The sequence below is a fragment of the Lissotriton vulgaris genome, chromosome 4_1 (genome assembly GCF_964263255.1).
Source record: "Lissotriton vulgaris chromosome 4_1, aLisVul1.2, whole genome shotgun sequence".
Classification (NCBI taxonomy): Eukaryota; Metazoa; Chordata; class Amphibia; order Caudata; family Salamandridae; genus Lissotriton; species Lissotriton vulgaris.
In genome coordinates, this window is record NC_141691.1 from 1,797,590,486 (window position 1) to 1,798,167,201 (window position 576,716).

At 44.4% G+C, this 576,716-nt stretch overlaps 1 protein-coding gene, 1 long non-coding RNA gene, 1 other non-coding gene and 1 pseudogene across 3 annotated transcripts; 1 reads left to right on the plus strand and 3 right to left on the minus strand.

The window, feature by feature from the left end:
- The first annotated feature begins 37,090 nt into the window (after positions 1 to 37,090).
- TRHR (thyrotropin releasing hormone receptor) lies at positions 37,091 to 460,044 on the plus strand. The gene is made up of 4 exons (XM_086918062.1): positions 37,091 to 37,162; positions 152,259 to 153,152; positions 459,481 to 459,885; positions 459,970 to 460,044. Exons 2-4 carry the CDS (start codon positions 152,358 to 152,360, stop codon positions 460,042 to 460,044), a joined length of 1,275 nt encoding a protein of 424 aa, XP_086774188.1. The 5' UTR covers positions 37,091 to 37,162; positions 152,259 to 152,357.
- Positions 135,670 to 135,823, minus strand: LOC147724571 (5.8S ribosomal RNA). The gene has a single exon (XR_015295306.1). It is a non-coding gene; the product is annotated as a 5.8S ribosomal RNA (ribosomal RNA).
- LOC147724572 (18S ribosomal RNA) lies at positions 136,778 to 138,364 on the minus strand (annotated as a pseudogene).
- On the minus strand, positions 361,843 to 384,386 carry LOC147724573 (uncharacterized). The gene is made up of 3 exons (XR_015309924.1): positions 384,291 to 384,386; positions 362,085 to 362,366; positions 361,843 to 361,933 (listed from the first exon to the last, which is right to left on the minus strand). It is a non-coding gene; the product is annotated as an uncharacterized LOC147724573 (long non-coding RNA).
- Positions 460,045 to 576,716: the final 116,672 nt, after the last annotated feature.

A 576,716-nucleotide genomic window follows, 5' to 3' on the forward strand; every position in this document is an offset into this window, starting at 1 on the left:
AAACCTCCTCAGGCCTTTTTTGTCTGTTTTGTAGCACATACATAATGCCATGGTGGCTTGGTGAACGTGTCTGCACTGTAGTTTTCCCCCAACATAAACTCAATCGTGGGGGTCTCTTTTGATTTAAAAATTAAAGCTAAAGTGCAGCTTGTTCTGAAATATGTCTACAAGTTAACGGGTTGGTTTGTTTTTTTGTGTCTTTTTTCACAATCAATGCAGAATACCTTGCAATCGGGAGAGGAAAGATTTCAGCAGAAACAGCTTTGGAATGGCCACTGTAATTGGGAGACACTTAAAGCTATATCTACCAATGTTGAACCACTCTAAGAGAGCACATTACTAATTGTGGTGGGTAGTAGTGCACCACAAGTAATAAAGTCACTAACCTGTTAGGACCATGCAATGGTTTTAGTAATTTAAATCTGAGCTCAACCTCTGGTATCTATGGCACAAAGCCTACTGACTTAACTTAAAGGACATGTTTAAATCATTTAGAAGCAGCAAACAGCTTAAATACTGGAAACTATCACACTTCATCTGGAAGAGGCTTGGATCAGTATACTCTATGCTCCCCAAACATGGGTGTCCACCTAGAATATTGATTCTAGAATATCGATCGGACAGATTACCAAGAACAAAATATCCGAAACAATATCTAGAGTTAAGTAAATCTAAATTTTTGGCCTGTTTACCCCCATTATTTGGTGCTGAATAGAACTGGTTGTAGCCACTCTGACTGTGTCCTGGGCCGTCCTACTCAGGCCGGGAGCCAGTGATATGTTAAAGACAAACACACACATTGAGGTACATTCATATTTGACATGATCTACTCTAAATGTCCCTGGTCCATAATTGGGCCAGGGGATTGAAACCACTTATAAGTCCTTAGTTTATAATAGGTCATGGCGGTTTAAAGGCCAGCAGTCTCTGGTGCACTTGCATGTGTGCATTGCAGAAAGCATGAGGTCATTTTAAATACAGCCCTGTGTCGTGATCCTTATTTTAAAAGTGAAATTCACTGCATATTCAAAAAAAGGATAATCTACCTTATTTAACCTTGTGGGTACCGCCAAGGTCTCCACTAGATGTTCAAGGGGTGAGGGTCATATGACTCTAAGCAGGGTCCCTTTAAAGGAGGTTTTATAAACTCTGGTGAGTGAAAGCTGCCCATTGTATTTTTTCCCAGTGTAGGATATTCACTACAAATTTCCTGTTGGTGCTGCGGGCATTGTGAAATAATAACCAAACCAAATAGTTTTGACATATTACGAACCCCCCCCCAGATCTCCACTAGGTCTTCCAGGGGAGGGGGGTCCTGTATTTATTAGTAGGGGCTTTATAACAGAGGTTCTTTACATCCTGGTAAGGAACAAATTGCACATTTTGGACCTGATGCACAGAACTAACTTAAGACAAAATCCTAAACTTACTACTATTTTGATATTCACATAAAGCACTTACTCATTTTGGTATTCACAGAAGGCACTTACTCTTTTTGGTATTCACAGAAGGCACTTACTCATTGATGAGTAAGTGCCTTCTGTGGATACCAAAATGAGTAAGTCATTTTGGTATTCCTAACTTACTACCATTTACTCATTTTGATATTCACAGAAGGCACATACTCATCAATGAGTAAGTGCCTTCTGTTAATACCAAAATGAGTAAATGGTAGTAAGTTTAGGAATTTGTCTTAGGTTAGTTCTGTGAATCGGCCCGAAATGTTTTCCTCTTGAAGATATTTGACTTCATAAGCTAACAAGTCAATATTCTATGGATGTGTAACTATTGCTAGGAGGGGTTGACAATCTCCTTCAAAGACTGAAAAGAATGATAAATCCAGCAACTTGGCATTGTTGAATTTATCATAACATGTACAGAAAATAAGTTATAAGACTTTCTTTTTTGTAAGCCAGTATCTAGCCTCTAGCATTCCTCCCTGATTGGTCAGCCCTGAGGCAATTAGCCATGCTGCCTTGATTAGGTGATAAGTGGCTTGGCCGGGCAGAGGATATCTGATGGAGAAAGCTCAGTGGGACACAGGAATACCAGAGCAGGGTGTTGTCCCATAGAGCATCAGCTTCAAAGGAAGATCAGGCCACGCAAGCAAGCAAGCCTGTCAGCTGGGGGCCACCCCCTCTCACTGCCAGATGGGAGGCTTAAAGAAAGAATTCATAGTTGTGAGTGGGGGGTATGGAATCAAGTCATAGTCTGAGTTTGGTTAAGTCAGCACTTGCTGCTCTCCTGAAATTTTAACCGTGATGGATTTTGAAAGATTAGTGCTTTCTGGTACAAGACTATGTCACACTTTGCAGGACGTTGTTATGCTTTGGGGTGATGCCTTCACCTCATTGGACAGAGGTGCTCCCCTCCTAGTTAACAGCAAATACTGGATACATATGTGAGAGGTTTAGAGACTCACAGTTCTGCAGCCTGAAACTACAAGAAGAAGGAGGATTGTCCTGCTGGAATCCTGATCTGCACCCAAGGGCCTACCTGGCGAAGGATATGCCTGCTGCACTATCTGGGACTACAGCTCTGAGGACTTTGCCTTGCTTCAAGAAGGAGCAAGAACTGGACTTCCTGCAGCTATAGGTTAACAGAGCTCAACTGACCCTTTTCCAGCAGAGTCCCCCTCCTGGAGTGCACCCAGTGGTGTTTTAAGAGGTTAAGCAAGTGCATTGTGGGAAATGAAGTCCAGGCCTGGCAAGGACCATCTCGGAGATTCCAGTCCCTTGGATTTGTGATTTACACACTTGGAACACATCAGGAAACTTCTGGAAGGACCTCCAGAAGTTTGGGAAAGTTTGAGAAACAGTTTGGAAAATCTCCAGAAGGTGACTGGCTGAAACGTGCAAACCAAGCTGCCCAACTTCAACCGGTACCCGGCCCAGAACCCAGGTTTGTCCCAGTGCTCCAACTTCCAGAGTTTGACAAGGAACTCCCTGAAAGTCAAGCTAGTGAACGCTCACTGAATCCAAACTGGCGGAGAGCAGTGAGGACGTTGGTGTTGAAAGCTCCAGAATAGTTTCTAAGTACCACTGTAAAATTTTGACTGAGGCCTCCCGCGCAGGGCGTTTAAGCAGCGCTACATCGTGGGCAGCCTCAGACTTTGTCTTTTCCCCGGCCAAGCGTGATGTACAGAAGTGGTACCATTGGTTTATAAGCACTAGAAAGTGTTTATTCTTTACAAATTCATGTCCCTACATTGAATTTTCATGGTTTGGGTGTCATTAAAAAAATTTAAATATTTCCTAATCTTAAACATTGGTATAGGATTTTTATTGTGTGTAGTGTCTTACTTATTCACTGTATTGGTGTTTTTAAATGCTTTACATACTTGTCTCCTAAGTTAAGGCTTATTGCTCAGTGTCAGCTATCAAGGGTTGAGCAAAGGACTAATTCATAGAGACCATATTTCGAACCCAGCACTGTGTTGTTGGCCTTTTTGCAGGTATTAGGTGCCTACCTACCACTCCCCATAACCCATCTTCCAACATTTGGTTCCAGAGGTGTGGATGAAGACTTGTTTTTAAATGACACATTACAGTACAGTGAGTGAGGTCTTTAAAAATCCTCTAAACTGCCCCAGAACAAAATTTGTGATGTTTGTATTTTTAAGATTTGGACTAAACTGATTTTAACCCGTTGTTTGATTTTCCTACAGTTGCTCTAAGTCTAACTGATGATTGTTGTGACTCAAAATTAAGGATACCATTGAGCTGGATCTTACTAAACTGATGAAATTCAGAGTGTCTAAGCTTAGCGTTCTTTTAAGTCAAGTCAAAGAATCATATCCATAAAAGCAAAGATCAAATAGCAACATATTAATACATTGGTTAATAACAGATGTGATCCATAAAAACTACAGCATTATAAAAACATTTTCTGAATAGGAACTGGTAGGTTTTATGTGGCTACTATCTTCAAAAGTTACATAAGTTACATCAATAGGCACGGATCCAAATAATTAAACATAAGTCATAAATACAGTTTCAGTAAACTATCATCAAGAACATCCTTCGTGTGGTACACATTGTTCTGCAGGCACATAATGCTGCTTGGAAAATGAGCATACATGGAAAATTAATTCATCCTCTTGCAATTTGAGGATTTCTGTGTAAGCTACTTTATAGTGAGTAATGGCCTTTTTCTGTTTAAAATGGCATCAACATCCATTTTGTATATTTTGAATGAAAATTACAAGAAAATAGAAAGTGTAACATCGTTTGATTACTTCGTCATCACAAGGGCATAGCAGTTGATCCAGATTAGCATTATATCCCAAAGGAAAACAAAGTAAATATCTAAAAGTACTGGCCTTAGACGAAAGAGCAATTCTCATGCCCATCGACCTATGGATTTTAAAAGCTGGTTGGCAAATAAGAGGGATCTTATATGGACATATAACTGGCAACAGAGGATTTCTGTGTTTCTTTTTCATATTTTGCTTTGCTATACTGAGCATTTAAAACCTCCCAAAGGGCTTTTTTAATTATACCAGTCGGTGGGATTTTGATAAATATGCTCAAGATTCACACTGTTTAGGACCTCCCTTACAACAACAAGCCAAGGTATGTCACTGCCCTTCTCACACTTAAGGCAATCATTTATTATGCCTCTGGTGGGGTCGCTGCCAGGTTTTGCCAGATTGAAAGCCAAAATATAGCCGGGAAACGCCTAATGTAATCTTCCATATATGGCAATTTCAATTCTTTGTGACAATCATACTGTGATGAGGAGATCGGAGCTCCAAGGAGTCATCAGCAAAATCTATTTTATTTACCATGGATGCTGTTACACTTTGTGAAACCCCAAACTTCTGCTCCATATGTGGCTGCCGGGGTACACTTAGATTTAAAAATGTTATTAAAATCTAAAACCCACCTCTATCTGTTTGGGTTACAGGAGGCCAAGTATTGAAATATTGGCTTTTGAGAACTTACTCCTGCTATGCGCAACATGGTCAACGCAAGAGATATTTGCTGGGAATATCAACCTAAAATAGGGAAAAGGGCAAGTGCGGTGTAACCTTTAAGAGTCTACAGTGATTGTATTATTGAAATACTTTTTCGGTCTCCAAGCCATTGAACTGGATTTTTTTAAATTAATACGTAATCCTAAAACTGCCATAAAATCTACAAAATACAGTACAAGAACACTTAGGGGGTCATTAGGATGATAGGCAGAAACACCGGTGGCCACATTAGGATCAACCGCCACTAAAGACCGACCGCGGCGGTAGCGGGCCAAGCAAAGCCGTCCGACATGGGCGGTTATGTCCAAAAGCTGTAGAAAAGCTACAACCCGCCGCAAGGACAGCGGACACACCGCACGGGAAATTATGATAACCCCGAGGGTGTAGCGGTCAGAACCGCTGTTACTGACCGCCGCGGTCGCAAACAGGAGTGAATGGAAAAAAAAGCGGAAGAGCTGCAGCATAAACACCGCAGTGGACGGGACATGAAAAACATGGCGGATGATGCCAAAACATCGCAGTGATGCCAAACAGTGCACAAATAAAATCAGCCATGACCCCCAAATACATAACACACATACAAATAAAACAAATAAAGCTAAAATTAAAATAAAACCCCTGGACAACTCCCACAACACACCTGACACCCAAAATCCACTTGGACACACCCACACAGCTGAGTATAAAGCCACTCCCAACCCAAACCACAATCTTTTGCAACATTCCAGATTAGAAGGCCATACCCCACATCTAACAGGAGAGGCAAAAGAGCACAGCACACACACACATCCACCACCACCATCACCACCACCTTTACACCAGCACAAATAATCCCACAGCACACAACACACCTCACACCTCAACACCATACCCCTGCACCCACACCCCTGCACCTACAAACCCCTCAACCACCACACACCATGACAACACAAAAAATGCCCACATTCACTGAGAGTGAGTTGACAGTCATGGTCAATGAGATTGTAAGAGTTGAGCCACAACTGTTTGGTAGCCTGGTCCAACAGACACCATTAGCCACTAGGACACAAATGTGGGAAAGGATAGTCCAAAGGGTGAATGCAGTAGGGACCACCCCAAGATCCAAGAAGGAGATCATGAAGCGGTGGCATGATCTCAAGATGGTTGTCAAGTAGCGGAGGAGTAAGAACTGGACGCTGGCGAACGTGATTGGCAGTGGCCCTCCCATCCCACCGAAAACATTCACACCATGGGAGGAGAAGGTGCTTGTCATACTGCTTCCTGAGAGTCTCACAGGAGTAGCCTGGGGAGCGGAGGCTGGTAAGTTCAAACAAATGCCAAACAACACACTGAGAACTACTTCCTTGCTATACCTAAACACCATTACACTGTCCACCCTCACACAACAGGTAGCTAGCCATCTTGCTTAGGAGGCCTGAATGGGGGAGGGAGGCCTGCACTACCACTCCCACCATGCCCCCTGTCCCACAACTGAGCTGGATACAGGCCTCCCCACCCAGAAGCATGTTTTAGCCATTGCACTGTTCCCTTCACCTAACAGGTAGGTAGCTATCTTTCTTGTGATGCCTGTCTGTTGGAGGGAGGCCTGCACTACCACTCCCAGAATGCCCCCTACAGCTGAGCAGGATACAGGCCTTCCCACCCAGGAGCATGTGTCAGCCATTGCACAGTTCAACAAACAGACTTACAGGTTGGTATCCATCTTGTATTGGAGCACAGTTTGGGGTGGGAGGCCCTGAATCAGCACTCCCAGCATGCCCCCTGTCCCACACTCCATCAGCATGGAGGCCTCCCCACCCAGGAGCATGTGTCAGCCATTGCACAGTTCAACAAACAGACTTACAGGTCGGTATCCATCTTGTATTGGAGCACAGTTTGCGGGTGGGAGGCCATGAATCCCCACTCCCAGCATGCCCCCCGTCCCACAGCTGAGCAGGATACAGGCCTCCCCACACAGGAGCATGTGTCAGCCATTGCACAGTTCAACAAACAGACTTACAGGTCGGTATCCATCTTGTATTGGAGCACAGTTTGGGGGTGGGAGGCCCTGAATCACCACTCCCAGCATGCCCCCTGTCCCACACTCCAGCAGCATGGATGCCTCCCCACCCAGGAGCATGTGTCAGCCATTGCACAGCTCAACAAACAGACTTACAGGTCGGTATCCATCTTGTATTGGAGCACAGTTTGGGGGTGGGAGGCCATGAATCCCCACTCCCAGCATGCCCCCCGTCCCACAGCTGAGCAGGATACAGGCCTCCCCACACAGGAGCATGTGTCAGCCATTGCACAGTTCAACAAACAGACTTACAGGTCGGTATCCATCTTGTATTGGAGCACAGTTTGGGGGTGGGAGGCCCTGAATCACCACTCCCAGCATGCCCCCTGTCCCACACTCCAGCAGCATGGATGCCTCCCCACCCAGGAGCATGTGTCAGCCATTGCACAGCTCAACAAACAGACTTACAGGTCGGTATCCATCTTGTATTGGAGCACAGTTTGGGGGTGGGAGGCCCTGAATCACCACTCCCAGAATGCCCCCTGTCCCACAGCTGAGCAGGATACAGGCCTCCCCACCAAGGAGCATGTGTCAGCCATTGTACAGTTCAACAAACAGACTTACAGGTTGGTATCCATCTTGTATTGGAGCACAGTTTGGGGGTGGGAGGCCATGAATCACCACTCCAAGCATGCCTCCTGTCCCACAGCTGAGCTGGATACAGGACTCCCCACCCAGAAGCACGTGTCAACCATTGCACTGTTCACCCTCACTTAACCGGTAGGTAGCTATCTTAACTCTTCCTGATGTGTGTGTGGGAGACCTGCATCCCGAAACGCAGCAACAATTGCATGCAATGCATTGACATACAACATGTATGAGTAAATGATGTTCCTCTGCACCATGAAATTACACACAGTGTTGACATGAATTGTACCACTGGTCACTTCATAATTGTGTAGTGTACAGACTGTCGTTTATACGCAGCTGACACAATACTTGCACAGTGCCCAACACTGACCATTCCCCATCTACTCCACAGGTGATGAAGAACTCACTGCTGAGGACCACACCAACGACCAGCAGAGCCAGTCTCCACCCCCGGCACATGGACTCTCAGATGTGCACTCCCAGGACAGTTTGGACGATGAGCTCCAGCCCCGCCCATCTGGTGTGCCACAGACCCCACCACCACGTCTGCTGCAACAACAGCGCTGCAGACCCCTGCTGTCACGCCCTCTGCCTCCACTGCAGCAGAGCGCACTATCCTCCCGCCAACAGAGAGGGACGAGTCCCCTGACGCCGCTGGCCATTCAGCAGGCCCCCACCGTCCAAAGAAGAGCCTGGGAGTCTCCGGACGCAAAGCACCTGCCACACGCCAGTCACGGAGCCAGCAATGATGACAACCCTCTTCCCTACTGCATTGACAGTTTGGACTGTCTTTACCCACATTTCCTTGGCAATGTCACCTGTCTGTTAGACTGGGTCACCACATCCATGTGGACTCTACTCTTGCATCTCAGCGAACAGGACTGTCAACTCACTGCTCATTCCCCACTGACATGTAAATATTCCTGCACAAATCACATGTCCACTGTCAAAATAAAATACCTGATACACCAGATTTTGTGCTGTATTGTTTTTAGTGCAATATTTACAATGCAGACAATGTCCATGATGTGTACAAATGATGTACAGTATGTAGTGCAGGATTCGTCTGAAGCACCTAGGGAGACACAACAGAACAATAGACACTGGTCTCATTGTGCCATCACAGGCAGATCACTACACAAAACATACACAAGACACTACAAGCATACCAGACAATGAGCGGCAGGTGTGAAAAAATAGGATCCTGCATACGTTCACATATGGAACGTCAATGTCACTTTTACCACACACAGGTGACTGTTACATCCATGCATAGCCCTTCACAACAACAGCAACTCACCACACAATGTACACGTTGTACCTCTTCACCCACCTTCAAGTGAAGTAGCGTTTGATGAGCTGCTGGCGCAGGTCTACTCCTTCATCCTCTCCACTGTCCTCATCACTAGACTCAGGTCCTTGAGCAGGTGGTGACCTTGGTTCCTCACCATCGTCCAGGAGTAGGGGGATCCTTCCCAGGCGAGTATGCCAGTGCACCTCCTGTCCTGTCAAGGCAGCGGAATCTAGACTTCAGCAGGCCAATAGTCCGTTCGATTAGCCGTCGGGACCTGCCATGGGCGTCATTGTAGCGGATGTCAGCCGGGGACCTGGGATTCCTGAGGGGGCTCAACAGCCATGGCCTACTGGGATATGCTGAGTCACCTGTGAATGACAAACACCCATTGCAATGTTGCACACCAGAGTGCAGCAGGTAACACACAGCACGCCATATCAGTAGGCATACTCACCCACAATCCAAGCACTCTCGGGATGCAGATTCTCCATCATAAGTGGCACCATGCTGTTCCTCATGATGTACGAATCATGCGCCGAGCCAGGATACTTCGCACACACATGAGAAATGGTCCTGTCCGCAAGGAACACCACCTGCACATTGATGGAATGATAATGTTTGTTGTTCCTATACATGTGCTCCGTCGCCTGTGGTGCCACCAGACCTACATGGGTGTAATCGACGGCACCAACAACATGTGGGATGCGCCCAAGGGGATAGAAGTCACCCTTCAGGGCAGGCAATTCTCCCCTAGGGAAATGGATGTAGCGATTCCGATACAGCATCATGGCAGCAAGAACATCCCTCAGCACCATGCTGAACATTGGCTGTGACATCCCTCCAGCGCTAGCCACGGTCTCCTGGAAGGAATCTGTCTCAAAAAAGTAGAGTGCTGCCATCACCTTGTATGTGGGTGTGAATGCCGTTGGATAGTGACGGCGAGGCTGCAGGTGGGGCTCCAATAGATCACACAGAATCTTCAGTGTTGGTCTGTCCAGGCGGAATTTCCTAATTAATGCAATATTCTCCATGTCCTCCAGCACTGTCAGGTGATGTAGGAGATTTGGCCTCCTCCTAGTTGAGAAGTAAAAAAGAAAATGTCAGTGACAACCATCATGAGATGGCCACAGCACATGCCATCAATGATGTAATGCAAAAACATCGACTGCCTGAGAGATGCATGGCACACCAGGTTACATGTCTGGCCTTTTGATACACACAGAGGGCACACCTCTCCACTGTCAATACACAAGTGCCACAAACACATCAGCAAATGTGAAAGCGCACATACTGGAGATCACAATTCACATGTGCAGGCAAGGTGCAGCAACATCGACCAATGTTTTGAAAATTACCATGTCTGTATCACACCCATCTGCTGTACCTGTCACACCTCAATGCATCATCTGAACTCTGCACACATCCATCCATGATCACAGTATCAGGAAAACTTTCACTTGTGTGCATGACCTGTTGTGAATGCACCAGTCTGATACGATACAATTCAGTGACACAATCCATGTCAAGGTCATCACTGACCCACAACAAATGCATTTGTACCACATCATGAACACCACCTCAAGAGTGTCAAGCATCATCAGCCATGACATGCATAAGTAACATGGCAGGGACCACAGACCAAAGTGTGTCACACTGAACGTGCGTCCACCTTTGGATGAAATGGAAGTATGGCATTGTGTGAACAATGATGTGCCCTTCACCATGTTGCTGCTGTGTACTGATACAGTGTTCAGGATTGACATAGCCATTCATGGTCATGAAAATTGCGGAAACTACTGCCTGTCCCCGGCGGAGTGACACCAGCACCTCCTCCTTCACCAGTGCGGAAGCCATTGGCATAAGGACATGTGTACATGGCAGTGGGCATGCTCCGCTGCATGAATCGCGGTACCTATCACCTGTCCCCGGCGGAGTGACACCAGCACCACCCCCTTCACAAATTCAGAAGCTATTGGCATATGGACATGTGTACATGGCGGTGGGCCTGCTCCGCCGCACGAATCGCGGTACCTACCGCTTGTCCCCGGCGGAGTGACACCAGCACCACCCCCTTCACAAGTGCGGAAGCCATTGGCATATGGACATGTGTACATGGCGGTAGACATGCTCCGCCAGCGTGTAGGCGGTCATTGGATGATTTTGAATGATGCACCATCGCGGTAGCGCACCCCGGGCACCCGCGGTGCATCACCACCATGGAGCATTGCCCACAGCCAATGGGAGCGATGATCGCAGTGGCATTATGCACATTTGAAAACCGCGGAAGGTGTGCTCTGCCAGCGCGTAGGCGTCATTGGATGATTTTGAATGATGCACCATTGCGGTAGCGCACCACGGGCTCCCGCGGCGCATCACCGCCATGGAGCATTGCCCACAGCCAATGGAAGCGATGATCGCGGTGGCATGATGCACATTTGAAAAACGCGGAAGGTGTGCTCCGCCAGCGCATAGGCGGTCATTGGATGATTTTGAAAGAGGCAGACCTTGACAACCCATTGGTGCTGCTTTGCAGCTTACAGACGACCCCAGGGGGCTATAAGTGTGTGGGAGAGAGCCTCACATTTCCACTGCTCACAGAGCCTGCTGCCTGGGACCCTCTCCTGCTGCTGCCGCCTCCTGAGCCTGCTGCCTGGGACCCTCTCCTGCTGCTGCCTCCTGAGCCTGCTGCCTGGGACCCCTCACCACTCACTTCTGCCACAGGTGTTCCATGTCCACAGGGATGGCAAGGACAGAGAAGATACGTGCCAGTCCATTCACCAGCAAGGAGCTAGAGGTCCATGTGGACGAGGTGCTGGCACAGAACCCAAGGCTGTTTGGTGGTCCCAATGTCGTGGTAAGTCACCATGAAGGTAGCTGTCGGGCAGGGGGTGTCAGACGTGTAGTTGTGCTGCTGCAGTATATGCCTGAGGGTGTGGGGTTGTGTCAAACACTGACAGACAAGCTGTCTCCAGGGTGAGGGAGTGTGTGTGTCACAATGTCACTCTTTGCCATGCCTGCTCCTGTATGTGTGAGTGGGGAGTGTCACATTGTCAGCTATACAGAGCCACAGAATGTTTGCCATGTAGGTGCCAGGACAGTAATTTCTTGTGTGAGTATTTCTATGTGCCCCTGTTGTCTGACTCAGTGTGACCCAGAGAGTCAGATCAGTGGCTTCCCACACATTAGAAAAACACCACCAGATCTTACATGTTCCTTGCACCAGTTCCTTCCCACTGAATATTACATATGCCACATCTGTGCCCTGTGTAATTGCAGACTTACACACTTCTGTCGATGCATATCATGTTAATGCATCTTGCATTTGTGAGATTATTCTGGACCCTCTATGCCCCAATGTGTGCATGCAATCACATCTGTGTGGGCCATGCTAAGTGCCCTTGGGAGGGGTCCACCAGTTTGGGAGGGAAGGAGGTTACAATAGGTCCTGAGTCTGGGTATTGGTACTGTATTGGTTGATGTTGGTACCTGACATTGTGGAACTGGTGATTGACACTTCTTTTCTCTCATACATGCAGCTCAAGGTAAACCAGCGTAAGGCCGTGTGGAGGGCCATTGCGGCAAAGGTGCGAGCCCTCGGGGTGTCCAACCGCTGACGCACCCACTGCCACAAGAGGTGAGACGACATCAGTTGGCTTGCAAAAACCGTGGCTGAGATGACATTGGGGATGCTACCACGCACATGGCGTTTGGCACAGCGCAGCATGACTCCAGTGATGGCACGCATCTTGGCAGTGACTCATCCAGACCTGGATGCACGTCTGAAGGAGCATGGCAAGCAAGGCAGGGCTGGTGGGTATCTGGGGAGTGTGACTTATGCTTGGAGTGGATGCATGTGTACAGGGCCTGTGGCAGCGTTGAGCCATGCGATGTGCGTGTGTTGCTGTCCTGTGCTGTGCTGTGTCTTGTGAGTGGCTGCTGTGATGTGTGCTTGTATCAGGTACTGTGCCCCCCTGGTCTTACTGAGCAGATCCTCCCTGCTGTACTTTCCCATTGCTAGATGTGTTGGGATCCACATGGTCATTCAGCGTTGGGATGATGTGGATGATCTGTTATAGGGTGACCAGCAGTGTCCACTTGCTGAGTGTGAATTTATGTATGCCGACTTTGCCTGCACCATGATCGTTGGTGCCCCAACATATGCAAATCATGTGCCCCAGATTACAACATGGTGCTTGCTATGGCCTACGTGGCATTGGGGACTGTGATGTCCTAATAGGTGTGTGTGTTTTCCCCTCTTGTTCCCTCAAGGTCTGTTAGTGGTAACAAGTGTTGTACGCTCATCATGTCCCAAGGTGTGGGCAGGCCAAGTTGTGTGTGTGGTACACTTCATCTACGGGCAGGGTGTAGTGCTGTGTGGCATTAACATGGCTTACTCATGGCAGATATTCAGCGTTGCAGGCACTGTGGTGGTCTATGTTGTGTGTTGCTACACAGTGATTGCAGGGAGGGGGGGTTACCATGTAGATTTGGGCCTCTACTGTAGTGCATTGTCTTGAATTTGTGTGACCAGATGATGACACTTACACTACCCTGTATCTCTCTCGCATGCAGATTCGCAAGACACCACAGGGGAACATGAGCCCAAACACAGTGGTGCTGAGAGTAGCAGTACAGCTGCAGCGGAGGCCAGTGATACATAGCCCACCAGCGCATCAGAGGGAGACAGAAGTATGTAGGAGGAATCTGTGGCTGAGACACAGAGTAGCACTTCATCTGATGGCAGCGGGGATGCATCCATGCTGGCAGGCACAGGGGATGGGGAGTCTGCATCATCATCTACCACCCAATGGCCAGTGCCCAGCCTCCCATCCACTTCTTCTGGTGCTGCCCGTATCCGTGTCACTAAGAGGGGACGGGTCACATTCACACCTGGCACCGCCGCCCCTGAACCTGTCCCCCCTGCTGCCCTCACTGCAGAGTATGTAGAGCTCCTGCATCAGCTCTGTGTGGGGAAGACCGCCCTGCTCAATGCCTTCAGTGACCATGACAAGAAATAAGGCCAGGTGGTTGCATACATGGAGGGCATACACTCTGACGTGGGTGGGCTACACCGTACAGTCCAGGCGTTGTCATCCACAGTGACATCAGCCTTTCAACAGGCACTTGCACCCATTGCAGCTCTGGTGCCTTTGTCCACCCCCCAGTCAGTGGCCACATCAGGTGACAGTGACCACAGTTCGCCAGTGACACCAAAAAGATACAGCACAAGGAGCACACAGCAGACACAACCCACGCACTCCCGCTCACAGACACTATCTCCACTGAAGAGCAGGGCCACCCCACAATGCACAGACCAGAGCCAGTCAGGGAAGATCAAGGCCAGGCGATCAATGAGGCAGGCATCAGGCACTGAAACTTCACATAGACCTACACATGCAGTGTCTGTGTCTATTTAGGAGATGTTGCATATCAGGGGTACACCTAGGAAGAGCACAGGGACACATCCACCCACCACATCTACCCCAATTCCAAGTCCATTGAAGCAGGTGGAGGAGGGCACTGTAGACACTACCCCTGGCAAAAAGGCAAAGCATGGCACTGTAGGCACCACCCCTGTCAAAAAGGCAAAGCAGGGAACTGTAGACACCACCCCTGGCACAAAGGCAAAGCAGGCCACTATCGACACCACCCCTGGCACAAAGGCAAAGCAGGGCACTGTCGACACCACCCCAGGCACAAAAGCAAAGCAGGGCACTGTAGTGGGCACACCAGGCAAAGAGGGGAAGGAGGTCCTGAGGTGTAGCCAGACCAAGCATTCCACAGGATCCAGCACATCATCAGAGGTAGTGCCAGTGTCTGCAACTGATGTGGGACAATTGGTGTGTGTGCCTTTTGGGTCATCAACACTTCCCATAAACCCCAAGACAGGGAAGCCAATTCATATTCCCAAAAAGTGGAAGGGCACCCCTCCAACCTCTCCCACCCACACTGTGTCAGAAGTCTGTATGACTCCACCTCCACGTGCCACTATGCCACCTGGTCCACACAGCCCTCTAGCTTGCCAATCCACTGTTAGCCCAACATCACCTGGGGCTCTGTCACCCCAGTTAAGTGGGCCTGCTGTCACCGACACACAGCCAGGTCCAAGTCTGCAGGACTTCCAGGAGTGAGTTGACATGCCCCTCATGCGCCTGTGCCTCATACAGGTATGCTAGTCCTGACCATTGTTCACTAACATGGACACTAGCCCTGTTGCTCTGCTGTGTTGGCCTCTCCCCTGCCATGGACACTGGCCCTGTTGCTCTGCTGTGTTGGCCTCTCCCCTGTCATGGACACTGGCCCTGTTGCTCTGTTGTGTTGGCCTCTCCCCTGCCATGGACACTGGCCCCGTTGCTCTGCTGTGTTGGCCTCTTCCCTGCCATGGACACTGGCCCTGTTGCTCTGCTGTGTTGGCCTCTCCCTTGCCATGGACACTGGCCGTGTTGCTCTGCTGTGTTGGCCTCTCCCCTGCCATGGACACTGGCCCTGTTGCTCTGCTGTGTCGTGCTCTCACCTGTGCCTTGGACACTGGCCCTGTTGCTCTGCTGTGTTAGCCTCTCCCCTGCTATGGACACTGTCCCTGTTGCTCTGCTGTGTCGTGCTGTTACCTGTGCTATGGACACTGGCCTTCCTGTTTATGTTTCACATGTGCATGGTATATAGCATTTTTGCATCATTTTGAGCCTTGCTGTTGTCTACTATTGTTGTACCTCTGCATCTGTGCAATATGTGAATAAATACATTTACTTCTGGTGTGTGTTTTGTCAGTGTCCTTGCTGATTTCAGTTCTGTTTCTGTTTGCATATGATAGCCTGTGCACCATGCTCCATGTATCACTTCAACATTGCAAGGCTCTTTGCAGCCATCATAATTTTGGGCAGGGGTGACTGGGTCTTAAGTCCATTCTGAGCCTGCAAATTGTGTGATCTGTGATGGCTATTTTACCTGGCATGCAGTCATCTTGTTAGTGATTTGCAGTTGTTGCCTATACTGTTCACATGTCTGGTTGTGGGACACTGCCAGCACAGGGTGTGATGCTGTGCAAATGTATCGAAGCTAGCTGGGATATGTAATGAAGTATGTGTGTGGATTGCTTTCTGTGTGTGCCCTGCTTGTATGTGTATGGTCATCTTGTGTTGGGCCTTGGTCCTGGTGCCATGGCCTACATGGGATGTGTGGTGTTGGGTGTAGCAGAGGTGTGCAGTGTGAAGGGTGTGAGTTTGTAGTTGATGTGTGTGTGCCCCTGTGTTGTGTGAGACACGCATGTGTCACCCAGGAGTTGTATGCCTGTTGTTTGTTTTGTCTTGCCCTGGGTAGAGGATTGTGTGCACTTGTGTGAGCTGTTTGTAGTGCACTGTGCTGTGTGTTGGTGTGTCCATGGTGTTGTGTGTGACTCCTCCTTGTTGTGTTTGTCAGTTTGGAGTGTACAAAGTGTGTAAGTTGCACATCAGTGGTGTGTTTGATTGATCCTCAATGTGTCTTGGGTGCTTTTGTGTGAACTGTGTGGCCCTGCTGTTCCACACTGGCATTGTGTTTGTGTTTGTCATGCATTGCAGGCACATGGTGGTTTTGGCACTCCTGTAAGGCATGGTGTGTGTGGTTTTAGGCCATCCCCTATGTGTGCCACTTGTGCCTGCCCATTGTGGGTGTTACGTCCCTCTATTTGGGTGTGGTACACCCCTTACATGTCTGCTACTGACATGCAGGCTGTTTGACTTAGATGTCAGCTTTCCCCTTGGTTTCCATGTGTGTATGCCTACCCATCACTTCATGAGTGTGCTTGTGTTTTGTGGTGCAGTTCTTGGGCCATAAGTGTTGTTCCACTCTGGACATTGCCCCAATGGTTTATGTGTGATGTCCTTGTGCTATTGGTCATTCTGTAGTGGTCATGTGCACTTCAGCTGTGTGTGCTGGCCAGTGCTCTGGTGGAGGTGGCTGTGCTCTTGTATCCCAGAGTGGTGCATGTGTAGTTGTTGTGTTGGATGTGTGGATGTAGGGTGTGGTATTGCTTCAGTTCCTGGGTGTGGTATTGTATTTGTGCAGTGCTGATTTGTGGTGTGTGGTGCAGTTGTGCCAATCATGCCTGTTCTGCAGACAATGCTTGTCGTGCATGCGGTGCTGTGCGTATGTGGCCTTGGCATTGCCTGATGTGAATCCCCTGATGTCTTGTGGTGTTTGTTGATTGAGGTTTCATGTGCATCTGTGATGGGTTTGATGTGGCTGTGTGTGTTGGTCCAGATGCACTTCTTGTGTGATATGTGTTATGGTGTGTGTTTTGTTCCTGAGTGATGTTGTTGTGTACTCCTGTTGTGTGGGTTCTGCCATTGATTTTCCCCAGTTTGGCTGACAGGGTATGTGTGTTTCTGTTGGAGTTCAGTATGTGTTCCTGTATTGTTTGTGTGTTGTTCTTGTGCAGGCATCGGTTGAGGCATCCCCGTGTGTGTGTTGTGTTTGTGGCTATACCCAGGGTGTGTGCTTGTTTGTGTGTGTGTGTGTGCTGGCAAGGATTGTGAACCTTGAGTGTGTGTGGCACTGGTGTTGTGTGTTCCTTGTCCGCCACTCCTGCAGTGGCTGTCTCCCTGTGCTTGTGGTTGCAGTGCTTGTTGGTGTGCATGGGAGTGCACGGGATGGGCACCTGGCCTGTGGGTCCTGCCTGTGGGTTGATTGGGTGTGTTGCTGTGTGATTGGGGGATGTGTGTCCCTGTGGTGTTTGTGCCCTGCCCATGCCTTGGATTGGCCTGCCTACTGCAGAGTGCGCATGTGTTGACCGCGGCGGTGATGTGACCTGGACCGGGATGTTGCTGCTGGTTGGCAGTCGTTGTGGGTGGTGTGTGGGTGCCCTTGTGGATGTGGTGTTTCCCCCATTAGGGTGTCTGTGTGGTGACTAGACCCTGTGTCGGCCTGTGTGTTGTGTGTTGCATATGTTTATTGGCGTACCTGACCTATGTTTACCTATCTTAATGTGGCGGACGTGAGTTCCGCTGCTCGCAGACGGAAAAAGCTATTTTTCCGCCCGCCACCACCGCGGTGGTGCCACCACCCGACATCCTAATGGACCCCTTAGTGCCTTGGTGTGTGACTTATTAGGACCGCGCCAGCAGCATACAGTAGGGGAGTATGTTACAATTACTTCTGGGGGCATCATTAATAAGCTTTGCCAAAGATTTGTGCAAATCATTAATATATAAGATAAAAAGGAGAGTGGCCAAGACACACCCCTGACTTACCCCTCTACCAATTTTGACATCTTTTGATACCTCCCCACCCTTGTTGATCCTCTACCGAGCATTCAAGTCTCTATGAAAACAAGCTAAAAAATGTACTAAAACCTAATCCAAGCCGTATTTTAAAAGAATGGACCATAGTCGTGACCTATTAACATAGCCAAAGGCTGAGGTAAGATCCATGAAAGCCATATAAAAAAGAGATTTTTTGGCTATAAATATATTTGTCAATAATACAATTAATGGTTTAGGCACTGCTCAACTGTGCCTATTTTGCTCCTAAACACTAACTGAGAAGGTTGTAAAATGTGGTCCTCCACAGCCCATAACCTTATCTTGTTGTACAAGATCCTCCCTAGAATTTTCAATGTATTGTCCATCAGAGAGATCAGTCTGTAACAGCTTTAATTCGATTGATCACCCTTTTTAAAAATAGGTACCTTGATACTAGAAGACCATGTGCTAGGAATTGTGGCATTAGTTAAGTTATTAAAAATCTCTATATATAAAAACGAAGGTATGTCTGTCTGTTTGTCCTTTATGCATTACTACACCATTCTGCCGATCGGCAAGAAAATTTGGAAAGTTGTTGAGTACACTCCCGTGAAGGTTTCTGGCAAAAAAGAAATATATAATTTAAGAAAAAAATAGTTAAATATTGGCCCCCAGGGCCCTCATAATCTTTCCAATACTGAACGTCTACAGTTTCCAGTGTGACCCGCTTTTGCAATGACCATCAACAAAGCACAAGGACAATCGCTGCAAGTGTGTGGATTAGATTTGGAGAATCAGTGCTTCTCACATTGACAACTGTATGTGGCCAGCTCACGCGTCGGAAAACCTTCTCATTTATTCGTGTACGCACCAGACGGAAAAATAAAAAAAACCGTGTATCCACAAGCACTCGAATAAATAAACAGAATTAAAACAACACTTTAAAATGTTTTCCATATTAAAAATGAATATGATTCAATAAAAATGACACAATGTAAATGGAATGTTATCATAACAAGTTCCCTTAAATTTCCTTTCTTCTGAGATCGCAGCAACGCGTGACGGGTAAGCTAGTATTTAATAAAAAGGGCGCCCAGAACTCTGGTTTCTTCTTTATGAGATCAATGGGCAGCCTTTCAGGGCCAGGAGCTTTATTGCTCAGACTCTGTTGAATGGCATCCTCCACTTCTGACAAGGATATTGAAATCGTAGTGACGGCTTTATATTCATAATAGACCTAATTTTGAGTAGGGCCTAAAAAAATCTTAGAAAAATGGGCTTCCCATGCATCGCTAGTTATGTTACAGCTCATGGGGGTCAGTGAGTGTCCCATCAAGCTCATGTCTTTAACTGCAACCCAAAAGCCATTCCAAATTCTTTCATATGGCAGCGCATGCAAAGTTATCCCAACGGTCTTTCGTAATTTGGTCCTTTCATTGGCTGGTGACTACTTTGTATTGTTGGCTCAAGGATTTAATAAGAACCTGGTCTCTGGGGATAATTATGAGTGCCTTGCAAAGCTCTCTGTTTGTTAGAGAGCAATCTCTTTAAAACCATCTTGGACCAGAATGTGTTTTTGCTATGGGCCTTGATAGCATAAGTGTAATGCCTTCACAGAGTTGAACAAAGGCACCAATTGCCTCAGAGTTATAATCTTTTAGTAACAGACAAGTGTCAATAAAAGGCAGGTGTTTTTTTGCTATATTAAGGAACAGATCATTGTTATCAACACTTTGCCAGACTAGTCTCAGATAATCAGTAGAGGGAGATAGGTTCCTAGCGCCACATTCTTTAGCATAAGTTGGATTAGGGGTATTTCTCAATGTTAATTGGTTAGGGTATGGTCAACTTGAACAGATGGTATGACCTCAGCTTTTAACAGGCAATCTTCTATAGTAGAGAAAATTAAAACATAGTCAATAGTAGACTCAGTTCTCCTACCTCTATATGTTGGCTCAACTTACTTATCCTTGTTGGGTGCTACAGCTGTTTCCATAGTAGTGAGTAAATTGTGAGTGCACAGGTGATCAAAAAATTCTATCCCCCTATTACAAGGGGTGGCGATATGAAGAGAGTCCATGTCTAAGATGTTTCTACTGGAGATCCTAACATTAAAATCAGCCCCCAGACAAATACCGGCTAAATTATCATAACTCTTATGATTTTTTTAATTGAAATAAATTTAAACAGGTTACTGAAATTCATGTTTGGTAAGGTGTAAAAATCATTGTTATAAAAATGAATTAAACAAATAGAACCCCCTTGTGTAAATCAATGCCTGGAACTTATCAATGTTTGAATCAAGAGCCCTTACACTGCCTCCTGTGGAGATATTTACCCATACTGAGAGCCCACCAGATGGGCAGCCTGCCTTAGGAATGGGGACAACAATGTTAAAGCATTCAAACCCTTCTAAGTATAGATCCCTCGCAGCCCAGGTTTCCTGTAACATGTGGATGTCATGTTTTTGAACCAATTCTCTCCACTCTAGCTGGTCTATTTTAGATGCCAGGCCAGCAACATTCCAGCTTAATGTATTTAGATTCGGATCATTAACAGTCTTGACTGAGATGCAGTGTCCAGCAAACAGGAGCTTATTTAACGCTAAACTAGGTTTGTTAGGAACCGGCAGGGAGGGCATTTAATCATGATTATCTAAGCAAGACCAAGGTAGAAATCTATTGTGCGTAGTTAGGAAGAAAACATCTTTGGTTTTTAACCCCATGGTTGGTCTGTAAAAATATCCAAGAGGCAGTGACCAGATATGGGTTAAGTTGGTAGTGTTTACCTCCTGTGCCATCAATATAGATCTCATTTTTGACGGATTTCGAAAATTAATGACTATACAGTCTCCCTCAATATTCCTAGGAGATGGACCTACCCAACCTACTCTTTGCACCATGATAATATCATTTATGTTTGACACCCTAAACCCTTTATGTTTTGACAACCAATCAGAACTTTTATTGTGCAGTTGGTCCCATGTGTCTACTTGGTTTTTCCTGATAGGGGGTACTGTAGTAATCTTCCTCCTCTTTTATTGTATTGCTATCTGCTACCTACATGCTCCCACTATGTCAATCAATCAATCAATCAAACCATTTGTATAGCGCGCTACTCACCCGGAGGTCTCAAGGCGCTTAGGGGAGGGGGGTCCGCTACTGTTCGAACAGCCAGGTCTTGAGTTGCTTCCTGAAGGAGAGGTGGTCTTGGGTCAGGCTGAGGTGGATGGGGAGGGAGTTCCACGTCTTGGCAGCCAGGTAGGAGAAGGATCTTCCTCCCGTTGTGGCTCTTCAGATGCGGGGGATGGCGGCGAGGGCGTGGCTGGTCAATCGAAGCTGGCGGGTGGGAGTGTAGAAGGTCAGGCGGTCGTTGAGGTATCTTGGGCCTTGGTTGTGGAGAGCTTTGTGTGCGTGGGTGAGGAGTCGGAATGTGATTCTCTTGCTGACGGGGAGCCAGTGCACGTTACTCAGGTGTACAGAGATGTGGCTGTGTCGGGGAATGTTCAGGATGAGGCGTGCTGAGGCGTTCTGAATGCGCTGGAGTCTTTTCTGGAGTTTGGCTGTGGTTCCGGCGTAGAGGGAGTTGCCGTAGTCCAGTCGGCTGGTGACGAGGGCCTGGGTGACCGTCTTCCTGGTTTCTGTGGGGATCCACCGGAAGATCTTACGTAGCATGCGTAGGATGTTGAAGCATGACGAGGAGACGGCGTTGACTTGTCTGGTCATGGAGAGCGAGGAGTCCAGGATGAAGCCCAGGTTGCGTGCGTGGTCTGTTGGTTTGGGTGCGCTGCCCAGGGCAGGGGGCCACCAGGAGTCGTCCCCGGCGGAGGGTGAAGATCCCAGGTTGAGGACTTCCATCTTATCTGAGTTCAGTTTCAGGCGGCTGTTCATCATCCACTCGGCTACGTCTTTCATCCCTTCGTGTAGGTTAGTTCTGGCGGTGGCGGGTTCGTTGGTGAGGGAGAGGATCTGCTGGGTGTCGTCGGCATAGGAGATGATGTTGAGGTTGTGTTGGGGTGCGATGGCTGCAAGGGGGATCATGTAGATGTTGAACAGCGTGGGGCTGAGTGATGATCCTTGTGGTACGCCGCAGATGACTTCGGTGGCCTCGGATCTGAACGGGGGGAGGCAGACTCTCTGTGTTCTTCCGGCGAGGAAGGAGATGATCCATTCCAGTGCCTTCTTCTGGATTCTGATGTTGTTGAGTCGCTGCACTAGGGTGCGGTGGCAGACCGTGTCGAACACCGCGGAGAGGTCCAGGAGGATGAGGGCCGCTGTTTCCCCGTTGTCGAGCAGGGTTTGGATGTCGTCGGTGGCTGCAATGAAGGCGGTCTCAGTGCTGTGGTTGGCCTGGAAGCCGGACTTCGAGTGGTCGAGGGATCTATTCGTCTCGAGGAAGGCGGCCAGCTGTCTGTTGACGGTCTTCTCGATGACTTTGGCAGGAAAAGGAAGGAGCGAGATGGGGCGGTAGTTCTTGAGGTTGGTGGGGTCCGCTGATTGTTTCTTCAGTAGGGCGCTGAGATCGGCGTGCTTCCAACTCGCTGGGAAGTAGGCGTCTCGAAGGAGGCGTTGATGGGGTGCGATGACGGAGTCGGCCTTGTTGAAGACGTGGTGAGGGCAGGGGTCGGTTGGTGATCCGGAGTGGATGGAGTTCATCGTGCGGATGGTGTCTTCGGTGTTGACCGGGGTCCAGGCGTGGAGGGTGGTGGTGGGGGGCGTTGGTACGGTCGTGGGGTGCGTTGGCTGTGTGCTGAAACTGTTGTGTATGTCTGCGATCTTGCTGTGGAAGAACGAGGCGAGTGAGTTGCTGAGGTCTTGCTAGGGAGTGATGTCGTTGCTTCCGGCGCTAGGGTTCGAGAGCTCTTTGACGATGTTGAAGAGTTCCTTGTTGTTGTGGGTGTTGTTGTCCAGTCGTTCCTTGAATGCCGTTTTCTTGGTGGCGTGGATCAGCTGGTGATGCTTTCGAGTGGCGAGCTTGAGGGTGGTCATGTTGTCTGTAGTTGGGTATCTGCGCCAGGCTTTCTCGAAGGCTCAGCAGTTCCTCTAGGAGCTCTTGAGTTCGTCGGTAAACCAGGATGCTTTCTTGGTGCCGGGTCTGGTGGGGGGGTCTTCAGTGGAGTGAGGTCATCTGCGCAGTTGCTGATCCACCTCGTGAGGTTGTTGGCGGCTTGGTTGGGTTTCGCTGAGCTGGCGGGAGGGTTCTGGCTCAGGGATGTGGCGAGCTGGTCGGCTGTGATCTTGTTCCAGCTTCTGCGGGGAACCTGTTGCGGGTGGTGGTGGGTCATGGTCCTTCTGAAGCTGAAGTGGACGCAGCTGTGGCCTGTCCAGTGGAGTCCGGTGGCGTGGCTGAAGGAGATGTCCTTGCTGGAGGAGAAGATGGGGTCAAGCGTGTGGCCGGCGTAGTGGGTAGGGGTGGTCACCAGTTGCTTGAGTCCGAGGTTGGCAATGTTGTCCAGCAGGGTGATGGTGTTGTTGTCGTTGTTGTTCTCCAGGTGGAAGTTGAGGTCCCCAAGGAGGTTGTAGTCAGCGGAGGGGAGGGCGTGCAGGCTGATGAAGTCGGCGATGTCTTCGCTGAATTGTGTGCGTGGTCCCGGGGGTCTGTAGATGAGAGTGTCTCTGAGGGTGGTCTTGGGGTCGGTGTGGATCTGGAAGTCCAGGTGTTCGGCGGCTGTGAGGGTGTCATCGGAGTTGGTCGTGATGCGGATGGTGTTCTTATGGACGATGGCGATGCCTCCTCCAGTCTGGTTGACACGGTCCCTCCGGGTGATCTTGTATCCGTCCGGGATGGCGATGGCGATGTCGGGTGCTGAGGAGGCGTTCATCCAGGTTTCCGTGAGGAAGGCGACGTCTGGAGATGTGGTGTCGAGGAGGTTCCAGAGTTCTACGGCGTGCCTGTGGACGGAGCGAGTGTTGAGCAGGATGCACTTCAGGTGGTAGCTGCTTGTGCTCGTCTTGGCGGGTGCGGTGCAGGCCCGGATGCAGGAGAACTTGCAGGATTGGCAGATGAAGGGTCCGTGCCGTGGGTGCGTCCTGGGGTGGCTCGGTGACAGCCGGGGATTCCGCCGGTGTTGAGTGCGTTGAGGGAGGTGTAGTCGTAAGTCCGGCGGGTGGGCTGGCATCTTCGGGGGCCAGGGGGTCTGGCACTGGGCACGGTCCAGGGGCGAAAATACAGGACACTCAACCAGGGTCACTACACGGGGGGAAGGAAAAACAACAGGCAGAGAGACAGCAGACAAAAAGGCACAGGGGATAGTATCACACCAGCACAACTGGCGCAGAGGAACAGAAGCAGAGAACACAGAGGAGGCACAGGGGGTAATACCACAACAGCACTACTGGCGCAGAGGAGCAAACAGGTGAAGGCACAGGGGTCACGCCTTTAGGAGTGGCGGCGAGTGGTGGGAGCAGGGAGACCAGGTGAACTCACGGAGGAGCCACGCGGCGGGTGGAGCGACCGTCTTTGACGATGTCAGGTCAGGTCACCGCTCCCCGTCACGTGGAGGCGCCTTAAGTGTCCAGTGGGAGGGAGGAGCAGCTGGGAGGCGGGAGCGGGGTGGCGAATGGGAAGGGAAGGGGAGAGGTCCTACGAGAGAAGGGGGCGGGCCGCAGGGGAGCAGCGGCAGGGAGCGGGGAGCGGGGTGCAACGGCAGAAAGGCAGGAAAAACGGCGAAAATACAGGACACTCAACCAGGGTCAGTACACGGGGGGGAGGAAAAACAACAGGCAGAGAGACAGCAGAGAAAGGCACAGGGGATAGTATCACACCAGCACAACTGGCGCAGAGGAACAGAAGCAGAGAACACAGAGGAGGCACAGGGGGTAATACCACAACAGCACTACTGGCGCAGAGGAGTAAACAGAGAAAGGCACATGGGTCACGCCTTCAGGAGCGGCGGTGAGTGGTGGGAGCAGGGAGACCGGGTGAACTTACGGAGGAGCCACGCGGCGGGTGGAGCGACCATCTCTGACTATGTCAGGTCAGGTCACCGCTCCCCTTCGCATGGAGGCGCCTTAAGTGTCCAGTGGGTGGGAGGAGCAGCTGGGAGGCGGGAGCGGGGTGGCGAATGGGAAGGGAAGGGGAGAGGTCCTACGAGAGAAGGGGGCGGGCCGCAGGGGAACAGCGGCAGGGAGCGGGGAGCGGGGTGCAATGGCAAAAAGGTGGGGAAAACAGCAAAAATACAGGACACTCAACCAGGGTCACTACACGGGGGGGGAAACAACAGGCAGAGAGACAGCAGAGAAAGGCACAGGGGATAGTATCAAACCAGCACAACTGGCGCACAGGAACAGAAGCAGAGAACACAGAGGAGGCACAGGGGGTAATACCACAACAGCACTACTGGAGCAGAGGAGCAAACAGAGAAAGGCACAGGGGTCATGCCTTCAGGAGCGGTGGCGAGCGGTGGGAGCAGTGAGACCGGGTGAACTCACGGAGGAGCCACGTGGCGGGTGGAGCGACCGTCTCTAACGATGTCAGGTCAGGTCACCCTGGATGTCAATCTCTATCTCCATAGCAATAGAATGCTGACGTATGAATACTCATCATCTGTGATGACTTGTCAGTCTCCTGGGAGCTGCTGAGGCTAACAGTCATTAAAGTACAAGTCTCAACTTATTTGTCTGTTTGGTGATCACTTCAAATTGGTGACGAGGACTGACTGTTAGCCCATCTTCCCACGTGTGTTACTGCTTCTTATGTGCCATTGAACTTAAATTCCTGAAGGTTGGATTTTTAAACGATGTCTGATCATCCTTGGCACAAGTCTGTTATAGTATGTTGATGGGTTCTTGGATCACAGCATATTAGTGAAGACGCTTCTGGAAACTCGGCATATTCACATATTTTGGTCTTTTGGATTTGCTGTAAGAAGATTACTACAGGTACCCCTGTCAGGACCAAAACAGAACGACATTATGCCCGTGGTAGACTAAGTTCTCCCATGCTGGCCCGTGGAATTTCCAGTCTCTCAGGGTATGGACCCCCGCACAAGGTCTACCACCCCACCCCCTAAGTTTGTACTATCTGGACTACTCCCAGGCGCACTGCGAGAAAGTGAGGTCATATGAGGAGCTGTAACAAGCAAGCTGCTAGTACCACCAGCATTAGAAAGGTTATCCTGCACAGTTAGAAGCTCTGATAAAAATCATTCCTTGTCTTTACTGCAGGTGCCACACACACCAGAAGATGGAAAAGATATTGGTGCAGCAATCTGTGGGTTACAATTAAGTGCACCATTAGCTGGCAGATTAGAATCCAAACCCTCAGTGATGGTAGGCTTAATGATATTAAATTGTGAGTTTAGTCTGTTTGTCAAAGTATCCAACCGATCTAGTCGTTTCCTAAGGGCAGCGAAGTTCTTATCAACTAGATCTTTCTCCCGCTGGCCCCCACATTCTCAATGTTAAGTCTTTCCTCGATGTGGGTTATCTTTTGAAAAAGTAGTTCCAAAAGCATGGTGACTGTAGTCTCCAGTCTTTCCTAAGTAACATCATCAAGTGATCATGGGGATTGAGACAACATTGATAGAGTGGACCCAGTTAAGATTTGACCAGTTTCAGTTACTCTAGTCCCGCCAGTCCCTCTAGGTCTCGCTGCCCGAGCTGGTTTCTGTGGTTTTTGCTTTTGTACTCCCCCTGTTTTACTTTTTATTACAAGATGTTCACTGAATGGGAGATGTTAGGTGAACAGTGGGAGTATCACCTGCCCTAGTAATGCTATCTGGGGAGGAGCGCTTTTGTGAGAAGGGAGATCCTAGTGCTAGCTGATGTTCTGCTACCTGTTTTTCATGGTTGAGAACAGACACAGCTCTGGTTAAGCAAGCGTCCAATATCCCTGCTATTCCTTTCCCATGTTGGTCAATCGTACCCTTCATTTTAGCCATATTTACTATATAATAACCCCAAGCAGGTGGCAAAGTTGAATTCACATAGGAAAAGTCAGAAACAACCAGAAAAATAATACCTTGTATGGAGGTAATATGGACTCTCAGGAGATCTCACGTACCAGGACTTAGAGGAGCAGCCCAGCCTTCTCCGCCCTTTGATGGGCAAGTCCTTGGCTTGGGAGTGCCTCGGGCGCTGCCCAGTCGCATCCTGCGCTGTGGGAGCCCGAGGACGCTGTAATGCTCCGCCTGGTTTGAAAGATCCCCGTTGACGCCTCCTGGCGCTTGGGACTCTCGGCAATGCTTTCCCAGTGATCCCGATAGTCCCGTTGGACAGAGTGGCGGTGTGCATGTGAACTATATCAAACGATCTGTTATGTGAATGCCACTAGATAGATGGTGCCCAGAGAGAGTATTAGCCTTTTATGAACTATATGATTGACTTGGTATATAACTGATTGCTGTGATAGACCCCACAGAAGCAAACTTGTTTATTGTATGTAGTTATTATTGTGTATAGTTAGAGTAATTGTAAACCTTTATTTACAGAAACACACCCCCTGAGGAAGGAACCAACGTTCCGAAATGCATTGGGCCAGAGATTAAATATGGTTCAGGAGTTATGATGGAATCAATGTAGAAATTTGAATCTTCATGTTTTGGAATTAGAATTTGCATTTGTTGTTGTTAAAAAGACGGACAATTATCCATTGTGATGAAACTACATATGAATGATTTATGAATATGTAAAGAAAAAAGTTACAAATTTATGTTATGTTATGAAACAACGAGTAAACACTGATATTTAATATCTAAATCTCATGAAGTAATGAGTATGTTTGAAAATCAGTAATAGTTGAAAAAGTGTGAACATTTAGTTCAATAGGCACAGTGCACACTAGAGCAGGTTGATCCTGTTCATGGTTTAATAGTAACATTAATGTGGAGCCAACACATGATTATAGTGTAGCACCCTTGTTCAAATAGGTTAAGTAGTATTAAGTTTGAGTGCGCCTCTCACACAGTTGTGGGTATTCATTTTGGGTGTGCAGGTGGTCCCATGAGACAAAATGACGGCATGCAGGCTAAAGTGACAGTGCTGCTGTCAGTATGCGCTCCCACCTTAGGGCTCTTTGTAAAGCCAGGGCTGCAGTCGCCTGCTATGAACAAGATAAGAAAGGCAGTTTTGGTTAGGTCACTTAAGGCCTGGAAAAAACTAGCTCTCAAAACTGATTGGAAGGGATACCCCTCCAACCACCTCCAGGAGGTGGATGATGATCTCCTTTCCCTTTCCTCTAGCACCACGTTCATGCTGCTCGTGGATGGGGAGAGGACGTGCTTCCTGGTGTATGGCTCTTGGTGGGCCCTTAGAGAAAGGGAGCTAGACTAAAAGAAAGGGAGTTGATCTTAGCTGAGAAGAATTGGGAGAGGGAAGAGAGAGACTGACAAGATTGTGGCAGTATTAACAATGAAGAGGTTGAGTTGTGCCAGGGGTAAGTTTAACCTCAAGCCCCCCATGGGACTAGTGTCCAGGTACACAGAGGGGGTGACATTAACAAATTGCTCACAGTATTTGAGAGGGTTCTTGAGATGTGGGGGTCTGCCTCAAGCATTGGGATTTACTCTTGTGGGAACTGATTCCAGTAGCTCGGAGGGATAGGCTTCTGGCCCTGCAGGGGGATGAGGTGAAGACCTATTCTCACATGAGGCAATGTTTTGTTGAGAATTTGGTTTGACCCCAGAACAGTACAGGGTGAAATTCAGGGACACCCATTAAGTGAACACCCAGTCCTGGGTGGAACATGTGGATCTTTCAGAGAAGGCACCAGGAGGCTGGATTGATGGTAACCAAGTAGACACCTGTGAGGGTTTGTATAGTTTGTTAATAAACAAACATAGTTTGACTTGTTTGCAAGAGAAGTTAGGCCAGTACCTAGTGGACTCTAAGCTGTTTAATCCTAGGGAACTGGCCAGGACAGCTGTATGAGTGGGTGACAAACCGGTTTTCCAGTCAGCACCAGGGGGGTGATCAAAAGAAGAGAGGACTGGATTCCCCTCAGGAATGCCCCGGCAAAAGAAGTTCAAAAACAGAATAAGTCCTTCTATGATCCACAAAGGTCTGAACAAGGAGTGGTGCCCCAAGCCAACCCCAATCCAAAAGGGGAGGGTACAAGGGAAAGAATTGTAGGTTCTTTGACCCCTCAAAGGTGGGAAAGTGCTTTAACTGTAACCAGCTAGAGCACAAGAAGGGAGAGGCTGTCTGCACCAAGAAGCCCCCCATTGGTGGGCAGCCCACGGGGGTTGCTAGTATAAGTGTGAGGGTGAAGAGGGCCCCAGAGACGGGTGGGGAAGGGGCAGTGGCTTCCTTAGTGTCTCTAAAAGGGGTGGATATTGCAACCCTGGTTACATTACCTCCAAGCACGGATAAGTACACGCAGAGGCCTAAAATCAGTAGGATCATTTGGAGGCTCCGGGAGACACAGGAGCCAGTGTGACTATGGTAATGGACACACTGGTGTCTCAAGAGAAAATCCTACCTGGTGAGTTTCATTAGGTGACCTATGCAGACAGCAGCACCAAGGTCCAGCCCCTGGCTAGGGTGGATTTGGAATGAGGAGATGGGACAGGCCCTAAGAAGGTAGCTGTGTCTCATGTGTTCCCAGTACAGTGTTTGCTTGGAAATTATCTTGAAGCCTTTGAGTGGTCAGAGATGGTGAGAGGGCTCCATATGAGAATACTGGAGCTCCCCAAGTGGGTATGTTCTGTGACCAATTCCCAGACTATCCAAAATGGAAATGAGGGATGCTTGGACTCTGGAACAAGAAGCCAAGAACCCCAGGAAAAGGGCAATGATCTAATGAGCCAGCCCAGGGAACTCCAGAGGTGCAGCAGGAATCTGACCCTGAGGGGTGGATTTGACCTCTGAGGAAGGGACTCAATCGCTGCCAGAACTGTCAGATTTGGCAGAAATGAAAGGAGCAAGTGGCCCCTCCGGAGAGGAGTTTTTCCAAGGACAAAGACACTGTCCCACTCTTGAAAGCTTGAGGTTGGTTGCTTGAAGTAAGAGTAAGGGGATGGCAGTGGATGTCACAGAATCTACTGGAAAGATGGACTGCTCTATACTGAGGCCAGAAACCTTCAAGAAGGGGCCACCAGGAGAGTGGTGGTGCCCCAAAGGTACTGAGAGTTCATGCCAACTTTAAGTCATGATATCCCTGTGGCAGAACATTTGGTGAACTATTTATTCAGGCCTGAATGTCTGAAATGGTAAAGGAATTTTGTATCTCCTGTGTCACCTGTCAGGCCAGTGGCAAGGCAGGAAGCAAGACAAAGGCTCCCTTTATACCAGTGCCAGTGGTTGGAACTCACTTTGAAGGAATGGGAATAGACATTGTTGTCCCTTAGAGCCATCCACTGCATCAGGGAATATTAAAATATTGGTAGTAGTGGACCATGCCACAAGATAACCTGAGACAATGCCACCCAGAACAGCCACTGTTCCTGCAATGGCTAGAGCCATACTGGAGGTGTTCACCGAAGTGGGGTTCCCAAAAGAGGTTGTTTCAGTTAGGGACACAAACTTCTTATCCAGATACCAGAACGTGATTTGGGTTGAATGTGGGCTTACCTACAAGTTCACTACCCAATATCACCACCACAGACTAATGGTCTGGTGGAGAGGTTCAGCAAGACCCTGTAGGACCTGATCAATGGATTGTCTGGCACACTCAGGAGGAGATGGGATGTTCTCCTTCTGTGCCTCCTGTTTGCCTACAGGGATGTCACACAAAAAGGGGTTGGTTTCATTCCCATTGAGTTGTTTTTTGGGCACCCTGTGAGGGGGCCATTGCGCCGACTGATAGAATCTTTGGAGAAGCCTCTCAAGGAAGCTAGGGACTATTTGCATGATTTGGCCTGAGATCTCACATGACACAGTACATGTATAGGGCAAGCAGGAAGTTGGAGGCCAACTAGGAGCTCATGAAGCACTGGTATGATCAGAAGGCTGCAATGCCTGAGTATGTTCCAGGTCAATTACTTTGGGTGTTGGATCCTGTAGCTCCGAGGGCCCTCCACGACAAACGCACTTGGCCCTATCCAATCCTTGCAAAGAAGGGTGAGTCTACCTAACTGGTAGACCTTAACCCCCAGGAACCCTCACAGAGTCCTGCATATCAACTGATGGAAACCCTACCATGACAGGGCAGTCATAACCATGTTATTGGTCACAGATGAGAGTGGAGAGGAGGAGACTGAGCCAGTATCCGACCTCCTCTCCCACAGTATGCAAGATGGGTCAGTGGAGGGAGGAGTATTCTCTCTCAGATTGACAGTCCAGCAGCACAGAGAATGCAAGCAGGTGCTGGGGAAGTTTGCTGGCCTATTTTCTTTGACCCCATGTGTCAATGATTGGTCTATGCACCACAGTGACACTAGTGCCAGCCAACCTGTCAAAAGTAAACTGTAAAGGCTGTCTGACCATGTCAGAAACAGGACCAAGGCTGAGGTAGCTAAGATGCTGGACCTGGGGGCAATTTAGCCCTCTGGCAGTCCAGGGAAAAGCCCAGTCGTTCCGGTGTCCATACATAATACTCAGACGGGGAAATCATTAGTTATGGTTCTGTGTAAGGGTTAGCAGTGAAGTCCACACCGAGGGTGGAGTCTTTTGGAGTGTTTACTGCCTTGCGCTCTTCTTGGAAAGTTGAGTTCTGCAAAGACACTGCTTCCGCTGCACGGGGGAGTATATGATGCCCACCACCCACTCTTAGTTGCAATTGTGCTCTGGGGAAACCCGAGTGTGCAGTGCTGCAGTGAACACTTATTTCAAAAGCAGGCACAAAAACATGAAACATGCATCTGCAACCTAAAAGATGCTGCGATACACCAGAGCACACATATTTTTGATGCCTTAGCAGCTTTCAATAATAACTTACTTGACCCAGAAGTTAACGTTTGCTTGACTTGACTGCAAAGAAAGGCAGAGTCCCTTGGCATTGCGAACGCTTCCAGGACAAAGCACGTCCCAATTTCTCCGACACAAGCACCTTTTAATTTCTGAAACAGCCATGGTGGAAAATCTTAAATAATTGTTCCATAAAGCTTCAGGCTCATTATGTCGTGTAATAAAGTCCATGTAATTATGTATTTTGCAGACATTACCTGGCTGATGGCTTGTATTTCATCATCAGCTGGACCCAATGACTTCTAGCCACTGGCTCCCCTTTGATGAACTTGCAGTGATACATCAGAACACACGACAATATCAAGGCCCGGTTGCTGTCCATGCCGTTAAGCAAGTTTGCATAAATAAAAGTAAAGCATAAGCAGACTGTACCTGTAACCTATGTTCTATGCCTCGGTGAGCCATGAGGCACAGGGTCAGACTGATTTGCATATTGCCATGTCTGAACTGGGGTGGCGGAGTGAGCTAAAGAATGATGATGAATTAAACCCAGATCCGTTGACTGGGGGTGAGTGCTTGAATTGTTCAACACTCCGTCCATCATCCCCTTTGGTTTGGTTTTGTCCGTGAGCCATTGAGCATGCGCCATAAGCAGTAAAGCGGATCATGTGCAACTGAGTAGTGTTTACAGCATGTGCTTTGGATGGTTCTGAAAGTTTAGTTATTTATGGAGCGGAAGGGAGCTGCGTCCTCGTTTCAGCTGCCAGTGCCTAGTAAAAATAGGAAATCTCTTCCACCAGTGACGCTCTGCAGAGGCGTGATTCACCCAAGGTGAATAAATAATGGGCACATGAAAAATGGGTGTTTCCTCCTAAAGCAGACATGGAAGGCCCACTGACCCCTTTTCCTTCCTCCACGCTGCTCAGATCTCTCTGACTTTCCGAGCTGCTGTCTCTGCGGATGGGACTGTAGTTTATTTCTAGTTCACTCTCCTTTCACCCCTTTACCTACAGTCTGTAAATATAGCTAACATCAGGTGGGAAGAGCTGTATCTGCTCCACTATCAGAAAATAAGTCCTGGCTGGGTTGGAGCAGCTTAGTCCAGCTTACCTGGTTGATATAGCTGTACTACAGTTCGAGCTGGGAGAATCACTTAAATCACTTGAGGTAAGTGCTTCAAGCTGAGCAGGCAGGCCTGGTTATTAAGGCCAGCAAGTACAAAACAGAGCACAGGTCAGTGGTGTACCTGGGCCACCTTGTAGGTGGAGGCCATGTACTGCCTCTCCAGGCGAAAATTCAAACAATTTTGGATTGGGCAGCTCCTATTTCCCAGACACAGGTCAGGACCTTCCTTGGACTGACCACGTTTGTTCAGAACTATAGGACCATTGTGGTTCTCCTGACAGAAGTCACTTCTAAGAAGTGGCCAAAGAAATTTGTGTAGACCCCAGAGTGTCAGAAGGGTTTTGACACACTGAAAGAAGCTTTGTGTACAGCCCCAATGTTGCTGGCCCCTTACTATACCAAGGAATTTGTCGTTCAGACAGATGCTTCAGAATAAGGGATTGACACAGTGTTGGCACAGGTAAATGAAGAGGACCTTGACCAGCCAGTTGCCTTCATTAGCAGGTGGCTTCTCCCCAGATAACAAAGATGGAGTGTCATTGAGGAGAAAGCGTTTGCTATAGTGTGGTCCCTAAAAAGGGTGAGACCATACCTGTTTGGCACACACTTTTATGTTGACACTGACCACAGACCACTCAGGTGGCTTATGCAAATGAGGGGGGAGAATCTCAAGCTATTGAGGTGGTTTATTTCCTTACAGGAAATGGACTTATCAGTGTAACACAGACATAGGGTTCCACATGCCAGTGCAGATGGCTCTACAGGTTTTACCACTTAGCTGATCAGGACTACCTGGGTACAGATTAGTGACCCCTCACCTTTTGTTTGGGGGGCATGTATGAAAGTAACCCTTTTTGGCCTGTTTATCCCCATTTTCTGGTGCTTAGTGGAACTGGTACTAGCTGACTCTGACTGTGTCCTTGGCTCTGCTAGCAGGCCTAGAACAAGTTTTATGTTAGACACATAGACATACATTTAGGTACACTTATACTTGGCATGACCTACCCTATAAGACCGTAGTACATAATATGGCTAGGGTACGAAAGTTACCTATAAGTCCCTTATATATAAAAGGGCATGGAGGTTCAGGAGTCAACAGTCAGTGTTGCACTTGTATGTATGCACTGCTGTGAGCCTGTGCTTATTTTAAAAGTATCCCTGTGTTGCAGCACTGCTTTTAAAAGTAAAATGCAGTACACACTTGACTTTGGTGGTATGCACACTCTAAAAGTGGTCATCTATCTTATTTTTACATTGTGAGTACCCCGAAGGTCTCCCCTATGTGTTTCAGGGGCGAGGCCCATATTCCTATAACAGGATTCCTATATAAGATGTTTTATAAAACCTGGTGAGTGAAAGCTACCCAGTTTATTTTCCCTAGTGTAGGAAGTTCACTACAAATTAAAAGTCATTACTGTGGGCACAGTGAAATATTAACCAAAATCGGTTTTGTATATTAGGAACCTGTCACGCCTTCCTTAGGTGTTCCAGGGTTGGGAAAGTCCTGAAATTATGAACAGGGGCATTATAAAAAAGGTTTTATTAACCCTTGTGATGAAGAAGTTGCACATTTGTTTTTTTCTCCTTGAAGAAAGTTAGCCTCATGGGCTAAAATGGCAATAAGTTGGCAATAAGTTATGGACGAGTAACTATTTCTAGGAGAGTGTGAAAATATTCAAATACTGCACACAATGGTATTGATATATGTAATGTTAGTAAAATGAAAAGGTCTTGGCTAAGACAGCCTGATTTGCACCAGATTTGACTGAGATTATAAACTTGAAGACCTCCATAATATTTTGTTTAATTGAACAATAATCCTGCAGGTTGGAAAGCGTGTAATGGTACTACTCTGTATCCTGCTCCTGATTTCAAAATTGCCAACAAACCAAGTATGTTGCCAGTAGTGGAGAATTGTGTTAGGAGCCCCAGTTTCAAGTGTTGTACACGATTGGGAAAAGTTGTTCACTAGCAGAGTAGTCTACCCAGGCCCGGCAAGTGACGGATGATTGGATATTGGCCTATCGACAGCCCTACATTGTTTGACTTCCAACTGTCCATTCCTTGTACATCCATGCATGTTTGTCATGACTGGAATCCCCTTTGACTCCAAAGTCTGCAATTAGGTGTGTAGGATGTTTTTAAATAAATGTGGTGGTGGGACACCCTTGGTGTTAGAAAAAAGGATTGTTTTCCTTGCACGTGTGTGTGCATGCATATGTGGCGTGGGTGTAGCCTATAGTTTGTGGATTGCCTCAGACATTTGCAAACCATGCTGAAAGTTGTTCCACTGTATCATGGCGCTCTTCTCCTTCTACCATGACAAACCATTTCAGCCTAGTTCTGTGTCCTAATTCTAGTTATGTGTGTGGTCCAGGCCAGCAAACTCTTCCGTGGAGTAAGGAGGAGCTCTTTGTGTTCCTCGGTGCTAGACTGAGACTCTTGAACTGGTCTGTTTGTGGCCCTTGAGATTCTAAACAAGCATTTGCACTGCAGTAGGTCTCTCATTTACGCAACTTTAAGCTATTGGCATTGTAAATAACAATGCCTTTGATTTATGTTTTAAAAACAAAAACAAAAATAAAAGCCATTGTTAACCCCTTCACTGTGGTGGTATTCCGCCGCAGTGCTAAGGGGGTGGGGGGGCGCGAGGCGGTCCCGTGCTCGTGACGGAACCGCTTCGTCACGGCACGCGGGTGAGCCGTGCTTGTGACGGAATGGTTCCGTCATGGCCCCGCCCGCGCTTCAGAACGTTAGCGCAGGTGCGGCGAGAGGGCCGTGAGGGAACCGTTCCGTCACCAGCACAGCCCACCCGAGGCTCGTGACTGAACGGTTCCGTCAAGAGAATGGGAAGGGTTAATTGCAATGTCAATAGCCCAAACTCGCGTAAATGCGAGACCTATTTCATTGCAAACGCTTGTGTTAATAAGTGCCGGTTGTAGCGTGACCGGTATGGGATGTCTATATGGTCATTTGAAGCTACAATTCTCTTTTAAAAGAAACTAAAGTCAGAACTTTTTCGAATAAACAAATTGTGGTGGTACAGTAAAGCATGTAATAGGAACACTAATATTTTATATATATTCTGCACTCTGTCGATAAAGGTTGACAATACCTCTGTTTCCTCTAATGATGTGTTTATTAGGATGCAGCGAGCTTAAGAAAAACGTATTTCACATCAGTGTTCTATAGCGAAAGTGTAGGTCACTTTTGGGATCAATAAACCAACCACTGTAAATATGCACCTTCCGCGCATCTCTTGCTGACTGCAACACCAAGCTGCACGGGGCGAAAACATCATTATTTCAGCCGCGCTTAAGGGGGCTAAGTGCAGCCCTGGTGGCAAGGCGTGCAGAAAAAAAAGCACAGCGCTGTCATAAACACATTTGTTCCAATCCTTATCAAAATAACTGATGTAAACACAGCAGCCGCGCTCCAGGGTCAGAGGTGCGGCATATTTGCCCATTCGCAAACGTCACCACTTCGTCTTTCTGTTAAGTTTTCATTGATGTTTTCACCTGACGGTGCTGATGCCTGAAGTCGCGGCAGGGAGGGGGGCTTTCACGTCGCTGGCACAGGCTTGCCAATGAGATGTGCTTCCCGCGCTCTCAGAGCCGATCACAGAAATTACTGTCACATTTATGATCCGATAAAAAAGCCCGCTCGCAGCAGCTGGCTCCGGAGTTCAAGTGATGAAAAGCTCGCGCTTCCTCTCATCTGCCTAGAACGGGCGATGTTTTAGGCAGGGGGGCGTACTTTAGTTTCCAGCTGGACTCAGCCCATACAAACGCCGCTCGCCTCGAAGAGGCATTTATTACAGAACAACGCCAGTTATTTGCAAGGCGTGCCTTAACCTCCAGGTCACTCCGGCCATAGCCTTTCACACCTAGTTTTCAGATTCCCCATGAACGAAACAAGCCATGAATTTGGGATAACCCGTATGTACTGAGGTGAGCGCGGTTTGAGAGTCGGGGGGCTGCGACCAAGTCTTCACTCGAGGAGCTGCGAGGGGTGAACGGCGCGGTGGTACAGACGGGTCCACTCAAGAGTAACTTGGCTCAACGACTCACCCTGCGCAGACTGAGCCCAGGCTTCCTGCGTCAGCACAGCAAGGTAAGGGCGCGCGGACGCTTGTGAGGCGGCTTAAGCAGCACATCTGGGCATAGCCAGATGAAAGCATGTACAGGACGGTGTCGTTAATCTTCACTTTACAAGCCCGTTTTAAATACAGTCGCATCGCAAGTTACCTGTCGTTGCGTCGCCTTATTTGCTTGCACAGCACCTTTACATTTTCGTCTTTGTGAACATTTTTGGATTTGACAAGAAAAGGTAACAACGGTTTATTGTTTACTTTTATGTACTTTTAATATAGGATGACCGTATTGTTGCGAGCCTTTATAACACAGAGGAAGACAGACATGCCTGTTTTATTTATTGTATGTTTGGCTAACATTAATGTTCAGAGATAAAGCACGAGAGGGGACATGCATGACATGGAATGACCCCTTTCGGGAAAAATTCGAACTCTTGATTAACACAACGTCGTATTCAGTACTCCTATTTTGAGTAATTGAAATTTACATGTTAATGTTACCAATTCTTGTTTCTACGGTTAACAAGAAGCATACGTTTTATGTCCGCGTGACTGGTAGCTCAGTAGGTTGATGTACCTATTGCAGACACAGTTCCGTAATCACATAACAATAGTTTTGAAATGTCGGTGGTTCTGCTCACCATCCCAGTTCTTGATACTGATAAATTCAGTTCTAGGAACTTGGATAACAATAAATATCTGCTATTTGTCACTCGTGCCAAGAGCCCTCTCGGGGTTAATATATGAGGTGCAAATATGACAGGAATATATTATGTGATGTGTGTAAAGAGGAACAATTAGGTCTAAAAGCAGTCTACAGAAGCATGGGTTAACGTGAATCATAGGTTTGTGTATTTGTGTGAATGCATGCATATTCATGTATGGGTCTGGTGCGTCACAGGATTATTGCATCCAATGAAAGGATCTGTATGTGACCCTATGGTTGCAGGTTAAAATCCCTGAAAATCCGCTCAGCCTTCCATCATTCCGAGGATATCTACACACACACACACACGCACGCACACACAAACCATAGCATAACATTCCTATTATCATGATGATCGGTCATTTACCATAATGAAGTGTGTATTCTAACTACATGTGCACTTTGATAGTAGGGTAGGTTACAAAGCAGACCAAGGCACATATAACAGCACTTTCAGTTTTTTGATACACTCATTAGAAAGTACCCAAACACACTAGCGGGACCAGCCCTCCTATCAATCAATCTAGGTTTTGTATAGCGTCCCTTCCCACCAGTGAGGGTTTATCAGGTTCTATCAGGGTTCACCATCACTATGAGGACCCATCTAGTCCTCACTGTGTGGGCTATAAATGCCCACACACACAGATACCACTCCCCCACACACACACACACAGATAGCCGGGCTGACATTGTCTATTTTTATAAGAAGAAATAAAGATTTTCAACCAAAGGCATATACGTTTCCTTATTGGATGCTTTATATGGATAGATGACTACACCTCGACTTTATGGATATTTGAGAGCATGATTCATGTAATATGTGATTGATTAATGTGAAAATATAACTTTACTTCATTGTGGCGTTCTTCCCCTTGGAGAGATTATTCTTATGTGTGTGTGAATTAGTGGGTCATAAATAGAAGGGGGGGGGCATATTGTAAGAGTTATATTTTGTGGAATTACATTGAATTACATTACAATTCCGTGAGATTCCACTTAATTGCGCCTCGGGTGGAGTGGTCATTTGGTGCTAATTTCTTAGCGCGAAATACACTCTTCGCGTCCAAAAATGGATGCGAGGATGCATTTTGCACTAAGAACTAGCACTGCTGAACAGAAATGCACTGCAGTGCATACCCCTCAGCACCCTTACATACATATACTCAGAGTATATAAGCCTTGTATACCTTGAGAATGTAAGGGCTCGAATGAGGTATGCACTGCCATGCATGCAGTGGTCTTTAAATAGGGCCAGAAGAGGGAGCTGTCCCACTATGTTTTAAAATTACTGCAGATTAAAGTTTAATCTGCAGTAGTTTTTAAACATAGAGGACTGCTCCCTCTTCTAGTCCTGTTTAAAACAAAATACTGCAGATTAATTCTGCCAGGGAGGTGGCAGGATTTCTTAGCAATTCCACATTACAAGATTAACGCTGAATTACCAAATTCCTATAAATCCGCTGTAAGAATTAAAAGCTCCGTTCACCACTATTCGTGCAGCAGTCTAACCTTGGGGTTCAACCACCAACTAGAGTAAAAATCCTTAATATATACTTGTGCTGTGGAGTATAATCGATTCTGCCAAAAACATTGGGTTATTTACACACACACACCCCCACACACACACACCACACACCCTGTCTGTCTGTCCTGCCGTCCGTCCATCCATCCATCCATCCATCCATCCATCCATCCATCCACTGAAAAATCAAAGGTTGGTCAATGTTATAGGTAGGTGAATTTTTCAGGGACAACATTAATGTTGTGACTGAAAATTCCACAGAAATTTGCCACATATAGTACATTTACAATGCACTGCTTATGACTCCACTTCATTACATCACTCATGACATGTTTTATGACATCATTTATGACATCCCTGATGACATCTCAAATTACATAATTTATAGCATTATTGGTGACATCACTGATGACATTATCCAATGAGTGTGGGGTGCAAAGTTATCCTGTGTGCCCTGTGCACCCCTATTTTTTGATGACTGGTACTGGTGGTAACTGACTCTGTCTGTATCCTGGGCTCTGCTACGCAGACCCAGGACCAGTGCTATGGTGAAAACACACTTAGAATACAGTGAAAACACACACATACATGAAGGTACACTATATATTAGGCACACTTATAATTTGCATGACCTATCACACAAGTCCCTAGTACATACTGGAGCAGAGGGATTGAAACTACCTTTAAGCCACCAGTATATAATAGGTCATGGCAGTTTAGAGGTCAGCATCTCTTTTGGCACTTGCATGTGGGCACTGCTGAGAGCCTAAGGTCATTGTAAACGCAGCCCTATGTTGCAGCACTGCTTTGAAATGTAAATTGTGCTCAAACTCGACTTTGGTGTTAGGAGCACTTAAACATTTATATTCTACAACTAGCAGCCCGCCCCAGCGCTGCCTGGGGCAGAAGGGGGCTGGGGGCAGCATTTCTGGATTGCGGCAGCATTTCCCGGGGCAGAAGGGGGCTGGAGGCAACATTTCTGGCTTGGGTGCACACCCGCCCCGGCCCCCGCCCGCCCCAACATTGCCCAGACCGCCTCCCGCCTCGCCTTTGCCTTTGCTTTACCCTGCCCGCCCCGACATTGCCCAGACCGCCTCCCGCCTCCCGCTTCGCCTTTGCCTCACCTGAGCCGCCGCTCTTCCCCGCACTCCGGACTTCACCGCCACTCCTCGCTGCTCGTCACCGCTCCTCCCCGCCTGTCGTCATCACGCACGTTGCGGTCATCGCTAGGTCGCAGCCAGCGCTACGTCGCGGCCGGCGCTACTTTTAAGGACTACTTTGTTTTTAAAGTTTAATTTTTTAATTTACGTTTTTTTTATTTTATGCAGCCTATGTCCATGTACACACCCTGAGGATTACAACAATGTATTGGGTGTGTGGATTGGCGCTGTGGTTCCAGAGTTTACCTTGCCAAAATGTTTCTGTTCTCTCTTTATAATAGTAGTATAGATATGATGGCATATTAGGTACCACCAGGGTCTCCCCTAGATGTTCCAGGGATGGGGACAGGGCTGTAAGGTACTCAGAACCACCTAGCATTCAGAAAGCAACTTAAAACCTGGATATTCGACATGTAATTCCCCTCCCATCCTCAAGCGCCTTGAGACCCTCTGGGTATGTAGCGCGCTATATAAATTACTTACTTGACTTGACTTGATAAGGAAGACCATTATAAAAGAGGATTTATAGGATCTGGGCAAGGAGAAATTGCACATTTCACTTTCCTCATTGTAGTAAAGTGTTTCCCAAAATTGGCTTCTCTGCTTTGGAGCACTTTGGAGTAAAGATCTACACTATGTTTACATATTCAAGATCCATAAAATCGCCCCTAGGTGTCAAAAGGTTGAGGGGGGCAGGTGTAAGCTGGGACCTTATAAAAAATGCTTTATAAGCCCTGGTGTTGAAGAAATTGCACATTTCATTTTCCTAATTGTAGATCACTAGGTTATTAATTAATAACTAGCATAAGGGATTGCCCAAAAATATAATTAAAAGACTTAGGAGAATGGTATTGATAAATTTAACAATTGGTATTATTGAATTCATCCTAAAATATTCAGAAAAGAAGTTATGAGATTTTCTTGTTTATAACCCGAAATTCGGCCTGCTAGTGGTCTTCCCTAAGGGGTCAGAGTTAACAAGATTAGCCAGGCTGCTTTGAGGTAGTGAGACGTGGATCACCCCAGAGAGGCTAATCTGTTGGAAATAACTCTGCTACAGAGGAATACCAGAGCTGGGGGGAGGGTTCGTAACCATGGGGCTTCGAGGAACAGATAGGACAGGCGCCAATAGCCAGGACCAACTCACTCCATCCCCTATAACTCACCCTAACGGCAGGCTTAAGGAAGACATTGGCAGATGTCAGAGAGAGGGGAGCTATGGAAATGAGCCATTCAGGGGATTGGTTTAGCCAGCTGTGAAGAGGTATTGAACATGTTATACATGTTTGCACTCAAGAGTAACTCTATGAGCAAGTGGCAGCTGACTTGTATTAATTATTTTCTACACAAGATTTTGGTGCTGCAGGAAAAGTTTCAAACAGAAGAAAGATTCTACATAGTAGATGCTAACTTTTGTAAGAAATGTACACTTAACATAGAAGAGTGTGTTCACCACGAATCAACCTATGTACACTTGCTTGTTTCACTTCAGAAGATGGGCCATCTGTAAAGTTTTCACCACAGTTTGTATGGTGCAGGTAGTATGATCTCCAGCACCTTTAAATCTTGGTTATCTTTTAGAAAAAGAAAATATTGTTGTTTTTTTTACATCAGTTGCATAGAATGTACTTCCGAATTGGTGTTTCATAAATGCTTTTCATACCTGTCTTTGAAGTTAAGCCAGGCTGCTCGCTACCAACCTACCAAGGGTTGAGCATGGGAATAATTTTCTAACACCTATTCTGAGCCCTAGACTGGGGTAGTGGCCTTATTGCCAGTGGCAGATATACCTTTGCCAGTTGTAGTATTTCACTTTCCAACAATACGATTAAACAGTGAAAATGTAGACTTAAAAACAAAGGGCCTCATCTACTACAAAATGACACAGTGATAAGCCGCAGGTGATAGAGCGTGCAGGTCACCCGATCCTTATTTACCAATATATATACGTTACTGGGCCCATCAATAATTTACCATAAATCAGGTAACCTTCACAGCGCTATCAATAATTCGGGGTTCTTACTTTCTATATATTTCACATGTACCTGACTTACCAATCCTCGAAGAAACAGGTACCTATGACCAAAATGGATCAGGAGCTATAATAAGGGTATCAGGGAGATAATCACCAACACCAAATACTTTTATATTTTGTCTATACCTTGTAATAACCACAAACGCAAGAAGTTTTAAAAACCTTTATCTAGTATGCCATGAGAATAAAATTCACACAGATCAAAACATCTATGACCAAGATTAGAAAAATGGTATAACTATGAATCAATGTAAGGATCATCTAACATTAGAAAAATATCAAGGAGAGGAAAAAAGGAACACGCTGATTTAATCTAACAGATTTGTATTTGCGTTACTAAAGGATAGGTAAGAACAAGGGAACATACTACTAAATGCTAATCGGAATATACTAAGGAATTTTGGGAAACAAGTGCTTCAGAATAAATGCAATTTCTATAGGAAGGGTAACAGTGGAACATAGTAAAATATGTAAACAATTCAGCGTTTAAGTTAGAGTACGGGAAAAATAAGGAACATGCTAGAAAATACTTTCATAAGAGTTCAAGTGTCAAAGGTAATTCACAGACACGATTTGCTTTATTAGGAAAAATAGGAGAGAAAGATTCAGATGGACGAACACCCACATATATTTTATATTTACCTAGGACAGAATGAGGACTAACCCTGGCCACGGGTCAGTTTAGGGAAGGCGGGAAAGGACCCTCAAGGACTTGGAATGCCAGTAGGCGAGTAGGTACAGCTCATGGACAGTCAGGACAGGATCACCCCGGGATATGGATCAGGACTGGACTCATCTAAGGGTACGACCAACACCTGCAGCTTCGGATGCAACGCCTGCGCTATGCCCTCTCTGCAAGGAATCCGCCAATAACCCCGATTGGGTTCTCAAATCTCCAGCAAAGTGCTTTGCCAGCACTTAAAGGTTTCTCCACCCCAGACTAAGTTTGTGGAATTTACGGACAGAGTGCTCCGCAGCTCTCTGTATCAATCACCTATAGAGTTCATAGGGTCAGTGACAGGTCAGCGACTCGGACAAGTATGACAATTTCTCTAGCTAAACCTAGGCCAGTTATACTGTTTTCGGGTCAGTAGACCACCCACAAATGTTGCAAGTGTAGGGATCCCTGATTTCGGATTGGACAAGAGAGGTGGTTAGGTCATTGTCACCACCTAGAATTTGGTGTTCCCACAATTAATATTAAATTACTTGAATCCACCCCTTACATTCCAGTTCCCATGGCATAGAAATAACGAAACAATAGGGCACACAAACATTATCATAAAATGTAACATTTTCAGGTACAAGTCGAAGTTTTCTCCTGGAGCAGGGGTCACTTTCCCAGGAGCATCTTAGCTTCGGCAGCCAGCTGGCTGAGTTCCACTGCTGCGAGTCTCGCACGTCCCCTATCACGTGATTGGTGACACATAGATTTCCAAGATGGAGCAGTACCTCTCCTCCCAGGCCCCCGGAGAATGTTACATGAAAAGCAAGCGAAAACAATACACTGTATACCATGATTAGCTACACTATACCCCTTACTTTATAATATCTATAGCAATAGGAGTTAAGCTGAAAAAAATAGCTGAGACAGAGCAGCGGTAGCAAGCAGAAAGCATGTTAGAAGCAAAGCGGCCATAGTAGCAATACTGCGCATGAGCGACAAATTCCCTCCAGAACTACGAGTGCGTCACATCACATGGGTATGACCGACGCATGCGCAGACTGGAATCCCGCACAGCAGCGACCATTTTCAGTTGCAAGCGTATTTAGGATTAATAAACACATAAGCAAGCGTCTCTGGGACACCCGCGTGTAGTGTAAAAGTGCAATATTAATACATGAAACAAGTTGATTACTATATTAATGTTAGGCGAGGGGTTTGAATTCAAGCAAGTCGCATAACGTGCGAATCCTTGCTCCATCACAGGCGATTTTGCTGTGTCGAGCTGCTTCATTTTAAAAGCAAAGGGATGGTATTAACAACAATACAATGCATTCATGTTCTTCCCCTGCACTCAACTGGCTGCCATGTGCCAGTGCAGGGGCCCTTGCATCATGTGACAAGGGTGCCCGTGTTGCAGGGAGTATTCGTTTTGTGCAGGAAGTGATACCTTCCTGCACAAAAACATGAATTGATGGCATTTTCCTGTTTCTATGTGTGCTGTAGAATGCAGCATGCATGGAAAGAGGAAAAAACGAGGACAAATACAAGTATTTCTTCTTGTCTCACTGGTTTCTGATGCAATCCCAGTTTTACAAAACATTGTAAATCTGGCAATGTGTCAGGTTCCATGGATGTCATGTGGGAACATGCACAGCAACACCCATGGAACACCCCTTTCACGCAGAGTAATGCGTGAAAAGGGGACAAAACAAGGCCATGAAAAGTCATGCAGGGTGACTTTAAGTGGCCTTGTATATTTAGGCAAGCCCATTGCACCACCTGTACATTAAAAAAAAGTGAAGCATCTGGGGCACAATGGGCTTGTAAATGAGGCCCAAAGATTTTGAAATCAATAAAAACTGTAAGAAATTATATTATTAGTTGAAGGGAGTGAGTCCTCAATTCAACTATTAATCACAATCCATGTCTGGGTAAATGACTAAAGTCACTAAATAACCTGCGCTCACCCCTCTGGTAGCTTGGCACAAAGCACCCATGCTTATCTTAGAGGCAATGTTTAAAGTATTTATGCAGTACTCAGACAGTTATAAAGTTAATACACAAGACAAATCCCAAACTGATTTATAAAATAGAGAGTATTGTAATAAATACATTGACACTAAAACAAAAGAATAAAAAAAAAACACAGTAGATATAAATGTGTTAAGTTTTAATTCAAAAAAGAAGTTTTATGGTCACTCCAGACCAGTTCAAGGTCAAAAGTTAAGGCAGACTGCAATGTATTGCAGCTCAGATAGAGGGACCAGGTTTGGCCAGGTGGAAAGCTTACCTTCAGACTCAGAATCTTTTATGGAGAAAATGACGGTGGACTGCTTCAGATCAGGGTCTCAGTAAGGGCATCAATAAAGGGTGGAGAGCTCAGGTCAGGGCAAGTCTGTGTTTTGAAAGGCCTCAATGCTGATCGGATGCTGCTCGGTGTCAGCCCTCTATGTACAGACTTTGAAGATGTTTTGGAAGTTAGGTCTACTTCTGCATGGCAGATCAGCAGGCAGATCAGCAAGCAGAGTCTGTCAAGTGATTAAATGTCAACAGCTGCAGGTTCAATGGCTGTGCCAGTCTCCATAGGTTCTCTAGAAAGAAAGTTATCCCTTCTGTAGTGTTGGGGCAGGACCAGTATAGTCTAATACCAACCCATGACAGTTGCATAGATAAAGTACTCTTGAAGCTTGTTGTTTCCCAGTTCCTCAAACAGAAGGTCTGCTAATCAACTCTTGGAGTCATTTCTGTGGTCTTATGTTCAAAGCAAGCAGATCCAGTCTTACTTCAGGTTCTTCAGACAGCAAGGCAGCCCTTTTTTATTATTTATTTATTTTCCATTTATAAAGTTTTATATAGTGCAAACAAGATCCTGCAGGATATCAGAGCACTTTACAAAAGAAAGTATGAAGGTAATATAACTATAAATGCAATATTGACATAAAATAAGAATCACAAACATGAGTAATTCCAGGAGAAAGGGATCAGGGAGAAAAATACAGAAATTGGTAGATAGTGGGCTACTAGGAGGGCAAAACGATGAGGTAAAGGAGAGTAGCAACCAATGGATGTCTAACGGTTTTAGGTTCAGTGACTTAGAACATATGAACCTAATCATTTGTACGGTAAGAACGTGTTCATTAGGAATCTTTTGGCTTCCAATTTGAAAGAAACCTGGAGGAGGTTCTGCGTACTTCCAGTGGAATAAAGTGCCAGATCTTCGGGGCAGTGCTGGAGAAGGCTCGGTGGCAGGTTCTTTTTTTGCGAAAGATGTGTGGTTTCAAGAGAGAGGAAAGTGTTAGCACTTATTGAAGGTCTACCACCCCCGGATAATTTACGCTTTTGCGCTAGGTAACTGGAGTCTTAAAGTCGATGGCTTTGTGCGCTAGAGAAGCAATCTTTAGCTGAATTCGAGTTTTGTAGGGCAGTCATTTATGGGATTTTAAGACTGGAGATATGTGTGCATTTCTTTTTGTACCTATAAACAGCCTAGCCACAGCGTTCAATGATGCCCTTAGTGTGGCCAAGGTATATATGTGGATGCCACATAGCTTAGCGCTGCCATAGTCTAGCCTTGGCAACACAAAAGCGCTTGGACCACCTGCTTGAAATCAGTTTGTGAAAGGAAAGTTTGATATTTCTGAGTTTCCTCATCAAGTGATTAGCTTCCTTACATACATTGCTGATGTGATTCTTCATGTTCAGGTTCTTGTCCAGGGTGATCCCGAGAGATTTTGCAGAGTCTATGAGAGGGGAGCAGTTAAAGGCCGTAAGGTGATTCAGCCAGAGGTTTAGCTTGGGGATGTGGTTCGGAGGGGAGATGAGAAGGAATTCAGTTTTGGAGGCATTGAGCAGTAGATGGTTCTCGGTTAGCCAGTTTTGAGTGGACGTTAGGGTCGTGTTGAGAGAGATAATGTTATCTGGGGAGGAGATTTTCAGATTTAGTTGCGTATCGTCCACATAAATATGGAAGAGAATGCTCGTGGAATTTAATGAATTAGCTAAAGGTTCCAAGAACAGGTGGAAGAGTATAGGAGATAGGGCTGATCCTTGGGGGATCCCCATGAATACTAGGGAGGGCAGGGAGGGAGCATGGTTAGCCTCAACTCTTTGTGATCTGTGGTGAGGAAGGACTAGAACCATTTTAACACCCGACCAGAGAAGCCCATTATGTTTGCCAGAATACATAGGAGGTCGTCATTGACCATTTCAAAGGCGGATGAAAGGTCAAGGAGGATTAGGAAGCAGGATTCATTTTGGTCAAGCATTTCTAAAATGTCATCCATCACGTGAGTGAGAGCCGATTCAGCGTTGTGTCCCCTCTGAAAGCCATATTGTATGGTATCAGATGTGGGCAGGAGCGCTGAACTGAAAGACGCCTTTGGGACCCATACATGCATTCGTGGACTTATCATGGTCCCTGCCCATATGGGAGACTGTGCTTTGGACCGTTTGAAAAAACGGGTGTGATTATCCAATTACTATAGATTTCGTTGAACAAACTTCGATTTATTGGACAATGGAAAGACTCTAGTGGCAACTGATACTTATATGAGATGAATGGTTTTGAATGTACAATACATCGATACAGTCAAAATACACCTTGAGGAAGCCCGGGAGGGCAAAATGCGCGTTGGCTGCCATTTTTGTATGAAATTAAAAATGGTATCCAGCTGCAGATCATTTGTTGTGGACTGTGTAGCAAGACAGCATCCATGGAATTTGATCAATTAATGTGATCTTTGACTGTAGATAGCGTGTAATTTACTAACGAATACAGTAACTCTATTTTTATGTGCTTTGGTGTCTGTGGTATAAAGTTGCATCTAGACTACGCTTTAGTTCTAGTAGTGTAATACTTGAGGTGGGTGGGTATTTTGGCATCATGTGAGCACCTGATACAAAATAAAATGACACTTACTTGATGCGGTTTGTATTGCTAATGAACATTTTTGATGTGCAGCTCAAAAAAGCATATCCACCAATTCTCTTTGACATATGAAAGCCAGATTAATGCTGGTCAAGGAGCTGAAAATTCTATGTGAGCACAGAGTTGGGATTGGACGTATTTTTCTAGGAGTTTGGCTAGGGTGTGGATGTTGGAGATAGGTTGTTCAAGTCATCCCTTCCTGCATTAGGTTTTTGTAATATAGGTGACACCTGAGCTGCTTTTAGGCAGTCTGGGATTGTGCCTTGAGACAGTGACACATTTACAATCTTTGTCCAGGTGGGTATGAGGACATTCTTGATTTCTTTGATGACGGAAGGAGGCAACAGGTCGCTGTAGTGGTTAGATGGGTTGATGCTCTGAAGAATCTTGTTAATGTCTTTTTCACGGAAGGGAGTAAAGGAGCCCCATCATGTGTTGTTCTTGGTGTTCAGGCTGATAGATTTGAGCTTCTCTATGAAGTTGGGAGGCTGCACGGACACAGAGGATGTAGAGCCTTCTTAGATGCAAGTTCAATGTTGATGAGTCTTGATTTCTCTGTGAAAAAACAGCCAGTTTGTCACATGAAGGTATGCGCCTCCAGAATTCGAGTGGTTTGGAGCTACCACTGATTGCTGTTTAACCAGCTCAAAAAGTTTCTTGGGGCGGTTAGCGGCATGATCGGGTTGGTATTTGAAGTAATATTCCTTCTCTCTCTTAATTTGTTTGTTATAGGAGCTCCTAACATCTCTAAGGAGTTTTAGTTAGTCCTCGGAGAGTTTGGCTCTTAAGATCATTCAACTGCCCTAAGGTTGCAGGTTTCGAGTTTAAATTGTCATTGTACCACGGTTTGGATAGTTTTGTTGAGGAGTTTTTTTTGTTGGAGCGGGGTGAAGTCTTCCATGAGGTTAGAGGTGGCAGAGCTGTAAAAGTCAGTGAGTAACTGAACCTCAAGGTCCAGGAGTGTTCTGTTGAGAGGTCTGTGCTGTCCATTTTTTTGCCCAGTACCAAGTTGTGAGTAAAGGGCAAGCCTTTTTCCACCCCCAACATCATTTCTGGTCATTTACTCCAATGCCTCTGGATTTGGAGCCAGCCTGACAGGAGGGAGGCAGGTCTACATGTGAGTCACCTATGCCAGTGGCCAGATAGTTATCCTTTGAAGCTCAGGAAGGGGCTGGGAACCGCTCCCAGGCCATGCTGCAAAGAGAGGAGCCCCATCCTCACACCCAGCCCTTCGTCCACTCTCTGGGAGCAATTCACATCTCACCACAGGCAAGCCACCAGGGATCGAGTGACAGCCAGACAGTGGCAGGAAAATGACAGCTTCAGAGACGTTTCATTTTCAAAAGACTAATATAAAATCTAACTTCACAATTAAGTGGGATTTTACGATTAAAATAGGCCATTTGTCTACCTATTCCCAAAATGGATAGCAAATATTAAATGTAACAGTGTAAACCAGTGCTAATCTAAGAGAGAGCTAAACTTGCCACAATGAAACTCGACATTAGAGGTTCCTCACTGACGGGGCACGCAAAACATGAAATATACATGTCTTACCTTTCAAAATACCATGCACTCTGCCCTATGGGAATTTAGGGCGTACCTTAGGGGTGACATATAAGTATTTAAAAGGAAGATTTAAGCTTCGCAAAAAGTTTATTTTGCCTGTTCAAAATGGCAGGCTAAACTGATAGGACTAGACCCTTGTCTTACAGTGCTACTTTAGTGGGTGGCACAAGAAGTGCTGCAGTCCAATAATAGCATTTAATTTACAGGCCCCAGGCACACTTAGTACCTTACACAATGAACATATAAGTAAACTAGCAGCCCATCCCTACGTTGTCCGGATATGAATTGCTGCGGGCCAGTAGTATATTGTTTTGTAGGATTTCGTTTTGATAGCATTTCTTATCTGTGACAGGCCTGTGAAACGCTCTGATTCACAGGGCACTGCTAATGCACTTAAGAGTGCGCGTTCACTAGTGTGTGAACTCGAGTTTCCATACTTTATTTTTCCTTGCAATATTATATAGCGCAAACTCGACAACATGGCATGAGCACAATTTACATTACAGAAGAACACATTCATTTGTGGTAGGCACAGGGAGACAAAACGATTTGCGTGGAATTACAGGATGTTGAGCTGATGCCCAGATTCGAACGTAGCTCCCCAGCTCTAAAGTTCGCAATTCTAGAACTTGTGGCGGGAGGTGTGTATAAAAGTGGATGTCGGTGCTTGCCATCAATGAGAGAGACCTGTGCATTTTTCAAATGGGTGGTGAAAAAATATGAGTATGTTGCTGGAGATGTGGGCTGCCGTGCCACCAATGTACTTACCGAGGGAGGGTAAACACCCATTACTCCCCAACTTTCTTTCCGCATACCATCACTTTGCATACTTTCATTACGAAAGTACCATGACTCTGCAATGCCATTATAACACATGGCATTACATTTTATATGCTTTTACCACGCATACATTTACAATTCGTTGTAAATGCATGAATGGTAAAAGCATGTCTTTTTTTAATGTTTGGATAAGGTCAGTATGGGTATAGGGGTATATTTTTTGGGGTACTGAGGTATATGTTTTGGTATTTTAAGGGTTCAGATATAGTTTTGGGTTATGGGGTACAGGGGTAGTTTTAGGGTTTAGGGATAGGTATGGGTTTTGGGGTACAGGGGTATTTTTAGGGTTCAGGGCTAGGTTTGGGGTTTGGGGTATAGTGGTATTGTTAGGGATCAGGGGTATGGTTGGGTTTTGGGGTACAGGGGTATTTTAAGGGTTCAGGGATAGGTTTGGGTTTTGGGGTACAGGGGTATTTTAGGGTACAGGGGTAGGTTTGGGTTTTGGGGTACAGGGTTATTTTTAGGTTTCAGGGCTAGGTTTGGGTTTTGGGGTACAGGGGTATATTTAGGGTTCAGGGGTAGGCTTGGGGTACAGGGGTATTTTAAGGGTTCAGGGCAAGGTTTGGGTTTGGGGGTACAGGGGCATTTTAGGGTTCAGGGGTAGGTTTGAGTTTTGGGGTACAGGGGTATTTTTCGAGTTCAGGGATAGGTTTGGGTTTTGGGGTGCAGGGGTATTTTTAGGGTTCAGGGGTAGGTTTGGGTTTTGAGGTACAGGGGTATTTACAGGGTTCGGGCTAGGTTTGGGTTTTGGGGTACAGGGTTTTTTTTTAGGGTTTAGGGATAGGTTTGGGTTTTGGGGTGCAGGGTATATTTATAGGGTTAAGATGGGTTAGTGTTTAAGGGTGCTGGGGTATTTTAAGGAGTAAGGTTGGGTTATGATTATGGGGTGCAGGGGTATTTAAAGGGAGCAGGGTGGGATTAGCACACGATATGAGACATGGCATGAAGGGCGGAACGTAGCACACGCCCCCAGCATTTGTCACGCCCCGAACACACGCCCACAGCACAACGCAGACACGCCCACAAGGGACTACTTCGCTGGCACGGTTCTTTTACCTTTTAAATGTATATTGTGGGCGTCTGCATAGCCTATGTCCTTCTGCTGCAACTGCCCTTTCCAACGCTGTATTGGGTGTTGTGATTGGTGCTGTGGTTCCTGAGATTACCCGCCTCAAAGGTTTAGGCTCTCTCTTTATTATATTAGTATGGATAAAGGGGGAAATGAAGGGTATGCCAGTTCTAACATGTTCACAGTGGAGAGTACAAGCACTTTACTAGTGGTTAGTTGGAGTAAAGTACACAAAGTCCAATGGCCAGCAAAACGTGTTCGTCAAAAGAAGACAGCACTCTTTGGAAATACCATGCAACTTCTGACAAAATCATAACCCAAACTCTTGAAACTTCTAATAATATTTTAGGGAAGAGTCTTCTTCACTCTCTTCTTTATTGGATTTCTTTATCACCCAACCTTGCTTTTTAAGGGCATTCCCCATTATACTTCCTTGCTTCACCCAAAAGATTGCTGCAATCTAACCTTTGTCACTTTGCTTTGGCAGATGGTATTAAAGATCCCTCTGCCTTTTGGTGAACACAGTGATTGTAGTGCGAATACCATTGACTTTCATTACCACATACCACAGTCTAACTCCAGAATTCAAGCCACTCATTCCATATTTGTAACCCTAATACGCCTCTGTATATTCTTTCTGGAGTTAGAAAACCACAGTTTAATAATAATTTTTTACCAGTTACAAGTGGGACAATTAGCAAGCATTCGATTATTAAATTATAATGCAATGTTACATTCCAAACAATACTTATCATTAAAAATCTCAGTCTATAGCAGTAGTTTGACTGCTGGAAAACGTCTAGGTTTCACTTACTACCTTTACAACTGTCTTTCAGCTGGCCTTCACCGAGTCTGGGCTACAAGTGTTGTGCCCGTGCCACAGTCCCTCCAACCATTCCCTAGTGGCCCAGTCTTCAGCTTACCAAAGCCCATGGGAAATCGATGATCTCACCCTTTAGTAACCTATAATGACCTGTTCATTGTTTTTTGTGGGCACACCATCATTCTTACTGCCTCTGCATCTCCCCACTGTGGCATCCATAATGTCCGCCTATCCTGTCTTATATCCATGCTGTGGGTGGATGAGTTGCTACTGTTTATCAAATGTGCTTCTGAAGCTGGCCTTGTCACACATCCGTAGGTCTCTTCAAAAGTCAGTTGACCATTTCGATTGAGAGGTTCCTCTGTGACCTTTCTTGGTTGGGCCTTTGACATTCTTGCTCTTAGGCCTGGTTAAGGATCCACCCTCCTTAAGTTCTCTCTCCCACCAAGAACTTTTGCCCAAGCACGCAAACCAAGTATGTTATTTCTACTCAATTTTATGTTCTTTCTATATAGAGTTCTAGAATGGTTTTCTTACTGTAAACTGTGCTCATATGCCAACAGACTCTTTTTTAAGTACTCTATGACTATGTATGAACTGAGGCTTTTACTAGACATGTTACAGTAACTAAATGTAATCAGAAAGTAACTCTGAATACTCTACAATGAACAGAGGGCACCGGTATACATGGGCCATATTACAGATGTTTTGCACTGGTGACAATAAAGCAGCACTGATCCATTTGCAAGATTTGGGTTGCTTGTGCAACTCAGAATAGAGCAAACAGGTAAAAGGCATGTTCAATCTGCCGTGAGATGATATTACCAGCAAATCTGGGAGACAAAGAAGACAGCCCTCGCAGACTGCATCAAGACCTGTGCCAGCAACAGCAAGGAAATATTTGCCATTGTCAAACAGTTCACTGCACTGCAGCAACCTTCAACAGCACCACCCCGTGTCAAGACCTCTGCAACAATCTATTGGATCACATTTATATTCAGCAACAGCGACCCACAACCAGACCCCTTTGATCTCTGAGCAAGTCCCACTGTCTCTGGAGAATAACAGACCCTGACCACATGGCCCGCCATCACTATAGATGCAAAAAGAACAACTGATGTACAGAATGCAGAACAATGTCATACATTCTCCCCGATCTGGGCCTAAATACATTGTTTTTTTCGCTCACCATGCGATTCCAGTTTGAACCCAGCCATATGCAAATCAGTCTTGACCCTGCGCCCAATGGGAACAGTCCAGCCCGAACTGCCAAGCCAGGTCCTCCTTGGAAACAAGCATCCTAGGACCGGCATGCTAGGGCCCTTTTTGGGGTTTCAGACAGGATAGCTTGACTCCAGTGGCATGGAGAGCATGGGCCCCACGTCTGGGCATACCCGTCCCACTTGGGGTGACAAATGCAAAAAGAACAACTGATGGACAGAATGCAGAACACTGTCATTCATTCACCCCTGTACAGAGATCTGGCCCTAAATCCATCGTTTTTTCGCCCACCATGTCATTCCAGTTTGATCCCAGCAATATGCAAATCAGTCTTGACCCTGTGCCCAATGGGAACAGTCCAGCCCGAACTGCCAGGGCAAGTTCTACCTAGACTGGAACCAAGCATCCTAGGACCAGTTTCGGGGTTTCACCTCTCATCAGCCAGGAAAGCTTGACTCCAATGGCATGTTCCAGACACCACTGCTAAAATAAAGTCCATTCACTCCTAAGCCCAATTGGAACCCTGCCCATGCCACACCTGCAAGACAGGATTCAACCATATCATTAAAGTCCTCACTCTGATGTAAGCATGAGCGGATTTTGCGGATTGGCAATCCGCGAATTTTGCGGATTTGCGGATTCGCAATCCGCAAAATCCGCGAATTCCCACGAATTTGCGGATTTTTTTTTTTTGTGTTCGCCCGTGTTTCTGCCAGTTCGCGAGGGTTTTTACAATTTCGCAATTTGCGAACTTACCTGTCGGGTCGCAAGTTTTGCGAACTTGTTGTTTCTACGTGTCCAGCCTGTTTGGGACACTCTTCTTCATCACTGCCACTCTCTGTCACCACTGCCACTCTCTGACTACTCATGCCACCCTCTGGCCCACCCATGCCACCCTCTGTTTCATCACCACACCCTCTGGTTGTCCAGTGTACATTATTTTCGGCAAAGCAAAGCACACCTTCCCTGCCTCAAGTGACCTGAATTAATTTGGGGCTGATTAATGTGTCACAGAATATTTTTTTAGCTGGCACCTGCTTCCTTAGTGCGCCCTGATTAGTGATCTTTTGCACTTGCTAAGTGCTTTCATTGTTGCAAAATTAGTTACAACACCTGCCCTGCCCCAACTGACAATAATGAATTAGGGGCTGATTAATGGATTTTAACTTCCAGCCTGGCTCCTGCTTGTCTCCCTTAGCTGTAATTCAGGACCTTTGTGGCATATGTGTAACTATTCTGAGGTTCAGAGCAGGGTCACATAATAGTTTCAACTGGCAACTGAACTCTGGAGGGGCCCCTCAGGAAGCACTACAGGAAATGGCTACTAATGATGAGCCTGAACTTTTGAACCTGGTAAGTAGTTACTTTCAGTTTTGCTAAAATCGTATTTCTGCAATTTTGCACTTATTCGCGGGGCGCGAACTCACGCGAACAGTGCGAGCAGTGCGAGCAAAATCCGCTGCTCGCGGATTTGCGGATTTTGCGGGAGATTCGCGAATCTCGCGGATTGCGAATTTCCCGAAAATCCGCAAAATCCGCGAGCGGAACGGATTTTCCGCCCATGCTTACTCTGATGCTCAATATCTTCATCAACTCAGCTCCCTATTAGGAAGCTTCAAAACATGCCAGAGTCACCACTCCTTTCAAGCAACCCTCAGCAGACTCAACCAGAGGCCTCACTGACCACTTCATTAATCACAAGTTCCTAGATGCCACACAGTCTGGATTTAGACCCAACCACAACACAGAAGCAACACTCATCCAGCAACTGATGATATCCACATGATTCTGAATAGAGGAGAGACTGCAGCCCTTATCCTTCTGGGCCGCTCCACAAATGCCTGCATGAGGATCTACATTCTGGGAAACGCTCTCTGCTGGATCTGCTCTTTTTTGCGGAAAAAAAGGAATTGCTCTGCCTAACACCGTACACCTCAAAATCTCCAAAACCCATCTGCTGAGTACATCGTGGTTCATCCCACAATCCTATATTTATATGATTATTCTAGGCAATATCACACACACGTAAGGCATCAGTAACCTTCCGTACGCCAATGGCACACAACTAATTCTGTCCCTCTTGTATAAAACACCCAACACAAGGAACAAATGCACCACGTGCTTGGCACAGATGCCACCTGGATGAAGTCCAATTGTCTCAAGCTCAACACCAACAAGACAGAAGTCGTTATTTTCAGAAAAAATCATCTCACCATGGGACTCCACCTGGTGGCCATTCTTCCTCAGACTCACACCCACACACTCATCCCATGCCAGGAACCTGAGAATCATCATTCAAAACTAGCTGGACATGTTTAGACAAGTCAACACCTTCACAGCTTCCTGCTTCCACACCCCAAGGATGCAGATGAAGATCTTTAAATGGCTCCCAAGCAAAAGAGGAAAAACCATCATCCACACCCTCCTCACCAGGCAATACCCTCTATGCCTGAATCACCAAACAGCTCACCAGAGTACTACAAGCCATCCAGAATGTGGTAGCCATACTCATTCTCAACTTCCATGCTAGACTCACGCCACACTGCAGGTAGCTTAACTAGTTCCCAATGCCTAAGTGCATTCAGTTCAAGCTCTTAAACCACACATTCAAAGTACAATACAACACAGGCCCTGACCAAATAAACAGGCTCATTTGCTTTTATCAACTTGCCAGATACCTCCATAAATTCGGACTCCAACTCACACACATCACACGCATAAATAGAAAAATAACATTGGTCAAGCCTTCCATTATGTCTCTTGTAAAGTTTGAAACAGCTTACTGCAACACATTAGAGCCTCCTCCTCTCTACTGGATTTCTGCAAGATGCTAGGACTTGGCTCTTTGAGTAACCCTTAACCCCTAGCCCTCGAGACGAGGCCAGGACACCTGCCTAGTGCAAGGATACACTTGCGGGTGTTAGCACATTTACATTATAAATACACTTAACATAACGTAATGACGTAACATAACATTACATAATGGACCATAAGAGAAGTGCTAACTGATTTGTCAACATTTTCCACCTTTGGCATTAAATGTAGAAAATATATATTTCCTCCAATTTTCAAAACTGGAATGCGGATCTGTACTTGATGGAAAATACATAATTATTAATGATATGAATAACACAAAGAGTAAAAAATCAATCCACTCTTCTTTTCTACGTTAGACATAGATTGGGATGTTTTGGTTAGCTTGTACATGACTTACCCAACAAGCCTTGGAATAGCCAGTAGATCTTGGCTATAGAAGCCACCAACCCCCGGCTTCCTGGTGTCATATATGAATGTCTTAATGTCTTTGTCTATATTTCTCAAAAGCGAAAATGGGGGTTTGGAGTAGTAGCATACCTAAGTGGTATGACATTGGGACTATTTAGCGTAGTTGGCGGTGGCTAAAGCTTTCATCTCAACAAATGTCAAAGTTTAGAAGATACAATAAGACATGAGAATGTAGCAGTTAAAAGCATAAGCATGTCACTCGACACAGTTTGTCATTAATGGCTACACATATGAGGATAGATTGGGCAAGGGACCCTAGAGGAAAAGAAGAAAGGATACAAGTATAGGGTGGAGTATCAGTGGGCTAAGCGGTAATTGGAGGCATAAGGTCTCAAAATATGGGTAAAACAGGCAGCAGAAAATGAAGATGGGGCAACAGCTGCAATGTATGACTGGTTTAAAGAAACGATAAGATTCAATTTGCAGAAATATCATCTAACAGTGGGGGTGCTTGGGAGCCCAATTTGAGTTTTTATTTTACTAGGACTGCCCTTTAGGTTTATGTTATTATGTGGGAGTGACATCACCAAGGAAATATGAGTAGGAGGTGTCTCTCTGAAATTAATGCTTAGGACTATGGGCCAGATGTACTAAGAGTACTGTAACAAAAATTGGTAGCAAGTTGAGCACTGATCGTTTTGGAAACAGACTCTGATTTTGCAAGCAATCCAATAGGGTGCTTTGCAAAATCACAGTTTCCAAGGGATCGTAGATCGGGTAGGGCAAAATTCACAGAATTTGACTCCATGGATTTCCACAGAGTTACAGAAAAACATTGTGAGCTTAAGCGGAGTTCAAGTGGGAGCTTAGTGCCAGTTGTGTGAGCAGCCTGGAAAAATACACATGAACAGCTCCAAGTCCTGCACAATTCAAGATGAGTTTGCTGCAAGTGTAGAAAACCTACTTGAGGGCAACAAATCTACTCAAGAACCAGCCCTCAGAGTGCAACTACTCGCGACCTACCAGCAATCGTCCACTTTTGAAAATCGCACCTGGGGATGCCAAAATCTCGCTTTTCCTCACCAGCTCGCATTTCTGGAGAATCATGGGAAAAGAGTTCAGCCGGTTGGCGATTGCCAGAATTAGCGCCAAAACTCAGTGTTACAAGAGTAAGATAAAGTCATTACATTCCGCCAAGTTCCTTCGACAGAATTAAACATTGCCCCCACCTCTATTCGTGGAATGACCTGCCTAATAAATAATAATTGGAATTTCTAAACTACTGTGATTGACTACAGACGGGGAAGGTGACCTGTAAACAACAGCAGACCAGCATCCATGTGTTCCTTACAGGAACCTGTGCTACTTTACAAAGTGAAAGCTTTCCATTTGGGAAACACATCATGGTGAGCAGTACTTCCCCGAGGCAGCTAACACAATTCCTAAAGAGGAAGGGTCTCTTTAGGACTCCTTCTCCTTTGTAATTCAGTTACCACGTTCTCTGAGGTACTATTCACTGATGTGGAAATTTTGTTGCCAAACATTGATACATTATATATCGAATTACAATTTGGAAGGGACTTTCTTTTTAACCCTTTTCCTAATTGAGATTGTGTTTGGGCTGCAAAACCCATCTTAAGAGTCTGAATTAATTTTCTGACGTTTAAAATAAATCCTGTAGTTGGGAAATTGGTATTTTGCAGTCGCAAGCCCAATGCATCAGTGAATCGTATGGTAATCAATTACAAACTCTTTCAAACACCTGGTGCCAAAATTGCCTTTTACACACTTATAGTTAGCATCATGCCTCCTCAACTTATACTCGTTTTGACCTAAAATGCCCACTCTGTAAAATCTTTAACAGTCTCCTTTTCCACATATGTCCCTTGCAGTCTAGCGGTCTATCTTCACAGTCTCGATACTCCAAAACCACTCTTTATCTCAAGTGCGGAAATTCAGTAAAACATCTGTCAAAGCAATGTTTTAAAAATATAACCCAAAGTAAAAAAGCATGAATGCTCTCCAGTACAGACATGAACTGTCGTGCACCTAGCATTCTTATTTTCCCAGAGAGACGTAAATGCTAATGTCTTTTATTAGCCCTCAAAGATGAATCACTCAACCTCCACATTTCTTCAGCTTCCAACAATTAATGATGTTTTAGCTAATTACTTTATAAAAACATAATTACTACAAATGGTTTGTTCTTGTCATCAAGTATCTCTCAAGAGTGGCCACAGATAAATAAATCTGAAAATCTTGCAGATGGCACAGAGGCCAAATTTGGACCCTCACTCAGTGCTCTGCTTGCTCTTATATAATATCAGTTGCAATATGCTCGATAATGTGGGTGCAGAAGAAGCAGTGAAGAACAGAACATGGCTCCCACAGATGTACATCACAGATATGTGTCACCAGCAACCAAATTACCCTTCCAATTTCATGTCAACCAGACTCTTGGCTGTGAGCACCTTTGCTGCTGTACAATCATTCTCAACTTTTTAACTTAGCATTACAATCAGAACAGAAATCCACTCCAGCTACGCTTATCACCATATTCTGGCACTTAGCACATCGCATTCTGTAAGAGATACCACGGTTACATAAAAGAGAAAAAGTTCACCTGTTAGAGTTTTTCGATTCAGTTTCGAATATTTATAATGTTATAGAAAAATAAGTATTGAAATAGCTATGTTGTGTTTATCACAGAAGGCAGGGGGGCTCTGGACATTTTTTACACATTTTCCCCCTGAGTTTCCTTTATTATTATTAGCTTGAGAGGGTGGGTCAGAAACCGTCTATTCTAATTTCAGGCATGTTGATGTTAAGTGCCGCCTACTCTCCCTTTAGGGCACAACCAAGAGGCAGGTGAAAGAGCTTTCATCTCATTTTCAAAATCTAATGATCAGTAGCAAATAGCCGGACTCCTGACTCTAATTAGTACAACTGAATTATAATTATACCATTTGACAGACAGCCCTTAGGTCAGTGACATAAAGAGCACGTGGCCACCACTTTGAATTGTCATTGTTTTTACTCTAAATTGTTTCAGATCCAAATACAATTGCATGGGCTTTGAAAGTAGATTTTAAACATATTTAGAAATTCAACGTAGTATATATTTATAAAAAAGAAGGTGTGCACTAACTTCATTCGTGATGTTTAAAATAATAGTACATTTTCCAAAGTCTTAATTGGTGATTTTATTTTTGGAAAGTTCACTTGAATTGCTGTTTATGGATTTTACAGTGTTAATAAATCCCTTTTTCAGTATCTGAAGGCTTGATCTTCTTTCTAGACTTGTTTCATCAGTACATTTCACGCTTTCGATAAAAAGTAAAATCGCCATGGAACAGGAAAATATGCCTCATCGTTCGCCAGCTTCGAAAAGTGTGTTGAATGAAGTGATATGCTATCATACCCCTTTGCTCCCTACTAAAGATCCCGGTTGTAGGGAGCGACTGCTTGTTATTCTTGAATGATTGGAGGCAACCAGCAATAAGTAAACAGTCAAATGGAAGCAATTGGTACATTTCTTGTTTCACTGTATTATATTGTAATTGCATTTATATTACGCTTCCTCCCCCAGTCGAGATGTTGAAGTGCTTGCTGGGTGGCATGTTGCTCTGGAACCAAAGGTTAGACCAGTGTTATTGGCTATTGTTGGTTATTCGGATTAGTCTGGTGAGCTCGAGCAAACCCTTCCATGCGCTCACTCTAGTTTCTTTGTTGTAGCTTGAATAAATAGGAGATAGTTGTGATCATTACTGGTGGTGAGGAAGAGTGGGAGCATAAGGGGTGGCAGGAGGGGCAGGGGCAGCAATATGTGAGTTCATGCAGATATTTGGTTGGTTAACAGATTAACTAGAGAAACTTAGGTATTGATAGATTGGAGGGGTTTTCCTTTCAAACAAGCATTGGCAATGTCAATACATTTGGCATATGATTCAAAGTGCCCTTTGTGTCGCTGATAGGCGTAAATACTCAGCAAGACATTGTACATGCACTATGTCACTCATGCAGCTATTAATCAAATTACTGACTCATCCTTCCATTCACCCTTTGACACAACTGCAATAAAACACACATAAACCCAACAACATATGAAAGATAAATGAACATAATACAAGTAGAAAAAGTTCTAAACATGGCGGGCAGATGTTTGCAATAATAAAACTAAACATAGCAGAAGGTGTCTCTTTTGCACCATGATTGCTAATAGTCTATCATTGTTTTAAAGTCCAAGCTTCATTTAAAACCAACATGTTAACTACCTTGGAATGTTAAAACAATGATAAGCTATTGACAATAGCACTCTGTAGTATTCTCTTAAGAAACATTAAAATGCAAAGAGGTGAAGCACATAAATATAAGGGGAACTATAAAAGGAGAAAAGTGAAAAGTAAAGGACTGGCCAACCAACCCTGATACATAAGGGCACTCATTGTTTGGTGTATGTACATACGTGTTCAGAAAATGTAGTTATTCCCATGGCAAAAGAGCCAATGACTGATGCAGACAGAACCATTACCACATGCTATTTGCTGTCATGGATTGAAGCAGAGTGTAAATGACACTTAGACAGACTAATGGCAGAGCAGAGTAGACCCAAAGGCCCCCTGAGTTTCTATAAGTGTAGATATTATTCGACCTGGATGTATGAATTACTTAATGGGTTTTTTATCACAAGATCCAGAGAGAAGTCTAAGGAGAGATTCTAGCAATAATTCATCTTCCCTTCGTAGGGTTTGTCAAAGGCAGTAACAAACAACAACAACAACACAACTATATGTAGGCCTTAATATAGAGTAATAGTAATCTCCCCTTAAATGCCTAATAGCTTTAACATATGCTTTTCAAAATGAATATGTCAGGCCGACTGCTTTTATCGTAACTTTTCATTATAAAGAATCAAGGCTGTAACCTTCATTGCTGGCTTGTCACTCTAAGCATCTCAGATCTGCTTTGTTGGTTCATAAGCATTCCCAAAAGGCAACCATCAAGTATACTGTAAAGAAAATAAAAATGTATACAAAATATAGTTGTCAGAAAAATACATAGGGCCCACTTACAATGTCAGGCAGAAAGCCTCTGACCAGCTGTCGGAGGCTTTCTGCCCAACCTTGCGAGTTTTACTCAGACCACCGTATTATGCTGACAGCGGTTGGAGGGAAAACTGTGGGGGGATTACGCTGCATTTCCGATGAGCTCAAGGAGCCCATTGGAGGATCAGAAGCCAACACAATTCCATAATGATGGCGGAGACAGCCTTGGCCCACCGTGGGGATAATGATGACACTTTCTGACAACCTTTCCATGTTGGCCTTTCTGACATGGAATGGGTATGGGAAAATGAGTTTGGGGGCCCCTAACAGAGCTCCCTCCCCCCCTGGCCCTCCGCTATGGAGCCTGGGGGGCACCTATGGTCAGGTGGTTCCAATCCGCAACTGTGTGCCGACATCGTAATCATCCCCATAATTATTACTCATATAGTCTATTGAGTATTACTAATAGAGGCTAATAAGTATTACAATGCTCCAAATCGTCTATCACATGATTTGTTTAGGTTTGATTTGATTTGATTGATATATTTGTAGACCGCAGTGAATGCCAGAGGGCGTCTTGGCGCTAGAGCCGGTAGAATTGAGCGGTGCTGGCAGGGTATACAGGACAGATCAATTGTTAAAGAGCCAGGTTTTAGCACCTTTCTAAAGGACAAAAGCGATGCGCTGCTCTTTAGGGAGATTGGAATTAGGTTACACATCTTTGCTGTCCCTAACAGGAAGCTTCTTCCACCCCAGCGGGCCTTCTTAAACTTAGATGTCCGCAGAATTTTCCTATGGGCAGATCTTAGGCTTCTGGCCGGCGCATACCATTTCAGGTGCGTCCTCAAAAATTGCAGCCCTGTGCCATGTAAAGCTTTGAAGGCCAGGCATTGGGATTTAAATGTAATCCTTTTTCCACTGGGAGCCAGTGGAAGGCTCTTAGACCGTGGGAGACTGACTTGAACCTTGGAATATCCAGTACTAATCTGGCGGCAGCATTCTGCAGATGCTGCAGTCTTAGTAGATGCTGGGATTGGATCGCGATGTATAGGGCATTCCCATAGTCCAATCTCAAAAGGGCCAAAGCTGTAACCAGAGTTTTGAGGGCATCGGGAGGGATGAATGGACGGATTTTTCTGATCATTTTTAGAATGAACCAGATGGTAGAAGAGAGCCTGTTTATCTGACTATTGAATTATTGAATGTTAGTTTATCATCAAAGATGATTCCAAGATTTTTGACGTTGGGCACTGGGGTTGGGCAATCATCCAGATTGGCAGGCCACCATCTGGGCAACCAGAACGTTGAGTCAGAGCACAACAGCAAAACTTCAGACTTTCCACAGTTCAATTTCAGCACTTGCACTGCATCCATTGGTTGACCTGCGACATACAGCTGTTGAAAAGGTCAGCGCTCTCCACATTGCTTGAGACTGATACCATCAAGTGGGTGTCATCTGCATAGGAGACAACCGAAACCCAAGCTGCCTAATGGTCGCGGCCAAAGGAGCCACATATACATTAAATAATGTAGGGCTAAGAGAAGAACCCCGAGGCACCCCACAAGGCAGTTTGAAAGATTTGAATGAGAAGGCTCCCAGTTTGACTGAGAAGGTTCTATCGGCTAGGTAGGATAATAACAGTGAGGGTGCAGTGTCTTGGATCCCCATCTCCGCTTGTCTACTGGCTAGTATTTAGTGGTTCACTGTATCGAAGGCCGCTGATACATCTAGCAAAATCAAGGCGGCATTACCCCCTGAATCTAGTATTGACCTAAGTTCCTCAGCTGACATGACAAAAGCGGTCTCCGTTCCATGTCCTTCACCAAACCCTTTTTGTGAGTGATCAAGGAGGTTCTTGTAAGAAATGTATGCAGTAAGCTGTGTATTAAGTAGTTTCTGGAGTACTTTTGCCGGAAATTGAATTCTTGAGATAAGAGGATAGCTGCTGGGGTCCACAGGATCAAGGTTTGTGTTTTTAAAAGAGGAAGAAGTGAGGCTAACTTCCAAGGATCTGGGAAGAAGCCTTACTGAATTACGTTATTGAACACCAAACTTAGGAGTTCACTTATTAGTTTTGGAAACAGATTTAGTACTTTAGGAGGGTAGGGGTCAGCTGGGGCTCCTGATTTGGATGTTTTCACCACCTAAATGATTTGTTTTTAAAAACTAGACACCCATGGAAATCTAGGAGGGGTGACTTGACTGGCTCCCACCAGGTTCTGTTACCCAGAATCCCTTCCAAACCCAAAAAATTGTAAAAGAAAACACCATTTTCCTCACATTTCTGTGGTGGAATGTTCTGGAATCTGCGTGGATCCACAAATTTCCACCCACCCTGAGTTCCCCAAAGTCTTTCGATATCAAAATTACCTATCTCAAAACAACCTGGTTTTGCAAGGGGGGTCCCATGACTTTTTGGCCCGGGGCTCGATGGCCACAAGTTATTTTTTCAGCTAAATTACAGGTTTGCAGGGGATTCTGGGTAAGAAAATGTTGGGGGATCCACACAAGCCATACCTCCCTGGAATCCCCGGGAATCTACTTTTCAGAAATGAGTGGCTTTGGTAGGTTACCCTAGGTGGCGGCCGAGCACGGGGTCAAAAACCCATGTGACCCCCTTGCCAAACCTGGTTGTTTTGTGATAGGTAATTTTAATGTCGCCTCAATTCGTTTTGGGCCCTTGCCTGTCGCAGGTACTTGTGCCTCCACACGAGTGAGGCCCCATTTTTATCGGGAGACCTGGGGGAAGGCTGGGTGGTAGGAAATTTGTGTAAGCCCCGTGATGCCACAACGTTGCCACACAAAAATAGGTGGAAAAAGTTTTTTTTTTTCAGCTAAACTTGAGGTTTGCAGGAGAGTCTAGGTAAGAAAACGTTTGGGGATTCATGCAAGCCATACCTCCGTAAAACCCCCAGGGTGTCTAGTTTTCAGAAATGTGTGGGTTTGGTAGGTTTCCCTAGCTGGCCGCCGAGCCCGGGCCAAAAACCCAGGTAACGCCCGTGCAAAACCAGGTTGGTTTGTGATAGGTTATCTTGATGTCGCCTCACTAGGTTTTGGTCCCTTGCCTGTCGCGGGTAATTGACCCACCCACAAAAGTGAGGTACCATTTTTCTCGGAAGACTTTGGGAAGGCGGAGTGGGTGGAATTTCGTTGATCCACGCAGATTCCAGAACTTTTCACCACAGAAATGTGAGGAAAATGTGTTTTTTGGACACGTTTTTAGGTTTGCAAGGGATTCTGAATAACAGAACCTGGTGGGAGCCAGTCAAGGCACCCCATCCTGGATTGCCCTGCGTGTCTAGTTTTGAAAAATGTACAGGTTTGCTAGATTTCCCTTTGTGCTGGCTGCGCTAGGGCCCAAAATCCACAGGTAGGCATTTTGCTAAAACCAAATCTGTGCCTAGTCGACTTTCTGCCGCCCTGGGGGATATTTCGGGGTGGGGTTGCACCGATATGCCCCCAAGGGGGGCAGAAATACTGCAGCTATTTTTTTACGGGGTGGGGTCATTGACATGCCTATTCCGGGCAGCCCTCACGCATAAAAAAAACAGCGTAATCGTTGGCGTCTAGTGGGCTTTTTGCAGCTGAAAGGCTGTCATTTTTGTGGGTGGGGTTGGGGGCATTGGCATGCCCATTTTGGCCAGCCTCCACTCTAATTAAAATTTGGCCCAAATAAATCCCTGGTATTTAGTGGGTGTTTTGCCCCCCCGGGGCAGATTGGGGACTGTTGCCCGGAAGGCTGTAAATTTTGCGGGGGAGGGAGTGGAGGCATGGGCATGCCCATTTTGGGAAGCCCCCACCCTAATTAAAATTTGCCCCCAAAAATCCCTGTTGACTAGTGAGCTTTTTGCCCCCCCCGGGGTTGCAGACTGGGGGCTTCTACCCCATCTGCCCCCCAGAGGGGGCAGGAAGGCTGTCATTTCTGCAAGGAAGGGGATAGGGGCATGGCCTTGCCCGTTTTGGGCAGCCCCCACCCTAAATAAAATTTGCCCAAAAAATCCCTGGCGTCTAGTGGGATTTTTGCCCACCGGGGGGCAGATAGGGGGCTACTACCCCATATGCCCCCCAGAGGGGGCAGGAAGGCTGTACTTTTGGCGGGGGAGGGAGTGGGGGCATGGGCATGCCCTTTTTGAGCAGCCCCCGCCCTAATTCAAATTTGCCCCAAAAAATCCCCGGCAGCTAGTGGTCTTTTTGTCCCCCCAGCGGGGCAGCTTGGGGCTTAATGCCAGTCATCTGCCCCCCAGGGTGGCAGAAAGTCCACTAGACACCAGGGATTTTTTGGGGCAAATTTTAATTAGGGTGAGGGCATGCCAATGCCCCCACCCTAATTAAAATTTGCCCAAAAAATCCATGGTGTCTCTTGGGCTTTTTGTCCCCCCAGGAGCAGATTGGGGGCCTATGCCCCCAACTGCCCTCCCGGCGTGGCAGAAAGCCTGTAATTTTTTAGGGGGAAGGGTGGGGGCATTGGTATGCCCATTTTGGCCAGCCCGTACCTAATTCAGATTTGCCCAAAAAATCTGTGGCGTCTAGTGGGCTTTTTGCCCCCCAGGGGGCAGATTGGTGGCTACTTCCCCCGGGGGGGGGGGGTGAGAAAGGCTGTCATTTTTGCAAGGGGGAGGGGGCATGTGTCTGCCCATTTTGGACAGCCCCTACCCTAATTTAATTTGTCAATTAGTGGGCTTTTTGCCCCCTCTGGCAGAAAGGCTGTACATTTTACGGGAGTGGGGCCATGGACATGCCCTTTATGGGCAGCCTCCACCCTAATAATGTATGTGCACAAAAAACATCCCTGGCGTCTATTGGGCTTTCGACTACTGCCCCATCTGCCCCCCCCAGGGGGGGCAAAAACACTAAATTATACCAAATTTAATTTGGGGGGAGCAACGGCCCTTTCCTAAGGGGTCGCTCCCCCCTCCCTGGTGTCTAGTGGGTGGATCCCTGCTTGGGATCACCCTCCTGGGGTGATCCCCAAGCAGGGATCCACTGGGGAGGGGAAATTCCCCCCTTTTTAATTATACCTCTCTTGTCTTTCTACATGCCCGGGGGGCTGAGATAGCCCCCTGAGTACATAGAAAGTGAAACCCTCATTTCAGTTTCGGTTTCTGTGCAATTACGAAGGCGCGACATGTACGTTGATCGTCAGTGCACACAAACCAGAGGAAGGGCCTATTTCCTTTAATGAATGATTTGTATAACACATAGTTCAGTTTTACTGGCTTTGTCGTACTGTTTCATAATAAACAGATCAAACTTATGAATTCTAGCATGATTTTTACAATGACCTGATGAAAGCTTTGCCCTTTAAAATTCGTTTTACACTTCACCCAACACCTGCCTATTAAGTGCACAGAAACTTGCTACCATCAAGCATAGTTCTAAAATTATACATATGGAGAAATATAAGGTCGCAAAACAATGTACAACCCCTATCAACAGGGCCTAACAAGAATCTTCACAGCAAAACCTGCCAGGGTTTGTCACAGTGGGTGGCCTACATCAAAACCCTTATCTACTATGGTAATATGTGAGATTTTATGAAAGAATATGGTGTCTGTAGGCTTTCATATAGAGTAATAAAAATTTACATCTAAATGCCTCTTGACTTTAACATATGCTTTGTATAATAAATATGTATGTCTAGTGCCTTTATTATAACATTTCATAACAAACAGACCAGACCTACTGCCATGATCATTAGCTTGCCACCATAACCAGCTCAGTACTGCTACTACAAATATAAACTTTGCTGCAAGCTAAAAAAAACTACAAACATGTAGTATTTTTAGTGGAAGCATACACATTCGGATTAATCATATCCTCTACACAGGGACACAAACATAAGAGTGTATCTTAAGTCCCGCTCTCAGTAGCACTCTGAAAACTATGTTTTTTTTGTGTCAGTTCTACTGTGAAGCCTGATCTAAAATTCCATGTAGGTTAGTGACTGCTCTTCCATCTGTGACTCTGCCAGAGAGAAATGCTGTACATGTTTTGGTTATTTACAACACTAATAGCATTACAGTGTGGAAGGCAAGCACTGTTTTGTGGTAGCAAACAAATTATGTCCTATCCAAACATACAGTCCTGGCCAAGCCCTGTCCTGGTGATGCTCACATAATTGTCTGGCGACAGTTGTGCTGTCAAGCCAGACCATAAAAAGGAGACACAGCAATAAGAAGTTTTAAGTAAAGGTCAGTTTTTCATGCCAGATTTTAGTAATATAGAGCATGCTTTTTGACATAGTGATCCAGCGGGTCTAAAGAAATTCAGTGTCATATGTAAATTCTACACCAGGATACTTACCTATGTATTATAAATCTATCACTAGGCCCATATTTAACAAATAACTGTATTTTTGACCTACTGAATCATATGACCTAATTATTTTAATCTAACACATTTATTAATTAAGTCACATATAAAGGTAATGGATTTAACTAATGGTAACACAAAGAAACGATCAAGACCAGCTTGTCATTTCAATAATCCATTTTATTAAATTTTATTTCTTAAAGAAGCCTTAAACTTTATTAGCAATTCTATTTCTCAAACATCAATCATTATTAGCACAAAAGGTCATGGAATTAAATGAACCATCATCACCATGAGGAAAGCTCAAACATGTATTTATTTATTTCTTCATAGCCTATTTCCCTATCCTAACTAAGAGATGAAACCTAGAAGAAAAGTAAAAATAATAAAGTCTTACGTGAGAGGGAAAACTGGCAGCGTCTCTGGAGCACAGGATCGATCGCACAGTGATCTTAGCAAGGGGGCAATTCTTATAGTATTTTCCTATCTAAAACTAACTAAAAGAATACAAATATTCAAGCAAAACTGAATCTCATTGGCTGTCAGGTGTCATACGATGCGGTCATCTTCCGTTTCTCACATAGCCAAAGTCACTTTCAAAAGTACTATTGTTCATGAGTATGACACCAGCAGCTTCCGAAGAAAGTAACATTTAACGAAAGCAAAGGCTTCCTTCGTCCGCTCATGTTTTTCCTCTTTCCGCTGCCGAACGACAAGTACGGCCTTGACCAAGGAACAAATTGAACCAAATGTCCTAATCTTCCACACAGCCTTTGTTTTCAAGTCTCTCTCCAAGAATTAATGTAGAAAAAATATAATTTTCCATTCCTGTGTAGCTGTGCAAGACTCTTTCTCTGGTCAAGCCTTTCTGTCCACTTTAGAAGTAGGCCTCAAGCCTTTTGCATGCAATGCAATGAGGGTGTCTAGTATGCAAAGAAACACAAGACAATAATTAATTCAAGAAATAATAATTATTCTGTTACCCACCCTTACCCACTAAGTTTAACCCATTAGCTATGTTACCTAATTTTGCATTACAAACAAATAAAACAAACACATACACATGAGACGTCAATACATAAACAAAAGCACATTTAAAGAATTCACATGCTATTATTTCAAAAACGGCTGCAGTTAGTAAATGACAAACAAAAGACAAAGTGAATGTATTATTTAAAGCAAAACGACAAACATATCAAGAGCACAAATGATTAAACCCATATGTTCATGATGGTGCATTTTAATCTAAGTTGAATCAGTAAACATATAAATCATGCAACACACATTAGTAAAGACATAAAAATCACGAGAGTTTCATTTGTCACGAACTTTTTAGAAATAAATCTGGAAGTCCACTCCATCAACTCCCTCCTTTGGTGATTTTAAAATCACCAAACCAAACCCAAAAAAATGTATACAAAATTTTTATTTTATAAATGTCATATAATGAGTTCTCTCAGTATTAGTAAGTCTAAACTCCTGTCTCATCAGTCTGTCTCTGCCTGGGTCTATCATTTTGAGTTCTGCGGAACTCATCGATTTCAATCTCTTTCTCTTGAGCCTTTTTGAGCTTATAAATCCTCCTTTTTTCCCTCATGTGCTTCTTTCTTTTGTGAATCATGCAACTGATTTTCAACAGTAGTGTCACTATAACAATAACTATAACAGGATAGAGTACTTTGCCAATAATTGAACTGCCAATGTCAGCGAACCATTCTTTAATTGCCCCAAATCTCTTTGCCAAACGTTCAGAAAAACTGTCATCTTCCATAGGTTCTATTTCAGAGTGAAATTCCGTAATATTCTTAATTAAGGATTCAATATTCTGACTTTTATCTGGGATATATGTGCAGCAGTGCTGAACATGCAAAATCCCACAGACTCCTCCCTCTTTCGCTAGAAGGATATCAAGGGCAAGCCGGTTTTGCATAACCATGCTTCTGGTAGCAATAAGCTCAGTGTTTACCAACTGGAAACCACTTGCAGTATCAGTGGACAATCTATCAACAATTGTGGAAACTTTTCTGAACTTTATTGAATTTAGAGTAATTCCCACCATAGAAATTATCGCACCAAATATATCTCCCATGATTTCTGAAAACCTTCCCTTTTCATTCTATTCAGGTATTTGGCCTTCATTATTTCTATCAACATGGAAAATTTTAGGAAAAACAAGACCAAGGTAACATGTGCCATACCAATGGTCAGGAAGACTGAAATATGCCTTATTTCCATAGACAAAATAAATTCCTGGAAAAATTGGGTCTTTGCCGCCTTGGAATCCCCAACCCCCAATAATCCGATAGGTATCTTCACATTGACTTGCACCAACAAAATAATTGTCATATAATGTATTATCTCTTCTGATACAAAGTTTTCCACTAACTGGTTCATCTATGTGAAGAGCAGCACATCTGTTTTCTCCATTCAGTTTCTCATCCTCTATCTGCCAAAACTTGAACTTAGTCTGTTTCAGCATTTCATTCCTTTTATAAATTGCCCTCATCTCCTCAACCTGATCAAGAAATGATTTCTCTTCATCTCTCATTTTGCAAGTTAAATTAATTTTTAATGCGTACTCATAGGTTAATTCATTAGTAACCAGAAAGAATGCTCTCATTTGTTTAGCAGGCTTAACTTTGTTCAGACTGCTCACAACCTTCAAATTTGCAAAAGTCTCATCATAGTCTGAATAATAATATTCCAGACGACCAGTTTGATAAAACAAGCTTGATATAACACTACAGGTAATCCCATATGTTAGGGGAAGCATAATATACTTGACCCCTTCAGAAACAGAAGTAGGAAGCTTAACACACACGTAACAATCTTTAACATCCATGACTTTAACATATTCTGAAAGAAGCCTGGAAAATGAGTTAGTAGAAAAATCCCCAACTGATCTGTCCTGATGGACATCTGGTTTGTGCTCAATGATTCTATTAGTTTTACCTACTACATCATGATTAACTTGTTTTGATTCAGCTTTACTTGATGTATTTGCTCTAAAATGCTCCTTATCAATTCCAAAAGGAAAAATGACTGCTAAAATTAGCCAATCTAAAATAATCATGATAACACAAATAGAAGACATTTTACAGCATCTCTTAAAAATAGCACGCCTAGAGTTATCAGCATTAGGCATTTTTATTATAATAAACAAAAGTTTTAAAACTATATAAAAATATGTAAAAATATACTACCCCCCCTTAAATTTTTCTTTTTTTTAAGAGAAACTTTCTAACAGCTTTTCTTCGACCTTGCGTCCATAAAAAGTATTCAGCTAACACAATTTCTTTGACCTTGTGTCACCTAACACAATTTCTTCATCATTATGCTAGAAACGAAATCAACCTATTCTCAATTAAATTCCAACTTCAATCATTGTCACTGTTTTCTTCCAAATCATCCTGACTGCTGCTGCTCCCTTCAACTATTGGTGGAATAATTATATAGGCCCACTCTGGAGATTTATACTTCTGATTAGGTTTCAGTGGTCTTTTACTTTTATTATTTATTACTTCAATTTTCTTTCCAACTTGATCCTCTTTATCTGTTTCACCCTTTTGACTTGAAATTTCATTCACTTGATCCTTCGATTTGTTGATCAATTTGAACTTGAAATTTTCTTTAGGCCTAACATCACCTTTTCTCAAGAGCTTCTTTTTCGGCTCTACTTCATTGCTCTCAGCTTTCCAAGCTCTTTTTCTGAATTTTCTTATTTCTGATTCTTCATCACTGTCTTCTGAGTCAGTTTCAGAGATTTCAATACTGTATCTAGGAACTTCTTTACTCAGCAGTTTCACTCCGTTAGGAACCACATCTCTGTAGCTGAACTTGGTAATTCGTCTTCTTCTTCTGGAATTACTTCTAGCTTCCCAGTATCAGAATTTTCGTTCCTGTCTTCAGAGATTTCAATCTGCTTTTCAATACTCTCCTGATCTTGAATCTCTTCTGACACAATTTCCTTTTCAGATCCTTTTTCTAGAACATCTCCATCATTATCCGAATCAACAACAACGATGTCTAGCTCTTTCTCATTAGATGCTTGTCTTGTTTCTGATTCCTCCAGATGTCGACTTCTGTGTCGATCTTCAGAATCTGGATTTTCAGGATTTTTTTCTTCTTCGGAATCTGAATCTGATGTAGTCTCGTCACTGTCTTCAGGATTACCTGGTGCAGGTACATGAATGGTATGACTAGGATGCAGCCATCTTTTCGAGCCCTTGCATTTGACAGCATTAGTTGTTACCAGAATTACTTGCCTTGCTTTCTGTCACCTGGGCACCAAACAGTTCCTTCTTCGATGAACTTTTGTTCTTAGCCAGTCTCCCGGCAAAAGATCATGAGCTTGTTCTTTTTCTTTAGATATCACATCTGTTCCCACCTGATGGAATACAGAGGTTACCACGTCAGAAAGTTGCTTACAGTAGTCTAAAATTGCACTGTCATTTATTGCTAGCAACTTTCCAACTGGAACATGAGCTTGTTTCATTACTCTTCCCATAAGTATATCATGAGGGCTAAGACCTGTTTTCTTATCTGGGGTGCTTCTCAATGACATCAAAACAAGTGGAAGAGCATCTGTCCACTTAATTCCTGCAGCTAGACACATTTTTGAAATCCTGTTTTTGATTGTTCCATTAATCTGCTCAACAACACCTGACGCTTCTGGTCTGTATGCACAGTGCAGTTTCTGCTTGATGCCAAATGCTTCACAAATCAGTTCAATTAGTCTGTTTTCAAAATGTCTTCCGCGATCACTTTCAATAGTTACTGGAAAACCATATCTAGGTATGATCTCCCTCAAAAGCAGTTTTGCCACAGTGATTGAATCATTGTGACGAGTTGGGAAAGTTTCAACCCATCTTGAAAACAAACAGACAATCAGCAATACATATCTGAGCTTATTATGTTGTGGCATGTCAATGAAATCCATCTGCAATCTGGTGAAAGGACCACCCTCTCGACCTATGGTTCCCATGCTCACCACAGTTTTTCTGTTTGCATTGATTTGCTGACAGATCAAACAACGTTGGCAAAGTGACTCTGCAATGACCCTGAATTTTGGATTATACCAAGTCTCTCTGAATTGTCTAATCATTGTGTCTCTACCTAAGTGACCTGGTCCATGGTACATCCGTGCCATGTCAGCAATCCTGCAATTAGGCATAACAGGTCTTCCATCTTTGTAGACCCAAATTCCATCTTCCTCTCGCTGTCTGCAATCTTCCTTGAGCAAAGTATTCTTCTCCTCATCTTCAGCCTCATCTTGTAAATCTTTTACTCCCTGCCATGTTTCTACCACAGATATTGGGATGAGAGAATTCATTACATGCTCATTGTTCTTTTCCTGATTAAGTGAAAGATTATTCTTTGCACAGTAACGTGCAGTCTCATCAGCAAAAGCGTTTCCTTTAGTGATGTAATCTTGACCCTTTTTCAAACTGATCATATTTATTCTTTGTTTTCCCCTGAATACACTTACATATGAAAATCAATTCATCATCCTGATATTGTTTCAGACAATCAGTACCAATTGTGCCAATAATCAATTCCTCTAAATCTGCCTGTAGTTTAGTAATATCAAGCTGTCTTGATTCAGGAATTTGTGTTAGCTCTGTTCTATTTACAGAGCCAGAATCTGATTCTGCAACCGATGGTGTAACATTTGACAAACTTTGATTTAAAGTTAAATTTGGCATTGTTTTATCTTTATGAATTTCTGGTAATTCAGAATAAAAATTTTCAGCCACTTTTTGAATTTCCACATTCATAGGATATGCTACTAACGACTGCCTTGTTTTATTTTCATCAAAAACTGGGACAACAGGACCAATTGTAACTGGTACTGTTACTGCTTCCATGCTTTTTGTCAATTGTTGAATTAATTCTCCTTTAGCTTTAAAATAATCAGAAAAATTTGGAATATCAGACAGAGTCTTTTTATCATATTTCTGAACATTATTTCTAGAATTCAAATTCTCTCTAGGGGACCTTGTTTTACTTCTCGACCTTTCTCTCTCAGGTAATCTCATGAATCTGGGTGACTCCTCAACTTCCTGGTGCAGAAGGAGAAACTCCAGAAAAATTTCTTGGAGTTGAATGTGAGCAACCTGGTTGCTGATACGGCCGAGGACTGTTTAGCATGTCCTCTAAAATTGCATCAAATTCTTGATCTAATTCACCCTTCTCTTGAGAACCCTTTTGATTGGTTTCTAAAACCATTTCTAATACTGGATATAATCCTTCCTGCATATCTCCTTTCCTCCAACGACGTACTTTTTCCTGATGAGTTTCTTTATATAAACTCCTTGGTTTTCCCCAATTTTCTCGCTCAAGCTCCATCATTTCAATTTCCCATTCAACTAAAGCTTCAAATTGAGTGGGTCTGGGTCTTGGTGAAAGAGCCATCATTTTATCTCTCAAATTTCTTAAAACTTTAACATTAAATGACCCATCCTCCGGCCAAGCTAAAACTCCACCATCCCTTGTATATTGCATCCAATTTTCAAACCAAAGAACAGTATGATAACCATATTCTCCTTCCATATATGCCGCGGGTGTTTTATACTTATGAAGCAATGTTCCACCATGTGTTTTAATTTTCTTGTTGGGAGTGAACAAAATTTTCTGAACAAATGAAGGCTATTTCTCTTCTTTATACCAATAACTCATGATTTAAAATGAGTTTGTAAGCTTCGAAAAAGATCGTAAATAATTTCCTTGTTACTCCACTTCTCTAACCAATCCGTGCGCGAAACACACCAACAAGCCAATGAGGTTAAGCTACGTCACCACCTTGCTCAACCAATGAGAACCCTGTTTTCAGAAACAACCAATCAGCTAACAGCTCAACTTGATCATGTGAACCAATCAAGGCGCTCGCTATGACGTATGTCAGCCAATCACAGCGCGAACCCTGTGACGTACACTGCCGCTGCAGAGAAACTGCGCTCGTCAGTGTCACTCCGTAAACTCACCCCTCCCTTACAAAATATTTTCACAGCGCCGCTTTTAAACAATTCTTTTCAGAAAGATTCAGTTAATAACTACATAAAACAAACCATTTGTCTGATTTGCTAACAAAGTGATAGTCTTACCAAGCATCCAGAAATTTCACTCGCATGAAATAGAGGACGCTATTTTCATCTGAAACACATTTTCAGCATTCATACAGAAACCTAACCACATACATGAATTCTTCAGTCGGATTTTAACTAACCAATGAATTCAAGCTTACGCCAGTAAGAAAAGGCTGTCTTACCCTTCACACAAGTACGGAAAATTCTACTACTCTTTTCACATCAAGTTTTAAAATAGGCTCCAAGTCCCTATACTCAATGCTACGATTTCATAGATAATCCTTACTATTCATGCAATCTGTCATACCTAAATGCCTAAACTTGTGTTGTACGACCACAGCACTTAGTGATAATTCTTTACCACTATTCTGAAACGGAACAAATGAACTGTGTAACTACACCTGTCACACTACTCTGCCGGCCGGCTCTTAGGTTTTTCACAATGCTGGAAAAACCTGACAACAAACATATTACATCTAGACAAAACTTAACATGTGTTAAACATGTATCCTATGTAATTACCATGTAACAAGTATGTTACCATAGTAACCGAACTCTGCTACCAGAGATTTGATCCAGCGGGTCTAAAGAAATTCAGTGTTATATGTAAATTCTACACCAGGATACTTACCTATATTTATAAATCTATCACTAGGCCCATATTTAACAAAAAACTGTATTTTTGACCTACTGAATCATATGACCTAATTATTTTAATCTAACACATTTATTAATTAAGTCACATATAAAGGTAATGGATTTAACTAATGGTAACACAAAGAAACGATCAAGACCAGCTTGTCATTTCAATAATCCATTTTATTAAATTTTATTTCTTAAAGAAGCCTTAAACTTTATTAGCAATTCTATTTCTCAAACATCAATCATTATTAGCACAAAAGGTCATGTAAATTCAATGAACCATCATCAGCATGAGGAAAGCTCAAACAGTTATTTATTTATTTCTTCATAGCCTATTTCCCTATCCTAACTAAGAGATGAAACCTAGAAGAAAAGTAAAAATAATAAAGTCTTACGTGAGAGGGAAAACTGGCAGCGTCTCTGGAGCACAGGATCGATCGAACAGTGCTCTTAGCAAGGGAGCATTTCTTATAGTATTTTCCTATCTAAAGCTAACTAAAAGAATACAAATATTCAAGCAAAACTGAATCTAATTGCCTGTCAGGTGTCATGCGATGCGGTCATCTTCCGTTTCTCACATAGCCAAAGTCACTTTCAAAAATACTATTGTTCATGAGTATGACACCAGCAGCTTCCGAAGAAAGTAACATTTAACAAAAGCAAAGGCTTCCTTCATCCGCTCATGTTTTTTCCTCTTTCCGCTGCCGAACAACAAGTATGGCCTTGACCAAGGAACAAATTGAACCAAATGTCCTAATCTTCCACACAGCCTTTGTTTGCAAGTCTCTCTCCAAGAATTAAAGTAGAAAAAATATAATTTTCCATTCCTGTGTAGCTGTGCAAGACTCTTTCTCTGGTCAAGCCTTTCTGTCCACTTTAGAAGTAGGCCTCAAGCCTTTTGCATGCAATGCAATGAGGGTGTCTAGTATGCAAAGAAACACAAGACAATAATTAATTCAAGAAATAATAATTATTCTGATACCCACCCTTACCCACTAAGTTTAACCCATTAGCTATGTTACCTAATTTTGCATTACAAACAAATAAAACAAACACATACACATGAGACGTCAATACAGAAACAAAAGCACATTTAAAGAATGCACATGCTATTATTTAAAAAATGGCTGCAGTTAGTAAATGACAAACAAAAGACAAAGTGAATGTATTATTTAAAGCAAAAAGACAAACATATCAAGAGCACAAATGATTAAACCCATATGTTCATGATGGTGCATTTTAATCTAAGTTGAATCAGTAAACATATAAATCATGCAGCATACATTAGTAAAGAAATAAAAATCACGAGAGTTTCATTTGTCGCAAACGTTTTAGAAATAAATCTGAAAGTCTGCTCCATCAATAGCATACAATTTGAAGATGGAAGACAGTAAAATAAGGAACAATATTTTCATGGGAAGATAATGTTATATGGGGTGCATTTGAAATGGACTTGAGGTGTCCTGTCTATCCACTGCTAGCCTACCACTGTGTCAGCAAGGAGAGCTGCTCACATTAGGGGATTAAAGTGTAAAATATTAGTTATACATAAACATTGAAAGGAGATTCCTCAAATGCTATGGAAAATGACTTCTGATGTTCATCCTCAAATTTAGGTTATAGTATTAATTATAAAGTAAAGTGGGATCCATTTTTGATGATCCCAATGAGACATAGCAGAAGATGGAGGAAGGGATAGTAAAAATGTGTTGCCTGTATTAGGTGGCTGGAAGGTGGGGCTCCAGACACTGAGGTGAGCAGGATTATAACTGGGCTCCCTTTAGAAACTCAATAAAGATTTTGGTAGCAAAAGGCTGCTTATTAGACTTCCTGAAGCACTGCCTTTTTGTAGACAGTAGTGGTGAGGGGCAGAGTTTCAGAGCCCGTGTGCAATGCAAAAAGGACTTATTCTGTGTCATTTGGTCTTCCTTGATCACACTTTCAGTTGATCTGATAACAGCCAAGTGTAGAAACCTCACACATCTTTGTGCTTCTGTTATGGGTACTACCCTGCTGTGAGGGGTATAACAAAACAAAGTCTTGTTGGGGCTACTGATTTGGATGTTTTCACCACCTGAATGATTTGTTCTAGTGTGAGGGGAGAGAAGGTGACAGCAGAAATGGTGGTAATGGGATCTGAGGCTGTCGGAGTGATCTTGGCGACTGAGCTAACACTAGCCATGAAGGAGTTATAGACCGTCTCAACTTTATTTATGGATGACTGTCCCAGTAAATTGCAGAATTCGGCGCTCCTTTCCATTCAAGCCATTACTGGTAGTTAATGTTTTAACTGTGAAGAAAAGCTCCCTGCAAGAGTTTCTTGCCTCACAAATCTTTGCTGTAAAGTATTTACTTTTTTCCTCTACAATCATTTTCTTGTAAGCTTGTGCATACTTAGTTTTTTCATTCAAATCATGGTTTACTCTCCACTTTCTTTCTGACCTTCTACACACTTGTTTTTGCGCACTAAGTTTATCCGTAAACCACAGTTCAGAAGGACTTTTCTGCCGGGAGAGGCAGCTCTTTGTGAGGCCTAGGATGTCTACTCCTGTTTTGATCCATGAGGATAGCCGATGGACAGAAGCATTGGTGTCTGTCAAAAGGTCTGGTTTAGTGCTTAATAATAAAACTTGTAGGGTAGAAGGGTTAATGTTGGCCCAGTGTTGGCGGGTGACCGATGCAGCTGTGTTTACGAATATCGGAGAGTGCTGGTCTGCACTAAGGGAAAACATTATAACTTTATGGTCTGACCATGGGACAGGAAATACTTCTGATAATTTAAGCTAAGGATTTGAAGTGAAGATTCCATCTAGGGTGTGTCCAGGCTGCATGGGTGTCTAGCTTGGCCATCTGTGTTAATGAAACCCTAGCCATTGAACCGACTAGTAAGGCTATATCACGATCTGTCAGCTTTTCTAGGTGATAGTTAAAGTCTCGTAGTATTGTGAAATCAGATGCTTCTAGTCTGGATTCAAGGAAGGGCTGATAACATTAAAAAAAGAGGTCCATGCTCTTGGGGGCCTGTATAAGAGAAGCCCTTTTAGTGTGTAATTATTACTAAGTGAGATCTGGAATGTTAAAGTTTCTCAGTCTTGGGAGCATCCAGCTGAGGATCCAGTCACATACATTTTTTCTCTAAGGATGATAGCTAATCCTTCCCCCGTTTGTTAGCTCTATCTGCTCTGATAATGCTATATCCTGCTGGTAGTGCTAATGCAAGATCAGGGTCTGATGACTCATCTACCCAAGTTTCTGTAATGAATGTCAATTCAAGCTTGTGTGCTCCTATCAATTCCGCAACCTCTGGTTTATGTTCCGGCAATTACCGCATGATAATCAACATAGCCTGAAAGACTTAAGTTGATTTTTTGGGAGACATTTTTTGTTGTGGTGTTAGAGTATTAACTTTAGTGAAACTGAGCTGTAGTTTGCAGTGCTGGCACTGCTTAGGCTCATTCTGGAGAACTAGTCAAGGGCAACACGTGTTAATATAGTTTGTATTCAGACTGAATATTTCCTCTCCGGTGAAAATTGCACTCTTTGCTTCGTGGGGAAAACAAGCAGGGATTCTGACTCTAGGCGGACAGGCGCAGAAGGACTTGCCTTTGGCGAACCTGCGGCGGGCCCCATGCGTGCGTCCACTCTATCATTAGGCTTTTTAGGGTGTGCAGCGGGAAATACTAGCCCGCTCACTGCCCAGAAGTGTCTGATCATCCCGGAAGTGAGGGAAGGTCAGGAGCCTAGAGAAACACCCTCGCTCAAATAGCACTTGCCGCATCGGACCGGGGCGGTAAACGAGGAGTCGGGGAAACAAGACTACCAATTACCAGGACGGGAGAACCTGGCCATGACCCTGGTAACGGTTAGGTGAAAGACCACATGAGCTGCTAATAGCAATTGTTTTGTATCATCAAAAGGCTAAGCAATATGCAATGCGGTGTATCATGCAAATATTGTAAAACACAAGCTATTTGAAACACATGTTAAAACAATCTAAAATCTGCCAACTATACAATATTGATTAAAATAGCATGCAGGAACAGCAACCGCAGCAGTCCTTACCGCTTCAGTGGTGTGTCACCAGCATCAAAATCCTTGCCTACTATAGTAATCTACAAAATTCTATGTCACAAAATGCTTGCCTACAGGCTTTAGCACATTGTTATAATAATCCACGCTTGAAAGCAGTTTGCGTTGAACACATACATTCCCAATAAGTAAATAAGATCTACTTGCTTTGTCATAACTTTTCATTATAAACAGATCAAACCTAACAAATCTACCATTGAATTTCCCAGCAAACTATCAGGGCCTCTACCCTTTAACGATGCCTTGATACTGAAAACAACTCAGGCATGCAGAGTGGGTCGAAGACAGTAACATACATTTGTAAAATGACAATTATGTACAAAATTAGAGATGGCCAAACAATATTATCACAGTGAAATTCTATTCCCAGGGCTTGTTGGAGTGTGTGCATATCACCATAGCTCTTTCATATGATGGTAATCTGTGAGATTACAATTAGTAGAGCAAAATAGAATCTCTCATATAAGTGCTAATCCTCTATCGTTGCGGTTTCTCAGAGGGGGTAACCACAACAAAAGCCTTGTCTACAAAGGTAATATATAACATTTCATACATCAACAAACTCTCTGAAGGCTTTAATTCAGAATAATAACAATCCATTCTTCAATGCCTTTTGGCTTAAACCCCTTCACTGCTAGGCTTCCCCCCCCCCCCCCCCCCCCGGGCTAAGCCTCTTTTTGGCTATATGGGGTCGTTCACGCTTAGGCTCTGTAACTCTTTGACCACGTAAGGTATCCACGCTAAATTTGCATCCGTTTGTTCCAACTTCATGGGGATTTTAAATGTACCCAGGGTTTGTGGATTTCCATGGAGGGGACCCAGAAATTAGCAAAAAAATTAGCTACATTTTGTTTTTTTGGGGAAAAATGGGAAAAAAGTGCTGCAAATGAAAGCGTCTGCAGTGTTCCCTGCAAATTGTATCAAAAAAGGATTTGTGGGGCTGAAATCACCATTTTCCGATATTTTAGGGAATGACAGACTTTTGTCAGAAAACCAACATTTCTTTACACAATTTTGGCATTTTTCTGGGACATAGCCTATTTTTGCCTTTTTTTCTGCCTTCAACCCCCTTCCAGTTAATGGTAGAAATGGGTATGAAAGCAATAATGGATCCTGGAAAGCTATACATTTTAGAAAAGCAATATACTGTTACATTCGCTGGACCTTACTTGTTGTGGGGATATATAGGACTTGTAGGTTCACCAAGAACCCGACGAACCCAGAGCCAAAAACTGAGCAGTGACTTGCAATGGTTTTTTATTATGTACCGGGTATATAGCAATTATTCTGGGAAAATGTATACATGGAAAAATTGGTATGAAATATAGAGTTTAGAAACAGTAGATATTTGCACATTTCCAAAATTGGGAATACTCATACTAGCATGAGAATTATCAGTCATTTTTCAAAATGCCTTCTTTTATACACATTGACTTTCATTTGCAATGCCGAAATGCATCGAAAGTCAATAGGTAATAACATTTGCTTTACAGATCTAAATTAACCTAAGTCTTCCAATAAAAATGGTACCTCCGTTGTGTGAGCAGGCAAAGTGCCCACAAAAGGAAACGGCTCAAAACGCAGCATAAACACACCGCAATTTCACAATGAAAGATTATCCTATTTTTGCACAGGGCCTAGCTGTAGTTTTTGAAACCTAGCTCTGCCTTCACCTAGGGAAACCTAGCAAACCTAGCAAACCTATACATTTTTGAAAACCAGACTCCCAGGTAAAAATCAAGGATGGGGTGACTTGACAGGCTTTCACCAGGTTCTGTTACCCAGAATCCCTTGCAAACATAACAAATTCTAAAAAAAAGATCTGACCTACTGCTGTCATTGTAGCTCTTCATTATGAACAACCATGCATATGGCCTTTATCATTGGCTTGCCACCATAAGTAACTTAAGGCCATTGTACTCAGTGTAAGCTTTCCACAAGGCAACCATCCAGCATACAGTCATAAACGTTTGTAAACAAAATTACAGTTGGTTAAACAAAATCCTGTCTCTCCTAAGAGAGCCTCATAAGGACCATTGTAGTGCATATCTTCTATCCCCACAGTTTGTTCAGGTTGATCACCAACACCAAAATGCTTGTCCACTACGATAATCCGTGAAATTCCATGTAACAAAGTACCTGCCTTAAAAGCCTATTTCCTTTAATGAATGATTTGCATAACACGTAGTTCAGGTCTACTGGCTTCGTCGCACTGTTTCATAATAAACAAATCAAACTTATGAATTCTGGCAAGATTTTTACAATGAACTGATGAAACCTTTGCCCTTTAACGTTAGTTTTACACTTCACCCAACACCTGCCTATCAAGTGCACATAAACTTGCTACCATCAAACATAGTTCTAAAATTATACATATGGAGAAATATAAGGTTGCAAAACAATGTACAACCCCTATCAACAGGGCCTAACAAGAATCTTCACAGCGAAACCTGCGAGGGTTTGTCACAGTGGGTGGCCTACATCAAAACCCTTACCTGCTATGGTAAAATGTGAGATTTTATGAAAGAATAAGGTATCTGTAGGCTTTCATATAGAGTAATAACAATTTACATATAAATGCCTCTTGACTTTAACATATGTTTTTTTATAATAAATATGTCAGCCTAGTGCCTTTAATATAACATTTCATCACAAACAGACCAGACCTACTGCCATGATCATTAGCTTTCCACCATAACCAACTGCTACTACAAATATAAACTTTGCTGCAAGCTAAAACACTACAAATATGCAGTATTTTTAGTGGAAGCATACACATTCAGATCAACCATAGCCTGAACACAGGGACACAAACATAAGAGTGTATCTTAAATCCCTCTCTCAATAGCACTCTGAAAGCATTTTTTTGTCGGTGACAGTTGTACTGTGAAGCCTGATCTAAAATTCCATGTAGGTTAGTGACTGCTCTCCCATCTGTGATTCTGCCAGAGAGAAATGCCGTACATTTTTTGGTTATTTACAACACTAATAGCATTACAGTGTTGTGTTTGTTCCCCAGAAAGTGAAAGCTCATTAAGCTGGATAAATACCAGACGTATTGAAACAAATACAGAATGAGTATGGGGCAGAGCCTGTCAATCAATCAATCAATCGTTTGTAAAGTGCACTACATACCTGTGAGGGTCTCAAGGAGCTGGGGGGGGGGGCGCTACTGATCGAACAGCCAGGTCTTGAGTATCCTCCTGAAGATCAGAAGGTCTTGGGTCTGTCGTAGGCTGAGTGGGAGGGTGATCCATGTCTTGTCGGCGAGGTGGGAGAAGGATCTCCCACCTGTGGTTATTCTTCGGATGTGCTGGACGGTGGCGAGTGAGAGGTCGGCAAGCATAGCTGGTGGTTTGGGATGCAGAAGGAGAGCTGTCTGTTGAGGTAGGCTGGTCGGTCTTGTGGAGTGCCTTGTGTGTGTGGGTGAGGAGCTTGAAGGATGTCCTCTTGCTGACAGGGAGCCAGTGCAGGTTTCTCAGGTGGAGGGTGATGTGGCCGTGGCGCGGTACATCGAGGATCAGACATGCCGAGGTGTTTTGGATGTGTTGTAGTCGTTTGATGAGCTTGGAGCTTGGTCGGGGCTCCCGCGTAGAGGACGTTTCCCTAATCAAGTCTGCTGCTGATGAGGGCCTGGGTGACTGTCTTTCTTGCATCTGTTGGGATCCATCTGTAGATCTTGCGGAGCATGCAGAGTGTGTTGAAGCAGGAGGAAGAGACGGCGTTGACTTGCTTGATCATTGAGAGTGTTGAGTTGAGGATGATTCCCAGGTTGCATGCGTGGTCGGTGGGTGTCGGGGCTGCCCCAGTGCCGTCGGCCACCAGGAGTCGTCCCAAGCTGAAGGGTTGGAGCCGAGGATGAGGACCTCCGTCTTGTCCGAGTTCAGCTTCAGACGACTGGTCTTCATCCAGTTGGCGAAAACCTTCATTCCTTCGTGGAGGTTGGCTTTGGCGGTGATGGGGTCTTTGGTGAGGGAGAGGATCAGCTGAGTGTCATCGGCGTAGGAGATTATGTTGCGGTCGTGCTGTCGGGCCACGTGTGTGATCGGGGCCATGTAAATGTTGCACACTTATGCTTTGTGTTCACTTACTGTACTCATCCTGTTGTGTAGTGCAAAACTATTCATTCTACCCTATTGTGAAAGAATCAACACATATAAAACACAAGAAAAAGTGTACAAAGGTATGGAGTGCCTCACGGAAGTAACCCCATGGAAGTCCACTGAGAAGGTTCTCACCAGTGGACTATGGTTCTCATCATTAGCACTTCCATACCAAACAAAAAGGTGTACAGACAAAAAAGTTCTTATGTAAATGAAGTGTGCAGGTGTAGTGAGCAAAAACTATCCCTAGTCAGTGAGTTAATATTGACTAGTGAAATAAGCAATAGGACGTGTTTCCCTGTTGCTTAATTCCTGACCCTAAACAGAGTGGACCTTACTACTGATAGGACCACTTCATTGGATTAAAACTTAGCTAAACCAACACTAGCTACCTTCCTTCATTCTGTGCCCTGGGTTTGCTCTATTGAAAGACACTCAGTTGCCTTCTAACTATATAGAGGGCCAGCATGTTTCATTGCCTTTAGTAATTTTGGCAATTTCTTCAGGGCAAGGGTCAGTTCTCACCTTTCTGCTTTGTTTTCAACAGCCACTGAGTACCTAGAGAACACAATATAAAAATACAGACAACAGATAGTTAATACACCCCGGGGTGGTATGTCCCCTTCATACATACTGGTTCACATGATTAGCCATTATCTGGTTACCCCTGTGGTGCCCTTGTTGGGCATACTGATGACCCTTTATCTGCGATCTTTGTTGTAGTTTTTTATCTCTTTCTACAATCGGTTAGTCTGTGAAGATAATATTTCTTTTATTAGATTCTACTCATCATCCTCATAGTTATTAATCAACTATAAATTGAGCCCCTATCATCAGTGTCCTTTGATGCCACCCACTCTCCATGTATTCACAAAAACAATCCCCAAACAATGTCTTGAAATGGTTATCTTAAGATAGTTAAATGGGGCTTTTTTGCCACTTCTGCCCGTTTTTAACTACCGAGCTACAATTCATGACACTCGGTACTCATCCGCCTTGCTGTGTAGCGAAATGCTGGTAATTTAAAAGGACATGTTTGCGGGATAAATCCTCAAGATGGAGCCCCGGGACCTGTACCTCAAGGGTGCCGCCCGTGCAACACTCGAAGAGTGCGTTCACGTGACTTCAATTCTGCTTAAAAGCTATTCAAAAACTGCAGTGCCCATTCCCACTACTCCTTGCCGGGTATCATAGAAGACGGCATGCTACATCAACCGCTCTTGTGTGTGTTGAGGCGGCGCCCATTAAAAGGCAGCGGAGACGCTAACTTGTATGTCCCCCCCCTTCACCCGAACATGACGTTTATTCGTCATCTGGTGCCTCTACGCAGCGCCCGGCGCAGCGAACGTGGGTGTCATTTTAAAATGCCCTAAACAGTAACATATTCTCCTCATTCAGATGTAAAGATGAATATGGCTGAAGTAAAATTACCTTTCTACTTTGTACAAAATTTCAATAGAACTTCCTCATGACTCTGGTGTATATTGTAGCGTTTTTCTCTGGTTACAAGTGTGGGTCTACCGAGGGACGTATTTCACCCATCGGGCACTACAATGAATGTACCCATAGAGCCATACATGTCATAGTGGTATCAATACTCCAGACTCGATATATGCATGGTTAAGATGTTGATATAATCGTGCAAAATGTGTGGCCTTGTTACTTTAGCAATGTTCACCCTGCATGGCCACCAATGCCCCATTTAGGTTGAAAATTCCAGGGGCCCACCATGGTGCCAGTTCGCCACCATCATTGACAACAAGGAAATACCTCTAACTGTTCTATCTTAGACCATACTGTGGTTCCTTGTAAACTCATGTGTAAATGAATTTAAGTGCCAACCTTATACTCAATAATATAATTGATTCCCCGTTGGTCCACTCCTTCCTGATAAATCCAACGCTCTTCTTTTTGCGCCAGTCTCAATTCCATGTTGAATTTGTCACCATCCACTTTCTCCAGTACAACCCACTTAATACTTTTGTGGTGATGTTCTTTTTCAATGAAATGTTGTACCAATTTAGTTGTTAACCTCTTGGCGTTTAAAGTACTCAGGTGTTCCTGTGTCCTCACCTTCACATTGCGTGTTGTGAGGCCTATATAGTGGAGCTCGCAGGGGCATGTGAGCCTGTAGATCACATTGGAGGTGTTACAATTACTCATTTTGTTCAAATGCCAAGTTCTGCCATTGGACAAGGTAACAGATTTAAGGGGCTCAGTTAACTCACACACGGAACAACTACCACAGGGATAATGTCCTGTGGGCATACCTGTCTCTCTTGTGTTTTGAGTTGGACGCGTATGGACCAGCTTGTCTCGAAGATTATATGAACGCTTAAAAGCGAACCTGGGGGTGTCATCTTCATGGTGGCAGTATTCAATATTGGCCAGTGTTTCCTAATAATCCCCCGTATTTTAGTGGACAACGGGTCAAAAGTTGTTACCACAGGAATACAGTCCCCTTTCTCTCGCTTTTTTCTTTCAAGCAGCACTGATCTTGGGGTGTTAAAGGCTCTTTTCCTTGCCTGTCTGATCACTTTGGGGGGGATAGGCCCTGTGCTCCAATTTAGTGACTAGTACATTAGATTGAAGTACAAATGTTTGAACCTGGGTGCAATTTCCACGGTACCTTAAAAATTGCCCTACTGGTAGGTTGTCGCGCAGAGCACGAGGATGATATGACCTGTAATGAAGTAATGAGTTTTTTCAGTGGGTTTTTGGTAGACATTTGTCAGAATTTTATTATTTTCTATGTACATGTCCAAATCCAGATCAACCGCTGTGTGTCTACTGTACGTCCACGTAAATTTAAGACTGGGATCTAGATTGTTCAACCAGTTCAGAAACTGGATGAGATTGTCTTCTGAACCATTCCAGATACAGAGGATATCATCTATGACTCTCTTCCAAAGACCAAGATTGGTCCGGAAGGGGTTCACAGAATGATTTAGAAAATTAGCCTCAAATAAACCCACATAGATACAGGCCAAACTGGGGGCAAAAGTTGCCCCCATCGAAGTGCTCGACACCTGTTAAAAGAGTTGGTCTTGTAGGAGAAGAAGTTTCTGGTCAGAGCAATCTCAGTGCATTGTAGGACAAAAGATTGTGGAACATCGTAGAACCATTCGCATTCCCCCAGGGCACGCGCTGCTGCCACCAGCGTGGCTTCCTGGGGGTTGCTGGTGTATAAGGTCTCTACGTCAATGGTAACCAGGAATTGCTGAGTAGGGTCGAAATCCAGAGTGTCTATGATATTGATGACATCAGTGGTATCTTGAATATATGAGGATTGTGAAATAACACATTCCCTCAGAAAAAAAGTCTGAGAACTGAGATAAGGGTTTAAGAAGTGACTGGATGCCCGAGACTATCGGGCGTTCCAGGGGAGGGCGCTGGGGTTTCTGGATCTTAGGCACCACATAGAATGCTGGTATCCGGGGTTTGTTATTAATTAAATAGTCTGCCTCTTTATGGGCCAACCACTTCTTCTCCCTAGCTTCTGCCACCATCTTGATAATGAGCGTCTGGAGTTCACTGGTAGGGTCACGTACTAATGGATGATAATTTTGACGGACCCCCAGAAGTTTAGCTACTTCCGCCTCATAATCTTTTGTGTTCATAACCACCACCCCTCAGCCTTTATCGGCGGGCTTGATGGTTATGTTCACATTATCTTGGAGGCTTTTTATGGCCTGGCAGTCATTCTTGTTCATATTAGTTCTGTTTTTTCTATTCTCCACGTGGATCTGCTCAAGGTGCCTGATGTCATCAAGGACTTTCTGTTCAAAGACCTAAACTTCGGGGCCTACCATTATATTAGTGGGACAGAATTGGAGGGACGATGGAGATTAGTGGAGAACAACGATGGAGCTTCTTGTTCTTTCCCCTAAAAAAAATGTAACATTTTATTTTACGCATGAGCCCATTCAGTTCACTACGGCATTTGAAATTGTCATGCATTGGGGTAGGGACGAAACCCAGCCCCTTATTCAACACCCCAAATTCATCTTCTGTGAGTTGATGATCTGAAAGATTTACCACTATGTTATTTATTGTGGAGTTCTGCCCCGACTGCGGGTGATCCTGGGGGAGAAGGCTTGCCATGCTTGGTTTGTGTTGTGGTGTGCCCGGCCCCTTCCTCTGCCTCTGCCCCATCGACCATCCCCTCTCTGGTCGATGTGTTTCTGACCTAAAAAAGAACGGAAACGAGCCCCCAAATCCCCGTTGGATTTTTCTTCAGGGTTGAACCTAACCCTGCTCTGATTGGAAGTAGAGGGTTGATCGTTAGGATTGTTCTCGTTAGCTACTTGTGTTCTCAAAGGTCCAGTTGTTGGGACCCCTTCTACCTTGAGGTCGTCCGCCTCTTTGGCCTGTTGCCTTATGTATCTGTTCTGCAGCTGGTTGATAATATTTGGGATAATTAACAAAAAATAAGCAAAACAAAGCACAGTCACAGGACGGGTCTCCTCAACAGGAACAAATGGAGAGAAAATACAATTTGAGAAACCATGACAATATTTGAAAGCCTGACAGGCATCCATATGCTGATACACGTTCCTCTCGTTCCTTCCAGGAGGCATCCTGAAAAACTTTCAGAGAGAGACAGAGGTCAGAACACAGATCGGAAAAGCGAGTCAAGCTGAAAAGGAGACTTTTCGCTCTTCGCATTACATCATTTAACAGGAAAACAACAAAAGACTTCTAAACATCAATTTCAAAGAAGAAGGTAGCCAGGATTAGATTTAGAAATGCCCAGGCTACTGAGGACCCTGCCTCTGAACTAGGAATGCACAGTGAGGATGCTAGAAAGTCACAATAGCTTGCCGGACCGTGATGGATTATTTGGCAGCAGTAGCGTGAGTGACCATATTATGGTGGAAACACCTGATATGAGGGGAAGTGTCCCTCATTGTTTATACAAAATAACACTCCAAATTGAGGGTGGACATACCCAGGGGAATAAAGGGTCTCCTCTGGGAGAACCTGACATATTGATATGACATTTTTTTGGCCGAAAGGATTGGCCACCTGAATTTTTAGTAGATTGCCCAATGAGCGAAGAAGTTATTTTACCTGCTTTCTCAGACCTCGTACCAGAATCAGTTAAAAATTAATTCACGCAGGAGCAGGGGTTAGCACTGGCACCTGCACTTTACCACAATCATATTAAGTGGGATGATGCATCACCTCATCACGAAATCCCATTAAAATCAATTCCTGAACCACAGAGATAATACCCAATAAAGCATGAAGCAAAAAAACACGCCAGGAAGATCCTAGAACAACTTGAGTACCAGGTTGTAAGAGAGAATTGCACCTCACCTATGAATAATCCCTTGTTCCAGGTAATGAGTGCCATTAGTTCAAATTGTCTAGTCTAAGACTATAGACATTTGAGTGCTTCCACATGCGTATTTGTAGTACAAAATGTACATAGTGCCACACTAATGAATAACATGCGGAAAAATACTAAATATTAGATATCTCAAATTGAGTTTTCTGCCCAAATATACCTCCTGGTAACAGATATTTGACAGCATTATCAGCACTAGACTCTGAACACCAATTTTGACGATTGCCTCAGGGGTATAGGAATAGCCCCGGGCTGTTTTTAGCCAGGGTAGCAGTTTCTTCAAAATTTCGATGAGGAGGCATTGTCTTATGGAGATGACATCTATCTGACTGACGATGAATTAATGGAAAACTTAGCTAGAGTGAACTACATAATCCTTGGGTTTGCTCATCTGGGTTATGAGTTCTCTTCAAAAATTGCCCACCTCAGTGTCCTATTTCTAGGATACGAGTTGTCAAGTGAAGGGGAAAGGCTGATATCACAGGTTTTAGCATGATAGCTTCTAAACATTTACACACACGTGTTAACACAACTAACCTGGTGATCGGTGCAGTTGCTGAACCACTGGGTACACATATATCACGTTCAATGAAGGCGATACAGTCCCTATTGTATACAAATCACATTTGTACACGAACACTGAAGAAGATACTCACAGCGGTACATACTGCTGTAGTGAGGGAGACTGCACTAGCGCTGGGGAAATGCATAATTGTTATGACCTAGGTACCGACCTTAGAGGCTGTTACAAAAGCAAGCATCCCAAATGCTAAAGCATTGCATCCACAATTGATTCAATGGGCTAACTCTCTCAATGCAACAGATGTAGATTACAGATTTGACTTTACATAATAAACACAAGCATTCTTGCAGTACGAACTAGAATATCCTCTGCTGAATGAAATTCTTCTTCTAGAACGATATGGATGTACCATTTATACCAATGGTTCTGCCCAGCTAGCTGTAGGAATAAAACAGCAATTTTACGCGGCATGCACAATTGTAAATGAAAGCGCGCATGACAGAAAGATCCATCCTGGAAAAACACACATTTGGTCCCTAAGGTACTGTACAGCTCAACTGTCAGAACTAAAAGCTTTGATACTTTGCACTACAAAATACGGATTGTGAATTTCCCACACTTACTGTGTATAATTGATTTTACTGGGCTCAGTCCTATAATGATTATTTACACTATTGGGCCAGAATGGATTTAGAAATTCTTAATGTTGCACAGTAAAGCACAAGATGCTTTGGGAACAAGTGGCAAAGCTGAAAGAAGGCCTGAACAAAGCTCATGTCATTACTACAATGAGTCATCAACATGTTGCCGTTCATGTTGAAGGGAATTTAATGGTGGATGAAGCCGTCAAGGCAACAGTGAGTACTGCTGCCGTTACTGCAATAACTTGCTAAAGTATGGGGATGGATGGAACACGTATGGTGACAGTTAATGCCTTGTGCAATGGAACAGCCCTATCAAAAAGCTTTCCACTCAAGTGCTCCTACAGATTAGATGCACAAAACATTCTATATCCTCAGATTCCAGGAGTGGGGGATAGAATTATAACAAACACTGATCACAGATTAGTATTGATACTAGATGCACATGAGGGACTGGGTTCTGCTCACTCAGGGATTGCTGCTGCAGTTTCATTACTGAAACACCGCTACTGGTGGCCAGGTCTTTTAAAACAGACCAAGGACTTTATCCTTAAATGGGACATCTGCCAGCAGATGAAAGGCTCGACAGTAGCATGTTTAGCACAGATACCTGTATTGATCTCAGACAAGGCTTTGGCTTGTGTTTATTCAGACCACTGCAACCCCTTACAATCAGACCGGGCTAACAAGTATATCTTGATGGCAGTGGACTCATGATCCAGATTCCTGTGGGTTTGGCCACAGCACTCTTTTTTTGGGACATACACAATTGGCTCACTACATTGGGACCAGGGTCTGGCATTCAGCTCTCAGGCTTACAAAGAAGCCATGGGAAGTTTGGGTGTGGCCTTGTGGTTCTCCTTTAGAGAAGGTTGAGTAGTGCACTCCGTTTCCATGTGTTGCAATCAACTGCATGATCCTTTCAACCTTGTTGTGCTACACTGGGAGGCATACTGTCTGTTATGCTTCAAAACAATCTAACCTCATGGGAACAAGTACATGTACTTGGACCAAAGTGCACAATGCACAAATGACAAATGTCAAATTGTTTCTTCAGGATTTCTTTTCAATAAAATTTACAAGAAAAGTATTACAATACAATACTTTGATTACATTCGAATGCTCTTGCTTTTGGAAATACACAATTCACATTGTGTTCCTTCACATTTCTCTGTAACATGTAGGAATGTTTGCTTGCGACATACAATAATTCAACTTCTTCATGCCCACCAAATGCATTTCGGGATCAATTTCCCTTCGTCAGGGGCTGATCTGTAACAATAAATCAACTGTACATTAATGTTCATGTAATGTTTTGTAACTACAAAATTGTTGTGAAAAAAGCTTGAAGACCATCATGATATTTCAACCACAATAATACTTGTCCTGGAAACCACCTATCTGCTATATTTCCAACCTTCATGCAGAACCTCTTCACCGGTGCACCTAGTTTACTGCATAACCATTTTTGAAATTTCTTGCAGTGATAGTTTAGGCTGAAGCTGATCACCTGTGGGTGAAAAAATGAAACTTACACATTGACACAGTCGACCTCCACTATGACACATTCCTGAATGTCTCTGTGTCAAAACAAAATGCCAAAATGAAATCCAGTCTTAAGCCCTTATTCAAAAGCTCCTCATTAGGACAACAACTAACCTGCTATGGGAACCCTTCATAAATGCCATGGAGTGAAAATGTAGCTTACACCGCTCTCTGCGGAACCAACAAACAAATTCAAATGGACAGCAAATAAACGTGCACTCGGTAAACAAAGTCTTGTATTTAAAAGGTCTATGCTCGTCTCGCGCTCACCTGACAACCTAACTGCAATTCCAATGATGTTAACTTCAGACGCCAATGTCCAAACTGTGACCACACCCGTCTCACTCGTTTAAACTATCAAGATGTAAGTAAACCGAGAAATAGAACTTTCATGCACAAAAAAATACTCGATAAATACCTCAGCCATCTTGGAAAGGTTCGGCGTGTCCTGACCTGTACAGAAACTCACAATTCCTGCTAACTAAAAAGTGTTTAAAAGTTAAAAACAAAAGTACATTACCCAAGTGAACATGCAGTGTAAACCTGCTGTACGTGGTGAATTGTTCAAAGTAATATCAAGTACATCACAGTTAAAGCATATACATGAATTAACAGTCTGATATTTTGAATGCTAGTTTTCTCTGCCAAACAGACCTGTATGCTCCCAAAGATTACAAAAAGCAACTCATTTCCACCTTTTCATTCAGAACTCGAGGAAATTGGGTATCTCATTTTTTAATCCAGTATATTTCTTTCTGCAAAGGGATCTAGGGCTAAATGTAGGCAAACTAAATTTACCGATTCTAAAATACCGAATTTTACCGATTCAGTATTTTAGAATCGGCAAATGCGATGTAGGTAATTACTCGGTAAGTATTACCAAATCGGTGCAAATCGGTATTTTCCGAATCGGTAAATACCGATTCGGTAATTCCCATTCATTCCTATGGGCCTGTAGGCCCATAGGAATGAATGGCAATTACGGAATCTGTATTTACCGAATTTGGTAAAAGGGGGGAAACATTCAAGGGTGGCAGTGTGTCACTTTGACACCCCGTTGCACCCCTGAATTGTGCATGGGTGCACATGTGGCACACATACATGCCCTAAGGACATGTATGTCTGCCACATGGCACTGTGATTAAATACTTTTTTTTAATTTTTTTTTTAGGGTTTTCGTAATTTACCACCAACTTGTAGTTGGTGGTAAATAACGAATCCTTACAGGTGAAAACACTCACTTGAGTGCTTCCTACATTTCAGACTCGGTAATTTACTGAATCATTATTTAGGAATTTGGTAATTTACCGAATTCTTAAATACCGATTCGGTAAATTACCGAATCTGAAATGTAGCCACCTACATCCCAAATGCCTGATACCGGTCGGTAACGGACGAAATTCGGTAATTTCGGCTGTTACCGACCGCTATTAGGGTTCCTAAATCTGGCCCCTAGTGAGGTCCTTACCAGGTGTTGGTGATAGTATTTTGACTATCTGGAAACATAACTGTGAAATGGCGTGTTTTTAAATGTTAACCAGTGAGCCGCCAAACTAGATGTTGTGTTCTGAATACTCCCCCCCTAACCATCCAGAGGGAAATTTGATTGTTGAGAGAAAAAAATATGACATAAAGCAATCCTTGACAGCAAGGGTATTAGGCTCTGGTGGCAGTTGGGTCAATAACCTATATGGGGTCCAGAGGGCATGTAACAACACACTAAGGAAAACCCCTAGGGTGTCGTATGCCTTATGAACTCCTGTTTGGTGTGAGAATGTGCTTATCAGACCACAATATTGTCAGCACAGTGGCAGCTGGAACACCATTTGACATTAATGAACATTTGGCTGTTTTACAGAAGCTCAATCAATTCCGGGCTTTGCCAAGCAATATAAAATGTACCACCACTGCAGAAGTGAAGGTAGTTCCAGCAAGACCTACCTGGGTCCCGAAGATTGGGGAACTGGTCAGAGAAAAGATAGTGGCCAAGAAATATTATGGGCCCGATTGTAGAGCACCTTTTAAAGGTATCAAAATTCCTCTCCCTGTCGCTGAGACAAAAGGCTTATCTCAAGTGATGTGATCTAACCACACTATGTGATTGATTCTCAACAGTAAGCCACATGGGCTCCTGGGTAGCTGCTGCACTCTTCTTGCTACTGTTCAGGAAGTTTAGATGGAAGCTTTAATAATGACTGAAGATTTCACTCCCCAAAGAGAAGCTGTAAACAACAAAGGAATTATTTTTCTCCCTCTTGAAATAACTACAACTGTACAATCAACAAGTACAGAAATTTCAATTTGACAAAATTGATGACGTCTATGTAATCATACCATGGATTGAGTCATTTACCAGTCTTACAAAGCCTGCTATGCTGCCAGGAATAGTCCTGATGGTGTCTAGCTACTTCATGCATTATGACAACTAATCATCGGAATCAAGTGAACCAGAGCTGCCATCACCACCCCTCCCTTTCAAGCAACGCATGTATGCTTTCTACTTTTGGCTGAAAAAGATTTTCTTCAGCCCACTCTCTGGATTGCAATAGTGTTACTTTTCCTGGTACTTTGGATTGGTTTGGTGACTGTCTTTTTCCTACTTCTGAATGGATACTATCTTCCAGAATGCTCAGCAGTACAACTCATGAACTTGGTTATGAAACCACATGCATCATCAAACTGTGAGCTAAGGGACCTGTCCCTGGTGAACATTACAGCGGTTCCAGTTCCTAAAGGAATTGTTTGAAACAGGGTATTGGATGGTGTGTATGGTCCTACTGAATTATTGCAAATTCCTTATTTGTTTAAAATTTCCTTAAATGATATCTTCACCTCTAGTACTTTCTCTATTGGTTGTGACATGGAAACAGTCCAACATTTGCGTGTAGATCTAGAGCAATCAGCTGCATTTTCTAATGATGAAGTGTATGATGGTCAATATAACTATGGAGACATGTTCTGCTACCAATATTATGGTTTCCAATTCTTTGCTAGTATCCTGTGCACTGTTTATAATTGCACACAATGGGAACACTGCCCAACACCACCGAATGGTAGTTCGAAGACATTTTCACAAAAGTTTGCTTATTTTTCATGTTGTGAAACATCAGACCTGGACTCGTATCTTTATAGGCTTGCACCTACATCCGCAAAGAAAAATATGCTTACAAACACCACGCTGATATACTCTGCTTCATTTATTTTCCAACTGTCTTTACATGATTTTGACTTTTGGAGAGACATCACAGACACTAAATTTGTCTGGGGGGCAAAGGATTGGCAGGTTCAGTGAATATCAGCCTTATTTAGAGCATGCCTCATACCACATCAAATGGTTTTTCTGAACAAAGCAGTGCAACCAACTTCATGTCTTTGTATATCCAAAATTAAGGATTTGAACATATCTCATATTCCCACATTCTCACCTTTTGAGAAGTGGCAGCATTTAGCATACATCAGTGAGGATACACTAGATACCATGCTGGATTTATCAGATCCAAAAGGAAGAGATGGTTAGTTGGCAAATAAACACAAATAGGGGTCAATTTATGTTCCTTTGTAACACTAGAGGATTTAACATCAATAGGACCAATCCACAATACGTACAAACAGAACATTCGCTGGTGGTGACATCATATAGCGCTGAGAAGTTGTGCATAGATCGGCTAAAAACCTCAATACTGACTCGGCCCGCAATGGGGGGGTTTCAATTTTACTGGCGCGTCAGCACTTCTGGGCAACAGGAAGCTTTCCCGTAAAGACCGCAGTGATCCGTTTTTAAGCCCGCACTGGGAAATAAATTGGGCGCCAAAAATTAGACGCGATCCCACGAGCCGACAATGGAGGCTTGGTGTGTATACACACGAAGCCTCCATTGTCGGGCCCCCATTGCGGGCCGAGTCCGTATCTGCCACGTTTCAAACGGAGACGTCCTGATCCCTTGTGACTAAACCACTTTCAGCCCTACCTTGGCACCGACAACACGGCGACCCACCGTGGTTGATGCCGTGCAATACTGCCTTCACCCTGCTCCACGTGACTGCATGAGTCTTTTTATCAGGCTATTGTGTCCAATACTCTTTAGGCATATTTCTTGTCCTGATGATGATCCCATGAATTATGTTAAAGGGATCAAAACGCAGTCGACTTGTTGAAACACCATATATTTAAATGTATACCAAATGTGATATGCAGATAATGGTGTAATTGAATTTCTGTCATTTTTTCATTTTCAGAAATCGTTCACTCTTTGCCTAAAAAACTCTTCTCTCTGTCTCTTTACTACCCTATCACTTTGCCAATTTGTAAGCGTGAGGGCACAGGCTTGTGTCTCACTCTTTTGAATGTAAGGTATTGTTTTGATTGCTTTATTAGACAGTAAAGATTTGTGATCCCTGTCTGGCTGGACAAATCACCTTACTTAATATAGGTCCACTGTGGCTATATTTATTCTTCCTTGAAATCATTTGTGCATGGGACCACTGTTGTTTGAGAAATATGTTCCCCGAGGTCCTGTGCTGACTCGTTTGGGCGCCCTTGCTGTTTCTGATTTGTTGTATATGCCTGCATATATACACTGTTTTAGCACCATGGTAGAACTATGTCAACTATTTATGCTTTTGGTGCTTGTAATCACTTTTATCTGCTTCTGTCTATTAATAATTGCAGCACATGCATTTTATACAAGAATAACAATGGTTTAATAAACCTATTGAAAATGTCACACTGTGTATTCTCTGTATACCTCACTGAGACTAAGTGAGCACGAGTGACTGAGCGAAAGGTCTATACTGTTTGCACAATCTCTGAAGGGTAAGGGTTGTCATGTTCAGTGGTTGCCAGAAACCATTAGCTCACTGGTAGGTTTGAGGGGCTTACTGTGGCACTGTGAGCTAGCTGGTCAATAGGCCAAAATATCCTGCGGGGTTGTATGGAATCAATCTTCCCACAAAACCCCTAGTTTATATTGTCCAAGCAATGCGCAGATCTTACGGATTATTAGGAACTACACAACTCCCAGGAATTGCCCCATGAGTCTTACAGTGAGAATATTCCACTTCCATCAAATTAACGACATTTGTATCACTAGTAATTCCACTGGATTCATGATGACATATTTTACATTTTTTTTGTTCTTCAGTTTATTTTTAATAATTGCAAGATTTCTTCTGACCTTCTGCACCACAGCAATAAAATTGGGGCACATTGCAATGCTAGTATCTTGGTAATCTAAATTTCACTTGTTCCTCGCATTTCTGGCGCTTCATTTCTCTTTATTTAAATTTGACATTCTTTCATCACTGACTAGTAGGTGAGGAATTATCAAGGAGAGACTAATGGGCCTTTGAAAATTTCAAAAATACGTTTTACATAAAAGGCTTTTTATTGTACAAATTTAGTCTACTGTAGCAGGATGCACATTTTAATATTCTCGTATTAGATCCTCTTTTGGTCATTAACTTCTTTCATCTCCTTCATAACACCTGCTTGATTCTCCACCATGCTGTTCTCATTTACTTCCTCTGTAACTGCATCATTCATTGATTCTCATCCATCAAACCTTCACACATTTTATCATGTACCATTAAATAACAAAGTCATGCAATAACCAAACAAGTTTATAGGTGTTAGCAAAATTAGAATAAGCCCTGTAATCCTAGGAGAAGAAGTGCCATTGAGGCCCAAGGGTATCCCTTATGTATCCAGACATAGATAGTTTATGCCAAGGTATTATCAGTTTATTCACAAGTGCTGTCATCTTAGCCACAAAACATACCTCATATACCATTGTGTATATACACTACGGCCAAGACACAGACATCATATGACAAACCTACACCATCATACACCCATGTTACTCTATGGGCCCGATTCTGATCTCTCTTGGAAAGCCCTACTGCCGACTTGTTCTTGTAGAGCTTTCCGAATGACTCGTGCTCCTGGGCTCCGATCACCCAAGTATGAATCAAGTAGGCGCTGACGGACTTGGGTCAATCAGAGCCCCATTGCAGTCAATGGGAGCCTGTTATACGTTGCATATATACGCTTCCTTTGAGGAAAAAAAAAAGTACATAGTGGAAAATGGCACCCCTTTTGTGGGGACATGTTGGAGCCCCCTGCACCGTACATGCTTGTATAGGGGGACCCTTGTGTCCCTCCTGTGACAGATTCAGAAGGCTACAGGTGAAGGGGGCCCACTACAGCACCCTGAAGTCCCCTTCCCAAAGCTTTTTTGAGTCAGAGGCTCCGAGTCGATCCGGCTGCTCGTCGCGCACATCGTACTTGGTCACTCAAAAATCTGTCCCATTACGCTGTACGAGTCAGCCATGTTGTAGTAGTCCGGAGGGCTTAGCTGACAGGTATGAGTCGCTCAGAGCACAAGGTGATATTCACATTGTACTCGCTCTCTCGTACCTCGGGAGGAATCGATTGGAAATCGCACTCATGACTCGGACTTGCTCCTGACGGATGCCGTCAGGAGACCTTCCGAGCAAGATCAGAATCGGGCTCTATGTGTGCTCCGTTAATAAAAAATACTGCAATCATTTGCTCAAGTCGAGATATAGTATGCTCATATCTTTCAAGTTTATCCCAAGCTACTGCGTACTTAACGCTATGTACTACGCATTAGTGCCCAAAAAGATCCATCATATGCCGAAGACATTGACATAATTTACAGTAGATCTTCCAAATATGTCCACTTATGCCCAGTACCTGCAATTTAATGCATAAATAATTCAGCTTTTAAAAAAACGCACAGGCAGGACTTGCCATTTGTACAATACAAAAATGCATTAAACAGGTCATAGATGGGGTTTCTGCAAACTATGAAAAGTAGTGATGCCAGTTCTGGGCATGTGAAAGCCTCAGTTACTACTCCATTCATTCCCCTGTTGAGATTGCCTGTAAGGTTTGCTAATGTTCTCAAATGTTTGCTGACATGTTGTAACATTAATCTAAAATACTTGAAAATATCACATTCTTAGCATTCTATGTCATTATTAAAAATAATTATAGTACATTATTCATACTGGTCCCAAATGGTGGATTGGGTTTGTTTAGTAAATTTCAGAGTCAAATGTAGAAAACAGATAAGTTTAATGGAACAGATAGGTGAGAGGTGATGTGGATTATCTCTTGATTTACCAATTACTCTAGAAATGGACAGAATGTCCATTGCCATTCAAACTAATTGTCATCATTATTCATGAACTTCTCACATTTTATGGAGCTAAAGGTGAGGGGACATCTTTCTGTGAAAGCACATTCACACACTTTAAGCAAATTGACTTCCCCTTATTGCAAATACAAAGCAGGAGCACTAGACAGCACCGGAAATTCGATGAGAAAAGATATTGTGAGCAGTGCAAGCATCACTTTCAGAGGTAGGAGCACTGTGGAGATATGGCTGATGCATACAGCTAGCGTATGTTACTGCTATGTTTCCACCTTCCATTGTGGTTGTCCCATTCATTACTATGTTTCCACCCTCCCAACCCATCTACCTGCCTAGACTCATCTCGCCTGCTTATGCTTCATTTCCTGTCTCCATAAACACTGACTCACCTCCTCATTCCTTCATCTCCACATCAGTGACTGCTCACCCTTCAACATCATTCCATATCCCTCCCATTTGTTGTTGCTCTTGTTCACTATAACTTCCTATTCCAGACCCTTCTCTCTGTCATACTTCCTTTGTCATCCCCAGTCATGGGTCTCACTAGCATCCCCTTTGCCCTGATGTACACGGCCAACCATCAAAGATGATCGGGTAGTGTACCAAAGCATGATATAGCAATCGCAATACTTGTCGTTTCTCTGAAGGGGAAGGTGCAACATGGAAAGGGACCCAGTGACATCATAGTGGGAGCCAGAGGTGACAATCCAGGTACAAATAGTAAACCTGCACAGCAGGAGCAGTGTCCTGCTACTGCTCACACCAACGATAAAACAAAATTCCTGATTGTTAGAATTGTTTCTAACAATGAAACCTACCTATGGTCTTTGGGATAGGAGAGAAGCTCAAATGCAAAAACCTGTTCTCACCATGTCATCATCATTGAGCAGGTCCTTAAGAGAGAACCTTGCACCGCGACTGCTTAAGCTGTACTTTTTCTATTTGAGAGAGAATAGTGCAATGCTTGTGTACTATTGTATCTGTTCTGAAAGGCTGGTAGCACTGCCCTGGGGCTGCCTGAAAAGTAGATCCTCACAAAAGCGTGCACTTTCTCAAATATATATCTGACTTGCACCATGTGCTACTTTTAGAGCAGCTGTGCTGTTTCTTCAGCCACTAGACTCTGTGCTGCTCTCCCATATACCATATTGCCCCCTCTGGATGCTATGCTTCTCCAGTAAAAAAGCGAGGGAGGCCTCCTTTTCAATGCAATTCGGGACAAGGAGCATAAGAGTAAAGAACTGGGGAAGTCCCAAGACACTCAACTGATAAGAAACCCTTTAGTGTATTTCCCTTATATCTCAAAATGCCAACTTACTCAAAGGATGTACAGTGTTATACAATTAAAACCATATGATAAACAAATCAAGAATCCTAAACAGTGTGTATGTTATAAAGAATACAATTTATTACAAATCAATAAAAACAGTGTTATATAACATAATAATAGTGCCAAGTTTCAAGTGCAGTTTCAATTTAAAAATCAAAATCATTACAGAATACACAGTTAAAAATGATCAAAGAATCACAGTTGTTGAGGTTGTCGACGCTGCGTTTCGGTGTGTAACGATACCACCTTCTTCAGGACAAACAATTCTGTGAATTAATTATTTACTATCCCTCTCATATTGAATTTGGAGGAAGTTTGGATCGATGTCACTCAATTTTGTAGAGGACCCGGTCTGTTTAATTCCAGTGTAAGGTCCCTTTCTTATTATCTCAGGAACTCTGTGGTGATGAGGATATTGCTGGAGGGGGGCCACCGTATTTTAGATAAAAATCACTGCAAAACGGTTCTATGTCCCTCACTGCAGCGTCGCTGGATACCTTTAATTCTGCAGGCAGCGTCGGAGTATCTTTGTACAGGGTCTTTAATCAATTTTACCTTTTTGATAGTAATCGGCCTCCCTGCTCCCCTCACAGCTCCTCTTGTTGCTTCACTCGTGGGCGCCCACGAGTGAAGCAACGAGAGGAGCTGTGAGGGGAGCAGTGACTCACTTCTAAGGCGAGTTCTGTATTCAAGAGGAGTCTACATGTAACTGCAGCTAGTGCTGATTCACGTTTTACAATATAATGAGCTGCTAGCAAGATGGCGGTGGTGTGAGGCCCCCCTGCTAAACTCTGACTTCTAGGTTGACATCGAGAATGTCCCACACATGCCACCCAGCTGGTATCTGGTTGTCGCATGAACGCCAAGGACCAGAAACACGAGCACAGTGAGTTTCTTTAATTAAATAGACAGTACCAGTTGGTTCAGGTGGCAAGCATCTATCTATCAGATATTAAAGAGACTACCCATTGTGACCCAATCTGCTCCTAGCTGTAGCCCTGCAGAAAAAGACACCCATTTCTGTAGATAGAAGTCCCTCAGCTGGAGAAGATTAGCGTAGAGATCATGCTGTAAATTCTTGCTCACAAACTAAAATGTTTTTACTGCTTTTCAGGCATAGAGTGACGCGTAAATTATGCAAGAAGGAGGAGAGAACTCTGGGTAGTTCTCAAGTTTAGGTGGAAAGCAGCTCCTGTTAGAGCACTCTCAACACCAGCGACATAACGCATAACTTATGCGTCACTCTATGCCTGAAAGGTCTCCGTGAAGAGTGAACCGCCCATTAACCAAGGGGCCATGCAGACACAGAACAGAGTAAAAATCTCCTGAGGTACGAAGGATGGCAATAAAAAGGAGGACCTGGAGCTGTGGAGGCCCACTGGAGGGCAAAATCAATAAATGAGAAATAATGTCAAAACTCAGAACCCACTAATGAAAACGATTAGAAGAGGCACAACAAAGCCTACCAAGGCGACAATTGAACTACGTATCCCAGCATGCCACACTAGTGCTACTCACCTGTGAATTATTGAATGACAAAATAAAGACATGCTGTTTGAAGTGCACCTTCTGTTTCTTGCACTCTGACTTTGCTGATGTGAATAAGGAGCTCAAAGCTCTGAAACGTGAATGGCTTTTTTAATTCTTCTCCAAAGAAAAACAAATCCTTGCTTACACTAATCCCGAGCAGTGTTCCCTCTCGAACCCGAGCACTCTTGAGTTCTCTTTGATTTTCACTCCACAGCGCAAGGAGATAAAAAAGAGAGGCCTAATGACAGCTGTATCTCTAAGGAATCTGAAAAACAAGATTACTGGTCCAAACTTCGCCCCACTACTAAAACTGAAGCAAAATTGATACCATCTATTACATACGGAAGCGAAGCAATGAGAGGCAGGGATGCCGGAACATTAGAAGGAGTAATAACAAGAGCAATGCTGATGATGTTTGGCCTCCCGAGGTACACTTCTCCGGCACAGATCTGACTCGAATTCGGGCTGGTAAAGGAAGAGCTTGCACGCAAGGGAGCATACCTCAAAAACTGGTACAAAATCAGCAGGGGAGAGACAAACACCTACACGCACTCCTATGGAGAGACCTACAAAGAAAAGACAACATCCCAGCAAGGCTTTTTCTGGAGGAAGCAATAAAACAAATGGGGGTGCAACAATTGTGGGATCTGCAAGGGAACCTGGCAGGCTTTAAAAAAGCAGTAAACAACACTGTCAGGAAAGAATCTCTCCTACAAGACAAAGCTTCACTAACGGAGCGAGCATATGGCTGACTAACTGTACAAACTTACAATAAACTCACACCACAGTCAAATCTTTTGACTAGTTTTACCAAAAAAACAAAAGAGGCATTCCTAAAGCGTTGGCTAGGAGTATTGCCTGCACCAGACCACATGGCCCCTTGGCTACGTGCCCCAAAGCCAGCAAAATGCCGCCTGTGCGGGAACCATGAGGAAAACATTGTACACCTCATCACTATCTGCAAAGAGCTGCAGCAACACCGCAGAAACCTGCTGAGACCCCTATTTAACAAAAAAGGAATCAGGTCATGCAGACAAGCAGCCCTGGCCTGCTCTTTGGGCGATGAAGTCCAAATGGCCTGCCGACTGGTAAAATTCCTCGAAGCCGTAGAAATCAGAATCAAGGAAAGAGCAAACGGACAAAGACAGTGCTCCCTCCACACTCCTAGAGCAAAAACATTAAGACTGCTCAGAGTCACAACTGGCTAACAAAATTAAACAACGACGGATTAGTAAAAGCCACAAGCATACAGGGAAAAGGATGGACTTATACCCATAATGAACGGAGACTGTAAATACGCCCCAGAATGGGAAAGGAGGCTAGGATCGAGAAAAGAAACCTTCTCTGAAGAAATGCAGTAGTTCCCAGAGGCGGACTAACACTTCCTTTTAACCATTTTTAATCCAAATTTTTGTTACTGCCCAAACCGAAGCACTTTTTCTCCTTTAACTTACCTCAAGGACCACTGCCTATGCTGTTATAAATATTCATACCTGTTTTTAATGTTGCCGGTTTTGTAATGTTTTTTTTAACTGTACAATAAAGTATTACTTACTTACTTACTTACATACTCTTTGTTTTACACATATATATAAATATATTCCAAAACAACAACGGGGTCTATCCGGGATCCTTCCTCCACAGTCAGGTGGCGTCTCAAGTTCGGCAGACCACACCGGCCGAAGCGTCAATACTACAAGCAGGTTGCTTACAAGCAAAAGACGCACTCAGGAATACTGCAGCATAAAGGGTTTATTATCCAGTTTACACGCTACGCGTTCTGACAATAACTCGTCTTGATCACATATATATATGTATATATATTATCCACACTTCCATTCCCATGAATAGAAAACGATAAGAATGAACACACTTGAGTGGTTTTCCAGTATCAGCGGCTTTATTTAGATGCTTGTCTTCGCCCAACGCGTTTCACCTCCTCAAGAGGGTTGATCACGCCTCTTGAGGAGGTGAAACGTGTTGGGCGAAGACAAGAATCTAAATAAAGTCGCTGATACTGGAAAACCAATCGAGTATGTGCATTCTTATCATTTTCTAATCGTGGGATTGGAAGTGAGGACAATAAACTATCGGCGGGGCTCTGCCGAGAAAGAATTGCACCACGCCTAATGTGGAGCGCCAGCTTCAATTCAGCCAAAACTCCTGTTGATATATATATATATATATATAATTGTAAATACTTTGTATGATATTATGTGTTATTTATTTATCACTTCAAAGTTACAGTCTGCTTTCTATTTCTATACTACATTGGGAGTGTTTTCATTGTAGCCATGAGGTATTTAAGGGCGTGGGCTTTTCAAGCATGTCATGTGATCAAGGCCGGGGCAACCTGGTCGAAACGCGTCATGTTGATGGAAAATAAAACAGCACTTTAAAAGAACTACCTTTTGTTGTGGTCCGTTCCTGATCAGAAGCGCTGGGTGGAGACTTTGCCCTGGTATGCTGCTTCCCAAGGACTTGTTTGTCATTTAATTCAAACGCCTTTGCTGTCGGCGTTTTTTGACGGACCCTCTTCGTGTTCAGAGCCAGGATTGCGGCAGCTGTGACCGTGTTTGGCGGTTCTTTGTATTTGACCCGGAAGTGGTACTGATTCCTGGCTCCCCGCATATCGGAAATCAAGAGTCTTGTGAGACGGACTAGTTGAGTGGTGAATCGTGCTGGGACCGAGGTGGCTTTTTGGCGTCGGAGGACTTCGAGAATCGTTTAGGTCCTGCGTTCAGGTGAGCCGCTCACTGTCCGTGTGAAATACGAGCTTTACTCTTGTGGTACGTTGGAAATAGCGGGTGCAAAGATAAAAAGGCTATTGCAACCCTTCGGAAAAAATTGACTCGCCTGAGCTCAGGCGTTGCCGTTGTTATTGCCGTTACTAACAACAAGGGGTTCGCAGGACATTAATTACTAGTGCATAAAGTTTTTCCTTTAATAACGCTATGGCGTCAACAACAGATGTGCTGAAAAGCCGAGATGAGCGAGCAGATGCGATGTTTGCCGACATGCCGGCAGCAATTAATTCCGGCCAACAGAACAAGGTGCAAACAACTGAGCAAAATGATATCAAAAGCTTATTGAAAAAATTAGAAAAACTGCATTACTAAATGGTGGGAGCGTAAATCTCATGAAAAGTACAAAGAGGCTGGGAGAGTGCCGAGGGGGTTAAGAGTACTTATAGCCCCTTCATTTGAAAACCCAAACCCACTGATGGTAAAGGAATGGGCGACTAACAACTTGGACTGTTCCATGAATATGGTTTGCATGTTAGTAAAATACGCAGAAATTGATCGAAACGAGATTGTGGTTCAAATTGATGCAATAATTGCTGAACTAGATGCCCTCGACCAAAAGGATTTGGTCAAAAAGGGTAGAGAGGAAATTCAAAAGCGTTTGGACAAACACGAAAATGTAATAATGAATAGAAAGGTCACTAAGTTTGCACGCGATAAGCGAGACTATGAGACTGGACGCATTTTAACATTTGCAAAGCGTTTCGATACTGTAAAGAAATTAGCGACAAACAAAAATCAGCCACCTCTAATTTCTATTAATCAAGGTACTGATGCAGCAGCCATCTCAGGAGAAAGTCATCTTTCAAGTAGTGTGGAGTCCATTCCTAGTGATTCAACAGTTACAGTAGTTCATGGGGGGACACAGAAATGGTGAACACGCAAATGTCAACACTGTGATCAATATGACTGAACTAGAATTAAACACGGCAGAACTCCAGTTATTATCTTTGGGACTTTCTTATTGTCCAAAAAAAGACTTTAAGTATGTTCAATCTAGAATTGACATCTTTAAATTCATAAGAAAGCTTAAACTAATGAAATTCCATAAATTGAAGAGTGCAAATTCTAGAGCATCAATTATTGATACAATTAGTCACCTAGTGCTGCTTTCCAGATTTCTGATGTTCCAATGTTAAGAACTGTGAATGACTTGGCTGAAATAAATGATACAGAATCTATTAGTACTCAGGAGGATCTGTTGGGTATGGGTATCACTACATGCAAGGCTGCCAAAATGCATTTTTGCCCACCTTCTACTTTTATGCCTATCATGGTTAGAGACGCAATTGATGTATTTGGTGATTGTGTGGTTGATGATTTGAAGACCCTTCATAGAACTTGCTTGTCTAAAAACAAACGTAGACTATACAGAGAACAACAATATTCACGCCTTATGGATAAAATCGGCAAAGATAAAAATATCATTGTTAATAAAGCTGATAAAGGCGGGAATGTTGTTCTCTGGCCGCGGGCAGCGTACATGGATGAGGCTAAGAAACAGCTTAGTGACATTAATTGTTATAAGCGGGTAGCCTTTCCCACTTTGCTCAAAGTTAAAGAAATGGTTCTAAAAGAACTTTTGCATTGGCAGAGGGAGGGATTAATTAATAAGGATGAATTTAAATGTCTTAAAACCGAGTTCCCTATTACTCCCACATTGTACTTTCTGCCCAAGGTTCATAAACAAATCATGCCAGTACCAGGACATCCAATAATCTCTGCTCAAGAGAGTTTATTGGAGGCCATGTCAAAATATGTTGATTTCTTTCTTCATGATTATGTTACTAACCTTCCCTCATTTATCAGGGACACGGGTCATTTTTTGGAAAAATTAAGAGAGGTCGAGTGGGAAGAAGATTACCACTTTTTAGTGATGGACATCTGTTCATTATATACCAGTATTGATCATCTGGCTGGTCTAAATGCTATAAGCCATTTTCTATCGGATAGAAATGTCTGTTATAATGAACACACCAAAATGTTGCTGCGTATGACTGAAATTTGTCTAACGTACAACTTCTTTATTTTTAATAAGGAACTGTACCAGCAACTGAGAGGTGTTACGATGGGGGCGTGCTTCTCCCCTAGCTATGCGTGTTTACACGTAGGCTGGTGGGAGAAGCACGTCCTGGCTCAGACCTTCAAAAAAGAGCTAACTGACCACGTCATTCGATGGTGGAGATTCATCAATGACGTTTGTGTCGTTTGGAAAGGTTCCAAAGAATCTGCATTGGAGTTTGTGAGTAAGATTAATGTTAATTCACCTAATCTTGAATTCACTGCTCAAATAAGTAACATAAAAGTCGAATTTTTAGATGTTGAGATTTTTATGGAAGAGAGTGTCATTTGTACTAAACTACACAGAAAGACTACATCTGGTAATTCAATACTCCATGCCAATAGTGCCCATCCTAAGCACCTTATTAAAAGTATCCCTTATGGGGACTTTTTAAGAATTCAAAGAATCTGTAGCAGAAAAGACAATTTGAATATTTGTCTTACTGAATCTAAGAATATGTTTCTCGCCAGAGGATATGAACCTAAAATCTTGCAACTTGCATTGGCCAAATTGAAGAAAGGGACATCATTGGATGATGCTCCTCATTCAGATGAAGCTTCTCCAATTTCTGTGGTTCAAGCAAAACCTGTGGTGAGACTTATTACTACGTTCAGTAGTCAAGAAAGAGAAGTAAGAAAAATTGTCAATAAACATTGGCCTATTTTAAAAACGGATCTAGCATTAGCACCAGAACTTGCAACACAACCTACAATCACTTTTAGGAGAGCACCCTCTATGAGGGATGCATTGGTTAGAACTAGCCCTGAGTCAGTTAGTTCTGTTAACTGGCTTACTAATAAGAAAAGTTTTTTCAAATGTAGTTCATGCCGTGCATGCAAGTTTGGGACAAACAAACAGACCTTTATTGATCCTTTTTCTAATATGCCCAACCAAATTGCAGGCTATTTTACGTGCAAAACTGATTTTGAGGTTTATATTTTAGAATGCAGTTGTCAATTATCCTATGTCGGCAGCACAAAACTTCCTGTTTTCAATCGTATTTTGCAGCACTTACGGGCAATCTTTAATTCAGACCCCTCCTATCCGGTTGCCCGACATTTCAAATTAGTGCACCAAAATAAACTTCAGGATTTAAAATATTATGTTATTGACTCAGTTCCTAAGTCTATAAGAGGAGGAAACCGTGAAAAGAAACTTCGTCAATTAGAAAGTCAATATATTGTGCGCCTTAATACTAAAATGCCGAATGGGCTTAACACTGGAGAAGATTTAGTTAACTTTCTTTAAACTGCCTATTGTAGTCTGTTGGTCTACAATCAATTTGGAGATGTTCCTATTTTTTACTCTGTATGATGAAATATTATTAGTCTTTGTGATTCGGTTATTTATTCAATGGATTTTTAATATATAATCAAATTTGGAGTTCTGTTTATATTTCAATGTTTGTGTATATATATCATTGTTGAGTTTTAGACAATATAATGAAATATTTATTGTATTTATTGGTTTTATGAATTTCACTCAAGTCTAAAGAGATTTTATTGGTTTAACTGGGTTCTTAGTTTTACTGATAATTCTCTGGCAGGGTTGTAATGAATTTTCCATATATAAAAATGTTTATTGTGATCGGTATTCTCTATATATGATAGCTATATTTCAGATATTTCAGATATTTAAGACACTTGATAAATTCTAAAATCTGTATTCCAATAATTTTCTAATATCTAATATTGATTAGCGTATGACATCACGTTTTGCCATTTTTTGATATGTCTTCGCATCTGCTCATCTAATTTTAAATGGAATTCTTTTTGACTAATATTGTGATTATTTTTACATTAAGTCATTTCACTTTGGATGTACCTTATTGTTGGCTCTTTATGTCTCCCTTGGTATATTAATTTTATTGTGAAATAGATATTTGCGGATATTTATTGTTTATTAGGGCACTTGCCCCGGATTTTCTAATTGTAAATACTTTGTATGATATTATGTGTTATTTATTTAGCACTTCAAAGTTACAGTCTGAATTCTATTGATATACTACATTGGGAGTGTTTTCATTGTAGCCATGAGGTATTTAAGGGCATGGGCTTTTCAAGCATGTCATGTGATCAAGGCCGGGGCAACCTGGTCGAAACGCGCCATGTTGATGGAAAATAAAACAGCACTTTAAAAGAACTACCTTTTGTTGTGGTCCGTTCCTGATCAGAAGCGCTGGTATATATATGCCAGCTTATTCCAAACTGACAAACACGTCCCACAGTTTTGGAACACGATAGAAAGAAGGAACGGAAGACCCAGGATGCAGGTGAGTTTTTTTTATTATTCGCACCTCGTCAGCATAACGTTTCGGCCTACACAGAGGCCTTGGTAAATCTATATATCCAAACATTCAGGAAGCACAAAGAAGGAAAAGCTGCAGGTAGCTTCAAAAGAGTTCTTTAATGGACTCGAGCACTTGCCAGCAGTGAAATTTACAAGTTCAGGCTTCTCAAAATCAAATTGCCAGACGCGTTTCAGGTTTAAAATCCTTTCTTCAATGGTAGTGAGCAGGAATACCAGCCTCGCTTTGTGTACGTTAATTAAATACCTGTCCGCGTGGGCGTGACACTCACTGTGCCTCTTGGTATTTGTAGTTAGTGTTACCCCAGTGGGTGCAAAGCTCCTTCCAAGATAACCAAAAAGTGTTAGCCCCATTGGGTCGATGCTCTGTGCCTTGCAATTCAACTGCCCTGCTTTACAGTGGTCGAAAGTGAACTCTGCGCACGTTTTAGTCCCTGAAAATGAAAACGTGCGCTGCTCCCTCTGTAGATCTCTGGCTCGATTGCTACCCTCAACAAACCCTCACAATCGCGGTTGGCCTTTCCTTATCGGGCTTGCAAAGCCCCATAAATCCAAACTTTCAGGAAGCACAAAGAAGGAAAAGCCGCAGGTAGCTTCAAAAGAGTTCTTTAATGGACTCGAGCACTTGCCAGCAGTGAAATATACAAGTTCAGGCTTCTCAAAATCAAATTGCCAGACACGTTTTAGGTTTAATATCCTTTCTTCAGTGGCAGTGAGCAGGAATAACAGCCTCGCTTTGCAGTACGTTAATTAAATACCTGCCTGTGTGGGCGTGGCACTCCCTGTGCCTCTTGGTATTTGTAGTTAGTGTTACCCCAGTGGGTGCAAAGCTCCTTCCAAGATAAGCAAAAAGTGTTAGTCCCAGTGGGTCGATGCTCTGTGCCTTGCAATTCACTTGCCCTGCTTTACAGTGGTCGAAAGTGAACTCTGCGCACGTTTCAGTCCCCGAAAATGAAATCGTGCGCTGCTCCCTCTGTAGATCTCGGGCTCGATTGCAAGCCTGAACAGACCCGCACAATCGCGGTTGGGCTTTCCTTGTCGGGCGTGCAAAGCCCCCATAAATCCAAACCTTCAGGAAGCACAAAGAAGGAAAAGCAGCAGGTAGCTTCAAAAGAGTTCTTTAATGGACTCGAGCACTTGCCATAAGTGAAATATACAAGTTCAGGCTTCTCAAAATCAAATTGCCAGACGCGTTTCAGGTTTAAAATCCTTTCTTCAGTGGCAGTGAGCAGGAATAACAGCCTCACTTTGCAGTACGTTAATTAAATACCTGCCCGTGTGGGCGTGGCACTCACTGTGCCTCTTGGTATTTGTAGTTAGTGTTACCCCATTGGGTGCAAAGCTCCTTCCAAGATAAGCAAAAAGTGTTAGCCCCAGTGAGTCGGTGCTCTGTGCCTTGCAATTCAACTGCCCTGCTTTCCAGTGGTCGAAAGTAAACTCTGCGCACGTTTTAGTCCCTGAAAATAAAAATGTGCGCCGCTCCCTCTGTAGATCTCTGGCTCGATTGCAACCCTGAACAGACCCGCACAATCGCGGTTGGCTTTTCCTTGTCGGGCTTGCAAAGCCCCATAAATCCAAACCTTCAGGAAGCACAAAGAAGGAAAAGCCACAGGTAGCTTCAAAGGAGTTCTTTAATGGACTCGAGCACTTGCCAGCAGTGAAATATACGAGTTCAGGCTTCTCAAAATCAAATTGCCAGACGCGTTTCAGGTTTAAAATCCTTTCTTCAGTGGCAGTGAGCAGGAATAACAGCCTCACTTTGCAGTACGTTAATTAAATACCTGCCCGTGTGGGCGTGACACTCCCTGTGCCTCTTGGTATTTGTAGTTAGTGTTACCCCAGTGGGTGCAAAGCTCCTTCCAAGATAAGCAAAAAGTGTTAGCCCCAGTGGGTCGATGCTCTGTGCCTTGCAATTCACTTGCCCTGCTTTACAGTGGTCAAAAGTGAACTCTGCGCACGTTTCAGTCCCCGAAAATTAAATTGTGCGCCGCTCCCTCTGTAGATCTCGGGCTTGATTGCAAGCCTGATCAGACCCGCACAATTGCGGTTGGGCTTTCCTTGTCGGGCGTGCAAAGCCCCCATAAATCCAAACCTTCAGGAAGCACAAAGAAGGAAAAGCAGCAGGTAGCTTCAAAAGAGTTCTTTAATGGACTCGAGCACTTGCCAGCAGTGAAATCTACGAGTTCAGGCTTCTCAAAAATCAAATTGCAAGACGCGTTTCAGGTTTAAAATCCTTTCTTCAGTGGCAGTGAGCAGGAATAACAGCCTCGCTTTGCAGTACGTTAATTAAATACCTGCCCGTGTGGGCGTGGCACTCCCTGTGCCTCTTGGTATTTGTAGTTAGTGTTACCCCAGTGGGTGCAAAGCTCCTTCCAAGATAAGCAAAAATTGTTAGCCCTAGTGGGTCGATGCTCTGTGCCTTGCAATTCAACTGCCCTGTTTTACAGTGGTTGAAAGTGAACTCTGCGCACGTTTAAGTCCCTGAAAATTAAAACGTGCACCGCTCCTTCTGTAGATCTCGGGCTTGATTGCAAGCCTGATCAGACCCGCACAATCGCGGTTGGGCTTTCCTTGTCGGGCGTGCAAAGCCCCCATAAATCCAAACCTTCAGGAAGCACAAAGAAGGAAAAGCAGCAGGTAGCTTCAAAAGAGTTCTTTAATTGACTCGAGCACTTGCCATAAGTGAAATATACAAGTTCAGGCTTCTCAAAATCAAATTGCCAGACGCATTTCAGGTTTAAAATCCTTTCTTCAGTGGCAGTGAGCAGGAATAACAGCCTCACTTTGCAGTACGTTAATTAAATACCTGCCCGTGTGGGCGTGGCACTCACTGTGCCTCTTGGTATTTGTAGTTAGTGTTACCCCATTGGGTGCAAAGCTCCTTCCAAGATAACCAAAAAGTGTTAGCCCCAGTGAGTCGGTGCTCTGTGCCTTGCAATTCAACTGCCCTGCTTTCCAGTGGTCGAAAGTAAACTCTGCGCACGTTTTAGTCCCTGAAAATAAAAATGTGCGCCGCTCCCTCTGTAGATCTCTGGCTCGATTGAAACCCTGAACAGACCCGCACAATCGCGGTTGGCTTTTCCTTGTCGGGCTTGCAAAGCCCCATAAATCCAAACCTTCAGGAAGCACAAAGAAGGAAAAGCCGCAGGTAGCTTCAAAGGAGTTCTTTAATGGACTCGAGCACTTTCCAGCAGTGAAATATACGAGTTCAGGCTTCTCAAAATCAAATTGCCAGACGCGTTTCAGGTTTAAAATCCTTTCTTCAGTGGCAGTGAGCAGGAATAACAGCCTCACTTTGCAGTACGTTAATTAAATACCTGCCCGTGTGGGCGTGACACTCCCTGTGCCTCTTGGTATTTGTAGTTAGTGTTACCCCAGTGGGTGCAAAGCTCCTTCCAAGATAAGCAAAAAGTGTTAGCCCCAGTGGGTCGATGCTCTGTGCCTTGCAATTCACTTGCCCTGCTTTACAGTGGTCAAAAGTGAACTCTGCGCACGTTTCAGTCCCCGAAAATTAAATTGTGCGCCGCTCCCTCTGTAGATCTCGGGCTTGATTGCAAGCCTGATCAGACCCGCACAATTGCGGTTGGGCTTTCCTTGTCGGGCTTGCAAAGCCCCATAAATCCAAACTTTCAGGAAGCACAAAGAAGGAAAAGCCGCAGGTAGCTTCAAAAGAGTTCTTTAATGGACTCGAGCACTTGCCAGCATTGAAATATACAAGTTCAGGCTTCTCAAAATCAAATTGCCAGACACGTTTCAGGTTTAATATCCTTTCTTCAGTGGCAGTGAGCAGGAATAACAGCCTCGCTTTGCAGTACGTTAATTAAATACCTGCCTGTGTGGGCGTGGCACTCCCTGTGCCTCTTGGTATTTGTAGTTAGTGTTACCCCAGTGGGTGCAAAGCTCCTTCCAAGATAAGCAAAAAGTGTTAGTCCCAGTGGGTCGATGCTCTGTGCCTTGCAATTCACTTGCCCTGCTTTACAGTGGTCGAAAGTGAACTCTGCGCACGTTTCAGTCCCGGAAAATGAAATCGTGCGCCGCTCCCTCTGTAGATCTCGGGCTCGATTGCAAGCCTGAACAGACCCACACAATCGCGGTTGGGCTTTCCTTGTCGGGCGTGCAAAGCCCCCATAAATCCAAACTTTCAGGAAGCACAAAGAAGGAAAAGCAGCAGGTAGCTTCAAAAGAGTTCTTTAATGGACTCGAGCACTTGCCATAAGTGAAATATACAAGTTCAGGCTTCTCAAAATCAAATTGCCAGACGCGTTTCAGGTTTAAAATCCTTTCTTCAGTGGCAGTGAGCAGGAATAACAGCCTCACTTTGCAGTACGTTAATTAAATACCTGCCCGTGTGGGCATGGCACTCACTGTGCCTCTTGGTATTTGTAGTTAGTGTTACCCCATTGGGTGCAAAGCTCCTTCCAAGATAAGCAAAAAGTGTTAGCCCCAGTGAGTCGGTGCTCTGTGCCTTGCAATTCAACTGCCCTGCTTTCGAGTGGTCGAAAGTAAACTCTGCGCACGTTTTAGTCCCTGAAAATAAAAATGTGCGCCGCTCCCTCTGTAGATCTCTGGCTCGATTGCAACCCTGAACAGACCCGCACAATCGCGGTTGGCTTTTCCTTGTCGGGCTTGCAAAGCCCCATAAATCCAAACCTTCAGGAAGCACAAAGAAGGAAAAGCCGCAGATAGCTTCAAAGGAGTTCTTTAATGGACTCGAGCACTTGCCAGCAGTGAAATATACGAGTTCAGGCTTCTCAAAATCAAATTGCCAGAAGCGTTTCAGGTTTAAAATCCTTTCTTCAGTGGCAGTGAGCAGGAATAACAGCCTCACTTTGCAGTACGTTAATTAAATACCTGCCCGTGTGGGCGTGACACTCCCTGTGCCTCTTGGTATTTGTAGTTAGTGTTACCCCAGTGGGTGCAAAGCTCCTTCCAAGATAAGCAAAAAGTGTTAGCCCCAGTGGGTCGATGCTCTGTGCCTTGCAATTCACTTGCCCTGCTTTACAGTGGTCAAAAGTGAACTCTGCGCACGTTTCAGTCCCCAAAAATTAAATTGTGCGCCGCTCCCTCTGTAGATCTCGGGCTTGATTGCAAGCCTGATCAGACCCGCACAATTGCGGTTGGGCTTTCCTTGTCGGGCGTGCAAAAGCCCCCATAAATCCAAACCTTCAGGAAGCACAAAGAAGGAAAAGCAGCAGGTAGCTTCAAAAGAGTTCTTTAATGGACTCGAGCACTTGCCAGCAGTGAAATATACGAGTTCAGGCTTCTCAAGAATCAAATTGCCAGACGCGTTTCAGGTTTAAAATCCTTTCTTCAGTGGCAGTGAGCAGGAATAACAGCCTCGCTTTGCAGTACGTTAATTAAATACCTGCCCGTGTGGGCGTGGCACTCCCTGTGCCTCTTGGTATTTGTAGTTAGTGTTACCCCAGTGGGTGCAAAGCTCCTTCCAAGATAAGCAAAAAGTGTTAGCCCTAGTGGGTCGATGCTCTGCGCCTTGCAATTCAACTGCCCTGTTTTAAAGTGGTTGAAAGTGAACTCTGCGCACGTTTAAGTCCCTGAAAATGAAAACGTGCGCCGCTCCTTCTGTAGATCTCGGGCTTGATTGCAAGCCTGATCAGACCCGCACAATCGTGGTTGGGCTTTCCTTGTTGGGCGTGCAAAGCCCCCATAAATCCAAACCTTCAGGAAGCACAAAGAAGGAAAAGCAGCAGGTAGCTTCAAAAGAGTTCTTTAATGGACTCGAGCACTTGCCATAAGTGAAATATACAAGTTCAGGCTTCTCAAAATCAAATTGCCAGACGCGTTTCAGGTTTAAAATCCTTTCTTCAGTGGCAGTGAGCAGGAATAACAGCCTCACTTTGCAGTACGTTAATTAAATACCTGCCCGTGTGGGCGTGGCACTCACTGTGCCTCTTGGTATTTGTAGTTAGTGTTACCCCATTGGGTGCAAAGCTCCTTCCAAGATAACCAAAAAGTGTTAGCCCCAGTGAGTCGGTGCTCTGTGCCTTGCAATTCAACTGCCCTGCTTTCCAGTGGTCGAAAGTAAACTCTGCGCATGTTTTAGTCCCTGAAAATAAAAATGTGCGCCGCTCCCTCTGTAGATCTCTGGCTCGATTGCAACCCTGAACAGACCCGCACAATCGCGGTTGGCTTTTCCTTGTCGGGCTTGCAAAGCCCCATAAATCCAAACCTTCAGGAAGCACAAAGAAGGAAAAGCCGCAGGTAGTTTCAAAGGAGTTCTTTAATGGACTCGAGCACTTGCCAGCAGTGAAATATACGAGTTCAGGCTTCTCAAAATCAAATTGCCAGACGCGTTTCAGGTTTAAAATCCTTTCTTCAGTGGCAGTGAGCAGGAATAACAGCCTTGCTATGTAGTACGTTAATTAAATACCTGCCCGTGTGGGCGTGGCACTCCCTTTGCCTCTTGGTATTTGTAGTTAGTGTTACCCCAGTGGGTGCAAAGCTCCTTCCAAGATAAGCAAAAAGTGTTAGCCCCAGTGGGTCGATGCTCTGTGCCTTACAATTCAACTGCCCTGTTTTACAGTGGTTGAAAGTGAACTCTGCGCACGTTTAAGTCCCTGAAAATGAAAACGTGCGCCACTCCCTCTGTAGATCTCTGGCTCGATTGCAACCCTGAAAAGACCCGCACAATCGCGGTTGGGCTTTCCTTGTCGGGCGTGCAAAGCCCCCATGAATCCAAATGTTTAGGAAGCACAAAGAAGGAAAAGCCGCAGGTAGCTTCAAAAGAGTTCTTTAATGGACTCGATCACTTGCCATAAGTGAAATATACAAGTTCAGGCTTCTCAAAATCAAATTGCCAGACGCGTTTCAGGTTTAAAATCCTTCCTTCAGTGGCAGTAAGCAGGAATACCAGCCTCGCTTTGCAGTACGTTAATTAAATACCTGCCCGTGTGGGCGTGGCACTTCCTGTGCCTCTTGGTATTTGTAGTTAGTGTTACCCCAGTGGGTGCAAAGCTCCTTCCAAGATAAGCAAAAAGTGTTAGCCCCAGTGGGTCGATGCTCTGTGCCTTGCAATTCAACTGCCCTGCTTTAGAGTGGTCGAAAGTGAACTCTGCGCACGTTTCATTCCCTGAAAATGAAAACGTGCGCCGCTCCTTCTGTAGATCTCTGGCTCGATTGCAAGCCTGAACAGACCCGCACAATCGCGGTTGGGCTTTCCTTGTCGGGCGTGCAAAGCCCCCATGAATCCAAACCTTTAGGAAGCACAAAGAAGGAAAAGCCGCAGGTAGCTTCAAAAGAGTTCTTTAATGGACTCGAGCACTTGCCAGCAGTGAAATATACAAGTTCAGACTTCTCAAAATCAAATTGCCAGGCGCGTTTCAGGTTTAAAATCCTTTCTTCAGTGGCAGTGAGCAGGAATAACAGCCTCGCTTTGCAGTATGGTAATTACATACCTGCCCGTGTTGGCGTGGCACTCCCTGTGCCTCTTGTTATTTGTAGTTAGTGTTACCCCAGTGGGGGCAAAGCTCCTTCAAAAATAAGCAAAAAGTGTTAGCCCCAGTGGGTTTTTGATGAAGTTATGCGGCTGGCTCGGTCGCGAAGATGTCCCGCCGCTGAAGAGGCAGTGCTACGGTGCTCGATAACTGGGGCACTGTCTGGAATGGAGGGGGCCTGCCTGTCGGAATACATTGGGAGCACTACAGCTAGTCTTCATTCCCTCCCACCCACTGGGGTTAATATTGAGAGAGGATTTCACCACGCCCACTTGGGTTGACATTTAATTATTTTCTACATGGAGCAAAACGGCACCTACTAGGTTTTAACAGGGATCAAAAGTCCCAGCAACAATTAGAATGGACTACTAATACCATCAGGTGGTGTTTGCTAACGCCCACAGGGGCGGGACTGTCAATCATAATAAAACGTGATCCCGTCTAAAGTCCGCTGGCTCCGTGTGGTGATGTAATGCCAGTGATCAAGAGTAACACATTGCTCGAAATGCGTTTGGCTACCTCAGAGAGAAGGGATGGTGGCTGTCTGAAACTGCTGCTGCTGGCGGAGCGTGTGCACTACACCCCCCCCCCCCTTGTGCGACATCTTCTCAAAGGGCAACCTGGTTTTTGATATATATATATATATATAAACATATATATACTATACTATACTGCATATATATATATATATATATATATATATATATATATATATATATATATATATATATATATATATATATATATATATATATATATGCAGTACTCTGTACCTTGTACTCAGCAGCTTGATCTCCGCCACTCGTAAGCAAATATGGACATGGACCACGAAAATCAGATGCCAATTAATTTATTTGTCCTTCACTGCTGCCATAACGTTGCTGCTCCACGGAGCCTTGATCACATGACAACGTGAGTGATTTCACCAACCATTTTTAAAGTGACGGTGCATTGGATATCATTGATCACGTGACATAGAGATGGAAGATATACTAATACTGTTTGATAAAGTGTAAACAATTAATATCGGTGATACATCATTAGTTTTATCCAATTTAACCTGTATGAAAGATTAATTATTTGCAGCCATTTGATATCACAAAATTATATTCATTTGTGCAAAAACTACAAATTTGTGCAAAATGTCGCTATAACTGCTAGGGTAAAATAAGGCATGAATCAATATGTGTGCGCTTGGATCCAAAAATGAATACTTGAAAATCCTAATAGTGCAAAATTTCAATATGTAATTTTAGCAGAACATACATCCAAGTTTGAATCCTTGATGCTCGTTAAGTCATAGTGGAAAAACTACATCAGAGTAGAATAGTTTAAACCACCTTCCTCGATCAATGCTTAAAACATATACCACTCAAGGCAGCAAAAAAAAGCGAATAATCTTGTCAAAATACATGATGACTACATCTGCTAAATTCATTATATATATAGGGCGGTGTCATTTAGACATTTTTAACTCTGACATCCATTCCATGAATAATTAACCATGGAAATAATTCTGTACAAAATACAGGAATCGTGATACAACAAGCTGGGCAAAATGCTTGTACTTACGACAATTGCATGGTATCCGGGATTTAGTGTGTTTATATATGTTTCCAATGTGTTTTTAATGAATTATATTTATACTAACAGTATAATTATTTATTTTGCTCATTGGATTTGACATTTGCCAGACTGTTAAATGCAAAAATGCTGCTATATGTAATATAATGCAGAAACAGGATGAAAGTCTGTTTTCTATTGTCATGCACTTGTCACTTTAAAAAAAAGAGCAGGGTTGGTATAGGAGTCATGTGATCAAGGCCTGCGAAGGCTGAAAGCGTCATGGCAGCAATCTGAATATGAAAAAATAAATCAATTTGCACCAAAGAAGTGGAGTCAGTTCCTGTTTGTTCCAGGAGGTTAAGGAACTTTAAACAAGGTTGTGAGTGATATATGATCTAATTTGTCTGAAACTACATGGCCCAGCATTCCTCGCTCATGTTGATGAGTGGTCTATCCATACTGGGTTTTCTGGCATATTCATGGTCTAGCATCCCTTGCTCAAAACGGCATGAGCTGCTCATTAGGGCAGGCCATATGGCAATTTAAGGGGCATGTCCACCGAACGCACACTTTCAGGACGTCTTTGCCTCTGAGGAAGAAGGTTTCCATACTTCGAAATGCGTCAGGCTCTGGGATATTGCTGAAATGCCTACGCGATTGATGTTTCATCTGCGCCTCTTGTACCGATGAAAAGGGTGTAACCACGAACAGCGTCAGAGTGCTTCCCACAACAGGGCACCTTAGAACGTCAATATATATATAGTGGTCGTGTAAGTTGAAATCCTAATAAAATCTGGGAGAGAAAACGTTCCTGCGAGTGCTGGTGCATTATTTTGTGCACTGTGCGCTTGGGATTTTGCAGATCCACGTGGTGTCTGTCACCACGCAACGAAGCACCTGATCACGAGTGCAAGGGAATCAAGACGGAGAGTGAGCACGATATATATATATATATATATTATATTCCCAATAACTTTTGCACCAATTGGCGAATCTTCGTGAAATTTTCAAAACTCTTGGGGCAATCCGGTCCGCTCCTATCTTTAAAGTTCTGGGGTGATTCATCAAGCGGGGGCCGAATAAAAAAAGGGGTCCAAAAACATGTTTTCCCCGTGCAATTTCCCTTGGGAAACTTTAGACACGGCTACAGCCCGAACTGCTGAACGGAATTAGACCAAATTTTGTAACAAGGTAGCCCTTGGTTCAGAAATATCCCTTTTTGTTAAATGGTGTAAATCCATTCAGTAGCTGCTGAGAAAACCAAATTTAAAAAGTTTTGATGTCTATGGCCGCGCAGGATCCGCGCACCCTCCCGATCACAAGCTTTTTGCTAATTGGCTGTCAACACTCCAAACCAGGAATTGTTGGCAGCCATCTTGTGCCTCGGTAGCTCCCCTCCCAACAATTTTTTTTTAAATAAGGTATGCTTACTGGAGGTACCTGGCGAGCTAGTTGGATCCTAGGGATCAAGGGGACATAATCCGCCAACTTAAAATGCGCTGCGGTGCGCATTTGCACAGTGGTGAATAGAGGGGGCGGGCCTGAAGTGACATGTGTACAAACACACCCTGTGGTGCGTTTTAAGTTGGGAAATTAATGTATCTTCAATACTGAGGGTCCCTGGGGGCCAACTAGCCCACCAGGAACCTCCAGTATGTGCCAGGGAGCTGCATTGCAGAGAGGTGTTCAGGGGCCATGCCCCTTTTTACACCTCTCTGCAACGCAGCTCTGTGTTGCTTACTGGAGGTAATTGGTGGGCTAGTTGGCCCCCAGGGACCCTCAGGACTCAAGGAGACTTAATCCCCCAATTTACAATGCACCAGGGGGTACGTTTGGCCATGGTCTGATATCACAAGTGCGCAAACGCACCCTGTGGCGTGTTTTAAGTTGGGTAAATACATCCCCTTGAATCCTGAGTGCCCCTGGGGGCTAACTAGCCCACCAGGTGCTTCCAGTAAGCACCATTGCGCTGCATTGCAGAGAAGTGGTTCTGGCCGTGCCCATTTTTACACCTCACTGCAATGCAGCTCTGTGGCGCTTACTGGAGGTACCTAGTGGGCTAGTTAAACCCTCAGGACCCTCAGGATTCAAAGGGACTTAATCTTCCAACTTAAAATGGCAACAGGCCGAGTTTACACAGTGGTGAAGGTAGGGGGCGGGGCCTCAGGTGACGTGTGCAAACATGCCCTCTTGCGTGTTTTAAGTTGGGGAAATAATTCCCCTTCAATCCTGAGGGACCCTGGGGACTAACTAGCCCACCAGGTGCTTCCAGTAAGCACCACTGCGCTGCGTTGCAGAGATGTGGTCCAGGGCGTGTCCCTTTTTACACCTCTCTGCAACGGCGCTTACTGGAGGTAGCTAGTGGGCTATTTTGACCTTAGGAACCCTCAGGATTCAAGGGGACTTAATCTCCCAACTTAAAACAGCCACAGGGTGTGTTTACACAGTGGGGAAAGAAGGGGACGGGGGATGAGGTGACGTGTGCAAACACGCCCTATGGTGCATTTTAAGTTGGGGAAATAATTCCCCTTCAATCCTGAGGGCCCCTTGGGGGCTAACTAGCTCACCAGGTGTTTCCAGTAAGCGCCTCTGCGCTGCGTTGCAGAGAGTTGGTCCAGGCCGTGCCCCTTTTCACACCTCTCTGCAACGCAGCTCTGTGGCACTTACTGGAGGTACCTAGTGGACTAGTTGGGCCCTAGGGACCCTCAGGATTAAAGGGGACGTTGTCCCCCAAATTAAAATGGCCACAAGGCGTGTTTGCACACGTCAGCTCAGGCCCCCCTCCCTTCACCAGTGTGCAAACACGCCCTGTGGTGAGTTTTAGGAGGTAGTTTTAATCCCCTTGCCCTATTTTGTACAAGGGTCTTACAGAAGAGGCAATGGTAATCACAGGGGTACCCCAACGCATAGTGTTCCGTAGTGTATGTAGGTGTTTTAACTGTATTCTAAGTGTCTTTTAGCATAGCACTGGCTTTAGGACTGGTTAGTCAGAGTCAGTTACCACCAGTACCCATCTGAAAAAGTTGAGGGTACTGGATGATTTTGCAACAAAGCTCCTTTCTGCTCCTCTGTTTGTTGTTTCTGCACATCTTCCTTCTTCCTGAACTTTTCTTCGTCTTTTTGGCCTTCTGTTGCTTATTATTGTATTTTTTTTCTTTTTTCTGTGTCTTTTTTCTTCTTTCTTCACATGTCCTACCTCTGTGGGCATAGTTAGAAACTAGCATTCAAAAAACCTTTGTTATTAACTGAAAAAACTACAGATTTCAGGCACTTTATAGTTACCAATTAGCATTTAAAAAAACTTTTAAATTCACTGAAAAAACTGTAGGTTTCAGGCACATGATAGTTAGAAGTTAGCATTTAAAAAACCTTAGAAATTCACAGAAAAATACATAGGTTTCAGGGGCGTTTTAGTTAGTTGGACATTTCACTCGCACACAGCCATTCACACACATCACTCATGACATCACTGATGACATCTCAAATGACATCACTGATGACATAATCCTTGTGATAGAGTGGCAGACCTCCTCTCACCCTAATATAAATTTTGATACACACACTCAAAAATAGAAACTAACATTTTCCAAAACAATGGACATATCAATACCACTTACAACACCTTTTCAGTAATTCCAAGATCTACACACACATCCACTCATTCACCAATAGTCATATACAGTCACTCATACAATCACTCATACATGTACTCACTCATCATGTGTACTCATACACCTATACATCCTGTTACACACTTACATTCATCCATAGAGTTACTCGAAAATATAGTCACACATGCAAACAAAGTATCAAACATCCATTACATTGCATATACAGTTATATACATATCACCACAATTACTTCTACAGAAGCAGACACATACTTACTCTCTTAAAAAATTACTTATAGAAACACATACTAATTTGTACAGGAACTCTTACCATCTCTCACTCTCAAATATACTTACACCAATACTCACATATACTAGTTTAGAACATATGCAGTTACTCATAAAGACACTATTGAGGCAGTCATTCGCTCACTATCACACCCATACACACACTCATCCACCCATACAGTCCTGCACACATGCTGTCTTCAACACATATAAACAGTGAGTCACTCATTCATGCATCTATGAGATATACATATATAAAACATATTTCATTTTCAGAAAAAAAACATTCACTGGATGATGTCATCATCAGTGGTGTCATTTGAGATGTCTTCAGTGATTTCATGAGTAATGTCACTGACCATGTCATGAGTGATATAATATGTGACGTCATCAGCAGTACATATACACCCACTGACTGATTCATAGGTATACATACATATCCATTCAGTCACCCATACAGCCACTCATACACCAACTCACTCACTAATACAGTCCCTGATTTTTCCACTCATACACCCACTCACACATTGTCAGTCACCCATAGAGCTACTTACACACCTACTCAGGTACCTATAGAGACAATCTCACAGTCACTTACTCACCTATACAGTAATACACACACCAACTCACTTATTCATACAGATACTATCACATACTCACTCACGTCACTGACACAACCTTAAACTCACCAATACAGCCACTCTCACATTCACTCACTCAAACTTATAGTGACATATATACTCTAACACTCACCTATACTGCCTTTCACATATGCATTTATCACTGACACATCCATTCAGTCACCAACACAGCCAAATGCACACTCACTCACCCATGTCACCCCTCACAGATGCGCTCACAAACCCTTACAGTCACTGACTCACACACTCAATCAACCAATCAATCAAACGAGCTTTATTCGATTTCAAGTAGTAAAATCATAAAAACATACATGCATATAAAAACAAATTCATCATCTGGTAACACAATCTAAAAACATCTATATACACCAATCCAATAGATTACAATGATAATTTCATACAATACTTTCAGACAGGTAAATCATCCTTTCCAAGGGTTATCAAAAGGACACTCCCCGAAGTTCATAGGTTGTTTACTTTCCTGGTCCTTATTACATTCTTTAAAAATCCCGCCATAGAGCCAATACAATAAAAGCTATCCAACATCTGCAGGTAAATGAAGGAAGGACGACATTGCCTCCATCCTCCCTTTTTTAATAAAGGTGTTAACCACCTTTGCCTTTCTGGTAGATAACATTTACAAAATGAAACCACATGTACCATACTTTTTTGCAAAACGTTGTCATACGGACAATGACATACATTTCTTGACCAGTCATTGATATTTGGGTATGAGATCAGATGGTGAAGAGTCCCAAATCTAAATCTGGTCAAGAGATATCTTTCGTATCTACTCGGTACGTATTGCAAGTATGGATGAATGCTACACGTGGTTATAATCAGCTGATGGGTAATCCCTGTTGGTTTGTTCAAGGCAAGAGCTAGCCTGTTATCTTCTAGATGGGCCATAATGATCCCTTTGAACTCTTTGCATTTGATGACATACAAGCTGTCAGGCCGGGAAAAATATTCTGGGTGGCTGATATCATGCATAAAATCTTCCACGTAATTTAGCCATGGAATTTTGCGGGTGTTATCTAGATTCATGGCATCCCTCATTATATCCCTATTTAGAGTAGCATTCTCCGTGGTCCAAATTCTATGCCATAAAAGGGCTGGCTGGGCTCTAATCAAGTCAGAGATGTATATAACTCCCAGATCAAAATGCCAATTAAAAACAGATGCGCTATTTGGGACGCTCAATAGGGACCTCAAAAAAGCATTTTCAGTAAAACAACTCACTTATTCATACAGATACTATCACATACTTACTCATGTATACAGTCACTGACACAACCCTAAACTCACCAATACAGCCACTCTCACGTTCACTCACTCAAACTTATAGTTACATATATACTCAAACAGTCACCTATACTGCCTTTCACATATGCATTTATTCACCCATATGCCACTGACACATCCATTCACTCACCAACACAGCCATATGCACACTCACTCACCCGTGCCACCCCTCACAGATGCACTCACAATCCCTTGCAGTCACTGACTCACCCACTCACTCATCCATGTAGGTAGTTACACACATTCTCACCTGCCCACAAAGACACTCATACTCCCATACAGGTACCCAAACAACCAATAAATAACCCACACAGCCACTCATGTACCTGCTCAGCAATCCATACAGCCACTTCATTCATTTCATTCATTCATTCAATTCTTTATTCGGTTATTGAAAGAAAATACCCATAAAAGTTCAGGTAAAATCACAATTAACAAGTTCATCCAAAGCACCAAAGTCAGTTCATCATAATTCAGGATACAATCGATTTACGTGATTTAAAAACATTTTTTTAAACAAAGAAATAAATACAATAGTTAAAATATTATCAAGGTTCTGTACAGCTAAAAAGGCAGGGCGAGAGCAATTTATTTCCATGGTCTTCAGTAAAGGAACAACCCACCTTCGTCTAGGTTTTGTATAAAATTTGCAAAAGAAAAGAATGTGCATATCTGTTTGTTCTGACACATATTCACAAAGGCACTTAATCAAAACTTTCGACCAGTCATTCATAGCGGGGAAACTAATTGACCTAAACAATAAATTAAATCTAAAATGAGTTAATAAAAACCTCTTGTAATCACTCATTTGTAATTTAACATATGGCTGCATTTTCCTAGAGATCACAATTTGCTCATGGGCGACCACCGTTATTTTTTTCATTTCTGTTAACGTTCTGCGCTCATACAGGTAGGTCATACACTTTTCCTTCAAAACTTTCCTAGAAATGTTGCACAAAGAGGATAGTTCATTAAAATAATTTGCAATGCCCAAATCCGTGAAGAACCTCTTCACGTAGAACAACCATCCAATTTTGCCACTCTTTTCTAGGCCTACCACGTTATTCATAATGAAGCATTTTAACCCACATTTATTAGTCGTCCAAACTCTATGCCATAGCAGTACCAGGGCTGTATTTATAGTATCTTCCAAATATGGTTCCCCAAGTTCTGCATGGCAAACGTATGTGGAATCACCTTTTGGAACGGCTAGAAGATATTTCATGAAAAGGATTTCCACTACCTGTAAAGATGATACATTTTGTGTCCCCACAACCCTGCGCCATAGGTCACAATTGCTACACAAGTAGCTTTATACACTGTTAACATTTCCCCAATAGGTTCCTGCCAATTTCTTTACTAAACTTTTTTAAGGCCATTATGGATTTGCAGTATAATAACTTTTTTGTCTTAATTGTGGCATTCCATAGACCAGTGTGATCAAACAAAACTCCTAAATAAGAAAAAGTTAATGTAAAATCAACTGGGGAAGAACCAATAAAAACTGCCTTTCTCTTTTTGTGTGCACCCAAGCCACAGGTCATGGTGAAAGTCTTTGAACAATTTATCTTTAGGTCTAAACCTGACATAAAGTCTGCAAAGGAGGTAACTAAGCTTTGCATGGCCAGTGGAGTTCTGGCCATCAAGACTGCGTCGTCCGCATACAACAATGCTGGCACTGATCTTTCCCCCACCATTGGCATATCCCTACACTCCTTCACTAGTGTATTCTCCACATCGTTGATATAAAGTGTGAAAAGGAATGGGGCCAGGACGCAGCCTTGTCATACACCCCTAGCAATGCCAAAGGATTCTGTACATTCACCATTTTTTCCAAATCTAACTCTAGCGGATGCACCTAAATAAAGTTCCCGTAGGAAATTAATAATTGATATATCTACCCCCAGTTTATCCTTAACCAGCCAGAGTTTGCTGTGTGAAACACAGTCGAATGCCGAAGGTAAATCTATAAAAGTTAAAAACATTCGACCCTCCTTGGCTGTTGTGTATTTTTCTATTAAAATATGCAAATTTAAACACTGGTCAATTGTACTAAGCCCTTTCCTAAAACCATATTGTAAATCGCTGATTATCATATTTTCATCAGCCCAAGTTTGAAGCCTGTTTAAAATCACCCGCCCAAAAACTTTGATGGTGGTGTCCAGAAGTGATATCGGGCGATAGCATTGACAGCTAGCTCTGTCCCCTTTTTTAAATATAGAAACTATCAACGATTCACACCAGAAAGATAGAAGGCCATTTTGGAGCGCAGCATTGAAAAGTCGGGTCAAGATCGGCCCCCAGAGATCTATGTTATCTTTATAAAGATCCACCGGGACCCCATCAGGGCCAGGTGCCTTGCCGCCCAGGCTTGCATTAATACTAGCATTCACTTCTGCTACAGAGATGTCAAATACCAAATTGTTCTTTAAATGGCAAGAATCTCCAGTTATATTTTCCTGTATTAAGCAATTGCCCACCTGTCTTTCATTAGAATATCATTCTGAAAAATGCTTCACCCACTCTATTTCAGCTATTGCTACTTCTATTGTGGCTGAGGCGTTATAATTAGAAAAAGGGGCGTTAACAGCTTTCCAAAAGGCTGCTGTATCAAGGCTTAATGATGCTTCGCACAGAGTATCCCATGCTTCTTTTTTTAAGATGTCTTTCTCTTTTTTAGGGTCTGCTTACAGACATTTCTGCGGTCCTTAATTAAGATACTATCTTTGACAGGGGCATTTAAGGCATGTTTTAGGTTTGAATACGCCTTGGTACAGGCCGTATCAAACCAACTCTTTTGAGTCTTCTTAACACCTTTTGTTTCAACCCATAGTAGCTTCTTAATTTGTGAGGTAATTAATAAGAAGTTTTTTATAATATCGGTATCTTCAGTATTCGCATCTGTGCAAGTGTAAAACTGGGGCATGGTGCTCCTTACTAGTTTTTGGACAAAATCTTCCGTCACTATTTTTGTCCACTTTAAAGAGTAACCATTTTTCCTCGCCAAAGAGATATTATTTATTCGTGTTTTAGACATATCTCTTCCACTTAATGCCCTAGGTCTACCTTGAAGAACGAAACTAAGGGGGAAGTAATCACTTAATGAATTATCAAGGGTGTTAAATGTCTGGATTATACCCCCATGTCTCGCAGTCATGATTATAAAATCAATAGTTGAAGTGACCCCTCTACCACTAAAGGTGGGGAGAAATGGGCATTCAGGGCTGACCAGTCTATTCACAAAACCCATGTCACATCCGAAGATTACCTCATTCAGATAGTCCCCAGTCTTGGTGTGCTCAAAATGACTCAGATTAGTATCTTTATCAGTTATAACACCACATGTTCCTCTCTCTCCTCTTGCACATAAGGAACAGTTAAAGTCTACTGCCCAAATAACACAGACCTCTCTAGATCTACCTTCCACCACAGATTTTATATTACCCCCTAAAGACTTAAAAATATTATCCACCTCCTCACACGGGACGTTATTATACAAATTCACCAAAACCAAAGAAAAAACGTTATCAATAACAATCCTGAGAATATGATAATACATATTGTTGAAAACAATTTCTACTTTAGTGCATAATAACATATTGAACACGTAGGTGCATAAATCCCCCTTGGCTCTGCCGTGGACTGAGCTAATAGCTGGGGAGAAATACATTTTAAAACCATTGACATGATCAGGGGCCGTAGTCCAGGTTTCTTGGAGGCTAACAACATCATAATTATTCACAAGGTTTACCCAATTTTCATTTCCCAATTTTGAACTAACGATATTCCAACTCACAAATGACCATGTATCCTTATTCATTTGGCTAACCAATGTCTCTAGGGTACACTTAGGCTCCAGATTGACCCCTAGCAATTGCTTTTCAGCTGGAATACCATCATTCCAGAGAGCCAGCTCTTTTATCATAGAATCCTCAGGGCCTGCCCCATCCTTTGCCCTGACCACATTTATGCCCATATTATCATGAACAGTCCTTAAACCACAAGGTATCGTAGGTGTTGAGTGGTTAGTAGGAAAAGTGTCTATGGCAAGTCAGTCAATGTCCTCCATTCCCTGCAGTGTTTCATACCAATTAAATGTTGGTATATTATAACTGCCCCCATTTCTTTAGCTAGGGTCCTCTTGCCGCCATAAGTTTGGTGTAGTCAGGTTAGAAAACATCGATGGGTAGAAATTAGTTAGATCCAAACTTTGAATCCCGCCATTCATTCTATAATTATTCCACCCACAGATGTATGTAACAGCACATTTGTCTCTAAAATTAACTATTATGCAATCCCCAGGAAGATCTTTTTGTTTATGTCCAACCCAGCCCACTCTACGAACATGTAACATTTCTGCTTGTACGTGCCCTGGGAGGGGTCTGTTTGTATTCAACCAAACGACTACCTTATTCTTAAGTTCTAAATAAGATTCCTCTCTGTCATTTTTCAACCCCGGGTCCCCCGTCAACACCACGGTATAGGGCATAGACTGAACTGGTAGGTCAATGACTTTCTCTGTATCAATACTGTTCTTTCCTTAATCTCTGTCAGTAACGTCCATAATCCGCCCTCCCCCCGATGTATCCTTTATAGTCTCCCTCTCAGACACCTTTCTTTCAGTGTTTTTAGAAGCCTTTACTTTGTTCCCTAACAGCAGAGAATGCTAATCAAGATGATTATTGCCCTCCATCACAGAAATAGCTGGCTTATGGGGTGATTTTAAAACGCTACTAACTGTAGTTGGGACTACACCATGGCTAGGTGTATCCACAGTTTTAACATTAATCTCAAGGTTTTTCAATAGATTCAAGTTGGTTAGGGCCGTCTTTTCCAGATTCCCTATTTTATCTGTTAGAACTTTTATTCTTTCCAACAGGGGCAGAATTAAAGATTTGATCAGCTGCTCCAAATTAATCATAAAGCCCACAGGATTTGGGGGTAATGTTTCCTGATCAACTTTAGACCTCGCTTCACTGTGGTGTACCTCAACAGTGGTTGGCTGACCCGTAAACGATTACCTTTACCTTACCCCCTATGTTTATTTGTAGACTGTTCTTTCCTGCTATAAGTTTGTTTACATTTAGCTTTTTGCCCTCTTGTTCTTTGAGGGGGGCTCTCATTATTTGGTCTGCCTGTTAAGTCAGAGTCAATCATAAAAGAGGCATGCGACCCCTCAAAGTCAATTAAGTCATTATTTATGAGGGCGGCTCCTCCCCTATGTTTGAAGGCTGCATAGTTGGTGTTAGTGAGAGTCTGGTAGCCGAGGGGGAAGGTTCAAAAGGTAGATTTTGTATTAGCGGTATAATATGATTGCTCTCTGTCCCAGGAAACTCTGCATAAGAGTCCATAAGCATGGAATCAGAAAAATTTGCCATTAATATTGATGTGTTTACAGGTAGTAAAGGTAAACACATAACAGGGGGAAGCAAAAGACGTCTGTCGGTGCTCTCAATTGCTGTTACAACAACCCCTATATTTTTCTGTAACATCCTGTCTATCGCAGTCAAGCTTGGGAGGGGGGTGGTAGGGCCTGGTATCTGTCTAGTGATAGAACGGGTGTGCACAGGAGTATTTTTACCCATAATTCAGATGACAATTATAGTCACAGAGTATAAAAACTATGAAATACCTTAACTTCACAATAAGTATAGAAATAATTAAATAGTGTGCAAGCCAAGAGGGGTGGCCCAGCCCAGCATCCTCCAGCCCCGGACAGCCACAGACCGTCCCGCCCTTGTCCCGGGCTTCTCCCAGGACGCTCCTGCGCACTCTCGCACAGCGGGCGTGCCGACAGGTTAAGTAACGTCCTCAGGGGGCGGTGCTCAAAGCCCCCGGTGCAGGTGTTGGCGGACAGGTGAATTCTCGGACTGCGAGTCCTGGAAAGATTCGAAGGCTCGTCCCAGGTCTCAATCGCGCTGTCCCGGTGATTTTTAGCAAGGGAGAAGAGTTGTGGCTGGATACCAATGTCACCCAGTTGCTCTTTAAAGGCACAGAGTTCAAAAATCAAAACACGCCACCTCCGGCGCTGGGGCACCCACATACAGCCACTTGCATACCGCCTCATCCATACATTCCCTGAAACATGTATAATCACTCACTCATACAGTCAGTCACACACCCACTGAATCATCCATACAGGTACTCATAAACCCACTGATTCATCAATACACCTTGGTGTATATCTATTTAACACTCATAAACCTTTTAGAAACACTCAGAGTCATGGATGATGTCATCAGTGATGTCATCCCCCAGGGGATGCAATTTGAGATGTCATGAGTGATGTCACTGACTTTTTCATGTGTAATATAATATGTCAGGTCATGAGCAGTGCATTGCGGGGTCATGAGTAACTGCTGAATTTCTCTGGTTTTGTACGAGTGAAATGCCAGCCTAACTATAACGTCCCTGTAACCTTTGGTTTTTCAGTGAATTTTTAAGGATTTTTAATTCCATTTACAAACTATAATGTCCCTGTAATCTTTGTTTATTTCAGTGAATTTCTAAGGTTTTTTAAATGCTGATTTGTAACTATAACGTCCCTGTAACCTCTGGATTTTCCAGTTATTTGCTTTGGTTTTTAAAGTAGTAGTCACCTTTGCAGAGTAGTGGAGAAAGGGGGATGGGCCTCTGACCTGTTCTTATTTATTCAGCTTTATAGGTCCCTCTGGAGCCAAGGGGACTTCATCCCCAATGGGTAGTGTACCAGGGGGCACGTTTGCAGATTGATAGGGAAAGGGGGCATACCTCTGACAACCTAGCAGCAATCCTGCTGTGTGGGACTGACTGGAGGTAACAAAAGTGGTGGTTGGTCCCCAAGGACGTCCTTGGGGGCCATCTAACCCTCCTATTACCTCCAGTAAGTCCCATTCAACAGGATAACTGAGATCTGATAGCAGACAATGCCCCCTTTCTCCACCACTCTGAAAATGTGCCTCTTGGCACACCACTAGTAAGGAGACAACGTCCTCTTGGCTATTAAGGGTCCTTGGGAGCCAACTACCTCTCCTATAACCTACAATAAGTCCCATACAGCAGGATTACTGAGATATGATAGCAGGTCATGCCCCCTTTCTCCACCACTCTGCAAACGCACCTCATGGTGCACTACTAGTAGGGGGATGAAGTCTCCTTGGCTATGAAGGGTCCTTGGGGGCCAACTACCCCTCCTGCTACCTCTAATAAGGCCCACACTGCTCGATTGCTGAGAGATGGTCAGAGGTCATGCCCTCTTTTGTCACCACTCTCCAAAGGCACCTCTGGGTGCAATGCTGCTTGGGAGAAGAAGTCCACTTTAGTCCTGAGGCCCTCAGGAGACAAGGGGACATCATCCCCCCACCAACAGTGTGCCAAGAGGCGTGTTTACAGAGTGGAGAAGAAAGGGGCAGGGTCTATGATCACCTCTTCAATTTCACTTTGTGGGGCTTACTTGAGGTAACAGTAAGTCTTCTTGCCCCCTAGGGACCCACAGCAGCCAAGCAGACCTCCTCCCCAATTTCATGAAGATTGGTCACACTACGCCTAAGTTATAGCCAACTCCACAACTGCTTTTCCTATGGAAACTAGGTTCTAACTATAACTACCTACTGGGGACTTCCAGTAGATAATATATATACATTCAAGGTATACAGATGTGGAGTTGAGAATAGTGCATCTGTATTGACCTACATACACTCACCTTTTCGATATGTTGTTTTTCAATATTCTAGTCACTTAATATTCTATACATTATTTGGTATAATCACCCTCTCAAATTACTACAGTTCATCCATCCATGAATTTTCTTATTCTTCACTCATTCCTCCAATGATGTATTCCCTTGCCCATTCATCCATCAATGCATTAAAGCACATACCCACCCTTTCTACTCCCTACTTGCACTCATCCATTTTTAATTCCATCCTCCCACTCACACATTCATCTAAACCTGGTTTTATTCTCACATTTACCTACTCTTCAATGCACACAGTCATCATCAACAATCAAGGAAGAACACTTTCACTAATAAACCGGTAAATTGGCTTGGTCAATGTTTCCCTGCTTTCTTTCACCCTACTCTGTCTTGTTGGAAAAATAAGTTAAAAGTGTATACTGAAGCATCTATGAGCGGATGAAGTACTCAATAAAAACAACACATCATATCATAGTTGGTACAGTATGACATTTTTGTTTTTGTGTACTGCATCACTGATAATGACAGCTTGTCTCTATGTATTATCACTGAAAAGAATAAGTGACTAGTGGCCTAGTCTTTGGTACACTGTCGGCCTGTAAAGATAATAAAAACCCTGTCTTTATGCAAATCTTTGCCCTGCTAAATTCTGCAATATATTAGAAGAGTTCCTGTGCTTTAAATTAAAAGATCACCAGAAAGTATTACTTAAAATGAAATCCTGATTTTTAAGGGAAAACTGAGTATTATAGCAACATCATACAAGGTAGTGTATTTTCATTTTCATAATGAAATTCATTTGTAGATTCCTTAACACTCTTCTCCAATTTGAATTTGTATTCTACTGCGATTCCCAATGACACCACATCTTGTGATTTTTAGATGAATGTAGTTAAGAGATACAATGGTACGAGTAGGGGTGTTTGAAATTTGTGTAATTTATTTTGGCATAATTATGTGAAATTATGAAAAAATTATGTGAAATGACATGGTATGCAAACATGGCAATTGGCCCTATATTCTCGTATCCATTTTGCACTAGGATGTACTTCATCTTAAAAAAAATAGCACAAAAGCACAGGTGCTTTGAATAACAGGCACTTGTCTTTTGTGCGCTTGCATTGTTCCCATGCTCCTGTGATTGGATTTTTATCCAAATGTGCTTGAAAATATGCAACATGACGTAATGAAGCAAGATTATGCCGCATCTAGAAAAATCCCCCCATATCTAGTTTAAAGGTTTTATTGTACACTATTCTAATTCAACATGATACTCCTTCTGAAATATGATTTTCTAATATTTGAGATGGCAATGCATTTTTCTATCAGCGTGTCAGGTTTGCTCGAAATGCACAGCGGTAGATGATGGCAAGTTCTCACTAAAAGACTTGCAAGGAGGTACTTACTACTCACTATGATTCATCCTGCCGCTTGAGCTTGAAGCCTGCACCTGGAGGCTTTTTTACCTTTCACAGAGTTCTGTGTCTATTGAACACACACTGAATGATGTTTGAATCCCCGATTGATCTGCAGATGAAGGAATTGTGCTGTCAGACCGCGCTCCTGGGGGCTTGACATTGTTTCATGATCAGACACCCGGTCCAAGAACACTGCCTTCTAAACACTGCGATTGATCCCAGCGTCAGTTGCCATAAACAGATGATGTTGTACAGACTTTCTCCAGTTAACAGCAACTGTCTAGGTTGGAAGTTCATTATATAAAGTTAGAAATGCCAAAAGGTGGAATTAAACAGTGAAATATTTAGAGACTGAAATGTCTTTGTAGGAACGTATCATAGGCTGCCCACAGCTGCAGTGGAACAGGAGTAACCCCTTCTTTCAAAGGTTTGCCCCATCCATCTCAAGGTCTATGAATTTGTGTGTGATATGGGAATCTCAGAGACCCCTCATCACATTCAGCAGGAGGACCCGCCATTTTGTACTATGCCACTGTGTCTGAGAGCAGTCATATTCGAAAATTAGTTGCAAAGCCAAAGGTTTCAAATTGAAATGATAACTATATACCCAGGTCGGACGACTGATTTGCATGTCAGGACCGCAAGGACCTCCACCAGAGTTTCCTCTGGCTTCGCCCTGCCCAGGCATAGTTCAAAATCTTTCGGGTCCTATCACGCACGCTCATGCTCTACTTCTCTGACAGAGCGGGTGAGATGGGCCGGCGGTGTATCCGTTGCTGGAAACGCAGCAGGATCCCACCTCAGCCAGTACGTGCCGGCACTCAGCTTCATTGCACCACAGGGTTTTGCTCGACCCTCTGACATGCGCACGTGTTAGACTCCTTGGTCTGTGTTTCAAGATGGGTCGGGTGGGTAACCGACATCGCCACAGACCCCTGGTGCCCGGCGTAGGCCTCCTTGCCCGGCTGCGCGATGCGGTCGGAGCGCACTGAGAACAGTCTGCCCCAGTCGACAGTCGTGCTGGGAGCAGGGGGCCCTGTCCCCCCTTCAACTCGCCCCGACGCACACCGAGGGGCGGCCGGGGACGGGTGCCTGGGGGAGGGCTCGGAGGCGGTCGAATCTCCTTTGGCCCCGTGGACACGGCGAAGCTGCTGCCAGGGGGGCTATACCACCCTCTGCTGGAGCGGAGGGACACCTACCACCCCGAAGCCTTCCCAGCCGACCTGGAGCCGGTCGCAGCGCACCGCCCCAGAGAAAAAGCGCACTGCGGGGGCCGGGTAGGGCCCGGGCCAAGGTCCCACGGAGGGGATCCTGAACTCCCGGGCCACTGACCTTCCCACCGCGTTGAATCCTCCGGGCGGACTGCACAGACCCCACCCGTTTACCTCTCAATGGTTCTCAGGAGCCAGGCTCACCTGTGGTGTACCTCCACGGCAGGACCCGTCGAGGGACTCGGTCAGAAGCCTCGGTTTTCTGATTGACAAAGATCTCTCCTGCACATCGCAAATAAATCAGGTAACATCTGCCTGTTTCTACACCATCAAGTTGTTCAGGAAAATTTTACCTTATATTCCGCTCACCCTAAGGAAAATGGTGGTGGGAGCCTTAATAACATCAAGGGTGGATTATTGCAATGCGCTGTACCTAGGCACAGGCGAAAAACAGCTGGCCAAGCTACAGGCAATTCTAAACGCAGCTGCAAGAGTCCTAATGAACCTTCCGAAACGGCACCCTACATCTCAAGCCATACGAGAACTTTACTGGCTCCCAGCCAGGCGCAGAATTCTATTTAAGGCCCTCTGCCTGGTCCATAAATCCCTATATGGGAAAGGGTCAGAAGATCTCACAAATCTCCTCCCGTGTTATGCACCACTGCGCACTTTAAGATCGGCAAGCCAAGATCTGATCTGTCTGCCAAAAATACGGAGAGCCCGTTGGGGTGGGAAATCCTTCTCCTATCAGGCCTCCAAACTGTGGAACTCCTTGCCCCTCACCCTATGGTCCAACAAGAATCGAGTGAGCTTCAGGAAGGCACTAAAAACCAGGCTCTTTTCTATGCCCTAACCAACCCCTGTACTCTTTCCGTTCTACAGCGCCAAGATGCCTCGGCATAAGAGCGCTTTAAAAATATTTCAGTCAGTCAGTCAGTCATGGGCGATCGGGGGATCTGACCTTTCGGGGGGATGAAGGGTAAGCGGAGCTAACCCTGCGACAGCCCCAGCCGCGTCCCATAGAAGCCCTGCGGCGATTGATGATCGAGCGACCCTCAGACAGGTGTAGCCCCGGGAGGAACCCGGGGCCTCAATGTGCGTTTGAAGTGTCGATGATGAAGGTGTCCTGCAATTCACACAAATTCTCATAGCTAGTTACGTTCTTCATCGACGCGCGAGCTGAGTGATCCACCGCCAAGAGTCACAGGCAACTTTTTGAAAACGTTCACCCATCTGCAGGCGCAGGAGAGGTGGGAAGAAGGCAACATGCGGCAAGATGGCCAGGCGCCCCATTCAAGGCTTCCCCTCTGGGAGTCAAACTGCACCATTGGGAGAAAAAAAACATTGCCAGGCACTCAGCCTTGGAGTTCCCCCACCCACGGCGAGGAAGGGGTCCCCCAGTGCGATGGGAGCAGGCAGCCCTGCAGCTGCTGGTCCCTCCTGAGGACACCGGGAGGGACCGCACGAGTCTTCAAACCCCTCAGCCCCGCTGCACGGGACCGGGTCAAACCGGGTACCTGGCAAAGAGGGAGGGTTGCACCACCTGCACGTCAGCCGTCTATTGCTGGGCAGCCCCAAGCAATGCCGGCAGGCTGGCAATTAGCCCACCACCATCCTCGCCTGGGTCGGAGGCGCCGGAAGCGAAGAGCCAGGTGGCTCCTAATCCCACACGCCTCCCCTCACAAACCCTTGGCCCCTTCTTTTCCAGACCGCCCTGCCATGTGAGAAAGGCCACTTCCCGGTAGCCCAGAACCTGGTCGGGCCGGACCGGGACTCGGGCGTGGGAGGGCCCAGCCGGCACCAGGGCCTTTCAAGGGAGGGGTGGTACTAGCCCGGGGATGCACTGCCATTCGGTTTCCCCCCACCCGATGGGATGTCATGCAGGGTGAACTTGGGTTCCATCTCGAGAAGGGGCAGGGGACAGGGGCCAACCCCCATCCCCGGTCCCCCACACGTCGGTCAGGCCCCCCGGGAGGAAGAGGCCCTCTGAAGTCTCGGTCCTCACCCAAGCACCCCATGTGGCTGCGGACGACTCCGCCGGCTGGGGCGTGCCAGGGCAGGGCCGGGCCCTGCACCTACTGCACCTACTGTGTGTGCTTTCAGGAGGTGGCCGAGGGCTTCAGGCTGGCACTGTCAGACACTCTGGCACTCCGCCGTTAATGATACTTCTGCAGGTTCACCTACGGAAACCTTATTACGGCTTTTACTTCTTCTAGATAGTCAAGTTTGATCGTCTTCTCGGCGCTCTGTCAGGGCTGTTGTCGACCCTGGCGTGGCCAATCCGAGGACCTCACTAAACCATCTAATAGAAGCGACGGGCGGTGTGTACAAAGGGCAGGGACTTAATCAATGCAAGCTTATGACCCGCACTTACTATGAATTCCTCGTTCATGGAAAATACTTGCAATCCCCAATACATATCATGAACGGGGTTCAGCGGGTTACCCGCACCTGTCAGCGAAGGGTAGACACACGCTGATCTGTTCAGTGTAGCGCGCGTGCATCCCTGGACATCTAAGTGCATCACAGACCTGTTATTGCTCGATCTCGAGTGGCTGAATGCCACTTGTCCCTCTAAGAATTTAGACGCCGACCACTGGGGGTCACGTAACCAGTTAGCATGGAAGAGTCTCATTCGTTATCGGAATTAACCAGACAAATCGCTCCACCAACTAAGCACGGCCATGCACTACCACCCACAGAATTGAGAAAAAGCTATCAATCTGTCAATCCTTTCCGTGTCCGGGCAAGGTGAGGTTTCCCATGTTGAGACAAATTAAGCCGCAGGCTCCACTCCTGGTGGTGCCCTTCCATCAATTCCTTTAAGTTTCAGCTTTGCAATCATACTCACCCCGGAACTCAAAGACTTTGGTTCTTGATTAATGAAAACATTCTTGGCAAATGCTTTCGCTTTGGTTCGTCTTGCGCCGGTCCCAGAACTTCACCTCTAGTGGAACAATACGAATGCCCCCGACCGTCCCTCTTAATCATGGCCCCAGTTCCGAAAACCAACAAAATAGAACCGGAGTCCTATTCCATTATTCCTAGCTGAAGTATTCAGGCGACCGGCATGCTTTGAACACTCTAATTTTTTCAAAGATCCAACTACAAGCTTTTTTAACTGCAGAAACTTTAATATACACTATTAGAGCTGGAATTACCGCGACTGCTGGAACCAGACTTGCCCTCCAATGGATCCTCCTTAAAGGATTTAAAGTGTACTCATTCCAATTACAGGGCCTCGAAAGAGTCCTGTATTGTTATATTTCGTCACTACCTCCCTGAGTCGGGAGTGGGTAATTTGTGAGCATGCTGCCTTCCGTGGATGTGGTAGCCATTTCTCAGGCTCCCTCTCCAGAATCGAACCCTGATTCCCCATTACCCGTGGTCACCATGGTAGGCACAGAATGTACCATCGAAAGTTGATAGGTCAGACATCCAAATGTATCGTCGCCGTCACGGGGACATGCGATCGGCCCGAGGTTATCTAGAGTCACCAAAGCGGCCGGGCGATCCCGGATTGGTCTTGGTCTGATAAATGCATGCATCCCTGGAGGTCAGCGCTCATCGGCATGTATTAGCTCTAGAATCACCACAGTTATCCAAGTAACATATGGAGCGATCAAAGGAACCAGATTGACTTAATGAGCCATTCGCAGTTTCACTGTCATGGACGAGTGTACTGACACGTGCATGGCTTAATCTTTGAGACAAGCACATGCTACTGGCAGGGTAAACCAGGTAGCCGCACCTGATGATGGGGTGGTAGCCGCATGCCCCTCTCCCCGACCAGCATACTTCGTGCAACCCTCCATCTCTCGGGAGCCTGCCAGGGGAAGGAGCCCACCTGCCTGGGTGGGAGCGCTCGCTGGAGGGGTGTGGAGCAGTGCGGTCACATGGGCACAGGGGGGCCCAGCTGTCTCCCCCGGGAGGGAGAGGCAGGCAGAGGTGCAGCCTGAGCGAGATGCAGGGTTGCCGGGGCCTGGCAGCGGCGGAACCCCTCAAAACAATTGTTCGGACCTGCTGTGGAAACATGCTGGGAAGAAAGGGGTGACGGCGTGGCGCACAGGGTCCACAGACCTGCCGGCCAGGCAGCATCCGAGGGACTGGCGCCACCCGACCCCTTCCGCTCGGGTCAGACCACTGGGGGGCACGAGCTGCTGGGGCCACTCGGCCTTTGCTCTGCTGGGTAGGGTGAACGACCTACCGGCATGCGGCAGGCCATCCCTTGAGTCGGACGGTCCATGCGGGGTGGAAGCTCTTTGCTTGAAACAACAGCGGAGGCTGGCCAAGCAGTCCATCCCTAAACAAACCGAGAGTTACCAATCAATCGGAGTACAGCAGGGGCATCCCCTGGCAGGCAACCCTGTACAGGGGGTATGCTGGCTAAGCATCCCCTGCCTGCCTGCTGCCGGGGAAAGCCGGGGACTTTCAGACCATGAGAAAGGTGCCCGAGAGGCAGGTGCGTACCTGGGCCCCTGGGGACCCCGGCAGGCCTCACGGAGGCCTGCCTCAGCAAACTCTGAGAAAAAGGACCATCGGGAAGGGGCTGAGAGGTAGGTGCGTACCCGGGCCTTGGGGGCCCCGGCGGGTGGGCCCGGGGGCCGCCTTCCCCCGTCTCAGCATCACCGGACCTCACGGAGGTCTGACTGAGGAAAAAAACTCCTAGAAAAAGGACCATCGGGAAGGGGCGGAGAGCCAGGAACGCACCCAGGCCCTGGGGGACCCAGCAGGCAGGCCCAATTCTGCCTTCACCTGATTCACAATCGCCGGACCTCATGGAGGTCTGACTGATCCTCTCCCTAGTAATCTGGAGGAAAATGACCCCCTTTTCTTGTAATCCATCCACACGAGGAGACAGAGGGGAGCCAAGCCACGAAAGTACCCGACCTCCTGGAGTCCTCGCTGGGATCCGGGAGATAAACGGCACCTCATCGGGACTTCCAGGAAAGTTCGGCCATCTGGTCGCCCAATAGGAAGGCATTGCAGGTGACCAGATGGCCGAGGGGATCTGGGCGACCAGATGGCCGGGCATGTAAGTGAAGCCATCTGGACACCCTGCGCCCCAAAGAAGGAGTGAGAGGGCGCCGGGGCATGGCGGACCGGAGGCCCAGGGCCCCAGCTGGGCCTCAGCCATAGAGGCTACAAGGGGGACCCGAAGGCCCTCCGACCCAGGGCCCGTGGACAACCTGACAAGCAGGGGAGGCCTGCACGGGACCGATGGACCCCTGTCCTGGGCCCTTGGTGGAGCAGCAACCTGAGGGACAGTTCCCAGGGCCCGAGCACCCGACCCGAAGCCCAGCCGGGTCCCAGGCCCGGAGGCGCAGGGGATCCCCGGGCCCTCCAGACTACATCACGGGCACCCTGCCACGCGGCATGACCCAGGACGGGGTCCAGGGTGGAGAGGCCGCCCTCTCCGGGGCCCTCAGGGGCCTCTGCCGGAGCTCCTGAACCCAGCCAAGCAAGGGGAGGCTGCCCCGCCAGAACGGAATCCCAACCCAGGCCTTTGGCAGTGCAGTAGGCCGGGTGACTGGGCCCGGGGCCGGAGCACCTGAACCGGGGTCCGGCCGGGCTCTGTGACCCAGCCGTGGCTTCCGGACCCAGAGGTGCAGGGGAAGCCTCCCTGTTCCTGCCGGACACCATCCTGGGTACCCTACCACGTGGCAGGACCGAGGATGGAGCCCGGATGGGGAGGCCACCCTCCCCAGGGCCCTCAGGGGCCCCAGATGGAGCTCCTGTACCCAGCCAAACAAGGGGAGGCTCCCCGGGCACAACAGAACCCCATCCTGGGCCTTTGGCAGTGCAGCAGGCCAGGGGACAAGGCCCACGGCCCGAGCACCTGACCCGGGGCCCGGCCGGGCCCCTGGACCCAGCCAGGGCTCCCAGGCCCGGAGGCTCAGGGGACGCCTTCCCGGGCCCTCCGGACCCCGTTCCGAGCACCCTGCCATGTGGAAGGACCCAGGACGGGGCCTGGAGTGGGGAGGCTGCCCTCCGTGGGGCCCTCAGGGGCCCCGGCCAGAGCTCCTGAACCCAGCCAAGCAAGGGGAGGCTGCCCAGGCACAACGGACCCTGACCCGGGCCTTTGGCAGTGCAGCAGGCCGGGGGATGGGGCACAGGGCCAGAGCACCCGACCCAGGGCCCAGCCGGGTCCCTGAACCCAGCCAGGGCTCCCAGGCCTAGAGGCATGGGGGAAGCCTCCCCATGCCTGCCGGACACCATCCCGGGTACCCAGCCACGCTGCAGGACCGAGGACGGAGCCCAGGGTGGGGAGGCCACCCTCCCCGGGCCCTGAATGGAGCTCCTGAACCCAGCCAAGCAAGGGGAGGCTCCCCGGGCACAACAGAACCCCGTTCCGGGCCTTTGGAAGTGCAGCAGGCCGGGGGACTGGGCCAAGGGCCCGAACACCTGACCCGGGGCACAGCCAGGCCCCTGGACCCAGCCGGCGCTCCCAGGCCCAGAGGCGCAGGGGACACCTCCCTGGGTTCTTCGGACCCCGTCTTGGTTAACCTGCCACGCGGCAGGACCAAGGACGGAGTCCGAGGTGGGGAGGACCTCCCCCCGGGGCCCTCAGGGGCTCTGGATGGAGCATCTGAACCCAGCCAAGGAAGGGGAGGCTCCCCGGGCACAACGGAACCCCGTCCCCGGGCCTTTGGCAGTGCGGCAGGCTGGGGAACAGGGCCCAGGGCCTGAACACCGAACCCGGGGCCCGGCCGGGCCCCTGGACCCAGCCGGGTCTCCCAGGCCCAGAGACGCAGTGGACGCCTCCCCGGGCCCTCCGGACCCCGTCCTGGGCACCCTGCCATGTGGCAGGACCCAGGACAGAGCCCAGGGTGGGGAGACCACCCATCTCAGGGCCCCTGGACCCAGCCCATCAGGGGAGTCTCCTCAAGCCCACCGGACCCTATCCTGCGCATCCTGCCATGCGAAAGGCCCAGGAACAGACCCTGGGCTGAGGCGGCATCCTGGCCCGTCCAGCTGCCGGCTGGGGACCGCTAGGCCAAGAGGGGTCCCAGAGTACCTTATACCTAGTAATCCGGAGGAAGGCTACCCCTCTTTCTGGGAATGTTTGTGCACCGCAAGGCTCAGGGGAACCAAGTTGTGAATGCGCCCGACCTCCTGCAGCCCTGGCTGGGATCCGGGAGGGGAATGGCACCTCATCGGGACTTCCAGGGAAGCCCGGCCATCTGGTTGCCCCATAGGGAAGCATTGGGTGCAACCAGATGGCCGAGGGGAGAGGTGCAACCAGATGGCCAGGATCGAAAGGACTCCCAGCTGCCCACCCCGAGCCTTCATGGTAGTGCTCCTGTCTGCCCACACGGGGCAGGGCTCGGAGGCTCGGGGGCTCGGGGACCCCGGCTGGGCCTCAGGAACGGGGAGGACCACCAGATATCTCGGGCACTTGGCCATGCCGTTGGCCTGGAGGAGGGAGCCCTGGATGCCCGGGGGAGGATTGCCCGGGACCCATGGAGCCCGTCCCGGGCACTCTGCCATGCCAGGACTGAAAGGACTCCCAGCTGCCCATCGGGGGCTTGGGGACCCCGGCTTGGCCTTAGACATGGGGAAGACCACTGGAGCTCTTGGGCCCGGACGCACGGGTAGGACTGCCCGGGACCCATGGAGCCTGTCCCAGGCACTCAGCCATGCCGTTGTCCTGGGGAAGGGAGCCCGGATGCCCAGTGGAGGACTTCCCTGGACCCATGGAGCCCATCCCGTGCCCTCGGCCATGCCGTTGGCCTTGAGGAAGGAGCCCTGGATGCCAAGGGGGAGAACTGCTCGGGACCCATGGAGCCCATCCCGGGCACTCGGCCATGCCGTTGGCCTGGGGGAGGGAGCCCCATACGCCTGGGGGAGGACTGCCCAGGACCCATGGAGCCCATCCCAGGCACTCGGCCATGCTGTTGGCCTAGGGGAGGGAGCCCCGGACGCCCAGGGAAGGACTGCCCGAGACCCATGGAGCCCATCCCGGGCACTCGGCCATGCTGTTGGCCTAGGGGAGGGAGCCCCGGACGCCCGGGGGAGGACTGCCCGGGACCCATGCAGCCTGTCCCAGGCACTCAGCCATGCCATTGGCCTGGAGGAGGGAGCCCCGGACGCCCAATGGAGGACTTCCCCGGACCCATGGAGCCCATCCCATGTACTCGGCCATGCCGTTGGCCTGGGGGAGGGAGCCCCATAGCCCGGGTGAGGACTGCCAGGACCCATGGAGCCCGTCCCGGTCCCTCAGCCATGCCGTTGGCCTGGAAGAGGGAGCCCCAGACACCCGGACGCCCGGGGTAGGACTGCCTGGGACCCATGGAGTCCATCCCAGGCACTCGGCCATGCCGTTGGCCTGGGGGAGAGAGCCCTGTATGCCCGGGGGAGGACTGCCCGGGACCCATGGAGTCCGTCCTGTGCACTTTGCCATGCCATTGGCCTGGAAGTGGGTGCCCGAATGTCTAGAGAGGTGTTGCCCAGGCATAGTCCATCTGGTCCCCGGCGGAGAACCGCCAGCCCGGGAGGAGTGTCCGGGCATACCCTGCCCTAGTAATCCAGAGGAAGACTACCCCCCTCTGTGTCATTTGTGTATAGAGGGGACCCAAGGCGTGAAAGTATCCGACCTCCTGGAGCCCTCGCTGGGATTGGGGAGGCAAATGGCACCTCATCGGGACTTCCAGGGAAGCCCATCCATCTGGTCGCCCCATTGGAAAGCGTTGCGTGTGACCAGATGGCCGAGGGGAAAGCTGCGACCAGATGCCCGGGAATGAAAGGACTCCCAGCTGCCCACCCGAGCCTTCACGGGAGGGCTCCCACCCTGCCTGCCCTTGTAGGGATCCGGGGCTGCAGTGCTCCGGGGCTGCTGGGTTCCGGGGCGGCAGGGCTTGGTCCTGCAGGGCTCGGGGCTGCAAGGCTCCGGGGCCGCAGGACTCCGGAGCCTCAGGGTTCGGGGGCTGCAGGGCTCCAGGGTTGCAGGGTTCCGGGGCTGCAGGGCTCAGGGGGGCTCCGAAAACACACGCTGGGCCTCAGGAATGGAGAGGCCCGCAAGCTCTCCTGGGACCCAGCCACCTGGGGGAGGACTGCACGGAAGCCTCGCAGGTCTCCAGGCTCTGCACCAGGGAACCTTGTCCCGGGCAGATGGACTCTTGGCAGGCCGTAGGACGGTGGCTCCCAAACCCAGGCCCCGGGGCTGGTCCCTGCTTTCCAACCCAAACAGGTCGGGAGATCAGGGAGTCTGCCCAGGCACGAGGGACCCCTGTCCCGGGCACACGGACCCTCAGGACGTGCCCTCGTTATTCACACATTTTTTCCAATATTCTGCATAGTGGCACAACGCAAACTACGCCCAGCCCTATTAATCATGATGCGTGCTGCAAAAATTCTTTGACGGGTTGCCCTCCTTTTCAAAAAGATCATTCTTTGGAATTATGAAACAGAAGATTAAGACTATTGACCATTGTGTCAATCTTCAAAAAAAATACATTTTATCACAAGAACATTGGGAGATAACGTTGATCTCGTCTGCAACTAATAGCTTATTAGTCTCTTGATTTTGGGTTATGACTGCTAGAGGGATGTAGTGTTGGGACAGGGGGTGTACAAACTTCTCTTTCCCTCTTTGTTGTAAGTATGAAATGTTAAAATGTTGAAAATAAATGTATTGAAAATATTTTTGAAGACGCTATAGTCAGATTGGTTTATGGAAAGCAGAAAATAAATTCCAGAAGACATGGCTTTAACTATTTTTTGAGAAATAAGGTTCATCTTAACCTTAGCTTTTGGATAATGGTGAATATATGTTGCTTGCGATTTTTACCTGTGCTAGCTAGTGGCTTTGAGATAAATGTTAGTGTTAGATCTTTCAGCCTCAATGTGGTCTGCCTCCAAACTTCCTCTTCTATTTTTGCTGATCTCGTCTTTGCTGGCATTACAACCCTGCACACTTTTCCACTGGTAACCAGTGCTAAAGTGCATGTGCTCAATCATTTAAACAATGGAACATTGGCTTATATTCGATGGGCATATTTAATGTACTTGTAAGTCCTTAGTAAAGTGGCCCTATATGTGCCCAGGGCATACTAGTGAGCCAGTGGCGTAGCAAATCTTGAGTGGGCCCCCTGCAAAGGACATAGAGGGGGACCTCCGTGCTCCAGATCCTGTAAGGAGTACTCACGCCAGGGGCCCCCCACCCATGCACAGTGCCAGAGGGGTCCCCTTGGAGCTCAGGCTCCCCTGCACTGTGAGGGCAGTGGGGGCTATTGTTACGCCAGTGTAGTGGGCCTGCAACAGTGATTTTGCCACCCACTTAGGTATCTCTTTAAACATTTTGCAGGCCTGGTATTGCGCCTGTGTGTGAACTTTTTATTTAATTTGTTTTTTTTGCAAGCTGCACAAAACCTCGGCAATGATGACCACTACTAAGCATAACATCATTGGTATCTAGCATCATAACTCTAATGACAATAAAACGTCATATACAAAGTATATGCTCCACAGATAGAAATGCTAAAATCATGTATAATAAACACAATATGGCATGAACTTTAGATATTGACAGGTAGCTATGACATGAGCATAACAAACGACCTCATTAGTAATACCTTGAGCACAGCAACAGATATAAAGATGTACAGGGGAATGCATGTTTACAAAATAAATGTCACACATCATTGACCAGAGCCTGAAGAGTGGAGTTGCAGTGAGACTCATAGAGGATGCCAAATATCATTGGGGCATGAAGAGATCGGGAGAAGCTGTGTATATAATGATAATTGTGCATTACAATAGATGAGATCAGTGAGTCAATGCGTGAACTCAGGCATAAACACGTGTATTACCAGGAAATCATCCATAATAAATTTCAAGCAGAAAAAAGTCAGTCAAGGAGATAGACCTGCCAAGACTGATCGGGACACCCTAGTTCACGCAGTGCAGTGCAGTGCAGTGCAGTGCAGTGCAGCAAGGTGACTTGCTGCACTTGACTGCGTGAAAGTGAAGGAATGTACCATATTTAAGGCAATATCGGCCCGTTCCTGCCCTAATGCCCTTTTGGCTGCCTAGTGGCAATGCAGGCACCCTTGCACCATGGTGCAAGGGTGCCTGCATTGTAAGGAGGATTGCTTTTCGTGCACAAAAACAATTCCTTGAGACTTTTTCCGGTTTTGTATGTGTGCTACAGAATACAGCACACAAAAAGAGGGAAACAACAAGGAGAAATAAAGATATTTCTCCTCATAATGCCTCACCAGGGCAGAAATAGGTTTGTAGGAAATTCCCAGATCCACCACTTCTGGTAAAATCTGGGAATGCATCATAATCCATGGCTGTTGTGTGAGAACACCTATATAAAACCCATGGAAATGCCTCCCTGGTGCAGAGTTTTGCACTGCATGCTCTGTAGTACTTGAGATTTATGAAGCCACTTAGGACCATGCATGGCTTTTGCAGCTGTTTTTTACTAAAGAGTTTAAAATAAAATATCTCTTGTTCTACTAGTTTGATTTTTCTACTTTTGGTCTTGCTTTATTCAGGACAAAATACTCAAGTGTTCTAATCATATTGTGGGCCCCTTTTGTGGTACATTGTCACTGAGTTACTATTCGAAATATTGCACAAATACTTTAGACAGTGCCTTTAGGTGAAGCCTAACTGCTATATACCAAGCTATCTGAGGGTTAAGCACAGGTTAATTTAGGGTTTGCTCGTGACTTCACCCTGAGAAGGATTGTGGCTGCTGCTTGAGAAGGGTTATACCCCCTCCCCCAAACAGTAGTTCAATTTCTTACAGTAAGGATGCTTTGGGCCACACTTAAAGTGGAACAAGCTAGATCACTTTTAACATGGTATTATTTTTCTTTCAGCAGTGTCTTTGACAAGGATCTTGCATGCTATTTTGGTTCATAATGTTGGGAACACTGCCTTTTATGGGGTGTGCACCTGTGGTAACATAGACCACTGATTTTTGCAGAAAGCTAGTGTTTCTGTGGTGGAGGAGAAGAACTGACTCAACTTAAAGGATAAGCGCCTGGAGAATAATATTTTTTTTTAACATTTGAAGAAGCAATATTGAGATGGAAATATGACGTAATTTTGGAAAAAAACAAGTGATGGACAGAATGCAGAACAATGTCAAACATTCACCTCAGTACAGAGATCTGGGCCTAAATCCATAGTTTTTTTGCTAACCATGCTATTCCAGTTAGAACCCAGCCATATGCAAATCAGTCTTGACCTTGTGCCCCATGGGAACAGACCAGCCCGGAATGGAATGGAGCTTTGTTAGAGGCAAATGAGGACAAAAAAGAAAAGCATCCTAGGACTGGTTTCGGGGTTTCTCCCTTCATCAGCCAGGATAGTTTGACTCCAGTGGAATGGAGAGCACCTGACCCATGTCTGGTCATACCCTGTCTCACTCGGGGTGACAAATGCAAAAACAACACGCGATGAACAGAATGCAGAACAATGTCATACATTCACCTCAGTACAGAGATCTGGGCTTCAATCCATAGTTTTTTGCTCACCATGCCATTCCAGTTTGAACCCATCCATATGCAAATCAGTCTTGAACCTGTGCCACATGGGAACAATTCAGCCTGAACTGCCAGGCCAGGACCTCCCTGGACTGGAAACAAGCATCCTAGGAACAGTTTTGGGCTTTCACCCCTCATCAGCCAGGTTAGCTTGACTCCAGTGGCATGGAGAGCACGGGACCCACATCTGGGCATACCTGTTCCACTCAGGCTGGATCCAGTTGCAGGCTCAAGAGGGTATAAGCCTTTTATGTCCCTGTGGCTCTGAAAAGTAGGCTAGCAAACTTAATTTAATTTAATTTAATTTGCGTGTTTATATAGCGCTAGAATCACTCCCGGGGGAGTATCTCCGCGCTTCGACCGCTGCGAAACCCTTCCTGGCTTCCCTGAGAGATGGTCCCTTAATGGGTATCTCCAGGGTGAGACCAGGCATCCCCGGCGGTCTGGTGGGGCCGTTAGTGAAGATGAGGCAAGCTAATGCCCAGAGTTGCCGAGTGTGATCGCTGATCAGAGTGGGCACCGAGGCGAGAGAATTATCGAGTCCGCTGACCCTGGTCCAGAAACCTGCCGCGCCGGGAATCGAGCCCTGGTCCCGGGCCGTCCTCTGCTCTCGGGTCTTCCGCCTATAACCAGTGAGCCACACTACCTGCCTTTGCATTCACTTCTGGTAGGTCTGGGTGCAGATGAAGAGGTAGGGCTCAGCGGCAGGGCTGGAACTTCAAGGGTTCAAGACAGGCTCCAGACAGCAAAGCAGTCCTGCCAGGTACAGCAGCCATCTGGCAAAGTATACAGCAGGTCGCAGCAGCAGGCATCCCTCGGAGAGTTCTTCATCAGGCTCAGCAGTGAACTGAAGGGAGGGGTCTATAGGTCTTTTTTTATGTCCTGGTACCCTTCTTCTGGAAGGTGGTACAAGCTTTTGAAAAGATTATTTGAAGTGCATGGAATTTCCTGACTCCCCTGCCCTGCCTCCAACCTGATTGCAGTGACAAGACAGTTTTGTTAGACCCATTGTGTCAAGGCAGAGCACAGCCTATTCAGTTATAAGTGGGACTGTGCTCAAATCCACCCCATCCTGCTAACCCATGGGCCATTGAGGCACACCTAAACACTCCATTGAGTGACTGGCTGGGAGGAACTCACAAATTCTGTCATAAGACCCAAGACAGGCTGCAGGCCCCAATGGGCTAAGGGCAGGAAATTACCAATGTTCTTCAAGTTACAAACCTACTAGCACCCTAATCAAAATTACAGCGTATTATTCCCTCATGGGAACAGTCCAACCTGAACTGTCAAGCCTGTTTCTCCCTGGACCACAAACAAGCATCCTGGGACTGGTTTTGGAGCATCATCGCTCATCAGCAAGGCTAGCTTGAATCCAGTGGCATAGCGAGCAAGGGAACCACGTCTGGGCATACCTATCCCACATAGGGTGAAAAGTGCTGCAACAACAAATGATGGACAGAATGCTGAATTAATCAAACATTCACCCCCAGTCAAGAGATCTGGGTTTAAACCATCATTCTTCTGCGCATGACACCACCCTAGTTTGAACCCAGCCATATGCAAATCAGTCTAGACCCTGCTCCTTATGGGAACAGTCCGGCCCGAACTGCCAAGCCAGGTCCTCATTGGACCTGTAACAAGAATCCTGGGACCAGTTTTAGGGCATCACCCCTCATCAGCTACACTACATTTAATCCTGTTGTATTTTACGCGTAGGCACTGATCATTTAACAGGATTCTTCTAGTCTGGCACTGAAGCACAGTGCACTTTCCTTTTTGCGGTGATGGCATTGCTAATAAAGATGAGCTAGTAATATGGTTCAATGTTTAATCTTATTACATGTACATAAGGCACAAACCATTACTATTTTTTAGTAATTCTATGGATGAAGATCGTGTACGTCTATGTGTGATTTTATAAGTATATATTTATGATTTCTATCATATTAATTTTTGGAGATAAGTAGACTTGACTGACAGACTGACTAACTCTGACTTTGTTATCTTTTTTGGTTATCTGAATTTTTATTGAGCATTAAAAGGAATTTGAAATATAAAATGGTGGAATGTGCTTTCCTTTAGGTTGGTGATGTTCAAATGATAGCATTTTATTAATAGCACCAAAGAAAAATAGAACAAATGTTCCACCTGTGTCAGTCTTTCCAGTTTGACTCACTGGTTTTTCTCTGAAAAATATAGAAATTTAACAAGGGGAACATTATGGCACAAAAGGTATAAATGTGTTCAAGCAAAGCTTTCATCACATGAGCGTTTATTAAAATAATGTCTTATCAAGACACTGTCACTAAATCAATTGTAATCACACACAGAAAGGGTTTATGACATTGAGCAGAGCAAATTAAATTTTTTCAAAACAAGTAAGGGGTGAGGTACTTAAGAATAAAAAGAATAGTGTAAATAGTGGTGTTGCAACCTAATGATGGTCCTTATAATGAAAGGAATGAACACATAACCACTTTGAGATAATTTTACCTGAAAAATGTAAATTGTGCAAAAACAAAGACCCTCAATCTGATTCAAAATCAGCAAGCACTGGAAAAGAGAGAGAGAGAGAGAGCGAGAGAGAGAGAAAGAAAGAGAGAGAGAGAGAGAGAGAGAAGGAGAGTGATTGAAGTGATGAGGATCTTTCATATTCCTCATGTCGCATATCAAGTTGTAAAAAAGTACTGGTTCATTAATTCATAAAGAATGATTTTGAAACACATTACCAAGGGGCTCAGTGCAAAATGACCACCAGGTAGTTTCCTTTTTACCCTTTTTCAAATGTGAGCAGACCTCTCACAGTAATATCACTCAAGCTAAGGAATGAGACAAGATGTTAATTAAAAGCAATCAACATGAAGCAGGCAAAATAAAGTACTCCTCCATGTCTAATGATAGCAAGTAGGTGGCAAGGCTAATGACTTACCTCAAAGAGGAGCCATTGTTAGGGGGTTAGCCCAGCCTTGTCCAGTCTCGGATGGGTGCAGACTTGCCCGCTCTTGGCCTGAGCTTTGCCACGGCTCAGCTCAGGCATGGCTAGGCATGGCCCGCACTGTAGAAGGCTGTGTGCCCTTAAGAGGGCTGTGGGATCAGGTGGCACCTGTCTGGCCACCTCCAAGCGCGATTTGCAGCAAAGGCAGAATGGGCCATAAATTTGCTCCCTGGACTGCTGCAGAAAAAAATGGATACATTTTGTGAAAAATAAATTAGGCCTAGGTCTGCTTTTCCCTTTACATTCTGACATTTCCATATTCTTTTTAAATAAAATTCAGAGATTGCTGTGGGAAAAGTGGAAAATAAAAGATCAATTTTATAAAGACTGGAAACATTGAATTTAATGTACTGCTCTGAAATATCATCAATACTTTACAGTCAAACATTGTTAAAGCCAACAGCTATGCACTACCATTGAATACATCTTTTTACTACGCATGCAATACATCTCATGACATTAGAACGCAGTTGTTACAACGACCGCGTTGTTTCATCGTGAACCATTACATCGCAAGTCATTACAATGACTTCCTGTAGGGGGCGCGCTGGACTTAGGAATAGTATAATTTACTATTTCTACTTCCGTTTTTGCAACACCAGGGAAGGTGTTGGATGTAAATCCAACACCTTCTGCCCCTTCAGCAAGTTGTTGTAACGACTTGCGATGTAATGGTTCACGATGTAACAACACAGTTGTTGTAACAACCGCGTTGTAATGGCATGTGATGTATTACATACGATCTAAACGCTGTTTCCCCTCCCATTATAAAGTTGACATGTTTATTTTGACAATGCATTAGTTTGCTTTGAATCATCAGTATTCCAGTTATAATCTATCTCCTGCTGTTTGTTGCTTTCATGCAAGGGAGTCAACTTATCTTAACCTCTTCCATGCATCGGATGGCCCCCGGCTGCCCGACGCCACGGTGGGCGTGTGCGGAGGACCGCCGGGGGGCGTCAGTTCCGCGCACACGTGGAATTCTCCCACACAGTGGAGGAATTCCAGCCACGTCGAAGCAAATAAGCAGGAGAAAATTCAAGATTATTTCTCTTATCAGTACTGTAATGTGAGTTACATATTCATTGTAATACGTATGTCCCTCTGCGGAAGTCGCTCTCTTTTAATCTCCACTTGCAAAACAAAGAAGCCAGTAGTTAGAGGTCTGCCAAAGCAACTCGTATTTAATAGTAACAGGTGGGTGCACATAATCACAGTGCTACAGCTCAGTTGGCTATGACAAGAGCGGACATTGTACACAGGTCTGCAAGGTTATTTATACATGTGACACGAGCTGGGGCTTTGCAAAATAGTTACAGAAGGGACAATCTTTAACTAGGTAACAAGGTTAAGGTTTGTTTCAGTTCCTCAAATACTAACATGCAATGAAACAAACGAACACAAACATTATCAGTGAATATTGCTTGTTCCTTAAGATATTGGCAAACAATCAAACAAACAAGCAAAAAGATTATCAGTGGACATTACTTGTCACTTAAGACATGAGCAGACAATCAAACAAACAAGGATAAACATTACAAGTTTACATTGCTGGTTCCGCCTCCCATATCTGCAGACAATTGAACAATCAAGTATAAACATTGCTGGATTGGCCTCAGACGCAACACCAGCTGTGTAAAGACACGAGCAAAAAAAGTCTGTTTGTGCTGACTTTGAAAGAACGTCATCAAGGCACCAAAGGTTCGTGATCAAAACATCTAGGGGACATACAAATTTCAAACTATGGAATCCAAATATGTTCTTCACTCTTTTGATAATTGTATTTCCTAATATGTTACTTTTAAAAGATATAGTTCCGCAGGTAAAACATTTAAAATGTAATAGTACAGTGGTGTAATAAACACATTAAAATAACGAACCAAAAAAAGGTTGCCCTACATTTACTGGGTTTTCATACCCACTTTCCAATCCTTTTCAGTAGATAACGATTTAGAGGCAGCTGACAATCAGTCCTGTCTTGCTTACCTGACAGCAGTGAACAGGTTTCCAGTATATTTAATAAACACAACCAGGAGAGTAAGAACAATGATCACTGAGGCATGATAAACAAAAAGTATAGCATAAAGTGATGAACTGTGATGAAATACACTTATATTGTTATTCCCTTTTTCCCTAGGAAGGAAACATCGACTAGATTCATGAACTGAAGGAAAGCATTTGCAAAAATGTCTTACTGAGAAAGTTCCACATTTTGGAGAATTTCTATCCAGTGAAGATGGAAAACCGAACTGATATTAATTTGCTGAACAACCAGACTGTGCTCCAAAACAGAGAAGGGATTGGTCTGGAGTATCAAGTGGTCACTATCTTCCTGGTTGTTTTGATCTGTGGACTGGGCATTGTAGGTAACATTATGGTGGTATTGGTGGTTCTTAGAACCAAACATATGAGAACCCCAACCAACTGCTACCTGGTGAGCCTCGCTATTGCTGATCTGATGGTCTTGGTGGCTGCTGGTCTCCCTAACATCACTGAGAGTGTCTATGGTTCCTGGGTGTATGGATATGTCGGGTGCATCTGCATTACTTATCTCCAGTACTTGGGAATCAACGCATCTTCATGTTCAATTACAGCTTTTACTATTGAGAGGTATCTGGCTATCTGTCACCCTATTAAAGCACAGTTCCTTTGTACGATTTCAAGAGCAAAAAAGATTATCATCTTTGTTTGGACTTTCACATCTCTTTACTGCCTGATGTGGTTTTTCTTGCTCGATCTCAAAACATCCACATACAAAGATGCTGTAGTAGTTCAGTGTGACTACAAGGTGCCTAGAAGCTTATACTCTCCTATATATTTGCTAGACTTTGCAATTTTTTTTGTTGTTCCAATGACGCTGGCCACTGTACTATATGGACTAATTGCTAGAATATTGTTTCTGAACCCCATTCCTTCAGACCCTAAAGAAAACTCCAAGACATGGAAAAATGATTCATCTCATAAAAACAAGGGATACAACTCCAAAATGTCGAGCCGGTGTTGCAACAGTACTATCTCTTCAAGAAGGCAGGTAAGGAAATATGGCAAACTGTTTAGCCATTATCATGATGTCAGTACCTTACCATGTTGCAAATTACCATGCAGATATCCCACCTGGCCAACATGTAGAAAGGCCTATGTGATATTGGAAATGGCCTGGACTTTTTGTGTAACTAAGCGGTGAAGGAACATTGAGCAAATTCAACAACAGTTGTGCCTTGTCACACCTGGTGGTGGATCATTATGTCAAGTTAGGAAGGTGCAGATGGTATTGACAAACGTCTTTGCACAGCTGATTGCCTAGCAATTTAAGTGACTCCTCAAACTTAGGAAGTAAATATAGAACCAGGAGTGGTTATGATTTTAGGTGCAGGCATAAGAAGTGCCTTAATGTGTGCCCAGCTATGAGATATATCCATCAGGATGAGCGGAATGCTGCCTGAAAACGCAAACAGCAATTACACTCCAAAACTAATACAAAATAGAAAACCAAGCGAACAAATATGTAAATAATCAATAATTGTCATTTTGAAAGTCACATGTAGAATGGTCCTTCAGAACGTGTCATGACTGATACAAGCTAGACATTATTTAGGCGGTTTTATGTATTGTACAAAAGTAAATCATTTGCCCTAGTTTTGTATTGATTCCACGTCCATTCGGTTAGCATTAGTCCTCCGGACCGACAGTACCTTCCTCTGCTGCATACCCCACCCATACGAACAACATAGATCCTTATACATAAAGTAGTCAAATACTCTTTCTAAAGAGAATGGAGAGCTGATGGTATCAACTTTGGAAACAAAGCTGGACCTCATCCAACTTTCTGACATTCCCACTCCAGTGGGCTCTAGGAAAGAGCATGTGCATTATTCCAAGCCCTCCTCTGCAGGTAGCTATCGCCACATCCCAAACCAGAACCATGATTCAGTTGTTTTATTACTTACTGCACACTTGTAGATCTGATGCTCAACCCTGCATGGATACTTCATGCATCACCAAGGACTAATATTCTTGACAGGGTAATGGCTCTTCCCATCCAGCCATTCACTTTCTGGCTCCCCAAACTACTCAATCAAGCGGCAGAAGAGAAAAGATCAAATTGGAGAGTGGGAGCGTTTAAAGAAATAGACTTGATCCGACTCAAAGGTTTGCTAGTTCAAAACTGTTGCACATTCCAAACAATAGCTCAGTGAAGAACTAAACATTATTATAGAGTACCCCGAAAAAATACCCACTATGTGTTATCCATCGGGCTATAATTGTGCATGTATCAAACAACTAATAGAGTTAATCACCGACAAAACAATAACTTCCTCTAATAGTATGTTTAGAGGAGATTTTAATCTCTTTTTACAGTGCCCAAATGATCCATCCATTTCTATGCTGAGACTTCTAGATAACAATGACCTGAAACTGATTATCAGGTATGTGAAAAGCCCTCTGTTTGCTAAATAAGCTCAGATAAGGACCATTGATTTGATTTGTCAACTGTTTAACACCTGATAATGTCAGTATTGGAATCTGTTCCAATATAAAGCTGATAAGAAGGTAAAGTAACTTCCTCAATTCTTAAGTGTAAAGTTGTTTTTGTTATCCTAGTATAAGTCATAGGACGCCCCTGGGTCTGATATACGCTATACAAAACTATAAATGAATATATTATTTCCTTGTTACAGTCTACATGTTGCTTATATTTTGTTTCCAGCCTTCCTGTTCAATCCCATCAATGACCTGCATCATAGCTGCAAAGGTAAACTATCAGGGCACCGACAACACATATGCCATGCAGACACTTCCAAGTTTTCCTACAACCTGAGACCTCAGGGAGCATGCACTGCTCAAGTACCAAATGGTCAGACCCCAGTGAAAAAGAGTAACATTGAAGGGAAGGAAATTAATGAAGCACTGTATTTTACAACTACAGACCTGGGGCCATATAATGAATACAGTGTACTTTCCCTGTTTACGCTATGGCTCACCTTTCAAAATGTATGCCGGAAACAAAGCGGGACTGTGCACTGTTTTACAAAGACTGTGCGGCAGCCGTCAACATGCATTGCACCCAGAAAAGTGCATTCAAGTGAAATACGGAGCATCTGCTTAAAAGTTGCTATGTGTTTCACAGTGCAAGTGGCAATCAGCTTGCACGTTCAAGAGGGAAGAGAGATCTCCTTGTAGGTGGGTGCAGTGAGTGACTGCACCCGCCTGCAGGGTATGTCTGCGGTCTCCATGGGACCCCTTTAATCCCCTCCAGAGGGCTGCCTTTAGGAGGCGCACTGGAAGTGTGCCACTTTTTTGTGGTGCACTTTTAGTGCGCCTCCTAAAGGCATGTTTGCTTCTGGGTCGGCATCCATGATAAGGCAAGGGTGCAGAGGCAAAGTTATTCCTCATTGCATGGTGCCACACTCTAATGCAAATGAAGCAACTCCTTCTTATGATATCACTTGCGCTACATGTGTGCCAGCACTATCAGTATTACATGACGGGATACACAAGTGACTACAGCCCTCTCTGTAATACCATGGTGCATCAAGGTGCACAAAGAGGGTGCACACGCCCATTGCGCCACACCAAAAAAAGATACATCAGAAAATAGCATACCATATATGAGAGCACAGTTGACCACAGTGTATAAAGGTGTCCTAAATTAATAGATAACTCCAATTCTTAGCCTCGCACTGTAGACAAGAGTTGAGTCCCTTGCAATTCCCACCTACTGTCCAATATCACAGTTCAATACTCCAATGGTTTTGTCTTTTACTCTAGGCCTGTTACTAATGAATGTCCATCTTGATTACAGTGTGTCTGCTATCTTTGTAGATACATACTACACAATACAAATAGAATACACAGATGATGAAGAATAAAGCAAATAATAAAATTCATTGCTGACAACCAACCTAAGTAGCTCATAGCTCATAAGGCATTCCATTTCAAAGCAGAAGGGCCAATATTCGTTGTACCAAACGTCCCTGGAAAACGGAGAATATGCATTGATTGCCATGAACTAATCGCAATTATCATGACAAACCAATATACTTTACTGTTGACTCCTGTAATGATGGGCATGTCACACATAGCTTGCTAGTTAGCCAAACTACACTTTTGAGGTGCCTACAACCTACTGCATATTAAAGGAGGTGATAAATAAAAAACATCTTTCAATACAAAATATAGTCCATTTGAATACACTGTGATGCCCTTTAGGTGACTACGAGAGACAGAAATTGACAGCGCGTGTCGGTGCAGGGTTGGTGATTCCGATGCCCACGGTTGCATGCTGGATGTGAGAATCTTCATTCCTGAGCTGCACATGACCACATTCAAAACAGTAACCATTCTGATATAGGGAATGTACCAAACAGTGATGGCCAACAGAGAAGAGGAAAGGAAAGGAATTACTTGTTGAATCTTGGTGTGGATGACATCAAGTTGTTACTCAGAACTAAAGACAGACCCTGATAGAGTTACATGTTGTTGGTTTCTTTGCACATTCGTCAACTAGTCTCTCCCTATGATTCCATGCTATTTGTTTTCTTACACTTCCCACATGTTCCCTCATCCTTGCTTGCGACCCTGCAGTGTATCTCTCTGTGCATAGTTCTCCAATTTTGGTCTCTTTTCATTTGGACGTTATCAGAACCAAGGTGACAATATTTACCTCTTCTAGTCTCCTCTAGGGCTGCCACTCTTTACCTGGAAGGAGATAAACAACCATTTAATCCGTTTAATTTGTTTGATACCTCTCTGTGTATTGATTGAATGCTGCATTCTTGATTTACAAAAGTGGGCTAGGTCTTCAAAGGTACAGCCATACCTTCTCTCTCACGGACTACCTTACCCTACTGACATGTTTCTCAGTCTGACCATTTAGTATTTGATCACTACATATGCCTATGGGCCTTAGACTGTAGGGAGGCTTGGGATTGACAGAGGTCTTCTGTCTAGGCAGTACCTTGATCAGTATGTCATATAGGCCCCATGATTTGCATTGTGGGCAAACAATATTGATTTTCTCACCATCCTCCTTTGAAAGAGTAGTACTGTGGAAAGAGTGTCTATGTTACAGTGAATGTTTACTCTAGAAGATGGGGAAGTTATGGATGATGATTGTTTATGGACAACTCTGTCATATTCGATTATAGGCTGACACAAAACAAAATCACTGTTCTGACTAGAATCATTAAAGTACTCTGAGTAACTAATGTCTTGGGCATCACAGCTTCATTTTTGTATCAAGGTTCGGCTAAACATAGTGAGTCCTGAGTTGAAAGTACTGATCCCAGCTGCAGGTATCCAGATTCTGTATGAGGGAGCTCATCATAAGACGTCCCCTTTCTTAATAAAGTAAAAGTTTGTTTAGCAGTTCCTTGTAAAAGAAAACTTGTAGAAGTATCCCCAAGAGCAACCTTTGCTGTGGTTGGCATAGAATGGATCTACGTTGAAACAATTGAAGACAAAGATCACCAAGCAATGACATTAACATTATAATCTTTTGCTTGACTGGTTTGAAAATGGCAAATACCAGAGTGGTCATCAACATCAAATGACTTAGGAAGAAGATAATTAAATGATTGTGAAAAAGGCATGGAGTCTTTTCTTTGTGTTTTTACAAATTTCCTCAAGGACCTGCATATTTATAATTATGGAGCCAGTTTGATGTTGTTGCAATCCACAATTTGACTGTAAGCAGTAAGTTTATCATCTACAGCAGTGTTTCACCAAGGGGGTCATGAAAGTGAAAGCAATGCAATAAACTTGCTATTAGATTCTACAAATATCTTGTCAAACTTGCTACGCTTTGAAGACAGAGGTCAAATGTCAGACTATGTCTTCCACTAAACTGCTGCCTGTATTGTACATGGGGATTGGTGGTTACAAACTCCTCTCACTTTGCAATCAGAGACAGAAAGGGAAAGTGAATTATGTGGCAATCCTTCTGAATACCAGGAGTGTAACGCACAACAACATGTAAATACTTGTAAATAATAATACTGCGGAAACGCAAAAATTCGCACTAGATCAAGGAAATATGGCGGTGCTGATTCTGTTGGATCTCTCAGCCGCATTTTTATACTGTTTCCCATGCGGTTCTGGGTAAAAGGCTAAAAAGAGCAGGGATCTCACAGAAAGCATTGGCTTGGTTAAATATCATTCCTGGGAAACAGAAGACAATCAGTAACCCTCGGCAATTATACTTCAACCGAGAAGCAGCTGCTTTCAGGTGTGCCCCAGGGCTCAATGTTGAGCCCTACACTTTTCAACATATATATGGTGCCCCTGTTAGACCTTATATCATCTTTTGACATTGAGACTGTGCACTATGCTGATGATACACAGCTCATTCTTACCCTACCCTGGATAAAGGTTACTCAGCAGCAGAAGAAAATTTCCAACAATGTCTCTCCACAGACTTCAAATGGATGAAGTCCAAGTATCTTACGTGTAACAGCCAAAAGATGGAGATCCTGTTGCTGGGAAAAAGTAATACCTTCTCACCCAAAATGTGGTGGCCTACAGATGCAGCCCCACCCCCTAACACAGTGGACACTGCCAAAAATCTAAGAGTCCGATTTGACACCTCCCTCTCCTTTCATCAGCAGGCTCTGTCGGTAGCAGGAACTTGTTTTCATTGGATAAAAACTCTGAAGAAATTCTTTGACCTCCTTCCAGCCACAGGTCACAAATCTGTGGTGCTGGCCTTGATCCTATCATGACTAGATTATTGAAACAGCCTCTATGCAGGAGTGAAGAAAAGTATTCTGAAAAAGTTACAGACTGTACAAAATGCAGCAGCCGGAATGGTACTTAATTTACCAAAGGGGTCATCTGCCTCTGTTGCCCTCCAAACCCTTCACTGGCTACTAATACACTAGGGAATTGTCTTCAAAATCCTTGTGATAACCTTCAGAGCTGTAAAACAAAGTGGCTGAAATACCTCAGGGCTAGATTGAAAGCCTATCTACCTAAACACAATTTCAGATCTTCCAAGGAAAATCTATTAGTACCCCCCTCATTTCCGTTTGAAGTCCAGAGGAGGAAAATCTATTGCGGTACTGGGGACAAATGTCTGGAACCATTTACGCACCCAACTGAGACTTATACAGATGAAGTCCATGTTTAAGAAAAAACTGAAAACTTGGATCTTCACAGTTCCTGATAATTTGGCGACTTTAGAGACCACACTCCCTGACACTCAGTCTAACCGTTCCTAGCGCCAAGTTGCTTCATTGGAATGAAAGCCAGCGCTTTATAAATGTCATCATTCATTCATTCATTCATAAAAATATATGAATAAATACATAAACACATAATAATAGGAACTATTTAACCAATACTTTAAAATGATTAAAAGCAAGAATATTAATTTACTATTCCCACTCCTGTATGTGCAACAGTAGGGAAAGCGTTGGACACTGAAGGGGTAAAATGTGCTATTCCCACTGAAGTGTGTACAACAGCAGGGTAAGCATAGGACTCAGAAACGGTTACATTTACTAATCCTACTCCACTGTGTGCAACAGTAGAGAAAATGTTGAGTAGCACATTTCATCTAGCGGCAAAAAGCAGTGTCCTCTTGCACTACACATGGTGCCCTGCCCTTTGCCCTGATCTTACAGTGGGGGACAAACTACCGGCACTAAAAATCATCTTGAGCAGTGTGACTTTCGGAGCATGGCACAGTTTTTTCAACACTTCACAGATTTCGGTGTAGCAGAACTCTGAGAACTCCACCAAGGCCTAGTTAAATTTACTATTCCCACAGCAGTCAATGCAACTGTAGAGGAAGTGTTATACTTAAGAGGGTTAAATTTACTTTTCCCACTCCAGTAGGTGCAACAGTAGGGAAAGTGTTGGACTCAGAAGCGGTTACATTGACTATTCCCACTTCATTTTTACAAAATTTTAATAAATAACATAAATATTATAATTTTCAATAATTACTGTCAATTAAAACAAATATTATTAATATAATTGAAATATCACACAATTGGCCTCGTCGATGGCAGTCCCACTGCCATCTGACCCAAATTGACCCCCTGTCACATTTTAATGGCGGGCGGATGGTAGGCTAGTATCCCTACAACTGTGGTGGTGCCTGCTCAGACACTGCCATAAGGTTTACAATGTTCCTATCTACCTGCCATTTCATGGCGGTTAACCTGTCATAAAAAGGCAGGTGGAAGGGACATTGGGAGCCCCTGGTAGGCCCCTCTTCCCTCTGGCCCTCCAACATGGGCCCTGGGGGGCCCCTATGGTGCCCCCCTACATATCCTTGCACTACGTGGCAGGCAGCAAATGGTGCCAGCCACAAAATAAAAGGATATGTACAGAGTGTATCCTCTGTACTGCAGCGTGTGCTGCAGATCGCAGTATACGCCGCAATACGAAAGATACTGATTGCAACCACGGTCGCATCCTAATACCTATGGCAGGACAACAAACAGTAATTCCGGAAGTCTTAATTCCGAAAGGATGGCGTTCGGATGAATTTTTTTAAATTGGAACAAAATATACAGTTTATAAACAGTAACTATTTGCACTTTTCCAAAATTGGGAGTACCCACGCTAGCATGAGAATTGTAGGACATTCTTCAAAGTGACTTTTTTACACATTGTCTTTCATTTGGAAGGCAGACATGCATCAAAAGTCAATAGGAAATAACAGTTGCTCTACAATTCTGTGTTACCCTAAGTCTCCCAATAAAAATTGTACCTCACTTGTGTTGGTAGGCATAGTGCCCGCGACACGAAGCAGCCCAAAACACAACGTGGACACACCACATTTTCACAGTGAAAATTGACCCTTTTCCTGCAAAGTGCCTAGCTGAGCTGTAGATTTTAAACCCAAACTCTGCCTGCACCTAGGAAAACCTAGCAAATCTATACATTTGTGAAAACTAGACACCCAGGAGAATCCAGGATGGGGTGACTTTTCTGGCTCTCACCAGGTTGTGTTACCAAGAATCCCTTGCAAACCTTAATAAAACACATTTTCCTCACATTTCTGTGGTGGAAGTTATGGAATCTGCGTGGATCCACAAATTTCCTACTACCCAATATTCCCCTAAGTCTCCCTATAAAAATGGAATCTCACTTGTGTGGGTGCCCCAAGTACCTGCGATAGGCAAGGGCCCAAAACGTATGGAGGCGACATCAAAATGACCTATCACAAAACAATCTGGTTTTGCAAGGGGGGTCACTTTGGCTTCTGGCCACTGGTCTCGGCGGCCATCTTTTGAACCCTACCAAACCCACACATTTCTGAAAATTAGACCCCCGGGGGAGTCAAGTGAGGTTTAGCTTGCGTTGGTCCCCCAAAGTTTCCCTACCCTGAATCCCTGCAATCCTCATATTTTGATGAAAAAAATCAAATTTTTCTAAACTTTCTGTGTGTGAAAGTTCTAGAATCTGTGTGGATCCACAAATTTCCTACCACCCAGCATTCCCCCAGGTCTCCCAATAAAAATAGTACCTCACTTGCGTGAGTGGGTCAAGTACCTGCGACATGCTAGGGGCCAACACCTATTGAGGCGACATCAAAATTACCTATAACAAAACAATCTGTTTTGCAAGGGGGTCCCTTGGCTTTTTGGCCCCGGGCTCGGCGGCCATATTGGAAAACTACCAAACCCACACATTTCTGAAAACTAGACATCCGAGGAAGTCCAGCGAGGTATGGCTTGCATGGACCCCCCAAAGTTTTCCTACCCAGAGTCCCCTACAAACCTGAAATTTAGCTGAAAAAATCATTTTTTTTCTTACATTTCTGTGTGGGAAAGTTCAGGAATCTGCATGGGTCCACAAATTTCCTACCACCCAGTGTTCCCCCAGGTCTCCCGATACAAATGGCACCTCACTTGTCTGGGAGGGTCAAGTACCCCCAATAGGCAAGGGCCCAAAACCTATTGAGGCAACATCAAAATTACCTATCACAAAACATCCTTGTTTTGCTAGGGGGGTCAAATCAGTTTTTGGCCCCAGGCTCGGAGGCCTCTGGCAACTTTGAGTGTAGCATATGGATTATACTTCCGGTTCTCGTACTTTACATGTGTCCAGCCTGTGTTTCATTGCCTGGATTGTTCATTTGAATGGTCTTTTGATTTGTGTCTGTCAAATACGGCATCTCCTGCCCCGGATTATGATCAACTGATGAGTCCCTTAGTGGCTCACAAGTTGGACTTTCTAATATTGGGATTATGGCCTTTGCAACAACCCATGGCATTCTAGGAAATTGAACGTGTATGAGGCGGCGCATGACTCCTTAGCACAAAGTTATCTCGAAGAACATCTTGGTTGTCCTCTGATGGTGCTAGAGACTCCAGCTGCTGAAGAACATATATGTTCATTCACTTTATTAAACTGAATGGCTGAACTTTTTGCTGATGTGAACAATTAATTCCTTAGGGAATTTCACACTCTGGTACTCTAACTTCATGCTCCTAGGAGACTTCAATTTCCACTTAGATGACCCTACAGACCCAAGCGTGGAGAATTTCCAACAAACCTTAAAAATCTTTAACCTAAACCAGCAAACGGCCAGTTCGACCCTCATAGCCGGACTTATTCTGGATGGGGTCTGCTCCAATCTCACAGAACTAAGATACATGCCCCCTATACCCCAAACATGGACAGACTATTTAATTCCCTTTTCCCTTAAGATTCCCAAAACAACTCACTCAGGTAAAATTCCAATTGAAGAAAAATGTAGACCCAAATGGGCAAAAATAGTAAAAAACCCTAATTTAATATCGTGGGCACAAGCAGCAATTCCAATCCTCTCAGGCAATGTAACCAACGACCAACCAACCAACGAAAAATTCAAGGGCCCCAAAACACAGAGCCCCCGGTTTACCCCAGAATTAGCTCAGGCTCATCTCTGCTGCAAACAGGGTGAGAGGAAATGGAGAAGGAACTACAATGTATTAGAAAAATCATTTTAAAAAATGACAGAAAGATATATCATTCCCGATAAAGCTAGCTAAAAAAGAATATTACACCAATAAAATAAATGAATCCCCAAAAAATCAAAAAATAATCTTCAACATCATAAACTCGTTTTCCAACCCCGAAGGTCTCCAGAAGGAAATTCGCCCCACTCAGGATCTCTGTGACCAAATAGCAGATTATTTTGAAAATAAAATACTTAAGATTCAAGAAAATTTTGGCCAAGACATCCAGATGAACATACCTGTAATACGGGAAAGTATTGTACCCATCTCGGTCCTAAAGTCTTTTGTACCGGCTTCCCTAGTAACTACCCACCAAGTCATAACATCTAGTAAATCAGGCTCCCCCCTAGACGCGTGCCCTCTGACGATTTTACATAAAATCATCAATATTGTCAATCCAATAATAAATGAAATTGTTAACGCATCCTTACCATCAGGAATAGTCCCAAGGGAATGGAAGATGGAGCAGGTTAACCCCCTGAAAAAGAAACAACACATAGAAGACCAAGTAATGTCTAATCTATGCCCCATCTCACTGCTTCCCATTTTAAGGAAAAAAACAGAAAAAATTGTCCATGTGGAACTTACAAAATACATTGAAACTAACCATATCCTGCACCCCCAGCAACCAGGATTTCGCCCAAGACACTCCACGGAGTCAGCTCTGGTCGAATTGACAGACACCTTTAAAAACATAGCTGACTCAGGAAGGAAGGCGGTCCTGAAATTATTGGACCTCTCCGCGGTGCACAGTGTCTTGATTAACAGACAAGAAAACTGTGGCATCAAAGCATAAAAAAGCAAACATTGAAAAAATTGCAGGCAGTGCAGCATGCAGCAGCACGCCTGGTTCTAGGACTTCCTCGAACAACTTCTGCGTCAGCTGCCCTGAAAAGCCTACACTGGCTCCTGCTTCACAAAAGGATCCTTTTTAAAATGTTATTAATTACTTTCAGAGGCATGAACAGCAATGGCCCCAAATATTTGGCAAAAAGATTCATCCATAGCAGAACATTGAGCTCCACGGGTTCTAACCTCCTTAGTCAGCCAAAATACTAATATAAAACAAGAGGAGGCAAAACCATCAGTGTCCTAGGTTCCAAGGCCTGGAATCAACTGCCAACCGACTTAAGGCAACTGAAGTCCAAAATTCTTTTTAGAAAGTCCCTCAAAACATGGATATACAGAGCCACCGACAGCCTATGCTTATCTTTAATTTAAGGCTCCTGCGAGCAAGACATTCCGCTTCTCCACATAGCGCCAGGAAGCTCCTTCCGGAGTAACAGTGCGCGCTTTGCCTAGAAGCTTATGGGCTGAAAGCAGCCAACCAGCTAAGAGCACATACTGAATTCTGATTTTTTTTTATCAGTTTCCTATTTTTTATTCATATTTTGGGCAGTATACCCTCTTATGTTTTTTAGGTTTTTTTCTCTCTCTTCCCACACTGCTTCGAATGTAACTTTTCCGATTATGCGGTTTGACATCATTTGAACTGGGTTCTGTCTCACTCGAACTTGAACTCTGCGTTCCCAAATTATTCCCTTTTTTGTTCGTGTTCCGATCAGGGGAGGGTGTACTGATGACCAATGTCTGCCTGCTAACTACTAACGCGATTATAATAACATTGCTATGTTATCATAACCGCGTTAGTAGTTTAAACGCCATTTTTGCAACTTTGCCACTTTTGCACACAGCACTACATGTCTCTGTTGTTGTAAGTTAACTTGCTTCGTTTTCTTCACATGAGAACGGCCTGTGTTCCACATCCCTAGTCTTACTCGGCATCCTCTGTCTGTACAGCTTGTGCTCACAGCGTCAAGGTCGAATAATTATGTTTGCTGTTGATTCCATGTGATCGGCCCACGCTCTAGACATAACATGCATCCAGTTGCAAGAAGCTGAAATTTGAGTGCTTTTAATGTTCCACTGCAGCCATGTTTGCAAGCATTTGGAGACAAACCTATCCTTCTACAAGAGAGCTGGCTGATCCTTTGACGTGATTCACCTAAACTGATCTTTGAGGTATGGGGTTCCCTGTTGAAACCGAGAGACCTTCTACTATTATTATAAAACCTAGCTTCGAGCAAGGGGAGGGTGTACACAAGGTGCTATAAGACCTGTTTCCACTATCAGTATAATATGATTTCTCACTTTGTGTTTTATGGAATTGTAACAATACTGATTGTATTATTTCTAAACGTATGCTGCTTATGTAAGCCAAAATACTGCATGTTAGAGCAAGTAGTTGAAATAAATATTTTAAACTTTACCGTGTCTCTGATTACTCACATTATGGACTTGTATGAAAAATACAAATGAAAGAGTGTTCTTGATTCCCACCATTCCTGAGAGTATTCTAAGTCGCTTGTTCAGGTTTGTCTAATCATTGGTAGCTTTGCGGTAGGACGGAGAATGAATGAGACATTGATGCGAGTCGGATAGGGGTTCTGGTTACAGAGGTGAGTTTCTGGTATACCACAAGTCACTGAGGTCCTGGTTTCCTACGCACAATCCCTGCAACATTATGAGATCATTGAAAATATCACTGATATTTGCAGAACAATTATTGATGAGAAACCTGTGTATGGTAGGAGTTCAAGTTGTAGTTACTTTTATGCACAAGTTATGGTTACTTGAGAAAGCAAGAACTATAACTGCTGAATTTCTATGTGTGTAGAATCTGAACCTAACTGTAATTTCCCTGTAACGTCTGGTATTTTATTGAATACTTTTAATAATCTTTATTATTTCTGGGGACCACCACCTCCATGGGGCTTTTTAAAAAAAATGTACATGGTGTGGCGGGTTCCTGCCCTCCACACTGCCCCTGGGATCACCACTTTCCTTGTACTTTAAACATGCAGGGTGGAGCCCTCTAAGGACCTGAGGATCGTCACCCCCAGGCCGGCTGAGGGTGCTTTCGCTCGAGACATTTCAATTTGCTATGGCAGGGCAGGAGCAATGCTCCCACCCTTCCATAGCAAACCCTGATTTGCTTCTTGGAAACGAGAGCATGAAAAATGCTCTTGCTTCCCTGAAGTGATTATGAGTGTAACAATCACGGGGCAAGGGGACACCAAGCAGGTGAAAATACCCTTTGAGGTCAGGCAGACTACTTTTTTTTATTTCCCCTGTGCTGCCCCGCCAGCTGCCACTGCTCACAACTAATAAAGCAACCACATCTATTTCAGGAGGAGGCTTACCGATTGATTTGCTGCTTCCCACACAGATCAGAGATTTAGTGCCAGGCTGGAAAAATCAGGTGGCACAAGTACTGGTAAGTTAGCAGTTCAGTACTGCCTGCGCCCCGCCACTTCCATGCCATCAAGATTTCTGGCCTCTTCATGTACCGGCACATGTCATGCAGATTGAAAGCATGGTACAGGCTGTGAAAGGGAGGTGGCGTAGTGATGACTCAGAGATAAACAACATCATCCTTTTCAGCCACCCCTAACCCCCAGCTAAGCTCAGTTAAGCCGATCAGACCAGCTGGTTTGGGTGAGGGTGGCAACAGCTATTAAAAAAATGCTGAAAAACATAAAAAGAAAATAAGGAGTTACATAATAAAATGCTGGGGAGAGCTACTCACAGAGCCTTGGCGAGCTACAGGTAGTTTGCAATCGACCGGTTGGAGACCCCTTTATTAGAGTATACAAAGACAGTTTGAAGCAAAAGCAACATAAATTGTGCAAAGGTATCCTTCATTAGGATTTCCAGCCCTACCTCAGTCAATGTGCCTTAGTCATTGCCACCACAGTGCACAATCATGCGGTCAGGGGGTTGGAGATGCAAAAAGGTTTCAACCAAAGGCATCAATTGGTGCCACTTTAATCTTTTCTGTGCAACCCATTTGATATCCACATTTTGCAAACCTAGGTCTTTGTCAATACCCCTATGTTTAGCATACCTTTTGCACCAGAAAACATAGCTCTGCCCTATAATCCGTACAGCATGCATCTTGAAGGGATGTCTGGAAGGAATGAAAAGATGTCTGTAGCTGAGGTAGTCAGTTGGTAGCATGAGAGGTATCTAAAATGGTGAAGGATATGCTGCTTTTAAGAAAACGGATTGGCTGTTCATCAACATTTTGCACTCAAAAATAGGATGCATGTTACTTTCCTAGAGAAGCATGTTTCTGATTGGTTATTATTTTTGTTTTTAAAGGTACAGTAAATAGGATAAGGTAATATTTTGCAAAAGTCACCCACACCTGCTATTTCCATTTGTAAACTTGTGTGCTTGAAAATGTGGTGAATGTGTGACCTTCTGGTATAGTTGGATGTTGCAGAACGTGTAACTAAGGAACCTAGGAATAAACAGAATGGGGGAAGGGTTTAAATGTAACTGTGGTTTTAAAATGTGAAATGATAATTTTGTATCACTGATATGTTACTATAAAGTTTTTCCAAATCAGTAGTATTTTTAGAAATAGTGTTTTGTTAAAAAATAATACTAGTATTATTGGAAATATGTTTTTGAACTCCCATAAGGGTTCACAGCTCCATCGTGAGGCTATACTGCAGCACTGTGGTGGAACGCGACTCCAGTTAATTACAGAACCAGTTTGGGTACTTTTAGAAGACACTTAGAAAGGGTTAATATGTCTAAACAATAGAAATGTGTTTTACAAGTTGAAATAATGAAGGAAGCAATTTTATTTGTTACTTACATTTATTTATGGGCAAAAAGAGAGGGAAAGTTTGCCATTACTGGTTTTACCTTGTTGAGAGTTGTGCATTACATTTATTGTGTGAAAAATAAAATCTTTTATGAGTTTCTGATATTTCATATTCTGCAATACTATTCAAATGGTGAGTTTCAAATTTGTATGGTGTGTTATGTATTATGTAGTAGTGTTTTACTCTGTGTAGTGGTACTTTTAACTTTGAAAAGCATTATTTTCAAAGTTTGGAAATTATTAGGGAAGTGTGATGTTTGAAATTTGTTTTGAAATTTACAAATGTGTATTGTAGTTTGTTTAATTGTACAGAAATGACGATTTAAATAAGTTTTGCATACTAATATGTGTACTTTGGTAGATGGATTAGTGATTACGGTAGTTCTTATGAGTCTGCGGAAAGGTACACTTGAAGTACACCGCACAAATGTAGGTGTCTGCTTGAAATGGGAAGTGCAGTCTGTCAAGTTTAAAGGACTTATGATTGAGGTATGTCTCTACTTGTACATGTATTTTTACATGTGTTATGGATCTTAAGATGCTAGACGTATAAAACACAGAAATACATCTATTTACATGTTTCTTCTATATATTATGCCACTGGCAAAAGGTACAGACACATGCATACATGCTTTTAGTAATTTTGTGGGTGTTACAACAGACACATGTGAAGAGTTTCTGCTTTATATTTGGCTAGACCCAACATTCTGAGTGGTCACTGAATAGTGAAACTGCAGCAAAAAAGTGAGGTATAAGACATGTTGACAGAAGTATTAGTGATTAGGTTACTTCGTATGAGTCTGCGTAAAGGTACATTTGAATTATGCTGCATGAATGTAGGTGTCTCCTTGATATGGGAAGTTTAAAGGACTTATTGGTCTTGGTATTGAGGTATGTCTCTACTTGCACATGTACTGTCACATTTGTTATCTATCTGAAGATGCTAGATGTACAAAACAAAGGTATACATCTATTTGTATGTTACTTTTATATATGATTTCACTAGCGAAAGGCTCAGACACATGCATACTTGGCGTACTGGCGGAGAGATTCGTGGATGCAGGGATTAACGGAATGGCACTTAAGTGGCTTAACGACTTCCTGTCAGGGAGATTCCAAACAGTGATGTTGGGTCCCTCGACATCTAAAAAAAGGCATCTGGGCGGAGGGGTCCGCAGGGCTCCTGCTTAAGCCCCACACTTTTTATCTGTATATGGCACCTTTGGCCAGAATTGTGGAGCAGCTAGCTTTCAGAAACATGGTGAGACGTATACCAGTGACATGGGAAGGGTTGCTATTTTAAATTTGGCTAGGCCCAAGATTCTGACCAGTTGTTGAAAACTGAAGCTGCAAGATAAAAGTGAGGTTTAAGATGTTGGCAAAATGATTAGTGATTAGGCTACTTCCTATGAGTCTGTGGAAAGGTATACTTGGAGTACACCGCTGTCAATTTTAAGGGACTGCATGGTTTTTTGAATGACGCATGTGTCTACTTCTATTTCTATTGTGTGATGTGTTATGCATCTGAAGATGTTAGCTTGAAAATCTGGTTGATATGGCTACAGGTAGACACATCTCTTAGTGCTGGTCTGTTGTTTGATCACAGAGTCTGTGATGTCTTCTGAATGAAGGTATTGTGGAGCCTCCCAAATAGCTTGTGTGATACCCATATGCCATGTTTTATGAGCACAAAGCAATACATACACTTTTCTGCACACATTTAGACAGCTTGCACTCTGAAACACAGGCATTCAACTATATCACTGTTATAAGTCTCACCATATTTTTTAAAGCATACATACATCAATCTGTGCATTTTGGAAACCTGTGTTTCATAGCGTATGGTCTCTAAATGTATGCAAAAAAATCCATGTAAACCTTTCAGCTCGTAAAACTTAGTATTGAATAGGGTATTTCAGAGGCTCCATAACACCTATATACAGAAGACATCAGAGACTGTGCAACTGAATGATAGACGAGAACTGAGAGATCTTTCCACTGGTAGCCAAACCAACCAGGTTTTCAAGCTTTCAGATGAATAATAATACTTGAGACAATAGATGTTGAAGTAGACACATACCTCACTCACAGGAGCACGCAGAGTTATACATGTGACAGACTACATTTCTCATTTCAAGCAGATACATAAACTTATACAGCCTACTTCAAGTGTACCTTTCCACCAACTCATATCAAGTAGCCTAATCACTAATTCTTTTGTCAACATGTCACTTTTCTGTTGAAGCATCAGCTTTCCCCAACTGTTGAAAATCTTGGGACTAGCCAAATTTAAAACAGCAATCTGAACCATGTTAGAGTTTAAAGGTTCATGTGACAGGTTTGCTATTGTGTAAAGTACACAATTCTAAATGTTATGGAGACTTTTGCAATGTCATGGAAAATATGTGCTTATTTATTGTTATGAATATTAATATATAATTATTTCAAAAGTATAAACTTTTTTAACAAACTATTGAAAATTATCTTTGTTTTTCAGATATTTATATTTATTGGAAAAAACATTGAAATGTGAAAAAGATCAAAAGAGAAGACAAAAAAAACTCTAATATTTAAAGGAAAGAGAGGAGAGGAAATTATATGAAGTCCAAAATGTTACACTGAAGAAGAAGAGTTCTTGCAAGAGAACTCAAGAGTTTGTCATAAGACTTTTACAGAATGTAAAGCAATTTGAAAATATTGAAAAGAAAATGAAAAGTTCAACAAGAAATCAGAAGGAACGGAAAAAAGGAGGTGATGAAAGAAAATCATGTTATGAGAAAAGCATGCATGTTGAAAGAAGGTTGAAAGAACATAAAGACATAAGGAAGAGAATGTATAGAAGTAGAGTAATACAAAATGTATTGAAAGATTGTAAAATATGTAAAAGATCAGCAGCTTATAAGAAAAAGCAACACTTTGAAAGTGTAGTAGATAAAGCTTTAATAATAAAAAGAAAACTATTTATATTAATTTTGATGAGAATGAAGCATTGAATAAAACAATGCTGGTTATGAAGAAGAAAAGCAAATGAAAAAGAGTGGTTAATAGAAGTAACTTTCGTAAAATGTTCACTGGTGAGTGGAAGCATACTTCTAGTATGAAGCCTTTCTTTAATGAAGAAAGCAGTTTTCAACAGAACACATTAGTACATGCAGTTGATACTAGTGGTCGATGCTATGAGATGAAAGATGGTTCTTTGATTGCATGAAAAAGAATTGCTCTGAGGAATGTAGAAGAAGTAATAGCTGAAGAAGTTCAAAGGAGGCATACACAATTCTAAATGTTATGGAGACTTTTGCAATGTCATGGAAAATATGTGCTTATTTATTGTTATGAATATTAATATATCATTATTTCAAAAGTATACACTTTTTTAACAAACTATTGAAACTTATCTTTGTTTTTCAGATATTTATATTTATTGGAAAAAACATTGAAATGTGAAAAAGATCAAAAGAGAAGACAAGAAAAAATCTATTATTTAAAGGAAAGAGAGGAGAGAGAATTAGATGAAGTGCATATGGCTGAGATACCCGCCACCCCCTCTCAACACAATCCCCAAGGATGGGAAACCGGAAACAGTTCTGAAGTTTTTGGAGACGGGAGGGAGTGACCCTCCCGGGCCGTATTTATTAAAATATGAAACAAAATTAAAACATTAAAATAAACAGTTTCATATTATGTACAATTTCATTACCACATTGCGATGTTTGGCTAACCTTAACATATCCTCTAGTACAACGGTTCTCCTAGCCGAACTAACATCCTACCAAACATTTACTTAACTTTTGAAATTGTACATCCTAACGTTTAAGGGCCAACGGCAAGGTCGTAACCGGTGTCAAGATCCCTAACCCAGACATATCCCCCTCACTTGAGAGGGGCGGCACGGAGGCATACCTCAAGTGCAACTACCAATTTCCCTTGACTTGACGGGGGCCCCAATAAAACTCGACGCCACTTAAAGGTCATACGAGGACTCGTGTGAGGTATCTAGAAGGTAGCGTAGACCCCCCCCCAAACCCCACACAACTTACCACATCTGCCGTCGCAGACGTCCTGGCCCCGGGAAATTCCCCAGGAGGGGGCTGTAACCCCTCCTACCCATGAAGGGGCCTTGACCGCCTTCCCTTTCCTTTCGGCGACCCATCCTTAGAAGGGACCGCCTCCCCGTTGAGGGGCCAATGGCCACCTCCCCCGAGCGCCCCCATCCGTAATGGGTGACGCCCACTCATAGGGATCTTCCAATTAGTGCTCACCGATCATCACCTTACCGCCCGACCAAAATAAATACGACAATGATAACTAAATAACTAAAGACTAAATATAACAGACAGTATCAACAACAACTTTATTCAAAGCATGCTTACTGATGAACACTAAAGCACAATTACTTTATTTGCAAAACATAACACAAATCGATCATTCTTTATTGCATACTCAAAATCTTCACGATAATACCACAACCTGTAAACGAAAATCAGAATTATCCATCAAACTTTATTCAAAACCACTCGCTGTCTTCAGGGGCTGGTGGGTGGGTCAAAATTGGCTCTTCGTTCCGTCTCGAGCTCACGTGCAGCGAGGAGGGCAGCTTCAGAGCACAGGAACAAGAGGATGCTTTCTGGTCTTGTTCCTCCTTTTATCCGTCTTCAGGGCGGGCGTAAACCCGCCCCTGCCTGCCCCAAGGGCGTGGCCAGCCGCTTCAGTGTCTAGGCCAACCCACTCTAGGGCGGGAAAAAGGCGCACCCCGGCTACGCCGCTTCAGGCATACCAGCCGAGACTCGCCTCCCGCCCAAGATGGCTTCCCGGGGGGATCGTGGTACTCTGCCATACGTTCGGGGGGACCGATTGGTCGCCCCTTTCCATATGGCTGAGATACCCGCCACCCCCTCTCAACACAATCCCCAAGGATGGGAAACCGGAAACAGTTCTGAAGTTTTTGGAGACGGGAGGGAGTGACCCTCCCGGGCCGTATTTATTAAAATATGAAACAAAATTAAAACATTAAAATAAACAGTTTCATATTATGTACAATTTCATTACCACATTGCGATGTTTGGCTAACCTTAACATATCCTCTAGTACAACGGTTCTCCTAGCCGAACTAACATCCTACCAAACATTTACTTAACTTTTGAAATTGTACATCCTAACGTTTAAGGGCCAACGGCAAGGTCGTAACCGGTGTCAAGATCCCTAACCCAGACATATCCCCCTCACTTGAGAGGGGCGGCACGGAGGCATACCTCAAGTGCAACTACCAATTTCCCTTGACTTGACGGGGGCCCCAATAAAACTCGACGCCACTTAAAGGTCGTACGAGGACTCGTGTGAGGTATCTAGAAGGTAGCGTGGACCCCCCCCCAAACCCCACACAACTTACCACATCTGCCGTCGCAGACGTCCTGGCCCCGGGAAATTCCTCAGGAGGGGGCTGTAACCCCTCCTACCCATGAAGGGGCCTTGACCGCCTTCCCTTTCCTTTCGGCGACCCATCCTTAGAAGGGACCGCCTCCCCGTTGAGGGGCCAATGGCCACCTCCCCCGAGCGCCCCCATCCGTAATGGGTGACGCCCACTCATAGGGATCTTCCAATTAGTGCTCACCGATCATGACCTTACCGCCACAGGTCCGGATAGTTGACCGGCTATCCGGACCCCCCACCACACTCCTACCTAAAGGTCATGTTTAACGTCTTCAGCCAAGCTATGAAGTCTCCTATGAGTAACTCATTCCCCATCCGAGACAAATGAACACCATCCCCCAAGTACATACTGTCATCATTAATACATCCATGCGCGATAGAATGCAGTGCATTGGAACGGAACAACCTACTTACTTTGTTATTAATTTTTCTCACAGAGTGATTTAAAGCAGAAACCGAAAAAGCCCCCCGCCACACTTTTCGTGGGATCATATGGGACCATGCAATTGTGCACCCTGGAACTCTCCTCGCTAACCAACTTACAGTGGAAAGCATCGCTTCCAGGAGAAGTCGTCTACCAGTGGTGACCAAATCATTGCCCCCAAGATGTACTATGACTACAGACGGTGGTGACCTCGTCCGCCCTAGCAAACCCTCGAAAAATGATTGAAACTGGTCAATACAGAGACCGCCCTTTCCGTAGAAGGACACACTGTACCCGTATTCCCCAGCCACGTGCACCATGTCACCTGCCTTGAATACGTCCGTGGCACGCCTCACGTATGAGTGGCCCACGACCCACACCTCCTTTTTAACAGCCGGTGATGTCTGACCGCTGGCCCGGTGTTGGGTCGACTGCATAGTCCGCCCCGCCTCGTAGGCTTGGGTAACTGAAAACCAAACAAAAAACAAGAAGCGTGAGTACATCATTACAGCTTCACAACATGTGTAAACGCACATACCTTTTATAACAATTGGAGGACCAACGCCCCACACGTTTAACTTGTTCCACATTCAGACCCCTGGCTGTAGCCTCTGTAGCAGCCCCTATCCGAAAGGAATGGGTCCCAAATTCGCCCGGGTTCAAGCCCGCAGCTGTAATCGACATCGCAAGCACCCGCTGAAACTGAAACCTTGTCAGTGGGGTGTCGTCCGCGTGTCTCAACAAGGTCCCCCCCCATGATGCCACCCTTCGTGTTAAATAATCCTCTAAACACTTCACTGGGCACATGGACGACCCGGGAATCCTGCGTATAATTATGCATTCACCCATCCCACTCTGGTCGGTCTTGGACCTCACAAACGAGACAGTCATCGTCTCCCCTCTGATCTGAACGTGCTCTGCGCACAGTCCTCCCGTCACATCCTGCTTGTTCCTTGCCACTAATTCGCTTACCCGCATAGCCCCATGAAATGCCAGCGTAAAAGCGGCTCGGAATAACACTGTCTCAAACTGAGACGAACATGTTGTAGGGAGTCTGGATAATAACTGGGCCAACCTATCCAAACCTATCGGGCGCCTCTCATCTACTCTGCGACCCTCAAGGCGTTGCCACCCACGTAGCGCTTTTTGCACAACGAAAGACGCTGTCGGGTCCTGGATCCCATGAGCCCTAGCAACAAAGGAAATGGCAGCCCGATGCCTCTGGGCCGTGGCCACCGTTTTCCCTGCCAGATGTAATGACATCAGAAAGTTCACTACCCCTTCCTCCTGGCCCCAAAGCTCCTCTCTAGCAGTCCCCAAAAAGGCTAAATAGGACCGGAACGCCCCTTCATATGCCTTCCTCGTCCTGGGTGCTAAACTCTCTCCCACGAGGTTACTAAGTTCGGGGCACCGAGAGACCAGAGAGCTTCGGGAAAGGGTGCCGGCTCCGGGTCCGCTGTGGGAAGAAAACCCCAGAAGGCCTGCATACGAAAACGAGAAAGGGCATCAGCCGCCTGGTTCATTACCCCCGGGACATGTCTTGCTTTGAATAACACATTCAATTGCATACACAGTAATACGATTTCCTTGAGCAGTCTCAAAACCCATTTGCATCGTGCTGCCTGGCTATTGATACACTCAACCACGGTCATATTGTCAGACCAAAATACCACAGAGTGATCTCTGAACCCTTCGGGCCACGTTCTCAGGGCCACAAAAATGGGGAAAGGTTCCAGGAAAGCAATGTTACTTGTCAGTCCACTGTTATGCCACCATGCCGGCCATTTTTGTGCAGACCATCGAGTGCCGAAAATGGCACCAAAACCCATGCTCCCTGCCGAATCTGTCCACAGCCCCAGCTCCTCAGAGGACACGGCCGGTTTGTTCCAGACGACTCGACCATTGAAATCCGCCAGAAATGCCAACCAAATGCGCATGTCCTGGCGGACCTCTGCCGAGAGCCTTGTGCGATGATGGCCCTCCTTCAGTCCAACCATGGCTTGAGCGATCGAACGGGAAACAGGGCGGGCCATTGGTATAACTCTTAGGGCGAAATTCAACTGTCCCACTAACTGCTGTAATTGATGCAGCCTAACCTTAGATTCACTCATACACATTTGCAGGGATGCCCTGAACTTTAACACTTTATCACTTGGTAAACGGAAACAACCTTCTCCGGAGTCTAACTCGATCCCCAGAAACTCGAGGCAAGTCGAACGACCCACCGTCTTACCTGGTGCCAATGGAACGCCAAACTGATTCATTAAAACACAAAATGCAGCCAAAGCTTGCCCACATTCCGGATCCCCGGCTGCCCCCAGGAACAAAAAATCATCGAGATAATGCATCACATGTTGAAAACCCGTCTTCTTAGTGAAGACCCATTGTAGGAAACTACTGAATTTCTCGAAATGGGCACAAGAAATAGAGCATCCCATCGGCATACACCTATCCATGTAATACTGACCCTGAAACATGAAACCCAGGAGACGCTGATCGTCTGGATGTACCGGGAGCAACCGGAACGCTGACTCAATATCAGATTTTGCCATCAGCGCCCCGGGCCCCAGGCGATTCAAAATGGCCACGGCCTCATCGAAAGATGCGTACCGTACCGAACACATTTCCGGGTCTATCGCTTCGTTTACGGAAAGACCACGTGGGGCTGACAAATTATGTATCAGCCGAAACTCACCCGGGTCCTTCTTGGGGACCACTCCTAAAGGCGAACAAACAAAGTTAGCCACCGGGGGTACACTAAACGGACCGGCGACTCGACCTCGAGTAACCTCCTTCCGGATCTTTTCCTGTACCACGGTCGTATGCTGCAAGACCGATATCTGATTTTTGCATTTTTCCACACCCTGAAAGTCCCCCACTGGGATGCGGAAACCATATGAAAACCCGTTCCGCAACACCCCAGCAGAAGCACGATCCGGGTATTCACTGAGCCAGGGAATCATTGCCAAGGTATCAATCGGGGTAGGTAAAGGCGCCCCTCGGACTATGTTAGACCTGTTTGGCACCTCCTCTACCCCCGTTATCACCCGTTTTGGCTCTGCACGTGGACTCAGGATGGGATGATTGCCCACACCCACTACATTCGTGTTTAAATTTGCACGATCCCTGGGGCCTAGTACATTTACCCCTGTTAAAATTCCAACAAACCCCCTTTTTACCTGTATTACCGGTAGGCCTCGAGTGATTGTCGGTACCCGTACCTGATCGAAAAGGCGTCCCCGCATACTGACGGGCGGATTCGCCCACATTACTCCCTACTAATGGCACTTTCAACATACCAGTATCCTTCATTTTGGACCAGGACACAGAATCATAACAATCCCAAGTTAAGTTTTTATCATGTTCTTTTGCTTTTCTGAAAAGATTATCATAGCAAAACCAATGATTACCCTCGTGTGATACCGAGTACCCCATGATCCGTGACTGATAACTCGGCAATTCGGGTAGCAATTCGGGCCTCCGTTCTCCCAAGATCGATGTGAAAATCCCCCATGCCTTGCCCCAATTGCCAATGTTTTCATTAACCTTAAAGGCGGCCATCTTTGCGCGCCAAACACTCGGATGCATGAGATCCTTCTGACTTTTAACATGCTCCATCTCATAATGATCAGTAAGCAACGAGAAGATGTTTACATATTCCCCTGCCCATATCTTTTCTTTAATAGCTAAAGGAACATGCTGACCCAACCTCTCCCTTCGAGAGGGTGCCGACTCTTCCCTCGCAATCGGCAATGGCCGCTTACCTGAACTGGACGCTGTCTCTGCGACTAAAACCGTCCCCTGAGGCTTCTCTACGGCCGCGGCCGGCATGAGTACCCTCGCTGCTTCACGAGTTTCCCGCAGTTGCTTCATCAACACCTGCGCGTCGACAGCCGTGGCGCCCTCGCTACTTTTACCCAACCACGCTGCTACTTGTGCTGCCAGCTCGGGCGGCATATCTTCCCCGGACACGGGGGTGACCACCACGGGAATCGGATTCCCTTCCTCCGGCACAGGAGTGGGTGCTTCGAGCGGGACACTGGGACCCGGGGTATCTCCCCCAGCTGCTCCTCTCCTGGGCCTCTTGCCTTTTCCTCCCGGGGCCGTTCCCTCCAAAGGACGTTTCGGGCCCCCTTCCTCATTTTTATCCATCCGCCTCTTTAGGTCGGTCATCTCCTTCATGAGAACACGCAGCATCTGTTCGGTAGTCATTCGCTTTCCCGCCTTCTTCGGCATTCTCCGACAGAGTATCTGCAAAACAAACGAGAAAGATTACAACGCTCAAAATTGGCTCTTCGTTCCGTCTCGAGCTCACGTGCAGCGAGGAGGGCAGCTTCAGAGCACAGGAACAAGAGGATGCTTTCTGGTCTTGTGCCTCCTTTTATCCGTCTTCAGGGCGGGCGTAAACCCGCCCCTGCCTGCCCCAAGGGCGTGGCCAGCCGCTTCAGTGTCTAGGCCAACCCACTCTAGGGCGGGAAAAAGGCGCGCCCCGGCTACGCCGCTTCGGGCATACCAGCCGAGACTCGCCTCCCGCCCAAGATGGCTTCCCGGGGGGATCGTGGTACTCTGCCATACGTTCGGGGGGACCGATTGGTCGCCCCTTTCCAAAATGTTACACTGAAGAAAAATAGTTCCTGTAGGAGAACTCAAGAGTTTGTTAAAAGACTTTTACAGAATGTAAAGCCATTTGAAAATATGGAAAAGAAAATGAAAAGTTCAGCAAGAAATCAGAAGGAACGGAAAAAAAGGAGGCGATGAAAGAAAATCATGTTATGGGAAAAGCATGCATGTTGAAAGAAGGTTGAAAGAACATAAGGACACAAGGAAGAGAATTACAGTACTACAAAATGTATTGAACAATTGTAAAAAATGTAAAAGAAGATCATCAGCTTATAAGAAAAAGCAACACTTTGAAAGTGCATTAGATAAAGCTTTTATAATAAAAAGAAAACTATTTATATTAATTTTGAAGGGAATGAAGCATTGAATAAAACAATGCTGTTTATGAAGAAGAAAAGCAAATGAAAAAGAGTGGTTAATAGAAGTAACTTTTGTAAAATTTTCACTGGTGAGTGGAAGCATACTTCTAGTATGAAGCCTTTCTTTAATGAAGAAAGCTGTTTTCAACAGAACACATTAGTACATGCAGTTGATACTAGTGGTCGATGCTATGAGATGAAAGATTGTTCTTCGATTCCACGAAAAAGAATTGCTCTGAGGAATGTAGAAGAAGTATTAGCTGAAGAAGTTCAAAGGAGGCATACACAAGCTCCTGTATTTAAGGGGAATTGTAGCAGTATTTGCAGTATTCAATAGGCATCTATTGACATATTATTAATTATTTTACGACAATATGCAAATAAAGTATTAAACAGAAGATTAAGATGCTACAAGAACTGGATCCATGTAAAATAAGAAAATATACTAATTTGCAATGTCATTCTCTGGCTTGTCTTTCAAGAAATGTCTGCAAAAGTACTTTTCATCATTTAAGAATGTTAGCTGTACACCACTCTGAAATGCCGAAGTTGGTAAGGAGACTGCACTGAAAAAGCCTGTGTCATGCTTAAGTGAAATGAACACAGCTCTTTTGCATGGTTCTGTATCAGATTTAGAGAAAGTTTGTGATGATATACAGTTTCATTTTTTAGGATTAGAAGACAAATATAGAGAAACTGAGAGCGTGATAAGTGTAGGTGTTGAAGAACAGGAGAAAGAGATTAGTATTGATGAGTTTGCAGAAGATATTACAAAGTTTAGGACATTTTCGTCTGAAAAACAAAACTTTGTTTGGATTTGTTGTTTTTGCACACACTTTAGAAGTCAAACTTGGAATGTTGATTTATATTTCAAAAGTTAAAAAGAAAATAATGATAAATGGCAGCAATTTGGTGTTTATTTGTTATGAAGTTTCAAGAATTCTGAAGAAAATTAAACTTAATCAGTGATGAGGTGAGCATGGTCTCAAACTTAATGCTTGCAATTGTACATTTAAGAATGCAATAGATTTTAAAAACAGATTAAGATGTTTTGTTTGGAGGAAACCATTTAATTGTATTTGGATATCTATTTCCACTAACTCCTGTAAAAGGACAACCTTTTTTTAAAACTCTTTTTCTTAAGACACTGGGAAATCTTTTGGAAGTATTGGAAATGTGAACATTTGGTTACATTTTGAATATAAGGAACTTGTTAAGAATATGTGACAAGCAAGTGATAAGGATTATGGAAATATTCTTCAAGACATAAGATTTGGTGTCTTACCAAAACATAGTAAAGAAGATTTAGAAAGTCTACTAGTAAGGTACTTGGTTACAACTGGAAACACAGAAGTTGGAGTAATGTACAAGATGCTTGGAGAAAAGCAGTCTATATTTTGCCTTATGCCTACACTGCAAGAGTGTTCTATATTCAATCAACAACGTCGCAAATTGGAAAAAAACAAATAGTGGAAATTGAAGCTATTTACAGAATTAAACACTCAGGAGTGCATATCCATTACCAAATGTAAGGGGATGAGACTAACCTTGCCCAGTTGAGTCTTCATTTTCTAAGTTGAAATATCTGAAGAGTCCACCTGCATTGGCATTGTTACTCCCAGGTCTATGTTCCACTGTATAGTCCATCCCCTGTAGGGAAATGGACAACCTCAAATATTTGGGGATTTCACCCTTCATCTGTTGTAGCCTTAATAGGGGCTTATGGCTTGTCTGAACAATGAAGTGAGTGCCAAACAAGTATGGCCTCAGCTTCCTCAGAACCCAAACCACAGCAAAGGCTTCCCTCTCAATGGCCCATCTTGAATTGGTCACCAACATGCAGTTGTTTTTAAAACTTGAGTAAGCTCACGATCTCTATGGGTCTTGATAGTGAGGCCTGCTTTCTGCAGAGCCTTCAAAACATTCTTTAGGTGGACCAGGTAATCCTCCCAGGTGGAGTTAAACACAGCTATATAATCAACATGTGCTGCACTATAGGCTTCCAGGCCTGTAATGACTTTGGGCCCGATTCACAGAATGAGCTTAAGACTCAATCCTAAACTTACTACTGTTTTGGTATTCACAGAATGCACTTACTACTTTTGGCATTCACAGAATGAACTTACTACTTTTGGTATTCACAGAAGTTAGGATTTTGTCTTAAGTTTGTCTTAAGACAAACTTAAGACAGACTTAAGACAGACTAATCACTCAAGTCCTACTCTTGCACTCAACCATTCACTCAGGCACTATCCATGTACTCATCCATTCAGTTAGGCACTATGTGTGCATTCATCCAATGGCCCAGGCATTACCCTTGGACCGATCCTTCCACTTAGGCACAACACATACACTCATCGAATTATCCAGACACTATTCCTCCACTTATGCAATCACCCAGGCACTACCCATGCACTCATGCAATCACTTAGGCACGACCCATGCTGTCATGCAGTCACTCAGTCACTACTCTTGCACTCAACCATTTACTCAGGCATTACCCTTGCACTCAGCCATTCCCTCAAGGACTACCCATGCACTCATGCAAAATGAAATGTCTTTTTTTTGTGTCACATGGGGTGTGCCACGTCTACCCGGGACCACCCCGTAGCGGATGGAATTCCGCAAATTCTTTAAATTTTATATTTTAACAATATTTAGTTCTATCTGATAACATTTTAATTACACCTAACTGTATCTCTTTATTTCAAATAAATTAAAGAAAGCTATTTTAATATGTAATATTGTTTAAAAAAAGTTTAGATTTGTGTCGCCTACGCGAAACCGGAAGTTGCGATCTACGCCAACTTGCAGTGACTCCTGAAATTACTATTAAAAAAACAGTTTATTAAGTTTAATTTATTAATTTACAAGTTTAGTAATAATCTTAACAAACCTCTAAACTTGAACTTAATATTAATATTGTCTATATATATATATATATATATGAAAAATATATGTGAAAGATCCTGCAGGAGCTGCATTCCATACGGAGATGCAGAACTAATGCCCGGCAATGTACAGGGATTCGCAACCGGTACTTGACTCCATGTTTATATTTCATGTTTATGTTTATATTTCAAAAAATGTATATATAAATACACATATCATATATATATATATATATGTGTGTGTGTGTATTTATAAAGTATATCTTTTTAATAAAAATAAAAAAATATTGAAAATAAAATTCAATGCATTTAAAAAATATTTATTATATAACGTCCCTAAAACCTGTGTTTTTTTCAGTGAATTTGTAAAGTTTTTTAAATGCTAATTCCTAACTAAAAATCTTTGAAACCTCTGTTTATAGATAGATAAATAAATAAATAGATAGATAGATAGATAGATAGATAGATAGATAGATAGATAGATAGATAGATAGATAGATAGATAGATAGATAGATAGATAGATAGATAGATAGATAGATAGATAGATAGATAGATAGATAGATATACCATAAGGTTGAGAGCTGTTAAGCGATGCAGAAAATGATTAGGAAGGCAAAACAGATGCGAGGGAGGAGCAATGTACTTATGCAGACATCTCTCCAACTATTTTTAGTCTCTTCAAAAACATTATTATTATTAGAACATTTTATAAAGTGTGTAGCTACAGAAATAGGGTTTCCCAGCACTATTAACAAGAGATAAGGAAGGGCCGCCAAATAGCAAATTAAAACAGCCAATTGTAAAGGTTCTTGTGAAAGATGGTCAGGGAAGGGCAACTTTGCAGGGACTCTCGGAGGTTATTCCACAGCTTAGGGCCCCACTAGGAAAAGAAGCAACCACCCATTCAAGTATGTATGACTCTGTGGACTGTGTAGAGAAATCAACTGCTTGAGCTCCGTGTGTAGGAGGACTGGAAAAGAACCACCAGCTCTTGCATTAACAGCAGACCAGTGTGTTGTCTGGCTTTATGCATACAGCATAATGCTTTAAACTGGATCCGCTTGTCTACTGCAAGGCAATAAAGGTTGCGGAGGAGACCTGACACAGAGGTGTTTCGGTAGTTGGAACAGAAGCTTGGCGGTAGAGTTCTTAACAACTTGAAGGCTACCTTTAGAGGCCTTATCAGCCACAAGATACGAGTCAAGGTTACTTTGGCCACCTGTGGTTTCATTAACAGTTTTGAAATCCAGCCAGAAACGTAAGTTCTCTACCTTGTGGGTCGATTTAGGAACAACGCCAAAAGTCTAAGGCCTGTGCTGCGGTCCCCAAAGCAGGGGATTCTTGCACAGCACCATTACCTCTGCTTTATCGTCATTTAATTTTAAAGAGTTGGTATTCATCCCGTTGGAGATAAGACCCAAGCATGAGTTTAGTGTCCCGTAGTTGTGATCCTGACAGACATCAGGTAAAAGATTATTCCAATTAAGCCTCAAATCAGTAAAAACCCATATATCTCCTTCGACTTTAGCCTACTGGTTTCATACATGCATTATTATCTGAATGTTCATATACTTCAGAAAGCTCTCACTTTTACCTTGGATACTACATTTTAACATTTTAGTTGTTCATTGGAACTCTACAGTTATGCAGCAGTTATTCAGTAAAGAATTAACTAATAGACTTCTGCTGATGTTGGAAGTACATGTCCCTCTCCTAAATGTCAAAATGTTTTACTGTAAAAGAAGTAAGATATTTGAGAACTCACAGAGAATTTGTCCTCTTGTTTGCTTTCTAGAGCAGTAACCATAAATTATGTAAGTCAAAAAAGCCCTAATTTTGATCCTTTGCTGTAGTCTGCTCTCTAGGAACTGCTTTCAATTTTACAGCATTGATTCCATCAAAGTTGCGTTCAAGTGTGCCACAATTTTGATGAGTGATACCTTTTGTAACCTTCAAACCCTGACATCCACTACATTGTATTTCATTGACAATCTCTTTCCCGAGTCCTGCAATGGCTGCTACAACATGTTGCCCATGTTATGGCCAGCCAACCCAAGGGGGTCTAAGTGTGCTCATCCTGTCCCCTTGTATTTTGTTAAATCATTTTCAAACTCAGTGACCATGTCCTCGAGTCCCATAATGACTGCCCCAACATATAGTTTATGCTGCAGCTAGCCAATCAGGATTGATTATTCACCTTTAAATTTGCCATCCAGAGCATATCTGGACACCAACAATCTAGATAGGGTAAATAGAGATAGGGCCCCTAAAACACTATGGAGCCAATTATGATATGGCCCGTTAAGGCTTCAACCCCCTTTCTGGCTTATTATGATGTTGGGCAGAATTACTTCCGTCCAACACTGACTCGGTGCTGAGACTGACTGACTGACACCGGTTAAGCCGTCACGATCGACTGATTTCAATGCGACCGAACACTGTCCAGTCACATGCTCCTTTTCCTCAATGGGACCTCGTGTTACAGAAGTAAACTGTCATAACATTAATTCATTTCAATCTTTATTTCGATCTGTTTAGATCATAAAAGAATACAGCAGTTTAAAATACATTGAAAATGGTATCAAGTATAGCAGGGTTTAAAAACAGTACAGTAAACATGTTTAAAATCAGTTGCAATACATTATATTTAAGAATCATCTAACAATTCATGTATCTATATCTAACTTAACGCAGCAGTTACGGATGTGCCACATAGCTGTTAAAAATGTTGCCACTGCAAACACAATTGGGGGGGATAGTTCTGACTTTAGTATTCTGTAGGCTGGGAGGTAGTGCCTGAAACCAATGTTTTTAAGGAGTGGGACAAGCCAGTACTTCCTAAGTCTTTGGTAAGCTTTACAGAAAAATATAATGTGCAGATCATTTTCCTGGGGATGTGAGCAAACTGGGCACTGTGTGGAGGGCTGGGACTTAGCCCAACGATCCGTAAATGCCCTAAGAGGAAGGGTGCCATATCTCCACTGCAAAAACAGTTTTCTGGTCAGCACGGGGCTAATGCCATCAAGGACAAGCTCTAGGTGGTATGAGTCTTTGGACTTGATGAACAGATTTGTTAAAGATCCCTCGCGTGTACTCTCAATTGAGACATGTAACTTTTGCTCATAAAAGTATCTTGAAAGAAGTTTGCGTGGGATCCTACAACATGCGTTTCCCGGATCAAACCATAGTTCTGCTCTTCCTAGTGTCTCGCATGTTTGTTTAAAGTATCTCAGCCATGGGATTTTTGGAGCATTAGGTAAGCGTAGAATCTCTTCGAGCTCAGCCCTGTAGTTCGTTAGTTCTTGGGTGCTCCAGATTCTGCGCCAAAAAGTTATAGGTTTTAGTCCCAGCTCTTCTGTTATCGGTCTGAGACCCAAGTCTAATCTCTGCGGGAGGAGTGGGGTGCTGGGTGGTAGGGCTGCCAGCTGCTTTATGAAGTTGTTCTCACTAATCTGCAGGTTCTGGACAATTGTATGACCCCACAATTCTCCACCATAGGTAACAGCCCTTCTTGCCTGAGTTTTATAGATTTGGAGGAGGGGACCAAAGGACGTGTAGTTCGACCTACTTGCCATCCTACAGATGCCACCCGTTAGCTGTACCAGTTTCATGTTGGCCTTGGTGCGATGCGAGTCCCATGTCATGTTCTGATTGATTGTTACCCACAAGTATTCAAAAGTGAGGACCCTCTCTAATCTCAGTGGCCCTATGGTAGAATTTGGGCGAGTTGAGGAGGGAGGGTTGAAGATCATGCATTTCGTTTTCAGGGCATTGATCTCTAGCCCACGCTCCACACAAAAAGTCGAAAACCCGTCCAAGACCCGTTGTATACCCATAGGGGACTTAGATAGCAGCAGGATGTCGTCCGCAAACATAATAGCGGGCACCCTGCTACCGTTGAGCTTGGGAGCGTCAATGTCACCCAACCTATTCAGGTGGTCGATTACCCCGTCGACGAAGAGGCAGAACAGGGTCGGTGCTAGCACACAGCCCTGTCTTACCCCTCTGTCAATGGGGAAACTTTCCAAAAGTGCCCCGCTTCTGCCACACCTGGCCCAAGCGAAATGTCCCTGATGTAATCTTATCAGAATTGACAGAATGTCTGCCGGGATCCCTAGCTCCGCCAAGACGGTTCATAATCTGTCTCTTGGCACTAACTCGAAGGCTGCTCGCAAGTCCACGAACACCGTGTACAAGCTGCCACCCTCGATTGCCGCAGTCTTTCAGAACAAAAGGTTCAGACGGAAGATCTGGTCCGTGGTTGAGACCCCCCTTCTGAACCCAGCCTGATAGGGACACAAGATGTCAAATTCCTCAATCCAATTTTGGAGGCGATCGAGTATCAACCTACCAAATATTTTCTGAGGTATATCAATGAGGCTGATAGGCCTGTGGTTGTCCGGGAGCAGAGGCGATCCCTTCTTGTATATGGGAACAATCTCTGCGCCCAGCCAAGTACCGGGTACCTCCATGCCCCTCAGAACTGCATTGAATATCGTCGTCAGGTAGGGCGCCCATACATCAGGCTCCTGTTTGAATAAGTCTCCTGGAAGGCCATCGAAACCAGGCGCCTTGCCTGATGTTAACCCTGCGATGGCTACTCGTACCTCCTTTACTGTAAAGGGGTCCCCCTCAAGTACAGTGCTGGTGGTCGATGAGGGGTTATTTATGGCGCTGTCGTCAATCCTGTAAACGGACTGGAAGTGATCTTGCCAAGCCTTGGCTGAAATATTTGGTTCAATTGCCGAGGCTAACTCCTCAGACCCCGTGTTGGCAACTCACCAGAATTTACGAGAGTCCCTGCATGCTAGTGAAATTGTGAGGTTTTCCCATTTCTCCTGTTCCCATTCGCTCTTGGCATGGGTAATCAGGTGCTTGTAGTCCCTTCTCCTTGCCCTAATCACAGATCTGTCTCTGGCTTCCTTGATCGAAGTCAGCAGGTCTGATTTAGCCTTACGGCATGCAGCATTATACCAAGTGGGTCGGGTGTGACGGCCACCACCACTCTTTCCTGCGAGAAGAGAACTTCAGCCAAAGACTTGATAAGGTCCTCGTGCAACAACCACAGCTGTTTATTAGTTCCCTGCATACTGGGTTGGTCCATTATTGCACAGACCTTCTCAAGTGTGGGAATGACCCGGGCATAGAGCCCCGGGACCTTCTCTGGATTTGAGGCAAGCTTCTCCCACCTTACTCTTCGTCTATTATTCGTCAACACTAGCCCTTGGGCGGGAGTGCCTGCCACCACCCCTCTTTCGTCTAAGCCAGGAAGGGCATATTCCAATTCTAGTGCGTTGTGGTCGCTATCCTCCCTAGGTATCACCCGGAAGTCGCTAATATGTGACCACAAGGAAAGTGGGACCAGAATATAGTCTATTCTTGACTCCCTACCCACTCTATTATATGTGCATTTAGGGGGGATGTCAGAGTTTATGCGTCCATTGCAGGCACACACACCATGTTTCAAGGTTGTGGCAGTAATTTGGAGAGCCAAAGCAGTCCAGGCTCTGGGCGCAGGCACTGCTTTTGGGGGTACAGACCATACTGCGTCCTCCTCTTGGGAAAGTCCATCCAGTAAGCCTGAGAGGGGCTCAAAGTGGCAATTAAATCCCCTCCAACCAGGAGGGGAGTACCCTGGGGAATATCGCTGAGAGCGACCGAGAGTTCATCAATGGTACGTGACTCTTGTGTAATGCCTACCGGCCTGGAGTAGACGTTGATCACCACGAGTCTACACGAGTCCGGCCACTCCAACAAAAGACCAAGAATGTCCTCCGTTGCTAGCGGAAGTACGGTGACCGTGCATCCCGGGTCAACCGCCACCCAGGTTGCAAGGCCACCCGAGGGGCGCCACCTACCCCCCCACTTTGTAGGAATGGAATATGCTGCAAAACCTGTGCGAGAGACATCCTCTCTCGCCCAGGTTTCTTGGAACAAACATATATCCCTACCCTCAATGAATGAACCCCAGTCCGGACAGTTCAGTTTATTCCCCAGACCTGCCACATTCCAAGATAGTATCTTTAGGAGGGGATGTCCGGGGTTCGGGGTCATAGGGGGAGGAGTGCCCGTGTTAGGTGGAATCATAAGTGGTGTATTGCTGTGAGGTCTTTCCCCTTGTTCGACGGTGGGTTCCCTTAAACTCAGAGGGGACCCGGGAATATTTATGTTAGCCTCCCTAGTAGAATATTGCTCTTTGCAGTGGACCGTCCCCCGTGAGTTGACGGTGCAATGCGTGGGGGGAGTGGCTTTTCTTTCCTTAGAGCCCCTGAATCAATCAAATGCCTCCCCCCTCTTGGTCCCGCACTGTCAGTCCACCATGTCCAGAGTGCTGTGCCTGTTGAAGGATGGAAAATAAACAGGGTGCTGGGGTCTGGGACGAAAGGAGACTGTCATAACATAAGCTCCCATTGAGTAAAGGGAAGTTTAGTTCTCAAGGTGCGGGGATCAACAGGGTTGGCCTCCAACCAGAGGCTTTGCACCAAAGGGGATCCTGCTGCAGGTCCCAAACACGCTTTCCAACATGGTTTCCAAGGCTGACAGGCCAGTATGGAAACCGAGCCGGAAAGCTTGCATCGTAATCTCAAGGGAGGAAAGACCCACCCTTGAAATTACTTGCTGGCTTCCGAATGGCGGACGGGCTCTTAGAGCCCATCGGAAGCCAGCCGATATGACCGACCAGTTTTCTTCCTGACCGCCTCCAACATAAAGAGGCAGTCAGAAAGTAAAACATGTGGCCCATTATGATGTGGCTCTAAAGGCTTCGACATCAGGTTTGAGACTTTACCTGCTATATTCTAATCGGCCCCTAATTTCTCAAAAATGCCTGCACGTATTTACACCAAATGACAAAATAGCATCAACAGATGCATGCAAAAGTGAAATAATTGTGAGCACAAAACAGCAGATGCTGAATTCACTTCTATCCACCCTCCATGCTAACCCATTCACCATCCTAATTATCAACCGCAGCACCTGGAGTTACAGAACACCACTTGCACCCAATAGAATATGTGTACAATGCCTTAAACAAACTCCATGGCCGGATGTCAACACATGCACACATGGTACTATTTAATGGCAACTTCTTTTGCAAACAACAGTTATCAGATCAACATCCTGTGATTCTGGGCCGACCACTTAATCTAACCATGCTAAAAGATAAAACAATCATTTGAACTGATGCTCATATTAAGTGTTCCAATACCTTAAGGCTTCTATATAAAACCATGAAAAAATAAGATTGGTCTGCTATTAATATCCAATTTAAACACCCACTCTGCTAGTTGGCTCATTTAGGTACCATAGAAGCAGTCAGACAATGCCATTAATATCTAACCGATTCAGAAAAGGGGGTGGTGATGGACAGAGTATCTGAATTAAACAGAACACTCATACCCAGTCAACAGATCAGGGCTTGATCCATCGCCGTTTTTTAATTCACTGCACCATCCCAGCTAAGAATCTGGCTATATGCTAATTAGTCTGTCCCTGGCCCAGTGCATCATGGGAACAGGGCAGACCAAACTACCAAGCCAATTCTTATACTGGGAAGGAAACAAGCTTCCGGGGACCGGTTTCTAGCATTACAGCCGTCTTCGGCCCGGCTTGCTTGAATCCTGATGGTGCAATGAGCAAGGGACTCACATCTGAGAATACCCTTCCACGCTTATGGTGGACAAAATGATTCAGAAACGGGGGTGGTGATGGACAGAGTATCTGAATTAAACAGAACACTCATACCCAGTCAACAGATCAGGGCTTGATCCATCACCGTTTTTTAGCTCACTGCACCATCCCCGCTCAGAACCTGGCTATATGCAAATTAGTCTGTCCCTGGCCCAGTGCATCATGGGAACAGGGCAGACCAAACTACCAAGCCAATTCTTATACTGGGAAGGAAACAAGCTTCCAGGGACCGGTTTCTGGCATTACAGCCGTCTTCGGCCCGGCTTGCTTGAATCCTGATGGTGCAATGAGCAAGGGACTCACATCTGAGTATACCCTTCCACGCTTATGGTGGACAAAATGATTCAGAAAAGGGGGTGGTGATGGACAGAGTATCTGAATTAAACAGAACACTCATACCCAGTCAACAGATCAGGGATTGATCCATCACCGTTTTTTAGCTCACTGCACCATCCCAGCTCAGAACTTGGCTATATGCAAATTAGTCTGTCCCTGGCCCAGTGCATCATGGGCACAGGGCAGACCAAACTACCAAGCCAATTCTTATACTGGGAAGGAAACAAGCTTCCAGGGACCGGTTTCTGGCATTACAGCCGTCTTCGGCCCGGCTTGCTTGAATCCTGATGGTGCAATGAGCAAGGGACTCACATCTGAGTATACCCTTCCACGCTTATGGTGGACAAAATGATTCAGAAAAGGGTGTGGTGATGGACAGAGTATCTGAATTAAACAGAACACTCATACCTAGTCAACAGATCAGGGCTTGATCCATCACCGTTTGTCTCCTTTCCAGCGAAGAATTGGCTTGGTAGTCTGGTCTGCCCTGTTCCCATGATGCACTGGGCCAGGGACAGACTAATTTGCATGTAGCCAGGTTCTGAGCTGGGATGGTGCAGTGAGCTAAAAAACAGTGATGGATCAAGCCCTGATCTTTGGACTGGGTAAGAGTGGTCTGCTTAATTCAGACACTCTGTTCATCACCACCCCCTTTTCTGAATCGTTTTTGGCCACTATAGGTGTGGCAGGGTATACTCAGACATGAGTCCCTTGCTCACTGCACCATCAGGATTCAAGCAAGCTGGGCCGACCACGGCTGAAATGCCAGAAACCGGTCCCCGGAAGCTTATCTCCTTTCCAGTGAAGAATTGGCTTGGTAGTCTGGTCTGCCCTGTTCCCATGATGCACTGGGCCAGGGACAGACTACTTTGCATGTAGCCAGGTTCTGAGCTGGGATGGTGCAGTGAGCTAAAAAATGGTGATGGATCAAGCCCTGATCTTTGGACTGGGTAAGAGTGGTCTGCTTAATTCAGACACTCTGTTCATCACCACCCCCTTTTCTGAATCATTAATATCTAACCAGCAGCACTTATTGACAGCTGCTGCAGCACAGAAGTTAAAGCGTAAAGTGAAGAAAAAAATCCAGTTAGACAATAAAATAGGTAACCAGTGAGTAAGGGAGAAAGAAAACTCATGATTCATGAGGAATCCAAAATAATACACTCCGGAAATATTATGCAACAAGCAAACAACTTCAAGGGCCTAAAGCAGGGATGTATTAATACGCTATATTTATTCAACTTGTTTTAACTGACCTTTCAACCCAACTGGATGCAGTAAATTCTCATGCACCAAAAATAGGATCTATGGTCAACTCGAACTTACTATATGCGGATAATGTTATGTTAATTAGCTGGACAAAAATCGGCCTGCAATGACTCATAGACCGGCTTTGCATATTTTTGTCAACAAACGGCATTATAGTTAACTTAAAGAAAACAACGGTTATTGAAGTGAGCTCTAGAATAAACCAAAGTAATAAATGGTTCGCAGGCAGTGATCAACTGGAGCAGACAACATCTTATAGATACCAGGGGGTTCTTTTTGATGAAAGGGCCAATTTTAAAAAGCACAGGAAGGATCTGAAAAGAAAAGGTATTTCATTAACAACACCTTCTGTATTTTACAAACAACTTTGAAAGGTCCAAGCTTCACAACTCTACTGAAAGTTATTGCAGCAAGACTTATTCCGACTGTTAAGTATGAAAGTGAAGTACTTTGGGGTAGAGATGCAGCACTCATAAATCTAATATCTTGGAAAGTATTCAGATCACTGTTCCAACTTCCTCCGAATGTATCTCCAGCCTAGATAAGATAGGAGTTTGGGCTTGTCAATCAACCAATAGTGAGGAAAGGTGCCTATGTAAAAACCTAGAACAGAATAAGGTCAGTGTCTGAAATTCAATTATGCCAAGCGCTGTGGCAGGAGATACACAGGAATAAAATAGCGCCACCCCGCATATACCTTTATTCAGCAATTAAAGAACTCGGATTTCAAGCAATATGGGTAAATTCCACTTCCCCAGCTGCTTTAAAAAACTAGTCAATACTACAGTAAAGAAATTATCACTTCATAATGATAAATAAATGTTAGCCAGTAGATCATTTACCTGGTCCGTGATCAATGAATATGAAATACTCAAGTGTCAATCATATCTAGCGGCCCGGGGGCCAAGAACCTTGCAAACTGAATTTATAGATTTCATTTTGGCTGTTCCCTGGAGAAATTAAGGAGAACAAGTGGAATGAGGCACCCATGAAAACTCCTTGTAGGCTGTGTAAAATAGACATCATACATATTACATGTTTTTGCCCGGGCTTATTAAAAGAAAGAAGACAGTGGCTGAAAGTTCCTTTTAATGAGCGGGGAAAACAGACCTACAGGCAGTAAGTCATGCAAGTTAAAGATCCACTGATACTATGATGAACTGTCCATACACGAAATTTCCAAGAAGTGCTAGGAAAAAAATGTTAACTATGAAATTTCTAAGAAGTGCTAGGAAAAAAATGTTAACTATGACCGATCACTTCTGATAAATGAAGATTTCTAAGACTAAAGAAAGTGACCTTGTATATATACTATTCAAGTTAATACTCTGCATTTTCAGTGTTAGGTAAAACCTCCTGGAGTGGGAGAACATATTTGTTTATTCTGAATAGTCTGAAATGTTAACATTTATAAATGGATAGCAAGTTATAAGGATGTATATGTATGTGTACGGTGTTAAACTATCAAACGTGATGCTTTTTGCAGAGAAATATTGCACGACACGTTCGCACTTAAGTAAACACACAGGACAGTGGGGCAGTGAGATGGTTACAATGGTCCTATCTTTTATATGTGGAGTTGTATTTCATATTTTAAAAATATTATATTGTTTTTTTCTAATGATCACATGCATAGACCGTGATTTTTTATTTCTTGTTTTATAGTCAATATTTGTAATTATTGTATGATAATGTCTATTAAATGTCCTCTAAAGTCAATGGTTTTAAATAACTATGCATGCAAAAACGTACTATGGTACTAGTACCTTAAGTATTAGCTAAACTGTATAATAAGGGTAACATCTCAACAGAGAGTGGAAATGTGAGCACAAGACTCATTTGTAACATTAACAAGGGACACATTTACACAGCGCAATGAATATAACAATAAAGTCAAGAGACAATAACAATAAAGTCAAGAAACAAAAGAATGACTTTTGTGATGCACCAAAAGAACAACTGAGCAATGAGCTCATAGCAGAACATACGAAAGAAGGTGAAGATAAAAAAAAACACAGATTAAATTAAACATGTGCAGTAAAAAACAAACAGAAATACGTTCATTTTTAAAAGGACACAGTAAAATAAACCGAGCAATGAACCAGCATCAGTCTGATCCTGGAATTAGATAATAAGACATTCTCACACAAGCCACACAAAAACACTTTAAGCAGGTGGCCTGCTGCAGCATTTGAGCAACGACTAGCAATTCAAAATGTAATGATGGTACCATCAAACATGGGAACTAGCATCTTAACATGGTACTGGAAGTTATTTATTCTGATCAATAGGACACCACACTCGTAACCCTAGTTTATGTTATGTTAGTATTATGAGTGACAAGTGAAGGCGATAAAGCCACATACAGAGATATTTGCTGTCAGTACTGCTACCATCCCATTATTTAACTGACATAAAGTTACTAATTAAGACAAATGCCCCATAGGTCATCATAAGCAGGTGGTGCCAGTAGCAGCATCAAGCAGCTGACTGACATAGCAGAGGCAAGAAAGAGAAGCATATGGAATTGGGGATTCCCCCAAAAACCTACTCCTGCAAAAAAGCCTGCTGAGTGTTGAAAATCCCAACAAAGTCATACACAAAGTCATCAGGCTTTATTAGCAATAATTGCAGAAGATGTGGGTCCCGTATTTATAGTACCACTGGAACCAATCTATACCTGGCTGATGAGCCCTAATCAGGGTGAACTCAGTCCTAGGTTGCTTGTGGTCTGGATCAGGGAGGACCTGGCCTCGCAGTTTGGGCTGGTCTGTTTCTATTGGAGCATGGTCAAAACTGATTTGCATACCGCAGGGTAAAACTGAAGAGGCATGGTGGGGGGAAATTATGGACTGGTATGTGACCTGAGCAATTTATAGTGGCTGAGAATAATTCAAGCATTCCATCCATCTCTTTTTTGTTCTTGCAGTTGGCTCCAAATTACAATAGCATTGTTAGAAATGGGGGTCTCTAGTTGGCAATGGTTTGCACCTTTCCCAAGTAGGGACCCTTCATCCTACTCGGGGTAAGGGGGATACACTAAAATAACCCCTGCTCACCCTCTTGGCAGCTTGGCATGAGCAGACAGGCTTATCTCAGAGGCAATGTGTAAAGCATTGTTGCACACACACAGTTATACAGTGAAAACGCTACAAATGGACACCACACCAGTTTAGAAAAATAAGTAATCTTTACCTAATCCAAACAAGAACAAAATGACAAAAACCCTACAATACAGTAATAAAAATATACTTCTTGGAAGGAAAAAACTGTTCTGTCCGTAGCAAACTATAGATGCAACACTTTCAACACAAAGTACCTTGGATACCGCACAATCATAAACAAAAACAGTTGGAGGGATGGTAATGCGTTGGTTCTTTCCAAGCAAGAAAGTTGGTGCGTCGGATCCTTACTCGAGGGAATGTGATGCGTTGGTTCCTTACTGCCACGTAGGGAAGGTGATGCGTCGTTCCTTATTGAAGGGGAAATGATACATCAGAATCTTATTGTACTGCGGCCCAGGTGTCCTTGTAGATTTGGCCCAGCAGTGCAATGCATGAGGATCGGGGTTGAGTCTGATCTGGATGCAACTACAACGGCTCTGCATTGGTTTTTCCATCCATGGTCCCATGATGCATTGGTTCTTGTAGCTCAGTCAAAACCAGTTCTGTCCTCTCTGGTCCAGCTTCCCGGATGGCGGTAAAGACAGCACTGTCTATGGCAGACCAGGCCCATTCAAGTGAAAGGGAATCTCCCCCCTACTATAAATGCAGCCCATGTCTATTCAGCCCAGCCCTGACTCATCCAGGAAAGGTAAGCCACACCTCAACCCCCCCCCCCCAGTGGCTGTCTACATTGACTGGAATGCACATCCCCAGCCCCTGTCACTCCAAAGCCAGACAGTCAATCCACAAACCAGCAGAGGCACACAGGATGGCAAAGCAAGAAAATACGCACTTTCTAAAAATTGTATTTTCAAGCACACAATATGAAAATCACCTTTACTAAAAGATGCATTTTTATATTCTGAGTTCATGCATACTAAACTCCATATTTCTGTCTTGTCCCAATGCAAATTGATACTTACAAGAAGTTATAAGTAAAAACCCATTCACTCCTTTGGGACATATGACCTTTCAATAGTGAAAAATGAAATACACAATAGTTCATTGTTAGAACATGTAACACACATCAGTACATGTCCTACCTTTCACATACACTGCACCCTGCCACATGGATACCTTGGGCCTATCCTAGGGGTTACTGACATGTAAGATAAGGGAAGGTTAGGGCCTGACAAGTGGGTGCACTTGCCAGGTCGACATGGCAGTGGCAGGTCTGAGAACCTTTTGCAAGGCTGCTTGTGTGGGTGGCACACTCAATGCTAAAGGCACAGTAGCAACATTTGATTTATAGGCACTCTAAACACATAGTGACCTGTACTAGGGACTTAGTTGTAAATCAAATAAGTCAATCATGGAAACCCCAATCAATAATAATTTACATGGAGAGTATATGCACTTTAGCACTAATCAGGAGTTGCGGCGTTGTTGGTTTTGGCATTAGCGCTAAAAGCAGCTTGTCGCTCCTGCTCTGCGGGAGCCGCTGTGCTGTTGGTTTTGCCGCACTGAAGGATGGAGATTGTTTAGCAAAGGACTCCAGGTCCCAGGAGGCCACAGGAGACGACACACCTCTGCCGCATTGCCCGCACCATCAGTGCCAAAAGCAGCTTGCCGCTCACTCTCCGCGGGAGCCGCTTGACTGTTGGTTTTGCCGCACTGAAGGGCGGAGATTGTTCAGCAAGGTACTTTAGGTCCCAGGGGGTCAGAGGAGATGCCACACCTGCACCGCATTGCCCGCACCATCAGCGCTAAAAGCAGCCTGCTGCTCCCCCTCTGCAGGAGCTGCTGCGCTGTTGGTTTTGCCGCACTGAAGGACGGAGATTAATCAGTGAGGGACTCCAGGTCCCAGGGGGCCACAGAAGACGCCACACCTGCACCGCATTGCCTGCACCATCAGCGCTAAAAGCAGCTTGCTGCTCCCCCTCTGCAGGAGCTGCTGCGGGGTTGGTTTTGCCGCACTGAAGGACGGAGATTGTTCAGCAAGGGACTCCAGGTCCCAGGGGACCACAGGAGACACCACACCTGCGCCGCATTAGCCGCACCATCAGCGCTAAAAGCAGCTAGCCGCTCCCGCTCCGCGAGAGCGGCTGCGCTGTTGGTTTTGCCACACTGAAGGATGGAGATTGTTTAGCAAGGGACTCCAGGTCCCAGGAGGCCACAGGAGACGACACACCTGTGCCGCATTGCCCGCATCATCAGCGCTAAAAGCAGCTTGCCGCTCCTGCTCCGCGGGAGCCGCTTGGCTGTTGGTTTTGCCGCACTGAAGGATGGAGATTGTTCAGCATGGGACTCCAGGTCCCTGGGGGCCACAGAAGATGCCACACCTGCTCCACATTGCCGGCACCATCAGCGCCAAAAGCAGCTTCCCGCTCACTCTCTGCGGGAGACGCTTGGCTGTTGGTTTTGCCGCACTGAAGGGCGGAGATTGTTCAGCAAGGTACTTCAGGTCCCAGGGGGTCACAGGAGATGCCACACCTGCACCGCATTGCCCGCACCATCTGAGCTAAAAGCAGCCTGCTGCTCCCCCTCTGCAGGAGCTGCTGCGCTGTTGGTTTTGCCGCACTGAAGGACGGAGATTAATCAGTAAGGGACTCCAGGTCCCAGGGGGCCACAGAAGATGCCACACCTGCACCGCATTGCCCGCACCATCAGCGCTAAAAGCAGCTTGCTGCTCCCCCTCTGCATGAGCTGCTGCGCGGTTGGTTTTGCCGCACTGAAGGACGGAGATTGTTCAGCAAGGGACTCCAGGTCCCAGGGGACCACAGGAGACACCACACCTGCGCCGCATTGCCCGCACCATCAGCGCCATAAGCAGCTTGCTGCTCCCCCTCTGCAGGAGCTGCTGCGCGGTTGGTTTTGCCGCACTGAAGGACGGAGATTGTTCAGCAAGGGACTCCAGGTCCCAGGGGACCACAGGAGACACCACACCTGCGCCGCATTGGCCGCACCATCAGCGCTAAAAGCAGCTTGCTGCTCCCCCTCTGCAGGAGCTGCTGCGCGGTTGGTTTTGCCGCACTGAAGTACGGAGATTGTTCAGCAAGGGACTCCAGGTCCCAGGGGACCACAGGAGACACCACACCTGCGCCGCATTGCCCGCGCCATCAGCGCTATAAGCAGCTTGCTGCTCCCCCTCTGCAGGAGCTGCTGCGCGGTTGGTTTTGCCGCACTGAAGGACGGAGATTGTTCAGCAAGGGACTTCAGGTCCCAGGGGACCACAGGAGACACCACACCTGCGCCGCATTGGCCGCACCATCAGCGCTAAAAGCAGCTTGCCGCTCCCGCTCCGCGAGAGCGGCTGCGCTGTTGGTTTTGCCACACTGAAGGATGGAGATTGTTTAGCAAGGGACTCCAGGTCCCAGGAAGCCACAGGAGACGACACACCTGTGCCGCATTGCCTTCATCATCAGCGCTAAAAGCAGCTTGCCGCTCTCGCTCCGCGGGAGCCGCTTGGCTGTTGATTTTGCCGCACTGAAGGATGGAGATTGTTCAGCATGGGACTCCAGGTGCCAGGGGGCCACAGAAGACGCCACACCTGCTCCACATTTCCCGCACCATCAGCGCCAAAAGCAGCTTGCCGCTCACTCTCCGCGGGAGCCGCTTGGCTGTTGGTTTTGCCGCACTGAAGGGCGGAGATTGTTCAGCAAGGTACTTCAGGTCCCAGGGGGTCACAGGAGATGCCACACCTGCACCGCATTGCCCGCACCATCAGCGCTAAAAGCAGCCTGCTGCTCCCCCTCTGCAGGAGCTGCTGCGCTGTTGGTTTTGCCGCACTGAAGGACGGAGATTAATCAGTGAGGGACTCCAGGTCCCAGGGGGCCACAGGAGACGCCACACCTGCACCGCATTGCCCGCACCATCAGCGCTAAAAGCAGCTTGCTGCTCCCCCTCTGCAGGAGCTGCTGCGCGGTTGGTTTTTCCGCACTGAAGGACGGAGATTGTTCAGCAAGGGACTCCAGGTCCCAGGGGACCACAGGAGACACCACACCTGCGCCGCATTGGCCGCACCATCAGCGCTAAAAGCAGCTTGCCGCTCCCACTCCGCGAGAGCGGCTGCGCTGTTGGTTTTGCCACACTGAAGGATGGAGATTGTACAGCAAGGGACTCCAGGTCCCAGGGGACCACAGGAGACACCACACCTGCGCCGCATTGCCCGCACCATCAGCGCTAAAAGCAGCTTGCTGCTCCCCCTCTGCAGGAGCTGCTGCGCGGTTAGTTTTGCCGTACTGAAGGACGGAGATTGTTCAGCAAGGGACTCCAGGTCCCAGGGGACCACAGGAGACACCACACCTGCGCCGCATTGGCCGCACCATCAGCGCTAAAAGCAGCTTGCCGCTCCCACTCCGCGAGAGCGGCTGCGCTGTTGGTTTTGCCACACTGAAGGATGGAGATTGTACAGCAAGGGACTCCAGGTCCCAGGTAGCCACAGGAGATGCCACACCTGCGCCGCATTGCCCGCACCATTGGCGCTAAAAGCAGCTTGCCGCTCCCACTCCGCGAGAGCGGCTGCGCTGTTGGTTTTGCCACACTGAAGGATGGAGATTGTACAGCAAGGGACTCCAGGTCCCAGGGGACCACAGGAGACACCACACCTGCGCCGCATTGCCCGCACCATCAGCGCTAAAAGCAGCTTGCTGCTCCCCCTCTGCAGGAGCTGCTGCGCGGTTAGTTTTGCCGCACTGAAGGACGGAGATTGTTCAGCAAGGGACTCCAGGTCCCAGGGGACCACAGGAGACACCACACCTGCGCCGCATTGGCCGCACCATCAGCGCTAAAAGCAGCTTGCCGCTCCCACTCCGCGAGAGCGGCTGCGCTGTTGGTTTTGCCACACTGAAGGATGGAGATTGTACAGCAAGGGACTCCAGGTCCCAGGTAGCCACAGGAGATGCCACACCTGCGCCGCATTGCCCGCACCATTGGCGCTAAAAGCAGCTTGCCGCTCCCGCTCCGCGAGAGCCGCTGCGCTGTTGGTTTTGCAGCACTGAAGAGCGGAGATTATTCAGCAAGGGACTCCAGGTCCCAGGTGGCCACAGGAGACGCCACGCCTGTGCCCCATTGCCCGCACCATCAGTGCTAAAAGCAGCTTGCTGCTCCCGGTCCGGTGAGCCACTGCGCTATTGGTTTTGCCGCACTGAAGGAAGGAGATTGTTCAGCATGGGACTCCAGGTCCCACTAGGCCACAGAAGATGCCACACCTGCGCCACATTGCCCGCACCATCAGCATTAAAAGAAGCTTGCCGCTCCCTGCTCTGTTGGTTTTGTTGCACTGAAGGACAGAGATTGTTCAGCAAGAGACTCCAGGTCCCAGGAGGCCACAGGAGATGCCACACCTGCGCTGCATTGCCTGCGCCATCAGCATCAAAAGCAGCTTGCCGCTCACGCTCCGCAGGAGCCGCTGCGCTGTTGGTTTTGCCGCACTGAAGGACAGAAATTGTTCAGCAAGGGACTCCAGGTCCCCGGAGACCACAGGAGACACCACACCTGCGCCGCATTGGCCGCACCATCAGCGCTAAAAGCAGCTTGCCGCTCCCGCTCCGCGAGAGCGGCTGCGCTGTTGGTTTTGCCACACTGAAGGACGGAGATTGTTCAGCAAGGGACTCCACGTCCCAGGTGGCCACAGGAAACGCCACACCTGCGCCGCATTGCCCGCACCATCAGCGCTAAAAGCAGCTTGCCGCTCCCGCTCCGCGAGAGCCGTTGTGCTGTTGGTTTTGCAGCACTGAAGGACGGAGATTGTTCTGCAAGGGACTCCAGGTCCCAGGTGGCCACAGGAGACGCCACACCTGTGCCGCATTGCCCGCACCATCAGCGCTATAAGCAGCTTGCCGCTACCGGTCCGCGTGAGCCGCTGCACTGTTGGTTTTGCCGCACTGAAGGACGGAGATTGTTCAGCAAGGCACTCCAGGTCCCAGGGGGCCACAGGAGACGCCACACCTGCGCCGCATTGTCCGCATCATCAGCGCAAAAATCAGCTTGCTGCTCCCACTCTGTGGGAGCCAATGCGCTGTTAGTTTTGCCACACTGAAGGACGGAGATTGTTCAGCAAGGGACTCCAGGTCCCAGGGGGCCACAGGAGATGCCACACCTGCGCTGCATTGCCCGCTGGCTATTAAAGTGCACCATCATCACCGCTGCGTGGTACACAAGCGGACACGCGCCGGGAGAAGCCCAGGCCAAGGGAGGGCCTGTTTGAGCCCGTTGGAGACCGGTGGAGGCTGGGCTGCCCCACCCCCCCCCCTTCTGAACCCTGTGCCTTAAGGTTAGTGGTCACAAGACTGCTGCACATTTGTTCAACATCCCCATCTGACGTCTATGATTTTGGGCTTGGTTGCAGGGGTGGTTATAAATTTGCGATGTCTACCAGAGGAGGTAACGGGAGGAACTCTACCACAAGTGGGTCATTGGTGGGGACACTGAACCAGTTTTTAATTAGAGCATTATCGGTTTTGGAGCATGAAATGAAACTAACTGAACAGTGTTTATCGTTGGACCCCTTGCTAGCCAAACGTTCATCCCTGGGCAGGTTAATGCATGCAAGGTCTTCTGAGCAGTCTTTAGTTTCAGCCATTCGCCCTTTGGCCCCCACAGGATGCACCAGCCAGCCATTGCAGGACTTATTGAATCCAGTGAATTCAGCAAACTCTTCCTGTTCTTTGGAGTCTGTAACAACGACCTCGCATACCATTCCTGCAAATAAAAAGTCTGCTAGCATTTCATGCTCCCGAACACTAACTAGGTCTACTTGTAGTTCTTCGCTGCAAGCAGTGACCCAAGTGTGAGAGCCGGCAGCAAATAGAAAGCGGGGTGGGGGCCCCCAGAGAAACAAAAATGCTAAAATTAAAAAATCTATGAGGACTGGAACGATGAAAATGATAGAAGTTCAAACAACATCTGAAACCTGTCCCTTGTCCCATATGGAGGGCACGACTGCTCCAAATCCGGGTGATGTTCAACAATCCCAAACGGGAGCGGATTTTTGGGTTAGAATGGAAGCGTTATTGTCTAGATCATTTACACCTCTTTTGGAAAGGTTCTCTTCATTGGAGGAAATGATTTTACATTATGAGACACTATATGCTTCTGATCATGTTAAATTACTAACCTGAGGGGGGGACAACGGGCCTTCTGAAACAATAGCAAAAGTATTGTGTATCCCTTCTGCCCCTCCTAGCCCATCTCTTCCAGTCGCGCCAAACCTACCCCCAGCCTTTTGTAGTGGGAGTGTCGAGGCTCCAGCTACTATAAATTCTGTTAGTATGTTAAGCCAGGGGTACTCAATACTGAGAATATGAATAGAATGATATTGACTGAGGGGGAGGGTGGTTTGGCATCTGAAGCCATGAATTGAGATGAAACTTATGCCCTACACACAAGCTTGCTGAGTCAAGGTGCAAAGAAGCCAAGCTTGCAAAGTATAGATTTACCACCTGCATCAACTCCATATGTAGTTGTATTAGCTGGGGTCCCTGCGTTGGATCATGGTAAGGAGGAGTCGTACTTCAACCTCAAAAACAAATGCATCCATTGGTTAAACAATAACAGGCCACTTCCACCGCAGGTACACAGTTAAATTCTATTTGCCCGTAGAGTCAACAGGGTGGGTCAAAGAACAACACATATTGAGGGCGATTGCATCCTGATTAATTTTAGAGACAGGTAGAGCATATATGCCATTGGAAGTTGACACAGTCCTCAACCCGGATACAGTCTCTCCCTTTAATTTATTTTAATCCTCCCACTCCCTTCCAGCTATCAGCTGAGGGAAGTAGTGGGTTATGGGCAAATTGGGCAAGAAGGGACTTGAGAGCACAGGCAGGAAGTCTGCATAATGGGCATTGTATTTATGACACCACCCTACCAGTCACCTTTACAGTAAGCAACAGATTTAGTGTTTTAGATCACGTTGACTGACTAACAACCAGAAGCCATTATTTAATCCCTGAGGCCCAATGGCTAGGCATCAATATTTCCGGTGAGGGAGTTGTGGCCCATGAGCAGTCACTAATATCAAACAGGGAATTGGCGAGCAAGAAATCGTCTATGGGATTGATTGATAAAGGTTGTGCATTGCTGGGCAGGGTGAGGATTAACTCTATTGGGACTCATTATGGGAAACCCACTCCCTCACATCAGGTTACAGAAGTCCAAGGGCAGCAGGTAGATGAGGTTCCTGATCATTTGGTGAAGTTGGGTAATGATAGAGAATCTTAATGGGTCAGACGCTTTCCATCTCGAGGATATTGTTGAAACTATTGTATGCCACAATGAGGAAGCGTTGCTCGTGTCCTATGAGATAGGGGATACTATTTTAGATCCACAGATTAATAAGGTATCCATAGCACAGGGGCTAAAGATGCTCTCTTGGAACATTGCTGGCTTGAGTACCAAAATGGATCTCCCTGATTGCGGTGAATTCATGTATACCCATGAGATCTGCCTTTTTCAGGAAACATGGGCTTTGAAGCCCATGTATAGAGTGGGGTTTGTTACATATTGCAAAGCAGCTGTACAGGGTGTGAGGGGAAGACCATCGGGGGGTTGGGTATCTGGGTTGGCGTTCATCTAGACTGTGCAGTTAGGATGATTAAAACCACTGCCCTGATAGCCTCTGTATTATTCTCTCCCTCATTAATTTCCCAAAGGTGGCTATTATTAACGTCCATTCCCGTCCTGTTAGGCATGGCCAGACCTCACAGATGTTAGACCACCTATTCTCCCTCCTTTCTACGCTGCCTGATGGAGTTGTTCCCATCATTGGTGGGGATTTCAATTGCCACTTTGAACCCGTGAATGCTCTACCTGATTCCATCACAAGTGATGAGGATTCATCGCGGGGAATCCCAATGTGTAATCACTACCCAGTGAGGGGTTGGACCCCTCTAGTCCTGCAACTGACCACTTTTACTCTCAGCCATTCATTGAGAGCATGTAATGGTCGCCTATCTGCCGATAACCCAGGGAAATACACCTTTGATAGGAATGGCCATTCCTCCGCAAAAGATTATATTTTGATCAATGTGGACGTGTGGCATAGGATTGAGAACTTTCTGGTGCAGCCCCATGCCGAAAGTGACCACAACCCGTTGATTGTTACCCTGGAGTGGTGTTATTCGGTAGAGGGAGAGGCGGTGACCATTCCTCCCCCTACTGCATTACTTGCTGTTGATGGGGGCAGAAGAATTCAATGGGACACCTTTTTACAATCCCCAGAGACGAAGGCTTCCTTGTATAAATCCATTATATCCTTTTTAGTTAAGGCAAGTACATTTGTAGATAGCTACGGCGCCACCGACTCGATTGAAGCATTGGGGTAAAACCATGTGGCTATGGGTAACACCCTAGCTCCATTTTTTTTTAGCGCACCCACCCATATAAAGAAAATTTAGAGAACCAATAACCTTTGGTACAAAAGGGCATGTAGAGAGGCAAAGAACGCCCTGTTGACCCATTTACGACAAGGTGACACTGTACGTATAAGGGAGGCTAGAGCATCTTTTAAAAAATGTATTTTAGAAGCAAAAGCAGAATGGGAAATTGACAGATGGCAGGCTATGAAGAAAGCCCTAGAAGATAAAGACTCCAGAGGGTTTTGGAACTTGGTAAGGAACGGAACGCCTGAGGGCAGGAATGCCTTTGACCCAAACCTTGGGGAGGAGGTTTGGCGCTCCCACTTTGAACCTTTGTATTCCAAACCCCAAACTGGAGTCATTGCGAGGGGGCTGCCCACCATTGACCTTATTTCGGTACCGCAGGTAGATATACCCCCTGCTCATTGGTTGAGGTCACACTACCCAGACTGGATAAGATCCCTGGAGACCTGTTCAAATCTGAATTGGTGGTATGGGGCCCGTACCTGCATAAGCCTATTTAATGCAATTCTCTACTGCCTGACACTCCGGCAAACGTGGGCTGGTGCTGAGATTATTCCTATTAATAAAAAAGGCTCTCCCTCAGAACCGGCATATTATAGGCTTATCAGCCTAATTGATGTAACTCTAAAGATTTTTGCTCGTGTTCTATTGGGAAGACTGCAGAGCTGGATCGACGACCATAATATACTTACTACCCTGCAAGCGGGCTTTAGGTCTAAAACCTCCACTATAAATGAGTTGTTTAGACTTCACCTGATCTATTGGAAAACTATACTGTTGGAGGGAGGTTCTCTCTATCCAATGTTTGTGGACCTCAAATCCGAATTTGATATGGTAGATAGAGACCAACTGTGGGATTCATTGCTTGAAATGGGGGCCCCAGTTTATCTTTGTAAACAGCTTAATCGTCTACGTGAAGGGACATTTTCCAAAATAAGATTTGGGAAAAGTGGGAAACTTTATGCCCCATTCCCTGTAGAGAAGGGAGTGAGACAAGGTTATGTGCTCGCACCAACCCTTTTCTCCCTCTTCCTAAATGGGCTTATAAGTGACCTTTTAGCTGTGAAAGACATAGATTCGCCTAAACTTGCTAACCGCAGAATATCAGCTTTAATGTTAGCGGATGACACACTGCTCCTATCTGAAACACCTATGGGGATGCAGCGTGTTTTAGATCAATCAGCTCGTTTTGCAAAAAAAAAGGAACCTGGAGGTCAACATTTTGAAAACAAAGTATATGGTCTTCCATGCTGATTCTACCAATTGCCCCTATCCCAAAATGGATTATCGACCACTTGAAAGGGGGCCTGCTTTTGATTATCTGGGTCTCACTTTAAATGAGAGAATGGAATGGGGGCCACAGATTTTAATAACCCTGGGCGAAGCACTACGCTATGCTCGCAGAGTTTGCTAAGTTTGCGCAACTTCACACTACGCGAGCTGCACGTAGCACAGTGCGAACACGCGTAGTGCAGCGCTTATTTTTTGCTTGTTCGCGGTCTTGAACGTCATGTTCGCGACCGCGTGCAAGCAAAATTACATCCCGGCGAGATTCTCAACGCAGGGAGGTAAGGTTTCTCATTGTGAGTGGCTGCGCATGCTCGCGACCGCTCTCAATGAGAAACTACCAGTTCACGTTGAGAAAGCTGCAGCTCGAGTAATAATCTACTCGAGCAGCAGAAAACTACAGCTCGCACTGTGCAAGATGCCGTTTTCAATGATTGCACAGTGCCGGATGCTTGTCCGCACTGTGCAATCATTGAAAACACATCTTGCACAGTGCGAACATGCTACTACGCAGCTCACGTAGTGCTACGTGAAGTTCGCGTAGTGCGAAGTGCACTTCGCGTAGCTTCGCATAGCTTCGCATAGCGCTACTTCGTGAACCACGCCCACCCCTAATTTTTAAGGCAAACCTAAAATTAACCCAAGCGAGTGGGGGAATTTTAAAAGTTTATAAAAGCTGTGCTGTTAAAGTCATTGGCCCACCTGCAGAAATATATAAGGTCCAAACTAGGGCAGCTTCCTTATATGGTGCAGAACTTTGGGGTCATTGCCCAACTAATACTGTAACTGTGACAGAGAACAACTTTTTAAGGCATCTCTTGGGTTTACCCCAGAGCACTCCCCTAATTCCATTGAGGATGGACCTGGGAATTGCTCACATTGCTGACCTGATTTCAGCTCGTCCACTACTCTATTGGCGTCGGTTATGGAGTACGCCAGAGTTGGTGGATAATAGAGAGGAACTGAAATCTGTTATGTCAATTCTGGGGGCGGGAAAGTGTTGCTTCGTAAGTCCTCCGGATCGGTTGATGCACAAAGGGTTCCACCTCTTGTTCTACCACAGCCTGATATACCGTTAAGGCACAGGTCACTAGGAGGATCAAGCGAGGGAGGGAAAGGTAGGGAACAGCAAGGAGGGAGATCTGTAACGACAAAGCACAAAGATCAATATCTTTAAAACACTCCCTGAATCAAAGGTCTATAACTATATCGTGCCCCTTTGCCCTACCTGTAAAACAAAAGAACATGGACCGTATAATCTACTCTGGATGTGGAGTTGTTGTACCCTATGAATGCGTTGAACAAAGACGTTAACTGCAGAGGGAGAAATATTCAACAATGTAATGTTACCACATAGGTGGTTGGGGTTCAGAATGTGAATAATGTCAGGCCAACACACTATATACCTTTTGTCGTTCTCAATTCCGCAAATAATGAAACCAAGGTGTATTGCATCCAACGGGTGGAAATCACAATCCCCACAGTAGATTGTCTTTGTCCGGAAATGAATCACAAGAAACAAATATGTAGGTTCAAATAACAAGAGTACCTGAATAACTGCTCTGCATTTTGCGGTAGTCAAATGATACCTGTGGAGTATGCTCAGGAACGATGTTTATAGCACAGCGGTAATATCTGAACCGTCCTCTGAATGAACTCTGGTCCCAGTGTTCCCCAACAGAGGACCCAATGCTAAGTGACGGCTGACAATGCCACCCGAGATCTAATTATGTCCCCCGCACGAGCGCGATCAAAGCAGCTGTTCCAACGGAGGACACGGTATTTCCGTCCACTGTAAACACTAAATGGTGGAGAGGCTGGCCTTCGTAATCTAATAAACGTGCTCCGCACGAGCGCATGACTAGCAGCTCATCCAACGAAGGACACATATACTGGGGCGAAATCAATGCAAGTAGCCAGACACAACTGACTCAAAAAATATCCTCCGCACGAGCGCAGGACTTGCAGCTCATCCAATGGAGGACACTTAACAATGCCTGGGAATCCTAAAACCGCAGCTCAAACAATGCGACAGCCTTCCTCGCTGGACATGATCAGGGATCTATAATACTGAATCACCTCAGCCGAGGTATCACGAAGTTGCACCAAGAACAAGGGAATCGGTAGGAACAATATCCAACGTTCATCCTGGTTGCTCATGTGATTATATGGGCCGTCCAAATCGGCACAGCAAGGCGCTAGGGTTTCGGGGAGTTGTAGTCCAGGACCCAGCACGAGTTCTTTTCCTTTTCTGAGGCAACCGAGAATGGTGCGTGTTGCGCTCGCAGTTGAATCATGACAGTACATCCCCCTTTAGGGAGAGCGCAACAAAGGCCCTGTCTTCAGAGGATACTTCCTGTGGAAAGAGGCCACCAATCTAGGGGCATGTACCCCCGACGCGGGTTCCCAGGAGTTCTCCTCCGCTACATACCCTTTTCCGTCCACCAGATACCACAATCGGCGACCCCTCCACTTGGACTCCCTGATCCAGTCCACCTCGTACTCCAGGTCCTCATCGATCACTAGAGGTGACGGCGTCCTCCGCATGGTAGAACAGAAGGGCTTCAGTAAGGAGACATGGAACACAGGGTGTATGCGCATGTGCGACGGCAGCTTTAGACGCATATTAACAGGGCTGTTGCGTCTCTCAATCACATACGGACCAATGAACTTGGGATGGAACACACTATGCTTACGGAATGGCACATTCCTCGTAGACAACCAGACCGAGTCACCCACACGATACAACGGACCAGGCCTCCTGTGTTTGTCCGCCGTGGTTTTGTATACCGTCTTGGCCTGCATCAGGCATATTTGGGCTTCCTTCAGAGTGTCCTTGATGTGTACCACCCTTCTTGCCACTTCAGGAATATCTTCATCACTCATGGGATGGAGAAAAGGAAGGAACCTTGGATGATGGCCATAGTTAATCTAAAAGGGTGACACCCTCGTAGAACCATGTGTTGAGTTATTGTATGCGATCTCCGCCACCCACAGACAATCCACCCATTCGTCCTTACTGTTGTCCACATAACAACACAGATACTGCTTTAGCGTCTGATTCAGACGCTTGGTCTGACCATCCGTTTGCGGGTGGAAACTAGTAGATCAATAAATCAATCAATCAAGGAATTTGTAAAGCGCGCTACTCACCTGTTAGGGTCTCAAGGCGCTGGGGGGTGGTTGCTACTGCTCAAACAGCCAGGTCTTGAGTTGCTTCCTGAAGGCGAGTTGGTCCTGCGTCAGCCGGAGGTGGGTGGGGAGGGAGTTCCATGTCTTGGCCTCTAGGTAGGAGAAGGATCTTCCTCCGGTGGTGGCTTTGCGAATGTGTGGGACGTTGGCCAGGGCGAGGCTGGCGGAGCGGAGCTGGCGATGGTGGGGGCGATGTGACATGTAAGGAGGAACATCATGACTTCCAGAACTGGGCAGTAAATTGTGAGCCCCTGTCTGATACAATGACACTGGGTAACCCATGTAGTCGGACCACGTGTGTCATCAGTAGTTTTGCCAACTGGCCTGCAGTAGGTACTTGTTTGCAGGCGATGAAATGACCCATTTGGTGAGATAATCTACCACCACCAAGATAGGCGTCTGCCCCTGGTCCAATGGCAGCCAAACAACAAAATTCAAAGAAATACTCTCCCACGGCCTAGAAGGAGTAGGAAGAGGGCGCAGCAACCCCTGTGGTCTCTGATGCTCCGTTTTCATGGCAGCGCATGTCCCACAAGCCAAAATCCATGCCTGCACATTCTTCCAAAGGGAAGGCCCCCAGAACTGTTGGTTGAGCAAATCAAAGGTGTTCTCCACCCCGAAGTGACCTGCACTGGGTGACTCATGTTATGTTATGTTACATATTTTTATATAGCGCTCAACTGCCCCAGCTAAGGGGCGTCCCAGCGCTTTTCAAACAGTAGGAAGGGAGCTGCCGCAAGCACAGTGCGGCTGCCCTAACATAACAGAGACAGAAGTTCCAGTCTAAAGGAAAAGATGGGTCTTAATGGCTTTCCTGATTGTCAGGAGGTCATTTAAGCCATGCAGCTGGAACGGTAAGGCATTCCATAGTTTCGCCGCTAGATAGCAGAATGAGCGTCCGCCCATCAGGGAGCGTTTTATCTGAGGGACTGCAACCAGGTGTTGGCCTTCCAAACGCAAGGATCGTCAGGGGACATATGGGGTCAGGAGAGGGCAGAGCATAGGTGGAGTTGCGAGCTTCAGGATTTTAAATGAAAGGCAAAGAGCCTTGAATTTAATCCGTTTGGCCACAGGCAGCCAATGGAGTTTCGTCAGGGTGTCCGCAACCGGATGAAAGTGGGGGAGGCCTATCAGGTTTTTGGCTGCCACATTTTGCACTCTCTGCAATCTTCCAACCTCTGCCTGGTTTACCCCTAGCAGCAAAGAGCTCGCATAGTCCAAGCAAGAGAGGATGGTCGATTGAACCATGAGCTGACGAGTGGAAGGGTCAAAAAATGTTAAGATAGGTCTGAGATTCCGTAGGATCCCGAAACAGGTGGCTGCCACTTTCATTGGTATGTTTAGTAAAATTAAGGAAGGAATCTACCCAGACTTCAGCTTTTGGGTCGGGAAGGTTACCTAGAATCTCAGGCCACCATTTTTTTCCCCAGGCAGAAGCATTTTTTCCTAACAATAAGACCTGTCTTACTGGCATTAAGCTGTAGGTAGTTTGAGGTCATCCAGTTCGCCACTGCTGTTAGGCCACTCTTAAACTTAGATGAGCTCATGACGGAGTCGTCACTCAGACCCACCACTAACTGAGTGTCGTCCGCGTATGAGACCATTGATAGCTCCCACCGTTTGGCGACCTCAGCTAGTGGCTGGACGTAAAGATTAAATAACGTAGGGCTGAGTGCCGAGCCCTGGGGGACTCCTCGCTCAATACGTCGTTCCTTTGATAGGAACAGGGGGGTGGAGACTCGGAAAGATCTTCCAGTTAGAAAAGCCCTGAACCAATCCAGTGCCAGTCCGCCGACACCGGCCGCCTCCACTCGATGCAGCAAAACCTCATGTGAGACGGTATCGAAGGCGGCACTTAGATCCAACAGGATCAGTGCTGCCATTTGCCCCGCATCCAAGATGGTCCGGAGGTGTTCCGTCATGCTCAAAAGTGCCGTTTCAGTTCTGTGGCCAGCTCGGAAACCATGTTGTAAGGTATCGAGAATTTTATTGGAGCAGAAAAAGCTCGTCAGAGTGTTATTGACGTGTGATTCTGCCACCTTGGCAGGCCAAGCGAGCAAGGAAATAGGCCTAAAGTTCTCTGGCTTGGTAGGGTCTAAGGCTTTTTTGATAATGGGGGATACCCAAGCCTGTTTCCATCTTGCTGGTATCATGGCAGATTTAAAAGAAGAATGTATTATCTGGCGGAGAGGATTAGGTACAAGCGTGGATGCTTCTCTAAATTGGGCAGGTATTAAGGGATCCGCAGGGGAGCCCGATTTGATTTTCCCACATAGCCTAAGAAATTCGTCCTGGGACATGTCAGCGATTGTCGTAAGTTTATTAATTGGCTCAGGGCTAGAAGGGATAGAACAAGGTGTGGGTAAAAAGGATCCATAGATCACCCGCACTTTATCTATGAAAAAGGAGGCCAGTTTTTCACAATGTGTTTCGGAGACAGTCATCGATACAGATGCTTTTTTGGCACTGAGATCCTTCAGAATCTTAAAAATAGATTTTGAGAGATTCTGGCTAAGCCTGATGTCATTGGCATAGTAAGCAGCTTGCGTCTTACATATTGTTCTGTGGTAGTTTTTTTGTGCGGCAATGTATTGGCCCTTTATTACTGGATCATACGATACCCTCCATTTGCGTTCGATTTTTTTGCACATTTTCCTTAGGGTAGTTAGAGACTCATTATACCATAGGTTAGATTTTTGGAACGGGCCCTGATCCAACTGGCCGGGAACAAGGAGTCCAGAGCCCGGGTTAACCAGGTGCAGAACGTCTCGTATCCCAGCTCTGTGTTGTCACAGACTTCAGGAGGGTCTGCTCTAAGCAGGGCATAAAAGTCTTCAAGGCGAAGTTTTCGCCAAGGATGTTTGTACACAAGTTGAATATTGCTCATGCTTGACAGGTTTTTTAAAGGCAAGGACATGATGACCAGCTTATGATCGGACCAGGGGACTGGAATAGGCACATCTACCACTGCCTCTTCCATATTGGAGAAGATGGGATCTAGTAGGTGACCTCCCCTATGAGTGGGGCTCTTAACCAGTTGACATAGTTGAAAGGCTGCAAGGTCGGCTAACAGGCCATTTATCTTTTTGTCCGAAGTAAGATCAAAATGGAGATCCAGGTCTCCAAAAATGTTAAAATTAGCAGTCCCTATTGCCAATGAGCCTACTACTTCTAAGAGAGCTTTAGTAAAGCTGCTATATTGTCTGGGGGGCCTGTATATCAGGATGCCAGATAGGGTCAAATGAGGGTTTGATCAGAATGCTATAGCGGGCACATTCTCATCCTTCCATATCCACTTTAGTGAAAAGGCATGGATATTGGCATTTAACCATCACAGCAATGCCTCCAACTTTAGTTTGCCTATTTCGAGTGTGAATTGAATACCCAGGTGGACCAGCGAAGTTAACGACTGTAGTCATGTCGTCCTGTAGCCAGGTCTCCGTGAGAAACAGGATGTCCAGTGAATAGTCCTCAGCGAGATTGTGTACTTCCACATAGTGTTTAGCCAAAGATCTAATGTTTAGCTGAGTGATTAACAGCTGTTGAGGGCAGGTGGTTGTAGGGGGCGTGAGTGCCATAGGTTTCGGTAGGGAGAATCCACATGCACACTTAAAAGGGCCCCTCAGATGGTTTAATGGGGTCCTAGTTCAAGAGGTTATTAATGTGTTAAGGCCTAGGAGTGCTTCCCTGGCATAGGTGTGACCAACCAACTTGTCGCAGCCAGGATTCTTGGCGAGAGGCGGTGTACTGGCGCGGACGGGCGCAGACAGGTTTGCCTTTGGCGAGCCTTCGGCACTCTGTCAGCGCGCCCGCTGGGCGCGTCCGCTGCACGCTTGGGAGGGCATGCCCTTATATTCCTAGGGACCGTCTGACTAGTGCAGGATGTACACCGGAAGTCTAATCACTTCCGGTGTGCTCAGCGAATCCGACTTCCCTCCACAGCAATCTGACGTAAAGTCAGCGGTGGACCGGGGAAGCAGCAGAGGTGAGTTTTAAAAGGCAAAGTGAAGTTAAAAGCGCAACACTGCAATACAAATCGTTACAGCCCTTCGCGCTAAGCGTCGTGAGCAGCGTCTTCTTACTTTTGAATCAGCAGGGAGGACGTGAAGAAGCCCCTTAAGTAGGGTAGCTCAGGACCACTAGACTGCTGACTAGTGCAGGATGTACACCGGAAGTCTAATCATTTCCGGTATGCTCGGCGAATCCGACTTCCCTCCACAGCAATCTGACGTAAAGTCAGCGGTGGAACGGGGAAGCGGCAGAGGTGAGTTTTAAAAGACAAACAAAGTGAAGTTAAAAGTGCAACACTGCAATACAAATCGTTACAGCCCTTCGCGCTAAGCGTCGTGAGCAGCATCTTCTTACTTTTGAATCAGCAGGGAGGACGTGAAGAAGCCCTTAAGTAGGGTAGCCCAGGACCACTAAACTGCTGACTAGTGCAGGATGTAATCAAAATCAACAAAAAAGTGACTATTTAGAAACACACTAAAAGAAACACACAAATGTTTTTAAAAGGACCCTCACTCTCCAACCTGGTTGGAGACATGCTTCATCATTGGGTCCCCACCGGATCAGCTGAATGCCGTTCCGGTGTGCTACGATGCCTGCAATTGCAGGGGAGCAGGTTGTGATTTCGTGCAAGTGAAGTGGTGCAGATTAAAAAGTAACCAAATATTCCTTGAAAAGTGCTTTGTTTTAGGTAATTTGGGTACTAATAAAAACAGATGACGGATCAATACCAACTGAACAATGGGGCTGGGAGATCGGATGGAATATAAAAACTGGTCGACATGAAAATGTTTCTGCTTGTATTAGCACATTCTGCTAAGCATTCATCAGGACCTCGTGGATAGTGAGACCATGGCGGTATACGCGCGCTAAGGCGTACCCTAACCTATGGTCATGTGTGGAAAACTCACGGTTTTAGCATGAACAGTGGTCTCAGAGGTTATTAGACCAGTGGTAACCTGTAAGAAAGAAAACATGGGGACAAATTGGCTCATCATCATTCTATCATATCATTAGCTTTCTTACATAAGCGGTTTTCAGGGATATCAACATTGAGTGTTTCTTAATTTAGGAAAAGGTGGGAAAATGCACGTCCCAACCGGGACCTCTATTCTCTATAAAACAATTGGTATCTGGTTAGCTAATTCCTGCCCAATTCCCAACAAGGCTAACCACCACTATTTTATGGTAGTTGTCGCTGTCCCCCTACCCTTATGGTGAGGTGAAATGAAGAAATACACCCGACTAGTTACTGTCTCGTGTTAGCAATGGCTGCTCGGACCTCTATGTCTATGGCCCATTAGAAGAAAGAAAACAACCCAGGCGCCACACATATGTAAGGCAAATGGTCGCCCTATATTTTAAGGCAGAGTAATGTATTCAATAAAACTTCGGCTATGGACAAAAAAGGCTTACTTGAGTCAAATGCAAAAATTACTTCATGGAGCACAGACCGGGGGCCCGATTGAAAGTTCTGTAAAATAAGCAATTAAACGTTTATCGTCTCCAAGATATCAAGAGAGGAGCCCCTCGCCCCCGTGATAAACAAACAGAGCTTACTTCCAAAGTTTCGGGACTCCACCTGGCGCCAAGTCGTACACGTCTGGCTCCGAATATTGCCGGTCTGACGACAGAACCCGGAAGAAAAGCACAACATTCCGAGTCACGTGTGACGGCGTTGGTAGGGACGTCAGTACGCGTGAAATCTGCATTTCTGAACTAGATTGCTAACCTAGATAGTCGTGAGGTGACCGTTGTCCGACTAATAAAGTATTGTCAAAGAATTTTGTTTTGTGACCCTCAAAAGTGCAAACAACAATGATCATTATCATAGTGGTTTATTACTGGAGCAGACGGCAGAACCTGGAAGAAAAGAACAACATTCCGAGTCACGAGTGACGGAGTTGGTAGGGACGTCACTACACGTGAAATCTGCATTTCTGAACTAGAACGCTCACCTAGATAGTCGTGAAGTGACCATTGTCCGACTAATAAAGTATTGTCAATGAACTTTATTCAATGACCCTCAAAAGTGCAAACAATGATATTGGTTTATTACTGCAACAGTAATTCGACCCTGTAGCCAATCAAATGATGTCAGCGAGAGTAGCCACAGCAGTACGCGATATTAACTCGCTGGCTAACCCTAGGAGAGGGACTATGTGCCAAGTAACGCAAACATAGTTGTAAAAATCGGCAAAGGAATTTGTTCGCGCATGTTAACAAAACAGAGTGTGATGTGTTATGATGCCTAAATGGCGAACCCATCCTTCTACTTTGTCCAGTACCAACTTAATATGCAGGGTACAAAAAGAGTCAGACTAGCCCACTACCCCATGGTGCACTATGGAACCTATTATCAATCTAGGGGTTTAGTTGGTGGACCTTATGCTTGAATCAGGATAATAAGATACAATGGCAGAGACAAACCCACTCGTAAGGTAAGGATTCATTTGAGGACAGAACCCCACGGTATATTGTCATTAAGCCCCTGACGGTAGGTAGACAGGCGATAAATCCACCTTTGTTCCCTTTCAAATAGGGCTTGCTGTGAATGGGGACCTGGTTTGAGCTGCTCAATTATCGTCCAGGACAAGTCATTGGTAGTATGGCCAGTAGCTCGGAAATGATCTGTCATCTTTGTGCACACCTTCTCCACTTGTGGGTCCCGAGCGCTCCATGTTACTGGAGACAAGCTATCCTGGCTGATGAGGGCTGAAAGCCTGAAACCGGTCCAAGGATGCTTGCTTCTAGTCCAGGGAGGACCTGGCATTTCAGGCTGGACTGCTCCCATTGGGCGCAGGGTCAAGACTGATTTGCATATGGCTAGGTCCAAACTGGAATGGCATGGTGAGCAAAAAAACGATGGATTTAGGCCCAGATATCTGTACTGGGGTGAATGTATGACATTGTTCTGCATTATGTCCATTAATTGTTATTTTTGCATTTGTCACCCCGAGTGGAATGGGTAGGCCCAGGCATGGGCCCTGTGCCCTCCATGCCACTGGAAAGAGCTATCCTGGCTGATGAGGGCTGAAAGCCCGAAACTGGTCCAAGGATGATTTTTTCCAGTCCAGGGAGGGCCTGCCTGGCAGTTCAGGCTGGACTGTCCCCATTGGATGCAGGGTCAAGACTGATTGTTATTGGCTTAGGGAAATGGGGCCATTACCTATTGCAAAGACGCCAGCTAAAAGTTTAAAGGGCATATACTCAAGGATTTATCACCAAGTTAGTGTCTCTTTATCACTGCCAAAGTTGCGATAAATGTATCACCCCATTCACAAGCTGGTGCTAACAGGCAATATCAAAGGTTTACCTGCGATAGCAGCCGCAAAAGACATTGCCACAGATGACCCCAGCAACTATCGCTAATGAGATGCAGAGTAGGCGTTCCCCTGCAAAAAGCCACAACAACATCACTCGGCTACATTCTGAACGACCAGCCAGATCAGCGATAAGATCCCAAAACAGACGATAAGGAGCATTAGCAGCAGGAATTTAACACCTGCTCTTACCTGGTGTAAAGTCGGACGACAACCTGCACCAGAAAAGGGAGCCCAGCCCAGAGCCGTACCTGAAGAACAATAGATGCCATAGAGCTACTGATCATGCAGCTTGGACACCCAAGAGGGCCATAACACCTATTGCCACCACCCCCAGGACCCCACCACCCCCCGGGTCCCTACCCCCAGCACACCCTCCCATACAAAGATATGATACATCAACTTCACGAAATCATGAACAAAACAATTTGCCTGATGTTGCACAGTTACAACACGTAACATACATGTGTGGTCAGAAAAAGGAAAATCACTCATTCATCCTTTGATTACAAAACAAAACATTTTATTCAAATAAACTCAAAACAACTATTTTGAAGAGTCAAGGCAGGTCTTCTCAGGACACTCTGTAGGTCACAGCCTGCAAGACAAAATTCTAGCTAAGAAGGTGTGTCATGCGCTCATCAAAAGACAGAGAGAGAGAGCGAAAGAGAGGGAGAGAGAGAAAGAGGGAAAGAGAAGCGGAGAGAGAGAGATAAAGAGAGGGAGAGAGAGAAAGAGAGTGAGAGAGAGAGAGAAAAAGAGGGAGAGAGAGAGAGAGAGACAGTGAAAAGAAGAGAGGGAGTGAGAGTGCTGACACTCGGGACCCAGGCCTCACTGCTCACCTGCTGCCACCGGTGTGTCTCCAACCACGTGCTGGTATGCAGGTCCCTTATCTGAAACAGAGTTCAGAATTATGAATGGCAGAGTACATACAATTGCACACGCCATCATCGCTTGCCAGCCGCCTGCGCACATAGGCCGCTGCATCCCAATCCCTCCCACTGCCCAGCTGTGATTGCCTACCCCTGCGCACCCAGACCTCACAGCTCACCTTCCGTCACCAGTGTGTTTTCAAGAGGGCCCACCATGTGCTGGTGCAAGCTCCAAGCCCAGGGGCCACGACCTTGGCACCCTCCACATCATGCAGCCCCACTCTATGGGCCTCCAGGTCACACACAGATTCTCTGTCTTCATTTCGCTAAGGCAGAGATCACATCAGTGCACACAGCATCATTGAAGGCTGCACACCCACTCAGCCTTTTTGGTGCCACTACCTCTGTGACCAACAAGGCAACTTCAAGTGCCTGTAGGCGAGGACTGCCCGCTGGCTCAGGCCTACACTGCGGTCCTGGCAACAAACAATGTCTAGGGACCAGAGAAAGGAAATGAAACTCAACTATGAGAACCATCCAAGACACAACTAATTACTAATGAGAGTGGAAAAAAACAAATTGTATATATATGTGTGTAACAAAAGTAAGTGGGCAATTCTCAAGGGTATGGGAAAAATATTCCCATCAGTTACCGCTCTGTACCACCCTTTTACATCATGTGGGTTCTCTTTACCCAGGAGAAAACGTCCACAGCCTACAGATGTTGTTGTGGCTGGAACGTAACCATTGAGTTGTGTATGAACAAATGGGAGGTACAAGAAATTATAATGTGAGTGGTAACTAAATAGCAGTACAAAGTGAATGTGAAAATTTACAATTGGATAGAACTGAGTAGAAGACAAGTTTCAATAATTTCTCTCAGTTCGCCCAAATCTAAAAGGTGTGTGACAAACTAACAGATTTAACATAATATCTGTTCGCAATGGGGTCAACATGTTTCAGCATTAGGGGCAGTTGTGCCACTGCTTTCTTCAGGACCAGAATGGTTGCTAATGCTAGATAGTGGAAATAAAAGGAATAAAATATATCACCTGTAGATTCCAGGTTCTTCTAAATTACTGAATCCACCACAATACTGTAGTAACGTTGTATCAAGGACAGGAAACGAGGAGTGACAAAGAAGGACAAAAACAGTATAAAAATGTCAAAGCTAGTAGTACATCTTGTATATTTTGTCAGTGAGGAGTATGTATAATTTCCATTACTCCATACCAGTAAGCCACTTACCCATTAATTTTGGGGATAGCGCATCACCCCACCTGGCTGCAGCTCAGGTTAGAGGAGCACCGCTCTGATTAAAAACAATGAAAGACATTCTGTAAGTCGCTAGTCACAAGTTAGACAGATATAAATAATACTCAGCTCATCAGCTCCACATAGCTGACAATGTTACTGCCTGTTGTCCTGTCAGCAGAGTAATATTAGGAGCTTGATCGTGTATAGTTCGCATAATGTAGTTATGATATTAACACTCTAGTAGTCCGTGTGCTCAATGATCTTATGAATGCACACGCAAAAATCCAGCAGTATTTAACTAAGAGTAACCATTCTGATATTTCAAATGGCTTATATGTCAAAAGCGGCATTCGTGAGAGCCTGATTACGTGCTGCCCGCAAGGTTTAATTTATGCGCGCCGCAGTCTTAATGTGCCCCCACTCAACGCCTCTGGAAATAACAGCTATCTACTGTTAGAACATATCCACACGGTTCAGTTTGCATAACTCAGTCGAAATGTAGACGAAGATTCGTGTGTGCGCTTAGTCAGATTGTAAATGATCTCTAGAGATCAATAAACAGCTTGCCTCTGTAACATCATGTCCATAAGAGTGATTACGCATACCCCAATCGAAGTGCAGATGAAGGCTTGTATATGTGCTAAGTCTATTCTTGTTAAGCTCCATGATATAAACGTAATAACATATGCTAATGCTCACCTTTCCGTCGGTGTCTCCCAGCGTCCTTCTGCTCTGTCTGGGAAGGCACTGTTGTGGAAGGCAAAGCCATATTTGTTTGTTCCTCCGTTCTGCAGCGATCACATGACCAACCGGTCACGTGATCGGGAAGATCATTGGAATTGTAGTTTGCCCCCCTGACCGATCACATTCAGCGATACCGATATTTAGTGTATCATTGGAAAAGAGGGGAACGAGTCTAAATTGTGGGACCAAATAGGTTGATCAAGATAAATAAAAATTACAAATTATAACTGCTCAAAACAATGAGAGCTAGTCTTTTCAATATGCGACATTCACACGATCACTTGACCAGCCGGTCACGTGATCTGAAAGATCATGGGGATTGTAGTTTCCACTGCCAATGTGTCATTAGAAAAGAAGGGAGCCAAGGCTATATTATGGTTCCAAATCAGTTGTTCAAAACAAATTCAATTTGTAACTACTCAAGGCCATATTACACTGTGGTCCAGCAGGGCTCACACAAATCCTTTCCAGTCAGGACCCCAGAATGGGGCATCATCACAGGCTGCACACCCGCTCAGCACTTAAGGTGCCCCTACCTCAGTGCACCGAAAGTCACCTTCACGTGGTGGTGTGCCTGTGCCAACTGCAGTGTATCCAGTCCCCCAAGTCTGTGCCCCGCAAGTCATGGACCCTTTATGATTGAGTCTTGTGGTGTGGACACCATCATGTCACCTCTGGCACTGGGGAACGTGAAGTGGCAGGACCCTAGGCCCACATGGATGAATAATAACCACACAGATACACTCAGATAGAGAGTGGAAATGGCATCCAGCACATGTGCCCTTTTTATTGGCAGGGTCACAGGTCCTGTGATGCTTGTGCTGGATGGGTGTGGTGTGGGTGCAAACCAGCCGTGATGGAGTGGCTGTGGAATGCTGACATCTAGACCTATGATCAGCAGATCACAACAGGGATGACCTGGGACAAGTAGCGTTGTCCCCCACCCTGTGAGCATAAGCAGAGTGGGCTGTCCTGGCGTATGCCAGTCCAGGGTAAGGGTGTGAACAATGACCCTTGGGTGTGGTTCCGTCTTGGGCTGGACAAGGAAGTAACTCATGCATGTGTCTCTGTTGTAGTGTCGGCATGACCCAGACCGCAATCGGCAATGTGTTACCCTGTGACCCAAGTCCCACAACATGAGCAATATGGACGCAAGGGGAAATCACTGACCCTACATTCATCCATACTTGAATGATCATAGACATGGCACATCTGTGTGAATATGAATGTTTAATGCACATTCAGTGGAGTGTTGTAGTTGGCACAGTACAGGGCCAAGCAAACCCCACTTTACATTGTTGCCCCATGGAGGGCCAGCCAGAGTTCTTTAGGGGGAATGATAAGTTCATTGGAAGAGGAAGAGTACAGTCCGCAGCCTGAATGCTGTGTCATTGGTGACCAAACAGAATATGGCAGTCCATGTCGAGGTCCAAGGTGAGTGTCACAGAGTGTATCGGGGACAGTGGAAGGTGATGATGCAGAGGGCAGAAACAAGCAGAAACCGGCCCTATGGCGGAGATGAATGCTACTGCGTCCTCACCTTAAAGCAGATTAATACTCTGCTGTTTCATGTGCCTCACGTGTGGGTGGTGGTGTTCTGTCTCCAACACTGTGTGGCAGTGACACATCAGTGGCGGGAGGTGGAATGTCTGCCGCGCTGTGTGGCACTGACACTTCAGGGACAGAGATGTGGATGGAGTGGTAGCAGCAGCATGCATCAGCGCAAGGCCTTGTGGCAGTAATGACATGAGGAGGGTCTTTAGGGCATGAGGAACCCAGCTACCTCTTGCTAGTGTGCAGCTGTGGCAGCCACTCTTTCCACTTGCGTTCGCTCCATGTTCTCATTGATCCTTCGCATGTGTCCCAACTCCTGGGTGACATCGCTTGAGCCACTCTGACTAGACAGTTGTACTTATCTCAGAGTCAGGACTCAGGGGATGTCAACCATGGTTCCTTGGAGAGCATGGAGTAGACGGTGGGTGTCCGTTAGGGACTGTGAGTGGTCCCTGATGGGACGTAGACACCCACGTTTGGCATCTAGTTTGGCTACTATGCGGTCGAACCACACCTGCACCTGTTCAGCCAGCTTCTCCTGCCACCCCAACACACGGCGTTGGAAGGCCATGTGTTCTTTGTAGGGGTCCTGGGAGACAGCTGTGATAGTGTGTGCTGCCTGCTGTGTGGTCTGTGCAGGGGTGGGGTCTCCTCATAGCAGCAGGGCTACCCTGCTTCTGGAGGTGGGGTACAGAGGCTGCCCACGAGCTGTTGGAGGATGTTGGGGTTGAAGGTGTGGTGGTCCTCTTCATCATCAGCGAAGAGAGGTTCACCCTGCTCTACAGGAGGTGTTGGATTTCCCTCTGCAATGTGAAGGGGAGATGCAGTTTAACATTGTGTTCACTTGTATGTTGATGCATTGTACATGTTTACATTCAGAATGCGTGACAGTTTACATTGTGACTGTTTGGGAGGAGCAGCCTATTTGATGCGGGACAGTGGACATTTCGGAAACATCACGGATGTGTGTTTGTACTTGTACATTGTCAACTCACATTTCCCTGCAATGGCAAATGTGATTGGCCAGTTTCTACACACAATGGGCACCAGTTGTGTCCTTTGTTCTGTTGTGGATGTGTTGCGGTTTGTACCACATTGTTGTCAATGTTGATGTTCTCTGCATATTATGTGTGTGTGCTGCATTTTGGGGGAGTCACTCCTGCAGCTCTGATTTTGATTCCCCTTCTCCCTTTCATGCGGTGTGCCTTTGACTTCTGTGCTTATACAGTGCTGAGATGTTGCATATTGTACATTGGTCTCTTGGTGGGAGTTGGGGTCTGAGGCAATGTTTGTCAGCAGATGTGCTCTACTTAACTGTGCATGTGTGCCAATGTGCCCATCTCCCCCTGACCCCCCAGTGCCTGGTCGTTACTCACCCTGGTGCTGTTGTGTCCGGTCATGTTGAGCAGTATCCGGTCCCCCAACTCCTGCTACCGTCTCCCCACTGATTACTGTGGACACCATATCCTCCATCTCGTCCAGCTCCTCCTGTGGCACTGGACTCCCACTTCCAGTCTGCATTGCTGCCTTCCGGTTGCTGGCAAGTTTCCGCTTGGTTTTGTGCTTCACTTAATTCCAGCGCCTTTTGACCTCTTCCATTGTCCTATTCAGCACTCCAACTGCATTCACCTTGTCCACGATGGACTGCCATATTCATTTTTTTGTTGCCAATGACACAGTGCAGGTGACAAACAGTATTTGATGTTGTTCTTCTACCTCCATTATCATGATCCTGTTTTCCTGCTGACTGAACCACTTTTTTCTTACTCTTCTTGTCCTTGCCCTTCCCTGACCACGAGGTCCCAGGCTGGTCCTCCGGGGGACTTTTTGAGTTCTGGTTGTCCTCTGTACTTACTTCTGCTACCTCCGTTGTGCTTCACTGTTGTTCGGCTTTTCTTTGTATGTTTTTTTCTACTTTTATAGTGATTTTTCACACTTGATATGTGTGATTGTAGGGCTGGCGCAGCTTATCGTTGATTTTTTTAGCATGGGCCCATCACAACTTTTTCACGGTGGGGTTTACTTTCTTATTGCCGTCCTGGTGACTTTATCACAGACATTTGACTCGTTATCTTGAGACTATTGCATGGTACCGCCGTGTTGAGAATACCACGTTACTACAGCATTATTTTCCCACGATAGACTGCAATGTGAAGGGTTGCGTTAAGCTTATTTTTTGCGATAATTATCACACGTTCTTGAGAATATCCCCCAGAGAGTACTGAATGATCAGTAGCTGTCAATAAACCCTACCATTAACTTGGTAGCATCAAACTGTGTTTTTCTTTTATGCACTACAAGGAATTTACTCCCTTACTTTTCTACTAAAGAACTGAAAACCGTTATGGCAGTGATAATCGGGTCCTGTTTGGATAACGCAAATGCCATGTACTTGAAACTTCGGAAAGGAGATTTAATCAGTTTCAAGTCAGCATAGTATGAAGTGGCTGGACCAATTTTTAAAGCAGCTATGGGAATATATGGGATTACTCTTTAGAAATAATTGCATTGACTGCCAATCAAGCAAAGAAGACTATTCAAAAGCTGTTTCTTGATCCCGAAGACCTTTCATGAAATGGACCAACCAATTTGTAACCAAGTGGCTTTGTAGGTATGTGCCATCATGGGCTCTCCGATCCTCTGCAGTGAATTTACTAGTAGATCCTAGATACAGGAAAAAGAGGCATAGGAGTGGTACAATTTCAGTTTTGACTCAGATGGAGTGGAACTCTCTACCTCATCTTCATCCGCAAAAACACATTGCTATTGCAACAAGGTTTTTCATGCTGAGTTGTAGGGTAGTTCCTATATCCCTGATAGGTGCATTGGAATAATATACACTATAGTTTTGACATAGGACTGAGGTCAGTATGTCTCTATCGAGTACATTAAACTTAATTACTTGTGTGTGCCACCTAACTCAGAGGTCACTAGAAACTTCTTGAATGAACAAGAAGGGATTAGTTTCTGACAACCGCATAAACATGACAACTTTGTTCCCCTTAAAATTGGAAAAATCTCAAAATCATGGAAACAATAGATAACCGTTTCACTCAGTCAATCGTGCATGCTATGTTTCTCCAGAGTTTACACGGAAATATGTAGTTAGGCGTTTCAATAAAAATGGTTTATTGAACAGTCTTATTTCTCGTGCAAGAGATATGAACTGCTACAATCGTAAGGCAGAATGTGAAGTATAATACGTACAGCGTTAGGAGTAAGATGACATAATACTGCAAAAGCATGGCTTGTAGCTATGACATATATTCATAAAATACATACATAAGTAACACATGCTAAAATGCTCATCTGGTGCTTCTAAAATAATCCTACCCCAGTGTACCTAACCTAAGTGTAGTATGAGGGAAGAAGTAGGTGCTGTTTAGCTATAGTCTAGTTTAGCTATAGTTGCCAAGATTTGCCAAAAGTTCCTCTAGGTTCTAGTCCGCTCCATACCTTAGAATGAGAGAGGTTGGAATCCCTTTCCAGGTCTCGATCTCTAACACCCCGCAAGGGGAGTCAGAAAAACTGGAGGTGGATTCTCTGCGAGGATGATGGCAGCTTTTGGTCAGGGCATTAGTTAGGGACTTGACTTCCTTCTGAACTTGCCGTGGCGAGCCGTGTCGTGCAAGTAAGCAGCCAAACCGTGGACCGTGATTCTCCATGGCAAGTGAAGGTATATTTATACCTTGAAGGTCTTTGGTAATGCCAGTATTGACGTAAAAGTCGGGCATAAGAACATCATGAATAAACCCCTAAGGAATAGATGGTCATGCATAATAAATGAGTTCTTGAAGAAATCAATATCCAAGCAAGGGAAAGTCCTAAAGGCTTAAGAGTCTGGTTTTCCAAGAATTCGTTGTGACGTAGATGAACGGATGCAGGTGGCCATGCCTGTATTTAGTTAGCATGGAGAATGCCTAAATAAGCGCTGGAATTCTATGCCTAAATAAGGTCAATGTGAATTGTACCTATATAAGGGCATAAGTCAAGAAATCTATATACGGAATCTAAATTGACACACAAGAGAGTAGACTGGCAGCTCTTATCCTAATGGGACACATCATTACTTTGATAATTACCCCCTTTTGCTCATCACCATGAAACCTTTGGTGTACCTGCGCTCTTTTAAATAAATATAACAAACCACTGGCAACAAAGAGAACCGCCCTCCCCTCACAGGAGTGGAGGTCAAGTGAATGTGTTCAAACATTTGCACCTAATAAAGTGGAGGTAGAGGGAGGCCTGGGGGGTCCTCCCAGTACACTGCACCTTATGGCCAACCTCTAATGCTTCACTGCTGTTTTAACACCTGAAAATGTTCGGGCAGGGCTCAAGTGTCTCTTGCATTTGGAGATTAAAAAAATTGGGGTTTAAAGGTCCTACTCATTAGATATAGGCTGCACACTAAGTAACAGTGGAAACTGAAACTAAAGTGCACCCAGAATAGATTCCGGGAAGCTAGAAATTCCAGAATGCATCCCATTGACTGTATAACCAAACCTAGGGGGATTGGAACCTGACCTAAGTTCACCTGGTAACAGGGATGTAATAACGGCCCCCTGTTCAGAAAAACTTGGCGCGCAGCCGCAAGAAGTAAGTGCATGTATTGACTAGGTGTCCACAGCAGCACGCTGCCTGGCCCTACTGCAAAATTCAGGCTGGTCCCCCATAAAGAGGTAGTGTGTCTCGCCCTACCTCTCGCTCGAAGAAACATTCCTGCTATGAAAAGGGGGAGGCAATCAGTAAATGACGGAAGTTGCATTTATCAAGTGGTTTAGACCTGTGTTTTTCAAGAGGGGGAGCACCATGACAGTTTTAAAGGCTATGCAAACCATGTCATGATTAAGAGGGAGACTATGAGGATATTAGGAAAAGGATGAACTAAGGTACATTTTAACAGCGACAGAAAGCAGACATTAATTGGTCTAAAGGACAGCCAGAATAAAAGTAGAATAATTAAGCAACTCAAATTCTGAGAAGAAGAAGACAGACTAGACGGAAAAGGGAATAAGTGGGGGCGACATCTATTGCAACGGTAGCTCTAATTTTCATAGTTTTAGAGGTGAAAAAACGTCCCAGTTCACCACAGAAGGATTGCGAAAAATATAGAGAGTTTGCAGGTACATCTGAAGAGGTGAATTCTGTGGTGACTTAATAAAAGTTATATTGTAATTTTGACTGCTAATATTCTGGAAACATAATAGGGGCAGAGGGCAGTTTTTTCTGTATGTATAAATTGGTAGGAGCTAATTTATACTCTACTTCAAATTTAGGGCTGTAATTACGCCTCCAATGGCATGCCACACGTTTAGTTGTAGATGTAAGCTTACGAGGCACAGCAAAAAACTAGGGAGAGCTTTCATGCATAGCAGTTTGTTGGAAGCAGGAGTCAAGGGCCATGGTAATCTTAGCGCCCAAGACTGTTAAAGTTGCTTTGAAAAGAATATAATTTAAGGGGAAGACAGTAAGGTGTGTTCTTGATTCGGATTTGAGAAATTCCTCAATTCTCCAGTGTTGAAGCCCAGGGCACTTGAGAGCATGGAAGGAGGAATTCAAGAAATGATCCGGCCAAACTGGAAGGGGTGGTTCAGAACGAAGTGCGCTGTATCATTAGGGGCAATTAGCAAGCTTAAAATGGGGCCTCCTGCATGGGTGTTTGCAGAAGGTGAGAATAATTTTGCACAATCGCTAAAAACAAAGTGCTCCTTTGAAGATTAAAGTTACCCAGGATAATGCGAACTGAAAAGTGCTAAAAAGTGTCACAGTCTCAGAAAAGTTCTGCAAGTAGGAGGAAGTGTCTTGTACCACCCTGTGGTGGTACAAGAGCACAGGAGGGAGTTAGCTGATTGTGAGGGGAACTCTTACCAGCAAAACGTGGCATCCTTAAAAGAAATGGAAGGCACTTAGAAAATCTTTTTAGCCAAAATTGTATCTCTGCCACCTTACTTGTCAGCCAAGCAGTCGTCAAGAAAGTCAAAGCAAGGAGGAGGGGTGGTTTCAATGTGGACACCGTCGAACCAATCTTTTAGCTGTTGTAAAGAATACATAAGCATCTTTCCCTGTGATAAGCTCCAGAATTTCAGGAGCATGCTTGTGACTAGAGCAAATGGTTAGCCGGAAGGCCTATAAAGAGGTGGGATAGTTCAACAAGTGACACGCTTTATAGATATTGACATGTAGTGTTGGTAAAGTGCATACAAAGAACATAAACCTGAGAGAAGTTTAGTGGGTTGCCATACTAACAATAAAGAGCTCATCAGTCCAACCGTGAGGTTGCCTGCTGGGAGCTCTGATTGATTGAAGTCAAGTAGCAGGCAGAGATTTCGGGCTCTAAGGCCCACATGCATCAACATAGCCATTCGCAATTCCTTATTAGCAAAAAATAAGGAATCGCTAATAAGGAATCGCAAATGGCTATGCATGAAGAAATTGCTAAATAAATTGCGATTTCTTATTATTCCTTAATTGCGACTCGCAAATTGCGAATCGCAATTAAGGAATACCTCCCCCTTCATTCCTATGGGCCTAGAGGCCCATAGGACTGAATGGGAAGACTTCTCAATTTGCGATTAGCAATTAGCGAATCGCAAATTGAGAATGCGATTTCAAGGACACCCTGTTGAACCCCTGAAATCAATCTGTGCACATATGTGGCATGTGTGTGCACAACATGAAACTTTGAAAAATGCACAAAGTGCATTTTTCAAAGTTTTCGCAAATAATCAAGAGATTCAACAGCATGGTAATTTGCTCCCCCTAAGTGCGAATTCACAATTTTTTAAAGTTTCATGCATTGCATTTAAGAAATCGCAAAATGCTTTTCCTTAAATGCAATCGCAATTTGAGAATTCTCAAATATTTGTGAATTCTCAAATTGCGAAGGCCTTCACCCATCATGCATCCCAAAAATTCAAATTGCATTCGCAAACGGCCGATTTTTGTGAATTGCACCGTTTGCAAATGCAATTTGCAATGATGCATGTGCCCCTAAGCTTCATCAGGTGCAGACAGGTGAAGAAGAAAGGCTTACCTTAGGCACATCTTCTGCACTCCAGCCTCACAGCCACAATGGGATCGCATGCTGGATTAGTTTTTATGTGGAATCAGATCTCTCCACATATTGAGTGGGAATCTAAAAACTAGATTGCCAAGTCAACACTGTGTAGGGATTCCTAAATGGCAATCACTAAGTGGGGGGTCAAGAAATAATGTGCAGTTGGCAGAAAGCAAATAACTAGATTGTGGTAAATTCAATGGGCCAATCTTTCAAAGCTTGAGAAGCTTTGCTAAATGTATTTAATCTTTCACATAGTGTGTATTAAAATAAACACTAATACCTTATGGCAAAAATGATGGTGGTTTTTCAGTTTGATTTATGTCACCATCAGAAACCTTGTGTCGTAGGCATTATATGTGCTCAAGGATCGACATATGCATAGGATCAAGAAGTTGTACTGAAAGGGCCCAGGCTTTCATTACATTTTCACACATACATGACCACACTGCACTGGTTGTTGTAAGACTTCTGCTTCCTTGCACGCTCAAATGTAAGCACTAATGTGTGGAACTTCAATTGCTTAAGGATCATTTGTTTACCATTTTAAAGTACGCAAACAGCATACCATCTGCTTCTTTATTAGAGCGTGACGAATTTAAGACATCTGTTAAAGGGATCATGGTATTATTTTCTATTGCAAACCAAATACCAATATGCAATTTCAAAAAGCAAATAAACCATTACAGTCAAAATGTTTAGGCTTTACCTGTGAGGCACAGGAGCGCTGTTGCTTGCCCTGGCAACAAGTGTGTCAGAATTGCGATCTAAAGAAGGAGTAACTTAAAGTGTTCAAACACAAATGTTGATACCTTTTGTTGTAAATAATGTGAAAAGGCTGTACATGACACAGAAAGGCAGACAAGCTCTTGTTTTTTCAAGTTACGAAAACGCAAGAAAAAACACACAATATATATTATCCTGGGCCCTGGAAGATATTTGTCATAAATGAAAAAAATCACTACAATTATTACTATCAGAAACTTTTTGACTTCACCACCAACATTAATTCTATCCACATATGTGGAGTGATTCAAAAAGCAATCAACTCTAATTTTAAGCGATTTCCTCTTGCTTTGGCGACAGCATGTGCTGTTAGTGGATTCAGATAGTTATTATATGTTATGTTACGTGTATTTTTATAGTGTACTATCACCCGCGAGGGTATCTTGACTTTTTTCAGGAGTGTGAGACTAGCCCCGAGGTGACTACTCGAAGAGCCATGTTGTCCGCTTCTTGCATCACAACCATGTCACTGGTTTAGTTTATTAATGTTGATACCAAAGTGTACTTCTACTTTCTTTATTCAGTTGTGGTTTTAACCCATATTAACAGTAACCCCAATGTGCACCCGAGACTGTGCAATAGATTTCAGAGTATATAGACATGTTTGGTGTTTGGGTTATCAGCGTTAAATGTTATGATTAGAATTTCTATTGTTGCCACAATTGTTGTAATAACTTCCTATAATGAAATCACCTAAATGTATGTATTTGTTGGCAGAAATAGAAAATATATGTCTTTACTCAAAAGTAGCAGAGGTTTATGTCCCTCACAAAAAAATCATAAGATAATGTTTTGAAATTGGAAAAAATATCTACAGGAATCATTTGCCTTGTGTTTAACTACTGAACCTTGGACAGAATACTTTTTTAGTGTTTGTCATATGCATCCTCAACAGGTATCAGTTACATTAGAACTTTCGGCTCTTTTGAAGTGTGCTCTCATATACCTTACAGACCTCTGTGTATCTGCATCCCAGGTAGTCCAAAATGCGTTGTTCAACTTCCCTTTTGATTCAGTCACTTGTTGATCAACAAATACAGGACAACTGTTTTGCCTTCTTTACCTGACTTCGTAAGAAATGCTTGTGATGTCTTTAAAAGTCCTTGGCCCAGATGTAGGTAATAGCAAATTACCGAATGGTAAATACCGAATTTTACAGATTGGGTATTTACTATTTGGTAATAGCTATGTAGGTAAAATATTCGGTAAAAATACTGAATCGGTAAGATTCGGTAATTACCGATTCAGTAATTACCGAATCTGTATTTGCCATTGATTCCTATGGGCCTTGAAGCCCATAGGATTCCATAGCAAATACAGATTCGGTAATTACCGAATCAGTAAATTTACTGATTTTACAAGGGGGACAGGGTGTCACTTTGACACCCTGTTTCACTCCTGTTTCTGGCTTGTGTGCCATGTGACAAACATATATGCCCTTAGGGCATGTCTGTGTGCCACATGGCACAGGTGTACATGCACAGATGTGCATGTACACTGGAATTCGTTATTTACCATGGAATAGTATTCCATGGTAAATAACGATTCGGTAAGGGCCTGGGGCACTGATTACAGTGCCACCTACATATGGATTTACAGAATCGGTATATTTACTGATTCGGTATTTTACCGATTCTGTAAATTTACCGAATTGGTAAATATACCGATTCTGTAAATATGAGGCCCCCTACATGTCAAATCCCAAATACCGGTCGGTAACGGACGAAATCGTCCGTTACCGACCGATATTTGATGACCTACATCTGGCCCCTTATTTCTTCTTTGCCTAAAAATTTTGTTTCTCACAGCCTATATCTCTTGCAGGAGGTGCCTGTAGGGATTTACCAGAAGACTGGGGAGGTGATTCTGACAAATGCCTCTTGAGAGGAACATTTGCGGTAGTTTTATGGTAGTATGAAATGTTCTGTCCAAAAGGCTTGAGATGACACATCTAAGTGAGTTAGGGCCAGATGTAGGAAGCCTAATTCCGGTCAGTAACGGTCGAAAAAACCGAATTTCGGCTGTTACCTACCAGAATTAGGCTTACCAGATGTAGGTGGCCAAATTTGTAGGATTCGGTAATTTACCGAAAAGGGAACTTAAGGAATCGGTAAATTACCGAATTCTTAGCATACCGATTTGGTAAATTACCGAATCCTTAATGTAGAGAGCACTCAAGTGAGTGCTTTTTACATTTAAGGATTCGTTATTTACCACCAAATATTAGTTGGTGGTAAATTCCGAATACCTTTTAAAAAGCATGTTTGTGCTTTTTATTGAGTGCCATGTTGCAGACATACATGTATGTCTGCCACATGTGCACCCATGCACTATACAGGGGTGCAACAGGGTGTCAATGTGACACCCTGCCACCCTTGTAGGTCTACCCCCTATTACCAATTCGGTATTTACCAAATCGGTAATTCTCATTCATTCCTATGGGCCTCCAGGCCCATAGGAATGAATGGGGAATACCGATTCGGTCGGTATTTACCGAATTTTACAGATTCGGTCAAATTTACTGAATCATTAACTACATATCATTTACCGATTTTAAAACACTGAATCAGTAAAATTCGGTATTTTAGAATCGATAAATGATATTTACCTACATCTGGCCCTTAGTGTTTTGTGATATTCTGTGATATACTACAAAACTGTTGCCACGAGGAGCATAGACCTGCAGCTCTAATAGTTAATCTGTTGTTACTAAATTACAGTGTGAATTAGGCACTTATTTATGTAGTTGTTGTATGTTGGTCCAGAATTGCTATATTAAATGTGTTACCAAGTCCTAAAAAGTCTATCAACATGTTATTTTCTTGGTTGATCAGTTTATCAGAATAAAGAGTTGCAGATCAGTTACATGCAAAGTTCTACACGTGTATACACTTAGCTCAAACATGACTAATATGGGGATGGTTTTTGCATGTGCGCTGCAGTGCCTGTTTCCCTGAAGCCTCTGGCTGCTTTCACAGAAATTCCATCCGGGATATCCTCGAATTGTAATAGTTTGGTTATAACCTGTAGTAGCTAACGACGGTTTGCAGACTCTGTGTGATTGCAAAGCATTAACGGATGGCTTTGTGAGCCTCTTGGGGGAGGATTTATGCTCCTTTGAGGGCCCCCGGGGGAAGTTAAGGTCGCAGACCAGTCTTCCACCAGTCTTCCCCCGGGGCTATTCGCGCAATGGCCCGGAAGGACACGGTGTGGGAGGGTTTAGAGGATAGGGGAAGGGGCGGGCGTTAGGAAGACATATAAGGTGTCAGGAGAGGAGGATCCAGCCTCTTCCTGACACCTTAGCACCACCGGCGGGATTAGAGAAGAAAGTTGTTATGACTCGCAAATGGAAACGATGTAGGTCTAAAACTTTGTAAGGGAGAACCTAAAGTGATATTTTATTTAGTACATTGTGAAATATCATGTGACAACGGCACAATCAGCTAAAACGGGCTTTAAAGATTTTGCATAGCTACGGAATCACTCGTTTTACACTGGGTGGTAAATTCTTATAGTTAGTTGGAATAAAAGTCACTCTTCGCCACTATATTCGATTTAGTAATAGACAAAATCTTCAGATGAGCGCTTTCTTGTGATATTAGTGAACAAACATTTTTCCACGTGAGTCGATTATCACTCGTAAAAATAAGGTATTTGTTGTTGTTTCCAAAGGTTACATCTGCACATAAGCAAGCCGGGAGAGTAACTACTCCCATCGTTTAAAGTCGTTAATTATAACAGTATGACGTATGTCATCATTCCAGCCCTATTTCGTGTCCACGAGTTCCCACTGTAGATTAGCCTCTAAAGCTTACAAAATGCACTCACAAGGGAATCCACTTTGTCAGTTTATCGCAGTCAAAATGGACAAAACCTGTATGCTAACTTGGACTATATCCTGACTCTGTAGGCCTCATATGGTGTTTAGATCATTTTCATATCTCTACAACTCATAAATATTTTAGTTTTATTTTAGTTGATATTGTTTGATGCATGCTCTATTGTATCCTAAAGAGATATTGGTTGTTAGCAAGAGTAAATTGTTATGGCTAAATCTAACCTTAGAGCTTGCACCGGGGCTGGGGGAGCGGGGACTCTCAATGCTTTCTTGAGACTAGCAGAGACCGCTGTGGCAAAAGAAATCGAGTTGGTTGAGAGATTTTCCTTGGAACCAATTCGGCAAACAGCCCCTTCGATATCTAATGTGGATACACCCGCTACTATTGTTCCCCTATCAGACTGTTCGCATTCTCACCATGTATCTAATGGGTCAGTACTAGTTGAGGGCTTGTCTATTTCCTCTGCCCCTTCTTCTGTAACTAGTCTAGTTCCTTTCCCCACGGTTATAAATACCAGACAGCTAAGGGTTAGGCCGGGTACGGAGGACACTCGTAGTAAAATAATACCAGGGAAAAGGAAGGCTAAGAATACCCCCAAAGGGAGCCGTCAACAGCCCAAGCAGGCGCGGAACATTAATTTTGCTTCTGGGTTGGGTTGTAAGGGTAAAAGTGCTCCCGTCCAGGAAGCTGAGGATAAGGGAGCAGGAAGATCTTAACATACTGCCACAGCTGTAGAAAATAATGTGGGGGGTAATATGCCCGATTTTATGAGACTCTTGGATGAACGGCTTAGGTTTTTTACCAACCCATTACTGGACAACTTAGAGCAAATAAAGGGTTGATTAAATGTAATTGAAAAACATCTTCAAGACCACAAAGGCCCAATGTTGGCGTCTAACCCACCTGTAGTTCACTCTTTGAGTGCAGTCACAACTCTGTTAATAATCTGTTGGACTCAATGATTACCCCATTTCCCCAACCTATACCACAAGTTGTAGCCCCGGCTATAACCCCAAATATTTCATCTTTAACCTTAGGAGCCACGGGAGCTACGCGGGGAGAGAAGCAAGGACCTCGGGGCCCATTGGGGAGACTAAGCCTCCAGGCAACGTCCTCTAAAAGAGAGCCGCCACTGCACCTACCAGTAGAGGCATGTCCCTATACAATAATCCTGGCCAATGTTCCAAAGATCGAGGATGGCCAAAATGAACATTGGTCTTTACTAAAAAACAAAGCTTTTCACTACCTGTCTAATAAAACAGTATTAGGGGATCATTTGTACAAGAATATTAAAATGATAAGAATTGTGCCCTGGGTGGGTAAGGCTAATAAAAGCTTGGAAGGCGACTGTGTAGTCATACATTTTAGGTCGCCCAGACTGGTTGGAGATATACTAAGGCCGGCTGGGTCGGTTAGAATACATCATGACTATGTAAATGTACCCCCATTGTTTTTTTTTTATCCCCCGCTTAATATTGGGGCTTTGCATAGAGACCCACCAAAGGGGATACGTCCACATGAATTTTCGGTACCAGTTTTTAACAGATTTGACACGTTTTCAAACTTGGGAGACAATGAGTGACTATGTTCCACCAAAAACACGCTAACATCTGTCACCCCCCTGATAGTTCCTAGTTCGGACCCTCTAGCAAGTAAAATTAGTCATATAGACCGGGCGGCAAAATTAGCTATGGGTGTAAATATAAAGTTTGTAACCTGGAATATTGCCGGTCTTAAAAATAAAGTAGATGACCCGACCTGGAGAGATTTTATTGGTGGGGCAGACATTATTGGTCTGCAAGAAACATGGGACACAGAGAACCTCCCTAGACTACATGGTTACTCTACTCATTTGATTCCTGCGACAGCATCTAATATGGGGAGAGCAAAGGGTAGATTGGTCACATTGATCTTGGCCACCATCCCGGTAACCCATACCCAACTGAATACAGGATCACCACACTGCTTGGCTGTACAAATCACTTTCAGTGGGGTGGGCAGTATTTTAATTATTAATTTTATAATTCTTATGATAGAGTCACCACGACTGATCACCTGGAAACGTTAAGTCTTTTTTTGCCTGATTACAAAGAGGTCAATAAAAATCTATCTTTTATCATAGTCCTGGGCGATTTAAATATACATGGATGCCCGGATAATTGTATGGCACTAGATCAATTAGGCCCCATAGAGCAAGGGGATACCCATTTTGAGCACTCCATCCAAGGAGATCTCCTTGAATAAACTCTTGCAGATAATGGTTTAATGCTCCCATCAACGTAGGACAAGGGGATACCTACCTTTAAAGGAAATGGAAGTCATTCAGTTATCGACTATATTTTTATTAGCTTCACGCTGGGGGACAAGATACATGGCTACTCGGCGGTCTAGTCACACTTCAGTGACCATAATCAAGTGGTTGTTAGTATCACAAACATGATCAAAAAGCCGGATTTGCCCCTTAATAGGGCGGACAAGTATGATATCTGCCTTACAGACCAGGCACGAAGAATTAGATGGAGCAGAGTCGTACCTGGAGACTTCATAAATAATCTATTAACTGAAGTAGGAACTGAGCTGTATACGGCTATGAATGTGCAAGCAGGGAATGAGGAGGTCTTAGAGGCTTATACAAAATCTGCGCCCAGGTCGAAGCTGCCCTTAGACGACCAGGTAAAGCAAAGGACCCTGTTGGGATGGGCTGGTTTGACCAAAACTGTTCTTTGGCCAACCAAAGGCCGATGGCCGCCCTGAAATGCAAGCCAGTAGATAGGGCCATTGTAGCCTCACTTTGAAAACCCTATAAAAATGCACTGGAAGTCAGAAGGCGGTAAATAAGGGAAGCAGCCTGGGAAGAGTTAACCTCTATAGATGTTCTCAGGAACAGCTCTAAGTTTAGGGCTGTTGTAAATAAACCCTTTTTTCATGACCCTTGTAACAATCAATTGGACTGTGGTATCCAGGAACAGGTATGGTGTTCTCATTTTAAGGCAGTCTACGAAGGGCTTTAATATCAGGGAAATCACCAATAACATCAGGTCCAGCTGACCACAAAAGAGGCCCTCCAACAGACAAAGCACCAACCTACACACTGGTCTGTCAGACCAGCCTATCAAGCACTACCTGATTGCCCTGTCGGCGAGTCCGACACTGCCTGAAAGTACTGATACCATGGGTCTCTGGACTTAGGTATTCCAGCACCCAGAAGTGCTGATAGTGTGTGCCTCTGTAGACTGTCTGCTGTGGCTAGGCTGCATCGAGAGGCGATAGTACCGGGGCTATTTGAGTAATATTATTGGGGCTGTTGGTCCCAACATGCCATGTGTCACATTTTTTGATAAATAGCAATATCTCTACAACCATCCAGCCCACCAGTTCAAGTTAAGCAATGCCAGTACATAATAACGTTCACACAGAGGAAAGGTTTCTTTACAGCCCCTCTCAGCTCAGTTCGGAGGTTCACAGTCATGTCATTGATCGTGGTGACAAATATTACAGCGGCGACACTTATAGCTACCATAAGTCAATGCTGACTTTTAAGCCAAAAACACTTTGCAGACTAGTTAATTCTAGTAATGATTGCAAATTCATACAATGAAAAAAGGTTGTTGCTAGCAAGCCTGCATTCGCAGCACGTAACATGTGACCAGTTGGTAGCTCTTCTTTCAGTAGCAGGTTACTAATTGGACTTGCGGTAGAGAGATATAGTATAGCCTTAGTATCAGCCATGTGTTAGCAACTGACTCATTCTAGACATAAACATTGACATATCACCAGACCATTGAAAATATAGTGGAATGATGCAGAGACAACATACCTCTGCCACTTCTCATGTGTGAAACTTCAGCCTGACTTTTTAACCGGTGCTTAATTTGAGCCAGTTGCTACTCATTTTTGGGGACCATCACTTATTTTCCCTCATCTGACATTTACAGAGAGAAAGAGAGGGAAAACCACACGAAGGCGAAAGGAGGAAGAAAAGTTAGAGAAACCACTACAAACGGAAAAAGACAGAAACCTGCAAAAATGTAGATCAAGGGCAAGGGGGAGTCTTGTAAAGGATTAAATTGGGATGAAGTGTGTTGAAGACTGCATCCTTGGTATTCTGTGTGCCAATGTTTATTAGCACCGACCGCGGTCTTCTGAGCCGATCTTTAGGCACCAACACTCTCTATTTAAAAAATGAAGCACTGTTCTACAGTACCAGCTGTTCCTCAATATAAGTATGCTGCAGGTGCCCATAATCCCAACTAGCATCTCAGTGCACAGCCTCAAGTCACTAAGCAGCAGCCTGCTGTCCATGTACAAGGCCAGGATCCCTCAACTGCTTCACTGTTGGCATTTGCACCACCACAAGAACAGAAACAAAGTTTGGGTGAGAGGCTGTTCTCTCTAATTCAAAATATGTATCCAACTTTGGCAGATACAATTACTGGCATGCTGCTGAAGATTGACAACTCAGAGCTTCTTCACATGCTTCAATCTGCAGAATCTCTTCTTTCCAAGGTTGATGAAGCTGTTTCTGTATTGCAAGCTCACCAGGCTAAGGAGGCGGCACAAAAAGTTGACAAAGCCACTGGTGTTCCAAGCGTTTAGCACAAAACACGGGGACCTCAATTGAAGTCCACTTCACCAGCAGAAAAAATATGTAAACATGGAAAATCCCTTAAATATTGCAAATACATTGCCATACATAAAATACATAAAAAATGGAAAGGAAACTTTGAAGCGTATGTACCGCTAGTCCTAGATCACATTGATAAAAATAAAAAAAATAGTAAAATACAAAAACAAAATTAATATTTTTTAGACTCTGGGGAAAGGTATTCTCATCACAGTCTGAGAAGATGAAGCATTCTTTGCTTGCATTTTTTTATTCTTTACTGTGGAAAAGATCAGAATATCCACACTGTTTGGCTATAGTGAATGTTGCTTTAATAAAAATTGATTAGATACAGAACTGGACTTTATTTGTAAATGCTCACTATCGTGTTTATTTGCGTGTGTCTACATTTCGAATAAACGCTTTTGTCTCTGCTGAAAAAAAACACTGTTTTTAACCATAGCACATTGCATTATGGGATTGGATAGTTGACATTATGAGTATTAGGTAGAAAAAAGCCTACCTGGAACATGCTGTTGGCTAAAGCGTTAGGAGTATTTTGGAGAATTATAAAGGGATGCTTAGCATTATGAAGGAGGACTGTGAAATATGATTTATACACTGTTGTGTTTATAAGTAGAATGACTGAAATTGATGATGGAGGGTGCACTGCTATTTGTTAGGAAGAAGTAAAATGAAAATTTGGCTTGAGATTTTGGCGGGTAGGGTGCTCTCTCAGGTGGTGTCTCCGTCCTAGGGGCGCCTGAAGTATACTAATGAGTGGTGTACGCATGGAGCTGCGTATGCATCCCTGTGGCAAGAGGCACTCCAAGTGGGTTTGTAGACAGAATCCAAAGTTAATCAAGAAAATAGTTTATCTTAGTTTGCAAACGTTTTTATTGCATGAGTTTTTTGTTCTTTTCTTCTCGATATTAATAGCATATCGAAAGTTCAAAATAAAGTCATGATATTTTCATTTGGTAGAACTCCGATGCATTTCGGGCGATGTGCCCTTTCTCAAGGAGTATTCATGGCGAGGACGCCGGTATCTCAGGGTCAAGTCGAAATGAGCTTGGGTTTCAGGACACCCATGCAATACATTGTTGACTGTTCAGCTACTGAGACCGTTCTGCTTTTTGAAACATTTGATAGGAACCTTTAGCCAGAGCTGTATTTTAGCCAACCTCACTTCCCATGCTGGGACTGCTGAGGGCATTTACGAAGTTAGAAGTAAAAATGAAACTACAAAGCAGAGGATGCTAATTTGTGTTAACTGAAAACCCAAGGGTAATTAAATACTCAGCAGGAAACTGCTTAGCAGATAAAAAAAATAAGTCAAATTATCTTTTGATCGCATCAAGTGATTACACGACACATGACCGGTGTGAAATATACTTGATTACAATAGCAATGGTGCTGTTGCTACAATAATGAGGTTCAAGAGCTTTATGGAGAACAGGCTGTGACATCCTTGGGGTACTCGCTGCTTTAGAACCAAGTTTTAGAAACTAGTATTTTATATGGGCCTAATTTTTTTAGCACAATACCAGTTTGATGATATTAATATCTAATGCTTTAATTACATTGTATAGCCACCTTCAGCAACAAAAGTAAATTGTAGTATTAAGCTCCTGCTTCAGATATTCATGTACAACCCTTATAGAAGAATGTTGACTCATAGCATGGTCGACTCAGCTTTTTATCCTTTCTAGGTTGATTCAAGGAACAATTACATTTGTGAACCAGTGGTGCAGTAATCGCTTTTACCATCTTTGTGCATTGCAATCTTTCCTCCAGGTTTCTTTCAAGGGCTTTATATCACTAGCTTTTACCACTTCGAAGCTGACCAAAAAATGACTAGCCTGCACATGGACCTGTAAAAAATAATAATGCAGTATTAAGAGACTCACATTTGAAAATGTAGATGGCTTTGCAATAGTTGAAAGGTAAATTGTCTACTTTTCGAAGACATGAAAACAAAAGGGATATCAAATGCAATTTAAAAGCAAATGATGTGTTATTGTAATACATCAAACATCATTCATCTTTCAAATTTCAAAGGCCTATCAATTTTCAACAATTTTCTATTTTAGCTCCTGTCGCCGACGGAGCGTCACTTTTTTTTCATGCTTCTGTGGCTTGGCACCATTTCCCATGTTTACACAAGGTGGTGCTAAGCCACTTAATGTGGCTTAATGCCACCTTCTAAATATTCCCCTTTACGCCACAGTCTTTTGTGGCAAAGTGGTGTTCAATGGGTGTTGCTGTGGGTGTTCTACCACAACACCCATTTATTTTTGATGCTGCCCCAGATTTACATGAGAAAGATCCAAAACAGCAGCCACAACATGGTCTGGGACATTACTGATGTCATCACTGATGACATCTCCAGTGACAGCACTTATGACATCATCCACAGAACCACTCACACACCCACACAATCACTCACACACATCCCCATTCACCCACACAACCACTCACACACCCATACAACCACTCACACACAAATTTACCGACCCATAAAACCACACACATACCCCTCACACACACACAAAATGATTGGCAGACCATACAACCACTTACACATCCACTTACATACCCAAACAACCACTCACACACTCTTTCAACCACTCACACATCCACTCACAGGTCCATACAGCCACTCACACATCCACCCACACACCCCTGCAACCACACCCCCACCCACTTACAGACCCATACAATCTCTCACACACCCACTCACAAACCCAAACCACCACTCACACAGCCACTCACACACCCACACAACCACTTACACACCCACACAACCACTCACACAGCCACTCACTCACCCATACAGCCACTCACACAGCCAGTCACTCACCCATACACCCATACACTACTCACACACCAATGTATTAATTCATAGAGCCACTCACTCACCCACAAAGCCTCTTGCAAAGTCTCTCAATCACTCATGCAACCACTCACACCCCATTCACTCATCCATAGAATCAACCACATATGCACACACTCACCAACACAGCTACTCACACATCCACTCACTTACTCATATACCTGCTCAAACAGCCACTCACTCACCCATACAGCCAATTATACACCCAGTCACTCACCCATACAGCCACTCACACAGCCACTACGTCACCCACAGCCACTCACACACCCACACACTCACCCATACAGAAACTCACACAGTCACCTATTCATCCCTACAGCCACTCACACAGGCAGACTTTAACCCAAACGACTAATCACACTCCACGTATTAAGCTATACACCCACTCAGACACCCACTCATGCATGGATACAGACAGTCACATAGCCACTCACATAATACAAGTTAGAAATAGTATCAGTGACTGGTGGTACACAAAGCATACTAATTTAACTTATGTAGTAGCTTAGTATATATGTTTTACAATCACAAACCATTTTAAAATACTCACAATCACTGGATGATTTTATCAGTGATGTCATTTGAGACGTCATCAGTGATGTCAATAACTGTGTGTGTGTATATATATATATGGTCTTTAGTAAATTTTGAACTTACATATTTCAAAGATCTGCAATTTACAGTGCATTAACTCTGAAAATTATTTTTTAAAAAGGTAAAACATGGTAAAACAATTGGGAAGGAAAAAGAAATATATAATAAACTGTAGAAAAAAACATGAATGGGGTCAATTAGATTTGCACATAGTATTGTACATAGATCCATTGTAAATTATTTGGAGATGAAATATTAAACATATGAGATTTATTTATAGTGTTAAATATATATGAAATTATATTTATGAATTTTATGGTATTGATGCAGATTTTTTCAAGAAATAGGTTGACATATATTTACATGTTTTTTTAAATACAGTATTTATAATATTTATGTTAGTACCAGGAGATGTAGGCATTCATGCCAAGTATGAGAGTTAATGTTTACAATTTAGTAAGTGCAGTTATAAGCAAAAATTAGATCGAGCAAATACTGAAATAATATTGTAAATTGTATTTATTTGTAAAAGTTTCAAATATACGATGTAAGAAATGAGTAAGTCGTCTAAATCCATGCTAGAGTACATCACATGATCATGTGCACGAGGGGCGGGCGGTTGAAAGAAGAAAAAAACATTTATAAGGTATACAATGCTGCGTAAAGTTTGTGTGAGCAAGAGCACGGCGGTGCTCGAAACGAGTGGCAGCAGAGCGGTTAAAAAATAAAATATACCTCTGCCTCCAACATTGTGGTCCGCCTTCTTCATTTTCCCAGGAGTGGATGTGTGGAGAAAACTACTGTTTGGATATATATATATATATATATATATATATATATATATATATATATATATATATATATATATTCACTGAAAAAACCATAGGTTATAGACCATATATAGTTAGGAATTCGCATTTACAAAACCTTATTTTACTCACACAAAACCATTGAAATTCCATATATAGTTAGTTGCACTAACTATATATCGCGCACCCGCAATCCACTGCTGATGATGTCACATATTACATCATTCATGACATGGTCAGTGACATCACTGATGACATCACTGATGACATCTCAAATGACATCACTGATGACATCTCAAATGACATCACTGATGACATCACTGATGACATCTCATTTGACATTACTGATCACATCACTGATGATATCATTCATGTGATAATACGATGAACCTCTTCAGACTCTAATATAACCTTAGATACAATCAGTGTAAACAGACACTCACAGACTGCCACTCATCCATGGAGTTACTCACACACCTAGCCAGTCATGCAAAGAATCAATCACACATCCATTTCCTCAACTATACAGTTATACAAACTTTACTTATTCAAACATATACTAACACATATTTACTCTCTTATACAATCCCTGATACAAGTTCACAATGATCCATACAGCCACTCACACATTCACTGGCTCTTATGTTCAGTTATTTATATATGTCAATTCTCACATGGACTGTGTTTTACATATGTACTTACTTTGACATGTAGCACTGAGATATCCATTCACTCACCAATACACTAATGCACACAGTCAACTGTCCATAAAGCTGGTTCTACATGCACTTTTGAACCCATACACCTAGGGAATCAACTGCTCACACATCTATGCACAGAGTCATACACCTCCCAGCCACCCACACACACACTCAGTCTCCCATACAAATACTTGGGCAACCAATCAATAACCCATATAGTTACTCATATAGCTACTTATCAACACATGCAACAGTTTACAGAACAACAGACATAATGATGCACAAATTAAGACAGTTTAGTCACTAACCCATGCACTCAGTGAGGCACATTTAATCACTCACTCATACAGTCAGTCATGCACCTACTAAATCCTTCATCCAGACACTTATACATCCACTCATTCTTCAATATGTAAGACATATTTTAACTTTACAGAAACATACAGTCACTGGATGTTGTCATCAGTGATGTCATCAGTGATGTCATTTGAGATGCCATCAGTGATGTCATCAGTGATGTCACTGACCATGTCATGAATGATGTAATATGTGACATCATCAGCAGTGGATTGCGGGTGCGCGATATATAGTTAGTGCAACTAACTATATATGGAATTTCAATGGTTTTGTGTGAGTAAAATAAGGTTTTGTAAATGCGAATTCCTAACTATATATGGTCTATAACCTATGGTTTTTTCAGTGAATTTTCAAGGTTTTGTAAATGCTAATTCCTAACTATATATGGTCTATAACCTATGGTTTTTTCAGTGAATTTTCAAGGTTTTGTAAATGCTAATTCCTAACTATATATGGTCTATAACCTATGGTTTTTTCAGTGAATATATATATATATACATACATATATAAACATATATCATCTGTATATCTATATAAATACAAACATAAATGCATGCATACATATACTTATATGCATACAGATGCATGTTATTTACATGAAAGTTGAAAAAACACTAATAAAAGCAAAGCTAAAAAGCCACCTCATTACAAACAGAATGGCTTTAACTTAAACGAGGGCGAGATCTATTGCATTTTCAATGCTTGTTTACTTTGGTTCCATCAAGAAGGCATTCAGATGTGTCACACATTTGCCATAAATTCTGAATGTTAGCACTCTAGTTGCACATTAGATCACTGTAGTAAAGCTACTGCTCACCAGGGACGTCTGCTGCTGGAATTCAAAGTGCATGTTTCAGTCTGCATGTCAGAATTTTTTTAATGAAATAGAAGAGGATTTGAGAAGTCACTCAAAATGATCCCTAATTTTTCTTTCTGAAGCACTAATCATACTTTCTATGGCAAAATTAACCCCCTCATGTTGTTCCTTTTTAAATTGAGTGTTTTCAGACTTACCACTTCATTCCAATCAAGATGGCTTCTGGTGTGCCATACTTTTGTCATACGTAAGACTGTTAGCGCTCTAGTTGTCTTTAGAACACTCTGGGACCTTCTGTCATTGGGCTATACTTGGGGTACATCTGGGTGATATTTGGGCTACATTTAGGCTCTTTTGTCTCTGGTGGCCATCTTGGGAGACTGTATGTCAGAATTTTTTAATGAAATTGAAGAGGGTTTGAGAAGTCACTCAAAATGTGCCCTATTTTTTCTTTCTGCAGCACTAATCATAATTCATATGGCAAAATATACCCCCTCATTTTGTTCCTTTTTAAATTAAATGTTTTAAGAGTTACCACTTTATTCCAATCAAGATGGCTTCAGGTGTGCCATACCTTTGTAATAAGTAGGACTGTTAGCGCTCTAGTTGTTCTTTAGAACACTCTGGGACATTCTGTCATTGGGCTATACTTGGGCTACATCTGGGTGATATTTGGGCTACATTTGGGCTCTTTTGTCTCTGGTGGCCATTTTGGGAGACTGCATGTCAGAATTTTTTAATGAAATAGAAGAGGATTTGAAAAGTCACTCAAAATGTGCCCTAATTTTTCTTTCTGCAGCACTAATAATACCTTCTATTGCATAATATACCCCCTCATTTTGTTCCTTTTTAAATTAAATGTTTTAAGAGTTACCACTTTATTCCCATCACGATGGCTCCAGGTGTGCTATACCTTTGTAATAAGTAGGACTGTTAGCGCTCTAGTTGTTCTTTAGAACACTCTGGGACATTCTGTCATTGGGCTATACTTGGGCTACATCTGGGTGATATTTGGGCTACATTTGGGCTCTTTTGTCTCTGGTGGCCATTTTGGGAGACTGCATGTCAGAATGTTTTAATGAAATAGAAAAGGATTTGTGAAGTCACTCAAAATGTGCCCTAATTTTTCATTCTGCAGCACTAATCATACTTTCTATGGCAAAATATACCCCCTCATGTTGTTTCTTTTTAAATTAAATGTTTTAAGAGTTACCACTTTATTCCAATCAAGATGGCTTCAGGTGTGCCATACCTTTGTAATAAGTAGTACTGTTAGCGCTCTAGTTGTTCTTTAGAACACTCTAGGAGGCTGCAGTAGAACACAAAGGAATCAACTGACAGTCTCTGTCCTTGTTGGATGTACATGTTTTACTGAGAATGTCAGACTTCATTTTCACATGACTGAGAAAGATAATGTGAATTTACAGAAAATATGCTTTCAGTTTAGCTTATAGATCCCCTTCCAAACCACTGTGGGAAAATCATGAGATATTAGTTTTCTTTCAAACAATATTCATGATATCACAGCAGAAGGTTTTTTCACATGGTAAAATCACCTTAGAACCCACCACAATTCCTAAAACGAGTATGGTACCATCAACAAATTATTTATAATGTAACTAAAGTCCTAAAACCCTCTATTAACTACAATGCTTTTTAATGAGGTGCAATCATGTATATTGGTCCCAAGATGGCTACCAACACTTCTTAGATGAAGTGCTGACAGCCAATCAGATCAGATGTGTGGTCAGGCTCCGCCCAGATATATATCTTTTTTTGAACCTAAATTACTCAAAATCCACTGGAGCACATATATTGAGACCTAGCAAAGGCACATCGGGCTAACAGTCCCTACAATTTTGCCAAGTTTCGTGCAAATCCATTCAGCCGTTCGAGCTAAAAGTGAGGCCATCCGCCCTATGGAAATTAACATGGGAAAAACGCGTTTTGGGACCCCCCTTTTTTCTCGGCCCCCCCTTGATGAAACCCCCCCAAATTGTCAGGGGCTTCTCAGAAACAAAATGTTCCATTTTCCTGAAAATTTCAGCCAATTCCGTCCACAAACGCCAAAGTTATTAGACATAGAATTTTCAAAAATCCCATAGAGAAAAAATCCTAACTATATATACCTACTGGCGACCGCCAGTAGGTAATATATATATATATATATGAAGTTACAAGGATTGCCTCTAGTCAAAGTGCTCTCTTCAAAACAGTAAGTTCATTTTCAAAGGGCAGCTTTAATAAGTTGCACAAATACAGCAGAATAGTGTCTGACGCGTTTCAGAAAACATTCTTTTTTCAAAGGCTGCACGCACAAGTCCCGGCAACATTAACTGCCAAGATATCCTCATCCTGACACGCCAAACGCTGGAGGTGCAGACGCGGAGCGGTTCACTAACCGAACGATCTAAACCTAACAGAGCAGTACACAAAAGATTCACCGGACCGAACGGCCCCCATATTATCATTCTACACGACACTCCGCCTGAAGATCAGAAATTCTGTCCCCCGTTAGGCTTCCGCTTTCATCAAATTGGCCATGAGTGCTACATACAGTTACGGCTTCATCCAGTTTTGTCCTGAGGAGAACCCTCAATCCTACTGTGGTTCGAAACGCGTTGACCCCGAGCCTGTGATAAAGAAGAAGGGTGCAACTAGGGATAATAAAAATAATGCCACGCTTCCCTCCCTAGGAGTGCAATCATCAAAATATCTAATCACTGGCTCAGTAAGACAGGCAGGCAGATCTATGAACTCTGTTGTCCGCCTGGCTTCTGGTATATAATGTGAAGGACTGGTGCCTATTTCAAAAATTGTTTTTAGGCATTGTATTAATTTGTTTCTTGTAATGTACCTTTGGTGTTTTTGAAACTGAGTATTGATGTTGTACATACCGAACACTTGTATATACTGCGCACATTGTTTTCTGAATGCATTCTTTATTGTTTGATAACTGTTCTTTTGATGACATACAAAAAATGAAATGAAAAAGTAAAAAAAGATATATATTTTTTTAAAATAAAACGTTGATCACTCAGTACTCATAGGCTGGGTGTGATCAAATGACAAAAAAGTAAACCTGACTGGCCATCTGTTCTGTTTGGTAAGATATCCTCATTGCCATCATTTTCCTCAGGTGAGCAAACACTAGCACAAAGAGTCATGTGATTGGTAGTTCAGTATTACCCATGTGGGCTGCCAGTCTCGTACATGTCCACATACTTCTTAATGTCAGTGCAGCTCTTACCAAAGTTGCCTATAATTTCCATCACTGTTGATCCTAAATAAGCACGCTGCAACCCGCTAGGATCCCATGGGGGTGCATTTCACGGCAAGGCCGTCCATATACACAAATTCACAAGGATTGGCTCTAGTCAAAGAGCACTTTCGAAAAAGTTTATTTTCAAAGGGCAGTTTCAATAGGTTGTACAGATACAGCAGAATTGTGCCTGACGAGTTATAGAAAACATTCCTTTTTCAAACTCTGCACGCACAAGTCCCACCAACATTAACTGCCAATATATCCCTATTGTCATCATATTCCTTAGCCACTCACTCACCCATACAGACACTGATACACCCACTCACTCATGCATACAACCACTCACACACCCACACATCAATTCAAACCTATTCACTCAGCTATGCAGCCACTCACTCACCCATATAGCCACTGACACACCCAGTCACTCATGTATAAACCCACTCACACACCCAGTCACTCACTGATATGGCTACTCACACACCCACTCCCTCACTCATACAGCCACTCACACACCCACTCACTTACTCATACAGGCACTCATATACCAACTCACTCACCCATACAGGCACTTACACAGCCACATACTCAGCTATACAGCCACTCGCATACACATACAGCCACTCAGATACCCACTTAATCACCCATACAGTTAGTCGCACACCCACTCACTCACCCTTGCAGCCAGTCACACACCCACTCATTCACCCAAACAGCCAGTCACACACATACTCCCTCATCCATACAGCCACTCACTCACCCATCCTGCTACTTACACACCCAGTTACTTACCCATATAGCCGCTATCAAACCCTCTCTCTCACTCATACAACCACTCACAAAGCCACTCACTCACCCATACAACCACTGACAAACTCATTTGCTCACACATGCACCTGCTTATGTAGCCACTTCAAGAAATCAAGAACCCACAGTAAAGGGTCCAGAGACCTAGTTTGTGAGTATGGTTACTGCATGATTTATGTCAGTATTTTCCAAAGAAAGAAAAATTTCTTTCTAGAGTCCCCTCACTCACTGGGGTTTCCCCACGGTGACATGCTTCATCATTGGGGCCATCCCAGTTCTCTACGAAAAGGGGCGTGCTGCGACTCGCGAACTACGCAGGAGCACTGTATTTGTGAAAGACTATGTGTGGTGGGAAGTGTTGTGGTGGTGGAGTGGGTGTGTGATTAAAAATACCGTGCTAGTGGGCCTCAACAATTTATTCTGCTCCTAGCTAGGTATATTAAAACGGGGTAACACTGCTATTTAACCGTAAATTGGCCAAATCAGTGTTTTCTGGTCGACATGTTTCAAGCTCCCCAAGCTTTTCATCAGGACCATACAGGGTCCAGACCTGTATATGCCACTCCTATTATTTAAATAAATAGGATTTATATCACAATGCGCTGTTAATTTAAAACATGCGTATTATACATACAATTTGTATCTTACTGTCGTATATATATCGGTGCCTAATTGCACTTCATGGTTTCAGGCGAGGGCGGGATCACCTCGTGGAAGCATTGTTCCTTATCGGCGAAACCGCTCGGGACTACCTGCTTGTTCCTCGCCTGGCCGCATATGCGGTATATACAGGGCTGGACCCTGTATGGTCCTGATGAAAAGCTTGGGGAGCTTGAAACATGTCGACCAGAAAACACTGATTTAGCCCAATTTACGGTTAAATAGCAGTGTTACCCCGTTTTAATATACCTAGCTAGGAGCAGAATAAATTGTTGAGGCCCACTAGTATTTTTAATCACACACCCACTCCACCACCACAACACTTCACACCACACATAGTCTTTCACAAATACAGTGCTCCTGCGTAGTTTGCGAGTCGCAGCACGCCCCTTTTCGTAGAGAACTGGGATGGCCCCAATGATGAAGCATGTCACCGTGGGGAAACCCCGGTGAGTGAGGGGACTCTAGAAAGAAATGTTTCTTTCTTTGGAAAACACTGACATAAATCATGCAGTAACCATACTCACAAACTAGGTCTCTGGACCCTTTACTGTGGGTTCTTGATTTATTGATATGTAACTGGAGGCCGACCTTGCTTTGTTTATCCTCCTCCTCCCTCTGTTTCGTACCTATGTAGCCACTTACCATACATTCACTCACCTAGCCAGTCACTCAATTATACAACCACTCACATATGCACTCACACACCCATACTGCCACTCACTGACCCACTCAGACACTGATACTGCCACTGATATAGTACCGTACACACCCATACAGTGACTTACAAATTTATTTCCATGTTAGTATTATTGCTAGTGTCTTCTTTAATATTTTATAGGTTTATTCCCCTTTCTGAATAATAAAGTAGACACATGTACTTTATTAATATATCACTTATGTGGGGTGCATTACATATACACATACACAAACACACAAAAACGTAAACAGCTCTATATACAAAAACAAAAAACACATAGTCAGCTCTTTGTTTCAGATGATGGAGTGGTTCTAAAAGAGCTGCTTTTTTTGGGAGAATATTTTGAACACTCTCATATTTTTGTGTAGTTTTTCTTTCAAAGGAAGTAAAGGAGATGATAAGCAGGAATTTGGTCCAGAGAAGATAAACATAAACTGGGATAAAAAAAATCAACACTTATGCCTGTTGATTACATCAATGTACGCAGACACCAACATCATACCTAGTCCCATAGGCATTTGACATTGTATGCAGTGTGCATTGATAGATTTCAAATTTTCACACACAGTTGAAATGTGACCATGTCTTTTGGGAAAAGTTGTGGCACTGCTGCTGTTGAGGTTGTGACTTCTCCGATATTAGACAGTTATATGTCCTCTCATAAATATCCTGCAGGTACTTCTGTATGGAACTGCTCCCTTGTGAATATTTTTAGGTCTCGGCTAGGCAGCGTGCATGTGTTGCTCAAGGAGGGTCTTTAGCCATCGGTCTGCTCATTTTGAAGCACACTTGTGCTGGCATCCACCAAGGGGGGTGAGCAGCGGCGCGTGTGCTAATTGGCCCCTGCTCGCTCCCGCAAGGTGGATGCTGCCACAAGCACAAGTGTCCTTTAAAAAAGCTGCTGCTTGTTTCTAAAATCTCCAAATTAATTGTTCTAAAATGTTGGCTTGTATGCTTTTACATAGGGACCGCAGGCTCCCACATATAAGGATATTTATCGCAATTCACCATGCAGTTCCATTTTCGTTCTAAAAGAATTTGACCGTGACCATGCTGCTATGCTCATGGAAGTCCTTTGTGAGTCCCAATAGCCATATATTTTAAAACAACTGAGCGTACATTTAATTATGACTGGGTTGTTTTAACACACAAATCTTTATTTAAAAGGGAAGACCTCTGTCGACGTTAAGTAGAATTGCAGTCTTTAGTCTTTTGGAAATCCCACGAGAAGCCATCGCAAATAAGCATCCGCAAAGCCACCATACCCAAAATGCTTCGCTTTCAAGCAAATACTCGCTACTGCGTCAAAACACGCGTTGTGAATCTATGAACATTATTTTTGTCTTTGCCCTGTAAACTATGTGCTAACATAAATCGGCATTTCCTGATCTTGATGGTCACTATAAAAGTTGGCGTCCTAATTGTCTTATGGTAAACATTAATCAGCACTCTCCTGAAAGGCTACAGTTGATATGGTGTTCTAGTGGTTTATTTTGTAATAAGCCTTTCTTTCCCCAATCTCTCGACTCAGTTGCACGTTGTGTGGCTCTTACGACAGACCTCAGGAAAAGGTTTGTAAATTTTTGGAGAATCTCTCTGTTAATTTTTTTAATAGAGAGGTATTGTTACAATGCCCTAAGAGAAGATAAAAGTCAATTATTTTATAATAAGAAGTGATAGAGGATAGATAGTGTTACAATATCGCGATGTCAAAACAGATTGCAGCGTAAATTGGTTATGCTTGTTGTACTTGTATCCGAGAATTCCGAATTAGAAATCCAACATTTAATCACCTGATGCATGTTATTCTCTACTCTTCGGTTACAGTCAAAGCTCCATTTTATTTGACCATTCTTCTTTATCCACTCCCATCCAAGGAGGCCTATGCTCTTCCTCGACACAAGCAGACAAAAGCAATAGAGCTTCGAGCCGAGGAACCGACAAAGTGATTCAGTTCTGTTTACTATGCCCTCAGCTTGACTATATGAGCCGAAAGCCAGCGACTAATAGGTAGGGACACTGGTTTCATGTGATTCAGCATCATGTTTTGCATGTTTATAGATTTGTAACATAATTCATCATCTGCTGCATAATCTGCAGAATTTAACTACAAAAATTTGATTTTGTACCTCAAATTGATCAAAAGTTAGAAAAACCATGCCCTTTACAAAGGTTAACTGGTCATCGTTCATTTGAATAATTTGAATGTGTTTGGTTGGTAAACTATTACTAAAGAGGTAAAATCTTTGCCCAGGCAGTACTATCATGTGTAACAAGCATTGGCACAGCTATTCAGTCTCAGCAATGCAAAGCATATTGGCTTTGTCAATGTGTTTCAGCATTGTATGGTTAGATGGTAAGTGTTCACCAGGCAGATGCAGCACCCACGCACCCACAGCAGAAGCACCATTACTCCTTTGTGTAACAACAGACATACATGAATAATGCATCCAAAATTAATCGTACCCTTTGATAACCAATAGGTCTTGCCTTTGTGACCTTATGAGTGTTTAGCCATGCAACAGTTGATGTTGTTGCACCAAGGATATTGTACTGCATAACTAAACACTTATAAGGCCCCAAAGGCAACACCTATTGGCTACGCCATTGCTTGTTTTGCAAAGGCATGGGCAAGCTGCTTCCCACACATATTATACTTCACAAATCATGCAGCATCCTTTCCCTCACCCAGGTTCACAATAATGTTATTAATAAAATTACACAGACTTATACAGTTAAAATATTACTTAACATTTTCAATGAATCCGCGAATTGGGGTTCGCAAAGTTCTTCCTCTCATGTATTCGGATTTAGAAACCAAAGAATTTTGGTAGTTGTAGCTTTCTTTTTGGTACCGTGGAGGGTCTGTGCCATGATAACATATACATTTTTTTAAATCTTGTTTTATTATATTTACAAAAACATTGACGGGCCAATCATGATGTCGGTCGGAAAGGCTCCAAACGGCATTCGATTAGTCCGAATCTGTATCAGAAGCCTTGTTTCGGACTGACTTGGAAACATTTCTGACTGACCAATTACGATGGATGGAAACCATTCGGACAAGCGGACTCAGTTCCGACTCGCATCCGAATGGCATTTAGAAACACAGAGTCGGTCGGAACTGACTCATACGTCTCTATGGACCCTGTTTCCAACAGAGCGATTAGTTTCTGAATCGGTCTGTCTGACATGGATAGGCTGTCAGAATCTGAATTTGGGGGCCTGTAGCAGGTCCCTTTTCACCCAGAGGCCTCCAGTTGGGGCCTGTGGGGGAACCCAAAGGACCCTCCTTTCCCAATCATGCACAATGTGGCAGGCACCACGGGGTGCCCACCACAGGGTGCAAGGTTTTCCACACCCACCACATTTTTCAATGTGATCCTGTGTTGTTGGTTGGAAAACAGGCTTCCATTGAAGACAATGGGAGTTTGACTGAACAGTGTCCGGAAATATCGTAATAGTTCGGTCGGACTCCCCAACCTGTGTCAGTCAGAAACCATTCCGAAACCGAGTCGGTCAGAATTCTTTCCGACCAACAATGTAATGTGGACCTAAATATTTTAAATTAAGTATATTTGTAAAGTTGTACTTTTAAAATGTATAGGAGTAAATTAAAAAAAAATGTTGCAAAGTTCAAACTTATTACTAAAATAAATATGGAAATGAAATTGTTGTACATTTTGTATTAAAAAAGCACCTTTGAAAATCGCAGAAAAAAATAAAGGTTACATCAACGTTATATTTAGGAAATAGTATTTAAAATATGTAGAGATTCACTGAATAACCAAAGGTTACAGGGACTTTATAGTTACAAAATAGAATTTAGAAGACCATAGAAATTCACTGAAAAAGTCAAAAGGTTACAGGAACATTACAGTTGAGGATTAAAAATTAAGAACACCATCGAAATTCAATTAGGAAATAGAAAAAAAAACCTTAGCAATTTACTGGAAAAAACAAAGTACAAACCATAGAAATTCAGCAGTTACCTTAGCTAACTATAACGTATGCCCCCACAATGCACCTATATATGCCCTCATATATTACATTACTTATGACATGGTCAGTGACATCACTGATGACATTACTGTTGAACTTTTTTTTTCAATGAATTTCTAAGGATTATTAAAATCTATTTCATAACTATGCCATCCCTGCAACCTTTGGTTTTGAAAGTGAATTTCTAAGCTTTTTTTCTATTGTTTCCTAAATGTAACATCCCTATAACCTTTAGTTTTCAAAGATGTTTTTAATTTTATTTCCTAACTGTAAACTGTACCCTTTCAGAGTGAGTGTGTGAGTGGGTGCATGAGTGTCTCAGTGGGTGTGAGAGAGTGCATGAATGTCTCAATGGGTGTGTGAGTTTGTGTGTCAATGTCTGTATGGGTCTGGGAGTGGCTGCATAAGTGTCTCACTAGGTGTGAAAATTAGTGCATGAATGTCTGAGTGGGTGTGTGAGTGGGTGTGTGAGCATCTGAGTGGGTATCTGAGTGGGTGCATGAGTGTGTGAGTGTGTGTCAGTTTGTCTGTGAATAGGTGTGGAAGCTTCTGAGTGGGTTTGCAAGTGCTTCCATTCGTGTGTGAGTCAGTCTGTGAGTGAGTGCATGAGTGTCTCAGAGTGTCTGTGAGTGGGGACATTAATCTCTGAGTGGGTCCGTGAGTGGATGTATGGGTCTGTGAGTAGGTGCATGAGTATCTGAGTGAGTCTTAGTGAGTCTGTGAAATAGTGTATGTGTCTGAATGGGTCTGTGAGTGGGTGCATGGGTGGCTGAATGGGTGTGTGAGTAGCTGTATATGTCTGTGAGTGGGTGTATGAATGTCTGAGTGAGTGTCTCAAAGCATCTGCGAGTGAGTGTGGGAGTTTCAGATCATTTTTCAATATAGAATTGCAGAGAAAACACACTTGCTTTGCCTTCACCAAGCCAAAGAGTTAGGATTACATGTCCATCACAGAAGTGGAGCTTCATCTGGGTCACCTGGTAAGTTTAAATGTGTTAGTGCCTAATGTTGAGGTTTCATTTTTGTGTAATGTGCATCAGTGCCAGAACAGGGGACTACATCTCCTTGGGCCGGCCATGACTTAATGGGGTAAAGGGCTGCACAGCCCCACTCTGCTAGGGTAATTTTGGCCCCTTGGATCTCATTTCCCTGGGGCCTGGCCCTAATTCAAATAGGGAGGGGAGGTCACATGGCCCCTGGTCCAATATTGGCCCCGTTGGGGACTGCTGGAGAAACCTGAATGTTCCTGTGGTCCCAGATGGCTCCCCTTTGCTCTTGCACACATTGAGTTGCTAAACATGTAGCTTGACAGCAGGCAGGGAAACAGACAAAATCTTTGCACCCAGCAAGTGGGAGCACTTTCACAGCTCCCGCTTGCTTGGGTTGGAGTTTGTGTCTGTTCTGACTTGACAGGAGCTGTCAAGGCTCCCCCCAAGTCAGAACAAACTTCTAGGAAACAAAAAATCAGAGGCACAACACCATGGGGCAGATTTATGTTGGTATTGCGCCACGTTTGCTTCACGCAACAGCGGCGTAAACGTGGCGCATCCCTACGACCCATTTACAACATGACGCATCTAGGCACATGCGTCACGTTGTAAAGCCCTGCGCCGCTTGTGGGCGTTCCGGCGCAGGGTGGGCGTTCCGGGGCAGGTGCGCCTCGCAAAAGTGGCTGAGTGAAATCTATAAGATTTCACTCAGTCAATTTCAGGCCAATGCTGCGTCAAAACCCTGCGCCTGCTTGAAGCAGGCGTAGGTCTTGACGCAGCATTATAAAGATGGGGCACCCCCGAGCCTTGCTGGAGCTGCGTCGCGCTTGCGACGCAACTCCAGCAATGCGTCACTTTTACGGCACAGATGCGTCACGCATCTGTGCAGTTTTTGCCCCATGGTGCACCGCATTGTAAGTGCGGCACCCCATGGGTGGCGGTGCAGCGGCACAAAATAACTGGCGCATCCCTGGGGATGCGCTACTTATCATAAATCTGCCCCTATAAGTTTAAGACTAAAACTTGGTAACAGATTCACCTCTACATTATAACCCAAATATCTGTGCTTCACTAAACTCCTACAAAATGAAGTGTTCAGGCACGCATTGAGAAAGTCTTGAAATTTCCATCAGTGAGTGAGGAATCACAGACAAGGATTGTGCCTCATAGTCGAATGGACTCCTACAAAGTTGATTGGATCAAAAATCAAAACTGAAAAGTTCTCTGAAGTAACCTCAATCGAAATATAAATACAAAAGGTAAATCACCCACTTATTTAAATAATTACTCAAATAGATACAGACTTTGAGTTCAGTTAAATCTCACAAATCAATTACAGGTAAACATCAAATTAAGAATTCACCCATCCTTTTATATCTTACAAATAGAAACCAAAGAACAAAGCACAGCATATTAACATCAGCAAAACTTCCTAAAAATCTTGATGACATTGCTTTGGGCATGTGTCCACAGCAAACCATAAAGGCATGTGCTTGCACCAAACTGAAAATCAGTGTGCCCTAACAAAACCTATGGTTATAAATATTGACACATTTCAATGCCCCAAAATATATATCAAAAACATCATTCAATTAGAGCACCAGTCCAAAGTGTAATTTCATACACATGGGAGCATTAGTTCATCACATAACTTGAAATCCCTCCGTGAGTGTACAAGGTATGGACCGTAAGATTTGATATCACAGAGACAAAAAGAAAAACGGTTATGGTATATACTGCCGCAATCTGTGAAGTTCCTAGTTGGCTGTATTTGTATGTTCACTATACGAAATGGCCTCGTTTCTTTAGTTTTGTTGGTTTCTTTCTCCCTGATGTATTGCTTTCTGTTTGCATGAAATTATCTATACTACTATTATAAAGAGAGAACAGAAACCTTTTGGCAAGGTAAACTCGGGAACCACAGCGCCAATCCACATACCCAATACATTGTTTTAATCCTCAGGATGTGTAGATGGACATAGGCTGCATAAAATAAAAAAAAACGTAAATTAAAAAATTAAACTTTAAAAACAAAGTAGTCCCCTAAAAGTAGCACTGGCCGCGACGTAGCACTGGCCGCGACGTAGCGCTGGCCGCGACCTAGCGATGTTCGCAACGAGCGTGATGACGACAGGCGGGGAGGAGCGGTGACGAGCAGCGAGGAGTGGCGGTGAAGTCCGGAGCGTGGGGAAGAGCAGCGGCTCAGGTAAGGCAAAGGCGGGAGGCAGTCTTGGCAATGTCGGGGCGGTAGCGGTAAGGCAAAGGCAAAGGCGAGGCGGGAAGCGGGCGGCGGGAGGCGGTCTGGGCAATGTCGATGCAGGCGGGGGCCGGGGCGGGAGTGCACCCTAGCACGACATGTTGCCCCCAGCCCCCTTCTGCCCCGGGCAACGCTGCTGCAATCCGGAAATGCTGCCCCCAGCCCCGTTCTGCCCCAGGCAACGCTGGGTCGGGCTGCTAGTTGGATATATAATGAAATATGACTTTGAGAATGTAACCCATTAGTTTGACAAACTAATTAATTAAAATAGTGCTCCTTCTATCTTTACTTGAGTAATATTTGGTATCACCTTGTTAATGAGTGCTCTTGCCCATCCATAAATCTTTAAAAGAAATAAATATAACTCTTGCTTTGAATCGACCCAACACTATATCCTGATCTGTAGTAGCCTCAAGGCAACCAGCAGTGCTTTGTAAAACTTCTAAATAAATATCTAGAAGGATATAAATCGAGATACCACCAAGGAAAATAGAGAGGGGCCCAAGAAAGGCTGCTAGAATACCCCCCAACAAAATATTTGTAGTACTGGGGCATAGTTACAACAGAATGGAGAAGTGTGGGGTTAAGCAAACATTGCTAAGGCAACGCTTCTCTATTCTGAAAATGCAGGGATGTGCCATATTCACAAGAACACAGCGCACCACTGAATTTCCCCTAGTGCTGGCCCTGAGATAAGCTAACTAGTGCGAACACCAGCACCACCCTTGCACTATAGTGCATGGGTGCTTGAGTTGGGGGAAATTATTGTTTATGTGCAGGAAGGTCTCCCTTCCTGCACATACACAATCATTCATTACATTTTGAAACTCCTATGTGTGCTGCCTAATGCAGCACACGTAGAAGTTGCAACACATATTTTTTGTGATCGTTTATATGCAGGAAGGGTCACATTCCTGCACATAAGCAATTATTGGCAATTTGCTGTTTCTATGTGTGCTGCACAAGGCAGAACATATGGAAACAGCAAACATGAGGAGAAATAAAGCATTTCTCCCTATTTCACCTGTTTAAGACCAGGATTTACCTTGTCTTAATTTTAGCGCTGTCCCCTATTTACGCCACCCTTGTAAATAGGGGGCAGCATCAAAATCAATGGGTGTTGCGGTAAAACGCCACTGCAACACACATTGCCCTCCCTTTTCATGCTAAATACAGTGTGAAACGGTGCCTTATTTATAAGGCTGCATTAAGCCACATTGCCTTGTAAATAAGGCAATGCACCTATCACCAACAGAACTTCACTAAAAGCGACTTGTTGCTGGGCGATGGGGGCTTGTAAATATGCACCTCAATGTCTCAAAGCTGTTTCAGGAAGGTGATGTCAAGGACAAGGACTATGAACTGAAATTCACAGAGGAAAGAAAGGATTGAGCAGGAACCAGAACAATTACTCTGAGAAATAGATAACAATTCAAATTCTATTTAGTGTCCGATACTCAAAAGGTAGTAAGAAATTTAGGGTCATATGTACAAAGAAGTGGCAGAGTGAGGCGTTAGCCATCATGGCTTAACGCCTCACTCCACTACTTCAGAAACGCAAGGCTGCACCATATTTACAAGAATATGGTGCAGCCTTGCATTTTCCCCTGCGCTGGCGCTAAGTTTAGCAAAAAACACAGTTGATAGACATAATGTAGAACATACTTTCATCCCAGTACAAGGATCTGGGCCTAAATCCATTGCTTTTTTGCACTCCACCCCACCCTGGGTTAGACACTGGCTATATGCAAATCAGCTCTGACCTTGTGCCTCATGGGAACAGTCCAGTCCGAGCTACCAAGCCATGTCTTTCCCAGAACGGAATCAAGCATCCAAGGACCGGTTTCTGGCTATCAGCCTTCATCAGCCTGGATAGCTTGACTCCAGTGGTGTGGAGAGCCTGGGACTCACGTCTGAGTATACCCAGCACACTCGGGTGAAAATTGCAAAAAAGACAGTTGATGGACAGAATGTAGAACAATGTCATACATTCACCCCAGTACAAGGATCTGGGCCTAAATCCATCGGTTTTTTTTGCACTCCACACCACCCTGGGTTAGACACTGGCTATATGCAAATCAGCTCTGACCCTGTGCCTCATGGGAACAGTCCAGTCCGAACTACCAAGCCATGTCTTTCCCAGACCGGAATCAAGCATCCAAGGACCGGTTTCTGGCTATCAGCCTTTAGCAGCATAGTGCCAAAGAAGGCACCTTTGCACCATTTTGCAAGGGTGACTGCGTGCAGGGGAAGATTGTTTATGTGTAGGAAGGTGCCCCTTCCTGCACATGAACAATCTTTAAATGCCGTTTTGTCACTTCTATGTGTGCTGTTTAATGCAGTACACATGGAAGTGTCAAAAATATATATATTTTTTTAAAAGATTGTTTATGTTCAGGAAGGGACACCTTCCTACACATACACAATCCAAGGCATTTTGCTTTTTTCTTGTGTGCTGCACAATGCAGCACACATGGAAAAAAGCAAAAACAAGGGGAAATAAAGCATTTCTCATCTTTTCGCACAGTCAAGACCAGGTTTTCCTGTTCTTAATTTTGGTGCTGCCTCCTGTTCACGTCCCTCTTGTAAATAGGGGGCAGTGTCAAAATCAATGGGTGTTGCAGTGGAACGTCCACCGCAACCCCCACTGCCCACCCCTTTGACGGTAAGCATAGTGTGAAAGTGGGCCCTAATTACAAGGCAGCGTAAAGCCACATTAATTGGCTTAATGCTGCTTTGTAAGTAAGGTGAAGCCCCTTAAGCCATGGAACGTCGAAAAAAGTGATGTTCCCTAGGCGATAGAGGCGTGTACATATCCCTCTTGTTTTTGGAAGCTTATACCTGTATTTGAAGTAATTTTATGACTTTTTAAAGTCACATGGAATTCCAAAAGTACTAGAAACTCGGGCAGTTGCCGGTTTCACTGGTATGAACAAGCTTAAATATTTTCATATGTGCAAATGTAACACGTACATATGCCTGAGTAAGTACAGTGCAGCAGTGCATTTAGGCTATAAAGTGTATTTTCTCATCATTAGGAAAATATATATTTTTGGAATAAATCTTCTCACCCACAAAATCTATATTTTTGCTGTGCTCCCTTTCCATTCCTGCCCTCGATACAGGTTGACTCCCTGGATTAATAGTAAATCTTCAACTCTAACCAAGGTGGGAATATCTCTTGCAAAACCAACCAGCTCACCAATTGGTCAGTGTTTACCTACCATTCAAGGCATCTCTCCCTTTTACTGGCCATTCACTTCCCTTCGGTGTAGATTTCCCCTGTAGTAAAATTACAATGCATGGTGTTGTTTTATATGTTCCGTTTTGTGATTGTAATCCAAATTTCATGAATTTAAAACATGAATTTACACTGGTAAATCAAGCCATTTGCGCACACACCTTCAGCTTAAAAGCCAGCCCCATTGGGTTTTAATGCAAAACCTTTAATATAAACCAGAATGGGGAGAGAAGGTGGCCTAATGGGTGGAGCCGTCGACCTCAAGTCTGGGGACCCGGGTTCGAGTCTCGGCAAAGACGCTTTACATCCTGTGATTCTCTGCAAATCGCTAAATCTGCTCGTGCCTAATAAAAATGAGTGTGTTCTTATGTAATTGAAATTGAAATTGTGTGTGTCTTATAAAGCACACTTCTACCCGCACCGCAGGCCTCGTAGCGCTATAGACAGCTGGGGAACCCGTCCTGGCTTTCCCTGTGAGATAGTCCCTCCTGGAAGTCTCCAAGGTGAAACCAGGCATCCCCGGCGTTTGTGAGGGGCCGTTGTGGAGATGAGGCAAGCTAATGCCCAGAGTTGCCGAGTGTGATCTCTGGTTGGAGTAGGCATCGATGCGAGAATTATCGAGTCCGCTGATCCTGGTCCGAGACCCTGCCGCGTCGGGAATCGAACCCTGGTCCCGGGCCGTTCTCTGCTCTCGGGTCTGCCGCCTCTAACCAGTGAGCCACACCACTCCACACGCAACTGATTCTCATGTAAAGCAGCCTGATATATTAGAGTGAAGTTCATGATATACAATACACGAAGGGAAAAAAGGGCACCTAAATGCATTAGCACACTCTAGACATGGACTCTGATCTTATAAAAAGTCAGCTCCATTCGGTCTTGCTATTGCTCGTGTAACTAGTATTGCAACCATTTGATGCCTAAAGCGAACACGCCTGTGTAGAATTAATTGAGTCTGCTTAATGTATCATGGATTGGAACACCACAGAGTTCCCTATGTGACTGTGGCTGGTTAGTGTCAGGTGCAACCAAGAAGAATATCAAGAGAAAGATAAAATATAGGATTGCGGTGTGAGATTTTAACTGCAATTTTGAACCACTCGGCAAGGCTATTGACACACTTATTGGGGAAGAGGACAAAATATGGGCAGTCCCGAAGCTATCGCTCAAACCGGTAAAGAAATGGTCTGCGGCTGCCTTGCAATTCAAAGATTTTACTCTTAATAAGGGTTTGAGAGCCTATAATGGGAGAACCCTACCTAGGTTCCCTATTGATGGATGTCAAGTTGTGGTCACAAGTAATTGACATGGAGGTGGTTTCTAGGCAGGACAGTGATCACAATGCCCGGGACCTCTCTCTGAGTCGATGCGCCCTATTATTCCATCCCAAGATCATGAACCATTTGATAGAAGGCGACTACCAACTAGCAACCATCGTTGATTGAAATGGAGGGCTATCTTTGCCACGTCAACTATCCAGATCCAGCTGTATGAGGTACTGGCCACTGCCTTGGAAGCAGTTCTTGCTTTGGCAGGGAGCTCTTTTGGAGTGGTCTCATGCGAGAGTTACACAGTCATCCATAACTCCCTGTTTTCCACCTTAAAGTAGCTCTTTAAGGTGGAGGCTAGGTCTCACACCATTAGGGCCCATGAGGCCAAGTAGTACACCAAGGCCTGCAGGTGCTTAGCTACCATCAAAGGTAGGATTAGAGTTACAACTCAGCAAGCCAGAGATTCTTATGAAGCTGCACTAGTCAAGACCAAGTAGGAACATGAAATGGCTAAATGGGAGGCACTACTGTCTTCCATTAAAGGGAAAAACCATGTCTCTTTTTGGCAAATATTGGCTAATAAGGACCCATAATTGGCTGCTCCTCTCTTTAGCAATGTAAGAGTGGCCGCTTAGGTTTCTCATTTTTCAAGCCTGTGTACGTGTGATTTAGGGTCAAATGAACTAGACGTACTGTCACCTGCTGGAAATGCAGCGAGCCCGGAGAGTGGGGCACCTGAAGGTGTGACTATGTACCACCTTGTGGATGGTATGGCTGTTCCAGTAGGATGGGTAGAAGCAGGCCATTTAACCAGTTTTCTGTCTGCGACTGCTCTGCTCAGCCTGGTAGATTGTGCTTCTCGTCCCCATTACTGTGACTGAAGTTGCCAAGGGTGTAGACTGGATTACCCCAGAGATAGCTCTAGTGCTGGACTAGGTACAGGAGGATTTGTCCTAAGCTGAGAAGGAGATTTGGAGCCCCTACTTTGCCCTTTTCTTTAATACCATTATGAATGGCCTGACCATGCCACAGACATGGGCAAGGATTGAGGTCATCTCATTTTATAAAAAAGGGCATAAAGTCTCTATCATCAAACTATTGGCAAATTGGTCTTATTGACAGCTCACAGAAGCCCTTCAGTCGAATTCTGATGAGTAGATTACAAGTATGGATGGAGGATGCAGGAGTTCTGACTCCCATGTAGGCTAGGTTTAGGGCTGGGACTAGTACTAAGTACTCCAATTGCAGCTACTATATAAGAAATGCATTGCTTTTGGAAGTGGACACCTTTATGTAATTTTTGTCGACCTTTGGTCGGCATTCAATCTTACCCAAAGGGTGGCCCTGGGAAAGGTATTTGACTAACATGGGTGTCATGAAATATTTAGTAAAAGTAATTAGGGGACTTCACTTGAATAAATATGCACAGGTCAGGTGTGGTTCCTCCTTGGAGTTGACAGATCCCATTCCAGTGCTTCGGGTGTGGGACAGGGGTGTGTTTTAGCACAGACTCAGTTATGTTATACATTAATGATTTGGTGACCCAATAAGAGCAATTAGAGCAATGCAAGCATGATGCCCCAAGTCTGGCAAATAGGAAGGCCCAGCTCTCCTGTTTGCAGACAACACCTTGCAGATCTCTAAATCCCTAATGGGTATCCAAAATCTGTTGGACCAGTTTGGTGTCTTCTGAAGGCAGAGAGAGATAGAGATTAACATTAGCAAAACAAAGAACATGGTTTTGAATTCCTGCCACCCGTCTCACTCACACCCCGTCTATAATGGCTTTCAATTGGAGAGGCTCTGTACTTTTGAATATCTAGGGTACACTCTCAAAAAGTATTTTGGCTGCTCTTCTCAGATCCAAAAGTGTACCCTTAGACTAGAAAACTATACAGGAGGCATCTTGAGAGCTCTCCAGGGCTCCAGTTTCTGCCCAATAATTCCTGCACTACCAATCAATAATTTACAAGCCTTGGGAGAGTCATTATATGGTGGGGAACTTTTGAGGGCATGACAATTGAAATGATATTGAATTGGTGGATAATTGTTTCATACCTCCCCGATAGTACCTCACTTGGGACCCTTTGGTTAGATTTTGGTCTCGGACCCCTCTCACACAGAGTAAGATTCGTTCCCTGTTGTATTGGAGGAGGATCTGGCCCTTTATGGATCTATTGCCATATCAGATGGGTCTGGAAGCAATTCTAAAGCTCCTTGAGGCTGTTAGGATTCTGTGGCTCGGGTATATCAAACACTGCTTAACAGACAATGGGTGTGAGAACCTATGGGCCCATCCGGAGACATCATGCAGTGTATCCAATTCTTCACTCAAGAGGGTGTACTGGAGTCAGGTAGCTGGTGGCCTCATCAGGACTGGGAGGGTGGACTCTCTGACCACAGCTTTCCTGGAGTCTAAAGATGAGTACATGGATATAATCATGCCCCCGCAGACAGAACTCTTAATATTAACTTTAGAATAGGGAGTAGGCCACTTTGAACATTTACTGCAATGTGTTGTCCCCCCCACTGAATCAGAGATGAGCTGTCCTCTTTGCCATGACGCTAAGGAATCTACAGACCATCTCTTGTTCTTTTTCCCACTTTACCACATTATAGGAGGACATGGATACTGCCACTGTGCCGCAATCTGGGTGCCAGGAACTACAGAATCACAACAAGAATATAAGAACAGACACAGCCCAGCCAATTGTATTTGCTGTCACCCGTTATTTCTTAAACATGTGGAGATTCAGGCAGGAAAGGGTAGCTTTGTTGTCACCAGACTAGATTCTGGGACTCGTATGTATTCCATGTCTGTATCACGCTATTGGTTGCGACCACAGGAATTACATGCTATTGTTGAATAATGGATATGGCCCACGAGCATAATGCATGAAATGTAAGTGGTTCTTTTAGCATTGTGAATGATTGCTTCCTATATGCTGCTATTTTAGTAGACTTTTTAACATTATGAGATGATTTTACTAGTTGTATTGTGTGATGAATCATATTTTATGTGTTTTTATGACAATTGGTCATGAAAGATTTGACTTGACTTGATAAAATATACCTTCATGTATTCTTACGCTCGTGGCCACGGTGTAAAGGACATCTAGGTTCAGATAGTGAATCATGTAGTGGGCGCCTTATATGGAGCAAACATTGGTTAGTGCTACTTTTTAGGACAGACTGATACTTGGGTGCACATAGCCTTTTCCAATAATCCGTGTGTACTTGTGTTTTGGTGGACTAGGAGACAGCATGCAGTAGGCAGTGCTCAAAGATAAGTAAAAACAATATTTTGCGGTCATGGCTGCCATTGAACAAACAGGACATGCAGCTAAATTTGTTCCGGTAGATTTCGAAATTTGAAATTATAACCTGACAACAATAGCCAAAAGTGAAAGCAGAGAGCTTTGGAGCATCTTTTTTTGAAGAGCATAAAAAGAAAGCCAACTTATCTGGCAAATTTTCCATACTCCTCCCATGTTCCTCCCTAATTCTCTGTGCACGGGTTGTCCAGTAACTGATTCCAGGAAAGACTATTTCCTTCAGATCTTCATCCACTCCTAGGCTATCTTTATTTTCCCGCAGATTGTCCTGAGATCTGGTGAGATATTCTTGCTGGTAATCCAAAGCTTGAACCTGGCTTTGATGGAGATTCAGAAATCCTTAGTAACCTATATTTCCGGTGGCAGGAGGAATGAAGCAATTTTAGAGCAGCATTCTGTGCAGCTCACTTCCCTGTGAATGCACATCTTTGCTCTGTCTGGTCGTTTTATAAGTTTAAAAGATTAATCTCTTTCTGTAGGGCCATCCCCAAACATTGTGCCCTTAACCTCATGTTATCTGAATCCGTTATTATTGGCTTTTAGGATCTGTGCACTTTACCAGTGTCAACCAGTGGTAAAGGGCTTGTGCTCTCTTCTGTAAACATGGTCTAATTGAATTACACATGATTGTCACATTTAATTTACTTGTAAGTCCCTAGTAAAGTGGCACTGCCTGTGTCCCAGCCTGTAAAATGCTCTCCCTGCTCCTTGTGGCCCCACCCACAATGAACGGAACTGTTTGCACTGGACTTTGAAGGTAACTCTTTCAGGAGGACCAACCTGGTTCTTGTATCCAGCCTGCACTTGGCCTGAACTTGCATGACCAGATAATTGTGAGTGGGGCTTTGTGCTTTTAGGTGCTTTACTGATTGGATTTTTGTCTTTTTGGTGTTCAACAATTTATAAAAATGTACTCTATTTTTCAAAATTGGGTTTGTGTTTTCACTTAATTACTTTTGTGTGCTGAAAAAATACTCCAGGAACTCGTGGCATGGCCGCAATAGGTATCCAACAGGGGCTGTGACCTTGAAGAAAGTGTGATTACAGGCACCGTCCCCTCCCGGATCCATGTCATCTAATTTTATAGCGACCCAAGTACAACGTTCTGGGTGAAAACCGTAAATTACTGTTTCACCCTAGAAACAGAGATAATATCTCCACCATTTTGCACACCTTAGCATGTATGCACTCACATCTCCAAGAGCCCACTATCCAGCCTTTCGCCATTGGTCCTGGAAAAAAGCCTTTGTAATCCATTCTAATTGGCTGAAACAGGTAGACCTATTTCAGGATGTACAAGATCAATCACATCTCCTTGACATCTGCAGTTCATTTTTAATCCTGCGCCAGGAACCCATTATTAAAATTCTTCTGGCTAGGAGGGAGATCCTGGAGACAGTTTAAATTCACCCTTTTCACAAAAAGTCACAATAACAAAACCTGCTCCTCTTTAATCAGGCATCGGAACACACCTAGGATGTACTTGGCACCCTAGGTGGAAACCCAATGATGAAGCATGCCACCAACTAGGTTGGTGGTTGAGGGATCATTTTTAAAAAACTAAAATTTGTTTTCACACAATTGCTTTTGGATGCAGTTTGATTGTCCCAAGCCCGTCCTTATTGTTGTAATTGCATAAATACTTTACGCATTGCCTCTAAGTTAAATCTGACTGCTTTTGTGCCAAGCTACCATAGGTTTAAGCACATGTTAATTTGCGGTTGCTTATGACTTCACCATGACAGGAATGACAGGATTTGTGGTTGCCTCATGAGTAGGGTTTCAACCCTCTCAACCAGTAACTCAATTTCCAATACAAAGTAATGGATAATCAATAGTACCAAAACCTTTAAGGTACAGAAGGAGAATGATTCATTCAAACATGAGAATAGGTCACGCCATGGAAGTCACGATAGTTTCTGGTTCCAAATATCCTTAATCAATATTTCAGATCAGCGTGAAACTCTTAAGCCTCAATGTCGTTCTGCAGTCTGCATTTAACTGCAAACTCTATGTGATACCAGCTTTTTAATGTGTACTTTCGACATGCATATATTATCAATAAAGGACTAGCTTAGTTGTGTTTTTCGGGAGACTCAGTGCGTACGTATGACGGCAAACCAGTTGGTTTGGTTGTTAAGCCCTCACCCACCAACCTAGTTGGTGGCATGCTTCATCATCGGGCCCACCACAGTAACACCGAATGTGTCCCGGGTGTGCTTCGACTCCAGATTACTGAGGAGCTGGTATACTTCTCTGAGTGTGCTGTGAGGGGGGGTGTGAGATAGTGATTTAAAAGCTATGCAGTGGGTCCCAGTTCCCGAGGGTATATGGATAACTTTAATATCTGGGCCCCTGCTAGCAAATAAAAAGGCAGTCGGACGTAGTGGAGTGAGTTATGAGCTCCCACGTCCTATGTGGTCTACATGTTTCAGCCAGGCCTTTTATTTACATCTGGCTTTCCTCAGGACCAATGAGTATGTGTGGGTGAAAAAATAAATTATATTAAGTGATAAGTGTTTGTTAATAAAAGTGTCGCACACGCTAAGGTGCTATACGTGTATAGAGGGGGATTCCCTCCGCTTACTGTACACATAACATAAAGACACAAACAGACGTACAAGGTAGAGTCAATGAGTAAAGTATTCTTTATAACACAACATGGTGCCGGCTGTTAAGGTGTGTGAACGACCTATACCGGCAGGTAGAACGTGGCCATGAGAGTTGCATGGCAGTAGTGACTATATAGCGGTTAAAAATGGTGTGTAGGTGGTGGGCTAAACAGCGAGATAGGCATAGGGTGAGATACAGGCAAGACAATATCTTTTTCCTCACACTAGCTATTTGCTGTTAAAGCCTCCTGGGTCACCTGGCAGGGGGAGAGGACCCTAGGTAATGTGAAAGGCAAAGGTTAGAGCCGGCCCTGTTGGGAGAAAAGTTCTGCAGCTTACCTAGGTAGTAGCGGTGAGTCGGTCTCTATACTCACGGAATTGTCGGTCTGCGAGCTCCTTGAACCTGTAGTCCTGCTGCGGTGTCCCGAGTAACTGAATGTTTATCTCGGTCGGGTATTTATAGCCCTTCAGATTTGCAGCACCTGTAGAGGGGTGGGAAGGAGTGGGCGCGGTCATGCAGAAAGCGCCCGATCATCAAGTGTACTGCGCATGTGTGCGCGATCAGTGTGGGTTCAGGGACGCGTATGTGCACTGTGTGTTGAGAAGGCGCATGCGCAGTGGCAGCGCTGGAATGATGATGGCTCAATATGGTTGCCTATACATTGTAGGAATTGAGGATTAAAATAAAATTAAAATTACGACCAAAGGGACTGAAAAGAGCTACAGACTGGGAACAGACCACGAGTCCAAACGGGTCTAGGGAATGGAATCGTTAAGCCCACTTATGTGAGTGGAGAGGCGCTATATCCACCGTTGTTCTTTTGTGAGGAGGGTTTTCTCATTGTAATTTTTCGAATTGTTCAATCACGGTCCATGTGAAATCATTTGGAGTGTGATTGTAGGTGAGAAAATGTTCAGTCAATTTGCTTATGTTTTTGCCACAGCGCATGGTGCTTCTGTGCTCAGTCAGTCTTGTTCTTACTTTCCTGGTGGTCATACCGATATATCTGAGGCCACAGCGGCATGTGATCAAGTACACAAGATTGGATGAATTACAATTTGTGAATTGGCGCTGTATCCAGGTTTTTCCGTTTTCTAGAGTCAGTGTCTTGGAGGGAGAGGTCAGGTGGCAGACACTACAGTTGTTACACGGTTGGTGGCCAGTCATTTTTGGTAGATCCCAAGCGTTAAGAATTGTGTTGCCGGTGGGTCGGGGGGTTAGTTCTCGGTCTTGTGGACACCAACTGGTCTTTCAGATTCTTTGCTCTCTTATAGGCAAAACGTGGAAGCTCCCACTCTCTTGCTCCTGAATTGATGATTTTCCAGTTTTTTCTGATTATATTGGACACCTGGTTTGAGGCAGTGTTGTAGGTGGTTACGCAAGTTAGAATGGGTGACTCAGGTGGTTTTATGATAGTATCTAGGAGTGCCTCTCTGTTCTGATTGCGCGCCCTTTTGCAGGTTTTGGAGATGATTTTGGTGGGGTAGCTGCGTTCCTCAAGTTTGTAGACTAATGCCCTTGACTGTGATTTGTAGTCTTGAATCTTACTGCAATTGCGTCTTATGCGTAAGAATTGGCCAAAGGGTAGATTTTCCCTAAGTGGCCTCGGGTGGAAACTGTCAAATCGCAACAATGAGTTCCATGAAGTAGGCTTGTAGTGTGTGGTAGTTGTTAGGCCATTCTGTTCTGCTCTGATATTGAGGTCCAGGAAGGCTAGTTCTGTTGGGCTGCTGGTGCAGGTGAACCGGAGGTAGGTGTCACGGTCATTGATCCATGCCAGGAATTGTTTCAGAGTATCTTCGTTACCCTCCCAGATAATGAAGATGTCGTCGATGTAGCGACGCCACGTTATGATGTTGGCTGAGTAGGGGTTGGTAGGGGCCTCGATGTAGGTTCGTTCAAAATGATGAACGTAGAGTCCCGCCACGCTCGGGGCAAAAACACTCCCCATAGAGGTTCCGTTTGTCTGGAGGAAGAATTTGCCCTCATACTCGAAGTAGTTGTCTTTCAAAGCTAGGGCAGCACAATCAAGGATGAAGTGCCGGGGAGTTCGATGTTGCCAAGTACTCTCCATCAGTACATCATGTAATACTTGTAAGGTAGCGTCCTGAGGTAGGCTTGTGTATAAACTCTCTATGTCTAAACCGACAAGGAGTTGTGTCTCTGGGTTAAAGCTGGTGTCTTTAATGATGTTTAAGAGATGTTTGTGTCCTGGATGTAGGACGGTGTCTTCTGCACTAGCGGGTTGAGGTAGAAATCGCAAAAGCGTGATAGTGGCTCGAGCAGAGATTGGATGCCCGACACAATGGGTCTACCTGGGGGTGGGGTAACCCCTTTGTGCATCTTAGGCACTGTGTAAAAGTGGGGTACTCTCGCATTTTGTGTGCAGAGGTAATCAGCCTCCTGTTTGGATATGTATTCTGCATCACTAGCGTCCTTGATGAGACGGTTTATTCTCGTTTGAAGCTCCTCGGTTGGGTCTTTTTTCAGAAGTTTGTAATTGCGATTGTCACTCAGCAATCGGCGACATTCCTTACATTACTTTTATTCATGACCACGATACCCCCTCCTTTGTCCGCGGGTTTTATGATGCGGGTCGGATCATTTTGTAAGCGTTTGATGATTTCCCGGTCTTGGTGGGAAAGGTTGTTGAATGTGTTTCTGGGTTGTAGTTTCTCTATTTCCGAATGGACTGCAATCTCAAATGTGGTGATTTCTACTGGTACGCTTGCCGGTGGGGGAGTGAAATTTGACTTTAATTTCAGACCTGTTTCATTGGTGTTTTCTCTGTTGTCACCAGCTTTCTCCTGCTTTTCAAAAAAGGCTTTCAGTTTCAATTTCCTGAAAAACTCCGCTAGCTCCACATGGAGTTTGAAGGTGTCCAATCTGGTGGTAGGGACGAAGGAAAGTCCTTTGTTGAGGACTGCTGTCTCCTCATTAGTTAGAGGCACATCTGAAATGTTGAATACATGCCACTTCTATTCTTCTTCAAAAAGTTACAGTAATCAGAGTCGTTAAATGCATGTAGGATCACAGTTTCTCCAACAATACATTAAATATATTGGCCACAACAAGTATTTTGCTTGTTTGCCAGGATAATTCACACATTTGCCGGACAATTAATGACATTGTGGCATGGGGTTGTTTTCCAATTATTCATTTGTTAATGTAGTCAGTCTGTTGCAAAGAGTTTCCTAACAAATTGCTATGGAAAGTCTTCCAACCATTTATGCTTCTATACATTTGTTTGAGAATAGAATGTTCTGTGATAATTTAACTCACAAAAAGTAAACTTGCGGAAAAAAAGAAATTTGACTATATTTGCCAAAGTATACAGAAAATGAATAGGTACATTTGCAAAAGTTCATTTCGGTTAGGTCTCGTTAGAATGAAAATTGTTATCGTAATAGTGTGAAAATGATCTCACAATGTGCAGAAACACTTTCCAGGGCGGATGGTTTCCTAGATTTAATGTATTTACTGATTAAATAAAATCGTTTCAAAAAGAAAATGTAAGGGCTAGATTTTTAAATTGACAAATACAAATTGGGAACTTTACAAAAGTGTGTCAATGCAATCTAAAATACCTACAAGGTACTTACCAGCAATACTTTTGCTACTATCTGAGCTAATTTATATTTACGAGAACACTGTCTCATTTGGGGATAATTGAATATTAATCTAGCAATGGAATGAACTGAAAATTACTGATGTGTCACAAAAGCAACAATTACTTCACTCATTAGGTATATTATAAATGCACATCTGCTGGATCTGGTTCATGGCATTCATGTTCAGGAAAAGGTAACAGAGACTTATGAAATAAAGTTTAGAAAGAAGAATTCAGTAGTGGCGATTGATTTTTAAAAAAAATGCCAAAATAGGGGCTGATCGGGTTACACTTCAATTGCAGTAGTTCTTCACCAGAAATAAGGGGAGTTCCTAATGCTGGTGTATATTCTTAGCTAAATAGTAGATGTAGGGACTGGCAGTTAGGCTTTATCAATCTGTAAGTGGATACTATAAGATCTGATATTCTACAGTGTACAGGACAAAAGTGCTTTAGTAGTTCAAACAGACCAACTTTTCTGGCTCTTTGGACAGGTTGCTATTTAAGACGCTGCTTATCTGGAATACAACATGCTTGATGTAAGGCTTTTTTCATTAGTATAATTAATTGATGAAGACAGGGTCTGGACTGCTGGAATTGGTATCACTGTAATATAATACTTTGTGTATTCATTGCAATATTATGGCACTCTAAGGGCCCAATGTTCTGCAGGAGTTTAGGTCAAGTAGACACGCTGATTGCATGATAGCTCAAAAGGTCCCATTAAAAAAATGTGATGTAGAAACACTGCAAACCCAAAGGCTCTGGGTACCATTATATTCTACGGACCAACAAGACATTGATTTGTGCCACAGGCAGAGAAGCCCTAATGAATCTGGGTCAACCAAGTAACATTACAGATTCATTAGGTGCACCTAAGGGTGTGGGGGTTGGGGGGAAAAGAGAAAAAGTCACAAAGAATGTTTATGGTTTTTTGAGTAGGTGGGGAATGGTAGATTTTTACTTTTCTGAGTTGAGGTATGGTGTATATATTAAGGGATATGGCAATGATTAGGTGCTTGTCTTGGAATGTGTCAGGATTAAACAGAGGATCTAAAAGACAATTAGTACGGGATGAGTTTAGGGCATATAGACCTCATATAGTACTCCTTTTGGAGACGCATTTAGCATATAAGGACTGAGGTCTTTTTAATCAATTAGGCTTTCAGGACATAATATGTATCACAGAATGTGTTGATAAGGGGTACTGCTATTATGGTGTCTAAGACATTGCACTGTCAAGTTCATAAGGTATTAGTGGATGAAAAGGGGAGGTGGGCTCTGGCTCAAATCAAGATTAACAGTGTGAAATATGTGTTTTGTACACTGTATGGTCCCAACGTGGATGATCCGGCCCTTTTTTACTTTATTTGTGTGGAATTATTGGGATGGCAGGGGGTGTTAGTTGGAATCGGCGATTCTAATTGTGTAATTGATTATGCTATAGATTCTACTAGTCGGGCGCTCTGTACTAGGATGGCGAATATGAGAGCCTCCATTTTAGAATTAGGTTGTCTGCACTCGCTTCCGGATGCATTGCGTTTTTTATTTCCATCAACACCGGGCTATACATATTATTCCATACCACATCAACAGTATTCTAGGATCGATAGGGCATGGATCTCAGGCTGGGACATGAAGGTGTGTCCTTGAATTACAACCGACCATAACCCTATACTACAACCTTTCAGGGTTATTCCTGGGCCTAAAACGCCTCGGCACTTTTCTTTTCCGTGCTATCGTTTTAAGGATTATGTGTATCTGGTTTTTGTTGCAAAAAAATTATCGGAATATTTGGCAGATAACCTGGGGTCTGCTTTCCTTTTTGCGGTATGGGATGCAATGAAGGCATATATTTGAGGAGCTACCCAGCAGTTTGCTTACCAACAGAATATAGAACGAGAGAAGTTAGCTAAGGAAGCCTATCAAAAGCTTATAGCCAGCGAACTCCAGCATGCTGAGGTGGTCCGGCAGGGGTTAGTAGATCAGGATTCTTTGTATGCCTCTTGTGGAGGACAGGGTGCGAAAACAAGGGATTTAAAAGAGAAGGTAGCGGCGAGCTTCATTAAGCATAAGACACTGCAATACGAGTATGGAGATCAAATTGGAAAAGTACTTGCTCACCAGCTTAAGGTTAATCGCCTTAAGACGACGATCAAAACCATTAAGGGTGAGGGGGCTACATTATATAGATGCCCACAGGATATTGCTGATCAATTTTCTATTTTTTATCAGCAATTATACTCTCCAGATGCAGCTCAAGATCTGACAAATATGCAGTGCTACCTGGAAGAGAATAACCTCCCGGTGTCGACGGATGAAGACTCACTCTTATTAGAGCAGGAATTTACATTGGAGGAAATTGAGAAGGCAAAAAGGGGGGTCCCGCTGAGGAAGGTGACGGTGGAGGATGCTATCCTTGCTGAATTTGATAAGAACTGTAAAAGTGTGGTGGCCCTGTGCTAAGAGAGGTAATTAAGCAAATAGGGGTAACTGGTTGAGTTCCAATCTCATGGAATATTGCTAATATAATTTTTTTTTAAAGAAAGGATAAGGAACCGGAGAAACTGGATTCTTATTGCCCAAACTCTTTATTTAATGCAGATGCTAAGGTTTTTGCCAAGATACTAACCACCCGGTAAGCCCTCATGATGGCTGGCCTGGTTTCTCCCCAGCAGCATGGATGTATACAAAGGAGAGATACCACTGCCCATGTCAACACAACAGTGGCAGCTTAAGTTAAAAACTAACATGGGCATGGTTTTATTAGACACAGAAAAAGCATTTGACCGGGTGGCTTGGGAATATCTTTGGGCAACACTGACTGCATTTGGGGTTAGGGACACATTTCGGAATTGGGTCCAAGCTATGTATCACAGTTCTATGGCTAGAATGATCTATTGTAATGTTCAAACAGCCCCTTTCTTTATTCGCTGTGGTACTAGACAGGGCGGTCCCCTCTCCCCCTTTCTATTTGCTTTCCATATTGAGGCATTTATTAGGGCACTCCTGGCTAATGTCAGGAATGTCTGGAATACTGGGCAATGCTTGCTGAACCTTACCGCGTATGCGGACGATATAGCTATTTTTTCGGCTGATGCAGGTTCGGCAATAGAGGGTCTTAATATGGAAGCTAAGAAGTTTGGACTCTTTTCAGGATATAAATTGAATATTAATAAAATGCAAGTCCTTAATTTTCAACCGGAATTTCCGATGGAAGGTATATGCCTGACTGCTAGGTATTTAGGGGTTTGTATATCGCTCAAGGTCGAACTTACTCATGTATTAAATTATGATCCTCTGTTAGCTACTATAACTAAGCAACAGAAATTGTGACAGAAGCTTCCAATCAGTATTTTGGGTAGGTATAACATCATTAAGATGAAGATACTACCTAAATGTTTGTACTTATTTCGGTTGATTCCGTTGCACATTCCTAATCTGTTTTTTAGCAAACTGGATGGGGTTTTAAGTAGCTTAATTTGGGGGTATAGGAAGTCAAGACGTACTATGGGATTAATGAGGCTTCCGTGTAATCAGCGGTGTCTAGAACTCTCCGGCTTATAGCTGTATTTTTGGGCTGCATTTATCGATTGTCTGCACAGCCTCTTGAACCCAGAGAAAGCAGATTTTTGGTATTGGCTTGTTCTTGGTCCAGAGAGTCGGATGTTTGTATATCGAATTAATGACCCGAACTATTTTAAATGGGTACGGTTCAAGACTATTAGAGATTGTGCCTGTATTTGGCAGGGCATTATGGCTAGATCTTCTTTATTTCTAATATATGATAAGCTCCCTCTCTGGGGTAACCCGAAGTTGCCCGGGATATTTCAGGATTCTGTGGGCCAGCAATGGGCAAAGCAGGGAGTCCATTATCTGGGGGAGCTGAAAGACTGTAATAGTTTTAAATCATTTGAGAATCTACAACTTACTTTTGCTGCCCCCCAACGGATGTTTTTTAAGTATCTTCCGGTCAGGGATTATCTCATTAGACACCTTGCTATTCAGAGTGTCTCAGCCTCAGGGGTTTTGGTAGTGCTTGTGTGATCAGAACCGACAGGCAGCCATCAGTTGGATGTATCCATCTCTGCGTCAGTCCAGACATAATGGCTGTGAAAAATTAGCATTCAACACAGGTAAGGGGAGAGGGTCAATCGTATCCAGAACTCTCACACACCGAACCCCCTAAGTTATAATTGTACACACATAGAGGGGTGGAGAGACAAACAAAGGAAACAAAGAAAACCCCTACACATCCCACAAAACAAAAATCCTTTGTTTTGGAAATACTGCCTTCACTCACACACCGAAGTGTGTGACATGCTTCATCATCGGGTCTGCTTACAATACGCCCAGGTGTAGTCACATTCTGGACGGAGCATAGGGAGGGGGTTAACATAAAAAGACCATAAGACAAATGTACAAGACCAAACAACATATATATACATATAAATCAAATAGTGATCAGTGGATATCACCCTGTGACTGGAATAGGTTCACAACACGTGCAGTTAAAGGGAAAGTGTTTAAAACTGGTTTGGGATACCAAACGAAAACTTTATTAACAGGTTCCACAACCAGGATTAAAAGAAATGAAAGGATGGGTAGTGTTTCCAAGAGAAAAGTCAATATTCTCAAAACAACCCTCTTAATACCGCCTTTGTCAACATGTTTCGAACGACTTACTGTGCCACGGAGATCACCCCGGTCTTCTTCAGGACATGTGTTGCTACCCGTCCCACTATTGGTCACACCGTAATTCGGTCCATGGAACCAATTCACGGATTGCATGGGATTCTAGTTGAATCAACATGTATGGAGGGGATCCCAACAACAAGGGAAGCATATGCTGGAATAGTAAAAATCCCCTGTAATTATATTGATAGAACCCCGAGGGGGGGAAAAGAATATAATCATATCATCACAACCCCCTTAGTCCTAATAGAAGATTCTTACTTTGTCTATGGTCTGTGGGGATACCATATTTATCACCCATCAGCATCATATAAAATGAAATAGAGTAAAATGAAATAAAACCTTGTGTGCAATGTTATAATTAAAATCGAACTACATATCTTTATGCATCCGCCCTCTGTATCCGGTAATCATGTTTAATTGTAGTCTATATGGCCCGCATACAGCATCACTGGGAGCATAAAGTAATCACTTTCATGTAGATAACTCACCGAGTTTATTAAGGACGTAAACTCGACATGGCGTCCTGCAGGTAGGTGTCACAAGAACACAAGCTGTAGTCAAGGGAAATACCAAGACAAGAGAAACGACTTGCACCCAAACTGTGGTTACATTTAGCTCAAGATATCATAGGCGCGGCCACCGTGAGAAAATATACGAGCCCACATCCTCCGGACATAATAGTGGCGTCAGATCGAGCAGTGCCGTCTGCCACGAGAGTAGCAGGTCTCAATACTACCCCGATCCCCTCTATAACTCCTTACTGTTCTGATGATAATACCTCATGTAGCTGCCTGTCTTTGGATCGCCACGTAGATACTGGCGATCTGTTGGGAAACATTGAAATAACATCAGCATCAAGATGGAGCGAGACCTTGGGGATAAATATTACTATTGGGGAGGTAAAGAGCACTTTTGATATCATAGCACGTTCCGTGCACTCAGTCAATTTATGATTGCAACAACTTCAGATGATCTGTGCACTTTATTATACACCAGAGAGGATTGCTAGATGGTCTCAAGGGGGTGTCAAGGGGGGAGTGGGGGGCGGTGTAACTGCCCCAAGTGTGGGCTATTTGCAACTGATATGATTCATATGTTTGCTACATACCCAGATTTAGGTCTTTTTTGGCAGAAGATACCATTTGTTATTAAAGTCCGTCTTGGGGTGGAATATATATTTACGATAGCTGAGAAAATGCTCGGTTATAAAGAAGATATTGGCAAGCTTACATCTATAATTGCAATCCTGTTAGTTGCTGCCCGGTTGGCCATAACCAGAGCCTGAATTTCAACCAGGTCTGTCTCAGTAACGGAGAGGGAAATTGGTGAAAGAGAGAAGGCTCTAGCTAAAGTAAGGAGTATCTGCGCCCTACAAAAATGTGATTCTATATGGGGCTGTTTAGACAATGCATTGGTCAATGGTCTCATGAGATTTGGATGCATTTCTTTTGTTTACAATCTATTTTTTATTGATTTTAGTGAATTTGTGTATTTATGTTAAGCATTCATTTCTAGATGTTAATTTGGATACTAAACTTCGACACCTTAACATAGACTCACACTGTATCATTATCTTATTTCTTGTTACCACCTCAGTGTCTTCCTTGTATTTTGTATTATTGCGGGTCAGAATTGTGAATGTATTACTTTTTGACAATAAAAAAGTTTTTTAAAAAGTTGACAAACTCAGTTTGTAATATTTTATGCTTAAGGGATGGTATCAGAAGAGGAAAGGAACAAGATCTTGTTAAGCTTATGAGTTAACACCTAATACATTTGTGGAATTTTAAAATGGCGCTGCAAAGTATATCAATACTTGAAAAAAATGAAATTATACAATAAAATACATGTAAAAAGTCCCCAGAGTCAAGTTTCTAAACCCATTTTTAGGACTCATTAACTGTGAATCTGCTCGACATAGCCTTAAGCTGTAATAGTGCCTGTTGTCAGAGTTTCTTTTTCACTCCACCATTAGTTTCATTCATCATGCTTTAAGGATTGTGAAGAAGTTATTGGCTTTACGAACCAGTGAATTATGAAATTGTTTTTCGTCCTTTTTTCTGTTCTGTGGTAAATAAAAAGCTAGTTATTTACGCTGTGTCGGAATTTCTATAATTACGCATGAAAATGGTAATGCATAAAATGAGGAGCAGAGTCCGTGGTCTTCGAGTTGAAAGGGTTTTATTCCAGAACTCGAGTTAAGGGAGAGCTCCTTCACCAAGCGGGTTCAGGAGTAGTCTACTTTACTTGAAACAGATCAGCATTTTTATACAATACAAGTACAATCGAAAAGAAGGAGTTTCCCTCAGACTTGATTCAATCAAAGACATAGCATACTTGTTCTCGTTTGAAGAATAACCTGAATAGCATAGAAACAAACATATTGCATCGTGGTGATTGTGGTGGCAGGTTACAGAGTTGCTGGTATCTGAGGACAGAGAATCGAGGCATTGTTACAGGGTCATTGCTGTCGGAAAAGGCAAAGGGGACGAGGCATTGTGCGTTCTTTACTTTGTACACAAAGGTGGTGATGTTTCACAATGGGATGTGTGTGCAGCGGGGAAGAAGGAGAATGGGCAATAGTAAACTATTCTTCTTCGTGGCAGTCTCGGGTGCTTGATTATTTCTCTCCTTGGTTGTTTAACCCAACCCGTGGCTGTCCTCGCAAACTAGGAAATCATTGACGAGCGAGAGCTGCTCGTTCGGTGTCAGAGTCAGGGAAGGGGGTTTTCAGAGTCAGCCGTCTGACTGACTTTGTTTTGTCAAAGGGAAAATATCGAACGGGAAAGAAACCCGTAGGTCACATGATGGTTGGACATTATTTTTGGCATGGGTCAGTTTTACGAAAAAAGAGAGCAGGCAAGGGGGGGTACAACGGGGTTTGTGCTTGAAATTAGGAGAGTCTGCTTGCCTGGTCGACGTCAGGGTGGATAGGATGCATGATGGGACACCAGGGGAAAAGGGAGCTTTTTAGTCAAATTCCACATTCCCTCCTTGTCCCATAGAAACCCTATAACAGAAATTCTTAGTCAATTTCTATATTCATTAGATCGTAAACTTGCTCCTGTAACATGATCATTTCATTTTTCTTTCCTTTATTTTGTGGACGAGGAGTACAGGAAGTGGCACACAGTCCACAAAGGGCGGGGCCACACTGGACACAGAGGCAACAGGTGAAGATAGTGGCCAAAACGAGACCCAGGACTGTTAGTGCCTTCCACCCCCAGGTGGACAGGAGGCCCAAAACCAGCCGGTCAGGGACCATGTGCCGGTGTCCATATCCAATTTGTCGGATAGAACATGGAGGCTGGAGATAGCAGAATAGACGGAGGGAGCGTTGTCGGGAATAAATACACAACAACTGGACCCTATTACTTTACACACACCACCACGGTCGGCTAACAGGACATCTAAAACTATACGGTGTTGCAGGGTCATGAGTCTGTCTGCAGCGACCTCAGCTGTAATGTTATTTAAGGCGCCAGTTGTTTCATCTATGGCGGCCTGAACTACACGGGTTAGTTGCCGGATGTGGCGACTATTTGCCATAGGTCCCCAGAAAGGGAGAAAACCTTTAAAGAGTCTCCTACTTCTTGTCCCGTAGTATCTTCTGCATCTATGACCCCCCCTTCGTTGTCTCCTAACCTGGGTCAGAGGGTCAATCAGGTGGTAATTGGCAGGGGCTGTGTAAGTCGGTGGTAATAATAATGCGATGTAGCATTTTCCAGACCACCCTTGGGGCAACCAGGTGCGTGCATGGGGTCCACAAATGAAATAGGTGTTTGGGGCAGTTACTATGGTCGGAAAATCGGGAGCGGGCAGTGTGTATGTCCTGTCACACTCGCTGTTCCCCATTACTTCTCCTTTTCCCTTCCCCCTTATGCAAAACTGGCCGTTTTGAGGTACTACCCAACCTCCTTGATCTGTCCGTCTTTGGTCAACGGAAAACATTTCCCTGAAGGAAGCAATGTCATGGAACTGGGAGTAACTGATGTTTTCGTGATCTTCGGCCCTCCCCCAGGTGACAGTGAGATCCGCCATTTTAGAAACAGCCTTTACTATTTTGGTCTTTACCTCGTTCCAATTACTTTCGTTTTTCAATTTGGTCGGGGGAATGTTTTTGAAGGAAGCAGAGAATATCATGGCTAAGGCATAGGCAGATCCTGAATAACCGAACGGGAGGGAGAAAAAGGGCATTCCCTTATGCACGGAATGTGGCATCAAGCCACAAACCCAACAGTTGGTCTTGTTGACTATGAGCTGGTGTTTATGGAGGGTGGAAATGAATTTATTGTTTATAAATTCCTTTCTTCTGTCCTCGAGGTGTGGGGGAAGATCTACATGGGAATGCATAGTAGTATTCTGTACAAACGTGGAAGAATGTGGAGGGAAAACTGTACATAAGATCCATCCCAGGCAGGCTGCTACACAGCAAACAAGTAACATTATGAACAGAAAAATCGAGAACCTGCTATGCAGTAATTTTACATAATTAGTCTTTTTCCATTGACGCACTGTGTCATTTCTCCTCATCATGTCTCTGGATTTAATATCAAGATGTCTCTGGACACGAGACCAAAAACGTCACCCAGCAGCCGCTTCACCAAGAGCTTGTTCCTGGTCTTAATTAGCCACCGGTGCGTTAGGGTCAGGTGCAATGTCTTTAGTCTGTTTTTTGGTGAGATCGCAGCCGCGATCTGTATTCCTGTTGAGGAATGAGTTCTGGAATTGGTGAAATTACATCTGTGGCGTTGGTAGCCGTTGAACAAGGCACAGTGTCTGTGGGTGTGGGTCCCAAAAATTCCGGTAGTGGCTAGCATGGAGCCATCCTTTGCGTCCTTCCACTTTGACGGCGGTCCTCGTGGTCAGCAGGACCAGTTTAGGAACTGTCCATCTCTTCTCCAGGGAGCTGGTACAATCAAAGTTCCGCACTAGGATCCAGTCGCCGGGCCTGATGGTGTGCTCTCCCGGCGTGGTGAGGTCCGGAAATGCTGCTGTAACCTGTGAACGACAAGATTGGAGTGCAGACATCAAGGAAGCAAGGTAATCTGTCAGCATATTAGAATCAACGTCAGTCAGTTTTCTAGGAGAAGGGACACCCCAGATGTTAGGAGGTCTCCCGAATGTTATTTCGAAAGGGTACAGTCCCGTCCTGGAATGTGCCACCATTCGCATACAAAAGAGAGCGACCGGGAGGGCAGTGACCCAGTCTTTCCCTTTTTCTGCACATACTTTGGCTAGTTTTGTCTTCAGGGTCTGGTTGTGCCGTTCAACTAGGCCTGCTGCTTGAGGGTGTCGGACACAATGGAATCTCCAGGAATATCCCAATAGAAGAGAAACAGCCTCCATTAATTTGGAGGAGAAAGGCTGTCCATTATCTGAATAGATGACCCTCGGTAACCCATATCTGGGGAAGAATTCTCTCACTAATTGTTTAGCTGTTGTCTGGGCACCATAGTCTGGGACGAGATATGCTTCAGTCCATCGTGTCAGTGTACACACTACCACTAGCACATAATTGTACCCTCTACATCTGTCCATCTGGATATAATCTATTTGGAGGACTTCGAAAGGATGATCAGGAGGCTGGAATCCACCTTGTTCTACTGGTACACCTTTACCAGGATTAAATTGGCAACATATCATGCAAGTTTTTACTTTTTGTTTGGCTGCAGCTCTCAGATGTTTGTTAAACCAGATATTCCGTAAACTGTCCAGCATACCTTTCTCGCCTAAATGGGCGGGGCTATGGGCCGTGTCAATTATGACTTGTACCATGGAATCAGGGAGAAACCACACTGTTCGGTCTTTGGTCATCCAACCCTGATCTGTCTGGACCCCTCCTTGTTCAGTCCATTTCTTTATTTCATCTGTGGTGGCATGTGTCTGTATATCTAGCACATCTTTCAAGGGGTCTCTCACTATCATAGTGACAGTCTGTGTTGGTACCTGAGAGTCTGATGTGTTCACTGGACTCTGGGCTGTCTGTTTAGCAATCCGGTCCGCTAAGTCATTTCCTTTAGATATGGTGTCTGTAGCTTTGGTATGTTCTTTGCATTTCAGAATAGCTATGGCTGTAGGTAGTTGTATGGCATCTAGTAGGGCTTGAATCAGGGGACCATGTTGTATCTTGGCCCCATGTGAGGTAAGAAAACCTCTTTCCTGCCACAACACTCCAAAATTGTGAACTACACCGAAAGCATATTGGGAATTGTTATAGATGTTCACTTTCAATTGTTTTGCCCATATGCAGGCCTGTGTCAGGGCGATGAGCTCTGCTGCTTGAGCTGACAGAATGTCAATTCCTTGGGTCTCTATAACTTTACAGTCCGTTGTTACTGCATAGGCTGCTACTAACTCTCCAGAACTTGTTCTCATGCATGATCCATCCACATAGAGTGTTACATCAGGATCTGGGAATGCAACATCTGTTAGGTCCTGTCTTGGTTTTGTCACTACGTCGATCATTTCTACACAGTCATGTTGTGTTGTGTCATATGAGCTTGAGGGTAAAAGGGTAGCAGGATTCAAGACATTACATCGTCTGATCTCTATGTGTGGCTGAAAGAGCGTTAGTTTGTATCCTGTCAGTCTTGCTACAGTCAGGTGTTGTGTCTGTGTTGTGTTCAGAAGGACTTCTACAGCATGTGGTACTTGGACTATCAGGGGATGTCCTAACACTATTGAGTCACTTTGTCTTATGGCCAGGGCTGTAGCCGCAATGGATTTCAGACATGCAGGTAAAGCTTGTGCTACGGGGTCTAATGTGCTAGAAAAATATGCACAGGGTCTGTTTTTTCCTGCTTGGTCTTGTGTGAGGACAGACAGTGCTGTTCCGTCACGTTCTGTCACGAACAGGGTAAAAGGCTTGCTATAGTTCGGGGTGGCCAGAACTGGTGCTTGACACAGAGCTAGTTTTAGAGCTTCAAATGCTTGGGAGTGTTCTGATGTCCAAGGGAGAGTTGTGTGAGTGGCTGCTTCCACTGTAGTTAACTGTATCAGTGGCTTGACTATGTGGGCATACTGAGGGATCCATTGTCTACAATATGAAGTGAGACCAATGAATGTGCGGACTTCTTTCTGTGACTTTGGCTGTGAAATTGTCGAAATCAGTTGGATTCGTTCTTGTGTTAGTTGCCTACCCTCTTTCGACAGCAAATGTCCTATGTAAGCTACTTGCTGTGCACAGAACTGTAATTTTGAGGGAGACACCTTGTGACCTTTGTCTGTCAGGAAATGTAGGACTGTGAGAGATGCTTTTTCACATTCTGGCTCTGTCCTTGCAGTGACGAGGATGTCGCCGACATACTGTATCAACGCTGTGTTGGCAGGCATGTTGATACTGTCAAGTTGTCTTTTTAGTGCTTGGCTGTAGATGCTCAGGCTTTCTGTAAAGCCTTGGGGAGCTCTAGTGAACCTGAAGCTTCGTCCTTTTAAACTGAATCCGAACAAATACTGACTGTCGGGATGTATTGGAATGCTGAAAAACGCATTCTTCAAGTCGATGACGGTGAAAAATGCAGCTTCGGGATCTATGGCAGTCAATAGTGAAGAAATATCTGGGACCACCGGATATTGTGGGATCACACATTTGTTCAGTTCTCGGAGGTCAACCACCAGTCGGTAGACCGGGGGTCCCTGAGGATCAGTCCTTTTGAGGACTGGAAGAACTGGAGAATTGCAAACATTTGAATCAGTCTCGATCACCACACCATGCTCTATGAGTTCTTGGATTATTTTTAGTAAGGCTTGTTCAGCCTCAGGTGGAATCTTATATTGTCCTATACGGGATAGGACTACACCCTCCTTGAGCGTGACTTGATGTGGGGTGATGTCCGTATAACCGACATCAGTCGAGCTTTTTGCCCATAAATGTGGTGGGATGTCTTTTAGTCTGGGGTCGAATTCTTTGACTGTGAAATGTCCTTTGAAATCTCGTAGGAACAGTTTTACTCCTTCCGGTGAACAGCATATTACTGCTCCTAGTTCTTTGATTGTCTTGATACCTAATAAATTCTCTGGGCACGTTTCTGTAAGGACCAGATCAGTAGTACGTGTCAGAGGACCCACTCCTAAAGAAACTTGTTCAGATACTTTATTTATGATCGGTTTTCCTGAAAAGCCCAGAGATATATTATGTGAGCCAGAGAGAGGAACCTCTGGGACTTCCTTATGACTTATGGTAGTCCTACTCGCCCCCGTGTCTATGAGGAATTTTTTGTCTTGTCCCAGTAAGTGAGCTTGTACATATGGACCTTTCTGATCTACTGGAACTGGAATAAGGGGCAAGTCACTTTCTCTCTCAAGGCTGTCTCATGCACACGGTTCAAACTCGGGATAATCTGACTGAGCATACTGGTACATCTGTGTGGCAGCAGTAGCGGGTTTCTGAACCTGTGGCGGCGTAATGGTCTGGGGCTGCTGGGTGTTACCTGGTCTAGAAGTATGTGGGCGTTTTTTCGTCTTTCCTATCGCTATATTATGTTTCAGAACTGGACATTCTTTCACAAAATGGCCCTGTTGCTTGCAGTAATTACAGGTACCTCTATTGGCCCCTACATTACCTTTGGGGCCCGTATTTACTGGTGTCGTCTGTGCAACCAATACCTTCATTTTTGTGTCTTTTACCCTTTTCTTTTCCTGTTCCTGTTCTTCCCTTATTCTGTTGTGGTGGTACTGTAACATCCGTAACATTTGTGAAGGACTATTTGCTTGCCAGGTACTCTCAACTTTCAACACTCTATTCCTGATGGAGGGTAAAGCGTTGTCCACCAATTTGGACACAAAAAGATGAGGATATGCCTCGCTGCTATGTGCAAGACCACTATTTGTAGAAAAACATTTCTCTAATCTGGTGTAGTAATCACCTGTATCCTCGTCTGGTTTTTGTTTACAGGCAGAAATGGCATCCCAATCTTCCTTTTTCGTTGTCAACAACAGGGGCAAGACCTGTATGAGGAGACTAGGCAGTTCTCTCATGCGTTCACCTAAACCTTCACCTGGTTTTCTGGCTGTCTCTTCTTGTTCTAGGGCAGTCCACGTGATCTTCTTACCACCCACTTCCCAATCTTTTTCCTTCAACTTGTCGAATACGCCTGTAGGTAGAATTACTTTAAGGAGTATTATGATATCTGGATATGTAAAACTACCCATTTGGAGGATATCTTTCAATTCCCTATGAAATCCTCCGGAATCTTTTTCGTGAGAGGGCACCATCTTTTTCATTTCCATAATTTCTAACTTGGTTAGGGGAGTATACACGTGTACTCGTTGCAGTGTACCATCTGGCTGGGGTATGGGGTGGACTTCTCGTAAAGGATATTGGCCTATACCGTAAGGTTCATGATCTGATGAGGCTAAGGTAAGCTGCAGGAAACGGAGGCGCAGGTCCAGAATGATGTTAATCAATTCCGGTCCCCGAGACCTCCATTTATCTGTCACTGCTTCCTGTAACAATTTGTATAGCTTGTCTGGTCGGTGGGAGTTATTCTCGTATAAGGTAGCCAGGTGTTGGATCATATAAATACCTGCTAGTCGTTGTTCCGCTTGGGGAAGAGCCAAGAACATTTGCGCTACTATATCTGGGCCATACACTCTGTGCTGTGATATCCAACAGGTGGCAGACCGAACCAATTCTTTTTCTTGCTGAGTAAGGGGAGGCTCATTGTCCATACATTCATCAAGGGCTCTTTCTGTGGACTGAAAAAGATCTTCCGAAGAAGGATCTAATCTTTTAATTTTTAGCGACATTCGTGAGGTTCGCCGTTTGGGGCCAGGACAATGTCGCGCTACACCCAGGAAGTTCATTCTATCTAATGTCGGACTATCATCCTCCTCAGAGTCGTCCTCTTGTGCGACTTTCTCAGAGTGAATAGTGACAATTTTCTTAACCAGTTTTTTAGTTATTTTGTCGATCTGATGTCCCAGATCGTGTGCTCCTCGGTGTATCTGATCCCTAAGATCTATTAACTCAGGGTCTACGCTTCCATTACCCGGGTCTAGTTCCCGGATCAGACAATTTATGATGAACCGCAGGAGCAGTCCTCTGATAGGAACTTTTCTGTTCTTCATGACCTGGGCCAGAGTATCTGGACCTTCACCTGTTCGTATGAATTTGTAAACTCTATCCAAATGTTTCATTATATCGGGGACCTTTTGGAGTTGACCCACAGCCAATCTTAATCTCTCTGATATCGTAGCCATTGGGCCACTACCGGGTTCGGGGTCGTAAGGACACTCAAGAGGCGGGACATCATCTTTATCCTCAGCCCGTTCCCGGACACTCCTAAATCAGAGGTAGAACCACCGGCTACTAGTTAAGGAGCACGTGCAGGCGGGCGTGTTCTAGGCATGTTTACATAAGCGGGGGTGGTTCGGACAGATAGGCAGGAAGGAAACTTTCGGGAGCAGTGGGAATTACTTTTTCTGGGGGCCTGGGGTGTTCTTCCACAATTTCTTCAGGAAGAACGGGATAAATACCAGTAACACGGGCGTTTTTCTCTCTCTCTGCCTGTTCAGCTAAGACTTTCTCACCTTCTACCTGTAATTGCTTTTCTTTGGCCTGTTCCGACATTCTCTTACTTTTCTCGACTTGCCCTAGTTCTTTCTGGACCCTCCTATGCGCCTCCTTACGCCATAACTCAATGGCTTCTGTCTGTGAGGGCCTCGCCTTTCTTTTCCATAATTCCTACTCCACTCTCATAATGCATTCTACATCCCATGTACCTGTGACAGGCCACCTATACGCCATCTCTAATTTCTCTGTATATTCGACCCAAAGGTCTAAAAACAATATGGCATTCAGCCCATGCTTGTTGTACATAAAATATCCAGGAGTGTCCCTAGGCGGGACTTTAACTGGTTTTTCTAACAGATTCTTTTTGGTGCCAATTGTACGTAATTTGGAAAACAGAGGCATTCTTAAACTCAACAAATTACGATTTTAAAAGGTTTGGAAGATATAAGAACAAAACGAACACTTTATACACTAGAATATAGTGCAACCATACCGGTTTCACAAATGAAACACGTCTTTACCGTTTTCCAAAAATGGAACCCGTCTTTATACTGTCTCAATGGTACTCACCAAGAAGCAAAACTTGAAGACCTGGTCATCGGACTCTTGACGCTTGCGCAGGAATTCGGGGCTCCAAAGACCTCGGACTCGGCACTCTCACTGGTCAGGCTCTGGGTTGGGACGCTCCGCAATCTTCTTCACCGCCTCGTGTGGATGATCAGTCGCAGTCTGTCTCCTCCTCGTCTCGAGGGAGTTAGCGGGAACACCCCGCTGTTGTGCACTTAAAGTCCGTCGAAAGTATGGAAGGGACAAGGACCCGACTTACATCGCCGGCGCGTAGGGAAGAGGGAGCGTGCCTGTTCAGGCGCCAATTAATGTGGTAAATAAAAAGCTAGTTATTTACACCGTGTCAGAATTTCTATAATTACCCAAGAAAATGGTAATGCATAAAATGAGGAGCAGAGTCCGTGGTCTTCGAGTTGAAAGGGTTTTATTCCAGAACTCGAGTTAAGGGAGAGCTCCTTCACCAAGCGGGTTCAGGAGTAGTCTACTTTACTTGAAACAGATCAGCATTTTTATACAATACAAGTACAATCGAAAAGAAGGAGTTTCCCTCAGACTTGATTCAATCAAAGACATAGCATACTTGTTCTCGTTTGAAGAATAACCTGAATAGCATATAAACAAACATATTGCATTGTGGTGATTGTGGTGGCAGGTTACAGAGTTGCTGGTATCTGAGGACAGAGAATCGAGGCATTGTTACAGGGTCATTGCTGTCGGTAAAGGCAAAGGAGACGAGGCATTGTGCGTTCTTTACTTTGTACACAAAGGTGGTGATGTTTCACAATGGGATGTGTGTGCAGCGGGGAAGAAGGAGAATGGGCAATAGTAAACTGTTCTTCTTCGTGGCAGTCTCGGGTGCTTGATTATGTCTCCCTTTGGTTGTTTAACCCAACCCGTGGCTGTCCTCGCAAACTAGGAAATCATTGACGAGCGAGAGCTGCTCGTTCGGTGACAGAGTCAGGGAAGGGGGTTTTCAGAGTCAGCCGTCTGACTGACTTTGTTTTGTCAAAGGGAAAATATTGAACGGGAAAGAAACCCGTAGGTCACATGATGGTTGGACATTATTCTTGGCATGAGTCAGTTTTATAAAAAAAGAGAGCAGGCAAGGGGGGGTACAACGGGGTTTGTGCTTGAAATTAGGAGAGTCTGCTTGCCTGGCCGACGTCAGGGTGGATAGGGTGCATGATGGGACACCAGGGGAAAAGGGAGCTTTTTAGTCAAATTCCACATTTCTTGTATCTGAATTTATTGTATTTTTACCTTAGTGATTTTAATATTCTTTTATTGCTAATAATTCTGCTACATGTTTTTAGTGGTCTTTTAATTACATGTGATCTGACACTATCTGAATTTCAATCTTGTTTTATCGACTGTTTGGCTATTTTCTGTACTCTTTTATGGTCAATTCTTGGTCGAATAAAGTTTATTGAACTGAACGGAACAAGTATTAAATAGATATTTCTAAAATTAAAAAGATAATATTAAATGATTTATAATTTATACCTTGAACACATTATAAACATGTATTCGCTTTATAATTTCTTAAAAGGATACAAAATAAAACTATATAATTATTAATTCATTATAGCTACATTTTAAAATATATCTAGAAGATTAAAATGCATAGGAAACATTAAAAGACAATCTCAATAAAAAATGGGTTATACTATTTGTATAAATATATACTTTTAAAAAATTGCACTCCAGATCAAGCCCTTGTCCCTACCTGCTGCCATCAATCACCGCCGTGAGGGGAACGGCTTCCAGAGGACCCCCAGCATTGCCCTGCTTTTTGCACCGGCTCTTGTGTTTCGCGCCTGCAGCCCCCGTGACTACATCTCCCAGGGGGCTGCGAGAGGCGCGGACATGCATCGTCATCAGGAGGGTGCCGGAGGCTTTTAAATCCTGCCTGGCCCTCATGCAGCACGAGACGCGCTCCAGATCAAGACCTTGTCCCTACCTGCTGCCATCCATCACCGCCGTGAGGGTAACGGCTTCAAGAGGACCCCCGACATTGCCCTACTTTTTGCACCGGCTCCCGTGTTTCTGCACCCACAGCCCCCGTGACTACATCTCCCAGGGGGCTGTGTGAAGAGCGCAGTTGCATCGTCTTCATGAGGGTGCCAGAGGCTTTTAAATCCCGCCCGGCCTTCCCGCAGCGCGGGACATGCGCGTGCGTGCCAAGGCACTGCCCCGGCGAAGCCCGGGCCAAGGGTGGGCCCGTCCCGCGCCCGTCCGCGACAGGAAGAGGCAGGACAGGGCCCCGTCTCTAACATTTGAATTGCAAGAGCCCTCTCATAAGGACGAAATGACTAAAGGATACTGTGGGGATCTTGAAGGGGTCCGCTGTCCCTTTGTGTTGTATTAGTTTCTTTATAAGTGTTAGGTTTTACCTCAATGCCCGTGACACTGAAGGAACGAAGTATGGCCCAGTCCACTACCCATGCCCCTATGCAGCCCACTGGAATAACACAATGAGCAAACAGGAGAGCACAGGGAGGGGGTGGGAGAAACAAAAAGGGAAAACAAGGAGACTGCTGTGTCAGATGTTGAACCACCAAGGAGCCTATACTGCCACCGTAGAACAGCACCTACAAGACAAGACACAATATTACTATAGGGACACAATATCTGAGAAAAAACCCCTCTCTCCCTTCTCCTTAGACTATGCTGCACCCATACACAATAGGAAAGGAAAAAACCCCTTACAGATGGTTTTGGCACGTGACACAGGATGGAGTACTTGCAGCTTCAGGCAAAAAGGTGGAGATGGTGATGGAGTCTCGCAATACAGCGGGAACGAGGAAAATCATAAACGCTCCCACCCGTCTCCGTTTAATGTGAGGGGGAAAACGTCTGTAACTGATATAAAAAAAACCTTTACTAACTGGATATACACGGGGAAAGTCAGAAACAGGGTAAAAGCTCACTCGAGTGTAGGCGCAGCAGCCGCTAACGGCGTTCCGGGACAGGCTCTCGAAACGAGTCCAAAAAACCACCCACAACAATGAGGATAGGTTACCAAAAATACGGAAGAAAAACTCGACGCTCTGACACGCATCCGCGTGTCAATGGATGAAATGGAGCCAGGGGATGTATTCAAGCCCCTAATAGTATTGTCCACTGAAGGCGGCTGACTAGTAAGGTGGGTACTGGGGCCCCAGTAACCCCCGGTCCTCCCGAAATAGGAAACAAACAAACAAGAAACCAAATGGCCAGGGAGCTGGAACAAATACGGAAAGCAGCGGATAATTATGCCCACGAGCCCGTGAGCACAGAACTACTGCCAAGGGGACTCCCAACTCGGAGCTAGAGCCAAGACTTGGAGCAAAACCCAACAAGGAAAAGAAACCTAGCAAAGAGGCAGGGGAGAGCACAGCCTTTAACCTCATCAGGTAAGTCATGTGATGCATGTAACATGGTCACAGAAAGAGGACTAGACCAAATCCTAACAGTACCTCCCCCCTAAGACCCTCCCTACAGGACGGGGCTTTAAAGGATGATGCAGATGGAACAACCGGACCAGCCGAGGTGCATGCACCCCACCAGCCGGTTCCCAAGTACGATCTTCTGGAGTATATACCTTCCAGTCCACAAGGTAGTACAGCCGACCCCTCCTTCGACTAGAATCCAATATAGCATGGACCTCAAACTCTTCCTGGCCGTCAATTATCAAGGGAGCAGGGGGTGGTATCACCTGATCAGACTGTACATAAGGTTTCAACAAGGACGTATGAAACACCGGATGAACCCTAAAAACCCTCAGGCAACTCAAGCTTCATAGCCACCGGATTAATCACCTGAATGATGGAGAAAGGGCCCACATACCTGGGCTGCAGTTTACGAGATCCCTGAATTCTAAGGTTTCGATTAGCAAACCATACTTGCTGTCCCACCTTATATGCCGGAGCAGGTACTCTATGTCTATCAGCCTGTGCTTTCATAGTATCCTTGGCCTCCTGCAAGTTGCAACTTGTTTCGTGCAAGGCTCCAGATATTGCTCAAAGTCTTACACATATCGTCTATGGCTTGCATATGTCCCGTAGTTTGGATGGCTAAAGCTCTAGGATGATAGCCCATAGAGCAAAAGAAAGGGGTCATCCCCAAGGCAGAATGCAAGCTATTCTTATAGGCAAACTCTGCCATAGGTAGCGCTGTTACCCAATCACATAAATGAGAAGACACCAAGCATCTAAGGTATTGCTCCATCATCTGATTAGTCCGCTCTGTCTGCCCGTAAGATTGAGGATGGTAGGCAGAAGACATCCTTATATCCACCTTTAGCACAGAACAGAGCTCCGTCCAGAAATGGGACACAAACTGAGCACCTCTACCTGTAACAACAGCCGATGGTAGTCCATGCATTCTCACTACCGAACTCATAAACACTGTTTCCATCTCCTTGGCAGTGGGGAGTTTAGGAAGGGGGATGAAATGCGCGGTGAATAAATCCACCACCACTAAAATGGCAGTATACCCAGATCTAATTGAAAGGTTGGTCACAAAGTCCATACTAACAGTATGCCAGGGAGAAGGGGGTACTACTAAGGAATGCAGCAAGCCGGACGGCATGCAATGAGAGGGTTTATTTTTCGGCACAAACAGGACAGGCAGCTACATATCCCTGGATGTCTCGGGCCACTGAGTCCCACCAAAACCACCATAAACTTATTTCCTTTGTCTTCTGAACGCCAGGATGCGCCACCAATGCAGATGAATGACACCACTGCATAATAATTTCTCTCAAGTCAGGAGGAATAAACAGTCGACCATCATGATACAATAACCCATCCTGAACCAAGAACTGGGGTTGGGATAACCAGGGGGCCAAATCAATCTGACTTATCCTGTTCTTCACAGAAGATGTAAACTCGTCCGCCGACGTCACCCCTATAATCCGGTGTCCGGGTATCATGGATCTTATCTCTTTTACAGGCCCCTCCCCCCTTTGCCCTACATGAATACAGGAAAGAGAATCTGATTTAGCCTGCTGAGTTGCGGGCCGATAAGTGATAACAAAGTCATATTTATTGAAGAATAAAACCCACAGCATCTGACGTGGGGTTAATGCTCGGGCCGATCGAAAGAACTTCAGATTCTTGTGGTCAGTGTAAATGGTGATAGTATGACGTGCACCCCACAAATAATGCCTCCATTCCTCAAACAATAGTTTAATGGCCAGTAGCTCCCTTTCAGCTACAGTGTAGTTACATTCAGCGGGCAACAGTGTTTTTGAGAAAAAGGCAATGGGGTGCATGAAACTCGTCTCCACATCCCTTTGCGACAACACCCCTCCTACCGCACATGACGAAGCATCTGTCTCAATGAATAACGGCAGAGCAGGATCAGGATGCACCAACACGGGCGCCGTTGTGAATTTCTCAATCAACTGATGGAAGGCCGCCTGTGCCTCAGATGACCACACAAAGGGAACCCCCTTCCTAAGCAACCATGTCATGGGCACTACGACATCAGAAAAATGGGAAATAAAGCGCTTGTAAAAGTTAGCGAACCCCAAAAGGACTGTATGTCTTTGGCCGTAGTTGGTATAAGCCAGGTAACAATAGACTCTATCTTTCTGGGGTCCATCTAAATGCCTCCAGCACACACAATGAAACCCAAAAATTCCACTGTAGGGGCACTAAACTGACATTTCTCCAGCTTAACAAGTAGATGGTACTCTTGTAACTTCTGCAGCACTTGAATCACATGCCTCTGATGTTAACCATTATTCTCAGAGAAGATCAATATATCATCGATATAAACTTTAACGCTTATATCAAGAAAATCCCTGAGGATTTCATTAATGAAAAACTGAAAGGCTGCTGGCGCATTGCACAAGCCAAATGGCATCACGCAATACTCAAACAGCCCAAACTTGGTTTTAAACGCAGTTTTCCATTCGTCCCCGGGGCGTACTCAGAAAAGATGGTACGCGCCCCGTAAATCCAGTTTAGTGAACACAGTAGCCTTCTTCAATTGATCCAATAACACTGGAATAAGAGGAAGGGGGTATTTGTTTTTCACGGTAACCTTATTAAGGGCCCTGTAGTCCACACAAGCCCTCAGAGTACCCTCCTTCTTAGGAATGAAGAAGATAGCTGAGGATAATGGCGAACAAGATGGACGAATAAATCCCTTCCTTAAAATCTCGTCAAGATAGTCCCTCAAATGCAACTCTTCTGGTTCTGAAAGAGCATAAACGCGGCTACTTGGTAAAGTAGCACCCGGCACCAAGTCGATCTTACAGTCGAACGGGCGATGCGGGGATAGGTCCTGAGCCTGACCCTCATCAAAGACCACTTTGAAAACCATATACGGGGAGGGCACAGACACCACCTCACCCGTAGCACAGGTCAATGGTAATACCCAGTCTGTAGCCTCTTGATAACAAGTCTTCAAACAATGCGCAGAATAAAGAGTCACGAAACGGCGAACCCAATCAATCTTGGGGTTGTGCTTCTGCAGCCAAGGTACCCCTAACACCAAACCAAAGGAAGGGGCATCAATTAAATCAAAGCAGACGGATTCAGCGTGTCCATTCTCACACAATAAACACAATGGTTCCGTCTGTCGCGTAATAGACCCAGAGGTTAATTCTGTCCTATCAATTGCACGAACTGGCTCCGGCTGCTCTTTATGCACACAAGGTATCTTTAACTTTTGTGCCAAGGAAATATCAATAAAGTTACCTGTGGCACCTGAATCCAGCAAAACAGATACCGTCACTCTGTTGCAGTTCGAAAGCAGTAAACAATCAGAGATTATGAAATGCCTAGGGGTCCTCTCCACAGCCCCCATTACTTCATAAGACACTCTAGAATCCTCCATAAACAAGGGACCACCATCTTGTTGAACACATGCCACTCCCTTACTGTGTGGACAACTAGATGGTTTCACCGGACATTCCCTCGCAAAATGGCCACCCTGTCCGCAATACAGACACAAATTCTGTTCTCTTCTCCTTCTTTTCTCTTCAAAGGTCAAGGAACCTCGTACTCCCCCTATCTCCATTGGCTCGTGGATTGCCTTATGCTCCACAACTGGTCTTACCTCAGACTTCACATACCCTCCACGTACTGTCTGGAACCGGTTCTGTTCCCCCCGCCTCTCGGACAGCCTGTGATTTAATTTGACTACGAGATCAATAAAAGCTGCACAATCATCAGGGGGATCAACTACCTGGGACACAACGTCCTTAAGGTCTTCACTCAAACCCTGATAAAACAAAGACGTCCGTTTGGCCATAGGCCACTGAGTCTCAGACACCAGCCTATTGAATGTAGAAATATAGGTTAATAAATCCTGCCTGCCCTGCCGTAGCTTCAACAACTCAGCATCGCTTGCCTGCATAAACGCGTGCTTGGCAAACAGTCCTCTCATTAACTCCTTAAAAGCCAGATAGCTGAATAAAACACGATCATCGTTGTCTACAAGGGGTATAGCCCACAAAGCAGCTGTGCCAGCCAAATACGAGATGATAAATGCGACTTTTGCTGAGACATCTGGAAAGGCATTAGGCCTACACATAAAATGTAAATGACACTGGTTCATAAAAGTGCTATATTTATCATTATCCCTGAAAACCTCTCTGGGGCTGCCAACGGCACAGGAACAGGTGTTGGAACAGTTACGGCAATTGGGTACCCCCCACTAGAACCAGCCCCTCTCTCATACTGGAAGGTTGCGGGCCGCAAAACGGGACCTTGACCCCGAGTCTGTTCTCTTGCTTTTACAGAACCCAATTCCTGTTTTAACCCAATATTTTCCTGCCTTAGGTCTTGTACCTGGGATTGTAATGAGGCTATAGTTCCCATTATATCCTGCATAGTAGGCGGACTCGCAGCCCCCCTGAGGAAATCAATAGTTCATCCATACTCGTCCAGGCAGTGTATAATAATTTGTGGGCTTGGTTTTCTGTTGCCCGTGACACTACAGGAACGGAGTATGGCCCGGTCCACTACCCATACCCCTATGTAGCCCACTAGAATAACAAAATGAGCAAACAGGAGAGCAGAGGGAGGGGGTGGGAGAAACAAAAAGGGAAAACAAGGAGACTGCTGTGTCAGATGTAGAACCACCAAGGAGCATATACTGCCACCGTAGAACAGCACCTATAAGACAAGACACGATATTACTATAGGGACACAATATCTGAGAAAACCCCTCTCTCCCTTTTCCTTAGACCATGCTGCACCCATACACAATAGGAAAGTAAAAAAACCCTTACCGATGGTTTTGGCACGTGACACTCAGGATGGAGTGCTTGCAGCTTCAGGCAAAAAGGTGGAGATGGTGATGGAGTCTCGCAATACAGCGGGAACTAGGATACTCATAAACTCTCCCACCCATCTCCGTTTAAAGTGAGGGGGAAAAAGTCTGTAACTGACATAAAAAAAAACCCTTTACTAACTGGATATCCATGGGGAAAGTCAAAAACAAGGTAAAAGCTCACTCAAGTGTAGGTGCAGCAGCCGCTAACGCCGTTCCACGCAAAGAAATAAGGTCAATCCAATTTTAGAAAGGTATAGAATTTTATTGGTGCAGAATTGAAGGTAAACAGCCGACACGTGTTTCGCCCTCTTTAGCGAATTGCGCCAGGGCTTTCTCAAGGCTGTTTAGTTTCTTTGTGACATTCTTTTAAATTCTCAAATGTACATCATAGTGGAGATATAATAAAACAGATTCCTTGAATATTTCAATCTTTCTACGATGTTCCGTTACCGTTAGCTGAGTTTTCGCTGAATCCAGCCCCGAATTTTATGGCACCTGTCTCACTCTCTGTTTGCTGAGCACAGCGAAAACAACTCAGCAAACAGAATTTGATTACTGTTACCAGTGCAAACACAAGTCATATGAACATGGGAGAGATTGGTCTGGATATTGCAGGCCCCCATGAGTTTGAGAATTTGACCCACGATATAACAGAATTAAATGGGACTCCCATCTAGCCAAAATTCTTCTAAACCACAAAAGAGTGGCAGGAGCAATCCTGAGAAACCAGCAAACCTCTATCAGTAAACCAATAGCCCCGGCTCTCGTGGTATACGAAGGAAAGGAACTAGCCTCTGCAGTTTACGGTTCAGAAATGTGGGGGTTTGAGAATACCATGGATCTGGTCAGCCGAGAACAAGTTTCTGAGGGATTTAGTTTCCCTCCCTCCTTTAACACCCTTAAAGCTCCTCCTTCATGATATGGGTAAACGTTCAATCAAAGACATAGTTCGCCTTCGTCCATTACTGTTTTGTGTGCGCCTGAGGAGGACACCCAAACTGGCAAACTATGCTTTAGTGTTGGACGAACTTATTAATTTGAACAGCTCAAAGAATTTTGTGTGGCTGAACAAACTGAGACATCTGGTCATTGACCTGGGAATGGGCGAATTTTGGATGTCCCAATCCCCACCACCCAAACAAACTGTCAAACAAATCTATTGGGAGTGGGTCGAGGCGGAGGACATGCATAGCACAAAGTGGGGGGCTTTAACTAACCATTTCTAGAGCACAAACCTACTAGGAAGCTTGAACCATTTTTAGATTTTATACAAATTCCAAGAGACAGATCTCTCTTTTTAAAAATGAGATATGGGACACTCCCACTAAATGAATTTACTGAGCGATGGAAAAACCTCTGGCCCCATCAAGTTACCTGTCCAGGTTGTTCATGCCCCAGTGAGTCCTGACCGCACTTTTTGTTTGCCTGCAAAGCATACAAGGGTGTTAGAAGAAGATGGCTGAAACCAGTATGTAAAGAATTGGGTGTAAGAGAATGTAGGATGGCCCAACGCATCCTCACAACAGATACAACATCTCTGACCATTGTTTGTGGGGTTGCAAAGTACCAGGGAAGGGCCTGGCTGATACGTACTAAGCTGTTAAAGAGTAAAACAAGTTAGCCAACTGTAGCTCAGTCAGATTACATGCATATGTCTATTTCACCGCTGCATTTTAGACCCTCTTGGTTCCTTTTTTTAATTGTAAATAAGCTTTTTTATCGTTTTTATTGACTGAATCTAGATATATGAATTTCAAAGTTGTTTTATGACCGGAAATGTATTTACTTTTACGATAAAATGTATCGAATAAAGTATTACAACAACAACAATTGCACTCAGATTTTTTCTAAAAAATATTGAAAGGAATAAAATATTTGAACCGAACTCCAATCCATAAACAAAAATAAGAAACAATACAAAATAAGAAACTAATAAAATACACTTTTGTAAGTCCAATCCCACAGACATTGTGGAAAATACACACATTTTGTGGTGGAGGAAATACAATTTACTATTCCAAGTCCAGTTTAAAAGTAGCTGGGGAAATTTCGTACATATAGGGCTCAGATATACTATTCTAACTCCAGTCCAACAAACATTGCACATTAGAGGACGGTGAATTTACTGTACCCTCAGCCTGATTCATCATAGACCCGTTTTGCGAGTCTATAATAGCGATTCATAAGGAATCGCTATTACAGACTCGCAAAACGGGATTCATGTAGGAATCGCAAAAAGATTTGCGATTCCTACACAATCCTTATTTGCGATTAGCAAATTGCTAATCGCAAATAAGGAATAACTCCCCATTCATTCCGATGGGCCAAAAGGCCCTTAGGAATGAATGGGGAGTATTCCTTAATTGCGATTAGCAATTAGCTCATCGCAAATAAGATAGCCATTTAAAGGGTGCCAGGGGTGTCCAAAGGACACCCTGTAGCACCCCTTAAATGCAAATTGAAACAGGTGTTGCGCACACATGTGCAACATGCAACTTAGAAAAATGCTTTTAAAACCATTTTTCTAAGTTTTCGCTATTTACCACGAGGTTTGACCTCGCGGTAAATAGCGGGCCGAAATTGCGAAATCGCAATTTTTTAATGGATGATGAATTGCATTTAAGGAATCTCAAATAGAGATTCCTTAAATGTAATTCCTCGCAAAATTGCGACATCTCTATTACCGATTTTTGCATTTGGGATGATGAATCCCAAATGCAAATATAGAGCTCGCAAAGGGCCAGATTCTCAGAATCTGGCCCTTTGCGAGCCGATTTCGGCTTGATGAATCAGGCTGCCTGTCACAAATAACAAACAGTGGGGACATGCATGGATTTGTAGGGTTCAAAAATGTTATTTTACCTATGGTTCAACAAACAATGGGGAAAGAAGAAACAATGATAGGAGGGGCATTTTTATTTTTCTAACTTCAACTAAACAAACATTGGGTAAAGTGAATACAATGGGAAGGGTCAAATTTTCTATTCTAACTTCACTCTAACTAACATTGGAGAAAATGCATTCCATAGGAGGGAGTCATAGTTACTATTCTAACCAGTCTATTGGAGGCGTTTCAGATTCACTATTCTACCTGCAGACTACCAGACATGGAGTGGGGTGGGGGGAGAGTTACTATCCTAACTCCGATCTAACAAATATTGTCCAAAATAAATCCACTGGTGTGGCAGATTTACTATTCTAACTCCAATATAATCATCATTTGGGAAAGAGCACACATTTGCTCACATTCACTGCACCCAAATAATATATTATGAAAAATAATTCAAATGTTATTTAAAATGGCTATATATATTACATACAAAATAAATGTAAAAAAAATGCAAATCTTAAAATAAACACTGTATCTAAAATGCAAACATGAAAAGATGTACCATAAAATAATGATTTCCCAACCTACCTTTTCTTTAAACATTTATAACATATAAATATTTAATTAGTTACAAAATAATGTAAACATATACACAATCGGACCCACAAAATACTGCACAACCCATTAAAAATAATAGCTATGTTTTATATTATATAAAATAATAAATGTTTTAATTAAAAATGGATAAAACATTAGCAACATTAGGTTCTGTACTGCCTTGCGTGAGAAGTTAATAGATTTAGCCCTATATGTCTTTAACTGGCAAAGGCAAGGGTGGAGAATCCACAGTATTTTGGCAAGCACCCTTTATCTACAACTTCTAAGTGACTAGCTGTGCCCACCAAAACGACTTGCAAATATTTCATGGCTAACACTATTCAAATTGAGGACAGTCTTCCTTGAATAAAGGTCATTATAAACAAAATATAACTTTATTAAAATTTTATTGACAACATTTTGAGTGCATAATCCTTACTGTCTCCGTATTTATCATTTGAATTCCATAATATTCCATCATTTGAATAGCGTGTATAATTTATTAGATGTCTGAGGAAAATATATTTTTGGCCCATCATTTCTATAATATCCTTCTACACATCTTGCTGTTGAATTTATACATTGATAAATTCTCCTTTAAATTACGTATTCGTTGCAAAACACAATGTAATGTTCTGTAACTAATTACATTTGATGGTTTGAAAATAACTCAGTGCAGGAGATAAATTAGAAATACACACAGCACTTATGCAAACACAGGTACCTCAAGATAGCGCCACACTGCCTCATTCCATTTTGGATTTTGTTCATTGATGTTTATTTTAATTACCGTCTTCCACTGCTATGTTATGCATAATACAATAACAGTAATAGGATAAAGGAAAAAGAAGAAGAAATTCCGGACCAAAGAGCCACTGTCAACGAACTTCTTTGCTCTCAGACTCCAGTAAAAGTAAATATTATTTATTGAAAGTGGAACTGAATGAGCAATGGCTGTACTCACTAGTTTAGTTTAATTCCTTCAGATTTATTGCAAAGAGCAAGATCACTCAAGTACTGCTGTTCTGGTTTCTCAATAAATCTGAAAGGTGTGGAAGAGCTCCTATAAGTGTTTCAATATGGGATGTCACACATGTGAAGCAGACTTTGCTATTCCTTAGTCTGTGGAACCTAAATCTAATGGGCCTCATTTATGAAAAGTGACGCATCGATGCGTGAAAACAGCGATGCGTCACTTTTCACTGCGCACTCCTTGCGACACCAATGATGCGTCATATTTAATGTATGACGCATCATGTCGCAAGGACTTACAGGTACGTCAGTATTTCTGACGTATCTGTAAGCGCAAAAGTGACGCATTGCTGGAGTGTGTCACAAAAGTGACGCAACTCCAGCAATGCGTCCTTTCACATGGGGAAAGCCCCATGTGAAAGGGCTTGCGTCAGTCTTACGCCTGCTGTGAGGCAGGTGCAAGATTTTGACGCAACAGCATCCTAAAAGTGACGCAGTGAAATCTCATAGATTTCACTGCGTCACTATAACGAGGCTTTGTGCGGGGGAACGCCCCCTCTGCATACATTATACCTGACGCAGGTATAATGTGGCGCAGGGGTTTAAAAAGTGACGCATCTACCTAGATGCGTCACTTTTTAAATATGGCGCAACAAGGCGCATTTATTACGCCGCTGGCGCGTCACAAAAAGTGACGCACCGGCGGCGTAAAACTGACGCAAGGCCTCATAAATAAGGGCCAATGTGTATAAGAGAAACAACAATAACCTTTTATGGCATATTTCTGCAATCCAATACCTAAAGAGGCCGTATTATAGAAAATGTTGCTTCTGAGCAAATACCCCGAAGTGCTGTTTGCCGTGCATATTTTGTAGAAATATAAATGTCAAGGATTTGTATATTTCTGAGGAGGCCACCATGCTTGGCATTACATAACATAGAGCAACACCACCACCATGTGGTAGATTTTCTTAGATAAGAGCTGGTGTTTAGAGATAAGTGCCTGTGTTGAGCACTAACAAATCCCGGCATAGATTAAGCACTGGCTATTGGCCCTTCAGGGTCTGCTTTTCGGATTTAAGAAAGAGGGCCTTTCTGTAATGTCTAAGGTGGCCGGTTATTATTGTCATTATACATTCGAATATTGATCATTTCTCATTTTCTTGAGGTTTCCCTAACACAACTGAGAAAATCTTTTGTCCACGTAAATGCTCTCTTTGCAGAAGAAGTTGGTTTGAAAAAACTGGGGTATGTAACCCTTAACACCCATGATGAAGGGATCATCACAATATGTTAGGCCTAGGTGGTGAACTCTGCTCCGTTCGCGGAGTTTAAGGAGTTTTCTGCAGTCCGCGGATATCACGGAGTGCAGAAAACTCCACTCTGCATAGTAGAGCAGAGTTTTATCCTCGCTAAGGCTCGCCAACGGTAAGTTGGTGAGTGCAAACTGCCACTGGGGTAGGATTTCTACTAGAGCAACAGGAAGAGCTGCACTTCACCACTTGCGGAACTCTGCAGAGATTTTTTGTCACTTCATGGAGTTCCGTGTAGTGGAACTCCATGAATTCCGCCCAGGCCTACAATATATACAGAAAAATTGACCGTCATTGGCAATAGAACAAAAATAATTCCTTGAAACTAATGCACAGTAAAACCAGTCAATGCCAATGTTATTCCAGTGCCCATTCATGAATTTGAAATATCACAAAATGTTATGCTGATGACTTTTATTAACTATTCTGTAAAACAATCTGTATACATTATTATCAGTAGATATGGGCTTGAATGACTGCATCCTTGAAGATGCTAGACATTTAGGGCCAGATGTAGGAAGGCAAATACCGGTCGGTAACGGACGATTTCTGCCGTTACCGACCGGGATTGGAAGATGGAGATGTAGGTGCCAGGTTGTACCGCCATCTTGGGTCAGTGGTCTAGTAGCTCCACTTTACCCCACACAGCCACTATAATTGGCGGGAATGGCGGGAGAGCGCAGCGGACGCGCGCAGCGGGGGCCCGACGGGCGCGCTGAAGACGTGCCAAAGAGAAGCCCGTCTGCGCCCGTCCGCGCCTGTACGTCGCCTCTCGCCAGGGACCCTGGCTCTGTAAGGAGGCATAGACTGGAGTACACTAGTGCACGGCTGCATGATATGAACACATCTTTGTCCTCCTGTGATAGGACTGCCCCTCAACATCTGCAAGGTAAATCTGTATGTAGGTGTGGTTATGCCTTACCCAAGCTTAGTAATCCTACGCTATCTAGGCCGGCTAGTAATCAACAGGAAATCTTAATTGCACAGTTAAATGTTAGATCCCTGGTTAAGTACTATGCTGAAATTCATGACCTCATCATTGATCATTCCCTGGACATCATTTTCCTCACGGAAACGTGGATGCAGGAAGATATGATCTCTATATCCAACATGGCCACCCCTGCAGGCTATTTTATACATCTTCTGAATAGACCGACTAGAGGAGGTGGTATTGCGGTCCTGACTAGATCACACTACACCTGTGTGTTTACTAGACTCAGTATTGATGGCAGCGAACGTGCTCGCTACAATATCAAGATCAACCCCCATTTCTCGCTATCAGGCATTCTGATATACAGACCTCCGGGGGCAGATAGCCAATTTATAAAAGCTCTTTTGGACACAGTCTGCTCCCTGGTAGCAGGTGTCGCCAGTTTTACCATCTTTGGGGACCTTAACATTCATTTTGACCTGTGCAATGATAGTAAATATTAACAGCTTGCTCGCTGACCAAGCGGCCTTCCAGCTATGCCAATTAGTAAGAGGTCCAACTCATAAAGGGGGTCATCTTTTGGACCCCATTTTTACTAATTTGGAGGAAGCAGTTGCAAAAGCACCCATACCTATGACATGGACTGATCATATGTTGGTGAATATGTCCCTACCCAGCCCTAACACTCCCACCCCAGGGCCAATATATAAAATCTATAAACGTCCCTGGAGGAAACTGCGGCTAGAGGACTTTCATGCCTTACTTAAAACACATCCCTTTTTGGATAATGAAGATACTAATAAGGCATATGAAAATTTTTGTAACTGGATTAATCAGGCTCTGGACACTCTTATCCCAGCGAACTGGACTAAAGCCCGTGCGCAAGAGTCCAATCCATGGTTCAAAGAGGAGCTTTTAGCTCTAAAAAAAGAGTGCAAAATCGCCGAACGTAAGTGGCGAAGAACATATGCACCAGAGCTGAAAACTCTATATGTTGGCATCCAAAAAAAGTATCACAGACAGATTTGTAGAACCCGGGCTGCATACTACACCAGCGAGATAAATGGTAGCCAAAATCCTTCTAAGATTATTTTTAAAATTCTTAAGGAGTTAAGTGCAAAAAAAGCGGCGACTAACGCTACCAGTTCCCAAATATTCACTAAAATGTATAGTTCCTTCTCTGCCTCACCCACTCTTACCCTGCCTACAAACCGCTCAGCACATGAACTCAGGACCATACCGGAGATGGATCATGAGAAATTTTTTAGGCTTTGCTCAAAAGTTAAATCTGGCTCCCTAGCAGACCCATTAAAACCGGAACATTTTAGAGAGGCTGCCCCATTGGTCCTTTACCCATTAAGAACTCTGATCAATTCTTCGTTTACTACAGCTTTAATACCTGCCAGATGGAAGCAGGCTTGGGTGTCCCCCATAATTTAAAAACCAACCTTGGACCCCACTAGGCCAGAGAATTACAGACCTATCTCATTGCTTCCGTGGCCTGCGAAGATTGCGGAGTCCTACGTCAATGCTGTTTTGACTCAACATCTCCAGTCACATAACATTCTGGATGCCTCCCAGCACAGCTTCTGTGCCGGACACAGCACGGAAACCGCTCTCCTCAGTGTGACAGAACACCTCCGGACAATATTGGACTCCGGGCAGATGGCAGCACTGATTTTATTAGATCTCAGTGCTGCCTTTGATACGGTGTCACACGAGGTCCTGCTACATAGACTGGAAACGTTAGGAATTGTGGGACAAGCCTTGGCATGGTTCAAAGCTTTTTTGACCGGGAGATCTTTTCGGGTCTCCACCCCTCCGTTTCTGTCTAAAGAATGTAGCATTGAGCAAGGTGTACCCCAGGGCTCCGCGCTCATCCCGACACTCTTTAATCTGTATGTCCAACCACTGGCTGAGGTCACCAAACGGTGGGACCTATCTATAGTCTCATACGCGGACGACACTCAGCTGGTGGTATTGCTGAGTGACGATGCCGGGGCAACAGCACACAAGTTCAAAAAGGGCCTGACTGCAATAACATCTTGGCTGACGGCAAATTATCTTCAGCTTAATGCTGATAAAACGGAGGTGCTGGTAGTCGGTAAAAATGCTGCAGCATGGAACGAGGACTGGTGGCCAGACATCCTCGGCAATCTTCCAGAACCTAAAAAGGAAGTTAGAAATTTAGGAGTTTGGTTTGACTCCTCATTAAGTTTTGTGGTCCACACTAAGAAAACTGCTGCCATGTGTTTTGGACTCTTGCGTAATCTGAGGCCAATATTAAAAAATTTTGATCCACCTACACATCAGCTTGTGGTACAGTCCACCATCCTCTCAAGACTGGACTACGCAAGTTCTCTGTTTCTGCAAACTAACCAGACAGAGAAGGCTCGTTTACAACGCGTCCAAAACGCAGCAGCTCGTGCTTTGACTGGACTCCCCCAGTTTAAATCAGTATCTGATACGCTCTCAAAGCTACACTGGCTTCCTATCGACAAAAGAATCCACTTTAAGACTTTGTGTCTCGCTTTTAAGATTCTGAAAATGGACTCTCCCCCTATGCTCTGCCCTATGATGACAAAGTACTCCCCTCGAAGAGCCCTTAGATCGATGGGACAGTGTCTGTCTGTGGTTCCTCGGGTTAAGCTAGCTCTGACGGTAGGACGTTACTTCCGCTACCTGGCTGCAAAACTCTGGAACGCAAGGCATCTTGCTGCACTGCCCCACGCCAAAGTGAAAGGGCAGGAATGCACCATATTTAAGCAATATGGGGCATTCCTGTCCTTTCTGCCCGCACTTGTGGAAAAAGGTAGGGCCGATGACCTTTTTCAGAGTTGCCCGGCGTTAACCGCCTCTATACCCACTCAAGTTACCAAACAAAGAGGCAGGCGCTGGAGATTGGAAGGCAGGAAACAGAAGTTTTATTCCGACGGAGCAGAACACATCAAATCAGACAACAGGGTATCTTCTCGAGGTGCTCTAACCGCATCTCTGAGGCCTGGCCTCTTATACACAGGTTTATGATCTTTATTGCATGTCGCACATTCTTGCAATACTTTGAAGTATGAAAGGACATCCTCGGAATCCCCGCTTCAGGCCCGTTCCCACACACATTTACAGTTGAAGTCCCCACCCCGGTCACAACAGCTTCCTACTGTATAGGGGGCAATAAACAGTATCCGCAGGGCCAGGTGGCGGCCTGGGAACGAGTAAGACAAACGGGCACAGAGGAAAGGGGGTTTTATCAAAGGACCCGGGATCATGAAAGGAATGAAGGGAGGTGTCGCGCTGGGAACAGGATGGGGTTCCGAGGCAGAGTTGTGCTGAAGAGGGGTTTATGGCCCAAGGCATGTGAGAGCGGGGGGCTGTCAGCGCGCGGGGGATGCTTGCGAGGTCAGGAGTGAGAGAGAAAGACGCGTGGCTGTCGGCGATGGGCAGAGAGGCCAAGGTGTTTAAAATGGCTGCCGCTTACGCGCACGAATGGGCTCGAAAAGGGGGCAAGATGGCGCCGATAATGTTGACACTGCAGTCTAGGTTTTAACAGTCCTCCCTTTTCAACATATCTAGCCAGCTTGTCTACTCCAGGTCTATCTGCATTAAATTCCTAACCTCAACATCATATAGTGCTCCCATGCGTTCCTTTCCAAAGTCCACAGTCTTAGGGCAGATACAGTTTGCACATATTGAACACAGAGGCGGCAGGCATTGAATTCCTAAGCATAACCCACATATTACAACTACAGGAATCAGGATAATAGAAAACAGTCCCCAGCCCCAGTTCTTAGTGGTATTCCAAAACCATCCACCAAGCGACCATTCTTCCTGCTCTTGGTGGACTTCTGAGGACAGTCTGTGGAGATGTTCGATGGCCTTGTACACTGAGGGTGAATTGTCCGGTATATATGTACAGCAGCTGGACCCAATAATGTGGCATGCTCCACCACGGTCCGCTAGAACCACATCTAGAACAAGGCGGTTCTGGAGAGCCACCAGGCGGACCGCTTGAAGCTCGGCTGTGTTGTTTGCAAGGATACCAGCTGTGATGTTCATTGTTGTCTTGACTGCCTGAGTCAGATGTCGGATGGCACGGCTGTTTGCCATCGGGCCCCAGAGTGGAACAAGTCCCTTCATAGCATCGAGGAACTGTGCTCCTGTTGAGTCAGCTTGTTCAATGTCCTTGGCTCGTTTTTGTCTATGGTGATTCGCCGGAGCCACATAGGTCGGAGGAAGGATGAAGGAGATAAAACAAGTGCCCCCCCAGCCTTTGGGGAGCCAGGTGTAAGCCTTTGTGCCACAAACGAAGTACATGTTTGGAGAGGATACAAAGGAAGGTGGATCGGTAGAGTCCAAAGTTCTGGTGAAGCGGCAAGCACTGCAGCCTACCAGCTGTGTCCCAAGCCCTTCTATGCACATATGGCCTGTGACGTTGATGACAGATAGAGCCACAGTCAGAGTGGCAGCTGTTCGTTTCCGTAGGTAGGAGAAGGTGGGTCTGGTTGGATTGTTGAACACCTGCATTTCAATTCGTTCTTTAGCGGGGATGTCCATGTGGATAGAGTCGTTGGAGGTCTGCGGGCAGAAATGTGTCTTTGTTTTGTTTCGCCAGACCTCATGAAAGAAATGCGTCATGGTTTTGCTGGAGGTGGCATTGTCCTTATAGCTCTCTTGCAGGAGGATCAGCCAAGCAAGGCAGGAGCCGTGAATTGAGAAGGGTGAAGGGATGAAAGGTATCGAATGTCCAGTGGCGTGGGGTAGCAACCCACAGATCCAGCAGTTAGTGGCATTGGTGGCAAGATTGTGCTGGTTCAGCAGCTGCACAAAGGAGTTGTTCCAAAACTCCTTTCGTCTTTCTCTGAGTTGAGGAGGGAGCGAGATCAAATAATGTTCCTTCATGGTGGTAGGCTGTGCAGTGGTCAGGAATGTTTCATGAGCAGGTGCATTTTCTTCCACAATCCAGAGCGTGGTCATGAAGAGAAGGCAGAAGAGGATCGTGATAAAAAGTGCAATTGTCTTTGAACTGTGGATTCTGTCTGTCTTTGGGTTTCTGTAGCGAATTTTCGGATGTCCGGTTGCTTCCATCACCTTCTTATCGGGCGCTTCCATCACCTTCTTATCGGGCGCTTCCATCACCTTCAAGGGAGCTCGGTAGCGGGCAGAACCAAAGACCTCGTCTGGCTTTCTCTCCTGACAGCCTTTGTTGTGTTAGGCCACCGATCTGAGAATTATGACTTAGTCAATGGTCTGCTTAGCCGAAACTCTCTCCTTTCGACGCAGGTTATACCCTTCTTTGGAAGGCACGGTAGGGTCAGGAATCTTTGCAAGTTCAAGTGTTTCTGTGTCTGGGTAGCAATTCAGCGATGGTCGGTCTTTGTTCAGGAGCTCTTCCTGGGTGGTCACGTCTTCGGTTGTCATCAGAGTCGGGGGAATCCTCTTACAATGGTGCGCATGCACCCAGGTCCGCTTTCCTTCCACTCGAAGAGCTGTTCGGGTGGCTAGTAGGACTTCCCAGGTCCGTCCACTGGGGTTCCAGACTCTTGGCGCGCTGGAAATTCTTGATTAATATGTAATCCCCGGGTTGCAGGTTGTGTCCAGGACCCCTGGAAGCGTCAGGGATGGCATGCAGCACCTGTTGGTGAATGACAGACAGAGTTACAGTCAATTTATGCAAGTAATCAGACATTAGGACGTCCGGGACGTCATGAATGGAAGTCGGTTTTGGTGCAGACCAGACGCTCATGGGTCGGCCAAAAACGACCTCGTAAGGTGTCAAGTGGTGTTTGGTGGGGGTGGAACGCATCGATAGCAATGCCAGTGGGAGAGCGTCTGGCCATTTCAGTCCTGTGGTAGCCACTATCTTGGCTAGCTTTAGTTTTAGTGTGGCATTGTGTCGCTCAACAAGTCCAGCAGACTGGGGGTGGAAGACTGCGTGGAACTTCTGTTTGATACCCAGCCCCTTTAAGATGAGCTGGATGACTTCGGCTACGAAGTGGGGGCCATTGTCGCTCCATAAAATTCGACAAAGGCCGTAGCGAGGGAAGAATTCTTTTAACAGTACTTTTGCAGTGGCCATAGCAGTGTTATCACGGGTTGGGTATGCTTCCACCCATTTGCTAAATGCACACACCACGACAAGTACGTATTTCAGGCCTTGGCATCTGTCTAGTTGGATGTAGTCCATCTGCAGGACTTCAAACGGGTGATTGGGAACCCCAAACCCTCCCCGGGGTACCACAGTTCCTTTCCCGGGGTTATGTTGCAGGCATATCAAGCATTGTTGGACCAGACGTTTGGCGGAGTCTGTGATTTTGTTGTTGTGCCAAACTCTGGAGACAAGTTCAATCATGGGGGCTGATCCTATGTGAGCAGGGGAGTGTGCCATAGTCAGTATGGGAATCAGGTATGAGTCAGGTAGCAACCATTTGTTCGTGTCCTTTGTCCGCCAGCAGCCTTCATCGTCTTTCAGTCCCACCCGTGCCCATTCAGTCAATTCGTGTTGTGTGCTAGCCATTTGAATGTCCCTAATAGTGTCCCTAGCGTCGGTCCATTTCTCTGCTTGTGACCTGGTCACGTACATGCGTGTCGTCGTCCTATTTTTAGCGGTGGTTCGAGCAGTGACATCGGCTAGTGCATTCCCCTGTCCAATAATGTCTGTCACTTTCTTGTGTGCCTGGCATTTGATAACCGCAAGTCTTTTGGGGAGAAGGACAGCTTCGATCAGGGCGGAGACTAAATCTCCATGTAAGATGGGGGTGCCGTGCGAGGTCAAGAATCCCCTTTCCTTCCAAAGGAGCCCAAAATGGTGAACCACCCCGAAGGCATACTGGCTGTCGGTGTAAATCTTCGCTGTGGTTCCTGCTGCTAGGATGCACGCTCGTGTCAGGGCAATCAGTTCTGCTGCCTGTGTAGATCGTTGCGTGATGCGGGCTGTCTCGACTACAGTTCGGGCCGTGGTGACTGCATAGGCAGCTGAAGTGGTGCCATCGGGGAGTTTGATGCAAGAGCCGTCCACCCACAGCTCTCCGTCAGGGTCAGGAAAAGCCGTGTCTCTGATGTCAACCCTACTTCTAGTCTGTTCGTCCGTGAGGGTCACACAGTCGTGTACAGGGGGCACATTGGGATCGTTCTCTGGTAGGGGTAACAAAGTTGCCGGGTTCAGTGTGGTGCATCTTTTCAGGGTGATGTGGGGTGCGAGCAGAGTCAGTTCGTACCCAGTCAGTCGTGCACTCGTCAGGTGTTGCGTCTTGGTTTGGTTCAGGAGGGTGTCAACTGCATGGGGTACTAATACCATGAGGGAATTTGAGAGCACGATCCCCTCACTCTGTCGGATAGAGATAGCAGCGGCAGCTACAGCTCGAAGGCAGGCAGGTAAGGCTCTGGCTACGGGGTCAAGAGTGACAGAGAAGTAAGCGCATGGTCGTTGCTTTGGGCCGATGGGCTGGGTCAAGACAGATAAAGCACACCACTCCCTTTCGTGGGTGTAGAGGGAGAAGGGCTTCGTGTAATCGGGGGTACCTAGGACAGGGGCCGAACAAAGGGCATCTCGTAGTTCTATGAAGGAGGATTGGCATTCAGGGGTCCAAGGGAGTGGGAAGGGGACATCTTTAGCTAGCAGAGAAAGTAGCGGTTTCACAATGAGGCTGAAGTTTGGCAACCACTGCCGATAGAAGGAGGTGAGGCCTAGTAGGGAGCGGACCTGTTTCTGAGTCTTAGGGACAGGGGTTTCAAGAATGGTTTGGATCCGGTCGGGAGTAAGTTTCCTTCCGTCTCTGGACAAAAGGTGGCCTAAGTAAGTGACCTGGGGTTGGCAGAATTGCAACTTCTTCGTGGAGATCCTGTGGCCATTTTCCGCAAGGAAGTGCAGGAGTTGAATGGTGGCGGTGACTGCTAGTGGAGTGGTGTCGGCCGCCAAAAGGATGTCATCGACGTATTGTATCAACACCACTCCATCGGGTAACTGTACCTCATCCAGTTGTCTCTTGAGGGCCTGACTGTAGATGCTGGGGCTTTCTGTGTAGCCCTGGGGTGCTCGACAGAATCTATATGAGCGGGCTTTTAGGGTGAAGCCGAAGAGATATCGGCTGTCTGGGTGGATGGGGATAGAGAAAAATGCGTTTTTGAGGTCAATGACAGTGAAGGTGGTGGCAGTAGAAGGAATCAAAGTTAGGATAGTGGTGATGTCTGAGACCACGGGGTACTGGGGTACAACCACTTTGTTGATCTCTCGAAGGTCAATGATGAAGCGGTATGCTTTCTCATCTCCCTCTCCTTGTTTCTTGATGATGGGCAAGATAGGGCTGTTGCAAACGTTGCTAACCACTTCCTCTACCACTCCTGCGTCTATCAGTGACTGAATAATCTTTACCAATGCCTTCTCGCCCTCGGGCGATATCCGATATTGTGGAAGTTTTGGGAGTATTGCGTCCGGTCGAACAGTGATGTGCACTGGGTCAATCATCATGCATCCTACGTCCGAATATGTCTTGGCCCACAGATACGGAGGCAGAGTGTCAAGCAGGGACGAGTCAGTGTCGGTGATGGAAAACATGCGTCGGGAAGGGCAATGTCTAAGCAGAATGGGGTTGTCGTACAGGAAAACTCGAACTCCGTCTTGGGAACATCTAATAGTCGCTCGGAAGTGCTTCAGTGAGTCAAGTCCCATAATGGCGTCAGGAGTATTGGCAGAAAGCAAAAACGTTGTGTCAGTCGTGTTGTTCTCTAAGTCAAAGGGGATCGGTGTGGACAAAGGGTTAGTGGAGGGCGTTCCATCGAAACCTATCGATGTCACAAGTGAGCCAGACAAGGGTGCCCTTGGAATCAGTCGTTTAGATAACGCACTACGTGTCGCTCCAGTGTCTACCAGAAATGGAGACTTTGTACCCAGGACCTTAGCAGTGACATAAGGACCTTGCTGGTCAACATAGAGCTCGACTGGATCCCTCCCTTGCCCTTGGCAGTCCTATGCGAAGTCGCGGGCATCGTCGCAGTCAGGCTGCTGGTACTGGTTCTGTGTGGGATGGTCAAATGTATTCGGTCTGTTTGATATATCGTTAGTTGTGTCATTTGCGGGCCCTCGTTGCTGTCCTCTATTTCTCGGTCCACCCGCTACGTCCTTGGGGTCCCTATTTCTGATCATCTCCAACAGGACCGGGCACTGGGATTTCCAATGGCCGAATCCTTTACAGAAGGCACACTGGTCCTCGCTAATGTCTGTACGTCCAATGTGGGGTGTCGAGGTGCGGTCTTTAAAAGGTGCGTTCCTAGGGACATTTGTCTGGTAGTTTCCTTTGTATTGCTCTCGTCCTATAGTCACCCCTTGCAATTGTGCAATCATCACCCTCTCTTTTAAGTATTTCTTCTTTTTCTCGGTTGCTCTATCGTTTTCATTTTTCTGGTGTTCGTAATATTGGGCCATCTGAAGGATAGCCGCAGGTTTGGAGGCCGCCCAACTACTCTCGCTGGCCTGCAGTTTCTGGGAGACCTCCGGTGACAAACCCTTAACATAATTCTGGACAAACAGATGGTGTCCGGTTGCAGTGGTCATGTCCTGGCCGCTGTAATCGGAGAACACCGTTTCAAACCGGGAGAAGTAGTCCGATACATCTTCCTGGGGTTTCTGACGACAAGCCGTTACTATCGACCAGTGCACTTTCTTTTCTGGAATCAGGGTTTTCAATTTCTGTACAATTTTATCTGGGAGGTCTAAAATGGGTTTCAAAGGCTTCTGTCCAGGTTCTCGTTGTCTATCTATGCCATCGAGTTGTGACCAGGTATGTCCAAACATCTCAAGGTGGTCGACTTTCCGGATTTGCTTCCACACATCAGCTGGTAGACATAACCCGAAAAACAAGTCGATGTCAGCCAGGGTCATAATCGTTGAACCTAGGGCTGTACCTAATTCAATATAGAAGGCAGTGGGGTTTTTACGTAAATCAGGCAGAGATTTCCGGAACGTCAGAATATCTTGCCGATCCCATGGCTGGTAGACCCAGTTGTACACTACCCTCCCTCTTGCATCTTGGTGGTTGACGTCATCGTGAGTTCCTAGACCTTGTGGAGGAACCCAGTAGGGGGCAGCCTCTCTTATTGCCATCATGGCGCTAGCTCGCTCAGTTTGTGGTTTGGTTGCTACGGGTGTCGTCGGTTTAGCTTCCGATTCCTGTTCAGTGAGGTGGCGGAAAACCTCAAGCGTACGTGTAAGGAGGTCCGTCACATCACACTCGCCCTCATCCCCGATATCGACCTTCCTATACAGAGTCGTTAGGCTCTCTGGACCTTTGTCTCGATATCGGTCCTCGTACGCATTCAAGACATGATAACACAGTCGTACGGCAAAATGCCGTCTGTGGCTCCCTGCATATGAGTTGAACATATCCGTGATGTGCTCTTCACTTTCCTTTCTTTCTACCAATGTCCTCACTATCTTGTCAATCCCTGCTCGCTCATCCTTGCTTAATCTGTTTGTTCTTGCGGAATCAGCCTTTCGGGTCTCAGGGTCATCTAACACTGTCGCTTGTGTTGTATCTAATGCAAGGGGTTCGGCCGGCACAGAGGCCATGGGGGCCGAAGCTCTGGTACTACTCTTGTCTGTGCTTGGGGGTGGTGGGTGCTGTGCTAAGGGTTGGGAAGGGGCATATGGAGGGGGCATGTAGATGATCGGAGGACCTAACAAAAGATCATCGTTGGCTCGCTGTTTCAAGGGCAATTCAGGATAGAGCGTAGAGGGCATTCTAACCGGACACTGGCTTGATGTTTCTGCCTCTAGTTTCTGTTTGGCTTCCTCTCTTTCCTTAATCTCTTCTTCTAATTTCTTAGCAGCTAGGTGGGCTGCCTTTCGCAGCTCTTTTCCCAACCTACTCTCATTTCTCTTTTTACGCTGTTCGGTTTCTTTGCGCCACATGCCGAGGCTATCAAGCATAGTGGGCGTTGTCTTATGATTCCCAAGGGCTGTTTCTAGCGCGCTTATTTTATCCTCGTCGAAGGATCCTATCAGTGGCCACTGACTTTCTCGATCCTTTTTCGTATATTTATGCCACAGCTTGCTATAAGCTATAGCGATCAATCCATGCTTCATGAACATGTCCTTATTAGGGGTGCCTTCCAGTGGAGCCGGATGGTTCATCTCTAATAAGCGGTCCGGGCTAAACAGGCTACCAATCAGTGGGGAGAAGATAGGCATGACGGATTACAACGGGGACAAAAGTCTGCACTACCTATCTTATCACTGCGTGCAAAGACTAGACAGAATATTTCTATTCTTCGTTGTTTGCAGGCGGTAAATACCTCAAAAGAACCAATATCGAACAGTCAATGTTCGGTCAATCAAACAATCAATGGGGAGAATAAGTAGGCACGACGGGTTACAACGGGGACCAAAGTCTGCGTTGCCTACCCTTTCACTACCTGCAAAGAGAGAACCTGTTCTTCCCTGTTTGCAGACAGAGAATCTCCAGAAAACAATCCGCGAACAACAGTTCGGGCCAAACAATCAATCGGTGGGGGAGGAAGATAAGCACGACGGATTACAACGGGGACAAAAGTCTGCATTACCTATCCTTCACTGCTTGCAAAGAGAGAGCCTGTTGTTTCTCCGTTTGCAGACAGTGAATCTCCAAAAAAATCAACAAAAGAGTAATACTAGTATTATCCAAATCAAACAATCATTTCGCAATTCGTCGCGTTTACACGACCTTATCCTGACTGCATGGACAGTTTCTTGTCTTCCGAATCCAGCGCCCGATCGTCCTCTATTCTTCGCGATCTTCGCGGCACTCCTGATGGTTCCCAGTCAGGACCGTAGATCACTTGAGAGAGGTCTGTTCGGAACCAGTTAAGTTCGGATGATCGGCTGTCAGACGAGGGTCTATCGGACAGGAGCTCTCCCGATCGTTGCAGTCGTTCACTCTGTCGTCAGGACCTCTCCCACTGGATCCACGAGTCGCTGATGGGCCCCACGTTTGGGACGCCAATTGTGGAAAAAGGTAGGGCCGATGACCTTTTTCAGAGTTGCCCGGCGTTAACCGCCTCTATACCCACTCAAGTTACCAAACAAAGAGGCAGGCGCTGGAGACTGGAAGGCAGGAAACAGAAGTTTTATTCCGACGGAGCAGAATACATCAAATCAGACAACAGGGTATCTTCTCGAGGTGCTCTAACCGCATCTCTGAGGCCTGGTCTCTTATACACAGGTTTATGATCTTTATTGCATGTCGCACATTCTTGCAATACTTTGAAGTGTGAAAGGACATCCTCGGAATCCCCGCTTCAGGCCCGTTCCCACACACATTTACAGTTGAAGTCCCCACCCCGGTCACAACAGGTGATGATTGTCGCGCAGCTGGACATTCCGCCGATTCACGGAATGTATGTGGTTGATCGGATCTAATGGGGTGGGGGCTTTGATCAACTCGTGGATCCTTTGATGGGAGAAGCTTCCTACTGTTTTTAATGGATTTTAATCTCCACATTGATAATCCATCTTGCACACAAGCGTCTTCCCTGCTAGAAACTTTACAAGGACTCACCTTGCCCCAATTAGTCAAAGGCCCGACTCACATAGCAGGCCATACACTTGATCTCATCTTTTCTAATCATTCTGGTATCTCCACCCTTCCCCCCATTCCCATGACATGGACTGATCACTTTCTTCTTCCCTTTACCATCACGTCTTCTTCCCCTCCTCCCCCCTCCTCTCTTAACAGAGACAGGGGTCGTAAATGGACCAAAGTTACCTGTGATTCCTTGGAAGCTCATCTTCATTTTCAACTTAATCAGCTGGAAGACCTCGACATAGAAACTATAAGATTTAATTCGACCCTTTCCTCTGCTCTTGACTCTGTTGCCCCTCATGTTTCACTGACTTCCTCCAGATCACGTCCCTCTGCCCCTTGGTTTCCCCCCTGCTTCGTGAGGAAAAAAGCAAGTGTAAACAGTTGGAACGCAAATGGAGACAGGATTATGACCCTTTAGCCAAACTGGCCTATAAATCTGCCCGGAACAAATTTCATAAACTGAAACGTTCTACTATGAGAGCTTACTTTTCCAATCTCATTCAACAGGCGCAGAACTCTTCCAAAACACTTTTCACCATCGTGAAAGACTTTGTAAACCCCCCTGCCTCGAAATCCCAATGTATCCCTACTCAAGATCTGTGTAATGGACTCTCGAATTACTTTCAGGACAAAATAGTCAAACTCTCTTCCTCCTTTGATCCTGCCCCTCCTAACCACCTTGCCAACATTCCATGTTCCATCCCCTGCTCATTCAACTCCTTTAGTGAGCTGACCCCTGACCTAGCGCTGTCCCTGCTATATAACGTTAAGTCCGGTTCCCCTTTGGACCCAGTCCCTGCAAAAGTCATGGGCAATCTTGCCCCTATTTTAGTAAACCCGTTTCTCTCCATCTGGAATTCCTCCCTGTTACGCGGTCAATTTCCCTCAGTATGGAAACAGGCTAGGCTAATTCCCATTTTGAAAAAACCTGGTGCTGACCCCTCGCAATTTGGCAACTACCGGCCCATATCGCTCCTGCCTAAACCTGCCAAGATACTGGAGAAAGTGGTACAGAAACAGCTGGCGCAGTATCTGGAATCAAATCTGCTATTACACGATTCCCTGTCCGGCTTTAGAACCGGCTACAGCACCGAGACAGCGCTGCTAGAAGTCTCTGAGATCATCAGGGAATCAGTGGATAGGGGCGAGGAGGCCATGTTGGTCCTCCTCGACCTATCCGCTGCATTTGATACTGTTTCCCATAATATACTTGCCACCCGTTTACAACAGCTAGGGGTCGGTGGCACAGTGCTGGCCTGGACCAAATCTTTCCTGTCCAGTCGGTCTCAGAGGGTTACAATGCACCCATTTGAATCTGAGGACAAACCCCTCCTGTGCGGAGTGCCCCAGGGTTCTGCCTTAAGCCCTTTATTGTTTAATGCCTATGTGGCCCCACTTGCCAAGGTAGTAGAGTCCTGGGGTGTCAGGGTGGTCTCTTATGCTGATGATACTCAGCTTGTTTTTTCATTTAGAGACCATTCTGACTCCCTCTTTTCCAACTTTAGAAACTGCCTTGGCAATATTTGCACTTGGATGTCAGCCAATCACCTTGCCCTCAATACCGACAAAACTGAGTTTCTCTTTTTCAGCCAGAAATCTCCTCCCCCTGCAATTCTATGGTGGCCTACCGTTTTGAACCCTCCACCCACTCCAGTACAGGCTGCCCGCAACCTTGGCTTCACTTTTGACAACTCCTTGTCTGGTAGCGCCCAAGTCAACAAAGTTGCGGGGGCTTGTTTTTCCAAATTGCGCATGATCAGGAAGATTTTCCCCTACCTCCCCCAATCATCTCGCAAAACGGTTGTCCAGGCACTTATCACCACTCATCTAGACTATGCTAATAGTCTCTATGCAGGTGCCCCCCTATACCTAATTGACCGTCTGCAAATTGTCCAGAACGCCGCAGCTCGGCTCATTGGTAATATCCCTGCCCGCACCTCGGTCAGAGCCTACCGGGATGAGCTTCACTGGCTCCCTATAGCCGGGCGCATCGACTTTAAAATTCTGACTCTGACATTCCGTGCAATTCATGGAATTGGCCCGCTCTATCTGAGAAAACGCCTCAAGATTTCATCTTCAGTCAGACATCTGAGATCCAACAGTCTTCGTCTACTGATCGTTCCAAGATTTAGGCTTTCTCGAAGTGACGGTAGAACTTTCACCGTCACTGCTGCCAAGCTCTGGAACAGCCTTCCTCTTGACCACAGGTTTACTGAATCTGAGCCAGTCTTTCGACGCAAACTTAAAACCTGGTTGTTTACTAAAAGGTAGTTCTTCAGCATCTCTTATCTCTCTCAGTTGGATTTGATCCTGGTTACTCTCTCTGGGGACACTCAGGTAATCTTAGCGCCGGGACACCTCCGCCGGAGGTAGCCGCGCGCTTTACAAGCTTCTAAATAAATAAATAAATACTGCATAGGTAGCAATAAACAGTATCCGCAGGGCCAGGTGGCGGCCTGGGAACGAGTAAGACAAACGGGCACAGAGGAAAGGGGGTTTTATCAAAGGACCCGGGATCATGAAAGGAATGAAGGGAGGTGTCACGCTGGGAACAGGATGGGGTTCCGAGGCAGAGTTGTGCTGAAGAGGGGTTTATGGCCCAAGGCATGTGAGAGCGGGGGGGCTGTCAGCGCGCGGGGGATGCTTGCGAGGTCAGAAGTGAAAGAGAAAGACGCGCTGGCTGTCGGCGATGGGCAGAGAGGCCATGGTGTTTAAAATGGCTGCCGCTTACGCGCACGAATGGGCTCGAAAAGGGGGCAAGATGGCGCCGATAATGTTGACACTGCAGTCTAGATTTTAACACACTGGTGCCATTTTGCCAGCCTAGAGCCAATGTAGGCACCCTTGCACTGTGGTGCAACGGTGCAACCTTTACAGGCAGGATTACTTTTGTGCAGGAAGGGTCATCTTCCTGCACAAAAACAATCCTTTGAGGCATTTTCTTTGTTGTACGTGTGCTGCACTTGAAAAGAGTAAAAAATGAGGAGAAATTAACATATTTCTCCTTGTTTAGGCATACAGGTCTGATGCTTCCCCAGTTTTAAATCACTTTATAAATCTGGGGCAGCATCAATTTCAATGAGTGTTGCTTGCATGGGAAAATCTACTGTAACATCAATGGAATGCCTCCCAGGGTCAGAGTAAGGCGATGCTGAGATTTGCTGAGACTATTACTGAGCTGCCCCAGCATGGGGGAAGGCTCTTCTGCGCACTGCTTTAGAAGACTAGGCAGTCTTGTTCACTATGCTGTACAATAAAGTTTGTTGAATTCAAAATGCTTTGATTCCAAGATTTGTTTTATTTTCAACTCATTATCTTCATGGTTGCATTCAATAAGTTCATTTCATCCTTAAGAATTACATCACAATGTCATTATCGCCAATGAATATTCCTCCCTGTTGCTCATTCCCAATGCATTTCGGGCTCTATAGAAACCCTTTGTCAGGGGATCACTCTACAATTAAAGAAAACATATGTCTATCAGTAAATGTGTCTGCGTCGCTCAGATTATTTTGCAAACGCTAGTCATGCAGTGAGTACATGTTGCTTTCTCATGCAATGTGTTAAAATATTAGACAATAGGTGTGCAAGGTTAAATCATGCCTCTGGTGCATCTAGTGAAGAAACCATCTGCAACTAAAATTAAATAAATGGACGAGATCAAAGGTGTGCTCCTTCATCGGTCGTGTGAATTTAAGCGTCAGTGTGTTGAAGTGTGTAAGCTCTCATATAGCATGTGTTTCTAAGCTGGTGCTTGGATTTAACTGGGGGGTGCTCGTGTGTTTGTGAGCCAAGTTAGATGGCTCCATAGCTCTAGGTGCAGAGAAGAATCGAGCTGGTTTACTCACGTAAACTGCAGTCTGCCCAAAGGTTAAACCTAAAATGATACAGACGATGAAGGATACCGTTACGCATATGGAATGTTCATGGAGCAGTTAGAAATCGCGTGTCCTGAACCAAGGTACTTACTAGTGTGCGTAATGACTTTGCACAGTGTTGGCTCTTCCGCATGAATCGTGGCGTGACTGAAACTGCAAGTGTGGGGCGTCGTGATTGAACCGTCTGATCGGTGGTGCTAAACACAAAGGGTGGTATAGATTCTGGGCCGTCGGCATACGGTGGCCATCTTGGAATGGTAAATGTGCACTTTAACGTTGTTAGTATGTGACGCTCAGTGTGATAAAGTGAATGTACATCCAAATGGATACGTTAATAAAGATCAGCGTGATACATAAATCTTGACCAAAGGAAAATATGATAATGATAAATGAGTGATATACAAGCTATGCATAATGTTCAATGACAAATATTACAGATGCCAACATAAAAACATGTCTTGTTATTGGTAAAATAGGAATTCCAACCTATCGTTCAACCCGTTAGGTTGCATCGTGGCCATATACCGGATCCAAAGAGCCCAAAATGCATTGGGAATGAGCAACAGGGAGGATTATTCATTGGCGATAATGACATTGTGATGTAATTCTTAAGGATGAAATGAACTTATTGAAAGCAACCATTAAGATAATGAGTTGAAAATAAAAAAAAAATATTGGAAGGACTGCTGTGCTGCTGAAATGACTACCACTCTGCTGGATTGCAGCTGTGAACTGCTGTGCCCTGCTGTGCTGACGTGCTGCCCTATGATCTGGGTGAGAAGGATTCAATCTGCATCTGTTGAACCCAGGAACCCCACAGTGACTCCAAGGGCAAGTTGGCTGGCCTCCTGACTATGGTCTCATCAACAGAAGGGTCCACCAACCTTGAAATCAGCACCTGGACTCTGCCATCCGTAAGTCCTACCCTGCCAAGTGGTGCCACCCTGTCCTGGACCATTGGAAGTAGGCCTGAAGGTGCTCTGCCAACCCATCTGTGGATCCAGTAGAACAGACACATCTCCTTTGCTACTCAGCACAATCCCGAGAAGAACCGACACATCAACAGTGCTGCCAGGAATCTGTCCATGAAAGGATGCTGCATCAACCTCGCAACCCTCATTGGAATTGCCGCTGTGCAAAGTGGCCCCAGGGCCTCACAAATCACTAATTGATGGCAGTCTCCACAACGACAAGGTTCTCACATCACAGCCTTGCAGCTCCTACGAACTGACATGTTGACACCACTGCAGGACACAACCTCAATGCTAAACTTTCTGTTGCAAGCCCTCCTTGACAGGATTCTTGACAATGATATAGGACCTTGCAGCGCAGTTCCTAGGAACCAACACATTGCTTCAGCTGTATGACACATCCTTGAAGCTGGACCTTGCAACGCTCCATATCCAGCATATAAGGTACTCCTGTTAAGTGGGCCTAATTGGGTCCTAACAGGTGCCTCATCTTGGCCAGCCTGAACTTGCAACTTTGACCCGGTCCATGCGTGACCAAATAACCACATTTGTCATTTTCACCTACATGTTTAAACCTGCATACCTCTAGTTCTACTGAATAGTTTTTTGTTGTTTTGGTCTGATTTATTCATTACAAAATTATCTATTTTTCTACATCTGGTGTGGGATCCTTTTGTGGTGTATTTTCATGGTGTTACTGTTCAAAGCGTTCCACAAATACTTTCCACATTGCCTCTAAGTCAAGTCTGACTGCTCTATGCTAAGCTACCAGAGGATTGAGCACTAATTTAATTTTTGGTTGCGTATGACTTCACCCTGATAAGGCCTGTGGTTCCTGCTTGACTAGGGTATTACCCCCCACAACTATTAACCCAATTTCTTACAAATATGTAGAAGGAACATTTTACATGTAATGCCTTTTAATGAAAAATATCTGAATTTTTCTGTTCAAAAAGAAAACCATTTTAAAATGTTACTATTCGGTGGGTCGATCAACCCGATCCTACAAAACAGTCTCTTACTTCACTGAAGGCACGCTGACTTGTAAGAAGGTTATACGTTTCTCTTGACTGCTGGCTGGACTTAATTGAAAGGTCTAAGCCTTTGCGCAGTTAAGCTCATCGGGAACTGGCATATTTAAATGTCACAACCGACAATGTTGGCAGCTCAAATGAGCAAATGACTCCTCTCAAAAAAATATGCTCTCCCTCCTGTAACTAAACGCTACACCCATGGGGGCACACTGGCTAATTAGAACAACACCCTGACCCTCGATTTTTTTTAAACGGCGCATTTCTTTACGAATAATTGGCTGAAGCTCCAGAAATCAAATAATGTGTTAGGCAAAGGATTTGAATTATTCATTCGTTTGTAAGCTCATTAAGGGAGTTGCAGTGCACTAGTTACCGCTTGATTTAGTTTGCTTTTTTAAATAATCATGACTTTCTTCTGACCATACCATCTGACTCCTTTGTATGTGGTTTATATCCTGATAATTCCACCTGGATTTCGACAAGTGGAATGTACAAAGTGGCAATCTTTCTCACTGTTATGCAGCTTGCTCCATGGCTGTCGGGCGATCCATCTATTTAAAAAAAAAAAAAAACATACAACATTGAATGAGACTTTTTTCCTAAACGAAAAAAAATACAAACACTGCTCCTGCAATACACAATTTGCTTTATGGTCTTGTAGTATTATATTGTTCCGATAACAGCTTGGCAATAGCTTTTTGAAATGTGGGGCACAGGCACTCGAAAATAGCATTTGCATGAATTCCAATGCAGGCGCCCAACTAAGCTGTCAGACTGTGGACCAGTTCATCAGGAAAGATAATGCAGCATTATTCTATGCAGATAGAGGGAAAGGAGGACTTTGTGTTTTCTGCATTCCATTACACGCCGCTTCGGAGCACTTGTTAAAGACTTGACATGGAAGGAATTGAAATGTTTGGAGAGTGTGAGGGAACTATTTAAAATGAAAATAACTTCTTCCGCAAACATCGCGATCCCATACAGCTTCGCATATGAATAAATAGCCGCTGTCGGAGCTGTTCAAATAAAAGAGCTTGACAGATTAACATTTTAACTCGAACCTATTTTAGAGAATGCATTAACGAGATAACATCACGCTTTTAGAGGAAAACAGGGCATCTGAGACAAGACACTAAAAACCCCAGTGCTCGCAGTCTCATAGGAAAGAATAGGCGGGGTCGGACTAGGACAGAAAATAGGCCCAGGCGCCAAATGTAATAGTGGCGACCATTAGTAAACTAGAAAGCTAAAAAAGGGGCCAATGTTTGCAAATTGAGGCAGTTTTGAACTTGTAAAGACACGCTGTATAAGTGTTTTGGAAGACTGCATAGATTTGAGTTAGCTGCAGTCAATGTTTGTTTAAATAGAAGAGTGTTGCCGGTGGCAGAGGAGAGCTCTACCCACTTAGCTCTTAACTGCTGTCAGTCACACTGCTCGCGCTGTTCTTATAGCGGTTTGTTTTAATTTAGCGATTAAGACTATTTTAAAAACGTTCAGTGTATGTTTACCTGATTGCACTTGTTATCACTGCACCACACCTTCAGGCTGTTTGTATTCCGCCCACTCCCGCCCCGGTCCGCCGCGCCAATCATGGGCGTTTGATGCGGAGGGTGAGGAGGAGCCTTGCACTTCCGGGCTCAGGGATCACAGGTCAGCGCTCTAGCGATGCTGTGAGTGGAAGTCTACTTAAAGGTCAGCTGTGTTAGTTCGCGCTGTGGAGAAGAGTGTTGCCGGTGGCAGAGGAGAGCTCTACCCACTTAGCGCTTAACTGCTGTCAGTCACACTGCTCGCGCTGTTCTTATAGCGGTTTGTTTTAATTTAGCGATTAAGGCTATTTTAAAAACGTTCAGTGTATGTTTACCTGATTGCACTTGTTATCACTGCACCACACCTTCAGGCTGTTTGTATTCCGCCCACTCCCGCCCCGGTCCGCCGCGTCCAATCATGGGCGTTTGATGCGGAGGGTGAGGAGGAGCCTTGCACTTCCGGGCTCAGGGATCACAGGTCAGCGCTCTAGCGACCCCTCCCTACGCTATAAATGTGCTTTGGTCAGCGACCGCGCAGCGGACGCGTGCAGCGGGCGCGCCGGAAGCGCGCCGAAGTCGAGCCAAAGTCAAGCCCGTCTGCGCCCGTCCGCGGCCGGACGGGGCGCGGAGCCATAAACCCTGGCTCTCCTACATCCACCATCATAAGGTATGGCAGACAAGAACTGTTGGATATCCAGCCCAATACTCCCTCATGCTGCAAACACTCTATGAATGCTCTATCGCTAAAAAACTGTACGATATGCACATTTGCCCCAGATAATAATGTAACTACTAACAGTGCGATAAGCACAGTAAAAGCAGCCCTGCTTAACTGCAGATCTCTTCGAAAACACCGTATAGAAATCTTTCATTTACTCGAAGATGACAATATTAGCATCCTGTTTCTCACGAAAACATGGCTGGACGAATACTCAGACCCCGACATCATTCAGGCCCTACCTCCCGGATACTCCCTCTCCAGACTGGATAGGAAGGATGGCAGAGGCGGGGGTATTGCCATTGTTACTAAAGCTCCTCTAGAATGCACCCTCTCTCCTACCCCGGTTGACCATAGTGAAGCTGGCTCTTTTACCATCACTACTGGACCGAACCACTCTCTTTCAGGTATCCTCGTGTACCGTCCCCCTGGTAGGCTCTATGATTTTACCCCTACTCTTATGGAAGGCTTAACCCATCTAGCACTTAGAAAAACACGAATATTAGTGCTAGGTGACTTAAATGTCCATTTTGACGATCCCCTCGATAAGGAGGCGGTAGACATCAAATCCGAGTTACTATCCCTAAAACTAGAGTTAAAAAATAACGATCCGTCACACCAACAAGGACATTTATTGGACCCTGTATTTGGGAACTGGAAGGGAGTTCAGACCCTATCTCCCCAGCCAGTACCCTGGTCTTATCATTTCATTATCCCTATACAACTCCAACTAGATGGAACGGAGCATCACAAACAAAGCTCACAGCGATATAAACGCAGGAAATTGAAAAATTTCTCTACAGACTCTTTCATAAAAATCGTCCATGACGCGGGGCCTCCTAGAGGATCCGATTGTGAGACAGCATATGAACACCTACAAAAATGCATCACGAAAGCTCTGGACATTACTGCTCCTATTCGCACTGTAACTAACGCCACGAGGACTAAAAAAACGGCCCCGTGGTTCAGTCAGGAGCTCCAGCTTGCTAAAACTGCTTGTAAAAAGCTCGAAAGAGAATGGCGTCACAACTTCTGCCCGGAAATCAAAGCCCGGTATAAAGCAGCGCAAAAAGAATATAATAAAAAGATACGCATGTCCAAGGCATCTCACTATAATAACCGGATCCTGGAAGCTGAAAACTCCTCGAAGGAGCTCTTCCAGATTTACAAGGAAATCTCAATAATTGACTCCAATTCCACTTCCCATATTGACTCAGTGGAAACCTGCAATAAAATTGCTAAGTATTTCTCTGGCAAAATCACAAACATATATGCGAATTTCTCTAGCAACATAAAACCTGGTACTGACTTTGCAGAGAATGAAGACCTTATAAGTACACAATCCTGTCTATGTGTTTTTTCCGTTCCTCCCGCTGAAATACTGGTAAAAACTTGCAAAAGCATCAAATCCGGCTCTCCACGAGATCCTGCGCCACCTAAAATTTTAGCTGCCAGCCTCTCGGTCTTAGAGCCCCACTTCAGACATATGCTCCAAATATCTTTTTCCACTGCCTGTTTACCTGTAGAATGGAAAAAAGCCATAGTGCTCCCCATCAAAAAAAAGCCCAACATGAGTCAGGACATACTGGAGAACTTACGCCCAATTTCCCTGCTACCTTATCTAGCAAAACTAGCAGAGAAAGTAGCCAATGTCCAACTTATGGCCCATCTTGAAGCCCAAAATGCCTTTCACACATCGCAGTTGGGCTTCAGATCGAGTTTCTCCACAGAGACAGCACTCTTGAGAGCAACTGAAACTCTGCGGGAAGGAGCCGACGAGGGCAAGACCATGGCTCTCATCATGCTGGACCTCAGCGCCGCGTTTGACACTGTAGCACACTCCATCTTGCTACAGTGTCTAAACAGAGCGGGGGTCACCAAAGAGGCTCTGGGATGGCTGAAGGCCTTCCTTACCAACAGGAGTTTTCAGGTCCAGAGAGGGACTTTCCTCTCGGACAGCATGACACTAGAACAGGGGGTACCTCAGGGCTCTGCCCTGAGTCCCACCCTGTTCAACTTGTACATGGCACCGTTGGCAGAGGTGGTCCAATCGTTCGGCGTAGAGCTTGTCTCTTACGCCGACGATACTCAACTCCTGATCTCCCTGTCTCAAGCTCCCTCCTCCGAGGCAGACAATTTTAAATCCTGCATGTGCAAGCTTGCTGCTTGGATGACTGAACACTGCCTCAAATTAAATGGCACAAAAACGGAGGTACTCATAATAGGAGGGAAAGACACAAAATGGACTAAAGACTGGTGGCCAACCTGTCTGGGACCCTTACATACTCCCAGTCAGGAAGCTAAGAACTTGGGTGTCTGGATAGACAACAAGCTCTCCTATGACAGCCATGTCAAAAAAAAGTAGGTAAGTGCTTTGGAGTCATGAAAACCCTAAATCATACCCTGGACTTGCTCCCGCTGAACTCCAGGCGCACCATGACTCAGGCACTCATTACCTCCCGAATAGACTATGGCAACGTGCTGCTGCTGGGCACTTCAGAAAAAAACATCAGAAGATTACAAGTCTTGCAAAACTCAGCTGCACGCCTAGTGCTAAGACTCCCCCGCAGAGCCCCTTCCAGACCTTCCCTGGCCACCCTCCACTGGCTGCCTATCAGTAAGAGGATACTATTCAAAGCACTCCTCTGGTGCCACAGAATTATTCACCAAAAAGCCCCCTCCTACATGTCCGATCTAGCTTTACTGTACGAGCCCAACAGATCCCTTTGTTCCAAGGGAATGGGTCTGCTTAAAACATCGCTCCCAAAAAAAGCTAGAATGGGAGGTAGGTCCTTCCGCACTCTTGCAGCTAAGAAGTGGAATACCCTCCCCATGAACATTAGACAAGATAAAAATGAGGCTTCCTTCAGAAAATTGTTGAAAACCTATCTCTTCACTCTCTAGTTGTCTGTTTTCTGTCTCCACCCTCCTAAGACTCTCTCTCCACAGCGCGGGGACACGCCGGGAGGCGTCACCAGGCGCTTTACAAACCCCTTTAATAATAATAATAATATCAGACAAATCAACAGTAAAAACCGGCCCAACGCACTATAAAACTGACGAACGAACAGACCTAAAAATGCCCCCCACACTGACCTATGAGAACAGTCCATTGTGCAATGCGTAACTGCTCTTTAGACCAGTCCGACATTGAGTTAGGTCACATGTATCAAAGCACTATGGGCCTTATTTATGAGGCTGTGCATCACTTTTACGCCGCCAGTGCGTCACTTTTTGTGATGCACCAGTGGTGTAAAAAATGTGCCTTGTTGCGCCATATTTACAAAGTGGGTGGTATATGCATCACTTTGTAAACCCTGCACCACATTATACCTGCGCCAGGTATAATGTATGCAAGGGGGGCGTATTGATGCAAGAAAGGGTCATGGAATTGACGCAGTGAAATCTATGAGATTTCACTGCGCCACTTCTAGGACTCAAATGCGTCAAAATCGTACGCCTGCCTCACAGCAAGCGTAAGACTGAAGCAGGCCCTTTCACATGGGGCTTGCCCCATGTGAAAGGACACATTGCTGGAGTTGCGTCACTTTTGTGACACACTCCAGCAATGCGTCACTTTTGCGCCTACAGATATGTCAGAAATACTGACGTATCTGTAACTCCTTGCGACATGATGTGTCATACAGTAGGTATGTCGCAAGGAGTACGCACTGAGAAGTGACGCATCGCTGCTTTCATGCAGCGATGCGTCATTTCTCATAAATGAGGCCCTATATTTGCAACCCTCCTGCTAGGTCACATTGCAGAGCTGTGTTTGCAATTCCTCTGTCCAGTCTTGCACTGTGCCACTTACATCAATGGCTGCAGGCTATTTAGAAGGCCAAATGCAATTGCAGATTCTGCACTTTTGGTTTATGTCACAACTTTATCAAAGCAACAATCCGGCAATAGCTGCTCTAAATCTTTGACTCCTATAAGCCATGTGGACGCAGAGTGGAACTGACAACGGAGCAGTACTGACAAATATGGTGCTAAAAGGGCTTACATTTATATATCAATCCCTAAGTTATGAGTTTCATTGCAAATCTGCACTTTTTTGCTCATTTGTTGCTGCAATGCAGGTAATGGTACAATTCAATTTACTGAGAGGTTAAAGTAAGCTATTTACTTTGCTAGTGTACCTTTGAATCATGAATTAAATAAAAAAATATACCACAGCCTGCAAGTTATATTAATCATATTATCTATATCTGAGATTTCTATCTGTATTACCCCAAGAGAAATGGAGTACCTTATCTGCCCAGCCCTGGGTGGTCCCACCTCATTTAGAGTTGGGTAGGCCACAAACTTTCCTTCAACAGAGCCCCATTGCCTCCTCAAGTAAATCAATGGTGGTGTTTTATATGTCATAACTATGAATGTAGAGACTTTGTAGTTAGTAATCAAGGACAAGCAAACATGAGATGTTTTAGAAAGGAGACACATACGTTTTTGCGTTAGTGAGACAAGATCATTTTTAACTGAATGATAAAATTCAATAAGGTTGAGATTTAGGCCCTCATTACGATGTCGGTCAGACCGCCACCGACAGGCTGACTGACAGACAACTTTGCAGTCTGACCACCAGATTTTAATACTGGCGGTCCGAGCACAATGGGTGGAGGGGAGACTACCGCCTCTGCCGGGATCATAGATCCCAAAAGGGCAGTGGTTTGAATCACCACCCCTGAATGATGGTAGCTCCGAAGCAGGCACTGCCATTAGGATTACTTGTCCCTTTTCCCACAGTTTTTTAATGATGGTCTGACTGCCATGAAAAGGCTGTGGAAAAGGGACTTTGTGGGCCCCTAACAGATCACCCATCCCTTGTGGACCACTTCAGATTAGCCCTGAGGGTACATGTAGATTAGGATTTATTCTATTTGTTATGTGTTTGTTTAAAGCTTTCCATTACCATATGACCATAAATGTCTCTTTTGGTTATTTGTGTATAAAATCTGAAACTTTACAAATGCAATCTAGTTTATTCTTTTGACTTTCCTTGCTATTTTTAGTAGGATGGCTACACATGAAGGCTAAATTGAATGAAATGCAAGAATTGCAGTTGTTAAAGAATATTTGGATTTTTTTTTATAGTGGCCAATTATCCTGTCTTCAAAATAGTAATTTGAGTGGCTCACTAATAGTGCAATTTTTCATTTTATTGAACAGGGGTTCCAAAGAAAGATGATTTTTGTTTGGCTTGCCACTTTGATTACGTGAGCCAGAGAACCTGCAAAGAAAACATATGTGGATTAAGATTTATTATATATGTTATAAAGTTTTGGCACAGGTTCGCAGGTTGATCCACAGCAGAATTGAATAAAATGCACAGATTCTTTTTGAGGAAGCCCCCTGGTGGGCAAAATCTCAGGAGCATGAGTGGTTAGCATCCTGACAGACAGACCTGAGGCTTCAGGTATTGAGGGCTATTGAGGGCTTCGCCTTGGGGAGATTGATCTTTATCAAAGAGCACACTTTTCAGGTCTCTTTGGCAAACATAAAATTTAAGACCATAGTGCTGACATCCAGAGTTCCTCAGGGATCTATTCAGAGCCAAATGCTCTTCAAAATTTGCGTTCGCTCTTTGGAGGACATGGTTGAGAAGTTTGGACTTACCATCTTTTCATATGCTGACTATACTCAGATTGCTCCTACCACTATCTACTGTTCAGTCTCAAGATCCCTCGCTACTCCAGCTTGGTCTGAGGAATGTCTCCCTCTGGATGAATAGAAAAGCACTCAAGCTGAATGGCAACAAAACAGAGGTCGTGGTTCTGGGCATTATTAAAAATATGAAATCTGCACTGGTAAAATAAATAAAGTCAATGTAAAATGCCTTGGATTTCAAGCCAATTACAGGACCCATTCTTTTCTTTGCACTCCCTTGACCAAATATGGCAAAAGGTTCAGTCTTCCAAAAAGAAATTCAACGAAACAGGTGCAACAGGTCTGCATATTAAGGGACAAAAATTAGAAAAATAACTATCTCTGATGACCCTAACTATAACCACAGAGTGGCTACCACTATATCACTATGTATACATTCTTTCTTGGAGCATTTCATTATATATATATATATATATATATATATATATATATATATATATATATATATATATATATATATATATATATATATATATATATATATATATATATATATATATATTACCTACTGGCTATCGCCAGTAGGTATATATAGTTAGGATTAATTCCCTATGGGATTTTTGAAAATTCTATGTCTAATAACTTTGGCGTTTGTGGACGGAATCGGCTGAAATTTTCAGGAAAATGGCACATTTTGTTTCTGAGCAGCCCCTGAAAATTTGGTGGGGTTTCGTCAAGGGGGGGCTGAGAAAAAAGGGGGGTCCCAAAATGCGTTTTTAACATTGAGTTTTCCATAGGGCGGTTGGACTCACTTTTAGCTCGAACGGCTGAATGGATTTGCACGAAACTTGGCAAAATTGTAGGGACTGTTAGCCCGATGTGCCTTTGCTAGGTCTCAATATATGTGCTTCAGTGGATTTTGAGAAATTAACGTTTAAATCAAGATATATATCTGTAACAGCGCTCCGGGCAGCGATCCGGTCCGCTTACTTTTCGCGTTTCGGAACTTTGCGCGCAGAAAGCTGATTGGCTCTCCGGTGTCTGCCAACATTCTAAACAGTCCAGAGCGGCCGCCATCTTGTCTCTCGGTAGGATCGAGAGAGAAGAAGAGGTGAAAAACGAAGGGGGAATTTAATGAAAGGGGGCAAGGTATCCCCCTCTTGACCCCCTAGGAATGTTGTTGGGGTTATTAAAGGGTCCTGTGGGGAAAAGAAGAAAAAAATGATTTTTCACGGTAGAAGCGCTTCACGGGCCGCGAACTGGGCCGCAAACTGGTAGCGAAACGGGAATTTGCCATTTTGTGCTTCGTTAATTAAATTACTAGGTATAAGGGGGTGCGGGAGACGTATCCTAATCCCCTATGTTTCCTGAGGGTGGCTGAGGAGGCTGATGTATGTTGATACATCTCTTCCAGCGGTTGTGCGTGAGCGTTTTTTGTTTTTTTCTGCGTGACAGTCCGGAGCGGCCGCCATCTTGTCTCTCGGTAGGATCGAGAGAGAAGAAGAGGTGAAAAACGAAGGGGGAATTTAATGAAAGGGGGCAAGGTATCCCCCTCTTGACCCCCTAGGAATGTTGTTGGGGTTATTAAAGGGTCCCGTGGGGAAAAGAAAAAAAAAATGATTTTTCACGGTAGAAGCGCTTCACGGGCCGCGAACTGGGCCGCAAACTGGTAGCGAAACGGGAATTCGCCATTTTGTGCTTCGTTAATTAAATTACTTTAAATTACTAGGTATAAGGGGGTGCGGGAGACGTATCCTAATCCTCTATGTTTCCTGAGGGTGGCTGAGGAGGCTGATATATGTTGATACATCTCTTCCAGCGGCTGCGCCATCTTGCCTTTTTTCCAATGCCACAATTTTGTCGTGCACGGCAGCCATTTTAGATGCCAGGCTGGTCCCAGGCTATCACCTACCCCTGCGGATGTAGTTTATGGCCCCAGCTGTAGAGAATTCAGACATGCCAACCCTCCCGATTCAGGCGTGAGACTACTGATTTCAGTGCTAGTCTCCCGCCTCCCGATTTCTGCAAGCAAAAACCCGGGGGCATATTACGAACAACTAGCGATAATTTTTGTCTCTAACTTGTTTAGAGACAAAATTATCGCCGCACATCGGCGATTTTTATCGCAGATAAACCTTGCTATTATCGCAGAAAAGTCAGCGATATTCATGTATTATCGAGCAAATGCTCTTAGCCATGTTATCCACCTCCCATTGGATAACATGGCTAATAACTGCTCAGGGCAGGTGTTAGATTTTGGAGATATTCGCGCTTAGCGCGAATATCTCCAAAAGTTGGTAATAGGAGATAGCGATGTTAGGGACTGTTTCCAGTCGCTAACATCTTGGCACGCCACTTTGCATGTCATTAGTGATAAGTATCACTGACATGCAAAGCGGGGCCCAAGATGGTCGCTATCTCCTTTTAGCTGTCACTAACTGGTGTTAGCGACAGCTTAGTAATAGGGAGATAATTTTATCTCCGCTTTCATGGCTTTTAAAGCCAAAAAAGCGGAGATAAACCCCCTTGATAATATGCCCCACGATTCCTTGGGGGTTTCAGCTGACAGGGCTTGGTATTGTGTTACATGGTAATTTTTCCAGGAAACGTCAGAGGGTCGATGCAGGGGTTCTAGAAGAGGTGATAAACCATTTAAGCCTCATGAACAAGCGCACGGTCTTTTAAAGATTTGTGAAGTACTCGGGGCGGCGGTGTGTATGTGCCCTCTTTCAGGAGCGGGCGGGGGGGCACTGCCAGCAACTTGCCAGGTCAGGTAGTGTTCAACACGTGCATCACCCTTTCTCTGCCTGCTATTGCGCTCCATGCTTCGGAAAGGTAAGAAAAAGAACGTGCATTTGAGTTTGAAATGTCCGATCCTGCAGCAGCACACTTCCAAAGCCCACACATGACAATAACCCGATTCAAGGCCCCATTCACCCGTTTTAAAAAAAATAGATAACACTCCAACAAAGTAAGATTATAAAACTTTATTAACTTTTAACTATAATGAACGAAACAAAAACTAAAAACATTTAAACATTTTTCAACCCAAAAAGCAACAATGGTTAGAAGCTGTCTTTTGTGCGAATAGTCCCAAGGCAGCACAACGTGCAGAGTTCTGGACGGCACCCAGGTGATGTCGCCTGGGTGCCGCACTGGTTTTGGGATCCTACAATGCAGCACAGAAAAACAGCGTGGGGCGTCCCGGGTGGTGCGGGGGGAGGCCTCGTCAGTAGCGGTCTGTTGTGCGAATAGTCCCAAGGCAGCAGAACGCGTTGAGATGTTGATGGCACTGTGTCCAGTGTCCCATGGCTGACACAACATGTACGACAGGCACCCAGGTGATGTCCAGTAAACTGCCGCACTGGTTTTGGTATCCTACAATGCTGCTCCGAAAATTGGCGTGCGGCGGCCCGGGGGGGGTGGGGGGGGCGTGGGGGAGGCGGCGTAAACGGGCCTCCCCAGGTGGCGGCCATCCAGCTGAGTTGCGCCCGCTCTTGCGGCTACAGCGTCTCGCTCACCATGTTGTTGAGTTGCTCCCACTCTTGCAGTGCAGCGATAGGCGGCTGCCACATGACTCTCAAAATGGAGGACGGCTCCTCGGTTTTTGGCCTGGTCCACTGAAATTGCCCTGGGACACCTTGGAACTCGGACGCTTGCCTGCTAGGGCTTGGGCTCCATTCTCGAAAAGCGTCCCCTCAGCCGTGAAGATTCTACAAAAGTCTTGGGGGCCCCCGACTCCCGCAGGCTTCCGGTGGGGAGCGGCTGCCATGATTGCTCGCGGAATGACCACGACGGAGCCACGAGATGGTGGTGCTCTCATGCTGACGCCAGCTTCAGTCTGAAACATCCAGAAACACTGTAGACTACCAATTCGATCAGTTCCGGTAGCGCCCCAACATGACCCGGAAGAGAAGAACTTGCCCTCCCCTCTTTGACTGATGGTTCTTGTTGCCTGTCCCCTCTGTTGTCATTTAACAGAACTTTTTGGACTGCTGAAAGGGGTTGTGTTCCGAACGCTGGTTGGTGGAGACATTGAAATTCCACATATAGTTATAAGCGCTAACTATATATCGCGCACCCGCAATCCACTGCTGATGATGTCACATATTACATCATTCATGACATGGTCAGTGACATCACTGATGACATCACTGATGACATCTCAAATGACATCACTGATGACATCTCAAATGACATCACTGATGACATCACTGATGACATCTCATTTGACATTACTGATCACATCACTGATGATATCATTCATGTGATAATACGATGAACCTCTTCAGACTCTAATATAACCTTAGATACAATCAGTGTAAACAGACACTCACAGACTGTCACTCATCCATGGAGTTACTCACACACCTAGTTAGTCATGCAAAGAATCAATCACACCTCCATTTCCTCAACTATACAGTTATACAAACTTTACTTATTCAAACATATACTAACACATATTTACTCTCTTATACAATCCCTGATACAAGTTCACAATGATCCATACAGCCACTCACACATTCACTGGCTCTTATGCACAGTTATTTATATATGTCAACTCTCACATGTACTGTGTTTTACATATGTACTTACTTTGACATGTAGCACTGAGATATCCATTCACTCACCAATACACTCATGCACAGTCAACCGCCCATACAGCTGTTTCCACATGCACTTTTGAAACCATACATCTAGTGAATCAACTGCTCACACATCTATGCACAGAGTCATACACCTCCCAGCCATCCACACACACACTCAGTCTCCCATACAAATACTTGGGCAACCAATCAATAACCCATATAGTTACTCATATAGCTACTTATCAACACATGCAACAGTTTACAGAACAACAGACATAATGATGCACAAATTAAGACAGTTTAGTCACTAACCCATGCACTCAGTGAGACACATTTAATCACTCACTCATACAGTCAGTCATGCACCTACTAAATCCTTCATCCAGACACTTATACATCCACTCATTCTTCAATATGTAAGACATATTTTAACTTTACAGAAACATACAGTCACTGGGTGTTGTCATCAGTGATGTCATCAGTGATGTCATTTGAGATGTCATCAGTGATGTCATCAGTGATGTCACTGACCATGTCATGAATGATGTAATATGTGACATCATCAGCAGTGGATTGCGGGTGCGCGATATATAGTTAGCGCTTATAACTATATATGGAATTTCAATGGTTTTATGCGAGTAAAATAAGGTTTTGTAAATGCAAATCCCTAACTATATATGGCCTAAAACCAATGGTTTTTTCATTGAATATATATATATATATATAATTATATATATATATCACTCCAGTTGTGCGGAAAATGTGTTAAAAAAATGCAAATAACGCATATCATAGACAACCATCTACGCCACTACGACACTAAATTCAAAACACATTTCGGCCATCTTGTAACATGTTAACTTCACATAGTATTGTTAATCATATTTAAATATTTAATTAGATATAATGTAGTATTGTATATTGTGCCTGGGGAAATGTAATATTGCATAATTCCGTAGACTGCTGTAGAAATAAAAATACATTTTCAATCTCAAATAAACTGCTGTATATTGTGGAAATCATATCTAAGCAGAGCTGTACTAAACTCATAAAGCAACACGTCAGCCATCTTGTAACAGATTGAAACATATTGAAGCATTAAAAAATCTAGGCATAATAGAATAAATAAACACTTAACAAGATGACTGCTAGGATTTCATTAATCCATTCAAAAATACATCAACAACTTCATCCAAAATAAAATTGGATACTGAGCCCCATTGGGCTAAATAAACTCAGCAATTCATTACTAAGGGGCACATTAGGATGGCGGGCGGACTTAGTCTGCCCGCCATCCTGACGCAAAATGGGACCGCCCGCCATAAGACCGGGGGTCCCGTGGGGGCCATTAGGATGCGCCCGCCACACTGGCTGGCGCATCCTGCATTTTTAGCATTGCGCTGAAAGCACCGCCCGCCGCAATGCTAAAAATGCACATGATGCATTTCAATGCACAACATGACAGGCACCGTGCGGTGCCTGCCACATTGTATTTTGAAATGCAGGGGTATGTGCACCCCCCCACCCCCCGAAATCCCTGGGGGCCCGCAACGGGCCCCACAAGTGATTTCAGCCTGCCTTTCCGTGGCGGCGTTGCCACCACGGAAAGACATTTCCCCGCCATTATACTAATATGGATGGCAGTGTCTGGGAGACACCGCCACCATGTTAGCAGCTTTTCCGTCCGGTTGACTCTCCGACCGGGCAGAAAACCGACGGACTGTCTTTCCGTCCGCTGGGCTCCCCCCGCCATGGTAATGTGGTGGGGGGAGATTACATTGCGGGCAGAGGTTTTCTGCGTCAGATCGCCACCGCCATACGGGCAGTAGCGATCCGCCCGCAATCATAATTGCCCCCATTTGACAGATCACCCCAAAACTTTCAGCAAAGCAGCTGAACTGACTAAGTTCGAAACGACTGAGGGAAAAAATATTCCTCCTATGAAAACTAGGTCCTCACTATAACTACCTACTGGTGACTGTCAGTAGGTTATATATATATAGAATTCGTCAATGCCTTATATCGTAACAAAGAAAATCTTTTCTTTACCTCCAATATCAGTAAAGTGCAGACAGACTTTTTGGATGTACACATCACAGTGAACAACAACAATATAGTAACATCACTTTTTCGCAAACCTACTGCTGGCATTCCATGCCAGCAGTAAACACCTGAAACATGTTGTTGCTAATATTCCATTTTGAGAGCTGTTACGATTAAAAAGAATCAGCAGCACTCCTGAAATATTTGAACAAGAAGCAGATGAAATGATAACTAGACTAAAAGCTAGAGGATATAGCAATGTAACATTACAAAGGGCTTTGAGACAAAGCCGGGAAAGATCTAGAGAGTCTCCACTGAAATCTGAGGTTCAACAGACCCAGAACGACAATGCTACTCCTCGCCTAATCTTATCATACAGCAAACAAGAAAGACAAATTAAATCCATTGTCAGGAGACACTGGCCAATTCTTATGACTGATGGGTTCCTAAGTGACACACTTCCAGGAATGCCAATAATAACATACAAAAGAGCTAGATGTATGCACAACAGCTTAGTTAAATCAAGCCCTGAGCTAGGTGGTGGCAGCACCTGGCTCAAACAGAAAAATGGTTTCTTCAAATGCTCAACTTGTCGAGCGTGTAAATTTGGTATTAATACCACTCATTACAGCACCCCCTTCAGTCAAGTCAGCAAAGCTATTAGAAGGAATTACAATTGCCATAGCGACTTTGCCATATATGTTCTGACGTGCACCTGTGGCCTACGATACATAGGCAGTACCAAATTACAGGTGGACGTCAGAATGTTACAACATCTTCGAGCAATAGTCAATAATGACAGCACATACCCCGTAGCTCGCCACTTTAGATCTACTCACAATATTGATCTGATTAATCTGACATATTTTGTCATTGATGCAGTGCCCTCCCCCCCCAAGCGAGGGGGAGATAGAGAAAAACTCTTAAGAAAGAAGGAGACACAATACATTGTTGAGCTAGATAGTAAATACCCTAACGGGCTTAACACCATAGAAGATGTACATCATTTTCTGTAAAATGGCAAGCTGTGAATTCAAATACATGTGTAGTGAACCCTTTTCTGAACCAAGTATTCAACTTATGTTTCCGACAATAGGGATATCCAGTCCGAACATATAAGTGAATATGTTGGAGGATTGTTTGGCGATCCAGTGTATCACTGGTGAACAGGTTGGATATGAAACAACCATTAAGTAAATGAAGCTGAATCAATTCACCCGCTATTATTTCAAACCAGACTGCACTATGTAAATATTGTTCATATAAGTAATATTTGTTTAGCATTTTTTTCTTCACCTTTGTTCAATGTATATATACACTCCAGAAACCACAGTTAATTATGTTTTGTTATTAAGTTATTAACTATTAGGGTTAGCAATAAGGCACAGGGTGTAATTGATCTATTCAATGACATTAATCTATCCTCCGATAGAGTGCTCAAAGAGGATTTGTGTCTTTTAATCACGATATATATAATATATATTAAAAAAAATATATATATATATATTTATATATATATATATTTTCTTGCACAGGTCACATTTGGTTAAAAATACCGTTAAACATTTTATAAGATGTAATTTGTTTTTGGGTACAATAGGATTTTTCAATCCACAAGGGGCCATTTCATAGTGTTATCCCATTCGATAGGGAACTATGTTTGATTACAGGATAAGGGAATGTAATATTAAAAAGTATTTAAACAAGAATAGGTTTATTTTTGGTCATGATAGTTTATAGTACTATGTATATCGATAAATTATTATGTAGATAGTGTAGATAGATGTATATATATTTATTTGCATATATTATCTTTAACTTTTCCATGCAAAGACAGTCTATTTTCCTGCAACGATTATATTGGCCACATTATTCAACTTTTGTTTATTGTACAGTTCTTGTGTGATTAGGCATTCATGCTGAAATATTATTGTACCTTGTTTTCCACAATTAATTTTCGTGGTGTACCATTAAGTATTTTCTTTATGTTTATCATGTTACCATGTGATTCACTTGAGAGGTGGAGCATCACTTTAAAAAATAAGTATATAATTAGTCAGCTGACCTGGTGTACAGTGTGTGAACAAGAGCATTCGTTGCTCGAAACGCATCGCCCGTTGAGAGGTCAACAATAAATCTACCTTGCCGACAGCCTGGGGTCCGTGTCTTCATTTCGCCGTATGTTCGGAGGTGGTGAAGATTGATGGTGTATATATATATATATATATATATATGTATATATATATATATATATACATATATATACATATACATATATACCTATATATATATATATATATTCACTGACAAAAACATAGGTTTCAGGCCTTATATAGTTAGGAATTAGCATTTAAAAAACCTTTCCAATTCACTGAAAAAACCATAGGTTTCAGGCCTTATATAGTTAGGAATTAGCATTTAAAAAACCTTTGAAATTCACTCAAAAAAATATAAGTTTTAGGGGTGTTATAGTTAGCTGGACATTCCACTCATACGAAACCATTGAAATTGCTCCTATATAGCTAGTTGTAATAACTATATTTCGCGCAATCCACTGCTGATGACATCTCAAATGACATCACTGGACTTGACCAGGCGGAAATTCTCCAGTGACCTTCTGTGCAATTAATTCCAGCAATGTGATTGTTCCTCAAGCATCTTCTTTCATAAATCTGTGGTAACGTGAATCCTCTTATAGAGAAGATGACAAGACTACAAAGAGATTAATCTTAACCAAACAAGGGCACTTCCTCTTAAGTATATGAAGTAAGTGTTTCTTCTGCTTGTAGATCGAGTCACCAAAATCGGTTTGGAAATGCACTCAGGTATTTTGGTAAACTGCCAATCAACATGGGAAAAGGTGGGAAGATCTTTGCCTATTACTAAGGCAGACAGTGCAGGGCTAAATGGATAGAGCTTACAAGTGATTTTGCGCATTTGCATACTCATAGTAATTTAAAGCGAGAACCATGCACCCACCATAAGATGACAAGAACGAACCAACTCATCAAAGTCACTACTGATTGCTCCTTGATAGCTCAACAATGCAGTCACCTCCAGCAAGGATTTCAGATCTTTTTTCAATGGGGAATAGCCAAAAAAACACACTTTCTTTGCATTTGATAAGCCCAAGACGTTAAGATCATTTGTCCTTTACAGAAGGGGAGGGGTCCCAAAGCCCCCCTTCCTGGGCCAATTTAGGCTCCAGGCACCCCATCCACTGGGGCAGAGCCATTTGATGGAAGGAAAGGGGACCACAGGCAGATTTTGGCAGAGGAGACTCCATCCCCAAGCGCCTGGCCACTTGATGCTTGCTGAGTGGCCTGGCCCTAATGTGCACTGTTGGGGACTGTGGGATGAGAATCAATGCACCGGCAGCCCCTGCCTAATCCACACCCCCAGGGGGAGCCGGTATTGCCCCTGCATGCAGGAATCAGCAAAAAGTTCAGCTCCCTGCATGTAGGAGCAATTTTTTCTCGGTTTTCCTGCCCAGTTGACAACGGGCTGGAAAACCGTTGAAAAGTCCACTCCCAGTGGGCAGAAACAGTTTCCCTGCTACCGCCCACTGGGAGTGGACTTACTGTTTGCTCTAACTTGGTGGGAGCTGTCAAATCTCCTGCCAAGTAAAAGCATACTTCTATGTCCCGAGGGTGGGTACGTCAAGTTGTAGGGAACCACCCTGGGGGTGGCAATCCCCATATCCATTGATGGTTCCAGAAGGTGGGCTGCATGGTGGCCTTCTCACTGTGACAATATCAGATTATTAGCGATGATAACAACAACATATTTCAGCTTTCTCAAGTGTAGGTTCTAATTCCTCACAAAATGATATAGTGCAAACAAATCCAATTTAAAAAAACGTAGTAGAGAGACTATTTTATTAATGAACCTTAAGTGGCATAGAAAAAAGATATAGGGTCTGATTGCAAGTTTGGTGGTGCAGGAGAGGGGCAGCATGCCAGCGCTCTGCAGTGCCAAACTTGACCAGATTACGAGTTTCCTCGTAGTCTGGCGGGTGTATCTTTGTCATTCCCATGGCGGTGCCTTCCAAAAACGGCACAGCAATGGGAATGTCAGAGCCCATTCCTGCAAGGCATGGACTGTGAAATCATTACCATGCAGGAAAGGGGGTGCATGAACACAGGGGGCACAACATGTGTCCCCCTGCATGCATCCCATGGGCCTGAGGAACCAAGGGGCCCTGTAGAGCCACCTTTGTTTCCTCATTGCCACCCTTTCCAATGTGGTCTCACCGTTGTGGTTAGGGTCCCAGTGAGCAAACTTGTAATATGCTTGGCTGTGCCACAGTAGCACTGCCACACATATTGCAGCCTCAAGACTGGTATGCTGGTTTAATGGATCTGTGGTGGCTGTAGTGGTGCTCTGACGGTTTTTGAGGCCAAAGGAGAAATTCTATGTGTGTGCCTAGATAAAAAAGAAGTAATGGTGACATGCATATATTAGATCAGTGAATACATGTGGTATTTGAGACAAGTATAAATGGTCTCCTTCCCTTAAATAAATTGCATCTGCCCAACACAATAAATAGTCTGTGTCTGATAAAGATGCTGAAATCCACTATTATGCAGGCATGCCAATTATTAGTGTGCAATGTGTATATGAGGAAACAAATGTAACAAAAATATAATGATAAGGCAGACCAATGAGACATGCCTCTAAACAAGAGCCATGACACAATGTGTTATACATTGAGTAATTGAAAGGCCATCGTATGTGTTATATGCAGAAGTGCAAGTCACGAGTGTCAATCGTAAATGTAAAATACCAATACAACACTAATATAACAATAAGGTGACAATAATGTAAGCCTGTAAATCATGATTATTGATGAAACAAAACAAACCAAAACAATCATGCCAAAGAGCGCTGGGGCAGTATTAGCAAATGTGTTATACTCTAATGCCACATCAGATATAAGCATATGATGGTAAAGGGGATACAATTACAAAGATCAGCAATCAGACCAAGTGGGATAAATAAACAGGACTACCAGTGCCTAACACAATATGTACCACATTGCATCAATTGTTGTGTCACACAGCATGCAGATAAAAAAGAGAGGAAAAAGCTAGACAAATCAAATATCAACATTGAAAGATCAATGTATAGGTGAAAGTAATATCAGATTATGGGCATTCAGATATATATCAAAATGACAGTGACAGGTAACAGATGTTAATATTGTTTATGTACTATAAGTTCTTTGTCCATATTGAGACCATGAGGGACCTTGGTGTCAAGCTCTATAAGCAGGCATGAATACGTTATACGAAGTAACCTTTTTCTGTCTCTGCCCCTGATTGACTTATCAATCCTGTCAATGCCGAAGAAACAGAGGAGATTAGGATTTCTTTGGTGCTTGGAAAAGAAATGTCTAGCAATTGGATAAGATTCATCATGATTCTTCATTTCTCTCAAATGTTCCAAGATCCTCTTTTTGTCCGGGAAGGTGTACCGGACATATCCCATTGCCTGCACGAACATTCCGATACATACACACAATAGTCTGGCGTATAGGTTATGAACACTGTTCCCAACAACCTGCGCGTGCACATTGAAGGCACCCCAAGCGAGCAGTGCTCATTATTTAGCACGCACATCCAGAGACTGTTAAAATGCGAGCGGTGCGAAAAACAGTAATTTTGTATTTGCTGGAGACAAGAAGAACACAACGGAGTGGCATATAAGTGGGTTTTGGGAGGGCGTGAGTTCACGTGCAAATGGCCCTTGTACTTGCTGCAATACTTTCCTTACAGTGCACCACTGCGGGGCTGATAGTTGGCCATTGAGTTAGTATTCATGTTAATTGCAGCGCGTGTGCGCTGCAATTAATATGAATACTAACTCAAAGGCCCACAATCAGCCCCGCAGCTGTGCACTGTCAAGAAAAGAAAAACAGTTTCAAACACGAAGTGTGCTTTAGCACAAGCCGTGTTTGACACAGTGCTTTTCTTTTCTTAATTGTGCACAGCTGCAGGGCTGATTGTGGGCCATTGAGTAAGTATTATTTTAATTGCAGCCCGTGTGCATCTTCCAGCATATTTTGATTTGAGGAAATCCAACTAACCCATAAGAGGACAAGTAACTCGGCAACCCTGCACTTGGGGCCTCCGGCTGGGCTGCAGCCTCCAGCCAGACTAAATTACCTAACAAACAATTACCTGGAGAAGGCATTCTTCCCTGCAAACCCTATCATGCATTGAGGGCTTAAACATTTACCACACTTATTTTTTTGTTCAAGACAAGATTGGTTTAACTAAATTAAGAGAACTCCAGAAACAGATGTGGTCATCTTAAGAATATCGGACAACAATACATTTTGACCTCAGTGAAGAGGGGACCCTGCTTGCACTTCTGTCCTAGAGTGAAGTGAAGCCCTCCCCCAGACACAAACAAGGGGTTAAAATTCACTCCCTCCCACAACCTCGCAGAAGCTGTGGCATCTACAGCACTATTATCAACCATACAAAGAAGGGGAAAGACTGTCAACTCTGGCATGCTTCACACCCCGCCACCCTTTGAAGTTATTTTTGCGATCCCATCAACTGCACACATACCTTGAAACATGTCTTTGAAATAACCTCACCTGCACCCATCACGGCACGCCCCAGGACCTATAGTGGCAGGGAGATAGTGTGGCTATGATGGCCTCACCAGCAGGAAAGAGGATTGGAGCAGGTTTCTGTGACCAGCTATGTATTTGTCCTCAAGTAAGGTTGGGAAGAATGTGCTTCTAAGCTTGTGGAGATAGTTCACCTATGTGCTTTTTTAACCACACTGCACAAGCACACAGATGATCCTCCTACATGATTTCCAGCCACGCCCAAACTCAGTTCCGTAGGAGCCTAAATAGGGCCAAGGGAAGCCTTGCGAATAGTCCTTCTCCCAAGGTCAACCCATCAGTAGATGCCAGTGAGACCAGCATCTCTGGAGTACAAGGAGACACTAATCAAATGACCATTACCATTCGAAAAATACATTACATGCTTACTAGATCCCATCATACAGGATCCACAAGGTCAATGACAGGAGGACTTTATTTTCACAGGTGGGCCAAACAAAGGGTCATGGCACTAGCCATAAAAATAGGGGTAGAAAGAATAACTTGGATTTACTAGGTATTAAAACAAATTATGCTCTGGAACCTTTTAATAGTAAGGAGATGCCATGTTGTATTTTGTGTGGGTCAAGCAGATTAATAAAGCATTTGCAATGCAATAGGTTTCGTATTTCCGAGAGTTTCAGCTATGAGCATTGTAAAATGACAATGCCTTTTATTTACTTTTTAAAAGACAACACATAAATAAAAGGCATTGCCATTTACAATACCAGTAGCTCAAACTCTTCGTAAATCCATGACCTATTGCATTGCAAATTCTTGTTTTATAATGTTTTTCCCATCTTGCGGGAGTCAATGCGGCCCCTGTACTCCTGTGGCGCTGAAAATGTTTCAAAATTTGGCCCCAGGGGGGTCTCTCTGATATAAAATACTGTATATAATATATGTGTGTTAATATTCAGAAATTTGCACACGTACAAGAAGTAATAGTTTTAGAATGTCAGAGTTTTCTTTATGTGAAAGAAAGAGTATGCTGATATCTTGGAATAGCTGTGATGATGGGGCACAGAGGGCTGGAACAATGTAGCCATGCATGACCCCGGAAGTTAATTAAATGCTCACTGACTACATCCACGTGCATTTGCAGTTTATATGATTGCATAATATCACCTGCTATTTCCAGTCCTTATAAACGAGGCGTGGTAAATAAAGCGCTGTACATAAACACATTATTGTACCTGTTGTTATTATTAGCATGCCAGATGAGGCTGGGCAGCAGAGAGAATTGTGGGACAGGTGACAATGAGACAGAAGCCAGGGCGGAGGAAGGCAGATTAGCGAATGATGAGTACCAAAAAGAGAAACGAGGGTGGAGGGTGAAGGTGGGACAAAGAAGAACTGCGCCGCTGTCTGTAGCAGCTGAGCTCTGGTGGCATGGTGCCACCCCACCCACAGTATGCCTCATAGCAGCTGGCAGGCCATAGATATCCGCCAACACCAGTTCCCTGTGCACGGACCCCTGACACTGTAACTCCTCTCTCGGCCAGCAGGCCACTAAAAGCAGAAAGTGGCCGGAGGAACAGCAAGCAAACAAAGGCCTTCAGACCCTTAACGTGGCGTCGTGTGTGTGGAAATCCACCGTCTTTTCAGTTTTTTAAACCAAAGTTTGGAGGGATATTTGGCGCGGCACACACACGCGGCCTGGTTTCTGGCACAAGTAGCCATGACTACAGAGCACTAAACTGCCGCACACACACAGGAAAAAAATTAGAGGGAACATTGGTTATGAATGGCACAATCTTTTTGACTTTACCATTGGTTGACTGAGTGTTGCAAATAGTGCTATTTTTGCAGGCCTTGCTTTTGCCCCACTGTAAAAATCACCTTAGCGTTTTTAGACACCCACATATGGTGGATCGTTGGAAGTGGCTATGTGTGAGGGTTTATCTTAGATATGTAGAGCTGGAGTGTGGTCCTACAAAGGTCTTACTGGTAGGATCTGCCTTCAGAATTGGTCAATGCTAGTGCATCCGTCTCTTCACCTTCATCAATTTTTTGTTGAAGTTAGTCTTGAATTTCACAGTATTTGGTTGGTCAGTTTCTTTTTACTGAAGAGGAGATCCTCCCCATTAAGGGATGATATTTTTCCCTTGGCTATGTTCAGGACTCAACACGGATATACCTTATCTCAGACACTTTATACCATGCTGCTACACACAGCGTCAAATATGGCATTTTTAGAGCAATTACCTCTGGTGCAGAATAGCTCACCATATTTGTGCTTCATTTTTAATTGGTGAGATAGTGGCTGGCCATGTGCAATCTTCTGTTGCCAGCTGTTTCTTTTCTATATATCTAAGCCCTTTGCTTATAATGAGACAAAAATCAAGGTATTCAATACTGTCCCCAGAGATCTTATGATTGAAAGAAAGAGAGATTGAGGTTTTTATTCTCTAGTATTTTTACACATTCCATTACCAAACTTGCATCACCAAATAAGTTGTCAATATCTCAGCTACACAACAGCATGGAAGGTGTATCTCTCATTCTCATCATTCTAGAACACTTGCTTCTCCCACCAATCCAAGAACAAGTTTGCAAAGCTGGGGGGAAAAACTGGTGCCCATCGCAGTCTAAGACACAAAGATAGTCTGACTCAAGCAAAAGGACATAATTTTGCCCAACATGAGAGTATGATCCAAGAATATGATAGATATCCCCTTCAAAAAGGAAACATAAGTGTCTATGGCCTGTTCTGATCTATGGATTATAAAGGGAGAGTCTTTAAGATGTATGTGTTTTCCCAATCGATGCCTTGGATTTTGGTTAAAAAATCTGTGGTGTCCTTGCAATATGATAACAGCGCTAAAAGTGATCCAAATACATTGCGGTAGGTTCTAGCAAACCACCACTCTTTGACACAATGGGTCTTTCCAGATGGGTGAGTGGGGTGATGATGTATTTTACACAGAAAGTATAATATGGATATCCTGGGGTAGTCTACTTTCAGAGAATGAACTCATCATCCTTATTGATGCCTCTGCCCAGCCATGCACTCAACAAGTTCAAATAATCAACAATGGATTTTTTGTTTAGATTGACTAATTACCACATAGCGATTATAATCACTTATCTGTCTGTACGGCTCTTCGCAATACTGCTCAGAGCTGAAAATGACTATCTTACCCCCCCTTGTCCGAGCGTTTGACTACAATCTTTTTAACCACAGCCAGAGTATCTAATGCTTCCATCTGGGTTAGACTTAGATTGTACTTTCCATGATACATCTGATCCCTCACTTTCTTTAATTTCATTGCCATAGTTTCCTGAAAAGTGTCACTGGCATGGGGTCTAGGGATTAGTGGGACTTTTAGGTTTGAAGCCACTGGTGGATGTACTGTCAGTGTCAAATCCCATTTCAACTAGAATATCCTTGATTGCCATTTCATGGCCCCCAGCATGTCCAAAATTTATGTTCTTGAGCTAAGAAACTATAAGGATGTTTGGTTCCCTGGTCATAGCTGTTTCCCCTGTTCGTATCAATCCCACCTAAGGATAACAGTTGTATGATGTCATCAATGCAGAAATTGTCTGCTTCTATTTCTGTCTGAAAAATGCCCCTGCTGGTGGGCTGCTTATGCATTTTATTTTGTGTAACTTCATAGTTTTTAGTTTACGACAGAAAAGAAACAGATCAATTCTGCTTTGTGTATAACTGAAATTAGGTGTGGGACAGAATTTAAGTCCCAATTCTAGAACTCTTCTTTCTTCCTCAGGAATAATTCTATTGGATAAGTTAATGACAGTTAACTACCGTTCACTTTTCCTGATTTGTCCTCTTGGATTTCCGCCATGGTCTTTGTCTGGGGGCCACCACACACTCTTCTTTTTTTTCGGTGACCTCTGCTAGCACCACTTCTTTTGCCTTTCCACCTCTGCCCCAGCCTCTTGGTTTGCCATGCCTTTGTGGTTCCAAATTCAATTTTAGCAGTTTGAATTCCTCTAAAGAAGAAGGTTAAAGCGGTAATGCTAGCTGTAGTGCTTCATCTGTCGGAGAGTTCACATCAGAGCTGGATGCAGCTGAAGATAACTCTTGATGTACGTCTATTGGTGTTGTTCTGAGTTGTTGCCGAGCTATGTTGAATTTTCTGGTTAAAGTAAGGATGCACTCTTCTGCGTAAATCTCTTTATCCCTGATGAACTTTCTCCTTTTCTTGCTTTTAATTTCCTCCTCATATGATTTTGATGTTTCAGCCAGCGTTGTCAAGGAATCCAGAATGTATTTGTTTTCTTTTCGCAAGTCAATTTGAGCTTTAATTTTGCTAATTCAGCGATGGTAGATTCCAGATCTACAAGTTTTGGAAATGTCCTGGGTCGATTCTTTCAAAAGTTCAGAATGCGGTTTCTCATATGAGTGTTACTAGAAAGTGGATTATTAGTAGTGGTAAATGTGCATCTACCACAAGCAATAACACCACTCACCCAATATAGAATACAAAATAGGTCATAGAAAATGATTCCCAATCTCAACCCTTGGTAGCATGGCTGCGATCAGGCAGGCTTAACTTCAAAGACAGGTATGTAAAGCATTTAATACTACCAATTCAGTAAATAATGAAGGCACCCCTCAAAATAAAAATCGAACACCAATTTTTAAAAAAATGACACTAAAACAAAAAAAATAATGTAGTGATCCGGGGATATGAATTTTTTAGGATTTAGGGCTATATAGCACATAGAAACCTATAGCACCTATTGGGACATCTCTTCACGCTAGACCTGGACAAAGTCAAAGTTTCAGGCCAACAGCGATCGAGCCCTGCGCGGCTACCTCTTGGTAGGTCTCTGTCAAAGCTTTTACCTTCTGACATTGAAGCTTTTCTGGAGCTTTACTTCCTGTGGTCCCTCAAAGCTCTCAGTCAGTCCAGATTTGGTGAGGGTTTGCCAGTTTGCCTTGCAACGAGCTCCAAGTCAAACTGATAGAAGTCAGACCTCTGGAGCTTTCCAGTGGAACAATCCAGAGATCCAGGCCACCTCGCTGTGATAGGTGGACGGCTTGACCCTCACTTTTGGTCCTACTCATCTCCTCATGTAAGGTTCATGATTAACATAATCTGCCTACTATGTTTTTTAAAATGTGATTTGTTTGCACTAAATAATTTTGTGAGTAAATGAAACCTTCACTTGAGAAAAGCTGTATAGCTGAAATACTTTGTCGTTGACATTGCTAATAAACCATAATTGTCACCATGAGGAGTGCCCTGGCATTTCTTCATTACTTGTGTGGATATATATATATATATATATATATATATATATATATATATATATATATATATATATATATATATATATATATATATGTATATATATATATATTCACTGAAAAAACCATAGGTTATAGACCATATATAGTTAGGGATTAGCATTTACAAAACCTTATTTTATTCACACAAAACCATTGAAATTAAATATATAGTTAGTTGCACTAACTATATATCGCGGACCCGCAATCCACTGCTAATGATGTCACATATTACATCATTCATGACATGGTCAGTGACATCACTGATGACATCACTGATGACATCTCAAATGACATCACTGATGACATCACTGACATCTCATTTTACATTACTGATTACATCACTGATGATATCATTTATGTGATAATACAATGAACATCTTCAGACTCTAATATAACCTTAGATACACTCAGTGTAAACAGACACTCACAGACTGTCACACATCCATGGAGTTACTCACACACCTAGTCAGTCATGCAAAGAATCAATCACACCTCCATTTCCTCAACTATACAGTTATACACACCTTACTTATTCAAACATATACTAACACATATTTACTCTCTTATACAATCCCTGATACAAGTTCACAATGATCCATACAGCCACTCTCACATTCACTGGCTCAGTTATTTATATATGTCAACTCTCACATGGACTGTGTTTTACATATGTACTTACTTTGACATGTAGCACTGAGATATCCATTCACTCACCAATACACTAATGCACACAGTCAACTGTCCATAAAGCTGTTTCTACATGCACTTTTGAACCCATACACCTAGGGAATCAACTGCTCACACATCTATGCACAGAGTCATACACCTCCCAGCCACCCACACACATACTCAGTCTCCCATACAAATACTTGGGCAACCATTCAATAACCCATATAGTTACTGATATAGCTACTGATTTAAACATGCAGCAGTTTACAGAACAACATATATAATGATTGTCAAATTAAGACACTTTAATCACTAACCCATGCACTGAGTGAGACACATTTAATCATTCTTTCATACAGTCAGTCATGCACCTACTAAATCCTTCATCCAGACACTTATACATCCACTCATTCTTCAATATGTAAGACATATTTTAACTTTACAGAAACATACAGTCACTGGAAGTTGTCATCAGTGATGTCATCAGTGATGTCATCAGTGATGTCATTTGAGATGTCATCAGTGATGTCATCAGTGATGTCACTGACCATGTCATGAATGATGTAATATGTGACATCATTAGCAGTGGATTGCGGGTCCGCGATATATAGTTAGTGCAACTAACTATATATGGAATTTCAATGGTTTTGTGCGAATAAAATAAGGTTTTGTAAATGCTAATCCCTAACTATATATGGTCTATAACCTATGGTTTTTTCAGTGAATTTTCAAGGTTTTGTAAATGCAAATTCCTAACTATATATGGTCTATAACCTATGTTTTTTTCAGTGAATTTCATTGGTTTTTTAAAAGCTAATATCTATAGCTGTAAAATATATTCTTTATTACGTGACGTATCACGTAGCCCGTGAGACGCCTCATGATGCATCGCATAACCGTGACATATCGTCTCTGCAGCGCAAACCAAACCCGTAACGTAAGCGCGCCAGAGCACGCTTAAAGATATATATATATTTTTTTAACCTTAATTAGACAAAATCCACACGTGCACATATCACAAACGTTCAAAAAACACAATATGTCGGACTCCCGTTACGCTGCCGGTTAGCTGCCCGGTTAACGTACCGGGAAGCACCTTTACCGCGAAAAATCGCAATTTTTTTTTCTTTTGCCCCGCGGGGAACTTTAATAGCCCCCTCATCAATCCTAGGGGTTCAGGAGGGGTCTACCTTACCCCTTTCCTTCATTTACACCTTTTTTTTTCCACCTCTTGTCTCTCGATCCCACAGAGAGGCAAGATGGCGGCCGCTCCAGACTGTTTACAATGTTAACAGCCAATCAGCTTCTCCTCAGACTCCCGTTACACTGCCGGTTAGCTTCCCGGTTAGCTTCCCGGTTAGCTGCCCGGTTCGCGTACCAAGACGCGTCTCTACCGTGAAAAAATCGGATTTTTGTTTTTTTTTGGGCCCCGCGTGGCTCTATAATATCCCCCTCATCAATCCTAGGGGGTCAGAAGGGGTCTACCTTGCCCCCTTTCCCTCATTTCCCCCTTTGTTTTGGCCTCCTCTTGTCTCTCGATCCTACAGAGAGACAAGATGGCGGCCGCTCTGGACTGTTTAGAATGTTGACAGACACCGGAGAGCCAATCAGCTTCGCATCGCAAAGTTCCGTTACGCGAAAAGTACGCGAACCGGAGCGCTGCCCGGAGCGCTGTTACAGATATATATCTTATTTTGAACGTTAATTTCTCAAAATCCACTGGAGCACATATATTGAGACCTAGCAAAGGCACATCGGGCTAACAGTCCCTACAATTTTGCCAAGTTTCGTGCAAATCCATTCAGCCGTTCGAGCTAAAAGTGAGGCCAACCGCCCTATGGAAAAATGAATGGGAAAAACGCGTTTTGGGACCCCCCTTTTTTCTTAGCCCCCCCTTGACGACCCCCCCCCAAATTTTCAGGGGCTGCTCAGAAACAAAATGTGCCATTTTCCTGAAAATTTCAGCCAATTCCGTCCACAAACGCCAAAGCTATTAGACATAGAATTTTCAAAAGTCCCATAGGAAAAAAATCCTAACTATATATAATATATATATATATATATATATATATATATATATATATATATATATATATATATATATATATATATATATATATATATATATATATGTGTGTGTGTGTGTACATATATATATATATATATATATATATATATATATATATATATATATATATATATATATATAAATATATCTCATATATATTTTCCTTGAACTATGGTGTGCAGTATTGGAGAGCGGGAGACAACACTTTTTCCAGCATACACTGAGAAAGGGTTGCAGAAAAAGTGTGCTATAGAACTAGAACTGTGGAATGAGTAAAATCTATAAAGAGAGAAAGGAATTGAAATCGGGACATTGAGCCATCCTGGTAACATCATGAGTCATGATCCAAAGGCTGAGTGGTTTGTAAATGTCACCAGAACCCAAACATGGCAACATAGGACCATATTACTTATGATACCTGTTATTTTTTTATATTGTATGTTTATTCTTGGGTAGTTCATTTGTTAATTCTGTTTACCACTGACTGGAATAAAAGGTTAAGGAGTGGTGAAACATTGTTAATAAAACAATGGAGAGGGTCAGTGGATTCTGCAAATCGGTAGCAGCAGGTGTACCACTTAATTAAAAGGTTAATAGCAGAAATAGATGAAAAAACACTGCCAGAGAATGTGCTGCGTAATTTGTATTTTTATTGCCTAATATAGATATCCTTGCCATTTATTTTGGTTTTCCATGCCACATAAACTTCATAGTCCTGGCAATGATAAAGCTCTGTAGAAAGGTTTAGATGTGTACAGGGTTTAAATGAGAAACTTGAGAAATAGCTATGTGCCTAATTGAGAAAGAGGATTCGGTAAGTTACACTTGAATTTCATGTGGCTTACTGTTTGATTTGTATGAGTATGTCGCACTGATTCATGGAAGAAAGGTTTGTTAATTGGGTCCCATGAGAGATGCATTCAGTTGTCTGCATACATAGAAGGGTGAAGAAGGGCATATCCGATGCATCCCCCCGGTGGGAAGAGGTAACAGTTACTTTTAGACACACATTGTGTCCAAAAGCAATCTTGAGTAGTAGTATGGAGTACAGGGATTTATTGTTGTTTGCTGTTTATTTGAACTATATGACAAACCCTGATAATGAATTAGTCTATGTGTTCTAAAAGTCTTCTTACAGTAAGCAATCATATTGAGCCACATGTATCAAAACTCAATTTTGCATTCCCTAAATTGCTAATTTTAGGTACTCGCTATTTAAGGAATATTAAATATTACGTAAGAATATAGAGATTACATATTAGCAGTTTCTACAGAGTCGCAACCGCAATTTGGTGATCACTATTAGGTAATACCACCCCATTCATTCCTATGGGCACAAAGACACATGGGTGCAAATGGGTTTTGTATTACCTAATTTCAGAAACGTTTTATGGCATGGGCCAAGTGGGCTCTGGCCCAGAGCCCCAGCTTTTCACGAGGCCTCTGACAGAGCCAGCTCAGTTCAGCAGTAAGAATTGCCCTCACTCAATCAATCAATCAATCAATCAATCCGGGTTGGTAAAGAGCAACTCCTCACCCGTGAGGGTCTCAAGGTGCTGGGTAAAAGGTGGAGGGCTCCGTTGAGTGAAGGGGTCATCTGAAAAGCCAGGTTTTGAGGTCTTTCCTGAACTGGGGCAGGGTGGGAGCTTGCCGGAGGTGTTAGTCGTTCTAGGGCTTGGATGCGAGGTAGGAGAAGGACTTTCCTCCTGTTCTCGACTTGTAGATACATGTGACAGTGGCTGGTGAGAGACCGGCTGATCGGAGGTGTCTTTTGGGTGCGTGGAAAGAGAGGCTGTTGTTCAGGTAAATCGGTCCGGTGTTGTAATGACCTTAAATAATTCTGAAACATATTCTTTTACATACTGTTTTCCTTTCATTTATTTTTGATGTGGTTGGCATGTAAGAGTCTATTACAGACATTTTTAAGAGAACTGAATTCATAAAAAAAGTTTCTTATAGATCAAAATAGGACCTCATATATGAGAAATGGGGTGTCACAAAGATTATTTACAGCAATACTAGCGGGCTGCTGCTGTATTCCAATATTGAAAACACGCGTCACTATCCCTCAGTAATAAATGTAAACACATCAAGAATTTGGAGAGTGTGTCTGTGCACTCTCAGGGACCAGGCCAAACGGGGCATGAAAGAGCGGATATTGCATCATAAATTCAAAGCTGTTCTGAACGAGGGCCCCCAAAATACATTTGACCAAGTGCCCCCAAAATCCTTAAGATGCCCCTGCCTAATTTACGATTATCTAATTGGTAATCACAAATTAGGTAATGCAAAAGCAAAGGTGCCCAGGAGCCTAAGGCCCCCCTGAAGCACTCCAAAACAAACTATCCACATGTCAAGGGCACACATGCCCCATGGCATGTGTGCGCTATATGGCACTTTGACAAATGCACTTTTTGTGCATTCTCAGAAATTGCACATGGTTACCATTGACTTGGAGTCGATTGTAATAGCATTTCCAAAATACGCAGTTTCCATTTAGAAAATGCTTGGTACATGTGCTTAAAAAATCGCAAAATGTGATTTTTTTATTTGTAGTCGCAATTTTAGGTAATTGCAAAAAATTACAACTACCTACAGTGCACTGCCATAACCTTCATACATCTTGAAAGGCAATTTTGCATTTGCAAATGGCTAAATTTAAAGATATGCACCATTTGCGAATGCAAAATGCATTCAAATGTAAAATGGTTTCATACATGTGACCCTTAGTTGCTATTATTTTGTACAGCTGCTATATTGCACTTACTGTAAATCATAGTATAACATACTGCATCTTCGAGTTTTTAATAAATATACATTCTGTCATCAACTAAATTACCTTATAGTGGAGGAGCAGAATAAGAAGCCCAGACAGTGGGAGACAGCACTTATCTTTTCCAGCATACACTGAGAAAGGGTCGTATGTAAAGAGTGCTATAGAACTAGAACAGGGGGAATAAGTAAAATATATAAAGAGAGAAAGGAAAATATTGGGTTCTTAGCTTTTATTGTTACCCTGCTCTCCTATGTCGAAGGTGTGTCCAGCAAGTACGGCCTAATCAAGGGGAAAAATGGTTTCAGAATTTTCAAACATAACAAAAAATTGTTAATTATTTAAGGATAGCCAGAAACCAGTTTTCCTGATAGCTGGGGGGTCATGATCGGCTGACCGATTTTTCACATCTTATCACATTTTAGTAGGGTCAAGGAAACATATTTTGATGTAGAGATGTTTCTTAGAAATTGACAAAGTCAGTGCATCTGCCGACAGAACCAGTAGTAAATTGACGGGCAAATACTGTAATCTTTTAGCTAGTATCTTTTAACGTCATTAGGTTATCCCAATGCAGTAAAATAGGAATATATTTGCATACGTTTGAAGAGCATGGACGATTTTTTTACTTGAATGCTGTAGCTTGGAAAATGTGTTTCATTTACTGTCCAGCCACCTACGGGAGGAGCCCCAAATAATAGGGTCAACAAAGGATGGTAACTACCCATTGCGCCCGTCGGCATTTTTGGTCAAGGACTTTTTTTAATGTACTGATACTTACATTATCAGGATTTACTCAGAAATTATTATAAATGTGAATACAGAGGGGATCCATGTCCTGTTGACCTTGAAGGGCAATTCTCTTAGGGCGAAAACTTTTGACCGAATAACAGGGTTGAAACTTTCCCCTATAATTTGATTCTACAAACTGGGGACACAAATAAAGCCTACAGTACACAGTAGGTAGTTTTAGCTGTCACCACTCCCCTTTTTTCTCCCTTTCACTCATTATACCATTAGAATTTAGAGCACAGTTATCTTGCATTTTGATGAATTCCTAAAATGAAGAAAGTCAACTTGACGAAATCAGGCTGGCAAAACCCCTTTTTATGGAAAAATACAAATGACGAAATACCTTTCACTGGAAAAATAACATTTTATGGAAAAGGTAAATGTACAGAAAGAAAAGGACAGAATTCTAAAGAGGAAAGAAGGGAGACGGGGAGCGTATATAACACCTGCTCCTCCGACACTCCCCTCCAATGTGGTGTGCCTCAGGGCGCCTCGCTGAGCCCCACATTATTTAACATCTACATGTCCCCATTGGAGGAGGTTGTTATCCCGTTCGGTGTGAGCATCGAGAGACCCCCCAGACCCCAAAGCTGATGAGGAAAAGTGCCACAAGCTGGCCAATTTCTTCAAGGAGAAAATCCAAAAAATTCTTGACTCCATTCCATCCACAAGCTCGAGCGAGGAGAGAGAAGCCAGCAACCCTCCGACTCTCCCATGCCTCACTTCCTGGGGACAGGTGACAGTTGAAGAGGTCGAAGATACGCTGCAAGTCATTAAAAGCGGATCCCCCAGGGACCCGGCCCCTTTACGCATTCTCAAAAAGGTAGCACCCTCGATCGCTCCTTCTCTCACTCACCTCATCAACGCCTCCCTCCAACAAGGAGTCGTCCCCCCCAGTTGGAAGGCGGCAGTCGTCAAGGCACTTCTAAAAAAACCCTCCCTTGACCCTGCCGACCTGGCGAACTATAGACCAATCTCCCTTCTCCCGGGAACCAGCAAGATCGCGGAAAAAATTGTGAACAGAAAACTCTCACAATTTTTGGTGAACAACAACCGTCTAAAAAACTCGCAGATAGGTTTCCGCCCCGGGCAGGGCACCGACATTGCCCTTCTCATGGCGGTGGAGGAGGCTAGAGCACTCTTAGACAAAGGAGGATCAGTGGCAGTGATCCTCCTCGACCTCAGTGCGGCCTTCGACACCGTCAACCATCAGCTCCTTATCCAACGGCTCATGAGCGTTGGTGTTGAAGGAACTGCCCTGTCCTGGATATCGGTCTTTTTCAGTCAACGCTCCTTTCAAATCTGGGAGAATAACACCTGCTCCTCCGACACTCCCCTCCAATGTGGTGTGCCTCAGGGCTCCTCCCTGAGCCCCACATTATTTAACATCTACATGTCCCCATTGGAGGAGGTTGTTATCCCGTTCGGAGTGAGCATCGTCAGCTATGCTGACGACACTCAGTTAGTGGTGTCCCTCTCTCATCCTAAACAACAACCTGCGGACCTTTACAACTGTATGACGCAGATACAAGGATGGATGAATAGATCGTCTCTGAAACTCAACGGTTCAAAGACTGACATTCTCCTCCTTGGTCAGAAGGGACCCACTTCACTTCATAACATCTGGCCACCTTGTTTAGGCCCGATCCCAGATCCGAAACCAGAGGTAAAAAGCCTGGGTGTCTGGCTCGATAAGGAACTATCTTTTACAACACAGGCAAAAAAGGTAGCCGGGACGTGTTTTGGACTGCTCAGGTCTATTCGAAAGATCATGCCCCTACTCCCCCACAACTCACAAAAACTGTTGATCCAAGGACTGATTCTGTCTAGGCTCGACTTTAGCAATTCCATCTATTTAGGGGCCCCAGAGGCAACCCTGAACAAACTACAAAGGGTCCAAAATGCTGCTGCCCGGATCCTTACTAACACCCCCGCCAGAGCCTCAGCCAAACCAGCACTAAAGTGTCTCCATTGGCTTCCGGTGAGAGAACGGGTGATGTTCAAGGCTCTCTGCCTTGCTCACAGATTGCTCCAAAACAATGGCCCCCCAAGCCTAAAAAAATTCATCAAACCATACAAAGCCCCGAGATCCCTCCACTCGGACCAGGAACACCTCATTGTTACCCCCAGAATTAAGAAGGCCCGAACAGGAGGAAGACGTTTCTCGGTTCACACCGCACGTCTCTGGAACGCCTTACCGCACCACTTGAGAACCGAATCCAACTACGTACGGTTCAGGAAGCAACTGAAAATCCAACTCTTCCCTTAAACTGTCTTTCCCCTCCCCCTGTCAACTTCCAGTTGTACTGATTTTAGCGCTGGGATACTTACGGGTGACTACGCGCTCTATAAAAATTAAATAATAATAATAATAATATAGCAGAAGATTAGTGTAGAGACGGAGGAAGAAGTCTGCAAAACACAAAAAAAGGCAATAAAGCGTAAATGAAGTAAAACAAGCAGGGGAGTATGTGTGTGTGTTTTTTTAGAGTACAGGGAGTGGGATGGGGACAAGGAGGTTTGTAAAAGTATGGGAGCAAATGGTTGAGGGAGGAAGTGGTTTTATAATAAATGAAAATGAGAGTGGGGGAGGTATTTTTTCAGGGGGGTAAACCAGGAATGGGATTATGGGGTTTGCTAAAAAAAACGAGTAGAGAAGGGGGTAAGAGGACTTCAGAAAGTGAGTAAAGAGGGAGGGGATAGGGGTTTGAAAAAACAATGGGATTAAAGTGGAAACAGGAATAAAATTAGAAGTAATTAACAAATTCGAAAAATATATGATTCAAGAGAACATGGGAGTAAGGCGTTTGTAAAAATTGAAGTAAGACTGAAAAGGGAGTACGGGATTTGAAAAGAGGGAGTGAAGCAGGAGTGGGAGTAAGGAGTTTGGAAAACAAGCATTGGCCATGTAAATTTCTGTATACAAAGTGGTAAAGAAAGTAAACACATGGGGTACAACAACAGAAGCGACAAAATAAGTAGGAAGCCGGAGTAACCGGGGTGGTAAACACCAGATCAGGAGGAAACTGGGCTGCAAAAACACAAAATATGCGACCCCTTAAAGTGTTCCAGACTGCTCTTAGAAGGACGCAGGCAGCCGATAATGCAGACTTTTGACACGCTTGCGTACGATGTATATCATCGCGTGCTTGTGATAGTCTAGGTCAGGCAAAATAGAGTCCGAATGCCGCCAGCCAATCAGAGGGGAAAAAACATTTACAAATGCAATAGGACTCCTATTTACAAGAACACTATTGCATTTTAAATAAACTGTGGTCGTCCAAGAAGGCAGGAACTGGAGTGGGTGGGGAGGTTGTGGTGGGCAGAGAAGTGACAGACTGCGGGAGGAAAGGGGGAAAGGCAGGGGAACAAAACTGTTTCAAAAGTAAAGGGGCCTATAGCTATGGAAGGAGAAAAATTACGACATGGCATGAGGAGGCAGGATTAAGTTGAGGAAAACCAATCAGATGGCAGCATTTAGGAATTCGACCAATCAAAAAGATAGGCAGAAAGTAGGTGGAGCTTCCCCCACTTTACTGTATACAGCATCTCTCAACGAGACAGCGCATGTACTGCCTAGCCGAGACCTTAAAATCAGAGACATGTTTGAGGGGGAGTAAAGTGATTGAAAAATAGAGTAGGAGTGAGGGGTGTGTAAAAAAAACGGTAGTAAGGGGTTTGTAAAAAACAAAAATAAAGAGGGAAAACAAGTTTAAAAAATGAAGTAAAGTGTGAGGGAGGGACAGTATTGCAAGAGGCGTGGAAACAGGTAAGTGTGTCCTGGAATAAATAGGGACTGGGGAAATGGGGGAACATGTTTAAAAGCCATTAAACAAAAGTCCAATATGAAGAAATTAAGATTTCAAGAATAGCTTTCAACAGGTTGGTTTTGTCAACGTATTTAAAGTAATTCTAAAAGAAAATTAGTCAACAATGGTTCAATTAAATATTTTTTTTCAGAACCAGTGGTGGTTGAATGCAGGACTGGCCTTTGTCCAGGTCATGCTCCCAACCCCTGGAGACTGGCCGAATTCTGGTGTGCATAGTCTTTGGCACAGCACTTTTGAAACATAATTATTATTTTGACTAATGCGGTAACTCAAGGGCATAGACAGGTCCCTCGTAAGTACCATAGTTCTGCTGACAAAATTTGCTTTCCTTGCATTTTAAGTACTAGGTTGTCCCTATTGATGTCCCCATCCCCCACACACAGATGACTGCGGTCAGGGATTTCTCACCCTGCTCCCATATGTGCTCTTTTCATCTATTTTTCAGGACTCAGGGATCGAGTGTCTGTATCCTGTAAAGGCAGCTGCAATGTTTTCACCAATTGTGCTGCCAGCCAATCAGATTGCTTTGGTACCGCGGTACCAGCACCACAGTACTGAAATGGCAGGCTAAGAAAAAGCTCCATCAGCCAGTCAAAGTAGCTAATTTTTGTTTTATTTTGTACTGCTGGAGTACCGCAGGACTAAGGATGAACCAACCATCCAGACTTTTCTATTTTTTTCTGAGAGTTAACTCCTCCATACCCAACCCAGACCCCTCGTTTAAATGCTGGTTTCATAATAAGCAACTGAAAGGATTAACATTAAGTCACAAAAAGCATGCTTCCTGGGTAAAATTCTAACTCTGTGACAAATTTGGTGTAATTCAACCTGCCTCTTTTTCTCTATAGGAGAGCAGTTTCCTGGGGAATTAAAATAGGAAAATGCTCCTTTTGGACATGCCTTTTTATTTACTCCTGTTTGACGGATTATGGTGAAATTTTTCCATGAAGGAGAAAAATGGATGACATTTTTTAAAGAATGTTTTGTACATGTTTGCAAATGGTGCCAAAGATATTAGCAAAACTAAATGTACATTTCTTATGGAAACTCTATCCTAACTATGCCTTCACAGTGGGGACCGCTACTGTGTAATATAAGAAGCAGAAACGTCTCCTCTTCTGAAATTACCAACAGCCATTCTGAAAGTCCACAGCTTTTTCAATGACTTGGGCACTTGTGTTGTGTTAATGTCAGAAACCACATAATAAAAGGGAGACGTAAATTACACAGTGTGTTCAGCCAATCTCCTAAGGAAAAATTAATGGAAGATGTGCTGGTATTTATTTCAAAATGAACCTCAAACCTGATATGTCACACTTCATAAATCTGTATGTGTGAGGGAGTGGGACATTGATTATAGACGAGTTGATAAATTTGATTACTGAAGGAAGAGACAATTATTGTATTCTTCATAGCCATGGCCTATCATGTTGAGTGAACTTAATGTTAAATGCCATGGACTCACCTGGTCCCAACTTCAGAGAGGGCTCTGAATCCAATACTGGACCTCCTATCTCTCCCGATGACATTGCAGAGCCAGGAAATGAAACCTGAGAGCCCACACTGTCTCCTAGGAGGAAAGGGAGTTGGGATGGAATAAAAGCAAAGCTTGCGGTACTGAATATGCTCAGCAGCTGTGCAACACTGCGGAACATAATGTTCAGCTCCTGATACCTTTTGTGTCTGTGAGGTAGATACGCACTGGACCAGAACCTCTGGCTTTGCGATACTGCAGTATACTGGAAATTACAGGAGTAGGCAGTTACCATCAGTAAACTAATAAGCCTCTATATACTATGACCATGAAAAAACTTCAGTGATATACACTTAGAAGTTTTATCAGCTGCTCGGCACGAAAGCAGAATAACTAACATCACAGACTGAGTGTGGTACTCCTAGGAATAAACTTGAAATACAGATTGGAGTTTTTGTAACTTTCAGGGATAAACTCGGAACATAGGTTGGAGTTACTTGCACTCATAGGGATAAATTAGGAGAAAATGTTGGAATTACTTGCACTCCTAACTAGGGATAAACTCGGAGCAAAGGTTGGAGTTACTTGCTGTAGGAAAGTAGGATCTGCATTCATGGTTACCCCCTCATTTTGCCTGGTGTCAGTGTGTTTTGACTGTAGTCCGCTGGGATCCTGCTACTCAGGACCCCAGCAACTGTGTTCTCCCTCAAAATTGGCTCAGGGAAGTACTTTGGTACATTCACAATTGGCTGCTGGTGCACCCTTACGAGTCTCTTGTACAGAATTATGAGGTACCCAGGGCATAGATACATCATGGGTCTCCAATGAGCTGCAACATGTATTGTGCCACCCAAGAGAGTCCACTTAAACTCTGACTACAGGCCTGCTGCGATTGACACCCGGGTGAGACACCTGTGCTTGCACCCCTCACAGCAGATATGTTTCCTTATCTCTGCGGTCACCAAACTTAAAACATGTAAGCCACACCTATGGAAGGCCCTTCAGTCCTGAGGGCAGGTGGCTTGTTTATAAGTGTGATGGTGTCCCTGATGAGCAGGACACACTTACAAACCCCAGAGTCAATTCTCTAGGCTTTGTAAGCGCTGTCAGCCATTTTAAGGTATATAGTGGACATCAGTCATTACGAGATGTCTAACTATATAACGGCTGCGCTAAGCCTGATAATGTTTGGCTTCAAACATGTTGGAATCATACCCCAACACTGATTTTGGTGTTGGTATGATTCCATGTACTGGTGGGCCCCCTGTACTTTCGGTACCAGCATTTTAGGGTCTACCAGCAAGCTAGTGCTACTGCCGACATCTGACACAATTCTGCCCTCCTGCTTCTGAGCTGAGCTCAAGCAGGGGAAGGTAGAACAATATATTTCCTATCACAGGATGGTGTGACCACCTCCCAGATAGGACTTAGTATATTGGGCTGGGGTAGGGGCACTTTGCTGCACCAGCAGACTGCATTGAAGGGCACATTTGGTGCCCTTCTTGCATACTCTGGTTTGAATGAGTTCAGGAACCCTTGTTTCCCACTTTGGAGCAAAACTGGACTAAGGACATGGGAGTATCCTCCCGTCTGTCCATGCTTTGCTTCATTGGGTTCCCCTACTTGCTGTTGCCTGTTCTGACTCTTCTGTACTTGGTGAGCCTTTGGACCTTACTGGTCCCAATGTTTGCATCATTTCGCTTTCCACACCCGTTGCATTTACCAAGGCTTGTTGGTTCTCACACTGCACACCGCCTACCTAGACACTGACATCTGATTTGGAACAGCTTGTGTATGGCTTCTGGTCTTCCTTAGTGTTGTCTGGTCTTCACAGTTGCAGTGACAAGGTCACCGTCTTTACTCCCGAACCGCCCAACATCGGTGGGCATGTGCATTTGTGCCTTCTGATCACCTCCAAATGGCATAGATTCTGTCCCCTCTGCTTGCAGGTTCTCCTATTTTTAAGAATCCACCCTTGGTTTCCACGGTACATCTTCACAGGCTTCTCCAGAGGTATCTTCTCCGAAGTCTTACATAGTTGTTTACTGCAGGTTCTGACGTCAATTCACCTCTATGCACCCTGCTTTCCTGATGCAGGTAATCTGGTTCCTGGGGCAACCACAGGTGGGGTGGCTCTCATACCTTCCGTCCTCTAAAAGGTTTCTTCGGGGTCCTCTGGGAAGGGTCCTTTTTCTCAGCCTCAGCTTTTCCATAGACTTCCACTGGGCACCCGGCTGTGTTTCCACTCTTCACACAGCTTTCATGGGGTTCCTAGGTACTTTACCTCGGGTGGTTCCTGGTTCTTCTGGTCCAAGTCTTGTTCTCCTTTTCTTTCAGTTCACATTCCATTTTCTTAGTACATGGTTTGGTTTCCTTCAGGAGACCAATGTATATTTGTGCTACTTACCTGATTGTTTTGAAGTATTCATGTGTGTATTGCTAATATCTCCACGTAGGAGATATACCAATGTGTGATTGATTGTGTTGTGAAATAAAAATACTTGTTTTCATAAAAACAGTGTGGATCCTTTTCATTTAACACCATCACTGCTAATGATATTTTCCTCCTGTGCTGGAATTTCAAAAGTCCATTGATCATGACGAGCTGGGTTCGTCATCAGCCTGGTAGGAGGCTACTTCATGACGAGCTGGGCTCGTCATGAGCCTGGAAGGGGTTAATGTACACTGTCGAATAAATGTGTTAAAACAAGCTGTTTTTCACTCCTTCAGGATAGGCCTGTAGGCTGCCCTCCACAGCTACCACTTTGAGTGCCTAAAGTTATCAAAGACCACTAAAATCACCATAAGTGTTGCCTGGATTAGTGCAAGAAGCATCACTCCTTTAAGTGTGCACCATATACTAGGCGAGCCTCCTACACTTGCACTCCCAAGGATACACTCAGAACACAGGGTGATGTACACGATCATGCCTATATCAAAGACTCTGAAGTGCTTTCTCTAGGCACTATAGTTCATCTGGGAAAAACAGAGTTCTAGTCGTTAATCCTTGTGTGAAACAGTTCTAACAACCAGGTTTCAAGAAAGATCTGAAGTATAAGCACACATGAAGCACTGGAATAATTAACAGAGAGGAAATAGAGGAAAAGTCTATAGTTTTTGAAGACATGAATTTACAGCCCTGTTTACTACTATAGGATATTACGTGCTCACTAACCTGATATCAAGTACTTAGCCTAGTTCTTCAACTTGTCTAAAGTTCGAAGAACATCTTGAATCCTCAGGGAGTCACGTGGGTCAGGAGTAGCTGTGCAGGAGGGCACAAGGAGGAAGAGGTTGAGGGAGCTGGTGCCATGGGAACCATTAGTTTGAATGGACTTAACCCCTTCGATGCTCATGACGAGCTCAGCTCGTCATGAGGCACGGTTGAGCTGTGCTGATGACGAGCTGAGCTCGTCATGAATGATGGGAATAAAGGATCTGCAGCACAGGAGGGGAATTGCTGCAGCAGCGATGTAGTTAAGGGAGACTGGAGCGCTTCTCAGTTACGGCAGGATTCTATAGGTAAGTAGGAAGAGTGAAGCTTGTTTCGCAGGGAGCGAGACCAAGCAACAATTTGGGGTTGGGCGGGGTTTATATAGCCTCTCAAAACCTCAACGGATGTAGCTGGATCACATGCGGCACGTGGTGTCTGGAGGGTCCCTGAACCTTGGAGAAAACATGTGTTAGTACACTCTTTTGGACCTTACAGAATGGGTAGGTGCAACTTGTTGATCTGAACAAAATAACAGTAAACAAATATATAATTTTCGCACAAATGTGGATAGTGGAAAAGAACACCAAGACCCCAGTAACAGCAAGAACAAGGCTTGCCATGATTCATGGCATTCTGGGGCAAGCTTGCAGGAATTCAATGGAAAACCACAACAAGGCCCTAGTATCAGTGGATGCAGTCAATTCATTGGTTCATGGGATGTGGGGGACGCTTGCATGGATACAAGTGCAATGGAATTGCGGGTGATAGGCAAGCATCAGAAATGAGGTTGCTGGGGGAGCATCAGAGAGGGTTCTGGGGTAACATTAGTTATGAGGGATACTGGGGGTGCATTAGTCATGAGGGAGCAGGGGGAAAATCAGTTATGATGGATGCTGGAGGTGCATCAGTCATGAGTTAGCTGGGGGGACATCAGTTATGAGTGATTCCGGGGGAAACTCAGTCATGGGGACGTTGGGGGAAACATTGGTCATGAGGATGCTGGGGAAGCATCAGTCATAGGGTGTTGGGGAAACATCAGTTAAGATATCATAACGTGCATAGGGTGCCATAGGGTAAAGCAACATGAGCCCTGCAGACAAACCAATACAAATTAGGATGCAAGAGAGGGTTGCGACAGAGAGGTAGCAGGTGGGTCGTGACATTAAGAATGTAACACTGCTAATTAAAGCAACAACCTGCTAGATTCACTAAAGAAGAGATACATCTGTACCGTTTAAGCAACTCATTTCCCCCGGTATATTCAGCCCACGTTTAACATGTGAAGTGTGTCATGGTGGAATCCCAAAGTTGTCCTTTTTTTTCACACAACCTATAATGAGGTTCCTAGAAACTCACTTCAGGTAACTGTATCACCTTCTTATTCCGAGAGAGCAATACAGATTGCATGACAGGGAGCAAAATTACAGCAAAAAACAATGATTCAAATACATGTGCTTAAGGTCCATTCATGTAGGTGGTGGCAATTGTGACTTGGAGGAGAAAATAAATAGAAGCTGTCAAATGTGAAGTGTAACAAGAAGATAAAGCGATTTTCTTGACATTTTAATTGCTGTCAGGATATGGCACATAGACATGTCATTTCTTTTAATCAGAGTTGCTGCTACAGCTCACATGTGTCACTGACTCGCCATAGTGTGTGGGCGCCAAACTCCAATTATAAAATGAACCCAAATAATGTATACACCTCAGTTTTTACCTCAGTAGTTTGGGTCCACGGTTCCATCGATATTGCGGCTAGAGACACCACCCTCGTCCGTTACACTCACTAAATTAGCAGAGTATAAATCAACATGACTAAATAGTAACTGGAACCACTCGATAACTGAGTTCCAGCTCACGAGAGTAAATGTACAAAATGTATCATAGGAATTCTTAGTAAAAACATTACAGAAAAATGCACTCAATGTCATGAAGACTCAGATACAGGATATAAAATCAGAATCTGAATAATAATTTCTATTTAAACATTTGGATCTCTCCAGAAATTAAGATTAAAACTCATAAAGAGTACTGACAGCATCCTAAAGTAAATCTCGATTAAATTGGATAGAGTCTTAGGAGGAAAATGAGAAGTTGCCCCACATCCTTCAAAAGTAGGACTTTTTATACATAAATAATAAGCAAAACTGCATGTTCAGCACGGCATGGTCATGGGTACTTCATTTTGGACAAATAAAGAATAAAAATTGTCACAACTTAAAATACTGAACACTAACCCTTAACCCATTTCTTCAGGTGAGGAAAATCTTCCATTCACTTCCTCAGAAACTACTGTCCGGAGATGCAAAATACAATATGAAACATTCTAAACAAAAGTTCTTAGAAATAATGTTCTCCTGCAGCCCTACAGCGGAACTTCATACATAAGGAATATGGTGAATATTTCATCAACAGTGCACACTTTCTAACAATAGTCACCATTAATGTCACACATTCTGAGGTCCGCAGAAACTGTGAGGAAAGACGACTTTCAGCAAGACAGTGCTTCAGAGGGGGAATGAGCAGGAGCAGGATAAACAGAACATGAGAAACTGCATCCATTTTAATAAAATGGTGTGTGACACGAAAATGTGTCATAACTGAACTACAATTTAATCACGCTTTTAAACCATACATTTTGTTTAAAGTGCAACATCATTAGTTCATACGTTACGAACATATGCAATATAAATATTATGAATTGGCACTAATCATTTGTCACCTAAAATTGCACATTTGCGAAAAGCTTTCACACATATCTTAGAAATTAACATTTTTGAAAAAGCATAATTCAGTTAAATTCCATTTTTACCTTTCACTCTTTTCCATATCAGCATCTGCTGAAAACAGAAGACTGGTACACTTTCCCGAACTTTCTGCAGGAATCGTTCAGGTATAACCTATGTGTTAAAAAAGTATGGGAGATTGTTTTATGAGGTTGAGGGGTCACAACCTTAAGACAGAGTGGGTGTACAAAACATTTTCATAGGGATTTCTCTTACTAGCTATTTCAGTGCCCATTAGGAACTCTTAGGGGCGCGAAAGCATTACCTGGGCCTGTAAAACGAACTTGCGTTAAATCACCACATGGATACCGGTTTCGTGCCTCCTCTTTCTGTTGACCTCCACTATGAAGTATCCTTCTTTTCCCCACGAGTCGCTCACCGTTCTGTTGCCAACTCGTTTCCGCTCCTGTCCTTATTTCTTTTACAGCACTACCGTCTGTTTCAGTCGCACTTTGCTATTCTTCTTCAGCTTCTATGCGCTTCTGACCTCATTTGCGTGTTGAGGTCGCTGTCCCCGAAAGTCCCTCGTCGCCAGTGTGATATTCGCCTTGGAAACAGACAAGAATCCATGGGGAGTCAAATTGCATTTATTAGGGTAAGTATACTATGAAGGTGAACAGCGACCCCAGCCACAGCACAGGCCACAACAGGTGGCAACCTCACACTGCCCGCCGACGCTCGCCTTGGCATGCTAGTCGCGGTGACATTCTAAGTGATGTCACCGCGAGCGGCTCCATCACATGCAGAAGCGCCGGGGGGGAAAACAAAGTGGGAAATACCACAACCATAATAATAATAATCCACATTTGTAAAGCTCACAATCACCCGTAAGGGTCTCTAGGCGCTGGTGGCCATCGGGAAGACTAAGCAAGGTAGTGCCCAGAGTCACATGGTGCTGGGCTAATCTGCCACCAGGGGGATCGAACCGTGATGAACCGTGATCCCCAGATTCCGGAGTCAGTCGCCCAAGCCAGCGCCACACCTCTTCATACAATTATGCAAGGGTATATATTGTTCAGTAAATTACATTGGTATAAAGCATGATGTTTGTCATGAGTATGTTACACATAGACCCAAAAAGCATAATTTAACAGAGCTCTGAGCTTGTTTAAGCACAAATGGTACTAAGGGCCAGATTTATGTTGGACTTGCGGCACTTTTGCGCCGCTGTTGCGTCACTTCTGTGACGCAGCGGCGGCGTAAACCCTGCGCCACGTTGCGACACACTTACATCGTGACGCATCTCCATAGATGCGTCACGGTGTAAGGCCCTGCTCCACATGAAACCTGTGTCAAGTTTCATGTGGGCGTTTCCAAGCAGGGGGGGGGGGGGCGTTCTGTCGCAGGAACGCCCCTGAAAAGGTTTCACTGAGTCACTTTACCAACGCTGATGTGTCAAACCCCTTGAAGCAGGCGTAAGGCTTGACGCACCACGTTAGAGATAGGGCAAGTTGGAAAGTGCTGGAGTTGCGTGCCGCACGCAACACAACTTCAGCACTGGGCCAACTTCATGCCCTAGATGCGACACGCATCTGTTTATTCCTGCGCCATGGTGCGCCACATTGTAAATGCGGCCCATCATGCGTGGCGCAAGGATAAACTTGCGTGCCGTATCTTTCCTGGCGCATCTCTGCTGATTTGCTGAGATGCGTCAGGCAACATAAATCTGCCCCTAAGAACGAGTTGCTGGAGACAGGGAAGCGCTTAGAGAAATACGACTATGCGGTGTATGGACAGAGGCTGCACTGAGAAGGGGGTGCTCTGTTGACTAGATTGCTGAGACTCGAACACGTCATGGAACCAATATTACAACTGCAAGACGCTCAGGGGAAATTGGTTTACACGAAAACGAGAATCACGGAAATCTTAGCCAGTCACCTGGCAAAAAGGGAACCGCACATTTGAGTGCGTCAATAGAGGAGTTCCTGGCCTCAGTGGGATTACACAGAGAATGGGAGCTCGCACAGCGTATTTGTTCCAGGAGGTAATGCAAGGTGAAGAATTGTAGTGTGCAACCAGAGTAGGACACTGTCTGACCAAGCAGCGCAGAGTTAACAATGAAATTAAGGGTCCCCCTGCTGGGAGGGGAACGCTCCAGTGCACAACCAAAGAGACCGTAGTCTTATTCCATCAACAAATAGATCAACAAGTCTATGTACGTAGTTTCATGGTTTTTATTTTTCTCAATATGAATATTTTCTTGTGGTCATATTCATCTTTGTATGTCAAACCAAACTTGTGTTATGGCACACTTAGTAAATCCACATTTATAATCCTCAACAAAGATCCCGATGCATTTCGGGCCTGAGCCCTTTTTCAAGGGAATACTTCGGTGAATCTGTAAGAAGTGCCTCGCGGTGAACCGGCGGGACGGGATTACCCAACTTAGAGCAAGAGACAGAAGAGCTACGAGGAGTCCTGATCAGGCTTTCGGAAATAGTGTGGGCTATAAAATGCCTAAAGGTCTGGGAAATCACCCGGGAACGATAGGTTCCTGGCAGAATTTTATCAACAATATTTATCGATACTGGTTGACAGATTGATGGAAATATACAATGAGGCGCTACACAAACAAAAATTTGCTGCCTCCATGCGTGAAGCCCTGGCAATAATGATCTCAAGTCAGGGCAGGGTCCCGAATCAGCCGAGCTCGTACAGGCCGATTTCCCTTCTGAATATGGATGTGAAGGTCGAATAGACTGCTCTCGTACATGACACACCTAATTCAGCCGGACCAGTCAGGATTCATCCCACGCCGAAATACTATGTTTAATCTGAGACGCCTGGCACATGTGTGGCATGACCTGGGGCATAGCCAAGAAGACTACGTCCTGGTTCTTTTGGACATTGAACAAGCGTTCAACTCCGTATCTTGACCCTTTGTTTGGGCCACTTTACAAAAAAATTTGGTGGGACCAGGGTGTATCAAATGGGTTCAACTACTGTAATTGGGAGGTAGAGTTTTGGAGGCTTTCCAGTTGGAAAGGTGTACCAGGCATGGCTGCCTCCTATTGCCTCTGATATTCGCCATGGTAATGGAGCCACTGGTGTGTACGCTGCATGCCTGCCTTGAAGTATGGGGAATCATAGTTGGAGATACCAATCATGTAGTCTCAATGTACGCCGATGATACCCTTGTGTATTGTAGACGACCACAAGAGGCAATGTCAATCCTTTTGAGAGCTTTGGAAGACTTTTGGAAGGTGTTGGGGCTCCAAGTCAAACCCAAAAAGTCAAAGTTGATCCCTGTGGGATGTCTGGTGGACCGACCAGTGGTAACGCTTCTGGATGTGAGGCTGCCATGGGCAAAAGACCCTCCCAAGTATCTGGGTATGACTCTGGCTCATCCAGAGGAAAGGTTCCTGGAGCTTAATGTAGGCATGGTGATGGCAGGAGAGTGAAATTCAGTAAACTTCTGGAAAGACCTCCCTCTATCAATGGTGGGCAAGGTTGCAATCACGAAAATGGTCATTGTACTGTGTTGGCTGAACGTGCTACAAAATTTGTTTCATTAGTTTCCGCAGAGTGTTTTTAAACAGTTTGAAACCATATTATTAGAGTTATTGTGGGTTAATAAATGTAAGCGTGTTAGCCTTTCAACACTGCAAAGACCATGGCAGATGGGGGAGTGGAGGTACCCTGTATGGAATATTATTATATGGCCACACAATTACAGCATGCAGTTCACTGGCTTGAGAATTGGAAAAAAAGGCTCTTAGCTGGGTCTTATAAAGAAGGTTTGTTGCCAGAGTTATTAATGCAAGGAAGTGGTGTCCCCGCTGCATCTCCTTACCTTGTCTGCCGTGCGGCGGAGACATGGGAAAACACAGTGAGAAGAGTGGGCCATCCTGGAGTTTGCTAAGATCACAGAGTCTATGTTGGTACGCAAATGGAAGGCTGGGGGATGCAGCACTATGGGTGAACTATATCACAGAGAAAAAATGGGAGAAGATACATGAAGGGGTAAAACTGGGATACTCCAATGCACGTTTTAAACTCATACAATATGATGACATCCACCAGGCCTATCGCACGCCGAAAGTCCTCAGTAAAATCTACCCAGAGCGGTCCGGCAAATGTCATAGATGTAGGCAAACAGAGGCTGACTTTGTATACGTAGTATGGACATGTCCACAGGTGTCAAAATTCTCGGATCAAGTGGTCCAAAAAAATCAAAATTGCATGGGAGCGGAAGATCCGGCGAGAACTACACACAGTTTCGCTAGGTGTGCTCCCTACACCTAAAAAGAAGAAGCTGAGCAGGAGGTTTGTCCTGCTTGGTTTGAACATAGTAAAAAGACGTATTGCAATTGAATGGCAAAGGCCGACACCCCCAAGGTGGGACAGATGGGTAAAAGATATGTGTGAATGGGCCACTGCTGAGCGAGAGAAAATGAAACTAGTTAGGAAGGACAACAGATTAGCAGACGACCTAACACATCTATTCTGGGCAATTAGGAAGGACCTGCCAAGACTTCCACTCTCATTGCAGCAAAAATGTGAGGAAGCAATAGGAGTACAAATCACAGAAAAAATGGGAGAAGATACTTGAAGGTGTAAAACTCGGATGCTCCAATGCACGTTTTAAACTCATACAATATGATGACATCCATCAGGCCTATCTCACACCGAAAGTTCTCAGGAATATCTACCCAGAGTGGTCTGACAAATGTCATTGATGTAGGCAAACGGAGGCAGACTTTGAACACGTAGTATGGACATGTCCACAAGTGTCAAAATTCTCGGATCAAGTGGTCCAAAAAATAAAAATTGCATGGGGGCGGGAGATCCCGCGATAGATACACACAGTTTCGCTATGTGTGTTCCCTACACCTAAAAAGAAGAAGCTGAGCAGGATATTTGTCCTGCTTAGTTTGAACATAGCAAAAAGACGTATTGCAATTGAATGGCAAAGGCCGACACCCCCAAGGTGCGACAGATGGGTAAAAGATATGTGTGAATGGGCCACTGCTGAGCGAGAGAAAATGAAACTAGTTAGGAAGGACAACAGATTAGCAGACGACCTCCTAGCATGGTCAGCGATGATAAATGAGTTGCAGACTGAGCCAAACACGAGCACACAGCCAATGACAATTGACTCACAAAATATGTATAACACACAAGCATAGGAACTATATACATGGTAACACGTTATTCAATAAAGAATCTAAGTGACATCCAGTGTGGGAGGTGGGTGGGGTGTTGGGGGAGTTATGTTGAGGTAAAATGCATGGTCAAGTATCTAGTCATGACATAGGGTATTACTGTGTGCACTATTATGTGAAGCCTTGTTTTTGATAATGTGGTAAAGCACGTTGAGCTGCGATTTGATGGTTGGAATAGGTCTAATGCATTTACGTATACTACAGGTGCTGTACAATTGCCTTGACAATATTCGTGAAATGCCAATAAAAACTTAATTAAAAAAATGGTTAAGCACTAAATAAAAAAGATAGCGACTTGTAAAGCCATTTTAATAGAATTAAAAGGTAGTATGTCAAATTATGGTGTGCATTATTGTTTGGGGGACTTGACATAGTTTATTTACCTTGTGAGAATGGACCTACTTGGTTGACTCTCTTGAGTAGATTGAGGTTAGAAATACCTGCTTTTTCCATCAGTGAAATTGAATAGTATATGCTCTATAATAAGGACTGTTGTATACATGAAGTTAACGTTACACAGTGCTTTAGAAAATACTGGTTTCAAATAATGAACTATAAACGTAGTCCCATTACCCAGTAAAAGCCTCCTTTCTTCATAGAAGTCCCTCCTTTGATAAACTCTTGCATAGTGATAATATTATTTCAACAACAGAGACCCAAGGACTATTGGGAACCTGGGGTAATAACAATAATATTGTCCTATTATTAAGGATAAGATACCAATAAAAATGGCGGGATCCTAATCAGAACTCAAGGGCATACTTCACGCCCGAGAGAGAGTTTATGAAAGGTACATGCAGGCAGTTTCTTAAGTAGGGAGTCCTTTGTGACAAGCCTCAGAAACAGGGTGGCAGGTAATGGCCTGAGATGGAAATATGCTGGAGAGGGCACCTTTGAGGAACTCATTGTCCCAAATGGACTCCATGCTGCCGGACAGCACTACCAGCTAGCTCCATGTTTGGGCTGATTCAAGCCCAGTTAAGGAATTTGGCACTCAATTTTGAGATCCAGACCACACATGTGCTCCCCACTCTGGGCTGACTGGAGCCCCCTTATGGACACCCAGCATATTTCCAACTCAGGCCATTCTCGGCCACCCTGTTTCTGAGACTTGTCACCAGGAACCTCCTCTTTTAGCAACTGCATTACCTTTCATGATCCTCTCTCGGGCTTGTTGTATCTCCCCAGAGTTCTGATGATGATCCCGCCATATTGTATTGGGATCAAACTGCTGTTGACTATGTAAAAAAACACATACCCTATTTAGTTGTTGAGAATTTCTTGTAAAGGGCTATGCTGTTCCTGTGTTTGTTGAGACACTTGATGATCATTATTTATCACTTTGGTGCATCACCTCTAAAGAAAGCATCAAGCACATTTCTTTTGCACCAATATTCACTGTGCTACAATGTATCTTGAAATTGTTTTTCATAAACTCCTTTGAATAAATGGTATTCACCATTAGGTTCTCTGCATCTAAAGTATTATTACTATGGGCCGGGAAACATCCATTACAAAGCAGTCATTACATCACACTGCTTGTACAACGCATGCCATTACAGTGCATGCCATTACAACGCATGTCATTACAACGCATGCCATTTCAACGCATGTCATTACAATACATTATAAGGTAAGTAATGGATATTTTTTAGTTTTAGGGTGGGTATTGGTCTTTGGGTAGATGGGAACAGTAATTTTTACTCCTACGCTATCCAACACTTTCCATAGAGTTGCACTCACTGAAGTGGGAATAGTATTTTTTACCTCTACACTATCCAACACTTATCCTACTGTTGCAGTCACTGGAGTGGGAATAGTAATTTTTACCCCTACACTATCCAACACTTACCCTACTGTTGCACTCAAAGTATTATGCGTTGCAATGGAATGCATTGTAATGGTATGCGTTGAAATGGAATCTGTTGTAATGGTAGTTTTTAAAAATGCGTGGTAATGACATGTGTTTTAAAATCATGCGATGTAATGGTAATTACAATGTAAAAACCTTGTTGTAAAAGCATGTGTTGTAATTGTTTGCATTGGAACATCATATATTCCTAGGGATCAGTGTGTTTTTTGTTATAAATAAACTCGTGCACAGGGCTAAACTGAATCGAGTGGTTAGCTTCCAAGGACAATATCTTTGCCAGAGATGGATGTACAGCAGGTATTTTACAGACAAATGTTCTCTGTAGAGCAATGTAAAGCTAATAGCTGGTTTTAGTGAAGCACTTTGCAGTAATTTAAAGTGTACTAGTGATTAAGTCAAGAATTCATGTTTTCGACACACTACAATCTCATTGCAATTTTCCTAATTGAACATCCACTTTAGAGCAAAGCTTATCCTATATATAGCTCAATGTTAAAAACAATATATACTTTCGATTTTACATTAGCATTGCCTGTGACCTTTTTTCATGCTAGAACAAATTGATTGTTAATTTAGGTGGCAGAACTGTAATGCTCTGATACACAGCAGCAAGGAATATGTTTTGATGGGACAGAGTAGGCAATTCTCATCACTGAAAACATGGGCCTTATTTACAAGCCCCTTTTGCCACCGCAGTGCCAATTTTAATATGGGAAAAACTGACGTACCCGCGGCGCAAGGGGCTTGTAAATTAGTCCCTATATTTTTTGTGTGTTTCCCCAATTCCCTAGTGACATATCTAACATTCTATACCTACAAACAATGTATTCAAAGAACTTATGTTGTACCCATTCAGCTCCATCTGACAAATACACACAAAACCTCATAGCACTGATAAAACCACATCAGACAGTGCAGCCTACGAGAGCCTGCTAAGAATGAATATTTCAAGCAGACAATCCTTACAAGCTTAATAGGTTTTGGTATATTAATTCACTCTGAGATACTCTATTTCTAATATGCAGTATGGCACATTTAAGATATATATGTAGAACTATTTGTACAAAATGAAAAAATACAAACACGCACTTATCGCAAGCCCACTGCGGGCAATGCAATTCTCCACGCCAATAGCTTCCACCCAACACCACTTAAACAGTCTATCCCATATGCAGAATGCCTCAGGATGACACGCAACTGCAGCACCAGTGAAGGGCTATCAGAAGCAAAAAATAATCTCTTCACGAGATTGAAACACAGAGGGTACACTGACAAAACATGCAAGACTGCTGAATTAAAATGCAGCAAAAAGAACCGACACGACTTACTGTTCCCAGAGGTAGCAGAGTCTGGAGACCAAGCACAAGAAAGACAACCCCCTAGGCTAATCACAGGCTTCAATCGCCACCACTACACATGCAAAACGGAATATGCCGTATACGTGCTTACATGTGTATGTGGGAAACAATACGTAGGGTCCACAATCCACCCAGTGCATGTAAGGATCCTGCAACACCTTAGGGCAATCGCGAATAAGGACCCAGCCTACCCAGTAGCAAGGCATATCCATGAGGTTCATGGAGGAGACTCCAATGGTCTGACTAATTTTGTCATAGACAGCATCCCGAGGAATGTTAGGGGCGGTAACCGCAAACTGGCGTTACGCCGCCTAGAATCCAGGTACATTATTCTACTGAATTCCAAGATCCCCATAGGGCTCAATGCAGATGAAGCCCTAAGTGTCCATATCTAGTGCAGTCTCTCTCCCGATACCTTAGTACCCTGGTAACAACTACCCAGAATGCGCCATCACTGTAAATATCCACACAACCAGTCACATGCAGTCCACCACACCCGTAAACCACACCAATCACCATTTACCAGTATATTAACATACCCCTTAAGTTTTGTAAGAAAGATTTTAACCCACACTACATCGATGTGTCAATAGTGTACACGAAGTGAGTATTTGCGCACTAGCGCGGTAGTACTGCTTCACTCTTTAACTAAAGCGGGCCGGTGCCTCGACAAATAGAGAGGCATACGCAGACAAACATGAAGGGAATAATTGCGCACTAGCGCGTTACCACAGCTCCACAAGTAAAGTAAGCGGGCAGGTGCCTGAATAAATAAAAAGGCAAACGCAGACAAACACAGCGTACAGCTTACCGGCTGCACGAGGAGGAATTGGCAGCTCAGCAACATGTTCTGACTCTGCCACTAGGCCAACAAACCGATGGTCGGTAAAACAGAGCCCATTTGTACAACTCGTCCCGCAAGCCAATCACAATCACGAGAGTGACACACCCCTCTCGCAGACACACCCGAACATCCATGACGTAGGAAAACACGAAGGGTGTAATCGGTAGCATGTTGTAAAGTGGGATATGCAATCAATACAATACGGGGTTCATAAATAAATGTGATACAAATTAACTGAATGTGTTATATACAGTATTATGATGTATTTAAAAAACGTGTGGTTTTATAAACAAGATGTCAATGTTTAAATTACGTGTGAATATACGTGACATAGAGCAATTAACTAACCCGCCAAATGATGTAAGAGTCATGAGATTAGTCACGTCAACACGAGGGTGTAACCAAAATCACCATGGTAACAAGTCAATGCCAATTAGTGATGTTAATTATGACTCATGTGACAATGTAACTTGTATATAAAGCGCACCATTCAGAGGTCAGATGTTAGTGAGCAAGGCGGGAGTAGCCGCCGAAACGCGTCTGAGCAGAAGCTGATTTAAGAAATAAAAACCCTTGAACTGAGATACACGGAGTCAGCGCCTTCTTTGATGGTGAAGTTTGGTTTGGTGTTAATATATATATATATATATATATATATATATATATATATATATATATATATATATATATTCAATCAGCAAAGTTCGCCAGTCCCCCAGCAACAAGCGGCGGCGGGCTCGAGCGAGGAGGCGATCCTCTTAATATTTCAACACAACAACTTTACCTTCCGAAATAAGTTAGCTCGAGCCCAGATTCATTAGCGTGAAGTTTTATTTACCACACAGAATGCCAAACAACACCCGACGCGTTTCGGTGCAGCTGCACCTTGGTCACGTGATCAAGCCGTTTGTCGGCGAAACGCGTTGTGAATTAAACAGCACTGGCCACACTTTGGTGTCTCCTTGTTGCTTCCTGAGAGCGTGGGATATGAACTTGGTGTTTGTTTGCTCTTGAGCACAAGGGTGTGTCCTTCCTAATCAGGGAGGGTTGCAGATTGAATTTAAACGGAGGCGTGGGGCTGTCTTCAATGTAGCGGTTGGCATCTGAGGAAGACGTGACTGTCGAAATGCATTATGCTGTATTCCGCATTTCCAATTAAAGGCCTCCTCTTGTGAATACCCCGTTTGGCCCCTTCCTTCTGCATCGTGGGAGGCTCTCGTGTACATTTAAGAGTCAACCAGAGACGCTTCAAGGGGTCCCATTCTTCAAAGTGGCTGGAGTTTTCACTGGTGTCTGCGCAAGCAGGTCTTTGTTTTCCTTCCGAGGTATCGGATTGCTCCAGCCTACCTCCTTACGCACTGGCGAAGTAAGGGACTCTGCCACTAGGCAGTTCATGACTTCATGAAACGGCTTGGTTCACTGCAGCCAACCCAAGACCCTGCCGAGTTGTGCCACGGAGGTCGGAATGATTGCGGGGACTCGAGGAGGACGGAGGAATTGAACATACACAGGAGACAGCGCGTCCCATTCTGCAACACACCATTTCCACATGGATTTAATTTTTTCACAATTCCCCACGTACCACCAACCCAGCAAAGAGGGATTCTGGGAGCTGTAGGACTTACCGGAATGCAGCTGCTGAACGAGCACTTGACACAGGGGGGTGTGTCCTTCCTAATCAGGGAGGGTTGCAGATTGAATTTAAACGGAGGCGTGGGACTGTCTTCAATGTAGCGGTTGGCATCTGAGGAAGACGTGACTGTCGAAATGCATTATGCTGTATTCCGCATTTCCAATTAAAGGCCTCCTCTTGTGAATACCCCGTGTGGCCCCTTCCTTCTGCATCGTGGGAGGCTCTTATATATATATATATATATATATATATATATATATATATATATATATCCAAAGATTCCTCTCGTTTCAGTCAAGGATGACGAGCCACACCATCAGGTACTTCAAAGGTTGTTTATTTGGGCATAAACAAACGACGCGTTTCGAGCTCACGGGCTCTTGGTCACATGACCAGCATTATTTTCACTCATGTTTATATACTGTTGTAGTATCGTGGAAAGGGAAGAAAGATCTCCGTGTTTACAAACATCACACGGAGATCCCTTTAGACACAATGCTTTTCATCACAGCATAAATAGAAACTCAGTGAGTATCCAAAATAATGCATTTTCCCATTTGTTTGGTTTAAAGAAAAAATGTTTCATAAATGACAACATAACATTTAAGGTTTAAAAATGTCACGTTTTACAAAGCACATTGAGGGTGTAGTACCCATGGTATGTTAACCAAAAAAGAAGAAGAGTAGGTTGTAAAGCGAGGAAAAATTAATCAAAAGGAAATGCAACTTATAGTTAGAGAGAGGATTAATCTATATGGGCTGAGATCGCTTGGGTATAGTACCCTATGTGTCAACTACTGATTAGTTCCCATCCTATTTCATTCAAGTTGAGGTAAGTGAAAAAAAGGGCTATGTCCTATGTCTAGTCAACCATGTCAGGTAGTGAAAAAAAAGGGTTTTACCTCTACCCCCCCCTAGAAAAAGAACTGAGAGAAGGATCTCGTGCTCATAGTTGTAGTCATTATATCCAAGTGAAGCAATGGTGCTCATAGCAATAATTTCTATCAGTGGTTTGTCGCTTCATTTCAAAGACGAGGTCTTAAGTTCTAGGGAGAGAGAGAAGTGAAAACAAAACATATTAGTACATTGAAATCAACTTTACAAATTTATAATCTAGACAACATAGTACTTTTTCCGATGTCATAACTTCCTACAGATACAACCTGTTTAGAATATATTTGAGGTAGTAACACCTATATTCAGGAAAAAACCAAACAATACTGAAAAACAAACAATATCGGTTAAAAGACATATTTGAGGAGATATGTCATGAAATCAGAGTACCTTAAAAGGGAGGCTGGGAAGCCTGCCGAACAGTGGTTTATAAATGTACATACATTTCTTCGTCTACATTCATCCCAAAGGGAAAGATACACCCTGCTTGTAAAATGAATTTGGACTCTGCTCTGCGTAAGGCTGTTAAACGATCCCCTCCTCTGATATGCTTGGGGATAGAATCCAGTGCGAAAAATTTCGCCTTGGTCCAATCTCCATCGTGGTATTGGTGGAAGTGTTTGGCCGTACTGTATGCAAAGTCCTTGTTTGTGATTGCACGCCAGTGCTCCAGAATTCGCTTTTTCACAGGGAAAGTTGTTGAGCCTATGTACCATTTGCCGCAAGGGCAGGTAACAACATAAATGACATGGTCAGTGGTACACTGGATGTTTTTAGTTATTTTCCATTTCCTTCTTATTCTTTTGAGCTCGACTTCCCTTACGTTTGAGCTGTGGCTGCAGGCCTTGCACTTCCCACACTTAAAGAACCCACCTCTTGCTGACAGCCAGGTTTTCTTTTTTTCTAGGTGACTCTGCACTATTAGATCTTTGATAGACTTTCCTCTTCTATAGGTGATAGAAGGGTGTGGGTCTAGCCTTTCTTTTAGTACTTTGTCTTGTAAGAGGATGTCCCATCTTTTCCTTATAATCTGGCTGAAGGCTGAGGACTGGGTGTTGTAGGTGGTTATCAGTCTAATGGGAGCTTTCGGGTTGGGGGGACTGGCTCTGGAGTCTTTAAACAATGCTTCGTTTCTCTGGATGAGGGCTACTCTGTCTTCGCCTTTTTTCAACATATTGGCGTGGTAACCTCTCACTTTGAACCTATCGTGCATTATTTTCTTGTGTCCCTGATACTTCTCTTCAGTGCTGCAGTTCCTCCTGGCGCGTAGAAACTCGCCAAAAGGGATTGCCCACCTGAAGCTAGGAGGATGGCAGCTATTCGAATGGAGCACGGAGTTACCTGCTGTTGATTTTCTAAAGATCTCTGTTTCGATCGTATTGTTCTTGATCGTAAGTCTGATATCAAGAAAATCGATCGTCAGCTGACTATGTTGCATAGTAAATTTTAGATTCAGGTTGTTAGTGTTAAGTGCTCCTACGAAACAAAATAGGTCTCTCTCGCTCCCCTCCCACACAAAAAAGACATCATCTATGTAGCGGAGCCAGACATTTACGCTTTTGGTCCAATGTTCCAGTTCGTCGTTCCTGAGCACCTGCTCCTCCCACCAGCCCACCAAGAGATTGGCGTAGCTGGGGGCAAAGCAGGTGCCCATAGAAGTCCCCTGGATTTGTTTGTAAAGGGACCCATTGAACAGGAAGACATTTTCATCTAGGCACAATTCAATCATTTGAAGCAGCATTTTCGAATGAGCTTCCAAATGTCTGCTCCTTGTCTTCAGAAAATACTCACACGCCTTCAGACCGTCTCTGTGTCGAATAGAGGTGTATAAGCTTTCAACATCTAGGCAAACTAGCCAAAAATGTGCCTCCCAATTTATATTTTCAACTTTCTGCAGAAAGTCTTTTGTGTCTTCTAGATGTGAAGTCAGGTCTTTGACATAACTCTTTAGGAAATGATCGACATAATGTGAGACGTTCTCTAAAAGGCTGTTTATGGAAGATACAATCGGCCTACCTGGGGGTTGGGTCTGATTCTTGTGCACCTTAGGGAGTAAGTAGAATGTGGGGGTGGTGGGATTCTCATTAATGAGGAATTTGGTCTCATCCCAACTAAGTAGTTTCATTTTTTCCCACTCACGGATGTTTTGGTGCACCCTATTCAGTAACTTGCCTAAATAGGAGTGATCTACTTTTGTGTAGCATGTGGTGTCGGACAATTGTCTCATCGCTTCACTGATGTATAATTTCTTGTCCCACAAAACTACATTTCCTCCCTTGTCAGAGGGTTTTATGACGATCGAATCGTCATCTTTAAGCTGATTAAGTGCCAACCTCATCCCCGCTGTCAGGTTCTGTCTTTCCTGTGGTCTATTCAATAGTTTCAACATGTCATTATTTACAAGATCATGAAATAAATCTATATTGTCTCTGGGTAGCTGGGGTCTGTATCTGGATTTGGGTCTGAAGGGCGTTGTCACAGTGCAGGAATTAGGTTCAATATCGCTAGAAGTATCACTAAGTACGGGGATATTTTCTACAACCTCTTGTGTGGTAGGGACCTGAGATTGAGTTAGATCAACCATACCCTCTTCATGCAAGGAGACTAGAGCGTCATGCAAATCTGTGATGTTGGCAGAAGAATCAGTGACAACGTTGGGCAGTTCTGCGCTAATCTTTTTGTTAGTGTGTATTTTATGCAATTTTAGCTTTCTCACAAACATATACATGTCAATACGTGTTTGAGTATAATCAAAATTAAGATCAGGACAAAATGTTAAACCAAGTTTAAGAACATTCTCTTCATCTGCAGTTAAGGGTCGATTAGATAGGTTCATTACCGTTAGTTCTGGAGTCTGTTCATCCATTATTTGCCCTTCTGTGTCTGGCTTCTGTTTCCCACACCAGTAGTTCCTGAGGTTGTTGCGTCGCTGCCGTCGTTTTTTGCTTTTACCTTGCCTCCTCGGCCTTGATAACGGGTTCTTCCCCGTATAGATTGTTCGTTGGCCTCTGTTACCAAGAGCAGTTCGTCGGAAAAAACCGTTACCCCCAGGTTTTCTGCAGTATTGGCATCAGTTAAGCTTGCTTCAGAGCTCAGGCTGGTCCCAGATTGCCACCGATCTTTGTCTGCCATTCCTAATGCCTTATCCCTTAATAAGGTGGAACGTGCCTTGTCAAATTTCTTTGCGAATGTTAAAATCCTTCCAAGCTTGTAGTCTCTCTCATCACGTTCAAATTTGCGTTGCTTCCTTGCAATCAGATCTTTTTCAAATTTGTTTATTTTTTCCTCCACATTCTTTAGAATCTTTGATACCTCTGTCTGTTCCTTCTCAGTCGCTAGCTCATCTAAGAGTGTTTGTATTTCTTTTACCAGATCCTCATGTTCCTCCCAGGCGTTCTTAACCAAAATCTGCATCATCGTTTTGGAGCAGGCATTAGTGTTCTCTCGCCATGCTTTCAGTACTTCCGGTTTTGGTTTGTTCAGGGTAGGAACTATGAAGATGCGCAAGCCGCGGGGGACACGATCCACTTCTATGTAGTTTTGTAGGGATGTGGCTTCCCACCATCGGCTCAGTTCTTTCTTCCTTAGACGTTCCAGAGTAAATCCTTTCTGTTTCAATGTAACCACGCCAGGGGGAGTGGTTTGTGTTGACCCGGCTGTTGTGTTTCCATCGGGTCCTTTTTGTTTTCTAAACACACTTTCTGCAGAGGCTTCCCGCCCCTTAAGGTACTCCATTGCCCACAATGCAGTTCGGTCCTCCGACCGTTCCAGTGCCTGATTGCGCGTCTGACAATCGTTGTCTCGCGTACCCTGGCTGCCGTTACCGCTGTGTCTCCTGCACTCTGCCTTGTTCCGCTTTTCCTGCGGTCGGTGCGATCCGCTCCGTGATTGGCACCACGGTCCTGCGGCTCCACGTTACCGCGGCGGCTCCCCGGCGTCTCAAGTGCAAATACTCGCGTTGTGTCTTCTCCCAGCGGGTTTCGGTTCTCAGCGCAGCCGGCGGGCGAGGAAATTGACTCCACGTCAAAACAGAAGATTTCGCGCTGTTCCTCACCCTTCCAAACGGGTAGGGGCTGGTCTCTCGAGCGGGCGCCACCGCTCACGAATATCCAAAGATTCCTCTCGTTTCAGTCAAGGATGACGAGCCACACCATCAGGTACTTCAAAGGTTGTTTATTTGGGCATAAACAAACGACGCGTTTCGAGCTCACGGGCTCTTGGTCACATGACCAGCATTATTTTCACTCATGTTTATATACTGTTGTAGTATCATGGAAAGGGAAGAAAGATCTCCGTGTTTACAAACATCACACGGAGATCCCTTTAGACACAATGATTCACTGAAAACACCAAAGGTTTCAGGGACGTTATAGTTAGTTGGACATTTCACTCTTACAAAACCATAAAAATTCCCCTGTTATAGTTAGTTCAACTAACTATAACTTGCTCCCCCGCAATGCACTGCTAATGGCATCACATATTACATCATTCATGATGTGGTCATTGACATCAATGATTACATCACTGATGACATCTCAAATGACATCACTGATGACACCATCCAGTGACTGTGTGTTTCTCTAAAGTTTGAATATGTTTTATATATATATGCCAAGGTGTATTGAAGAAAGAATGGGTGTATAAGTGTCTTGACGGAGGATTTAGTATGTGTATGACTTAGCCTATCGCGGCTCATCACCGGAGAAGAGGATCGACGTCGCAGCAGACGCCGCCGCTTCACCGGGAAGAGTGTTGCAGGGCCTGTCACGGTTCACATTGTGTCAAGCATTTCGGATTGTCAGAGAAGAGGATCGACGTCACAGCAGACCCGGCCGCATCACCGGGAAGCCTGTCACATCAAGGAGAAAGCACCATCTTCGTTTCTTTGCACCAGACTTTCAGCGCATCACCGTCCTTGCGTGTAAAGGGCTACCGCTTCACTTTTACTGCAACACTTTCTTGCCCTGAGTGTCGCATTTTAAGGTACATTGACTCAAAGTGTCGCATTTTAAGATCTAAAGAGAACAAAGCGAATTCTACCATTTTAAGAACAGTATTGTGGATTTTTTTCGTTTGTGGTCTTGTGTTAAATCTATATAAAGAATACTTATTTTAGTGGAATAAGTCCCCTTGAGTGCTGACGGTCCCTGGTGGCCAAATAGCCCACCAGCTACCTCCAGTAAGTGCCACAGAGATGCGTTGCAGAGTGGTGTAAAAAGGGGGCGTGGCCTTGGACCACCTCTCTGCAAGGTAGCTCCCTGGCGCTTACCTGCAGTACCTGGTGGGCTAGTTGGCCCCCAGGGACCCTCGGGATTCAAGGGGACTTAATCCCCTAACTTAAAACGGACCACGGGGCTCATTTGCGCAGTTGTGCAGGGAGGGTGCGGGCCGGATGTGACAAGTGTGCAAATGCGCTCTGTGATGCATTTTAAGTTAGGAGATTAAGTCCCCTTGAATTCTAAGGGTCATTGGGGGCCAATTAGTCCACCGGGTACCTCCAGTATGTGTCAGGGAGCTGCGTTGCAGAGAGTTGTTCAGAGGCCACGTCCATTTTTACACCTCTCTGCAACGCAGCTCTTTGGCACTTACTGGAGGTACCTGGTTGGCTAGTTGTTCCCCAGGGACTCTAAGGATTGAAGGGGATTTAATCCTCCAATTTACAATGTGCCAGGTGGTGCATTTGCACACTTGGTATTTCAGGCCCGCCCCCTGTGCACCTCTGTGCAAATGCGCCCCCTGCCGCTTAGTAAATTGGGGGATTAATTCCCCTTGAGTCCTGAGGGTCCCTGGCTGCCAACTAGCCCACCAGGTACCTCCAGTATGCCCCAGGGAGGGAGCTGCTTTGCTGGCAGGTTTTCAGAGGCCCTGCCCCTTTTTACACCTCTCTGCAACGCAGCTCTGTGGCTGGGAGAGGGCGGTCCTTTGGCACAATGCTGTTCTGTTTTTTTGTGTTTTTTTTAGAAGGGGGCTGTGTGGTACCCCCTTCTTTCTTTCTTTTTTTGGGCCATGGGGACCACACCCCCCAGTGCCTGACTCCTTATGTAAAAAAAATAAAAACATCTAAACAGGAAGGGGGCCGCGTGGGCCCCCCTCCCGTGGCCAAATCCAGCCGGGGGAATCCATCCCCTGGGCCATGGCCACATTTTTGCTTTTTATTTAAGGAAGGCGCTATGAGGCCCCACTCCTGAGGCCTCTTTTGGGCCCAGGGACCCCATCCCCTGGGGCCGGCCTTTATTTATTTATTTTTTTGGGGAGGGGGCTGCATGACCCATCTCCCGGGCCACTTCTGTCCCCGGGGACCCCATCCCCTGGGGCCGGCCCTATCCATTGGGGAACGAGAGAAAGTGAAGAATGCCCAGAAAACATGATCAAAACAGAGTATCTAAAGAAAGGGTTATTTTTATTTATTTATTTATTTTATTTTATTTTGAGAGTTTTATATAGCGGTGGCTAGACCCGGAGGTATCAGAGCGCTTCACATAAGGTTCCCCAGAAATTACAAAATTACATCAGTTACCAGAAAAATATTTCAAGAGTGTAGTAGATGAATTAAATGGAGCTTAGAAGGGTAAGGGGGTGAGGTAAAGGTGTAGGAGGTAGATAGGATGGAGAGACGAAGGAGCGGCTGCCCAAAGTTCGGCTGGGTAGGTGACGGCCGAGGGGGAAGTCCACAGCCCATCTCATCTTTAGCTATCAGGTAGCTCCACCGGGCATCACCTAAACAGCTAGGTCTCACCGGGAAAAAAATTAAAGAGCAAGAAGGAGGGATAAATGGAGGGAAGAGGAGAAAGGGGGTGGAGTGAATGGGTAGGAGGGAGAATACAACGGAGAGACGAAGTAAGTTCTGTCCAAAGACCGGCTGGGTAGGTGATGGCTGAAGGGGTAGTTCACTGCCCATCTCCTCTTTAGCTATCAGGTAGCTCCCCGGGCATCGGTCAGAAAGCTAGGTTTCCATGGTCAGAGTTAGGTTCACAGATTGCGTATCATGATGGGTAAGCCGGATGGGGGATGTGTTCGAGGACAGGCTGATGTCCGTTTTTTTAAAGAATAGTAGCACGACATGATAGGGACCACTGTGGCTGGGCCCCTATTATCTCATGGGGTTCACTCTTTGTACTGCCGGGAAAGGACGCGTCCATAGAGAGTTGTCCCTGATATGTGCCCAGGTCCTTCTAAGCCCCTGAAATGGTGGTTCTCCTTGAGATGACTCATAACGGCCATCTTAGGGTCAGGCATGTGCTGGGTGTTTCTTTGCCTCACTGTGCCTGAGCCATCTGTTCCTTGTCTTTACCCTGTAGGGGTGCCTCAATGACTCTCTCCAGTCTCCCCCGCTACTGCGGGGGTGCCACCTGCGTGATCTCTCATTAGAGGATCCCGGCTGCCATCTCTATCACTCTCTCATTAAGACTAAATGGCTTTCTCTTCCCTCGTGGCGCTTGGGCGTCTAAAGAGTCTGACGCCATCTCAGACAGTGGTCGTGGCAGGCTAGTTTGATTTCCTGCTGCGTGAAGCTCTTGGATTCAAAACTGCCTGGCCGCCATCTTGTGTGTAGGCCTGCCTGTGTGTTGTGCGGGAAGTTGCTGCATTACTAGAGGCGGCAGCCGAGCCGTTACAAGCCCTAAGTTTGATTTCTCTTTACGGCTCCACCATCTTTGCGGGCCAGAAGTCTCTCGGGCCATTAATTGTGCTCGAGCTTTGCGGGGATGGGGGTACGGACCACAGCACAGCCGGCAGTCTCTCTGCAAAATCGTGCCCTCACCTGAGTCAATCCGTCATGCATTAGCACCTACCAGTACTCGCTGTTCCCTGGGTTACAGTGAAGAAGTGATAAAAGAGTGTGAGGAGACCCTGAAGAGTACCCAAAGAAAGGATAAGACAGAGTAAGTGACCAAAGAGTTATGTGAGAGCCTAGAGAGTACCCATAGATGGGATCAGTTAAAGGAAGTGACCAAAGAGTTTGAGGAAACCCTAGAGAGCACCCAAAGAATGGATGAGAAAGAGGAAGTCACCAAAGAGTGATGTGGGAGCCTAGAGAGTACCCAAAGAAGGGGTCCGGCTGAGGAAGTGACCAAAGAGTGTGAGGAGACCTTAGAGAGTACCCAAAGGAAGGATCCGACAGAGTAAGTGACCGAAAAGTGATGTGAGAGCCTAGAGAGTACCCATAGATGGGGTCAGTTAGAGGAAGTGACCAAAAAGTGTGAGGAGACCCTAGAGAGTACCCAAAGAATGGATGAGACAGAGGAAGTCACCAAAGAGTGATGTGAGAGCCTAGAGAGTACCCAAAGAAGGGGTTAGGCCGAGGAAGTGACCAAAGAGTGCGAGGAGACCTTAGAGAGCACCCAAAGAAGGGATGAGACAGAGGAAGTCATAAAAGAGTGATGTGTGAGCCTAGAGAGTACCCAAAGAAGGGGTCAGGCCAAGGAAGTGACCAAAGAGTGATATGAGAGCCCATAGAGTACCCAAAGAAGGGGTCAGACAGAGGAAGTGACCAAAGAGTGATATGAGAGCCTAGAGTGCACCCAAGAAGGGGTCAGACAGAGGAAGTGACCAAGAGTAATGTGAGAGCCTAGAGAGTACCTAAAGAAGGGGTCAGGCCGAGGAAGTGACCAAAGAGTGATACAAGAGCCCAGAGAGTACCCAAAGAAGGGTCAGACGGAGGAATTGACTGAAGCGTGATGTGAGAGTCCTCATAGTACTCAGTGAAGATAGTAGCACGTATGAGGGGCAGTGATAAGGCAGAGCTCACATGGTCGAGGGAGAGTTATAACGGACGAAATAGCACAAAGAGAGGGCTGGAGAGACGGGACATAGTCAATAAAGGGGGATGGGCGAGTGTAAAGAAATAGAATGGGGGGCCAAGGAAATAAGAAGGACATAAAAGATGGTACTTCAGAAGGAACTCGAGGAGAGGGAAACTATCAGACAAGGAGGAAGTGGGCAGTCATGAAAGGGATGGGGCGATGAAGGCTCGTGGGAGTGCGAGGGCTCTACAGGTAACAGTCCCACTGAACTCGTCAAAGAAAACTTAAACAGGCGAGAGACGAGGGGGATTTTCTAGGGGGAGACTTGGAGAGGTCAGGAAAGAAAGAAACTGGTAGAGAGGAAGCGGGGATAAAGAATGCTTTATGCTCCGTGAGTTTGGGCTCATTCCTAATACCTGAGAAAAGGAGACAGTTTGCTGCTGTTCAGAGCCCCTGGACTCATGCACCCTCCTTCATAGCTCCCTGCGTATATTTGTGGACCACAGGGGAATGGTGTGTATAATTTGTGGACTTGTGTGGCAGTAACGTCTGGGCAGCTGAAAGCTAACAAAAGAGTGTTACTCCGCTCACATGCTTGTGTGTGAGTGACTTTCTGAGAGTTGGGGGTCTATTTATATGCATTCTGTGAAATGTTGGTCGAAATAGCCGGGGTTTCGGGGACGCAGTGTTCGCCAAGAGAAAATCCAGTTACAAGTTTAAAATAAAAAGATTATCAACCTTGATGGCAAAATAGAAAGTGAAAGAGGGCTTTTGTTGCGTTCTTGCTATTGTAATGTGGAAATTAGGAGTCCTTACAGGTTGCATTGCAATGGGGAGAGCGGATGAGAATGAGTGTTCCTTTACAGGTAAATTTTGGGTTTAAAAGCAGCCCGAGCACGTGCTGACTCCCCTTAGATGAACTGCAGTCGTTATTTTCTTAGGCTCCTTGTTACTGGTCTGCGGAAGCTTGTAGCTGGCCATTACCTCCTCGTTAGTCTTCCTCGCCACTTGACTAACAAAGTGAGCTTCAGCTCCACACCAGAATACCCCAAAGCAAAAAAGTCAGCCTCCCATGCCTCCCATCCCTTCCTAATATGGCCACTGTAAGAGGCGGGCTGGCCCAACCCCAAAGCCTGTTTTTCTAGTTCTGCGCACGTCTCTCCAGATGCGTCAGGTAATTGGTGCCTGCAGTAGCAGGTACATGGGTCTTGGGTTGGAGGTCCTGCTCTAGCGGACCCTAGGATCTTGGACTCTCTGTTCCCCCCTTTCCCCCGGGTTCTGTATGGGGCCGGTTAGGCTTTGCTCCAGTGGGCCAAGGGTTTCCGAAGGGGGGGTGGCCGGGGTACTGTTTGGGGTGGAGGCCGGCGCCTGTTTCCTTGCTGGCTGCCGAGCCTCCTCTGTGTCCCTTTCCTCTGTGCCCGATTTTGTCACCGCCCGCCTGCAATTCATGATGCTGCAGCAGGCGGTGGCTGTGCATGTTTATTTTCCTGCACTTTGTCTCCCCGCCCGCCTGCCCCTCGTGGCGCCGGGGCGGGCGGTGGCTCAGCTTTCTTTTTTCCCTCCAGATGGGTGTGCGGCCGTCGGGATATGAGCCATGTGCTGGGTGCTGGCGGTGAAACCTTTCACCGTTCAAATGATTGCGAGTACCCTTCACTGCGGGCTCACACTGGCTCGCTTCCTTTCGAGAGCCCCGGCGGGCGGTGGCAGTTCTACGCGGTTTCGGTTTTCCCGCTAGCGCCACCAGCCCTTTCTGTGCTGCTGCAGGCGGCGGCTGTATTTTCTACCTCTCTGGGGAGTCATTGAGGGCTATTTTGTTGGGGAGGTTATGCGTACAATACCCCGACCATGCTGCTAAAGGTGGCGGCGGTGCTGCGCGGCTCTTGCGGTCTTCGCAGCGTGGGGCTGCCTCTCTGTGGGCAGCTCCTGTGGGCTGTGACTATGTTCCCCGACCCCTCTGGCTTACCTGCTTTCTCTTGCTTGCTCCCCACGAAAGTCTGTATAGTGGCGCTAAGGTTATTCGGTGTAATAAACCCAATCTGGCAACTTTGTGACCACTCCGTCTTCACAGCGTGGGGCTCTCTCTGTGTGGGCGGCTCCTGTGGGCTGTGACTAAGCTCCCCGGCCCCTCTGGCTTACCTGCTTTCGCTGGCTTCCTTCCCACGCCTCTCCTGTGTGTCTTGCTTGGGGGCGGAGTGCCCCTTTCGGCCGCGTTGTGGTCCGTCCTCTGGGGTCGGTCTGGCCTCGTCCAGTTTCCTTTGCTGCTGTTTTCTCTCAGGGCTGGTTTTTCTGTCCTGGTGCTTGTTGGTTGCTCTGTCGACTCTGATCCTTGGGCGGGCTGCTGCTGGGCTCGGATGGCTTGGGCACTTAGCACTGGTTGTAACGGAGGGTATGTCCTGATTCTCACATTGGAGCTTCTGTATTTTGCCCTCATATTCTGTTGCGCCCTAGGGCTGAGCTGGTACGTGCTGTCCTTGTCCTGCCTCTGTCATGCCTCCATTTTTAGCCCCCCCCCCACGTCCATGAAGGCGCGCTTTCAACCTGGGGCCGCTCGCTTCTGCCATTGCCTCTGTCGACTGTTGCTTGTGGGCTTGGATGCTTTCACTCACGGTCATGTGTTCTATTCCCGGTGTTTCGATGTGTCTGTTTCTTCCGATGTAGGCAATACTGATTTGCTCTGACCGGTGTGCGACTTGTGGGTCCTTCTGAGGCGGTCCTTTGGTTCGAGGTTTTTCATCTGGGTATGGTTTTGGGTGTACTACATGGCTGTCTCCCTGGTGTGTGTACACTGCTGTCCCATTTTTCCACTGTCGGGTACGAGTCTGGGATTACTCTACTTGCACCTCCGCATACTGCTATGGCTGCGTTTTTGTGTTTTTCCCTGCTGGACATGTCTCTCTGTTTTGATGCTGCAGTTTCTGCTTCTTTGGATCCGGCATTGAGTACTCATTAGTACGCCCTTCTGTGCTCTGCATGGCCCTGCATTGGGGCCTTCTAGGTGTTTTCCCTCTCTGGTTTTCTTCTCTGTTGGCCTTGGCGGGTCCAATTGGGTTGTTCTCGCCGCCTTTCGTGGAGTTCTCTGTTGCCTTGGGTATCATTGACACGTTTGGTTATTTGGGCCGGGTCTGGTGGCTCAGTGGACTAATGCTTCAGCTGTAGGGGCCTGTGTTAGACCTCATGGTCACAGGTTCATATCCCGGCGGGTCCTCTCTGCCTATCATCTTTCTTAGGTTGGTAAGATGGGTACCATTGAGTTGGGTGACAACAAACATCTGTTATTCAGTGCCTAGATACCCGTAGTGGTGAATGTGTGCTTTACAAATGCACATGTTATGTTTACAGTTCTATACTCACGATTTTCTGCTCCATGATTTTCCCGTGTAGATTTTCTGTTCCAGAGTATACACAGCTTGCGTTTTAGCGCATGTGGCATGGGTTGCAGGGCCTCGGCTTCATTGTTGCTGTTTTGCACCTGTCTCCTTCCTCCCTTACGGGCTTTGGGCCTGCAGTCCTTTCGTCCTGTGGATTCCTTTTCCTGCCGTTGTTGTGCTGTCCCAGTCAGTTCCTTGGTGTTCGTCCTCAGGGTGGTTCCAGGGGCTGTGGACTTTTGCTCGTGTCTGGTATGGGCGGGCTGCGGTAGGCACCTGTCCGTCCATCTCTGGGCTGCATCAGTGGTTGTCTGGTGTTTCCTTGCTGACTGTTTCTTCTCCTGGTGGGATCGCTGTCTCGGCAGGTGGCTCTTGCGCCTCTTTCCTAATGGCTTCCTGCTGTCACCACACTTCTCCTCGCCTCCTAGTGGTCAGGGTTTTGTTGTAGTCCTTCTGCCCCCTCTCCTCTTATCCTGAGTGGCACGGTTGCTTGGCTCCTGCCCTCTGCCTGCCCGCTCCCATTGTCGGTTCTTGGGCTCCCCTGCTCCTGTCCATGGTGCTGTGGCTCTTTGGTTGCTCTGCTTTGGGTGGTGCCTGCTAGGTCAGGCCTGGGGTTCGGCGCCCCCTCTGATGGGGTGTGCGTTCTTCCCTTTTGTTGCGGGGTTGCTTTTGGCGGTCTCGCGGGTCCTCCTAAGGCGGGTCCTTTTCATTGGGTTTCACTTGCCCCCCCCAGTTGTTATGGTTGGGGTTGTTTGCCTTGGTGGGGCCTTCCTCGAGTCGTGTTTTGGGTCTTGTTGACAGGCGGTGTTTCCCCCCTGTCTGTCCTTTGCGGCTCCATCCCTTTCTGTTGGTCTCTGTTCCTCTGGCCTTCCTTGGTTCTATATGCCCTGGGCCCATCCTGCTCTATCTCCTGGTGCGCCTAGGTACCTCCTTCCCGCTAGTTTCCGGCTGTGCTGTTTGGTGTCTAGGGGTGCTGGGAATCCCGGTTCTCACCTTCCTGGTGGGGCACTGCGCTTCCGGTGTGGATTGTGTCCTCGTTTTTTCCTCCTGGTTTTGGGGTCCCGGGACGTGTTGGCTCTGGTGGCTCCCAGGGAGTCTTGAGGTGGCTCGGGCTAATTTTCGCCCTGCCCTTCTGTCCCTCTCGCCTTTGGTTTGTTTCTGCCTGGGTTTTTTTCTCCCTGTACTCTCCTGTTCCAGTCGGTTCTTCGTTGTCAGGCTGGGCAGGGTCTGGTTGTTGGCTGGATGTCTGTAAGGCCACCTGGGTGCTCGCTTCGGCGGCTCGCTTACTTCTTGTGGTACATTCCCGGAAGGGATTTCTTGGTCCCTGGGCGGGGTGGTCTCAGAACTCCGCGCCGTATCTCCCTTCCTTCCGGACATGGGCGGACCTGTGGGTTTCGTGCTTTTCGCTGTTGGCCGGTTGGGTTCCCTCCAGTCTCTTTGGTGTCGTTTCCAACGCCTTCTTGGGTCCGGTTTGCCTTGTGCCTGCCTGGGTTTTCTCCTTGGGGTCACGGTCCCTTTCGGGGGGTCCTTTGTGTGACAGGGGTACATCCTCCTTCTGTTTCTCTTCTGCACCCTATTTCCGTTCAAGCGGCTCTTGCCAGTCTGTTGGATTACGTCTGGTGCCGCTGCCCTGTTCCTCTGGTTCGGCTCTCTCGTGGGTGGTGGTCGCCCTTGTGGTGTTGCTGTGTTTGTCGGACCGCGTCTCTCTTTCTGGTGTAGCTTTTTTGTTGGGTCACTGTGGTGTGTGTGCTGCCCTCTGTTCATTCGGTTCCTCTCTCTGGACTTTTGCTCCCCTCTCACTTTTGGGCTGTCCGTTTAGCAGTCCTGTTGTGTTTGGTCTGGCTGGCACTTTTCCGTTTGCTGTTGCCTTGGCTCTGTGCGGTCTGGTTCCGTGCCTTTCTCTGTCCTCTTTCAGCTTTTGCGTGGGGCGGTTTTCCTGGTGGCACTTTGTGTCTCTGGGGTCCCGGTTTTGGGCTTCTCTGTGTCTTTCGGTCCCGGGCTGGTTCTTCCTGCTCGTGGTTGCCTCTCTCCTGGGTGGTCCTTCCACTTGTGCTGGTCTGTTGGGTTTGCCCTCTTTCGTGGGCGTCCCTTCATGGCCTGTTGGTTTCTTGTGAGTTTCCGTGAAGCCGCTTGGCTTTGGTATGTGCTCACTTTGTTAGTCATGTGGCAAGGAAGACTAAGGAGGTAATGCCCCGATTACTTACCGGTAATCTTCATTACTCAGAGTTCGTCTTCTTCGCCACATGAGTTCCCATCCCTCCGTCCCTGTCTGGCTATCGGCTTCATGTTTAGGCTTGGTAGTTTCAGGCTTTGGGGTTGGGCCGGCCCGCCTCTTATAGTGGCCATGGAGTGTATGGGTCGGCCATACTGGGAAGGGATGGGAGGCATGGGAAGCTGACTTTTTTGCTTTGGAGGGTTCTGGTGTGGACCTGAAGCTCACTTTGTTAGTCATGTGGCAAGGAAGACTAACTCAGAGTAATGAAGATTACCGGTAAGTAATCGGGGCATTATCACATCATACCACATAGAAGCCGAAGGCCAAGCTTCAAGGGTTTATGTATAATGGCTGGAGTCTGCTTAAATCAGCCCCAGCCTTTAACTTGGCGGCTGTCCAAGGCTCCCTTCCGCTTCTGGGCCTTTCTGGTGTGCTTTAAATGGGCATTTGGAGAACAGAACAAAAAACAATTTTAGCCTGTAAAATAAAAATAAAAATCGTAAACTGAAAATAACAGCAAAAATCTTACGATAGGAATTGCGGCTGCAGAGCCCTTTCTCTGCACCCTGACAGGCAATGGCCCTGGAAAAAAGATGACCACAGTGTGTACGCCAAAATGCATTCAACTACTCAGTACTGCTCACCAGACACGCCGCAAAGTGCCTAAAGATGGAAGTGGCGCTAGACGTTTGTAGCGATACAAAAGGGGATGATGGACGAAGCGTTTGATCAAATCAAACACTCACCCCCAGTCAACTGAACTGGATTTAAATCATCACGATTCTTTAGCTCACTCCGCCACCCCAGTTCAGACATGGCCATATGCAAATCAATCTGACCCTGTGCCTCAAGGGAACAGTCCAGCCCGAACTGCCAAAGCCATGTCTGAACTGGGGTGGCGGAATGGGCTAAAGAACAGTGATGGATTAAACCCAGATCTGTTGACTGGGTGTGAGTGTTTTATTGGTTCAGATGCTCCGTCCATCACCACCCCCTTTTGTACCGACGTTTGTCGGCCACGCGCACGTGTTTTAAAGCGAAAACTATACTGTGTTACTGCTGTGTTACGAACTAACTACTTTCTCTTCACAAGTTTTCTTGCGACCCACATACACTATTGCTGGTTACATGTAAGGAGGCGAGGGTTCTAATGTCTGTCTGGGACTTACCTACATGTTGTGTGGAGATGAAAGCTGCTTATTGAACTGTAAGTTTTTAGCGATGCTTTGTGAGAGGATTGCCGTTAACATAGTGCAACATACATATAAGAATGAAACTCCAAATGTGAAGTCTCTGCAGGACCTAACTATTCACTAATGTATTATGTTTATATAGCGCTTTAAAATATTACAAATACTATACCTATAGTAGAGATTAGACTTGCATCCCGGATCTCCGTGTTGAATATATGTTGATGGGATTTTTATAAATAGTGCTTTAAATGCAAAAATAGCTGTGTTTTGGATTTGTCCATGTTATCAGAAAGCGTGCAATTGAACCCTTAACTACAGACAATGTCTCCCTACTTTAAACTCACAATGGCCATTTAGCCATATTTTAAAATGTCTACTCGGAGAGCTGATGTGCTTTACAGCATCAGTGGCACAGCAAATGCCATTGATTTTGCTATTTTGAGCAGATCTCAGGAATCTATTACAGTTTAATAGCTATGCTTGGGGTTCTTCAAGTGTTTTAAACTAAAGTCTAAAGCCCATGGTCTCTTTAGAAGATTTAAGATGAATTAGTTACATTTTAACGTTCGAGTCCATTTCTTCATTTGTCTTTAGAAGGCCCTAAGTCTTCAGGGACGTGTGCTCACTGTGAGACCGTAGGCCTGCAAGGCACAGTACAAAAGCATAGTGCTGTGGGCAGACCTGCCGCGGCTGACAGTGCTGCCAGGCACAGCCTGGCCTGTAATCATGTATTTTCTCTGCCTCTAAAATGTTTCCTTTCTCCATCTTCCCCTGGGCTGCGGGAGGACCGAGTGCCCTCCCTCACATCATTTCATTTTAACCAAGCCCAGGTGGGTGGGGTCCCCGGGGCTACGGGGGCCCCCGCGGGCCCCCGCATATATTTTCTGCAAATGCCCCCAGGACCTGACCCACCCGGCCTCAATTGAATGAAGCGCACGAGCCTGCGCTTGTTTTTTTAAAAGATTTCGGTGGGATTCGCGGAACAGTGCGAATTGTGCAGATTTTTTTTTAAATAATGTGTTTTTTGGCCCTGGGGATGTCTTTAATATGCGTACGACATAATCTCCGCCATGACGTGTTTCGGGCCCTTGATCATATATATATATCTCCAAAACAGACCACCCCCTTACGGAAGAGATCAGAGGACACAGCGGGGACTTTTCAGAAGGTTCTCTTTATTTGGAGAGTGCAGGGCATAATGCATTTCTGCGTTTAGGTATGCCTTCTTCAGACGCCCTTCACATGGCAAGGATTTCACTTTCACCACCCTTTTGTACTGCTAAGGTCCTCCCCCCTGGGCGAGAAGTCAGGTGGCTCTTCCAGATTACTTGCAGCTGCCGACAGGTGAGTAAAGACTACAGCCCCCATCATGCACCAAAATGGTTAGTGCCCTTGGAGGAGTCTATATATATATATATACCTTAATTTGCATCAAGGGGACATTCCATGGGTGGGGCATGTGCTTTTCCATGCCACCACCCATGGCTTTTGACACAAATCCCAATGTACAAACATTGGTACACAGGAATTTGTTCCAAAATTGTGTGCCTCCTTAAGGCAGGCATAACAAGAATCATTTTTCAAACTTTCCATGTGTGCTACATAGTACAGCACACATACAAAGTGGGAAAAGTCTTGAAGCATAGCTTTTGTACTGGAAAGGACTGCTTTCAGTATACAACCTATGTTTCAGAAAACACACACACCTGGAACCTCTGATATTATGGCTGTCTGCCCTGGAGCAGTCAGGTCATAGTGAAGGTGCTGCTTTTAGTTTTTTTCCAGAAAACCACCTACTTGCTAATTAATAACTGTGTTTCAGTTCCAGGTTATGTACAGAGCCACCCAATCATAGTTGCTTGCCAATTTGCACCGCATATTAGATGAGGGTGACTCGTGCATTGCTTACCAGTGCCGCTTGACCTCGCCGTCATGTTTAGAAGAGTTGACCACAAGAGATTTGTAATCATGCTACAAATAGGATATATTTTTATTATTCAGTGGTAAAGTTTATGAATGTGTTTATGCACATGGGTATTTATAAAGCACAATCTTATCTGGGCTTGCATGGCCCATCCAGTATTACTATGTGGTTTAATGACAAGTGAAGTGAAGGGGCTATTGGTAAAGGATAAAGCAGGGGCATTTAAGGGTGTAACGTATTTTGAGGAGGTGGGTATTCATCTATTTTTGAAATAACGGAGGAGTGATGTTGTTCTGAAGCATAAGGGCATGTTGTACCAGACCCTGGGTGCATAGGCTGGAAGGTGTGTTTTATCATTTTTGTTTTCTTTCTAACATTTCTTTATCTCCAGTCTGGTTATTTGCTGGCTGCCAGTGTTTATTGGTCCACTAGAGATATTTTGTTGTTCGGATAGGCATGGATGTCATTCCTGGTGCCCTTGTAGGTTTTGTATTGAAGATGATATGGGTAAGTCCAGGGAGCTAGTGAAGTTCTATCAGGATAGGGGTGATATAATAACATTATGTACTGGCTGTTTTCTTTCCTTTTGCACTGGATCCAGGTAGTCAAGATTAGAAACTGCATCACAAACTGCTTCTGTGTGGTTTTGGATAAAGCCTCAGGTGTGGCTCCAACATTTTTTTATTATTATCACCAACTTTTCTCAGCTTTCTGATCATGGACTGAAGCATCAGCATGCACCAGTATACAGATGGAAAACAACTCTACTTCATCCATTAATTTCCATCATCCACCTGGACAGGAAGTGACATTACTGGATTTCCCATCATCCATTTGCACAAGAAGTGACCTTAGTGGATTTACCATCCTCCATCTGCACAGAATGTGACATCACCAGTTTCCTGCTAAAACAGCCTTCAAAAGAAGAAGCCAAGCTAGAGAATTAACTTCCATTATCCACCTGCACAGGAAGTGACACAACGGGATTTCCCATCATCCATCTGCACAGGAAGGGACATCCCTGGGTTCCAGCCAAAACTGACTTTAAAAGAAGCCAAGCAAGAGTAGTATTTTCATCATCACCTGCACAGGAAGTGACATCACTGGAGTTTGTCATCATCCAGCTGCATAGGAAGTGAGATCACTGGACTTTTTTCATCCATCTGCATAGGAAATGACACCGCTCCTCTCCCCTCGCAGGACCTACTTAATGGTTGCCACCGCATGGACGTTCAGAGTCTAAGACCGTCTATGCTTGGACAGCATCCGGTGCCAGGAAGCCTGGTCCTCCACCCTCCCGCTGCTACCATGCTGTGAACCAATGCACCCCAACCCTGGCCACTGCTGCCCTGCCACACCAAACATTACTGAGGGAGCATTCTTCTGCTCTCCCTGCAAGTTTGCATGATTTAACACACACCCAACTGTCTCCAACCCAACAGCACTCAACACCCCACTCTCTCGCACTCAGACAGTCCTTCAGCCACCCACACAACACTCCACACTTCCATTCATGTTCCTCAACACCTGCTCACTCACCAAACATGTCATTGAAATCTAGATTAGCTGCAGAACAATGCCCCTGACCGGCTTTTCCACATGGAAACCTTGCATCGGCACCTGACATCTCCACAGCCACCACCCCTGGCTACAAGATTGCCAGGCAAGACTAACTTTAAAAGCCCGGAAGTGAAATTGCCATGACCCACGAGAATATCATCAACTACACCACATCCACAAACATGTCATCCTTCAACATGGAACACCTTTCAGTCAAAATCTACATCACAGCCAACTTCATTCTAAGTGGCACTCTCATCTACAGAACGACAGACTACCAGACGATGCACCATCTTCACCAACACCATAACAAACTTCTTTGCACCACATGCCTTGAATTCCAGCAATTACATCCTACTCGGAAAGCTGGGGTTCCACCTGCTCTAACCATGCTTAGTCTAGAGGACTGCAACCCATCAACACTATGCTTGGACTCATTCTGAATGCTTCCATCTCTTTCTTGATCTTCCTGGATGCTTTGAAACTTGCAACTGCTGTTCCATTGATAACTAAAATCCTCTGCGGACTTTTCAACAGTCTCTAATTACAGACCAATCTCCCTCCTGCCATTCCCAGCCAAGGTCTTGGGGAAAATCATCAAAAGACACCTCGCCAAATATCTCCACAATCACCTGCTGCATGACACCACTCAGTCTAGTTTCAGACCCAACCACAACATGGCAACTGCTCTCATCGCTGCCAAAGATGACAGTGGAGACACGGCGGCCCTCATCCTCTTAGACTTCTCCATAGGATTTGACAGTCTCCCATCCCATCCTCATCCAATGCCTACACATCATTGGAATCCAAGGGCATACATTTAACTGAATCTGCTCCTTCTGACTGGAAAGACCTAGTTCAATCAATCTGGCACCATAAACATTGAATGCCCAAGACCTCACCTTCAGAGTACTACAAGGATCTTTCATGAGCCTGACCCTCTTCATTTCATACATGGTCCCTCTAGCCAGCATCAAACGCTCTCCCAATACCAACGCCTGCTCCGATGCCAATGACACCCAACTCACTCTCCCCCTGGCAGACATGATGACCAGTACCAATCAAGTTCAATGCCTACACGATGGAAATCCCCCACTAGATGAGGGGCAGTTGTCTAAAGCTGAACAATGACAAAACTAGAATCCTAATATTATTGAAGAGAACATCACTACAGGACATCACCTGATGGCCAACAGAGCTAGGACCGACACCAGCCTTCATCACCCATGCCAAGAACCTGGGGATCATCATTGACAGCAAACATGACATGACCACCCAAGTCACTGCTGTCACTGCCTAATGTTTCCATATACTGGAGATGCTGAGGAAGATTTTCAAATGGCTCCCAATCAGCACCCGGAAAAACCTCATGCACACCTTGGTCACAAGCAAGCTGGACTATGGAAACACCCTCTATGCTGGGATCAACAAACATCTCACCAGATGGCTGCAGAACCATTCAGAACTCAGCATGCAGCATCACTCTCAACCTCCTACACCAAACTAACTTCACACCACACTTGAAACACCTCCACTGGCTTTCCATTCACAAATTAGCACAATTCGAACACACACTTAAAAGGCACTAGATAACACTGGCCCAGCATACCTCAACAATCGCACCTGCATTCATAAACCTTCCAGACCCCTCCGGTCACCTGGACTGCTACTCGCACAAATCTCACGCATATGGAAAACTATATCTGGCAGTGAAGCCTTCTCCCACATCACTCCCAATGCATGGGACGACCTGCTGTTGCACATAAGAGTCTTCTCCTCACTTCTTGCATTCTGCAAGAAACTGCAGAGCTAGCTTTTCAAGTAGTTCTACTGGCCTTGGGTGTGCCTAGACTCACACCTGCTCAGTGCCAGGACCCTCCCAGGTGATAGTGCACTCTACAAACCAGCATAACATAACATAAAATGACATAACATAACATAATGCGAATCCTCCCTCTTAGATTGTGTCTCACAAAGCATTCATGCTAAACCCACAAAAAGTTGGAGTTCATCTTCAGCATTCTCCATTTCAAAAAACAAATTTGAACCCATCCTTTTGACTGAACTTAGTATAAATGGTTTATGCTGAAAGGGGGCCCATAGATTAGTTCTGGGCTTTTCTAGAGACACTCCCCAAAGGGTCTTTTTAGCAGCATGAAAGTGTGAACGGGAGAAAATCATTAATATACAATCAATTTAGAATACTACTTCCGGATACATAATAACCAAAGGACAATTTAAAAAGGTTAGTTTCATTTACTACAAAAGCAAAAATAACTGAACATAAACACACCTCAACACGAGGGTATAGATATACAATGGACTTATCATAAAGCCAAATCTACACATCCAATTCAGACAATGCAACATGAACAAGACTATTAGCTTGAGAAAAAGGATACAGGTATTCAAGAAGCATAAGTCCACATTTCCCTGCATCGAGGGTTGATGAATGAAAAGTATTAAACCAATCCCTACTCTATAGCTAAGATGACATCCCTACATAAGCATTTTCGAATCAGGCAGGAAAGGTGTCAGTCGTGGAGTCTTCCTCAGAAGTCTCTCCACTGTTGAGATGAGTTAAGAAGCATAAAGCCCCTATTGCAAAGAGCATGTTATCAGATGATTCCTCTCTGATGGCAATAAAGAAGTGGGGCTCTTTCCATTATTCCAGCAATACGTTTTCCACAGGTAGCTTTCATATGATGCTCAGCTTGCACATATTCCAAGTGGGTGCAGTCTGAGTGTACTTTTCCACAGTGTTCTCCACGTACATCTTTTGCAACAATTCATCCTTGATTCAATGCCTTGTCCTGTGTGAAACCAACTTATTTCCTTTATTGCCTTCAAATCATACGATTGTAATTTCTTCTCTCCTTGCCTAGCTGCTAAAACAAAGGCATTACTTTGCCTTAAATAATGTTTCCCCACCTGCAATGCAAAACATGAGAAAGAACAGCTTCCACAGTGCACAGGAAATATAAGGACGTATCACTTAAGAATTTCAAATTCACATAACCATGTAACATTTCGACTAACAATTGTACCTAATTAGGAAAATAATTATTTTTAAACACATTTAGTACATGACTAGTGTAAACTTCACAATACAATTTCTTCACGTCAGCATTTTCTGCTTGTTACATTGATTTCCCATGTTAACTCTTCATACTACTTGTCAGTAATCTAAAATAAGTCACGGATATACGTTAACACTGTTCACAAATCTAACACTTCACGTTTGCATTAGCAGAAATATATGTGGGTGCACTCTTCTCATGATTACATTGCACCACTACAAATGAAAATAGGCAAATACGAAATTTCTGCCCCATTACTACTCACATCAACAAGGCTCCTAAATATCCAACTTTTATGCTCATTCAATAAAAGTAAAAGAAGCCTTGGCCTTTGGCTGTCTAAAAACTCCTGCTGCTCCTTTAATCATTTATTGTATTGAGTTTCCCCCACTTTGAACTGGTCTCACTTCAACACAGAGGTTATATCACGGCATAAAAACTCTGTAAGATAAGGTATAATGAATAATTCTGACCTGAAACAATGAAATGTATCCATTTATGCGCTCGATCATTCATGACATATTCTTTCATATGATAAGCCTAATCAGGCAGTCGAGTGGGTACTTAATACAACTCATCTCGCTTCTATCAGAGTTTACAAGAGCAGAGCAGCCGATTCTTCTCTTTTCTCTAATGAGATCAAGAGTGGCACTCTACCGGTCAATTCTACATGATATTATCATAAAGAGATCCCCCACTCCGACTGGACGTGGTTCCTCTTTCACACCAGTGTAAAATACTGCAACCCATCGTCTTTGAAAGCTGCTTTACAGATAGATGTTCCTAAGGACTGAATAGTCCATTAATTCATACTCTTTGTGCATCTGACAACTTTAAACGATGAGCATCAAGGTAGCGCTCCGACACACGTGCAGCTTCTTTCCAAAGTGCATTCTTGCTTCTCTGTAAATAAGATCAAAAGGCATTTGTTATTTTTATTTGTTTTAAATTCAGAAGGGACTTTATGGTGTAAATGCCATATGTGCCTAGTTCTGAGGCGCAACTAGAGCCAAATTGCGGGGCGGTGGCAACTAATAATTTTGGGGGGCTTACTCTTCCAGCAATATGCAGAGTCAAGATGCAGGGTCTCTAAGAAGGGTGAAAAACAACAAAGCCTCATCAACAAGTAAATGTAACTTTTACAATTTAACTATATCTAGCATCATGGATTCCATTGCACCACTACAACAAAAAAATGCCTCATCTAAAATATCCAAACTGTGGTTCAATGACAACTTAAACTCGGAACGACGCATCCTTAGGGCAACAGAACGATCTTGGAGATCCAACCCTTCCTCGGAACAGCTAAAACCCCTTAGAGAGGTTAGAAATTCCTACAACAAACCAATCAAGAGCACTAAGGTAGACAATTTTTGATCCAAACTTTATCAAGTCGCCAATCGTCCCAAGAAACTTTTTGAACTGGTTAAACAGCAATAAATGGAAGTTCCAATCCGCCATGACTCTGGAGTCAGCCCACCCTCATGCGATGAACTGGCTGCCTTTTTAGCTGAGAAATCAAGACTCATAGGGCCCAGTTCACAGAATTAACTTAAGACAAAATCCTAAACTTACTACTTTTGGTATTCACAGAATGCAGTTACAGTAAAGTTAGTAGTCGTAAATCCATTCTGTGAATACCAAAAGTACTAAGTGCATTCTGTGAATGCCAAAAGTAGTAAGTTTAGGATTTTGTCTTAAGGTAATTCTGTGAATCGGGCCCATCAATACTGAACTTGCTTCTAAGAAGGCACTTTTGCCATCCTATGGGTCTACGCCACTTCCTGCCATCCTAGTGAAGCTCAAACCAATTAGCCTGAGCACCAAGAACAAGGCCGCATGGGGCACCATTACTCCTTTCAGTGAAAGAGACATAAACAAGATTCTTCAGAGTATCAACCCATCAAATCACTTTAGCGACCCGTTGGCACCTTCCATTTTCAAAGAAATAAAGGACGTAGTCATACCCTTCTGGGCAAAGATCATAACCGCTTCATTGTCACAAGGCATGATCCCAGATTGCCTAAAAGCAGCTCAGGTATCACCCATACTAAAAAAAACTAATGCAGATAGTGCTGACCTTAACAACTTCCGCCCTATCTCTAACATCCCCACCTTGGCCAAACTCCTAGAAAAATGTGTCAAATCACAACTCTGTGCACACATCGAGAACTTTCAACTCCTTGACCAGCATCAATCTGGCTTTTGGAGTGGGCACAGGACTTAATCGGCTCTGACTCATTTTATGGATGGCAATAAAATGCTTGAACAAATTGAATCTTGTCTACTAATCCTTCTTGACCTTTCCTCTGCGTTTGACACTGTCAATCATGACAACCTCCTATGCATCTTGAAGAACAAGATGGGCCTCTTTGGTCGGGGGTTGCAATGGTTCTTGTTCTTCCTCTATCACAGTTCACAAAGAATCAAGGCAAACCACTCTCTCTCCCAGCCCTCTCCAGTTTCCATGGGGGTCCCCCAAGGGTCCGCCCTATCTCCTATACTTTTCAACTTGTTCTTTGAACCTTTAGGCAACACACTAAACCCACGAACATTATTTTCCACATGTATGCAGATGATACCCAACTCTACTTGAAAATATCCTCCCGGGATAACTTCATATCACTCAACACTACTCTAATGTCTACTCAAAACTGGTTAACCGAGAGCCACCTCTGCTCAACACCTCCAAAAAAGAATTCCTTCTCATTTTGCCTCTGAATCACATCCCTAAGTTAGACCTTTCGATGGACCACCTCACTGCCTTCAACTGCTCCCCCCTCATCATTGACTGAGCCAAATATCTCGGAATCACCCTGGACAAGCATCATAACTTGAAGAATCATATCAGCAATGTGTGCAAGGGAGCTAATCACCTGTTGAGGAACAGGAACATCAAACCTTTCTTCCCTCAAGCTGATTTCAAGCAGGTAGTCCAAGCGATTGTTTTGCAGAGACTAGATTTTGGCAGTGCTACATACTGTGGCTTCCCCAAATATACCATGGCCCCACTAAGGGCTTCATTGAGCGCTGCTTCCAGACTTGTTATGGGTACCAAAAGAAATGCGCATATATCCTCAGTCCTAAAATCCCCTAAGTGGTATGAAGCATGAATTCAGCTAAAGATTGCCAGCCTGTCTCACAAAGCCTTCCATCTCAAAACCCCCTGTTATTTACCGCAAAAGCTAGAACCATCCGGAGGGGGTAGACCCTCATGAAGTGCTAACTCTATCCTCCCGAAACCACAGATCTTTCGCAAAAAGAGATTATGCCACTGAGCAGTCTCCAACAAACAACAAGAAAAATGCCAATACTGATCCACTATTTAGATTATTTCACCAAAGGGTGCAAGAACCATAAAACAATACAACCATAAGCTCATTAGTAGCTTTTATTTCAATAGCACAACATTTTTTCAACTTTATGTCTCCAAAAGGGAACACATGACTAAATGTGAAGGACAAAAAATAAATTGTGGGTAAAATTCAACACACAAGAACTAATAATAAATCCCCTTGCATTCACATATTTCAAAACACATTCCCTCTATTCAACACCATACACATTCAACCTACTTGGTGCAAAAAAGGGGGGGGGGACAAATACTCCACCTAGAAAGCACCTGAAATGCCAAACAAAACTGTGGGTAACTTACAAGGAGGTTTTTTATATATATGTACCCTGTACAATATTTACACTAATATACAACCAATGTAATATTTAAATTAATCAGGCACAACACAAACAAGCCTAATCATTAAAACCACTGTTTGGCAAAAATTGTGGTCTACGCGTTTCAAATCACTTTATTCTTGGGATTCTCTTCAGGACCAGAAACCACTACAAAACAAAAAAGAACATTATGACAGTTGCCTATTCGAATACAAAAAAGTGCTCACATCTCATATATCCCCTTAATGTCTCCTTACCTATTCTGAAAAAGCCACAAGTTCTCTGCAGTATCTCCTGGTTTGTTTTACCAATGTATAACATCCCGCAGGGGCATGTTATTCCATAGATTACATTTTTGGTCTTGCAATTACTGAAAGCCTCATGTTTTCAATATATCCCTTGATGTACAAACAGGGATCCTTCTACTGTTGGATCAAAACAAACACACATACCACATTTGTGGTGTCTAATGACTGGGGCAAGGCCCATTAGTTGCCTCAGTGACGTTTTTGGTTCTTTTTTGGCAGAAACTTTCAGGATGTAATTAGATACACTGCTCTCTTTTTTTAACGCAAAAAGTGGGGGGGGTCGAAAAATCATCATCCAAGTTCTTAATCAGGCGCCAATTTTGATTGATCACCTTTTTAAGTTTATTCGAATTAGGGCAGAATGTGGTCACGCATACTTGATGTTGTGTCAGTTATTTTTTCTTTCTCTCAAGAAGTATCTCTCTGGGTGTCCACCGTGCATGTAATTTCTTAGGATAACCACGATCCCGCAGTTTGTCTACCAAGTTGTTGGCATGTAGATTATATTCATCCTTGTAGTAACAATTTCTGCGGATTTTTAAAAACTGCCTGTACGGCAAATTTTCTCGCAGACTTCTTGGGTGATTGCTAGAAAATAAAAGAGCCTTATTTCTATCTGTAGATTTCATGTACAGAGTCGTGACCAACCCACCTTCGGCCGGATATACTTTTACATCCAAAAATGATATTTTGTGAGCGGAATGAGAATTACAAAATTTTATATCTGCTGTTCTTAAATTGAGCCAGTCAACAAAGAGCAGTAATTGCTCCACTCCTCCTGTCCACACCACAAAAATGTCATCAATAAAACGTAACCATGTTGTGATACATTGCAAGCATGGATTGTTATTGTGAACAAATGTGTCCTCGTACATTGACATAAACAACACGGCTAGCTCTGGGGCGAAAGGGCACCCCATCACCACACCTTTTGTTTGGAAGAAGAAGTCGTTCCCAAATGTGAAGTAGTTTCTTTTAAGGGCAAAGGAAGCCAAATCAACAATGGATTGGGTCGGAACCTGAACCAGTTTTTCTCTTTTTTCCAAAAAATGAGAAAGCACTGCCACTGCTTCATCTTGTGGAATTTGGGTATACAATGCGGTGACATCCAAGGTCACCATTAGATCTTTCTCTTTGTCAAACAGTACCATCTCCAATTTATTAATAAAATCGATGGTATCTTGGAGATAGGAGGTTACCCCTTCCATAAACTCCTTTAAAAAAAATCCACATATTTAGAAATTGGTTTCACCAAGGATTCACACCCGGAGACAATTGGTCTCCCGGGTGGATTTGTCTCATTCTTGTGAATCTTTGGTAATACATAAAAAACTGGGACCCTTGGATGTTTATTCTGTAAGAAATTGTATTATTTTGGGCCCAGAAATCCTTGTTCAAAGCCCTCCTTAGGAATGGCAAATAACTGACCTTGAAGTTCTACAGTTGGGTCTTTAAAGATTTTTTGGTAACAGGTCGGGTCGTTCAATAATTTTAGGACCTCATTGGTGTAATCAACTGTTCCCCACACCACAATTGAGCCCCCTTTATCCACCTGTTTAATTGTCACAGAGGAGTCATTCGTTAATGAAACCAATGCCTCCCGTTGGTCTTTTGAAATGTTATGTTTAACATAATTTTTACTTTTTTCCATTTCCAAAATCACCGATAGGACAGTTTTTTCAAATAAAATCACTTCCTTAGGTACTTTATTACCAGGTGGGCAAACGGTAGATTTTTTACGTAACCCTGTCACTTCGAGTGCTGTCGATGTTTCATTCGCAGCAAAAAACATTTTTAATCGGATTTTCCGGCAAAATTCAATAAATTCCGTTTTTATCTTGACGAAGTCAGTCTTCTTCGACGAAACAAATGAAAGACCTTTGGTAAGAATACTTTCTTCTGCACTGGTCAGCACTCTTTCCGATAAATTAAAGATGGGAGAAGCACTTAATTTTTGTAATGTTGTCTTCTTTCGGTCATCTCCGAAGGCTGGTTGTTGTATCTCACTCGCCCTCTTGGTCTCGACTGACCTCTCCCTAAAAAAGACCCTGTTGTTGTTAGGGATTCCATTTCCTATTTCTGTTGGGGCGTCCTTCGCCACTGTCCGTCTCCCCACCTGATGAGGAAGAAGTCTCTGAGAAGGAAATGAACTGATTACGTGATCTACCTTGCTTATCTGATAGATATCTCAGAGAATCTGCTTTGATGTTGAAATCTGTCTGTAGAAATGGATAAACAGTGTACAACGAGAAGTTCCTCTTATCTTTTTCTAACTGATTAGTTTTTTGTGTGCACTGCCCGAAAGATCTGGAACTCTCTTCCGCCGGAAGTACGCAGAATCCACCTCCAAGGTTGCTTTCAAATTGGAAGCTAAAAGATTCTTTAAGCACAAGTTCTTACCTTAATTAGCTCTGAATCATCTGTTCTAAGGCTCTGGTTTTACAAACTTTACGACCTGCACTGAGTGTTACCCTTCTTTTAACCTATCATTTGCTCCCTGTTCAACACGCCTTGTACCACTTATTGTTTTACTTTTTATGGATTCTTTTATGTTGTAAATGTTTGATGTATTATTCTTATGTGAATCTGGTACTGCAACTTATTACCTTCCTTCCCTCCTTTTGTAAAGCGCTCTGATATCCCTCAGGATCGTGTTCGCGCTATATAAAACTTTAGAAATTAATAAATAAAATGGTCTTTTAAAGACCTGTGAAGTACTCGGGTGCAGCTGCAAGAAGAGGGTCGCCAGCCCACAGCAGCGCAAAAACTGTGTGTGTGTGTGCCCGGAAAGCTGTCTCAGCCGGACTGACACAGACGAGGGGGGCTGAAGACCTCTGAGCCCAATGGGTGTTGCACGCCTGGCCTAGATGATCTACAGGGACAGAAGGTCTACACAAGTGTCCTGTACATGCCGCATCATTTCAGTCGGGTGAAATGTATGTGTCAGACTGTCCTTGCTCCAGCCCACAGTGGGGCCCCTTTGGATGAAGTCAGCTCATACTAACCAGCTGACATTGTTAGTGTTTAGTTGATGCGAGTACCAATGAAGCATCTAACGCATTAATCCATCGATTAATCAACTTGCTGGATTAACTGTGAAACCTTAAACATTCACCATGGTTGATGGGAAAAAAAAAAATCCGAAAGAAAATCTACTCTGCTTTTGAATGTATGAAGTTTGCGGTTTGATTGCTTCAAGGTTTTTTGTTAATTATTAATTGTAAGGGCTGATGCACTGCAGCCGCTAACATAAGAAGTCAGACGTCTCCCAAAAAGGCACACACAAGATATTATAAGCGTTTCCTCCGGGCCCCATCCACCGTACGCTGTGTGTAAAAGTTAGATCCATGCAGCTTTCAGCCTCCTGCCTGGTAGCCAGGAACTGGAGTGATAATGCATCATGTCAGTCTGCTGACAGTAGGCTGTTAAAAACGAATTAGGAAATCGTATGTTAACCGAGCGCGTCCTGGCCATCTTCTTCAATGACATATGTTACAAATGTTTAATATTATGTGACCCTACATTGGATGTTTTTCCTCACCATCAAAAGTGTCTCAGGTGACGTGCGTAATTGATAGGAGCTAAAACGCCGAGGGATGCACCATGACGTCGCTCCTAAAATGTACTTTTGGCCAAAATGTTTCATTTAGCTCAGTGGGAGATATTACTGTGATATTTCGAAGGTCTAGGTAATTTGAGTCAAATTGATGAAATGTAAAAACAGACTTCAAATATATAATTGGGTTATCATAACAGTGTAAAGGTCTTATGTAATGTGCTCCTGCACTTAGGATCAGATGTGTCAAAGCTCGTGGGCAGAGAGGGGTGAATTTCTAATGGGATTAGAGATACAGTGGAATGCAAGCACTGACAAAGCCAAGAGGTCTCGCCTGTGAAAGCTATTGGCTTTGGCAATGTTTTTGCTTTCATAATGTACAGCAGATGGTGCAGGCAACTGTTTTGGAATTATTTTAAAAGGAATTGTTTTTGATAAAAATTGTTTAATTAACATAATTAATTAAATCAGTTTAATGTTATTAAAACAAAAAAGTTAATATAGGGAATCCCTTTGTGTATTGAAACTCGCAGCTCCCACATCTTCCATGCTCTTCTGCCAAATATGTAAGGGTGGTTGTAAGTTGCCACTGGCTCAAAATCAAAAAGGACCTTACTGACTTTGAGTAAATCTAAATAGTCGTCGTCTTCTGAAGTGATATTAATTACATCCTGTAATGTATGAATTTTAATTGGGGATTGAGTGAAAAAGCCTCGGATGTTACCCAGTGATCCTGAAATAAGCCGCAACAACCCATCACCCCAAATGCTGCACAAAACATACTCCTTCAATTCATAAGTGGTGGCGTTGGACAAACAGCACTACTGTGAGAGAACAGCAACTCCAGACACAGGTAGTGACACAGCAAAATTGTAAACAACAGAGTTTCTTTGTTTCCAGTTTGTAGAGTTGCTGCGTCACCTGTTTCGCATTTCTTTTCATTCCTGTTGAGTTTTCCAGTTTTTAAGTGCGAGACTGCTGTAGTAGAGTATGGGAGAGAAGCTAGGCCCACTCTCCTACCATATTTTTCATTGGCCTGTGTCATTGTCTTTTCATAAATGCTGCCTTTGGATTCGTTAATATGCTTGTTAGTCCCTCCTTAGCACGGCCTTGTCTTCATTTGTAACCTCCCATGACTACTGGCCCCTTTACTGCGGTTGTTACACAGGATCTGCTATTGTTACACAGGATCTGCTATTGTGTCTGTAAGCACTATTTACTTCATTGAGTTTCTCTTACTGCAGGCCGGTCATGCGGTGCTTCAGCTGAAACCGCTTGTGTTTTTTTAAACAGCACAGTCGTCCCCGTAACACGAGCGCCCGCTTTCATTCACTTTAACCCAGCATTATCTCATGTCTGTTTCAACTCCCCAAGTAAAATGGATTTAGAAATGATAGGCGAATTAATTCATGTGAATTTCAGGTAGCACATAATCATGTGCTAATGGGTTGAAGCTGACAACAGCACATCTGTGTTACAGTCATCTGAAATACACCACCTGACGGGTTGTTTTCAAAACCCGTTTTATTAACAACAACACCACCACCACCAATACCACCACCAATACCACCACCACTACCATTACCATCACTCATACCCCCACCAGTACCACAGCCACCAATACCACAACCACCCCTACCACCAATACCACTACCAGCAATACCACCAAATCCACCAATACCACCCCCAATACCACCCCCACCAATACCACCGCCACCAATACCACCACCACCACCAATACCAGATCCAATACGACCACCAACAATACCAATACCACCACCACCAATACCACCACCAACAATACCAATACCACCACCAACAATACCAATACCACCACCAATGCCACCACCAACACCAATACTACCATTACTACCAATACCAGCACCATCAATGCCACCAATACGACCACCACCACCAATACCAATACCACCAGTACCAATACCACCACGTCAGCGCATCTCGCTTATTAGTAATAGCAGGAACCCGCCCTTCACCAGTAGGTGAAGCCATGGTCCTACTACTGCTGGAGTGTTTTTTATTAGACCAAAGATAGCAATGGCATTATGCAATGCCACACTGCACACTCAAATCATGGAGAGGGCAGTAAATAGCCCCCTCCCGCTCTTCCTCCTGAGCCACGACAGTGTAATCATAGAGCGAAAGGTGTTGGAGCGCTTTGTTAGTGTTTATAGCTCAGATCATATGTAAATCTCACTTCACACTTTGTGTCTGTGTAATTTACAGCACTTACACATCTTCACTGCACTACTTATCACTACTTTGAAGATGTCACAGGCTGGCCTCTTCCTTTGATATTTACGATCTAACAAGCGGCCCTTTATTTCAGTGCAATAGGTCTCACATTTGCGAGAGTTTAAGCTATTAGTATTGTAAATGAGAATGCCTTTTATTTATGTTTTAAAGCCCAAAACCTAAATAAAAGGCATTGTCATTTACAATGCCAATAGCTCAAACTTACGTGAACGCGAGACCTATTGCATTGCAAGTGCATATTTTTTGAGCTGTACCCTCCTCTGTCTGCTGCCTGCTCCCGCAGACAACTGCCACATGAGGTAAACACTGCGCCACAGTAATGTCCTCAGGGGGCGCACGCCTGGCACAAGGAGACGCGCAATGGGGGATCCTCAGGTGTCTAATAAAGGCTGGGTCGGTGGTGGATGGTAGCCACCATTGCTAACTAACACCCGGATCAGGGGTTAAATAGAGACATAAATACAAAAAAACACAAAATGAAAGCAAGGGACTTAGATATGAATCCACAGGGTTAGACAGACAGGACAGACAGACATCTGCATATGAAAGGCTGTGCCTAATGCTGATACCATTATATTCCGTCGTGTACCTGGTCCCTCTAGAGGCAGAATCCATACTGATAAATTGTTTAGCCTGCCGCAAACTCTTCAGAAACAGCAAAACAACCTCTCTACAGAAGGGAGTGCTATTGTAAACACATCAAACAAACTGGCTCTTAAAATATGCAAGTTGAGGTTTGTTCCAGAATGTTAAGTAGCAACACCATTAGATAAATTCAGCTGCCTCTGAGCTGTGTGTAATTGTTAGGCCCTAGGCCCTCATGCAGCCATTAAATGGAAACTCAGTTGTTATGTCTGGAACTGGCCCAGGGCTGGTACGTCCAACCTTTTTTATTAGCAGGGTCACCTGACTGGTGACACCAGTCTGTGATAGATGGGTGTGGAAGCCATCCCTCGACGAATGGCTGGTGGAAACACTAAGGGGCCGATTAGGATCTTAGTCGGAAAGCCTCCAACCTTAGGTCAGAGGCCTTCTGACCGAGATCATCGGTTTCAAAACCAACAACCTCATTACAATAATGGCTGCCAGCTTTGAAACAGGCCAGACATTCCCGCTGGCTTCCAATGGGCTCAAGGAACCCATCTGCAAGTAGGAACCAGCACATATTCCGTATGGAAGGCGTTTTACGATGTCAGTTTCCGGCAGGGTTTCCATGCCATACTTTCTGACATGGAATCCCTGTCAGAAAGCAAATTTGGGGGCCCCTAGTGGTGTCCCTTCAGCTTGAGGCCTCCGGTTGTGGGCTAATGGGACACCTATCAAGCCCCGCTGTTTATTCCTGCACCGTGTATGCCTGCCACGCAGTGCAGGTATGAACACAAACTCCCTTTTCTCTATGGGAGCCTGTGCAGCGGCCATTTTCTGACCGCAGTACAAGTTCCCATGCAGAAAAAGGAGCTTGCAACCACACCATGTGCGGTTGCATTATAATTTAGTGGTTGGGACCGTCGACTGAAGGTTGGTCGGACCCGTATCCGTTATGGTGTCCGGTGGACGCAAGTCCGCCCGCCTTCATAATAAGCCCTTTAATGTCTATCGACAAGACCGTGTCTGGCAGGACACTACACAATGGTCGCTGGATGGCGTTGTCCTGCTTGAGGCACATCTGTCGGAGTTTGCACGCTCCCTTGTTACAGAAGCGGGACTCTGGAAGGACTTTGCCCAGGAATTGTGAAATGTTCTTCAGTGGAGCGAGGCAGAATCACCCAGTACAAGGTTTTATTTGTTTGTTGTTGGGATTTTATATAGCGGAGCTATTAGAGTGCTTTATAATAAAGTCAGAACATATCGATGTCAAAAATATACATGAACATTAAAGGTGTACTGTTTGTCTCCCGCGAGGTAAAGCGCTTCACATATATAAACAGCAAATAGATTTCCGAACATAACCATTTGTGGGCAGCATATGTTGTTCTTTGTAGGTAATTGACGTTTTAATGTGAAAACCCATATATCAAACATTTCCACTTTAATATGACATGTTACCTCTTGCTTCATCGAAACAGACAACAGTAGCTGTTGGTAGTGCAAGGCCTAACAGAGAGTCTTTCTACCTGACCTCAGCCTGACACCCAACTGTGTCTGGAGTAGGCTTCAGGAAGACTGAAACCTCACAAGAGAGATGTGGTGACCATCACAAGAGGCTGTGAGGCCGCTGGGCATTCTTTTTTTTTCTTTAGGGTATAACCCTTCGAAGCCAAACTAAAGAATAGAATAGAAAGCGCAGGGATAGCTTTTTGCCTCACAAGGGCAGGAAATCTCTAGATAAATAACTATGCAATACAGTGCAATACCTGCTAAGAGGCTCTCTGATTTATGTGACCACGATTTTTAGCCAAAAAAGAATGTTACATTCTCGGACTTGTAGTTTTGCATTTACTATTGTAAAGATGAGCTCACAACTTTCAAAGCTCTGTTTATTAAGGCACCTGGGTCGTTTAGGAGTGAGTGGGGCAGATGGGACACACATGCACATGTACACATACACAAACACATACACAAACATATTCATAGCAATGCATTCACACACCTGCACAAACAAACACATCCATTCACAACACTCATTACCAATCATTCATACATACAGGCACGCACGCACCAAAAATGTATTTTATTTTTTTTTTTTTATTTCTGAAATTCTTTATTGTATATAGAAAAATATAATTTTACATACATGGAAGAGGCTTATACATGAGTGGAAAGAAGAAAAGAGAGAAAAGAAGAGAGAGGGGGGGGGGGGGGGCATTACATACTCTTGAGATCGTTCGCCAGTTCGTGGTCTCATAGTCCAAAAGTCTCATAGTCTGGTAGTCCATATTGCGCCCATTGGTATACCTTGGCGTTTGTTGTCAGGCGGCTTGCTCCCCGCGCCACCCCGGGGGTCAGTAGAGAGAGGTCTAGGTTATAGGTTATAGGTTGAGTAGGAGATGTGCTCGGTGCTCTGTTGGCACTAGCCTATTTCGGCCTGTGGCCCCAGATGTTCATGGCGGCTTGTGTGATGATGACAGGTAGTGATCTAATGATCCCCACATGGTCGACTGTTTGTGCGTCTTCGGTGTGTATTTTGCTGTTATGTTGTCCGCCCCCCTCAGGAACGTGACCCAGTTGAGCCACGCCTGTGGAGACGCCTTTGATGTGTCCTTCCAGTTAGTTAGGACGACTTTGACTGCGGCTGTCAGCATGAGATCTATGAGGTCCCTGTCCTCCGTTTTTGTGATCGCCTGGGATGTAAACCCTAGTGCTAGGCCTGTGAGGTCTGTTTGTATGTCTGTGCCTGTGATCTCGTGGATAAGTGTTCTGATCTTCCCCCAGAAGTCCTTGATTTTTGGGCATTTTAGTAAAAGGTGTTCTAAGTCTCCCCTTTCTTCATCACAGTTCCAGCACGCGTCGCTGTCTCTAATGCCTACAGTGGCTAAGCGAGCTGGTGTCCAGTATGCCTTATGTATCAGCCAGAATTTTGTCTGGTTCAGCGTGGCCGTTATTTTTTTCCGACTGGTGGACCTCCATAGCTCTGCTCTGGCTTCCTCACTGAGTGCTTGACCTGCTGCCTCCCCCCAGAAGTTCATGACCTTGTCATTGAGTCTGGTGTGTTTGGGGCTTAGGATCTTGTAAAGGTGTGCTACCTGGTGTCCCAGTGTGTTCAGACTGTTAGCCAGCTGTATTATCGAGGGTGTCTGGGTGTTGAGGTTAGCCTTCCTTATTGCGACCTTTATCTTCAGGAAGTTGTATAGTTCTACGCTCTCTAGGTTGTACTCTCCTTTCAGGGTGTCAAATGTTACGTCGGCGCCCTTTTTCTTAAAGTCATTGGCTGTGGATATGCCTTGGCTGTACCAGTCCTGCATGTCTAAGACCTTACCCCTGTATTTTAGGGATGGGTTGTGCCAGATTGATTCGAAAGGCCCCCTTTTGATGCTCGTATTTAGCAGTTTGTCAATCTTGAGCAGAGCTCGTTTTGTGTTCCTGAGTATCGGGTTATCTTTTATTGCCGGGTGTTTGGTGGCCGTGAGGAGGGTGATGGGTTTCATGCCGTTTAGCAACCCTTGTTCTAATGTTAGCCATGCCGGGGTGTAGTCCTGTCTTGGGTCTAGCCAGTGCAGTCCCTGTCTAGCTAGACACGCCTCGTGGAATCGCTTGAAGTTTGTTATGTTTAGCCCCCCCTGTTCTTTTGATAGTCTAAGTTTTTGCATACTTATTCTGGCCCTCTTCCCTCTCCATAGGAAATCATTCAGTATCTTGTCTATCTTTTTGTGGAAGTCCTCTGTGTTGGTGAGGGGTAGCATGGCTAGCATATAATTGAGCATTGGTGTGATCATCATTTTAATTGTCTCCACCCTCCCCCACCATGTTGTGAACTTTGGCGACCAGCCGTCTACCTTGGCCTTGATTTTCTGGATTATAGCCTGTTCGTTATGTTCTAGTGTCGTGCTCAAGTTCCTCTCGAAGAGGATACCCAGGTACTTGATAGGTTTATTTTGCCACGCTAGACCTGATGTGCCGAGTACTGTCCTTGTTGTGTGGATGTTGAGGGGCTTGCATTCTGATTTATCCTTGTTAAGTTTGTACCCTGAGACCTGGGCGTACCTCTCAATTGTGTCTGTCAGTGCCTTGATGGATCTCTCTGGGTCCTCTGTCATTATTAGCACGTCATCTGCGTACGCTGCCAGTTTAAAGTTTTCCCCTCCTATTGGCACCCCCTTTATGTCTTCGTTAGTTCGTATCATTGTTAGGAGCGGTTCTATCGCTAGTAGGAAGAGGCCGGGTGAGAGAGGGCAGCCTTGTCGTGTGCCTCTGCCTAAATTTAGTGTGTTTGAGGTGCCTCCGTTCACAACCACTCGCGCTTTGGGGCTGTTGTAAAGCGCCATCACCATTCTTCTGTAGTTGGGTCCTAGCCCGAACTTCCCCATGCAGTGATCCAGGTAGGGCCATGAGACTCTGTCAAACGCTTTTTCGGCGTCCAGGGCTATCATGACGGCCGCTTTGCTGCTCTGGGCCGAGTGGTTGATGATATGGCATAGTAGTCTGGTGTTGTCATGGGACATGCGGTTTTTGAGGTATCCTACCTGGGAGTTGTGTATGAGTTTTGGTAGGTAGGCGTTAAGTCTATTGGCTAGTATCTTCGCGTATATCTTGCAGTCTACATTTATGAGTGAGATCGGCCTGAAGTTCTTCGCCTCTGTCATGTCTTTCCCTTCCTTTGGTATGACTATTATGTTTGCCTCCGCCATTGATGGAGTCATGCGTCCTTTGAGGACGCACTCCTCAAATACCTGTTTCAGAGTGGGTTGGAGTGTTGTCAGGTGTTGTTTATAGAACCCAGCTGTGAATCCGTCCGGCCCTGGAGCCTTGTTCTCTTTGAGGCCGACCGTGGCCTTCTTTATCTCATCCTCTGTGACCGTGAGCTCTAGAATGTCTCGTTCCCTGTCTGTTAGTGTGGGTGTAGCTATGCTTTTGAGCAGTTCCTCGCCCCCATCTTCCTTTAGTGTGTCATCTTTTGTGTAGAGACCCTCATAGAAGTCCCTGAAGACCTCGAGGATGTTTTTATTGGCGGTCTGGGCTTTGTTGTGCTTGTCTTTGATTGCCCCAATTGTGTGTTGTTTTTGTTTCCCTTTCAGGTAGCTTGCTAGGTTTTTCCCCGCTTTGTTGGCGGTGCAGAGGTTAATTGACTTGTATTTGTTGATCCAGGTCCCTGCTCTTTCGCTCAGTATCCTGTTGAGCTCATACTTCCGTTTGGTTAGCTCAGTGAGTGTGTTATTGTCTTCCAGGCTGGCTATGTGGCTGTTCTCTAGTGTTTTGATTTCTTTCTCTAGGTCTGCGATCCTATTGTTTCTCGCCTTGTTCATTTTCCCTTTTATTGTCATTACTACCCCCCGTATGGTTGCTTTAAGAGCATCCCATAGTACCTCTCTAGGCGTCTCTGGTGTGTCGTTGATTGTCAGGTATTCTCGGATTGCTGTGTCTATCTCTGCCTTCGCTTCTGTGTGTTGGAGGAGGCCGTCATCAAAACGCCACCTGCGTGTTGGCTTTTCATTGTGTCTGCCTGATAGTGACAGGCTTATGTGTGCGTGATCTGATATGGTCCTGGGTCCGATCTCTGTGTGGTCTATTAGGTGTGTGTGTGTTCCTGACATCAGTATGTAGTCTATCCGACTGTAGGAGTTGTGGGGGTTGGAGTAGAATGTGTATTCCCTGGCATCCGGGTTGCTTAGGCGCCACGGATCCTTCAGGCCTAGTTTCGAGCACAGGTTCTTGAGGATGTTAGGGCTAGCGGTTGTGTGGCGTCTGCAGGGGTGCTTGTCTATAGCTGGATCCAGGACTTGGTTAAAATCCCCTGCAACAATCAATAGATCTTCCATTGGTAAGTTGTGTAGCTGGGCACCTATCCCCTCCCAAAACTGTTTGTCTTCACTGTTCGGGCCGTAAATGTTTGCGACGTGGTAGGTCTCTCCTGCTCGCTTGAGGCTGGTCACTAGTGTTCTGCCCTGGGTGTCAGCTTGGTAGCTAGTGATAGACAGGTTCGAATTCTTGCTTATTAGTGTTATTACCCCATTCTTCTTGTTTTGTGCCGGCGATCCCACCACCTCCCCTATCCAGTTGGCTCTTAATCGCAAAATGTCTGCCTCTTCTAGCCTGGTCTCTTGTAACACATAAATGTCGCTCTTAAGTTTCCTTAGGTGGTCAAGCACCTTCCTTCTTTTAACAGGGCTATTTAGCCCTTTGACATTTAGGGAGACTATTTTGATGTCTGACCCTATGCTGCTCTGCCCGTTATGTGTCATTAATGCTGGTGTGCGTTCGCTGTGCTGGTGGGCTTCTCTTGGGATCATTTGTCCCCCTAGCCATGTGCCTGTTTATGTGTTCCTGTTTCTTTGTGCTCCTACTTGGTGCTGGTGTGAAAGAGAAATAAAAGATGCAAGAGATGCAGAGAAAGAAAAGATAGTCAGTAAGCCCATGTACAAAACCTCCCCCTCCCCATTTCCCCTCCTCCCCCCTCCCCCACTCTCGCCTTCCCACCCCCCGCCCTCCCTTACTTGCAAAAAGGGTGTGCGACGACAAAGTTCCTCTGCCCGCATCATCCCTGAGGTAGAGTTGGTTATATCTTTGGCAGTTGTGTTCTTCCATGTTCGGGTTTCTTTTTTGTCTTTTAGCCCTTCACTCTCTCAGTCTCTATCTGCATCTGCATCTGGGCTTAACCTTCAATCCTATGTGCTGCATATACGCTGCTCTGTGCGTCCTGTCGGTCCTCACTGTTCGCTTCTTTACTCTAATTGCTCCTCTAGCGGCGACGCGCTTCTCTTTGCTGCCCCTGGGCTTTTGTTCTCTTCCATATCTTCCACTGCTGGACCTTGAAGATATTGTTTTAGGGCCTCCGGGCATTCGAAGAACAGCGTCTTCCATTTGTCTGTCACCTTGAATTTCGTCGGGCTGACAAAGCTGAACGTGGCTCCTCTTCTTCGCAGGGTGTCTCTTTGCGCCAGGAAGCCTTTCCTTAGTTCCACTGTCGGTTTCGAATAGTCTTGGGTCAGTACTATCTTGCTGCCAGCCCATGTTAGATTCTGATTTTTCCTGGCGAAAGCAAAAATGGCCTCAGTCTGATTGAGTCTCAGCGGGTTACAGATTATCGCTCTTGGGCCTCTGCCTGTGGTTGGTTTTCCTGCTGGTATTCTGTAGGCCTTTTGTACCTCAAAGCCTCTCTGGAAAGTGATACCTGTGAGTTTTGGGATCATCTCCTCCAGCATGGCGGAACAGGAGCCTGCCTTATCTTCAGCTCCCTCTGGCACTCCCAGTATTCTTATGTTGCCCCTTCTGGCCCTATCGTCCTTCTCCGCTAGCTGTTTTTGTACCGCCTGCGTGGCTTTTCTCAGCTCTGTTATCGCCTTGGTGTTCCTGCCCGTTTCATCTTCTACCAGGCTTACTCGGCTTTCTGCAGCTTCTATTCTTGTGTTTGTTTTGTGCAGGTCCGCTCTGATGGCCGCCATCTCCAGTTGCATGTTCTCCAGCTTGAGTTTTGTCTCTCTTCCCACCTCATTGCCCTCGTTTACCTTCCGCAGGATCGTTTCCAGCGTTACCGGTTCTCCTCTTGCTTTGGTTGGGGATCCTTGGTTGTCAAATTTCGGTTTTTTCTGTTGGTCACCTGCCAGCTTCCCGTCGCTGCCTGCCATTGTTCGGATGCCCCTCCTTGACAGGATGTTAATCAGTCTTCCTCCTGTTTGCACCACCTTGGGTGTACTCGTTGTTTGTGCCTTTACCGCCTTGGGTTGGACAGCTTGTCTGTATCTGCTTGGCTCTCTGATGTGTCTTGTTCTCGTTTTTGCTTTTGCTCCGGCCAGTGTGCTGGCTGCCTGGTTGTGGCTCGCACGGCCACTGGTCCGCTGGTCCCTTTTGCTATTTTCGGCTTCGCTTGGCTTCGCTTGGCTTTGCCTGGCTAGAGGGGGTTGTGCTGGGGTGCCTGGGCGCTTTTGTCTTGACAGGCTGGGTATCTCGCACCCCTCCTACTGCTCAGCGGTCTTATGAGCTGCGCTGTATGTTTCCTCTGTTTCTGTTTCTGTGTGTCTTGTGGATATGTGGCCCTCTCAGGCTTGGGGTGCTTGCTCCTGGCTTCTGGCTTCTGGCCCTGCTCGTTGCCTCTCCGGGGCTGTGTTTCCCGCTTCGCCTCAGTTGCGGCTTGGCATGTCGCGGGTCTTCATTTCGCGCTGTTTTCTGCGGGTCACCCTTAGTCCGCCTTAGTCTGCCCTTAATGCAGCCCCACCTTTCTTGGTGTTGCCCCGCATTCGCTGCAACTGTATATTAGGGCCCCCTGTCACGCTGTTTCTGCGTTGCGCTGATCACCCTTAGTCTGCTGTTTATGCAGCCCCCCTTTCTTGTTGCTCGGTGTCAGTGCTAGTGTCAGTGCTAGTTGGCACCCTCCCCCTTCGCTCTTGCGTCCTCTGGAGCACCCTTCTGCTGTGGCTGATCTGTGTTAGACACTCCTGCCTCCAGCTGATCCGTTTGTTCCGTTTGTCTTTGTGTCCTTGTTATTTGTGTCCTTGTTATGCCCTTTGTTATGCCCCCCCTTCAGCGTTGTAATGACTCCTCCGCTTCTGGCGCGTTCGACACACCGCCTCCAGCCTCCGGCTGATCCGTTTGTTCCGTTTGTCTTGCCTTGTTATTTGTGTCCTTGTTATGCTCCCCCCCTTCAGCGCTCTGATGACCTCTCCGCTTCTGGCGCGTTAGACACTCCGCCTCCAGCGCTCACCTCCGGAGCTCTTGCCGCCGCCCTTCGCGCCTTCCTTGAGCTCCGCTGGGTCCCGCTGGCGCTCTCTGGCATTCGCCTCTCCTGTCTCACCGTCACTCTTCTTGGCTGGTATTACTTCCGGTTGTCTGGCTCTTCCGCTTCCGGGTCGCTTGGCAGCCTACCTTTCACCTTCCGCTTCAGATCGGGGAAGACTTCCGGTAATGGCGCCTCACCTCCGCTCACTTCCGGCTGCCTGGCGTCGACCCTCCGGGCTTCGCTTTGAGGACACACCGCTTGCAAGGTAGGGGGGCACTTACTCTCCGCTCCTTCCTTCCACACTGCAGTTTGGCTTCTTCTTCTTTGTGTTGTCGTCCCTTAGGTGGCTCTCGCTATCAGTCAGCTGGCCTCGCACGCTTCAGTTGCGGGTGTGTCTTGGGGTTGCTCCGGTCCCTCTGAACAGCCTCGGAGGTGCCGCGGTCGCGTCTCCGACACGGAGCTCCTTCACCTCACTTCTTGTTCACCGCTGTCCTTCACCCCTCGCTTCACACCGCCATCTTGCGTCTCGCTTTGTTGCCTGCCCGGTATGTTCGTGGGCTAATTTCTCCGTCGTTGTTGTGCTTCCCGTTCTTCCTGCTCTTCGGTTCGTTGCGCAGGACCTTCCTACACCTTGTGCACTTTCTATTGTTCCGTGGTAGTCGGTATTTTCCTGTTTGGCTGGTGGACCAAAAATGTATTTTAGAAAACCACACAGACTTACCTGCAGCCCTCGAGGGAAGGTAGAACTCCCAACGTCATCACAGAGTGAGATGGGGTCAGTGAGACTGCAGGCCTCATCTGTGATGAAGTGTCACTGATTGACACTCAACCGTGGATGCTTAAGGGCTTAAAACTGAAGCACCCAGGTGCGAGGCAATCAGTGATGCTGCCCCTCATCCCCAAGGTGAGGGCCTCAGGGACCTTTGCTGAGCTGAGGAGGTCACACCCACAGGAGCTGTGACTTCCTCAGGCAGGAAAAGTTCAGCTCAGGCAGCCAGGAGCCTGCGCATTTAGTGCATGTTTGGCTCTTGGCTGCCTGACCTGAAAATGAACAGAACAGCAATATTATATCACCTGATTGAAACCTGACTTACCATTAATGCCTATGGGAGGTGGATTGTAAGGTTAAGGCCATACTCCCCTATTACCAAGCCTGCCAATAGCGCTGTGAAATCATCGCAGGATTTCGCACGCTAATGTTCATTATCGCAGTCTATCGCAGGATTTCACATCGCCTGTTAGCTAAGCGTTGCTAATATGCCACTAACACAGCGATGTAACCCAACGATAGCCGGCGATAAAAAAAACTGCGGCAAGAGTGCATTGCGATATACTTATCACAGACTGTAGATATTATTCCCCCAGGCATCTTGAAAGAGGGACAACACTGTGCCACAAGGAAATCTCTTGTGAAAAGGGCACCCGGGGATGGCTGACTGTATAATTCATGAGAATGCAGATCCCCTGATGCCACTGGTACAGTGGTGATCATTGGACTGTCTGTTGGGATGCAGATAATGAAGCCTAGTAACATGCTGACTGCCTTTTGGAACCAGACTTGTAATGTATGAAACTAGGTACCTGAAATGGGCTGGAGCTGTGTGCCTGTCCTTTTGCCTTTTGTCTTGATGCTGGCTTGTGTGTTTCTCCATTACTGAATAAAACTAAAAGGTCTGGAATATCTAATGGCTATGCCCAAGAACCAATAGTTAAGCCCTTCACCTCCTACAGAAGAGTCTAAATCTGTATGCAGTATGCAGGGCCAAGACTTTTACCATTCAAAAGAAGTGCAGCGACTGTGCCTGCTGATGGAGTCAGGATGGATGGGCCTTTTCTTCACTTTCCCCTGGACTACTGTGAGGGAGGAGAACTAGGAACAGGAGGCACAGTTGAGAAATGAGAATTATTAGTAACTATGGTCATCATTCTCCTAACAAATATATACGCTGAAAAGGCAGATGTATCCTAAAAACAGATACATTTCTTAGTTAAGGGAGAGGCTCTAAAATTGTTACGGTTGGTATTAGAAGTATGTGATGAAAATGAAAGGCATCATGCTACTGCCGATGAACTGATCAGGATTTTCAACCAAGTTTGTAATATTTCAAAGGGGTTTAGTTTGAATTTCACCTATGTTGGGGCTGGGGAGGATCTGTAAGAAATCCCTTTTGACCAAATTGTTCCTCCTACGTTTACAGTTTTTGGACAATTTTTTTTTTTTTTTTTATCTCTGTGGTCCTGAGTTTTGTTGTCCAGAACTTCGCCATTATTTTAACCTGACCCCTAGACCCAATATTGGTTGCTGTTTTCATCTTGTTTACTGCTCTTAATCTTGGCCATATCGCGACATTTTCCTGGTTTTAAGTGCTCTTGCTTTTCCTTCTCTCTCCTACATTGAGCAAATCTGATGCCTTTCCTCTTTTCTCGCTGAAGCTCAGTTCTCCTATTTCTTAACTCTGTACCTTGCTTCCACCACATATCCTTTGCTCCTTTCCACATCTTCCACTTTCCTGAGTGAAACGTCAACCCTCCTCTTCCCCTGTTCTCTGTTTTTCTTTTTTTTTGTTCAAGCATGCTGTTCCTGTTTGGTCTTGTTTAGTGTCGTACACTGTTCGGAAGTTATGTTCCTGTATATATATATGCTCTCCATTAATGCTTTTGTTTGTACAGCACGCTGCCCAAGTAACTGCATATTACGCAATGTAATAAATGAAAAATAAATATACTATATGTATTATAACACAGGATTTTTTTTAACTTTGTATGATGTCACAAGGCTGACACTGTGGGTGTCAGCCTTGTGACATCATTATTAACTAGCAGTTGATGACTACTGGCCAGCCAGTTCACTTACAAACATCGTATACTATGATTTTTTACAGGATCTATTCTTTCCAAAGTATCTCAGATAGTCTATGTGAGTTACACAGAAGCTGATAGGCCAGCATGTACAGTTTGAACATTTCTCTTGATTGCTTATAATTGACTGCAGCAATTAACATGATATTTTTAACAGCTTTTTCTAGGTCCATGTCAAACTGTCTAAATCCGAAGTCAGATGTTAAATGTGTCAGTTTAATAAACGTTGTGAGTTATAGACTGGTACACTTTATCCAGATTTGTAATTGATGATAATATCATATTTAAATTGAATAATATCATATTTAAATTGAAGAGTCAAAATATTCTGATTGCTCTGAACTTATTACATGTTGTATTCAAATTTCATCAGAGTCTAAATCAATAGTGAAGTGGAGACTTCATGTGCCTTCGCTGCAAGTAAAAAATTTGAACTTTCCATGCCATGAGCAAAAGAACGTTGGGTGTAACCAGGCGCGCAACACCCATTGGGCTGACGGGGCTTCAGCCCCCCCGTCGTGTGTGTCAGCCCGGCCGGAGACAGCTTCCCAGGCTGCCGAGCATCTAATTTCCGCCCCACCTGAATATTTAACAGGTCTTTAAAAGACCATTTACATGTAAATGAGGCTTTTGTTCTGTGTTAGCCCTTCTTACAGCCACTCTGTCCGTGGTTGGAAGAATTAGCCGCCCCCCGAAATATTTTCAGCCCCCCCCCAAAAAATTTGGCTCTAGTTGCCCGCCTGGGTGTAACCCAGATCACTCTGACCGGGGGGGATTGTGTATGATTTATTCAGCATTCCTGGCATCATTTGATTGAATAGCGCTACTCAAATCTGTTCAGCACTGTTTTTTCTAGGACCTCCCTTCTCCATTTATCATAGGAATTCCTTTTCTTTTGTTCAGCAAAACTGTGAGAAATGTATATGTAGTAAACTGAGCAGGTAGGTACTCTACACACAGATAACAGCATCAAGATTCACCAAAATGGTGGTGATCCACAACTCTACTCAAAAGTCTCCTCTGTTTCAGACATCCAACAACTCAAACACCATCTGCAGATCATCCAGACCTCGATGTCCAGCACCTATCTGAAGCTCAACCCAACCAAGGCAGAATCCCTGGTATTTACCAAGAATGACAAATAAGAAACAGTGCAACCCTGCCTCAATGACATCAACCTTGATGGCTTTGAAACCCAACTGTACTGAATGCCAAGTGACTTGTGCTCACCCTGAACACCAATCTCAACCTTGATAAATGTACTGCCAAACTCACAAAAGGCTGCCTGGTAGCCCTTCTCTCTTGCAAAGACAGTGAAACTGTTTTTTTCCAAAAAGCAGCTTCAGGCTCTGCCCCCACGCACATGAGGGAATGTCCCCTTGACATCGCACAAGCACACATATTAGCAGCTTTATGTGTAGAGCAGAGATTGCAGTGCAAGCATTGGCAGCCTCTTCTATAATACCAAAGGGCCCAGGGGCACAGAAAGCCGGCGCACATGCCCACTGCAGCCTGTGCACTCAGCATAGTATATAAGATGTTCCTCCAATCTTGGAATAAAAGCAGTGCTGCAGCTCGTGTATATCACTGAACATTATTAAATATGTGTTTAGTTAGAAAAGTACTTGAGGTCTCATTTATGCGGCTATACGTCACTTTTACGCCGCTGGTGCATCACTTTTTGTGACGCACCAGTGGTGTAAAAAATGCGCCTTGTTGCGCCTTATTTACAAAGTGACGCATCTAGGTAGATGCGTCACTTTGTAAACCCCTGCGCCACATTATACCTGCACCATGTGCAAGGGGGCGTATTGACGCAAGAAAGGGTCGTGGAAGTGATGTGATTTCACTGCGCCACTTCTAGGACACAAATGCGTCAATTTCTTACGCCTGCCTCACAGCATGCGTAAGACTGACGCAGGCCCTTTCACATGGGGCTTGCCCCATGTGAAAGGATTCATTGCTGGAGTTGCATCACTTTTGTGACACACTCCAGCAGTGCGCCACTTTTGCACCATACAGATACGTCAGAAATACTGACGTATCTGTAACTCCTTGTGCAATGATGCGTCATACTGTAAATATGACGCATCATTGGTGGTGCAAAGAGGGCGCAGTGAAAAGTGACGCATCGCTGTTTTCACGCAGCGATGCGTCACTTTTCATTAATGAGGCCCTAGAGGATTAGGGGGCTTATTTACAAGTCTTTTGCGCCGCCAGTACGTCACTTTTCTCATATTGAAAGAGACACACTGGTGGCGCAAGGGGGCTTGGAAATAAGCCCCTAGGTTTCCAGTGCTCTTGAAGCATGTGTAACGCTGTAGACATGCTTTCTTGGTGTTGTGTCCTTTGCCGCATGCAACATGCGTTTTTTTTTACCATTTTGTCTCCCTGCTTAAACACCTTTTACTGGAGCGTTACCACCTACTGTGTCAATCAGTCTGGGAAAGAGTTGCTGCAGATGGAGTCTCACCTAAGGTCGCCATGCAACAATATTTTTTTTTGTTCCTTTAAGATAGATGGTTGGTTCAAGAGGTTCAAACTCTGACACTGCTGTTGGGAATTTTCATTTTGGACATGCACAGAGAAATGACATAGTTCTTTTGGTTTTTGAAGCTTTCTTGCACTCTTTCCTCTCTCGCTACTCCATGTCACTTCATCACTTCCCCCGACAGCTATTTTTGTAAGGCTTAGAATTGCGTAATTCCTTTTAATTGGGACTCGTGAGAGACCCAGGCGCTTGTGTTTTTGAAGTGGCACTAGATGCAGAGTTCGAACAATTCTGGGTCGGATATGACATCAGCATATCCCTAGGACACCATGACAACCAATCAACCACCCATTACAGCCTGCATTATGTTAACAAAAAGTTTCGAATCGTTCACAGTCAATCCACAAAAACATTAGACACAGAAGAGTTACTTGTCTAAAGCAATCACTCCCATTTTTCAGTTTCGAAAAATTTTACAACTTCCACATTTTCTTCTGAGGCCAGCTCATAGCTCAAATACAACTTTTCCATGTTGAAAGTCGTTTACCGGATCAATTATTGTTTGTCAAACTCTTTCACGGTTGTCATTTGCCCTCATGTGCTCTCACAGTGACATTCTGCGTGGGGGACATTTCTCTTGGGTAAACAGCAATACGGAAGAGTAAAAGAGAAATTGAAAGGTGGGATCCCAGTAGATCGTAATTACATCTACAATTACAAAATGTGATTGTTCATAATTCTTGGTCTATTACCTAATGTGTTGTGCAGTAAATAGCTTACCGTATATTTAAAGGAGACCACATGAAGGATGGGTTTTGTGTTAAATAGGTGCTAGTTACGAATGCTCATTGGGAGTGACTGGTGCTGGTGAATGCTCATTGGGAGTGACTGGTGCTAGTGAATGCTCATTGGGAATGACTGGTGCTAGTGAATGCTCATGGGAGTGACTGGTGCTAGTGAATGCTCATTGGGAGTGATTGGGAGTGACTGGTGCTGGTGAATGCTCATTGGGAGTGACTGGTGCTAGTGAATGCTCATTGGGAGTGACTGGTGCTGGTGAATGCTCATTGAGAGTGACTGGTGCTGGTGAATGCTCATTGGGAGTGACTGGTGCTAGTGAATGCTCATCGGGAGTGACTGGTGCTGGTGAATGCTCATTGGGAGTGACTGGTGCTAGTGAATGCTCATTGGGAGTGGCTGGTGCTGGTGAATGCTCAATGCTCATTGGGAGTGGCTGGTGCTGGTGAATGCTCATTGGGAGTGACTGGTGCTAGTGAATGCTCATTGGGAGTGCCTAAGGAATAGGAATGCGCATTGGGAGTGATTGGGAGTGACTGGTGCTGCTGAATGCTCATTGGGAGTGACTGGTGCTAGTGAATGCTCATTGGGAGTGACTGGTGCTGGTGAATGCTCATTGGGAGTGACTGGTGCTAGTGAATGCTCATTGGGCGTGACTGGTGCTGGTGAATGCTCATTGGGAGTGACTGGTGCTAGTGAATGCTCATTGGAGTGGCTGGTGCTGGTGAATGCTCATTGGGAGTGGCTGGTGCTGGTGAATGCTCATTGGGAGTGACTGGTGCTAGTGAATGCTCATTGGGAGTGCCTAAGGAATAGATTAGTAGTAGGTTGGAATGAGTGAGCTAGGAATGTATTAGGAATGAATTAGGTGGGAGAGAGTTAGGGGTGTGTGAAATAGAAGTCTACTTGATAAAGTGAGTTGAGCAGGAGTGAGGCGTGAGTTAGCTAGGCATGAGCTAGGGATGAGTAAGGATTGACTCAGAAAAGAGTTGTGAGTGAGTTAGGACAATGAGGTTTAATATACTGAAAACATGGTAGGTGGAGCATAGGAATAAAAGAGTGAGGGGCGAGTTAAGGGACTTGTTGGCATGGGTGAGTTAGGAGTGATCTAGGAATTAGGAGCTAATGAGTGAAAGGTGAGCAAGAAAGAAAATGCCCTTTTTTGTCTTTAAATACACACCATGAGATGATTTGCGTCCTACTGGAATCATCGTCAAGAGTTTCACAGTACATTTTGTCAAGACCTTTAAATCTTCAAAGGTAAGAATTAATTTATTATGGCTCAACAGATTTTGATAAACATGTCTTTTAAATTAATGCTGCGTATTCTTATTAGGACTAAATTGATATGCCTAATATTATAAAAAGCGTTTGCATGGGGAATCCTTCATGCAGGACCCTTAACCATGACACCTATATGTATGGATGTTGTTGAATGTGTATAGATTGAACCTAGCTAAAGCCAGTGGAGCACTTTACAGTGTCAGGGGAAATGATTAAGTATGGGCGAATTTTGCGAATCTGGCGTTCGCGAATTTTGCAAATTTGCGAACTCGCAATCCGCAAAATCTGCGAATTCTCGTGAATTTTTTTTTTGTGTTTGCAAGGATTTCTGCCAGTTCGCAAGGATTTCTGCCAGTTCGCGAGGGTTTTGTACCAGTTCGCAATTGCGAACTTACATGTCGGCTCGCAACGGTCACGATTATGTTGTTTCTACGTCTGGTTCATCATCACAGGTTCCCAGAACCCTCTGTTTCACCCCTGCCACCCTCTGTTTTACCCATGCCATCCTCTGGTGCATCAATGCCACCCTCTGGTTCATCATCACTGTAGATTATGGGGGGGGGGGAAAGCAAGCACACCTGCCTGCTTCAACTGACATGAATTAATTTGGGGTTGATTTATTAATGTGTCACTGTTTTAAAATTCCAGTCTGGCACCTGCTTCCTTATCTGTAATTTGCTTTCTGTTGCAGTGCAATTTTTTTTTCCAGGACCTTTGTGGCCTACTTGCAGCTATTCTATGAGCCTGCTGTGAGGGTCATAGCAGGGTCATATAATTGTTGCAACTAGCAACTGAACTCTGGAGGGGCCCTTGTCAGGAAGCACTACAAGGAATGGTTACTAATAATGAGTTTGAACTTTTGAACCTGCTGAATGCTTTTTTTGTGTTTGCAAGGATTTCTGCCACTTCGCAAGGATTTCTGCCAGTTCGCGAGGGTTTTGTACCAGTTCGCAATTGCAAACTTACATGTCGGCTCGCAACGGTCACGATTATGTTGTTTCTACGTCTGGTTCATCATCACAGGTTCCCAGAACCCTCTGTTTCATCCCTGCCACCCTCTGTTTTACCCATGCCATCCTCTGGTGCATCAATGCCACCCTCTGGTTGATCATCACTGTAGATTATGGGGGGGAAAAGCAAGCACACCTGCCTGCTTCAACTGACATGAATTAATTTGGGGTTGATTTATTAATGTGTCACTGTTTTAAAATTCCAGTCTGGCACCTGCTTCCTTATCTGTAATTTGCTTTCTGTTGCAGTGCAATTTTTTTTCCAGGACCTTTGTGGCCTAGTTGTAGCTATTCTATGAGCCTGCTGTGAGTGTCAGAGCAGGGTCATATAATTGCTGCAACTAGCAACTGAACTCTGGAGGGGCCCTTGTCAGGAAGCACTACAAGGAATGGTTACTAATAATGAGTTTGAACTTTTGAACCTGCTGAATGCTTTTTTTGTGTTCGCAAGGATTTCTGCCACTTCGCAAGGATTTCTGCCAGTTCGCGAGGGTTTTGTACCAGTTCGCAATTGCAAACTTACATGTCGGCTCGCAACGGTCACGATTATGTTGTTTCTACGTCTGGTTCATCATCACAGGTTCCCAGAACCCTCTGTTTCACCCCTGCCACCCTCTGTTTTACCCATGCCATCCTCTGGTGCATCAATGCCACCCTCTGGTTGATCATCACTGTAGATTATGGGGGGGAAAAGCAAGCACACCTGCCTGCTTCAACTGACATGAATTAATTTGGGGTTGATTTGTTAATGTGTCACTGTTTTAAAATTCCAGTCTGGCACCTGCTTCCTTATCTGTAATTTGCTTTCTGTTGCAGTGCAATTTTTTTTCCAGGACCTTTGTGGCCTAGTTGTAGCTATTCTATGAGCCTGCTGTGAGTGTCAGAGCAGGGTCATATAATTGTTGCAACTAGCAACTGAACTCTGGAGGGGCCCTTGTCAGGAAGCACTACAGGGAATGGTTACTAATGATGAGTTTGAACTTTTGAACCTGCTGAATGCTTTTTTTGTGTTTGCAAGGATTTCTGCCAGTTCGCAAGGATTTCTGCCAGTTCGCAAGGGTTTTGTACCAGTTCACAATTGCCAACTTACATGTCGGCTCGCAACGGTCACGATTATGTTGTTTCTACGTCTGGTTCATCATCACAGGTTCCCAGAACCCTCTGTTTCACCCCTGCCACCCTCTGTTTTACCCATGCCATCCTCTGGTGCATCAATGCCACCCTCTGGTTGATCATCACTGTAGATTATGGGGGGGAAAAGCAAGCACACCTGCCTGCTTCAACTGACATGAATTAATTTGGGGTTGATTTATTAATGTGTCACTGTTTTAAAATTCCAGTCTGGCACCTGCTTCCTTATCTGTAATTTGTTTTCTGTTGCAGTGCAATTTTTTTTTCCAGGACCTTTGTGGCCTACTTGTAGCTATTCTATGAGCCTGCTGTGAGGGTCAGAGCAGGGTCATATAATTGTTGCAACTAGCAACTGAACTCTGGAGGGGCCCTTGTCAGGAAGCACTACAGGGAATGGTTACTAATGATGAGTTTGAACTTTTGAACCTGCTGAATGCTTTTTTTGTGTTCTCAAGGATTTCTGCCAGTTCGCAAGGATTTCTGCCAGTTCGCGAGGGTTTTGTGTAAGTTCGCAATTGCGAACTTACACCGCACGCAGCAAAAAATCCGCTGCGTGCGAATTTGCGGATTTTGTGGGAAATTCGCGGATCTCGCGGATTGCGAATTTACCGAAAATCTGCAAAATCCGCGAGCGTAACGGATTTTCCGCCCATGCTTAGAAATGATACAGTCAACATGTGGTTTGAGAGGTAGCTGGTTTTAGGCTTGCTATTGTTTCATGGTGTACTGTTTTTAAAAAGGTGTGTTTACAACTCTTTCCTGATTTGGAGCATGGTTATTGTGTTACTGATGCAAACATTGATGTTCTTCCTTGATCATGGATAAGTCTTGTCTTTTTATTTAACCGTTCATTATCTCCAGTCTGATGATGTTGTGGATGTGGGCTTGCTGAGAGGTACCAGAGACTTTGTCATCCAGCTAGTCAGGGCAGTGGGTCATGATGGCTCTGCAAATGATGCAGCTGGTTTTGAAGATGGTACAGGTTGTCAAGGGAACCAATGGAGTTCCATTTGGATTGGTGTGATGTTATCATATTTCTTCGGGCCTTGGTAGAGATATACTACAGTGTTTAGGGAGCCATTAAGGACAGGTGAGGGCGAGTCAGGGGTGAGTTTGAGAGGGCACCGAGATTGTTGTTTTTGCCATCCGGATTTGAGAGTACAAGGGTTTGAAGACCGGTTGTGATGTGGTTTCCTGGAAGGAAGTTTCACTTATTTCAGCAAAGTGAGATGATACCAAGCGGCCTTTGTTTTCTTGGCAGTGTGTTCATTGAGGGTGAGATTGGTGTTTAGGATAAATTCAAGTTATTTGGCTTTGTGTGAAAAGTGGGGGTATACAGCTGTCAAGCTTCAAGTCATTGAACATTTCTTGCTTGTTATTTTTGGCAAATACCAGAAATTCTGTCTGGCTGTAGAGTTTTGGTGGAATTGTGTGTCAGACAGGTACTGATCAATCAAGTTTGGATGAAGTGCAGGCAGTGTTTGAAGCACTGGGGGCGTATTTATGAGAGGTTTGCATCTTGCTTGCCCCACACAACTGGTACATGCATGAAACAGAGCTCAGAGCCATGTTTAGGAACCCACGCATAGCCACTTTGGGTGATATAGAAAGGCTATAAAAATATGAAACAATGCAACGCAGCACAAAGGACTAAGTTGCATTACTCTGCTAAAGGGAGGTGTTCCATGGACATTGTGGTGGGTGGTCCCACACAAATCCCATGTTTTTCGACACATTCCCAGATTTGCCAAACCTGGTAAACCTGAGAATGCACTAAAAAGATACGCCTCCCCAGGTGAGGCGTAACAAGGAGAAATATGTTTATTTCTCCTCATTATTTCCTCTTTCTAGAGGCCAGGGCCCAGACTATAGTGCCCACAGGCCCAAGGTCACTAAACAAGATTCAGCAAAACCTCAGTGTACCCAAAGGAAGAGTAGACCTCCTAGGTAGTGAAAACCCACATGGAGGCTCTTCACTATCTGGTCAGAGAACACCCTTGTGCACTTGCCCTGCCTTTTGCCTACCACTTGCTCCACCCCTCAGGGCTTACCCTTGGGGAGCTCTAGTGGAAGTTGAATGCCCACTCAGGGTTCACTAATGAGTTAGGCGCAAATGCACATCAACAGGCCCGCAATAGCAGGGTTGATACATGTTTGAAATGCTATTCTGGTGGGTGGCATAATCAGTGCTAAGTCCCACCATTAGCCAGTGCAGTACCTGCTCTGGTTATGTGGTGTACCTTTTACAGGGCACGTACAGGAACAACACCTATACCACTCAAGTAAGCACCACTTCCTAGCTTGGGTAGGAATGGTGCACACGTTTTCACATTGCATTGCAGTGGGAAAGCGCCCAGAGTTCTAAGGCTACACACGAAAGTTAGCAAAAGCCAGGAGGACAAAAGGCAACACGCTTTAGGGTAATCCCCTAAGAAGGACTATGTTCAATAGTAAGTTTTTCAGGGAGTACCTTTAATAAGCCCCCTGGGTGCATGCATTAATAAACCCATCCCTGGAATCAGTGTGGGTTTATAATTACATAATGTTGATACCAAACATCTTTGGTTTTAGTGAAGCTGCCATATAGCTGGGGAATTCGTTTTTCACCAGTGTCCAGCACAGGTACTGAAAAATGGCTTCCCTGGTCACTTGGACTTGCAGTAACTGAACTGGCCAGCAAAGGTGCATATCTGTTCATATAGCTATTTCCACACGTTGTATAGTGCACTCTGCCTTATGGCTGTAAGGCCTCCTCAATGGGTGATCTATCTATACTGCATGCAATGTCTGCACGCATGGCGCACAGGCTTGTGTGCTATGCAGGTTTTCACTTTTGTTTGCAACAAGAAACAAATCCTGCAATGGCAGTCTGCATGAGTTAGGTGAGGTATCCCTTAGGCTGCCACAATACATCCTGCAGCCCATGGGGACCCTCTTCAGTACTGGGGGTACCATTTACTAGGGACTTACCGGTTCCAAAGGTATTGCCACTTGGGGGAACAATTGGTAAGATCTAGGTAAAGAGTTCTGGCACCAAGGATCTGGATATTAGGAACCCAGTGCTCTTTCTGCCAAAATTGCATTGAATACCAGGCAAAAAGTGGGTGTGACCATGTCAAATATGGGAACTTTCCTACAAACATAAAGCTAAGTGCCATGTTAGAGAACTTCTAACACAACCTGAATATCAAGGCATAATTGAGCCTTGTATCTCACCAATGTAGCGAAACCAGATTATTCATACCACTTAGTCTTAGACTACAAACATTAAAACATTAATTCAGGCACATTTGTAGTACAAAATGCACACAGCACAGCACTAATGAATCACATTGTGCATAAAAAAATATAAAACATCATTAGATATTTCAAATGGCTTATTCTGCCAAAACATATTGCGCAAAATCAGGGATTTTACTGCATTCACAGCATTGAGGTCACAAAAATGATTTAGATGACTCTCACAGGGGTATAGGAATAGCCCAGGCTTGTTCTTTGCCCATGTAAATCCAATTCTACAAGAAATTGACACAGACGCATTGTCCTATGTCGATGACATATACCGTATGCATAATGACTTAATCACTCATCTAGCCGGAGCAGATTGCATTTTCTGACTTCTAATTAAATGAAGACAAAAGTTTAGCACAACATTTCTTAGAAAAAATGTGCACTCCTACAACCACCAAATACAACAAAAAAGCTAAAACCACTTTTGGACTTTCTCATCTTTGATAGAACATGCATACCAGAATATGCACAATGGTTGAAACGGTTTCATGATTAAGCATGGGCGAATTTTGCGAATCTCGCGTTCGCGAATTTTGCGGATTTGCGAACTCGCAATCCGCAAAATCCGCGAATTCTCGCGAATTTGCGGATTTTTTTTTTTTTTGTGTTTGCCACTCTCTGTCACCACTGCCACTCTCTGACTACTCATGCCACCCTCTGGCCCACCCATGCCACCCTCTGTTTCATCACAGCACCCTCTGGTTGTCCAGTCAGTGTACATTATTGTGGCAAAGCAAAGCACACCTTCCCTGCCTCAAGTGAACTGAATTAATTTGGGGCTGATTAATGTGTCACAGAACATTTTTTTAGCTGGCACCTGCGTCCTTAGTGCTTCCTGATTAGTGATCTTTTGCACTTGCTAAGTGCTTTCATTGTTGCAAAATTAGTTACAACACCTGCCCTGCCTCAACTGACAATAATGAATTAGGGGCTGATTAATGGATTTGAACTTCCAGCCTGGCTCCTGCTTTTCTCCCTTAGCTGTAATTCAGGACCGTTGTGGCATGTGTGTAACTATTCTGAGGTTCAGAGCAAGGTCACATAATAGTTGCAACTGGCAACTGAACTCTGGAGGGGCCCCTCAGGAAGCACTACAGGAAATGGCTACTAATGATGAGCCTGAACTTTTGAACCTGGTAAGTAGTTTCAGTTTTGCTAAGATCGTATTTCTGCAATTTAGCGCTTATTCGCGGGGCGCGAAGTTGTACTGGGAAGCCGCGAACTCACGCGAACAGTGTGAGCAAGCCATAAAATCCGCTGCTCGCGGATTTGCGGATTTTGCGGGAGATTCGCGAATCTCGCGGATTGCGAATTTACCGAAAATCCGCAAAATCCGCGAGCGAAACGGATTTTCCGCCCATGCTTATTCATGATCTAATGTCTCCAGACTTCTCAAGCACATATTGGACACCAAAACATGCACAGACTCTGAGAACATACGAACTGGCATGCTTGCATCTAATCATTTACACACACATATTAATACCACAAATTTGGTGATCCACATAATTGTGGGAACGGCAGACTACACATGTCACTGTCAATGAAGATGGTACAGTGCCTCTTGCATATAAAAATCGGGTACCGGGGGAGAGCCAGGGAGCAGCGCTCTTCTCCCGTGGTGACCGCCGCTGCCGTCAGCAGCCTCCCAGCCGCCTCACAGCGCCACACCGCTCATCTTGCCAGACAGCCCTACCAGGATCGGGGACTACATCCCCCAGCGGCCCCATTGCGACCGGAAGTTGCGCACGCCCAGTCCCGCCCCCGGAGGTGCTCTTAGTGCAACGAGAGCCCCGGGGGAGCGGGGAACTCTGCACATACTGACCTGGGGTACTGGGGGAGAGCCAGGGAGCAGCGCTCTTCTCCCGTGGTGACCGCCGCTTCCGTCAGCAGCCTCCCAGCCGCCTCACAGCGCCACACTGCTCATCTTGCCAGACAGCCCTACCAGGATCGGGGACTACATCCCCCAGCGGCCCCATTGTGACTGGAAGTCGCGAAGGCCCAGTCCCGCCCCCGGAGGTGTTCTTAGTGCAGCAAGAGCTCCGGCGGAGCGGGGAACTCTGCACATACTGACCTGGGGTACCGGGGGAGAGCCAGGGAGCAGCGCTCTTCTCCCGTGGTGACCACCGCTGCCGTCAGCAGCCTCCCAGCCGCCTTTCAGTGCCACACCGCTCATCTTGCCAGACAGCCCTACCAGGATCGGGGACTACATCCCCCAGCGACCCCATTGCGACCGGAAGTCGTGCAAGCCCAGTCCCGCCCCCGGAGGTGCTCTTAGTGCAGCGAGAGCCCCGGGGGAGTGGGGAACTCTGCACATACTGACCTGGGGTACCGGGGGAGAGCCAGGGAGCAGCGCTCTTCTCCCGTGGTGACGGCGCTGCCATCAGCAGCCTCCCAGCCGCCTCACAGCGCCACACCGCTCACCTTGCCAGACAGCCCTATCAGGATCAGGGACTACATCCCCCAGCGGCCCCATTGCGACAGGAAGTCGCAAAGGCCCAGTCCCGCCCCCGGAGTTGCTCTTAGTGCAGCAAGAGCTCCGGGGGAGCGGGGAACTCTGCACATACTGACCTTGGGTACCGGGGGAGAGCCAGGGAGCAGCGCTCTTCTCCCGTGGTGACCGCCGCTGCTGTCAGCAGCCTCCCAGCCGCTTTACAGTGCCACACCGCTCATCTTGCCAGACAGCCCTACCAGGATCGGGGACTACATCCCCCAGTGGCCCCATTGCGACCGGAAGTCGTGCACGCCCAGTCCCGCCCCCGGAGGTGATCTTAGTGCAGCGAGAGCCCCGGGGGAGCGGGGAACTCTGCACATACTGACCTGGGGTACCGGGGGAGAGCCAGGGAGCAGCGCTCTTCTCCCGTGGTGACAGCGCTGCCGTCAGCAGGCTCCCAGCCGCCTCACGGCACCACACCGCTCATCTTGCCAGACACCCCTACCAGGATCCGGGACTACATCCCCCAGCGGCCCCATTGCGACCGGAAGTCGCGCCGCCCAGTCCCGCCCCCAGAGGTGCTCTTAGTGCAGCGAGAGCCCCCGCGTCGCAGGACGCGCGTGGGCGGCGCCGGGGCCCGAGGAGGACGGGCCGGGCCCACCCCTTTTGGCTCATTATCATGAAGAGGTAAAGAAAGACATTTGCTTCCTTTGGGTTTCCGCATATTGACTTTGGCCTTCCCCAAGTACATTCTCACTTCCGAAGCATTAAATTTGCCGATAACCATTCTGATACACCCAAACTACACGATGACTCGCAAGGGGGTTAATATAGACAGCTTAACCTTGCCCATTGCTAGAGAATTTGATAAAGGCGTATCTCCGCAGCCCATACAAACAGTAGACACAGACTACGCTTTTGCACGGTTAGATGACTTAAACACCCTGTGTAAAACCAAACATGTCTTAGTGGAATCGCCGCTCCCTGATGAAAGATCTTGTGTATTACTTCATACTGATAGCCCCCTGCAACCTTTATCCAAAAAAGCTTACACAAAAAACACACAAAGTATAGTAACCCCCAATTCCCATCTGTTAAAAGGAAACATAGTGGGGCTAATTACGGTGGGAATCAATCAAAATCCCAAAAATTGTGCTCTAGCACTACTGCTCCAGTCAGGAATTCTTCCACGACTCCCGAGGTTCCAGAGATACTAGTCGTTCCACCTTCTCCTACACAGCTGGACTTACTATCCCTTATTGAACAATTGGTCAGCTCTATTATATCACCACTAATAGAAAAAATAAACATACTAGGGGACAGGCTGTCTGGAATGGAGGAAACCATCAACTCTAATCTGCTAGCCAATAAATGCAACAAATGCAATAAATGCTTTAATGCATCTAATCGTTCCCACCCAGCTACTACTCCTAATGACCCTAAGTCAATCACGCAAGATATAAAGGTTCCAAATCAATCAATAGTCCCTAACGCACCAGTCTCAACAGCCACAATAGCCCATAAAACTTTTTTAAAACCTCTTTTGCCGCAGATTACTGCTCCTAGAGCACAGTATAAAAAAGCTACCCCTATTCAACTTCCTCCGGAGGCAGCTCCTTTTGTTTGTGTCCTCGCGGGAGTTCCATTACTTACACCTGGGAATACCGAGAGACAACATGATTTGCTGAATAAGGTAAAATTTTGGTTGACAAAAAACAGACCCCTGCCACCTAACCTCGAGGGAACAATACTGAGTGTCAGAAGGGTGGGTTGGCTTGGTTCCCTCCCAAAGGACATCGCTGGTGACCTAGTACTAGTTAGATTTAGGCAGAGAGACATTGTCCCATACCTGCGTACCTGTGCACCCCAAGCGGGTAACGGCACAATCTCCGTCTGGGATCTGCATGATTTCTACCCTAGAATGCCGTGCAACCCCACATCCAGCCTAAAGGAAGGCTGCAACATGATAATGGACAGAGGACTCCATGTACCGAGCGGCTGTAGCTTTCCTACCTATACTAGACAGGAATCATTGTTTTATAGCCCCAAGTATTGGAGCCCCAAGTATTGGAACCCCTACTAATTACTGTTGATTAAGCTTAACCTGTGAATATTACGCAAAAACTCTTTAACCTCATATATTATGAGTTATTGTATGTATGTTTTTTATATTTGTAACTGATTTTTAATTGTACGCTTTTATGATTTTAAACTAAAATCGAATAAAGCTATACTGACTGACATATAAAAATCGCATCCAATGTACAAATACATAATTTTGGATACTCCCATTCCAAGCTTAGAGGCTGTCACAAAGGCCAGCATTCATATGGCAAAAGCATCACATACTAGATTGATACAGTGGGCCGCCTCCTTAACAACTACTAACATAGACTATGTCTCTGACCCTACAATACAAGCACAAGTAATCCTACAATATGAACAAGAATACCCCGTGCCCAATTACATTTTGCCTCTTGAACACTATGAATTCATAGACTACACTGATGTTTCAGCCCAGCCTGCAGTTGAAAAAACCCAACTATACTGAGCCTCTTGCACAGCTGTATGTGGAGTGATGAGGGATGGAGTCTTCCAGTCTAAATAAAACCTTTACACAATCTCTAGGTGATGGTACTGCACAGCTGGCTGAACTCAAAGCTCTAATTCTGGCACAAGAAAATACTGATCCTATGTGATTTACTGCAAAACATCATATAGTGCACCTCTCTTCCCAAAACAAGTATGGCAGAACCGTCCTTTCTGTGAGGGTTTATCCTATTGTAGTGTACTTCCCATATTCCCAATAGGCTCTGCGCGTTGGAATAATATATCCTATAGATTAGACATAGGACTTAGGTCCTGTTGTTTTCTATTGAGAATGGACAATATTTATGCTGTGCGATATAAACAAGTTGGGGGAACCGGATCCCCGATGTTGGCGGAGATCACCAAGGATTTCTGGCATTACTGCCTAGCACATCACATCACAGAGATTGCGGAATACCTTCCGGGTCGAGACAATGCAGTAGCAGACTGGCAGTCCCGTTACCCAAAAGATTACAGAGATTGGAAGCTTCACCCATGACTGTTTCGAAAACTTCAATCCATGTGGGGTCTTTTCCACATAGATCTTTTTGCCTCCAGACTGAATCACCAGCGAGACTCCTTCTTCAGATGGAGGCTGGATTCCCTGGCGAGAACGACAGATGCGTTCACACAGGGCTGGTCTTAGAGCCTCAACTATACATTTCCCCCATTTATCTTGATACCCAGAGTAGCGAATCAAGTTACTCGGCAGGAGGCGGAGATTGTGTTGATCACCCCAATTTGGAAGTCTCAGCCATGGTTTCCAGTCCTGTTGGAGTTGGCATGCGATCTTCCAATTCAGCTCCCCTGATGCTCCAGGGCACTCAGAGGGAGTTGCATCTGCTGGTCCTCACAGGGCAGCTATACCTGATGGTCTAGAGGCTTTCTGGCAACAATGGTCATTGCCAGAAATTTCGGAGCAGGCTTCCAGCTTTATTCAACAAACCTGTGCCCCTTTGACCAGGAAGCTAAGGGCCAGATGTAGGTAATCTCGATTTACCTACCCTTAAATACCGAATCATACCGATTCGGTATTTAAGAGTAGGTAAATGGGATGTAGGTAATTTCACTTTTGAAATTACCGAATCGGAATGATTCGGTAACTATGGGCCTTGAGGCCCATAGGAATCAATGCCAATTACCGAATCGGTAAATACCGATTCGGTAAAATTACCGAATTTGCAAGGGGGACAGGGTGTCACTTTGACACCCTGTTGCACCCCTCAATTGTGCATGGGTGCACATGTTGCTGATATACATGCCCTTTTGTTTACAACACTATAGATCAGTGAACATTTTCTGTGCAGCCATTTCAGCAGGCCATGCACATCTGGATGGCAGACCCGTGGGTATGCATCCAGTGTTGTGTAAGCTTCTCAAAGGAATATGTATAGCGAATCCTCCTAAGGCTAAGTATACCTTTTTATGGGATGTTTCTAAGGTGTTGAATGCTTTTGAAAACTGGCCGAATAATGCATTACTGTCACAAAAGCAATTGTCCGCTAAGTTAGCCATGTTGCTGTGTTTATCTGCATGCCGCAAGGTTTCTGATATTAGATTGCTGGATTTAGAGGGTAGAATATTTTCCCTGAAGGCGTGTCATTTGTAATTACGACTGGCACCAAGACTTTTTCCAAATCTATTGATTACAATGCTTTCCCTTTGAATTAAAAACTTTGTGTGGTAAAATGTCTCAAGGTATATGAGGATTGTACACGGTTGTTCAAGCCAGTCAATTGTTCAAGGTTATTAATTACTTTGCAGAAACCTTTCAAGCCCGTTACTTCTGCTACTATTGCTAGGTGGGTAAAATTTGCAATGTCAGAAGCGGGTATTGACACTGAGTTATAATGGAAGTCACGCTGACTTATTAAGCATTGGTAAAGACAAATGTGCTTAATGTTCATATAAAAACTTCTCCAAGTGGTTCCTTCATTAATTTCCTGAACAAATGCATTTACGCATTTATTAACATATCATTCACACATCAGCAGTCACGAGCAGCACACAACACTTCCCTCACAACTCTGCTTTATGCAGATAATAAGTAAAGCTGTTGTTGAAGACATGAGGCTTACACACAGTGCTTGAAATGGTACTCCACGTAGAGGGACATATTATAGGCCTCTGCACATAGATCTCAACTCTCATTAAACTTTTTGGTGTGGGGAGAATCAGATTTGACTTTGAGGTCTTAGGCCCTTGTCAATCAGCGTGATTTGTTCTAGTGTGAGGAATCCAGGCCGTGTGCACGTGACTCACTGTTCACTAGCTATTGTACCTGGAACGCATTTGCTTTCTCTTTCGTGCCATGACCTAAATAATCTCAACCCCACTAATATGAACACTTTGGGTCTGTGCCATTTAAGTAGAGTGCAAGCTCTTGTTGAACATCTGTAAAAATGTGGAGCACCTTCTGTGGACCTGTACATCCTCTTTTTCACTGGAGAAAAACTTAAGCCAGACCAGAAAAAAAAGCTCAGGGTGACACGTCACTACTGCAAGAAACCTCGGGGTACTTTTTGACTCTGATCTTTCATTTGACCATCATGCCACGACCGTGGCCGGCAAATGCTTCGGCATAATCAAATCCCTGAGAAAGTTCTTCGACTTTCTCCCCCTAGACTCTAGAAAAACGGTAACAGTATCCCTCATTCTCTTGCGCTTGGACTACTGTAACGGCCTCCTGGCAGGAACCAAGAAGTCCACCCTCTCCAAACTCCAAAGTGTTTTACACACTGCCGCCCGCCTTGTCTTAAAATTACCTCGCAAATCCTCAATCTCTGCAGCCCTAAAGATCTTACATTGGCTTCCCCTGCACAAGAGAATACTCTTCAGATTCTCATCGTTGCCTTTCGGGCCTTTAACAAAACAGGTCCCATCTATCTTACCAGACGCTTCCCACACTACAACCCGAGTCGTTCCCTTCGCTCAGCCCAAGAAAATTTCATGACCTCCACCAGGTTCAACCTGAAGTCTAAAGGCGGTAAAACCCTAAACACCCTGGCTATCAAAGTCTGGAACAGTATGCCCAGACACCTAAGACTTCAGACACTTGAGAAGCCTTTTAGAAAACTTCTCAAAACATGGATTTTCAATCTTCCCGACGATTGGACCAAAGCTTCCATCTAGCCTCCCCCCTATCACTCTGCGACCTGGCTTCAAGGACTTTCAGCGCCATGATGCTCCTTCCGGAGCGAACGCCACGCTCTATAAATACCCCTCCAAATATCCAACATATCCAAATATCTGTCCATACGCTGCCTCACATCACACATGCAGAAACATATTTAGGAAGTGTTTTTATAAGAAAGCGTTGGCAAAGCTAATAAGTTTCGCCTATGTAATATCTCTTGGCTTCCAATGTTTTTCATACTTTACACAGCAGTTAAGCTTCTTCACAACATGCAACAAAAACAAGCATTTGCAATGCAATAAGTCTTGCATTACTGAAAGTCCGAGCTATTGGCATTGCAAATATTAATGCAATGCCAATAGCTCAAAGTTTCAGTAATGTGAGACCCATTGCATTGCAAATGCTTGCTTACATTGGAAATCATTTGAAAATAGTGGTAGACGGCCTGTCAGAGGATCACCAGCACTGTCTCTGCAATGGCAAATAAATCAACAAAGGGATCAAGGCTCACACAAGTTAGATGGATCCATGAAAATGAGTTTCCCCAATACTCTGACCTTGCCTCTATAAAAAAGGGTGTGGCCGTGTATCCAGCACTGTCTTTTTTTTGTAAAACATGTGCATAGCCGTTTTTTAACAGATTTGTGTAGATTAAGGTGTGTAGAAGCACCTTTTGGAAAATGTGATCTTTACAATCAAGTTCAAGTTCAAAAGGCCTTTATTCGAATGTCATAAAATTCATAAAAGTACCACATTAAATGCACTTCAATTACATAACAAATACAGGTTTACAAAGTTCATAATTGTTAAAAAATCTAATACAGTTCTCATAAGACTATTTTCAGGGATTTTCCATCATTTTACGTACACGTGTTATAAGTCTCAAAAAAGTGCTAGTGCGATAAATTAGTTCATCTGTGTTCAGGGAAAGTAACATTGAATAAGACTCCCCTAGCGAAAGGGGTCTTTGTTTTCTAAAATAAGGAGTTAATATATTTTAAGTTAAATTTACAGAAAAATAGAAAGTGCAAATCATTCTGTTTACTGATACATCACACGGACATGGCTTGTAATCTGTTGTGTGCTGATAGCCCAAGGGAAAGCCCAGCAGAAATGTTACTGAGCCCGCCCTTAGCCGAAACAGCAGTGATCTCTCCCAGTTAGTCATGGGAGGGGTGAGATATGGTACTAGTGTTCTCTTACTTAGATCATTCCTCATGTAACTCACAACAGTTGATGTGAGAGTTTCCCTTTCCATTCGTTCAAAGTTATAAAGTGCATACAGTGCTTGTTTGACCTCAATTTTATCTTTAGGTTCAATCCTACTTGGATCGGAGAAAAGATCTTCCCTGTTCACGGTACTCAGTGTTTTTAGGACTCCCGCAAGCCAGGGGATCGGCATGCCATGGTCACATTTAAGACAGTCTTTTATGATGTTTTGCGTTAAAATGGCTGAGTTATTCCTCCAGATCCTAATCCAGAAAAGAATTGGTCTAGATCTAATAAAATCACATACATAGGGGAGGTTTAGTTTCTCGTGACAAATCAATTCGGAGGATGAAATTGGGGCACCCAATATTTTCCTGCAAAATCGACCTTCTTCTCGCTGGATACTAGGGTTTTTTCTCAATCCCCAAACCTCAGCCCGTATGTGGCTACTGGTAGGCACTGTAACCTAAAACTTTTTAAAATAGCTCTAGTGGCACCTATTTTCTTTGGGCGGGACAAACTCAAAATAGAATTGGTGGCTTTCGAGAACTTGCCCATGGCGTGGGCCATATGCCCACTCCATGAGCCGTTCGCAGCGAAAACCAAACCTAAATACGGGAATGTAGTTACAGATTCTAATTTATCTGTCCCTATATGTATAGTAGTGAGCTTTCGTTTCCCGGGTCCACATGGCATAATAAAAGATTTTTTTTAATTGACGCGCAGGTCTAAGCCCTCCATGTGTTGAACAAAACCTTTAACAAGTAGGCAAAGGGCATTTGGTGTTCGTCCCATAAGGACCGTTAGATGGATCCATGAAAATAAGTTTCCCCAATACTGTGACCTTGCCTCTATAAAAAAGGGTGTGGCCGTGTATCCAGCACTGTCTTTTTTTGTAAAACTTGTGCGAAGCCGTTTTTTAACAGATTTGTGTAGATTAAGGTGTGTAGAAGCACCTTTTGGAAAATGTGATCTTTACAATCTATTCGTTATACATTTAGAATGACAGTAAAAAAATCTGTGAAACAAAGGAACTGTTGCATTTCTGGCTAAGAATTTTGAGTAAAATATGGTACAAAATGGATTCCTCCCATGCTTCTACATTTTCACTAGATAGAAAATGTCTTGCTAAATAAAATGAAAAAACATAGGTTTGCCACAGAGATAAAAAAAATATTCTTTCAACGCTTGTCATTCAAATTCCATTCGTTTTCTGGAGGTTCATATATCTTGCTCCTTCAATCAACCCCCCCCTTCCCCGGGGTGGTCTTTAGCGAAAGTGATATTTTTCCTGTAAAGAATATTCCATGACATGATGGTTATCAAATGCTAATTACCAACAACAAAGCAGGATTCCTTTCTCAGCTGACTCCCTTTCTACGAATGTCTTTATGTAACACACCATTGAAGACTGCTTCCCTGATCCTGTACTGCGACTAATGCATCATTAAAATGAGGCAGTGTTGTTGGGTGTAATATATCATTGGAATTAAACATTTTCTATAATCTACATTAACATTACTGCACAGTAATAAATCATTTGCTTGACAGCTTCTAGATGTCGAACGTCCAGGAGCAGGTTTTCTATAATAATGCATATGTATATATTTTTAAGTTCATGTTATCAGCTCAACATGTTCAAACATATCTCGTAATTTTCCGCCACGAGAAAAATGTACGAAAAGAAATGTACTGAGTAAAGTATACGTCATATTATTTTAGTCATTATCACATAATGTCAATATAGTCCAAGCATTAATGAATGTAGCTGATACCAGTATCAGTTAGCTTCTTCACACTTTCATTATATTTCACACAGCTTCCAGAGCTATTCAACAAGAATATGAAGCTGAAATTTGTATATTTACACACAAAAACATATTTGTGAAAAATAATACAGTGTACCAGTATATGATGATCTAATTAATAATGCTGTCAATGAGTTAAGAATGTCGGCGACTGGATGGCTGAATGGTTACGTCGTAAGAAGGAATATTTCCCAGAGGAAATATTATCATTGTGAAGAACGGTCGGGGGTAAACTATTTTGTAAATTATATGTCTCTGAGGAGGTCTGTGTGACTCACTACTTCGAGGACGCTGGAGCCACTGGCTTATTCTAGAGTAAACATCAATCGTGTCAATATGCTGACGAGGGTAAACAAAGGGACTGGTGAGAGGTGACTAAAAAGAGATGACAGACGAGCCTTCTTTATTCACTCTCTAATCAATGCCTGCTCTACAATAAGTCTGAGAGCCAGCACTCTGCGCATCATTTCACTGGACCAGAGGGGAGGAGTGCAAGTAGATGCACTCGATCAAGCCATTCAGTACATGCCTTGAAATAGGAATGAGGTGAGCAGAGGAACCCCTGATGAGCCCTCCAAGGAAGGCATCTGTACTTCCCCTTCTCAGGAGGTCATAGGACCGACGGGAAGTATTGGGCCCCAACTGTGGTGGTTTAAGTTATTTGCTATTTTCACACTTGACTGTTAGGGTACCGCGGGAGAGCAGACACAGGCGTATGAACCCTGTAGGGTGCCTAAGTTCAGAACTAAAAAATCAACCAATCGACAGAATAGCTGCACTGTTCAGCCCAATGTGTTTATTTATGTGAAAAGAAAATACTTTTTAATCACAAAAAAGTGTTAAATAGTGTTTTATTCATCTTTGGATACAAGCCAATGATCTTGAACGATTCAGCCTTCTTCGGCTACCTACTGAGATTTCCACTACGCTGCTCCAACCCCAGGTAACCCTTGATTGGCTGGTCCCTCCCTGTAGTTAGGGCAGACGAGTGAATCAAGCTCAGGTGCACTCTCAAATACCCCAACACATCAAATGCACACAAAGTTAATTTTCTTCAGGCTCTTATCCCTAGTGTTGTAGTGGGTAATGCAATAGTTCTTGATGCTTTCCTTTGGCGAATATCCTGCAACATCTCTGTCATTCCACAGGCAGGCCCTCCAGCAAGTGAAGACAACCTTAGGTACCACCATGTAGGCCAGGCAACCGGATGTGCAGCTCCCATCTGATCTCTTCCTGGCACTCAGAGTGCAGGACCCAGGCCGACCAGGCCATACTGGTAATTTTGGTAGATGCAGTCCTGAACAGGTTGACATAGGAGATTGCAGTCCTGATTTGGACTATATCTTTGACATGGCAAGTGCAGCCCTAACCAGAACTAAAAAGACTGTTGCAGCCCCACTTTAACTGATGTCCTCAACATGTCAGATTCCGCCCTGCCTGGTAGACAGAGGCAGTTGCATCTTTGACTGGGCCAATAGCAACAATTGCAGCCCTGCTTGGGCCAACAACTACTTAAAGAAGTTCTAGCCGGGAACCGGCCTTGAGTTAAAAAGGAACCCTATGCAACCTGGAGTACTCCTATCCTAATCTCAGATTGTCACTTTCCTCTAGATGTCCCACAACCCTGGAAACATGATGGGCTTCTTCTGGGCTGTCCTTTCTCCTATAGTGCGAGGAATATTTATTCCCTCTTTCATCTGGCAAGACGGCATCTAGGTTTTCAGGCATACACTCAGCTCCTCCAACTTGATATGTAGACTTCAGGTGATGTATCTTCCCTCTAAGAGGCTGATTATCAGGTAGACATCAGCCCTAGTCATGCAGCAGTCCTTGGAGTACTCTGAGGAGCATTCTGTCCATTCCTTGGTCATAAAGGACTTTGAACTTGAGCAACGTGAGATGGTTTGTGGTCCACTGTATCAAACTTCAGAACTGATTTAGTTGGTTCTCTTTTCAAATGTCCTTCTCAGGCTGGTCGTGCTGATAGAGGGTTCTGCCTTAATTGTTGTGGAAACACCCACCTGAAACATGAAGTCCAGAATATAAAATCTAAAGAAAAAAATAGGTGGCCCTAAAAGAGAATAAACTTTTTGGCATAAACTCTCCATTTGAGACAGAAACATTGAATTTAGCCTAGAACATGAACCATGTCATCATGAGTTCTTTCACTTACCGCAATGATTGCAGCTTACGACTCAATGGGTGCCTATCCTTTAATGGGGCACCTGTGACTTCATTCGCATGGAGCTCACAGCCGCTCCAGTTGCAGTGCGGTTCTACTAGTACCCTTGGCTACCTGGCACTTCACTTCTAAGAGGGAGATAGTCTCCCCCCTGTGTTGGGCCCACCCGGTCTATATTGTCCTAAGAGCGCTAAACAATGAGGATGACAGTATGCACTCTCGGTGCATTAGGGAATCCCCAAGATCAATGTGGTGATGACATGGGATTCACATGGGATGGGGAGACTGCTTCTCTCAAGTCAAGAGAGGTGATAGTGGCATTCCAAACCTCTAAAGAGCATTTTTTTTTAAAGATGCATGAGATTGTCTAAAGCATGGTCCTTCGAGAGGACCTAAGAAGAAAGGGGCTTCCTTTCGCAACGGAGCAATCACAATTTTACATTTGAAAAAGCAGCAGCGGTTCATAAAGGACTCATTGAGAACATAGATTAGAGTTTCTGAAAAGCAGAGCAATCGCCTAAATGTCAGCTAAGAGGTATTTACCAAGAAGTCCTTTGTTACATAGTTACCACATTTATCTTTACTCGTATCACATTATGCAGCCATTCACCAATAAATTTGAAGTGCTCCTATGTGATCACACATGCAAAAACAACAGGTGATGGACAAAATGCAGAACAATGTCATACATTCACCCCAGTACAGAGATCTGGGCCTAAATCCATTGCTTTTTTGCTCACCATGCCATTCTAGTTTGGACCCAGCCATATGCAAATCAGTCTTGACCCTGTGCCTCATGGGAACAGTCCAGCCCGAAATGCCAAGCCAGGTCCTGCCTGGACCGGAAACAAGCATCCAAGGACTGGTTTCAGGCTTTCAGCCCCCATCAGCCTGGATAGCTTGATTCCAGTCGCATGGAGAGCACGGGACTCACGTATGAGCATACCCGTCCCACTCGGGGTGACAAATGCAAAAATAACAGGTGATGGACAGAATGCCGAACAATGTCATACATCCATCCCAGTACAGAGATCTGGGCCTAAATCCATCGCTTTTTTGCTCACCATGCCATTCCAGTTTGGACCCAGCCATATGCAAATCAGTCTTGACCCTGTGCCCCATGGGAACAGTCCAGCCCGAACTGCCAAGCCAGGTCCTCCCGGGACCGGAAACATGCATCCAAGGACCGGTTTCGGGCTTTCAGCCCACATCAGCCTGGATAGCTTGATTCCAGTGGCATGGAGAGCACGGGACTCACGTCTGAGCATACAGCAAAATAAGTAACTTACAAGTGAACAGTGTGGTGGTATAGAGATGATCGATCCAAAGGCAACAGAGTAGGCACACAGCAAAAAGGTTTTGCACTTTAAAATCATAGTCAATGCAGTGGCTATCTATAGGTGGATCATCTATGTTTTGACGGTGTTCTGATCTTATATCATTAATTAAAAAGTGAGGTTTGGAGATTAAGAGCACTACAATGTCTGTGAAAAAGAGTAGAGCTCTAGGAAAATTGTAAGTAGAGGGAGGACTATGGAGCACAAATGCTAATGACTAGCAAAATGAATGAGCTTACAGTTTTGAACAATGTATTAATTGATCATCACAAGAATATGGTACAAGGTTCTTACTCTTCTGCCCATGCATAGCAGTTAAAAGCAGTGGCAAATGTTTTTGATGGGCATACATTACATATAATGATAGCTGGGTACAAATTAAATTATGGGATGGTTTTCATCTCAGGGTTCTAAGTGACATTGCAAGTGCGGAAATCTCAGAAAAGTTTTATAACAGATCTACCTTAAACGTATGTGGTAAAATTCAAATGTCATGCATATTTCTTTTCTTGTGCAACAAATGTTTGCCACTGTTAGTCCCAGGATCTCGGGTTTTCTGAGGTAGGTACCTTAGGCCAAATAGGGACCCCCATTTCCACGTCAAGGAAAGGAAGGTCATCTTCTGAGATAGCCCCCACTCACCCCCCTGGTACCTTGGCACCAGCAGCCAGGCTTATCTTCAAGGCAAATGTGTAAAGTATTTGCAACCACGCTCACAGCAACCCAATGATGACACCACAAATAGACTCCACACAAGTTTTATAAAAACGAGTATCAATTTTATATAAAAAGATATATGATAAGACCACACAATATAAATCCAACATATGAGTATGTGTACTATTTCTCCTGGCTAGTTGTTAGGCCAGCCAGCCCTTGTAAGTTCTGGCGATATTAATGAGCTCTTCTAAACATTCACTATAATCCTAATACCATGTGATGCAGTTTGTAATGCTAGAATCAGGCCCTTTTTCAATGTAAAAATAATGCAATGCGTAACGCAACAATAAGGCACTTTGCAATGAAAGAATAATGCAATGCAACCACCAGGTACGTCATTATGCAGAAATAAGGCAATTCGTAATACACTAATCAGGTAGTCAGTTATGCAGGAATAATGCAATGCGTAATACACTAATCAGGTACTCCGTCATGCAGAAATCAGATAATGCATAATACACTCCGGCACCAATTACGGTGCCTTAGCGTTCTCTCCGCCACTCCTTCTGACTCGCAGTCAGCCTTTGTCAACAGTTGCGACCTACATGGGTACAAGGGGTTGAAGGAGGCACTGGACATCATTATCCCTCTGAAACACAAACCTAGTCCCACTCCCAGCCGAATGTCGGCTAAATGGTTCACTTCAGACTTGAGACAGGAAAAGTCGGCATGCAAAAAATGTGAAAGGCAATGGAGGCAAACAAAACTCCAATACAAAGCCGCACTCGCCACATATCATCAGAACCTTAAGGCGGCTCGGTGCGCGACCATTGCTAACCAAATTGCACAGTCCAAAAATTCGGCCAAGGCCCTTTTCCACATACTAAAAGAGTTTGTAGAACCCACGGTATGCAAATTACCCGCTATTGAGACGAAGGATCTATGTGACTCACTGGCCGAGTTCTTTCATGAAAAGATTGAAAAGATCTATGCGAACTTTCCCACGGACATCCAGGCTAGCAACCCCATTCTAGACAACTTTGAGGATGACCCTGTTAGCCCTAGTTGTTCTCTTGAATATTTTGACTTTATCACTTTAGTAGAGACCCAAAGGGCGTTAACTTCTGCCAAATCAGGGTCCCCAACGGATCTATGCCCACCTAAAATCATGTCACTCCTATCCTACATACTAGTCACTACAGTACAAAAAATGTTCAACCTTTCCATTAGCGAGGGGGTGATCCCTGCCTCGTGGAAAGAGGCCTTTGTGTGCCCTATTCTGAAGAAACCTACGGCAGACCCGGCTGAACTGGCTAATTACCACCCCATCTCGCTGCTCCCTCTGTTGGGTAAACTACTGAATATATACCTGGAATCGAATAACATCTTGGATTCCTCACAGTCAGGCTTCCGCCGAGGATTTAGCACAGAGACGGCTCTCCTATCTGTGACTGATTCCTTGAGAATAAACATGGACAAGAGTGGTTCAGCCATCTTGATTTTGCTTGACCTCTCCGCGGCCTTTGATACCATCTCTCATTCTAGGCTCGCGGGGAGGCTAAGCACCTGCGGCATTCAGGGACTGGCCTACAAATGGCTTCGGAATTTTTTGGCAGATCATTTTCAAACGATCATACTGGGTCCCCACCAATCTAAAAGAACCTCATTGGATAAGGGCGTCCCCCAGGGCTCCTGCCTTAGTCCCACGCTTTTTAATATCTATATGGCTCCGTTGGCTAAGGTGGTAGAAGCCCTGGGGTTTGAAATAATATTGTACGCCGACGATACCCAGCTGCTTTTTAACATTGGCTAATATCCCGAAGCTCACAGAATCCGCTTTGCTAAAGGGATCTTGGCAATTGCCCAGTGGATGACTTCCAACTGTTTACAACTTAACCCTAGCAAGACGGAAGTCATCTTTTTCGGGAAGGCTGAAGCGATCTGGACCAATGAGTGGTGGCCGTTACAACTGGGCCCCCCTCCCATTCCAAAGCCATGTGTAAACAATCTGGGCATAAAACTTAATCAGTCCCTGTCCATGCATGACCAGGTGGCCACAATATCAGGGGCATGTTACTACAGATTGAGGCTACTACGAAAGATCCTGCCTTTTATCCCCACGGAACATCGGAGAACCATAAATGAAGCCTTAGTCATGAGCCGTATGGATTATGGCAATGCTTTGCTGGCTGATGTGGGAGCCACAGCCTTGCAAAAACTGCAGGTCATTCAGAACACGGCAGCAAGACTGGTCCTGAATATGCCGGCAGGCACCCCCTCTCGACCACTGCTACGTCAGCTGCATTGGCTGCCGATTAAACAAAGGGCGTTTTTCAAGATCTGTTGCCTCACTTTCGGCGGCATCAGGGTCAAGACCCTCAGTATCTCCAGGACAGACTAGCAAGATACACTCCATCTCGCCTGTTAAGATCTGACTCACTGCAGCTACTTCAGGTGCCCCGTATTAGACGACAGCGATCAGGAGGCATGGCATTTTCGTACATCGCCCCTAAATACTGGAACAGTCTCCCCCAATCACTACGAGAAATCCCTTCATATCTTAGTTTCCGGAAACAACTAAAAGCATTTCTGTTTTAACAAGCTCCTGCTTCCCGACAACTCCGCCAATGAGGTGACCCAGAGTAAAGCGCTGAGATGGCCCCCGGTGATTCGTGCGCTATAAAAAAGAGAATAACATAACATAAGAGTGTATAAAAAGTGCAAATCTGCTCACCGGCTCCGGTACTGTCACCCCCTTGGCCATCCGGGCCGTGATATGAGCCGAAGCAGAGGCTCTCACTGCTGGAATGAGAGAGAGGATGAGAGCATCTTCCTCCGAGCCTGCACCCCACCCAGGAGTCGACACAAATTACCTGGGGGCACAAATTCACTCTCCTCTCCTCATCCAGCGGCTTGGGACTCTGATGCAATCTTTGAGAATTGGCAACGGAGGGCTCGGGTCGGCGGCTCCTGCTGCGAAGATCTTAGGCTGCCATTGGGCACACGCACACAGAGTCGCTGAGACTCCCTTGACCTTCGGGTGTACGATCCCTGGGCACTCCACACAAAGGTCTCAGGCTGCACGAAGATCACGCGCACAGCATCACTGAGACTCACTTTAACTCTGGGTGCACGATAACAAGGCAATCCTCACGAAGGTCTCAGGCTGCACAAATCACATTCACATAACATCGATGAGACTCACTTGGATTTAGGGTTTGCACAATAACAAGGCAATCCTCACAAAGGTCTCGTTCTGCACAAAGCACACTCACACAGCATTGATGAGACTCACTTGGATTCTAGTGCACATGATCACTGGACAATCCTCACAAAGTGTTCAGGGTGCAAAAAGCACTGAGTGTTGCTGATCCTTGCTTGGACCACAGGTGCCCACGATCACAGGGCACACGTTACGAGGGTCTCAGGCTGCAAAAAGCACATGCACACAGCCTTGCTGAGACTCTTCTGGAAATTTTTGTGTTCCTGTGTTTCCGCAACAGGGAGCCAGCTCACTTCGGGCCCTCTAACAGCCACCATGTTAGAATGGAGTGCAACCTGAATACATTTAAAAAGTATTCATCAACTTACAGCATTTAATGTACAGTTAATGATGAGAGGTTTAATGAAGTTTCAAAAGCTTTATTTCTCTATTAAGAGATTAGTTTGCTTTTTATGTTTATTTATTCTGGTTAGTCAGATAAGTCTGTTTACAGAAATATATAAACCATTGCTATTAGGCACAGCATACAAAATAACTGTGATCCATAAAGGAATTAGTCCCTCTAATAATCGAAAGGACCTAATTATCCTCGCGAGAATCCATAAAGAGTTCCTTTGGAAAAGAGCATAAACATTTAGCAAAAGGCTAATTGCTTTGAAAGGTTGACCTCCCTTCAAAAAGTAGTTCTGGAAGCTCAGCGAGTTCCCAACAGTTACCGTAACAACTGTTAAAATTGGTAGAAGGAAATAATTACAGCTCTAGCTATGATCAGCATAACAATAGAAAGTCTCCTCACAAAGGGTAAGGAAAAAAAGAGAAATCACAGTTGGCAGTAGCTTACAGGAATCTTGGGCAAAAGTAGCACAGTAAAGTGCTAAGGGTCATGGCAGGGAAGGTGTGCATAGAATGACTTATCTCTCGAGCTAGGAACACGTACTATATAGAAAAGCACAAAACATGTTGCAAACTCAAAAAGTTGAATCATTCTTGGTCAATGGGAAAGGATCTTCCAATGGCCGGTTGTCTTCTTCCTCGATTCGACATGTTGTTATTTGAGCACGACTACAAAATGTTGCAAACGTTCGTCTAGGCAAGTTCTCATGAGAACCTTCAACAAGCCTACTCTGTTAGCTGGTCAGTTTTCCATTGTGTAACCATGGTCTGCTCTAAGAAATGAAACATGAATATCTAGCATGTCCTGGTTAGATCATGGAAATCAGAGCTATAGCAAGCATTCTTTTAATTAGAATATTGGTTCATTATAAGCATGTATCAGAGAAAACTAAATAAGATCATGAAATCATACGGTGTGAAGTGTAAAGGAATGCATTTTGCAGCAAACATCACATTTCACAAAGAGTTATCTTAGCATTCAAAGAAAAACATTTATTTATGAAAGGGATAGCAAAGATTAAGAATATTTTGAGACCTAGTGGTGAATAAATTATAGAAATGGGAGCCTTCTGCGAAAAAAACCTCCTTTTCTATGTGGCATGTTTAATAAAAATAAATTTACTCTAACCACTAAATTGACAAGCATTTTCTCTGTTAACACTAAAGCACATTTCTATATTAACATGAGGCTAACCTTAAACAATACTTTCCACTTCCACAAGATCATAAACAACTGGAGCTTCCCTCTTGTCTTTTTTTCTGTCACACAGAACCTCTTGGTGGAAAACATCCCCGTAGCTCACTGTTACCCATCTATAATTCTAAATATATTTATAAAGTGATCTGTGCTAGCTGAAAGGATTCAAAAAGATTAGTCCAAAGACTTTATGAACATGCAACAGCGGTATAATTAAAAATCACAGGGAACTTATCAAATGAGAGCTACTGGCATGGATAAAGAAAGGGGAAGCAATGTATGAAGCTAACTTCATTTTCGACAATAATCCCTTCCGAACAATATCAAGCAATTGCTTCGCTATATTGATGATGTCTGGTGCCTGTGGTCTGGCCCAGTTGATACTTTGGAGAGTTTCTTCGGGTGGCTGAACTCCAGGCACCAGGACATCAAATTCAGTTACACTAAGAGTAAGACCAGTCTAACATTTCAGGATGTGGATGTTATCCCAAGGGAAAATGTGCTTACTATATCACTTCATCAAACAGAAACTGACAAGAACACAATACTACACTTTAATAGTGCACACCCTAGGAGTTTAAAAGAGAGCCTCCCTTATGGTCAACTACTACGCATTCGTAGAAATTGTTCGACCAAAGATGACTTTGAACAATATGCAGGGAATTTTTGTGACCAAATGCTGGCTAGGGGATACCCTAAGAAAATGCTAAAACAGCGAAAAAGCATGCATGGTTCACACAGCGGGAAACATTATTGGAAAAAAGAACTAAACCACCATTAGACAGGTTGGTATGTGTCTCAACATTTGGGTCAGACACAAACAAATTCAAACAGATTGTATTGTGGAATTGGCATTTATTGGAAAATGTAGAATGCCCTTTCCCTCGTCCACTATTCGCGATGAAAAAGAATAGAAGCATTGGTAAAGAGATTGTCAGGTCAGATGTATTTTCAAAAGAAATAAAAAAAGATTTGCGGAGTCAGTGGGGCCTGAAACCTGTGGAAGGCCACCATAAGTGTGGAAATTGTGTCGCTGTGATTCTACGATAGAGGGAACTGAATTCGTACACAAAGGGGTGAAATGGAAACACACAACGTTTACTAATTTTAAGTCCAGAAACTTTGTGTATGCTATTGTATGCCTATGTGCTAAGCTATACTTTGGCAAAACGAATCAACAAATTAACCAGAGGATAACACAACACAGATCCAGAATCAAAAAGAAGGTCTCCACAGCCCCTATAGTTGATCATTTCATGAAGGCTATGCATTTGGAACGTGATTTTAAATGGACTGTGTTGATTGCATTGAATTTATCTAAAAAAATGACAGATGTGGAGTCTTCATTGCTGGCAAAAGAGGCATATCTGATTCTGAAATTCAATAGTGTACATTCAGGATTGAATGAGATGTCGGAAGTGCAAAGAATATAAGGCTGGAATTGCACATTTTTAGAGCCGCAGAGGTTTTGCATGCAGCTTTATGTGTAAAATTGCAAAAACGTGTTCAATATAATTTGATCATGCACTAAGGTGTCCAGTTTGTAATCAGATGACCAGATTGGATGCATCTTCCACAATGCCGAAGAACATGCGGGCGAAATGGAAAACCCACAAGTAAAGTTTAAATGAGTGATCTAGTGTAATCAGGAAAATAGAATGTTTGAAGGTAACGGGTCATAAGCAGAGTAATACATTTGAGGTAATCATAAGTTGAAGAGTAAAACCAGTTCAAAAGTCTGATCGGCATATGTTTTGGTAAAACCACGTGATACAGGGTAAACAAAAGGAAAGAAAACTACATTTCCCAAAAGTCTTAGTACAAACAGATGAAAACCAGAAGATCGCAGGCATTAGTGACTTCCGTGTTTGGATTAATGCAGAAGCGCGAGGAGACAGAGAAATTCAGTGAAATAATGTGATAAGGTGAGGGCTTAGTGCGCCCTGGAGTTCATGAGGAAAGGGGTTTAGTGAAGCACGCGCAGTAGTAATAAGCACCGCTGTGTGTTTTGTTCTATTAGAATATGAATAACCAAGCGGGGAGCGGAGGACAGTGAATAATTCTTTTGAAAACGTCCCTGCTGGCCACCCGACACAGAGGTATGTTGTTTCCAACATTAAGCCTTGGTATATTGATACAACGAGTAATCTGCCGTTCAGAAGCTAATAAGAGAGTGTTGATTCCTGCAACAGAAAAATTGGATTTTTAGCCAAATGAAGCATAATTGCTTGAGATATTGAATACTGATTGTAAAGATATAAGAAAGGTACATGGGTTTTCTTAGGAATAACACAGGTATAGGATGCAAACAAAGTCTTCCTTAGTAGTGGAATTTTTTTTTTAAATGAACTTTACTGTTCATATAGGATCAAGAACATTGGTCCCATTACCAGAGTGAGAGAGACGCATGGCCATTGAAAAACGTGCAGGACATTGCCAGGTATGATCAGATATAGAGATAAAGGGACAAGACAAAAAAAGAAGGGTCTAGACCTATAAGTGACAGTTTGTTTTATTTTGATTGTAGATTTTACCAATGTGTTGTGAGTAAGAAGCCCTGATGAGAGCCCATTGAGAACCCGTGTGGCTCGAAACGTGTCGGCAATCGCTATTCAGTTGGCAAAAAGTGGAAATAAAAAAAGAAAATTTTATTAATTCAGGAAAATAATTTAGACTGGATTACTAGAATGTTGAATGACATTTCATAGTGCCATTGTGGAGTACATATGGCACATTGGTCAATGTAATGTTTTCATGTTGAAATGTAATTCTGTATAATTTGTGTGATACAGTGAGATAATTGTTATGTAAATTGTCATATATGTGATATGTATATGTTACTGTTTATATGTTTCGAGAAAAGGACATAAATTCCTCTTACATGAAATAAGAGTTGATGAAATCGGGTAAATAAATAACCTGAATCACTAAAAGAATATTGTGTGGTTGACTCAAATAAATCATAATTAAGTAGGATACCAGGTTTTTTCCCCTTGTTGAACTTATAAAAAAGAACGCAGCAGTGCAATCCATGACTGCTTCACTCAGGCGCTTCATTGAGCGCAACAGTGTGAAACCGCAATAAATGATGATGCTTCTCTACCAAGCTCTGAAGTTGGGTATGCTCTGTTGAGCAGTAAAAATAAAAATAAATTAAAAGACCTTACTGTTTAGTTGAGCAGATAACAACCTGCCAAAATGTTGAGGAAACAATTATGATATTGGTTGGAGAGGAAGAGTAAATAACATAAATTAGAGTATATAATTTAGCATGGGCAACTGACTAATGAACGACATATGCAATTTACAAATGAAAATAGGCATCAAGTTAACAATCAACTGAGATATAGTGATCAACTATAATTCTAATTATTGATAATATGCAGAATATTAGATTTTGAAGATTGGAATTCCATTCTTCAAGGGCATTTGAGCCTTCTTCTATTGAGCTACAGCAATATTTCCATTTGCACATGGGTCTGCATAGTAGTACCTCAAAGTTTCCTCCTGTTGCTGCGTTTTTGACAATATCAAAAAACATCCCATTAGATCTCATTCTCATCGCGGTTAGCCTATACAAAATATTTCAGTTAAGAGCCCTTTGGTGACTTTACTTCTTAATAAGCTTCTGTGTTGGCTTACAAAAGCCTTGATTTTTGCAAGTTTTAGCCTATATATTTCAAGTTCATATTTTTATGTAAAAAAGAGATTGTGTTAGAGATGATATCACAAGCATCACAGTTGCCATGCTTGTAGTTGCCATTATTAGCAGTAAGGCTCCCAAAGATGTTGACAGATGTGTCTTTTTTCTGCGATTTGTACACATGCATTAGGTATTTAATCTTGCAGCCCAATTCATATGAATATAGAGGCAGGTCCAAGCGTGAGGTCTTTAGTTATTTGCATATTTCTGTGTATTTGAAACAATTTCACAATTTTGATGAGTGCAGGCAAAATGTGGTGATGCAGGTTATTCTTTCATTCCTCCTACATTTTGGTGGCAGCTTTTGTCCTCCCTCTCAGTCAACCATCAAACCCAGAGGAAACCTGCCCCCAGTACTGTCTTTAAGAGAATAAGGCGGAGGGCACTGCTCATTTCCCTGGCCACCCATCTGCATGGGCACACAGGCCCTGCAAAGGGTAGAAGGGTTTCTTGGATTTTGAGAGTGAGATGCACTGTATGATTGTTTGCAGTAGGGAACACATGATCCCCTGCAAAAGTGGGGAAGGTTACCCCTGGAGTCTTTTACCCTATCAGTTAGAGAAGTTATAGGAGTCACCCCCACCCTCTAGCTAGTGAGAGGCATAAAGGTTGCATCCCCAGGCACTTTATTAAGAATACTCTGTGGACCTGTGGAAGAACAAACAAGGACCAAATCTGCTGTCTGTGACATGACAGGAGCCCTGAAGGACTGGATCTACTCACCATGTACCCAGGACAAAGACGTGGACTCCCAATGAAAATTGGCAGACCTCCTGTTTCTCAACAGAGCTACCAAAAGCTGCAATAGGCCTTTTCCTGAGGTTCCCAGCTGACCATTAGCAACTGGACCTGATCTGACCCTGCTGGTGGTCCTTGCTGGAGTGCAGTTTGACTCCCAAGTGCTGTTCCTGAGGTCCTGGTACCATTGTTTATGTCTATCTGAACTTCTCCTACCACTCCTGAAAACCTGAGACTTTTTGTGTACTCAGGAGGACTGGGACAAACTAACCCAGACTATTTGCCGAAGGCACAACTTCACTGGACTAAGGAATCAGGTTTCTCTTGCTCTGAGTTTATACGCAGCACCAAATGTGACTCAGTGATCCCTCACCGAGAAGATATCCAGCTTTGCAGGACTCAAGACTGTAGTCAACCATAACCTTTCCTTGCTGAAGGATTCCGAGCTCCATAAAAGTGCAGAAGGTATAAATCTTACCAAGACTTAGGTGGAAAAAGTATCCTAACCGCCATAGGAACCCCCCTAGACATCAAATTTGAATTTTCATCCAAGAAGAGCTTTTCCCACAAAAAACAACGATTTCAGCAGTACCTTGTTAAACACCTATCTGACTTCATGAGAACTTCCTCACTTGCTGCCTTTCCCCGCTGAAGGATTTTGACTTCCAGAATTAAAAACTAAGAGGCCAATAAGGATTACGGTGATTCTGCATCCTCCGGGCCAGCGGAAGACACCGCCGGCCCGGAGGATACGGAATTACCGCAACAGTGCCTTTAAAGACCCCCCGCCAGAGTAGGATGGCTGGGGGGTCATCGGTGGACAGAAAAAAAGTCCGCCGCTTTTCCGCTGCGGCCGCCTTCCAACCGTGGCGGAAAAGCTCTAATATGGTGGCGGTGTCTATCAGACACCGCCAGCCAATTTAGGATAAGGCAGGAAACATGCTTTTCCACGGCGGCTTTTCCGCCGTGGAAAAGCATGTGGTCTTTTGAGTTTGGAAGCCCGTTGCGAGCCCCCAGGGTGTCAGGGGGTGGGGGGTGCACATGGGGGGTACCTATGGTACCCCCCTGCATTTACATGTACAAAGCGGCAGGCCCCGCGCGGTGCCTGCCTCTTTGTGCAGGTAATTGCAATACATGCATTTTTAACCTTGCGGCAGGTGCTGCTTCAAGCTGCACCCGCCGCAAGGTTAAAGATACATTATGTGACCGCCAGGGTGGCGGTCACATCCTAATTCCTACAGAAGGGACCACCGCTGCCCCTGCGGATGGTCCCTCCACCTCGGGGTGGTGGACGGACCCAGGTCCGTCCGCCATCCTAATGGGCGCCTAAGTCCCCAGGTCCCCAGGTTTGGCCCAGTTGGAGAAGTGGGCCAAACCTGGTTAGTGTATCTGACTCAATCTCCATCACGCTTACCTCAAATCAGACCTACATTCCAGTCTACCCTTACCATTGACTACCATTGGTGCTTTGTGCTTTTTTGTACTATTTTGACATTAAAAGGCATATAATCAGTGACCCTTCCTGAATTTGAGGTGTAATTTTGATGTCATCTTATTCAATATATTTAACTCTATTTTTATAAATCGGAGTGGGATTTTTATTGTGTTGTATGTTTGACGTTTTAACTGTTGTGGTAATTTTCTAAATGCTTCACATATTTTCTCTAAGTTAAGTTTGTCTGCTCCGTGCTATAGCTACTAGGGGTTGAACACATATTTAAATGACTTAAACATTTAGCTGGACCTAGCATGCTAGTGCCTTTGCTACTTGTGGTGAACCTCAATCAACCCCAAATATCAAAGCACGTTGTTGCATTAGCCAAAAGGAATGGTGAAGTTGCTTTTATTACCCAAAAGAATTATGACAATTCAGATGAGGAAACCTCTGTGCACAGTTATCAGGCTGAATAAGGCAACTTTTTTTACTTAGCCTTTAAAATTGCACATGAGTCATACTCCAGTTGGTCAGAATTCCCTGTGCCCAGTTGTTCCTAATAGCAAACCTTACTTTAAAATGTGAGCACTGAAGAGTGCAGCTTAACGCCACCTGCATAGAACAGTACAATAGGAGAACTTCCATTAGGGTTTCCCATGCGACACAGGTATTTCAAAAACATAAAAACTAGGGGGCATATTATCAAGGACCGGTGTTAAAATTATCACCGTTTTATCGGCAGGAAACTGCCGATAAAACAGCGATAATGGGCTTGATAATAGGCTCTTGTTAATTTCCATAGAAGCCCATGTTAGCACGACAACATGGGGTTCTATGGGAATTAACAAGAGCGTATTATCAAGCCCATTATCGCCGTTTTATCGGCAGTTTCCTGGCGATAAAACAGCGATAATTTTAAAAACCGGTCCTTGATAATATGCCCCTGAGAGTTTTAACAAGTAGAACACACTTCCTTAAAGCTATCCAGTTTAGGGCCACGTCACATCCTAAACTAAAAGCGCCTCTAAAAGCTGAATCATTCTGAGTTGCCTCATATAATACCTCTGGTGAAACAGATTGGCTGAAAAGCAGGTTTGGATCTATGTAGACCTACAGCTTACAACATGTGAAACCTTATATACGTTTATTCTTTTAGTGTTTTCTCATACTTTACTACTTGCACAGCTTGGAATTGATCAATGAATCAGAAGAACGTACTAATGTTTTGTTGTGGAACCCAATCATATTTGACCTTAGCATCTGATGCTTCATTTAATTACACATAGTCTAGAACAATAATTATCCTCCCCCTCTAATGATAGTTGGTAGCATTTGTGTTCTTTGTTGTCTCTTTTGTTTATTCCTTGCCCCAAGACATGCTGTTAACTTAATTTGCTGTCTCAAATCTTCAGTTGGCCAACAAAGACACCATTGCATGGGGCATAAATTGGCTTATCATGAAAGAATTTCAGCTGGGCTAGGTTTTGCTGACAAACTACTGCCCCAGTGTACTGAATTTATTAAAGACTTTCTTTAGAGCCCAGTATCACTCATATCACCCCATGTGATAGTGAATAGACAATCGATTTTCAAAGGATATTAGGTAATGTGAGATGCGTTACCTTATTCTTGAGAATACATTTCCAAAGAACACAAGATATTTTCTTAAGAGCTGGAGTCTAGTTGTATTTTACTGGCAAAATCCCATGCCTGGAGCACTGTTACATTTTCTTTTAAAATAGCATGGTAATATATGGACAGAAAACAGAACTGTCTGTACATTTTGAAATGTCAAATACCTTCAGATTGGTCAGTTGATCTTATGTTAGTCCCACTATGTCCGTTCTGCTAATTAATAAATACAATTTAGTATTAATCTACTTCTGATTGACCCAGAATATGTAACTAGTATTAGGGCCTTTCCTCTATATGTTTGCCTCTGTTGTGTTGTGGCAGCAAGCTATGCTGGGTAGAGGAGCTTGTTGACGATTTGGCTTTTTTCGTGTGTTATGTTAGCATTGATTTAATAACCAATGCAATGACTAGTAACTTTGACTGTGAAAAAGCTAGCCTTAGCAGAAGATAAAATTTCTCTTAGAAAAACAATACTAATTGGTATCTCACTGAGGTTCCTACTAGCAAAACCATCCAGAAATTGTATCATATAAATTCAGTAGCCCATATGGATTAGTGCTGAAATATGCTCCTTTTTTGTTTAAAATATATACTCTGTAGGTGTCACATCGCACTGGTTAAACCCAGTGCTTGTTTTATCCCTGATGGGAGATGACCCTCGCCTTCTCTCAACACAGTAGCCTCACTAGCTGAGTTTGAGGTGAGCAATTGCCAATACAAAGCCACCTTCCCCTGCTTTGGCCACATCGCTACCCATTTCTATCCATCTCTGTTCAAACACTGACTCTCTGTATGCCCACCTTTACACCCCTGCCAGCTTCTCCAAAACAATTGATTGGGCTACAGATGTGTGTGGTGTACAGTTTTCCTATATTTGTAAAAATAATTGTTGTAACAAACACCTGTCTGGATTCTTAGAATCCTCCAACTGCCTCGACCCCTCACAATAAGGATTCCAACCCAGACACAGTACGGAATTGGCATTGGTGACAGTCACAGACAACATCCGAATGCTAGCAGACAATGGCCAGGCAGTGCTTCATATACTGCTCGACCTGTCTGCAGCATTCAATACCATCTCCCACCAGGTCTTGCTAGGGAGACTCAGAGACATAGGCGTCCAGGGGAATGCACTAAAAATGTTGACTAACTTTCTGGCTGAGAGAACTCAGACCATCAACCTCGAGCCTTTCAGATCACAGACCACCAAAGTTTCTAAGGGTGTGTCCCAGAGCTCATGTTTGAGCCCTATCTTATTTAACATTTATGTTACTCCGCTTGGGACCTACTGAGAAACTTAGGGTTCATACCAATTTCCTATGCCGACGACACACAACTGCTTCTCTCTTTCTACAAGCATAACACAAGCATTCAGACTACCTTCTCGGAGGGCTTGAAAACCATCACTGATTGGATGAGTAACAACTTCCTTCAGTTGAATGCTGAGAAAACAGAAATTATGTTATTCAAAGAAGCAGTTACAAGGTGGTCACCCAACTGGTGGCCAGGAGAACTGGGCCCGGCCCGTCCCCAAAACAAGTGGTAAAGAACCTAGGGGGCCAAATTGACCAGAAGTTAAGCTCGGATTAGTTGGAATTCCTAAATACTGGTTTAGAGTATCAGAGTCATGCAAAATTCACCAACTTCCCGGGAATCAGGCATCAGTTGGATTCTCGACAACAACGTCACCATTGACATAATTACCTCCACCCTACTTAAACATGTTAGTGATAATTTTAGTTGGTGCAATTCATCTCATTCGCACTTTACCACATCTGACAAGAATAAGCACATTTGATATTATCATCCAGCCGCGGCCCGTGGAGGGAGTTTGGTGGGGCAGGGAGGCAGTGTGGGGAAGGGGCAGGGTGAGGGGTGGTAAACAACAGAATATGGATAATTGGGGGTAAGTAAGCAATTTAATAAATGAAATGAATTCCATAGTGCACGCTGCATCGCAAAACCTGATTGCGGTCCCTCAGCGTCCTCACCAGCCGGGACGCCGAGGGACAGCAATCAGGTTTTACACGGAGGACACTTCGTTACCCAATCGGTCACTTATTGTGCCTCTTCCCCGAGCCCCGTATAATGCCCTACAACCCTGTAGCATTGAATTTTATTTTATTTTACTTTGCTACTCAAAAGTGTCCGTAAGTACGCCAACACTTTTCCTTTTCTTGACCACACACCTTAGCGAGTGTGTAGGGAAAGCACTGTTTCTTTCACGTGGCAGCAACCCCTTTTCGACACTCACTTTTCACTTATGGTCCTGAAGAAAGCCCTGGTAAACACCTAGAGGGGGCTGAAACATGTAGACCGCCACACATAAGCCAACTCAGAGGAAAATTACTCCTTTATTAGTTGCATTACACATACTTTTAATCAATACCCTGGGCCGCCAATAATAAAAAAGGATAGGTAAGGATCCCCAGAGGTATTTTGTATCCTTTATTTTCACCCACATCACACTGTTGCACCAACACCCGCTCCGCTGTAATCAGGCGTCGAAGCACAACCAGAGGGCACTCGGCCGCCTGGTTGGGACCCCGATGATGAAGCACGATACTAACCAGGTTGGTGTGTGAGGGGTCTTTTAATAACACCTAATGGGTCCTAAATCCAGGCCACTAAACAGTGACTAAGATAATTACATACACATAGTGGGCCAGTCCACATTGTTTCACCATATTGCATCTGGGGACAGGACGAGCCCTGCATACCCTCGCTCTCCCATTGATTTGTTGAGAGCGGGAATGTGCCATATTTACTCATATTTGGTATATTACTGCTCTCTCTTTGCGCTGGTGCACTGTGTGCTGCCTAGCATTTACACAGGCACCCTTTCACCATGGTGCAAGAGTGCCTGCTTTGCAGATACAATTGTCTTTGTGCAGGAAGGGACTTCTTCCTGGACAAAAACAATATTCTAGAGCATTTTCCTCTTTCTATGCGTGTGACTGAATGTAGCACACTTAGAAAGAGGAAATAACTAGGAGAAATAAACATATTTCTCCTCATTAGGCCTCTGTTGGGATGGTGTAGTATTTTGATGCCTTCCCAGGTTTACTACCCTTAGTAGGTTTGAGAATACGTCAAACTCCACGGGTTGATGCGTGGGAATGCCCACTCTCCACCCATGGAATGCTTTGCCAGTGCACAGTACCAAAGGCAGCAATTTGCGCTCCCTTGCATTACTTTAGATTTACCAAGCCAAACAGGGCCATGCAAGGTGACTTTGCGAGGCTTGGTGAGTTCGACTTAAGGCCTTGTGCTGACTGGTGTTGCCTTGCGTGGAACAAGGACACATCAAGGGCTTAGTACATTTGGGCCTTGGTGCTGTTTTTTTACAAGTTTGTGATTGGTAAGGATGTTCTTTGATACCGTTTTTCTACTCTTTAAGGTACATTCCCCATGTTTCTATATTTGGTTGATGGGGTAGTGGTATAGATGTCAGGGACAAGCCACACAATTATCCTGCTAATCCACAAGTGAAAACAGCTATATTATCTCAATTAGCTGCCCTATTGCCAATATTTCTAAAGAATGAAACATCAATGTTTGAGGGTTATTCTGAGTTTTGCCTGCAGCCAAAGGCAGGCACTATGGTCTTGCATGTTTAGTTTTATGTTATGTTATGATATCTAATTTTATGGTATGTTATCTAATCTTGTGTTAATTGAGTTCGGGGTATCTTATGAGCCATGTTTGTTAGTGCTAACACCGTCAACAATTAACAACAGTTGAATATTAGCACCAGATCACGGGTGAAACAGATACGTTTGAATGGATTCCCCAAAGAGGATATGGTGTTACAATTGTCCTCTTGTACTGACAGAAATACAAACTACAGTAGGTGGTGTACTCTATTCGATGATAGTACTGGATCAAGGAGCACATCCAGACATCTGAGGACTTTACCCTGTAAGATATCCCCTACACTCTGTCCTTACGACATGATGGCATTGAAATAACTTCTAGATAATCAGTTGCTAAAAATAGACCATCATTTTTATTGTATTGAAGCAATTAAAGTACATAATGTTTAGAATGTAGTAGGAGATGCACAGTATCAAGAAATCACATGCTTCCATTCTTTGCCTGCTTTCAGTTTTTTCTTGCAGAACTTTCAGTAAATATTTATTTTCTTTCCTGTAGGTTACCAAGATGTTGGCAGTGGTGGTAATTCTGTTTGCATTTCTTTGGATGCCCTACAGAACACTAGTAGTAGTGAATTCCTTTCTTACAAAGCCTTACCATGAAAATTGGTTCCTATTATTCTGCAGAATTTGCATATATTTGAATAGCGCCATCAACCCTGTAATTTACAACCTAATGTCCCAGAAATTCAGAGCAGCTTTCAGGAAACTTTGCAAATGTACACAGAAACGTTCTGAGAAACCTGCCAGCTATAGCGTGGCCATGAATTACAGCGTGATCAAGGAGTCATCAAATGGAGGAAGCCCTGACCACTTCAGCACCGAGCTGGAAGACATCACAGTAACAGACACCTACATGTCTACAACCAAGGTATCCTTTGATGATAAGTCCATGTCATCCAAGGTAAGGGTCAACCTGTTATATTACATGGCTCTTAAGTTGCATTTATATCTAGTAGTGCATTTTAACAATTTATGTTACTGTTAGTATTGGGATTCCTGGTTGGCTGAGGTATGCATCAAGGCCCAGACTGGAATCATCACTCTAGTCAGGGTAAGCTAGATGCACACTAAAAGATAACATATGGGCACCCCCCTGGTAGAGTGGCACAGAGGAGTCAGGCTTATCTAAAGAGGCATTGTGTAGAGTATTTGTGCAACACACTCACTCAGTAACACAATGAATACACCATAAAAAGACACCCCACTGGTTTAGAAAAATAGATTATTATATTCTGAAAAAAACAAGACCAAAACGACAAAAATATAATGTATAGATGTTGAGTTATTCAACTATAAAGGAATAACCGCAGTAATGCGCTTACAATCATGTACCGGGGCAAAGTTAAAGCTCGGGCCAACTGCGATGGAGCACTGACTGGCTAGAGGACCCATGCAGGCCCTGGTGAGCAAAATACCTTTCCTGGTAACAAACAGCAAAATGTGTCGATGTTGAGGCCTAGAGGTGCAGGATGCGCCGATCTTAGCCACGCATTAAAAGTGATGCATCAGTTCTGAAGACAGGTGCCATAGTCGAGAGGCGTTGAGCGATGCACCAGATTCTACCAGTTGAGGGGATGCTTTGATCTTACCAAGCTGCAGTGGTGGCAACATGCTGTCTGATGTGTCAATCTCGGGAAGCAAAGCACTGGTTTCGAAGGTATGCACTGATTTTACTCCCCCATCCAGGTCGATGCGCTGGTTCTGTTACATGCAGGCTGGAGATGTGTCAAAATCGATGTTGCAAGTATCTGGGCTACTTACAGTTAACCAGGCAGAAGAGCAGGGAGACTTTGATATCCCTGAGTCTCAAACAACAGGACTCAAGTCAACAGTCCCTTTTAGATCATTTGGTGTGAAGGCAGAGTCAAGCTCTCCTTCAGCCGAGTCGGAGAGCAGCAGGGCAACAAACAGAAAAGCTGCCTCCCATATCAGTAGTCCAGTTGAGTTATTTCAGGAGCACAGCAATTCATCTGGCTAAGCTTTAGTTACAAGTCATGCAGTGTCTGATTTTAGGGGGTCAGAGACCCATTGTATATACCCAAAAGTGAAATATCCCTTTCAAACCAGTGCTGTCTGACAGACTATCTGTCAAGGGTAATGAGTCCTTTGTGTGGGGAAAGAACATTACCTATTCATGTGAAGTGTTAGCCCCTCTTTTCTATTCTGCTCAGGCAAGGCCATCAGAATGTAGATGTATGTAGATGGGCACTCAGACACACCTAACCCTCCTGTGTTGTGGCTGTGTAGAGGGAAGGCACTAAGTGTAGCTTTTGTCCACCCCAGATGTGTATTGGAGACAGGCTGTCAGGCACACAGAGCAGTAAGTGCAGAGAAATGTCCAGTTTCTAAATGTTGCATTTCTTTTTTTTTATTTCAAAGTAGTTTATTAATTTTATGAGCAAAGACATTAGCATTTCTGTTACAAGTGTAGCCACACGTAGTTTGTATAACAGTGTTTAAAGGCACTTTGAAATATTTGCCTAGCTAACCCCCCTGATGTGACTGACTGTAAACAAGAAAAAGGGTGATAGAAAGAAGCAGGAGAGTAAGGGGTGAAAGGAGGACACAAGAGAGGCTCTGTAGTAATGAGACTTATAAATGCCTGACAAAGCCGCCACACCACTGGCTTGCTTGTAGCGAGATTGGGAGACAAGTCAGCCCACCTACCGATCGTAGGGCCATGGTAGTTGCTCTTATTTATGTTCACTTTACTGCACATGGCGGGTGGGTCAGATGGTGTGTCGCCGGAAAGAGTCGGTTTCATGGGGGTTCGTAAAAGTCTAGGTATGTGTCGAGTGATTTCTGCATCCCTCTGGTTGCTGGTCTCCAGGGTGAGCTCTGTAGTGCAATGTTGTCCGCACCTCTGAAGTGCGTAACCCAGTTGAACCAGCCTTTGTATGAGGTCTTACTTAGAGTTGATTTATCTTTACCACTTCAAAGATATAAAACATAATGCAACTACTCTTTTCTAATGTTGAATTACAGCTTAAACGTGATTTAAGGAATTCCCAATGCTAGCCTATCAGAGGAGTAGGCCTCATCCCAGTGGGAAATGAATTTAGTTGTTTGTCATTACCAGGACATGTAAAATTTTAAAGTACATGTCCTACTGTTAAGTTACACAGTACCCTGCCCTTATGCCTACCTATGGCCTACCTTAGGAATGACTTATGTGAATTAAAAGGGGAGTTTCAGGCTTGGCATTTAGTTTTAAATGACAAGTCGAAATGGCAGTAAACCACATACACAGGCCCTGCATTGCCAGACCTGAGACAGGTTTGAAAGGCTACTTGTGTGGGTGGTACAATCAGTCCTGCAGGCCCACTAGTAGCATTTAATTTACTGGCGCTAGATATATGATGTAGCACTTTAGAAGGGACTTACAAGTAAATTAAATAGGTCAAAAATGAGTAAACCACGTATACCTTGTTTAGAGAAGAGAACACATGCACTTTGGCATCAGTTAGCAGAAGTAAGGTGCTCAGAGTCCTAAAGCCAACAGAAACAAGGTCAGGAAAAGAAGAGGAGGAAAGCAAAATGTTTGGGGTGACCGTTCAGAGAGGGCCATTTTCTAACAGTTACATTATGGAGAAAATTGACATTGTAAGTAAGTAATAGTTTATTGTCCAGTCAATTACAACCGGTACAATTTCTCTTTAAAAAAAATGGCAAAAATTACAGCAGCAAGGTTCATGATTTAAAACTTCTCAGTAACATTAACATTGTGTGGGTACATTGGTAAGAGTTGCAGACAATGATGAACATTTATAGTAAGCAGCAAATTCAGGTGAAAATAAATGTATATCTTTCGTCTAAGTATGTGTTTTTGTTGTGTCTGTTAGCAACATTCATTCACCAACTATATTCAACCAAGACAATGTATATGTCCTGTTTCAGAATGGTAGCTGCTTTTAACGATGTGGATTATAACTAAAAAGGGTGCTAAACTGTTAGATTTCTGTTGACCTTTTTGTATGACAGTGGATGTTTAATAGTTGTTTTTTAATTAAAGCATTTGAAAAGCAATCTTACAAATTTGTCATTTTTCTACAACTCAAGTGGAGTTGTTCTACAAAAGGTAGGCTTGTTTACAACATTTGTCTTGACAGATTTAGATTTCTGACACAATGCATAGGACCGTTCAAGTAGACTCATGGAAGGCAAGTACCAAGCCATGTTTTTTTTCATTTGAGGTCTGGCGCTTGTTACTTTTTTGTATTATAAATAATGGACTTCAAAAACTAGAATGCTAAAGAAAAACAGGAATGAACAACTACACTAGAAACGAAAAACATCAGGATTAATGTATCTTTGCATGAGTGTGAAACATGCGTACTTGAAACAAATTGTAAAATCAAATGTTTTGATTAGTATTTCTATGTACTGCTGTGTAAATCTAGATAAAAATCATTTGTGCACTGAACATAAAGATAGGATAATCATAGCAAATATAGAAGAGATTGGGACATAACAGTAGATGTGGCACCTGTAGTTGTAGTGAGCTGTGCCTGTTGAGATTTTCTGACAGCATATCATGGAGCTGTGTTTTATTTAACACCTTCACTGCGGCGGCTATTCTGCCATAGTGCTAAGGGGGCGGGGCGGAAGAGTGGCGGGCGCATGCTAGTGACGGAACCGCTCCGTCACCAGCGTCGGTTGCGCTGTGCTTATGAGCGGTTCTGTCATGGCCCCGCCCGCTCAATAGAACGCCCAGCGCAGGCGCAGAATTCGCGCTGCGCAGGCGCATCGCGCGGGCCATGACGGAATTGCTCCGTCATCAGCACAGCACCACCGCGGCTGATGACGGAGCGGTTCCGTCATCAGCAGGGGAGGGGTTAACTACAAATACAGATGTACACATTGACAGAAAAACAAAGACAACAAAAGAATGTCAAACCATTGCAGCCAGCGATTTCAGAACTGCAGTTCAAGTTCTCGTACTCTTGCATCTAGATTGCTGTAATGCCTTCATACAAGGCCTCACATACTCCACATGGAAACCCCTTAATGGCATTCGATGTGCTGCAGCACGTCTGATCCAGGAACCCCCTCCTGATGGAACTCCATTGGCTCCACTTACCGGCCCTCACCATCATCAAAACTAGCTTCATCATATACAAAGCTATCACGATAATCACCCCTGCTTACCTTTCAGACAAGTTCACCATCTTAGGTGGATCTTGGCACATATACAGCCAGGAACACCATCAGACTAAAAAGTGTAAAAACGAAAAAAACAAGGCAGCAGGCCTTTTCCATCTTTGCACCCAGGATCTGGGACACCATTCCCATATCCACCACGACAGCCCAGCACTGCTCCAATTTAGCAAAGAGTTGAATACTCACTTCTTTAAAGAACACTACATCACCATGCATTAACCATCCGCATCCTAGCTTCCACTTCTCTTACTTCTTGACTTTTTGTTTGTCCTAGACCATGTACAGTGCTGTGCTACCTTTCGGTTATGGTCACGCTTTAGAAATACCATATACATACATACATACATGTATATTTTCAGATGGACTAAGGAGTTCAGAAAACCTCGTTAACTTGTGCGAGCAGATTTACAATCATGCCCTGAATCAAGAGCAAGGCCTGTTCCCGTCATTACAGATATGTAAAACATTTCTTAAGCAATGGTCATTATTCGCAATGTGTGTATGTGAACAGCTGTAGCTAAATCTCTCAAAATTATCTGGAGAGTGATGGACACTGAACAGCTGCATTAAGTTTAATAAGCCCGGCATTATAAATAGATTCCTACATTACTGGGAGGTATTAGTTTTTTTGAAAGATAGTTTGTCTGTTCCTTACTAACTTGCAGGAGGGTAGGAGCTATCCTGATGTTGATGCTGATGGGGCGACAGATTTTGGATGTGTCGGTGGGGAAAGCCTGCCTTCTGTTCGTTTGTGTTTTGCATTTTCTCCTCTTTAGTCTGGCAATCCCATGGCTCTATTTTGGTGCTGCTCATCTGAAGAGGGTTAATTATTTTACAGGTTTGCAGAGATGTCCTTTATGATGACCTGGTAGGTAACGCAGGTGATCTTAAATTTGATCCCAAGCGAGTAATATCAGCAATAAAATTGTAGGAATCTGCTGTATACTGTGGTTGTCGAAGAAAGTGAGAAACACCGCAGCAAGACATGAGCACTGGCATGGGGTTTCAGAATAAATGTGCAGCTGGTCATTTATATCGTACCACGAGGAGAATTTGGCGAAAGTGTGAAGATAGACGCTAAGTCAATGTTCATAGTTGTAACTACATGGATATACACCTGATGGTTCGTTTACATTATATGAAAGGGTGCCCTGTTAAAATTACACGAAACGTATCAGCTTAGTACTGCGGTTTGGGGATGAACCCATAATGGACGAGCAATCAATTCTAGCCTAAACTGTAGCAGAATTTCACACTGAGTGTAGTTTGCTACATGGCATGTAGTACTGGATTGTTTATTTCTCTCTTTAAGTGTAGCAACTAGCGATTATACATGTTACAATTTGCAATACTTGGAATAAACGGCTAAACACATTATAAAGATAATTTAATGTTTATTTTAGAAGCTCACTAATCAATTGCAGGAGAAGCATTTTCCTCTAATCTTCAGATACTGTACAGAGGAGTGTTTTTAATTATTTTACCATACCTGATAATTCACGAAGATGAGTGAGCGATAACACTTCTAACTCTAGAGTTAACGTATGTTTGCCCCTTGCTAACCTTTAACCAGGAAATGTTAGCCAATTGTGCATCATCCTTCCTAAGTAACATGTTTGCAGGACTACTTTATACATTAATGCTAGTTATTCTGGTACTTTTAAGCTACCAGCATTTTCATGCAGAAGCATATCGCTGCACATCGCTTCCAGTGCAAAGTAAAAATAACAGCATTGCATCGGGTACAACGGTTCCTTCCATTCTGCACCTCTTGGACTTCGTCAGGAGATGGGCTGTTTGCCTTTTCTGTTTACACCTGTTTACACCTAATGGCCCTAAGGCGGAGTGTTTCAGGTTTCTGCTGCCCTGACTTAGAAACCTCAGACACGACTCACGTTCAACTTAATTGTTGAGTTGGGCAGAAGCTCTTGGTCTGAAAATCCAGGGAAGCTATTGGTCACTACATATGCAAAACTTATACATATCAGGAAGGCAGGCCAATGTAAATGTGTCCTGGCAGAGAAAGACAGCTCGTTAAGGGCTAGAGCCTGCAATATGAATGCATTTTCCAGGCCACCACCACATTCAGTGCCAAATATAATCAATATTGAAGGATTTAACCAAGCCCACACACAAATAATTTGTTCAAAATCATCATCTAAATGCCATCCTAAGACTAGGCCTTAGGCTGTAGAGTAAGAAGGAGCATAAACATGGCTTGGCAGTTCGGGATGGACTGTTCCCATGAGGCACAGGGTCAAGGCTGATTTGCATATGGCCATGTCTGAACCGGGGTGGTGTGGAGTGCAAAAACGATGGATTTAGGCCCAGATCTCAGTACTGGGGTGAATGTATGACATTGTTCTGCATTCTGACCATCAACTGTGGTTTTTGCAGTAGAGTAAGAAGGAGCATAAACTCTTTGGACACATTATTTCAGTAAAACATTGTCCACTACAGCACTGCTCTGCAGTCCTTAGGACATATCTATAGGCAATAAAAAATCTTGTGATTTTAACAATGGGGGCATGGAAAGTGTTTGGCTGAAAGGGTCATAGAGCTAACTTAGTTACGGGAATATCTACCGATTGGTCCAAGAACAGCTGCACTGTTTCATCATTCATTTGAAATAAAGCTAGATCAACTGCATTCTTTCTCTAATGTTACTTCAATACTGGAGAAAAGAGTTTAAGGGGATGGATTGAGAAGTGGGTATTGTGTAAATCTCTGTCAGCATAGGAATAACAATTCATTCCGAGAGTGATAGGTAATGGAAAATTATAAAACAAGAATTTTCTGTAGGGGTAAGGCTTGCATTGCCACAAAAATTAATTGCAGCAGAAGCTATGAGTTACTGCCGGGAAATGACAAGGCATCATAGCAAAATACATTTGCCAGCCACGTGTCAATACAAAATGATTTAGCTGTTTAGAAAATGATCAACCATAGCTAACCTTAATCCACCAGCAAAAGGGAATCATACTACAACTCTAAAAGTGATTCCACTTCCATGTAATGTCTGATCATTGTTGTAGAAGGAGGTGAAGCGGATGAGGTACAGAAGATGTTGAAGTTGTTTAGGCTACAGTCAGAAAACGTAGATTTGCATTTTTAGGACCAAGGTTGCAAGAGCATGCACTAGTGCATGCGTCTTACTTGCAAGACATGAAGGGGCATATTCTCAAGGACTTATCGTCAAGTTAACTGCACTTTATTGCAGCCGAAGTCGCTATAAATTTATCACCCCATTCACAATCAGGTGCTAACAGCCCATATCACCAGTTTACCCACGATAGCAGCCGCAAAAAACATCACCACAGACGACCCCGGCAACTATCGCAAATGAGATACAGAGTAGGTGTTCCCGTGCAAAAAGCTGTAACAACACCACTCCACAACATTCTCAACAACAAGCCAGATTGGCAATAAGAACCCAAAACATGCGATAAGCTGTGTTAGCAGCCGGAAACTAACACCTGCTCTGACCTGGAGTAAAGTTGGACGACAGCCTGCACCACACAAGAGAGCCCAGCCCAGTGCCAAACCTGAAGGACAACAGATGCCTTGGATCCAACTGTCATGCAGCAGGGAGCCCCAACAGGGCAACACCACCCACTGCCACCCCGTACCCTCCCGCCCAAGCCCGGACGACCACAAAGGCAGTGCAGACAAAGACAGCGACCCTTCGAAAACTCACCAACCTCACAGACTCAACACCAGAGAATGTCATTGCCCACTACAGGCACAAAGGGACAACCATCCTCCACGTCCTGACAACCATTGACCACAGGCTGATGGTACCAACACACAGAACAACCAACATCCCACCACAGACAAAGCTGCTGGCTGTGCTGCACGTGTTGGCCTCTAGTACCCTCCAACCAACAATCGCCTGAGTTGGAGGAGTCACACAGACAGCTGAATCCAATTCCCTCACAATGGTCATGGATGACACCATAGCTTGGTACCCCACTCTCTATACTCCCCCCAAACTGCGCAGGAACAGCCAGAGACCAAGCACGGCGACTACGCTAGAGCTTGCTTCCCGCACATGTGAGGGGGCAATTGACTTCACACATGTCCTACTTGTGCCCCCAGGCAACACTGCACACAATAAGTGCAACAGAAAGTGCACGCATCCTACCAATGACCAGGCAATATTGGACCACAGGGGAATCTCCAACAACATCATCGCCAACCACCCAGGCAGTGTGCATGATCCCTACACCTTCAGACAGTCCATCATCAACCTGCGCTCCCAGGATGGCACCCACGGAAATGCCCTGCTCATTGGCAAATAATAAATGAACACACTACACACCTCAACTCCACAATCATGCAACTCACAACACTGGAAATGCACACGTCCCAAGCTCATATACAACATGCTGAGCAACATGCACACCCACTAGACATGACATCACAACTCACTGTGGGAACCTGGGTCATCCATGTAAATCAGCCATCAACGGCATGGTACCTGAGCCACACAATAGCAGAATGTGTGAAGAGGTGGGGACCAGGCATGCGCGTAGGAGGCAAGTGACCCATGAATGAGAATGTACACAATGCCAAGTCTGGCGTGGATGTGAGAACCAGACTGCAGTATGCATACCACACACATATCCATGTCGACACACACCGCTGGTGTTTGGAATGTAGTGGACAGTGGACGCAACCATGTTACTCCAGCCTGTGGGCAGGAACAGGAATTGTAGCTTGTTACGTCCCCCCCATAAGCGTGAGCAGATTGGGCTGGCTCGGTGTACGCCAGACCAGCGTAGGGGTGTGAATAAAAGGCACGTAACTCTGGACGTGATCCTCTTGCCAACGTCTATGCCAAGGGGACGTCTCTCACCACGCCACGAGGCCGACGCCGTTGCCTTGAGCTGTGTTGCCTGAGATCCTGTGTGCCTGCTGCACCCTGGGAGGCTTGTTCCCAAACTAGTCCTGCCCACTCCTGCGTACCTAGGGCTCCATGCCCACCTGCTGACACTGGCCTGTGTCAAAGAGGGCCCACCACATGCCGATGCAATCTCCAAACCCGAGGGCCGCGACCTTGGCATCCTCCTCAGACAATTACGGCCTCTGCAACACAGGCCCGCAGTACTCCTTTCTCGTTTACATACTCTACCGGCAGGCACAGCGGAAAAGGAGGTCACGTATTTGGAACTGAGTCTTGATTACACCATGGAAGAGAACATTAATTATGGCTGAGTTTATGTCACTATACTCCCTTCAAAGTGGTGACACCAAGTCTGTGCATAGCATCAAACCACACGTGCATTTGGGCCCACGCGGACTATTGCCCTCGGCCTACGCTGCCCACGAGTAGGTCACACAATTGGAAATGAGCATTGATTTTCAAAGGCAGAGTTCATATCATTGCACACAAGGAGAGTCGTAAGAGGATGACACGTTGCAGTCGGGAGGAAAAAAGGATTATCGTTATGGAGGTGATCGAACACTACCGGCAACTGCCCTGGTGTCACTAACTCTGTACACCACGAGCCTACAACACATGGCTGTGGGCCACTGCTGAACGCTGCCTCTGGCCTACATTGCAGTCCAGTAGGTCACAGAGTCTTGATTTAGGAATGGTGGATTTCATATCAGTGTACAACCATCATCTCAGACTGCATGCCCTCTCAGCCCCGGTGCCACTAAGTCTGTTGCCCAACATTCATGGACACTCTCTCGTTGAATTTTGGTGCTGTTTGAGTCTATGGACTAGATGGTTATCTTCATCCTCCTGTAGCTGATACCGAATTGGTGGTGGAAACGAGGCTATAGCATTCCACTCCTCAATTTGCTGCTTCCCGACAACTTCTGCCCTCTGCATCATTCCCTGGAGGACACCTTTCACTGTCGCCTGCAACCCTCCGCCACATCACCTTGGACATCGATGAGGACACGCTCAGTGCACGTGGCCCTACCTCAGTGCGACTCAAGTCACCTTCCCGTGGCGGTGTGCCTGTGCCTGCCGCAGTGCATCCGGGGCCACTAACTCTGTGCTGGTCAAGTCAGGGTCCCTTTCTACAGAGATTTGGATGTCCTTTGATGGCCTTGGGGGTCATCATCGCCATGTGTATGTGGCTCTGCACTGTACGCTGCCTCCGGCCTCAAGTGCGGTCCACCAGGGCTCACACATCAAATTGAGTCCCGACCGGCCCGGAGGTGGCATCACTGCAGGAGGCACCCTCCACCGCCGCCAGGACCACCTGGAACCTCTGCTTGCCAGAGTCGATACAGTGGTCCTGACAGATTAACGGAGTTGCTCACACTTGTTGAGGATGCCATCATTGGCCTGATACCCTGCTCAGTGCTCCAGGTGCCACTAACTCAGTGCACCGCAAGCCATCGTCTGTTACTGTTTGAGTTTTGTGCTGTGGAGAGGTTACGCAGCAATGTGACCTCAGGCAGTCTGGGATACATGGGACGAAGATGAGTAATATACTGAAGGTGTAACCCACCCCACTGCAGCTGCATCAGGACTATCCCGAAGGGATGCAATCCTTCACATGTTCACGCTCAGCTTTAGTGCCCCAACCTCAGTGCACTGCAAATCATGGACACTTATGTTTGCATTTTGGGTGACCCCTGTACTTGCTCCGGCTACCGTCATGATGCTTCACAGTTGTTTATGTTATGCTGGTGTTTTCTGTTTCCGTTTTAATGGTAATCACTGTACAAGTTGTTGCCAGCATCCAACCACTCCGTGTGGGCTGGCTTACATTCACCCTACACCCATCCATCACAGGCATCACGGTGATGTGGCCCTGCCAATAAAGAGGCCGGGCGCACGTGCCCGTAGCCAGTTCCACATACTATCTGTATGTGTTCGTGTGGTCAAGATGTATGCATGAGGGCCGCGGGGCCTTCAACATTACTGTGTGCCGTGTACAGCGGATGCAGCCGTGTCACCCTGGCAGCAGGTTGGGCTTGGACATGTAGCTTTGTCATCACCCCTGAAATGCGTAAGAATATTTATTTATTTATTTTATTTATTTTAGGAGTTTTGTATAATGCTTGCTAGAACCAAGGGTATCAGAGTGCTTCACAGCAAATACAATAAAGTGCAAACAGATGAAACAGGAGGAAGGTAGAACATGGGGGTTAGGGGAGGGAAGGGAGCAAGAATATGGGCGAAGAGGAGAGGAGACTTGCAAGCCAAGTCTGATGATCATCCGAGCGCATTAGATAATTAAACCGTTTATGTACAAAAAAAAGAGGTTTTCTTGATCCGTGTCATTGTTGTACGTCTTGAAATTAAGGTAAGATGGAGTGTCGGCTAGGGAGCTACCTGGGCTCTGTCAGTCCACTCAAGATCGGTTGAGGAAGAGGATTTTGAGTAGGCTCTTGAATTTAGGAAACAAGGGGGTTTTTCTGGTGTTGGGTGGGATGGAGTTCCAGATTTTTGGAGCGTTCCCGGCAAAAGATTTGGTTGTGGTTTTGCGCTTGTGAGTTTTTGGCGGGATGAGTAGTAGAGAGTTGGAGCCACCATTCACAGGTCCAGCGCGGGTGTGTGACTGATAATAGCGGGGGCACAGGCCGTGGTTCACTACAGGAAATGTGCAAATTCATGTGTCTTTGTCACAGTGTGGGTCTCCTTTGTGGGGTATAGGTTGTCCCGGAAGGGAATTAGACACCCACGTATGGGATCTAATTCATCTTCAATGTGTTCAGACTCCACCCACACCTGTTCAGGCACCTCCTTTTGGCATTCTGACACCTGGCATTGGGATGCCACTGTGGGTCAGTGATGTGTTGGGAGCCATCCGTGCTTGCGGGTGCTTCCTGCTGTGTGGTCTGTGCAGAAAGTGGGCTCTCCTCTATGTAGCTTGGCTGCCCTGCTCCTGGGAGTGGGTTGCCTAGTATGTCCATGAGCTGTTGCAGGGCGAAGGTGTCAAAGGTGTGGTGGTCCTCTCCAGCATCACTGATGAGTGGTCTGGTCTGCTCTGCTGGTGGTGTTGTGTGTCCCTCTGCAATGTGAAGGGGAGATGCATGTTGGCATTGTGTTAACATGTATGTTGCTATGTGTGTGTGCTGCAGTGTGCCACGGGGATCATGGACATGATCCAGGATCATTGTGGGTGTGTAGTGTACTACACATCGTTGTGCATTTGTGCCATTGTGCCCATCTGCCCCTGTTCCCCCAGTCCCTGGTCGTTACTCACCCTGTTGATGTTGTGTTAGGTCCTCCCCAGCTGTGTCCGGACTCCCGACTCCTTGCACCATATCCACACTGATGACTGTCGCCTCCGTTTACTCCAGCCCCTCCTGTGGAGCAGGAATCCCACCTCCTATCACCGTTGCTGCCTTCCTGTTGGCAGTGACTTTGTGCATGGTTTTGATTTTACATCTTGCCAGCGCCTCTCGGCCTCCTCCATTTGCTTCCTCGACACTCCGACCTCATTCAGGGTAGCCTAATTGTGGGTCAGTTGATGGTAATGTTCTGTCACCTCCGTGACGCTGATCTGGTTTTGCTGCGGACTTCAACCCGTCTTACCCTCTCTCTTCTCCTTGGCCTTCCCCGACCCCGTTGTTCGTTGCTGGTGGTCTGTGGGGTTCACGTTGGCCTCTGCACTCGGTCAGGGTGCATCCATGTAGCTACGCACTTTGTTTTTTGGTGTGTTGTTTTTCTTGCTTTTATAGTGCATTTTCCCGCCAGATGCGTGGGATTTGCAGGCCTGTCGCTGGTTTCACTGCTGCTTGTATCACAATTGGCCTCATCGCAAGTTATCTTGCATTCGTGTTTCGCATTTTTGCGTTGTTGCGCTGACTTTATCGCGGTCATTTAATGAGTTGTCAGGGGCCTATCGCATGGTGCCTCCATGTTGTGAATTCTTAGTTAACACAGCATAATTTTCCCACGATAGACTGCAATGTTGAAGGTTGCATTAAGTTACTTTTGCTATGGTTATTACACGTTCTTGAGAATATCCCCCATTGTTTACAGAAAGAGCTTGGAGCCCACCCATTTCTTACCATTTGTTGGGTCCAGTGCCTTCGTCTTTACAGCCTCCTTGAAAGGCCAGTGCTGGGCAAACATCACTTCCAGACCTTTCAGGGGTGCAGAGACCGAGCACAGATTGGTTTAATTTATTCAGTATCCGTCCGTTGCTCACACTGTGATTGAGGTATTATTTCTCCCACTCTCACTGGCTGGTGCTCTCTCCCTCCTCTTCTGCACCTCCTACATTTTACTTTCTGCATGGTCACCTTGAGTGCCACTTCCCATGTTGTTTCTGTGTGTAAGGCATTTTGTGCTAAACCTGTAGTGACTGTGGGAGAGAGCCCAGCAACATGTTTGATTTTTAATGTGTTCTCAATTCCCTGTGTGATTGGTTGCCGCCATTACCATTTCCAGATCCATCAGGCAAGTAGTTGTGTGTCTGTTTACCATACAGTGTGTGTGCACATATCTGTTTCAGGCCAACTCCATCCCGTAATTCACTTCTTTACTTAGTCTATGTTGATAATGGCACAGAAATCCTCAGTAGCCCCGTTCCTAACAATATTTGTGAAAAAACAGTTCACGCCCTCACACATAGGAAATTCTTTGTCACTTCTAGTGCTTCCTTCAGCCCAGTGCCACATCCCTCTCTACTATAGAGATATTTGCAAGCAATATTTTTCAACAGCCTTGGAACACTCTTGCCTGCCTGCCCAATGAACTGGATGCAAATTTTCTCTGGTTCAGTTTCAGCTGATACAACAACAAATCACTGTATCCGCCTGAAAGAAATACTTATAGTTATACTTGTTAACGTTGGAAGGTTTGAAAATGTTTTGCACAGGACACACACCAGGTTTACCAATTAAACAACGTTTTACCCTTATTTGTTTTATTTTATTTATTTTTAAACTTGTAAGGCGCAAACAGCTACCCAAAAAGGGTTTCCGGGCGCCGAGACAAGGCACAGAAGAGTTGCACGGGTTCGCGGGGTAGTTCATGTTTATTGTTTGAACAACCAGGTTTTTATGTTTTTCCTGAACCTAGAATAACTGACCTCCTTGCGCATGTGGGGCGGAAGTGAATTCCAAAGGGTCGGACCCTGATGAGCAAAGGATCTACCTCCCATTCTAGAGAGTTTGAACCTAGGCACACAAAAGTTTGCTGCTGATTGTGACCGTAGGTTTCTTTTGGGAATGTAGGGATGAACTAATGCCTGCAGGTATTTAGGTGCGGTGCCTGCTTTTATCTTGAACATATAGTTCAGGGTTTTAAATCTGATCCGGTTTTCCACCCTGAGCCAGTGCAGATCATGCAAGTAAGAGGAAACACTGGCGGTTTTTGGAATTTTACATAAAAGTCTGGCAGCTGAATTTTGGACAAGCTGTAACTGCCGCTTTATTTGCACGTAGGTATAAGGGCATTGACTGCGGTTTTCTGGGTGGAGATGGGCAGCATCCACAGGATCTTTCTAAGCCCCTTCAGGATGGTAAAACAAAGGCCTACAACTTTACTGGCCTGTTGTTTAATTAAGAGGGAGCTGTCCACAATAATCCCCAAGTTCCATGCTTGGGTGACTGGTGTTGGGAGGTTTCCCATCTGGGAAGGCCAATGTGAGGCGTTCCAGAGATCTTGTTGTTTACCCGGAAGGAGGATCTCTGTCTTTTCTCCATTTAATTTTAGCTGGTTGTTGATCATCCAGCTGAAGATGTTATGAAGACCTTGCTTAAGGAGAGACGGGGATAGTGGACTGGATTCTGACAGAGAGAAAATGATCTGTGAGTCGTCCGCATATGTCATGAGGGTAAGTCCAGATCTATCCACTAAGTCCGCCAGGTGTCTAAGATAAAGGTTAAAAAACAACAGGCTCAGGATAGAGCCCTGCGGTACTCCGTGGGGGGTGCTGAACAATCCAGAGCACGCTATGGACGATGTTGCTCCAGAAAGGACCTGATCCACTCAAGACCATCGCCACAGATCCCATTTTTTCCTAGCGTGGTTAGGAACCTTTCGTGCGACACGGTGTCAAAGGCAGAGCTCAAGTCGAGGAGAATGAGGGCAACCGTTTGACCGTCGTCAAGGAGTTTCCGGATGGTTTCGGTGACTCTCAGCAGAGCAGTTTCCGTTGAGAAGCCTGCTCGGAAGCCTGACTGTGACGGGTGAAGGAGAGAATTTTCTTCAGTGAAAAGAGTAAGGGCAGAGTGAACGTGTCTTTCCAGAAGTTTTGAAAAAGCAGGGAGTAGTGAGATGGGTCTGTAATTTGACAAAGTTTTGGGGTCTGCTGTAGGTTTCTTCAGTAATGGACTCACCATGGCGTGTTCTCAAAGTGTGGGAACTATAGAGAGTTCCAAGGAAGAGTTTAATGTGTCAACAATGATTCCAAGGGATGGGGTGTCCAATTGTTTCATTATATTGATAGGAATAGGATCGCAAGGGGAGCCAGATTTGATGGTCTTAAGGATGGACTTAAATGTGCCAATCGTAATGGGCAGCCAGTGTTCTAGGGTCTGTTTGACAAACGGGGCATACTCCAAGTCAGCCTGAGAGGGAGTGTCATTTTTATTACTGTTGATTTCTTCAATTAATTTGTCTATTTTTTCGGTGAAGAAATGGGCGAGGTCCTGACATTGTCGCTCATTTAGCGGACGGGTAGTTGCTGTAGTTTGTGCCCCTGCTAGTTCCTTAACCATGTTAAACAGTGTTTTCAGTCTATTAGCTGCTTCCATGAAGGTGTTGGATACGTACAGGGTACGGGCTTTCGTGCATGCTGCATGGTATAGGTTTATTGCGTTTTGATACCTCCTTTTTTTGTCAGGCGCATAGTCTTTTCGCCACTGTCTTTCTAATACCTTACATTTGGATTTCTCATTTTTAAGTGAGTCGTTAAACCAAGGGGCTGGGGGACGATGGCTATTTCCCTTAATGTGAGGGTTGGGTAGGCAAGACTCAGCAGCATTGCTGAGCCACTGTTGGGTTGCTATTGCTATGCTTTCCATGCTTGGGCCTTTATTGGGGGGATTTTCGCGCTCGGCCTCGTGTGTGTTCCAGAGTTTAGAAGTCTGATGTTTAACGCTGTCAGATCTTCTAGCAAATTTGTGCAGGTAGTGTTCAATGGGTCATCCAAGTATAGATTGAGGTCCCCTATAAGTGAAAAATGTTTAGAGTCCAAATGAAAGGGCATAATATAGTTAGCTAAATTGGAAGCCCATTGAGTGCAATTTCCGAGGGGCCGGTACATCAAAATGCCGGATAGCGTGAAGTTGGGATCCATAGTAATTTTTAAAAAGGCGGCTTCACAGTCTGGAATATCTACAGGATCAAGGGTACATTTTAGTGTTTTGTTATAAATGATAGCAATTCCACCACCAGTTTTTTGAGCTCTGTCTTTCCTAGCAATCGCATAGTTGGAAGGGAGAGCAGTGGCTACATCGGGGCCTGCACAGTCATGTAGCCAGGTTTCAGTCAAAAAAAATGCACTGGGTTGGTCTTCTAATATCAGGTTAAAAATGTCTAACTTGTGTTTAGGTAAGGAGTGACAGTTGATACTGTAGAACAGGAAGTCTTTTTCCTTTGGACTGACTTGTTTATGGCGCTTTCTGTATCTGTTCCTGCGATCAGGGTGCGGTTGAATGTTAGATAGTGTGAGACTACAGTTGGGGCATATAGGATTTTCTGTATGATGTACCTCAAGTATCGTGCAATCATCATGCTTGATGTAGCGCAACGCTTTTAGCTGGTCAGAAGTCATTACCTGCCTAATCCGTGTCGGTGGGACATGGCCCTCTGCCTCGTGCCCCGTCCTGGCCCGGACGGGCACAGACGAGATAGTCTTTGGCGTGTCTTTGGTGCGGGGACGGCGAGGTCGCTGCGCTCGTCCGCTGCGCGTATTTGGGGGCATCTAGGTTTTGTAGAGGCCGTGCTAGCGTTCAGCACCGCCTCCACACACTCGCCCAATCAATGCCCGGCACCGGGAGGGAACCCGCAAGAAGGTACCGCCCTGCACCCTCCACTGCAATCAAGCCTAGCGCTTGCGGTGGACCGGGGTAGCAGGGGTGACAAAGATCGCCACAAGATTATCGTGAGCAGACTGCAATGGTAATACTATTTTTAAAAGGTAAAGTGCTTCCATGCAATTTTAAAATCAAAATTCACACACAGCTTTAAAATATTCTGGGTTGCGCTATCAGTGCAATTCTTCGATCAATTTACACAGAAGCTTTTAGATAGTTCTAGGTCGCGCTGCGAACATAAAATGCGCGTGTCAACCTTATCATTTTAAGTGTCCCAGTGCATCTGATCAGGGTAGGGGCAGCTGTCTCAGCAACACGCAACTCACATAGTTGGCTCCAATGGGCTCAGAGGAGCCATGAAATTCAGAATGGGATCTACTCATGGCAGCAACCAATGCATTTTCATGCACTTTTTATGTCCCAAAATAAAGTGAGGTCTGAATCATCGGGCGAGTAGCAGGAGAAGTAATGCCCATGAGAGCCTCCTCGCTCCTACCCACAAATGCATCTACAGAGATTTCACACACAGATTAGCGCACACCACCCTCCTATCACCAACCAGAGAGATACAAAAGTCACATATGAATATTAATCCCGTTTCATACCAGATGTTCGTTTTGGAAATCTCCAGTCACTTAGCAGTATTAAAGACAAAACTTACAACAGCTTCTGCTCTGAATGATATCTAGAAAGGTCATTTCAGGGAGCATGTCTGTCAGAGTTACCAAAGGAATGGCGTCTTTGGAGATGTGCATTGTTTTACGCCATTTGCCACTTGTGTCCAGCACAATATATTAGCTTTCTCAATAAACAAGCCATGACACTTTAGCAAACTTTCAATAAATTATACTGCACAACTGCTCACCAAGCTACAAATTACAACAAAAACAGCTTATTATTAATTTAGATAAGCGAAGTCTAGTGCATTTACCAATGCTTGTTTTACCAGTTTTATGTACTGCACTCTATCTTGCAACATGTCTGCAGAAAACACCAACGAATTAGACAGCAGGCTTTGCACTCCATGCGCTGGAAACTGCGTGATCACAAGCAATGGGTTAGCCAGTAGTTTACAGCAGGTAGGTGCAGAAACCACCACTGTTGTTGCATTGAAGCAGCATGAACAAAATAAACTGTGCGAAAGGCACACAGGAAGAGCCAACGCTGGCCTCAGAGTTGCATGCTGATTACAAGTTTATAAGTCATGGAGGAAGAGATATAGCTCATGTGCACATGCACAGAGCTACTGCAGTACGCTGATTATTGGGGCCAGAGTAGGGTCTTTCTTTGTACATTACAGTAAAGTTTGCTATAAATCGAAGAAGGTAAATGAAAAGACATGCCATATAATGCTAATAGAAAGGTTGTTCTAAAATATATGTCTAATATGAGATTATGTGATTTTCTTGATGAGCTCAGCCTTTCACCAAAGGCATTAGCATTAGAGTTAATATCAACATAGATATTCACCGTTCTCCCAGCAGTGGCTGGTGAACTTTGGAAGTGGTGGGCAGAAATAGACATTTTTGGAGTGAATCTACACCCTTCCTACAGGAGGAGGAGGAAACTGAAAAATAGATCCTAAAAAATTCATAGGTTTTATTGGCAATAATCAGCCATAAATATAGAAAGACTAAAATGTCAGGATAGTTAGGCCCTTATTTACGGAGATTTGACATAGGGCAGCGCAGCAAGGTATGTTGCTGTGCTGCCCTGCCCCAAAATGAAAGGGCAGGAATGCACCGTATTTATGCAAAACAGTGCATTATTGTACTTTCCCATAGCACTGACACCGTTTCGGCAGTCTATTGCCAAAGCAGGCACTGTCATCAGGATTGCTTTTGTGCAGGAAGGGGCACCTTCCTTTACACAAACAATCTTTTGTGCAGGAAGGGGCACCTACCTGCACAAAAACAATCCATAAGAGGCGTTTTCCTCTTTATATGTGTGCCTCCGAATTCAGCACACATAGAAAGAGGAACAAAACGGGGAGAAATAAAGACATTGCACCTCACTTCGAGAGGCATAAGGATTTCTCGCTTGAGCTTGTAAATCTGGGGCAGAATCAAAACCCATGGGTGTTGAGTTGGAACACCCAACCGCAATACCAATGGTATGCCTCCCAAGTGCAGAATAAGGCAAGGCAGTGGTTTGCGCTGTCTTGCCTAACTCCATATCTCTGAGGGCAATGAAAGCCACACATAGTGGATTTTCGTGGCCTCATAGATATGATTTAGTAATCTGCTCTGCCGGAGCGTCACAAAATGTCATGCACCGGTGGCGTGAGGACTCGAAAATAAGCCTGTAAGTTCCTAGTAGTCAATACTGGCTAACAGAGAGCTGACAGTGTAGTCCTTTTAAAACAAGGATTTCAATATTATCTCAGTACAGGTCAACTCGGGCCTCAGAAACACAAGGCCCAGAAAAATGATGGAACTGTCAGAGATCTTGCTATGACATGTGACTTTATTTTCTAGTACTCCTATCTTCCTCCTAAGAGTCAGATAGTATCAGCGTCAAATGAAAACCCTGTGATTCTGTGGAATTCACTTAATCTCCCTTTTCCTAATAAACTAAATGAATATGCCCTTGTGTAATGCACGTGGTCCTCATGTAGACCTTTGATTTGAGATTGTGCTATATAAAACTGCAACAAAAAAAATGACAACAAAATATTGGTAAAATGCGTACAAGGTTTGTTGCACCAATCAGCAGCCTGATTGCCAGGAGGACGGAAATGGTTTAAATCAACATGGCGCATGTGTGTATAGGAAAGAAAGAGGCCATGTTGTACAACACAATGCGATAACATTTTCCACTGTTACCCCTCAGGGAATGCAGGTTGTTTTGACTGCTATTCTGTTTCGTTAGGGTTGACAGGACATGAGGCTGATAAATGTTGGAGGTCACACCACATGAAAATCGTAAGAACAGTGATATTTGATAGTAACCAGTGATGCTCAGATGAGGACAGGATATGAAAGCTCTCATTAAAGTTTCAATTATAATTCAGATAGAACTGGAGACGGCTAGTGAAGCATCCCCTTAACATAAGAGCTGGACACAGGAAGGCTGTTTCTTCATAAAGTTTATTCCATAGCGGATCCCATCCATCAGCAAGCAGGCATTATCACCAACTGCTCTAGATTACCTATGAATCATGTTATAGAATGAAGTGACATGGATACAATTCCTATATGACATGACCACATGACATAAGTAGGATTCTGTTGATGACATGTTACAGTTATATTAATGACATAGTACAACAAGTCAGAAGGAAGGCAGTACTCCACACACCTCCCCTCCTTAACTAAATAACATTACAAGAGAGCTACAACAGTTATACATGATCAGAAAGATATAACGGAAGTTTGCACTTCCTGGATGAACTTCGACTTTCACATCCCACACTAATCTGTGGAGAATTACAAGTGCTGTCCGAGCTACATAGATTTACATTAGAGTCATTACTTAGATTGCCTTTGACTACCACTACTCTATTCAAATTCCAAATGTGATGGTCTTTGATTACATTGATGGGTTTAATTAATTTGGACACAGAGGGCCCGATGTAGGTAAATCCCATTTACCGATTTTGAAATACCGAATCCTACCGATTCGGTATTTCAAAATCGGTAAATGGGATGTAGGTCCCAACATCTGGATTCATTACCGAATCCTTAACAAATCTTTAATTACCGATTCGGTAAATACCGAATCGGTAATGCCCATTCATTCCTATGGGCTTTGAAGCCCATAGGAATGATTAGGCATTACCGATTCGGTATTTACCGAATCGGTAATTAAAGAATTCACAAGGGTGCAGGGGGTGTCACTTTGACACCCTCTAGCACCCCCAAAACGGGCATGTGTGCAATGTGGCACACAGACATGCCCTAAGGGCACGTCTGTCTGTCACATGGCACATGTGTACATGCACAGATGTGCATGTACACAGGAATCGGTATTTTACCATGGATTTGTATTCCATGGTAAAATACCGATTCTGTAAGCCATGTGCCAAAGGTAAATGTTCTACCTACATTGCTTTTTCGGTAATTTTAACGAATCGGTAAATATTACCGAATCGGTAATTATTTTACCGATTCGGTACATATTACCGAATCGGTAAATATACCAATTCGGTAATGATACCGATTCGGTAAAATTACCGAAAATGTGCCCCTACATCTCGGTAGCCCTTTACCGATCGGAAACGGCCGAAAATCGGTATTTTCGGCCGATTCGGATCGGTAAAGGGCTACCTACATCGGGCCCAGAGTTCCTTCCTAAACCCGGGCGTTTTACCATTACCAAATAGCCCACCTCAACTTTGGTTTTTCTTCCCGCCTTTCTTGAATCAAAATATTTTTTTCTTTGCTTCACCTTCTCTTCTTCTTTCTTTTTATCACACTTTCTTTCTTTACCTTTACCTAATTCATATTTGTTGACCCATGCAGAATCTACACATGTATTGAGAACTCTACCTCGGAACAGTTAGAAAGGTATTTTTCCACTTGTAGCACGAGGAGACAATCTATATTTCTCAACTTTCTTTAGAACTTCACATTTCCAATCTAAAGATGATGGCTTTGCTAAAATAATAGTTTCTTTATTTACTTTGTTGAATCTCTCTACCATTCCATTAGCCTCGGTATTGTAGAGAGAACAGGTTTGTGTAAAATGCCCCTAGAGAAAAGAAAATCTTCCATCTCTTTTGAGATAAACTGAACAGCAGTATCAGTTAAGATGGGTCAGGAATCCCTTCTTTTGCAAACAAACTCTTTAAACATTAACTAACGTGATAGGAATCAATAACTGGCAAAAAGAAAATTTCAGGTCACCGTGAATACATGTCTATCACAACTAACACAAATGTTTGTGAATTGTTATTGTGTATCGGACCAAGGATGTCCAATGCGATATCTTGCCAAGGATTAGAGGGAAGTCTCCTTAGAACCAACCATTGAACACGAGTACACTTGTGCTTGTCACTTAATGTGCACGGAATACAATCTCGTATTATGCGTTCAAATTCTCTGTCCATGCTGGGCCACCATTACGACATGCGTGGTCTCTCTTTACTTTTAGTGAGTTCGGCTTGAGAGGAGTGAACTAAATCAATAATCTCCTTCCTGAGGCTTTTGGGAGTAACTAATCTCGTACCACGAAACAACAATCCATTTTTCATAGACAATTCATTGCGCATAATCCAAAATTGTTTAGCAGCAACAGAGCCCTTCTTATTGCTAAGCCAACCCTTTTGAATGAGGAACCTCATTTAAAGTGGAATCTTGGGCCATTTCATCACCCCATCTCTTTTCTGAAATTATTTCTTGATCAACCACACAAACCCATTCATCAACATCCTCCAACTCTTCCTCTTCAGATAATACTTTGGGTGTAAGGAGTGACAACAATGTTATTATCTACACCAGGGATGTACTTACGTGCAAAATTGTATTCTTGTAGGCCTATAATCCATTTGGTTATCCTGCTAGACATTGAATCAAGACCCTTTTTGCTAAATATCCCAACCAAGGGCTTGTGATCGGTGCGTACCTCAAAACCGATACACGAGAGAAATGTTTTACATGTTTAATGGCCCAAAAGACTGCAAGGGATTTCCTCTCTACCACCGAATACCTAATTCAGGATCTTTATGACTGCGTGATAAAAACATTATGGTTTGCATACCATTGGAGCTTTGTTGTTGTAGAACCACCCCCAGGGCCTTTTCACTCCCGTCAGTGATGAGAATAGGCTTAATCTTGGGATTGAAACTACTATGTGAAGGAGCAGCTTTGAGTTTCTCTTTGATACTAATAAACTCTTTCTCACAAAGATCCGTCCATACAAAATCAACACCTTTTTATTAATAGGTACCTCATGTTGGCAGCACAGTCAGCAAAGTTTTTTTAACCAAATCTCGCATAATACTCCTCCACTCCTAAAAATTTCATAAGCTCACTCTTATTAGCAGGGGAACTCATTCCTTGAATAGTGTTGATTAAATCAGTCTTAGGTTTGACCCCCTCATCAGTAATGTTGTGTCATAAATAGTTTCTAGAGTTTGTTCTAAATGTCCACGTTTCTGCTTTGATGGTAAGGTTATGTTCACATAGCTTCTCTAACACCAATTTTAAATGTGAATCATGATGACTTACATCATCCCCAAAAATCAGGATAACATCTTGGTAAATGCATACACCTGTGAGGCCATGAAGTACATTTTCCATCACTCTTTGGAAAACTGTTGAAGCTGACACTAAGCCAAAAGGCATCTGTATAAACCTGTAAGTGACAAAAGGTGTCATAAATGATGTAAAGTCTCTACATGACTCCTCCAACTCTATTTGGTGGTAAGCCGAAGTGAGATCAATCGTGCTGAAAATCTTGTCCCTACCCAGTAAAACTAATAACTCATTTATGTTTGGTAACGGGTCTCTATCAACCACTACACATTTGTTTAACTGTCTCAAATCAATGTAAAGCCGCAAATCCCCATTTGGTTTGCGTGTTGCCACAACTGGGGCCACCCATTCCGTACCTTCGACCTTCTCAATGATACCTCAATCTTTTAGTTTAACAATTTCTTTTTCCATGTCCTCTCTGACAGAAAGAGGAACATTTCTTACTTTACAACTTACTGGTATAGCATCCTTTTAAAGTATTATCTTATGTTGATAACCTTTCAGGCAACCCAAATCCTTTCTGAAAACACTTGGGAATTATTTCCTATGAGTGGAGACCAAATCATCGTCTTCTTTCTCAAGAACATAATTCACACAATTTTTAAGTTGAAAAGGAGGATCAGCATTAGGATCAAGAAAGACCCCAAAATCACCCTGATGAATCTAACTAATAATACTATCTCCTTTTCTAGAAACATATATTTTCCCTAAGGCCTTTATATTCTATAAGACGTGTAAAATATCCATGTAATTTAATAGGCTCCCCACAATAAACCAAGGGTTTTATATTAGGTCTCAAGAGCTTAAATTTATCTTTCACATTTTTCATATAGAAACTACTAGAGACAATGGTGATCTTAGCACCTGAATCAAATAGTACTCTAGTGCTTGCTCCTTCAACCAAAATATCAAAAGGACAAGTTTTTTTCTTTCCTCCATTTTCCAACTGTACCACTATTTGTCCACACTCAAAATCATCTGTGCTTGACTCACCATTGTCCCCATCATAAACCTCCACCTCTTTAACTTTGGGTGTAGGCCTACCGTTACACATTGAGGCAAATGGCTCTTCTTTTTGCTTTTAGGACAGGTTTGGCTCAATGCAGGACATTTCTTATCGTTAGCAAAATGTCCCATTTTACCACACCTGTTACATTTGCAGTCTTCCCATTTTTCGTTATATCTCGCCTTGTTTAATATAATACCTTTAGGAATTTTATCTTTAGTTGCAACATCTTTTTTGTTTTTACTTTTAATTTCTTGAACCTTCAATTCCTTTTCAGAGTCTTTCTACAAAACTGCGACACATTTTAGTGAGTGTTCAATCCTTTTGGCTGCACTGAGAACTTCATCTAATGTAGGCTCATCACGCAACTATAACTCTTCTTTGACCTTCTCCATGTTGCACCCAAAGTTGGTCTTGAATGCGTACATTAGTCAAGTTATCAAACTTACATGAAGAGGCAAGCCTCCTTAAATAATTCACATACTCTTCTACCGTTTTATCATGTCCCCTCATTCTTTTAGCAAACGTATACCTTTCTAGGATGGTGCTCACCTTTGGTAAATAATGTTTATCAAGTTTTCTTATGCATTTCTCATAGTCATTGAGATCTCTGGCTTATTTCGGAGGTAGCTCAAATACATATTAGTCCTCCGACCCTAAACAATGCAGAAGCAATGAAGATTTCTGTTGTGTCTTGTAAAGGTATTTTCAAGTCTTCTTTATTTAGTCTTAAATCCAAATTACATCAGTCTTGAGTCCAGCCAGCACTGGTGTGGTACCAGCCCCACCAGGAGCAACCTGCCTAGCTGCTCAGCCCATCTCTAACTGACAAGTCTCATCCAGTCAGACACCCAGGTATTCCACGCATCACCAGCACACCAACATTCCATAACCAACTCACACTCTGACTGAGCAGCTAGGGCAGCAGAGCTGGTGTCCATGCAAATACAACTTAGTAGGGTATAACATTTGCCTTTCCACGCTAAGTGAAGAGCCACACACTCTAGCATATCTTTCAAAAACAACTTTCCATATTTTTCATTGTATGGGTGGAGTTCCTGAACTAGTAAGAAAGAAAGGAGCAGCAGTAACATTCTGCATTTTAAATGAAACACTAACAACATCTTGTATTAAAATAAAATAAGTATTAGTGAAAAATCACTAACTATTAAATGACAAGTAAAAATACTACTATTCCCACTGTATATGCAAAGCACAATTCAGCTATTTGTTTTGAGTATGAGCACATAACAGTAAAAATTGTTGATAAATGAGCAAAGCTGTGCTCATCAGCGGGAAGTAAAACTCAATGAGTACATGCTGTGCGCATCAGCGCGAAAGATAAATCACAAAAGCTATGCTGTGCGCATTAGTTAGTTTTGTGTATTAGCATTAAACAGGAGAAAGTATTGTCAATGAGCAATGCTGTGTGCATCAGCGCGATGTACAAATCAGCGCAAAAGAAAATTCATCACTGTAAGCTGTCCGCATCAGCGTGAAAATATAAAAGAATGATGCGCGTCAGGGTTGCCAGACTATGAGCTCATTGCTAGGTGATGTGGTCTCCAGCTAACAATTTGACAATCACAATCGCAAGCTTGAACTTGCAAGAGACAAGTTTGAATCATCCAAGATTGCTGCCATATATTTTCAGGCTGAGGAATGATGTAGAATGCAGCTGAGCAGTGACACCTAAACAAGACTCAGAATTTCAGTGACAATGTCCAAGCTGTATCAATGGAAAAAATTCCATCCACACTACGTCAACTCTCAGGTAACAATGCTGATTTACGTCAGTGTTTATTTTCAAAGCTTGAACAAGTAACGTTGCTCTCGCCGCAGTCAAATCCCAAAAGTACCTCCAAGCCTATTTCCTTTTCTTTATCGGTTGTCACAACTGAGAAACAGGACGATCCAGAAGTGTAATTGAATCATGAATCAGGAAATATGATTCAACTAAGCGATAATTGTCTTGGTTAAATTAGAAGGTTCAAATTTTTAACAAGCAAGGCGAGAGGAAATCCTTGAATCAGTTGGGTTCCCAGCATATCAATTATGCTTTTATGAAATAAAAGGTATCTCTCATCAATCCTTTTTGTTAGGATTCTCATTAGGCATCCTGCTGACTACGCCAGTGAAGCATTCCTATAACATGCGTGCCAGACACAGGAAGGCGGTTTCTTCATAAGTTTATTCCATAGAGGATCCCATCCATCAGCAAGCAGGCATTATCACCAACTGCTCTAATTTACTTATGAATCTTGTTATAGAATCAAGACATGGATACAAATCCTATATGACATGACCACACGACATAAGTAAGATTCTGTTGATGACGTTACAATTCTATTAATGACATAGTATAACAAATCAGAAGTAAGGCAGTACTCCATAAGTTTCAATTATCATTCAGATAGAACTGGAGACTGCTCTGTATTTACCCCGAGAGATTACCCAGCAAATGCACTTGTACTTTACATAAAAGGCCTAAGGCCTTAAAAAGGCCCCTTTCAGGTGTATCAGTGGCAGTAATTGCAAAATAATGTTTAGAAAAGCTGAGCTAATGGAAGACGGATTCTTTTACAATTCTGCATGTGGATGTGCATGTGCGGTGACACCGAACAAAGGAAAATGCACAGCCTTTCAAATCTCACTTTTGATAGCATAAATTACTGGACTGCAACCACATTATCACAGCGAAGTCAATTGCAGGTATAGCAAAAGCCTGTACTTTATTTTATCCCCATGAATAGGCACTAAGTGGGCAGTTCCTTCCCACTTCTGTGGTCTTTGAAAATCACAGTTTATGGATCAGCGCTCTGCTCTACATTTTCAGGATGCCATGTACATGGCCCTTATTTACAAAAAACACCAATTTAGTATTTTGCAGAAGGTCTGGAAACAGGAAAACATGGGGATAAAAAGTCAGCAAAGAAGGTCCAGAGTAGCACAACTGTGCAAGTCACTGAATAGCACAGATAGACAGCAGTTATTTCCCTTGAGTTGATGTCTGTTGGGCAGGCAGATGTCTGAATACAAGTCTGACTTGATGCACTCAGGAGCCAGGAAACATTACCGCGTGGTGCATTTAATTTTACACAAGCAGTAGGTTTCATTACAGCTTCGCAGCACTTGTTTTGTTTTTATTCAATTTATGAAGTCGCACGCATTATTACCGTTTTCTTCTTCTCCCCATTGAGGAGGAGCAGCTCCTTTTCCTTCTGGAACTCCACCCTTTCCTATCTTAGGAAAGGATGTGGCTTAACGAAAAGTGGGGCCGTCTTTGAAGCTGGGAAACCGGGTTAGAGCCCGGCAGGAGGCTTACACACCCTTTAATTCTGGACAAATCATTTTATCTCCCATGCTTAAAAATGAACATGTCCATTTATAATGCAACTGGTGCTCATGTAAAGCACGCTGATAGATTCGAGTAGAGTTTGCACTGTGTAAAGTTACAAAAATATAATTAAAATATTAGCCTGCGGTCAGTGGCTTAAATTGATCACATAACAAAACAAAAATGTGTGTGGAGGGTCAAGGGGAATATTTACTGACCTGTCTGCTCACACCCCTAATATCATGACAAAAAACATACAAGAGCAGACCAGGTCTATAAGATGGTGTGTCGCCATACCATGAAACTGTGAAGCCATGAGATGAGTGTATGAGCGAATGCTGCCAAAGACATATGCTTTGAACAATTCCCATCAGCCCACCGTTGAGGTGGAGTTAACGTCATGTGGGAGTTGCTGATCATCCAATACCACCTCCGACCATATATTGTCGGTGCGGGAGTGAATGTCAGTGATCTTAGCCATATTGTCTGTGCTAAAGTGGGGTTGATAGAAGTGCAGTGCTCAAATGAATGTGAAAATAAAATTGACTACATGGACTTAAAGAAGCATTCAGACAAAAGTCTATGTGTCAAAGGTTAAAAGACACGCCGAGTAGTAAGACTCTTCTATGGCGCAATGTAGAACGGTCGACATGTTTCAGCCCTAGGGGCACTGCCCCGGCTTTCTTCAGGACCTATAATGTGGAAACGGCTACTGCAACCAAGAGTGATGTGTTAAGTGACAGATCACTGAAAATGTACATATCTACCAGGAGTGAATCACGTTGGATGCCCACTGGAGAGAAAGAAGACAATCTTCTTCCCAGCCTTGTGTGGGTGAAGACCTCACCTCACCCGGCAACCGCTCGGGAGTATGAGGCCCCGCTCTGTCCGTCGGTGCCTCCGGTATCAGCCCAAGCGGAAGTGATCACATACCACCTTTTGATGAGCACGACGGGGGAGATGGCGGGGTGAGTGTGGTGAGTCTCAAAGGAATGACTTAAAGCCTCATGCAGTGCCTCGCAGGGGTGGCTCCTCCACTAGGACGGAGGAGCGTCGCCCCACTGCTTTCTCGCAGTGGGGCGACGCGCCTCCGTCCATTTTATGTTTCTGCTTCTCGCACTTTGAGAAAGCAAAAGTGTTTGGTTGCGGGTGGGTGGGCGGGGCTGCTCTATGAGCAGGGGTGGGCACGACTGGTTTGGCTGTCCCTCCGGGGCCGCTCAAACCAGTCATGCGTACTCTGCCATTTCACCATGCATGCTGCAATGCAGCCTACATAGAGAAAACGGCCTCCCATAGGTGCCTGTCTGGGTGTCGCCCGACCAATGACAACGCTGCCATTACAGCACTGTGATTGGCTTAGGGGAGGGGACTGAGGCTGACTGCTTCCTGTTACTACTGGAGGCAGGAGAACTGAAGCAAGAGATGAGAAATCCCAGGAAACGGCCGGCCGAAGGGGGTATGTTTTTTAAATGTATTATTTTACCACCCCCACTCCCCATGTGATCCCCCACATTCCCACTCATGATTAATGTTAGCTGCGACTGGGGTGTCATTCTACAGCACCCGAACCTACAATTATCGGCTTTGCTACTGCTTGCTGCCTGTACCACCCTGTAGTGAGCCACCCTGTGTCAAAGCCCAGCTCACCTGAGTTTCTGTACAGTTCTGATGGAGGTTGAAGACAGTCCGACCCCACCCTGAAATGGCTTGTTCCAGCACACTAGTTTTAAAACAGTGCACTAAGAACAAGAAGCTCAAGGGAAAGGGGGGAAGTGAATAAAATAAAAAAAGAGAGACAACACCGTTCTTGCGTTTCCACTGTATAAGAGCTGCTAAAATCTGCGGCCCTCTCTGACTTCTGTAGAAACTAGTGCCTAATGAAACATAAACAAAGAACAGATAATTGCAACCTATCCCTAAATGTGTTCCTGACTAAACCTTAATCTTATTAGAAATTCTCTTCTAAAAGTACCTCTTGGATCCTGGTCTCAAGCTTCCAGGTTTGGAATGTGTTACTGTTCTGGGTTGTGCTTTCTATTACTGTAAAACGTCTGTAAAAGCAAATGAATATCATTATCAGAATTACCAACGTCTAACTTTCACCTTAATATAACTAAAGCCTAAATTCTTCATAGCAAACTCACTTTTAACACATTTCCAGACTTTTTATAAAACAAATACTGTACTTTTACATCAAAATACAGCAGGTAATTTGTGCAAGTCCTTGATTTACTGTTTGCCTTGCTGTCAATGGTTTCCCCTGTTTGATTCTTAAAAAAGTTCCATGTAAAACAATGTTTATTTCACAAAGTTCCACAAAGTATTCTTGTAACAAAGGGTTTGAACCACAAAGTTCGTGGGAGATATCTTGTTCCAAATTGTCTTTACATGAATCCAGAAATCCCCGATAAAGTTCTTTCAGGTAATAAAAGGTTTTGCACTTACTTGTTGCTGAAAAGGGATATTGATCAGTCTAACCTGACCTCTTTCTCTTTTGCAGGTCGAGTGCTGTGAACAGAAGAGGGGCTGAGGCAAGAAGTAGCCGGAAACCAGAAGAAGGAAGAGCCAGAAGCCTCGCCCGTTGAAGTCAATGAAGGTCTGGAGAGAGCAGGAATGCCAGCGCCGAAGGTTCTGTTCTCAGGTAAGTGGGAGGTAGACGAGCACAAGCACTGGGTGAGGCCCAGGGGCTGCTTTTTATAGACCGGGCTGGGTGTGGTTCGAAGAGCTTGGTGTGGTTCGAAGAACTGGGTGAGGTTCTCACAAGCAGGTGTGCAGAGCTTCAGTTATTATGCTAATGAGTTGAAGTAACACATGGCCTAGGGAGGAGTGTTCTAAATAAGCCTTGGTAAAAGCAAGGTCCAATGTTTTCTAAATAAGCCTTGGTAAAAGCAAGGTCCAATGTGCAAACAAGACAGCAATGTCCAAACTTGTGAATACATTGAGCAACATACACAGAAGTCTTAGGGAGGGGCTGAGCTAACAAGAAAGGCTTTCAGTAGTATGTTTAACCCCTTCCATGCTCATGACAAGGTCAGCTCGTCATGGGTGTTGCCTGCACTGTGCGTTTGACGAGCTGACCTTGTCATGAACAATGGTGATTGTAAGAATGCAGCACAGGATGGGAAAACCCCTTAGCACCCAAGGTGTTAAGGAGAGCTATTACAGAGACCACTAGTGCACTGAGAGGGGACATGCTCTTTGCTGTGCACAAACCCTAACACCCGGCCACTGCTCTACAATGTAGCACCCTGTACCACTCCTCAGTGCAGGCTCTCCCAAGTAGATAAATAAAGGGGGGTAATACTGCTCAGGGTCTTTGCCCGGACCCAGCATTCTACTGTGGTTGTCATATTTTCTGGGATCAGGGTAGGCCCCCAAGTAAGCAGTGACCAGGTTACCTCGAGAACCTGGCACACTGCATTGGCGATGTGGCGGACCACACTCTCGTCATTAGTGGCGTAAGCCTCCTGCCTGACCTTGGCGCAGAGGAGCCCACACGGGGTTGAAGCCTATGTTGCAGTCGAGCGGCCACAGAGTTTCTGGCTGCCCGATGAACCCACGCAACATTGAGGCGAGAGGTCCCGTCTGTGGACCCTCCTCCACAGACGGGCAGTGGCTGTGTCATCTGCAGTGTCTCAGGAGACTCACTGAAGGATTCGGCTGACCGCCTCCACCGCTCCACCGCTCCACCGAGCCGCATCTTGTCTTGTAAATACGCTGCATTATTGCACTTTCAAATTGGCATATGGCAGTCCAGCAAAAAGACTTGCACCACTGCCCTACATCAATTTTTTGTAAATGAGGCCCTTTATTTCTAACAATCTCTTTCTCTGCAAACCCATTCTTTTACAGCCTTATGTAATCTTTCACTAGATTCCCAAGGACGCCGATCCAAATCAAAATCTCCCTTCATCCAGTCCAATACAATGATTCTTACCTCCCAAACGACGTAAATAGATTTCAAAATGAGTTCAAGCACTTTAAAGAAAAATGTAAAAAAACACCTCCGAAAGCGTACAGTTAAAGTTCGGCAAATCCCCAGTTTTCTAATCACTGTGGGGTTAAAACAAAAGAAATCTTAGAGTTTTACCCTTCTGATATTCCTTGTTTAAATGATTTTCTCTATATACATTTCAGGACATGCTCCTACACAATCTTTTGTAGTAACCTATAAAATTTGGCAAGCGGCTAGATGATTTTTTTTGTTTCCATGTTGTATTGCAGTGATCACTGGGACTTGATTACCTCTACGAACACACACTTGAAAACTTGAGATCACATACGAAGCACGATTCGTCCAGATTTTTGTGCACACGTATTTGAGGGAATGGCTCCAACAGCCTCTTATTCCACAGAATCTGACAAGGTAGATTAAGCGCTATAAAAATGCAACAATAAAATACCATCCCTTCAGTTAAATAGCATGCTCCAGAGAAAAGAGAACGTTCTGGAGGCTTCTCAAGATGTTCACTGAAAAATTAAAAGGCTGGGGTCAAACATTTTACCTACTATTAATATACCGTGAATTGACTATCTGTTGTTTTTTTGCCCTATCAAAGACTAAAAAAAACTCTTGACAAAGCCAATAAATATCTCATGGGCGAGACCTATTGACTTTTCCAACGCTTGTTTAATAATGGGTTGTCAGTCTCTTTTTAGGTGGCAAAGGAGAAACAAGGCTGTATGATTAATCATATAAACTACTCATCATTCAAGGAAATTTGGGATGAGATCCTAAATGGTAATAGAGTGCATTTTTAGCACAGGCTCCTGCTTATTATGCATGACAAATGATGACAAATGTCTGTCCCACTGGGCAACAATTGTACTCATCAAGGCTTCCTGTTTGATAAGAACAGAAGCACAATTTGATATGGGCCGGGATGTCCGCCACCCCTCCCAACACCAATTCCCCATAAGAGGAGACAGACACAGGTTTGAACTTTTGGAAGGCGGGGGGCCTCACCCCCCACCGGCCGTATTTATTAAAATATGAAACAAAATTTAAAACTTTAAATTAAAACGTTTCATGAATCATGTACAATTTCAAATTCAATTACATTTTGATGAAGACAAGTTTTTTGGCTAACCTTAACAAATCTCTAATACAAAGGTTTCCTAGCCGAGTCTAGCATCCTGAAAATGCATATCATTCTGAAATTGTACAACCTAACATTAAGGGCCAACGGCAAGGTCTTAACCGGTGTCAGATCCCTATTACCAAATTCCCGCCCTCACGGTGTGAGTGGCGCATGCGCAGAGGACTTTACCCTCGCAGCCAACTGTAGCTTCCCTTGTCGTGGGGGCCCCCTTTCACTCGATGCCATCTTAAGGTCGTCCGAGTCCTTGATTTACTGTTTGCCTTGCTGTCAATGGTTTCCTCTGTTTGATTCTTAAAAAAGTTCCATGTAAAACAATGTTTATTTCACAAAGTTCCACAAAGTATTCTTGTAACAAAGGGTTTGAACCACAAAGTTCGTGGGAGATATCTTGTTCCAAATTGTCTTTACATGAATCCAGAAATCCCCGATAAAGTTCTTTCAGGTAATAAAAGGTTTTGCACTTACTTGTTGCTGAAAAGGGATATTGATCAGTCTAACCTGACCTCTTTCTCTTTTGCAGGTCGAGTGCTGTGAACAGAAGAGGGGCTGAGGCAAGAAGTAGCCGGAAACCAGAAGAAGGAAGAGCCAGAAGCCTCGCCCGTTGAAGTCAATGAAGGTCTGGAGAGAGCAGGAATGCCAGCGCCGAAGGTTCTGTTCTCAGGTAAGTGGGAGGTAGACGAGCACAAGCACTGGGTGAGGCCCAGGGGCTGCTTTTTATAGACCGGGCTGGGTGTGGTTCGAAGAGCTTGGTGTGGTTCGAAGAACTGGGTGAGGTTCTCACAAGCAGGTGTGCAGAGCTTCAGTTATTATGCTAATGAGTTGAAGTAACACATGGCCTAGGGAGGAGTGTTCTAAATAAGCCTTGGTAAAAGCAAGGTCCAATGTTTTCTAAATAAGCCTTGGTAAAAGCAAGGTCCAATGTGCAAACAAGACAGCAATGTCCAAACTTGTGAATACATTGAGCAACATACACAGAAGTCTTAGGGAGGGGCTGAGCTAACAAGAAAGGCTTTCAGTAGTATGTTTAACCCCTTCCATGCTCATGACAAGGTCAGCTCGTCATGGGTGTTGCCTGCACTGTGCGTTTGACGAGCTGACCTTGTCATGAACAATGGTGATTGTAAGAATGCAGCACAGGATGGGAAAACCCCTTAGCACCCAAGGTGTTAAGGAGAGCTATTACAGAGACCACTAGTGCACTGAGAGGGGACATGCTCTTTGCTGTGCACAAACCCTAACACCCGGCCACTGCTCTACAATGTAGCACCCTGTACCACTCCTCAGTGCAGGCTCTCCCAAGTAGATAAATAAAGGGGGGTAATACTGCTCAGGGTCTTTGCCCGGACCCAGCATTCTACTGTGGTTGTCATATTTTCTGGGATCAGAGTAGGCCCCCAAGTAAGCAGTGACCAGGTTACCTCGAGAACCTGGCACACTGCATTGGCGATGTGGCGGACCACACTCTCGTCATTAGTGGCGTAAGCCTCCTGCCTGACCTTGGCGCAGAGGAGCCCACACGGGGTTGAAGCCTATGTTGCAGTCGAGCGGCCACAGAGTTTCTGGCTGCCCGATGAACCCACGCAACATTGAGGCGAGAGGTCCCGTCTGTGGACCCTCCTCCACAGACGGGCAGTGGCTGTGTCATCTGCAGTGTCTCAGGAGACTCACTGAAGGATTCGGCTGACCGCCTCCACCGCTCCACCGCTCCACCGAGCCGCATCTTGTCTTGTAAATACGCTGCATTATTGCACTTTCAAATTGGCATATGGCAGTCCAGCAAAAAGACTTGCACCACTGCCCTACATCAATTTTTTGTAAATGAGGCCTTTTATTTCTAACAATCTCTTTCTCTGCAAACCCATTCTTTTACAGCCTTATGTAATCTTTCACTAGATTCCCAAGGACGCCGATCCAAATCAAAATCTCCCTTCATCCAGTCCAATACAATGATTCTTACCTCCCAAACGACGTAAATAGATTTCAAAATGAGTTCAAGCACTTTAAAGAAAAATGTAAAAAAACACCTCCGAAAGCGTACAGTTAAAGTTCGGCAAATCCCCAGTTTTCTAATCACTGTGGGGTTAAAACAAAAGAAATCTTAGAGTTTTACCCTTCTGATATTCCTTGTTTAAATGATTTTCTCTATATACATTTCAGGACATGCTCCTACACAATCTTTTGTAGTAACCTATAAAATTTGGCAAGCGGCTAGATGATTTTTTTTGTTTCCATGTTGTATTGCAGTGATCACTGGGACTTGATTACCTCTACGAACACACACTTGAAAACTTGAGATCACATACGAAGCACGATTCGTCCAGATTTTTGTGCACACGTATTTGAGGGAATGGCTCCAACAGCCTCTTATTCCACAGAATCTGACAAAGTAGATTAAGCGCTATAAAAATGCAACAATAAAATACCATCCCTTCAGTTAAATAGCATGCTCCAGAGAAAAGAGAACGTTCTGGAGGCTTCTCAAGATGTTCACTGAAAAATTAAAAGGCTGGGGTCAAACATTTTACCTACTATTAATATACCGTGAATTGACTATCTGTTGTTTTTTTGCCCTATCAAAGACTAAAAAAAACTCTTGACAAAGCCAATAAATATCTCATGGGCGAGACCTATTGACTTTTCCAACGCTTGTTTAATAATGGGTTGTCAGTCTCTTTTTAGGTGGCAAAGGAGAAACAAGGCTGTATGATTAATCATATAAACTACTCATCATTCAAGGAAATTTGGGATGAGATCCTAAATGGTAATAGAGTGCATTTTTAGCACAGGCTCCTGCTTATTATGCATGACAAATGATGACAAATGTCTGTCCCACTGGGCAACAATTGTACTCATCAAGGCTTCCTGTTTGATAAGAACAGAAGCACAATTTGATATGGGCCGGGATGTCCGCCACCCCTCCCAACACCAATTCCCCATAAGAGGAGACAGACACAGGTTTGAACTTTTGGAAGGCGGGGGGCCTCACCCCCCCCCCGGCCGTATTTATTAAAATATGAAACAAAATTTAAAACTTTAAATTAAAACGTTTCATGAATCATGTACAATTTCAAATTCAATTACATTTTGATGAAGACAAGTTTTTTGGCTAACCTTAACAAATCTCTAATACAAAGGTTTCCTAGCCGAGTCTAGCATCCTGAAAATGCATATCATTCTGAAATTGTACAACCTAACATTAAGGGCCAACGGCAAGGTCTTAACCGGTGTCAGATCCCTATTACCAAATTCCCGCCCTCACGGTGTGAGTGGCGCATGCGCAGAGGACTTTACCCTCGCAGCCAACTGTAGCTTCCCTTGTCGTGGGGGCCCCCTTTCACTCGATGCCATCTTAAGGTCGTCCGAGTTCCCGTGCGAGGTATCCGTAAGAAGGACAGCGTGGACTCCCCCCATTCCCCACACTCTCTTCCGCCAGAGCGGATATCCGGCCCCCGGGAAATTCGTGGGGGGGCATATACCCGTCTCCCCCTGGGAGGGGCCTATGGCCTTCTCCCCCTGGGCGACCCATCCGTAGTGGGTGCCGCCCCCACATGGGAGGGGCCAATGGCCGCCTCCCCCGGGCGCTCCCATCCATAATGGGTGGCGCCCCCCCTAGGGACCTTGAAATCACTGCTCACCGATCATGACCTTACCGCCCGCCCAAAATAAATACGACAGTTGTTTTACCTACTAAGGAAAGAAAATGATGTGTAACTCTGTAACTGCTTGACAATTCACCAACTTTAACCATGCTACAAAGGGAAAAAAGTCCCAAAGAACCAAAACAATCTTTATTGAATCCATTCGTCTACATTTCTACAAAGGGAAAAAAGGCCTACCAGCAAATATTCAATCAATGGCATACATTCATGGTGCAAAATTGACTGTATTGTTTTATTACATTCAAATAATCATCGAGAAAATTACCTTATTCCACAAACATTTGCAACAAGGGGCTGGTGGGTGGGTCAAAAAAGTGCAGCTTGTTCCCTAGAGGGCTCACGAGCGACGAGTGGTGCAGCCTTCAGAGCACAGGAACAAGAGGAAGCTTCGATGGATTCCCGCTCTATTTATTCATCTGCGGGAGGGCGGGGGCCCGCCTCAGGTACGCCCATCCGTGCACGGACTTCCGGGCGGGTGTCTAGGCCTACCTCTTCTGGGCGGGAGGAGCGTGCTCTGGCTACGCCGCTTCGGGCATACCAGCCGGGACACGCCCCCCGCCCACAATGGTTTCCCGGGGGATCGGGGCACCCATACATACGTTCGGGGGGACCGAGTGGTCTCCCCTTTCCATATGGGCCGGGATGCCCACCACCCCTCCCAACACCAATTCCCCATAGGAGGAGACAGACACAGGTTTGAACTTTTGGAAGGCGGGGGGGCCTCACCTCCCCGGCCGTATTTATTAAAATATGAAACAAAATTTAAAACTTTAAATTAAAACGTTTCATGAATCATGTACAATTTCAACTTCAATTACATTTTGATGAAGACAAGTTTTTTGGCTAACCTTAACAAATCTCTAATACAAAGGTTTCTTAGCCGAGTCTAGCATCCTGAAAATGCATAACATTCTGAAATTGTACAACCTAACATTAAGGGCCAACGGCAAGGTCTTAACCGGTGTCAGATCCCTATTACCAAATTTCCGCCCTCACGGTGTGAGTGGCGCATGAGCAGAGGACTTTACCCTCGCAGCCAACTGTAACTTCCCTTGTCGTGGGGGCCCCCTTTCACTCCACGCCATCTTAAGGTCGTCCGAGTTCCCGTGCGAGGTATCCGTAAGAAGGACAGCGTGGACTCCCCCCCTTCCCCACACTCTCTTCCGCCGGAGCAGATATCCGGCCCCCGGGAAATTCGTGGGAGGGGCATATACCCGTCTCCCCCTGGGAGGGGCCTATGGCCATCTCCCCCTGGGCGACCCATCCATAGTGGGTGCCGCCCCTCCATGGGAAGGGCCAATGGCCGCCTCCCCCCGGGCGCTCCCATCCATAATGGGTGGCGCCCCCCCTAGGGACCTTGAAATCACTGCTCACCCATCATGACCTTACTGCCACAGGCCGGATAGTTGACCGACTATCCGGCCCCCCCACACCTCCTAAAGGTCATGCCTCCTCAATCCCACTAGCCATGCTACGAAGTCTCCTATGAGTAAGTCATTCCCAGCCCTGGACAGATGCACACCATCATTCAAATAATAGTGATCCCTCCGAATACACCCATGGGGAATGCTCTGGAGATGAGTGGAGCGAAACAGTTTCCCAATCTTGTTGTTAACCATCTTTACCGAGTGGTTCAATGCTGACACAGACAAAACCCCCGCCAAATTTTTCTGGGAATCATATGGGACCAGGCGATGATACACCCAGGGAGCCTCCTGGCCAACCAACTGACTGCAGACAATATGTGCTCAACTAACACCCGTCTTCCCAGTCTCACCAAGTCATTACCTCCCACATGCACTATGAGTACAGATGGCGGTGACCTGTGCCGCCCTAAGAGTTCCTCCACAAAGTTTTGCAATTAGTCAAAACAGAGGCCTCCCTTCCCGTGGAAGGACACTCTGAACCCATATTCCTCAGATGCGTGAATCGCGTCACCTGCCTTGAATATGTCCCCGGCACGCCTCACGTATGAGTGGCCCACGACCCATACCACTTGATCTCCAGTCGGTGATCCCATCCCGCTGGTCCGCTGGTGTTGGGCCGATCCCAATTTCGGCCCGCGTTACAGGCTTGCGAAACTGTAATCCAAACAAAAGACAGCAAGCGTGAGTGCATTTCATCAGTCTTTTACAACATGTGCAGTCGCACATACCTCTTGAAACAATTCGAGGACCAACGGCCTAACTGTTTCACCTCCTCTGTATGCAGACCCCGAGCTGTAGCCTCCGTAGCGGCCCCTATTCTGAATGAGTGGGTCCCAAAATCACGCGGGTTCCAGCCCGCCGCTGCAATCGTAATTGCCAGCACCCTCCGAAATTGAAATCTTGTCAACGGGGTGCCATCCTCGTGTCTAAGCAGGGTCTCCCCCCATGTTGTCGACCTCTGTGCCATGTAGGCCTCCAGATACCGTACTGGACAACCGGGGTTCCCCCGGGCGCGCTGCAGCACCACACTACTCCCCAAAGCCTCCTGGTCTGTTTTTGACCTGGCTATCGAAATCAGCAGAGAATCGCCCCTTACTTGGACGTGATCCCTGCATAGACCTCCCCCCACATCCTTCTTATTCTTCGCCACTAGTTCACTTACCCGCATGGCCCCATAGAATGCCAATGCGAAAGCCGCTCGGAACAGTATTACTTCACTGGGCGAGGAGCATGTCTCATCCAGTTTCGCTAATAGTAAGGATAATCTGTCCAACCCAATCGGGTGCCTTTTATCTTGTCTGCGACCCTCCAAGCGCTGCCAGCGGTGGAGGGCCTTCCTGACTAAGAAGGAGTTTGTCGGGTCCCGTATCCCGTGGAGTTGTGCCATGAATGATATGGCAGCCCTGTACCTGTTGGCGGTTGCCGCCGACCGGCCTTCCTTATGAAGTGCCACCAGAAATCGGAGCAAGGACTCTTCCCGCCCCCAGCCATGCCCCCCTACCGGCCCTAAAAAGGTGCAGTATGAATGGAACGCTCCTTCATAAGCTTTTCTTGTCCTGGGCGCTAAACTGGCTGCCACGAGGTCCTGTAGTCCGGGGCACCGATCTGCCATAGTGCTTTGAGGAAAGGTGCCGCCACTAGGTCCGCTGTGGGTAAATAACCCCTGAAAGCCTGCATGTGTGAACGAGAGAGCGCATCAGCTGCATTGTTCAGTACACCCGGCAAATGCCTTGCCCTGAATTGTACATTCAATCTCATGCATCGCAATACAATTTCTTTCAACAGTCTTAAGATCCACTTGCAGCGTGCAGCCTGGTGATTAATGCACTCAACCACGTCATGTTATCTGACCACAATACCACTGAGCGGTCCCTAAACTCTTCCGGCCATGCCATCAGAGCCACCCAAATTGGGAATAGCTCCAAGAATCCAATGTTACCTGTTAGGCCGTTCGAGTGCCACCATGCCGGCCATGTTTGTGCCGACCACCGATTTCCAAAAAATGCGCCAAATCCCGCGCTCCCCGCCGAGTCGGTCCACAATCCCAGTTCATCTGACGAGGCTTGGGGTTTGTTCCACACCACTCGACTGTTGAAATCCCCCAGAAATGTCAACCAAATGCGCATGTCCTGGCGAACCTCTGCCGACAGTCTAGAGCGGTGGTGTCCTTCTTTAGGGCCCACCATAGCCTGTGCTATGGAACGCGAGAAAGGGCGAGCCATCAGCATTACTCTTAAGGCAAAATTCAGCTGACCCACTGTCTGTTGCAACTGGTGTAGGGTCACCTTTTCCTTTTGGAGACATTGTACCAAGGAAGCCCTGAACTTGGCCACCTTTTCAACCGGCAGACGGAAACACCCCTCCACCGAGTCTAGTTCAATCCCCAGAAACTCTATTGAGGTAGAGGGCCCCACCGTCTTACCTGGTGCCAATGGGACCCCAAAACCCCGCATGAGTGTGCAGAAGTCCTGCAGGGCTTGTGCACAGTCCCGAGTGCCCGCTGGGTCCAGGAAAAGGAAATCATCCAAATAATGCATCACCTGTCTATGCCCTGTGGCCTCGGTGAACACCCATTCCAAAAAGGAGATAAACATTTCAAAATAGGCGCATGAAATTGAACAACCCATGGGCATGCATTTATCCATGTAGTATTTCCCTTGAAATGTGAATCCTAGCAGGCGCTGGTCTTGAGGTTGTACCGGGAGTAACCTGAATGCCGATTCGATGTCTGATTTCGCTAACAATGCACCGGGGCCCAGGCGATTCAACAGAGCGACTGCGTCATCGAACGATGCATACCTCACTGAGCATACCTCAGGGTCAATACCCTCACTTACCGAGGCCCCGCTAGGGGCCGATAGATTGTGGATGAGTCTATACTCCCCCGGGTCTTTCTTCGGAACCACTCCTAAGGGAGAACACACAAATTCCGCAACTGGCGGGCCGGCAAATGGACCTGCCACTCGCCCCAAGCTAACTTCTTTCGCTATCTTTCTGGCGGCCACCGCCGGGTTGTGCTGAATAGACAGCTGGTTCTTACAGAGGAACTCCCCCAAAAATTTCCCGCCGGGATCCTGAAGCTATATAGAAAGCCATTCCTCAAAGTCCCGGCGGACGCATGATAAGGGTATCGGTTCAGCCAAGGGGTCAAAGCCAAGATATCAACGGGCGAAGATGTTTGCTTCCGAGGCACCGCATCAATCCTGCTTGGATCCCCCCTTTTCTCCCGCACCATTGGTTTTAGATCGGCAACTGGTTTCCGGGTGTGAGGAATTCCTACAGCCCGAACAAGCGTGCCGGAACCTACACGTTCCTTTGGGCCTGGTACATGTTCCTTTGTTGAACCCCCAACAAACCCCACGCTTGCCTCCATTCCCGCCAGACCTGGGCTGGGGATCCCCCCCCGCTGCGACGGCTTCTGATGGAATGCCCCAGATCCACTCGTGCTTGGTACCGAAGTACCCGCCGGCCCCGGCAAGAGCTGAGCATGCCATGACACAGTGTCCAAACAATCCCAGGTAAAGGCCTCGTTAAACTCCTTCGCTTTTCTAAAGGTAACATCGTAACCCTTCCATTCATTTCCCCCATACATCGCATGGAAATTCATGATCCTGTTCTGATAACATGCTAAGTCAGTCAACACTTCTGGTTTACGCTCCCCCATAATTGCCGTAAAAATAGAAAAGGCCCTGACCCAGTTCACCATGGTCTCATCGACCCTGAATTCCGCCATCTTGGCCCGCCATACGCTGGGGTGCCATAGATCTTTCTGGGTCTTTGCATATTCTACCTCACGATGGTCAGTCAAAAGTGAAAACATGTTAATATACTTATCTCCCCACAGCATCTCTTTTGTAACCATGGGAATATGTTGCGATAAACTTTCCCGCCTTGAGGGTACTGGGCCCTCCCCAACCAATGGCAACACTCTCTTACCGGCTTCAGCCGTCTTTTCAGCCGCGTCCGTTGCCTTCACCCGACTGTCAGCCGTGACCCCCATTGCCACCTGCGGGGAAACAGAAGGTACATTCGCCGTCCCGGCATCCCTTGACTGCCGCACTGCTCAATAATTAATCTGGCTTCTTCAGCCGGGTCTCCCGCAGCCGCTGATCCCCCTGCTCCCTTTTTTAGCCATGGTAATACCGGCGCTAACTGAAGTGCCAGTTCAGGAGGCATTTGGTCATCCCCTATTGGCGTGATCACCACGGGAATTGGCGAACCCCCATCCGGTCCTGGTACCGGGCTGGCCGCCGATGCGACGGGAATGTCCGCGCCGGAATCGATGGAGTTACCCCTGGGACTGGGACCTCACTGGGACCTGCCCTCCCCTTCCTCTTCTTACCCTTATCCCCCGGGGCGACGTTCGGCAAGGCCGGTCCTATGACTCTTTTAGGCCGCCCCGCGAGGCCATTCTGGGCCGCAACCTGTTTCCTGACGGCCGCTAAGCCACGACCGAGCTGATCCACTTTACCCAACTTTCGGTCCATTACCGCCACTTGGTTCACCAAGGTGCGCAGCATCCTCTCCATCTTGGAGCTCTTTCCAGATTTCTTGCCAGGCATGACTTCCATCATTCCGTCCGACTTGACCCGCAAGGGTGACTCGATCTCCACACGCCTGAGACTGAAAGAGAAAAACAAAGATTACAAGTTCTCAAAAAAGTGCAGCTTGTTCCCTAAAGGGCTCACGAGCGACGGGTGGTGCAGCCTTCAGAGCACAGGAACAAGAGGAAGCTTCGATGGATTCCCGCTCTACTTATTCATCTGCAGGAGGGCGGGGGCCCGCCTCAGGTACGCCCATCCGTGCACGGACTTCCGGGCGGGTGTCTAGGCCAACCTCTTCTGGGCGGGAGGAGCGTGCTCCGGCTACGCCGCTTCGGGCATACCAGCAGGGACACGCCCCCCACCCAAAATGGTTTCCCGGGGGATCGGGGCACCCATCCATACGTTTGGGGGGACCGAGTGGTCTCCCCTTCCCATAACATTTGTTTTGAAAACTGTAGAGTTCAGAAGGTAGCATGAATTTTTTCATAAGGCATGTTAGAAACATTCATCTGTGATATGTGTGCTTAGGTATATATATATATATATATATTCAATGAAAAAACCATTGGTTTTAGGCCATATATAGTTAGGAATTAGCATTTACAAAACCTTATTTTACTCGCATAAAACCATTGAAATTCCATATATAGTTAGAAGCGCTAACTATATATCGCGCACCCGCAATCCACTGCTGATGATGTCACATATTACATCATTCATGACATGGTCAGTGACATCACTGATGACATCACTGATGACATCTCAAATGACATCACTGATGACATCACTGATCACAACATCCAGTGATTGTATGTGTCTGTAAAGTTTAAATATGTTTCACATATTGAAGAATGAGTGGATGTATAAGTGTCTGGATGAAGAATTTAGTAGGTGCATGACTGACTGTATGAGTGAGTGATTAAATGTGTCTCACTGAGTGCATGGGTTAGTGACTAAACTGTCTTAATTTGTGCATCAGTATGTTTGTTGTTGTGTAAGCTGCTGCATGTGTTGACCAGTAGCTATAAGAGTGGCCATATGGGTTATTGATTGGTTGCCCAAGTATTTGAATGGGAGGCTGAGTGTGTGTGTGGGTGGCTGGGAGGTGCGTGACTCTGTGCATAGATGTGTAAGCAGTTGATTCACTAGGAGTATGAGTTCAAGAGTGCATGTGGAAACAGCTATATGGGCGGTTGACTATGCATGGGTGTGTTGGTGAGTGAATGGATTTCTCATTGCTACATGTGCAAGTAAGTACGTATGTAAAACACAATACATGTGAGAGTTGAGATATATAAATAACTGAACATAAGAGCCAGTGAATGTGTGAGTGGCTGTATCGATCACTGTGAGCTTGTATCAGGGATTATATAAGAGAATAAATATGTGTTATTATATGTTTGAATAAGTAAGAGGTGTATAACTTTATAGTTGAGGAAATGGAGGTGTGATTGATTCTTTGCATGACTGACTAGGTGTGTGAGTAACTCCATGGATGAGTGACAGTCTGTGAGTGTCTGTTTATACTGAGTGTATGTAAGGTTATATTAGAGTCTGAAGAGGTTCATTGTATTATCACATAAGTGATGTGATCAGTGATGACAAATGAGATGTCATCAGTGATGTCATTTGAGTTGTCATCAGTGATGTCATCAGTGATGTCATTTGAGATGTCATCAGTGATGTCATTTGAGTTGTCATCAGTGATGTCATTTGAGATGTCATCAGTGATGTCATCAGTGATGTCACTGACCATGTCATGAATGATGTAATATGTGACATCATCAGCAGTGGATTGCGGGTGCGCGATATATAGTTAGCGCTTCTAACTATATATGGAATTTCAATGGTTTTATGCGAGTAAAATAAGGTTTTGTAAATGCTAATTCCTAACTATATATGGCCTAAAACCAATGGTTTTTTCATTGAATTTTCAAGGTTTTCTAAATGCAAATTCCTAACTATATATCCACTATAACCTATGGTTTTTTCTGTGAATTTCATTGGTTTTTTAATAGCAAATATGAAAAGCTTTAAAATGTCAAGTACGTGATAGATAAAAACATTTTCGTATTTATGCACGCTGATGTGCTTTGAACGCTGCACCCCCCCCCCTCCCCTCTTTTGTCTTAGTAGTACTCTCTCTTTGCAGATACTGAAGGGTAGTTAACGCAGGCCTTTACCACCGTTGTAATCCGTCGTGCCTCCTTGTCTCTCCATTTGATTGATTGTTGTCCAAGCATTTACTGTTTTAGAATTGGTTCTCTTTGGATCATTCTCTATTTACAAACAAGCACAAAGTCGCAATACTCTGTTTAGTCTTTGCAGATAGTGAAAAATCGTGTAAAAAAATAAAAGTAATCGAGCAAAATCAGTAGGCCACTAATTGGATCTCTTTTTGACCTCGCTAAAATAGAAATATTAGGAACAACCCTTCATGAGAAATACGAAAATAGTGAGATGAACTGAGCTCCACACCATGAGGGCTGCAAGACAGCTCGGCTCCATCACCCATCCCGCACAAAATAACGACAAACCCTATGCAAATATTAAAAATATAGACAACACACCAGCAAAGAAACAGGGTAAAACATTTTATTAAAAAACTATTTACATAACGTTGGTTTATAAGATGATGTCAGTAGTGGACCGATGTGTGAATAGATCGAAAACAGCACAAGGCTCCAAGATCCGGATGGCAAGCTCCTGGATGTTGGGTGCCATAGTTTAGAGTTCTGAATTTCAGCCTTTTTCAATGCCTGTGCTTTGTTGAATCAAAATGGCGGCTTGACACAAAGCTGACTCAAGCGTTGCTACTGATGCTATGCAGACCAAAACTGGTTTTCAGTTTGTACATTTTTCTAGATTTTTCAATCCAAGTTTGGTTGACTTTGTAGAACGATGGCTTCAGATTTTCAACATACGGTGTGGTGGCGCTGACTGGGAGGGGGCGCTTCGCTCCTGCCCCCTCCCCAAGTAAGATTTTCATACGTGAAAGTACGTTAATGGTTTTGGTCCCTGAGATGCTTCGATGTCACTACCATTCTCAAATAGCATAAGTTCTGGATGTTGGGTGCCATAGTTAAGAGTTCTGAGCAGTGCTTGTAACACTGTCTGAAGCTTATTTCCACCTACTGCAGCTTCACTATTCTCAAAGTAAGTGAGTGTCGTTTGTGGACCTGACTGCATTAGAAAACAATGTGATATGTTACCTTCCTAAACAGCTTGACGGAGGCCCCTGAGGGGCGGTGTGATGGCCATGGACTCGGAGAAGACGCTTGGCTCCGACACCCTCCCCAAGTCTTATAGCACTGGTGTAGCCTGAGATCGCCCCCGACATAGGCGGCCGGCTCCCGGGGTCCGGCGGAACTTTTTGCCTTTTGATGACTCTTCAATTCTGGACATTGTCCCACAATCCGTTTGACCTGAAGACAAGCTGTAGTGGGGCGCCCCTTTATCGTTTTAGTTGCCATTCCGCCCGCTTTTGCTACACTGTGCCTCTTCCGCCATTCAGCTGTTTACCGCCCGCTCTTGCGACTACAGCGTCTCGCTCACCATGTAGTTGAGATGCGCCCGCTCTTGCGCTGCAGCGATAGGCGGCTGCCACAGGACTCTCAAAATGGCGGCCGGCTCTTCGGTTTTGGGCCTGGTCCACTAAAATGGCCCTGGGACACCTTGGAACTCGGACGCTTGTCTGCTAGGGCTTGGGTCCCATTCTCGAAAAGCGTCCCCTCAGCCGTGAAGATTCTACAAAAGTCTTGGGGGCCTCCGACTCCCGCAGGCTTCTGGTGGGGAGCGGCTGCCATGATTGCTCGTGGAATGGCCACGACGGAGCTACGAGATGGTAGTGGTCTCATGCTGACGCCAGCTTTAGTCTGAAACATCCAGAAACACTATAGACTACCAATTCGATCAGTTCCGGTAGCGCCCCAACATGACCCGGAAGAGAAGAACTTGCCCTCCCCTCTTTGACTGATGGTTCTTGTTGCCTGTCCCCTCTGTTGTCATTTAACAGAACTTTTTGGACTGCTGAAAGGGGTTGTGTTCTGAACGCTGGTTGGTGGAGACATTTAGACTATATTGTTGACCTACGTTGTCGCGTAATGCGTTTTATGACACGCCGCGTTAGCGCACCCGGAAGTGATCCGAGGCGCGGCGCGCAGCGCGTAACGTAAGCATAACAGGTCATGTGACTTGTTAATAAAACTTTTCATTGGTTCATTTTACTTTTGTTAATTTAATGATGAAAAGCTTGGTCATATGACCTAAAAATTACGCTTTTTATTATTTTCGAACAATATTTTTTTTTCAAACATATGTTATAATATTCCAGGCTAATGTACTTTCCCGGAAAATTTGCAACTGTCTTGCAAGTAAAATATATTCCTTTTTCGAGAAAAAGGGCGTTTCTTCCTTCCATGACGGAGCCGTTGAGTAAAAGAGATTCGGCCTGCTGTCTTAGTCGCCGATACGCCTGATTATCAGATTCTTATCGATCACTTTATGTTGCAGACATGAAAAACACAACTGCCCTTGACCATTTATCTTTACTGCGTTCCTACATATTATACCTTTTATCCGTCATGTAATTGGACTGCTTTATTTCACTTGCCTTTTACTGATTCGAAAACAGTCACTAAAAGTAAAAACTTTACAAATGTAAATACTACTACCGTGTTTTGTTTTAAAAACCTTTATTGTGAAAATGTCAGTATACAAATACGGGCCTATAACCACGTGGGCCGGCCACGGAGCAAACTGAAATCGTATATGATGAGGAGACATTTACATTGTAGAAGAACGTAACGAGCGGGCCATTAGGTGACAAGAACAAAGGTGTCTAACAGTTGCGGAATCGGTGGACGTACATTTTGTAATTAAAATACGACAGGGCCACTTACAATAACATTTTCTAGATATACATTTGCGGGCAAGGAGTTACGAGTCCCATTTATACCGGCGCAATTTTGGGCGAGGCCGGGCAGGTCCAAGATATAGTCAAAATGTCTCCACCAACCATCGGCCAGACCAGAACCCCTTTCGGCCCTTTATGCTACAAGATGGTGTCTTCCATTCAGAAAATATTGGTGGCAGCATTTTGAAAGGAAACAGAAACAGCCGTTCTCCTAGTGAGTTTCACATTGTTACATTTAGGAAGAATGTTGAAGAGTAGTATGTGGAAAATCTGAAGCCATTTTTCTACAAACTCTCAATCAGACTTGGATGGAAAAAAAAAACCTGAAGAATGTACAAACTGAAAACCAATTTTTGTCTGTATAGCACCAACAGTAACGCTTGAGTCAGCTTTGTGTCAAGCCGCCATTTTCATTCAATCAATAGCTTCCCCCTGCACACATTCAGGGACCTGGTCGTGTCTTCAGATGAAACGCATTGTAGGAAAAGAAGCAGAAAGGAAAAGAAAAAAAGTTCCGCCGGACCTAGTGAAGCTGCAGCAGGTGCAAATAAGCTTCAGACAGTCTTCAACTTACTCTGATTCTTATAATAAACTTCAGATAGTCTTACAAGCACTGCTCAGAACTCTCAACTGAGGCACTCAACATCCAGGACTTGCCATTCGGATCTTGGTGCCTTGTGCTGGTTCCGACCTATTCACACATCGGTCCACTACTGACATCACCTCATAAGCCAACGGGGCACCCCACGCCGACTTTCGGCGCAGCATTGTAGGATGGCCACACCAGTGCGGCAACTTGCTGGACACAACATCGGGGCCATCCAGATCTCGGCGCGTTCGACTCACTGTACCGCAACAGTGACCGCAACTCAGCTGGACACGCCGTCTTTCGGCGCAGCATTGTAGGATGGCCACACCAGTGCGGCAATTTGCTGGACACCACCTCGGTGCCATCCGGATCTCGGCGCGTTCGAGTCACTGTACCGCAACAGTGACCACAATTCAGCTGGACACGCCGTCTTTCGGCGCAGCATTGTAGGATGGCCACACCAGTGCGGCAATTTGCTGGACACCACCTCGGTGCCATCCGGATCTCGGCGCGTTCGAGTCACTGTACCGCAACAGTGACCGCAATTCAGCTGGACACGCCGTCTTTCGGCGCAGCATTGTAGGATGGCCACACCAGTGCGGCAATTTGCTGGACACCACCTCGGTGCCATCCGGATCTCGGCGCGTTCGAGTCACTGTACCGCAACAGTGAGCGCAACTCAGCTGGACACGCCGTCTTTCGGCGCAGCATTGTAGGATGGCCACACCAGTGCGGCAATTTGCTGGACACCACCTCGGTACCATCCGGATCTCGGCCCGTTGTGCTGCCTTCGGCCTATTCGCACATCGGTCCGCTACTGACGCCGCCTCACGTGCCAACGGATTTTCTACGCTTTTTGTAGCCCTATGCCGCATAACAGGTCATGTGACTTGTTTATAAAACTTTTCATTGGTTCATTTTACTTTTGGTTTCCTAAAGATGGAAGGCTTGGTCATATGACCTAAAAATAACACTTTTCATTGGTTTAGAACATTTTTTTTCCCAAACGATGAAAGCCCCACCTTGTTTCTGGATCATTCAGACTGAAGCTGGCGTCAGCATGAGAGCACCACCATCTCGTGGCTCCGTCGTGGTCATTCCGCGAGCAATCATGGCAGCCGCTCCCCACCGGAAGCCTGCGGGAGTCGGGGGCCCCCAAGACTTTTATACAATCTTCACGGCTGAGGGGACGCTTTTCGAGAATGGAGCCCAAGCCCTAGCAGGCAAGCGTCCGAGTTCCAAAGTGTCCCAGGACCATTTCAGTGGACCAGGCCTAAAACCGAGGAGCTGTCCGCCATTTTAAGAGCCATGTGGCAGCCGCCTATCGCTGCACTGCAAGAGTGGGAGCAACTCAACAACATGGTGAGCGAGACGCTGTGGCCGCAAGAGCGAGCGCAACTCAGCTAGATGGCCGCCACCTGGGGAGGCCCGTTCACGCCGGCTCCCCCACGCCCCCCCCCCGGGCCGCCGCACGCCAATTTTCGGAGCAGCATTGTAGGATACCAAAACCAGTGCGGCAGTTTACTGGACATCACCTGGGTGCCTGTCGTACATGTTGTGTCAGCCATGTGACACTGGACACAGACCGCTACTGACGAGGCCTCCCCCCGCACCACCCGGGACGCCCCACGCTGTTTTTCTGTGCTGCATTGTAGGATCCCTAAACCAGTGCGGCACCCAGGCGACATCACCTGGGTGCCGTCCAGAACTCTGCACGTTGTGCTGCCTTGGGACTATTCGCACAACAGACCGCTACTGACGAGGCCTCCCCCCGCCCCACCCGGGACGCCCCACGCCAATTTTCGGAGCAGCATTGTAGGATCCCTAAACCAGTGCGGCACCCAGGCGACATCACCTGGGTGCCGTCCAGAACTCTGCACGTTGTGCTGCCTTGGGACTATTCGCACAAAAGACAGCTTCTAACCATTGTTGCTTTTTGTGTTGAGAAATGTTTAAATGTTTTTAGTTTTTGTTCCGTTCGTTAAAGTTAGTAGTTAATAAAGTTTTATAACCTTACTTTGTTGGAGTGTTATCTATTTTTTTAAAAACGGGTGAATGGGGCCTTGAATCGGGTTATTGTCATGTGTGGGCTTTGGAAGTGTGCTGCTGCAGGATCGGACATTTCAAACTCAAATGCACGTTCTTTTTCTTACCTTTCCGAAGCATGGAGCGCAATAGCAGGCAGAGAAAGGGTGATGCACGTGTTGAACACTACCTGACCTGGCAAGTTGCTGGCAGTGCCCCCCCGCCCGCTCCTGAAAGAGGGCACACACACACCGCCGCCCCGAGTACTTCACAAATCTTTAAAAGACCATGCGCTTGTTCATGAGGCTTAAATGGTTTATCACCTCTTCTAGAACCCCTGCATCGACCCTCTGACGTTTCATGGAAAAATTACCATGTAACACAATACCAAGCCCTGTCAGCTGAAACCCCCAAGGAATCGTGGGGCATATTATCAAGGGGGTTATCTCCGCTTTTTTGGCTTTAAAAGCCATGAAAGCGGAGATAAAATTATTTCCCTATTACCAAGCTGTCGCTAACACCAGTTAGTGACAGCTAAAAGGAGATAGCGACCATCTTGGGCCCCGCTTTGCATGTCAGTGATACTTATCACTAATGACATGCAAAGTGGCGTGCCAAGATGTTAGCGACTGGAAACAGTCCCTAACATCGCTACCTTCTATTACCAACTTTTGGAGATATTCGCGCTAAGCGCGAATATCTCCAAAATCTAACACCTGCCCTGAGCAGTTCTTAGCCATGTTATCCAATGGGAGGTGGATAACATGGCTAAGAGCATTAGATCGATAATACATGAATATAATTACCATGTAACACAATACCAAGCCCTGTCAGCTGAAACCCCCAAGGAATCGTGGGGCATATTATCAAGGGGGTTTATCTCCGCTTTTTTGGCTTTAAAAGCCATGAAAGCAGAGATAAAATTATTTCCCTATTACCAAGCTGTCGCTAACACCAGTTAGTGACAGCTAAAAGGAGATAGCGACCATCTTGGGCCCCGCTTTGCATGTCAGTGATACTTATCACTAATGACATGCAAAGTGGCGTGCCAAGATGTTAGCGACTGGAAACAGTCCCTAACATCGCTACCTTCTATTACCAACTTTTGGAGATATTCGCGCTAAGCGCGAATATCTCCAAAATCTAACACCTGCCCTGAGCAGTTCTTAGCCATGTTATCCAATGGGAGGTGGATAACATGGCTAAGAGCATTAGATCGATAATACATGAATATCGCTGACTTTTCACCTGCCCTGAGCAGTTCTTAGCCATGTTATCCAATGGGAGGTGGATAACATGGCTAAGAGCATTAGATCGATAATACATGAATATCGCTGACTTTTCTGCGATAATAGCAAGGTTTATCTGCGATAAAAATCGCCGATGTGCGGCGATAATTTTTGTCTCTAAACAAGTTAGAGACAAAAATTATCGCTAGTTGTTCGTAATATGCCCCCGGGTTTTTGCTTGCAGAAATCGGGAGGCGGGAGACTAGCACTGAAATCAGTACTCACACGCCTGAATCAGGAGGATTGGCATGTCTGAATTCTCTACAGCTGGGGCCATAAACTACATCCGCAGGGTTAGGTGATAGCCTGGGACCAGCCTGGCATCTAAAATGGCTGCCGTGCACGACAAAATTGTGGCATTCGAAAAAAGGCAAGATGGCGCAGCCGCTGGAAGAGATGTATCAACATATATCAGCCTCCTCAGCCACCCTCAGGAAACATAGGGGATTAGGATACGTCTCCCGCACCCCCTTATACCTAGTACTTTAATTAACGAAGCACAAAATGGCGAATTCCCGTTTCGCTACCAGTTTGCGGCCCAGTTCGCGGCCCGTGAAGCGCTTCTACCGTGAAAAATCATTTTTTTTTATTTTCCCCACGGGACCCTTTAATAACCCCAACAACATTCCTAGGGGGTCAAGAGGGGGATACCTTGCCCCCTTTCATTAAATTCCCCCTTAGTTTTTCACCTTTTCTTCTCTCTCGATCCTACCGAGAGACAAGATGGCGGCCGCTCCGGACTGTCACGCAGCAAAAAAAAAAAAAGCTCACGCACAGCCGCTGGAAGAGATGTATCAACATATATCAGCCTCCTCAGCCACCCTCAGGAAACATAGGGGATTAGGATACGTCTCCCGCACCCACTTATAACTAGTAATTTAATTAACGAAGCACAAAATGGCGAATTCCTGTTTCGCTACCAGTTCGCGGCCACGCTTCTACCGTGAAAAATCATTTTTTTTTTATTTTCCCCACGGGACCCTTTAATAACCCCAACAACATTCCTAGGGGGTCAAGAGGGGGATACCTTGCCCCCTTTCATTAAATTCCCCTTTCGTTTTCCACCTCTTCTTCTCTCTCGATCCTACCGAGAGACAAGATGGCGTCCGCTCCGGACTGTTTAGAATGTTGACAGACACCGGAGAGCCAATCAGCTTTCTGCGCGCAAAGTTACGATAAGCGAAAAGTAAGCGGACCGGATCGCTGCCCAGAGCGCTGTTACAGATATATATCTTGGTTTGAACGTTAATTTCTCAAAAACTACTGGAGCACATATATTGAGACCTAGCAAAGGCACATCGGGCTAACAGTCCCTACAATTTTGCCAAGTTTCGTGCAAATCCATTCAGCCGTTCGAGCTAAAAGTGAGTCCAACCGCCCTATGGAAAAATGAATGGAAAAAACGCGTTTTGGGACCCCCCTTTTTTCTCAGCCCCCCCTTGACGAAACCCCCCTAAATTTTCAGGGGCTGCTCAGAATCAAAATGTGCCATTTTCCTGAAAATTTCAGCCGATTCCGTCCACAAACGCCAAAGTTATTAGACATAGAATTTTCAAAAGTCCCATAGAGAAAAAATTCTAACTATATATACCTAGGTAATATATATATATATATATATATATATATATATATATATATATATATATATATATATATATATATATATATATATGCACACACATACATATATATACAAATATACACATGTATATATATCAAGACCGGGTTCCCCAGTCGAAACGCATCATGTCTGCACAAAGGAAATAAAGCACTGAGAATTACACTTGCCATTGTGGTCCGTTTCCTGATAGCACCTGGAGGTGCTGTCGTGTCGGGGATCATGTTTGTATATATATATATATATATATATATATCCAAAATTCTCCGTGATTATGAAGAAATGTAGGACACCCAGAGCTTCTGTAACGGCATTTATTCAAGCAGAAGAAAAAGTCTCAGGTGAGACTTTTTCTACATTCCGCCATCCCACCTGACTTTGAAGTAGTAACCAGCCAGGCAAAGCACTCGGACACGGACCAGTAAGGTTTCTTTTTCTTATTTATTTAGTGCAGAAAAACAGTCCATGACGTTTCGGCTCCCACGAGCCTTGTTCATATATATATATATTCACTGAAAAAAGCATAGGTTTCAGCATGTTATAGTTAGGAATTAGCATTTAAAAAACCTTGCAAACTCACTGAAAAAATCATAGGTTTCACACACGTTATAGTTAGGAATTAGCATTTAAAAAACCTTTGAAATTCACTGAAAAAACCATAGGTTTCACACCAGTTATAGTTAGCTGGACATTTTACTCATACAAAATCATTGACATTCCCCCGTTATAGTTAGTTGTACTCACTATAACTTGCGCGCACACAATCCACTGCTGATGATGTCACATATTACATCATTCATGACATGTCAGTGACATCACTGATAACATAACTGATGACATCTCAAATTACATCACTGATGTCATTTGAGTGGGCGCGTTTGCAGAGGGGGAACTAATTCCCCTTCCATACTGGGGGTCCCTGGGGGCCAACTAGCCCACCTGGAACCTCCAGTATGCACCAGGGGGCTGCATTGCAGAGAGGTGAAATGAGGCTATGCCCCTTTTTACACCTCTCTGCAACGCGGCGCCCTGGCGTGTTTGCAGAGGGGGAACTAATTCCCCTTGCATACTGGGGGTCCCTGGTGGCCAACTAGCCCACCTGGTGGCTCCAGTATGTGCCAGGGGGCTGTGTTGCTTTACCCCGGGGGTGGCGGTCCCCGGGGCAATGTGGGGGGGGGGGGGATTGGGCCCCCCATACTTCTTTATCACTATGCCCCAGCGATTTTGTGCCCAGGGGATAATTTGAAAAAAAAACAGACCGGGTTTTTGAGTTCTACACGCTTGTTTTTCTGGTTTCTTGTGCCTCAGTCTACCGAGGCACAAGATGGCTGCCAACAATTTCTGGTTTGGAGTGTTGACAGACAGTTGGCAGCCAATCAGCATGCAGCTCGTGCTCGGGAAGGTACGTGTACGGTACGCGTATGTTATGCGGACATGTACGTGTACGGTACACGCTTATAGATATATATATTTTTTTCTTTTGATTTTCTCAGGAACTACTGGGGGGATTTACTCCATTTAAGCAAAAGCGTGATCTGCAAATCAGACTCTACCATTTTAACAAATTTCTTGTAATTCCGTTCAGCAGTTCGGGCTGTAGCCGTGTCTAATCATCCTATGGAAAATAGCGGGAAAAACTTGTTTTGGGACCCTCCTTTTTTCTCAGCCCCCACTTGACAAATCCCCCCAAAACTTTCAGGGAAGGAGCGGAGCAGAGCGGGCCATCTTCTTTGAGAAATTCGCGAAGATTCATCAACCAGCACCAAAGTTATTCCAAATAGAATGTTGTGGATTTCCTATGGAAACTAGGTCCTAACTATAACTACCTACTGGCGATATATATATATATATACACACACACACATATATGTTTCACCACAAAACTGCCAAACGGATTGATAGGTGGGTGCTCCTTACATGAGGATGGTCTCACGTAATATCAACAAACAACAGTCTGTCTGTGGTGGGGGAAATACAAGCACTCAAAGGTATGCTCTGATATCCAACAGATATTTATTCAGAAAGATGTGTTTCGGCAGGTAAGCCTTTTTCAATCGCTGATACATAATATGTATGTTGAGAAGCCATCATTTTTAAAGCTTGCCAGGACATTCCTGTTGAAGAGTTCCACTGGGGCGATTAATGAAAAGATGTGTGTGCTTAGTTTGTTGAACGATGACTATGTCATACTAAAATAACTAAAATATTTATATAACTATATATATATTACCCACTGCTAGTCACCAGTAGGTAGTTATACTTAGGACCTTTTTTCTATTCAAAAAAGCATTTTTTCTTTTGCCAATATCTTTGGCACCATTAGACAAATCTTTGTGGAATTTTCAAAACAAATGGGGCGCTCCAATCAGCTCCTGTCTTGAAAGTTTCAGGGTGATTGGGGGGCCGATAAAAAAGCAGGGTCCCAAAACGTGTTTTCTCCATGTTAATTTCCATAGGAAACTTGTATCTCAGCCGCAGCTAGAACTGCTGAACGAAATTACATCAATTTGGCTGAAAGGTAGCTCTTGGTCCCAAGTGCACACTTTACTTTAAATGGTGTAAATCTGTTCAGTAGTTCCTGCGAAATTCATATATTAAAAAATATGAATATATGGTGAACGCAGTGGATCCGCGAACCTTCCCGATCACAAACGGGACTCTAATTGGCTGCCAACACTTCAAACAGAGAAGTATTGACAGCCATCTTCAACCGAGTCACATGAAAAAAAGTAAAAAAACAAGAAAAGGGGTAGAAACACGCTGACCCCGAGGCCTGCTCAAGGGGTCCCACAGGGACCCTGAGGGACAAAAAAAGCATTTTTTTAATATTTTTGGTGGGATTCACGTAGGGTCTGCAAATCCCACCAAATATTTATTTATTAAATGAAGCGCGGACTGCAGTGGCTTCTTTGTTTTAAGCCCTTTGGTGGGCCAGGTCCCGGAGGCAATGTTTAATTATCTAGCAGGCTGCTGGCCCCCATGGCAAAGGGGACTGCCAACTCTCCAGGGCTATACTCATTTAAGTACGGGGTACACGGCCCCGCCACAGCTCCACGGAACACCACCTCCATGGGTGTTTCTTTAAATAAAATGTGTGGGGGGCTCCTGCTCCCCCACGCTGCCCCGGGGATCACCTTACCTCCCTGGGACTTTCATTTTTAAATGTGCGGTGCCTCACTCTCCCCTCCACAGACCCTAGGAATGCTACCTTCCCGGGGCTTTTTTTAAATTAATAAAGTGCGAGGGGATCCTGCCCGTCACACTGCCCCGGGGACTGCCACCTCCCCAGGGCTTCAATATATAAAAGCAGGGGAGGCCCCACAACCTTCTCTGCAGCCCTGGGTGCCACCACCTCCCCATGACTTTAAAAAAATAAAAATGTGGGGGCAGGAGGGCACAGCCATCTCCCCGGGGCATTAATTAGGCTAATTCGGGGTTCTGTTGCAGACCGCTGGCCCAGGGACCACCACCTCCCTTTAAGCAGGCTGGGAAGGAGGACACATGGCCCTCCTCAAGGAGCCTTCCATGCCCCTGGAAACCACCACCCCCCAGGGCCGTCTCCAGCAATGTCCCAGGGTGCCCACCCCAGGACATTGCAGTTTGCATCTCCATCTTCCCAAAAGCAATGCTTGCAGGGGGCAAAGAGCCAATAGGGATGGCATGGGCATTGGGACTCCCACTGCGGTCCCCAATGTGAAGCTAAGCCCGGGTGATGGGGTCCCTTTGGCCAAAAATGGCCCGGGAGGAGTCCCCCTCCAAATTAAAAACAAAAATACAAGGCAGGCCCCGGGGGATGGGATCCCTAGGTCCAAAAGGAGCCCCCCTTCTATAAAAAAATTAATTTGCTGGGCCAAGGGGGATGGGGTCCCCGGGGCTGAAAAAAAATAAACAAAGGCCTATCCCTGGGGGATGGGGTCCCTAGGGCCGTAATTTGCCTCAGGAGAGGGGCTGCATGCCCCTCTCAATTTTCAATTAATATTATTTTTTTTTTAATGGCTCAGGCTCTGAGGATGGGGTCTTTGGGGCCCAAAAGGGTTAAGGGAAGTGGGACAACACTAACCCCTTCCTAAAATGTACACAAAAAAAAGAAACCAGCAACTTCCCGGAGGCTCCACCCTCACCCTGCACCACTCTGCAAACTCACCTCTGCCTTTTCTGGGTTGGGGGATTAAGTCCCATTCAATACTAAGGGTCCTTAGGGGCCTACTAGCCCACCAGGTACCTCCAGTAAGCCCCACACAGTGGGACTTCTGAGAGGTCTGCCAACATGCCTATTGGCGCACTGCTGGGTGGGCGATGAAGTCCCATTGCGTCCTGAGAACTTCAGGACTAAAGTGGACTTCAACCCTCAAACAGCAATGCACCAGGAAGTCCGTTTCCGGAGTGGTGAAAAAAGTGTGTGTCCTCTTACCACTCTCAGCAATCCAGCTGTGTGGGACTTATCGGAGGTAATAGAAGGACAAGTTGGCCCCCAGGGACCCTCTGGAGGCAAGGTGACTTCATCCTTCAACCAAGAGTGTGCCAGGAAGCCGGGTTTGCAGAGTGGTGGAGAATGGGGCGTGGCCTCTGTCCATCTCTCAGCAAATCCACTGCGTGGGGCTTACTGGAGGTAACATTAAGCTATTTGGCCTCTAAGAACCCCCAATAGCAAAGGGGACTTCAATTCCCATCCAAGAGCGCTCCAGGGAGCGTGTTTTCAGAGTAGTGGGCAAAGGGGGCATGGCCTGCTATGAGAACTTAGCAATATTGCTGTGTTGGGGACTTGCTGTAGCTAATAGTAGGGGTTGTTGGCACAACCCCTCCTGTTACCTCCAGTAATTCCCATACAGTGGGATTGCTAAGAGGTCTCCGGAGGGCACACCCCCCTTTGTCCACCACTCTGCAAACATGCCTCCTGACACACTGCTGGCTGGGGGGGTGAAGTCCATTTTACTTCTGAGGGACTTTGGGGGCCAAAACGTCCTCTAGGTACCTCCTGTAAGTCCTACATAGTGGAATTCTAGAGCGCTGGTCGGAGGTCAAGTCTCCTTTCTCCACTACTCTGCAAATGTCACTACTAGTGTAGTGTGGGTTGGGCCTTGTTATTCACAATGTTAAGTTAGCATAGGCTTATTAGAAGTTTAAACGCAATTTTTCCTTTTTGCTGCTTTTGCACACGACAATGCATATAACTGTTCTTGTAAGTTAGGCTGCGTAAAATGCTTCACATGAGACTGGCTTGCTTTCAGCATCCCTGGACTTACATCGTGCTAAAGCCTTCAAGGTTATTGTTAGATCTGGGGGTCTCTATTTGGCAATGGTATTCACCTTTGTCCAAATAGGGACACTTACTTCTAAGTCAGGATAAGGGAATTACACTCCTAAATAACCCCTGCTCACCCCCTTGGTAGCTAGGCACGAGCAGACAGGCTTATCTCAGAGGCAGTGTGTTAAGCATTTGTGAATATTCACAGTAATACAGTGAAAACACTACAGATGGACACAACACAGGTTTTATGAAAATAAGTATTCTTCATAAAGACTTAACACAAGACCACAAAAAACAAAAATCCACAATGCTACACTTAAAGATGACTTAAAGATGATTAAAGTTGCTTAGTTTAAGTTGATGATAAATGTGACAAAGTTCTCAACAAAGTACCTGGATGCGTAACGCAAAGTGAATAAAAGGCTCGCAAAAGGAGAGATTCGTTGGTTCCATGATCCGGGGGAAAGGATGAGTTGTGCCTCAATGCTTGTGCAGACTAGGAGATGCCCCGTGACCCTTACCAGTGCGGGGTTGATGTGTAGATTCTCGGCTTGCGGGCCCGTTGCGATGCGCAAGATGGTGCCTTGATGCGATGCGATGATCCCGTTGCAATGCGAGAAGATGGCGCCCTTGATGCGACTATGCGATGCCGCTGCCAGGACGATGCGTAAACCCGCTGTCAGCCTTGCAACGACTCTGTACTTTGGAGCCATGACGGGCCCTGCAACACGCTTCTCCAGTGATGCGATGACGACTCTCTCGATGGCGTCACGCTTCTCCGGTGATGCGACAGCAGGCAGCTTTGATGAAGACACGCTTCCAGGGAGAGAAGCAGCCAAGGCTCGCTTCTCCGGCAATGCAACGATTTCAGCTGCAGCGGCGACACGCTTCCTGTCGATGCGTCGCGCTTCCAGCTCCCAGCAACATGCAATTAGAATTCCCAGCAAGGAAATTTAGAGGGGAGCTGGAAATGAAGTATTTTGTCCCTGAGACTTCGGCAGGAGGCAAGCACAGTTCAAGCCCTTGGAGAATATTCTGTAGATAATAAAATTCCTTAAAAAGTTCCTTCTCCTTTCCCTTGGCAATGAAGCAACCACTGCAGGCCAACCCAGCAAACAGCACATTGGCAGAAGGGAAGTCCAAACTCCTGCAGCTTCCTTGGTTCTTCTCCTTGGCAAATGTTTTCTTGTTCCCAGAAATTATCTAAAGTTCTTGGGACTGGATCCCAATATTTATACCCCAAAATCCTTTGTTCTCTGAAGGCAGAGAGGCCTCTGCCTAGTCCAAACCAGTTCCTGAGCACCTTGTTTGCATGACTCCTTCCTTCCTTTCACTGTGCAGGGCAGAGACATCAGACACCCTACAGGCGGTGGAGCCAGCCCAGGGGAGGGAAGGTACAGCCCTGGAGCACTTTGTTGACATCATTCCTTCTCTCCTTTCACAGTGCATGGCAGAGACATCAGACATACCGTAGGAGGTAGAGCAAGCATTGTAGCTGGAAGGCCCAGCCCTATTCAGGTCACAGGTGCAATCCTCCCTCCCATCTATATGCATCTCTCTCTATTCACCACTGTGCTGCCCCGGCCTGTCTCCTGGAATGCCCCAGCCCTGTCACTCATAAACTCCAGACAAGGAGTACACAACCTAGCAGAGGCAGGCCTGGACAGTCAGGCAAGAAAATACCTACTTTCTAAAAGTGGTATTTTCAAACACAGAATGTTAACACCAACTTTACTAAAAGATGTATTTTTTATCATTTTGAGTTCAGGCATACTAAATTGTAATTTCTACCATGTTCCCTGAGTCAGTTAGGATTATAAGAATGTAATAATCTAACTGCCCATTCTAGCCTATAGAGAACAGGTAGCCTTGCAATAGTGAAAAAGGAAAATGGCTGTAATTCACAATTAGCATGCTACACACACCAGAGCATATCCTACCTTATACTTACAATGCACCCTGTCCTTGGGCCTACCATAGGGGTGTCTGATATGAAGCAAAGGGAAGGTTTAGGGACTGGCAAGTGGGTGCACTGGCCAAGTTGACATGGCAGTACTAGACTGCACACAGGCCTTGCAATGACAGGCCTGAGACACATTTTACAAGCTGCTTCTGTGGATGGCACACCAATGCTGCAAGCCCACCATCAGCATTTAATTTACAAGCCCTGGACACACATGGTGCACTGTACTATGGTCTGACAAGTAAATCAAATAACCCAATCATGGAATCACTAATTAGTACATCAATTTAACATAGGGAGCACTTGCACTGTGGCACAGATTAGCAGTGGCACAGTGCCCAAAAGCATATAACCAGCAAAAACATATCAAAACAGAGGAGGCAATCCATCAGAAAAAAATGGAAGGGAGACTCACACCAATGATGCCAGGTCTAACAGTTATCATATCAAGGTAGCTGTTGTTTGAGCTGATCAGCTCATGTTCTAGCCATAAGATATATGCAGCTGCAAGCCAACATGATTCTGGTGCCTTTAATATCATACTGTAAGCATGATTTCAGGCACTTGGAAGAAGCCCATTTTTCTAGAGAGACAGAGAGCTTTTGTAGATCCTGATGTGAATCACACCGGCTGACCTTGGAGGTATGGGTCCCCCAAACAAACCTAAGAGACCATCTATATTTTATAAAACATAGTTCCTAGCTGGGGAGGTGATTTACCTATTTTCACCATCATTGTAATATGATTTCTTCTTTTGTGTTTTATGGAATTGTAACAATGCTGATCATATTATTTCTAATCACATGTCTGCTTACATTAGCAAAAATACTGCATCTTAGAGCATATTGTTAAAATAAATATTTTAACCTTTCCTTGTCTCTTTTTTACCCCTGGTTTGGACTGGTATGAGAGTATAATGAAAGAGTGTTCTTGATTCCCACCATTCCTGAGTATAACCTAAGTTGCATGTTCTGGGTTGTCTAATCATTGGTTTCTTTCCTATCGGACGAAGAGCTAATGTGACACTGATGATAGCTGGTTAGGGTTTCTATGGCACTGAGATGAGTTTTTTGGTACATCACAATTTACTGAGGTCCTGGGTCTCTGTGTACAGTTCTGTGTAGGAGCAAAAGCCCTATGACAGTAGTTAAAGAAGCATTTGCAAAGCAATAAGTCTCGCATGTGCAAGAGTTACAGCTATTGGTGTTTTAAATGTAAATGTTTTTTACTAATGTTTATTGGAGTGAAGTGGATGTACGTTGTGTGTAATGGTATTATCTGGTATGTTGTGCAGTGAAATTTTGTGGTTACAAAGTATGTGGTATTTAGTGTATAGGAATTATGTCGAGTGGGATTATGTGTTATGGAGAATAATTAAGTGGTATGGTAGTCTGAGTTGTGGAGTGGTAAACTCAGGTTTAGTCTTCTTCGTTTCCCTAGAAGCTAAACTATAAACTCAATGAGACAAAAAAAAGAAGCTACCACTGAGGAGCACTTCTGGACCTAGTTAGAAGTATGAGCAGGTCCACTGGAATTATGCGACTGTTCAGCAGCACCACTTTTTACATAATTATACATTTTCCGCAGTTGCCACATAATCCATCATCTGCTGCATAATCTGCAGATCTGAACAAAAAATAAAACTTGTTTCTAGATCAAACTGCTTAAACGGTACCAAAAATACAGTGGCAAGTGTTATTTTGCAAACCTGGAATGGTCACCTGTAAACCACTTTTGCTTCTTTCTGTGCCTCTCTTGCATCTTTCTGTAATTTTCTTGCTTCTTACTGTACCTTTCTTCCTTTTTCTGTACTTCTCTTGCCTCTTTTTGCACATCTCTTCGGCTTTGTGTACTGCCCTTCTTTCTGCACATCTATTGCTTCTTTCTGCGCCTCTCTTGCTTCTTTCTTCTGCACCTCTCTTTCCTCTTTCGGTACCACTGTTGCTTCTTCCTGTATTTCTCTTGCCTCTTTCTGCACCTCTCTTGACTCTTTCTGCACCTCTCTTGTCTCTTTTTGCACTTCTCTTGCCTCTTTCTATACCTTGCTTGCTTCTTTCTGCACCTTTCTTGCTTCCTTCTGGACCCCTTTTGCCTCTTTCTGCACCTCTGTTAATTCTTTCGGCACTTCTCTTGCTTCTTTATGCACCTCTATTGCTTCTTGCTGCACCCCTCTTCCCTCTTTCTGTACCTCTCTTGCGTCTTTTTGCACTTCTGTTGCTTCTTTCTAGAATTATCTTGCTTCGTTCTGCACCTCTATTACTTCTTTCTGTACCCCTCTTATGTTATTTTATTTTAATTTGTAGGGCACACGGATACTCATGAGTGTTCCGGCGCAAAGCCTACAAGAAGTGAGGAAAATTGAATTTTATATGGCCAAGTATGTCCCCTATCGTGTACCCCAACGTTCTACGTATGTGCATGACATCCATGCATTCACCCTCCATGGCCGAAAATGAAGACGCATTTGCATTTGCGTCCAACGATAACATGTCATCTACCAAGTCCTCCATGAAAGCAACCTTAATTTGGTTCTTAGACCCATGGTGCCAACGTCTTTACATGGTGCACTTTTAAATAACGCGAAGCACACGTTTTCCACGTTTTTCTGGCTCAGCCGAGCCAGGCCCTTAATTGAGGCTCCGAGTCTTTTCTGTCTCTGAAAGCTGTAGTTTAGGTATGCATCCCTGACCTCTGACTTACTTCCTGCACAGTGAAGCGGTGCCCGGCTCGGCCTGGCCTGCCTGCCATGATAGTATTTTGCCTACAGTTATCTGCTCAGCCTCCTCGAAAACACATTCCAGTCTAGTGAAATAGGTAAACATGCTCCCGGCTGCAGCGCAAAGGGCCCGGCTTTCCTGTCTCCTTGCAAGTGATTTACCGAACCCGTTACCATGGTAGGCCCATGGCCCCCGCGCATTGCACCAAGACACGTATGCATCCACTAGCATTCAGTATTGGACGGCCTCTGCCCGAGAGACCTTTAGCTTCAGACAACACATCCTCTAAACACGAGATACCAGATATGCTATAGGTGCAGGTCGTTCTGACATCCCAGACACCAAGACTCTTCTACTAGAGCTAAAGTCAAGCCCCCCAGCTCTCCCCAGTTACACGTCATGTTCAGTTGCGCACGCACTCAGGGTAAAGGTTTCTGCTGACCCTGCAGAATCTCTCTATGCATCCACCCACCTATGACACTTCTGTGACGTTTCCAGTACACACCTCCGTGTACACCCCTGTACACGCCTTCTTTTACGCCCATGTGTTCTTATCTCTCTCTTTTCACTTGTTACGCCTACTGTATTCATTTCAATTATACAGTTTTACTATATATAATGTGTGATGTTAATAAAATGTTGAATATCCCTTCCTGAACCTTAGTGGTGATGGAACCCGATGTCCAGTATCTCGAGATACTTAATTAAAGCCTGTATGACTCAGATACCACGGACTCTGCCTCTCATTTTATTGAGCTATCCTTATTGTCATTTAATGTATAGAAAAATAGTCCCGGTAATTTTATTTACCACATAATCTGGCGCCCGAACAGGGACCCCTCCCCTTCATTACGCGCCGGCGATGTAACGCAGGCCCCTGATCCCTTCTACATCCGTGACGGACCCTTTTCTGTGCACACCTGCAGGTTTTCCTGCTAACTCCCTCAGGCCCACGGAGGAGACGGAGACTGCGGTCCGGCATCCAGACGAGGCGGTGAGGAATGCGAGAGTCCCGACCAGAGCCCAAGCCGAGAGAGCAAGGTCCGAGGTATCCGGAGGCCCACCTGTTCCGAAGCGCATGCGTGTCCGTAGTAGCAGTAGTATCAGCCAGACGCCGTAGCAGTCCAGTCCAGTCCAGTATCAAGTTTCCGAGGCCTTCAGTTTTGCTTCCCGGTGAGTACCGTTGTTGGGAACGCATCTAGACGGGTTCGTTAATTTGTGCCCGGTCAAGACGGGTCTGGGTACACAGACCTGGTCCAGACGTGTTCACTTGGGTGGATACGGTATGACGTGTCTCTTTATGGGACCGGCATGTCTGTACTGTTTTAGCAGTGCATCGAGTGATCCGGTATTCTAGTATTGTTTCTCGAGATTTTCAGACTTGTGTTTTCTATGTACCAGGTAGTATCAGTCTGAAATGTTTTAATGTGTTTAATGTCGTGGTATGAATGATTGTTTGCTATACATTACTGTGTTTATTGTGTTCACGTTCAAGTAAGTTCAAATATGCCGCTGTTCTCGAAATTACGTCAGATAGGAACTAGGAAAGGGATACTCGAAGAAGCAGTTCCCGTCCCGCCTAGGGACACTCCCGGACATTTTATGTACCATAAACATGGCTTAGATGCCATACTGTACTTAGACTTATGGGTTGATTATACTAAGGATCTGGAAGAGAAATATAGATGGCCTGTCTCAGGGACATGGGATGCTGAATGCATCATGAGAGTAGAAGAAGCATTGTGGAAAAAGAAAGCCAGACAATCCCAGAAAGATGCCATAGAATTGTGGCGTAAAGAAGCGCATAGAAGAACAGAGAAAGAAATTAGGAAAGTAGAGAAAAGTAGAGAAGAATCTGAAAAAGCTAGAGAAAGAGAGCTACTAGAAGAAGGTGAACGAGTTAGAGCAGAACAGTTAGACAGACAAAGAAATGCCCTTATTACAGGTCTGTATCCTGTTCTTGCCGAGGGCCTACCCAAGGCCACCCCGGTAGTACCCAGTAATCTGCCGCCACCATTGGTCCCGACTAAACTCCGTCATAAACAGACCGCAGCGGATATTTTCTTTTCTTCTTACTTAGATGACACTGTCCCAGAATATGCAAACAGAACTCCTCCTCCAAATATTAATCCTCACAACCCTGTTCAAGACACGATTCCCCCCACTGTCTCTCCTGCCACTGCTCCTGCCACTGGTCCTGGCAATCCTTTTAATACACCTGTAACCCAGGACCGACCTACATTACATACACCTACTTTACCAGCTACATTACCACCAGTAACAGCACAGCCAGTAATGGTTGACGATCACACTTCAGGAGGAGCAATAGGAGGTCTCCCTATTGCCCCGCCTCAAGTAAAACGAGCCACACTCAGAGAAGCAGCATTACAGCGTACACCAAAAGTAACTACATACGCAGCCCTTAAACAGCACCTTACTGATTGCAGATATGATCCAGTACCTGGCGAAGACCAGATGATCCTATATTCAATACGTTTACGACGGGTTACAAACTATTTGACTATTTTTCCAGATATGAGAGAACATTTAGATAACATATATCATTTTATTAGAACAGGAGAAAAACCAGAAAGTATTCACGAGGCCATGGCACACAACAAGGTGGAGACGCAAAATATGATCTTACAGTTTTTGATAAATTGTTTGATAAGGGAACAAGATCAGCCAGGTAAAAACAAAGAAGAGATGAAAGTCCTGATAAAATGGAGTGACAACATAGCTGACGGAAAACATAGTAAACAAGGTTGTATAGAATCCATGTACAGAAAGATTCGTAAAGAAATTCTAGACATACACGCAGGAGAAAAAACAGCAAGAGAAGCCGAGAAAGTGGATGATGAAGTCTCGGAAGACTATGATGTAGAAACTGCGAGTGCAGATAGAATAGCGTACGTAGGTAGGGCGAACCCCTTTGACAGACCCATACGCCCAGAATGCAAAAAGCGCTTTCTTTCTCCCATACCAGAACAGTGTTCTCTTAAGCATCTATTCCAAGCCACCGATAAAGTACTGAAACAACGAATAGGTTACAGTAAACTTAGTACCATACATGAACAGGAACTAGCCCGGTCAGCAGTCCAATGGGCCGGAAATACTAGCGTATATAAAGATGATTCAGTAGCGCAAACATTTTTTAATCTTTCCCCAGACGAACAGCGATTAGCTGGTATGTATATGATTCAACATCTCATTACATTGTATGAAAGTCAACATTCTGATCCAGGTCCCCTATATAATGTACTGGAAGAGTTACTCCTAAAAAGATGGAGAGGCCTAGGTACCGATTTAATTAATGTCATTCTAGAACAGCGACACAAATACAGAACTTTCCTGACTCCACATTTTGTCCCCGTTCCACCCCCAGTAAGGAAAACTTTTTACATAGACAGACAGAATCCCTTACGAGAAGTTCATCCAGTCCGGAAGACAGACGGTACACTTGAACGAGTATTTGTCTACACCCCCTTAACCAAAATGGAATTATTGGAAATGAAAAAATTAGTGCCCTGTCACGATAAAGATCCAGCAGGGTTTCACCGAGAATTAAAAGACATGCTCCGTATGGGGGAGTATACGTATCCCGATATTATTAAAATGTTGAAAGTTCTGTTGCCCGCAGGGATTTACGAAAAACTGAAAGAAAAAGAATGGGAGGTGGGAGAGAAAAAGATTGATTGGGCAAAATTAGAAAACGAAGAAAATACGCAAATTCCTGGTACTGGTCTTGGGGAGAAAGCTAAAGGATTACCAGAATTGTTAGTACAGGTTTTGCCAAGATTATTGACAACTAAAAAGGAAGACTGGGATGCAATCTCAGCCTGCAAACAGAAACAAGACGAAGACACTAGTGATTTTTATTCCAGATTCGAGAAATGTTTTATTATTAATAGCGGCCTCAAGACAAGTAGTGAATCATATCCACATCTTTTTGTGACCAAATTAGTAGAGAATTCCTTACCACAAGTTAAAAATAGAGTACTGAAAGTCGAAAGTACCTGGCAAGCAAATAGTCCTTCCCAAATGTTACAAATGTTACAGTACCACCAGAATCGAATTAGAGAGGAACACGAACACGAACAGAGACGTATTAAAGACACAAAAATGAAAGTACTAGTAGCTCAGTCTGTCCCAGCTGATAGTCAGAAGAAGGGTATGGCACCGTCCAGTCATTCTGCAGCTCCTGTTAAAGGGAACTGCAACTACTGTAAACAGCCAGGTCATTATATAAACGAATGTGCAGTCCTGAAATACAATATAGCTACAGGCAGGACGAAAGAAAGACCGCGTCCCCCTAGACAAGAACATGTTCCACAACATAGTCCGCAGAACACGCAACCTCCACAGAATGCACAACAGACAGTGGCTGTATCCCAGCCCCAACCCATTGCTGCCACACAACATGTCACGCAACAAATGTACCAGTATGCACAGTCAGATTACCCCGATTATCAACAGTATTCATGAAACAGTCTAGAGAGGGAGGTTGGCTTGCCCCTTATCGAGGTTCCTGTAGATCAAGAGGGTCCCTATGTACATAGTCAGGTATTAGGGAAAGACAGAAAATTTTTGATTGACACAGGGGCGAGCAGAACTACCATCAGTCATGACGGGGTTCCAGGGGCACCCCTCTCAGGCTCACAGAATGTTTCCCTGGGATTTTCAGGAAAGCCTATTGTTAACGAAGTGTCTAAGCCAGTTTCCCTAGAAGTTGGTCCATTGTCTCGTACTACAGACTTGTTACTTACGAAATCATGTCCAGAAAACTTGCTTGGCATAAAGACGTTGAAAGCACTAGGAGCAGTGATTTGTTGTTCTCCAGAAGGAGTGAGATTGTTTTTACATGATTTTAAAGGACATTATTTGTTAAGAGATTTTGATCCACGATTACAGAATGTACCACAGCATTTATGGGCGCAAGGTCCAACTGATGTAGGTTGTATGCACATTACACCATACCGTGTTACTCTCAAACAAGGAGTTGTACTGCCACGAATCCGACAATACAAGTTGCCACCCGAGGCTGTAGCAGCCTTACTGAAAATTGTTGACGAGCTCATTGCTCAAGGAGTGGTTGTAGAAACTGACTCCAATGTGTGTAATTCTCCAATTATCCCGATTCTTAAACGAACTGACCCAAATGCACCTCCGGTCTACAGACTGGTGATCGACCTTCGAGAATTAAATAAATGCATCATACCCCAGTACCCAGTGGTCCCAGACATTTCTTCCTTACTGACTGCCATTGATTCTGAAGCTGCGTTCCTCACTGTCATAGATCTCAAGAACGCCTTCTTTAGTGTCCCCATTCATCCGGAAAGCCAGTACCTTTTCGGATTCTGTTTAAATGGCCGAAGTTTCAAATTTGCACGTGCACCTCAAGGGTTCACGGAAAGCCCTAGTATTTAAAGCCAAGCACTGAAATGACAACTAGACAGTATTCATATGCCTACTGACACTGCCCTACTCCAATATGTTGACGATCTGTTAATTACAGCACGAACAGAACGTGATTGCGAACGCGCATCACTGACAGTCTTATATTTTCTGGCCGGAAAGGGGCATAAAGTGTCCCCTTCAAAGCTCCAATTCTGTGCCCAGCAAGTGGTATACCTTGGACACTTGCTGTCCAAGAGGGGTAGACAGTTGACACCAGACCGCATCCAGTTAATTGCACATCTTCCACAGCCCAAAACACAAAAGGAAGTACGGGCCTTCATTGGCCTCACTTCGTACTGCAGACAATGGATTCCCCAGTATGCATATCTAGCCAAGCCACTCATACAGTTAACAACACAGGAGGCAGCGACTTCAACTGTCCTCCCTTGGACTCAGGAACATACACAAGCTTTTGACGAATTGAAGAAAGCCCTATGTCAAGCACCCGTTTTAGCGACACCATGTTACAGCAAACCTTTTACACTTTTTGTCACTGAACGCGATGGCACAGCATTATCTGTTCTCACACAAGATCAAGCAGGAAAACACAAGCCTTGTGCTTATTTTTCTAGTACATTGGACCCAGTAGCCCAGGCTCTGCCTGCGTGCCTGAAATCAGTTGCAGCAACAGCTCTAGCAATCAGACAAAGCGATTCCATAGTATTAGGACATCCCCTGACAGTACAAGTTCCACACTCCGTGGAAGTTCTCCTGAACCAAACCCAGACTCAGCACTTGACCATAGCGAGACTGACATGATATGAACTGACACTGTTTCAGCCCCACATAGAGATCAGACGTTGCAACATACTAAACCCTGCTACACTGTTACCCTTAATCACAGCAGATCCCGTACCACATGACTGCGTGGAAGTCATTAATACGGTAACAAAACCCAGACAAGACTTGACAGACATTGCATTGCCCGATCCGGACCTGACACTTTATGTGGATGGTTCATGTATGAGAACAAGCACCGGAGAGTTAGTGGCCACATATGCAGTGACCACTGAAACTGAAGTCATAGAAACACATTGTATTGACACACTGTCTGCCCAAGCAGCAGAGCTCATCGCTCTGACCCAAGCCTGCATACGAGCCAAGAACATGAAAGTAAACATATACACAGATTCACAGTATGCCTTCGGAGTCGTACACGACTTCGGTATTCTCTGGCAAGAGAGAGGTTTCTTGACCTCCCACGGTGCCAAGATCCAGCATGGTCCCCTCATTCAAGCTCTGTTAGAAGCAATACACTTGCCTACAGCCATAGCCATTATGAAGTGCAAAGCACATACTAAAGTCACTGACATTATTTCCCAGGGTAACGACCTGGCAGATCGAACAGCTAAGCTTACAGCTCAGACTCATACAGACATTCCGACTGACACGACAAAGACTGAAGTAACTCCACTGACGCATTGCATGACAGTCAGGGATCCCACACAAGATGTACTCGACATACAGACACATGCCACTCCAGATGAAATCAAGAAATGGACTGAACAAGGAGGGGTCCAGACAGATCAGGGATGGATGACGAAGGGAAAAGCCACATGGTTTCTCCCCGACTCTATGGTTCAAGTTATCATCAATACAGCACATAGTCCAGCACACTTAGGAGAAAAAGCCATGTTAGACAGCATTCAGAATATATGTTCAACAAGCATTTACGTGCAGCAGCAAAACAGAAAGTGCGTACCTGCATGATCTGTTGTCAGTTCAATCCAGGCAAAGGCATTCCTGTGGAACGAGGTGGATTTCATCCTCCTGACCATCCTTTTGAAGTCCTCCAGATGGATTATATCCAGATGGACAGATGCCGAGGATTCAAGTATGTCCTCGTAGTCGTATGTGCCCTTTCCCGATGGACAGAAGCTTACCCAGTCCCAGATTACACTGCCGTGACCACTGCCAAACAGTTGGTCAGTGAATTCGTGAATTCTTCCCGCGATACGGCTTGCCCCGTGTCGTGTACTCTGATAATGGACAGCCATTCTCGTCCGAACTGATGAAACAGGTATCACTCCTGTTAGGGTACCAGTGGAAATTTCACTGTGTACGACACCCCGAAGCAGCTGGTCTTGTTGAGAGACATAATCAAACTCTGAAAACAAGGTTAGCGAAGGTCTGTGCAGAAAAAGGAGTAGATTGGATGGTAGCCCTGCCGATTGCCCTCTTTTACATGCGTATGGTAGCCCATTCCAGAACCGGACTGTCTCCTTATGAGATTGTTTTCGGTCGTCCCCCCAATATGTGGGGTACGCCTATGCCCCGTAAAATTACAGATGTCGACAGTAATATGCTGACAGATTACTTGGCTTCCTTGATGTCTGCACTACACTCTTGTCGTTCACAGGTCGCGGCTGCCTTCCCGGACAACACCCAGGTGAAACCGCATGAAATCGTTCCCGGAGACCTGGTGTTGGTCCGCAACTTTGACCGCTCAAGCCCTCTGGAGCCCAGGTGGAAGGAACCGAAACTGGTGTTGATGACGACGCGGACCGCTGTGAAGATTGAAGGAAGAAAAGGGTGGCTCCACTCCAGCCACATCAAGCGATTTCATGGACTGTGTCCAAAGACTTTTCCCAAGGACTGCCCTGATACTGACTCTAAACTCCCCCTGTTAGAGAAAACTCCACAACAGGAGTATAAAACTAAGTTGAGGTCTAGTAAGTCAGACAGCGTTTAATTGTTTAAGTCCCCCTCGCGTGAAGCGGTTAGACAGGTTTCTGACATGTATAAGATAGACCCAAATAGTCAGAGAGATAGGCGAATCGAAAAGAGAGAAAAATATTGCAAAAACCTGAACAGCAGATGCGTCATTACTTTAATTTTTATGTTTGTTCTGAGCATATCGATTGTATGCATAAGTTTAATGTTACATGTTTTCTTTCCTCCTCCTGGTTCACATGTACATACTTCTTCTAATGACACTATCGAGCACACTTTCAGTGACCTGCCCCCTCACGAGCTGTCCTATCGTTTAGCAATGCGCAACAACACTTTCATTCGTATGTTACACCATACTCACCAGACCAGCAATGCCACAAATTGCTGGGTATGTGGCCGACTCCCACCCTATCAGAAATACAAGGGAGCTCTGCCCCTCTTTCCCTACCCGTTTACACATAATGGTTCGTGCGGAGCATGGTTTACTTTAATGTCCTCCCTAGACAGTAAGTCTACAGTTTCCCAAGGCAATTGGATATGGGGAAACCTGAATACAGTTATGAATAAAGCATGTTTCCCAGACAAGGAAGGTCTTCCCCAAAGGACAGGGACAGATCTAGAAAATGAAGTGTATGGATTAGGTAATTTTTCCCTTAACCTCATGATTCTGAACGTTCAGTCCGAGACTAATTCGGACTTGCCGTTTATTACAGTTTTACCATTGAAAGGTGAATTATGTGTCAGAAAGAATGGTTCAGTACATCTAGGACACAGTGATTGTAATACTGTGGTCGAATTCAGTGATAAAGGAAAGTCTACTTTCAAAGCCTCTCGCCATTCCTATTTTATTTTCGGTCAGACAGCCTATGTACATCTGCCCTTGGATTGGGATGGAACGTGTTATATTGCATTCCTATTACCACCTGTTTTTCTAGCCCCACCTGATTATCATCGAAATTCACACCTTGTACATGTAAGACATAAGAGAGACCTTCCTCCTGTTATCGATTATTCTGAGTCAGCATGGGACAAGTATACAGATTTTATTAAAGGATACTTCTGGTTCATAGTTCCCGTCCAAAATAGTAAGATAATACGAAGATTGACCAGAACTCTTGAAGCAGTAGTGAATGAGACTACTTTTGCTTTAGGTAACCTGACCGAAGAGCAGTCTGCTATGAGGCTTGTTGTTCTTCAAAACCGCCTTGTTCTTGACGTCATCTTGGCCGATAGAGGCGGGGCTTGTAGAGTGATCGGATCCAGTTGTTGTATTTTCATTCCTAATAACGCACCGTCAGTATATAAAGCAATAACAAGGCTTCATGAGATAGCTCACCTGATACATCAGAATCCCGGCACCTGGACTTGGTCCGGTTGGCTCTGGAGTGTGATATCAGCCTGGGGATGGAAAGTACTGTCATTCCTAGGAATCATACTGCTCATAGTATTCAGTTGTTGTCTCTGTCTGCAATGTGGGCCAGCGATTTGCGGCTTGTGCGCCACAGCTTGTACTCCCCGTCCAAGTTCACGTTCTCGTTCCCGAATGAAAAAAGACGAGCAAATGATGTTATACGAACAGATAGATGGTCTCATGAAAATAGATATATCCTGAAGGGAACGTAGGGGACAAGGAGGGAATGAGGAAAATTGAATTTTATATGGCCAAGTATGTCCCCTATCGTGTACCCCAACGTTCTACGTATGTGCATGACATCCATGCATTCACCCTCCATGGCCGAAAATGAAGACGCATTTGCATTTGCGTCCAACGTTAACATGTCATCTACCAAGTCCTCCATGAAAGCAACCTTAATTTGGTTCTAAGACCCATGGTGCCAACGTCTTTACATGGTGCACTTTTAAATAACGCGAAGCACACGTTTTCCACGTTTTTCTGGCTCAGCCGAGCCAGGCCCTTAATTGAGGCTCCGAGTCTTTTCTGTCTCTGAAAGCTGTAGTTTAGGTATGCATCCCTGACTTCTGCCTTACTTCCTGCCCAGTGAAGCGGTGCCCGGCTCGGCCTGGCCTGCCTGCCAAGACAGTATTGTGCCTACAGTTATCTGCTCAGCCTCCTCGAAAACACATTCCAGTCTAGTGAAATAGGTAAACATGCTCCCGGCTGCAGCGCAAAGGGCCCGGCTTTCCTGTCTCCTTGCAAGTGATTTACCGAACCCGTTACCATGGTAGGCCCATGGCCCCCGCGCATTGCACCAAGACACGTATGCACCCACTAGCATTCAGTATTGGACGGCCTCTGCCCGAGAGACCTTTAGCTCCAGACAACACATCCTCTAAACACGAGATACCAGATATGCTATAGGTGCAGGTCGTTCTGACATCCCAGACACCAAGACTCTTCTACTAGAGCTAAAGTCAAGCCCCCCAGCTCTCCCCAGTTACACGTCATGTTCAGTTGCGCATGCACTCAGGGTAAAGGTTTCTGCTGACCCTGCAGAATCTCTCTATGCATCCACCCACCTATGACACTTCTGTGACGTTTCCAGTACACACCTCCGTGTACGCCCCTGTACACGCCTTCTTTTACGCCCATGTGTTCTTATCTCTCTCTTTTCGCTTGTTACGCCTACTGTATTCATTTCAATTATACAGTTTTACTATATATAATGTGTGATGTTAATAAAATGTTGAATATCCCTTCCTGAACCTTAGTGGTGATGGAACCCGATGTCCAGTATCTCGAGATACTTAATTAAAGCCCGTATGACTCAGATACCACAGACTCTGCCTCTCATTTTATTGAGCTATCCTTATTGTCATTTAATGTATAGAAAAATAGTCCCAGTAATTTTATTTACCACAGAAGGGTGAGAGTGTCTGTTTAAATGAAAATATGTGTTTTCAGGTTTTTCTTGAATACTGCTGGGTCTTGAGTGTTACGAGGGCAATGTAGAGCGCACTCCAGGTAACAGCAGCCTTTCTTGCCAACAAACTCCCACCTAGCCTCTGACATTTGAATCGGGGAACCTGAACAAGGCAGAGGGATGAAGAGCGCAACTGTCTAGCTGGTACATAAAAAAAAGGGAACTATTTTTGAAGGTAGGATGGGCCGAGGCCATGCAGTGGACGGTGGGCCAAAACCAGTGCTTTAGACTGTACCCGTTCCACCACAGGCAGCCAATGTAGAACACACAGGTGGTGTTGCACGCTGTTCCTAGCAGAAATACCCAGAAGTCTGGCGGCGCATTTTGGAACACCTGTAACTTTTTCATCAGGTAACCTGGAATACCCATATAAAGGGCATTAGCATAGTCTAATTAGGATAAAATTAGTGTACAGGTGACCGTTTTTCTCGCTGCCTGGGGAAAGGGAGGAAAAAACGTCCTCAGAGTCTTGAGAAGACCAAAACGGGTGCCGGACAACTTCTTGATGTAGTTTGAGAAAGAAAAGCTCTCACCAATCTCCAATTTCTTGGCCGGCTTCCCAGCAGAGGTGGCCAAGAGAAACTCAGGAGGCCAAAGAGATTCCTGAAAGTTGGACGGAAATTTACCGAAAAGAAGAATCTCTGACTTTTCCTCATTACATTTTAAATGCACAGCCACTAGCCATTTAAATATGGATGATAAACAGTGGTGAATCGAGGAGACTGACTAATCACTATCGTCCCACATAAATAGCAGCTGGGTGTCATCAGCATAAGCCATCACCTTAGCCCCAGACTCTCAGCTAGATAGACTAAAGGAGTCATATAGATGTTAAAAAGAAGGGGGCTTAGGGAGGAGCCTTGGGGGACTCCCGTAGTCACAGGCTGTAGAGAGGAGGAGGATAAATGAATCCAAATCTGCTGGGCCCTCCCCTCCAAGACATCCAGGATCTAATCCAGTTCCAGGCCATACCTGACACACTTCTTCTGGTGAGTCTTGAGTGAAGAAGAAAATGTGAGGCAGTGTCGAACGCCGCAGAGAGGTCAAGCAGAATCAATGCTGCCCTCCCCCCGGCATTCAGACATCCCTGAATATCCTTAATGACCTCCACCGGGAACGATTCGGTACTATGGGCTGCCTGGAACCCCGACTGTGCTGGATGCAGAAAATCCTCCCTCTCAACAAATTACGATAGTTGTTTGTTGACTATCGTCTCACACACCTTGGCCAAGCCAGGCAGAAGAGTGATAGGCCAGTTGTTTCCCAGATTAAGAGGGTCTAATGATTTTTTTTTAGGAGTGGCAGGATCTTGGCTTGTTTCCACACAGCTGGGACACTCCATGTCTGGAGAGACAAATTGATATTGCTGTTCACCTCTGCATTGATCATCTCTGCTGCTGCTGCTAGCAGTTTATCAGGGCAGGGATCTGAAGGTGAGCCAGATTTTTAACTCTTGAGAATTTTAAGAGAGTCAGAGAAGTCCACCGGTTTAAAGACATCCAAGCAATGTTCAGCACCTGCAGGTAAAGACAGACCAATTGCCTCAGTCCCATTGCAATCAAATGAGAAGGCCACCTGAATAGTGTTAATCTTATCCACAAAGAAATTCGAAAGAGTGTCGCACCAGGAGACAGAGGTGGATGATACCCTAGCTTGAGCCAAGGTAGATGTAAAGCTAAGGAGAATCACAAAGATTTCTTTAGCGTTGTTTTTAGCAGAGTCAATACGATTTGAATAGAATAGCCCTTTGGCTGAAGGGATGGTCCCATAATAGACCTTCTGTTAGATTCTGAGTTTCAGCTTAGCTGGGGGGCAGAAGTCACTGCGATGCCATGCTTGCTCAAGAGTCTTACATAGGTGTTTGAGTGCTTTAGGTTCCTGTCTGAACCAGGGTTTTGAAGGAGATTCCTTAGACAGCCTAGGAGAGCACTGTGGGGCGAGTATGTCAACTGCATTAGAAATCCAACTGGTAAGGCCAACAGGTTGATCCACAAGGTCCCACAGGAGGATAGGTCTAGAGGTTTCCAAGACTTGATTGAACACACAAGGGTCAATTCTTCCAAAGCCAGGTTTGCAAAATTAAGGTGTCAAGGACTCAGCATTCATCACATACCATGAAAAGTATGTCATGAAGAGGTCAGACCAGGAAACCGGGCATGTGTTAATGATCGAGATTAGGAAGTTAGACCAGATTGGTCAAGATGAATATTGAGAGGGGTGCCTCTTTCTGCACCCCTCTTCCCTCTTTCTGTACCTCTCTTGCCTCTTTTTGTACCTCTTTTGCCTCTTTCTACAGTTCTCTTGCCTCTTTTTGCACCTCTGTTGTTTCTTTCTGTACTTCTCTTGCTTTTTTCTACAGTTCTCCTGCTTGTTTCTACACCTCTCTTGCCTCATTCTGCACCCCTCCTTCCTCTTTCTACACCTTTCTTGACTGTTTCTGCAACTCTCATTCTATAGTTCTCTTGCCTCCTTCTGTACCTCAGTTGCTGCTTCCTGTACTTCTCTTGCCTCTTTCTGCACCCTCTTTCCTCTTTCTGCACCTCTCTTGACTTTTTCTCCACCTCACTTGCCCTTTTCTGTACCTTGCTTGCTTCTTTCTGCACATCTGTTGCTTCTTTCCAGACCCCTTTGTCCTCCTTCTGCACCTCTGTTACTTCTTTCAGCACTTCTCTTGCTTCTTTCTGTACCTCTCTTGCGTCATTCTGCACCTCCGTTGCTTCTTTCTGCAACTCTTCTTGCTTCTTTCTGTACCTCTATTGATTCTTTCTGCACCTCTATTGCTTCTTTCTGCACCCCTCCTGCCTCTTTCTGCACCCCTATTCCCTCTTTCTGCACTCTCTGGCCTCTTTCTGCACCTCTTTTGCCTCTTTCTGCAATTCTCTTGCTTCTTTTTGCACCTCTGTTGTTTCTTTCTGTATTTCTCTTGCTTTTTTGCCAGCTCTCTTGCTTGTTTCTGCATCTCTCTTGCCTCTTTCTGCACCCCTCATTCCTCTTTCTGCACCTTTTGTGACTGTTTATGCATTTCGCTTGCCTCTTTCGGTAGTTTTGTTGCCTCCGTCTGTACCTCTGTTGATTATTTCTGTACTTTCCTTGCCTCTTTCTGCACTGCTCTTGCCTGTTTCTGCACCTCACTTGTCCCTTTCTGCACCTCTCTTATGTCTTTCAGTATCTCACTTGCCTCTTTCTTTACTTCACTTGTTTCTTTCTACACCTCTTTTGCCTCTTTCTGCATGCCGTTCCCACTTTGTGAACCTCTCCTGCCTGTTTCTACATCTCTCTTTTCAATTTCTGCACCTCTGTTGCATCTTTCTGCACATCTCTTGCCTTTTTCCACACCCCTCCTGCCTCTTTCTGCACCTCTGTTGCTTATTTTTGTGCTTCTCTTGTTTCTTTCTATACCACTCTTGCCTCTTTCTGCACCACTCTTGCCTTTTTCTGCAGTTCTCTTGCCTATTTCTGCAAGTCTTTTGCTTCTCTTGTCTCTTTATGTACCCCCTTGCCTCTTTCGGCACCCCTGTTGGTTCCTTCTGCACTGCTCTTGTTTCTTTCTGCACCTCTCTTGCTAATTACTGCATCCCTCTTACCTTTTTCTATACCCCTCTTCCCTCTTTCTGCACCTCTCTTGCCTCTGTCTGCACACATGTTTTCTCTTTCTGCACCTCTTTTGCCAATTTCAGCAACTCTCTTGCCTCTTTCTGCAGTTCGCTTGGCTCCTTCTGCACTCCGGTTGCTTCTTTTTGTACTTCTCTTGCTTCTTTCTGTACGTCTCTTGCTTTTTTCAGCACCCCTCTTGCCTCTTTCTGTACCCCTCTTTCCGCACCCCTCTTCCCTCTTTCTGCACCTCTCTTGCCTTCTTTAATACCTCTCTTGCCTTTTTCTGCACTTTTCTTGCTTGTTTTTGGCATATATATATATCTATATATAAATATATATAAATATATATAAATATATACATATATATATATATATATAGGGTCACTCACAGATTAAGGTTCGAATAACACCATCTCTCCATTATTCCTGTTAGCGGCTGGCGTATATGCTCACTGTCAAATTAACATTGTTGTTGATCAAATATAACTATATAAGAAACAAAACAATAGGTTGTACAAATCAACTACAATGCTACTATCTGCTATAGACCCTTAGTAGGTGTGTTTAACTGCATGTAAATAACAATATCAGTATGAATGGTTTTTAATCACACTTGTTTCAGAATGCATTTGTAAACAACAGTATTAGTAAATTAATAGCAGTTATGATAAGCAGGCAACATGGAGGGATATGAGGTAAACACCAGATCAAGCCTTCTTTCTATCCGATCAATTTACTGCTACAGAATAGCATTAAGCAATCATAGGTAGCAGTACACAAGATTTTGCTTGTATATAGTTGTATATATATGAAATGCTGTGTATATATTTTAAAGTGCTTGAGGATTCCCTGGGTGTGCATTATGGACTATTGGATATAAGTGTATTGATGCAGTTATCAAAAAAATCCATTCAACCCGATTGGATTGTGGTTGTGATCTGTCTTTTCCCTTTGCAATTGCAAAGTTGCTGCTTAAATAGTCTGTTGGACACTCCCACTAATTAGTATGTGACCAATCGAATAGTACTATTGTCAATGCATGAGCACTTTAAATTCACGTAACCCTCTCGGGGCGTCATGTGACCAAGGCCTCTGCGAAGGCCGAAACGTTATGCTGGCGTGGTGTACTGGGAAATAAAAAACTCACCTGCACTCTGGGTCTTCCGTTTTCTTTCTGGTCGATGGCTGTGGATTGAAGGCACGTCGCCGTGAGGATACAAGTGCGGAAATATATATATATATATATATATATATATATATATATATATATATATATATATATATATATATATATATATATATATATATATATGAAAACTAATAGGTTATAGACCATATATAGTTAGGAATTAGCATTTATCAGCAGTGGATTGCGGGTGAGCGATATATAGTTATTGCAACTAACTATATATGCGAATTTCAATGGTTTTGTGTGAGTAAAATAAGGTTTTGTAAATGCTAATTCCTAACTATATATGGTCTATAACCTATGGTTTTTTCAGTGAATTTTCAAGGTTTTGTAAATGTTAATTCCTAACTATATATGGTCTATAACCTATGGTTTTTTCAGTGAATTTCAATGTTTTTTTAATAGCAAATATCAAAAGCTGTAAAATATATTCTTCTTTTAAAGGAAAAATATATTTTATGTTATGTTATGTTATGTTATGCGTTTTTATTTGGCGCACAGATGCTCCAGGTAAGGAGCGTCCTGGCGCCCGACAAGGCAGCTGCACAACACAACTAAACAATAAACAAACATAAGTATACAACTAAGGAAATAAAAACGTTTTCACCGCGCGGCGAAAGGAAAGCAAATCGCTCATAGCGCGAATTGCCGGGGGCAAGGAGTTCCACAGAGCAGCTGCACGCACTCGAAATGATTGTCCACCGGCCCTACTCCGCTTGAAGCGCGGCACAACGGCCAGTTCGAGGTCTGCAGATCTTAAGGGTCGCGCTGGGATGTAATTGGCCAGGAGGGCCGTAAGGATCGTTGCCGGGGACCCCTTCAGAATCTTGTAGGCGACGCAGAGGACCTTAAACTGGATCCGCTGGGCCACCGGAAGCCAATGCAGTGACCGCAGGGTACTGGAAGTAGGACAGAATCTTGGGAGGCCTACCACCGCTCTAGCTGCGGCGTTCTGAATCCTCTGTAAGCGCCCGATCTCTGCCAGATTCAGACCGGCCAGCAAGGAACTCGCATAATCCAGCCTGGAGATGACAGTAGCTTGGATCATGAGTTGCCTGGTAGGGGCATCGAAGAACTTTAGCACAGGACGGAGCCCGCGCAGGATGCCGAAGCAGCATGCAGCCGTGCGTTTGGTGTGGCACACAAACGTGAGGGAAGGGTCCAGCCAGACCCCGAGGTTCTTAAGTTCGGAGACTGGGATGGGAGCAGGACCCAACTCCCCCGGCCACCATCTCTCTCCCCACAGTTCCGGCTGTCTGCCAAAGACCATGACCTCGGTCTTACTAGCGTTCAGCTGAAGACAATTGGACGTCATCCAGCTGGCGACCGCCCGCAGTCCTTGTTGAAACCTGGGGGCGTCGACTTCGGCATCCCCGCTGATCGTGACCGCCAGCTGGGTGTCATCGGCATATGACACCATGGTCATACCCCATTGTTTGACAACCTCAGCTAGCGGCCTTACGTACAGATTAAACAACGATTAACTACTTTGTTATGGGGAGAGGAGTGTGAATTTAATGAACAGAGCATATGAAAACCACAAGTGCTCAAAACGCCCCAAAAAGTAATTTTTTTTTGCTCCTGTTGAGCCCTTTCTAATGCCTGTTTTTCATTGTTCCCCCTCAAAAAACAAAAAAAATTTAAATTGTTCAAAAAATACAAAAAAAAAATGTTCCGAAAAATAATAAAAAAATATAAAACAACAAAAACAATAAAAAAAAGTTCATTTCAGAACTACCTCCCATTTAAAAAAAATGCTAAAATGTTTAGCACTCTGGCAATCTCTTTTTTTTTGATTCACTTCCTGGTTTGCACGCCGGTACGCGAACCGGAAGTAAACCAAAAAAAAAATAAAGAGTGAATATAAGGGAAGGAGGCAGAGAATAATGTTAAAAGAAAGACAGCTAGAGGGAGTAACACAGAGATACTGTATAATAGGTAATTATACAAAGAAAAGATGTAAGAGGGTAAAATTGAGAAAAAGAAAATAGAAAAGGAAGTGAAAGAAAAAAAGAGTGTAGAAGAATAATAAACAAGAGTTACTTGGAGAATGTGAATGAATCTTCAAACTAAAAAGAAAGAGAGTAAAGGATGTGGAGTAAGAGGTAGGGATAGAACCGGACTAAAACAACAACCCTGAGGGAAGGTGTTAAAAAAACAGTGAGTGAAAGTAAATAGGATTAAAACAAGGTGTACGATAGTGAATAAGGTTGAAACATGTGGAATGACAGAGAGAAAAAACTGAAAGAAGAAAAGAAGAAGTGATAGAAAAAGAATAATTGAAGCAGCAAAAAAATTTAAATAAGATAGTGTGCTTGAACTTGAGACAGAAAGCATAATGAACAACTAGTAAAAGAGTGAAGAGACAGAGACAGTGAGAGTAAGAGAGACGGACTGAGTGAAAAGGAGTGAGGAACTGTGAGAACAAAGGGACTGACAAAAGGAGTGGAAGGAGTGGAGTAAGTAAGTAATTGAAAAGGAATGAGGGAAAAAGCAAAGGAAGGAAACTGAGGGTTAAGGAAATAAAGCAGTGGAAGTAATAGAAGTTGAATGTGATAGAGATGTAAGGGAAAAAGTACTAAATACTTACTTTATAGTTGTTGTTAACTCCATCACTTATAATGTTTTTACTTTCAATCTGTGAAAGAAAGAACAAAAATTTGAAAAATATTAAAACATGTATTTAAAAAATTGAAAAGACAAGGCATAAGGTTGAAAATCATACAATTTTACAAAGAAATAAAGTTAGAGATAAACATTCAGAAAGGAAAATAAAGTAACGGTGAAAGACAGACAGAGTCAAAAAGAAATAGAAATAGAGTAAATTACTAAGTGAATAAAAAGGAGGATAGATTCAGTGACAGAAAAGAAGGATAGAAGAGAAAAATAAACTGAAGATGTGTAAGATACTAAAAGAATGTGAGTAAGGTAAACTAAATAAGGAAAGGGTGAATAAGGAAAAGAGAGTGAGGGAGAGAGGGGACAGAGAAAGTGAAGGAAAGAGTGTCAGATACAGACTGAGTGAAGCAACAAAGAAAGATAAATGAGTGAAGGTGAGTTATACTAACTGATTGCAACAAAAAAGGAGAACCCAAAATTATTTAATTTCGAAAACAAAAGGGAGAAAAGATGGAAAAGAGAAGCGAAGCAGAGGGTCTAAAAGCTAGAAAATGGTGCATGAGAGAAAAGAAAAAAGCAGAGTTGGAATAAGGAAACTAAGGTTGAAAGATAAGTGGAGTTAGAGAACAAGGGTGAAAGAGAATAAAACAAAAGGCAATGTTAGTATGTAAAGAGAATTGATATAAGGTAGTAAAAGACAAGTGAGCATGAGACAAGATGAGTACAAATTAAAAATCACAATACAAAATATAGAATTAATTATACATGTTAAATGGTTTATTTTTGCTGTTCTCAGAATATATCAAATTTGACTAAAAACAGTGAGTTGAAGGTATTCATTATATAACAGCGGGGAAAAAAAACAATCAAAATGATTGTGTTTAAAAAACCCATATAATATAACAAATCTGAAATCAGAACTCATCAAAAGTACACTTACTTTCCATGACGTGGAATGATATGCTATGAACAGCTTATACTCTGTTGTGCTCTAAAAAATCTGTGCCCGCCACTTTCTGAAAGAAAAGCTCTTTCTGTTTGAGTAATATGCTAGAAACAATACATGACTTTTTGCTCTCTACCACACTTCTCCTCAAGGCCAAATCGTGTAAGAGCCATTTTAAACTCTTCGAATTCCTCAAAGCAAATCCCGTCATTTTCTTTTTCCCCGACTTTCAGAAAGAAAACGTCCAAAATCACTTTCACAATCTTGTACTAATAATATCTCCCCTTCTAGTTTACTTGTGTTTCACATTTCCTATAACATTGATACCACTTACTATGAGGCACACTTACACTACCTCTATGACTTTTCCAATTTTTTCATTCTCTTGATCTCAGTTACTAACAGAGCAATTTAAAACAACAGAGTAAATCATATCAACTCTTTGAATCATTATAGGCCAGTTATGTACCTCTATGACTACTTTACATTTTTATTTATTATGATCACTCTAATTCACAAAGCAATTTAAAACAGCAGACTAAAATTTATCAACTGCTCCAATCTTCGTAGGCCACTTTCCTTCCCTAAAATTTTTGTTGTAAAAACACTAGGTAAGAATTTTTTAAGTCAAACGGTAAACGTTTTTTGAAAGTTAAAACAGAATCATTGCAGAATGACCACCAGTTTCCAGATTTTAAATATCCTGTGTAATGTCCTGAAGTTGTTGAAGGACCGTCATGATATATAATTGCTGCAGTTACAAAAGTCCTTCCTGATATTGACAACTGCGAAGCCACAACATTTTTAATTAAAGTTGTCAATTTAGTTCCATCAGACCTACATCGTTGGAACATTAAAATGACATACTGGCCATAACTTCGTATAAATAATGTGGACAGCATTGCAGACTTACATTGGCTACACTCCATGTTTTGATCTGCTGCTTTTACTAGCTTATTAAAGGATACTGATTTACTGTCAGGCAAAGTTAAATATATAAATCTTTCTGAGTCTACACTAGTAGTACTTGATAGCCTACAGTTCTCGCAGTCATGCTGCAATTGATAAGAAAGGCCAAACGGATAATCTACATCTACACCTTCATCTTGCAATACATCAAGCATATACATTAAAAACACCTGACAATCCTGCTGAATATTTTGAGAGAATTGCGTTTGACCTGAACATTTGTCTAAGAGATTTCGAATTTCAGACACACTTTCTATTTTTCTTCTATCAGTGCTACATTTCTCTAACACAGAATTTAACAAACAGCAAAATCTTTGATCCGAATTGACCACAATCTGTTCTTTTAATGTTTCTAGAGAAAAGACAACATTAACCACTACATTAGCATAGCATTTGACACCAGAACAATTTTCAAATTGAAAACCAACAACATCTTGAACAGCATCCATTTTCTTTCTGCTTACAATTTCGGGTTCATCGACTTTTCGTGTTTTTGCTACAACCTCCCTACTATTGGTTACATTTCTTCGTTTCCGGCCTACCACACGTTTTTCAAACAAAGGATATTGAGGCAAATGTGGCGCATACTCTCTTCCTAACCTATTGTATTCCTTAACACAATCTAGATCTGCACAAATGTTTGTCTCATCACACTCAATCAAGTACAATCCAGATAAAGTTCTGACTCGTGATAATGCCACATAAGCCATACCCTCCTTGAACACAGAACTGCCAATATTCACCAAAGCACTGTCTACACTGAAACCTTGAGATTTATGGATTGTCACCGCATATGCCAAGCAAACAGGAAACTGCTTACAGCGAACATATAAGTCTTTAACAAGCAAAAACCTAGCAGAGCAACGAGCAATTTGCTGTACATCCTCAATGCCATCAAATTTAATTTTTATAAATTCAATTTCATCTCTATTTCTGTATTTCTCAAAATCAACAACATTACCCATTGATCCATTTACCAGACCTCTTTCAACATTTAAATTCCTTCTCAAAATGATACGGCAATTTAAGCACACATTCAGAGTCTTTTCAAAACCCGCAGTTTTAGATATAGTCTTCTCTAATGAATCAAATTTAGATTTCACATTTTCAGACAAAATAATTGTTGCTCACATATGCTCAATTCTGTCAATAGCTTCCAGTTTCATTATGTCTTGGTTTTCTAAATTCAACATTTTGTTGTTGAAGATGGAACATTCTTGCAGAGTTGGCATCAAACATATCGCAGATTTCTTCTCAGTAATTTTCTGAAAAATATTCTCCGGCAGAACGTCTTCATCTGGATACAAATTTTACAATAATTGTGCATGTAAAGCTTCCTTCCCATGCTCGGTCACTTTTCCGATTCTAACATCTTGTAGAATATTCTTATAATCTTCATCCTTCGCCTGACGCATATTTTCATGCAGTTCAGCATAATTGAAGTTTAACCATATATTAACGTTGCCAATGCTCCCTAGGCACTTCCTGGTATCTTCATGCGTAAGTAGTTTAAACACTGGTTGTCCTTTCACTGGTGTCAGCTGCAGAAGATCACCGAAAACAATGATGTGTTTGCCACCAAATAACACATCATACTCTGTTTTAAGAACTTCTTGCATTCTCAAATGACACAAAGGCAAGCATGACATTGGAAGCCATGCTTACTTCGTCAATGATAAGAAGTTTCATCTTCTTTAGGACTCTTGAAACTTCACAACAAGCATCTCCAGATAACTTGTGGTATTGTAATTTGTTATCATGCTCCACTGGCAGCATCAGTAGACGATGCAAAGTAATACCTTTAATGTTATGTGCTGCCAGTCCAGTTGGAGCGGTGACAACACGAGACAGCGATGACTCAGTCCTTTTCTGCAAATAACATGAAATTGCTTTAATGAGGAAACCTTTTCCAGTTCCTGCTTCTCCACTCACGTACAGTCGGACGACGTACATGAGCACTCTTTCTTCTCATGACTTAATCCATGATCAATTTGGTTGGTAACTTCGTCATATATTTTCCTCTGCTCAACGTTGAGTTGTCTTTCCAAATCTTCCAAGTTAACCGCATCCTCCTGAGCATGTGCCATGGCTCTTTACACTTCAATCATGGCAGCTTCATTTTCGATAACTGGTCCTCCTAGTGGATTCTGACTCAATGAAGTGGAACTCTGACTGTCCTGAGAACTGTCTCTAGCAATCTTGGCTGCAATTGTTGCTTCCTGCTCGATTTCTGCATTCAACATTTCTAGATATTTTGGAAAAACAGGACATTCTATGGACTCCTTGGCTGCATTGAAAGAATCTTCATAACAGAGGAAATCTCCAAGCAGTTCCTCTTCTGCATGCCAAGGCTTGAAAATTTGCAAAAGAGCTAAATAGAAAAACTCTTTTCTTTCAGGAGATTCGCAACTCAATTTTCGATGATTTACCAATTGGCATTTTCTTTGCTTGACCAGACATCTCTCACTTCCAATTACAGCATACACTCCTTTATCAATATCTTTTTTGATGTTCCTCTTGAATATGTAATTTTGTAGAACCTCATCCATACAAACATTCTCGAGGTGACTGCTTCTATTTGGATAATATGTATCCAACATGTTGGTCTTCAAAATATCTGTACTGTTTGGCTCCTTCTCCGCCAAATAATCAATTTCCCGCTCAGGTTTCAGAACTCGATTACGTGTTGCAGCAAGACCAAGACTCACCCAAATTATACTCCTAGATTTGGCATAGAGACTTGCTGAAGATAACCGATCAGAACATTCGTATGCTCCGATTTCTTGATGCGACAACATCTTTAGACTGAAACTGTACAACTTCTTACTGAGGCTCTTTTCATGTGAAATGTCATCCCACATATCCTTCAGTTCTGTCTTTTTTTTTGTGATATAAGACGTCACATACCGAGCCACAGCCATACAGTTGTCAGCCACAAACTGTATATCCATGTTAGCATTCCACATGGACAAAATCACTGGGTTGTAGTCGTTGATGTACTTGGACTCTTTGTTTCTTTTTAAATTGTATGTATTTTTGGGTGATTTCCTCGTCACATTATGTTGCAGCGAAGACATCAAATTGTTCACTCTTCCTTTAGATATCACTGATCGTGGAAACCCAAAACGACATTTTGTATGGAACTTGTTCTTGTTTCTGAATTTACGACGACAGTACTTTCCACAACGATGGTTTTGAAAGTGTAAAACTTGTTCTCTTAAACTTTTGTCTTCCTTTGTCTTTGGAACAGAACATGTAGAATACTGTTCTATGAAACTCATCACTAAGTCATCCGGATCTGTTCCAAATGTGGGTGCATCTTTGATCTATAGCAGCATATGTATATGAGGAGCACCTCTTGCTTGATACTCCTTTCTACAGAAGAAATCCAACACCTCTCCAAGAGGTGGATTTTTCTTGTTCGTAATGAAAGACATCATAGCTTCAAATCTATGATTGAAGTACCTGCATACATTGACTGGATCCAAAGAGCACAGTTCTCCGGGTGTCTTGAATTTGATATTTTCAATGTTTCCATTTGCCTCTCGTAGAAATTCAAGTAAGTCTTCCCAGCCATACTCGGCACAGCTGAGAGTGAAGAACCATGTGGGAGTTCCTAAGTTCCTCAGCATACATTTTAAGTCACCATGACGACGGTACCAATACTCATTAGTACCACGCTGACATGCCATGAGATTAATCAGGTGAGAATCCAAAATACTGTCTTGCACATTGACTTTATCCATAAACTCCCTTGCCAAGATATTTTGCAGCTGTACACCACTTTTCAGGATGTGGTTCACTGCTTAAGACAGTCCAGACAGATCACTTTCATACAGTAGATGAAACAAATAGGGAATGCATTGTCGAAACCTAGGATCTTCTGCATACAATCGTAAAGTCCGGTATTCAGAAGCAGGAATTTGATCAGGTCGCTCATCATATCTTCCTCCTCGACCTGTTGGAAATAACTGTGGGAAACACCCAGCTTCCAAACTTTCCTCCCAAACACTAATGTGACTCCCTTTGGCTTGTTTCATTTGAAACAACTCAATAGCATTCCCCATGACTTCTTTAGAATGCAAAAGATGAACACTATAATGTTCATATATTTCTTCATTATTAGAGGCATCTACTTTCTCTATTTGTCCAGCAGACAAATCGCTGTCCTCTTCTTCACTTAGTTCGTCTTCTGCAACACATACATTCTTGTAGTACTCATTGTTTTTCATCAAATACAACGTTGCCTTTTTGACTTTCCTAACATCCACTAAATCTTGCCAGATTTTCTTACTCTTTGTCGGAACCCCATTAATTAAGATAACCAGAGGTTCCTCTTCCACTTTGTCTACACCAATTGTATCAATATTTTTCTGCAAATCCAGAGGCAAATAAACAACTCTTCCCTTTAATCCTCTATGTAAATCTGAAGGAGGCAATTTCCCTGTCTTAGGCTCCATTCGAACAATAGCCTGAAAAGGATGGACACTTTGAATCAAAATAGATTCATAAGTATTTAAATCCTTCAGTTCAGAAGGAATGTCAACCAATTCCAGATTATTATGAACCGTTCTAGCAGGCATCCGGTTTTGATTTAATTTGTTAAAACAATAAGTACACATACGTTGATCTGATCCCAAATCAAAACAATTTTCTACCATCAAGTATGTTGCAAAATCCTTCCATTCACTATTGTTTTCAATTTCACTTTTTGTATATAAATCCACTAACTTAGTCTGATTCTTATAATAAGTCCGTCGACAACACACACAAGTGAAATTAGGCCTCTCACTTGATTTCACTGTAAACGTGGAAATTTCCTTGTGAAACTTCTGTACTGGAAATCTGTACACTCTCTTTCACATTACCTTCTTCTACTCGGTCAAGTTCTCTTTACTAGCAAAGTAACAAAACTCAATTTCTTCACAAATATTCTTCACATCTACTTCAGAACCATGCAAAAGAGCAGTGTTTAATTGTTTAAGCATAATTGCTGGACTCTTAGCATAATACAACATTCTAACTAATTTCCTCACTTTATTATGATGCACTGCTAGCATCCTGAAATGATGAAAAACACTCTGGCATACTCTCCTGGAAAGACAAGCCAGTGAATGACCATGCAAACCTGTCACTTCTCTCACTCTGCAAGGATCTAATTCTTGCAACAACTTCATTTTCTGTTTTAAACTTTTCTTATTAAATGTCCCTACAAAATCACAAAGCAAATTGATGGAATCTTGTCGCACACTGCAAATACTACTACACTTCCAGGTGTACACTGGTCCCTTAGGACGTCTTCTTAAAACTTCATTACCTAACACCTCTTCTGCCTCTGTAGAGACAAGTTTTTCTTTTCCAACCGGACAACTGTCTTTCACCTCATATGCTCGACCACTGGTGTCAACTGCATGCACCAAATCATTGTCCTGGAAATAACTCTCCTCATTAAAAAATGCCTCACAACTTGAACTATGCATCCATTCTCCTGAAAAAACTTCACAAAAATTACTACGATTAACTGTTCTCTTCCATCTACTATTTGATTTGAAATCATAAATTGCCTTGTTTAGTTTCCGAATTCTATTGATTATCAAAATAAATAACTTTGGCTTAATTTCGAAAGCCTGATCAATAATTTTCTCTACATTTTTCTTTCTCTTATAAAAAGCCCCTTTCTGTTGACCTTTCTTAATATTTTTTAACAAATTGCCAATTATCCTGTTGCGGAACATTCGTCTACGAATGTCCCTAAACAGATTTTTCCTTCTACTACCATGCACAGAGTTATCTCCTGCTCTAGCAGTAACATTTTTGAGGGGCCTTTCCTTCCCGTTTTAATTGGCTCTCTTCTTCTGGACTAAAACATGTTCTGTAGTGATACTTTTTCATCTGCAAATGTTTCTTAAAAAAGATTTTGTTGTCTCACCCAGAGTTTTTTTGGTGACTTGACAAGTTTTTATTGTAGAGGACTGCTGCAAAGGTTTACCAAGGTGGGGTGTAAGTTGCTTTGCTTCTTTTCTTTTTCTTTGCCTTGAGGGCATTTTTGAATTTTTCAAAAGATCTTGAGTTGAATCTATGGTAAATTAAAAAAAAAAATGTTACTAACCACTATTACCAAACAGTAAACCAATAACAGTAAGCAAACAATTAACACACTAGTTGTCAATTCTACCTACGGTAATTTAGCAGCATAGACACATTTAAAACCCACAAATAGTAGCAATGGAATGGAATGCTTCTACAATATTTTGCTTACTGGATGTGTTTAAAATCGTTTCTTGAAGTCACTTAGGTTTTAGAAAATGTACTGCTAGAGTTTCATAGCCAGTATGGGACATATTTACAAAGCCTTTGAGCTATTTTAAGTCAAAAAACACATTTTTAAAACACATCAAGTAATTAAATTATTCTCCCAGATTCATGAGGGAAGTGACTTAAAATGGCCTAACAACCATGAGGGCGTATTTACAAGGCCCTTGCACCACTTTTGCGTCACTATTAACATAGGGAAAATGACGTGAAAGTGACTCAAAGGCCTTGCAAATATGCCCCATGCTGGCTATGAAACTCTAGCAGTACATATCTAGAAACCTAAATGACTTCAAGAAACGTTTTTAAACACATCAAGTAAGCAAATTATTCTCCCAGATTCATGTGGAAGTGACTTAAAATGCCCTAACACACATGAGGGCGTTTTTACAAGGCCCTTGCACCACTTTTGCGTCACTTTTAACATGGGGAATATAACGTGAAAGTGGCTCAAAGTCCTTGTAAATATGCCCCATGTTGGCTATGAAACTCTAGCAGTACATATCAAGAAATGTAAATGACTTCAAGAAACGTTTTTAAACATATCAAGTAAGCAAATTATTCTCCCAGATTCATGCGGGAAGTGACTTAAAATGGCCTAACACACATGGGGGTGTATTTACAAGGCCCTTGCACCACTTTTGCGTCACTATTAACATGGGGAAAATGACGTGAAAGTGACTCAAAGGCCTTGTAAATATGCACCATGCCGGCTATGAAACTCTAGCAGTACATATCAAGAAACCTAAATAACTTCAAAAAAGTTTTCAAACACATCAAGTAAGCAAATTATTCTCCCTGATTCATGGAGCAAGTGACTTAAAATGGCCTAACATACATGGGGGCATATTTACAAGGCCCTTGCACCACTTTTGCGTCACTATTAACATGGGAAAAATGACGTGAAAGTGACTCAAAGGCCTTGTAAATATGCCCCATGCTGGCTATGAAACTCTAGCAGTACATATCAAGAAACCTAAATGACTTCAAGAAACGTTTTTAAACACATCAAGTGAGCAAATTATTCTCCCAGATTCATGGGGAAGTGACTTAAAATGCCCTAACACACATGAGGGCGTATTTACAAGGCCCTTGCACCCCGTTTGCGTCACTTTTAACATTGGGAAAATAAAGTGAAAGTGGCTCAAAGGCCTTGTAAATATGCCCCATGCTGGCTATGAAACTCTAGCAGTACATATCAAGAAACCTAAATGACTTCAAGAAACGTTTTTAAACACATCAAGTAAGCACATTATTCTCCCTGAATCATGGGGCAAGTGAAATATTTGTTTAAAGAAGCAGACACCATTTTTTACTTCTCATAAATTTAAAAAGCATTCCTTTTCCTTAAAAACGATTTTCAAGTCATAATTTGAAAACACAGCACGGGGGCGTATTTACAAGGCCCTTGCACCACTTTTGCGTCACTTTTAACATGGGAAAAATAACGCGAATGTGGCTCAAAGACCTTGTAAATGTGCCCCATGCTGGCTATGAAACTCTAGCAGTACATATCAAGACACCTAAATGACTTCAAGAAACGTTTTTAAACACATCAAGTAAGCAAATTATTCTCCCTGATTCATGGGGCAAGTGACTTAAAATGGCCTAACACACATGGGGCGTATTTACCCAGGACCTTGCACCACTTTTGCGTCACTATTAACATGGGAAAAATGACGTGAAAGTGACTCAAAGGCCTTTTAAATATACCCCATGCTGACTATGAAACTCTAGCAGTACATATCAAGAAACCTAAATGACTTCAAGAAACGTTTTTAAACACATCAAGTAAGCAAATTATTCTCCCAGATTCATGGGGAAGTGACTTAAAATGCCCTAACACACATGGGGCGTATTTACAAAGCCCTTGCACCACTTTTGCGTCACTTTTAACATGGGGAAAATAACGTGAAAGTGGCTCAAAGGCCTTGTAAATATGCCCCATGCTGGCTATGAAACTCTAGCAGTACATATCAAGAAACCTAAATGACTTCAAGAAACGTTTTTAAACACATCAAGTAAACAAATTATTCTCCCTGAATCATGGGGAAGTGACTTAAAATGTTTAAAGAAGCAGACACGATTTTTTCCTTCTCATAAATTTAAAAAGCATTCCTTTTCCTTAAAAACGATTTTCAAGTCATAATTTGAAAACACAGCACAGCTCCTATGTACAAGCACACCCTGTCAGTACTAATACTTCACATTATCTCCAATTACAATTTCTCAAAGAAAAAAACATCTTTTTGTAAAACACTTGACACAAAGCAACATTTTAAATACACAACTTTCTTCCTAATTTTCTCCCTAAAGCATACTAGTCTGTATCTAAATTAAATGAATCTTTTCTCACCTTAGCAAATGCTTTTTGAATTTTAAAACAGTCTCAGACACACACCAATTTTTCTTTAGCAGAGCAAAGGGTATGCACTCCAGAGGCTGCAACCAACAATGGCACAGAAATGCTGTAATTCATCACACATATCTCTCATGTCACCCAATCAAAACTCTTCCCTCACTTTTTTCAAATCAACACCCTTCCCCCTCTGCCCTTTCTGCCTTTTTTCCATAGCAACTACCTCCTGAAAGACCCCTCATGTTTACAAGTTCACACAACAATGTTTCAACTGAACTCCGAACTCTCAGTACACCTGCTTATCCAGTGCAATGTTTCTAAAAATGATTTTTTCTTAACCATTCAAATTACATCTTTCAAAGAACACATCCATGCACCCTAACTTTCTGTTTTCAGCAATCAAAATCCACCAATCACTGCTACTGAATCATTAGCACTGAAACTCCACAGTTGTTTTCATTACAAACTCCTACTGTTTCAACTGTCATTTCATTCCCACACTTCATATGACTGGAAAGATACAGAATAAAGATCAAAAGAGAGTAGAAAAGGTAGAATAAAGCTTAGCAATGAGCATAAATAGGCAACATAAAGGTGAGAAACTGGCAAAAAGAGGCAGAAATAAGGTTAGACTGGAGCATAAAGAGGCAGAATAAAGGTGGTCAGAAACAAGCAGAAAGAGGCAAAAAAAGGTGAGAAATGAGCAGTAAGAGGCAAAATAAAGTTGAGAAATGAGCAGACAGACGCAGAATAAAGTTGAGACATAAGCCTTTGTTGTTTGCCACATTGCTACATTGTATCCAGCGGAGGTTTGGACGACTCCAACGCCCAGGGCGCATTGTGACAGCTGCTGCATGCGTCAGTTCCACCCATGCCAGCCGGTGCTTAACCCCTTCCATGCTGATGACGGAACCGCTCCGTCATCAGCTACAGTTGAGCTGTGCTGATGACGGAGCGGTTCCGTCATGGCCCGGCCGCCCCGCCTGCGCGGCGCTGATTTCGCGCCTGAGCGGGCGTTCTAAAGAGCGGGGCGGGTCATGACGGAACCGCTCCGTCACCAGCACAGCTCAACTGTAGCTGGTGACGGAGCGGTTCTGTCACCAGCATGCGGCGGCCGCACGGCCGCCCCGCCCCTTTAGCGCTGCGGCGGAATAGCCGCCGCAGCGAAGGGGTTAAAAGCAGGACCTGTCCCTAGGTGCGGGACGCACAGGGGCGCACCCAGGTCCCACCTGGGCAAAGCCCAGGCCAAGGACGGGTCCGTCCGAGCCCATCAGAGGCCGAAGGAGGCTGGGATGGGCCAGGTTATCAACATCTATAGGATTAGTGATCGCCCATGGATGCTTGCTGAACTGAACCTTACCCAAGGTACTGGGTCTGAACTGAGGCTGAACATTCCTCCACATATCACTTACAACTAGAGTGTGCATTATACTGTATTAAATTGTATTGAGTGTGTGAAGGGGGAGTAAACTATGAGTAAGCGCAAATCGCTAATGGGGCAGGGTGTTATTGGGACTTTGGATGCATTCCTATTGAGGGCTGAGTCGGCTCTAATTCATGAGATTGCCCTCACAGAGTGTAGACTATCATTAGATCCAAGATGTTCCCCTTGCCACTCGGGTATAAATGTCCCAATTGAAAACATTAACCCCATTAACCCCAATCCTAACTATCCCATATCTAATGAACTGCATATATCAGCACCTGATCTGGAGAATATTGATTGCAATGAGGCATCTGTTAGACTAACTAGACCAAATGTAGTCACCAGGGGCCAGAAAGTCAAAATCAGCCAAGGGACTGACTCTGCACTGACATCTAAGAAAAGAAAGGGGTGGGCCCTGGTTTTGACAATGTGCCCCCATCAAATGTTATGGAACTTAAACAAAAGAATGCAGAAAGGGAGATTAGTACAGGACATACTGCAGCTCTAAAGGACTTTGTACAAATAGCCCCTATTCCAAGCCAGGACAGTGATAATGTGGAGTTCTGGAAAAAGCTGGAAATTACTGTTTCATCCCTCTTGAATCCACTAATGCTTAAATTGTCTTATCTGTAGGCAAGCCTAATCAAATTGGAAAATCTCGTTGGTAGTCCCTCCCAAGCCCTGCCAGAGACCTGTCAATGCAGTACCAAGGCTGTGTTATCCAGCATGTCTGTGGGTTTAAATCGTGGTCAGCCTGAAAACCTCAGGACTGGGTCTGCGCCCCAGCAACACCAACAAGACCTCACGCACAAAATTAATACATCTAAGAGAAGCACCACCCACCAATAATCAACCTGAATTTGTACAGGGCATGAATAGAGACAGTGAGTGGATGTAAAACACTCAGAAGGAGATCCTCCCTGCTATGGACTATCATAAAGATGGAGCTCAGACCTTAAGTGACTCACAACGCCAGAATCTAATCAGGGGCAACTTGTCAAGCCCTAGTAACCTGCACCTTCCTCCTGAAGTAACATCATACACTATTGTGCTGACCAATGTCCCCCGCCGTCATCTGGGGAGATGGAGCATTGATCAACACTGAGGAATAAGGCTCTACACCTTTTAAGTGCTAGGACAGTTATCACAAACTTGTTATTTGCAGATTTTAAAATGGCACAGTGGATTGGCTGGTAGGAAGGTCAAATAAGACTAGCTGGAAATTGCGTAGTCTTAACATTTAGGTCACCAGCTCTGGTTCGAACCATATTAGGGAACAGGGGAAATTGACCAGTCAGTACAACGGGGATAAACATTCTGCCCCTGGGCTATTTTTACCAACCACATAGACTCCAGCAGGATATCCCAGGGGAAGAGAGATGGCGCGGGTTAGGACAATCTAGGTATGCTGTCCCAGTAAGCAATCACTACGAAATTTTTAACACCTTAGAAGACAATGACTGACTGGCAACTCCGAGCAGGTACCTGACCCAGGATGTGGGCCTATCCAGGAGTAGTGGTGACGTAACTCTGCTAAATGGCAGCACCCCACAGTCTGACGAATTAGCATCTAGACCATCCTCTGTTATAGCTGAGGAGGAAATGAGAGAGAGAGAAAGTAGCACCAGGAGTTTAGCCCAAATATCTGCATCTTGTGAGCCCCAAACGCAAGAAAATTTTAATTTGGGAAATGCCAACACAAACCCATCTATTATAGATCAAATTGGATCCCTGTCCAATTATGATTGTTCTGTGTGTAAGATTATATCCTTGAATATTGTAGAGCTGCGCAATAAGACGAATAATCAAACATGGTGTGATTTTATTTTAAACTATGACATCCTATGTTTCCAGGAAACTTGGACTAGAGACCCAATTCATATCAATGGTTTAAAAACATTTTACACGTCTGCAGAGAAACGACTACGGGGTAGAGCAAAGGGAGGGCTTGTTATATACATAACTATAATAAATTAGCAATAGACAAAATGGAATCAAAGTTGGGGGAAAGATATTGCCAACTGTTCAGATTACATAAAAACTTGACCCATTGTATTATTTTGGTTAATATTTACAATAAAATATTTCCAGATGAGTTTGGTAAGGTTGTAAAAAATATTGCCAGTGGCCTTAATCCTGCCAGCAATGATAGTGCAATAGATACAATGATACTCCTGGTGGGGCACTTAAATTGTCTTCCATGCCCTCATGGTCGATAGCAGAATCTGTGGTTTCAGAGATAAAGAAGGCACATGTAGCACTAATTTCTGCCATACATTGTCAGGGGATTTGCTTAATAATCTGATCATAAGTAATGAGCAGGGTTTTGTGAATGACTTACTGGCTAATCCGATCCCCAGGCCCCCCCCATTTAATGGTAGAGGTACATCCTCAACCATAGATTACATATTAGTATCCTTGAACTACACATCGAGGTTGCACTCTTTTAAAGTTGGTGATAACCCCATGAGTGATCACTTCCCACTATGCCTATCGATTAGCTTGCCATCACATAGGTCTGAAAGGGTAGACAACCCGACAGAAGCCATGGGAATGGTAAAATTTGAAAAAGTGAATGGACCCGGATGCTGCTTTGACACAACTTGTAATTAAGTATAAAACCTCCTTTGATACTTGTTTGAGTGAATCAGCTCCAACCAACAGTATTTTATCTTCGTTTCAGACACTATCAGCTGGGGTCAGGGAGTTATTATTTGTCCAACTTCGTAATAAAGTCAAGAGTCAAGGGTGGTATGAAAATCAATGTACCCGGGCATATACCAACCTCAAAAATTATCTACACAGACAACCCAGAATTCCCAACAATGTCAGGCAGGCAAGAACGGGTTACAGGCTGGCCCTTAAGGAGAAAAAATGTGCTATGAGAAGGGAAACCTGGGAATCCTTACATAGTGCAGCAGCTCTGCCTGTGTGCCCCTGCTGCCGCTGCTGAGGACCCGCTGGTAAGTGTGCTCTACCCCTGTTTCTGTGCCCTGTTTGTGCCCTCTGTGCCACAGTTTTTTCCCCCTCTGTGTGCCCCATTTTTGCTTCTGTGCCACTCGTTTTTCCTTTCGGTTGTGCCCCGTTTTTGCCCTCTGTGCCACTGTTTTCCCCCTCTTTGCGCCCCATTATGCTTTTTGTCCCACTGTTTCCCCGCCCCCTGCCCACACGCTGTTCCCGCCTCCCAGCTGCTCCTCCCTCCCACCTCCCCATATATGCCAGACGCTGCGTGGTGAGGTGAGCGACCCCTGACCCTCCTGGTAGGTCGCTCCCCCTCCATTGATGGATCGACGACTGCGCCAACACCTTCGCCCCACTCAAGAAACCCTCCAACAGCCAAGCCAGCAAAAGAGCCATCTGTCCTAAATGCGAGCACCCTTGTTTACTTTGGTAAGTCCGGCCGTGAGGAGGAGCACCATCACCGTAACAAGCTGGAGGAGAATTCCATACACCAGCAGGGTGAGGCTGTTGTTTTACACTAATTAAGACATTATCAGCATCAGTGCCTAATATGCAAAGAAAAGCCTGCCGAGTGCTCAATACCTACTACAGGATACAAAAGCGCCTTGAAAGTGAATGAAACAATCGAACTTACCAAAGTAAAAAAGGGTGCTCGCATTTAGGACTCTATGTCCCAACATACACGTAAATCCATACTGTGAACACGCCCACTGGGGGGCAGTGATGCAATTCAATAAAGAGCCAACAGTGAAAAAAATGCGAGATTCAGATGTTTCATTTTGGCAGCCCGAGAAGAAGAGGGTTTTCCTCGAAACGCGTTGGCAGTTGGAAAGATTTAAGAGCAGGAAGGCAAGCTGCATTAAGGAGCGGTATGGCGAGGCGCTGCTGTGTGACCTTCTATGCTTCAGGGCACTTGGGTAGTTATAGTTAGGACCTAGTTTCCAAAGGAAATCGGCAACATTCTATTTGGAATAACATTAGCACTGGTTGATGACTATGCGTGAAGAAGATGGCCTGCTCAGCTCGGCTCCGCTCCTTCTCTGAAAGTTTGGGGGTGATTCGTGAAGCGGGGCGAGAAAAAAGGGTGGTCCCAAAATGTGTTTTACCCACGCAATTTTCTATAGGGACCTTTAAGACGGGCTAGAGCCCGAACTACATAATCTCATTCAATACGGTCACGTGGCGATGATTTCTGGTGCACTGAGTTAGTAATACCTTTGGCACTGAGCTTGAACGTTCCCTGTGATGATGCGTGGTCGGGGGGGAGGCACAGTAATTGAAGTAATGTCTTTTGCCGATTGAATTCTGCATCAATTCCATTTAAAAGGGACAGTATGTCTCACTATGACACAAAACTGTTCACTCTTCTTTGCGATGGTTTATGGTGCACTGAGTAAGTAGTATCTTTGGCGCTGAGCTTGTACGTTGCCTGCGAAATGAGTGGTAAAGGGGGGACCGCATTCTGACTAATGTCTTTTCTCTATTGAATTCTGCTTGCATACGGCTACGTGGCGATGAATTATGGTGCACTGAGTTAGTTGTACCTTTGGGACTGAGGGTGTATGTAACCTGCGATGATGCGTATTCCGGGCAGGCCACACTGGGAGCAATGTTTTTTGCCTAGTGAATTCTGCTTTAACAAGGCCAAGTGGAGATGACTTGTGGTACAGTGAGTGAGTGGTACCTGAAGAACTCAGCGTGTGCTCATCCTGCGATGATTCGTGGTTCGGGCAGGTCGCACTGGTACAATGTCTCTTGGCTATTGGAATACGTCATGTGCAATTGCCATTCCACCTGAATCGTGAGCCCTCACAATGTAAATCGAAGGCAGTTGTCAGCACAGATATTGACAAATGCTTTTTTTGTTACAGTTAAAAAAATCTAAGGACACAGTACAACTGTCTTTGTCTTAAATAAATTGAGAATGTGTTTAATGTTGTTTGTAGTGCATTTCCGCTTCTGGTATCAAGTTGTGAACCCTGCAGTCTGCAGCGTAGATCAAAGGCACTACCCGCCACAAACATCGATGAATGCTTTTTTGTCACAGTTAACAAAATCCGAGGACACAATACAATTTTCTCTGCCTTAAATAAATGAAGACTGAATTCAATGTTGTCTGTTGTGCTGATGCGCTCCTGGTACCAAGTAGTAAACTAGGTTGATCACAGTGTATATTTGAAGGGAGTACTTTGTAGAGACATTGAGGAATGTTTTTTGTGGCATCCAATAACAAATCTGTCTCTGCCTTACATAAATCAAGTTGTGTCCAATTGTCTCTGCCTTAAATAAATCGAGACTGAATTCAATGTTGTCTGTAGTGCTGATGCGCTCCTGGTATCAAGTGGTAAACTCTGTTTATCGCAGTGTACATTTGAAGGCCGTACTTAGTACAGACATTGAGGAACTTTTTTGTGGCATCCATTAACAAAATTGTTTCTGCCTTACATAAATCAAGGCTAACTTGAATGCTGTACGTAGTGTAGATGGAAAGCTGAATTCAAGCTGTGAACCCTGCTGTCCGCAGTGTAGATCGAAGGCACTACTCGACCAAAACATCGATGAATGCTTTTTTGTCATAGTTAACAAAATCTGAGAACAAAGTACAATTGTCTCTGCCTCAAATAAATCGAGACTGAATTCAAAATTGTCTGTAGTGCTGATACGCTCCTGGTACCAAGTAGTAAACTCTTTTGATCACAGTGTACATTTGAAGGCAGTACTTAGTACAGACATTTAGGAACCCACGATTTAAAAGAATAGATGCCTTGGACGGCCACGTGACATAGCAATAACTATTACAACCATGCACGCATAATTTAAAACAATAGGGGCCTGGGAGGACCACGTGATGCAGCAATAACTGTTACAATCATGCACGCACTATTTATAAGAATAGAGGCCTAGGAGGGCCACGTGACGCAGCAACAACTATTACAATCATGCATGCATGATTTATTAGAATAGGGGCCTGGGAGGGCCACGTGACGCAGCAATAACTATTACAATCATGCACCCACGATTTATAAGAATAGAGGCCTGGGAGGGTCACGTGACGCAGCAATGACTATTCCAATAATGCACGCACGATTTATAAGAATAGATGCCTTGGGCGGCCACGTGACATAACAATAACTAATACAATCATGCACGCACGATTTAAAAGAATAGAGGCCTGGGAGGACCACGTGATGCAGCAATAACTATTACAATCATGCACGCACTATTTATAAGAATAGAGGCCTGGGTGGACCACGTGACGCAGCAATAACTATTAAAACCATGCACGCACGATTTAAAAGAATAGAGGCCTGGGAGGGCCACGTGACACAGCAATAACTATTACAATCATGCATGCATTATTTATAGGAATAGGGGCCTGGGAGGGCCAATTGACACAGCAATAACTATTACAATCATGCACGCACGATTTATAAGAATAGAGGCCTGGGAGGGTCACGTGATGCAGCAATGACTATTCCAATAATGCACGCACGATTTATAAGAAAAGAGGTCCAGGAGGGCCATGTGACGCAGCAATAACTAATACAATCATTAACGCACGATTTAAAAGAATAGAGGTCTGGGAGGGCCATGTGACACAGCAATAACTATTACAATCATGCACGCACGATTTATAAGAATAGAGGCCTGAGAGGGCCACGTGACGCAGCAATAACTATTACAATCATGCACGCATGATTTAAAAGAACAGAGGCCTGGGAGGGCCACGTGACGGAGAAATAACTATTACAATCACGCACGCACGATTTATAAGAATAGAGGCCTGGGAGGGCCATGTGACGCAGCAACAACTATTACAATCATGCACACACGATTTATAAGAATAGAGGCCTGGGAGAGTCACGTGATGCAACTATAACTAATACAATTGTGCATGCTCAATTTATAAAAATAGAGGCCTGGGAGAGCCATGTGGCGCAACAATAACTAATACAATCATGCACACACTATTTATAAGAATAGAGGCCTGGGAGGACCACGTGCCGCAGCAATAACTATTACAATCATGCATGCACAATGTATAAGAATAGAGGCCTGGGAGGACCACGTGACGCAGCAATAACTACTTCAATCACGCACGCACGATTTATAAGAATAGAGGCCTGGGAGGGCCATGTGACGCAGCAACAACTATTACAATCATGCACGCACGATTGATAAGAATAGAGGCCTAGGAGGACCACGTGACCCAGCAATAACTATTACAATCATGCACGCATGATCTATAAGAAGAGAGGCCTGGGAGAACCACGTGAAGCAGCAATAACTATTGAAAACACGGGAGGAATAAGAGTGAGCACATTACATTAAGTTCAGCGTCAGACGTGGCGCAGCACAAAAATGCAACACAGAATTACAAAACGATGTACGGGAAGCAATACAGTACTCATAGTTACAGTATAGACTATTACAAAATAATGCAAATTTCTCACCTTACAAGGACAGGAAAATGATGAGGTATGCAGTCGATGAACTCGACGAATGAGGTATGCACACTATGAACTGGACGAATGAGGTATGCACTCACACGATTTAATATCATCATTATCGCAGGTTCTTCACCCGCTCAGTCCTTGTGGTACCACTAACTCAGTGACCAAAGAGGCCATGCATGTGGTGGTGGGCCCCCTTTTTCGGTAGTTTGGGTCTCTATGAAGCTTTTGAAGCACTAGGACTGACCATCACAGCGGTTGGGATGGGAGCAACTCTAAAATGGCATAGAACATGTGCGGCCCATCTTTTTTATAGGTAAGGTCACATGTGTAGTGACGGATGCGCTGGATGGGTGTGGTGTGCGTGTATACCAGCCATAAGGGAGTGTGAGTGTGCCGTTCTGACAGCTAGCCCTGGAACTAAGAAATCACTACAATGGAAATCTGGGCCATGTAGTGTTGTTGTGTTTTCCTGGTAGCGTAAGTGGAGTGGGCTGGCCTGACATACACTAGTACTGCGCAAGGCTCTGAAGCATGATTTCGGAGCTATGGGCATGATTCCGTCATGAGCTATATGAAAAATCATGTGATTCGGGTGTCCGTTTTGTAGTGCTAACGTTACCTGGGTCTTAAAAGGAAATGTGTCATTATATCTGTAAAGTTCCAAACATGGCCAACATGGAAGGTACGGGGTATCACTGACTGTATATTCGCCGTACAAACGTACATGACATCACGCGGAAGCGCCAATGCGAAGCGAAACGTCAAAATGTATCTGTGACATATGCGTGGGTACACATACAGTATGATTACAGTTGCCAAGCCGTGTGCGAGGACGGTACGCGAACTACACGTTTACCACGCAAAGTAAAAATATAGAAATTAATTATCATATTTGGGGAAAAAAAGAAAAAAAAACATTTTTGATTATTTAATTTTTTCACATTAAAAATATGTAAGTAATTTTTAAAAAAATTGCTAAAAATAATTATTATAAAAAATGTAGTACATTAGTATCATAAAAATAAATATAACAATTAATACATTTAAAAATTGGTATTTACAAAACCTATGACATTCACTGGAAAAAACATAGGTTTTAGGCACGTTATAGTTAGGAATTAGCATTTAAAAAACCTTTGAAATTCATTGAAAAAACCATAGGTTTCAGCCACGTTATAGTTAGGAATTAGCATTTTAAAAAACTTACAAAGTCACTGAAAAAATTGATAGGTTTCCCACATGTTATACTTAGCTGGACATTTTGCTCATACAAAACCATTGAAATTCCCCTGTTATAATTAGTTCAGCTAACTATAACTTGCGCGCCCGTAATCCACTGCTGATGATGTCACATATTACATCACTCATGACATGGTCAGTGACATCACTCATGACATCACTGATGACATCTCAAATGACATCACTTTTCTACCCTATGTACCAGGCCGATCACTTCGATCGAGTAATCTTCACCTATTACAGGTCCCAAAAATAAAAAAATCTCGCCAGGGAGGTCGTGCTTTGGCACATACAGGACCTGTCCTTTGGAACTCCCTTCCCATTCAACTTAAACTCATTACTAACCATTTATCCTTTCGCAAAAACCTTAAGACTCACCTTTTCTCTTCCAATTAACCAGTTTATGATTTACTATTTCTGTTCATGATCAGGCATGGGTCAAATGTACTTGTTCCACCATAAGCGCAGAGATATCCTTTCGGGGATCTAGTCAGGCGCTATAGAAGCACATAAATAAATAAATAAATAAATCCATCTTTGATCTGTCCAGAGTTATCTGGAGCTTCCTTTCCTCCCTCCTGTCCTCCTTCTCTTGGGTCAGGCCCCTGGGATACACATTGCTTTCTGCTTGGGGATGGTTTTCTATTCTTAGGAGTATGTTACCCCTCTCTTCAACAAGTTACAGTCCAAGACCCTCCTGCCGGTTGTGCTCTGATCCTTCTACCCTCCTCTCCCTCCTAATTATCTATTGGTGACTGGTGGGCATCTGCCCTTGCCCTAAAGGGCCTTCTGGAGTGCAACCTTCTTGGAGCTCCTTTTGGTGAGCAACCCCATGTCCTGGCAAAACACCTTGAGCTCAGCCACAGTGTAGTTCTCCGGGTTGACAAGCACAAACTCCATCTTTGTAGGTGGGGCAACAGGCACAGGTGGGTAGAGTAGGAATGAATTTAGAAGATAAAGGCCAATCGGGGAGAAATTACACTCAAATTGATCTCAAATGTGGAATGTTAGTACCTACCAAATCATTGTACTGCACTGCACCAATACAAGTCCTATCCTCACTACTGATTACCAATGTTAGAAATTGGGTTCCAGGTTGACGGAGGTATGAGCTCTGTTCAAGCAGCAAACACAATCCTAGTCAGGATAAGGCACAAGCAAACCCCAAATTAACCTGTGCTCAACCTCCTAGTAGCTTGGCAAAGAGCAGTCAGGCTTAGCTTAGAGATAATGGGCAACACTTCAAACAGTAAAACTGTGAAAATAGTGAAATCACCACTCAAAAAAAAAAAAACAAGCCCAAAACGACCAGAATCCAATCAGTAGAACTGGAGTTTTGATTTTTTAAAGAGTAAATTGTAAAATATCACCTAAAAGCACAAAGTGGCATCTGTGGCTATATAGTAATTTTGCACTGGGTCAAAGTCAAAAGTTCAGGCTGACCGCGATAGATCGCAGTCGGGTACAGTCACAAATTAGTCCAGCTGAGGTTTTGCCTTCTCAAGTTTTGTGCAAAGAGTCCCGTTCACATTGGAGTGGGTCGCAGGGAGAAAAGAGAGCATTGTGGGCTGTGGTCAGCATGATGCAAATAGCATCCAATGTGTTGCATATGGGCAGGCTGGAGCTTAGCCATGGTGGTCCTCCATGGGTGATCTGTGCTTGCTGTCTGAACAAACAGGCTGGCCGCAGCTTGCACCGAATTTCTGTGCAAGCAGAGCAGTTCCAGTATGAACTGACCCATTTTCAGACTTGAAGAGCCCATCTACTTGATTTCAAGAGCTCAAGAGCCACACAAATGGTCCAGGGCCTGAGAGGCACCACTTGGGGTCAGTAAGTTGCTGAAGAAGCAGCTGTTCAGGATTCTTTAAGTCCCTGAGCCTCATATCAGGAGGCCTGCATAATAGCCCTTTGAATCACTCTGGGGTCCTGGATTCAAGATGAAGTTGCAGGTCCAGTTCTTCTTTCCCTGGGCAAGATGCAGCAGGCAGCAGGTCAGTACAGCCGGGCAGCAGTTCATTAAGAGCAGCAGACCAGCAGATTGGCAGAACTGGTAACAGCATAGCAGTCCTTGTTTCTGGAAGAGTATCCACATGTCCAGAAATGTACTGAAGAGCTGGTGTCTGAGGCTCTTTTTTATTAAGGTGGTGTCCTGGTCCTATAAGGTTGGAGAAGCTTCTAGACAGTAGCTTTGAAGTGGGGAACAGCATTTATTTTAAAAGGGGCAGAACCATCAGTTCTCTTACCCCCATGCTTGCTTTTACCATGCATATGCCTTTATCACGCACATGCGTGATAAACGCAGTTGGTGCTCAAGATTCAGAGCATATGGGCAGAGAGAATGGAAGGAGGAACAGGAAGGATTGGACAGGAAGGATCTGGATGCTGCTTGGTACGTAGGGCTGGAGCCAAGTTTTAGGGCTTAGGGCACGGGATCAGAGTAGTTTTAAGGGCTGGTGGCCGGTTTTAGGACTCAGGGCGGACGGCTGGGGTCAGGGTCAGTTTTAGGGCTAGCAGCCGGTTTTGGGGCTCAGGGCTGGGATCAGGGTCATTTTTAGGTGTTGGGGCAGGGTTTAAGAGTTCAAGCGAGGTTTGGTTGGGGTAGTTTTTATGGCTGAGGTGGAATATTATGCAGGGCTGGGGGCTGGGTTTTAGGGCCTTGTGCAGGGAGCTGGTGTGTAATCTTTACTACACATATGCCTTTACCAATCCCGCCTTTATAATGGAATTTGTTTGTAAAGGTATACGTGGTAAATGCATACATGGTAAAGACCCGGGTGTAGAAAAGACCACATTGTTAAGTTATGCAATGTAACCGCATGTGTGTATCCAGAATACAACCCTTTGAAATGCATGCAATTTCCTGCCTCCCCTGCTTGGCTTCAAGCTGGCTGAAGTGACATCTATGGCCATTCGGCCCTTTGTGTGAAGGCAGAGCACTTGCTATTCAGGTTTCAGTATGTTTGTGCTCTGCTTCTCCCTCCCATGCTGTCAGCAGATGGCCCACCCAGACACACCTAATCTCTCCATTGTGTGACTGTTTGGGAGGATTTCACAAAGTCTAATTGTCAGTTACAACCAGTCATGTGACCCAAGTGGCAAACCCAACTTTACCACTAAATAGGACTTTTCACCCCAGTTCCAAAGACACCAAACATAAACTGACTATCTCTTCCCATTTGGAAATTACACTTACATAATGTACTGTCAACTCCAATGTTATCCTATGGATAAGATCAGCCTTGCATTAGTGACAATTTAATTCAAGAGTTTTTCACTACTTAAAAGTGCACATCCTACTTTTTAAATACATTGACCCTGCCATCTGGGCTATCCTTGGTCTACCTTAGTGGTGACTATTATGTATTAAAAAGGAAATTGTGAAACTGACAAAGGGTTTATTTAGCCAGGTCGAAATGGGAGTTGAAAACTGCACACAAAGGCTCTGCCATGGCAAGATTGAGAGTTTGTTAAAGGGCTACTTAAGTGGGTGGCAAAATCAATGCTGCAGGCCCACTAGGTTATTTTAAGCAGAGAGCACATGCACTTTAGCACTGGTTAGCACTAATAAAGTGCACAGAGTCCTAAGGCAAACAAAAATAGTATCAACAACTTTGAGGAAAAGACCCAACACATTTGGGGGAAGACCACCCTAAGGCTGACAGGTCTAACAACCTGTCAGAAGCCTTTGACACTATTGACCTCAAAATCCTTCTCAATTGTAAGTATTATCCATGGGAAGGTATAAATGCTCTTTACTCATTAATAGCACGAAAGCCCCAGTAAATCTCTGAAATAAAATAACAATGTGTCCTTAATAACAAACCACATATATAAATCTATGTCTAAAATATTTCAAAACCTTACAATTATAATTGAAATTGCTATAATACGTACTTAAGTGTACATTTTTGGAGGATGTTAATATGTATCTACTATAATTGCATTCCTTTTGTTTAACGTTATCTTCATAACCTTTAAAACCAATTATTTCATAATTAGTACTGCACAATGTTCTGTGTATTGTAATTTAAAAGTATTCTCATATAGTTGCTATACTGCTGTGTCATGATCCAATGTAACAATCAAAAACACGTTTCTGAACTGGTGTTCTTTGACTCACCTACTCGGCAGCTAATCGTCCAGGTGGAGATTTTATCGAGACTTGATTACGCCAGCTCGCTCCTTCTCGGAGCCAATCAGGCTGAGGTGGTGAGTTTGCAGCGAGTTCAAAACGCATCTGCCAGAGCCCTGTTGAGGCTCCCGCGTAAATGCTCAACAGCTGGTGCTATCCAACAACTATACTGGTTGCCCATGGCTAAGCGAATCGGATTTAAGGCTCTTTGTCTATCTTTTAAAATTCTTAAATTCGCATCTCCCGGGATTTTGGCCAATTTACTGACACCTTCTGTTCCTGGGCGTCAGCTGTGCTCCTTGGGGCAACACTTGCTGTGATTCCTCGAGTGAAACGTCTCTGTATCGGGGGCGGTCCTTCGTAGTTTGGCAACTCTCTGCCCTTTCAAATTTGCAGTATGGAAAGCCTGCTGGCCTTCCGTAAAGCTATTAAGACTTACCTTTTTCCTGCGACCTAATTTTTGCCTCTCTGTACTGTTTCTTAGACTCTGTCCTCCTAATGCTAGCGCCGGGACGCCTCTTTGCTGAGGAAGCTGCGTGCTTTATAAACTCAGTTAACATAACATTACATAACTGCATTTCCTAATTGTTTTGCTTTAAACATGCTCTTCTCAGTCTTCATATCAATGTATTCTAAATACAAGCCATGCATATTTATTTTTTATTCCTGACTTTCATTGAAGCAAGTGCATTCTGATGTGTCATTCTTTTTTTCAGCCATAAATCTTTGTTTATAAATGGATTGAATGAACTTTATTGGTACAGCATGCATCTCATTTATAAACTGGGCATAAGTAGCATTATCACAGGTGATTAAAGACACAGTCAACAAGAGACTATACCTTTCATGATGAAGATGTGACTTTCCTTCTGTAGTCAACCGACTAACCACCAAACATGAACAGGTAATAAACCCATAAGACTCTAGTTGCATAGGTGGGTTGATTCAAGGCTCATCGTCATGGAGCGTGGGTGGAGTGGGCAGGATGAATATTGGAATAAGGGTAGAGCCCAATCAAGGACTAGGCCATTTTATTTTTTATATTGACACCTCTTGCCCTCCAAGATATACAAAGACACACTCCATGAGAAATGATATTCAATGGTCAGATTTATCAAAGGTTTGTGTCACCCTCATGCCATTCAAGGTAACGCAAGGATGACACAAAACGCTAGATGAGAATTACCAATACATGCAAGGCCACCTGGCATGGCTCTGCGTGGTTTGGTAAATATGAAATATCACAAGACAGAGTAAGTTGCTCCCTTGTGTTACATTGCATGGTGTGTGCATTACATGGGTGGCGCATGGGTGCACCCATGCTTCCACGTATGTATTCTAAGGCATACCAACACTGGTAGACCTGGGAATGCATCAGAATTGTACGCCTTCCCACCACAGGCGCAACAAGGAGAAATATCTTAATTTCTCCTCGTTGTTTCATATTTCTAAGACTTCAATACACTTAGAAAAAGGAATATACCTCAAAGGATTGTATTTGTGCAGGAAGGTGTGCTTTCCTTCACCAAAACAATCCTGCCTGTAAAGCAGGGACCCTTGCTCCATGGCACAGTGGTGCCTGCATTGATGTTAGGCTGCCGATTGTGCACCAGCGCAGGAAGAGGATAGGAATGCATCATACCTTGGTAGATGTGATGCATTCCAGTTCTCTACCTTTCACGTAGCTCAGCACAGCAAGTTGTCTTGTTGCTTTGTGCTGCATGGTCATTTCTAAGGAGATATGATTGTTTTTTGTAATTTTTGAATATCAAACTGAAATTCCCTTTTCTTGACATACACACATAGCACCAGAAAACAGACCCTATATGTTTTCTTACCTTAAAGTCTATACTAACCTTGACAGTGACTGGGTACCACTAATATCACACCGACAACAAAGATTTACCCTAATTTCAGCCAAAAGGGACCGGGTAAGTTGATAAACTAAAAATCTTAAGCAATTTTACCTTTTGTGCTATATGTTACTTAACCCACCTATACTCAATTAGAGTGCACTGAACCCGTTTTTTACACCCAAGGATATAGTGAATAATGAATGTATGCAATAAACGTAAATTCAGCATAAATAGAGCATAAATTGTAATGTTTCATTATAAAAAGTATAAGTATGTTCTTTATTATAATAAAAATCCAGTTCATTACATTCACAGCATTTATATTTAAAATTGGTACTGACTGTAAAAATTCTAAAATATACTAACTCAATAAAATTGTAACAAGGTCAGATATTATTCCTATTCATTAAGTTTTGACCATATGTGATATTCGTCTATGGTCGCCAGATGCGCCAAACCTATATTATCCCCTTGTTACAAGCACTTAATTACAAATACATCAATTGATTTGAATTATGGTCTCAATACAGTTCATTATAAAAAACATTAAATTATTCCTTGTGAATGTAAACATCAAACTTGCATAAAAACTCTATAAAATCTTTTGTGTCCTTAATGTGCCTATTATATTCCAACAAACAGTCAATGTGGCGTTTCGGTAGATCTTAGGATCAAATCCATACTTTCTTCGGGACGAATTCAAAGAAATGTATTTTCTTAAACCTTTTATAAAGACGGTAGTTTAATCTAGGAAACAAATAAAAAAACCTAATTAAATTCAAATAAAGATTCCATTCTATACTAGGTTCAGTGCAGACCAGGCCTGGGCGTAGTTTGCAGATTTTTCCTAAGCGGAACGCTGTGAAGTGACAGAAAAACTCTGCAAAATTCTGCAAGTTGCGGAATGCAGTACGAACTGCAGTTCGCACTGCTCTTCCTTCCACTCGGTTAGAAATTCTACCTGAGGGGCAACTTTCGCGTGCAAACTTACCGGTCGCAAGTGCAAGCGCGGAAAAAACCTCAACTGCACTACGCGAAGCAGAGTTTTCTGCACTCCGTGAGCTCCAGGGGGCGCAGAGTGCAGAAAACTCTGCAAAGTCTGTGAACGGAGAAGAGTTCACCGCTCAAACCTAGTGCAGACTATTGATCTAATAGGTTTATTCATAGTCAATAGATTATCCTCAATATTTCTTCTCAAATCAGAGGTACCCAAATCAAAAAAACCTCTGGTTAGAATTGCCCAGGATAATAAAATATTTTATATGACCTGGTTCCTGAAAATTAAGTCTGATAACCAAAACTGGATATGCATTTGAAAATTACCTCTATTTGCTCTTTACATTCTTGTCTTATAAAAGTAGGTTCATTCCTTTTTTTAAATAATATCACTTTCAATGGGATCTCGAACTGTAAAACATATAGGTCCATTGTTCTTCAAAAACTTCTCATAAATGTAACAACAACACTTAGTTTTGATCCTATGTCGATTTTAGAGGTTAACACACACACAGGCATCAAGCTAATATGTGATCGCAAATGTTGCGAATCGCAATAAAATGCGGCTTGCAATCGCAAAAGAGCTACTTCCAATGCATGAAGCAAATTTGCAGAAATCATCACTTTTTGCAAAATTTGCGATTTCTTAATCTCCAAATCAGTAACAGCGATTATATATTACGGAAGTGATTGTGTAAACGGAAGATGCAACAAGAATTCACAAATACAGAATAAGGCAAGTATCGCAAATTGCATCTCCTAAATAAGAAGAAATCATATCAGGTAGTAAAATTTCACTAACAACAAATCAGGTGTAATTCATGAGCAAATTATTTGAACAGCCCCAGAATGCTTCAGAGTGTCTCACAATGATAGCGCTCTACGTCATAGCGAGGAGGATGAGGCTAAGAGCAGCAGCACAGAGAAGAAGGAGTATATAGGAGAGAATCACTTTGCTGGGGCAGATGGAGGAAGATATCTATGATAAATATAGGCTGAATGCTGCCACAATCTTAGATCTCATTCCCGAGTTAGACTCAACTACGTACCCTTGCCATCGTAGCGGTGTTTGGGACCGCCTGCCAGACATGCGGCAGTCTCACCACTGCGATTAGGCTGCACCGCCATACTGCTGGGTGCATCCTGGGCTTTTCAGATTGCGGGGCAGTGTTGCTGGCTACAGCACCGCACACAATGTAAAAAGTGTGTGCATAGCATTTACCTGCACTACATGGCAGGCACCACGCAGAGCCTGCCACTTGGTGCATGGAAATGAGGGGGGTAGCATGGGTACCCACAATGCAGCAACACCCCCACACAAGGGGGCTCCGCAACAGGCCTCCAAACCCGATCCCCACCAGCCTTTCATGGCGGCACCGCCACCATGGAAAGGCCTTCCCAAACCCACATCCTGATCTGGTGGATGGTGCCTCCTAGGCACCGCCACCATTTCAAGGGCCTGCACCGTCCGCCAGGCAATCAGTGTGATTGCCTCTGATGGAAAAGCGGCGGACAGACTTTGCGTCTACCGCAATATCCAGCGCCATCCTAATTTGGCAGTGGGTAATGAGCTTGGTGATGGTGGAAGGACCGCCACCGCCACCCTTGACCCCTTAGTCTCCTAAATGGAAGTCAAAAATCCTCAGTGTGGCAAGGCAGCAGGCTGGGACTGAAGAGGGTCCCATAACATCAGATAATCACTGGGTTAGCTTCCTGTGAAGCCTCAGAGTTGGAAATATTAGAATGTTGCGCCCAAGGAAAGACCCTTATTGGCCAGACACTTTTGGCACCTTCTCCTGGTGAAGAGTTCCACCTTCTCACCTAGTCACTTTTTTGGAGCGTAGATTCTTCCACATGGGTAATGCTGCAGGTTGCCTCCATAAGGCCAGATACCTTCTCAGTGAGGTTCTACTGAATTATATTTGCTGCTGCAGACAGGTTCTGAGCGACAGCAACCTGAATCTGTGGCCCAGCAGCATGACAGTTTCAGTTTTGATGGCTGGTCCCGGTTCTCGAGAGAATCTTGAAAATGTTAAAGTCCTACATTTCAGGGGATGATAGAAGGAATGCACTTCAGCACCAGCCAAGGGACTAGGAACTTGGGGGCAGCCCTTGGGGTTCAAGACTCAAACCAGAAGGGTTGAACAACAGAGTCCAGTGGGGGTCCAGTTGGAACTGGTCAGCTGAGCAGCTCCAGATTAAGGTTTCTAGCAGGTTACTGTATCCCTCTAGCTTGAAAATGAGGTCAACCTTATGAACCTTGGAGTCCATTTCTTTGTCCGAGAAACAAAAGGGAGCACATATCCAGTCTTAGGTTCTTCTTAAGTTACAGATGGCATGTCCAATCAATCAATCAGTGATCTTATAAAGCATGACTACTCATCCATGAGGGACTCAAGGCACTCAGTGGGGAGGGGGTCTGTAGTTCAGTCATAGCTCCAGGTCTTGAGGTTCTTCCAGAATTGCGGCAATGATGGTGATTGCCTGAAGTGAAAAGGCAGCTAGTTCCAAGTCTTCGCAGTAAGGTAGGAGAAGGATCTTCCTCCATCTGCAGTCCTGTGGATCCGTGGGATGGTGGCCAGGGCAAGTTGAGTGTAGCGAAGAGGTTGAGTAGAAGGAGAGGCAGTGGTTTAGGTATGCAGGTTCGACATTGCATAGAGCTTTGTAGTAATGCGTGAGGGGCTTTAAGGTGATTCTTTTGTTGATAGGTAGCCAGTGAAGACTCTCAGGTGACCGGTGATGTGGTTGTGGCGGGGATGTTCAGGATGAGTCTAACAGAGGCGTTCTGGATGTCTGCAGTTTCTTTTGTAGTTTCTGGGTGGTGCCGGTGTACAGTGCATTGCTGTAGTTGAGTCTGCTGCTGACGAGTGTACAGGTGACCATTTTCCTACATCTGGTGGGGATCCACTTGAAGAGCTTGCAAAACAGGCAGAGCATGTGAAAGCAGGAGGACAAAACAGCATTGATTTGGTGGTTCATTGAGGGCGAGGAGTACAGGAGGATTTGTGCACGATTCGTGGGTGTAGCGGGGGTACCGAGAGCTACGAGCAACCAGGAGTCCTCCCAGGTGGAGGGGGAAGAGCCCAGGATGAGGATTTCAATCTTGCCTGAGTTAAGCGTGAGGCAGCTGTCCTTCATCCTGCTGGCGACTGCCTTCATCCTTTTGTGGAAGTTGCTCTTCGTGGCTGTGGGTTTGTCTGTGAGGGAGAGAATCAGCTGGGTGTCATCAGCATAGGAGACAATGTTGAGTCCATGGCTTCTGACAATGTCTGCAAGAGGGCCCATGTAGATGTTGAAGAGGCTCAGGGAGGATCTATGGGGCACACCACAGATGATTTTTGTGGGTTCCGAATTGAGCGGCTAAAGCCTGACTCTCTGAGTCTGGCCGGTGAGGAAGCGGAGGATTCATTCTAGGGCTTTGTCACGGATGCCAGCGCCATGGAGACTTATGCAGAGGTTCTGTTGTGAGACTGTGTCGGCGGTGGCTGATAGGTCCAGGAGGATGAGATCAGCAGACTTTCCTCAGTCGAGGAGGGTGCAGATGTTGTGTGTCGCAGAGAGGAGAGCAATCTCTGTGCTGTGGTTGCTCTTGAAGCCCGATTGGGAGAGGTCCACAGCATTGTTCATTTTGATGAACTCAGAGAGTTGGGCGTGAATGGCTTTCTCAATTACTTTGACTGGGAAGGGTAGCAGAGATGGGTCTGTAGTTCTTGAGTCTGTAGTTCTTGAGTGGGTCTGTAGTTCTTGAGGTTCGTCGGGTCTGCATGTCCACTCCTCTTCTGTGCTTCCACAGGTCTAGAAAGGGTTCTGAAGAGGGTATTGGGAATGCCACATTTATGCCTGACCAGGCTGTGAGTGGTGGAAAGTCCTGGCCACTCCCTAAAGAATGGGGTGAAGGTCCCTACGAGTAACCGAACGCACTATTGCAGCATTTCCTGTGTGCCCTGCTGCAAACAATCCCATGGTGCCCCTCGCTACCTGAAAACAAGAAGGCAGAACACTTCTTCCCCTGTGCAGAGCTTCTGTGCCCATGCCAAAGCTGTGGTTGGGGAAATGAGTAACCACTCCTCTTTAGTACTCTGCACAAGGTCTGTGGGCAGCTCTTCTCTGACTAAGATGATTGCCTTCCTGACTGGTGGTAACAAAGAAGGGCCCTACCCAGGTGTTAGCAAACATTTGTTTAAATCTAAGTCTGAATCCTGTATTTGTAAAGCGCGATCCTCTCACCCCTAAGGGTCTAAAGGCGCTGAGGGTCATCGAGGAGATTGAGCGAGCTACTGCCCAGAGTCACATGGTCCTTAACTGAGTTGTCACCAGGTATCGAACCGTGAGCCCTGCGCCTCGGGGTCAGATACACTGGCCACTGCACAACACCTCTTCCACAGTGACAGGGTAGGCCTCTTTGAAGTTACTCAAGCTCTGTCGCACAGCCCTGCTCAGTAGCTGTTTTTACACATCATCGGGTGGGCTATTAGGCTGCCAGGTGATGGCTGTAACTCATGCAAATTTCCCCAAGAGGCTTTATGCAAGGAAAAGATAACTGTATAAAAGTATTTCTTCCAAAATATTTATCACAAATTCAACTTCACTAGTAAATTTGGGTTATCAATAAATATGTCAAAAAGTTAAACAATGAAATTTATATGTGATGTGTTAGCTGGATATAGCCTATTAAATGTAATAGTTCATCCCAATGCTCTCTTATGAAACATCTAAACTTGCTACACTGGAAATGTTTGGTGCTTTTTCACTGTAAGTACATGTACAGCATTACACTTTTACATGTCCTACTTTTAAATAGCATGTTCTCTGCCTTATGGGCAATAAGGCCTTCTTAGGTGTCATTTATTATATTTATAAGACAGTGTTTTCCTGTCAAAAGGGGTTATTGTATAAGGTTGAATTTGCAGTTTCAAACTGGCCAAGTTGTCTATAAATGGTACTACTGCAGTCATGTTTGCACTCTCAGTGTAGTGGATGGCATTAAGGGTGCTGCAGTACACTTGTGACATTTAATTTACAGGCCCTGTGTACACCTTGGTCTCATATACTATGGACTTATAGGTAAGTTAAATATGCCACTTAGGGATATGCCAATTTTATCCCTTCGAAAGTGGTAGCACAGGCCCTTTCTCACTCCGTAGTAGGGTTAACATGAAAAGAATACTACACCCAACTAAAAAAGTCAAGGGGAAAATCTGGGGGCACACCACGCACAACATGGGAATTTCAACAGGAGTGTGTAGAATGTTTAGGTGGCTTGATGTGTGTGCTGAAGAAGAATAGAGGGTGTAATGGAGTGTTGCTGTGGGAAATGCTATTTAGAAAGTAGGGGATGGTTGGAGGCGTTCACTGTTGCAATTTGTCTTCATTTGTTTTTGTTGTTCTTGAACTTTTATTAGTAAACATCAATCAACCCACCACAAGTTTGGACCATATATATTAAGTGTAACACCAGGAATTCAACTTCACACCTGAGGATGGGGTACATATTTGGCCCGCGTTAGAGAGCATGTGCCTTCTTAATATCCCTGCATTAGAGGAGCATTGACTTATGCAAATTCTAAGACAATGGCAATCCACCCAGGACAGTACAATTGTACCAGTCGAACATAGTAGAATCAGAGGAAGAGGAAGTGTTTTCAGCTTCCTGGAACTCCAGGTTTGTCACAAAGATAAATTGTATCCTCACGTGCCTTCTGTTCAATGTATTTGCTCCTGACACTTCTTCGCCCTTATCCATAACCATCCCATCCGATTTCCCTAAATTCTGTATCAGTTAGAAACTTTTGGGGCCTTTGGTGATGTTTTTTCCTCTCTTATGTGCGCTTAATCCTCAGTATTATAACCATGGCCTTGTCGTTTTATCTGCCTGTTTTTATCTTTAATGTTTTGTTTTTTTAAACAAATATGTACTGTATCTCTTTGACCTGTGATCTATTTTTATAACTTGATATGTATTGTAATATTTTTATCTACTGCACTTTTATGACCACTTTCATGACAGAAATAAAGACATTTTTGACTCATGCCGTAGGCGTATTTTATCCTGAGACTCCAATGGAAGCAAAAGAGGGAAGCCAACCTCAGCATCAACAGAAATGCTTTCTTCGCAAGCCCAGGGGCAGGTGTCTGCAGTTGCAATGGGTCAGGCATATCTCCCTCCAACTGGAGCAAGTTTAAGATATGGACAATAATCTGCATGTGAGGTGTATACTCCCAAGCACGGAGTGCTGACTCCCTGTGTTCTGCCAAGAAGAGGACCTGGAACCAAGTTGTGATACAGGCCTCTTAGCACAGAGTTCACCCTCAGAGTGAGCTCCTTCAATAGACCTTCACGGCCACCATAGCACAGTGTGAATCAAACACGCACAGGAAGTTGTGGAAAGGCACCAGAACAGCAAGAGAATTTATACTTGTTCTTACCTCAGTTTCTTTACCAGAGATTCCCACCCAAGTATAATCTTACAGAAGGATTCTGTGTAAAGCACCATCTAACCGACAAAAAACACTTTTGCACAACCTCATATAAAAGTCAGGGACAGTATGTAAAAATAATTGATATGATGAGATTCGAACAAAACCTGCTTTCTTTGAAATCGTTGCGAATGAATGGAAAAAAACGCATTGGACGGCATCTGCTTCTGCCGCTCATAGTCAAGCACGGAGCACATGGGGTGAAGGGGGAAGGGTCGGGGCATGCCCAAACACTGCCTGCGCTTTTCCAGAGATTTAAGAAGATAACTTGCTACAGAACAGAATCGTGCCGGTAGCTGCTGGTGTTTCATGTGCTCAGTGGCTGTTACTGGCTTGCGTGACTAGATTGCTTTAGTCTCAGCATAGAACTCGCGCAATTCCTCACCTAAAACGATGCTCCCTTCTGTCAGATGTTCCCTTTTTACAGTCAATTCAACTGGTAGCACAGATGGCGAACGTTTCTCTAATATCGGAGTTGAAAAGGCAAGCTGCTGCGCATATTTTAATTGCAATTAGCTGCAGCGGGATCCTGCTCTCTTCTCGGCATAATGTATGCGCTGCTCGTAGCCCACCTCTGCGGAGAGGCACGAGCGCATGTGTGCTAGCCACGTGCCAAACACCCACCTAACTAACTGCAAATAGCGCATTGTCAGACACCTTCAGAATACATTTCCAATAGCTGGCTACAGCCTCCTTGGTTTCAAAAGCCACTGTTGTGTCTCAGCCAATAATAACTTGAAATACAAATGAATACAAATTTTTACACCGCACTACATAGCGGTTCTTTTCCAGTGAGATACGGAATATGGTCTACAGCTGGACCGAGTGCAGTTCGCGATCATTAATTCTAATGGCTTACGGGTCCTTCCGTCCATCTCTTGCTCCTTCTCCCCACCTCCTTCTTCGATACCATCCCAAAAATGATATATTTCCCGAAGTTTCCCCGTTTTAATATTTATAGAATTGGCAGGACGGGTGACTCTCTCAAAAACATGACTAATATCTCATCTGCCTCTTTATAAGTGCCGTAGGATATAATGCACTTGGTATCCTTCTGTCTTATTGCTTATTATAGCTGCCATAGGATGTAATCGACTGCTAATAATCTGGCACGTTTGTAAAGGAGCAACCTGTCTGCCAAACTATAGGGGCTCATTTATGAGGCCCCTTACGCCATCGGAACTTCACTTTTCATGAAGTTCCGTGGCGCAGAAGCCTGCGTGGTATTTATGAGGCAGCAGTACGCCAGTTTTTGTGGCGTACTGCTGCCAGATAAATATCAGTCCCTTTAACGCAGTGTTCTGCGTTAAAGGGGCGTGCAATGGGTGTTGCTGGGGGCGTTCCCAGCAACATCCATGGCCTTTTGACACTGCCCCAGATTTACGAAAAATCGTAGCTCTGAAGCAGTGCCAAAAGCTTACGCCTC

Bases quoted from the DNA above. Each gene is read 5' to 3' on its own strand.
- TRHR (XM_086918062.1), top strand. From the start codon at position 152,358: ATGGAAAACCGAACTGATATTAATTTGCTGAACAACCAGACTGTGCTC. The intron at 153,153-459,480 runs GTAAGGAAATAT...TCTTTCCTGTAG, and splicing joins CTATCTCTTCAAGAAGGCAG to GTTACCAAGATGTTGGCAGT. The intron at 459,886-459,969 runs GTAAGGGTCAAC...TGTTACTGTTAG, and splicing joins ATAAGTCCATGTCATCCAAG to TATTGGGATTCCTGGTTGGC.